The sequence below is a fragment of the Thermobia domestica genome, chromosome 4, assembly GCF_964235325.1.
Source record: "Thermobia domestica chromosome 4, izTheDome1.hap1.1, whole genome shotgun sequence".
NCBI classification, from domain to species: Eukaryota; Metazoa; Arthropoda; class Insecta; order Zygentoma; family Lepismatidae; genus Thermobia; species Thermobia domestica.
The window spans coordinates 169,531,693-170,108,408 of NC_137457.1; the positions used below are offsets into that span (position 1 = coordinate 169,531,693).

The 576,716-nt window shown below is 34.9% G+C and overlaps 1 long non-coding RNA gene across 1 annotated transcript; it reads right to left on the reverse strand.

Moving 5' to 3' along the window:
• Nucleotides 1-12,246: 12,246 nt before the first annotated feature.
• Nucleotides 12,247-425,882, reverse strand: LOC145683395 (uncharacterized). The gene is made up of 4 exons (XR_014131077.1): nucleotides 425,869-425,882; nucleotides 331,013-331,036; nucleotides 157,216-157,263; nucleotides 12,247-12,257 (listed from the first exon to the last, which is right to left on the reverse strand). It is a non-coding gene; the product is annotated as an uncharacterized LOC145683395 (long non-coding RNA).
• Between the last annotated feature and the right edge of the window lie 150,834 nt (nucleotides 425,883-576,716).

Below are 576,716 nucleotides of genomic sequence, written 5' to 3' on the forward strand. Positions count from 1 at the left end.
GCCTAGGTTGTTCCAGATCGATCCATTTTTTACTACTCACGAGCTTTATTTTTCTCAAGCTTCAATAAACACCTAACATTTCTTCTACAGTTGTAAATTCATATACTCCAATACGGTCTACATAATAAGGTTGTAATACAGAGGCTATAAGAGCAATCACCCTTTCATCCAATGTATATCATCTAACAATTTTGTTAACTTATCAATGGGCATGAGCAAAATAAGGCAAGGAAAGATCCTTTTAACTTTAATAACTAATACAACATCGTACGCTATGTAATATAAACTTAAATTCCTAAACCACCTTAAATACAACCTTAGCACTAAAATTCTAAAACGTTTAAATACACATTGAAATATGATTGCACACTCCCGCGCTTGGAGAAGCATTATGATACCGAAATCAATTTGAACAGTGAATGTCAACATACAAAATAGCTTGTAGCACTATCCAAAAGACCGCGCACTCAACCATGCTAAAACCATAAAAATAGGTTCGCAATCTACCTTAAACGTGACGGGATTTGTGAAGTAAAAGGCAGTTAGAATCTTCCGGAGGCATGTGGAACGGAGACCTTTAGTTTGGGTTGCGAACCCCAAACAATTCTCACACATGGAAACTACTGAATGACGTTAACATCCACCCAGTTCCTCCAAGAAGTAACTTAAACAAATGCAATTCTTAGGGGCGTAGATAGCCTGGCTCAGAATTAATTAGAAACATGGGAGTAGAAATTCAAAGATAAAATTCGATAACACAGAAATAATTTAGAATAAGAATTTAATAATCTGATCTTGAATAATTGAATATTCACAGAGCATGGTATGGACTGGTAAGACTTAAAGACTAGAGAAGACAATGCATAATCACTTACTTTTGGTAATGATGATGAGCAGAACCTCTGATGGACAGAATGACGGAGTGACAAAACAAATTATGAATAATCTGACTCGCAGGGTTTCGACGTCAAAATAGAACTTCCCATACCCCGAAGATAATCCGGAAATATTTATATGATTTTATCGTCATGTCAACATTCTTGCACATTCTTTTTGAGCCTTCCTAGTTCTAGAAGTCATAGCCGGTCATTTGCATTGTAGAGGTCAAGGCACTCTAAGTTTTCCATTGGATTATGAATCCTAAAGAATATTCAAACTGCCTCCACTCCATACATGCCTATTCTATACACATTTTAAAATTCAATTAAATATTTTGTTTCATTATACATTGTGGTACACAATTACTTAATTGATAATAAAACATTTTTTAAAAAACTGAAAATATCATATTTTACGAAAAAGGAATTAAAACCAATAATGGTTTTCTAATCTTATATATTATATACTTGCTTTACTTAAATTTAAAAATAACTCATATTCTTTGAAATAATGGATCCTTTAGTTTAATAACATAATTTCTGCTGATACTATACCACTACTACTATTAATAATAAGTAATTCAATTACTTAAATACGAGTTGTTCTAAAAAAAACTAAAACAAGTATATGAATTCTTTACCCGCATTAGTTATAATATATGTTGCCTTAAACGTAATAAAACTTTCTGTAGTATATAATTTTATAGCATTTATTTTTCAATAGAAATAATCCTATCATACATCAGAAACATTTGTTAGTACTGCTATCAAATAGATACTTTTCTTTTCTCTGTTTTAGGTGAAAGTACTTTAAGGATGTAAATTCAATACTCTAATTAGTAAAGCAAATGAAAATATGATACGATATTTTGGTTACAAGTAAAACACTAATGATCTACTTGAATGCTACTTAAAATCGTATTAAAATCATGACGTATTTAATTGTATTAGACAGACGCAAAACTCCTTTTAGTAAAATATTAGAATTTAATTTTACTTTTGATTAAATTCACTAATTTTGCTACACTATTTCCATTATAAAATAAAAATCAAATTTCTCTTTCTTTCTAATGTTTTCTTCCAACTGTAACACGCCCACTTATGTACCTGAATTATCTGAGTGAAGACGTGGTATGTATGAAGAATGCACCCATCACATACATATTTTATAATATTTATCATGTTCAAAATTCAAGAGTAAATTACGTACAGATTCAAATAAATATATGCAAATCTTCAGAATTATAGAACGCCCAGCTAAATAATTCGAAACAAAATCGTAACCACGTGTTAAAGTATCTAAAAATTGAGTTTGCGGGAAAATGCTAAGCGACATTTCAACTATTAATTTTATAACAAGGAAATTATAGAGTGAAACGTTTAACCAAAAATAAGAAATAATTACTCCCAACTGGAAAATTCTAACTTTCCACCGAAGTGTTCTGGTAAAATCACTCTATCTCCATCTTAAATGTTACATATGACTTCCTTCCATATACTGTTGTAATTAAAGTTCAACCTATAACACGATATGGCACACGAACCGGTAAATCACTCACCTTTCTAAAATATACTCCTAATATATTAATTTTGCTAATAAATTTATTACGACGTCATCGTTAATTTGAAACTTGTTTATTGACAATAGCGAGTAAAGAAATAAATTAACATATACACACATTCGCGCGCGATCTATGTCACTTGTGTACAGGAAAACCCTCTCAAATGATGTCATAACACTATCATTCACTTCTTTCATTAGGTAACATATTTATATCATTTTACGTCACCTTAAATGACCTTTCCGTTCTCTTGACGTCCTTCTCTCAACTACGAATACCAAACTTATTCCTAGGACTGCTGAATCAGCGTAATTTAATTCTACGTAAGGGCCTGGGAGCTGCTGAATAAGAGTATCAACTTTTAGTACATATACTCTACTGTCCAAAGATAATATTTTTCTTTTCTTTTTTGCTTACGTCCCTTCTTTGAATTATGATTCAATATGTAATGAAATTATACCGAATCAGCACGCATGGCTTACAAAACATAAACTGTCAAAAATAACATACAATTCTCACATTTGCGGTACCTAAGTGTGCCTAACGTACGCAATGTTTTGTCTGAGCTGCATACACTATATTGTTTCTCCTTAGTATATTATTTATCGTGATATGTCCCTGTAAATTTTCATGGCTCAATGTTTATACTACGCAAACAGAAGCAGGAGTACACTCTCCCTGACAGTACCAGAGTAACAATATCAGATAAAATTAATTTTATCATACAAAAGAACTTCAGAGTTTTACCAATTTCGTAAACGCATATGAAAACATAACTTAGAATTTCATATCTATTCTCAACGTAGCAAACTAAAGCCATTACCATATATCACACACACACGACACAAACATATTGCAGCATTAATATCGCATGTGAGACAACTGAGGCAATGACAGTCTAAAATAATTCAGATTTAGTAATATGCCTTATATCCAACGAAGACTGATAGAGCATAGAAGTATTAAAATATGAAGTTATTAAAAGCATCGTTTTTCTAAACAACATATATAATTAGCTTATACACTTGTGTAAGTGATTAATATTACATTATAATGTCACAGAACCATTTACGCTAAATTGATATGTAAAACTGTTCAGGAGATGCGGTGAAAACTGTTTTCAACATTAATTAATTATTTAATTATGATGAGTAGTTATAACTAGACGTAGAAAAAAGTAATTGTATAATACTAGGGAAACAAGGTATTTGATCCTTAATAGGGTGCATAAGAAAAAGTTAGGTAATAGGGCGCGCGGCGTACAAAGTACAACATACTCTAATTTGGCCTCTAAAGACATACTTGCTGTACTTTTGAGTCCTAAGTTGTTTTTTTAAACAATTTATATGTTAAAAAATTTCAAATTTGACAATGTTTTTACAACATTTATTTAAACTTATCATGTTAAGCAGTAACAGGTTAAAAAGACTAGAAGTTAGGAAAACTTGACTTTATTACTAGAAATGAATATAAAACGGACACTCCTGTAATATCATAAGCAACAAGAACAACGTTTCATAAGTTTTCCATCTCTTACTTGAAAATGTCTTAGTCATCTGCAGATGAGGAACCTTGACCTGCTCTCCCTCCTGCACATTCTTGACACGTGAACTTTGTGTGTTCTCTGCAAAGAAGAGATTGCACGGTGGATATCTGGTACGACTTCTGTTTTTGACACATCCGCACAAGTAACAACGTGCAGGTGAGTTTTGATAGGCATTATCCTCCACTGCACGTGCGGGTGTTAATTGGCCAGCTAGTTCCGTTATTCTTTCCCTCAACAGTATAGGGAGGGTTGGAATGGATGCTCGTCGTACCACGTGTTCCTTGCAGAGGTCTCTGCCCAAACTCTTTAGAAAAATTCGTCTATTTTCTGCTTCTTCAGGTACACTGCTTCTTACAATCATGAAGCTGTTTATTCCACTGATGTTCATTGGTGAAAAGAAGATTGTCAGGGACCATCTGTTACTTCTTCTTGAGACAATGTAAGCGGACTTCATCTGAACAATTCTTCTGTCGATTCCACCTTTATACTTGTTGTAGCATGCTAGTAGATAAGGTTTCATTTTCTCTGCACTGGAAGGGTCAATTGCACCTGTTTTGTGCAAAATTGGTAGCGATAGTACAACTTCATTACGTTTAGGCACATAGGATAACAATGTGCAGTTTGTTTGGCACAGAACAAATTAGAACATCGTTGCCTCCTTCTGGAGTTTAAAAATACTGGTTGTATTTCTCTTTTATTTTTCTTTAGCGTGCATGTTCCAGTAATACGATGATTTTCCAAAAGTTCTTTTTTCAGTGCAATTGAACCATACAAGTTGTCAACTGTCAGATGTCCTGTTCCTGATATTGGCATTGTCATTCTCAGTGTTATATCCCTCGCAGTGTTGCTAACCCTGCGTGGACCTTTTGGTTGTTCCCACTATACACGCCTAAATTAGTGGTATAAAATGCCCTTGGCTCATTCCATGTCAAATGAACCAATGTCATTTGCCCTTATGTCATGGATTTTCTTCATATTTTTTCTTTGGGTAGATACCCATGAGAAATGACCACAGGAATATTTGCAGACTTTTATCTCCTAAAGGAACCTCAGGAAAAATAAATGAAAATCTGGCATTTTCCGAGACTTCTGCGGCGGAAAAATCGACATGTAATGTTAAAAATTTTGTAACTCCCTTATTTTTAGGCCAATTGAAGGGTTTCTGGTGTCAAATTAAAGCTAATAGTTTGTACTGTTCAGAACTACTGTTGAATCTGAAAAAGTGGTTTATAGAAAATAGATACAAACGCTGAAACACAATTTGTGTGATTTATATGTGATTTTTGTAAAACAATCATATCTGCTAAATCGCTGAAAACACAACCACCATATTTTTACCTCAGATTCACCTAAATATGTATGTTCAATAGTGCAAAAACGAAAAGGGTGTCTTTTGTGGTTTGTCAGTACGAAATTATAATGCAGGTACATGACTTATGGCACGTTATTAACATGCGTTGAATATTGTACAACAATCACAGGCACACTGTTGGTTTTTTTATGTTCACAGAGATATACAAAGAATATCTGGGTAAAATGTAGGAGTTACAACAACACATTAGTTACACATATACAGGCAGATACAACTACAAAAAATACCTGAATAAATTAAAGTTTAAAATGTCCCCTTCTTTTGCATCAGCTGGTAAGTTGAATTATGAATGGTCTCAGCAACTGATGTTTGAACACTGTCTTCAATGAAGTAGTTTCTTCCTGAAATTGTTTTCAAGTTTTTACAGTGGAACCTCTTTGATAATACAGTATTTTCAAATGGCACTCAACAATAGTCTTCTGTTTCTAACTAACTAACTCTATGGCCTATGGAACCCGGAGGTTCAATGCCGCGTTCACAAAAGCTCTCCACTGACTTCTATCCTTAGCTAACTGCATCCAGTTTCTACTTTGTATTTCAATCTCTGCGAGATCCATCTTAATATTGTCCTCCCATCTGCGCCTAGGTCTTTCTAATGGTCGTTTTCCGATTGGTCTTCCAGTCAAGACTTTGAAAGCATTTCTACTTTCTTCCATTCTAGCTACATGACCCGCCCACCTAAGCCTCCTAGACTTGACGACCCTAACAATGTTGGGTAGACTATATAAATTATGTAGTCTTCTGTTTCTTACCAAAAAAATGTATTCGGAGGTCCAGACGGGTGCATACATTGAACTTTTGCATCCCTCTCAGAGTAGGAGATTTCAATGACTTTTCCTACTTACCACTTCCTGTCATACTGAACAGCGTAAAACTTATCTTGTGACACTTTGATGAAAGTATCCCTATCCTTACATCCAAGCACAGCTTGAAATGATGTCTTTGATGATGATGTTTTCTTCACAAGGAGGGTTGATCCATGCAGAGGCTGGAAGAAATTGTTTTCTCTTGTTCCTGGTACTGTGTTGGCAGTTTCAAAACGTTTTTCCAAAAACTGTGTGCTTTCTTCTATTTCTTTTTCATCAACGTAGAATGATGTTATTCCTTTTACATTTTCAGAGCTCCTTCGTGGCTAAGCGGTTAGCGTACTCGCCTTTGGCGTGGGAGACCCGGGTTCCATTCCCGGCGGGAGCTCATGTGGTTCGGATTCCACGTTAATCAGTAGGTCCACGTCTCATATAGCCTCGCTGCTGAACGGGACGTTAAACTCAAAATCAACTCAACAACTCAACTCCTTTTACATTTTCGTCAGCAAATTTGTACACACCTTCTGCACTTAAAATGTGACCATCTGTAGTTCTTTGGAGACTTGCTCTAGTAACAAGTCTCTTAATGGTACCACCTATTCCATCACATGCATTTTTCCCATGGCTTGTGGCAAAAAAAATCCACTCAGACGTTAAGCCATGGTCTTGATGATAGTGACAAAGGTTAATAAAGTTTTTATAGTTCTTGTACTGTGCCCCGGATCCGTCACTAAAGTAAATTGCATGTATGAGGGTCGGATTTTCAGTTAATATGTACTGTATGAATTTCTTCTGAAATATAAAAACGTGCAGATATCATGTTTTAGACAGTTACTAATGAAACACATTGACAATGAGGTAAGTTCCGTATCTTTCTTCGTATAAACAACAACAGGGTGTATTGTAACTTGGATATTGTGCCAATGGAAGCCTTGAGTAGCATCTTGCACAATGCAGTTGTAAATTTCACTAAAAATCTACCAATATAAGACATTCATTAATTGCTAATTTGGTTTTCACTTCTTTCAGGGAAGCACTCTGAGAACTGACAATGAAATGATGTTTTGTCAAAGTGTCCAGTTTATTAACTAGAGTATTGATGAATTCATCAACAGATTTAGCTAATGTTTCAAGCATAGAACGATATGTTTGGAGCTCGAAATTTGTTTTATAGATTTTGGTAGTGAACAAAAGTAAAATTTCAAAATGGCGCCCAGATTTTCAAAATGATGGCCATCCACGCTATAGGGCGCAGTTTTCGGGTTTTTGACTTGAAATTTTATGAAAAGAAGCACGAGACATACACAATTTACTGTGCGTAATATTAAAGTGGAGCAATGTCAACTTTCAAAATGACTGTCGATTTTTAAAATGGCGGCCATCTACACTCCAGGACGTAATTTTCAGTATTTTGACTTGAAATTTTGAGAATAGAAGCAAAAGACATAAAATTTAGTGTACTTAACAATCAAGTGATCCAATGTAGTTTCAAAATGGCGGCCATCCACTCTATACGGCGCAATTTTCAAAATTTACGTGAGACACCTGGTCATTAAACCCACTAGTAAAGTAATGTGGATATGTGTGATGGGGAGTGAGTGAGCGAGAATGTCATTGCAATTGACTTCATACAATATTTATGATATCCTTCCGTATTCATAAAATAATGTTTCAATATATTAATTTTTGCACATTAGGCGTTAGTCTCAACCAAGCCAAATGTAAGCAATGTAGTAAACATTCCAACAAAATGCAACATTTCCATAGTTAATAACATGTTAATGTTAAATGTTAATAACGTGCCATAAGTCGTGCCCCTGCATTGAAATTTCTTACTGACAAACCACAAAAAACACCGTTTTCATTTTTGCACTATTGAACATACATATTTAGGTGAATCTGAGGTTAAAATGTGGCGGTTGTGTTTTCAGTGATTTAGCAGATATGATTGTTTTACAAAAATCACATGTAAATCATACAAATTGTGTTTCAGCGTTTGTATCTATTTTCTATGAAAACCGTTTTCTGATTCAACTGTAGTTCTGAACAGTAGAGACTATTAGCTTTAATTTGACACCAGAAACACTTCAATTGGTCAAAAAATAAGGGAGTTACAGAATCTGTAACATTACATGTCGATTTTTCCGCGGCAGAAGTCTCGGAAAATGTCATATTTTCATTTATTTTTCCTGAGGTACGTTTAGGAGATAAAAATCTGCAAATATTCCTGTGGTCATTTCTCACAGGTATCTACCCACAGACAAAATATGAAGAAAATCCATGATGTAAGGGCAACCATAAAATCTGATATTGGTTCATTTGACATGGAATGAGCCCCTTGCATCACATAAGAAAAACATCTTTAATACCGTATCTTGCAGGTTTGTTCGGCATGTACTCTCTGAAACCACATCGCCCACGAAATGCCTCCAACATTTCGTCTACAATACCATATTCAATAACAGAGTAGTACTTTTGACAGCTACGAACAAATCTTTCAAATACTGATCTAATTACACCTAATTTGTCAGTTGCTTTGCGCTGTCGCCTTGTTCTCATGCCGTCACGCCGTGTAGCTCGTAACAAAAATTTGACACGTTTGATTGACATTGTTGAACAAAAATACTCAATTCCTAGTCCATCGTTTGCCCATACATCTTCCATACGTGTATCCGAGGACCGCAACACACCAGCAAGAAATAACAAACACATAACAGCATGGATTTCTAATCGGTCAGTCTCTTTAGCGTCCCTTTCACGAGCATAATTTGCTCTATTTTTCCGTATCAATATATTTTCAATGTGTACTCAATAATTTCGTCAATGAGCGAGTCAGGGAAAGAAATTGCAAGTTTCTCATATGGTTTTCGTTGCCAAAGCTTCATCTTTTGGTGTACGAAGATGCACTCCTATTCTTTCCGCTCGAATAACATTTTGCCTTCGAACTCTTCCAAGTAAATTAGCATCGTTCATGTGAGCATTCCATTCAGTTTTCTTGTCTTTTCTAATTAACACATCCCGGTTTACTGTTCCATCAATATCATTTTCTTCTATTGCAGTTTCTTTATTAGCAGACATTTCTGACTCCGTATCGTGATCACTGTATCCCAATTCATCTTTGGACTGAGCAGATCCTTCCCGTTCGATGACATCTTCTTGAGCAGGTTCACTATATGTACTACCATCTTCGTTATTTGCTAACAACTGTCTACGCAAAGTTTATATACCAGGTTCAACATTTCATTCTTCTTCTTGGATTTCTTTTCCAACTCTATCAAGTAAAGAAAGCAAAGGATTTCTTTCTTCATTTTCCATTGTAGCCAAAATATCTTTACCACAAAATTCTACAAAGTAACAGGTCTATTTACAGATTCAAATTATAATACATTACAAACACACAACACACGGCGACATCAAACGCAAAACAAGACTATTTCACTGATACAAGTACGTAAAATGTTTGTAAAAACAATGCCGGTGTAGGGCGCGCGGCGTACAAGTGTCCCTACAAAAACCCACACAATAGGGCGCGCGGTGTACAAAAGAAAACACTGCTACCAAAAACGCATAACCTAGCCAGCGCTGAGCGGCAAACTCGTTCTCTCTCTAAGGGTCAGGTAGAGGAATAGTGGGCGTAGATAGGGTGGTGAGTGAGCGGTGGAGTTGCCAAATTAAAAGTTTTGCACACCGTGCGCCCTATTACGGGTTAAAGAAATAATTCCCGTAGTTTCCATAAATACTTTGCTTTAAGCAATAGACCAATGTAATAATTTTCTTGTGCTTTATGAATGGTTTTGATTTCAATTTCAAATAAGCAGAATAATATTAATCATTTCTCTTTAAAACCTTGTAAAACATTTACCTAGGTAATATAATACTCGATTAAACTTTTTTCGAAATAAAGTCATTTAAAAAGAAACCAGTTTGAATTACATTTAACTTTATATGTACTTGTTTGAAATATGGTGGCTAAGACAATTAAAAATTCAGTTATTGTGGATATGGTTTTCCTGTATATCCCACTGATGTTTTAACTGATATAAAACAGTTAAAATGTTGGTTGTTTTTCACTGATTAGGAAAGTATTGTATCCTTTTTAAGGAGGACAGTACAGATGGTATGTTAATGTAAGTTTTCATCTTCCGTGTAGATAAAAATGCAATCCTCTATGTTGAAATTCAGAAAATTGTTTCTGTTTGTTTCGGACAACAATTTTAGCATTACGATGCATTAGTTTATTAGAAACAGATTACATAAGTTTTACTATGAGAGTACATCTCATTCCGATAAGCAAACAGTACAAAATTCCCGTATTGTTATACTTTAGTTATGGATACAAAGTTGTATAAAGCAAAGTTGTAACTTTTTAGTACAAAGTTTATAAATAATTTTGCTGAATATTCTTCCTGATTTGCAAAACAAGGTAAGGCGTTTCATTCTAAATTCCTATTTTTTTTATTTTTCATCAGGAGTAATATACAATCACTATTAGCACTAATTGCTTACGTTCAGAGGCAGTTATGTAACGTTGTCTACAATTTTGATTGAAATCTTCCCTGTTGGTTCTATGTAAAGAAAGCTGATGCTGCTGTTGTTTGTAACAATTATTTCTCAGAAGAAAAACTAGTTAAAATGTGCGTAAATGTTATTTAGGTGCATCTATGTCCATATAAGTACTACTCTCCTAATTGAAGATTCAAGGTTCAACGATTAGCAGCACGAAATCTATTTATGTTGTAGTGTACAAATTTAGACAGTTGAATAACGTTAGCACATGTTTGAATATGGTACTTCAAATTTAGTTGTGTAATGCTATTATAGAACAACAAAGTTTGAAATAAATGTTTCAGTAACGCTTTCTCCGAATGAAATCAACAACCATTATTAACTTACTTAAGTAAAAGGTACTGTTTTAAACAACCTCATTTGCAAGAATCATATATATATTTCCTTACATGGAATAACTGAAGGGTTGGATGCAAGAACCAGTTAGGTGCTTTTTAGCGAATTTAATATTTTCACATGTTCTAGTAGGAAAAAATTACGATACCCTTTGTGCAAAAATCTTGTGGATCGATGAATATATTCAGTGGTATATTGTTGAAACTTCGTTCAAAATCTTGATGTTGGTTCTTACACTGTTTGTTCCTACTCTTGCGGAGATCTATCGGATAAAACATAATTAAAAAAACGAAATAAAGAAATATACTTCATTAGTGCAAAGTTGCTCTTTGTTAGCATATGTTATTTTCTACTATCGCTGACAGATATATATATATATATATATATATATATATATATATATATATATATATATATATATATATGTGTGTGTGTGTGTGTGTGGGTATGTGTAGTCTTTGAAAAGAAAATCGACCATGTTTGGGAGGTTATTCTAGGTACTAAGATAAGAAAAGTTATAGACCAATCTGGGGGAAGAAATCTGTAATTTTGGAGTTATAATATGAAAAAATATACACATATGAAAATTAAAGGGCCACATCAGGAACACTTTGGCGCCCACCGTACTCGGATCAAGTTTCGAGTCAGAAACTAGTATGTGCCCTATCCACATATCCATGTTTCATAATCTTTTTTTATTTCGGAGAAACTTTTATAGAGTTAAGCAGTTTAAATTGTACGTCCGTATCCAAACTCTACAAAAATTGTCGCGTGAGTTCCGCAGGATACATGTATGTACTGGATAGTGCACATATCAGATACTACATTTAGTCCTGAACTTACGCCTGCAAGACTCATAATATTTTAGATATGAAACTTCAGTTCATTTCTAATGTCCACCGCACCATATAACTGCGGTTTCTGCATGCAGAATGGTCATTACTTTTTGTCTTATCTTGTTCAGGAATCACTCCCGAATTTTTGTCGGGGATATTATTAATCACCCTATATACATGGCTTGTATAGCACAATGCCATAAAACAAACTTAAAGTGTAAACTGAATAAATAATTTCGTTGCTGTTATTATTAACTATTAGAAACATCATTATTCAATTTAATGCGTAAAACTCAAATGTTACAAGCATACTGATAGGCATAAGACAACATTCTATACTTACAATCGCAATCGGCTGAAAAGTATAAAATGAAACGCATATAAATATTTTAAATTCATCGAATGATAATATATAATATGAGATGATGCTAACTAACTAACTAACTAACGCTATGTCCTATGGAACCAGGAGGTTCAATGCCGCGTTCACAAAAGCTCTCCACTGACTTCTATCCTTAGCTAACTGCATCTAGTTTCTACTTTGTATTCCAATCTCTGAAAGATCCATCTTAATATTGTCCTCCCATCTGCGCCTAGGTCTTCCTAATGGTCGTTTTCCGATTGGTCTTCCTGTCAAGACTTTGAAAGCGTTTCTACTTTCTTCCATTCTAGCTACATGACCCGCCCACCTAAGCCTCCTAGACTTAACGACCCTAACAATGTTGGGTAAACCATATAAATTATGTAGTTCCTCGTTATGAAGTTTCCGCCATTCCCCATTCCCGTTCCTCTTGGGCCCGAATATTCGTCTCAGGATCTTGTTCTCAAATACTTTCAGTCTATGTTCTTCCTTCAGAGTAAGTGACTATGTTTCGCAGCCATATAAAACAACATGCATGATTACCGTTTTTTATATTTTAAGCTTCAAATTTCTCGACAGAATTCACGACGACAAGAGATTTTGAACCGAATAGTAACACGAATTCCCTGCTTTTAGTCTACATTTAATTACTCCGTGAATATGATTTTCCTCTGCTAATATTGATCCTAGGTATTTGAAACTATCCACTTTATCAAAAGTATTATTTAATATTTTAACGCATCCATAATTTGCTGTATTCTGGTCCCGACGCACTTCCATGTATTTAGTTTTCTCTGCATTTACTTCTAAACCCATGTCCCTGCAAGCGTTTAATAAGACCACTGCATTTCTTTCTATGTTCTCGGATCATCACCTATTAAATTTACGTCATCAGCATATGCCATAACCTGGTGAATACCGTTCAACTCTAGGCCCTGGTTCCTAGCTTTGATTTTCCTTATAGCGTATTCCAGAACGAAGTTAAATAATAATTGCGACAACGCATCTCCTTGTTTCAGGCCATTCTCGACGTGAAAGTTCGTGGACAAAAATTTACCTACCCGGACTTTACTTTGGGATCCATTTAAATATATCTTAATTAATATAATTAGCTTTCTCGGTATTCCAAGTTCTGTAAGAACGTTGTATAATGTTTCTCTCCTAACCGAGTCGTACGTCTTTCTAAAATCAATAAATAGTTGATGTACCGGGGTATTGTATTCCCACTTGTTTTCGAGTATTTGGCGAATGGTAAATATTTGGTCGATAGTTGATCGATTCCGTCTAAATCCGCATTGATAATCTCTAATAAGTTCATCTGCGTATGGGGTCAGCCTTGCTAATAGAATATTTGAAAGAATTTTATAGGATGTTGACAGAAGAGAGATGCCTCGATAGTTATTACAGTCAGTTTTGTCGCCTTTCTTGTGAATTGGAACAATGATTGATTCTTTCCACTCTTGTGGCAATTCTTCCTTGTTCCAGATAAGGAGAATGAGTTTGTGCATCTTGTTCCACAATTTTTCGCCTCCAGCTAAAATTAACTCAGCCGGAATTTCATCTACACCCGGATATTTGTGTTTCTTTAATTTCTTTATAGCAGTTTCTACTTCTATTCGGTTGGGTTCTGGAATATACGGTTCTGATATGTGTATCTCCTTTTCTCCAGGCACACTAGTCTTCGGATGCGTGTTAAGCACACCGTCAAAGAAATCTTTCCATCTATTTAAGATGCTATCCGTGTCAGTGAGAACTGTACCGTCAGATTTCTTTAATATATAAGCACGAGGTTGATAGCCTTTCTTAAATTCGTTGATTCCCTTATACATGTCCCGGATGTTTTTAGTTTTACTATTATCTTTATCAGTCCTTGTCCGAGGCTTTTGTGTTTATTTCTGAACAAGTGCTTTTTCTTTACAGGATGAGGTTGTTAGTCCTACCCGAACCCCCAAGCTGGAGGACCACTCTTAGTCGGCTGTCTGCGACTGCTTATTCTGTATATTCGCAGCTAACTAACCTCTATATCTAGAGGCCTTCTCTTCGATCCGCAACCTGAGGTCGCGCCATGCCGTGGTGACATGAACCCACGTTACAGATGATGCTAAATGTAGAAAAGTAAGCAAATCCTTCTTAAATGTTTTCGTTTCATCATTTAAACAAATATTTAACTAAAAGACACAAAATATTCATACTGGTTCATAATATAAACTCGTATATTCTTTATATAAATATACATACTTGCATATAAATAAGAAGACGAAACAATATTAGACTATAAAAATCCCTTTTACGATATATTATATCCTTTATCGTTATATATATTATCTCCAATATCGAAGTCACGGAAGTTTACAGAGAAAATATTAAATAATTTAAAGCTAAGTACATTTGTTGCGAAAGGAAGTACATGCATAATATATGTATATGTATATATATATATATATATATATATATATATATATATATATATATATATATATATATATATATATAGGCATAATGTTATACTCATGTTGGTACCTTTTAAACACTTCATAATGTACAAAAATAAATCGTTTCGGTAGATATGGTAGCACCAAAACAAATTACAAAGAATATTAAAAATAAAGGTTTATGCACTTTTTTGAAGTTTATTTCCAATCCATTTAAATAAGAATTGTACAACACTTAGAGCTTTAGAAGATGAAGAAAATTCAAGCAAACATAGATTCATCTGAATACGTGTGGACAATGCCAGTAGATTTTTTTCTTCTGGAAAAATTAACAACACTTACTTCTGTAACTATATGCGATAAGATTTTAGAGATATTTAATAGATCGGGCTTACCAGTAGCTATTTCAACTGATAATACTTTTGTCTTTGTTTCGGAACATTTTAAGAAATTCCCTTTCGCTTTAAGTATTAAACATTTTAGATTGTGCCCATACCATCCAGGTTGGAATATCTCTGATTGTTTTATAAAAATCTTAAAATCATCGTTGAGAACATACTATTCAAATAAACAGCATCTTCAGTCCACTCTCATTGCAGACCTTCAAAATGCCTCAAATCTGAGCGGGAATTCTGGACTCAAGATATCACCTATCAAAGCCTTCTTAGCATGACCAAATTGTACCCCTATTGAAATCCGATTTGAGATTGTAAAGTCAGGTCTTGCTGGAGAAACATATAATGATATTTGGCAATGTGTATTATCAAATATGGAAAAAAGTAGAAATCATAGACGAAAGTTAATGTGGCAACGTTGAAAGTGATGTTAAGCTTACTGTTGATGATAAGGTTTTGTTAAGCTCATACATAAAATCTTCTTTAAATTATAATACTGCCGTGTCTCTGAGTGATAAATGCAATGGACCATGTTATTAGAAAATTCTTATAATCCAATACCATTTTGATCTAGATGAAAATGATAACTTGGGATCATACTGCAAAATACACGTATCGGAAATTAAAATTTATAGAGTTTCCCTAAGATTGATTTTTGAAAAAATCTGGCACTGGAAGGAGTAAATTAAATTTTTGTAAGTTTTAATGCTTGTATTATATTGTGGATATTCTAAAGAAATTCATTCTGTGTTCTTTTATTCCAATATTAATATTTCCTTATTGGTAGCAATTAATTTACATTTTTGTGTTGTTGGGAGTATATGTTTTGTAATATCCATTAAAATTTTGTCAGGGGATTATATTACTTAGAATTGATTACAAACAATTTTGTTGTAAAAGATTTACTATTGTTATGCTAATTCATCAATAAAAAGTTTTGGATTTTAAAGAGTTTTTTTCATCTTTAAATTGGTAACACGTTATTGATTGTGGGAGAGCTCGACGCTCACCTAAGTCCTTTATTTTGTTGCCAATTGTTTGAAATTCAACTCTGTGGAGTGTGCTGCCATCTACCTTCCTGCTAGAATATTGAACATATGTTGAATAAGTGTGCTCTGGTTATGAGAAAACACGTTTTGTACAGAAAGAAAATACAGTGAACTCACCGCGCACCCGCGACAAACAACGTTGTAAGTCTTTTCAGATTAATTAGGGGATTTCACAGTGGATAAACACGACCTGCAAATTATACAATTCTTGCTGGAGGTTTCAATGACACAGAGGAGTATTCTGTACTGCCAGGTACAACGCACCAAATTCTGAGGAGCTGATTACACAGTCGGGTGATGAAAAAGATGAGATGATATATTTGAGTTTTACGTCCCGCGGACATGCCAGCTAGCCGAAAGGAGACGGTGATGATGAAATAATGAATAGTGTGGGAGGAACCAGGAGAACCCCGAGGAAAACCAAGCACACGGTGTTTGTCCAAAACAAAATTCATTTGGCGCTAGCTAGGAATAAACCAGGGACACCAATCATCAGAGGTAAACGCTCTACCACTGAGCCATCATAGCCTCAGTCGGGTGATGAATTTAGCGATGCAGGAGAACCTGAGAACTGTGACCACGACAGTGCAGGTGAAACTTCAGCTGGAGAAGAATACTACAAAACAACAAATGGTGTAGTAATTTATGGTCGTGACAATGTCACGCTCGCCCAAAATCACGCCGCAGGAGTAAAAACAATATTTTTCTCCATCTTCTGGGCGAAAAAGCTGACGGTAAAAGCTAAAACTGTTGTGGAGTGTTTTCAATTATTCTTTCCAGATGATGTGATTGACACGTTGGTAGCATATAGTAACATAAAGTTGGCAGAAATGAAAAAGTATTATTGAGAAAAAGATGATTTGGACACTATTTCTATTGAGATGAATGCATTGCTCGGTATCATTATTTAGCAGATCAAATAAAATCTTCTTATAAGCAGATCTCAGATTTATGCCAAACAGAAAGCACACCACCGGGACATTTTCATATAGTGATTCGTTCTAACAGGTTTTATGTTCTTTTGAGAGCTCTACGCTTTAATGACATTACTATGCAATCTGAAAGAAAAGTGCTGACAAACTAGCTCCTATCAGAGTATTTTCAGGGTTTTGTAGAAAGGTGTAAGAAGTGGGACAGTACATGTGAGTATGTAACTGTAGTTGAGATGTTCGAAGGTTTTCGGGTACGTTGTCCGTTTCTACAATATATTTCTCAAAAACGTTGTAATGTATGCTAGCGAAATATTTGCTCTCGTCGATTCGCGTATGTTTTAAACGAGTAACATGTAAATATAAGTGGTAAAACAGCCCGATGGACCTTTAAGTGACGAGAATTTACAAGGTAGTGTGGTGAAACGAATGGCACAGCCAATTATGAATATTGGACATACTATTACAATGGATAATGTGTTCTCCTCTGTTAGTCTTGTAAATGAACTTATCAGAGAACACAACCTTACAGTTGTTCCCACTCCGAGAAAGAAACAAAAAGAAAATCCCACCGATAATGGTGAACACAAGAACCAGGCAGGAATATGAAAGCCTGTTTCCCTTTGGAGAAGAATCAATGGTTGTTTCTTACATGCCGCGGAATTACAGGAACGTGATACTCATCTCAAGTATGCACGATGGTGATGAAATTGATGAAACGTCAGGTTACGTACTTAACCCAGAGATCATTACGTTATAACGTTACGAAGGGTGGTGTAGATGTTGTGGACGAACTCAAAACGCACTATTCTGTGCCCAGAATCTTATTTAAATGACCTCTTTTGTTTTCTTCAGTACAATGGACATTGCTGGCAATAACTCTCAGATCATATACTAGATAAACACAGCAGATTCTATACTGCGTAGGCAGTACTTGAAGAAATTAGTCTTGGAACTGACGCAACTTCACATTGAAAATAGAGCTGCTTATGTCGGCATTCATCTTGATCTTCGGATAAAAATTCAAAACGCCAGTGGACAAAGTATAGTAATAAAGAATTCCCTGCAACTAGAACAAGAGTAAAGTGCAGTTTTTGCCCTAAAAAGAAAAACAGAAAAAAGATGGCAAGGTGTGTTAACTGCATACGGGTTATTTGTGGTGAGCCAACGGTTACACTGTGCAAGGACTGTCATGTACCATCTCGTGAAATAAGTCATGTAGATTGAAAGAATTACCCATCAAGAGTATGACAATTATTATTGATAATGCAGGAATTGTGTAAGCAGGACAATGTATGTGAGATAGTATTTTCTTTCAATTGTCGTGTGGTGGTGTTTGATATAATTGGATTATACAGAAATCTTTAGTTATAGATTATATAATACTCATGTGTATGTAGCAGAATGTGAAATTTTTATGCCTATATGAATTTCGATATTTTTTCCAGTATGTTTATGCATAACATGAGTGGATAATATACAAATGTATTTGGGTGAAATTTAAAAAGACATTTTTAGAAACAAGATCAGTAGGATATCCTATCAATTTGTATGTAGGATATCCTGTGTAATTCCTATGTCGAATAATGTATGTTTACAAATTTTGGAAAAAAATTCGGTATTCTTCCAACTGCTAAATTACCAAACAATACATCTCAGAAGTGGCCTACCGAGCTGTATCTATAGCAATAGATGACCAACCAGTTTGAAGAATACCGCTTTGGTTAGGTTAACGTAGGTCACCTACTGTTATAGATGCATGCAGGTAGGTCATCAGTCTCTTCTAAATGCTGACCTTACCTAATCAGTTGATAGGATACCAAATAGGTTAGATTATATCACCTATTATAAATACTTCCCGGTAGGTCACCAGTTAGAAAAATACTAGTATGTAAGTAAATATGAATGAGTGAAAACCATATGGATATATCATTTGTATAAATTAGAAACATTTTGCAAAAACATAAGAAATCAAAGGAAAAACATCAAACACACAACTAAAATGCATTCACAGTGTAGTAGCAAATTAAAGGTGATCACTGTGCTCACTCGCTACCAACGATGTGACTTTGGCGAGCGCGACCAAAATTATCAACAAAAGTTTTGTTTTACTAGATGATAATCTTTCAGTTATAAATTGTTTTAGTCTGGCATTTTTCTGCTACAATTAAATTTTGATAGCTATATATTAATTATAAAATTAAATTTTAAGATTTTTAGAATTTTATAATAGTAATTTTATTACATTAATGTTAAAGTAACTTTAACTTTTGAACAATAATTTACATATTTATACTTAATAGAATTTGAATATATATATATATATATATATATATATATATATATATATATATATATATATATATATATATATATATATATATATTCAAATTCTATATTTTTAGGTAATTATTTAAAAATTTCCTGGTTAGTGATTTTTTTTCTTCAGGAAGCAACAGAAATCACGACCTCCTACATTAATGTTCTAGATTTCCCTTTTGCATTATGGCTGTGCCAGTGGAGAATCTAGTTATGGATTTTGATTGTTATTTGTAAAGAAATTTTCAGTTTTCTGCATACTTTGTAGACGTTCGTAATTGAGGACTTTTAAAAACTTAATATTCACCATTGCTTTTGTAAAAAAAAAAAATAGATAATTAACTTTTTAAACTTGTTAATTGTTTGGTATTTTAGAATAATCAGAAAGACCGAGAGAAAAGTTAAGGTACTGAGAGGAACCTTGAATAGGAAAACGAGTCGTTTGGTGGGAGGAAGATCCCAGGCGATAATTTGACTTTACTCGGTTGCAGTGATAGCATGTCACAGCCTTCACCTCCTTTCCGCTTGCTTGTGTCTGCCTGTAGGCTGTGCTTTCGTTATGGTGTAATAAGTTGTACATGGATCGACAGTGTAGCTTGGTTTGAAAGTGAGTGGTGCGGATGAGTGAAATCTTTAGGTTGAAATAACTATGGTAATTGACCTATTTAGACAGTATATGCAGATGTGTAAATATGCCTCCTTAAAGGTTTCGGTTACATTTAAGTTAATTCAAATATTCTATTTCTGCTAATTTCTGGTGTTTCTTGTCTACAGTTTGCCAGTTTTACTTTCTTTTCTGTTTGGATACCCCCAAGATAACGTCGAAACGCGGTTCGTGATCCAATATTCTTGCTCATCTCTTTACCTTTTGATCTAAGTTATTTTTTCGTGTAAGTAACAAATTTTGCCGCAAAAAGCGTTTTAGAGCTCTCAATACTGTTATCGTTATTCGATTGTTCTGATTTTGATCTGAAAATCTAAACATAATCTTAAGCACTCTCAGGGAGATCATTGGCATCCAGGTACATATCAACAATCTTTGTTATCATGGTGAAAGGTATGAGTCTGGTTTGCCTCTTCAATATTGCAAGTTGTCAGAAAATCTCGGCATAATTAAACTCAGTATGAAACACTCATAATCCTGAATATCTAAGACAAGCATTTATACATCGAAATGGGGTTTGAGCACTTATGCTGCCGGCCACAAAACAGATGACGTGGCACAAAACACATCATAAAGTGAACGATAAAATGTTATTGAAGAAAAAATAATTTCATCACTTGAGAGGACGGAAAACAACTATATATGTAATGGTCAGAAACAACGATCTTTTACAATTAGATCACGATAAAGCTAAAACTTTTACCTTTCACTTACAAACTGTGTTCTTTGTCCCGTCGGACTACGTGAAGGTACCGTCTATTTCTTTTAAATTACCATCAGTGAGCTATTAGAACAATCAAGTACACATACCATTGATGATCCTCAAACATCAACGCTGTCTGTAATCTATGTCGAAAATCCGATAAGTAACAACGCAAAACCCAAGTTGCTGGTTTTGGTTTGACATTCCACCTTAGTTTTAAGAACATCTCATTATCTTTTCCCTTTCCCAAGTAACTATTGTTTCATTCTCCGTACGAGTTATTACTCAACTGCACATAGAATATTTAAAGTATGTATATTTCTAAAATCAAACGATCCGCCAAGTCCTATCTATTCCTATAATCCAATACAAGTGACTCCAACACTCTCAAAAGTATTAAAAATATATAAAATATAAGAGACATTGACCAAAGCTTAAAACTTTACTTTATTTTAAATTATAATTTAAAATAAAGTAAAGTTTTAAGCTTTGGTCAGTGTCTCTTTTGTTAAAACAATTAACCCAAAGCCATGAATAGTCTTACTATAAAATATAAGTATTCATATTCATATTTACAGGATGATTAATACCCTTTAATTTTTCAGAGAGGATTTGGACCCTGATACGGTATCAACGATTAGTTAATTTGCTCGTTAACCACACTGGTTAGTAAATATAATAAGTAGGTCACAGCATCTTGTTTAATTATAATGAATATCTAGAAACAATTTTATAGAATTTGCTATTATGTCACATTTTATAAATTTGTTAAATTTGGACTTCGTCTCACTTACATCAGAGTAATTTTCTCATTATATGTCAATGGAATCGCGAGATGTAAAATAAGTTCATCTCTCATCCTATCGTTGACTACAGTGCCGCTGTAATTAAACGACAAAGCCTGTAGCCTCTTCTAGACATTTTATATGTAGCAGACGTACGAGTACCTGCTTATCTTACTTGATTTTTCCACTATGCCTAAGACACCGCCTTCCTAATTTTCGGAAAAACAACACAATAAATTAAGAGACGATTACGATTCACATTTAAGCTAGTGAAAAATTGTAGTCAACGAAATATAAACTCAAACCCTAGTCATCATAAAACCTAAATGCTTCAGTATAGTTCACTACGTCCACAATATTCTTAATATCGCTATTGTAGCACACGGTGAAAACAATCTAACTCAGTTAAGATATTTAGGAATAAATTGCTGAAATAAATTACAATTTACTGCTCGTTTAAAGAAACTTATACCTGAAGAAATCTTCAAAGTGCAATTGCTTTGCAGACTCCTTGGAAAATATTGGGACAAACTGAATGATTGTTTATTAACACCTATCACGTTCGTTTGCATCTTTTCCCCATACCTTCATATTTCTTTATCTCCAGCTCAATATAGATTATACAATATGGAGCGGTATGAACTATTTTTAGCATTTCGCATACTGACCAATGAAAAATGCTCTCCATTGCCAAAGAACACTTTTTATGTTATGTGTCCTATATATTACAAATATCTAGAAAATCATAAATATATTTTGGGATTCAATTTTCATAATCTGTGAGCTGAATTCCAGTTTCAGATATTTCTACACATAATTAAGTCTATTAAGTACATTGATCACACCACTTTAATTTCAGATTTCTTTAACATTGAATCTTCAGAACAAATCATCTCTTTCAATGGCTGCTCTCTCCACAGTTCAATATCATAAAATGTTATATATGTTAATTAACATTGATCTATTTCGTACCTTTTTTCTACGTTTTCAATTTTATACGTATTACTTTGCATGTACTACACTGTGCAACTAATGTTAACTACGGTTTTATTTATTTGCACAATACTGTTGTCGAAACAGACTGTTGTTTAAATCATATTTACTATCAACACAATTAGCAATGCCTTATAAATAAATAAGTACGTTAACACAAATTATCATACTAGGAATTTCATTTTTGTTCAAACTTAAATCCTATGAACCCATATACAATTAGTGTTGCGTTATTCCAACACTTCACAGATTTGGATTTCAGGTCTACTTCTAGTTAATTTATAATATGATTCTGCATTTAGTTTTTTGAGTATCTTGCAACAAAGACGATCTTTGTTAGTTGATAAGACCATACCCTGTTGCACAATTCTTTGATCCTGTGAAACAGACAAAAAAATGTATTTTGTATATGAAAAAGATCAGCATGTTCAAGATAACTTACGCCATCCAACTTATCAAATATATTATTTTCTGTGTTACCTCGAGAAAAAATATATTCATATAATACAGAGGTATCCTACAGTAATGCTCTGCATGAAATTTGTTTCGTGTTAGAATTCTTGCGTGAGGAAAACTATTTTTCCGTTTTCGCATCACTAAGCAATTATCTGTGAATGCAGGAAAAACTTAAATATTGCATTTTTGCATCAACAAGCTTATTTGACTACAGTAAGTGGCGCCATTCTATGAAAGAAACAGTCTCAAAGAATTCATAAAGGGAAAAAGCCATAGTGCAGGATATAAGATATAGTGCCTGAACCTTCGACTGTGCTATGTAATTTATTTTATAATGTACCGGTGTTCAAATGGCCCCTTAAAGCAGTACAAGGCGGACTACGGTCTATCTGGAGAGGTACTTATGAAATTTGTAAACACATTGCTACCAGACGGCCTCAGTAATCACTTGGTAGCAGACATTTTTTCGTATCTACTAAGGTTGTCTTTACAGACCGTGGTATAGGATTGACCGGGATCGTCAAGAAAGAAGGAAAGCTTCTCAAGCCTGCAAATGTTATATGGAAAGACGAGAGAAGTTCTTTTGACTTCCGAACGCGGGAACACTCTTTTCTGATTTGTGGCTGGAACAACAATGGAGGTTTGTTTGTAGTATGAAATTGCGAAAACGTGGTGCAAGTGAAAGCAGTCTCGATGAACTCAGCAGCTAAGAGAAACAAGATCAAAATTCCTCAACCGCATATTATTTACGTAGCGTATTATAAAACAAAACGTAGCGTATTATAAAACAAATATAAGAAGTAAAAAGTGGTGTTTGTCTTTGTTCATTTTGGGGATTGATGTTACTCTTCAAATAGCTTTTTTCTCACTTTCTAAAAATGCAGCAAAAGTAGTAAAAAGCTCAGAGATTTCCTGAGATTTAAAAGGTATGAGGGACTTTCTTTGTTGCAGAAGTAAAGAAATCAAAGTCTAAGGCTGGAAAACTCAATACCATTACATCAAAGAGCATGCCTGTTGAAGTGCGATATGATAAGGAACATCATTTGATAGGCACAGAAATCAATAGACTGAAGTCCCAAACAGCGAAAAGGTGCAAAGTTACACTGTACGACAAATACTTCGACATAATCCACAAAGCAGACGCTTGGACACTAGGTGAAACGATTGATTCAAGTAGATCTATTATATTTACCTTTAAGTGTTTTGGAATAATCTACAGTGTATAATTACTGTTATTTAACTGTTTAGCAGCTTCCTTGTTACTATGGCCACATCCATAAATCATATATGTGTATTTCAGCAATGTGAAGATAAAGCACATATTTTTCGCTGGTATTTTTAATTACCCCACTTGCAACGTTAGAGGCAACTTGTGCCGGTATGTGCTTAGTGATACGTTTTTGTAATGTTAGAAAGAAGATCAAAAATGTGCATCTTTTTTGAAAATTCGTTTTTAAGTTTCTTCTGCACGGTATAGGCTCAATATGGTAAATTTCACGAGATTTCTCCAGAAAATATACATTGACTCCATAAGGGTTAACTGGAAACTGAACACATTTTCGATATATAATCTGAGCTTATACTGTACTAACGAAAATGATTTAAACATCATACACACTCTCTAGCCGATTGGCAGAATTCATGTTCACGCCTTTTAAACGGTTTATCCCAATTTTTATATTTCGAAGCAACAAACAAAGTTCTTGATCTTACGACGAAATAATACCTCGCACGTCCCTCCACATCTACCAGTAAGAAAGCATCAAGATCTCAATCAAATTGTTATAATACCACCAGCAGAACTTCTGCGAGGAACAAATCGTCGTTGAAACTGAAAAACATCTCATTAAAATTTTTGGAAGTCTGACGTTTCATATACTAGATATCAAGAACGATCACTATCACAGTAGAATAATCTGTAAACGTCCTTTTTTTTGACCTTGAAAGTACTTACACTTTTGGTACATATTGTCGTTGAAGTAATGAATATTGTAATTACTCTAAGTACTCTCATTGAAGTAATAAATGTTTTAATTGAACTTGAATTATTACCGGTACTTTAGGAACAATTACTAACATGTAATTATGCTGTACCGGACTGTAGTTTCATTATTTTGCCTACGTAATAACGACCTACATATTTTTTGTTCACTTTTTTTATATGCGTTCCCTTGTAGAGCATCTTAAAGTGACAGGATGAATTATTTTGTGATAAAGGTTTAAATAGGAAATTGAACGAAATGGTTGGCTGTGCTTGTACTTTATGTTGATTAATTATTTTTGTGTACTTTGTAACATTTTGAATGTCTAAACAGAGCTCGCCCATATATAAAGTGATAAGTAAATGCATTTGTAATGAGGTTTGTGACATTAGATGAATTGAATCGGCAGACTTTGTAGTGCTTTGAATTATAGCGACAAATTTAAAGAAAACAACATTAGTTACTGAAAATAAATTGTTTTGGGTTTAAATGAGAAAATAATGTTAATTTAGTTTTGGGTAGGGTGGACATTTTAATATAAAGGAAGTAATTAATAATGTAAAGAATTCATAACCGTTTGATTTTGATAGACTTTTTTTGAAACGGAAACGGAATCCTTTAAAGATTAATTGTTTGGGAAAAGAACAGGTAAACTGCAACGCGACAGGTTCAGGACGCGACAGGAAAATTAATTCAGAACGACAAGGGTTCTTTAAGAAAAGAGACCGCCATCTGTTTTAACATAAGTGCCCGCAGGGGAGGTTGGGCGACACAGAGGATGTAATATATGAGTTACGGAGAGTGAGACTAATAAAATCATTCTAGAATTTCGTAGAATCTTCTGGATTTATTTTTGTTGGTATACAAACTTTGATGCAAATCAAGTGGTTACATTTGAAGAAATAAAAGCACGATGCGTTTGAGTTGGTGAATTGTATTCTATAGAAGTTAACAGAGAAGAAGAATTTATCTGTAAGTATTGGCTTTGTTTTTTTCTTGTTTTATGTTTATGTTTTCTTTTTTTCATATGAGAAGGGACATTGGAAATGAAATACACGTAAACACTTGTAATTGTTGGGAGTATAAGGGGGACGGAAGTGTTTGTTTTTTATCGGGAATTGATTGCGGATTTTCCGGCATCGAAAACCATATGACTCGGTGTATTTTTATGGAATTATAAATTAACTAATGTAATATGGAGGCTACAGGGATTTAATATTGGTCATTGCACTTGGATTTGAACCAGGGCTCTCCCACGTGGAAAACCGTACGCTAAATTTTTTGTTCGGTGAATTTTTACTTATATGGCACTAAAATTGAACACAACCTGTGACGTTGCCGGGAATCGAATCAGGATCTCCCGCGCCGAAAGCCAAACACAATAAACAAATAGCGAAGAACTTAAGTTGTTTTGACCTCTCCGTCAGGACGAGGCGTAGTTATTATTTTACATATTAAAAGAATAGATGCATAGACACACAGACAGATAAATTTCATAATAAATATGCGATTATTTTCTTGCTCATAGAATTTTAGCATATTTTCAGAATATAAGAAGTTAGTGTTACATGAAAAGACCATTAAATGATGGGTGAAACTGATTACTTATGTAATATAGTATTAATTTTTATTATTTTTTGTGTGTGGTATTAACATTTACAGTAGCGGAAAGAAACTGGGTAGCCTACACCTGCTTTGAATTTTGCTTGTTTTATCTTTAGTAATATTGAACTGAACATAAGTTTGAATTTTGATGACGAATAATATTTTTTTATATTTGTTAGCATATGTCAGTGGTTCCCAACTTTTTTCATTTTGAGGCGCACCTGGAAAAAAGTTAACTTTGTGAAATGCAGGAGCTGAATAAAGCTTGGTATGTGATACTTTTGTAATCATTTTATGAGAAAATTTAGATTGTTTCTTATCGTTTCTTGAAGGTACAAATAATCGTATTTGATTTGGAGTTTAGTGTCCCTTTTTAGCACCATAGTTATGTGAGACATGGACCTACTGACTAACGTGGAATCAGAATCCTTGAGCTTCAGCAGGAAATTTATTCCCCACGCCAAAGGCGCGTACGCTAACCACTTAGCCACAAAGAAGATTTATTCGTGTTTAAAACTGTTACGTAAACTAAAATACGGTATATTCACCTCGTGATTTACAGCGGTCGTAAATTAATAGATAGGAGTTTTCTGTTGTAAATGGGAGGAGAGTATTTGAAAATGTTATTTTGCTCAAAGTCACGTTTCAGTTTCATTAACTGAATACCGGACAAGCGCCTTTTGTAGGTATAGAGCATATGTTATTTCACTTTAACGCCTTAGGCTTGCACTTTTTGGCTATGAAAGATGGGAAACTAGTTTAAAAAGTAAAACGATTACTATGGTTTATATGAAAGAAGCACCGAGAATTGAACTTGGGCCTACGTGTACGAAAAGCGCCCAAGCTAGCCATTAATTAATCGGAATATATTAGACAGTATGGAGAATAAGAATTAGCACCAAGAATGTAATTTTACGTGCGTATGTGACATACAGGCTGGGACGTTTTTATTTTAACATTATCAGTGAGATTATTTTGTTTTGCTAGTATTATATATCTAGGGTTTAGGGTAAAGTAGACGGATGAAAGCGAATACTTATAAGTAATTTATGAAGGGAAGAAATAATAGTGGTAGAGGGAAACAGACATAATGTTTCTTCGGATGAAAGGAAGACATTTCGTATGAGACATAACCATACTATTTTATTGAGGCATTAGGTCATAGATTTTTAGATCAAGAATTTTTAGATGGGGATAATGTAAAAGTAATTAGAACATGATACGGTATTAGTTAACGAAGAATTCTCTTTATTGAAATTTTGTGTATGAAATTAGTACACAGTACTAATACTGCGTACTGCAGTGTGCTAAAATGATCCGAGAATAATAAGTTGTCTAATATTAATCACGATGATTGCATGGTTTAAAGGCACTTTTTAAATATAGAAATCATATTTGTTTCTTGCCGAGCGACTTTGTATGAGAAGTGACTAGTAAGAGGAGATATATATGTAATAACAGGTAGTGTACGTCAGAGACAACTTGTAGTCATTTAATCAAGGTAGGTAGCGACACTTTTTTGTTACGGAATATAAGAGATAAACGTTTATTCGGCAGTGCAGGCAACGACATCTAATAGTGTGATTAATGTACTTATTATTGGAACTAGCCTTATATATTGATTATAGTATTTAAGTTTATGACAAGATTTACTAGCTTTGAAATTCTGTAGGTCGTCCGCAAATTTTCTGTACACTAGCGCCGTGTTTGCCGTCAGATACGAGGCAGCTCAGATAATAACAACTATTGGCTTAACCGACCTATTAGGAATTACCGTGACTGAGTTACTGAGACGCCTTGTTGTTACAATAAGGATAGTAGTTTTAATTCGGTAACAATATCTACTGTATAAAAACAAGCAAATGAGAAATGGCTTGTTTTAAGATAGCACTGGATAAAGCATACCCTTTAATTGACCTACACACCGTCTGCATGATGTAACTAGCTCTATTAAGAGTTAGGATGGGTTGCATTTTAGATATAACGAAAGCTTTACGCAGTATACTTGACATTTATGCTACGTAAAAATAACGTATTTTTAAGTAATGTTTCATAAGTTTCTTTTTGGAAGTTTGTGATTTCTGTGACAAAAAATTGCATTAGGAAGTGTGCTGCAATCTATTTTGTATTTATATAATTATTACTATAATTATATTTGCTATACTTCAAACAAAATCGAGACTTAGCCCTAATAAATGACTGCTTAATATTTTTAACAAAACATATTGCATTTAAGTTGTTTTGTTTGAAATATAATTGTGTTCTTATATTTGATATTGAGGAATTTCCGGCTGTACTATGATCGCAAGACTTCTAAGAAGGAAGTAAAGAATAGCAAGCGAAACGAAAATGGCCCCAACTGTGTGTAAATCAGCAATTCACAACTTTTAATGCAAGTTGGCTACTAGTATGTAACTGACAGATTGTTAGAATCTTGCAGATGCTCGCTTGCTGCTAACTTAGAGATCAGAAATCTTTTTAAAGTTCCGCAAGTCTAGTGCAAGTGAAGCGCAAACTTATGCTATGTAGGATTTGACATACTCTGCAATGAAGCAGAAACGGAACTGGTGGGTCACATACCTAGAACAGATAGAAGATGGACGAGAAATAACATACATTGGATTTTCTAGAGATAAGAAGCGATGTACATAGAAGACAATCGAATACAAAATGTATAGATATAACCTGTCGTTTAGCAGAAACTGTACAAATGGATGGAGATCAGCTGATGGAAACATGTAGAAGAAAATGATGGAGACCTTCGTTCAGGAGATGATTGATATTATTTGAATACATATGAAAGTTACACTTTTATATTTAAGCTGAACGTTACAATTTTTTTTCCTACAGCGATAGGAAAATGATCTATCAGTTGGCAACACTGAAAAAAACGTTTGAAGCACAGACGGTGGATGATTTAAATTATTTACTTTTACGTCCAAATAGTTTTTTAGTCTCACATACATTAATTGTATTTTCGTTTTTTTTTTTATTATAAACATGAACATGCAAAGCATTTTGTTTATACAGTTAGTTTTAATTATTTGATATTGTACTGATTGGTATATTATTTTAATTACTAGAAGATAGTTGAAAAGTTTTGTGTAGCTAGACGACTATGGAAACCTTAGAGTATTGTGATATGAGCATGTTTTAAGTTACAGAAGAAGGGTGAAACAGAATCATGATGAAAATTTGTAGAAGGAGAATATGTAAGGAAATAAGAGATTCGTGAATTTAGAGAGACAATTGAAATCATATTTAGTTATTAAACTAAAATATTTGATAAAGATTTTTAAAATTTTCTATAATTTTATTTGACATATCCAGTTAAAAATGTGCACGCTATTCACAAGTAATGTAGTTAGACACGTATTTGAAGACATTTAGTGGTATTTTGATACATTTTTTAAAGATATGCCTGAATATTATTTTTAACGATATATAATTGTTTTGACTATATAGCTGAAAAGTAATCATACTGATATGTATTTTGGCTATATGTTTTGTTTTCCAAGGTCCTAATACGTGATATAAGCTATTCAGCATTTTATGAACTTATTTTGTTCATCCACTACTAAATTACATCCATCAGTTGCACATTTAAATCAGTAAATTTTTAACTTATGAACCAACTAGTTATTACTGTGAAGACTACGTTACATCATAATAAATTATAATTGAGCAAATCAATTATTTCTAAGTCTTTAGCACTGGAGGTTTAGATGTTAACTATCTCAATTGTTCAAAATTGGATTCCAATTGTAAGTGCACTTGTTATGATTACTTTTTGATATTTTAGTTTCATATTTAAGTATAAAGTTTGTTTGTTTATTATCTATATAAGTAAATTTTTGTATTCATACTATTTAAAAGTTCCTATAATACATTTTCAATGAAAGGAAAATTTTCTGCATTTTAGTTTATCCGAAGAAACAATATGTAGTGTATTCCCCTGCAAGAGAAAAGTTTCTGAAATTCAGTTTAACAGAAAAAGTTGGTAAAAAAAATGTTAATAAAAATTTTAGTGCAAAAGTTAATGTATATTGTAACCAAAACGTTTCTACATTTTAGTTTCTCAGAAGTTAGAAAAAAATGTAATGTCAATTTTCTGCAAGAAAAGTTTCTGGAATTTAGTTTAACAACAAAAAATAAAGGTTTGTAACGAAATGTTAGTAAAACATTTTTAGTGCAAAATTTATTTGTATAGTGTTGTATCAAAAACTTACCGATAAGTTTATTTATTTTTAGTTTATCAGAAAAGTTAAAAAATATATAGTGTAATTTTCTCAAGAAAAGTTTCTGGAATTTAGTTTAACAGAAAAAGTTGGTAACAAGATATGTTAATAAAAAATTTTTAGTGCAAAAAGTTAATGTTAACGTTGTAACAATAAACATTCTAAATTCTAGTTTATCAGAATCGTTAGAAACAATATGTGGTGTAATTGTCTGCAAGAAAAGTTTCTGAAATACATTTTAACAAAAAGTTTGTAACAAAATGTTAGTAAAATTTTTAGTGCAAAATTTTATCTGTATAGTGTTGTAACAATAAACATTCTACATTTTAGTTTATCCGAAGAAACAACATGTAGCATAATTTTCTCAAGAAAAGTTTTTGAAATACAGTTTAACAAAAGAGTTAGTAACATAATGTTAATAAAAATTTTTTAGTGCAAAAGTTAATGTTTAATGTTGTAACAATAAAAATTCTGTATTCTAGTATATAAGACTCATGCCAGAATAAGTGTTTTTGCTTTGCTCTCATGCCAGAAAAAGAAGAAACTCGTATCCACGAAACTTGTGAAATTTGGCGAGTAGCAACTCGAAAAATTTCACTTCATGGATACGAGTTTCTTCTTTTTCTGGCATGAGAGCAAAGCAAAAACACTTATTCTGGCATGAGTCTTATATACTAGAATACAGAATTTTTATTGTTACAACATTAAACATTAACTTTTGCACTAAAAAATTTTTATTAACATTATGTTACTAACTCTTTTGTTAAACTGTATTTCAGAAACTTTTCTTGAGAAAATTATGCTACATGTTGTTTCTTCGGATAAACTAAAATGCAGAATGTTTATTGTTACAACACTATACAGATAAAATTTTGCACTAAAAATTTTACTAACATATTTTGTTACAAACTTTTTGTTAAAATGTATTTCAGAAACTTTTCTTGCAGACAATTACACCACATATTGTTTCTAATGATTCTGATAAACTAGAATGTAGAATGTTTATTGTTACAACGTTAACATTAACTTTTTGCACTAAAAATTTTTTATTAACATATCTTGTTACCAACTTTTTCTGTTAAACTAAATTCCAGAAACTTTTCTTGAGAAAATTACACTATATATTTTTTAACTTTTCTGATAAACTAAAAATAAATAAACTTATCGGTAAGTTTTTGATACAACACTATACAAATAAATTTTGCACTAAAAATGTTTTACTAACATTTTGTTACAAACCTTTATTTTTTGTTGTTAAACTAAATTCCAGAAACTTTTCTTGCAGAAAATTGACATTACATTTTTTTCTAACTTCTGAGAAACTAAAATGTAGAAACGTTTTGGTTACAATATACATTAACTTTTGCACTAAAATTTTTATTAACATTTTTTTACCAACTTTTTCTGTTAAACTGAATTTCAGAAACTTTTCTCTTGCAGGGGAATACACTACATATTGTTTCTTCGGATAAACTAAAATGCAGAAAATTTTCCTTTCATTGAAAATGTATTATAGGAACTTTTAAATAGTATGAATACAAAAATTTACTTATATAGATAATAAACAAACAAACTTTATACTTAAATATGAAACTAAAATATCAAAAAGTAATCATAACAAGTGCACTTACAATTGGAATCCAATTTTGAACAATTGAGATAGTTAACATCTAAACCTCCAGTGCTAAAGACTTAGAAATAATTGATTTGCTCAATTATAATTTATTATGATGTAACGTAGTCTTCACAGTAATAACTAGTTGGTTCATAAGTTAAAAATTTACTGATTTAAATGTGCAACTGATGGATGTAATTTAGTAGTGGGTGAACAAAATAAGTTCATAAAATGCTGAATAGCTTATATCACGTATTAGGACCTTGGAAAACAAAACATATAGCCAAAATACATATCAGTATGATTACTTTTCAGCTATATAGTCAAAACAATTATATATCGTTAAAAATAATATTCAGGCATATCTTTAAAAAATGTATCAAAATACCACTAAATGTCTTCAAATACGTGTCTAACTACATTACTTGTGAATAGCGTGCACATTTTTAACTGGATATGTCAAATAAAATTATAGAAAATTTTAAAAATCTTTATCAAATATTTTAGTTTAATAACTAAATATGATTTCAATTGTCTCTCTAAATTCACGAATCTCTTATTTCCTTACATATTCTCCTTCTACAAATTTTCATCATGATTCTGTTTCACCCTTCTTCTGTAACTTAAAACATGCTCATATCACAATACTCTAAGGTTTCCATAGTCGTCTAGCTACACAAAACTTTTCAACTATCTTCTAGTAATTAAAATAATATACCAATCAGTACAATATCAAATAATTAAAACTAACTATATAAACAAAATGCTTTGCATGTTCATGTTTATAATAAAAAAAAACGAAAATACAATTAATGTATGTGAGACTAAAAAACTATTAGGACGTAAAAGTAAATAATTTAAATCATCCACCGTCTGTGCTTCTAACGTTTTTTCAGTGTTGCCAACTGATAGATCATTTTCCTATCGCTGTAGGAAAAAAAAATTGTAACGTTCAGCTTAAATATAAAAGTGTAACTTTCATATGTATTCAAATAATATCAATCATCTCCTGAACGAAGGTCTCCATCATTTTCTTCTACATGTTTCCATCAGCTGATCTCCATCCATTTGTACAGTTTCTGCTAAACGACAGGTTATATCTATACATTTTGTATTCGATTGCCTTCTATGTACATCGCTTCTTATCTCTAGAAAATCCAATGTATGTTATTTCTCGTCCATCTTCTATCTGTTCTAGGTATGTGACCCACCAGTTCCGTTTCTGCTTCATTGCAGAGTATGTTACATCCTACATAGCATAAGTTTGCGCTTCACTTGCACTAGACTTGCGGAACTTTAAAAAGATTTCTGATCTCTAAGTTAGCAGCAAGCGAGCATCTGCAAGATTCTAACAATCTGTCAGTTACATACTAGTAGCCAACTTGCATTAAAAGTTGTGAATTGCTGATTTACACACAGTTGGGGCCATTTTCGTTTCGCTTGCTATTCTTTACTTCCTTCTTAGAAGTCTTGCGATCATAGTACAGCCGGAAATTCCTCAATATCAAATATAAGAACACAATTATATTTCAAACAAAACAACTTAAATGCAATATGTTTTGTTAAAAATATTAAGCAGTCATTTATTAGGGCTAAGTCTCGATTTTGTTTGAAGTATAGTAAATATAATTATAGTAATAATTATATAAATACAAAATAGATTGCAGCACACTTCCTAATGCAATTTTTTGTCACAGAAATCACAAACTTCCAAAAAGAAACTTATGAAACATTACTTAAAAATACGTTATTTTTACGTAGCATAAATGTCAAGTATACTGCGTAAAGCTTTCGTTATATCTAAAATGCAACCCATCCTAACTCTTAATAGAGCTAGTTACATCATGCAGACGGTGTGTAGGTCAATTAAAGGGTATGCTTTATCCAGTGCTATCTTAAAACAAGCCATTTCTCATTTGCTTGTTTTTATACAGTAGATATTGTTACCGAATTAAAACTACTATCCTTATTGTAACAACAAGGCGTCTCAGTAACTCAGTCACGGTAATTCCTAATAGGTCGGTTAAGCCAATAGTTGTTATTATCTGAGCTGCCTCGTATCTGACGGCAAACACGGCGCTAGTGTACAGAAAATTTGCGGACGACCTACAGAATTTCAAAGCTAGTAAATCTTGTCATAAACTTAAATACTATAATCAATATATAAGGCTAGTTCCAATAATAAGTACATTAATCACACTATTAGATGTCGTTGCCTGCACTGCCGAATAAACGTTTATCTCTTATATTCCGTAACAAAAAAGTGTCGCTACCTACCTTGATTAAATGACTACAAGTTGTCTCTGACGTACACTACCTGTTATTACATATATATCTCCTCTTACTAGTCACTTCTCATACAAAGTCGCTCGGCAAGAAACAAATATGATTTCTATATTTAAAAAGTGCCTTTAAACCATGCAATCATCGTGATTAATATTAGACAACTTATTATTCTCGGATCATTTTAGCACACTGCAGTACGCAGTATTAGTACTGTGTACTAATTTCATACACAAAATTTCAATAAAGAGAATTCTTCGTTAACTAATACCGTATCATGTTCTAATTACTTTTACATTATCCCCATCTAAAAATTCTTGATCTAAAAATCTATGACCTAATGCCTCAATAAAATAGTATGGTTATGTCTCATACGAAATGTCTTCCTTTCATCCGAAGAAACATTATGTCTGTTTCCCTCTACCACTATTATTTCTTCCCTTCATAAATTACTTATAAGTATTCGCTTTCATCCGTCTACTTTACCCTAAACCCTAGATATATAATACTAGCAAAACAAAATAATCTCACTGATAATGTTAAAATAAAAACGTCCCAGCCTGTATGTCACATACGCACGTAAAATTACATTCTTGGTGCTAATTCTTATTCTCCATACTGTCTAATATATTCCGATTAATTAATGGCTAGCTTGGGCGCTTTTCGTACACGTAGGCCCAAGTTCAATTCTCGGTGCTTCTTTCATATAAACCATAGTAATCGTTTTACTTTTTAAACTAGTTTCCCATCTTCCATAGCCAAAAAGTGCAAGCCTAAGGCGTTAAAGTGAAATAACATATGCTCTATACCTACAAAAGGCGCTTGTCCGGTATTCAGTTAATGAAACTGAAACGTGACTTTGAGCAAAATAACATTTTCAAATACTCTCCTCCCATTTACAACAGAAAACTCCTATCTATTAATTTACGACCGCTGTAAATCACGAGGTGAATATACCGTATTTTAGTATACGTAACAGTTTTAAACACGAATAAATCTTCTTTGTGGCTAAGTGGTTAGCGTACGCGCCTTTGGCGTGGGGAATAAATTTCCTGCTGAAGCTCAAGGATTCTGATTCCACGTTAGTCAGTAGGTCCATGTCTCACATAACTATGGTGCTAAAAAGGGACACTAAACTCCAAATCAAATACGATTATTTGTACCTTCAAGAAACGATAAGAAACAATCTAAATTTTCTCATAAAATGATTACAAAAGTATCACATACCAAGCTTTATTCACCTCCTGCATTTCACAAAGTTAACTTTTTTCCAGGTGCGCCTCAAAATGAAAAAAGTTGGGAACCACTGACATATGCTAACAAATATAAAAAAATATTATTCGTCATCAAAATTCAAACTTATGTTCAGTTCAATATTACTAAAGATAAAACAAGCAAAATTCAAAGCAGGTGTAGGCTACCCAGTTTCTTTCCGCTACTGTAAATGTTAATACCACACACAAAAAATAATAAAAATTAATACTATATTACATAAGTAATCAGTTTCACCCATCATTTAATGGTCTTTTCATGTAACACTAACTTCTTATATTCTGAAAATATGCTAAAATTCTATGAGCAAGAAAATAATCGCATATTTATTATGAAATTTATCTGTCTGTGTGTCTATGCATCTATTCTTTTAATATGTAAAATAATAACTACGCCTCGTCCTGACGGAGAGGTCCAAACAACTTAAGTTCTTCGCTATTTGTTTATTGTGTTTGGCTTTCGGCGCGGGAGATCCTGATTCGATTCCCGGCAACGTCACAGGTTGTGTTCAATTTTAGTGCCATATAAGTAAAAATTCACCGAACAAAAAATTTAGCGTACGGTTTTCCACGTGGGAGAGCCCTGGTTCAAATCCAAGTGCAATGACCAATATTAAATCCCTGTAGCCTCCATATTACATTAGTTAATTTATAATTCCATAAAAATACACCGAGTCATATGGTTTTCGATGCCGGAAAATCCGCAATCAATTCCCGATAAAAAACAAACACTTCCGTCCCCCTTATACTCCCAACAATTACAAGTGTTTACGTGTATTTCATTTCCAATGTCCCTTCTCATATGAAAAAAAGAAAACATAAACATAAAACAAGAAAAAAACAAAGCCAATACTTACAGATAAATTCTTCTTCTCTGTTAACTTCTATAGAATACAATTCACCAACTCAAACGCATCGTGCTTTTATTTCTTCAAATGTAACCACTTGATTTGCATCAAAGTTTGTATACCAACAAAAATAAATCCAGAAGATTCTACGAAATTCTAGAATGATTTTATTAGTCTCACTCTCCGTAACTCATATATTACATCCTCTGTGTCGCCCAACCTCCCCTGCGGGCACTTATGTTAAAACAGATGGCGGTCTCTTTTCTTAAAGAACCCTTGTCGTTCTGAATTAATTTTCCTGTCGCGTCCTGAACCTGTCGCGTTGCAGTTTACCTGTTCTTTTCCCAAACAATTAATCTTTAAAGGATTCCGTTTCCGTTTCAAAAAAAGTCTATCAAAATCAAACGGTTATGAATTCTTTACATTATTAATTACTTCCTTTATATTAAAATGTCCACCCTACCCAAAACTAAATTAACATTATTTTCTCATTTAAACCCAAAACAATTTATTTTCAGTAACTAATGTTGTTTTCTTTAAATTTGTCGCTATAATTCAAAGCACTACAAAGTCTGCCGATTCAATTCATCTAATGTCACACCCTCATTACAAATGCATTTACTTATCACTTTATATATGGGCGAGCTCTGTTTAGACATTCAAAATGTTACAAAGTACACAAAAATAATTAATCAACATAAAGTACAAGCACAGCCAACCATTTCGTTCAATTTCCTATTTAAACCTTTATCACAAAATAATTCATCCTGTCACTTTAACATGCTCTACAAAGGAACGCATATAAAAAAAGTGAACAAAAAATATGTAGGTCGTTATTACGTAGGCAAAATAATGAAACTACAGTCCGGTACAGCATAATTACATGTTAGTAATTGTTCCTAAAGTACCGGTAATAATTCAAGTTCAATTAAAACATTTATTACTTCAATGAGAGTACTTAGAGTAATTACAATATTCATTACTTCAACGACAATATGTACCAAAGTGTAAGTACTTTCAAGGTCAAAAAAAAGGACGTTTACAGATTATTCTACTTATCACACGCTACTCTTACCTATATCGAGGGTTTACGGAAACAGAGTAAGCCTTACCTGAATCATCGGCCTCTACTGTAACACTATCCTATGGAAATATTTTTTCGAACTTACGACTATCTTCGTCCTGTTCACAAAACTCTAATGTAATTCGGATACCGTCGAAACTTTCTAATTTAAAAAGCTAGGATATTGCATTCGCCTGCATTTAGATCAACTTGCGGAAACAAAACGTCATCATCCTTGAGATGACTAGTCGGAATTATTACAGAAACAAATTATAATAGTGCGTTGAATGATGTTTGGTGCCAATTCAAAGATCGAAACTTGAATAATAAAAACACCATCTCCAATTGCGCACACACCACTTGTTACGTAATGATCCTTGATATATATACATAATCCTTCTTGATCCTTCCATGACCCTTCTTGATATACATAACTGATGGTAACATGACTTTACAAAGAAGAAAAATATAAACTGGAAAGCAAAGGAAAAAAGAAAAAGAAAAACTAAAAAAATAGAAATCAAAGAATGTACAACCTACCCATGGGGACAATAATATACATATATATACACAGATATATACATACACACACGCACACACACACACACACACACACACATATATATATATATATATATATATATATATATATATATATATATATATATATATATATATATTGTAGCAGCACTCGTTTTTCGAGTAAATTATTTTGTATATTTTTGATTCTGTTTTAATGTTTACGTCATGAAAATCATTTATTAAGGTTAAGGTAATTAAATGTTGTGTATGAGATTATAATGCAAGCTGCACAATGTTGCTAATGTTTGTGTCAGCAGTTTGTTGTAAATAAATGTGAATAAGAATGTGTTCGGTAAGAGTCTGGCAATGTAGGAAGGAAATGTAGACAATGCGTCTATCTTCGCATTAGCCAGATTCTATACATTGTACAAAGTGAATCTGTAAGATTTCACGAATTTCACGAAATTACGGATATGCGGAAATTGCTTAGAATCGGGAAATCAGAGGGTGTCGAGGATTGCAGTTTTGAGTCTTGACACATGGAAGGAATTTGTCTCTCCATGTGGAAACGGTGTCGCACGTGCCGCAAGCAGACGACAAGCAGACGACGGAGGTTGGACGAAGCTCAACAAAACCAGAGGATGAGAGAGGTTCAGGAGGAAGTCCTAGTGATCAAGTCCTGGGAGGGAGTCTTAGAGATCAAGTCTTAGTGATCAGTCTTTGGTTCGAGTTCTTGGAGAACCAAGTTTATAGTCGCCAGTCAGCCAGATGACAGCAGAAGGAAATACTTCGTATACGACATCATTCTAACACCGTAGAACATCACGCAGAGAGAAGCAATTGAGAGGAGTCATACCTCAATGCTCGTCCTCGTAATTCAGCAGTAAGGAGATTCAGCATAGAGGAGCTAAGTTCGACGCCAGAGCATCGTGGGAACTACACCAGATTATCCAGGTATGTGTTGCACCGACTCAGGGCTCAAAGGCTCAATACTTGACCGTTTCTATACCCGTCTGGCAAATTGTTCTTAATATCCGTCATTACATGCTTTATGAAATCTTACAGTAAACTCATAATTCAAAGAAGTACAGTGATATCAAATTAATGAAGTGGACGTATCTTTATTTGATTTTATCCCCAATAAGAAACCTCTCGCAAATGATTATCAAATTTTATCCCACTCATTCTAGATGGTGAGTGGAAGGCATCCAGTTGCACTCAACTTTGCATCCCCAACTAGGCACTGAGTGGCTGGGTTGTCATGATGGAGATACTGTAAGACGTAACGTCATGGTAGCGATTCCAGTGCGATATTGAATTATGCGATTTCAGAAAATTAAAATTCCCTCCCTACCCACCCATTCATGGTAGAAGTACGTTACATTAGTAGTTATGTCATTTTATTAGTAAATGAAACCCACCCATCCCACCCTCTCTTCGATCAAGTGTGATAGTAAGAAGTACGTAACTTGTAACAGTCCCGAGTTCGATTCTCGGCTGTATAACAGTAATGATTTTTAGTAGTATTTTAAATAGAATAACTAATAACGTACAAAAGAACGCAGTAATTTTGTGGTGACATGTTTTACAATATTCAAGGATATAATATTAATATATTTAGTTATATTTCATTACAATTAAAGAGTAGTAATAATAAGAGAAAAGAAACAGTAGTGAAATAATTTTGTAGCTACGTTCTGAATGCATAGAGCGAGAAGCAGGATTCAGACAGGATCTGCAGAGCGAACGTGGATTGTCGCGCAAGCGATTAGTGACGAGTGTTGCCGATCAGGTACGACGGCGCACGAACGTTCAGTGTATGTCAGTGTTTGCTCTAGTTTCGTTGCTCCGACTCAAGGTTGGAGGGAGAGCAGAAAGAATAATAAAAACAAAGCAGTTAGTTTGCTATAACTTAAATATAACCTATATTAGATTTAAAATAGATCGAGTCAGTATTTACTTAGTAGGTAATAGCAATAAGAACTTAAAATGTTGTCATTGAAAAACAATCACAGGGTGCATTATCCCGTATTAAAAGATAATGGGAAAACGGCGACAATGTTTACAAAGTCAAGATACTATTATCTGGACTTGGGTGTTTTGAAACACTTTGTGGAATTCAATCCAACATACAATGAGGACAAGGAAATGATATTTAGAAATAATGTACTTGGTAGGAAGTATAAACATTACTATTTCATTGAGTTTTATGAGAAAAACTTTAGTGTGGATGAATTAGTAGACTTAGGTTTCAGACGGCATTTCATGTCTGTGTTAACGGGCATTGCCGAGACAAACACGATAGTACGTGAATCTATCTTTTTTGCTATTAAGAATGAACAGTTAAAATACAAGGTTTGTGCATTGTTTAGTTCAGGTGCTACTCAAGAACGAGTAAATGAATGGTTGCAACGTTTTAGACATAAGTTTGAATGCACTCAGGCAATCAAGGTATCTGATTTTGTTGCAACTCTTGCACAACTAGAAAAGCAAGCGAAGTTGGTTATTTCCAGTGATAAATCAGCATTAGATTTGGTAGCCTTTGCTACATTTTTTCAGCAAAGAACACCGTGGTTATCGCACTAGAATATGACGTGAATACGAGAGTTCATTGATATGGACAATAACAATAATCTAATGTACATAGTAATGTAGTATTTAATATCAATATTTAGTTATAAATAGGAATATATATAGGGTAATATTAGAAATATCGTTAGTTATTAATATTTTGTGTAATGTTAGTTTAGTTAAAGACTAGGAAGACGTAAAATAAATTGTATAGAATATATTATTATTAATCATATAGAGAGATATATTAGTAATTGTTAATGTTTTAAGTATTCAGTTAGGTTAATGATTTAGTTTATTTTTAGTAATAGAGGAATTAAGTATATATAAGAATTTCTAGTAGTATTATTAGTAGTAATAGAAAAGTAAAAATCTGACTATCAATTGGTTTTTAGTGAATTATGTCTTTATGGCATATAATTTTAATGTAGTGACGTAATAAGTAGAGTAAAAGTAGGAAAGACTATGGAGAAAAGAAAAGCAGAAGAAAGAAAAAGAAATATGAATGATTTTGTCATTAAGCTTTGTATTAGGAAATTAAATGTAAGAAAAGGCAAGAATGAAAAAAAAAACAACAAAAATGAATGATGCAATTGAAGTAGATTTAATCTAGACATAAGTTAAAATTAAGAAACCCTGAAAATTAGGCAAAACCTTTCATTGGGGAAACTCTAATCAGGAAGGAAATCCCATTCTCTTCGAGTTGAATTGGGCGATTACCAAACTTCGATGAGAATTTTTATTTATTGAGCCACATAAGTCCTCCGTGATAGTAAGAGATACAGGAGTTGACTCGTACATCACGTGTAAAGCAGTGAAACTTTTTTTTGTGGAGAGTTCCTTTGTTTTTAGCCAGTCCCTTAGCGTAAGTTAAAAATTAAGATAGTAATAAATTAGGAAGTAATTAGTTCGATATCCTAGAAAATAGGTAGGATAGTCAGAATGGTAATAGATGTAAGGAGTGCATCTAAAAATAGAAAAGCAGAATATAGCGATATTCTCGTAGTTATAACGTAGAAATTTGTCTAGTTTAATCTTTTCATTTGTGTTAGTCAGGAGGAAAGAGGAAAAGAGCTGGTTTTAGGAATGTGAGTAGTGAGAAGAAGGAAATTTTAGTAGGAGATTGATTTTTAAAAGTAGATAGTTAGAAATGTTAGACGTAAAAAGAAATAACGGTAGATTTATAACGTAGACTTAATTAATAATAAAGGTGGATATAGAGAAGAAGAGTGAAATAATAATAATAATAATAATAAATAAATGAATAAATAAGAATAAGAATAGTAGTAAATAGTGAATTTACTGAGAATTAAGCATGCATCGTTGAATATTTATAGAAGAAGAATATTTATGCATATGTTAAGCGCTAAGAGTACTCTAAGAATATAAGTAGATGAATATGATATATGAATAAAGCGCATGAGTATAGAGAGAAAAAGAGAAATATTATCGGGGATATGCAGACGTTTTTCCTGCACAAGAGAACCCCTGAAAAGATTTAGTACGTATTTGAGTTGGAACAATTTTGGTGAATCCAATAAACATTCGGCAAGGATAAGAAAATTCAGATACATAGTGCGATGTGATTGTATTATAAAATACAGTGTTTTAAAACAAATAACGAAATAATTGGTAGTGAATATTAATACCCAGTGTTATCCGTACAAGAGTGACGCGCAAACAGAAGGGCAGGAAAAGGAAGTCAAGTTAACCTTGGTCGAAAAATGATGATCTTGCAGTTACCAAGCTGGAACTTTTAGCAGCATATCCAACGCCCTGCGGCAAGATTTTATTTCCGTCCACTCTAAAATATCAGTGATTAAAATTTTGATGAAAATAAAACAATTATATTTTCAGTTTTGTTTACAGTGCTACGTAAAAATATTAACTTACTATGTTTTAACACTATGTTACAAGTTTTTGTTTTTAGATTTCCAATCTAATAGCAGTGGAAATAAATGATGTTGAACCAGTACTGATACGGCCAATAAATTCATTGGTTGGCACGTATGGACAGACAGAGTAGTGGAAATTTTTGTAACATGAAACTCTAAAAGCGTTGTTGCGAAGAGAAGATTATCCAAGAGTACTTGTAAACGAGCATATATAATTATGCACAACCACTCTTGGGCAAATGTGATGAGCAAGTATTTCATCGAAAACTCACTAGATGTCGTGAGCATATACTTTGCCAGATTACATTTTGAAGTTTTTGTATTTTATAATTATAGGAATTAAGTAAATGATTAAAGATTCAAATATATATGTATTTTAATAGTTTAGGTGAAGGAATATTAATTATTGTTTATATAACTATTTTGCACAATTATACATATTTTATTTAATTTCAAATTTATATTTATCTTTTAATACTGATTCAGTTTATATGTTGTACAGCGTGTTTATGGAAAATCGCCCTCTTACGAGGTCTACTTTGGTTTGCGAAGCAACCAAGATTTTAAGGGGGGCCATGTAGCAGCACTCGTTTTTCGAGTAAATTATTTTGTATATTTTTGATTCTGTTTTAATGTTTACGTCATAAAAATCATTTATTAAGGTTAAGATCATTAAATGTTGTGTATGAGATTATAATGCAAGCTGCACAATGTTGCTAATGTTTGTGTCAGCAGTTTGTTGTAAATAAATGTGAATAAGAATGTCTTCGGTAAGAGTCTGGCAATGTAGGAAGGAAATGTAGACAATGCGTCTATCTTCGCATTAGCCAGATTCTATACATTGTACAAAGTGAATCTGTAAGATTTCACGAATTTCACGAAATTACGGATATGCGGAAATTGCTTAGAATCGGGAAATCAGAGGGTGTCGAGGATTGCAGTTTTGAGTCTTGACACATGGAAGGAATTTGTCTCTCCATGTGGAAACGGTGTCGCACGTGCCGCAAGCAGACGACAAGCAGACGACGGAGGTTGGACGAAGCTCAACAAAACCAGAGGATGAGAGAGGTTCAGGAGGAAGTCCTAGTGATCAAGTCCTGGGAGGGAGTCTTAGAGATCAAGTCTTAGTGATCAGTCTTTGGTTCGAGTTCTTGGAGAACCAAGTTTATAGTCGCCAGTCAGCCAGATGACAGCAGAAGGAAATACTTCGTATACGACATCATTCTAACACCGTAGAACATCACGCAGAGAGAAGCAATTGAGAGGAGTCATACCTCAATGCTCGTCCTCGTAATTCAGCAGTAAGGAGATTCAGCATAGAGGAGCTAAGTTCGACGCCAGAGCATCGTGGGAACTACACCAGATTATCCAGGTATGTGTTGCACCGACTCAGGGCTCAAAGGCTCAATACTTGACCGTTTCTATACCCGTCTGGCAAATTGTTCTTAATATCCGTCATTACATGCTTTATGAAATCTTACAGTAAACTCATAATTCAAAGAAGTACAGTGATATCAAATTAATGAAGTGGACGTATCTTTATTTGATTTTATCCCCAATAAGAAACCTCTCGCAAATGATTATCAAATTTTATCCCACTCATTCTAGATGGTGAGTGGAAGGCATCCAGTTGCACTCAACTTTGCATCCCCAACTAGGCACTGAGTGGCTGGGTTGTCATGATGGAGATACTGTAAGACGTAACGTCATGGTAGCGATTCCAGTGCGATATTGAATTATGCGATTTCAGAAAATTAAAATTCCCTCCCTACCCACCCATTCATGGTAGAAGTACGTTACATTAGTAGTTATGTCATTTTATTAGTAAATGAAACCCACCCATCCCACCCTCTCTTCGATCAAGTGTGATAGTAAGAAGTACGTAACTTGTAACAGTCCCGAGTTCGATTCTCGGCTGTATAACAGTAATGATTTTTAGTAGTATTTTAAATAGAATAACTAATAACGTACAAAAGAACGCAGTAATTTTGTGGTGACATGTTTTACAATATTCAAGGATATAATATTAATATATTTAGTTATATTTCATTACAATTAAAGAGTAGTAATAATAAGAGAAAAGAAACAGTAGTGAAATAATTTTGTAGCTACGTTCTGAATGCATAGAGCGAGAAGCAGGATTCAGACAGGATCTGCAGAGCGAAAGTGGATTGTCGCGCAAGCGATTAGTGACGAGTGTTGCCGATCAGGTACGACGGCGCACGAACGTTCAGTGTATGTCAGTGTTTGCTCTAGTTTCGTTGCTCCGACTCAAGGTTGGAGGGAGAGCAGAAAGAATAATAAAAACAAAGCAGTTAGTTTGCTATAACTTAAATATAACCTATATTAGATTTAAAATAGATCGAGTCAGTATTTACTTAGTAGGTAATAGCAATAAGAACTTAAAATGTTGTCATTGAAAAACAATCACAGGGTGCATTATCCCGTATTAAAAGATAATGGGAAAACGGCGACAATGTTTACAAAGTCAAGATACTATTATCTGGACTTGGGTGTTTTGAAACACTTTGTGGAATTCAATCCAACATACAATGAGGACAAGGAAATGATATTTAGAAATAATGTACTTGGTAGGAAGTATAAACATTACTATTTCATTGAGTTTTATGAGAAAAACTTTAGTGTGGATGAATTAGTAGACTTAGGTTTCAGACGGCATTTCATGTCTGTGTTAACGGGCATTGCCGAGACAAACACGATAGTACGTGAATCTATCTTTTTTGCTATTAAGAATGAACAGTTAAAATACAAGGTTTGTGCATTGTTTAGTTCAGGTGCTACTCAAGAACGAGTAAATGAATGGTTGCAACGTTTTAGACATAAGTTTGAATGCACTCAGGCAATCAAGGTATCTGATTTTGTTGCAACTCTTGCACAACTAGAAAAGGAAGCGAAGTTGGTTATTTCCAGTGATAAATCAGCATTAGATTTGGTAGCCTTTGCTACATTTTTTCAGCAAAGAACACCGTGGTTATCGCACTAGAATATGACGTGAATACGAGAGTTCATTGATATGGACAATAACAATAATCTAATGTACATAGTAATGTAGTATTTAATATCAATATTTAGTTATAAATAGGAATATATATAGGGTAATATTAGAAATATCGTTAGTTATTAATATTTTGTGTAATGTTAGTTTAGTTAAAGACTAGGAAGACGTAAAATAAATTGTATAGAATATATTATTATTAATCATATAGAGAGATATATTAGTAATTGTTAATGTTTTAAGTATTCAGTTAGGTTAATGATTTAGTTTATTTTTAGTAATAGAGGAATTAAGTATATATAAGAATTTCTAGTAGTATTATTAGTAGTAATAGAAAAGTAAAAATCTGACTATCAATTGGTTTTTAGTGAATTATGTCTTTATGGCATATAATTTTAATGTAGTGACGTAATAAGTAGAGTAAAAGTAGGAAAGACTATGGAGAAAAGAAAAGCAGAAGAAAGAAAAAGAAATATGAATGATTTTGTCATTAAGCTTTGTATTAGGAAATTAAATGTAAGAAAAGGCAAGAATGAAAAAAAAAACAACAAAAATGAATGATGCAATTGAAGTAGATTTAATCTAGACATAAGTTAAAATTAAGAAACCCTGAAAATTAGGCAAAACCTTTCATTAGGGGAAACTCTAATCAGGAAGGAAATCCCATTCTCTTCGAGTTGAATTGGGCGATTACCAAACTTCGATGAGAATTTTTATTTATTGAGCCACATAAGCCCTCCGTGATAGTAAGAGATACAGGAGTTGACTCGTACATCACGTGTAAAGCAGTGAAATTTTTTTTGGAGAGTTCCTTTGTTTTTAGCCAGTCCCTTAGCGTAAGTTAAAAATGAAGATAGTAATAAATTAGGAAGTAATTAGTTCGATATCCTAGAAAATAGGTAGGATAGTCAGAATGGTAATAGATGTAAGGAGTGCATCTAAAAATAGAAAAGCAGAATATAGCAATATTCTCGTAGTTATAACGTAGAAATTTGTCTAGTTTAATCTTTTCATTTGTGTTAGTCAGGAGGAAAGAGGAAAAGAGCTGGTTTTAGGAATGTGAGTAGTGAGAAGAAGGAAATTTTAGTAGGAGATTGATTTTTAAAAGTAGATAGTTAGAAATGTTAGACGTAAAAAGAAATAACGGTAGATTTATAACGTAGACTTAATTAATAATAAAGGTGGATATAGAGAAGAAGAGTGAAATAATAATAATAATAATAATAAATAAATGAATAAATAAGAATAAGAATAGTAGTAAATAGTGAATTTACTGAGAATTAAGCATGCATCGTTGAATATTTATAGAAGAAGAATATTTATGCATATGTTAAGCGCTAAGAGTACTCTAAGAATATAAGTAGATGAATATGATATATGAATAAAGCGCATGAGTATAGAGAGAAAAAGAGAAATATTATCGGGGATATGCAGACGTTTTTCCTGCACAAGAGAACCCCTGAAAAGATTTAGTACGTATTTGAGTTGGAACAATTTTGGTGAATCCAATAAACATTCGGCAAGGATAAGAAAATTCAGATACATAGTGCGATGTGATTGTATTATAAAATACAGTGTTTTAAAACAAATAACGAAATAATTGGTAGTGAATATTAATACCCAGTGTTATCCGTACAAGAGTGACGCGCAAACAGAAGGGCAGGAAAAGGAAGTCAAGTTAACCTTGGTCGAAAAATGATGATCTTGCAGTTACCAAGCTGGAACTTTCAGCAGCATATCCAACGCCCTGCGGCAAGATTTTATTTCCGTCCACTCTAAAATATCAGTGATTAAAATTTTGATGAAAATAAAACAATTATATTTTCAGTTTTGTTTACAGTGCTACATAAAAATATTAACTTACTATGTTTTAACACTATGTTACAAGTTTTTGTTTTTAGATTTCCAATCTAATAGCAGTGGAAATAAATGATGTTGAACCAGTACTGATACGGCCAATAAATTCATTGGTTGGCACGTATGGACAGACAGAGTAGTGGAAATTTTTGTAACATGAAACTCTAAAAGCGTTGTTGCGAAGAGAAGATTATCCAAGAGTACTTGTAAACGAGCATATATAATTATGCACAACCACTCTTGGGCAAATGTGATGAGCAAGTATTTCATCGAAAACTCACTAGATGTCGTGAGCATATACTTTGCCAGATTACATTTTGAAGTTTTTGTATTTTATAATTATAGGAATTAAGTAAATGATTAAAGATTCAAATATATATGTATTTTAATAGTTTAGGTGAAGGAATATTAATTATTGTTTATATAACTATTTTGCACAATTATACATATTTTATTTAATTTCAAATTTATATTTATCTTTTAATACTGATTCAGTTTATATGTTGTACAGCGTGTTTATGGAAAATCGCCCTCTTACGAGGTCTACTTTGGTTTGCGAAGCAACCAAGATTTTAAGGGGGGCCATGTAGCAGCACTCGTTTTTCGAGTAAATTATTTTGTATATTTTTGATTCTGTTTTAATGTTTACGTCATAAAAATCATTTATTAAGGTTAAGGTAATTAAATGTTGTGTATGAGATTATAATGCAAGCTGCACAATGTTGCTAATGTTTGTGTCAGCAGTTTGTTGTAAATAAATGTGAATAAGAATGTCTTCGGTAAGAGTCTGGCAATGTAGGAAGGAAATGTAGACAATGCGTCTATCTTCGCATTAGCCAGATTCTATACATTGTACAAAGTGAATCTGTAAGATTTCACGAATTTCACGAAATTACGGATATGCGGAAATTGCTTAGAATCGGGAAATCAGAGGGTGTCGAGGATTGCAGTTTTGAGTCTTGACACATGGAAGGAATTTGTCTCTCCATGTGGAAACGGTGTCGCACGTGCCGCAAGCAGACGACAAGCAGACGACGGAGGTTGGACGAAGCTCAACAAAACCAGAGGATGAGAGAGGTTCAGGAGGAAGTCCTAGTGATCAAGTCCTGGGAGGGAGTCTTAGAGATCAAGTCTTAGTGATCAGTCTTTGGTTCGAGTTCTTGGAGAACCAAGTTTATAGTCGCCAGTCAGCCAGATGACAGCAGAAGGAAATACTTCGTATACGACATCATTCTAACACCGTAGAACATCACGCAGAGAGAAGCAATTGAGAGGAGTCATACCTCAATGCTCGTCCTCGTAATTCAGCAGTAAGGAGATTCAGCATAGAGGAGCTAAGTTCGACGCCAGAGCATCGTGGGAACTACACCAGATTATCCAGGTATGTGTTGCACCGACTCAGGGCTCAAAGGCTCAATACTTGACCGTTTCTATACCCGTCTGGCAAATTGTTCTTAATATCCGTCATTACATGCTTTATGAAATCTTACAGTAAACTCATAATTCAAAGAAGTACAGTGATATCAAATTAATGAAGTGGACGTATCTTTATTTGATTTTATCCCCAATAAGAAACCTCTCGCAAATGATTATCAAATTTTATCCCACTCATTCTAGATGGTGAGTGGAAGGCATCCAGTTGCACTCAACTTTGCATCCCCAACTAGGCACTGAGTGGCTGGGTTGTCAATATATATATATATATATATATATATATATATATATATATATATCAGTATGTTAACAAATAATGATAGATCATACATGGTCATTATTAAGTATTTCGAAGAGAAGTTTACGAAATTTAACTTTTCCATCTTTAAATGGGTCTATCCTATCATTTAATTTCTTATAGGTTCTCAGCATTCATGTAATAGGTGAGTGTGCATGAGTTGAGCTTTTCGACGTAGGTATATAAAGGGTATTTTGATTTCTGGTGTAATATCTTGGTACATAGAAAGGGATATGTAGCAACAGTGTTGAACTGTTAATTCTATTTGTCAATATATTTCTTAAAATAATAAGAGAATGTACAATCCTTCAATAGTTTAAGCTACTTAGGATGAATAGCTAGCATAAAACTGACACTGACAAACAAGATGTTCAATCTGGTTAAAATGTTTTATAATATAGATACCTCACTAATTTCTTTTGAATCATCTCAATTGCTTGGATGTCTCTTCTAAAGTGGGGACTCCAGATTACCGACACTCGAGTCACATATTCGAATTTGCTAATAACTAGGGTTGCATATAACTAAATAATTACTGATGGTTGTAAAAACATTTTTGTTTTTGTGATAACAGAACCTAAGGCTCTATTTGCTGAGTCTATAGCACTCACTAAATGATTACGAAATGTTAATTTACAATCAACAATTACACCAAGATCTCTAATCTAGATAAAAACTCCTGGATCGCAAAACTCCTGTAATTTAAGAGGAAAGGAACTGAAGCTCCTATTACTGCAATTCGTATCATAAGTCCCCAAGGTCCACAGCTTCATCATGCATGGATTGTTTACTCACAGAAGATAAAAATCTCATTAATGATTTGCTTCACACGAAGTTTTGTTTTATCATTGTCATCCTTGTGCTTAATCTTCTACATCACCATACCTAGGTCTCTTTAGGCTGCGGAAATTTCTTGTAATATAATTCCCATCCAAAAAACAAAAGAGGTCCACCACTCTATCACTTTATTTCCACAGTAAATTGCATCATAAAGTTAAAGACTGAACACAACTTTATAAACCTTCAGTATGCGGATATTGTAATGGTAATCATTCTACTTATTCCTACAATGCAGAGCTTGAATTATCCATAACTCACAATCCCGAAATGGTTCTTCTTGTCCGTCTTCGCACGCTCTCTATATCTACCAATGTATCCTCTTAAACTTAACCTTACCTCTAACACCTCCAACTACGGAAATATCTTACAATTTGTAACTGAACTTTCCAAAGTTCATTGGCTTTTACCAGCAGCATTATAGAGTCGACCATGGAAATAAATGGCTAAGGATTCTTATATTGATATATTGAAATGAAGCTTTGTAGTTATTATGTATAAGAGACTAATTTGTAAACAGACAGTTAAAATCGTCTGAAATTTTATACTTCATTATTTTCATCGCTATCACCAGTCGAAATCAAGAAATCACCCTGTACAAACTTTTAAAGTATTGTTGCTAACCAAAAGTATAGTACCTTTTTTATCCCTCACTTTTGCAAAGGAGCATTAATTCCAATTTGAAAAATTTCTGCCAATCTAGTATAAAAAAATCACCTTACCCCTCGCCCTTGAGGATATACCAACATCTTAGAAAAAGTGAGAGATCCGGTTTTAATTATTTTGGTACGATGTTAAGTAGCTAGTTGGCGCTAGCCATTCATTCTTCTTCATGGCTACGATCCGGTGAGCGTTATTGGTACACGACTGTAATGAGGACGCTTACAAACTAAAAGGTAACGTCTACTTGGAATAATTAATTAAAGAGTGACAAGCTAAAGTGGTGAAAAGGGAAAAATAACTGTTACTATTTCAAAATTTGAAACAGGAGCTATACAAAAATGTTCTCCTGAAAATTCTCAATTTCAGACGGACCGCCATATTAGTTGAGAAAGGGAAGCCAAGTGGCCAGTGATATAAATTGACAGTATTTAGTGCTACAACATTAAACTGATAACGGAGATTTCTTCGATATTAGTGATTTTGGTTTTAATTTTGGAAGTTTCGTCAGAAAGCTAAATTTTTCGAATCTAACGTAGCCTGTATTGGGGGTAAAAGTTCATGTAGTTAATTATAGAGTTTGTGTTTGTGTTAGGACTATGGCGGCAGAGTATGTTTTCTTATTGAGAAGTTTCATTCTCATTATGCAGCATTAATTTCACAACGATCGCTCCTGTACGTCGAGATGGGTTGATAGAAATTCGGGTTAGCCTCTGAATGGTTCCTTTCACTCAGGAAGGACCTGGGAAGAGTAGTTTTCACCTAGGTAATAGTGATGTAAATCAAATACCTTAGCCCTCCCTCCCCCACGAAAGCTGACATTACGAAATGAAACTATACAGGTTTGTAGCTAGAAATTTTATTAATTAACCTAAACTAGTTAAGTTCCCACAATTCATGTATACGTGTATCTATATTTTAAGTGATATGTATATGTATAATAAAGTGCATGTAACTGTGTGCTGTATGTTCAGTGTGTATGTGAAGAGAATGCGTTTTGTTGACTTGTGAATACAGAAATAGAAGTGAATTAGTATCTGCTAGAGAAAAATCGTTCATCTCGGAATGTGGGAGATTTATTTTGTTTCTTTATTCTTTAAATTGCTCATTTATAAGCAATAGTGATATTAATAGATACAAATTACTAAATCAATACGCCTGGCTATGGTCCGTTGAAAGTCAACCTGCACGTAACAAGCAGAAACAAGAATAGTTTCGAGCGCCATCTATCTAGAATTATCAGTAGTACAGCGCGAGTCGTATTCGTTATTTGTTTACAAAAGCCATGCAGCGAAATTAAGATAAAAGGCAATCTTAGAAACACTTATTTTTTCCATTTTTCATGGATATTTGGTAGTTAACAGGAATACAAGAAATATATATATATATATATATATATATATATAGCAGAACAATAGATTGATTTATCTGGTAAATCTTACTAGTTTAAATGTTTTAGTTTGCTTAAAAATCGAAAACTAAACTTTCGGTTTTGCGTTAACTAGGTGATGCTAGTTCCGTGGTGTAAACAGAAAGCTATATCGAGCTGATATCGTAACATTATATTGTTGCAGTTTTAAAATGTATTTACTGTTTTGAGTCGAAGTGTTAGTGATAATATTTAGATTATATGGAAGAAATACATTTTTCTAACTTATAATTTTTCGCTCATACCTATAAAAGATGGAAGTTAGGTACTTAAAATATAAATAGGAGAGTTTCAAGTGTTTAGTTTATCCAATAAGTGCAGGTTTAGTACAGCAACTAGACGTTTCGGCTTATTACTTGAATTAGGTTTCTCTAATTTACCTCGTCCGTTCGGAAATGGTTTTCACAAAACCTAAGGGATAATTACATATTATATGAATACCATAAATAGTAACCTTTTCGACGTAGCTTAGTTGATACTATAGCACAAGGGTGCTAACAAACCCACATATGGTTTGTTTACTTTTCAGTGTCTCGAGGTGTTTACCTATAAGGTATACTAGGTACAACGGTGGACTGAAGTATCGTCCTCAATTTTTTTTGAATAAAGGCGCCGTAGTAGAATTGACTTGTAGAGTCTTTTGTGATAATTTTGTTTTATTTAAAGGTTACTTGTATACATGCGAGGGAATATGTGGAATGTTGGTGAAAGAGTATGAACGTCGCCCCATGTTGCTAAAATTATGCAGTGAAATGAGTAGTAAGATTAATAGCTAGTATACGTTTCGAGTACCATTTCTGATCATAAATTCCGTATATAATTTTTTTAATCGAGTCAGCGCTAACGTTTAGTACCACATTTCTGAAAAAAATTGAAAGAATTTAGTTATTAATATTGCAAATCGAGATAGCTTTCTGGTGCGATTACGGCGGTAATCACATTAGCAAATAAAGATTGATTGAGTTAGGCATAGCATATGCGATTGCATGGATACATATCCGTGTTCTGATGTACAAAATGGTTTAAGTGAACAGACGATGCGCGAGAGTTGGAGTACAAGGATACAACTTACGTATAGATTTGCACTAGTGAATTTTACAATTAAATTTCCCGCGTTATATTGTTATTTTATACACCGCTGGTCAGCTAGTTCGTACGAAACATTGCGTGACGTCTAATAGTTCTTCCATTTTTTTCTTCGTTGGAATTTCGTCCCAAACGCCTTTGTTCCCCCCTTATTTTCAAATTTCTTTATTTCACAATAGTGAATGTGAAAATTGGAAGGCGTTCAGAGAGTCACCACTCTGCGAATTGGGATGTGGCTAGTAATGTTTGGTTCATAGTCATTACTAGCACAAAATTCTCTCTTTTTTGTAGTTTCGGCTGCCCAACTGCGTAGACATTTCTCTCTTCTTTAAGGATTCCTTCTTCGGGTCTTTACTGATTCTTTTTTTTATTGTTGGGGCGTTGGATAATTTATTTTAGTGTTAGAAATTTCTAAAGGCAGATTCCTATTACACTGGCCGAGAGATTCGGAGAAACCCTGATGGGTTGGGCCGGATAACAGTGAGTATTGATATATTTATAGGGACTATGTTCTCCCTATAAACGTATTAATCGGGACCCAGACTTGCTTACTTTCTTATCAGGGGACTTATTAGCGTGGCGCTATTTTAAGCCCGCCCTGTTTCGGTGAAGAGTTATGTTTCGGCCTTGAAACCGACGCTTCTCGTAAATTTTTTTGATCCAACTTATCTGGCAGTGGTCTATCTTCCTTCTTTATATTTTTTTATTTACCTTCCCCCCCTCCACTTTACAAATCTTACAATTAACGTTTATAAGAAAAATTATATTTTACATTTTTTTAAAACCTTACTTTAAATCTTAGTAGTTTTCAAGGAAATATTTTGTTGTTTCACTGACCGTGCAGAGTGTTAGCCGTAGGGTCAGATGCTTCTGGTGTATGTTCGAGGGACAGTTACAAATAACTTTAAATTTCGATTTTATCTTTGGATTTCCTTGCACTAGTTGTCGTGCATCCGGAGCGATGATCTTTTAACCCGCCTGTTTTGGTAGAAGCTAAATATTCTTTTTTTTAAATTTTTCCTTCTTAAAACGTGTCTCCCTCTGGAGCGAGTTACCTATTTTTTTTTGCATAAAATTTTAGGTCCCACTTAAAATCCAATAGTTCATAGTTCAAAATAGCATAATTCAGAGATGAACTCTGTAGTTTAGAATTGTGGCCCCACAAATACATAAGTTTATAATTTTGCAGTGATGTGAATTTTAGGTAACACAAGATATATCGATTTTTTTTTCTTTCCTGAGATACTATGTTAACTGTGCTACCATGAAATATCTTGATCATTTTATTCATTAAGTTCCAAAATATCTAAATTCCATTTGGGATTACTTTATCAACCTGCTATTAGATGTCTTTTTTCTTTTCTTTTGAAAGTATTGTACTTTAGGATAGTCCTCTTATTGAATGATAATATTTATTTTTGTGTTTTGTCGGGATATGTATATATGTTTAAAGATACAAAGTAGGCAAAATGATTTACTATAACTTGTAATACAAAGTTGTATTCTTATGCACGCGGAAGGAATATGAATAGATGAATATATCTCGAAAATATATATATGAGAATACTTTGTTGATTTAATTTGTGAGAATTATAAATATATAATTGAGTAGAGTTTCTTAACAAGTAGCGTGCCTATCTTCGATAATGTCAGAAACTGTCCCGAACTTCTATTTTTTTCTTTCTTTAATAAGATGCCATATTCAGTAATACTAATAAAATTGTATGATCTATGTTATGTGTTTGTATTAATCTTATGTGTTTAACACCCCCAATATGACTAACATGCATGTAATTGTTTGAATAAGATATCAGGCTACGATGAAACTTTTCCCTTGACGAACTTAATAGTAACAAAGTAACTCAGTGATCCAACATTAACTTCATTCTCACGTCTTTTTCTATGGATATAAATCTCCCAGAAGGTCGACGATATAGTTTTAGTGTAAAAAAAGAGACTACAAAAAATTTCTTTTGAAATTATAACTAATTTAACCCAAAAGTGATAGTGTAACTCCTTAGATTTCCCAGTGTAAATCGCTCCGAAAAAAATTTAAAATTCGTCACAAGGTCCGTACCTTTTGGAAACAATATAAAAATATTGGTATTTGTACCAAGAAATTTGTTTTTTTTTCTTTTTTTCCCCGAAGAAATGATGAAATATTGAAGTGATCCAAGGTCAAAGTGACCTTTGCCAACGTAATAGGATAAATGATTTTTTCCAATGAGACAGGACTCAATAATGTTAAATATGAATCTATAAGTATGGGCGAACTAAATTGAAAAACAGTTTGATATAAAGATTCACATACGAATTTACGAACATTTTCTTCAGAAGTGATGTACATAAGAACTGCAAAATTTCTTAGAACCTTTTTTTTAACTTTACACATTTTTTTTCTTGCTTTTAATCCTTATAAAATGTGTAAAAGAATGTTAAACTATCTACTACTATTTTATTGGTTTATGTATACGTAGTCACAGAAAGCTAATACGTCACACTTGGAATATTTTTTTTTGTATTTTATAATAATTAGATTGCTACCAAATTTCAAGATGTTCATTATTTCAAGTTGTAAGGAATAATGCTAATAATAATAACCCTATGGGGTTTCGTGAAATAATAGGTTTCACCAAATTAATGTGAGCAATAGTTGATATTTAGTTTCTGACTGATATGTTCTTTATTGTAATAAAACCTTTGTTACCCTGTAGATAGATTTCTTTTTATTGCTTAATGTACCCTATAAGCTTTGGTCTATATCATGAGTGAGAGTGGTGTGTATGCGAATGTCATTTTAGGTTAAGAAGTATATTTAGTTATATGTGGGAACCTAACTTAGGTAATATTTGTTTTGTCAGCTGAAATCTTCGATCTCTCTGATAGCAAGTAATAAGCTGTTGGAAGTGACTGATAAAGTTATCTGCGTAGTAACAATGGAACACAAGATTTTTCTAGTAAATCTCCTTGAAAAAAATCATAATTAGTAGATGATATAGTTTCTCATTTCCGACGAATTAGTCTATTTGCAACAAATCAAAGATGATTTTTAAAATTTTTTTTATTTGATCACTAAAGATTAGTTAATATGTGTCGGATTGCAGTGGGGTTTCATCCTAAGTTTGACCTATTTTTGTCTCAGAATTGATTTTTTTTCGGATTTATTTCTCATTTTGTGTCACGGGTGTTTAAACTTTCTTTTCTAATTCTCGTCTTTCTCTGGTTTTCTTTTCATATCTTTAAACTTTCTTCTCGTCCTTCATCTTTTTCTTATCTATTCTCTTCCTATTTTCGAACTCCTCGTAATCAATAATGACGCAAATATTGATTTTGAGATACACGGTCAAAATTGAACTAATCCAAATAATCTTGAATAGAAAGATAATCATCATTAAGCTGATGATAAATGCGCTTGTTAAAAAACAATATTTGACAATTGGTCATTGCATGACTTACGAAGAGTTCTGGCGACCGTTTTTTAAGTAGTATTCACTACACATTGATATGGAGAGAAATACTATAATTGTTACTGAAACTATTTTCTAAGAGTAGAAGTTTATAAAGAAACTTATTATTTATTAGAAACTTATTAACTATTAGTTCTTTAATTTCTTGAAAAAAAATAGAGTTAAGTGGATTAGATGCATAAGAGTGAGGCAGGGACATTGGTCGTAGGTTTCGTGTTTATGTTTTTTGTATGGGTCATTAACTCGTATCTTAGTTGTGGTATTGTGTGCACTTCCTCACTACTGCAGGTAGTTGTTGTTCGCTCGTCCGCTTGTAGTGCGGGGTATTCAATAAAGCGTAATATTAACTTGAATTGCATAAGTTGAGTTGAAAGCTAGTATTTGTAAAAATATTTTAATGGAAAACTGTGCTTCTTTATTACTGACCCTGCTACCATTACAATTTCCTTTGTGAAAGGAAGTGAAGGAATATGAATTTAAATGCTCTTTGGAAAAAAGTCGGAAACGCGTGTTACGGTATGCAGCCAAGAGAATATCCATATCCTACTCGTTAGGTTGCTATTCTGTTGAAGTGCTTATCATAGCTTATTATATTCGTCATTTGGTGAATGTTTGTTCTCTAAGAGTGAAATTTTGAGAACACAAAATATTAGTGGTGTGTAAAAACGAATCCTTTTTTTGAGCTATTTTAGTGGACAAGTTTGTGGCTTATTACGATTGTTCGTTTAAGATTTATTTCGGTTACTTTCCTATAAACACATATTTCGATTTAATGCTTTTAGGCACTTCGCATTATCTCTGCTTTGAGTTAAGAGCGGAATTTGGTTTTAATTTCGTCATTAGATATATGGCTCGCTTTCAGGAAAACTTTGGGAAATGCAACTATATTATTTGAATAATTCAGATCAAATTCTACGTGAGATCGTTGAGCTCACACGTGGCCCAGCATGGGTAAACATAAATTGAAAGTTAGATCCAAGATTATGAATTTGTAACTTTTATTTTTTTGACTCGTTAAATAGACTGCTATGAATAATATACACTTTCTAATATCTGGTCGTTATTATATTAGGTCCAATTTGTCGCTTATTGCAGTTTTTTTCGTATTTCACAGAAGTAATTGTAATTTAGAGGTTTCCCTCCAAGAAGTTTTCTCAAAGAGATTTTGCGTATGAATTATATAAATAATAATGGAACAGCAATGCATTTTTCACGTTCCTTCCCTATTCAGGTATTTATTGCATTATACAGAAGTAATTTGTTAAAGTGATCAATTTTAACTCAACTTCATTTTGGACCTTGAGAAACATTGGTAATAAGAAAATAATAATCTAGAGTTTGATATTTATTGTAATAGGAATAACTTTATTTAGTGACAATAATTAAAGAAAATATAATTTAACAATTAAACGTGTAGGAGTTTTGTGAAATTTCGATTTTTTGAATAAGACTCCAAATTACCAATTCTATTTATACTTTTCTCTACTATTTGAGGACTTATTAGGTATCTACTCGATGGTGAGATTCATAAAATAAAATGTTAGTTTACTACACAACTTTTTACCATTGTGAAGTTTCTCGATTTTGTGAAAGTAATATTTTTCTTTAAACTTCAGATTATACAAGCTTTAATTTTTTTTTGAATCTATTAATTTTGAAAATAGCTCAGGTGTATAGAACTAGGACTTTTAAAGCTAAATGATTAATATTAACATTCAAGAGAGTTATTCATGTGTTTTTCTTGTTGTTATCAGATATTGTCTCTTGGATGTGTATTAATCTAATGTTTTATTGTATATTCGCGACCTTCAATTTGGCTATTATTAATAAAATTTTTACCTAAATTGAAGTTGGCGTTTACTTTATATTTTGATATATATTTTATGTTGCATAAAGGGAAATCGAAGCAGATAAATCAAACATCGAAGGTGAACGCCGGTAAGAAACTCCACGCAAGGTTGAAAGATAAATGATGTATTAAAGGGGTTGTATACTAAAAAAGAGTATTTCCACCTACTATTTAGATTAATTTTCCATTCCCTCTCTTACCACGTAAGATATTCAAGCGACCAACTACTATAATATTTTTGGTCAACCCTTCAAGACTTTAATTTTTTGGCTAAATTTTAGACTATGATTCAAGCAGTTATAGCTTACTATGTACTGTAGTATCATGGCTCATTTCTCGCTTTCTTTACGATAGAGTATACTTTCCTTCGGTGTGACTCACTTGTCCATATTATACACCAGAAATGCGAAAATTGGATAGAACCGGGTGATATGTCTAAAAGAATCAAAATTTTGGCGCTCCTCTGGCCAAAGCCTAGGCTCAATCCTAGATTTGATTTTTTTAAAGGTATACTTTGTTACATACATGCTGTTCCATAAAGAATGATAGCACTCTATATTGCTGTTTTGAGCCCAAAATTTCTAAGTCGAACTTCGGGTATTTTCGGAAAAAAAGTGAACCAGGTTCCAACCTCCAAGCAATCCTTTACAATAGGGGAAAGTTGTGCAGATATGTTTTCTTCTTTCAAATATAATAAGACTTGTTACTAAGTGTAGAATAAAGTAACGTTGAACCAAATACTTAATGGGAAAATATTTTGAAAACATGTATTAATGTCAGTATATGCTTGCTTGTAATTTAGCTTTCCACGAGTAAATGAACAATTAGTAATGTAAACGAATCTTTCCAATCAATGCAAACACAGAGAATATAGTTTTCGCATTGATAGCAAAGTTAAAAAGGGAAAGAAGAAAGAAAGCCACAGAATTTGCAACGGCTAAGAATGACATTGTTTGAAATTTCAATTAGCTATATATCGTTAAAAGGGATTTGGATATAGTAGTCATGCTAGTTCACTGGTAAACACTGAGACCTCAAGTCGTAACGTCGTGAGTTCGATTCCCGTTTACGAATATTTTTTATGAAATTCTATTTTCCTCAATGTATGAAAATTGTATAAAATAATTTCAATTAAATAAATCAATTGTGTATATATATATGATTTCAGGACATAAACAATTATTCTCTTTAAAATTAACATCTAAATTGTGGAAGGTGTTTGCACAATGTGTCTTATTAGAGAAAGTGATTGATTTACGTCCTTGCAAGTAAAGAGAATATGAGGGTATAAACAAAATTGTATAAATTCGAATTTTGGTTCCAGGCACAAAACTCACGAAGAGCAAAACCATGTAGACTTGAAATCTACGAACACGAAGTAATGTCTAAGAGACTTATTTATACTTTAGAAAGAAGGCAGAATAGGATTTCTTTCCAAAGAATTTCAGTTCATTACTCTGCTATGCTATTGTACATGGATGTGATCTTTATCTCTCCGCCTCTCTCACACACACACACACACACACACACACACACACACATATATATATATATATATATATATATATATATATATATATATATATATATATATATATATATGTATTTTATAACACGCCTGGAGTAATTTTAAACAAACTTTCTACCAGTGTTGGGCAAATTTCAATTGAATTAAATATTAACAATTAATCTATAAATTTAATTGTTAATTGCAATTAACAATTGAAATAAGTAATGTTTAATTATTAATTGCAGTTGGCCATTGAAAAAGGAGAATCAATTGCAATTGATAAATTGACTGAAAGTAATTGCAATTGAATTCTGTAATTCAATTTCAATTGAAATTAATTGGCAATTGATTCAATTGCAATTGATTTAAACAGCAATTACTTTCAATTGATTGATCAATTGCAATTTGAATTTCTACGATCAATCGCCCTGGCACCTCACTAATACAATAACGGCGGATCTGACCTTTCTAATATAAATAAAATAGAGTTTGTTCGTGTGTCTGTGTGTCTACCTTTGTGCGGCCTGTGGACGAGACGAGTGGACCGAAACTTTTCAAAATTTGGTCACGGGTAGCTTGGTCTAGGCCCCAGACCAAGACGAAGACTTTTTTTAATTCCTTACTAGGGAGTCTCCAGGGTATGTTTACCGGGACCGGCCTGGGAACCAGAAAAGTCGACCTAGAGTTACCAAATTTTAGTCAAAGATACCTTGGTCTAGGTCCCACACCAAGGCAAAGCGTTTTCAACAAAATGCGAACCAGGGGGTCTCAGGGGGGCGTTTAACGGGACATGTAATACTAGAACGATATCAGTGTCGATTTCATAGTTTTCGCAGCGATTACTTCCAAATTCACCGTATTCGGCTGCGGGCCGTCCGTCAACGGAAGGGGGGATACCGAAACGCAAAAGTAAACGAAAATGTCCGATATTAGTGTCAAATCCATAGTTTTCGCGGTTGCTGATATCAATGGCGACACTATCCTTAGCGATGACTTTCAAATTCATCCACCGTTGTATGCGGGCCTTGAGTCACCAGAGGGGGAAATTCCCAGACATGTAAAAATAATCAAAAATGACCGATATTAATGTCAAATCATAGTTTTTGGGATAGCTGAGCTCAATGGTGAAACTCAAGACCGCGTTTACTTTCATATTTAGCTCCCATCATCTAAGAAAGAGGGCATTATAAAGGGGATCACGAGACATGTAAAAATAATCCACAATGACCGATGTCAAATCCGTAGTTTTGGCGGTGCCTGAGATCAATGGTGATATTTTCATTAGCGATGATTTTCAAATTTAGCCTCCTTGAATGCGGGCCGGGAGTCACCGGGGGTGGGGAATTGTGAGACATGTAAAACACGACCTCGACATTCGATCGTGACGTAACAGCATTAAGTTATTCCGCTATACTTGTAGGCCATTTTGACCAATTTTCGTTATCGCAATAAAGTGGAAATAGGAGCACAAAACTGTACAAAGCAGGCATTATACGATGTGAAAGAAACGACCTCCAAATTCGACAGTGGCGGAAGAATGGCTCTATTTCCTCACACATTGATGGACCATTTTGACGCATTTCTGGTGATGCTCAAAACGTGGAAGTAGGCGAACAGAACGGTATAAAATAGACACTAAACGATGCGAAAGAACCAACCCCGAAATTTGATAGTGACGGAGCAGTGAGCCATTTAACTCCCACTTTAAAGCCCCGTTTAACTCACCTCGGGTGATGCACAAGACGAGAAATAGGCGCAGAAAACTTTTAAAAAGAGGGCACTAAACGATGCGAAAGTAACGATCTAGAAATTTGATAGTGTCGGAACAGTGGGTCATTTTCGTCACACCTTGCAGGCTCATCTTGACACACTTCTGGTGACTAACAAAACGTGGAAACAGGCGCACAAAACATAACAAAAGAGGCACTAGTCAATGCGAAAGGAAGGACCTAGAAATTCGGTAGTGGCGCAGTAGTGAGTCATTTTCGTCACACTTTGGAGGCCCATTTTGACACACTTCTGGTGACGCGCAAAACGTGGATATAAGGGCAAGAAACTGCACGAAACATTGACTAGTCGATGCAAAAGGAAGGACCACGAAATTCGGTAGTGACGGAGAAGTGGGTCATTTTCGTCACACTTTGGAAGCCCATTTTGACACACTTCTAGTGACCCAGAAAACGTACAGAACAGACACTAAACGATACGAAAGAACGGACCCCGAAATTCCATAGTGGCGGAGCAGTGAGCCATTTAACTCCTACTTTAAAGGCCTGTTTAACTCACTGACGCACAAGACGAGGAAGTAGGTACATAAAACTTTTTTTAAAAAATAGGCACTAAACGATGCAAAAGAAACGACCTAGAAATTCGATAGAGTCGGAACAATGGGTCATTTTGGTCACACTTTAGAGGCCCATTTTGACACACTTCTGGTGACGCGCAAAACGTGGAAATAAGGGCACGAAAAAGCACGAAAATTCAGTAGTCGATGCAAAATGAAGGACCTCGAAATTCTTTAGTGGCCGAGAAGTGGGTCATTCTCGTCCCACCTTCGAGGCCCATTTTGACCATCTTCCAGTGACGCACAAAACGTCGAAATAGGCGCACAAAAGGGTACGCGGTGTGAAATTAAACGACCTCGAAATTCGATAGTAGCGGAACTCTTGGTCATTTTCGTCCCATCTTGGAAGCCCATTTTGACCCACTTCCCATGACGCACAAAACGGAAGTAGACGCACAAAACGGCACAAAACAATGTGAAGGAAACGACCTCGAAATTCATTGGTGGCGGAAGAGCAATAATTTGTTCCGCCATATTTGTAGGCCCATTTTGACCCACTTCCGGTGATGCACAAAATGTGGGAATAGGCGCACAAACCGACACAAAACACGCACAAAAGATGCAAAACAAAGTACCTCGAAATTCGTTGGTGGTGGAACAAGTTAATGACGCCGTGAGCACCAATATAAGTATATACTGTAGTTCTTACCAGGGGGCGCGGTGGGTCAGTGGTAGAGCGTTCACCTCCGGTGCTTGAGGTCCCTGGTTCGATCCCAGCTTGCGCAGTTTGGACTTTGTGGTGGACAAACACCTTGCTCGTGGATTTTCTCGGGGTTCTCCCGTTTTCTCCCGCTTTCTTCGTGTCATTCATTTCCCATCATCACCGTCTCCTTTAGAATAACCGGCATAGCGTGGGACGTACAACTAAAGATATCATATCATTTTTTGTAGTTCTTACCATCAAGGCTGAGAACTGCAGGGTAAAATTTTTTAGCCAAAGTAGAAGCCCAACCGGAATAGTGATATCAACCGGCTCGGCTCGGTTCAACTGAGCGTACAGCTTGAGCTGGCTTGGTTGGGATGACCCATCGACTGGGCTCAATTGAGCCAATGGCTTGAACCGGCTCGGTAAAGACGAGTTATCGACTCGGCTCGATTGGAGCCAATGGCTTGAACCAGCTCCGTTGAAACGAGTCCATAGGATGGGTTCGAGTTAGCTTAACTGAGCCAATGGCTTGAACAGGCTCGGTTGGGGTAAGCAATCAGCTGGGTTCGGTTCGGCTCGAGCTGGCTCGGTTCGATAAGCTGTTGGATCGGCTCACTTCTCGGTTCGGCTCGATAAGTGAATGAGCTGTGAGCGAGCCGCTTGAGTCGTTGACAACCCTAAACTCGAGTCGAGCAATTTTAAACATGTTTGGCTGGACTCCCATAACTTCTAACAATTTTTGGCTCGAGCCCGAATACTTGCTCCTCCTGAACTCAAACCTTTAAAGAAAACTCGCTCGAACTCGCTCGTGCTTATTCCTATTGTATGCATGACGGGCATATAGAATTCTTTCGAGGGGGATAGAACCATAAACATAACATATTTAAAAAATACTTAGTTTCACGGCTTTCTTCCGAGGGGGAAAGGGATGGTAGGTATCCAGCATTTCTTATAAGTACCTTATTTGAAATATGTAAAACAGTAACAAGTGTACAATACAACATACACATATCTCCTTATCTTCAGTTTTAATTGCTGATTTCAATTGCAATTAACAATTACAAGTCTCAATTGTCAATTGCAATTAACAATTGAATGTTTCAATTGCATCCTTTGCAATTGACAATTAACAATTGAAAGTTTCAATTGCCTGGTGACCAATTAACAATTAACAATTGAATAAAATTTAATTGCAAATTTTATGATTGAATTCAATTGCAATTGAAATAAATTGTCAATTACAAATTGAAATCAATTGCAATTTATCTTCAGAGCAATTACTTTCAATTGATTGTTCAATTGCAATTGATTTCAATTGATTTTGCCCAACACTGCTTTCTACATATAGTACTTACAGTCTAAAAGGAGTAGTGTCGGGGTAAGCTACTGGGATTTGGAGGGGGATATATATAAAAGCGATCGATTTTAGTTTTGAATACATAGTTGTCGTTGTCACAGATATTAATAATTACAACCTCAATAGCGTTAAGGTCCAAGTTCAACTCCCATCAACTCCTACGCTTTCGCCGTAGGATACCCAGGCTCGGCCTCAAGCAGGAACTCATGTGGTTCGGATTCTACTTTAATTAGTATGTCCACGTCTTGTATGCTCACTGCTAAATGAGACGTTAATCTCGAAATCAACTCAATCGATTCAAACCTCATCGTCGTGGCTGGCGATGAATATTGACACATAAAATGTCTCTAGTGACTGAGGTTAGTGCCTGATTCACATTTTGGGCTCTAATCCATTAGAATCCCAATGGCATTTAATGCCACATATGTGCATGACCTAGTTTGTCACTTGGGTGTTGAATTTAGAGGAGCAGTATTGAAGGCGTTGTTCACACAGCTCGAAATATTGTAATGTATGTATAAGCGTATATTCCAGAGAAACTCCATAATGTCCAGAAAAACGTTTGCCTCACGTGGGATACATATTACTTTAATACTAGGAAAAAAGATTTTAGTAGTCAGATAACCCAAGGGATGGAAGTTGGGAAGAGTGACATGTAAAAATAGTGTAAAACGACTGATCGTAGAGTTTTATCCAAAGTTTCCTGGGTCGTTGAGATGATCAATGACGTTCACATCCAAGTTCATGCCCTTCATCACAGGACGAAGAGCTGAGAGATATGACCAATAGAGTGTAAACAATTACCTAAATATTTTTTGAGTTCATAGTTTTCAGGGTCGGGAAAGCGTTCCTAATAACTTTGGGTGTAGTTTGTACCCACTTCAGGATGGGCTTTTTAATCGTATCAATTTCTCAGCTTAAGATGAAATGATTATCTCATCCAATATATGTATCAAGCCGATTTTCTCAACCGAGAAAAAATTTGTGTAAATGTCTTTTTCGACTTTTAAGTGATATAAGACATGATCAAATCAGAGATGGAGTGAGTCGGTCTGTCAAATCGGTCAAGAAATATCCGTGGGTCAGTGTGTTGTGGGGCAACACGACGTTAACCACTGGAAAGCATTGATTATCACGACTCACACTCACCCTCTGACCAACCCACGTATTCTGCTGAGAGCTTTTTAGACATCATATTTTGAACACTTGTGAGATTTTCTACATTTTAGTGTCAGGACCTCCTTTTTCTTCTTCTTTGTTTGGTTGTAATGTAAAAAAGGTTCAGGTACTTTTGGATTATTATATTTGCAATTCTAAGAATAAGAATAGGACTTACAACTTGGCTTTTGAGATGAAGCCTGTGTGTTTTAGAGGAGGTAACTACTTGAGAAAAAGTTTTATTACAAGTATAACAACTTTAGTCAGTAGAGAGGATGACGTATATCATGGATCAGACTGGTTTTAGTGGAATGGAATATTCACAATGTTTCAGAGTAGTCTAGGGGTCACGTTGGATCTAGAGTTAGTGTGGGCCACGGTGGGTCGTGGGTCATAATTTGTGGTGGGTCAGTGTGTTGTGGATCAATTTTTCATTGATCCATGCCATCTCTGGTTAACACTGGACTAAAGAGGAGAGGTTCCAGAGGTGTATGTCGGCAGTTTTTCTTAAATTTTGCCCATAGATAATACTCCACACGAAAGGAAATCATCTGGAACGGTTTATGGTACCATCTCATAGAACTCGTTTAGAGGGATTTGCATGATTGACTAAATTAAGACTGCAAGAATTTATTCTTCTACAAGTGAGGTTCCCATCATCGTTTCCGTGGCGAAGTCGGAAGATTACGCGGCTAGTAAATTTGCGCCGACCTCTTGACATTTGTTTTTTTCTAAGAGCCACACCTCATATATAGTTGAGTCAAAAAACAGTAAGAAAATGGCCCGGGGTTGGCGCGGACCATCAACTTTACGTTTACTAATGGCGTGTTTTTGTGACGTTTTCAGGGAAACGATTATAAAGTACTAGCTTGTTCAAGGATAAATCACTGAGTTCTTAATTAAGCCAATCAAATACCTATGTCTCGAGTTCCAGAAGATGGTACCACGAACCTTTTCAGATATGTTGCTTTCTGGAGGTGTAGTATCTATATTCAATATTTGAGCATTATGGCGGACGTGCACCTTGGAGGCATGTTCTCTTAATACAATTTTAACCAGCTATGTTGTAGGTCAATGAAAACTTGATACACGACCCACTATGACCCACTATTACCCACTATTACCTACCACCCAAGTGACACATTTACCACCTACGACTCACCATACACAGTGACACGCTGTAAACCACCCGTCACTGTGAACCACACTGAACCATTGTTACCAAATCAGACCCACCAAAACGATCGTCATCAACTCTAACCCAGGATCCAGGTCCTGTCTCCACTGACTATACAATTGTAAGAAAACAAAACTGAATTTATCACTTATCGGAATTTGAATTTCTACCGTCAATCACTGAAGCACTGATCTGTTAGAATACCGGTTGATCTGACATTTACGATAATCAATGTTAATGTGTTTCTTATCTTTCAAATTACGTTAAATTTAAATTTATTATATACAATTATTTCTTTGTTGGCTTCAGATACAGTAGAAAATGGGATGAAATTTGAAAGTCTCAAATCAAGGTAAAGTAGACCATCGTAAAAAATAAAAATAAAAAAATATTCTTCCATATAATTCAGCATGTTGTACAGTCCGCGGCATAAAATTAGTTACAAAAATTCTAAGTCCAAATGAATAACAAACTCTTGCCCAGTTTTCTTATGCTTTCCCGCAATACACGTATCAATCGATTAGTTGCTTCTAGTATTTATTCCAACTCCTCCCCGTCCTCCACCTCTCCTTGTCTAAAGCAGTGTGTGTGACGTAGTACACTCTTTCCATTCAGCTGAAAAAGAAACAGGAATCAAGTTTACGACGTTATAGCTTTAAAACAGTCTTTTCCATTCGTTTGTTCTGAAATATTTTTAAGAGCCTAAATTAAAAGAAAATTACACAATCTTCCCAGAGCTTCATAAATATCTTTAGTTTCATTCTTTTCTTTCTTTAAAGAGTGCATCCTAGTAAGATGCTCCCTAAGAAATCTATGGAAATTGCGAAGTGCTCTAAAATATCTACGGACAGAAACGAGTTTTATTCAATGATTCATTTAATTTCTTTTCAGTACGTGCAAGCAAATGTGTCAGGGGAGTCATTTAGGCAGGACAGGAGGGTGTAATTCCCCCTCTCTTGAGCTTCATAAATACGTATTTTTTGATCAAATGTATAGTAATACACTAATAAAAAGTGAAAATCTTATGTCGCCGGAGAATCTCTTCCTCCCCTCCCCCCCGAATAAAGTCTATAAGACACTGGTTTTAACAACAAACCTACAGAGCTACGATAGCACATTGCTAAAGAGCTTACATTTGGATTCAAGAGTCGAAGGTTTGATCTCGAGCCATATGACTTCCTGGGTGACATTGAGAGAAACAGAGAGATAGAGAAAGGGATTCAAGTATGGAGACAGAGAGGGATGATTTGTATACACAGATTTAGAATTGGGGAAAAAATGATCGGACAGCATTCGTATTATGACGAAAATTCTGATTTTGTGAAAGATAAGAAGGGAAGTTTTCGAACTGCGAGGATCACATTAGGCAGTTGTCGAATTAATATGGAGAACTCTTTTTTAGAGCATCGGATGATTACGAAAGGAGAGAAAGATCTTCAGAACTGAGGAATTAAGATTTTCGAACGGGTTTCGAATCACGAACCTCGTGGCTATCGAACCATGACTTTATCCATTCTGCTACGGAGAATTCTATTACTGGTTCACATACGTTTCCCTTAACTGCGTTGAAAGCTACCTTAAGGGGATATTCCAAAAGTTGACTCGGTGGATACAGCGCTCAGATAGGACGTAAACCTCTTGTAACTGAGTTACAATGTGCAAAATAAACTTCCTCTTCTTCAGGACACTTTTTAAAGCTTTAAAATTTGTTACTATTGTTTTAATTAAGTTATATTTGATAGAACCATCTGATAAAGTAGTGCCAAGCCCTGTGCGTCATTGTCTGTTATTTGAACGGTTAATGTAAGTTACTCCTAAGTAGATCGTCCGAGCTTCCAATCAAGACCATTCTTATTGATTATTTTATGTGAGCTACGCTCATACTGTATATTCCACAAGTTCAATTTTGAAGTAATGTAGTCACAGCTAGTTTAATTCGAAATAATATTCCAATATTATATTTGTTACTAAATTTACATGGCACTCCTCACTGTTTGTAGCCCTGCATAAATTGCAAAATTGTTTTAAAAGTATATTTTACTTTCAAGTTTTATTGTATTTTTTAATTGTCCTTCAACTTTATTTTATAATTATTTTCTATTTCTTAATTATAACATATTTTCTATTTATAATGTATTTTATGTTACACGTTTATTATTTATATTTTATGTCTTACCTTTGAAGAGGAGCTTTTGACAATTCAGAGCAGCAGGGACATACACAGGATGCATGCCTTTGCAATCAAGAGCTTTTGCCCCAACGAAATCACTACTTTTTTTTGTAAATTATATCTAATTTTAGAGATGATCATAGCAGGGGCGGATTCAGGGGAGTGCGTTCGGGCGATCACATCCCCCAGAATAGGGAACTTTTTATACTTTTTATTTTAAAAATAAAACATATCCTAAGTATTTTTCGTCTTTGTATTATAAACTTAAATTAACACCTAAAGTAGATAGGCCTTACTGTCTTAACAAAGTTAATTCTGCAGAAGAGCTACTTTTCCTTTTCTAAATTTGTTTTTTTCTTTTATTTTCTTTTCCTTCTTTTTTTTTTGCAATCCGCTCTTACCTTGATTTGACTTCGCACGGCCGCCCCTCCCAAACAATCACCCTGGATTCGCCCCTGGATGATAGACATTTTAGTAAAATATGCTCTCAATCGCTTAAATAAATTCCTGTCAAGCTTTCGATCGCTGAAATAAATTTCTGTCTACGGCCCTGCAAAACAGTGACGATTTTAGGGGGTGATCAGTTAGTAATGCCTCCCTGGAGCAAGGACACTTCCCCAGAAGTCATATCTCCGATAATTCAGAATGTGATTTTTGCATTATCACTTTTCACTCTGTGGATTGAAACGCAACAAAAAGGAACTGTTCTGAAGTATTTACTGGTTCTCCCTAGGACCCCATTTCAATATGGCCAACCTTGGACATATACACATCTGAAATATCACCTTTTATGTCAGTGATCCCGAGAACTATCCATTCGACACAAATATAGGATATTTTCGATTCTTTATTCCTGTAACCCTCCCATTGTCAACTCGAAGCCAACCAAGGCTTATTTTGGACTTACGCAGCATCCACAGTGTCACTTTTCATCTTTGCACATGAATTCGACACTAATTTCGTTCGTATTTGACTACTTTTACATGTCACCTTCACCTCTTGGTAGGGATTTTTTCAGTATCTCGCCCCCACAACTATGGAGAAATTTCAACCAACTAAGTATAATTATAAATTATCATCTGAAACACAACAGTACGGGTGATCTTTTTCGCAGAGGAATTCGTTACCTACTGTTTCAATAGCAATGTATTGGCGTTTTTTGCTGTCCATGATGAAGATTGCCAAAGGACTAAACTTCATATGCACTATTGTGCTATGAATATAGTGGTTTAATTCACTGAATACTCGCTTAAATGACGCTCTCGTCACAGGAAAAGTGAGATACAGTTATAAAAGAAAAACGAAACGAAATATTTAAGTTTTACGTCCCACGTTATGCCGACTACGCTAATGGAGTCAGTGATGGTAAGAAACGAATGAAATCGTTTAATGAAGAAAGTGGGAGGAAACTGGAGAAACCCAAGAAAGTTCATGCACACGGTGTTTGTCCATAATAATGTTCATTCAGCGCGAGCTGGGATCTAACCAAAAACTCCATGCACCATAGGTAAAGTTATAAAAGAATAGGTGTCTAAACAAATACGGAACACTACTATCAATGAGAGTTGTATAAGATTAGATTTTTATTTATTTCATTCTAAGTTGAAATTTCAATCAATCTTGATCTTCATTACTGTTCGAAATCCGGACCAACCAGTATTCCCTACTAGGGTAAGGATTAATTGATCGCCAACAGAAATGCAAAATTTTCTGTATAACCCCACGTTCCATTATTCCATATACACAATTAAGAGTCCAGCGTAACCTACCGGTTAATAAGTTTTCTTCCTATTATAATTATTATTTTTAACACCTCAAAAATATAGGCTCATAATTGAACCACTGATTGGAAAAAGGGAATAAGTACATAAAATATTTTTTCCACTTTTATGCTTTTCTCACCAATTGCAGTGCTACAATACAAGATTCTTCTTCTTGTCTTAGAGTTTGTCAGTTCTTTTGCTACAATTAGTCAGTTATACACTTGTTGAAACAAATACAAATACGCCACGGGAAGGTTTTTTAGCGTTTCTGAAACTTAGGTCTGATGTACTTATTCGCTTTTGCTGGAAATAGTTGCTGCAAATACTTGCTGCAAGGACTTGATAAATCTTTTCGGTAGACTTCACAGTCTATAACTCCTTCACAACTTCCTTTTCATCTAAGGCTAAGTAGTTACATTTTAGACATTGCGGAAAAAGTGTGAAATTAATTAAAACCCTTCAAAGTGGAGTTACGAATTTTCAATGGACCCCATTTTGCTGTTGGCCTCGCTCAACGGACTCCCGTCACTGATCAGGGTGCACGATGGAGTTTCTCCCTTTTAGAAATAGTTTCTAAGACAGTACTAGTTTTTTTTACAGCTGTTTCAATTGAGTTTCATTTGCTAGAACTGTCGGTTAAAGGAAACAAAAGATCCTATACTCAAACACAAATCATCTCTCTAGAAGCTATAATGGAAAACGAAACGAATCGTCGTAAACATGTTACGTTCTTGAAGAGGAAAACAGCAAAACATTGATTGCACAAACGTATAATGGTATCATTTGCTTGCAAATTTAAAACTTATAGAAGTTGATGGCTTGTTAGGTGAGGTGTTAGTGAACAGGATTTTTGTACTGGTGGTCCAGGGTTCGAATCTAGTCCGTTCTACTTACGTTTTGTTTCTTTAAGCTACACTGAGTTAGTTCATTCCAATTCTTTAAGCTTGAATTAAATCTAATACCAGTTAGTGAATTAAAAGTAGGTAACATTATTTTCAAATACGAGACGTTATTACATGCTTGTCACTAGCTCAGAATACTCAACTTTGATATAAACTCTTGCAGCCTTCATATAACTCATTTCTTGACGTGTTTTGTTACAAAACTCATGAATCGTGGCGAACAAAATTGCTTTACCAAATAATGGTGACTGCTTTGAAACCAAATGACAAGTATGAGAATTAAACTTATCATATCTGTAATTTGGTGTGCAGAAGAAACCAAATAGCGAACGAAATGTTTAAGAACAACCACGTTATTAATATAAACTATGCCAAAGATTATTGACTTATTAAAAAGAATCGAAAGAAATTTTGAAAGAACGAAAAATACTAACTTAGAATTTTGTAACTGGAGGCAAGGAAATCTAATTTAAACATACTAAAACATACCATTTAGCGCATATAGAGCTTGGATCTGTGCTCAAGGCGGTAGCAAATAATCTGGAGGTTCTCAAGTCGGAACCATGTATGAATAATTTGTTTAAATTTAGAAGTTTTGGTGATCATTAGTCGGCGATGACACACGTTTAATTGTCTTAAGGTACTTGAATATTTTGATCTTTCAATATTTGTATGATCAAATCTTCAATAATAATAATAATAATAATAATAATAATAATAATAATAATAATTGTTATTATTATTATTATTATTATTATTATTATTATTATTATTATTATTATTAGCAAAGTAATTCAATAACACGTTAATATCTCTAAATATCTCGATAACTACTCGAACTTAAGACGTCCTCGAATCTAAGTCGCACCCCGATTTCGCCGGGCTAAATTAAAGAAAAATAGTAATATGTTATGGTTTTACTATTTCTAAAGCACTCTTTGATATTGGTCATTTTCCATGATTTTATGTATCCCTCTCCCCTCTCCATGTTGCGGGCACGGTATTGCAAAAATTATCCCAGGCCCGAATGTCATGTACGTTGAAAATTTGATCAAAATCTGTTGGATGATTCAAGAGTTGTTCTATTTATTTTTATATATTAATCTCCCCTTCTCTTATCCTCTCCTATGTTCTAAAGTCAAAGTGAAAATAAATTCACTTTAATCAAAGTGAAAATAAATTAAGTCAAAGTACACAAGTTTCTAGGCCCGAACGTCGTCTATGTTGAAATTTAGATCGAGATCGATCAGGTGGTTCAAGAGTTGTTAAGTTTTATTCATTTTTATAGATATCTCCCCTCCCCTCCTCCTGCCCTACGTTCTACGATCAAAGGGATATGATAAAGACCTCCCCAGGTCCGAAACTCATCTATGTTGATAATTTGATTAAGATCAGATCGGTGGTTTAAGCGTGATGAAGTCACCAAGACAGCATTTTAATTTTTATTTTTTTACATAGTCCCCCTCCCCCTCCCCTACATTGTGCCGTCAAGGCAAAAAATGAAAACATCCCAGGTCTGAACCTTATCTATATTGAATGTTTGATTGATTGGGATCAGTCGGATTGTTCAAGAGTTATTAAGTTTTATTCATTTTAATATATTTAACCACCCTCCTCTTCCGCAAGTTCTAATATCAAAATGAAATAACAAAAAGCTTTCCAGGTTCGAATTTCATCTATGTTCAAAATGTGATTGAGAACGATCGGGTAGTTCAAGAGTGATTCACCACCGAACATTCTCACTTTTATTTTTATATTTATAGCTTTTATATATCCTCCCCCTCCTCTCCAACCTCTACGTTATTCCGTCAAAGTGAAATGGTAAAATCCATCCCTCGCGTTAATCGAGACGGGGACATATAGCCTCATTGCTGACGTCCCCATTAATCCCCCTACTCATACCCTTTAGTGTGTTTAAGTTAGTTTTTTTTGTCTTCAGTTGCAAATTTCTAAGTTATTTTTCTTTGTTTCATAATTCTCGCATTTCTTGTATGATAATACAAGTTAATAATCTTTGACTTGTTTTATATTAGTAATCTGAGTTGTTCTTAAACCTTTGGTTTCCAATTGTGTTTTGTCTCTACACCAAACTACATATATGGCAAATTTAATTCTCATACTTTACATTTGATTTCAAAGCGGTCGCCATGAACTGCTTAAAAGCAATTTTTCCGTCACGAAACACCCAACAGAGGGCATACGATATCGTCTACAGCAATGAGAGGAAACTCCGCCTTGTTACGTGACGTCAAATGAAGCACGTTCCGTTCAAACACCTAAGCAAAGCTATCAGTTTGCTTCTGGTGAGAAAATGGCCCACTACGAAGCTTCTGTTAACAGCAGCGTGATTGCTTTAATTTAGGATGCGGGCATGAACTATAGCGAGGCAGGCGCGAGATATGGCGTAAACCGTGCTACAGAACAGAGGTGGTGGAGGAGATATGAGGAAACAGGAGATGTAAGACGTAAAAGTGGAAGTGGGCGACAAAGAGTTTCCTCTGCCGAAGAAGACCAGAGTTTAATTGCCCAATGCCGTGAGCACCCTTTCATGTCTGCTTGACAGTTACGAGAGGAAACCAATTTCCCAGGCGATGTTACGACTGTCCGTCGTAGACTCAAATCCTTTGGTTTGAGATCATACAGGGCAGCTGTTAAGGAGCGACTAACAGAGGACCACATGGTTGACCGTCTGGCGTTTTCACAGTTAAATATTGTACGTGTGTGGGACGAGGTCGTTTTCACAGACAAACAAATATTTTCCAGTGCACACTTCGGGCCGAAAGGTGTTTACCGCCCTCCTGGAAAAAGGTATGCCTCTGAATACGTTTCCCGTTCTGGTCGAATGGGACATGTAACTGTCTACTGTTGGGCATGGATATGCAAGGCTGCAAATTTCGGAGGAATCTACATGATTCCTAGTCGCCTAAACGCCCACAAGTATGTGGAACATCTGGATGAAACGCTTCCGGAAATAAAAGCTCATGTAGGTGACGGCATATTATATTTGCAACAGGACAATAGCCCGATACATAAATGTGGTTCAGACATGGTTGCAGAGGCAACCTGATGTCGAAATAGTTGACTAGGTTCCTCATGGAGCAGATCTGAACCCTATTGAAAATATGTGGGCCTCTGTTGCAAGAACATGGCGGGAAATCTGGTCGAACAATCCTCCACGAAAATCTAATGATCTTTGGAAGCGTGTTGAAGATGCGTGGTCGATCTGCTGCACCCAACGCTATATCTCTCGCCTGGTGGATTCAATGCAACGGCGTATGGCAGCTGTAATCGAGTCCCAAGGGGACTATACACACTATTAATAAATGCTCGCCCACAACACCATCAGCCCTCTCGAGGGCTACCTAATTCGACCCACTTGTTAACAATACATTACGCGACACCAGTGAATGTCAGTGTCTCAGTATGTTCTGCATTAATAAAGAGGCTAACGTGCGAGACTTGGTGGCCGAGTGGTATTATGCTTGCTATGTAAATCAAAACCGCCTGTAACAGTGGTTCGAATCTAGTGAAGAAGACCCCTACTTTTTATCACCAGGGATATTTGCAATACGCCTTCTGCTATGTCCGCCTTCGTACGGTCTATTATATGACACATAATGTGGACCGTCATAAGTTTTTACTTAGTAAACAATTTATAAATATATGAACAAATACCTAGGTATATTAGAGTAACAATGGAATATAGTACTTTCGTCCTACTAACGTCGCTCTGCAAATGTTCATTGTATTACACCGGAAGATGAATTAAATAAAGACTGGAAAATTTGATATAAAAATTGATACGAATAAGTTAAAGACAAAATATGTAATTATAATCTCATATTTGAAACTAATTTCGACTACAATTAATTCTCTACCTGCTTTCATAAATAATCCAAACCAAACGTCGAGGATTGGAATGCACAAACTAAGTGTAGCTAAGAGAAAAAAGTAACAAGAAGAGCAGAGATTCGAACCCACGACCACCAGCGTAAGAATTCCTTTTACTAACCCTTCATCTATCAAACCATGACGTAAACATGACTTTTGTAAGTTATAAATTTCTATCCAAGAAACACCATTAAGCGTATGTGCAACTACTGCTTTGCTTTTTTCTCTTCAAAAGCGTAACATGTTTAGGACGATTCGTTTCGTTTTCCATTAGAGTTTCGAAAGAGATTATTTGTGTTTGAGTGTAGGATCTTTAGTTTCCTTTAACCGACACTTTTAGCAAATACAGCTTAATTCACACAGCAGTTTTTTTATAAAAAACTCGTACTGCCTTAGAAAGTATTCCTAAAAGCAGAAGCTGCATCATGCATCCTGAACAGTGACGTAACTAACGGGAGTGCGTTGAGCGAGCCCAGAGCAAAACTGGGCCCATTGAAAATTCGTAATTCCACTATTTTCCTCGATGTCCAAAAAGGAGACTACTTCAGCCTTACATGAAAAAGAAGCTGTGGAGGGGACTGCGAAGTCTACTGAAAAGATTTATAACGTCCTTGCAGCAACAACTTTAAGTTTTCGAACAGTAATGAAGAACAAGATTGATTGAAATTTTAGCTTAGAATGAAATAACTAAAAATCTAATCTTATATAACTCTCATTGACAGTAGTGTTCCGTATTTGTTTAGACGCCTATTCTTTTATAACTTTACCTATGGTGCATGGGGTACTTGGTTCGATCCCAGCTCACGCCGAATGGACTTTATTATGGACAAACACCGTGTGAGTAGTATTCATAAAACCGGTTTGGGGCCACTTCCTCAAACCAGGCTTTTTTATATATGAAATCTTCCAGCATAGAATGTAATTATACACATCGAAAATTACATCATCCCCACATTGACCCCATACAGGATACATCTTCAATCTACTTTTATGACATATAACCATAAAAGAATTTTACACCTAAACTTACATCTAAAACTTATCTAAACATTTCTTAAACTATCTATTCTTCGCTTTTCTTTTTCTTGTCTCCCTTTGATATAGCTATCCATTAGTTCTTTTAGCTTTGTTAGTAAATCTTCTTTCCTTAAATCTATCGAATAATGACCCCAAGCTAGAGTATGTATCCCATCTTCTAATATGTATCTTTTATCATCGTAAGAGCTTAATGCTAGCTTGTTTTCTTCTACTGAATATACATTATGTCTTTTACTCCTAATAGTATTTTGCATTTTATATAATTCATAATCTTTTAAGACACAATCTTCGTAATCTTTGAAAGTTATTTCTGATTTAACAATATTCGATTTTATTCCTTTTGCCTTTTTACAACATTTGTCTTTATCAAATTTACTTTTAAAGTCTTTGTCTTCGAGGTCTATTTGAGGTGCTTGTATTGAATACATCTTTGATTTGAGACCTACGACTTTTCCTATGATTTCACCTTTCAGTTCATCTTTGAATTTTCCTAATACTTTCTTGTTAACTTGTTTTATCCCATATTTGTTATTATCTTTGTAATCAGATGTATCTAGATGCTCATACATAGCTTTCATATCCTCATATACATCTTCTGTTTTTATATGTGCTATAACCGAGTCTGTATCACTCATTAATAGTTTGACTTTATCTCCATATTTATTCTTCAACACATTGTAATAGAAATCATATAGACAAATTTTAGATATATCCAGAACAGACATCCCAACATAGATAGGCTTGTTAAAAGTAATTTTTTTCTTATACATATGAATAGCAGCTAGATCTTCGGAAAATGTAGTTCTATCTTTAAAAGTAGGTTTAGCTATTAGTTTCTCTGCTAATTCTACATTATGTGCTAGTCTTATATCTACTCTCTTTCTTATGTTTTCCATAGTCTTTGCATTATTCGCTAGTTTATAGAAGTCTTTTTCAAAATCATTCCTTGCATGCGATTTAAGTTCTGTATTTAATTCCATATATTTCTTTAACCAGCCTGATTGTTTAAATTCTAATATTTTATGTATCTTTTTAATATTGAGACCTTGTGACACATAAAATTTTAAATTTTGATAATGCAATATATAGTTTTCTTTATCGTAAAGTGTTGTTAATAATTTTGGAAGTTTCTTGTTGTTTATATAATTTTCAGGAGCTAATGGCAAATCTGAATGCTTATTATGAAGTTCTTTTGGATACTCTAAATCGACTTCTAGTATATATCCAGTATTAGACTCATCGTCTGTCTCTAATATTTTATTTATCCAGTATTTATCATTTACACCATTAATAACCTTTTTCCATTCGAATTCTCCATAAGGCATATGATGATTCATACCCCATCCATATTCGTTAGTTGCATCCATGTACATTATGTAAGAACTTTTCTCTTTAGGATTATAATTTTCTAGATACTTATTATTAGCTACTGCATATCTATTTGAACATTGGGAAATTCCACCTCTTATACCTTTTTCTATAAAGAGCAGTTTATCATAATCAGTTAACAATTCTAATTTTTGTTGTGTCATCTTTAACATTGCATCCCAGAGGAAGCCTGGACTTGTGAAATACCATGCAGGATCTAATTTATATGTATTAAGAGCTGTATCTCTGAAGTTTTCAATAATGTCTGTTAATTGAAGTACATCTGTTTTGTTGTAGAATTGAGTATATTCTCTTAAGGTTTTTAAATTGAATATCTTACAGATTAATAGATGATGGTTATAATCCTCGTCACTTATTTCTTCTCCTGTTAATCTATTCTTAAACTTGTCTCTAGATAGTGGAACAGGTTCATCTAGGTTTTCAGGTGAATCAGCATAATCATATGGATAGATACCTTTTCTTTTACTAAATCAATTACATTTTTAGGAAAGAATTTTAATGTTTCTCTAAATTGTTCTGGTTTTAAATTTTTTGCTAATTCAGCTAGACTTCTTGATAAAAATCTAAACGAATCTACAAATCTTAATTCGATTGATCGTTCTTTATTTTCTTTATTCTTGTATCTTATCGTTTTTGAGAATGTAATATACTTTTCTTCTGTGTTAGGTATTATAGTTATCTTTTCTTCTAATTCTCCGCCTCCTAAACTTTTTAAAAATAGATGTGTATCGTATCCAGATAAGTTATGAATGAACACAGGAATAAATCTTGGGTTTGTATATTTTATGTTACAATAAGAATGAGCAGCTCCTCTAAATTTTCCAGTTAAATGATCATGATCAGCAACTTTGGTTATAAATGATTTTATATTGTTTATAGTCTTTTTCAATTCTTTAGTACATTCATCAAGTATAACTTCTATATCCTCCTTTTGCTATTTTATATCAATTAATGTCATCTATATCATCAATATCATCATCATCTTTTTTCATATACAATTCCTCTTCTAGATGTTTATAACCTTCTTCGATTTTCTTTTTTAAATAACAAGTTAAAATATTTAACCTTTCTATTTTCTTTTCTAATAAGCGTGGAAGTTCTTCAAAAGTTCTTTCACAAATATGACATTTTTCAGATGATTCAAATATATTTCTTTCTTCTTCTGTAAGGCGATTCATAGGTTTATAAGTATCATAAATCTTTGCAATTTTAATAGCTTCTTCTTTTAATTTTTCTACAAATACATCTGATACATTATCTCCTATATATTCTACTGGTTTGCTTTTATAAGAATCTAAAGTGCTTTTGACATAGTATGTAAAATTATTTGGTTTATGTTCTTGATATGCGTTTGAATAAGATCTTTCTGGATCAAGTTGGCATGTAATAATTTCCTTTAATATTGATTCAAAGTCAGCAATAATTGTAAATGGAATTCTCAAAGATCGTTTATGATTAATAAATTCAAGCACCTTATTCCATTCTTTTGGTAAAACGATTTTTGCAGCTGAATATAATCCACAGTATTTTTCATGCTCTTTTAATAACTCTTCTGATTTAAAATGCTTAGCTAAACATCTTTCACATAGGAATCTTTTATGACCATCCTTAGTTATTTGACTGCCTACAAGCTTCCACAAGTCTTTAATCCAACAATAATGAGTTTTCTTTTCACTTTTAAGATATAACAGATGAATATTTTTTTCTTTCTTTTCTTGTGCGATTCAAAGTGGAAAAACTGAATAGTTATCACCAAAACTAAATACACTAATAGAAATATCAGTTCTCCTTTCAAACTTGGCTATATCAGTAATTTGTAAAGGAAATGGGATATCTTTAAAAACATCTTTATACTTATCTTCATGTTTTTTTTATATGTAGAGACCCTGTCTCCATGTTCCACATGTTTAACTGGATATAATGCAGATATGACTGAGTATAGGAAACACTTTTGATCATTATTCTTTATATTAACACATGCTCTTCTCTTCTTAATCATGTATGGAAGTTCTATGTAAGAGGAACCTCTCATTGATACATACTTATTAATTCTTAATTCTAAAAAGTCTATAGAATGTAACATCCATCCAGATCCTTTACTTTGAAACTCTTCCATTTCTCTTATGAGTTTGTATGAAGCTTTTTTACAAAAGTCATTTAAATCAGTAAATTCGAGTATTATTTCATTTGAAGTTTTAAAATTATGTTCTTGTATCGTATTTTCTTTTTTAAATTTACAAATAAATGACATATTAACTTTAAGCGCATTGAAAAGTTTAAAACTGTCCTTGATTTTATTTTTAACAGTCCTACTACTTGCATTTAAGAATTTCAAAGGATCTTTATATCCATCAATGTTTTCTATTCTAAATGTCTGTAATCTATATTTCAATGATGTTTCTTTCAATTCAACTTTTAGCTTAGGTCTTTTCGGTTTCGGTTCTTCAATTACTTCTTCTTTAAAGGGTAATATATCTCTAATAGTGTCTTCTGCTTTGTTTATCATCATATTGTTTAAAAAGGTTTATTAGTTCTGCTTTTCTTAATCGGGAATATCTTTTGATTCCCTTTTCTTTACATTGTCGCCTTAACTCTACTACAGTAAATCTCTTATAATTACTTATCTTATTTAATATATAGAAAATCTTACTACTCAATTTTTGTCTTCGCCGGATTATTTCAGTTCATTTTCATACTATTTTTACTCCCATATATCCTAATACAACGCTTAACATTGTACACTCCTGCCATTTTCTACATATTACGCGTTGTATTAGAACAGGACTTTCATGGGAAGACCCACAAAAGTCACATATACACATATTAAAAATTAAATCATTTTTGTAAACTTACTCATCATCATCATCATCATAATCATCACTACCATATTTATATTCATCATCACTACTCAAATCAGATGTTTTTTGCTGTGTTATTAATAATTCTTTTTACTTTAACAGTATTTGCTTCTCTAGTAGTGCTGCTAAGAGTTTAAGATCATGATGAATTAGTTTATGTCTATCATGTAATAAATAAAAATTTTTCTCCACATTTATTATGTACAAAACCAACAAAAATGAGATAAATTTAAAAAATCTAAGAATAAAAACGAACATAACTAGTGCTAAGAAAATATTATCTTACAAACCTATATTTGATTGTGTATGTAAATATTTAGATATTGGTGGTTATAATGATGAAGACAAAATAAACTTTAGCATCTCAATAGGTATGTTAGATCATTTGTTCAAGAAGGCCACTAAAGAAAACAACTCATTTCTTATACAAAACATTCTCTATGCAAACGTTATGAACTTGTCTGATGAAATATTAGATTCACTGGCAATGGTCGACCTAGAACAATGGTTATCTATAGGTTATGATGATTATGAGGGGGAATATAACTATGATCACATTACAGAAGATTTCATACGCAATTATCTGCATAAAGTTAATTTGAGTGAAATATGTTTATGGAAAAAGTTATCGGAAGAGTTTAAAAGATTTAGCTGATAAAGTTGATTGGGAGATTATTTCAGGAAGCCAAGACTTATCAGAAGACTTTATAAGAGAATTTGCAGATAGAGTTGATTGGAAAGAAGTATCGTATAATCAAAAACTATCCGAAGAATTTATTAGTGAGTTTATAGATAAAGTTGATTTTGATGCTATATCTTATGGAAACAAACTCTCTGAAGCCTTTATACGAGAACATGCAGATAAAGTTTCTTGGGGACGCTTACCTGGAACTCAACAATTATCAGAAAACCTTATAAGAGATTACGCTGACAAAGTAGATTGGGAAATAATTTCAATATTTCAAAATTTAACAGAAGGATTTATTGCAGAGTTCAAAGACAAAGTTCATTTTCATAACATCTCAATTTATCAACACCTCTATGTAGAGTTTATATATTTATTTAGACATTACGTAGATTGGAGAATTATAATAAGAAAATACCGTAATAATCCTGATTTAGGTGGTATATTGAATTTAGCATTCGATGTTACAATAGATGGTTTGTTTAATGTTTAACTAATTACCTTTTATGACTATTATATCATAAAAGTCGTAACCTTAATTATATAATATTAACCTTAATTATCTTCTTGTGATTATCATATCATAAAAGTTGTAACTTTAATTATTAGATATTAACCTTTATTATCTTTTATGATTATTATATCATAAAAAGTTGTAACTTTAATTATTAAATATTAATCTTAATTATCTTTTATGATTATTATATCATAAAAGCTGTAACTTTAATTATTAGATATTAATCTTAATTATCAGATAATAACCGATCATATAAACAATCAATTTCTTTAATCAATTCTTCTTCTGATAGTAGCGTCCAAAACTCATTACCCTTACCTTTACGAATATCTAGTTCTTGCTGCATTAGGTTGAATAGCTTAATACTGTTAGGAACTTTTCGTATATTATTACATGATTCGGATATTTTTCTTCTGCTTCATTAAAAGGTTTATATAAACTTCTCTTTTGACATCTGATTGCAAAATAAGGGAAAGAATCATTAGGTTTGTTCTTCTTGTATATGATTAGACAATTATCTTTTGAATTATCGTTTGTATATGGTGCTGTGATTTCTTTTAAGACCTTGTTTTGAATCTTTAATCTCTCCGTTTATTGTTCAATCTCTTCTACTCTTGATTGCAACTCTTCTTGGTTTTCCTGAATCTGCTTAAAATTAGAAACGAAATAGTCTTCGATAATATCATAGCATTTGTCATAGAAGTCTTGTGATACCCATAAAGAAATAGCGAGAAATATCATTTTATACATATATGTTCCTGATATTATATTGTTTATTTCGTTACCAGCTAGTTTTACTGTGTAAGATGAGTTTTCAAAGTGGCCCGAATTCAGTCCACTTAGTTTGTTATTGTAGTTTTCTAACATTTCCTGTGATTCTTTATTTTCCAACCATTTTTTAAATCTTCTACCGCCCGTAGCACACAACTTAGTAGCATTGAAATATCCTGTACTCTTATCTATAATCAACTTGAAATCACGAAAGATACCATACCAAGAGTTATCTTTGATCTGTTCATAGCAAATATCATTTAAACTAAGAGAATTATTCATAGTACTCATATTTATTATATGGAAAATATTTATTTTTAACTTCATTTTCGTTACCAGCTAGTTTTACTGTGTAAGATGAGTTTCTGAAGTGGTCTGAATCTTTGCTGGTCTATATTCAGACTAGCTAATTTTTTGGTCATTTAAACTATCCCTTTATGGTTATTATTCCATAAAAGACAACATTTATATTTACACTACAACATTACTCTTATCTATCCAGCTATTATGTGAATCATCAAAACCTAACCATTTAACATATACTTTATTACCTTTCTTTCTCAACACCTTTTCTACCAAGTATTCATCCTTATGTTTCGTCTTTAATAGTTCTGGTTCGTAAAATCTACCTTGCACATCATCTTCTTCTAAATCTTTAATTCTATATGTAGGCGGATTAGATGGAATAACTTCACTAATAACAAATACTTCTGTTGACCAATTAGGTGTATATCCTTTCTCAAATAACCCTTTCGACTTACTTATACGAACATGATCACCTAACTTGTATTTGGGCTTAACACGCTTATATTTTTTGATACACTTTCTCCAATATTGTTTGCTCATTCTTCTTATTAACTTCTATAGGCTTTAAACCAATTGTTCTATGAATTTATGATTATACTCTTTAACTAGTGTTTGTAATATCTCTATCCATTTATAATTCCCTTGTGTTGTGAACCTTTTCCATGTGTTTTGTTTAGGTGTTCTATTAAATCTCTCAACAACAGAAGCTTTCTTACCACTATAGGTTGAGTAATGAATAATCTTATTTTCCTCCATCAACTTTTTAAACTCTTTATTGTAAAACTCCTTACCTTGATCAGTTTGTAAGTTACTAGGTTTTCTCATTCTTAATATGGATTCGAATGCTTCTGTAACATTCTTACCACTCTTATCTTTAACAGGAACAGCAAACGCATATTTCGAGAACACATCTATAATCGTTAGCAGATACTTATAACCTTTATTTAATTTGGAAACACCTTTTAATACTCCACTATCCATTTCAACAAGATCAGCCTGCCAAAGATCATCGATACCTTTTATAACTACGTTTAATCTGTCAAAGTTTTTTCTAGATGGTTTGTGAATTTCTTCTATAATGTCTTCCCTAACACCTTTATCTTCTTCTAGTCAATCGGGCTTTTTAACGAATTGAGTATTAGTAACACCACATACAGAACAAATACCTTTCTTTAGATATCTTCCATTCTTTGTTTGTTCTATTCTAATGGTATCTTTCTCCGTATCTGTCAATTTCTTCCACTTAACACAATACATCATCATTATTTATTGTATAGAAAATCAACGAAAAAAAAATAAAATCTATCATTACCTAAAATTATACCTCTTTATGAAAGTTCTCTTTCTATGTACATTACAACAAACAATAATTGCCCTTCTTCCGTAGCTGAATTTTTAGTAGGCTTAATCGTAATTATATCATTCTTCTTAAAGCCAAAAGGTATATTTTCAATCAAAGTATCGCCTAAATATATGTCTGAAAAGTATTTATCCAAACTTAAATCCATGTGCATTATTTTCCCATTATAGAGAAATGTGTAACCATTAGAAAGATTGAATATTTTAAAGATTAATTATTTAACATTCTTTGTTCTCAATCGACATAAAAATGGTATAGTTTCTTTCTGCATAATCAATTTAGTAGTATCCATCCTAACCTTTTGAAAATCTTCTTTCTTGACGTATGTGTCTTGTAACGTTTCTAATGCATCTTCAAATCGTTTTCTATTGTTCTCTAATTGAGCTTCTATTGACCTAAGTTGACTTACGCTAACAACATCATTGAAATTCTCTAACAATTTTAATTTTTCTTTACTAATATCAACATTATCTTTTCTATCTTTAACATTACCAAATATATCCATACTCATTTATTATACAGAAAATGTCCATCCTAGTTTTTCAAAACATTTCTTTAACATCTCTATTTGTTTAGATGAGTGTTTAAAATCAATATCAACATGAACATCGTGCTTTTTTAACAAATAGTAAAAAACACATTTTAAGTTAATAAACAATACTCTTTTTGGATACAGTTCTTTAAAGGTTTCGTATAAGTTTTCGAAGTCGTCTATAAGTGTTTCTTCCATATGTCGTAAGTTTAATGGTTTTTGATCGGTAAGGTGATGGCGTATTAAATAGACATCATCATAATATTTTGTGTATTTGTTTTTCTTTAGTACTTCTAGAACATCTTTTGTTGATATTAAATCTTTTGATATGTCTCTAAATTCATCATTTAACACCTTGAACACATCTTCAGGAACAATTCTATCATGGAAAGCTTGCAAACGAGATAACTGTAACTTAAATCTTTTTATAGTATCATACCATGGTTTTCTTACGCAAGCAGCTCTCATTCCTTCACAAGTACTGTAAACAAAACCATTCGCTACAGAACAATAATCACAAATGTATGTACTCCTACCTTTTGTTAATGACTTACTACCACAATTACTGCATTTTAATGGTCCGGTGTTATGATTTGATAACATATCCTTTAAGGTAATTATTGGATATAACTTTACCAACTCTTCTTCCGTGTACAAAAATTTAGGTATTAACATTTTCCATAACTGAACAACTGTATATGCGTTGTTTTTATCTTTTAAGTCTATCTTACTAACATCCTAAAAATAGCAATTAAAATTAAATCTAACTAGTGCCTCTAGTTCATCCTCATGTTTCTCAAAATAATCTAAAAATCTATTGTGTATAGCTTCCATATTTAACTTAAAACAAAACTTTTATGGATACAAACCATAAAAGCACTTAAACTTAATAATATTTAATCATTTTTAATCATATACATAACATCACTAAAAGAATACCCTTGATTTAGAAGATTTAAAACCTTAACACAAAGATGATCACATATAACGGAATTAAAGTCTTGTATTCGTTCGTCATTGTAAAATAAGTTTTCAGTACCAAGATATTGTGCCAGATGTTTAGGAGGAACACCACCATAAGAATCGAACACGTACTTTATGTTGTTATCTTTCCAATAGCATATCCAATGAGTACGAATGTTTTCTGATTTATCAAGGTTAACTATACCACACTCATTTACATAAGGTTTTTGTGGAAGTTCATCACTCATAAATACACCTCTAAATCGTTTTATCTTTAATTCTTTAGGCAACCTCTCTATATCGAAGTTGGTCAAAGGTTTTAGTTTTTACTTCTTTGGTTTACCTGCTCCCTGCTTTTCTTCCATAGCCATATTGTGTCTTTTTTGTTCTTCAAGTTCTAGTTTATTCTTCTTAGCATCCAGTACAGTTTTAGTAATCGCTGCTGCACTACCTGCTAATGAGCCAACTGCTCCTAAAGCTGCTAGAATGGCTGGAATTGTAAAGATAAAACCGCCCATATGCTCTTTCTTAATCTTTTTCATTTGTGTAGTAGTTAAAGTTAAATTCATTCCTTTACCTTCTTTAATTTTCTTAGATTTATCACTAAGTTGTTTCTTTGTTAATACATGATCAATATTTAGATCCTTTAGTTCGTTATAAGGAACACTAAACATACAACCTTTAATAGAACACATCTTCCTATTTATTTAAGAGAAAATCTTAGTTTGTAAAAATACAGTTGTTGTTGCTCCACCAAAATCAATTAAGGAATCATTCTCATCTGTTATCCTTATCTCAAAATTGTCAACCTTGTCTTTGGATATAGGGAAAAATAATGGATAAGTAGGCTCGTAAATGATACTATGTTTAAACTCAGCATCTGCTTTAAATGATGCTATGATCCCTGTTTCTCTATGTGTGTATTCTGTATCCTTAAAAACATACTATCTGCTATATTACATTGAAAATGTATAGTATCAAACGGATGAAACTTTGGCAACTTACTTCCAATATGTGTTTTATTCTTTTCTAAAACTTCAAAAACATTAAACCCGAGGACAGTACCTTTACCCCCAATTGTAACATCAATACTATCAGTTTCTATTTTAACTCTATTTCTTAAATGATCTTCTGATAATGTTATGTTGATGGATTGAGATTTTAAATATTCATTAAGACTGTTTAAGCCGTATTGCCCTTCTCGTATAAAAACTTGTCTATCACCATATGAGAAACTGTTTTTTTTTCTGTGTTATGTTTGGGGTTAGATATGTACTGTAAAACCCAACTAGTCCTATACTTAAATAGTTGCTCCTGTTGTCTAATTCATAATGGAGTTTCTTCTTTAAAACAGAAGTATCACTCGTTAGCTTAAATACCTTAGCCATTTATTATATAATAAATGTATGAGTTTGATTTACCTAGAGATATTCCAAGAGAGAAAGTAGTCAAGTTAATTGTAGATGTCATTCAAAAGTTAGAATACAGTTTAAAGAAGAAAAAGAGAAAACTACGAATTGTTAAATATGCATACTACGCTTTGATCACCTTGTCAGTTATACTTTCTGCAACAACTGGGTTTATTAATATTTTTATACCTGTAACAATTTACTCAATATTAACATCTCTTGCAACTGGAAGTGCTATAATAACAGGTTTGTCTTCTAAGTTAAACATAAGCAAAAGAGGAATATAAAACCATTGTCACTTGTATTAATTCATTTAAAGAACAGTTAGAAATGATAATAACATTGAATTGTGAAATGGATAGCGGATATATAAAAGATACGTTGCTTAAGATCAGAGAACAACTTAAAGATATAAGATCATAAAAGAGTCGATTTTCTCTATAATAAATGAGTAAGAAAACTATTGATTGGGATGTAAAAGAGATGATAGAAGAAACAACAGCTAAGAAAAGAAATGGGGAGCTTATACCTGATGATATTCGTTGTCTTAACGTAGGTTCATCTGGGAGTGGTAAAATGTTTTTGCTATTTAATTTTTTATTACAGCCAGGTTGGTTAAACAATAATTACTTCTACATATATTCTAAAAGCATGAATCAGCCAAAGTATGAGCAGTTAAAAGATTGATTTGAAAAAGCAGAACAAAAATTCAATAAACAAATAGCGACGTTCTTAAGCGGTAATGGTTCTATTGCACCTATTGATGAATGTGAAGAATACTCTGTCGTTGTGTTTGTCGATTACATTTTAGAGAATCAAGATAGTGTTAGAAATTACTTTACAAGAGGTAGGCATAGACATTTAGACTGAGTCTATCTTGCACAAACATATTCAAAAGTGCCTAAACAGCTTATAAGAGATAACGTTAACTTCCTATGCATATTCAGACAATATGATACTAATCTTAAACATGTGTATAATGAGTTTGTTTGAGGAGATAAGTCTTATGATAAATTTAAAGAGATATGTTCAAAATGTTGGCAAGAAGATTATGGTTTTATAGTAATTGATATGACAAGGAAGGTAAACAATGGTAAGTATATGAACAAGATAAAACACTTCTTAAACGTTTGATGTTTATTGACGTTTTACGTTATAACGTGTGACGTTCTTTGACGTTTATTCACGCTTATTGACATTTATTATTGTTTGTTCGTTTGCTATATAATAAATGGATGAGAAATATATTAATAACAATATCAAGTTAAAGGAGTTCTTGATAAAGGGCTTCAAATCTTGGAAGAAAGATCAGGTATATATGATAAATTTAAAACAAAAGAACAACCTGTAATTGATGCTATTCAAAACTTGGGAAGTGAGATCAAAGAAGTAGCAGAACAAAATAAAAAATCTAATAACTGAACTTGTTCCAGTTGTACATAAGACGGCTTCAATAGATCCTAGTCTACTAGAAACACCTAAAAAGATAAATTATGATAGTTCTCCAAGTAGTAGTGATACACCTATAACGGGAGAAATAAAACAAATGAGAAAACAAATTAAAGACAAAGTGGAAGGAGTAGAACCTTTAACAACAGCAAAATCATTTGGTAAGATTGCAACGAAATATTATAGTAAAAGAAATGGAAGTGTATTTGGAATAAGAACTGTAAAAGAAGATGGAAAAATAATAAATAAGGTAGGAAATTATGAAGTTAAAGTGAATGGCGATGATTTGATAAATAATGGTAAAACTTATAAAGGAACAGAAGGTCTATGCGAATTGTTAACGGCGAATACTAATAAAACCATTGAAGATTATGATGATGATGATTTTGAACAGTACAAGGAAATAATAATAGAATCAGATGCTGCCTTCCAAAAATATAATCGAGATAAAAAGGTAGCATCTAGTAGAGGTTCTAAGTACATTAATATTATCAAGCCTATTTGGGATAATTATATTAACCCATCTTTACCTCCAAATCCTAAAATGACTGGTGAAGGAATTAAACAATATACAGAGATACCTAAAGAATATATATGGATGGATGATGTGAGCAATTTAATTGATCGGTTAGTAGTTATAGATGGAGATGAAAAGGCTGGAAATGATAACTTTTACAATGAGAAAGTAGGTATAGTGAGTATGATTAATAATAAGCTTTCACAATTTATTCCTAATGATCCAAAAGATATAGGTTATTTGATTAAGATCTTAAATACATTACCACCACGATTTTGGAATGAAGAGAAGCTTGGAAAAGGACTAATGAATAAGATTTTAGACATGAAGGGGATACCAGAGTTACATATACCAGGCTTCAGATTTTGTGGGCCTTTTACGAAGCTTCAAGAAAGGTTAGAAAGAGGTGATGAAGGTATTAACCCATTAGATGAGGCTTGTAAAGAACACGATATATACTACAGAGACAATAAAGATACAGAGTCAAGACATATTGCAGATAAGGAACTAGAAACTAAAGCATAGAAAAGAGAATTTAGTTGTGATGCGTCAATTGGTGACCGATTAGCTGCTTTTGGATTTGGTACTGCTATGAATGCTAAGGTTAAGTTAGGATGGGGATTATAAGTTTTAATTGTTATTATGTATGATTCTTTTATGGGTATATCCCATAAATCGTTGTTTCAAGATTTTCTTTATAATAAATGGATAGTGTTGAGAGTTGCGAGTTACAGAGCTTTAAAGCTAAGACAAGAACATTTAATAATTTGAATGAAGCTAACAAAGATATTGAGTTTGATTTCGATGTGGGCGATGGGTTCGTACATCCACACAAAGCAGATTGTCATATGACTTTTGAAGTTGTTGGTGCATCAGTTGGAGGAACATTTGGCGCAAATGATACTATAAAACTTGTAGATAACTTCTTACCATTCTTCTTTTCTCAAATTGAGGTTAGAAAGCATGGAGTTGTTATAGATAAGATTGAACTACCAGGAATAACATCTTCAGCTATTGGAACATTAAAGATTTCCAAACCAGAAGTTGAATATCTAAAACAAGCAGGATTTGAAACGGATGATAAACTTGGTCTAAGAGAGGACTTTAGTGTTTTGTACCCATTAAGATTAATTCCAGGCTTCTTAAGTGATTATAAAGAGGTTATGTGGAAAGGTGGATTGAGAATAACATTTACAAAAGCTAATAACAATAACGATGTCTTGTACAAATGGTTTGGAACAGGAGCAGGTGCAGCAGCTCCTCATGATGGAAAAATAACAATAAAAAGTATGGAGATAAGAATGCCTATTGTTGAATACGAATCTAATTATGAAAACAAGTTAAAATTGAATATTCTTAAAGAACCTAAAATCATGTTTTCATTCCATACTTATCAATGTGTTCAAAAGACTGTTGTAGTTTCTTTCTTAGAGTTTGATGTTACTACTCAATTTAATTCTAGACAATTTGATATGCCTGATTTCGTAATTGTAATGTTTCAAACTGATAGAAGTGGCAAACAAACAGCAGATGCAAGTAAGTTTGATCATTGTAAGGTAAAGAATATGTATCTTAAGAATGGGAGGAATGAGGTATGTCCAAAAGAATCAAGAAACTTAGATATCGCTAACAAGGATTATTTTAAGATGTATGAAGACTATACTGCATTTAAGAGAATAACATGTGGTAACACTGAAATGTACTATGACCCTAAAGAGTTTATAGATAACAGACCAATGTATGTCGTTAATTGTAGTAAGAGGAAGAATGTATCGGTAAATGAGAGAACAAACATAAAGATTGTAGTAGACTTTGCAGAAGCTGTGGCTGCTGATACTATATGCTATGCTATTTTATACCATATGCTATTTTAATTGGACAAAAGAACTTTACCTATGATCCCAAGAATGAGAAAGTAGTAGAAGAGTTTTAGATAGTTAAATGTATGTTTGTATTGTATTATTAAAGTTTTTCCATAAACGAAATTGATAAAAATATTTAATATTTTTTGTGAAGATAAAAATTGAAGGGTGTTCATTGATTTTCTATATAATAAATACGATCTCGAGTCATATTGAGCTATTAAATAAACTTGGAAATCTTGAACAAAAACAAGTTATTGGATTAAGAGAATTAGAATTAAATACAAAATATAAGATTGTGAAAATGGAAAAGATTAAAACTAAGTTTGGGAAGAGAATTTTAGTTGAGTGTGAGGAGTTTAAGGTCTTTCTTCCACCTAGATTTACAAAACACTTAACAGATAAAATGATTGATGAGATCGTTAAAGATGGAATAAAAATCAAATACACTGGTATAAAAGATAATTATCCAACTGTTGAGTTCTGTATGTAAATTTTATTTAAATTTTCTGTATGTAAATGAAGATTGGTTTTATGAATTTCTCATAAAACGAACATTTTTCTTATAGTAAATAAATTATGGCTAATTATTTGAATAAAAAAATGATGTTAAAGCATTGAGATTCCTTCGCATAGATGAGTTAGAAAAAGGTAAAGCGTACGAGATAACATTATGGAAATTGATTCAAACACAGCGTTATGGTCAAAGAGTGGGCACTAATTTCTCTCTAGGTCGTCGAATAAATGAATTTCGTTGTGCACTTAGGTGCAAATTACCTTACAGGAAGAAGCTTGATTTTTCCAAAGATCAAGGCTAAAGTAAGTAATATTTGGCTTCTAGTTTCAGGTGGCATGATAGGGAAGTTTCGCTCGAGCCTTGGAGCAGTGCAGATCGTAGCAGAGCCGGAAGTGACTATTTGCTGTATCCATACCTGTTGTGAATTGTTCATCGACGTTAGTTGAGGCCTATTTCGGCTGATTGGTGTTATTCTACTACAGTGAAGTTCGTTTAAGTTGTCTTATTATTCCAGTGCAATGCCATATAAGAAGGAATTGCAATACAAGCTTATTTTTAAAAGCGATACCGGAGTTCTCGACCCCATTCGAGCCTTGTCTACCAATGGTTGACTGATAACTTTCCAGGTATTTTTGAGAAAATTTGTGCATTACAGCTCCACGAAGAGTCTTATAGTATTTATATCAAATTTAAATCTATTACAGCTTATGTCAGTTTTCCTCGACAGTTCCGGACACAGTGCCATTTAAGCATGCTGTCGGTAACACAAGCCTTGTGTGCATTGTACCAGCTGAAGACCCAGTGAAAATGGTTCATGTTTATGATTTTCCACTTGAAGTGCCCCTAACAGTGTTAGAGGACCATTTTCGGGCATATGGTACCGTGCGCCGAGTAGAAACGCAATATTGGACCGTCCCATTTCCTACTGGGATCGACAGTGGTGTTAGAATCATACACATGGAACCGACGAAACACATCCCATCCCGTGTCATCCTACAGGGCTATGAAGTGACGTCTCGTATGAAGGACAACTTATCACCTGTTTTTTGCCAGGGTTTCTCCCACGCCGTATCTAGCTGCCCAGTCAAGAAAGAACAGGGTTGCACAGGGTGTGAAACCCAACGCTGTATCAGTTCAGATGCCAGAAGTAGGGAAAGTGCTGCGTCCTGCACCTCGCTCAGCATTTGGGGATCGCTTGGCGGGGGCCACGTTGGACCTCCCGTACGACCCCGCGCAGGATAAACCTATTATTGATGATGATTTTCCTGAGCTACCTCGCCGATCACATGATCCTACGTCATACAAACCATTGCAGCCCGAGAAGGAAGAGCCCACACTCCTTGCGCCCCCGAAGGAACCTACCGAAACGCCACTAGAAGTTTCGAAGATGTCAGAGCAATTTTCAAATCAGAATAATCAGAATATTACAACAATCTCGGCAGAGTTTATGACAAGTGGAAATGAAGCTTTTATTCTTCCTACTTTCTCACAGAGTGCTAATTCCGAGGAGTCTGATTCTCTCTCACAACAAAAACGTCGCAGAATTTCAAGGTCAGCAAATGAAAAGAATCAACAACCAGCTTTCCAGTGTGTTCCACCACGATCAATACAGTCCAGTACACGTGACACGCCTCCGCAATCCCGTTCCACATCTGACTCTGAATTATAGTGAGCGTTGTTTGTTTGCCTTCTTTTCATGATACGATATTAACTGTGTTTCTGTGTCGATTCATATGCGCATATTATACGTGTTTTTTCGTTTTCTTTATTTTCCCGCGTTAGTTGTTATCAAGTGCGCCAGAATGATAGTTTTGCTGATGTCTTATCTACCAACATTTCTACGGATTTTTCAAGCAAGTACTGTAATGTGTGTTTTTTCATAATGCCTCAGAGCAAGCCCATGTTAAATGTCTTCAATCTCCTAACTCTTAATATAAATAGAGTTAGCTCTGCACGGAATTTAACGTCGTTAAAGCAGTTTATAGAGCGTCGCCGTCGTGATGTGTGTTGTTTCACTGAATTGACTTTTCATTCTTTCGATTTTCTCCCCGATTTTAACGCTATTATTAATTGTCAAAACACCACAGGACTCGGGATACTTGTAAGAAAAGGTGTAATGCTCTCACCTGATCGTAGAGCAATTAGATGTTATATCTCAGGCATATGTATTATCCTGTTGTATGCTTATTCTGGATTTCTAAAAATTAGAAAGAGGGATGAGTTTTTTGCAACGACTATACCATCTATGATTCCCCCTGGTGTCGATCAATGTATAATGCTGGGCGACTTTAATACGGTGATAGATCCTAGAGACTACCTCACCCCGTTACCTCCCTGCCCATCGCTAGTTGAGCTTGTGCGTGCCATGAAGCTACATGATGCTTTTTTTGTTTGTAACACACCGCATGTGATGACATTTCTGTGTTTGTCAACTCACAGCCGCGTAGGTAGGGTTTGTGTCACAGATCCTTTATGCAAGGCAGTGCTTCATGTTTTAACCCTCTTGCCCCCTTTCTCAAATCATGATGCGGTTGAAGTAGATTTTAAGCTTTCTTTTTCTCTTCCCGCTGGAAGCGATCCATCGTATTGGAAGATTAACAGTACCCTTTTGTCTCGTGAGGACGTCATTGACGAATTTACGACGCGCTTTGAGTATTCGTGTAAGATGCAACGACATTTCCCCAATGTTGATACATGGTGACAAGTATACGGTAAACCTACAATTCTCAGGTTTTTCCAATGGCGCGGTAAATTGGTACAACAACATGATCGTACGCTCTCAGAATTTTTCCATCGCGCTCTCAGCGAGTTATGGACGTCCCCCCAACCTTGGCCAACAGGATCCAAATTCAGGAACTTAAGAGTAGGTTCAATACAAGCATGTTTTCGGAGGTGTTTTATCATTGTTTCCTGAACGAAACTGCCTCCATATACCAAATTGAACTTCTGTTTGGGAAGCGGAAAGCTACGTACATTGACTCCCTCAGAACGGCGGGCGGGATGGTAGTTTCTGACTCGATACAAATACTCCAAGAATTCACAAGGTGTTACACAGCTTTTACGAGTGTGCAGCCTATGGATTTCTCTAACGCCCTGGAATTCTTGTCTGCTCTGCCTTACACGTTGACAGACACTGACTCTCAAGCTTTAATACTTCCTATCACTGAGGATGACAATTTTTCTGTTCTACGACGAACCAAAGCCGTAGCTCCCCTGGAATTGACGGTCTAAGCTTTGCTTTTTATAAGCGCTACTGGTCCTTTCGTAGCCGTACACTAGTTTCCCTCTTTAACGCATGGATATCTGGGAACCACTTTTCTCAAAACACAGCTATTGTGGTTCTCCTACCAAAGTCATCCACTGCGCGAGTCGTGACCGATTATAGGCCGCTGTCCTTATTACCAGTAGATCTTAAATTATTTAGAAAAGTTCTTGCTGCGAGAGCTCAGTTCCACTTGCAAATAAATGGACATCCATCCCCAAACATCTCTTTACGACGCGGACTACGCCACGGGTGCTGTCTTATCACCGTTCTTTTTGCTTTGGTTTTAGACCCGCTTCTGCATCGTTTGGCCATGTTGTCTTCGAAAAGGACCCTCGCTGTTCCGCAGTCAAAACATTTTTTGGGTATGCTGACGATTTGACCATAACAGGAGTTGACCCTGTCTCACTACAGGGCGTGTTTCCTGTCCTGATCCGTTTTTCCCGATGCTCGGGTTTGCAGTATAACGACAACAAAACACAGGTATTGTCTTTTAATGGTTTCCAGCTCCCAGAGGATCCTTCGTTTTCTCCTGCCTTACCGCATGTCACCTCACTCACAATTTTAGGCATCCCCTTCACGTCTAACCCAACTCCCAACTATGATGAAATATGGGCTCCCCTTTTAACGCAAATTCGTAATTTGTTCTATTCACAGCGCTTCCGTAGGCTCCATTTACTTCACCGTATTCATTTTATCAATATTTTTGTTTCTTCACTTACTTCACCGTATTCATTTCATCAAATTTTTGTTTTGTCTAAACTGTGGTACAGAGCGCGTGTGTTTCCTTTCCCAAAAATTTATGCCAAACGATTTGAATCCTTATTCCTTTGGCATATTTGGCGAGGTTTTTATTTTCGCATTCTCCGTCAAGCCCTTTATTTGCCTCGTTCCGGTGGTGGGTTGGGCTTAGTCAATATTCGTATCAAATGTCAAACGTTGGTTATGGCTGATACTTATGCAGCCCTCTCATCAATCAGTTCTATCACTAATCATCAGGCAAGTTGTTTCTGGAAGGATTACAGTCAACCGCAATAACCTCCTTATATTCAATTCGTTGATAAGTGCCCGGCTTATATCAAAACGTTTATCCGATATTGGAATTATTCCGGGATGGTTCTCCACCCTCAACAACACAATGCGTGCTCGTTATATAGGACACTCACCGCGCACTCTTTCTCTAACACTAATTTACGAGTACCTCAGATATATCCACACGTAGACTGGCCGCAGGTGTGGTCTAATATGTTAAACCTGTCATACCTGAGTACATGCAGGTTTTGTGGTTTCAGGTAGTATATCAACTTCTCCCGACACGGGCGCGTCTCTATGAGATTCAACGAGCCCCAGATACCTTGTGCGAGCACTGCCAAGAGGACACATTAGCCCATCGATATAGGTACACACTGTGTCGGCTCGCAATTAATTTGGCACACCATACAGGAGGTGTTGGAACGCATTACCCGTTGCCCGCCTCCACACTTTACGGTGCAATTCATGTTATTTCCTGATTTTCAAATTATCCTCCCACTGAACATCGAGCGGAGCTGTTTCTTGTTGCCAGCACTCTCGTATATTTTCAGCACTTCACTACCTTGTTAGATGCATGCACGTGTTTTAAATTTTTGAAACGTACTTGTACACGGCGAAAGTTATATACCCTTGACAGGGACCGACTTCTTTTCAGCCGGTTTTTGGAAGTGGTTTTGCAATAACGCACATCCCTCTCTTTCAGAACAGCAAATGTTTTTTAATGTAATATAATATGCTTTTGTGATGTATAGTATATGTGTTATTATGCAATATAGTAACCAGGCTTCAGCCTCCTTTTGTATTTAATTATGTTTGGTTTCCGTGGTTGTCTTCTAAGCTTGTAATTTATGTAAGGAAATAATAAAACTGATAGTGTAGCTGTTAACGTTATGGAGTTATGATTAATAAAGCTGTCAGCATACGTTCAAATCCTGTTTACGCCAGAGTTGCATTTTTGACAAAGTGATAGTGAAGAATCGATTTATCATGTTAAACGTGCAATCCTTAAGAAAGCGGGTGGAAAAACCTTTATCATGATAGAGACCATTTAAGAATGTTCAGACCTTCGAAACACTTCATTGGTCTGCAGTAAACACTTTTCGTGTTATCGTTCTCAGAAAGAAATATTATAGCATTTGTTGAACAAAGTTTGGATAATGCAATCGGTGGTGTAGTGGTAAATTACCAGACTTCCAGTTGAAAATCTGTATTCGATTCCCCGGTAGTATATCCTTTTCGAATAAAGTTGTTGCTGCAAACAGATTTACTTTCTGTTGGAAAACTTACAAAGCATCACTGGAGAAAATTCGAATAAGCAGTGTGTACGTTCTTCATAATACATTTAAATGATAATGTTTCTTATTTATATTTGTCTCTCTCTCTCACACACACACACACTCTTTCTCCTTTTCTTGACGTTTCTCTATCCTGTCGTTGCATCTTCACTTCTCTCCCCTCTTCTCAAGTACATACGCACTTCATGTGGGCATGCGTGTTCCAAAGTTAAACCAGAGAATGATAGCGATAGACCTGGTGTGGAACGTATTTAACCGACAACTTCAGCGTCGAGTTTTTCGTGCTCTGGTTATAACATCTCCCGTCTCCTGGTCATCTCTGAAAGAAATAGTGTTTAAACGCAACGGAATAAACAAAATATCTTTTTTTTATCATTTTGATTACCTAGTCTCAGTCGAATTACCGGGTTGGGCCATAAGCTAACGAACATCATGCGCCTCACACTGAACCGTTTGAACTCTAGTGTGTTCATTCTATCTGTGCAAATTACATTATATCTGCAAGACATGACGTGATGCTGGACGTTCAGAACAAATAAAATCTTCAGAAAAGAGTAGAAAATCGCCACTTCTTTTGTTATTTGAAATCAAAATTTTATTTATACTATTTCGATACAAATGTGTTTCCATCCTATAAATCAGTATGATTTATTCACCTTAAAATTTGAGACATGCAATGTCTGCTACATCCATAAGGAATTTCAAATTTTCCATTTGAATATTGCAACTTTTCATTATAATACGGTTTGTACTTTTAATATAGAATATTTCTGACAAAAATTTACCAGTAAAATAACAGTTATTCATTTTTATCTTTCTTTCTTGCTTTTTCTTTTTTTTGTTCCCTTTGCATTAGTGGTTGGAGTGGGAGATATGACCTACTCTACCTACTGGGTATATAAGAATGTAGTTTGCATAAATACGTCCAATGAACACTATCAAAATTACAACCGAACCACGTGGAAACAAAGCATGTGTGTTAAACTTTTTACATTATCTTACACGTGTCTGTAAAATCTAAAGTTCTACTGCAAATTGAGTATGCTATCACTTATGAAACAGATTTAATGAATGTTTCAATCATCCTCTGTATATTCGAACAGTACTGAAACAATATATAAAACAAACGTTATTTCTATATTACTGTTGGATTTCTGGTAATGGAACTTTAGCGTAATATTAGGTTCTTTTCCTACTAAGTTTAAAATTCCACGTTTTTATCTGTTCTCCCTTTTCTTTTTCTTCTTCTTCCGCGTTCTATCTCCCTCTCTCTTTCTCTTCCTCATTTCTGAAACTCTGTGTAATAGACACCCATTGGTTTCAAATTCTCCCTAAATTAACTTATGAATTTGTTTTGTCTCGGTTTTGTTATTTCATTTTGTCGATAGCAATACATGTGTAGTTTGAAATTAGAATTACGTTCATCTTGTTACAAAATTTTTGTATGGGAGAGAAGAAAGGAAGAGAGAGAGGGGGTCTCTTTACAAGACAGGATTATGGGATAAGAATTTGCATATTGGGTGGCCTAGTTGCACGGCGTCAGCTGTCGCAATTTTTGATGCGGAGTGTACTAGACTTGGAGACTCAGTTGGAGACACTGATGAGATTTTGCTGCGAACAGTAATACTGCGGACTCATTGTCGGTGTAATATTAACTAAAATGCTTTTACTTGTCTAATTTGTGGAAGTACTACTTCAACGTTAAGATATACCGCATGGCAGTTATGTAAAAGCTGAGAGTAGTAACTGGAATCGCTGCGAGCGATCTCTGCTGTATTCTTTACAGATTTGTTTCAAAGATGATTTGCTAAGTAGTAACCACCATTGGATTATACTGGCCCTTCTCAAATGGTGAGGATTTATTTCTCTCCAGCGCTGGCGTAGCAACAGCTTGAATTCTGGCTCATAAGCCATTATGTTTCAGAAGCTTTTGAAGCGGTAACTGAATATGTCATACCTAGTCCCACTGGATCCGAAAAACAAACTGGGATTCTTTCAATAGATTGCACATTTTGAAGTAAATACTGAGATATAATAAGAATCAAGGCGTGAAGATCCAGTGATGTAGAAATAAGTGTGTTCAGGATTATAGGGATGAAAACGACGCCAGACATCACATAAGTTAAATTGGTTACTCACCTGTAATAAAGGTGGGCAGAAGTTCGAAGTAGAAGTGGAACCATCAGCGGAAACTATACGGTTATGATCTCCGCCCCATATAATCTAATGGGAACTGTCATGTAAGGCAGAAGCTACATCGGAATTAAAGAAATTAATTCGGTCACGCCGTCTGTGTGTACCCTCTTGCGCATATGGAGAGCAAAATCGAACATTATCCACATTTTCAGTAATAATCTTGCCGTTGGTGTGCTTGTGTAATTGTTCAAAGTTTAAATCGATGCGAAATATAAGAGTAGTATCTACTCCATTAACGGTTAGGTCAGGAAAAATTTGTGCTGGTAAAGGCCTTGAAGTTGGAATACGGTCACTGCCGGGGCAAACAGTATATCAAGAGAGCAGTATTTAATAAAACCCAAAACTACACTGTGCTTTGTAGAAAACGTGAGACCATTAAAATATACCGTTCCAATTTTAAAGGAATACATTTGAGGATGGAATGAAAACAGCAGTGCGGATTGGAGGACACACCAACAAAAGAAAAGGCGCAAGGAAAGGAGCAAAAAGACGCAATATAAACAAAAACAAAAGTCCCAAAAAGCCCATTAGCATATTATCACTGTAGAGCAGCGGTGTCTAATGTCTCATAAAAAAACCTCCGTATCAACAGGGCAAGCAGTAGCTTCTATTTGAGACATTTGTCTTAATCTAGTACCGGCTATTCTGCTAGTCGAATCATAGGAAGTTTTCACGGTCAGATTCTGAACTTTTCCCGTATTGACTTCGTGGCTGGAGCGTTCCTTTTAAGGTTTTCACTTTTAGGGGTTCATTAATACCATCAACACTTCAGGTAGGCGTAATCTCGAGACCGGTACAAGTCGAGTAGAGCACAAAAGAGAGAGGAGGCAGAGTGATCACTAACAACAAGTTCAGACTGAGTATTGTCTGAAATGGCAGATGTCAGTGGCTGGAGGCCACGACATTCTGGTGTATCAGATAAGTAACCTACCTTATTTATGTCTGGGTTAACCTCAGACAAAAAATGGCAAGCCATACCATCGTTAGAAGAACTAACCTGTGAGGATGCACCACAGGACGGGACACAGGAACTGTCTCGCAGTAGACTATCATGCAGGGTCATCCAGAATTGTCTAGGAGCGGAACTAGTCTTAGTCGCCAAGAACGGGAAAACACATTAGATATAAATAGCCGGCATATCCTTAAGTTGTAATATACGTCGATCAATTAGGTTAGTTTTCAGAAGGATCACTGGACCGATGATCTAACCGTCCACTAAATGTCCGGCTATCTCACTGAGATACCAAATTCTTCTCACTATCACACGTCACACAAGTTTATGTCTGTCCGGGGTACGTCACCCAACAGCGAAGAGAACTAAGAGTAATATAGAAATGAATATTCTTTTTAAGAATCATTTTCACAACTTTGCGGCCAGTACGTATTTTATAGCAATGACCGTCATTATAAATTTCGTCACTAATGCTAAGAATGCTACTGAAATTTGAAGCACCTGTTTCACTTGGGTATCAGAAATTTCCATAGGTATTGCATGGATACATATCAATTAATTGCATGAGAAACCGAGTGAAGCGGAAGGTTGTAATTGCTTTCGCCATATACATACATGAGTTTGTTCTGAAATTTGATAATAATATGCACACTCAGTTGTTGTGTAATTAAATTGATATATAACATTTTAGGTGGAAAATCGTGTGAGCTTCTTCTTGGGAAAGTTCAAGAGTGATTCGTATCCACCCGTTCAGCGAAATCGAATTGGAGACTTCTGAAACACTTTGAAAGCTAATTCGAAGTGTATTAAACCTAATATTGACTATCTTTTCAGTCATAATATTGTACTGCACTCAACAAAAATAGGGTGTAATCACCCAAACCAAATCGTAAGTTCACTTCTGGAAACTATAAAGCACTGCACAAGCTCACAAAAAAGAAACAATTCCCCCTTCAAAGAATCAGCAACAAAGCGCGAGCAACACAAGGCGAGTTAACTCTACGAAAACTCAGGTGCAACCCAGCTAACACAACGACTCTAGGCTGATATCATTTAACAAAATATACCACGATTTCAAGTCAATTACCCTTATATCCTTTGCCAACGCAATTTTTGTTCTACTTTGTCTCTTATTTTACAGCGCAGGCGAGAATTATATTCGTCGATTTCTTTCCTCCATTCTTCTTCTACATATGGAAGGTTCCCTTTACAAATCTAAATATTTTCTACGTATGGAAAGCTAAAAACAAACAAGCATCTGCTGATATTAATACAAGGATTCGGAATATTATTGAATCAATGTTACATATTTTCTACATGTGGTAACAAGTCTTGTTATATTTAAAAGAAAAACTCACCTGCAATTTTTTCCCGATTGCAAAGTTTGGCTTTTAGGTTCGGACATAGTTTACTTTCTTACGAAGATACCCGAAAATTGCCTTAAAAGAGCAGTAAGGAGTGTGATTATTCTTTATGGAACTGTCATACATAATATGCGTCTAAAATTTCAATCTTGTACCTTGAGAGCAGGTCAAAACAAATAAGACAATTAAATTTTCAGGGTTTGTAATTGATTTACAATCGATACTTGATGTAGGTTATTATATGTCTGTATAAACATGGTATGTACCTATGTATAATTCCATAATACTCGTACAAAATCCTCTAACTCATTATGATTTTAATTAAACAAATATACGTTGTTGAATTAACTGTACTTTGTAGTTTTAATTAAACTTTTCAAGCCAGATTCTTGCATCTTCATCATAATTCTGCCGGGTACTTTCAATAGCTTTCGAGAACTCTTTGTCGAGAAAAATGTACACGTTGTTTAAGTCAGGAAACATTAAAACAATGTATTCAGAAAAGACGCCAACTTTTCAACGTTATATAGTGAGTGCAACAATATTCAAGATAGCAAAGAACATTCAATCATAATCAGTACAAACCTTTAAGATGTATGAGAATACGAAACAAGTTCCTTTCCTGATGTAGATTAATATTTTGTCTGTGAGCGATTCGATCCACGCATAGGCGCCGACTTTGGTTGGGCAAGACACCTCTGTCCCCCCAATATTTAAACGTGGGGTCCCCGTCCCACCCCATAGAATCCAGTAGAGGAAGAATTAACAAAGAGGAGCAATAATTTATGTCGTAAACATCGTCGTGCCTTTATTTCAATATTAGGAACAGATTTCTTATTCGATAGAAAATGCCGTTTTCAAATTGAGCATTGAATCTTCAACCAACACTCTGGTAGCACTGATATTAAAAGTAAAGGTCAATTTGGTGCGCAAAGGTGCAGTGAATTACCCAAATTTTGAACTTGAATTTGTTTTTATACATTTAAGCGAATTTTGACTTAGGTCGTGAATTTCGCAGATGAGCGGACGGAATGGAGCAGTGGACCGACTGTATATAATGATTGGGTCCTCGAATATATTGTTTGGGTCCCCATTGTTTGGGTCCCCGAATATATTCTTCAAGACGGCGCCTATGATTCCATTCATTACCAAACTAGTAATTTAACTCTTCCCTTTGCAGTTTAGTTTTAAAGCAATTGAAACCACGTTATTACATTTCTCCTCATCTTTTGGTATGTAAGCAGTAGCTAAAATATAAAAACTATTTTTTTAGTATGTCGTAACTCATTGTGAAGCATCCAGTTATAATATTTTCTCTCAAATTAATGACAGTTTATATTTTAAGAGGTTGTGTTCACTGATAAACATGTTTGTATGAAATATTTCAGTCTTCATATATATCCATAGCTTTATGCAGCTGAAAAAAATAAGTTTAACCGATTAACATGAACAGAGTATAATTTTTAGTCATGGTGCCACATATGAAATAATGTGAAATGGAGCAATGCGTTTATGTAGTGAAAATCACGAAATCTTTAATTATTGTGTCTTTAATGTCTATAAAAGTGAATTGCAGGTTGATCTATCTTGAATCCATACTTCCAAAAGCGAATACACGTTTTCTTAAATCATACTGGAAAATAAGGTGTACTGCTTACTTCCGTGATTAGACAAACTTTTTCACAACGAAGTCAAATACTAGTTTACACAATGTCTTTTTTATGTGGAACTATATTACCTTGAAAGTGAGCTTTGATAGCACCCACTGAGAAAACAAATATTGCGAATCACATCATGAAAGAGTTGCTTTCATGGGTTACGGCTCGAGTAAGTCATTACGGATCTATAAGTTTATATGGGTTTCATCAAATATATGAATACGGTCAGTGGTTTCAAATTATCTAAACGAAACTTCATATGACAATATTGCACCTTTTCTGTTGCCACTATTGCGCGTCCTTTGTTCGCGTCATATCTCATGTCAAAGCAAATATCTTGCGAAGAAATGTGATTACCGTTTCTAGTAATGTTAAGTTCTCTCGTGTTGTTTCTTAGCCAAAATCGACTATTTGTTTGAAATTGTAACGTAAAAATGGCAGCTGTTAACGATGTGTTGTACAGTACAGATGAGCCACATTTTACAGTAGTCTTGATTTTAAGGACATGATAAATCTTACGTACTTGTATATTACCATTATTTTATTCCAAAGCATATGGATATCTTTATTTATTACTTGTTAAAATTCTTTTCTCTTTAATGATGTTTATATATTACGGAACGTTTTCTTCTTCTATTTGTGCAATATCAGCTGGCTTCCGACAATTCGCGATCGTGTTGGGTAAACCACTTCAGTATTTTTATTCACCTTTACCATTGGACTTTTTAAAAATTAATATCCTATTCTTTCAAGCACCTAATAGTATTTTCATTAAACGTTTACGAAATTAGGCTAATTATTCCATGGCTTTTCGAAAATATAGAAAGTTATTGCTTCTACATACTTCGAATACAAACTCTTGTTGTGCCAACAGGCAATTAAAAAATCTTCATCTTTATAGTAACTAGAAGGCAGGCATCAGGACAATAATTTATCAACAGGAAATGCTTTACTGGGCTTTTTTTTCTGTATTTACTTTCAAAAATTTAAGTAATTGTTCTTCATTATCATTTGAGTGATACTTTGTCTTTCGTGCACATGTTTCTAGTCAAGTAAAATCTTATAGTTTTTAGTTTGAAAGGGAATAGTCCTGCTCTAGAGACGAGACGAGAATTGAGCTTGACACATCTCGTCCTGTAAATATATGTTGCTTTTTGTCTTAGTGATCTAAACAGTCGACAGATTGGTATGACGCCATCATAAAATCAACAAAATCATTTTTTATCAAATTAATCGTAATATAGTTTTGCTGTCGAGTCATCCCAATATTTGCGGTTTGAATAAATACCAGTGACCCATGTTTCGTTAATATTTTCTTAGGTTCAATATTTTTCATTTTTGTCAAGTTGAGCATAAAAACCTTTTTACATAATCCATCATAACTAACAGTTTATTACAATACTTTACACACAATACTTTAAGTACAACATGTAATAGTTTATATCGCAATACTTTAAGTACAAAATGAATAACTGCATCGCCACAGATCATTGCTGAGCTACATTGAGGAAATCATTACATTGTGGATTAAAAAAATTAATTCCACAAAAGTCCGTGTAATAAAACACTTACTGAATATATTAGTGGCTCATCGTACAACTAGAATTTAAAAATTAAGAGGAAAGCACGGTAGCTCAATGATGTAGTGCTTTCCTCTGGTGCGTGGGGTCCCTGGTTCGACCTCTGTCCAACTAAGATTGTAATGGACAACATCGTGCTATTTGGCTTTCTCGGATACTCCCGTTTCCTCCCTCTTTCTCATTCTAACAATTCTTGGAATATCATTCACTTGTTTTATTCATCGTCTGCCTTAGCTTAACAGGCGAAGTAGTGGGACAAACTCAAAATATTAAATGCAGCTCTCATACGTGGTAATTAGGTATAAGCATTACATGAAACCAGAGATGAAGTTAGAAACAAGTTAATGTGTTATATAATCCATCTTTGATGCTCTCAACTCGTAATAAATTATAAATAATTCAAACATGAATATGGAAATTAAACGTGTTAGTCAGAGATGAGCATGGTCAATGGAGGTGAAAGAAAGGAACTTGTTATTGTGTAATCAAGCACATTAGAATATCTCAAATGAAATTTATTTATTCTTTAATGATTAAAATGAGAGGTTAAAGGTACGAGCCTTTTCCGGGCAAGCGGGTAGTCCTAAGCTCAGTAGCTTCAATTCTTTCGAATTTGTCAATGGCCATAAATCTTTCGATGACGTAAAATTCCGAATCCTTCTATCGTTAGTCGAAGTTAAAGTCATGAACATATCGAGTTGGTAAGACTAATAGATTCTATAAGGCCCAGTTGGCGGTCTATGTTACAAAAATATCTTATCAGGTTACAATGATTAATTGTGAATCATAACTGATCTGCTGCTCTGCTGCTCTGTTCCCACTTACTATACATATATATTGTTCGGGTCAATATGACCCATAATTAAATTGTATTGGAAAAGGGCCAGGTTTCCAAAGAATGACTAGTTTATTTAAGAGTGTAGTGCTAGGAAAATATTTTAATGGTCTAAATATTTACAATGTGTTACATGTACATTTCTCCCCGGTGGATGCGCCGTTACTTTCGTGCCTTATAATCAAGGGGTCTCGGTTTTCATTCGTGTCAGGACACAACTGGTTCCAATACCACTTTGAACTGTGTGTTTCGTCCTTAGGATCTCATCACCATCCCATGGAAGGCAATAGCAACCCGTCATGGGTACACCTCGTACAGGGACCTTTGGGACAAGACCTGCCTTCGGGCAGAAAACTTCTTGTTCATCATCATAATACGTACATTTTCCTGATGAAACCAAAATGTAGGAAATTTTGAATTAGACACAAATATTGAACATTTGCTAATGGTTTACTATATTTTAAGTTGGAACATGAGCTATTTTCACCTAAAACAAGATGTCCCTTGGTAGTAAGAATTATATTACTATTCAGTTTTTCATATTCCTATAACCCACATGTCACTGCATCGCTTTACTGTTTTAGTCTTCATAAGATTGGTAACTAGTAAAGAGAACATAACACATTGGACATTCATAATGTTTGTTGGTAAATTTGGTAAGCGTTGCTACTGACAAGCTTGCATAAAACAATTTGGTAAGCGTTAGACGCGAGCATACCACTCTTTATTTACGGCGCGGATTGTGATAAGCAGCATGAGATTTTACAGATATGTTTCTTGCAAATAAAGCACCACAAATTTGTTTTGTTGTTGTTAGATGACGGATAGTATTTGCACCTTGTACGCTTCATAAAAGCTTGTTTCGGGTGTTATCATTGTAGCTTCTGATTCCCCACTTCCGTGTGCTCTGGTTACAATCCTTCTAGATTCTTCACTTCTGGTCATATATTGTCTAGATTGTAACTCAGGTAGAACGAGAGATTTTCCAAATTTTTCCAAATACAAAGTTCTTTTGAAATGTTTTCTCAGTTGTCAGATTGGATTGATTGACGTCTACCAAATTAACCCATTTTAATGTGATACATTGATCATATTATAGAACTACCATGGGCCATCCGTTAGTTTTGCGTTTACATGCGTATGTGTTCACGAGTTGAACTAAAATGTCTACAGCTCCTTTGGTTGAACTACAATCCAATATTACTTCGGTTTTTTTGTCATGTCGGTTGCTGATGTCTTCACCTGTGTGAAGAATTCTCATGAGCACAACGTTTTATTTTTTAGGAAAATAATTTACAACGGTTGTATTCTTTGCAAAATAAAACGACGATGAATGCACTTTGTTTGACAAAATGTCTGGAAGTTCAGGTTTGCTTTACCTTGTACTTCTAAACATAATTATTTTCTCTCCAAGAAGATGCTGTCCTAAAGTGAGGGAGGTGAGAAAATTATCGCAATGATGGTCCCTTAGTTCGAATAGATCACTTATAATTTGGTTCATTATCTATACATGTATATACATATTGCTTGAGTACGTTTTGAAACTACACACAGCCCTGACTTTTTATATCGCGTTTACTTGTTTTATATTGCTTGAAAGGGCAATGCCCTCTAAATCCTAATAATTATTCATCAACACTTACGTTTTCATCAGCATAATATAAATGAAATGAAATTAAATCTTTGAGTTTTACGTCCCACGATTTTGCCGGTTAGGCTAAAGGAGACGGTGATAATGAGAGATGAGTGAAATGGTGGAATGAAGAAAGTGGGAGGAAACGGGAGAACCCCGAGAAAACCCACGAGCACGGTATTTGTCCACCACAAAGTTCACTTGGCGGGGGCTGGGATCGAACCCGGGACCCCAATCACCAGAGGTGAACGCTCTACCACTGAGCCACCGCGCCCCCTATCAGCATAATATAGCTTAGGAAGAACTTCAATCCACTTTATCCACACATCACGAAAGCAGACACACATATTTTGACAGTAAGTCAGTAAGACAGTAAAAAGTAAGACAGTAGTTGAAAATTCACTTACACAGCACAGAAAAACTTCTTCGGGTCATATTGACCCGAATAGTACATTAGTAATATATAGAAAAATTTCGAAAAGCATTAATATTAAAAGTTTGAGATTTTCAGAAAATATAATTTGGATTGCATAAAACAAAATCACAAACCTGATCTACGCTATGAAAATTACCATAAATTTTATGAGAAATTAAAATTCATTTCGGGTCAAATAGACTCGAACAGTACAGGAGGGTTAATGCTACGTCTAAACATCAAATATTGCAGTATAGCACAACGGAATTTATCGCAAAGATAGCTGATGTTTCGTTGCGTGATAAGTATCATGTTTCGTTTCCTCTCTAAGAACAACAGCAGAGGAAAGAAAAGCTTGCAGCTTTAGGACATCATTATATCTTATACGCTGGGAAAGAATGCGACAATCAAAAGTCTGTAAATTTCATCCCGCTACATCAACAGAAATGAAATTCTTGCTCTTCTTTTTGTACTTCTGAATCTAAGAGTAACATGAATAATAATATGAATAACGGAATGAGTTCTCCTACGAATACTTCTGTTATTGCTGAAAACGAACAGAACATGCGTAACGGGAATTATAGTACGTCTCACAAATAATAGAATGCAGTGTCCAGGAAAACAATTAGTCTGCAATATAGTTCAAATTTATGACAGAGATTATTGTAATGGTTTAAATAGAGAACATAATTGTAGGAATATAGGGAGACATGCTCACAAGACCTAAATGATAACCAGGACTATTATTAGCAATAGATTGTGGTTTGTATCAAATTTACAAAATGAAATAAAATGAAATTTGTGAATTTTAAGTGATACAGATATGCCGGTTAGGCTAAAGGAGACAGTCATGATGAGAGATGAATGAAATAGCAGAATGAAGAAAGTTGGGGGAAACGGGAGAATCCCGAGCGAACCCACGCACACCGTGTTTGTCCTCCAGAAATTTCACTTGGCGGGAACTGTGTTTGAACTCAGGACCCCAAGCACGAAAGTTGAACGCTTTACCACTAAGCCACCGCGGCCCCTCGTGTCAAATTTACAATTGTAAATACAGATTATCCCTTTCCGGATCATGGCTTTTTGGCTATTTTTAGACTTTCAATCAAGCAGCTACTGCATCGTCACTATTAATCCTAAGATCATGGTTTATATCTCATTCTCTTGAAAATAGAGCTGGCTTTCAAATTGTATCACTTGCATGCCCATACCATACACCAGGAGAGGAAAAATTGATGTCGAAGGGAAAATTTTGAGGAGGAAATTTTTTTGTCCAAATTTGGGCCCCCTGCCCCCACTGTGAGAACGTAGAGACCTCCAAAAATCTGATAAATAGTACTTGCTAAACTAAATGCGTGTATCAAATTTCAAGTTTCTATCTTGAATAGTAAGGGTTGGAGAAATTTTATCAGGAATTCCCACAATGCCCTAAATTACCGCAAAACACCATGATCTCAGGGGAAAAAATTCCTGAGAAATCCCTAATTAGCCTAGAGTCATGTTTCGCCCATCACTCTCTTCAGAATAGAACTGTCTTTCAGACGGTATGACTCACGTGTCTCTATCATGTATGTAAGGCGGGAAAATCCCGAAGAAAGGGATTTTTTGTCTAAAAATCCCTTTTTAAAAATTTTGCCTCTCTGGACCCCCCGTTTTTACGCAGAAATCGGAAAAAAATCTGGTAAATACCACTCGGTGGACTCAATGTTTGTGCAAAATTTCAAACTTCTACTTGAAAAAATAGACCCGAAAAAAAATGTGCAGATCATGCCCCATTTTTACCCTATACACAAGTATGTTTTGATAAAAATTCACTGAGACGGCCCTAATTACCCTAGAATGATAATTTGACCGTCACTGCCTCTCAGACGGTATGACTCACGAGTCTCCATCATGTATGTTTGGCGGGAAAATTACGAAAAACGGAATTTTTCGGTCTAAAAATCCCTTTTTTCAACATTTTTCCCCTCTGGACTCCCCATGTTTTAATGCAGAGATATGAAAAAAACTGAGAAATACCACTAGGGGGGCGAATGTTTATGCAAAATTTCAATCTTCTAGGTGCAAAAGTAAGCCCGCCAGAAATATAAACCGACCTTGTCCCATTTTTACCTATATAGAAGTATATTTTTTAAAAATTCCGTGAGACATCCGTAAATACCCTAGGATATTAATTCGACCGTCCTTCTCGTTAGAATGAAAATGCCTTTCAGACGGTATGACACATCTGTCCCCATCATGTATGGGAGGCGGGAAAATTACGAAAAACCGGATTTTTGGGGTCAAAATATCCCTTTTTAATCCTTTGCCGCTCTGGTTCCCCCCTGTTTCAAAACTGACATCGGAACAAAAAATTTGGTAAATACTACTCGTTGGACTGAATGTTTGTGCCAAATTACAATCCTCTACGTGAAAAAATAAGCCCGCCAAAAAATAATGAACATAGGCTTTTTAAGGGAAAGTTTATATTTCAAAATTTTGACTTCATCCCCTCCTATGTCTTTACGCAGGACGCAGTATTAACCAAGATATTCACTCAGTTCACATAGCTAGGTTTGGAAAACCCACTGATTACGCGCTACTGAGAGTCATGCTATAGGCAGTTTCCGAACAAACAGTGAACTTAATGCAAGCGTGTTTCGTAACGGCGAAATCTGTTACTTTACCACCACAATTTAGAGTTTAGTGCCTGTTCGTAATATCAATGATTTATTGGGAGTTAAGAATACGTTCCAACCCAATAACAAAATCTGTTCTAAACCTGAAATTGCTATCAATGAGTGTATAGTAGCTTCTGCTATCCCTGTCATTAGAGCAGTGAACTCAACCAACAAAAAGTCATGTTTAGGAAAAATTTCACTTATGTGCTGCTATTGACATTAAGTCGGGTGAACATTACCGAAATGATACTTATAGTGCTATAAATCATGGTTTAGCTAGTAAACAGTAACTTTTCTGTTGGTTTCGACGTCAAGCTTTTGAACATTAATCCTAAACTTTCTGATGATCAGAAACAAATATTGTATTCAGTTATAGAGGAACTTAATAATTGTATATATTGGTGAGAGAATGATTTTGGAGTGGCTAAGGGTTACGTACATGAACTTAAAATGCTGGCTGACGTCCGAATTAATACGAATCAGTCTCCAATTCTTTCAACTTAAGACAAGTTAGAAATAGGTGGGTACTTTGCTCAAACAATGAGTAACTAGAAGCTGTGTATCTAGTTACAATTCACAAACTTTCGTAGAAAAGAAGCCTGGATGATTCAGATTTATTTTGGACACCAGGGCTATTAACCTCCATATAGCAACTGACAGCTACCGAGTACCGTCGATCGAGAACATTAATTCGTTGTTTAAATATCATAGTGTTAAAATGAAAGTCTAGACACCCTTATGAACTTGAACTTTGAACGTTTTATATGCCTTTTAATCCTTTCGCTATTTTTATTAGGGCGTAACTTTTACTCGAAAACTGATTGTGAGTGCTTATTGCTTCAAAAGCAGACAAAGATTTTGCCAGATGCCTGAGTTTTATTCAACAATATAACTTTCTGTGACGCATATATTCGGATTGCTTAATGTAGAGACCGACGCTCTTTCACGTTTTCTCGTGCATCCAGGGACATTTCTGATGAGCAACACAAAGAGGAAAATCGTCGAATATTTTCGTCCACTATTGCTGAGTGTAAAAATAGGTTAAATAACGAACCTTCTCTTAGAGACGAACAAATGAAGAATCCCTTCTATAAGGATATTTTTATTGGTTAGAAAATAAGGAAACGAAAAAATCCGAAAATTCTAAGACAACCATTTTATTTTACGGTTAAAGAAGAAATTTTGTACAGAAAACGAAAAAATTAGTGATATGAAAACTTTACTTGAAATATCCGTTTCATTATGCTATAAATTTTTAATGCGGTCCATACTCTGCCATTGATTCAAATCAGACAAGTATCTCAAAGACGTATGGCATTTTAGTGAAATATGTGTATTTCCCTAATATGAAACTAGACATCTATCAGAAATCCAATTAATGCTTAATTTGTCAAACAACCAAAAACGAATCTGGCTTTGTTTATGGTCAATTGCAAACATATCCCCAAGTGCCACCCTTCTATTAGGTATTCATTGATATCGGAGAGGGTTTCTTCCTGAGTAATATATTGAAACATATATATTTGATTGTGTTTATCAATCTTGCTACTCGTTACACTTTTTGTGGTTTACTAGGAGATATAAGAGAGTCTTCTGGAATTAGTTTCCTTAATGGAAACGTAATTTTGAAATAGTCAGAGACAAAGGTCCATATTTTACTAGTGACATATTAAAACACTTGTGTACAATGATTGGAGCAAGTATTCGACTAGTAGTTTTTTAAGCTGAATACGCTAATGGGAGTGCTGATATCACTTCCTGAAAACTATGAAGCACAGCAAAAATTCCCAAAAATCACAACTTCAAGAATCAGCACGGAAGCGCGATCAACAAAAGACGTGTTGCATCCTGAACGTTTGCAACTATATATATATATATATATATATATATATATATATATATATATATATATATATATATATATATATATATGTAGGGTGGGTCACATTGAAACGGAAAAGTAAAATGTATATCTTATAGTACACTTTGTCACGCTCCGACTATCATTGGTGTATAACTTATTTATGCCACATTTCAAAAAGCCTGGATAACATTTAATCCGTTTTAAAAACTAATGAAAACATACTAGTTTGAATTCTTATTTAATTATATAGAGATTAATTACTCGAGTATTTATTACGTGGTCGAAACTTTTCACTCTTGATATTAATAAAGTACTTGCTTGTCTAGTGAAGAGCTACTATCGATCCCAAGTAATCGTGAATGTTTCATCAAGAGGTTTTAGTCTCGATCGTGCTTTTTTTATTTTGGTGCTGAAGACGGAACCTTGGCAGTCGGTACTGATGATGGTAGAGATGCGACTTTCTCTTCCAGTATAATTGTTTTCTCGATTTCAGAGTTAGCTTAAATGTGTTTCCTCTCATACAATCTATATGTTTCTCCCTTGGTACACTTACTGTTAGTACTTATTCTCGAAGTTTAAAACCTTGTATACTCCACTCAATGACGAACTCGTACGATCTTTTCTAATGTAACAAACTTTTCCTCCTTTTTTGCGATATGCTAGTGGTATCCCTCACGTTTGGCCCGGAAATATCTAATGACTCAAGGAGAGAAAAATGACATATCTGTCATTTCATATAAGCTTTACCTCTGTTTCGATATTTCTCATTACCCTGAGTCTGGCATTCCTTAAATAGATCCGGCATAGCAGTAGGAATACTTTACTCTTATTTAACGAAGATATTTGCTTTCCTCGACATCATATGTTTATCTCAATATAGCTGTGTATGTAATCTATTATTTCATTATATACTGTTTATTCAAATAAATAAAACACCAATCACACATGAATCAGAAACGACTTGAAATTTTACGAAAATATCAAATCTAGAAAAGCTGCGGAAATCACTGTCACCATTGACAGCCCTTCTCAAGTTCTCCTTGTATCAACATCAGTTTGTTCCTTGCGAAGGGAAGATAGTGCCTCCCACACTGAGTATGCATTGAAATTGCCATTGAAACAGAAACACTTAAAAATTTTCAGCATGTCTGGGATTCGAACCGGGGTATACCAATGCACTAACCACTCACCTACCGCGGCACGTATCCTTTCACAAAAACTAATACTTACCTAAAATATTTTCATGGAAAAAATAAACAAGATGCTAATGCATATGTGAACGTCAGCAGATTTCCTTGTGTAACTCAAAAACCAATATATATAGACTTTCACGAGTGAGGAAAATATCACGAAACGTTCTTCAACTTGAAGCTACGTTATGCATTTTGTGAATTGTCCTGATTTACATTACATTTCAACTTTATTATTACTTCTAACTTCCAAACAAGAAAAACCGAGAGAAATTATTTTCACATTCCTTGAATTGTATCAACTCCTTTAGGAATAGACATTTTTATTCTTATGTTCCGTAGGTACTAATTTATTTTCTTACACTATTACGAGGAATTTCTGGCATATTGAGAAGGTGGCACAATCCAAGTGATCTCGCGAGTTCGGTTTCTGATCATGAGGCAGAATCCACTAGGGTTTGGAATTGCTTTGAAGAGCAAAGTTGAAATTTTGACTGTCCTCAGCATTTCTGTCTTCGTGTCAATTTAGTTTTTGAAATACGTCGAAACGACGTGAGGTGCCAGTGGCGAACAATACTGCGGTTTGGGTGAGGTCTATAAAATGATAAAACAGGAAACTCCCATTGCCGCTATCTCGGTACAAATCCCGTCGTTGAATAATTAATTTCCATTAATATGAAGGCAGTGCTTATGTGATTGGTATTGTAATTATGCTGTTCCTTTGTTATTATTATTATTATTATTATTATTATTATTATTATTATTATTATTATTATTAATATTATTCTTATTATTACTATTATTATTATTATTACCATTAAAAGAAAGAAAACTAACATAGTTGGAGTTATGCATATGAACAGAAAAGATATACAGTATGTTTGATGTCTCTTATGTTTACAGATGAACGCAATAATATTACGCTTATGGATTTACAGATACAATTATCATTTTATGACAACAAGAGATGGAATATAAATATTTGATAGCTGATAATGCGTTTTGTTTCGTCCTTCTTCTAGGGTGACATTTTAAATAGGGTCATTCTCTTGACTAGCGTAGTAAGTTCGATCTTTATATGCAATTTGTGCACAGCTAGTAAAAAATTAAATTTGACTCATTTTTGGACATACTACAGCAGTAAGGACGTGTTTAGCTCATGTATTCATTAATTCTTGTCCAAACGCGTTACTTCCCAGCCAGTTGCAAACGTAGGCCTAATTATTTTTTCTTCATATTTCACCTTGAAGGAATTTGTCTCAATTCTTATACCCTAGAGAATTGAATATTCTTCTTGATAGTATACATCAGAAGTATCGATATTGCAAGCTATAAAATTTTCTGAATTACCACAGCCGAAATCGAATCGGAGTTCCAACATTCTGAAACTAAAGCTTAGCCCTATACTGTAGAACATCACTGTATGCGAGAAAGGAAAAGCTGGATATGCACTGAATTCAACACTTACACACTTTTATGATCCCAGTGTAATAATGCAGAAACTTTCTGATTTTAGTCATGATGAACTAGAGAAGTATTATGCAGAAATAATTTTTCGGAGAATTGAACTTTAAATTGACAGCTCATAGTACGGTGACGCTCCAGCATGCTCTCTAGTCGGAATGGGTATTTTTAAAGTTAAATAATTAAATGGACCATTCTCAGTACTATTTTTCCACTTTGTACTCGATTTACTCAATTTTACTATTTTCTACTAATTGTTTAAGAAGAGGGTCAAAAAAAACGTTCTCTTGCCTGAAATAAAAAAATAAAATATGGAGAACATACAATTTTGGTCTTCCATCTTCTAAGTGTTGTGAATTCAAAAGTATGACATGGTCAGTGGTTCAAATGGATCGAGTTTTCTAAAGGGGGTCAGTGGGTCGTCATTCGACAGCATTTGGCCCAATGTGACTAAACACCCACCGTGAACCACCGCACAGTATGATCCACTCTGATCCACTAACCCACTCTGGTCATTTTCAACCTCCACCTTAGGCATAGAAAATAGAAACCTGTTTTGATCGGTTCCAGCTTACGATTGCCCAAACCTTCTGTTGTATGTATGGTGTATTATAGTAGTATTAACAGGATATTGTCAGTTTGTTGGAACTGAAGAAGAAAATTGAAGAAGCAGTTGACGTTAAATTTATAATGCAGTAAAGATGGGCGAAAACGAGCCATGTTTGGTTCTAACAAGTCCCTGCTCTTAATCCTCCTCCTTCTCCTACTACTACTACTACTCCAACTCTTACTCTTACTAGTACTACTACTTATACTATGGATTATTATAGCAAAATTACACACTTAACATAATCATATTTTAGTATTATTTTCATCTTATTTTAATGAAAGAAATGTTTTTAAAGTTTTAGAAAATATAAAAATAAAAAAAACTTTCTTTGTTTCGGGTGTGAACTCGCAGCGAAAGCAATTAAAATTACTAGCCCATTACGATAGTTCCGATCGAAAACGAAGACCGCCTATAACAGACACTTAATTTTTGCTATATTTATGGTATTTACAGACGAACGGACAACTCCGACTTACCAGAGCCGCGTATTTAGCAACTATGAGTACGGTCGAGCTTGATTTAAATGTATGCTTCTAAACACTGGTCAATTTGTCTACGTTTTAGCTTTAAGATTTCAATATTCTTATTTCATTTCTTTCCGCTTACTTACCTGAAATGAGTCTCTCTAAGTGAAAAAAGAACTTGAGGCATTTTGGATATTGATATTTGTAATTGTAACAATAGTAATAGAACGTATACTACTACTTGGCTTTTGAGACGTACACTCTCTGAGTTTTTGAGGAGTTAACTACTTGAACTAATACATTTTGCAATCAGTGTAAAATATCAATTGTTATATATAAACTTGAATGTACAATAGAATGTGTACGTACAATAGAATGTGTTGATTGTTCGACAAAAACAAGTAAAATATGTAGCCAAGTCTCGACTTTGAAATAATAATAATAATAATAATAATAATAATAATAATAATGATAATAATAATAATAATAATAATAATAATAATAATAATAAAGGAATAACAGAATTACAAAATCAATTACGTAAACAATACCTTCCAATTAAGAAAAAAACTATTGTTACAACGGAATTCAAATCTCTGCTTCTGCCATACAAATTTCCTAATTTGGAAATCTACCACAAATCCCAAAAAGATTAAATAAATTAACAGTTACGAAAGATTAAAATATAACTTTCTTTTTCTACACATGTTGATGCAATTCAAACAAGAGGCGCGGTGGCTCAGCGGTAGGGCTTTCACCTCCGGTCTTGGGGTCCCCAGTTCGATCCCAGCTCAGCCGTGAATTTTTGCTGGATATACAACTGTGTTCGTAGGTTTCTCGGGGATATCCCGTTTTCTCTCACCTTCTTTATTATACCATTTCATTCATTTCTCATTTTCACCGACTCCTTCAGCCTAAGCGGCATAAAATTGGGGCGTAAAATTCATAAATTTCATTTCATTTTAATATTTACCAAAGTGCGAAAAACCGAAAAAGCTTAGGTTTCAAACCAAAACAGTTTTTACCTGTTTAAGCCCAAACGGATAATGCTAGCAATCACAACCTCACGAAATTTCACAAACGGAGTTCTTTTTTCTTCTTCTATCATGTTCACCATAGTATTAGAAACAATTTCACTATGTTATTCTTCTTCTTCCTCTGTTTTCTGTTTCTGTTCCTGTACTTCGGCAGACATTCTTAGTAGCATCCTCCACAACGTTTTGTATATCCAAGTCAACGTCATTTTCTTATACTTCCACGTTTTCCTTCTTTTTGTCATAGAACTTTATCAACCTTTGATTTGCAATCGAATCAACCTTCAATCTTCCTCGCTAAATAAGAGTTTGGGTGGTCAATATCCTGAATGATTCCTGGACCAAATTAACTTCCACTTATGGTTCTGGTGGATCATTTCTTCATGATACTGTCCAAAATTTACAGCCTGTCTCCGACTATGAAATTGGTTTTCTAATGGCGTTTCTCATAAAATCTCGTTGCCGATTTATGTCTCTTGAAATATTTGACATGAGCTCAGACTCGTATCTCTCCAAGTTGCCGCAAACGTACAGCATTGTCCTGAAATTTACAGGGGTGTGCAAAACTGCTTCGTGTAGTTCTCTACATCGGAATCCATACCAAACTTCAAAAGGCATGATAAACTGACATTTAATTATGGCCAAAACAACACAGGATAGCAGTTCTATCCATTTTCCTTGATTACACAATGCAGATTTCAGTCCCTGTTCAATGTTTCGAATACCTAAATCAGCAGTCCCAATAGCGTATTGAGCTTGAACATTTACAAATCGAATATTTGCTGCAATCATTTCACACAAGTTATTGAATAAGTTACTAGTAAAATATGGACCTTTGTCTCTGACTATTTCAAAATTACGTTTCCATTAAGGAACCTAATTCCAGAAGACGCCCTTGTATCTGCTAGTGAACCACAAATAGTGTAAGGAGTAGCAACATTAACAAACACGATCAAATATATATGTCTCAATATATTACTCGTGTAGAATCCCTCTCCGATATCAAGGAACAGGCAATAGATGGGTGGCACTTGGCGATACGTTTGCAATTGACCATAAACAAAACCAGTTTTGTTTTTGGTTGTCTGACAAATTAAGAATTAAGCGCATTTCTGATAGATGTCCTGTTTCATATTAGGGAAATACACAGATTTCACTAGAATGCCACACACTTTGAGATACTTTTCTTATTTGAACGCATGGCAGAGTATGAGCCGCGTTAAAAATTTATAGCGTAATGAAACGGGTACAGTAACTAAAATTTTCATATCAGTAGTTTTTTTGGTTTTGGTACAGAATTTCTTCTTGAACCGTAAAATAAAATGGTTGTCTTATAATTTTCGAATTTTTCGTTTCCTTTTTTTCAAGCTAATAAAAATATCCTTATAGAAGGGATCCTTCATTTGTTCGTCTCTAAGACAAGGTTCGTCATTTAACATATTATTACACTCAGTAACAATGGTTGAAAATATTGAACGATTTTGATCATTCTGTTGCTCATCAAAAATGTCCCTGGACGCACGAGAAAACGTGAAAGACCTTCGGCATCTACATTTGGCAATCCGAATATATGTGTCACAGAGAGTTATATTATTGAATAAAACTCAGCCGCTTAGCAAAATTTTTGTCTGTTTTTGAAACAATATGTATTCAGAATTAATTTCCGAGTAAAAGGTACTTCCTAATACAAATAATGAAAGCATCGAAAGGCAAATATAATGTTCAAAGTTCAAGTTAATAACTTTGTCTAGATTTTTACGATTATTTACACTATGGTATTGTAAGCTATGGGTGCTAACTCTGAGTCATCTGGATAACTTATCAGTTGTTTGAGCACGTCAGCTAGAGCGCGTGTTGATGCATCACAGAACAAATATGCAGGGTGTTTTGGATTAAAATGCATTAAATATGACAACTTTCTGACAAGACCTTTAATTATCTCAAAAGCGTCTTGTTGTTATTGTGTCCACTTAAAAGATACATTTTTCTTGAGATGCGAATTTAAAGGCTCCACGATTTCTGAAAAAAAGATAAAATTGTCTTACAGAGCTATCTAATCCTAGAAAATTATTCACGTTCTCGTCCTCGGACATTCATAATTACTAATGGAGTCACTTATTCTTTAGGAAATTCGCAAGCCGTCGTACGAAATATCGGGTCAAAAGATCGTTAATGGAAAATAGTCAACTTAGTTTTTCTGGTTCTAGTTTGAGACCACTTTCCCTAATTCGTTGAAACAACTTCTTGGTGGTTATACTCGTAATAATGGCCTTGAAACTTTTTGCACTCAAGAATAATTATCAAGGTATCCAAAAACTTGCTGTGTTCCCTTGCTACCAATGTCATTTTGACCAATCTGTTTAAACCATCGGAACTAGTAACATGGACCTGTGGGTGGGCTGTTATAAAATAGTACCAGTTTCTGGGATTGAAATGGCAGTAACATGTTGATATTCCTTGGCGATGCTCACCTGGAATAATCCGCTGAATAAATTGTTGCAACATAGCTAACGACTCTTCCTAAGACGTGAAATAATGTTCTCTATCGACGGTACTGGATAGCTGTCAGGTGCTATATGGACGTTAGTAGCCCTGTTGTCCAAAATAAATCTGAAGGATCCAGACTTCTTTTTACGAGAATTTGTGAATTGTAACTAGATACACAGCTCCTAATTACCCCTTGCTTTAGCAAAGTACTAACCTGTTTTTTAACTTGTCTTATATTGAAGAGAATTGGAAACTGATTCATATTAACTCGGACGTCATCCAGCATTTTAAGTTCATGTACGTAACCCTTAGCCACTCCAAAATCATTCTCTGACCAATATAAACAATCATTATGTTCTTCCTTAACTGAATAAAATATGTGTTCCTGATCATCAGAAAGTTTAGGATTAATGTTCAAAAGCTTGACGTAGAAACCAACAGGAAAGTTTCTGTTTACTAGCTAAACCATGATTTACAGCACTATCTGTATCATTTGAGTAATGTTCACCCGGCCTAATGTCAATAGAAGCACCTAAGTGAAGTTTTTCTAAAACACGACGTTTTGTTGGTTGGGTTGACTACTCTAATGACAGGGATAACAGAAACTACTATAGACTCAATCATAGTAGTTTCAAGTTTTGGAACTGATTTCTTCATTGGGTTGGAAAATATTCTTAACTCCCACTAAATCATTGATCTTACGAACAGGCACTAAACTCTAAATTGTGGTGGTAAAGTGACAGATTTCGCCGTTACGAAACACGTTTGCAATAAGTTCACTGTTTGTTCGGAAACTTACTATAGCATGACTAATCAGTGGGTTTCCCAAACCTAACTATGTGAACTATGTGAATGTCTTGGTTAATACTAACATGTTGAGGAAGCAGCCAATCATACCCCAGCAAAACACGAGGTGAAAATTTGTCTACAACTCCAAAAGTATGCGTAAAAGAGTAGCCGTCAATTTTGAACTTTAACACAGCTAATGAGTTAATTTCAAGTACTTTACCCGAGATGCCACGGATGATAGTATTGACTGACAGGCTGCCGGAATCCAACAACGCCTTATAATCTGTATTTGCAATTGTGATTTTGATAGGAGGGGCCGTGGCAGCTCAGTGGTAAAGCGTTCAATTTTCGTGTTGGCTTTCTGAGTTCAAACACAGCTCTCACCAATTGAAATTTCTGGTGGACAAACACGGTGCGCGTGGGTTCTCTCGGGATTCTTCCGTTTCCTCCCACGTTCTTCATTCCGCTATTTCATTAATCTCTCAGTATCACCGTCTCCTTTAGCATAACCGGCATATCTGTGGCAATTAAAATTCACAAATTTCACGCCATTTCATTTTTTAAATTTGATACAAAGCACAATCTATCCCTAATAATAGGCTTGGTTATCGTAGATTTAATCCTGCTGTTCTGTTCGTGTGTATTTGACACGAAATGGATTTTGATTTCTCATAAAATTTATGGTAATGTTCATAGCGTGGATCAATTTTGTGACTCATATTATCGGTTCTCGAAATATATATTGCCTGAAAGGGCAACGCCCTCTAAATCCTAATAATTGTTCAGCAACACTGACGTTTTCATCAGGAAAATATCGCTTACGAAAAACTTCCATCCAATTTTCCACACATCACGGAAGTAGACACATATGTTTTGCAAAAAAGTAGGACAGCAGTTGAAAATTCACTTACACAACACAGAAAAACTTTTTCGGGTCATATTGACCGAAACAGTACATTAGTAATATAAAGGTAATTTTCGAGAACCGATAATCTGAGTCACAAACTTGATCCACGCTATGAACATTACCATAAATTTTATGAGAAATCAAAATCCACTTCGACTCAAATATACCCGAACAGAACAGCAGGGCTAAATCTACGCCTAAAGATCAAATACTCCACTATAGCAAAACGGAATTTATCGCAACGGTAGCTGATGTTTCGTTTCGCGATAAGTCTCATGTTTCGTTTCCTCTCTAAGAACAACAGCAGACGAAAGAAAAGTTTGCAGCTTTAGAACATCATGATATATTATACGCTGGGGAAGAATGCTTCAATCAAAAGTCATCAACAGATATGTAATTATTTTTCTTCTTTTTGTACTTCTGAATGTAAGAGTGACATGAATAACAAAACGCATAACAGAATGAGTTCTCCTACGAAAGCTTTGTTATTGCTGAGAATGAACAGAACATGCGCAACGGAAATTATAGTACGTTTCAGAAATAATAGAATGCAGTGTTCAGGAAATCCATTAGTCTGCAATATAGCTCATATCTGTGACAGAGATGATTGTAATGTTTTAAATAGAGGACATAATTTAAGGAATAGAGGGAGACCTGATCTTAAAACCCAAACGGTAACCAAGCTTTGTTATTGCAGTTGTTCTAGATTTGATATTTTCGTATAATTTCAAGACGTTTCTGATTCATGTGTGATTGGTGTTTTATTTATTTATTTGAATATACAGTATATAATGAAATAATAGATTACATACACAGCTATATTGAGATAAACATATGATGTCGAGGAAAGCAAATATCTTTGTTAAATAAGAGTAAAGTATTCCTACTGCTATACCGAATCTATTTAAGGAATACCAGACTCAGGGTAATGAGAAATAGCGAAACAGAGATAAAGCTTATATAAAATGACAGATATGGAAATTTTCTCTCCTTGAGTTATTAGACATTTCCGGGCCAAACGTGAGGGCCAAACGTACGACGTTAGAAAAGATCGTACTTGTTCGTCATTGAGTGGAGTAGACAAGGTTTTAAACTTCGAGAATAAGTACTAACAGTAAGTGTACCAAGGGAGAAACATATAGATTGTATAAGAGGAAACACATTTAAGCTAACTCTGAAATCGAGAAAACAATTATACTGGAAGAGAAAGTCGCATCTCTACCATCATCAGTACCGACTGCCAAGGTTCCGTCTTCAGTACCAAAATATAAAAAAAAGCACGATCGAGACTAAAACCTCTTGATGAAACATTCACGATTACTTGGGATCGATAGTAGCTCTTCACTAGACAAGCAAGTACTTTATTTATATCAAGAATGAAAAGTTTCGACCACGTAATAAACACTCGAGTAATTAATCTCTATATAATTAAATGACAATGCAAACTAGTATGTTTTCATTAGTTTTTAAAACGGATTAAATGTTATCCAGGCTTTTTGAAATGTGGCATAAATAAGTTATACACCAATGATAGTCGGAGCGTGACAAAGTGTACTATAAGATATACATTTTACTATTCCGTTTCAATGTGACCCACCCTATATATATCAACGTCTTTTCTTGATCGCGCTTCCGTGCTGATTCTTGAAGTTGTGATTTTTGGGAATTTTTTCTGTACTCTATAGTTTTCAGCAAGTGTTCTTACAATTAGATACGGGTAATTTCTTCCCATTTTTTGTGTGTAGTGCTACATTATGACTGATTAAAATGGGCCATGTTATGTTTAACACACTTCGAACTCCATTTTTCACATAAGCTTTTATATATCAAATTAATTAGGCAACAGCTTTGTGAACATATTATTGATAAACTTGAAAATAAATTGACGTATCTAGTTCGCGATGGCACTTAGAACATTCCGCTTGACTCGCTTTATCACGCAATTAAATTCGTTCGTATCCACGCGGTACCTATGGAAATTAGTGATTCCCAAGAGAAACAGGTGCTACAAGTTTATGGTGACATTCCTAACAAGCGTGGCGAACATTATACTAACGGCCATTACTATAAAGTACGCACTGGTTGCAAAGTTATGAATATGATTCTTAAAAAGAACATTCCTTCCTATATTACTCTTAGTTTTTATCGCTGCTGGGTGACGTACTCCGGACAGACAGAAACTTGAGAGAAATTTGACACCGACAAGCAAGCTGTGTAGCAGTGGGATCGCCGGGCATTTAGCGGACGTTTAGATCATCGGTCCGTGATGCTTCTGGAAATACTACTTCGGGAAACCAAACTGATTACCCTGTGTTAAAACTTAAGGATGTGACTGCTATTCATATCTATACTGTTTTCCTGTTTTTGTCGACTAAGACTTGTCCCGCTCCTAGTAACACGCTGGATGACTATGCAGTGAGAGTCCCCACTTAGGCAGTTTCTGTGTCCCGACTGTGTGATGCATCCTCACAGGTCCTTTTTATGACGATGTTATGGCTTGCCAGGTTCTGAGGTTAAGACAGGCATGAATAAGGTAGGTGATTTATCTGACTCACCCGAGTGTCGTGCATCCCAGCGACTAATATCCGACATTTCAGGCAATATTCAGGCTTAACTTGTAGTTAGTGATCACCCAGACTCAGTTCCTTCTCTCTCCGATGCACTCAACTCGATTTGTAGCAGTCCCCAGGTTATGTCTACTTCAAGCGTTGATGATATTAATGAACCGACTATTAGAGAACAACTTAAAAAGAAGAAACACTCAGGCAACGAGAGTAATACTAAGTTCTGAAACTGAACGTGAAGACCTGGTATGATTCGACTAGCAGAGAAACCCGTACGAGATTAAGACAAATTTCTCGATTAGAAGCCCTACTGCTATCTAATTGTTGCTTGACTTATTGATGGGGATATTTTCTACGAGACTTTGGACACCACCACTACACAGTGAGAATATGCTAATGGTCTGTTTGGGACTTTCGTTTTTTTGTTTATATTACGTCGTTTTGTTCCTTTCCTTGCGCCTTTTGTGTCTTTTTGGTGCGTCATCCAACCCACTCCGCACTTTGAGATCTGAACGGGAAATTTTAAAAGCCTCATATCTACTATCAAGCAAAGTGCAATTATGGATTTTATTAAATGCTATTCTCTTGATATGCTGCTTGCCCAGAAACTGACCCTAACGCAACTTCAATGACTTTACCAACACACCTTTTTTACTCACGAGACCTTTAATAGCACAAGTACTGCTCTTGTATTTCGCATGAATGTAAACTTTGAACAACTATACAAGCTTCCAAGCCGCAGGGTTATTAGTGGAAATGTGTATAATGTTCGATTTTCATCTCATTCGCAGTCGCTGATACGTACACACTGCGTAACCGTCATGATTTCTACAATTTTGAGGTAGCCTCCAACTTACATGACAGTTCTCTTTTGATTATATGGGGCGGAGATCATAACAGTATAGTTCCCGCTCGAGTTTCCACTTCTACTTCGAACTTCTGTTCTTATTTATTACAGATAAATAACCAATTTTTATTTATGTGATATCTGACGTCATTTTTGTCCCAATAGTCCTGGATATACGTATTTCTACTCCACTGGTTCTTCACGCCTTGATTCTTTTTATATCTCACAGTCTTTACTTCCAATTTGCAATATATTGAAAGGATCAAAGTTTGTTTTTCTGATCACATGGGTCTAGTTATGACTATCCATGGGCCACTTCGAAAGCTTCTGAAACATAACCGCTTATGGCATTTAAATACCGAAATTCTTTCTAGGACAGAATTCCAGTAGCTGCTTCAACAACGCTGGAGAGAAATAAATCAGCAACATTTGAGAAGAGCCAATCCAATTATCCAATGGTGGGAACAACGGGGCAAACCAGGTTTGAAACAAATCTGTAAAGAATACAGCAGAGATCGATCACAGTGATATCATGAGCAATATAATTACTACTCTCAGCTTTTACACGAATATCATGCGGCATTTGTTAACGTTGAAACTATACTTCCACAAATTAAACAGGTAGAGGTTTTTTGTTAGCATTACACCGTCAAAGTCTCCACGGTATTACTGTTCGCAGCAAAATCTCATCAGTGTCTCCAACTGAGCCACTGAGTCTTGTACATATCTGTGCTGAACGTCGCACAGGCTAGCAACATATCATTCATATCGTACTGGATTATAAAGGTGTTTTATGTGAAGGAACAAAATTATTGCATACTTTGTGCAATATTTGAGGGATGTTTCGTATAATGATGACGGTGTCTTGGATAGCTTGTACCCTCTCTCGGCTGAAATCCAAGCAGAGTTTGATGCTATCATTTCTAAAGCAGAATCTCAGCATGCTTTCCAACATGAAAAAATAATATATCCTGTGACATTGACTCACTACATCGTTTTCATTACAATTTTACAAATCTTTTCATTCCTTTTTTACTGAACGTTTTAATGCCTTTCGATCTACTTATGAAGAAGGGAAAACATTAATGCACAGTATTCTAGTGACCATTCCTAAGCAGGTCAACAGCACGCGAATCAATCATTTCGACATATTAGTCTTGCCCGTTGTGATTATAATCTCGCCAAAGTTCTAGCAGCCCGCTTATGTAATATTTAAGGTCATTTCTGATACTGGAACAATTTGGCCACGATAAGCAGTATCCTATCTACCATGCTTTAGCGAATATTAATGACATGAAAGCATATTTTGAATGTCGTCCGAATTTAAATGCCGTGCATCTGAGTACTGACTTTTCTCAGGCGTTCCATAAACTAAGCAATCAGTACTTATTTATAGTTCTCGAGAGGCTCATTTTGACGCAATATAATTAAATATGCTTAAGGCTTTATACGCCCAGCGTGCTGACCAAATTAAACTGAACGGAACCATAAGGAGGGCTTCCGGGGCCTTCTTCAGGGGTACCCTTTACTCATTGTCTAGAACATTGTCTAAAGCATTGATGTTATGCCGATTGTGAATAAGATCCGCTTCGAAATGACGGAGTTTTGTTACCTCCAGCTAATATTAAAGTTCAGACTTACATAGTTGGTATATGCTTTTTTTCGATCACAGCGGGATTTAGATACCATAACTAATAATCTTCAGATGTTTAATCAAATGTCCGGTGCGGAATTAAATCCCATGAAAAATGAACCAATACGTCTTCCTGCACTTTTGTCCCCTTTTCTGCTAGTTTACACTCATAAAATTCTTGGCATCATTTTGCATAAGAATATAGAAGCATCTATTAGAGAAACATATGGAGCTGTTATTCCTAACTGTCGTTCACTTCCTTTATAAACAGAAAACGCGAAATCTTACATTAAATGAGAGAGCGACCTTCTCAAACATGTTTGCTTGCACTTTATTGTTCTATAGTATTCAATAGCTTGAAATTTCTGTATCACACTCCAATACACTTAACTGACATCTGATTGCCTTTTCTGTGGTATAAAACGCCATTACGCGTTCATTGTAGAACTGTGTGTACTAGTTAGAAAGTAGAAGGGTTAGGTATTTAAAATGTGGCCCTTCAAGGTTGTTGTCCGTTATTAAACCGCACGTGCAAACACTTAACTTCCTTTTGTGATTCTTTCTCTGCTTACCATATCATGCCATGTCTAAGACACGTGACTCTCAGTTCACCTGTTTCTATCCAGAGCTGGTCTCAACCTTATCATTATCTCCACACCGTCATTTTAGACATCGCGTATACTCTTACCAGTCACACGGCTATTGAAGACATGAGTGTGGAGCAAATGTATACTTATAATGCAAATGCGCTCAACACCCAGAAATGTAGCATGACCCGCAAAATGTTTTCGGGTGCAAATATGGCATAAAATTAATTCTTTTTTACCACTTGGAATGAGAGACTTATGTTATAGTTTAGTGTATAATATATTTCTTAATAACATTAAAGCATGGTAAGTTGGTCTTGGACCTGATGCTAATTGTATAGGATGTGGAGGATTTACCCATCACATGAAAACCTGTCCTTAAAACCAGCCTATGTGGCGTAATTATACAAACATTGTCGCACACGTACTCCGTGTTGATCCACAGTTTATTAGAAGTGTGCCGGTTTTCTTTTTGCACCATTTTAAATATTTTCCACGTCCTAAACAGAATACTAGAGCGTGGTAACCATTCACACAGCGTGTATATTACCTACAAAAATGTGCTGATGACATAAGCAATACATTTATAAATTACAGTGTTCCTTTCAAACAATGCCTCCAAATCTACGTTTACGTTATTTTGCTCAGTACCCGACTGCTGTTTACTAATTTTTTCTGTCTGTGTGTGAACGTTGTGTGAATATCTTTAACGTGATTTCTATTCAAATGTGCTGAAGTGGTATAATTTTTGTTTTGTGATTCTCTCTCTATTGTCAATTTTATAGTTACATATGTTATGTATTTTTTGCAATAAAATGACTGTTAAATAAGTGGTTAGCACATTGAACTTTCATATGATAGACCCGGGTTTGAATCCCGTAAATGCTGAAACTAATTCAAATTTTTCTGTTTCAATTTCAATTTCAATGCATACTCAGTGTGATAAGCAAGATATTCTCTTCCCTAGAAAGAAAAGGATGTTGGAATGAGGAGAATTGGAGAAGGTCTCCAAATGGAGGCAAGCATTCACAAAGTTACTTCCAGTAGTTGTTCTACGTTTGATATCTTCAGCTAAGTTCAAACATTTTCTGATTCGTATTTGGTCAGTGTTTTATTTCGTTGAATATACAGTATATAATGAAAAATACATACATACACAGTGCATATTACACAGTGTACAGATGTTCATTGGACAACACGCACTGAACTACAGAGATTAATCTCAATATGGAGAAATGTTTCGTTCGTCATCTACTCAAAATTTTACTTGCACAAAGATGTTTCAGTGCTGCCAACTGCTGGCAGTGCAGTGAAAAGTTACTTGTAAGTTGTGTTGCATCTGTCTACGCGTTCTCACAACTACAAACTGACCTTGACTAAAAGTAGTGGAATTATAACAGTCAAGGGTCCGTGTACTTATGTAAGTGACTGTACACATGTAAAAGGATGATTTAGCGAGATCGCAAGCAGCATTGACAGTTGTATATGCACTTCCACGCGGATCGTGTTAGCTCAGAATTAGAACGTTTACCCATTGCGTTTGTTCCAAGGTTCAATCGAGGTTTGCGACATTTGCGTTTATGGTGAACATACGCTGTGTGCCTCTGTTTTCTGAATTTTCTTCTGTTACTTTCCACCTCCCATTGCACAAACTGTATTATCATATTCTCACCACACATTCCATTTGCCTAAATGTGGGAAATAAAAGTAAAGATTTCATTTTCCTTTCTCAGAGATAGGGAATTGTAATATTTCTTTCTATTTTGCAGAAAGTAGTTTGAGCGAGATTAATTTTTTCAGTCTACATGGAAGCACACTTCGTACTAGCGCGAATCGAGCAAAAGGCCCCACATACCAGAGAACAAACATCTACCCTGTCTCCGAAAGTAATTTGAAATAGTTAATACAAAGCTGTAATGCTGTTTACAATCTCGACAAATCTTTCCTTTCTATACCGATTTTGCATTTTTCATTATAGGCAAGATATTCGATTCTGCTTTGCATGATACATGCTACTGTTACTACGTAATGCACGTAAAGAAAGTTCTTAAATTTCGTTCATGTCTTTCGTACATGTTTTTACACACTGCATTGGATACTGGATATGATGTCCAGAATGTACTGTACTATGGACCAGGAGGAGGAAAAAAACATTCATGGAACATATACAGGGTTTTCATAAAGTCTGGACGTATTTAATTCGCTTATAATTTACATAAAGATGCTCATATTGAAATCAAATGAAGTGCAAACGATAGCGGAAGGATTAAATTTCTACCTGTAATCTGCACCAGCGCAGTTCAGTCCTGGGTTGTCTGTGGAATGCCAAGTTCCATGGACCGTCTAGGAATCGACTTCTGTAGGCTGTTGATGATGCTTTCCCTTACCCTGCTCACTGTTGCAGGCGATGTTGGCGGCCTCCCACTTCGAGGACGGTCCAGGACGCTTCCTGTCTCCAAGAACTTAGCATACCACTTTCAGATTGCACTCTCAGTCGGTGCCGGCTTTTTTAAACTCTTTGGTGAAATTTCGACACACCCGAATTGGTGATTTTAAATCTGCGTACCACAGAACACATTGCGCTTTCTCTTTAACCGACGCCATCTTTGATACGGTAAAAAAATAGTCTTCTCAGAGGAGTCTTTCATTTATTTATTTCTTTAAAAGACACACACCAATACAGCTTACAACTTACTTTTAACAGTCAACAATGAAACAACAATGAAAACAACAATGGATGGAATTTGGTATGAAACTGACCCTTGCCTTCCCTCTCCCTCACTCAACGTGTTCAGAGTTGCCGCTTATTTAACAGTGCTGCCAAGTAAACATTTAATCCTTCCGCTACCGTTTGCACTTTAGTTGATTTCATTACGAGCATTTTTATGAAAATTATAAGCAAATTAAATCCGTCCGAAAACCCTGTATACTATGTATTTTTTAATCTCTCCTCGCGAAACGTCCTGAAATGGAAGATTTCTGGTCCTGCTAGCCAAAAGGAATCACAAGACATTTTTCTTTTGTCAATAGCATTCTTACATACAAGACAAATGCCGTAAGAAGAAGCAGGATAAAATTCTATGAAATTATATTACAATAATGGTGTATTGTTTATGCTTTCAATTTAATTCATCTATCAAACTGATGTAGATCACTCCCGTACACTATGTACGTAACGTCTTGATGTACAGTCAGCGACAGTAGAAAATGGAGGTTGGATACATAAGAAATGATAGCTTTTTCCAGTAGCTGAATAGTTTCACTCGGTGTCTGATAGTTGGACAACCAACATGACAGCAAATACATGCCCAAAAACATAACATGCCAGGATATTCCTCCATTTGGAGGAAAAAGTATTACTATCTGATCGCATCACTTAGAGAAACAACCACGAGATAAATCTGCAGAAATTCCGTTCACATTAAATTCAAAGAGATAGGAATTAATGCAAAGAAAACGAAAAGAATAATACGTTCCATGCAGAAACCGAAAAAAAGTGCGGAAAGCTAAACAAAATGAGACAAGAAGGAAAGGAAAGAGCAAAAGACATGGGAATAAATTAAATATTAACACTTACAGATAAACAGTGTCCTTCTTTACCCCTACCCCGTCTTGGTTTTTCTCCCTTCATAGGAAAAATCTCTTTCAGTATCAAACGCGAACATCATTTATAGTGTTGAATTCCTTGAAAACAATTTAACTCAGTCTAGGCCGAGACTCGAACCCCAGACCCTTAGAATGACAATCTCACGCGGTATCCACTTACCTACACAAGCTCTATTTATAAATAAGCTATTACCTGCGCTGTTCTCAAACGTGTTAAATCAGGCATTGTCGGTGAGCCACCCCAGTTCCATTAGAAATTTAAATTTTATTTACCTCACTTAGCCATCTATTAGTAGCAGTCCCCTTGCTTTCATAAAAAGCATTTGTTCTGTAGATAAAAATCAAGAATGAATTAATCTGTACTCTTGGGAACTTAATGGTGCACCAACATATCTCTCTCTCCCTCTCTCTCTCTCTCTCTCTCTCTCTCTCTCTCTCTCTCTATATATATATATATATATATATATATATATATATATATATATATGTGAGTGTGTGTGTGTGTGTGTGTGTGTGTGTGTGTCGAATTGATTGAGGATTAAAAGAGCGACTTCGTAAATTTACGGAACGCGTGTTGACACAACAGTAAGGACATCTCGTAACGTTGTTACGTAACACATGCAGTGTAAATAAAGTTTCAAAACCAGAAGTCGGAAGATATGCCGTGCGTAAATCGGTAAGACGTCTGCTTGCTGAGTGGAGAAATCCGGGCTCAAATCTGGGCTGTTACGTTTTTTTCTGTTCCGTTGAAAATACATTTCTATACTTTTGCGTTTGAAATTGCTATCTTTCATTTTTTAGATTATCTTAAATTAGTGAAGGCCAAGTAAGGTCAGATTACATATATGTCTGCTTTATCTGTGTGTACAGTCCATATATAGAGTGGGTCAATTGGGTCAAGATTTGTGAGTAGGTCAGACATTTCTATACTTTTGCGTTTGAAATTGCTATCTTTCATTTTTTAGATTATCTTAAATTAGTGAAGGCCAAGTGAGGTCAGATTACATATATGTCTGCTTTATCTGTGTGTACAGTCCATATATAGAGTGGGTCAATTGGGTCAAGATTTGTGAGTAGGTCAGTGGATCGTAGGTCAACAGGACGTGACTCTCTGTCACACACCACACACCGTGACCTCTCTGACTCACACTGACCCTACGTTTTAAATTTTAAGGTCTCCCTCTTTATTCAGCCTCCCTCCTTCAAGGTGTCCCTCCTTATTATTAAATTCAATGTATAGATAATTATTGAGTTGAGTTGATTTTGAGTTTAGCGCCCTTTTCAGCAGCGAGGCTATATGAGACGGGACCTACTGATTAACATGTAATCCAAAACACATGAGCTCCCGTTGGAATCAAACCAGTCTCCCACACCACAGGTCTTATATAGCAGTTAATATTCTTGCTATAAAGCATAAAGTTAAAGAAAACTTTTAGCTTCACAAAAGGCATTTGTTGGTCCTTCAAGGTCAACACAAGAACAAAAAAACTAATACTAGGTGTGCCTTTACAAGTGACTACTATGATAACAACAGAATGCTGCCTACGTTTAACATATTATGCCTCCGGGGGTTAGTAAAACGCTTAACTGTGTGGAAATCGCTGCACACAACAGGTCTTAGGAACACTCACAAATACGTAAAATTGAAAGAACAGAAAATAGTGCACTTTTGAAATGGGCATACAATTCACATTTCACGCAAATTTCCAATATGGGAAATCAGTCAATATCTTCAGTTGGAATTACTGAAAAAGACAGAAACTGGCTATTTAAAACTCCAAGTGTAAACCTGCGCTTGGAGCGATTCTATTAGCTATATCACAACGCATTTGAGTGAGTTGCCTCTGTGGTCAAGCGTGCTTAATAGCGCTGTTAGAGTTCTAGAACCGGAGGGCGGCGGTTCGAGCCTGAGTACAGTATAATTCTTTTTTCAAAATAGGGAAGGCTTTTTAAAAGTATATATAAAGTTGTATTTTGAAGTGATTGTAAAACAAATTCAGATGAACATTCACATTTCCAAGCTCACTCGTATTTATTCGCCATGTCCCAAATTTCCCAGAAATAAATCCCTACCTTAAGCGGGTTTACATATCCAGACTCCTAAAAAGGAGGGTTCACGCAGTGTCTCCGCTGAGATCCGAACGAGACAAATGTGTTTTCATTTGATATGTTATAACTAGATGGATCCCAAAGTTATACGTGCCACCTAGCGGAATATCGTGAGTTACAACATATTTAGTAATGTAAGAACTACAAAGCTGGCAGAATATTTTGACCGAATCATTTGTTCGGAAACGGTTGGGTAAACGGAGAACTCGGATAATATGTTTCCCGTCATTTTCAAGAACACACTTTTTTGGATAAAAAAAGTTTGCCGAGGATCCTCGCATGGTCCCAGATGGGGTCCAACTCAAAATTTTTAAATGATAAGAGGGATTAAGTAGCACATCGTTTGAAAGCTGTTGCAAAATGAAAGAAGAGGCAGCAACTCTCGACTCTCTACGACAACCCTGTGCAAAATGGCGGAGGGTCAAAATGTAAACAAAAACTTAATTGAAAAGTCAATGGTCACCCCTATAAATCGGAAACAGTGAGAAATGTGAAAATAGGAAAGGAAGTGTGGCATTATTTTCAAAGTACAACAATTTGAGGTAAAACGTCTTGTCCCAGGGTCCCCACATGGTCCCAGGTAGGGTCCAACTAAAAAGTTTCAAATGGCAAGAGGGGTTAAGTAGCTCATCGTTTGCAAGATCTTGTTAAATGAAAGTAGATGGATCAAGTCTCTACTCTCTACGACAACTCTGTCCAAAATTGCGACCGGGCAAAAAGTAATCAAAAGCTTATTTGATAAACTATGGCCACCTCGAATCCAAGATGGCCGGTTACAACTTATGCCGTTAATAACAGTACAAATTTAAATCTCTATTTTTCTCTATTATATATTTAGAAACAATAGGAAGATTAAAGAACAATTGAATTTCGATTCACCTCAGTTATAATTTCATTCGGTAACAACACATACATGTATTGTTTGGTTCCCTCGCCATCATTTACTTTAATATAACGAATATGCGATGAACACACAACTCTGACTTCCTCTAATTTTGTCAATCGTAGTTCATGCAAAAAGGAGTTGCTGCAGCAGTAGGTGGGTGGCTCTATTGTAATTCGTAACTGCGTATTCGTGGCGGTTACATTTGTATGTCATTCGTGGGTTTGATCGCAATACTCCAAGCAATACCAAATATACAAAAAAAATCATTTGCAAGATTGGCGAGTAGTACCAAACCATGTATAAGTCATCTCAGTACTTCGAGTTGCGCCAAACTTTGTTGGTTTAATTACAGTATTCCAAGAAATAACATATTTATATACAAACTCATTTTTCACGCTGGCAGCCATATTGGTTTACCTCCAACAGCAGTGGTTTGAGCTGGACATGCGTTCGATACATACTACGGCATTTTGAACTCAAGACGTTTCGTTTTCGAACATTTCGCATCTTTTCGTCATTCACTGATCAACATTCCTGCCAAATTTGGTTTTCCTAGCTTCAGCAGTTCGGTATGCCTATCCTTTCGATATAGGTTTTAAGCTGTCTCTTAAATTCAAGGTGGCCATAGATTTTCAATTAAGCTTTTGCTTATATTTTGACCAGCCGCAATTTTGGACAGGGTTGTCGGAGAAAGTCGAGACGTGCTACACATTCTTTCACTTAACAAGAGCTTTCAAACGATGTCATACCTCTCTTGCCATTTGAAACTTTTTAGTTGGACTCCACCTGGGACCATGTGGGGACTCTGGAACAGGACATTTTCACGTTGTACTTTGAAAATAATGCCACGCTTTCTTTCCTGTTTCCACATTTGTCTTACCGTTTCCGATTTATAGGGGTAGTCATGGACTTTCCAATTAAGTTTTTGTTTACATTTTGACCCGTCGCCCTTTTGCACACGGTTGTTGTAGAGAGTCGAGACTTGCTGCATTTTCTTTCATTTTACAACAGATTTCAAATCATGTGCCACTTAACCCCCCTTGCCATTTGAAAATTTTGAGATGGACCCCATTTGGGACCCCGCGGGGGACCCTGGGGCATTTTTTCTTACCACAAAAAGTTTTTCGTTGTAATAGTGGGATACGTTTTGGCAGAGTTTTTCACTTACTCAATCATTTCCGAACAAATGACGGTTCAAACTATTCTGCATGGTAATTTTTTGTAGTTCTTACATTACAAAATATGTTGTAACTCACGATATTCCGCCCGGTGACACGTATAACTTTGGGATCCATCTAGTTATAACATGTAAAATGCAAACACAATGGTCTCGTTCCGATCTCAGCAGAGACACTGCGCGACCCTTCCTAGTAAGTATGAAAACATTTACACTCACTCCAACCTCAATCATTTCATGAATTCAACCTGATTTACGTATGTTATTAGGTCGTAAAATTGAGTGTGATTTATTCTACAAACACTTTTATACATTGCAAGAGCTGTGACGTCTAAATATTCACTGAGAACGCATAGTCGTATCGCAATAAACAAAAGCGAGTATGGAACAGTAAACTGCTTTCACAAAAGTTAAAAGAAAGCCTGCAAAAGCATGCAAAATGTTGGAGTGGTTTAGGTCGATACTCTATCAATCATATGTTTGTGTGTTAAAATCTGATAATAAGTTTTTTTAAAGGTCTTCCTATTTTCATTTGGATGCGGAAAACATTTCTTTGAGTAACTCATTGGAATCTTCTTTTGTTCCAAATTCGGCTAAGACGGAACAATATATCAATTGCAAATCTAAAATCCATAGCTGAAAACAAAATATAAAGTATGTTTTCCCATTATTGTCCTCCGATTTGTAACGAGACAAAGGTTCGATTCCCGGAGGGAGTTCATGTGGTTCGGATTCACGTTAATCAGTAGGTCCACGTCTCACATAGCCTCGCTGCTGAACGGGACGTAAAACTCAAAATCAATCAATCAATCTCCAACAGAGAGAAATAAAAAAACTTTGTTATGGTCAATTCTAGTTCAATGTTCGAAGCACTTGCTTTTGCACGTGATTTTTTATTTCTTTTTTCAGGGAACAGAAAAGTTCTTGCGAATAAAAAATTATACCATATAAGATTGCAAATTTGCAAGTGGATGTATTTACATTGCAATTTGTGGTCATAAAGATATTATGATTAGAAAACAATATTGTAATAAGTAAGTTTAATTTCTTCATCCATCGCAAGTCTTAGGGACACCTTATACCTCGCCGCCCCGAATATCGAAATCGAAAATTTCGAATGATATATTCATGTCCATATATTCGCGATATCGAATGTTGATATATGATAATATATATATTGACGATAGCGATCTATCGACATATCACCGGCCCAGGTCCGAGAAGTGATGCTTGAAATATACTGGAATCAACAATCAAATTCTGAATTCCCCATTTCGGTATTCAATGTTGACGGGGAAGGGTGTGAACCCGAATAGAAATTTTAAGAAAAAAAATGTTAAGATAAAAGTAGGTTTTCCGTCTCCCCTTGAATATAAAAGTTAACAGAAAACCATTACTGCAATTTACCTTTCACTTTTGTTTCTGATTGTTATCACAAATCAACGACAGTACTCATACTTTACATAGTACACCAATACACTCTATAACTTTTCACAACCAAGCAAGCCAGAAGATGGATTTCCTTTGATATTAAAGTGAAATGATCTACAAAATAGTAATAATTCATTGTTCATATTTCTATGAGTACTTTGGTACGGACTAAGAGCTACAAGACTAACAGAACCAGAAATTAGAGATTTCATTCCTTTTTTCTTTCAGACTAAAACACTTCTGCATTTTCCTAAGATTTTATTTTTTTTAAATATATGTCCCCTATCCTGGGCTAATTCTGGCTACCGCGGCTTCGAGGTAATCGGTAAACGAAAGAGCAAAGTTTGTCGACACTCAACTCTCGACAGTTTGTGAGAAGATATTTCACAGTTCATGTTATTTCTTCGTTACAAAAAAAACTTCTAGTTGACTCTATTCATGGTGAATTACTGAACTTATAAACATTGACAATTATTGAAAAATGAATAATTATTTTTAAACATAAAAAGCGTTATAGTTCAGTAGAATGCAGTAGTAGAATTCAGAAGTGAAAGAAAATATTGTTTATTTGTTGAGATGCGTAAACTGAATGTGAATAATAAGTGTTTCCCATTCTCTTGTCCAGAGGTGGATCTACGATGGACTTCTGGGGGCTCGGTGGTTGGTAATACTCCTATTTAGAGCTACTTTTAAGAGCTCCAAACTCTGGAAAGGGTTTTATTTATATATAAAATAACAAATGTTCCCTTTCTGGGAGGCAATTGCCATGATCGCCCACTGGATCCTCCCCCGCTCTTGTGTAGCAGGCTTTGAAGATATTTAGCTCGTGTATGCTCCTGCGATGGTGATTAAGGTATGTAACATCTGGATGATTTTCATACTGTTATCGGATAGAAACTTATCCGGATTTGCAATATCCTGTTGACGGACAACAAAACGGATGACGAATAACGGATAATATCAGGATAACGGATGACGGATAATATCCGGATAGCGAATGACGGATAATATAGAGATAATGGATACTATTCGCATGATGGATAACGGATGACGGATAAGATCCGGATAACGGATGTTATCCGGATAATTTATAAAATTAAGATAACGGATAATATCTGGATAATAGAAAATTCGGATAACTGATTACGTCCGGATGACGAATAAAGGATAATATTCGGATAAAGTATGTGGTTTGAAAAAGACAATATAGGAGAGGGACTTATCAATGCTTTCTTCTCATGAAGTGATTAAAAGACGATTACCGGGCAGTGGTCTTTACCAGTGAAAGATATTGCTTCTTAAAATGTTTCCTAGTAACTTCCAATTTTCTTGTTCTTGTTGGGGGGGATGGCTAATGGTAGACCGCTTACTTTGGCGCGTGGGGTCCTTATAGTTTCGATCCCCGGCCAAATAAGTTTGCGGTTGACAAGATCGTATCCGTAGCTTCTCTCAGGGTACTCCCGCTTCTTGCCACTTTTCACTCCATCAATTCTTCTTTTATCATTGACTTCCTTTAGTCATTCAGCACGGCAGCCCAGTGGTAGAGCGCTTCATCTTTTGCGTGGTGTCCTTATTATTTCGATCACCACCCAAGGAAATTTGTAGTGGACAATATAATATCCGTGGTTTTTCTCAGGGTACTCCTACTTCTTCCCACTTTTCATTCCGCAAATTCCTCTATTATTATTGACTGGCTTTAATCATTGCGCGCGGTGGCTCAGTGGTATAGCGCTTCCTCTGGTGGACCAATTAACTTTGTAGTGGACAAGATCATATCCATGGGTTTTTCAGGGTACTCCCGCTTCCTCCCACATTTCATTTTACCAATTCCTCTATTATCATTTACTTTCTTTAATCATTGGGAGCGGTGGCTCAGTGGTAGAGCGCTTCGTGTGGTATACCAAGTAAGTTTGTGGTGTACAAGATCGTATCCGTGGGTTTACTCAGGGTACTCCAGTTCCTTCCCACTTTTCATTCCACCAATTTCTCTACCATCATTGCTTTGATTTAATCATTGGGCGCAGTGGCTCAGTGGTTGAGCGCTTCGTGTGGTGTGCCAAGTAAGTTTGTAATGGACAAGATCGTATCCGTGGGCTTTGTGAGGTTACTCCCGATAATTCCCACATTTCATTAAACCAATTCTTCTATTATCATTGACTTGCTGGAATCATTGGGCACGGTGGCTCAGTGGTAGAGCGCTACCTCTTGTGCGTGGGGTCCTTATTGTTTCGATCCCCGTCTAAGAAGTTTGTGGTGGACAAGATCGTATCCGTGGGTTTTGTCAGAGTACTCCTACTTCTTCCCACTTTTCTTTCCACAAATTCCTCTATTATTATTGACTGGCTTTAATCATTGCGCGCGGTGGCTCAGTGGTATAGCGCTTCCTCTGGTGGACCATTTAAGTTTGAGGTGGATGAGATCGTATCTGTGGGTTTTGTCAGAGTAGTCCCGCTTCCTCCCACATTTCATTCCACTAATTCTTCTATTATCATTGACTTGGTTCAATCATTGGGCGCAGTGGCTCAGTGGTAGAGCGCTTCCTCTGGTGGGCCAAGTAAGATTCTAGTAGGCAAGATTGTATCCGTGGGTTTTCTCAGGGTACTCCCGATTCTTCCTACTCTTCATTTTACCAATTCCTCTATTATCATTTACTTTCTTTAATCATTGGGAGCGGTGGCTCAGTGGTAGAGCGCTGCCTCTGGTGTGTCAAGTAAATTTGTGGTAGACAAGATCGAATCCGTGTGTGTTCTCAGTGTTCTCCTGCTCCTTCCCACTTTTCATTAAACAAATTCCTGTTTTATCATTTACTTGCTTTAATCATTGGGAGCGGTGGCTAAGTGGTAGAGCGCTTCCTCTGGTGCGTGGGGTCCTTATTGTTTCGATCCCCAGTCAAGTAAGTTTGTTGTGAAGAAGATCGTTTTCGTGGTTTTTCTCAGGGTACTCTCGCTTCTTCACACTTTCCATTCCACCAATTTCTCTATTATCATTAACACTTTAATCGTTGGGCGCGATAGCTCAGTGGTAGAGCCCTATCTCTGGTGCATGGGGTCCTTATTGTTCGATTCCCGGCCTAGTAAGTTTGTGGTGGACAAGGTCGTATTCGTGGGTTTTCCCAGGTACTCTCGCTTCCTCCTACATTTCATTCAACAAATTCTTCTATCATCATTGACTTGCTTTAATCATTGGAGATGCCTTGGTCCGTTGGGGATTGCGGTGATGTCAGAAATCAGATTCGGTCCCTAGTATTTGGGTTGTGATGTAAACCTTTGCTGTGGTTTAGTCTCAATATTTTATTACGCGAGATAAAGCCATCCATACAGCTATAAATGTCGTTCTATCTTCCGCAACCAGGTATTGATTTTGAGCCAATTCGGAACCACATTTTTGGGGCTTTGAGGTCAGAAACCGATTTCGGACATTACGCTGTCCTCAAACTACTAGGATCTTTCCAATGTTACCATCCGCGTCCAACAACCCCATGTTTAAAAGGGAAATAGAAAGGACTCGTGTCTAAAACTTCAGGACACAGTTTCTTGACGTTCAAGTTTAGGGATCGATTTTTGATATCACCATTGTGCTCAACGGATCAAAACCTTTGAAATGTCGCCAACGAAGTCCAATAACTTCATCTTTAATAGTTGAATAGAAGCGACCTGAGCCCATAACGTCAGGACCCCATTCGTTGAGCTTCGTGGCCTGAGCCTCATTTCTGACATTACTAATGCACTCAGGTTCAGTGGTTAGGGATGGGCACGAGCGAGTTCGAGCGAGTTTTTTAAAACTTGATTCGACTCGAAAGAGACATCTTTAACTCGACTCGGGAACTCGACTCGAAAAATTTCTTGCGACTCGACTCGAAACTCGACTCGAATTTGGATCGAGTTTCCAGTCGAGTCGAGCCAAATCGAGCCAAATCTTGTGTGTAGTTTCAAGTTCCTTTTTCACTTATTCTGCATAAACAAATATAATTATTTTCAATGTTGCTACTTACACTACAACTTACTCTTATTATTATTATTAAATTCTGTAATTAAGCTTGAAGGATAGGCGGTTTGCATCTAAATACTAAAAACTAGTTGACTGCCGACTTCGGTAGTCGTGAAATGTAGGACACAAGGACATCGTTCGCGAGGTTCTGTGTTTGAGTTCCGGAGGATCAAGTATTCGTGCTTGGGCCAAAATTTCTTAAAAGTTATAGCGTGCAAGGCAAACATGTTTAAAACTGTTCTGCCTGGGTCTACGGTTGTCAACGACTTGTGCGGTTTGGCTAACTGCCTATTCAATATCGAACCGAACCGAGAATTATTGATGCGCACGAGTCGAGACAAATTTTGTAAAATTCGAGTCGAATCGAGACTGCTCGTAAAAATCTCGACTCGAATGTCTCAAAACTCTTCACATATTTTTAAAAATAGTTTTGAAGAAACTAATCACTCAGAAACAGTTATATATATATATATATATATATATATATATATATATATATATATATATATATATATATATATATTATAGAGGTGCGGATCCAGGGGAAGCTACAGCCCTCTTGACACTCAGGTATACACTGCTTAAAATAGGCTTCAATCCTGCTTTACACTGGATAAAGCTGAAAACTGTGATTTAGTCGCTCCCTTGATCATATCCTGGATCCGGGGCTTTAAGGGTTCATAGCCGTAAAACTATGGGACCTATCGTTAGGGATGTGCACGAGACGAGTCAAGACAGAATTTTCCTGACAAATTTCGAGTCGAGACATCACTTTTACAGCACATTTGCGAGACGAGAAAGCCTCAGATCTTGTCTCGTGCGCATCCCTACCTTTCATAGTCGGCTTAAGAGTTCGCTTAGAAACTAATATGTGCGCTATCCAAAAATACAATGTTTCAGAATCTAGAGTACACATGTGACAATTTTTAGAGAGGAACTTTGGCTATGTGCATATAATTTGAAGTACTCACCAAATACCTGTGTAAAAATTGTTGCAGAAGTATGGCAGAATTCTGAAAGATGGATATTTGGATAGCGCACGTACTAGTTGCTAAATAACGTCTTGACCCTACTACGGTAGGTCGCCTAGTTTTGGAGCTAAGGACCTTTAAAGTTCATTTGTTCATGTTTTTGGCAGCCTATAACTCCGAAAATAAGCATTTGTGCGCCCACGTTTGTTATTACCTTTTGTCTTATCTTGGTGTCAGGAACAGTATTTCTTCCAGACATGTTTTTGGGGCACTGCCTCTTTTCGGATCTCTGAGAGTGCCCCCCGGAGGAGACAAAAATATTACGCCTATAATACAATAATAAATAGAATAGTACCAGCAGTGCTCCCCTCACCCTGAACATTTTTTTCTGAAAGAACAACAGGTCAGGAATCTCCTTGCATTTTAAATGGAGTATCGCATCGCAGTTTGCAGTGCAAATGGGAATGCAATGCAGTGCAAACATGGAAATGCAACATTGCATGTGCATGTTTGTACTGCAATTTGAAAACTGTATTGCAAATTGCGATACATCTTTGTGTCTTAAAGTACTAGGTAAGCTAAAATAAGGAGCAAGTTAAAAATATATTACTATTATTTCAAGAAACTTCCCCCGACTTGAAGGGTCGGTTATTGCAAGAAAAAATGCCTTGACTTTGGATTACAATAGTTTTCCACTTTTGTCTTTCCTTCTCTTTGTCAGTTTATTGTTACTGGGTCATTCTCCAGATCTTCTCAGGTTTCGGGTGATTATCCTTGTTTCTGAGCGTGTAATAATAAAAACATGTTTCTTGAAGAAAAGGCGCAGTGGCAGCATATTGGACCTAGCCGATATATGGTATATATAGCATGATTGTGGCTTGGTTAGTAAAACGCAGAAGTGCGTACAGTAGATCAATAAAACAGTAACGGTATTCTTCAATGCCAAAAATACAGTATAAGAAATACACTCATCTTTGCCTCTCTTTTCGTTTTGCTTTTCATTTGAAGTACTGATATACCTGATACCCATTTACGTTCCTTGTTAAAAACAAAATATGTTTTAGCAAGATTTCTTCTTGGGAGACGCCGCGAACCTAAAAAAAACATCCCGAACAAATGGAATCTCTCTTTCTGTGTGTGCTTGAACCAATGAGTGGTTTTTCCTAAACCTAATTGTTGAATTTGCCGCTGTGGTAAAACTATTTCGCTCAATTTGACAAATAATATAATAAAAAATAATACTTATCCAGCAATGAACGTGGATTGCAAGGCAAAGCAGTGAACCCTAAAGTAGCCCTGTAGCAGGGGCGGATCCAGAACGGACTCCTGGGGAGTCGTGGATTGTAATACGGCTAATTAGCTAGTTTTAAGAGCTCCAAATTTTGGGATGGGTTTTATTTATATATAAAATAAGAAAGCTTCCTCTTCCGTGGGATTGGGCAATTGCCCCGATCGCTCCCTAGATCCGTGTCTGCCCTATAACCTCTCCCCGAAATTAAATGCATTGATCTATTATTTCCAATTCGAAGTCATTTTCGCTTCCATGCTAATGGTGATGGAGTTCTTGTTCTTTGTATCTCTGTACTCAAGATAATAATAATAATAATAATAATAATAATAATAATAATAATAATAAAGCATCTGAATAATAAAGATATTTTTAACCCTTCTTTAAACTTTCTATGTATTTCTCTGAATCTGGATATGTTGCTTTATAGTGTATAATGCAAAAAGGCTTCAAACAGCAATCTGGCAAAAATGTTTGTGTAAAAGACACAAACACCTTATCAGTTGCTCTCCAAAGAACTACTAAACAACTGACGTTGTTTCTGTTTGCCTTTAAACACAATGTTACGATTTACAAGGCACCCACAAAAGTAGAGAGCAACGTGAAATTTCGCCTAAGGGCACCTTCGTTGCTAAACTGAAGACTAGCACTTTGTCAACATATTGCATAGCTATCAATAAGTCACACTCAAAGGTTCTTTCCAAACGTTTTGTTATAACAGGTTAATCAAACTACGCTGTAGTAGGTAAGGGATGATACTCTGAATGACCGATAAGTGTTGGAGCTCAGAGCCGTAGCTAGAAATTTCGTTGCCTGGCGTCCCCCGACACTCACCTTACGAAACTTTGACTTCTTCTTTCTGTGCTTTTATTTTTAACATATAAGAGAAACACCTTTTTGTTGTTATGCTACGCTGTATTTTTTTTTACCAAGCCGCTTACACAGACCATTGCAACAGCCAAAAGCGATCGTTATGTATTCTTTAACAAATAAGAGCCACTCTCAAGAGGCTTATTTTAGACCTGCTGCTAAACTTGCCAAATGTATACAAATCCATTTGGAGAATAATTATGAAAAAAGCATAGGGTCGATTCTCCTACGTCAGGACGACCATGGAGTTGCTGGACGCTAGTGGTAGCGTTGGAAAGGTCCGGGCCCCCTGAGTGAAGTAGTAATGTCAGAAGTCTGGCCCAGGCCACGCAACTCAAGGAGTGGGGTCCTGACGTTATGGATTCGGGTCCCTTCTATTCACCTATTAAAGATGAAGTTGTTGGACGGCGTTGGCGGCATTTGAAAGGTTGAGCACAATTGTGATGTCAGAAATCGATCCCTAAACTTGAACGTCAAGAAACTGGGTCCGGAAGTTTTAGATACGGGTTCTTTCTATTTCCCTTTTAAACATGGGGTTGTTGGACGCGGATGGTAACATTGAAAAGATCCTAGTCGTTTGAAAGCAGCGTAATGCCCAACGTCAGATCCTGGCCTCAAAGCGCCAAAAATGAGGTTTCGCATTGGCTCAATATCAATACCTGGTTGCGTAAGATAGAACAACATTTATAGCTGTATGGATGGTTTTACCTCGCGTAATAAAATACTGAGATTGAACCTCAGCAAAGGTTTACAACCCAACCCAAATGCTTGGGACTGAATCTGATTTCTTACATCACCGCAATGCTCAAGGGACTAATACCTCTCCAATGTTTAAAGTAAGTCAATGATGATAAAAGAATTGGTTGAATAAAATGTGAGAGGAAGCGGGAGTACCCTGAGAAAAATCACGAATTCGATCTTGTCCACAACAATCTTGCTTGACCGGGGATCGAAACAGTAAGGACCCATGCACGAGAGGAAGCGCTCTACCACTGAGTAACCGCGTACAATGATTAAAGCAAGTGAATGATAATATAGGAATTGGTGGAATGAGAACCGGGAAGAAGCGGAAGTACCCTCAGAAAATCCACTAATACGATCTTCTCCACCACAAACTTACTTGACCAGGAATCGAAACAATAAGGACTCCACGCATAAGAGGAAGCGCTTTACCACTGTGCCACCGTGCTCATTGGTTAAAGTAAGTCAGTGATTAATAGAGGGACTGGTGGAATGAAACGTGGGAAGAAGCGGGAGTACCGTGCGGAAACCCACGGATACGATCCTGTCCACTACACAACTTAGTTGGCTGGGGTTCGAAAAAAATAAGACCACACGCACGAGAATAAGCTCTCTGCCACTGAACCACCGCGCCCAATGATTACAACAAATCAAAGATAATAGAAGAAATGGTGGAATGAAAAGTGGCAAAAAGCGGGAGTACCCTGAGAAAACCTACAGATACGATCTTGTCCAACGCAAACTTACTTGGCCGGGGATCGAAACAATAAAGACCACACGAACCAGAGAAAGCGGTTTACCATTGAGCCCCACAACAAGAACGAAAAAATTGGAAGTTACTTGCAAATATTTTAAGAAGCAATATCTTTCAATGGTAAAGACTACTTCCCGATGATCGTGTTTTAATAACTCCATGAGCAGAAAGGACTGATATGTCCCTCTCCTATATGGTATTTTTCAAACCATATACTTTATCGGGAATATTATCCTTTATTCGTCAATTCATGAAATTTGGTCCATGAAGTTATACATAAACGGTAAAATAAGGAACGTTAACATCTTACAATGAGAACAGATTTCAATTGCCGGTGGGAGTTACCGTACGCGCGACTTTATCGTGGGAGTCCCGGGTTCGATTCCCGGTGGGAGCTTATGTGTTTCGTATTCCATGTTAATCAGTAGATCCACGTCTCCTATAGCCACGGTGCTGACCGGGCAGTTAAACTCAAAATCCCAATCACCACCACACGGCGGAAGTTTACATACATGGATCGGGTTTTACGTTAATCAATATGTCCACGTCTTGCTGTTGCTATATGGTCTTGCTGTTGAAAGAGACGTTAAACTCCAAATCAACTCAACTCATTAAGATCAGAGTTCTGAGTTTAATACCAACTTGAAACCATACGTTCAAAATAAAAATTGAAATAAAATGAAATCTTTAAGTTTAACGTCCCATGGTTATGCCGGTTAGGCTAAAGGAGACGGTGATAATGATAAAGGAGTGAAATGGTGGAATGAAGAAAGTGGGAAAAAACGGGAGAACCCCGAGAAATCCCACCAGCACGGCGTTTGTCCGCCTCAAAGTCCAAACGGCGCGAGCTGGGATTAGGGACCCGAAGCACTGGAGGTGGACGCTCTACCACTGACCCACCGCGCCCCCCAAAATGAAAATTATTCATGCTTCTGATACCTATATATATGGAGAGAGAGAGAGAGAGAGAGAGAGAGAATAAATATGGTTGTATTTTTCATAGGGCCGAAGTGGCTTAGTGGTAGTGCGTTTACCTGTGGTGCATGGGGTCCTTGGTTCGATCCCAGCTTGCAGAACGTCAGATTTGTGGTGTAAGAAACACCGTGTGCGTTCGTTTCTTCAGGATTCTCCTGTTTCCTCCTACCAACATCGTTGCACAATTTTCGCTCACTTCCCATCACCACCGTCTCCTTTACCTAGCCGACATATGCATGGGACGTCCAACAAAATTTAATTTCATTTCATTGAAAAAATTACTATAATTCATAATCTGCATCTTTATAAAGCAACTTTAACAATCATATGGATGTATAATGCTTAAAATTGAATTAAATCGCAAGTGCAGTAATCTGCAATATTTTAGGTTTCTCATTTATTTACATCAAATGTTTAGTTATTTGATACTTTATAGCAAGAATATTAACTGCTATATAAGACACAATTATATACCTTAGGCGTGGAAGACCCTGGTTTGCTTCCCAACGGGAGCTCATGTTTTTCGGTTTCTATGTTAATCAGTAGGTCCCGTCTCATATAGCCTCGCTGCTGAAAATAGCGCTAAACTCAAAATCAACTCAACTCAATAATTATCTATACATTGAATTTAATGATAAGGAGGGTGGCCGAATAAAGAGGGAGACCTTAAAATTTAAAACGTAAGGTCAGTGTGAATCAGAGAGGTCACGGTAGGTGGTGTGTCGCAGTGACTTACGTCCTGTTGACCCACGGCCAACTGACCTACTTACAAATCTTGACCCAATTGACTCACTCCACCTCTAAACTGTACGCACAGATAAAACAGACATATATTTATTCTGACCTTACTTGGCATTTACTAATTTAAGATAATCTACAAAAAATGAAAGAAAGCAATTTCAAACGCAAAAATATAGGAATGTATTTTCAACGGAACAGAAAAAAACGTAACAGCCCATATTTGAACCCGGATTTCTCCACTCAGTAAGCAGACGTCTTACCGACTTACCCACGGCATATCTTCCGACTTCTGGTTTTTAAACTTTATTTACAGTGCGTGTGTTATGTATCAACCTTACGAGATGTTCTTACTGTTGTGTTAACACGCGTTCCGTAAATTTACGAAGTCGCTCTTTTAATCCTCAATCAATCCGACACACACACACATACACACACACATATATATATATATATATATATATATATATATATATATATATATATATATATATATATATAGAGAGAGAGAGAGAGAGAGAGAGAGAGAGAGAAAGAGAGAGAGAGAGATATGTTGGTGTACCATTAAGCTCCCAAGAGTACAGATTAATTCATTCTTGATTTTAATCTACAGAAGAAATGCTCTTTACAGAAGAAATGCTACTTACCCATAGATGGCTAAGTAAGGTAAATAAAATTTAAACTTCAATGGAACTGAGGTGGCTCACCGACAATGGCTGATTTAACACGTTTGATAACAGAGCGGATAATAGCTGATTTAGAGATAGAGCCTGTGTAGGTAACTGGATACCACGTGAGACTGTCATTCTAAGGGTCTGGTGTTCGAGTCTCGGCCTAGACTGAGTTAAATTGTTTTCAAGGAATTCAACACTATAAATGATGTTCGCGTTTGATACTGAAAGAGATTTATCCTATGAAGGGAGAAAAACCAAGACGGGACAGGGAGAAAGACGGACGCTGTTTATCCTTAAGTGTTAATATTTAATTTATTCCCATGTCTTTTGCTCTTTCCTTTCCTTCTTTTCTCATTTTGTTTAGCTTTCCGTACTTTTTCGGTTTCTGCATGAAGCGTATTATTCTTTTCTTTTTCTTTGCATTAATTCCTATCTCTTTGAACTTATTGTGAATATCATTTCTGCAGATTTATCTCGTGGTTTTTTCTCTAAATGGTGATATCAGATAGTAATACTTTTTCCTCCAAATGGAGGAATATCCTGGCTTGTTATGTTTTCGGGCACGTATTTGCTGTCATGTGGGTTGTCAAACTATCAGACATCGAGTGAAACTATTCTGCTACTGGAAAAAGCTATTATTTCTTTGTATCCAACCTCCATTTTCTACTGTCGCTGACTGTACAAGGTATTCGTAGTGATAGGCAGAAATATAATAAAGATACAACATACGTATTTGTCTTAATTACCGTCCATACTTAAGTTACAGAAAGGAAATAGAAAAAGTACATCTGGTATGATTGTGAAAAATCACTTAATGACGTTACTCAATGACTTCAGGGCGTCATAATAGTCAGGAGGTAATACTCCTACCAGGCAGCAATTAAACACCATTTTACACAATACATTCTCGATAGTACTGTACCATTCAGAAGTACCATTTATCTTGTTTTCTACGTATTTAAAGACATGATGTATAGATCTAAGCATATCTCATTAAATCCTAGGAATTTTTCAGTCTATTTGTAAAATTATAGGGATTATTCTATGAAAGGCAGAAAATAAAGAATAATCGTATGCATTCATTATAGATTATATATTTGTAATACTAGTAATTATGCTGTATACATATTAGGGTGTTGAGAGTGTTTCAATTTTCATAGACGTAATTTTCAAACGACTTTGCTTACACCTCGTGTCTTACTAATGTAAGAGATGTAATTGACAAATTACAAGAAGATAACTTAATATTGTACATATTTATCACTTTCGCTTCATACTAGTGAAATTTCAAATATTGAACTGCTATGTACTAATAGGCTTATTTTGCATTTTTTATGTTATCCAAGTAGCTGAACTTTAAATTGGAATTAAACGAGGAATTTGACTGCTAGATACGTTATCTGGTGGTGAGTTTCTAGACGTTCGATTAACCTCAAAGGAAAAAGTATTGATTGTCCTTATTTTCATCATAACGAAATGAAAGATACGCTTTCGGGTATAACTAAATCTGCCAGTACTATACTACAGGATGTGTCGAGGAAAGCAGATATTTGTGTTAAATAAAAGTACTGTTATACAGAAATAAGACAAGCAATGCCAGACTCAGTGTAATGAGATATCGCAAAACACAGATAAAGCTAATATGAAATGGCTGATATGGAAATGTTATCTCCTTGAGTTATTAGACATTTCTGGACCAAAAGTGATGGAAACGGATAGCGTGTTACAATGAGGAGAAAAATTTCTTACATGAAAAAAATCGTACGACTTCGTCATTGAGTGGAATAACAAGGTTATAACTTCGAAAATGAGAACTAACAGTAAGGATAAACAGAAGTGTACGAAAGCATAAACATATTAATAATATGAGAGCAAACACAAAAAAAGCTATCTCTGGAATCGAGAAAACAGTTATACTGGAAGAAGTGACGCATCTCCACCATCATCAGTACCTTCTGACAAGGTTTCATCTTCTGCACCAAAATATAAAAAAAGGACGATCGAACTAAAATCTCTTATTCACGGGATCTAAACAATCACGACTACTTGGGATCGATAGTAGCTCTTTATTAGACAAGCAAGTACGTCATTTATATCAACAGTGAAAACTTTCGACCACGTAATAAACATACAAGTAATTAATCCGAATATAATTAAATAACAATGCAAAATAGTATGTTTTTATTAGTTGTACAAACGGATCAAATATTACCCAGCCTTCTTGAAATGTGCATAAATAAATTTTACATCAATGATACTCGGATCGTGACAAAGTGTACAATAAATAATACATTTCACTTTTTCGTTACAAAGCGACCCACCCCAATATATATATATATATATATATATATATATATATATATATATATATATATTCATCAGTTAATGATTAAGAACCCAAACACTATTCGAAGCTTTCTTGCACCCACTGGAAAACGTGAAGTATATTAATATTTATTTGCATTGTATTAATATAAATATTAATATTAATATTTATATTGTTGTTGTAGACGGTTCCCATAATGCCCACCCACTTCGATTTTACAAAATTTGAGAAATAAATTTCACTTGTAATTTTGTGGTCAATTTGAAGGCATTTTGTTATACTACCATTAAGAACCCCATATACATCATACTACGAACAATTTCATGTGTTACACGTAGCAGTGATACCAATCTTTGAAAGTTTCATTTACAACTTTTACATTTTTCTTTTTTAATTGATTCTGAGAGTAATGGTGCATGCAGTATAAAGGTACAATAGGAATCTCTCTCTCTCTCTCTCTCTCCCTCTCTCTCTCTTTCTCTGTCTGTGGGTGTGTTTCTAGTTTCCGGCGTAAGCGTGTGGATACTATCAGGTTTACTTTCGTGTGTACATAAATGCTGGTGTTTGTGTGTGGTGGGGGAAATGAAGTATTAATTGTTATTCCGTAGTGGAATTTATCGATATTAGTACGTACATACGTGCGTCCGTTACTTCACACAACTTTGGATGAATGCGATTTTTTTTAATTCTGCTTTTTCCAATACATAAATAGAATGATTCTTCTCGAGGGAGTTCGTTAATGGAGGTGATTCTCCAACTGAAAGTGGTAGAAATGAGTCATTTCCGATCTTAACGTTGATCACTATTGAGGGGAAATGGTAATAAATAGTAAGAAGCAGTTTTCGGCAATCGATAAAGGGCATCAAAGATAACTTTCAGGTTCATCCTTAACGTCCTGGTAAAACCGAAGAGATAGAAGTTAACTATGATTTCTGGATTCATATCAATCTACATAGCGAGATAGGAAGAAGCTGTTTTAAGAATGAATTTAGCATTGTGGGAATAAATATCGTCTTCTCTCTTAAGCTTTTAATCAAATCGGAAGTAGGAAAACTGAACTACTTCCGATTTTAGTGTTGATCACGAGAGATTAAAACGATACTAAAGACCGAGGAGAGAGATTTTCTGAAATCAATTAAGTGTCCCAAGAATATGCTCTATCTCGACTCTAATCTTTCTACTAAAACTAGAATGGCAGAAATCAATCGCTTCCAGTTATAACATTGAACGTTATAGAATGGATAGCGAGAAGGCTTTTTAGGTAATTCGTTAAGTGCTCCAAGAGTATATTCCATCTCGGCAGTAATCCCTCTACTCAAATCGGAAGTGAAATAAATATACTAGAACTTCTGTTTCCTAAACCACTTCAGAAAATATAACTTGATCCTCTTTAAGATTTCTTTATTATTAGGATCACATAATGGAACTTGTAATATCTTAATGTTAGTACGTATGTACACTCATGTCCAAAATTATTGTCGCATGTCTATAAATGTGTTATTTAAGAATATATTTTAATAACGAATTCGCCAGGTATTTCTTATAATGTTAGTATGTGTATAAATGGCAAGGACACATATGTGGCAAATGTCATGTCAATAGAGCAGTAAATAAGAACAATAAAACGAAAATAAAACTTTCTTGTCCATTTAGGAACATTTTGTTTTACTCATTCTAATTTTCGTATTTATAATTATTTTGCAACGAAAGTTACCACAAATATGTATTTCCCGATAGTATCAGTATTAAAAGTACCCTGCATAGTTATTATCAAATTATAATCTTACAAGAAGACAGTTATACATATGCAACAATCATTTTGGACATGAGCGTACACATACGTCCGTTACTTCGAACAATATCATTTGAAAGGATGCGATTTTTCGAATTGTTTTTTGCAATAGGTAGATAGTGTGATTTTCTCGAGAGTTCATCATTAGAAGTGATTCGACAAGCAAAATGGTAGAAATGAATAATTTCGCGTGTTTAACGTTGATCAATATAAAACAAAAACGGTAATGCATAGCGAAAAGCTGTTCTCGCCAAATGGTTATACGTTTCAAGGAAAGCTCTCATCTTAGTCTTAACATTCTAGTAGAAGTGGAAATGGTAGAAACGACCCATTTTCGGTTTTAACATTCATTACTATAAAGCACAAACGATAATAGATAACGACAAGATGTTTTCGGGAATCAATTAAACTTTTCAAGGATAACCTTTTTCACATTTAACAAGCTAGTTAAACTGAAAGTTAGAGAATGGAGCCATTTCCGGGTTCAACGTTGATCACTATACAGCAAAAATGGTAAAATATAGTAAGAAGCAGATTTCAGGGATCTATATAGCGTTTCAAGGACAACCTTCATCTTCACCCTAACACTCTAGTCAAACTGAAAGTGGTAAAAAATGAACCACTTCCAGTTTTAACGTTGATCACTATAGAGCGAAAACGAAAATAAATAGTAAGAAACAGTTTTCGTTAATCGAAAAAGCGTTCCAGGAGTAACTTTACACCCTAGTGAAAAGGAAGTGTAGAAATCACCTATAACTTCCGGTTTCAATTTAATTTACATAGAGCATAAACTATAAGATATAGGGAGAAGCAGTTTTATGGCATCAATTTAACGTTGTGGGAACAGGTAACTTATTATTTCTCTTAAACTCCAAACAGGAAGTAGCTAAATCCAACTACTTCCGGTTTTATTTTTGATCTCAATATATCACAAAAGATAATAGATAAGGAGAAGCGGTTTTCTATCATCATTTAGTGTCCCTAGAATATGTTCTATCTCGAGTCTAACATTTATACTAAAAGCAGAAGTGGCAGATATCAATCACTTCCGGTTATAAATTGAGTGTTATAGATTGGAGAGCTGGAAGGGATTTTATGTAATTCATTAAGTACCCCAGGAATGTATTCCATCTCGACAGTAATCTCACTATTAATTACAGAAGTGAAAGAAATATTATACAAATTCCTGTATCCGTATTAATTCAGAACATATTACGTCATCCTCTTTACGGCTTTCACTAGTGTTTATTTTTAAATTAAATACTTGCAGGATCTTATCTAAATTTTGTCAGCCACTAGTCATGAAATGTGAAATTCTCTTAAATTCGAAATGTGAGATTTGGTATGTAAACTTAGAACTAAAAAGAATGAAATACGAGTTTTCAAAATTCTCCTTTTAAGCAGAAGGAGGGATGAATTTATTTATTTCAAGGCATTCAAATCGGCGTTCGCTGTCTCATCATCATAGAATGTTCGAGGAGAATTACTGAACTTATTTAGAACTATTTTGGAGCATGGTTTCATCATGTCACTTTCACTGAAATGCGTATCCTAAGGGAGAGGGGGCCAAGGTCTAAAAATATTAGCTAACTATACAGTATGTTACAAATCTCTCATTTTATGAAGATGAAATTTAATATAAAAACCAAGTAGAAACGCAACCCAGCGTTCTAGAAAATTGCACTCTCATCTCATCTCATGAAAAAGACTGAGAATTTTAGAACGTGGACAGCACTTGGTTGAAGACAGGTTTTAATCATATCAGCTTCATTAAAATTCGTATCCTAAGAGGGTGGAGGAGTTAATATATACGGCGAAAATTAAGTATATTCCAATCTAAGGGGATGAAACTAAGTATATAAACGTTTTACTTAACGAAGTCATCATGTGGACATGCCTCAGCGTTTTCGAAAATTCTGCTTCAAAAAAAAGGGGCCATTTCTAAAACTTTTAACTTGCCGTTTTTTATTCACAAAATGACCGACATAGCAATGTTTCTGAAACGTCTGAAATGACTTTTTAACCATATTTAGCACGTGAGACATTTCTATTTTATCAACTCACTTTAAAAAAAGATCGTAAAAGAGAAGAAAATTTAGATTTCTTGCAAAGAATAAATATTGCATCGTATGAAACACATTTTTGAACATGGTCGAGCTAGGGGTTTTGTTTCCCTTTTATTCAAATAAGTTACGTAACGGGGAAAGGGTGATGAAATATAACTTTCAAATATTTCCCATGAAAATATTCTACCCGTACGAAGAACAGGCTTGCATATGATAATAGTAAATAATAATAGCCATATTCCCACAAATTTATATTTATTTCCAGTAAGACTTCTGTATAACGTTATTTGGCAGTGGTATATTATATTTTACCAGTTTTGTTCTTAATGGAACCATAGGTTCTTACACAATAGTTATTTCGTGTTTAAATGATATTTAATTTAATGTTTGTTGCAATATTCGTAATATTTGTAATTTATAATTTAGTTCTGTCAGAGACTCGCACCCCGAGATTAGGAACCACTGCTCTAGGGACTACCTAGAAACTTTCAATTTACACCTACATAGGATTTGTAACGTAGGGTACCACTAAGAATTTTTTTGATAAGTCACGAAAAGAGGAGAAATTGAGATGATTGTTATTTTAATATCTCCCAAACGTATAGGACTGGGAACTTGAAATTTGGTATTTGGATTTCCAATTTAGAATAATTTAACACGTGTTTCAGCATTCCTTTCATATCTTACTCATTAGTAGTAAAGGAGAAGGAAAAATGTGAGAACAGCAATTATTACTCATATAATAGCATGTCATTTTCTCAGAATCTCTTAAAGTTAGAAACATGACATTTGGCTTTAGGAATTCTCATTTAAAACAAAATCTCTTAAAGACAATAAACAGGTCCACCCAATATTTTCTCAAATAAAATTGAAACCGGAAGTTGTAGTAGATGTCTACCACTTAGTGTTATAGTCTAGTGATTAGAGTGGAGATATTCTAGGGACCCTTAATGGAATACATATTTCAGCGTTTTTGATTGTGATCTAGAAGGGAAGAAAAGGGTTTGGAAAAGAATAGAGGTTTATATTACAATTGTTATTATACTAAGATTTTTATATCACGGGATCCCGTGAAGTTGAAGACATGAAACGTGATATTTGAACTGAAATTAGTATGCTTCCAGATATATAAAGTGCAAGGCCATATGCCGAACAAACACGGTATCCTGGGAGCAAAGCACCATGGTATTTGAACTGATATTCAGTATACTTGCAGGTATGTGAGGTCCGAGGCCGTAAGCCGAGCAAACACTGATGATTGAAGGTTTGAAATGCAAAGCGTTGACCGAACAATTTTGCGGGTCAAGGGGCAAAGCCTGCAGCGAGACGAAGGTTTGTATTGAAGAAGCTCTGAAGACACAAAGGAGGCTCACACGTTTTCTTAATTAATAATGAAATAGGAAGTGATAGTAGATTTATAGCCCTTCCGGTGTTAGTATAGGGTTAAGGATGGAGATGAAATGTATTTTTCCGACGGTTAATCGATTACGGAAAACAGAGTTTTGTTATTTATTACAGTTTTTCTTCCATAGCAATCGACGTTAAAAACAGGAAAGAGTTAATCGCTGCCACTTCCTGTTTTAGTTCTAGGTTAAGAATAGAGATAATATGTATTCTTAGGACGCTTAACCGATTTTCAGAAACAGCTTCTAGCTTTCAACTAACGTCTTTTGCTCTACTGTGATAAATCGTACACCGGAAGGCGTTGATTTCTGTCACTTCCAGTTCAAGAGTCACCTCCATTAATTTTAAAACATTTTTTCCAACATAATTATGTAACACTTGGTTTAATTCCAACTTAACTTAATACATATATATCTTACAATCTGGAAAGAAATACTCTGGAGGGTAAGGTACACCTAGCATCCCAAGGAGTGGGATGGGAGAGCTGACATTTTAAAAATAATTGTAATGATAGATATTCGTGTTGAATCCATAGTTTTCGGGTCAATCACTGATATGGACAATCACTGTTTCTATGCCTTTCAAGTTCATCCCTGAAGAATCGGGTAGAATGACATTTTAAGTGTAATCGAAAATGACGGATACTAAAGGCGAATCCATAGTTTTCATTAGTACTAAGACGAATAGTGGCACTTTTGATACAATTTAAAAAGAAGTTATAATGCAACTTATGAGTTTAATTAATGTAAACTTATGCATTAAGAAGAACTAGACTATTTGCCATCCAAAGTTGTAGGTGCGACTGTAAAGTTTTTCTAAATTTTTTTTTATAAAATACTTTTTAAATAACACCACGACATGGGAGGGAGAGAGAGTGAGAGATTTCTGACCTTTTCAACAGAATTATAAGGATTTTGTTAAGATTTTCTTATAATTTTAATTTATTTTTTTCTTATATTGCAAGTACACACAACTTGTAAGATGTGAAAACAACTTAATTTTGAAGAGACTCGAAAATGGTGACGAGCTTTCCGTTGTTCTAGTAGCTAGCACGCACGCCTTTCGGGCACGGGGTCTCAAGTTCGATTCCCCGTGGGAGTCCCATACAAAATTTGAACAATTACTGTATTCAAATTTTCATATTAATCTTTGAGTCCGCGTCTCATATAATCTCGATGCAGAAAGGAAATCCTAAACATAAATAAATAACTAACTCGAAACTGATGAGAGCACAAAACTCAAGGTTTCGGAAGAAAACTAGCACAAAACTTTGCATAAAAAATATCAAGTATCTATTTGGAGGGGGAGGGAAAGGATGGGAACATGAGCATAAGACCATACAACATATTATTGAAATGGCAGTCAGTGATGGTTATAGAATGACTAGGGGGTTCCTGAGCTTCGAATTCCCTCTACGGCATTTCTCCGAAGGTGATCATCGGGTGATCATCGGACTACCGCATACGGCAGCAAGAAACACCCGGTTGCAATAATAAATGTAAAATACAAATATAGAGCCTTGACAATGGTTTTGAATATATATATTGACGACAAAACACTACCATCATGGCGACGAAATAGATGAAATGATTGTATGAAGAAGTAGTAGATGATGACACTAGTGACATCCATCAGGAGAAAGAAGTCAAGGTGAATACACAGTAATGTTAGACTTCAATGGAGTAGTCGGAATCTTCACTAAGATGTCGTGACCTTTTGAATCAGTTAGAAGAAACTAACAGAGCTAAATGTATATCGCTTTCAGTAAGCAATATCATATGCTGGTGAGGGACACGTTGTTTCAGAGAAAACAAACTGCACTCGTGCAAAAGCCCAGGAAATAAGAAATGCTACTACTCGAATAACACTCGTATAATTGTACACATAAAACAATCACAGCAGACTAAAACAGCTAAGTGAACGTTGGCAATTCCACAATGAGAAATAAACTGAAGTGCCCGGCGAACAACTTCATTGCGAGCACGGTGTTTGTCCACACAAATTCCACACCGCGCGAACTGGGATCAAAACAGGGACCCCAAGCATCGGAGCTGAACGCTGTACCACTGAACCACAGCGCCCCATATTAATTACATAATAATAGTAATAGTAATAATAATAATAATAATAATAATAATAATAATAAATAATCATAATAGTAATCACAGTTACAAAATTAACCTTTCTACTTACTTGATTCAAAGAATTTGCGTGATGGCCGCCCTCGTTTTCCCTTTAAACCTGAAAATGGAAAAGAGACTCATCACCAAGTTGTGCAACATGAACTTTGGATTATTTCGTCTGATACCCTTTTTTTAACTTTAATGTGAAGAATAAAATATAATGATCTTTCTAAAGCAGGAAACATGGATGTTTTTTGACAGGAGATTGATTTTGTTCAAAAGTCTATATTTCTAAGAAAACTGTTTAGGCCAATATTTCATTTAATTACGTAGTTGGCTTAAAATGATTTTTGCCACTATAATATATTTTCTCCAATATCATAGTACCATTTCTTCTGGATATATGATGTAACTCGTAATGTTTGAATCACTGTCTAAAATGTTCATTCAAATAAGTTGTTGTATCTAAATATTCTAGGATATATGGTTTGAAGTTTACAAAATAACTGCAAATCAAATATTATACTTTATGTGTCACCTCAAATACTCCATTTTAGCAATATATAAAAAGTAATGTTTACACCGTTTGAATAGTTGCTACAAATTGTTACCAGCATATCATAAATATATTTCTTTAACAACATGTGCGTAAATAAATGTGACATTTATCATGTTGTGCCAAGAGAAAAATGTCTAATTTATTACAAACGTATCACTAAATAAACTAATGTTCAGTTAGTCTAATTTTTCGCATGTCTGCATTCAAGTATTGGTAAGTTTCGCTTTTAAATGCACTTCTGCATAACTTTACGTGTCATTAATTCTCTCGCTCAACTTCCTAAATACTTCAGTTATAGAGATATTTTGTTGCATTTCTTTGTTACCTTTCATATAATAATCTAATAAGTATTGTGACTAATAATATTATTACCGTTTATGTCATTATCATCTGCAGTTTGTTATCATAGCGCATTACCTTTCTTTCACATGAGAGTTTATTTCATGACACTGAGTTATTACCTCGATTTTCCCACTGAGTATGATTCAAAATCAATGCATTGAAATTTGAATATTTCTATTGGTAATGAGGTATTTCAGAAGCTGTGATATCATGAAAATCCAAGCAACCAATTGGCATGAGAACCCTTTGCATTTAATTTTGAGATAAATCAAACATCAATAGAGACTGAGGTGGAACGGAAAATGATAGTGATAAAAATCACAACTTTGTTTATTTCGCTAGAGACAAGGCTAAAGTGTTTCATATCAATAAACTTTCTTAGGTTGAAAATATCATCAAAAAATGGAAGATCCTTATCCATTGTAGGAAAACGTGTACCAATTAATTACTACAGATTAACTCTCACATTCATACAAAGTCGTGTGAGTGCATGTTTTGAAAAACAAAGTATTGATGTCATGCGCTATCGTAAACTAAAGCTTCCATTATGATGACGCATGTTACAAAATTCAATGGACTTTAAAAGTACCTAGTAACTTGTTTATCTATTCAACTAATATAATATGGGGAATCAAGCAATAAAAGTAGTTTGTGGCATATGTTATTAAATCATTCTCTTGTCCAACACAGTGCAAGACAATTTACGGAATGTAGAAGTGAACAACAAGGTAATGTTAGTATGGAAAGAAGGTTTAGATTAAAATATTAAAGATTAATAACTTAATCATTTGCAATATGTCCTGAAATTATACGTCGCAATCCAAATTCCTTGCTATGTGGGGACCACTTTTGAGAAATAGCTCGATATCTGCATTGTAACCGCCTAGTTACACGGACTGTTACCAAATCAGAATTCCAGATATTTATGGTTAGTTGTTCATGTAATTTTTAGTGAGAGGGTTTAGCCATACATTAGCCACTGTGCAGTGTATTTAATTTGAGTGCTACAAGAATATTAATTTTTCATTCTTGTGTTCAGATAGTTACATTTTATATTGTTGGTTTACTTTTCTGATAGTATTGAATAGTGTATGAAGTCATGTTTTACTCAGTCTTTCCAATCCGTTCTGCCATTTGTCAGACTGACTTCAAGTACGATACGTATTGGTTTATGGTTTTATAACTGCAAAACCGTGGTAGGCAATTCGATGAAGAACGAGGAAAGATGAAGGATGCGGAGGTGTACAGTTATTTAGTTCGGTCATTTAATTCTCATTATATATAAGTTCTTTCCCTCGAGCGTTTCTCATTTAAATATATTCTATTTTGTGTTTGTGAAAACTTTCTGCGGTGGCATATTATATAACACAAATATAATACTTATAACAGGATATCTTAGAATCAGTGCGCACCAAGACAGAATTCTTGGAAATTAAAAAGTTGGTAGTTTCTCGCCGACTAGTCTTTCTGTGTGGGTGGTTGCTCGCCCTTCTTATTATTTTTTTCTTTTCGTAGAGTAAATTGAAAGAAGAATGTGGCTCATTTCAGCTCTCTTCCTCCTCCTATACATGTTGAAATGCGAGGCGAAAAGGTAGCAACGGACTATATGTTATAACATTTGTCACTCGCGCGATATTTCGTAACATAAATACAATACAGATAATTGTTTGTAATTGTAAGACTGTGTCTGTAAAATGTTTTCTGACTGTTTGATATAATGGTGTATTTACTTATTCCCCCAAATTTATCCAAGTAGAAATGAAGCCATTATTTCCGGTTTTAATGTTGCTTTACAATCACGTTCAATGTCGAAACTTGTTTGTAATTTATCTAAATACTTGTTAGTAATTTTACAATTTCATCAATCATGGCTGCATTGATAAATTTCAAAAAAGCATTATTTTTCTCAGAGATACCCTTAGCTTTGGCATCTTTTTTCAATGTTTTTTCACTTTGTCTTTCCCGATGCTGCCAGTTCCTTCTTATTCCATTTTGTTTTTGTGCCTTTCCCAATTAAGCTATTTTCACTGTAACTGTGGCTCGCATCCACGTCGATTGCATCTGAGTCTGCATCTATACTTATTCACTTCTTCAATACTTATATCTACATCCACTAATTCTCGATAATCAACATTAGATTTATCACTAATATTGTCAAGCCACTTTTGTATCTCACTTGCATTCAAAAAGCGAAACATTGCTTAGAAAAACGAAAAATTCACTCATAAATAGTAATTATTACATTAACTATCGCATGTTGGAAAATTTCAAACTCCATAAACATACATGGTTGCTACCTTTATCACGGAAGTGCTCGCGCGTTTGCAAAAAGCAAACACAGACGAAATTATTTCCTCAACCTGTACTGGAAGCTACTACAATTGCAACACGTCAATGAGCTTTGAGGTAGAAGACGGGGAGGAACCACTTGAGAAATAGTAGGGGAGATGATTCCGCTAATGAGACCGTTCGTAAACAGCATTAGTTTTTATTCACCTGTATGCTTGTTTCCAACAGCGCGAATGACAAAAGGATAATTTGCATATTTTGTGATAAATAGTGATTATTCATATTGACATGTGTTTAAATGTGATTATTGTTCTTTTAGTAATGTAGTAATTACTCAATCAATTCTTCTTTGTGAAGCAACTTTTTAAAACGTTCTTATAGTCTATTCAGACGCCTTCATTGTGACAGAGAACTCTGACGCTGTAAAAAAAGCACGAACAGTGGGTAATGGGAGCTGATCAGAGAACGAACACCGTGTCAAATGTCTTCGTTAAATCCCACTCAAACTAGCTTTTGAACAATGAAAATAACACAAAATTAATGTTTTTAATATTGTTCGATGTTGTGCTCTGTTTAATAAGGCATTTCCACTTCAAAATTAATATGAAAGAAAATAAAGTAAAGTGAGTTAGACAAATCAGCTGACCAATCGTCAAGCCTGTCTGTGGTATAATAACCATCTACAAGGAGACACTACCAAAAAGAAGAAAGGAATCTAATCTTCTCATCATGGAAGAAAAACTGAATTGTGTTTACATTTTCAATCAGCGTTTCTCAGTACCGTAATTATATACGTAAGGCGGACTGGCGACGAATAGTAATAATCGCGCGCAAATATAGATCCGAATAATGGGCCAGTAATTACGAATACCCACATAGTGCATATTCGTAGTGCAGGATGATAAATTTGTGCTATAAAGTTATAAGTCTTATAATAAATTGCATTGAATTGTCTAAATAGTGTTGTTGGTGTGCGTGATTGGTGATTTATTGTTTATTTAACACTGACATATGTCTCTGATGTTTATTAATCAACAGGTCTCCAATAAGGTCTCAATATAATTGTGCGAATTTACATTGGTTCAGGTGTTGTGCAGTTGATGTAGTACAGTAAAACATTGCCTTTGCTCCCTGGACAACCATTGAGTGATTAAGTTAACTACACTTTAATTCTGTAGTTTTCTAACCGAGGTTCTGAGAGACATAATAATTGTCCAAAACCAAGTCTATTTGAGACGATAGAGCAATGGAATATAATGTTCCGACCTTTCTGTGCTGTGTGGTATGGTCAGTGATGGTGGATATTTGGAGCAAAGCCCTTATCATCTTTATGTTTTGACGTTTTCCCACTGAAACATATTGGTTCGAATCCCAGTTTTTGGTATAACTTGGTACCCGAACAAGATTTACCGTCGTACCTCGGCCAAACCCTCTCTGGTACAGCAGAAATACGGATCCAGGAAGGTTAAAGAATAGCTGTTTCCTCAGAGGGACTTCAACCACACACTGTTTAGAGTGGCGCTCCTTCCCGTGGACCTTTGTTTCTCTACGAGAAGGCGAATCGTTTTACTGTGCTGTCGTACATTCAATGCTAAAAACTCCTTCGTATTATATTTCCATAGTGTGATATTTGTTTCATAATGGCAGCTACACACGAGTTAAAAACATTGCTTGAAACAATTAAACAACTGCACGTTGAATTGCGAGAAACGTACGAAAGTGTTCAACGTAATTATGTTAAAATTTGAAACCAACTAACTACTTTGAAAAATGAATTAACGGAAGTGTGCAATGAAAATGAAAAATGTCGGCATGAAACTAAAATTGCCATTGAAACAATGCAAACTGATTTCAATTCATTCAAGGTAGAAATTAGAATAGAAATTAAAAATTTGAAACGAGAATTTAGGAATTAATGTCTTTGTAGGGAAACATTTGCTTGTATTACTTCAATACGTAGCGTTATTAGAATTTTTATATTCATGTGTTAGTTTCAAAATTTTTGTGTAAATTTTAGAAATGCTTATACATGTTGGCATTGAACCTGATTAATATCAGGACACAGACAGAGTTACATTTTGCAAATGTTTTACAAAAGTGCAAACGCAGTATAAGTCCTTTTATTCTGTCTGAATTTGAAAACGCGTTGGGTATACCTGTACATGATGAACATAAGAAGTTCAAAAGAGTTGCTAAAATTATAATCTGTGAATCTTTTACTCAGTTTCTATTGTGAGTATAGACAAAATTTTGAAACGGCTATAGATTTACTTGATAAAGGTTTAAGAAAATTTACCCAATATCAAACGTTGAAAGAAAAGTGTGCTCGCTACAGAAACACATTTTAAATATGTATCTAAAAAATTGAAAAGAAATTCCAATGACAACAACGACAAAAATAGAATTATTGCATTAATAATAGAGATAATTCATGAGATATATTCCAATGACACCAGTTGTTCCAGTTATTATGGAAGTTGTCCTACTTATAACGTCAAGCGAGTACTGTTAATTAATATTGAAAATTCTCCAGGAATTCCATTTTATACTATTAAATCCATTCCTAAAAGTGTAGTAATAATGCTAGTGTACATCCTGCTATATCGAATGTAGGTCAGACCGAAAATCAAATTGTAAAGAAGTCAGATTTGCTGATGAATGTAATGGAGATCCGTTAGCATATGTTCGTTTCAGTTGTCCTCTCAAGCCTAGAAGTAAAAATCTTAAATGAAAAGGACATATATCGAGACCTCAATTCGATTTCGTTCCACGTGTGGACACAAACCACTTTTGCTTTCACAAAATGCAATTCTCAGTATCGAACTCGATTTTCCACGTAAATTTTATATATCAAATTAATTACACAACAGCTGTGCGAACAGATTATTAATAAATTTGACAATAAAGTTACATATGTATACGCCGGAGGCATTTATAACCTTCCGCTTGACTCGGCTTCTCATGCTATTAAATTGGCACGTTTCCAAGTTTATGGTGCCATTCTTAGCTTTTGTGACCATTTTTATACCGACGGTCATTACTCTAAAGTACGTAGTGGCCGCAAAGTTGTGAAAATGATTCTTAGAAAGAATTTTCCTTCCTACATTACTCTTAGTTCTCTTCGCTGATGGGTAACGTACTCCGGTCAGGCAAAATATTGTGAGAGGTGTGACAGCGACAAGCATTTGATGTCTCAGTTTGATCGCTGGACATTTAGTGGCCGTATAGATAATCGGTCCAGTGATGTTTCTGCAAATTTTACTTGGTTTAACCAACCTATACTACAAATTAAGGATGTGCCTGGTATTTATAACTATCGTGTTTCCCGGCATTACCGACTAAGAATTGTGCCGCTCCTAGTATCATGCCGACAACTCTGGATGATCCTACACCGACAGCCCCTGCGAGGCAGTTTCTGTCTCACGACCCAGTGACACATCCTCACAGGTTCCTCTATATGAAGATGGTATGCCTTGTGAGTTTCTCTTTGACGTTAGCCCAAACATAAATCAAGATAACTGACTTATCTGGTGACTTATCTGAGAGTAGCGAGTGTCGTGGACACAAGCCAGTAACATCCGATAGTTCAGACAATACTCAGCCTGAACTTGTGGTTACTGATCACCCAGACTTCAAGTGTTATTATTGTCCCCCTGTTAGTGAAAACTTAAAAAGGAGAAACAATCCAACAACGACGAGGTAATAGGGCAAAGTTCTGAAGCTGACCAGGAAGACCTTGTATGATTCCACTAGCAGTAATCCCTTGGTAGATTAAAACAAATGTGTCAAATAGTTGCTACTTCTTGCTCTATTGATGGAAATAGCATCAACCCGGGAGGTTTTCCACGAGACTTTTTACACCACCGCTACACAGGGAGAATACGCGAGTGATCTGTTTGGGTCCTTTAATGTTTGTTTAATTTGCGTCTTTTTGCTCCTTTCCTTGCGTCTTCTGTGTTGTTTATTGTGTCCTCCAACCCTCTCCGCACTTTTCATTGCATCCCTCAATGCACTTCTTTAAAATAGGAACGGAATTTTAAGGTTCTCTAATCTCCTACCAAACAAAGCGCAGTTTTTCCTTTTATTAAATTGTACTCTCTTGATATACAATTTGCTTAGGAAGTGACCCAAACCCAACTTCAAGGACTTTACCGTCACACCTTTTTTTCCTCACGAATCCGTTAAGGCCAAAAGTATTGCTCTTACATGTCGCAACGATTTAAACTTTTAACAGTTATACAAGCATCCCAAGGACAGGATTATTACTGAAAATGTGAATAATGTTCAATTTTGCACCTCATATGCAGGCACCCGTGGGTACGTACCATCATAATTTCTTTAATTCCAAAGTAGCTTCTTCCTTACAGTTCTCGTTCGATTATATGGGGTGGGGATCATAACAGTATAGTTTCCGCTCAAGATTCCACTTCTACCTCTAACATCTGCACTACTTTATTACAGGTGATTAACCAATTTAATTTATGTCATATCTGGCGTCATTTTCGTCCCCATAATCCTGGACATATATCCTTCTACATTACTATCATGTTTCTTAACCGCAAACCTCTACTTCAACAACAGTATAAACATTTTTGTTATCATTACCCCGCCAAAGACCAGACGGTATTATTGTTCGCAGCAAAATGTCATCAGTGTTTTACACTAGGCCTCCGAGTCTTGTACGTATAAGTGATGAACGGCGCAGAGGCTAGCAACAGACTATTCATAACGTACTGGACGATAATTGTGTTTTATGTGAAGGATCTAATATTATTCCATAATTTGTGCAATATTTTGCTGTTTTATAATGCAACCATAATGTTTCGCATAATAATGACGGTGTCTTCGATAGCTTTAACACTCTCTCGGCTGAAATCCATGCAAAGATTGATGCTCCCTTTTCTTAAGCAGAAATTCCGCATCCCCTCCACCACTGGCATTGTTTCCCTACGTTACGAATTTTACTAATCATTTCCAGATCTTTTCATTCCTTTTTACTAAAATTTTAATGCCTTTCGATCTACTTATCAAGTCAGCAAAACATTTGTGCACAGTATTCTAATGATCATTCCTAAGCAGTCAGAGAGCACGCGAATCAATCATTTTCGACTTATTAGTCTTACCTGTTCTGATTATAGTCTTTTCGCAAAAGATGTAACAGCCGATTATGTATTATTTTAAGTTATATTCTGTTACTGGAACAATTTGTTCACTATAAGCAGCAGACTATGTACCTTGCTTTGGCGAATATTAAATACAAGATAGCATAATTTGAAACAGATCCGAATTTAAATGAAGCTTGTGAGTACTGAGTTTTCTCAAGCCTTCGATAAACTAAGCCATCTGTACTTATTCACTGTTCACGAGAGGCTCACATTTTCCCATTATATTTCAATATAATTAAAGCGTTATACGCCGAGCGTATTGCATAAATTAAACTAAACGCAGTCTTACTAATAATTCGGTTGCTTATTCAGGGGTGCCCTTGACCCCATATTCTACAGCATTAATGTTATGCCGATTCTGCATAAGATCTGGTCTGCCATTCCAGCTTTAGTCTTACATAGATTATATATGCTTTTTCTTTCGTTCACAACGGGATTTAGATACTAGTTTTAATAATCTTCAGATATGTCTGGTGCGGAATTTCATCCCTCGAAAACTGAACTATCCTTTTTGACTAATACATTTCTTTTTCCTCTCCCTCTAGTTTACACTTATAAAATTTTTGGCATTATTTGGCATAACATTTTAAAAGTGTCTATTCAAGCAACATATGGAGCTGTTAATGCTAAGGTCATTAACTTGCTTTATAAACACAAGACGCGAAATCTTATATTACATGAGAGAGGGACCTTCTCAAAAATGTTTGCTTGCAATTTATTGTTGTATAGTATGCAGATATTTGAACGTTCTGTATCACATGCAAATACACTTAAGTGATATCTGTTTGCCTTTTTTGTGGTATCAAATACCATTCCGCGTTCATTGTAGAACTGTGTGTACTAGTAAGCAAGTAGAAGGGTTAAATATTAAAGACGTGGCCATTCAAGGTCGCTGTCCGTTATTAAACCGCACGTACGAACTCTTAACTTCCTTTTCCGATTCTTTCTCTGCTTACCACACCATGCCATGTCTAAGACCCGTGACTAGGTTCACCTACTTCTAACCGCAGCTGGTCTACATCTTATCATATTCTCCACACCGTCATTTTAGACATCGCGTATACTCTTACCAGTCACGAAGCTATTGAAGACATGAGTGTCGAGCAAATGTATACATATAATGCAAATGCGGTCAACACCCAGAAATGTAGCATGACCCGTAAATTGTTTTCGGGTGCAAATATGGCATAAAATTAATTCTTTTTTACCACTTGTAATGAGAAACTTATGGTATAGTTTAGTGTATAATATATTTCTTACCAATATTAGAGCATGGAAAGTTGGTTATGGACCTGATGCTAATTGTATAGGATGTGGAGGAGTTGATACATTTACCCATCGCATGAAAACCTGTCCTTACAACCAGCCTATGTGGCGTAATTATACAAACATTGTCGCACACATACTCCGTGTTGATCCACAGTTTATTAAAAGTGTGCCGGTTTTCTTTTTGCACGATTTTAAATATTTTCCATGTCCTAAACACAACACTATAGTGTGGGTAAGTGTTCACACAATGGGTATATTACTTATAGAAAATGAGCTGATGACATAAGCAATGTACATTTATAAATTACAATGTTCATTTGGAACAATGCCGCCATATCTACGTTTACGTTATTTTGCTCACTACCCGACTGCTGTCCACTATTTTTTCTTTCTGTGTGTGAATGTTGTGCTAATATATTTAATGTGATTTCTCATCAATTGTGTTGCAGTAGTATACTTCGTGTTTTCTAATTCTCTCTCTATTTTCAATTTTATATTTAGATATATTATGTATTTTTTCAATAAGAATGACTGTTAATTAAGTGGTTAGGGCATTACCGAGCTTTTATTTCATAGACGCGGGTTCGAATCTCGGACATGCTGAAACTTTTCAAGTGTTTCTGTTTCAATTTCAATGCATACTCAGTGTAACAAGCAGTATCTTCTCTTCGCTAGAAAGAAGATGTTGCAATAAGAAGAATTAAAAAATAAAAATGAAATCTTTCAATTTTACGTCCCACGGTTATGCCGGCTAGGCTAAAGGAGACGGTGATAATGAGAGATGAGTGAAATGGTGGAATGAAGAAAGTGGGAGAAAACGGGAGTACCCCGAGAAAACCCACGAGCACGGTGTTTGTCCACCACAAAGTTCACTTGGCGGGGGCTGGGATCGAACCCGGGCCCCAAGCACCAGAGGTGAACGCTCTACCACTGAGCCACCGCGCCCCCCGAAGAAGAAGAATTAAAGAATTCCTGTCAGTCGAGAAAGTGATTTCCAACAGTTGTAGATTTGATATTTTCGTCCACTTTGAAGCCTTTTCTGATTCATGTGTGATAAGTGTTTTTATTTCTTTGAATATACAGTATATAATGAAATAATACATTACACACGCAGTAATATTGAGATTAATATATGCTGTTCATTGGACAACACGCTCTGACTCACAATTTTATTTGCACAAAGACTTGACTTAGTGCTATCAACTGCTGTGAGTGCCGAGAAAAGTTATGTCAAATTCTGATGCATCTATATACGCGTTCTCACTACTACAAATGACGTTGACTAAAAGAAGGGGATTATAAAAATCAATGTTCCAGGTACTTATGTAAATGACTGTAAACACGTAAAAGAAAAATTTAGTGAGATCATAACCGGCATTTGAGGCTCGCATTGGCAATTCATGAGGATCGTGGTAGCTCAGAAATAGAGCGTTTACCTGTACTGCGTGTGGTCCAAGGTTCAATCGAGGTTTGCAACAATTGGTTTTTGTGGTGAACAAACGCTGTAGCCTCTGTTTTCTCACTTTTCTTCTGTTACGTTCCATCTACCACTGCACTAACTGTATTGTACTATTCTTACCTATCATTCCATTTGCGAATATCATAGTTTCGTTCGCCCTAAAAACCTAAATGTGGGACATTAATGTAAAAATTTCATTTTTTTTCTCTGATATACAAAATACAATATTTCCTTCTAAATTGTAGAAAGTAGTTTGATCCAAGTAATTTTTTTCAGTGTACTAGAAAGCACATTTCTTGCGAGCGGGAATCGAGCCAGAGGGCCACACATACCATAGAGACCTCTCCCTGTCCCCGAAAGTAATTTAGAATATTTAATGCTGTTTAAAATTTCGATAAATCTTCTCTTTTTTGTACCTATTTTGCTTGGTTCATTAAAGGCAAAATTTTGAACTATGCTTTACATGATACATGCTACCGTTACTACATAATGCACGATCAAAAAGTTCGTAGGAAATTTCGTTCGTATTTTACGTACATCTTGTTACATACTGCACTGGATACTTCATACGTTGTCCAGAATGCACTGTACCAGTAGGAGTAAACAACATTCATTGAGCATACATACTAAGTTTTATATATTCGTTCTTCTTGAAACGTTCTGAAAAACATTGTTACTGGTCCTGCTAGCCACGAGGTACCACAAGACACCTTTCTTTATTCAGTAGTACCCTTCCATACAAGACGTGTGCGACTTAAGACGAAGCACGAGAAATTTTCATGCAATTACATTTCGACAATGGTGTATCATGTATCCTTTCAATATAATACATCTATCTAACTGATGTATATCACTCAGGTACACTGTGTCCGTAACGTCTTCCGGTACAAAGTATTCGTACTGATAGGCAGAAGATATAATACAATAAAGATACGGCATACATAGTTGTCCTACTTACCGGCCACACTTAAGCTACAGAAAGGAAACACACGGAGTATGTTCTGGCATGATTGTGAAAAGTAACTTACTGACGTTACTGAATGACCTCAGAATGACATAATAATCAGGGGTAATACACCTACCAGGCAGCAATTAAACACCATTTTACACAATACATTCTCGATAATGCTGTCCCATTCAGAAATACCATTTCTCTTGTTTTCTACGTATTTAAGGACGTGATGTATAAATTTAAGGAGCGCTCGTCATTATATCCTAGGATTTTTTATTGTGTTTGTAAAATTATAGGGATTCTATGAAAAACAGAAAATTAAAAATAATCATATGCATCTATCATAGATGGTAAATATGTAATATTAGTAATTATTCTGTATACATATTAGGACGTTGAGAGTGTTTCATTTCTCAAAGACGTAATATTCATATTCCCTTGCCTACACCCCGTGTCTCAATAATGTAACACAAGAAGATAACTTAATATTGTACATATTTATCACTTATCTCAAACTAGTGAAATTTCTAATGCTGCTCTACTTTGTACTAAAGGCTTCTTTCGTATTTTTGATGTTTTCCAAGTAGCTGAACTTTAAAATTGGAATCAAACGACGAATTTGACTGCTGGATTCGGTATCTGCTGGTGAGTTTCTAGATGCTTGGTTCCCTTCAAAGGAACAAGTACCTTATTACCATTATAACGAAATGAAAGATACACTTTCGGATATAACTAAATAAGTCAGTACAATACTATAGCACGTGTCGAGGAAAGCACATATTTCTGTTATATAAGAGTAGAATATCCGAACTCCTATACAAAAATTATACAAGGAGTGCCAGAAACAGGGTAATGAGAAATCGTAAAACACAGATAAAGCTAATATGAAATGACTGATAGGGAAATGTTATCTGATTAGTTATTAGATATTTCCAGGCCAAACGTGATGGACATAATTAGCATATCGAAAAGAAGAGAAATAATTTCTTACTTAAAAAAAGATAGTAGGAGTTCGTCATTGAGTGGAATAGACAAAGTTATAACTTCGAAAATAGGAACTAACAGTAAGTGTACGAAATCAGAAACATATGAATCATATGAGCGGAAACGCAATTAAGCTAACTTTCAAATAAAGAGAACAGTTATACTGGAAGAGAAAATCGCATCTCTATCAGTACCTACTGACAAAGTTTCGTCTTCAGCACCAAAATAAAAAGCAGGATCGATGCTAACCCTCTTGTTGAAACATTCAAGTCTACTTGGGATAGAAAGTAGCTCTTTATTACACAAGCAAGCATTACATTCATCTTAACAGTAAAAACTTTCGACCACGTAATAAACATACAAGTAACTAATTTGAATATAATTAAATAACAATGCAAAATAATATGTTTTGATTAGTTGTACAAACTGATCAAATATTATCCATCTCTCTTGAAATGTGCATCAATAAATTTTATATCAATGGTACTTGGAGCGTGACTAAGTGTACAATATTATATATATATTTTACTTTTTCGTTACAAAGTGACCCACCCTTATATATATATATATATATATATATATATATATATATATATATGTGTGTGTGTGTGTGTGTGTGTATGTGTTTGTTTGTTTCTGTGTATGTATGTGTTTAGTAAAATATTCTGCAAAGATTTGAGGAATGTTCAACGAGTGTAGTGGGTTTGAGAGACGTCACATGGAGGAAAATTACAAATATTATCAAAAAGCTACACAATTTTTTAATGGGTGATGTTAAGACTGAAAATGAAAGTCAAGAATAAGAAAGAACAAAGTATCAAGAATAGTAACTATTGCTGTAGTGACCGCTTGATGTTTGTAAAACAGAGTAAAACTTATGAGCATTGTGATAATACAAATGTTGATGAAAAACGCTACCATCATGGTGATGAAATAGATGTAATGTTGGTATAAAGAAGTAGTAGATGATGACATTAGTAACTTTGCATGAGGATAGAAAAGGCAAGGTGAATGCCATAGTAATTTCAGACTTCAATGGAGTAGTCGTAACCTCAAGTAAGTTGTCTCACCATCTGGATTAGTTAGAAGAAATTAACTGAGCTAAATATTTATCGCTTTCAGTATGCAATATGATATAGTGGTGACGGACATGTGGTTTTAAATAAAAAAATATAACTGTAATCGTTTAAAAACCCAGGAAACAAGAAATGCTACTACTTATTTCTTAAGCAATACTTCAGGAATTGTACCAGACATGATTCAGATCACAATGTAATTGCGGAACATGTAAAATCATGATTAGAGCCACACAATAAACATGGGAAGAAAACAAATATGAAACTCAGAGAGACTGAGAAATGGACACGGATATGAAATGACAGATTGAAGAAAAATGTGTGCAATAGTGGTATGGTAAGTGATGCATAAAACGATTAGCGAAAAATAAAAAATCGAGTTGACACACTCTACAACAACATTGACAGGATGAAAATCGCACCGAGACACGATTTTGGAAGCGATTCTTAAGAAGGTAGAGGGACAGAAAAATTCGAGAGCAATGGTCATGGGAGGCGAAGAAGGCTTAATAATAAAGTCAGGAGAGAGATGGACATAGCCAAAGAAAATTACATGCAACATTTATGTCATGATATAATTGAATTTCGACGTGGCAGTAAATATGATCTGATACATTAGAAAACAGAAGAATTAGTAGGGATAGCTGCCAAATGTATACGCACGTTTGAATCGAAGATTTATTCGTCCACTAACTCTCGAATAATAGTTTTAATTTATGGTGAATACAGATCTCCACGATCATAAGAACCGAATTAAGTAATGCGAACGTAGCAAAAAATGAGGTGTTTTACCAAGAACAATGACTCAGAAATTTAAAGGATGAAGTGAAACAAGACATCTAGATGTGCAAGAAAGAAAGCCACGACATATCATTAGATTTGTTCAAGGGATTAGAAAACAATGTAATGAAATAACTGGCTTCACTAATTACGAAGATTTTTTTTGTATTACAATGATTGCATTACACTTGAAAATACAAGCGAAAAGTGAAGCGATCACAGAACCATTAACCTTATACCTCAAACTGGAAATGTTACTCTGCGCCTACTCAACAGACAGCGAGATGTAAGATAGAAGAGATCTTACAGAATGATTAATTTATATTCTGGAAAGCAAAAGATCAGTGATGCTGTGGCCTCGATGCGAATTTTCTCAGAAGATATTGACGTATATGAAGAGTTGTGTTTTGCTTTGTTGTCTCGTAAAAGGCTCTTGACGTGGTCAATTGGACTTTAATTTTGAAAAAACATAAATCAGTTTAGTTCAACCACAGACCAACAACATTTTTGCTATGTCTACGTAGGTCAGCGAGTAAAGATAAGCTTTAATAAAAGATAAAGCAATAATGCGAGATTGGAAGATGTGTCATAAAGAGTGTGGTATTTCTATCGAATTATTCAAAATTTGTATTAAATTTTTAATGAATAAATAATTAATGAGAATTGATTATTTCAAGAATGAAGGGCCGATCACTAACAATATTAAATGTACAGATGATACGGCTATTATGTTTCTTGTAGACGGCCAAAAAAAGCTTCAACAAGGTTTACGTTCAGGAGCATTGGAAAGTATTTGATGGAAAAGACGTCAGCACTAAAGGCAAAATTGTCTGGACTTCAATAGTTTCGTATAAGAGATTTCGTTTCGGTCAAGTTCTAAACAATCCAATTCCAGAACAATCAATAGCCAATCAGCTCCCGCTTCGAGTTCAGTAAAATACAAATGAACTATATTGGCGTCGTGAGACAGAGCAGAAGTGGTTGAAACAATGACTTTTTATTACTCTTTTCCACAATTACCTAACATTCAAAGTTTGCATTATAATATAAACAAAAGTAAATATCCCCGCTGGAAGATAATGTTAGTACTTTTGTTGATAATATGCAGGATGTACGTATTTACTGTACTTGGATGCTCATAACTATATTTAAATTATCAGTCAATGATAAATATAAATTTAATTTTGGAATAAGAATAAGAAAGAAGAGTCCGTCAAATTATATGTACACACACACACACACACACATATATATATATATATATATATATATATATAGAGAGAGAGAGAGAGAGAGAGAGAGAGAGAGAGAGATAGATAAATATATAATCTTTCATCCTTTAGTAAGAAGTTTGGACCTTTTATTTATCTGGAATTATGGCAAATAATTGCGTACACATTAATATCACCGCAAATTAACCCTTTCACAGAGGAAGTCGACTTTTGTCGACAGAAACAAAATTTCCTTAACATGCAAATGTCGACTATAGTCGACGTGTTAAAATTTGTTTGTCCGTATCTTGGCTTTGTCGAGAGTAGTCGCCAAAGTTGTACCGTTCATTTTTGTTTGTGTTCTATTGTTTTCGATAAACAATAGAAATCACACAGAAAACCTTTGGCGACTACAATCGACAAAACCAAAATACAGACAAATTTTAACACGTCGACTATAATCGACATTCGGAGGGTAGGGAATTTTTTTTCCGTCGCCTTCCACAGTGAAAGGGTTAAGGTACCCTGGAAACGATTATATGTTAAGCGATTACAACATATGCAATTGTTGTATCACGAAACTCACACATAGTATTTCAGAAGTTATTTCCTGATATAGAAGTTGCTCTCATGTGTGTAGATGAATTTTACGAGGGATTTATCGTCAGGTGCTTCTGAACATAAATGCTCGTTTCCTATTATACAAGCATGTTCCGACGGTGGAAATTATTATCCCAGACAATCCTTTTTTAATACACACTCACACATATTAACAATAAAATTACTAATTTTGTGACGGGCTATTCTTTACCAGTACCAAATATGGGATAGGTTTCTGAAAAAAAGGCTGATGCAGATATGGCGTTAATTCCAGTAGCTGAAAAATATCATTGCATCGTTTGGTTTCCTGTTTTTCAGCATTTCCCTTAAGCAATCTTCCATTAAAAAATATAGATAACATCAAAAACGAAAAATATAAATTTCAGAACTTTAAAAACCTAACCATAGGACAGGGAACGATTTTATATCTATGTAAGAATACACTCTTTTAACTTAACCTAACCTAATTCGCATTTAATGTAAAAGTTACACACTATTTAGTTGAAATTCAATGCAATTACTACAAAATCAATTGGTCTGTATTCTAAATCATATACATAATATAATCTATTAAATTCCAAATACCTATAGAAAATTAGGAAATAATTGTTAATGTTATAGCGTTTCATGTTCAGAACTAAACTAAATCGGTACGCAGTTTCGCTTCCAATTCTTTTTATAGTTTCGGTCACTTGTTTCGGATTGCCACCTATCAACATGTATATTAAAGATCTTTCAATAGGTCTGTGATCGTGCAAAAATTGTCTCAACTTCATTCGAGACTTTTGTTCATTGTTTCAAGTGTTCAAGTGTCTCGGAGAATCTTTCCTTGAACATGAAATTTTGAGTGATTGGATGTTCTTGTTCAACATTTCTTTGAGCGTCGACAAAGAGCATAAGAGGTAAAACCGAAAAAAACTACAGGAAAAGATTCACAAATACTCGACACTTGGAAAGCTATACAGAATGGAAATCGATATAAAAAAAATCGGAAACAATGGATAGGAGTACAACACAGAGGAACTGAAGATGTCGATAATTTAAAATATATATGAACTATTTTCGCGAGTGACGTTTACAGTTACCAGGAGATGAGGTCAAGAAATACCGTAGCAATGGAAACATTCAACAAGAAGAGATAACTCTTAACTAGTGGTATTAATATTGGACTAAGGATGAAGTACTTATGTGATATATATTGAGTATTGTCTTATACGATTCACAGAATTAATTATTACTGAATTTAGAGAAGATACATTAGGAAAACTTTTAAATGTGGTGTTTAAGGAAGAGAGAGTAACAAAAGTAAATATTTTAATACAAATATGTGAAAAGAAGACGATTTTTTCACAAATCGTTTATTGAAAGATAGAAAGGATTAAACGTACTTTGTAAGGAAATTATCTTCTTCACGCAGCCATAGACATAAATACAGCGAAGAGTAAAAAAAGAAAAATACAGCTTATTGATGATTTGAAAAATAGAAGAAACTATTGGGAGATACAAGATGAAGCAGAAGATCGAAAAACGCGGAAGAAACATTTGCACACCCAAATTCAATATATATAAATTAACATACTCATTAGCCGAAATATCTTCTTAAAGGAAGAGTAATTAATTACTTCATAATAATAATAATAACAATAGTAATAATAATAATAATAATAATAATAATAATAATAATAATAATAATAATAATTATTATTATTATTATTATTATTATTATTATTATTATTATTATTATTATTATTATTATTATTATTATAACCACCATTACAAAGTTAAACTTTTCTCTTACCTGGTTTAATCATATTCTGTAACTGCCGTCCTCGTTTTCTTGAAAATGTAAATAAACGCATCACCATATTTAGTTTAATATACTTTTTAAACTTAATGTGAAGAGTAAAAATATAATTACTTTTTTAGAGCAGCAAACGTGTTCTTTGACAGGAGATTGATTTTGCTCGAAACTGTATTTCGAAGAAAACTGTTTAGACAAATATTTCATTTCATTACATAGATGGATTAAAATAAATTTTGACACCATAATATATTTTCACCAATATGATGTACCAATTCTTTTGGATATATGACGTAACTCCTAGAGTTCCAATCGCTGTTTAATATTTTCATTTATAAGTTCTTGTAACTAAACATTCTAGAAAGTATGGTTGGAATTTTAGAGAGCCGCTGCAAATCAAAAATTATATTTTCTGCATCAACTCAAATACTCTATTTTAGCAATATATCAAAAATAATGTTAACACCGCTTGAATAGTTGCTATAAATTGTTAACAACATACCATAAGTTTATCTCTTTAACAACATGTGCGTAAATAAATGTCACTTATCATGTTGTGACAAGAGAAAAAATCCTAATTCACTACAAACTTATCTCTAAATAAAGTAATGTTCAGTTAGTAGCATTGTTCACATGTATGCATTCAAGTATTGTTAAGTTAGGTTTTTAAATGCACTTCTACATCATTTTACATCTCATTAATTCCCTTGTTCAACTTCAAAAATACTTTAGTTATACAGAGATTTTGTTGCACCTCTGTGTTTCCTTTCATATGATAGTCTAACAAGTATTGCGACAAGTATAGTATTATTACCATTTATGTTATTATCATCTGTAGTTTGTTATCATAGCGGATTAGCATCCTTTCCTTGAGAGTTCATTTATGTTAATAAATTATTTCTTCGACTTTCCCACTGAGTGCCTTTAAAAATTCATGAATTTTAATTTGAATATTTCTATTGGAAATGAACTCTCTATCACAAACTGTGACATTATCATAAAAATTCAAGCAACCAATTTTCACGTGAACGTTCTGCATTTCATTTTGAGATTAATGAAACACATAAAGGCGAAGGAAGTGTAACGGATTTTGATAGTGATAAGAATCACAAATTTGATGATGTCGTTAGACAAAAACCTATAGTCTTCCATATCCATTAACTTTCTGAGGTTGAAAATATCACCAAACAATAGAAGGTCCTTATCCGTTTTGGAAAATCGTGTACCTATTATTTACTCCAGAATATATTTTATGAGTCAGTTTTGTAATAGTGGAAAATTTTATACGACAGTATTTTTTTTACTAATATGAATTAGATTTTTCAGCTCGTGAAATCATAACACACAAAAATACTAACTCAAACATTCATAGAGAGTCGTGTGCATGTATGTTTTTAAAAACAAATTAGGGAAATATGGGCTATCGTAAATTAAAACTTAATTTATTATGACATTGTTATAAAATTCGAGGCAGTTTAAAAGTTGAAAGTAATTTGTCATCTAATCAACTAATACAATATCGTGTATCAAGCAATAAAAGTAATTTTTGGCATATGTTATTAAATCATTCTCTTGTGCAACACAGTGCAAGACAATTTACGGAATGTAGAAGTGAAAAAGAAGCTAATATTAGTATGGAAAGAGCAACAATACATTAATATATTTCCATGTAGTTAATAAATGAAGGACAATGAATGTTTACAAATATATATAATTATGTAATGGAAATGTTCTCTTAGCCTTAAGAAATTTCTCTGACCCTTTAAAATATAAGGTTCCATTTTTTACACATAATTCATATACAATGTAAAATATATGCGATACAGTATATCCAGTTGTATTATTTTAGTTTAATATACGTAAATTAAATCTTAACCAATCAATTTTTGGACAGTCTAATGATGATAAATTTTGTCCTACTTGTGATTTTACCATAAAATAGGAATTTACTGTATCATCGCTTGGTCTTAAACATCTTTCACGAATTATAAATTAGTTGTCCGGAATCTGTCTATCAAGGAGGTAAAACGCAAAATGTTAAGTTATATGTGGATGCAAAGATAATGAATATATCTGCTATCTAGGTATCACGTCCCTTTCCTGGACAATAACGTGTAAAGAGGCATGTCTGTGAATGAATCTAAAGCACACAACGGCCCCAACTTCGATGTGCGAAACATTCATGGCCTTGTAAAATGCACTGTTCTTTCATCTCGCAATTTATAATTTCCGATCCTTAGTTATATTATTGGAGTCCGATTGCTTTTTAGATGATGTTAATCCTGCATGGACGAACTAAATGATTACGAAATTACACACGTAGTTATTAAGCGTATCATTACCGGCACGTTCTGCACCGGTACAAAGAAATAGACAATGTGTCTGAGTGAATTGAAATTAACCAAATGTTGGAATTTGATTTATAATTTGATCAAAAATATATTACAAATATTCAGAAGTTCATCCTTATACAGTGTTACTACATTAGAACGTAGAACTAAATTTCCCCGAAAAAAATTAAAGAATTACTAGCGTCACAAGATGCATATACATTTAACACTTATATACGACACTTAGTTCTCCGGAAACAATATTTTAGCAATGTCCTAATGAAACATTACAATGCGATTTGGGGGATATGCAAAATACTACATCATATAATGATGGATACCGTTTTTTTTTTTTTTTGGTGCAATTGACATCTTCTTGCAGTATTTGTACTAATGTCCTGTGAAAACAAAGAAAGGACTTCTAATTTCTAATGCAATAACTTCAATTTTAAAGCACTTGCCACAACCTGTTGACGCTCACACTGATTTAGGGTCAGAATTTTATAATCGCCATGTAAAAGAAAGCATTTAAATATTTTTGAGTTAAATTAGTATAATGTACATTCGGGAAACTAACTCAATTCGTTAAATACTTCTTGAGAATATGCCGAAGAAGGTTAGTACAATCACCAGGTTAGATTACGAAATTAATAAGTTACTTTTAGTAATTTATATGACTTTAAATCCTTGAGAACTCACAAAATGTACTCCTGTACTTTCTGACTGAAAGATGAAAAATATATCGTCATACGAAAGTTTGTTCGTAAATCTCGTAAGGAATTGTTCAAGATCTTGTAGGAACTCCTTGAAAAATCGTATATGAAATGTCAGTATATTCAGAGACGAATAGTATTAGCTTGAGAATTCTGCTTTTTAGAAGTGTATATTCAAGAACTTTGTACATATACTATCCTCCTCTATTTTTGGTGTCTTACCATACTAACACTTAAAGCTAAAGAATTTTTTTTGGTTTCTAATTAGGAAGGACAAAAGAGAAATGTATCCATGTGGGAATAGTTTTCGTTTTATTGATTGGCACGTCCAAGTATAATTTTGACCGTAATTAATGTGTAGTAATCTCTCAGTATGGTGTGAAAATTGGGCCCGTTGAATATACTCACGGCGACTGCATGGTAATATAAGAATCTGACTAACTAGTATGCTCGCCACTCAATACTCATCACTGTCGCTGATTAGGTAACTTTTCTTTTTTCTTGTAACTTTGTAAATTAATATGGAACATAAGTTGATTCGGAATCTTCCGTTTTGTCCGAAAATATCTCGTAATGAGAATACATCCTAATAGGGGAAGCAGATATGTGATAGGGGTAGGTATAAACCGCATATATTGTGGTCAACGTCTTGGCTCTTCGGCAATATACTTCGCTTGAAGAATAGTAATATCAAAGTTGAATTTTTCACAGTTTGTAGAAGGCTGATATGTAGCGGTTTACACATGCTTTATGTAGAACAAATCTTTAAATTAAGCCCTGAACGTCGTACAGAAATTCCTGCCCTGGCCCGTCAAGATGGTTTTCGGATTGTCATATCGAGTAATTTATTCATCCAAAATGGTCCTAGCCACCGGGGGTGAATTCCTGTTATCAATACTGCGATGTGACTAAAATACTCGTCCAATATAAAATGGTATGCTCTTCTGAGGTGAATTGGTACAAAAATATCTAAACTCGACTGTTGAAATAATTCATCTTTCACAAGTAGAGGGAGAGGGAAACCTTATTTCTTTACTCGCTGAGTGTTTACTCTTTAACATTCGTCAAAAGAGTGGACACATTCCTTGAAAATTACTCCCATTTTCGGGACGTAATACAGTTCATTCAATTTCGAGCATGCTCGACAAAAACCAGAGTTGCTTGAAAATCGTTGACGCATTTACCTCTTGCGAAGCTTCCTTTACATGTTTTAGTACTATTAACATTTTGACGTCGTTCATGAGTCGATGTAATACTCCATCCACTAAAACTTACGTATGATCAGTAGTGTTATCTTTCTTTTTCTGAATAAGTTCCATAATCTTGGGGACCTCGCGTTGTAACATCTTCCAGTCTATTCCAGGACTTAATGCAAGCGGACAAATATCTAGACAATCTTTCTCTTCCTCGTACTTACTGGGTATTTTAAATTTCAATGGGCACGTTGCTTCTGCCGTTTACATGTTCAATCATAAATTGATATTGCTTTAAGCGTATAGCCTAATGCATCAATCTCCAGTTTAATATATTGTTGTTTTTGAGATTGGTAGGTATCACTTATCTTTACAAAGCGTTTGTCTCCGAGCAGAAAATCAACATGTAGGATAGGTTTGTTATTGAAAGTGTTTCTAATTGCGGTGTAGAATAATTAAGCTCACGATTTACAAAAACGTGGTGCAGGATGTTCCTAATTATCCAATTGAACTGGACTACGTACCCCCGATTCTCTGTCTGCTTGCAACTTTTAGACAGTTACGTATTGCTTGGGATCAAAGTGGGCTAAAATAGGCACAGTGAAGACACATTGCTTACAAGTATATCTAACAGCTTGCTTGATTCTCCAGCTTGACGTTCTTTTCTATTATTGGTACGAGTCATTAGACTAGCCTTCAAAAACATTGAACATATTAGATATAGAAAATTACAGTTCAATAAGGATTCTAACATTCTTTAAGGCTGTAGGGTAAGGAACATTAGAAATAGGTTCAATCTTAACAAAGTCTACACAAATGCCTCGTTTTGCAGCAACGTGGCCAAACACAGAGGAATCATCTTAGGTATAGAAATACTTCATAGAATTGAGGTTCAGATTGACTTCTCTGAGTAACGTCATGATAGCCATTTTCCCTTCCAAAAGAGTTTGATAGGACGGACTGGCACATAAGAGATCATAAAAATAGACCATTAAATATTTCCATTTTAGATCGGAAAGAAAAACTTTCGTCATATTTTGGAAAAGATTTGGCGCTGTCGCTGTTCCGTAGGGGATTCTAAGAAACTCGAAAATGCCACTGCTACAGACAAAGCCAGATTTCTTTGTATCTCTAGTTTCTAAAAGATTTCGGTGCTATGCAGACTGAGGGTAGTAATTTGCGTACCATGGAGGAATGTTAAGACCTCGTCTGTTCACGGAATTGGTTAAAGATTGTGCTTTAAAATTAAGTTAAATTTCTAATAATCGTCACATAGGCGTAATGCAGTGTCCTTCTTAGGAATCACAATGAAGGAATTGGAGTACCGGCTCCTATTCCGTCCAATAATGTTGATGTCTAGCATTTTCTGTAGTTCTATCGCGCTTATTAATCACTCTTTCGACGTCACTTGATATAGATCTGAGAAGCATGAATTTCTGTAGTTATTTTCAAAGGGTACATAAATTTGTCAGTTGAGAGGTGAGACAAGATTTGCACCATGCAACAACATCTCGAAAGTCCATGAGTAAGTAAAATTATTGATTTCTTTTAAGAACTCCTAAGTTAGGCCTATATTTAAGATATTACCCAATTCTTGTTTAGATTAAAGTACCTTCTGATGTGAATCAGGTATTAAATACAGAAGTAGCAGCATTGCGTCTCTCCACAAAGTATAATTTCCCATAATTTAAGTCAAATTTCAGCGCTGAAATTTTTGTCATAGAATGTTTTGACTCGAACACGCATGTTAACTGCTACACATATTTTAAATATACCTTATAGGCTCTGTTGGGATAACATTTGACCATATCATCATTTATTCCAAATATAGGCATCGTTAGAGTCCTTGAGGGAGCTCTGCGTAGAGACCTCCGACGACGAGACGGCTTGAAAATGAGTTTGCTCTATGTCGCCGAAAGGAGGGGTCTTCTCATTAGGATATGTTTTTAACAATCTATCACTGGTACATTTAGAGAATGATAGCAGCTCTACGTAGATTGAAACGAAGGGTTTGTAATAGGGATTCCAGTACGTAAATAGAGTTTCGTACATCTAAAATATAAAAAGTGCTTTACCAAATCACGACTGAACAATGACAGCTACACTGAAACGAAATATGGTTGCACTAAATATTTTCTTAATGTTCGTAATAAACACGTTTTCACTCACTCCATAGTCTGATGTAGGAACGGGCACGAGCGAGTTCGAGTGAGTTTTGTTTCAAACTAGACTGTACTCGAAACAGACTTCTTTCAGCTCCTCACGAGAACTCGGCAAAAAATTAACATATCTCAACTGGAATTCAGGTCGAGTTTCAAGTCGAGTTTAGAAAAAACGAGGAAAGTCGAGCAAAAGCGTAGTAGTTTCAAGTACTATTTTCAAATATCCTATATGGGCAATATAATTATTATCAACGATACTACTATTGCTACTAGTACTATTTATTGGTTCTGTTGTTATTATCTATATATTAATAGCGGTATGTATGAACAAAAAAATATATCGTAATTTAAGGTGACTATGTTTTTGACACTTAATCTCTTAACCACTCCACAGATCTCGATCAATTTTTGACGTAGATGGGGTACTAGCCAAGAGTATTGTTAGCTATTCACTTTAACGATAGATCTTAGGGTTGAGGGAGTAAAAGGAATTATAAAAAAATAAATAAAACTTAATAACTCTTGAACCAAACAAAGAGTTTCGATCACATTTTTATCATAGATGATGTTTGTATTATCTGACCAGCGAATGAGTTGGGTTGATTTTGAGTTTAACGTCCCGTTCAGCAGCGAGGCTATATGAGACGTGTACCTACTGATTAACGTGGAATCGGAACCACATGAGCTCCCGCCGGGAATCGAACCCGGGTCTCCCACGCTAAAGGCGCGTACGCTAACCGCTTATCCACGGAGGAGCTCACCAGCGAATGAGTGCGGGCGGACGGTTTTGGAACTAAAATACAATCAACAGTGTTTGTAACCGGATTACTTGTAATTAATCTATCACAGTTATTTTTGTCCTGTTCGTAATAAACCACTTCACGCATATGTTCAAGTTAAGAGAAACACAGTTTCAAACACGGGAGTCTCTGGCGGGGGAGGAGGGGGACGCGTTTCCCCCAATGTTTTGAAGCACAAAATATTCTATATTTTATTCTAATTTAATTTATATTAACGACAGAATAACATATAAATACTATTATATTTATTTGGTATATAATATTCAGGTTGTGAAAGATTATAACACAGTTCTTGGTACTCCAAAGGGAGTCTGTGAAGATAAGCAGAAAGGTAAGAAATAGAATCGAATATTATACACAGGTTCGGCTAGGTAGTGCCATTTTAATCCCTTTAGTTGATGCCCCCCCCCCAAATTTTACATGGTAGAGACGCCAGTGGTTTCAAAAGTTATAGTACCTATTTCCAGAACACTTGAAGGGAGTGCAAAAAAAGTACATACACCTTCTATATTAATTTGGCAATAACTTGCTAATAAACCTCAGTGTTGTACAAAGAAACACTACGAACTTCGTAGCTTTAGAGTGTAAGGAATTCTTACTTCTTCTATTAACAAAACCTCGAAGTTCATCTATATGAATCTAAGTTATAATTGGGTAACTGCGTTTTAGTTGTTTAAAGCCAGTACTATTGTGTTATTTTGAGATAAGACATCTTCGGAATTGCGATCAAGTTGGGCCATGTAATCTCCGATCGACTATCTAAGCAGTGTGTTGAATAACAAAATTCTTTTACATTGAGATCATTTTCGGATGTACTGCGAAAATCCGGTGAGAGAGAAACTGATAATCTTTCACCTCCATACTCTAACCACCTCCAAAGGAGACTTGAATCCTCCTCTGATGGTAGATAAAGATAACTCTCTCTGATGCCTAACCTGCCATTATTTATCATGGTTGGGAATTTTAAAAATCCAGTGTTTCTGCCATATTTTGAAAACTTTATTTAAAAGAAATATACCCAGTGTTACTTTGGAGGCGATAGGGGAGCGATTGAAGTTTAAAGTGGGATGCCTCACAATTGAAGGTTTCTTGTACTTCCAAGGAATTGAACTCCAGTGAAATTCAGAAAAAAATGAATTATGAATTAAAAAAGAAATACAAAATATATTTTCAGGGTAACTCTTACAGGCGTTATGTTATACAATTAATGCTACTTCTCAAACTGATTAGAGTGAACAGATGAATATTTGAATAACAAAATCATTTGCATAAGTTTCTCAAAGTATCAAGTTTAAAAACAAAGTTTGTCTTTCATTGTTATAACTTTGCACAAAGATACCGGTGATAAAACAATTGCCAGAAAATCACGCTTCTTTAATCAATTCATGAAAAAGATGAGTGCCCAAAAAGACTTCTTGCAACCATACTTAGCACATTTTAATACTTAGACTTGAAATAAAAATACAGCTGTTTAAAGATGATTGCCTTTGTCTTTGAATTTCTTATGTGGACAACAATATAGGGCTTTTCAGATAGAGGAGGGAAAGGGATAGGTTTCGTTAAACAAGACCGTTCATCTGATATGTTTGAACTATATGCAACTTGTGCTTACGGGCAAAACTCAGTCCTCTGAAGTTAATCGACAAATGATTATGTATTGCAGGCACAAAGATAACACTAGGCTCCAAAGTTTAAAATTATATTTTGTGTGAAAACAGACAGTAGAATTAATTCTTTGTCACGTGAGACCTAGAGTCTGAAAGAAATTTAGAGTGAGTTCAAGGGGAATTTCTGTACTCATAAATAAAAATTGTGAGTTTATCAGGTGTTGAAGCAATGATACGCTTACATTATCCATACGCTGATGTTTTATCAATACTTTTATTCCACATTTACCAAAAGGCTCGATTGCGATAATAATCCTAAAACAAAAATGCATTGTAATCAGATTTTACATGCCAATGCCGAAAGGCAAGTTATCCAATCAAATAGCCCTTTAAAAAATGAAGGAAAAATTTCTTCTTCACCTACTTTTTCTCCCAAAGGGTTCGCATTCATTGAAAAAATGAAATGAAATTTCTTTAATTTAACGTCCCATTATTATACTCTTTATGCTATAGAAGACGGATGATTAATGAAAGTGAAAGATTGTAAAATTAATTTTTGAGCTCACTCGGATTTCACCCTAGAACCACGTACAACAAAGGCACGTGCGATAGCCAATAGACCAACGGAGAAAACTTCCACAGTTCTCAAGCATAAAGGTATCGGAATTCTATCTTGGTTAAAACTCGAGAAAATAATTTACCAACCGATAAACACACATTTAAAACAAACACAAGCATCGCGAGCCTTAACTTTTTTAAAACTTACAGTTACAAGGTATTGCGAAAGTCTCTAAGCTATCAACCCTAATTAATCTTTTAGTCATTGGCATTGTTATTCCTGTTTTACAGGTTGCTCCTGTCTTATAATGAAATCAAATAAAACGCAATTTTTATACAATCTGCCTAATAAATGGTAGAAACTCAATTGCGTGCTATGCTGTTCTTAAATTGTTAATTTCCATGCATGTGTCATTATCCACACTACATATGCATTACTGCAGGAGTAACCATTCCTGCATTCAATAACAACTGTATAATTTATAGCGCTCTTATTAAGCGAAACAGATTAGGCTACTTATGACATGCAAACTGCAACTTTTAGAAATCGTTGGATACACTGCAGAGTGACGCTCTCCGCTCCCCTGTCCCACCGCGCTTACCAAGAAACTGATGTAAACACAACAGCAGCGACCTCCTCGAAAAACTGCACTAATATTCTGGTCAGGTTATACCTGGGATGAATTATACAATTTCACTTTGACGGAACAACGTAGGAAATGGGAAGGATTGAGATATATACAAAAATCAATAAATATGTAAATAAAAGTGATCATGTAGGTGAGTTAATAACGTGGGGTCATATATGTAAAAATGCAAATAAAAATGACTGTCATTGCGACTTCAACACATTTAAACCACAGAACCGATCTTAACCAAATTATCAAAATAGAAGACATTTGGAGATGCGGTAGTTTCGCCATATTCCTTTCACGGTAGAACTTAGGTTAGGAGGAGAAGAGGGAAGAGAGAGAAAAAAAAATAAAACGTAATAACTATTGAACTAGGTTACCGTCCTCGATCAAATTTTCAACATGGATTACGTTCGAGCCTGGAAAGTTTTCTTTAAATATTTTCCTATTGGCACTAGACCTAAGAGGGCGGGATGGGAGTGGAGATTAAAACTTAATAGAATTTAACTCTTAAACCACTCAACGGATCTCGATCAAAGTTTCAACATACATCACATCTGTCGTGGAATAATTTCTATCACACCGTGCCCGCAACTCGACGAGAGAGAGCGATATATAATATCAACGAAAATAACCAATTTTCAAAGAGTGCTTTAGTAATAGTAAAATTGGAACTTCTTACTATTTCTCCTTAATTTAATCCAGCGAAATCGGGAGCGTCATAGATTTGAAGACATCTTAAATTTAAGTAATTATCGAGAAAATCTTCATTAAAAATATTACTTACGTGTTATTAAATTTTCTTTGCTAGTGATAAATACTTTAAATTTTGTATGATAATCAAGTGCACAGGACTTGCTGCTTCGCTAACTTTTATTATCATTATTACTAGTAATAGTACTATCAGTATTAGTATTATTATTATAACAGTGTATAACCATCAAATTTAGACGGTTTCTATCTGGAAACTAAATAATATTCAACTGCAGATGTCAGTAATCATCAAGTCTTCAGGAGGCAAGGACGTCATTCACGATATTCTGCATTTGAGTTTCGGAATAGCAAGTATTTGTTGTTCAAAATTGCTCGGCATGGTTTGAGGATTAACTGCTCGAGTTTCTTGGCCACATCCCCTTTACTATCAAACCGAACTGAAAAGTGAGAAAGCCAACAGCTCACCCAACCAAACCGGATTGAACCGAGTCGATGGTTCATCCCAACCAAGCTGGCTCGAGCTTTTCACTCAGTTGTACCGAGCCTAGCCAGTAGATATCACTACCAGGGTTGATCTTCTGCTTCGGTTCAAAAACTCGGCTGTGCAGGCCTCAGCCTTGATGGTAAGAACTACAATACATATTGATGCTCAAGACATATGAGACTGTCTCGTTATAAAAGTCTTTTGTAATATCGTTATCGAGACGAGAAAGGATGTGAGTAGTGTGACTTTCGCTTTCCAGCCTACTCAAGCAGTGATTTTAAAACGTGCTAGAACGAGATGAACGAGCTGTACGAGCTGAAACGCATTATTGATATCGCCCCAACGACAGAGGTTGGGATACATTGCCAACCGTAGTAACGAATTTTCTCGCGTGATTGAGTAAAATAGAAAAAAATAGTTTAACAGGTTAAAATTTTTCTAGCTAAAATAATGGTATCTCATCGGATTCAGGGATCTTACGAGTATTCCATCAGACACGGTATTGGCGAATATTTGGTATAATTTTCATTCAATTCTTGAAATGTGTTTTACCTTCGTTAGTAATACTTAAATCACGAGTAAGTAATCAAGATGCCCGTATATATGAAAAAAGCTTATAAATAAATAATAAATAAATGGAATTTTTACCAACGTACAAGTCTCAGAGTCCTAATAATCCCAATATTCTATTAATTTGATAAAAACGGATATTTATATTTAAAATATCAACGATTAATATCAAATCATTCGTAATGTGTGTTAAGTTTGTAGAGGGTAATCCATAAATTTAACGCTGTAAGAGGACAAGTATTAATCATTTTCGAAAGTATCTGAAGTGTAACTCTTTGGTTACAATTTCCGAGAGTCATTCCAGCAAATTTTCATAGCCTATAATATTCTTGTAAATATCAATTTAATATATCAAACACACACTCAATCATATATATATATATATATATATATATATATATATATATATATATATATATATATATATATGTGTGTGTGTGTGTGTGTGTGTGTGTGTCTGTGTGTGTGTATGTGTGTGTGTTTAGTTATGCATGCAGATTTATTCATTCTTTCTTTCCATTATCAACGCTTTGATAACCATTTACTTAGAGTAATACTTTAAGAATTCTCTTTTCTCCGGAAAGCAATCGAAACTTTTAAATTGTGAAAATTATGTCCCTGCACTTTTTTTTTTGAGAATACAGAACACTACAATTCTTTTAAATATGTTGGTGAACAGATATGGAACCATGTATAGTTTCGTCCACATTCCGTATTCATCCTTTATGACGGAAGATATGTTATTTGTTTCAACATAAACAACTGGTTTTCCTTTTATTAAGTATGTTTAGAAGACTGGGTTTCCCTATTTTCTAAATTAGCAGTGACTTCAAAAAATTCATTTCACCCTTCCACGGGCTCCAAATTTGTTAGCGATGGTAACGTTCTTCGATAACTTCCAATCGCACAATAGCTTACGAAACATTCTGCTTGTGCTCAGTCGATAATAAGCGTATAAGAACTTGAATTTTCATTAGATTCCTGATCCAAGTAGTTTGGTCGTCATTTCACTACAATCTGATAAGTCTAATGAATTCTTTATGGCTTCGTTCTTTTTTCACTTTTGCATTTGAAGAATAACTACAAGATCATTGTTTTTTAGTTTCAGTTGATTACAATATTTTTGCCACAGTTTTGATAGGAACAGTAGGACCCTGTACGGGATAACCTCTTGGGAGTAGGAAATCAAGTGAAATTACCATCCTATGGGTTACATTAGGCTGACGTGACATTTTTTTTTTTAGCTAAAGTTCGATTAGCGCATTTCATTATGGCACATTCAATGCAGCTATGAATGAAATGTTAATAGTTTTTATCAGAAAATTCCAATAAAAGGTTGATTTACAAAATTTACAACATATCATACCTCCAAAGTTGCCGATTGAGTTGGTAATTTTAGTAATACTATTAATAAAATTCTCAGGTATTACTAACAGCCAACGATTTACTTTCAACTGTCTTGTATAAAGTAAATGTTGGAAAATAGTCATTCCGGCTGAGTATGAATTACTTCCATACTCTCTTTTCATTATTTTGAATAACATATCACTTTGCTGATTTGCACGAGTATCATTCAAATCTATGGCTAAATATTGAGATTTTGCTAAAAATTACGTAATGCGTTTCAAGCTTGACAGGTATTTTTGCTGGATACCCTCTCAAAGTGTGAGCCAAAAATCCGTTCTCTGAAAAATTGTTGAAGAAAACTAATTTAAACTTCTGTAATTTTATCAAATTCCTAGTTGTTCTGGGGCCAAGGCTCTTTGGTATGGACGCATGAGACACATCGGCATTGACTATGTGAATATATTCAGTGCGTACTAAGACATCCAAAAGATCTATTATAGTTGAACCATTAAGAGAGATTTCCCATTGGGTTCAAACAGTCGACTGTCGAATCTTCCTCTCCAAAATTGGAACCCCTCCAAAAATTCCAAAAAGCGTCACTTAGGATGTGGAAGAGTAGGGAACGTCTGGCTGATTTGACGTCAGTGTATTGTTTACAATTTCACGGATATTGTCAGTAGTGTAATAACCTACTCCTGGGCAAAAATTCCAGGCCAAACCAATTTGGAAATATCTTTGACCAGCAAAGATTGGGGAGGGTGAGATTGGGAAGGGTGCTTTGCACATATGCTTTTATGACATATACAACCATAAAAAAACTTATAACTATATCTACAACTACTTTATCTTATAATGTCCCCATGGAAGGATATGTATTCCATCTATTAAAACACATCTCTTACCATCTACAGAACTTAAAGCTAACTTATTTACTTCTACAATGTACAAATAGTGTTTATAGCTTCTGATTAAACTCATTGTTTTATAATATTCTTTTTGATTAAGTAAAGAGTCTTTATAATCGTTAAATGTGATTTCTTTACTTATAACATTTTTCCATGCTCCTCTGTTTTTTTACATTTATCTTTTTCGAGCTTGATTAAATACATTTTTGATTCTAAACCAATAAATTCTTCTATGATTGTTCCTTTAAGTTCATCTTTCATCTTGCCATGTATCCTCTTATTGATGTGGGGCATCTTATATCTGTTATGTTTGGAGTAATCACTCGTGTCGGAGTAATTCATATAATTTTCATGTCCTTGTACACATCTTCTGTTCGAATTTGATAAATGTAGCTATCTGTATCTGTCTAACAATTTATATTTTGTCTTGATACTTAGGTTTCATCACAATATATTGAAAATCACACATTAAATGTTTTGATAAATCTAAAATTGACAAACCCACGTAAATCAGCTTGTTAAATTCTACTTGAACTTTATTCATATGAACAGCTACTAAATTTGCCGTAAAAACTGTAATTCTTTTATAGTTTGTTTTTTTATTAGCTTCTCAAATTTCTTCCCATCACTTACTAGTTTAATGTTAATTCTTTTCCTAATATTTTCCATTGTCTTCCCGAATACTAAATTATTCATAAGCTTATAGACGTCGTTCTCAAAACCATTTGTTGCTCTAGTTCTCATCTGTGTCTTTAAATATATGTAATTCTTTAACCAATCTGATTGTTCAAATTCTATTACACGATGAATTTTCCTAAGTTTTAATCCAAGTAAAAAACATTGTTTTAAATTTGGATAGTGAATTACATATTTTTCCTTATCGTATAAAGTTGTTAACAGTTTTGATTTTTCAATCCAGGTGAGCAAATGTTTTGAGTTCTAATGGGTAGTCTTTGCGATAGTCATGTACTTCTTTCTGATATTCAAGATCTACTTCTAATATATAACCAGTATCAGAATCATCAAGTATATTTGTGAAAACTGTTACTCTTATTTCGTTTTCACTTAACCATCTAAATCCCTTAAATGGTAGATTTGTCTCATAGCCCATCCATACAAGTTGTTAGCATCCAAGTACATTAAGTAAGAACCTTGTTTATTTCCATCGTAACCTTCCATATACTTATTGTTTGCTTTTAAATATCTTTTACTATATTGTGAAATTCCATCTCATACTTTTTCTATCTTCAGCGCCATATCATAATCTGTTAATAATGCAAATTCTATATTTGTCATCTTTAACATTGCATCCCAATTTAAACGGAGTACTGTCATATACCAAGCTTGATCAAGACCATAAGCATTAAGACATGTTTCTCTAAAGTTGTCAAACACATCTGCTAATAATAACACATCAGTTGTTAGATATAGGTCATGGTACTGTCCGAGATTATTAATTTTAAATGTTTTCCACACTTTTTTGCATGCTTATAATTCTCATCACTTATATGTGTTAGTAAGCGTGTTGAAGAATGCTTCCTTTGGCGGTAATTGTCTCTGTCTAAACTTATTCCAGTCACTAATATAATCGTACGGGTAAACATCTTTTCTTGTTACAAGGTTAAATTGTCCTTCATTAGGGTAGAAGTGGTGTGTGTGAGTCATTTCTTCTCTTGTTAGGTTTGATGATAATTTGACTAGACTACATGCCATAAATCTAAACGAATCTATGAATTTTAATTTGATAGTTCCAATTTTTTACTGAATGAAATGTAGCGTTCTTCATTATTAGGTAATAAATCAATTGCTTCTTTATTACATACAAGCTCTTGAATGAATAAATGTGAGTCGTATCCTGTTAAGTTATTATAATGACTGGTACAAGCTTTGGAACTTTAACTTTTAAATTACAATTATTCCATAAAGCAGCTATAAACTCCACTGTTACATTATCATGATGTTTAACTTTATAGTTCTTTTAGTGTGTTTTTCTTTATAGTATTAAATAAATTCGAATTAATTTCACTCTCTTCTCTGTTTCTTTGTTAGAGGCAATTTATTATTTTGCTTATAAATGTTTGATAATTTTTTAGCTTCTTTCTGCAATTTATTTATGAACCTTCTAGATGCATTTTCCCTCTAAACAAAATAGGTTCGGTTTCAGTTCCATCACTTCTTAAAATGTGATAACCAAATCCAGAAGGTTTATGTTGTTGATATTTTTGTATATGGTTTATTTTCTGATTAACATTCTTCACATCCCATAAGCTTATGTATTAAGAATTCAAAATAGGCATAGATTATAAAGGTCGTTTTCATTTTATATTGATAGTTCTTAAATTTAACAGTTCTTATCTAATGCACTTTGTGAATAAAAGTATAGCAATCATCTATCACATAAGTATTTTCGAGGTCTCAATTTATTCATTTCAGTACTAATATACTTAGGTCTTCAATTGAACAATAATGTTTTTTTTTACTTTTTCTTCAACATGTTGTTTTATATATAATAAATTTACATTTTTTCATTTTTGTGTGTGTGATGTAATATATAGATAGGATATCATACGGATAGACATTTGTAGAAATATTAAGTAATTTTTCCAATTTATAATATCGCTTAGTTTTACAGCAAAATGAATATATTTTAGTTTAGATTCTAAGTTTGACAATAGTTCATTATTTTTTGGTACTCCTTTCAGGATGCGAATTTGTATGATATAAGCCTCTGTATAATGAATATAACAAGCATTTTTTAGCTTCGTTCTTTACAGTAATTACTGCCTTTTTGTTTTGAATCCTTTTAGGTAATTCTATGTATGATGATCCTCTGTATGGTACATATTTAACGATTGCTAGTTCTAAAGAGATAATTTTTATAAAAGCCCAGCCAGAACCTCTACCTTGAAACTCATCCATTCTTGTTCTTAAAGATTGTTTCATATTAGTCTGTGCTTCATTTAAATTGCTTGATTGATATATTTCTCGGTTTTCAGTAATAAAGTTAAAGTGTTTAATTTCTTTTCCTTTCTTATATTTAGAATTTAAATATAGATTAATTTTCAATGACCCATGTTTTTGGAAGCTGAGTTGTATTTTGTTTAATGTAGCTTTAGATGTTGTTTTAATATAATGTTCTAATGGATCATCTAGTTTATATTGTGTTGTGAATCTCCATGTTTCTAATTTTGATTTCAATGTAGTATTTTGACGTCTTACATTTATTGGTATTGATTCAATTTTGATTTTCGGTTCTTCAAGTACCTTTTTTAAAATGGAAACAGTTTTAAAGCTCTCTTGCTACCTAATCTCTTAGGTTTTGGTTTTTCAAAGATGTCTTCTTGAAACGGAAATGTTTGTTTTGTTTTGTTTATCTTCGTGTTCTTTAATACGGATAATAAGTTCTGCTTTTCTTAATCGGGAATAACCTTTTATTCCCTTTTCTCTACATAAGCTTTTCAGTTCAACTATTGTATTCTATAAAAATAAATTAATCATTTTCATTACCTAGTACAACAGCTAATATTCATGTGACGTAGGAAATCTCGATGTCTATCAGCATATTGTATTAGGACATGGCTTTCATGGGAATAACCAATCAAAGTTAGTAATGATCTAATGAAAACTAATTCATATTTATCAATGTGCCTCACCAAGAAGAGTTTTATTTCCACTGTAATAGAAATCTAACATATCGTCATCATCATATTCCCAAGGGTTAACGTTTACTATGGGTTGATATCTTCTATGTTCTTCTGCTAAATCGCACAAAAGGTCATTAGCGTAATAATAATATTCTTCTTCACCTGCTAATAAATCATCAAAAGCTCATCATCTTCCTCTTCTTACAACGAATCGGTAAAACAAAATTTATCTTTATAAACTCTTTTAAACTCATCTGATAAAGTTTGACACTTTGATATTAGATAGAAGTTTATTTAATCATCGTAATATCTCTTAAAATTTTCTGATAAATTTTGAAGCATAGAGATTTTTTTGAAAGTCAATTTTGTTATCATATTTTCTGATAAATGTTTCAGACAATTCACCTTCGCAAATTTGATTAAATTGTTCTTTAGTTAAATTCTTGAAGACTCCATCAGATAGCATCATAACATTAGATTTCAATATGGCATCAACTAAGTCTTTACAGTTCTCTATTCTTGATTTTTTTTAAATAAATGATCTAGCATACCCAATGATATCCAAAAATTAATTTTGTCTTCGATATTTAAATAATTACACGCGTGGTCAAATATAGGCTTAACAGCAAGTATCGACTCCTTTTCTTTACATAAGTTTTTCAATTCAACTACGGTATGTTTAATTAAATTCATAATTACTCTTTCGTTTTTTAATATGAAAAAATAATTTAAATCATTTTCGTTATCCAATACAACAGCTAATACTCATTGTGACATTGAAATTATGAGGTTTATTAGCATATTGTATTAGGACAGGGCTTTAAGGAGCCAGCGTCCTATTTTTAGGACACTTAATATTTTATTTTTTAAAACAAAGAAGAATAAGGTTGGATGGTTTTGCTAATAACAGAGGGCAATTTGAAACCTGTGTTAATGTACTGTAATTTTCTTGGTATTTTTTTCCTTTCGCTTTGTAAATGACAAGCGTTTAAACTTATGTATGTAAGTTAGTCCATTTGGGAATGGTGTTGGGAACGTTATTTTTTATTTTAGTTGAAACAATGCATTTGGTTTATACGTATTAAGTAACAATAGCTTTGCCGCAAACAAAATACAGAAAAGTTATTTTAGTTTTCTTTATAATTTTCAATGCTATAGATGTTGGAACATTGCTGTCCTATAAAAAGGACGCTGGGCCAAAGGATTATACTACCAAGTGATAGAAACCAATATATACAGAGACCTACTTCTTTGATTTTTCCGCCTTTTTACTCTTATCATTCATTGTTAAACATTTAAAAACATCTATTGGTGTTGTTCTCAAAATTCAGCGCAGTTTACAATATCTAAGCTTTTAGTATAGCTACAGCTTCCATATAGTGAGGACTTACATCAATTGCCTACAAAAATGACTAGCACAAAGGCTCTGTCGATACAAGAGATTACTGATATATTGAACGATCCCAATTTCCCTGATGATGATGTTAATGTAAATGTTGTTGTTCTTCCTCCTGATCCAGATGAACTTACTGATGAAGAGGAGAGGGATGATGATAAATTGGAGAAAACGAAGTAACTGACGTACCCGGAGAATTATTAATAGATTTCAATACAGAAACACAGACGACTGATTGCGTTGAAAATGTTAGTAAAGAAGACTCAAAGGAAGTAGACCCTAGCACAAGCTCGTCAGATATGCATGGAACACCTATGAATAAAGATATTAGTGGTAGGAAAAGAAAATTGCTTAATAATAGTGTCCCAGTTTGGAGAAAAATGGACGCATCATATACAAGGCTTCCCCAGATTGGTGTACAAGCTGAGAAGACCTTCAGTGAACCAAAGCAGAAACTTGTGAACAAATTACCTACAGAGACATTCGAGTGTATTTTTAACAGTGACATAGTGGAATATATAGTGAAGGAAACAGTTCGGTATGGTGTGGAGATAAAGAATGATCCTCATTTTCAGTTGTGTGACGATGAACTGAAGATAGTTATAGGGATTCTTTTATTCAGTGACTACCACAAACTTCCACGTGAAAAACAATATTGGAGTGAGGAGGAAGATTTAGGTGTTAACATACTGAGAAAAGCTATGCTACGAAATCAGTATTTGAAAATAAAACGTTTATTGCATTTCAATCATATTAACTTAGCAAACCAGCAAAAGGATGATAGAGGTTTCAAAGTTCGGCCTCTTATTACAAAAGTAAACAATTCGTTTTTACAGTGGGGTATTTGTGATAGTGATATGAGTGTTGACGAAATGATAGAGCAATATTTTGGCCATGATCGCTTGAAAAAATTTATCAAAGGAAAGCCGATACGATTTGGCTATAAACTGTGGGCATTATGTGGTTCTGACGGTTATTGTTATAAATTTGGTCTCTACTGTGGAAAGGATACGAAGGTAAATGAGAGTAATAATGACAACATGTATAATGGTAGAGAAAATATTCCTTTAGGTTCTAGACTGGTTCTCAATATACTAGATGTCGTAGATGATCCAAAAAGTCATGCTATATATTTTGACATTCTTTTTCACAAGTAGAGATCTGCTAATTCATCTTCCTGAATTGGGATCAGAGCAACCGGTACTCTGCAAAGTAATCCTGTGTCTCAGTGTCCATTGACTGATTCCAAAGAGTTGAGTGAACATGCACGGTGTTCATATGATTACAGATTCGACAAGGATGGGGAAGTTCTCATTGTCAAATGGAGTGACAACCATACAACATACCAATGTTGTAATTGGTACAAATTTTGACATCATACATCCTGTTTCGCGAGTAAAGAGGTGGACCTGACAACATCATGAACATATTAGAATTGATGAGCCACGCGTTATAACATCCTACAATAAACACATGGGAGGTGTCGATCACCACGATTGGCTAGTTCAAAAATTTAGAATTGGTATAAGGGTCAAGGAGTGGTATTGGGTGATATTTACACGGATTATTGACATGATGATCGTAAATTCATGTATTGTGTTTATGAAAGCAACCGAATACAATATAGACCTTTTGACATTTAGGCGTAACATTGCTGTCACATATCTCAAACTTGGTGGCCTAAGACGACTGGGACGACCTCCAAAGTCATACTCTTCAAAGATATTCAATGATATACTCTATGATGGAAGGGGTCACTTCATGATGAAAAGGAAGAAGCAAAGAAGATGTCAAGGTGATGGATGCATTTCGAAGCCATTATCGTACTGCGAAAAGTGTAATGTCACATTGAGTTCAAAGTGTTTCGTGAAATACCATGAAGGAAAGGAAAAATAAAACTTGACAAAGTCAGAACATGCGAAACAAACTAGAACAGGTAAATCAGAATTAAAAAAAATAGCAAAATCTATAGTGCAAACCTGACAGTTGAGTGTAAGGAATATTTGTATGTTCTGTTATGTGTGTTATGTTGTATTTTGTATAATTTTCATAAATATATATTAATTTACTAAAATCTACTTATCTATCCATCTAAATCGAGAAATATTCGTGCTTCGTTAGATAGGCTTTGGTCACTTACTGCAGTCTAGTCTTCTACTAAGGCCTAGAGGGGCCTAGCGGTAAAGTTGAATTGCTTCACTAATACAGCAGAAAATAAAAACTTTAAGTTTTACTCCCACGGTTATGCCGGCTTGGCTAAAGAAGATGCTGATGATGAGAAACGAATAAACTGGTGGAATGAAGAAAGTGGGAGGAAATGGGAGAACGCCAAGAAAACCCCCCACACGGTGTTCGTCAACCAGAAAATCAACTTCGCTCGAGCTGTGATTGAATCAGGGACTTTACGCACCAGAGGTGAACACTCAACCACTAAGCCACCGTAGCTCACTAAAACTAAAGAATGTGATTAGTTAGGAAAACGTTAGCTCATTAGTATATCAGAAAGGACCAGGGTCCTATTTATAGGACAGGGCGTAAGACACACCTGATGCAAAAGAAAAATCAAAATCTTATATTTTCGTGATATTTAATCAATAATAAACTAAGATAACCTGCACAAGTGAAATAAATCAGGAAAAAAAAATAATTTGGTCCCAAACGGATAATGCAAATAACCCATCAAAGTTAATAATGATATAATGAAAACTAATACATTTTTGTTGTGCTTTTCTCAAATATACCTAATCATGGTCGTCACTATACTAATTTGATAGTGGTGTATATCTTTCTAGTCCTGAATTTTCTTTTAATATCATCACCTTTCCTTTTAATCATATTTGTTTTTCTAATAGTGCTGCTAAGAGCTTAAAATCTTCCTGAATTAGTTTAAATCTATCATGTAATAAATCAAAATGTTTCTTCATTTTTTATTATATAGAAAATTTTGTTTTTTTCATCCCTACGAATTAAGTTTCTACATAGGATTAGATTTTAACCGATCATATAAACAATCAATTTCTTTAACCAAATCTTCTTCTGATATTGATGTCCAAAACCCATTACCCTTACCTTTACGAATATCTAATTCTTGTTGCACTAGGTTGAATAACTTAATACTACTAGGATCTCTAAACTTTTCGTATATTATCTAATGATCTCGATATTTTTCTTCTGCTTCATGAAGATGTTTATACAGACTTCTCTTTTGACATCTGATAGCATAATAAGGGAAAGGACCATTAAGTTTGTTCCTTTTGTGTATGATTAGGCAATTATCTTTTGAAACATCATCTGTATATGGTGCTGCTAATTCATTTAAGTTCTCGTTTTAAATTATTAATCTTTCCATTGTTTGTTCTATTTCTTCTACTCTTCTTTGCATCTCTCCTTGCTCTTCTCGAATGTGTTCAAAACTAGAAACAAAAAATAGTCTTCGATTATATCATAACATTTGTTATACAAGTCTTGTGATATCCATAAGTGTATAGCGAGAAATATCATTTGGTAAACATATGTTGAGGAGATAATGACGTTTGCTTCTGTGTCTCCTCCACCGTTTACTAAATACTTAGAGCGACTCCTTGAATTCCGGAAGTCGGATTTCTCATCATAGTATCTTATTAGTTCTTTTGATTGTCTATTTTCTAACCAGTGATCAAACCTTTTACCACCAATTGTACATAACTTAGTAGCATTGAAGTAACGTGTGTTCTTATCTATAATCAGTTTAAAATCACCAAAAATACCATACCAATAGTTATCTTTAATCTGTTCGTAGCAAATATCGTCCAAACTACCCATTAGTACTCGTATTCATTGTTTAGAAAATTTTCTTAACTTTATTTCGTTACCGGGTAGTTTTACTGAAGTGTCCAGAATCCCGGGAACTTTGAAGTTTGTTGTAGTAATCTAGTAACTCTTTTGAATGTTTATTTTGTAACAAGCGAGCAATCATTTTAGAGCGACTCCTATTATTAGAGAAAGCGCTCATTTCTGGATCGTAGTAACTTTCCATAGCAATAGTTATCTTTATCCTGCTCGTAACATATCTAATTCAAACTTTGATCTATACTAACCTTTTATGGTTATTATTATATAAAAGGCATTTATATATTTACATTACAACATCACTATTATATATCCAGCTATTATGTGAATCGTCAAATCCTAACCATTTAACGTATACTTTGTCAACTTTCTTTCTCAACACCTTTTCCACCAAGTATTCATCCTTATGTTTGGTCTTTAATAGTTGTTGTTCGTAAAATCTACCTTGCGCATTTTCTTCTAAATCTTTAATTCTATACGTAGGTGGATTAGATGGAATAACATCGCTAATAACAAGTACTTCTGTTGACCAATTAGGCGTATATCCTTTCTTAAATAACCCTTTCGATTTACTTATACGAACATAATCACCAATATTATACTTCGACTTAACACGCTTATCTTATTTCTGATACACTATATCCAATATTGTTTGCTCATTCTTTTTATCAACTTCTATAGGTTTTAAACCAATTGTTCTATACATACGACTATTATACTCGCTAAATAGTGTTGGTAATATTTCAATCCATTTATAATTTGCTTGTGTTGTAAATTTCTTCCACATGTTTTGTTTAAGAGTTCTATTTAATCTCTCAACCGCAGAAGATTTCTTACCCCTATAGGTTGAGTAATGATTAGTCTTATTTTCCTCCATCAACATCTTAAATTCTTTATTGTAAAATTCTTTACCTTGATCAGTTTGTATGATACTAGGTTTTCTCGTTCTTAATATGGATTCAAATGCTTCTGTAACATTCTTACCGCTCTTATCTTTAACACGAACAGCAAACACATATTTTGAGAATACATCTATAGTTGTTAACAAATACTTATAACCTTTGCTTAACTTGGAAACACCTTTTAATACTCCACTACCCATTTCCACAAGATCTGCTTGCCATAAATTATCTATACATTTAACAATACCACTTAACCTAGGATAATTCTTTCAGGAAGGTTTGTGAATTTCTACTATAATGTCATTTCTAATACCTTTACCTTCTTCTAGTCAATCTTTCTTTTTAAGGAATTGAGATTTATTAACACCGCATACAGAACAAATACCTTTTTAATATAGCTTACATTCTTTGTGCTATCCTAATGGTATTTTTCTTCGTATCTGATGATTTATTACTCTTAACACAATACCTCATGTTTATTATATAGAAATTTATAATTCACCATTTGCTAATAGTACAGTAACATTATCATTGTCACTTGATTCGGTTTCGTCTTCATCTTCTTTTTTATATAAATAATAAGCATAAATAATTTGCATTGTATCAAATCAGAATCTTTGGATTGTCTAATTGTTAACTGATCATTTATATAAAAGTGTAATGGAAAATTTTCAACTAAAATGACATTTAAAGATATGTCTATAGTATATGAATTGAGACTTGATTCTACATGCATTAACCTACCTCTATAAAGTAATTTGTAGGTAGCAGCTAAATTATATACAAAGAAGACATCAAAAAAGACAAAAAAGACAAGTTTTTTTCAATATCATATTTTGCCAATCGATATGGTGATTCTACACTTTCTTTTCGTGTAAAATCTTCTTTCACTGATTAAAGTTGTTCTTATGTCACAACATCTTGTTTATCTATAGCATTAGATACATTAACCAATCTTTTATTCTTAAAATCAACCCAGGATGTATAATTTCACTTAGAAATTTCTTTTCTAGTTTTAATGTTACCACAAATATCCATTATTATTCTATACCAAATTTTTTTTACGAAAAGTCTTTTTGTACACTACAAGAAACAATAATTGTCCTTCTTCCATAGCAGAAAATTTATTTGGTTTAATCGTAACTATATCGTTCTTGTTAAAGCTAAAAGGTAACTTCAATCAAAGTATCGCCGAAATCTATATATAAAAAGTATTTATTTAAGGCGTAATTCCACGTGCATTACTTTATCATTATAGAGAAATTTGTCGCCATTAGAGAGATTAAATATTCTAAAAATTGGCTTCTTAACGCTTTTATCTTTCAATCGATATAATAGGGTCAAGTTTCTTTCTGCATTATTAAATTTTTGGTGTCCCTCTTTAACATTTGAATGTCTTCTTCTGTAGCATACATCTTAGCATCAATCGCATTTTTCGTGACATATGTGTCTTATAACGTTTTTAATACATTTTCAAATCGTTTCCTATCGTTCACTAATTGACTATCAATATTGGATTCTAATGATTGAAGTTGTTTTACGTTAACAACATTATTTAAATTGTCTGATAGTTTTAATTTATCTACACTAATATTAACACCACTTAACGCACTTTCAACATTACCAAAGATATCCATTATTTAATATATAAAAAATTATATCTATTTAACAGCGAGAAGAACAGTTAAACGAGCGTCACAAAAATCAATCAAATTACCATTCTTATCTCGAATTGAAACTTTGAAATTATTAAATTTGTTGTGATGTATTGGGAAAAATATCTTTTCTCTAGGCTCATATATAATTGGTTATCTAAATTTTGCATTTGTTCTAAATATTACAATTAAAACTGTTTCGTTATGTGTTGTATCATTATGTTTTAAAATCATACCCTCTGCTAAATCACAGCGAATATTTATAGTATAAAATGGAAGAAACTTTGACATCTTATCTCCAACATGTTCTATGTTCTCGACCAAGTTCTTCTCACTAAAACCTAATACGCTATTACTGGTATCTAAAATAATGTTACAATATCCGTTAAATATTTTAACTATTTCTCTCACTCTCCTCAGTAAATTTAATATTTTTAAAAGTATCGGTGGTGTATGGAAGATTTGATTTAACATATTCTTCTAATTCTCTTTAATTGTATTGACCAGGCTGAACTATGAGTTATTTTGAAAATTGAGGATAGTCAGGAAAGTTATTACAAAATGTTAATTTATTGTATCTTTCTGTAATGTTTGGAGTTAAGTATGTTGTGTAAAATCCTACAAGAGCTATTTCTAAGTTGTTTTCAAATGGGTAATGCAAAGACATTTTTAATACAAATGAATAACCATTTAAATTAAATACTTTATTTATTATATAATAAATAATAAAATTTTTAATTGGAATATTAAAGTAACGTTAACAGAAAAAGACAGAAAGGAAAAGAGGAACGGTGTGTCGTTACCTGATGATATAAGATGTTTAATAGTTGGACCTACTGGGTGCAGGAAAACAACGTTAATGATTGATAATTTCTTGTTAGCACCTGCATGATTAAAATATGCAAATGTTTATATCTATTCTGAAAGCCTACATCAACCTAATTACCAACAGCTAATACAACCTTTCGAGATATAGAATGTAATATTAAAGTCGAAATAGAAGTAGTAAGAAAAAACAACGAAGAGATTATTCCATTAGATGAATGTGAGAATGATTCTGTGGTAGTGTTTGATGATTTGATTTTAGAATACGAAACCACGTTAGAGTATATTTTAATCGAGGTTGTCATAATAGTTTAAACTGTTCCTATCTAGGACAAACATATCCTAAAGTACCAAAACCATTAATAAGAGATAACTTAAACTTTCTTTGTGTCTTCAGTAGAGATGCAAGGGCTCGGAAAAAAACCGGCTTTTTTGAAAAAAAAACTCGGTTTTTTCTGCTTTGCTTTTTTGCTTGGGAAATTTTGGGCTTTTTTTCAAAATACTGCTTTAAATTGATAAAACAGACTTCGTATTGCTTCTCTATAACACAAAAAATCATTTAATTAGTGGTTGATGCTGATAATAATATAAAACATCGAAAATAAACTATGAATTTCGAAAAAATATTTCAAACAATTTTTCTTGAACATATTTACATTATGAATTCCACAGGATTAACCAATGTATATAATAAGAACTTTTTAACCTCCTATATACAAAAGTAAGCAGAGTTGGCAAGAACCGTGGTTGTTTTTGAAAATGCCAAAAACCCGTTTTTTGGGGGATGTTTAAACCAGGCTTTTTTGATTTAGATTTTTTGCTTTATGTATTTATATTACATATTCACAGAAATAAGTTTGTTTCGCCTTGATGTTATTATGCAACAGCGGGGTTATGCCGGAAGAACTCCCATAAGCTTAAAGAACTGCGGTCAATAAATTTCTTAAGTTGAGAATCTCCCGCCCTAGCCATTGGGAAAATCCCGTCATTACTTGAAATGTAAGACAATAACGGGAAAATCCTGTTATTGCTTTGCATGTAAAATTTAAAGGTCAACCATAATCAGTACGCTAAAACTGAGGTATTAAATTACAAATTTAGTACGTAGATACCATTGAAAATCCAATCCAAGCTAATGTTGGAAGCCACGTAGGCAATCGATAAATTTCGCCAATTTCTATCAATATATTTAAGCAATATTGGCTTCTTTATAAAACAACACGCATTTAGGAATGCAGAAATATACAATTTGGTTTGTTTCGTATATTTAGACTTAACATCCTTACGAAATACCAAGGTTATCAAGAAGAAGACTTTCGCTTAAACTGACATCCGAACCGCTACTTTTGGGTTACGCATGAAAGAAGGTTTGTGGTTCGACCGAGAATTGAACATGGGACACATTGATTAAAAGGTGAAAGGGAAATAAAACTATTGCAGGTGGTTTGATATCTGGAAACGTCAACATGAAGTTCACAGGATTCGCATTTTTCATTCTTTTTATTTTTGTTTTAAACCAGTTATTAAAAAAAAGTTGGTGTAAACCAGCCAACCCTAAAAGTAACACTTCTTTTTAAAGAATAAACAAATAACTAGCAAAATAGTATGTAGTATTTCTACTTCAAAATATTCCATACCCTCTTTTTGAAACAAAATAAAATTAAAATAAAACATAAGAGAAATACTTAGATTTATATGATACACTTAAAGGCTGGACATCTAGAGCTTTTGGTTCTGTACATTCTTGAAATTCTACAGTTAAGTTTTATAGAACCACCATCACAGTTTACCCAATAATCAAGTTTTCTGAATTTTTAACAAGAGGGATTCAACATATCATTACGGAACTCCCCCCCCCAAAAAAAGAAAGGATAACGGAATATATTTAAGTTAAGCTAAATACAACTGCACAACAAACATGACTCAGTGATTAGCTTTTCCGCTTCTATCGGGCAGTCCGGGATTCAACCAGCATTCGACCAAACTGACAAAGCTTTTCTTCATTCCATCTGTGAATGTAGAAATAGTGCGTGTACTGTGAGTTGGGCGACTTCCTTTTTTATTGTTTTTAAATCGTTATTATTACTAATTACCAGCAGTGACGGTTTTGCGAAGGTTAGAGGGGCGGTCTTTCGGACTGAAGCCCGTTCCCCAAAGTTACGAAATGTCTGCAACAAACGAAATATCTATTATTTATGCCTTTACTCATAAACTTTAAGCTCCCGTCAAATAAAAATTACGAATGTTTAAAAAAACTAAACATTAGTAAGAAACCCTTCCCAAAATACTTTTCTAAATCCGCAACTGATTCTCAGTATAAAATGATTTTTAAAGTTGTATCCAGAAGATTATTGCTAAACATATAAATCAAACGAAATATTAGTTATGTACTCATAAACTTCAAGCACTTCCCAAATAAAATTAGGACTTTTTAGGAAACGACACAATAAGAAAAAAACCTCCTAAAGTACTTTTCTAAATCCGCTACTGATTATTTGTATAAATTGGTATTCAAGGTTGTGTCCGGAAAATTATTGCTAAATCACTTCACAGCTACAGTATAACAGAAACGTTGAAGTACGGTTTGAGGATATATTGAAGAACGTACGCTTTGACGGATAAATAAAAAACGGGCAAGTTTAACGTTTGCACTAGAAGCTGGAGTACTAAAAGCTCTTAGAAATGAAACACGGATGACAAACTAGAGAAGAAAAAAGATTTCGATAACTCAAAAGTTAAAATAAAGTTAAATAGCCTCTAAAATTATCCTCAAATACTACATTCTTCATGTTAGCTTTAATTCGTAAAACATGTGCTCCATCCATCTTGATGGTGAATTTCAGAGCGAAATATCACATTCAGGTCATGGAATTCTTATCTAACTATGGAATATACTATAAGAAAGCTATTTAGATAGAAAAATCATGAAGTTGAAAAAAGCCAAAATTTCCAAAATTCTCGTTTTTTCCCAAAAAAGCCGGCTTTTTATGTGAAAAAAAACCATCGATTTAAAAAAGCCGGCTTTTTTGCATATCTAGCCTTCAGACAGGACATCGTAAATCTAAAGCATATTAGGAAGAATTTGTTGGATCTGATATATTGTTTGAAAAATTACAATCACTCTGCAATAAGTGTTGGGAAGAAGAGCATGGTTTCTTAAGAATAGATATGACTAGAAAAACGAATAATGGCAAATATAGAAATAAAATTAAAGACTTTTTTAAAGGATAAACCGGAGTAAAAAGCGCAAGCGAATGTACACTCATGTCCAAAATGATTGCCTTTTATCTATAACTGCCGTTTTGTAAGAATATAATTTGATATGATTTTGCAGGGTTCTTTTGATACTGATACTGTGTGTATAATCGGTAATTTCATAGGAAAAGCATTATAAATACAAAAATTGGAATGGGTGAAACAAAATGTTGCTAAAAGGACAAGAAAGTTTTATTTTCGTTTTATTGTTCTTATTTGCTGCTCTTTTTGACATGAGATTTTCCACATACATTTCTTTGCCAATTATACACATATTAACATTATAAGAAATACCGGGCGAATTCGTTATCAAATTTTATTCCTACAACAACATACTTACAAACATGCGACAATAATTTTGGACATGAACGCGGATGAAGTAATATGTTATGTTACGTTGTGTTATATTTTTTATTTTTTCTTTATATAATAAATGGATGTTAATAAAGCTAAGAATTGTATAAAGTTAAAAGAAGTACTTGCTAAAAGATTTAAGGAAACCAAATAAGCTACTCGAAGTAAATATGAGAAATATAAAGAGCAAGCTCAACCTGTTTTCGATGCAATTAAAGATTTAGAACAAGATATATCAAAAGTTGCAGAACAAAATAAAAATATAATTCAAGAGTTAGTTCCAGTTGTAAATAAAACCGCGAAAATAGATTCAAGCATATTAGTAACACATCCTATATGTTAGAGTTCAATAAGTGAAAGTGATACGCTTATAACAAGAAATAAAATATGAAAAATCACATTAAGTATAAAGTAGAAGGAATAGAATCTTTAGCAACTTCCCATTTTGGTAAGATTGTTTTGAGATATTTAGCAACTACAGTTGATAAAAGTTTTGGAATACAACCATATGATAAAGATGGAAAAAATATATATATATGATAGGGGATACAGACGTTAAAATTCATGGTGATGATTTAGTTCTTAATAATCGACATTACACAAGAACAGAAGGTTTATGGGAATTACTAATAAAGCATAATCCAAAAAACTACAATGAAGATGACCTAGAAAAATATTCACAAATAGTCATTGATTTTAATGTAGTATTTCATAACATTGATCCAAATACAAGACAACAACGATCTAGTAGAAGCGAAAAATATAAAGAAATTATCAAACCTACTTGGGATATATTTATAAAACCAACTTTCGATCCAACACCAACAAGAAAGAAACCACCAAAGTCTGGAGAAGGAATAAAAATATACAACGAATTACCTAAAGAATATATCGATGGATGATGTGAGAAAGTTAATTGATCGTTAATTAGTTATTGACGGAGAGGAAAAATCTGGAAATGATAACTTTTATAATGAGAAAGTAAGCATAATGGATATGGTTAATTCTAGACTCTCCCAATTTATTCCTATTGATCCGAAGGGTATAAGTTTTTTGATGAAAATATTACATACTTTGCCACCGAAATTTTGGAATAGTGAGAAGTATGGAAAAGGATTAATAACTAGGGTTTTAAAAATGAAGGGAATACCAGACTTGGATGTAGCAGGTTATGAATTTTGTGGACCTTTCACGAAGCTACAAGAAATCTTAGAAAGAGGAGATAAAGGTATTAACACTCTAGACGAAGCTTGTATAGAACATGATATTTACTACAGAGATTATAAAGATACGCCTTCTAGACATATAGGAGACAATAAATTAGAAAATAAGGCATGGGAAAGAGCTTTTGCTAAAAATGCAAACTTCTTAACAGAATACAGCTTTGGGATAATATAACGAATTACCAGCTTTGGGAACTGCTTTGACTATGAATACAAAAGTAAGGTTTGGTTTATGTTTATAGGTATTGTGTTTATTTTTTATGGATATTGCCACAAAAGTTCTAGAATAAATATAAGTATGAAGTCAAGCAGTTTTACATTTCCAATACCTAACGAAGAACTTATCAAATTAAATATTAATCACAGTTTAACAAAAAACAGTTAAATAATAAAGCTAAGAAGATTAAAGAAGGTTGAGAAATGCAGTTATTTCTTTCTATTTCCCAAGTGAAAAAAACAAAAAATGAGAACTAAAGAAACTCTTCACTTTGGCGGTTTAATATTTACTCTTCCAACAACTTTGGCTATAATAGGTCCTTTAGGTTCTGCTGCTACCTTAGCTGCTGCTATAGCTAAAGCGGTAAATGATGCAGAAAAGAATAAAAATAAATTAGTAGAACAAAATAGCAATGGAAGAATAGAAAGGTGGTAAGCTTCCAAAAAACGTAAAACCTCAAAGAGTGAAGACGAGGAAATTAAACCTTTACGTAACTTGGATCTAATTCATTTTGTTAAACAGCTTAAGATAAGAAACTTTAGAAGTGTATTTATGAGTGATGAAATACCTAAAGAGCCAGAAAAGAATGAGTGTGCCATTGTTAATTTTGATGCATCTAAAAATATAGGAACTCATTGTATTTGTTATTGGAAAGAAGGAAATAGAAAGTATGTATTTGATTCATTCGGAGGTAATACACCAAAACACTTGTAAAATATCTTGGTTATGATATAGGGTACAGTAGCAATCGTATACAACATTTTAAAGAGGTAATCTGTGGGCATTTATGTATTGTAGTATTAAAAATGTTTACAGATGGATGTAGTTTTTCAGAAATCATTACTCAGTTGAATAGGAATAAGGATATTTGTAGAGTTATGTTTAAGTTTGTTTTATGGTTTAATCCATAAAACGATAAAACATATTTTTTCTTTATAATAAATATGGATAAAATAGTCATATGAATTACAATCCTTTAAACTTAATCAAAAGACAATCCAAAATTTAAATAAACCAAACACATCTATTGAGTTTGATATAGATGTTGGGGATGGGTTTGGTCTTAGTTATTATGCTTATATTTATTTAACTTTTGAAATTATAGGTAGAGATGCCAATGGAGAATATACTGCTGGTCAAAATATTATACTTATTAATAACTTCTTCCCACATCTGTTTTCTCAAATACAAATTGGTAAGCATGGACAGATATTGGATATTACAGATTGTCCCGGTTTAACTTCGACAGCTGTAAAAGCATGTACGATTTCAAAACAAGAAACAAATCATTAAGATGAATGTGGATGGGAAGGAATTACATGGCGAAGAACAGATGTAGGACTAGTATTTTTACTAAGATTTTTACCAGGATTTTGTTCTGATTATAAAGATATTATGTGGAAGGTAGGATTGAAATATATATTTAAAAGAAGTGATTCTGATGATAAAGCATTTGCTAATTGGAAAACAGAAAAGGAGAATGGAACGTATGAGAATGATCAACCAGATGCAGGTAAAGTTAATATTACAAATATGGAGTTGAGAATGCCTATTGTTAATTATGAACCTAACTATGCTACCTTGCTAAGATCCAACTTGTTAAAAGAGAATAAGATTCCGATTTCCTTCAAAACATAACAATGTTTACAGAAATCAGATACAGCCAAATTAAAGAATTCGATCTAATCACACAATTTAACTTAAATGAATTTGATATACCTAATTTCGTGATTTAATTTTTCCAAACTGATAGGAATGATAAACAAGAAAGAGATTCAAGCTATTTTGATCATTGTAAAATACAGAACTTCCATTTTCGTAATAATAGAAATGAGTCTTTTGCTTTAGAATCTTTGAACTTAGATTTTGAAAAGCAGAAATATCTCAAAGCTTACGAAATGTATACGATATATAAGAAAATTACAAATGGAAACACTGAGATGTTTTATTATCCTAAACAGTTTTTAGAAAATAGACCAATGTTTGTAATTAACACAAGCAAGCATAAATCAGTAACTGTAAATGATAGAACTACTTTGAAATTGACTGTTAATTTTGAAAGCGATTTACCAGATAAAACTATTTGTTATGCTGTAATGATTGGTAAGAAAACTTAGAATATGATGTTCAACAAGAAAAATGATTGAGAAGATATAAATCAATTATATGTTTATTAGATTTGTTTATTTTGTAAGTGTTTTTATGGTAATATAAAAAAAACTTATTTATTAAAGATGAAAATTGCAGATAACACTCCACGAGAGAATCTAATTGCGTTAATTGAGGATACTATATTAGGACTTCAAAACTTACTAGCAAAAAATAAGAAGAAATTTAAGAGATTAAAATTTATTTATGTTACCCTTATTGCATTTTGGATACTGCTTTCTGCTTCAACGTGGTTTATAAATATATTTATTCCTGTTACAATCTATTCGATTATTACAACAGCATTTCCAACTACTTCTGCCGTTATCACTGGTGTATTAACATGATTTAATATAGCATCGAAGAAAGAGTATTATAAAAAATATGGTTACTCAAATTGCTATGCCTAAAGATGAACTTAATGTTATTAAAGTAATGAATGGAGAATTAACAGGCAAACATACAAAATACATTGTTGAAAGAATTAAATTGATATATAACGAGATAAAATGAATAGAATAGAAGGTCATTACAAAAATGAACAAATTTTTAAAGGTTCTTATACAATAAACACAACGAGAAAAACAATATTAACATTTTAAAACTTGTCAAATTGCAAGATCTGGAGGAAGGAAAATCATACGAGGTATCCTTATGGAAATTTATATCAACACAATACACTGGTGAAACAGTATTAGTACATTTAAATGAAAAATGCAAAACCATATTACCCCAGAGATATAATGAAGATACTGATCATGTTTTAAAGGAGATGAAAACTAAGAAACTGTTTATGAGGTAAGATGGAATGAAAGATCTTTCTAATCTTTATAAAATGCACCAACTGTTCTTAAAAAAAATGAATCTAAAAAGTAACAAAAATGATTAAAAACTTTTAAAGTAATAAATTGATTAGTTAGTATGTAGCCTCAAAGGAAATTTATTCTTACTAATAATTTCAATGTAATTTTGAAACATATACAAAACGAAACGCAAATAGTTTTTGAAATCAATGGCTGTTTATTCAGCTTGAGCTATGACCAATGGACTGAGTTTAAGAAATCATTGTTTCCCATAGAGAACGAACTTAGCAGAAGATTCCATTACCAGTATCGAGACTTGTAATTTGCAATATGTTTTAAGCGTTTTTATGGTTATAAACTCATAAAAATTGAGATATAGACATTAACAACGCATAAGGAAAAGCAGTACTTTTGAATACCTTTTGAATTTTAAAGATCTGTATATAAAGAAGAGAGATGTTTGATTATTTATTAATATCCTTAGAGTTATGCAACCTACAATACCTTTAAAAGATAGAAAATTTATTTCTCTATTTCTCTATTGATTTTCGTTTGAATGATTAAAATCGATGAATATTTAACGAAGTTATAACAAATTCAAAATTTCGGGGAATTATTTACGGGTTTATCTTTGAGTTTTCCGGATAATGTTATTCTTTTAAAACATCCTAGAATTTTATGTACATTATACTAGTATTTTTTATTTTTTTAAAACTGACAAACTTAGTAAAGTTATAAAATTAAAATTGTATCCTTAAAGGTAGGCACCCAGCTACACACCACAAAAAAAAACAATTTTCATTCTATCTCGATACCTGTTTGTATTTTCAAAATTTATCTATAAATGAGGAAGATATAAGCATTTTTCCTTTTGCCACTGGAATTTCAGAAGTTATGCAAACTGAAATGCGTAATCTTATAAGTATGCAACATGCAATACATAAATGGGCTATCCAAAAATGTAATCGGGTTGTTAAAATATTCAATAGGAGCCGAGATAAACTGGAGGAAACACCCTACTTTTGGACAAAACCAAAAATTTCAGTATGTCAAATGTTTTTCAGCGGTTTATACCTCATTTGAGGGTGCTGAATCTGAATCTGCCGGGTGTACAAATGTACACCTTGAGCATTTTGAGTAATTAAAGATGGCGAGCAATATGGCGGCTGTAAAAGCGTAGGAACATTTGTGTATATTTTATTAAGATGGGTATTAAATTATATGTTTTTTGGGTTCCAGATTCCAATAATAATGTCATAAATGTTATGAAATAGATAGAAATCTAAATATTCAATATGGCGCTCAATATGGCAGCTGCAAATGAAGTTTATGTTCTCATTTCTAAAACCAAAAAAAAAAAAAAAGAATATTTACAGGCATTTGTAATAATAAATCGTAAATATCTTAATTTTGTGCTGAGAAATGGCAGCATTTTCATAGAATTTCGAACAAATATCTCAGAAACAAAATAAGAGGTGTCTAAAAGAAAATTTTTAGCATTTAGTTTCACCAAAATAGTAGTTATACTCTATAAATCTGTCAATGGAGCGACTACCACGTGAAATACTATTACGATTTATGAAAGGCATACATGTTCTGCGTTACAAACCAGGTATCTAGAATGCTATATTTTCAGACATGTTCATTGAGAGTACATTTATGCGTTATGGCAATGGAACATGAGGAATAATCGGACTTACACTAAATCCATCAGTAGTGAAGCGATGGGCTTTCAGCCTTCACACCTGCAGTCGTTTAGTAAATGACATTTATGTCATGAGAGATGCTGGACGATATATGGAAATAACTAAGCATAAGGAAGAAATGACCTCTCGAGTAAAAGGAGATGCTGAAGACCTAATTAAGTTAAAGGAGAAGCTTTCTCATTGTATAGATCCTCTGCGGACCAATGATCCCCAAAAATTATTCTGAATATTGTGACAGGGAAAATTTGTTCTCAGAAAGTGAATGTTGATCATGCTGTTGAGGTAGGTTAGAAGGCGTTGTGTTCTTACGAAGAAAAACTACCAAGTGGTTTCCACGATCCAATCTCAACAACGGTTCGTAATGTTTCCTGCGATGACATCAAATGAACAGCTAGTATTGGTGTCATTGACACAGAACTCTTCTACACTCGTGGAATGTGTCTCACATGTACAAGAGATATTGATGCTAAAGGAGTGATTTCTTATGAGCTTGCCACTGTCCACACATCTTTGTTTGATGAATATGGGACTCCCAGGTTCTCCAAAAGTAAGTCAAAACTGAAACAAATATTACACTTAGAGAAGTCTATGAGATCGTACAAGCACGAAGATGCTATCATGCTTGATGGTTGTGCTGTTTTGTGGGTGGTCAACTGGCCATCTAATGGAACTGTTTTTGACTTTATAAAATTGTATCGGTCATATGTGTATCGGTCTTGAAAAATTGAACAAATGCAACGTGCACCTGGTATTTGACAAATACAAGGAGTACAGCACCAAAGGAGAAATAAGAAGATTAAGAACATGATCAACATTTAGCAGGTATCATAAATTTTCTTTCAACACGTCCTCGCCCTCCCAACAAGTTGTGCTGAATTTTACGAAGAATAAGGTACATCTTGGTCAGCTGATCTGCAAGTACCTAATGACAGAAGGGCTGCCATCAGATTCCACCAAAAGCCTATTCATCACTGGACCAGAAGATGTTACAATAGAAATGACTGCTGACTGTATCAAGGAAAATCCAGATATGTAAAAAAAACTCACGAAGAGGCTGATGTTATAATTATAAAACAGTTAGTGATGGTAGCCAATCAGCTGGATGGAAATTGTACAATAAATGTAATTAGTGATGACACGGATGTTCTTCTCCTGCTGATGCACCACTACCACACACAAAAACTTACTTGTAACATTTTATGGAGGCAACTCAAAATCAGAGATGAGTAATTGACATTGGACTGTCTGTGTCACAACACGTGATATTGTTTCAAACTTACAAGCACTTCATTCTCTTTCTGGCTGCGATACAGTCCTACTCTGTATTTCATTTGAAAGCAGAAGGCAATGAAAGTACTACAAATTGGGAAGGAGCTTCAAAAGCTTGGAAATAAGACATGACTACTTGAAGATGTGATTCAGTTGGCAACTGAGTTTATAGCTTCTTGCTTTGGTAGTAGTATAACTGGCCCTACATTGTCTGATGTCAGAAGAGCTGTCTGGCTGAAGAAATTGTCAAAGAAGACTGACGTACATATGCCAAAATTAAAGGGCATGCCGACAACTACTGAGGCATTCTCTGAAACTGTAAAAGGAGCTCATTTCCAGGCTTGTATTTGGAAACATGCAGATAAACCACACCCGCAAGACATGGATCCGACACATTTTGGGTGGTATCGTGATGAGTTGAACAAACATTGGAACCAGTTACTGTACCACCGAGAACTGTGATTTCACCGAAAGACATTTTGGTGAGTTGCGGCCGTTCTTCTGAAAACATGTGTAAAGACGTCGAGCTGCTCCGACTTCTGCAATTGTGAAGCCTCTAAACGATGCCTGAATATCTTCACCAGTCAACATACTAAGTATCTAGAACACGAAAACATGGATACTTCTTCTGACAAGACTGAGTATTGTAAATGTACATATTTCGCATTAGTGTGGTCAGCAACATAATTGTTGATTAAGAAAACGCCCAGGAAAAAAATACAAGAAAATCTTCAAACGTAAGCTTACGTTGTTTGTTTTCTTTTGCACACAGAAAGGAAGGATTTTGTAAATAAATAAAGAGAAGCCCAAAATGTAAAAAAAAATGTTCTGAAGCGCAAACAAGGTGAGTTGCGTTGACGCAGAAAGCATCAACACCCAATCCAAAATTTCAGTGTATCAGATATTGTTCTAAGTATGTACCTGGCTCGATGGTCGCGAATATAAATATTCCATATTGAATATATTGATTTCTATCAATTATATAAGACTTTTCTAGTAACTATTGAAACCCGCGACCCAAAAAACATATATTTGGATACCCATGTCAATAAAATACTTCAAAAATATTCTTGTCAATTTTACGGCCGCCATATTGTGTGACATATTCAATATCTCGATTTGTATCAATTTCATAACATTTTTGACATTATTATTCGAATTTTCAACACAAACATCATATTATGTGATACCCATCTTGATCAATTATACAAAAATATTCCTATCAATTTTACAGCCGCCATCTTGAATTACTCAAAACGCTCAAGATGTACATTTGTTCACCCCCAGATTCAGATTCAGCAACCTCAAATAAAGTAACAGCTTCCGAGAAACATTAGACATACTGAAATTTTCAGTTTCGTTGGATTTTCTCCAGACTAAGATCGATAATCTTATTACTACTATATTTTGAATTTGCCGGCTAGATGAACGCATTCAAGCAGTAATCCTACACACATTCTATCTACTATAAATGATTGACTTTGGCTGCCATATGGCGGAAGTTTCTGTAATCAGTTTTTCTCTCATGCAGCTGAACCTGGCATGTGCTTAGTTAAAGTTGTCCGTTCAGAAATTTTCTTGACTGACGACCCCGATTCAAATATAAGCAGACAAACACCCCCCGAAAAATGTGGCGGAGAAAAGTCTTTCTCAAGCTGAGCAGGAAGAGAAGCATGAGATACATTTGGCAGAAGTCCAGGAGCTGCTAAAAAAGAAAAAAACATATTACAGCTTCTCCGGTTGATTTGAGAGAATGCGAGTGTGGGCGAGTGTATGATGATACAAGCAAGTAACATATGCTTTTATTTTTGTTTTGAGAAAGAGTGAATGCAAGAGTATATATATGAAGACAAATTTAATTAGGAGTTATAGACACAATGTACAATATTTAGCTTTAAGCTCAAAGCACTTTAGCATTTTAATTATTAAATACTTAAAGCTATCGGTCTCTGATGGTCAAAGCACTGCGATAACGGGTGTGCTGAAAGCTGTAGACACTAAAGAAATAGTCCAGAAGTTACAAACAATCAGGAGAACAATATGAGATAGAGTAAAAATATAATTATGTATAGTGTAATGTAGTTTTGGATGTAAGTTTTATATAATTCTAAATGTCATAAAGCCTATGCGCCAAGTACCTTGCTCAATCTCACCTTAATCAATCTGTGCTGGTCAAAGATATTTCCAAAACAGGTTGGCCTGGAGTTTTGGCCCAGGAGTTTGGTTATTACACTACTGATGTTGAGTGATTCCAGCGCTTCAGCGTTGAATATGCATTTTTGATCATTTATAAGTAATTTGTATAATTTATAAGTACGTCTGGAAAAGTTCAAAATATACTTTCGCGTCCAACCTATCAAACCAAGAAATTTTACGGGGTTTTAGTAGTTAGATATGGTTACTACGAGCGCATTTCCCCTTCCACCCCCTAACTACCAAAAAATTATGAACCCACCACTAACCATCACACTTTAACACAGAAGGAACCAACTAATTATTCAAAGTTACAGAGCGCAAAGTATATTGAGTATTGTACCTTGTGCACTGGCTTTTATGACATTTAAAATCATAAAAACTTACATCTAAAAAACTAACAATCTAAAACTTACAACTAAAACTACAACTTTTCTAACTTATAATGACCCCATGGTAGGGTTTTGACCCCATCCTTTAAAACATATCTCTTACCATCCACACAACTTAAAGCTAATTTATTTACTTCTATACTGTACAAATCATGCTTATAACTTCTAATCAAATTCATCTTCTTATAATATTCTTTTTGGTTGAACAAGCAGTCTTTATAATCGTTAAATGACAGTTGTTTACTTACAACATTTTTCTTAACTCCTTTTGCTTTCTTACAACATTTATCTTTTTCGAACCTGATTGAATACATGTTTGATCTTAAACCAACAAATTCTTCTATGATTGTTCCTTTAAGTTCATCTTTCATCTTACCAAGTATTTTCTTATTGACCTGTGGTATCTTATATCTGTTATCTATAGAGTAATCACTCGTGTCGAAGTAATGAATGTAATTTTTCATGTCCTCGTACACATCTTTTGTTTGGATATGGTATATATAACTATCAGTATCTGTATAACATACTTCTATTTTGTCTTGATATTTTGGTTTCATCACATTATAATGGAAATCGTACATTAAATATTTTGACAAATCTAGAATTGACATACCAACATAAATCGGTTTGTTAAATTGCACTTTGACCTTGTTCATATGAACTGCTACTAAATTTTCCGTAAAAACTGTAGTACTCTTATAATTTGGTTTTGCTACAAGCTTCTCGTATTTTTTCTCATCACTTACAAGTTTAATATTAACTCTCTTTCTAATATTCTCCATAGTCTCCCCAAATATTCATGAGCCTATAGAAGTCTTTTTCAAAATCATTTGCTGCTTTCGTTCTCATTTGCGTGTTTAAATCAATATATTTCTTTAACCAATGTGATTGTTCGAACTCTATTACTCGATGTATCTTGTTAAGTTTTAATCCAAGTGAAAGACACTGTTTTAGGTTTCGATAGTGAATTACATATTTTTCTTTGTTATATAGGGTTGTTAATAGCTTCGATTGTTTTGAACCAGGCGGACATATATTTTGAGGAGCTAATTTATAGTCTTTGTGATAGTCATGTAATTCTTTAGGATATTCAAGATCAACTTCTAATATGTAACCAGTATCAGAATTATCAGTTATACTTGTAAAATCTATTTCTCTTATCTCATCTTCACTTAACCATCTAAATCCCTTATACGGTAGATATTGGCTTATCGCCCACCCATACAAGTTATTGGCATCTAGATACATTAAGTAAGAATCTTCTTTATTCTTATCGTAATCTTCCATATACTTATTTGCTTTCACATATCTTTTTGAACATTGACTAATCCCACCTCTTATACCTTTCTCTACCATTAATACCATATCATAATCCCACAACAATTCTAATTTTATATTTGTCATCTTTAACATTGCATAACAAGCTAAACCTGGTGCTGTCATATACCAAGCTGGATCAAGATCATAAGCTTTAAGACATGTTTCTCTAAAGTTCTCAAACACATCTGCTAACAATAATACATCTGTTTTCAAATATAAATCATGGTATTGTCCGAGATTCTTAATGCCAAATGTTTCCCATACTTTCTTTGCATGTTCATAATCTTCATCACTTATATGTGTATTCATAAGCTTGCTGAAGAATGCTTCCTTTATCGGTAATTTTCTTTCTCTAAACCTATCCCAATTGTTAACATAATCATATGGGTAAACACCTTTTCTTATTACAAGTTGAAACTGTTCTTGATTAGGATAAAAGTGTTGAGTATGTATCATTTGTTCGCGTTTCAAGTTCGATGACAATTTGTCTAAACTAGAAGCCATAAATCTAAATGAATCTACAAATTTCAATTTAATAGTTCCAACGTTTTTACTGAATGATATATATCTTTCCTCGTTATTGGGTATTAGATCTATTTCTTCTTTATTACATCCAAGTTCTTTTATAAACAAGTGAGAGTCATATCCTGTCAAGTTATGTATGATCACTGGTACAAACTTTGGTACTTTGACTTTTAAATTGCAGTTATTACATAGAGGTGCTACAAATTTTCCTGTTATATGATCGTGATGCTTAACTTTATGATTTTCTTTAGTATAATCCTGCTTACAGTAATAACAACATTTAGATTCATTGAACTCTTTTCTCTAACTTTTTGTTAATGGTAATTCGTTATTTTGTTTGTATATGTTCGATATATGTTTCGCTTCTTTTGTTAACAGTCTTATAAATTTATTAGCAGCGTTCTTACCTCTATACAAAATAGGATCGGTTTTACTTCCATCACTTTTTACTACATAATAACAAAATCCAGATGGCTTATGTTGTTGATATTTTTTCGTATATGGCTCGTTATCTGGATAACATTCTTCACAACCCATAACTTTATGTAACAAACATTCAAAATCAGCATAAATCACAAATGGCATTTTCATTGTGTATTGGTAGTTTTTAAATTCAACACATTTACCTTCTTCAGGCATTATTATTTTTACTGGTTCATTTAACGAACAATCTTGCTCATGTTTATTTAAAGCGTCTTGTGAGTAAAAGTATAACAAACATCTATCACATAAATATTTTCGAGCTCTCTTTTTAGTTAATTGCGTACATACTAGTCTGCTTAAGTCCTTAATCCAACAATAATGTGTTTTAACTTGGTCTTCATTTTGTTCTTTTATATATAATAAATTGACATGATTTTCTTGCTTGTTTTGTGTGTGATGTAGTATAGAGATTGAATAGTCTTTATCATATGCATAAACATTTATAGAAATATTAAGTAATTTTTCAGCTCTTGGAATATCGCATAGTTTTACAGGATAATTGATGCCTTTTAATTTTTTTTCTAAGTCTATAACAACATGCTTATACTTCCGTGGTCGTTGTGGATCTTTTTCAACAGGATATAATGCAGAAGCGATTGAATATAAGAAACATTTTTCATCTTCGTTCTTTACATTTATGACTGCTTGTTTATTTTTAATTTTATCAGGCAGATCTATATATGTTGATCCTCTATATGGTGTTTATTTGACGATTGCTAGTTGTAAAAAGTTAATGTTTATAAGAGCCCAACCAGAACCTCTAGCTTGGAACTCATCCATTCTTGTTCTTAATCTTTGTTTCATTTTAGTTATTTCTTCTTTTAAATTACTTGATTGATGTATTTCTTGGTTTTCAGTGTTAAAATAGAAGTTTTGAGTTTCTTTACCTTTCTTATATGTACAACTTATATGAAGATTAGCTTTTAATGAACTATGTTTACTTAAGCTAATTTGTAATCTGTTTAATATAGCTTTAGATGTTGCAGTAATATATTGTTCAAGTGGATCTTGTGGTTTGTAATCTGTTGTAAATTCCCATGTTTCTAATCTTGATTTCATTGTCGTTTCTTTGAGTCTTACATCAATTGGTACTGATTCAACTTTGATTCTTGGTTCTTCAAATACTTCTTGTTTAAATGGGAATATGTCTCTAATCTGTCTTCTGCTTTGTTAAGCATCATATTGTCTAAGAAGGTCTATCAGTTCTGCTTTTCTTAATCGGGAATATCTTTTGATTCCCTTTTCTTTACATTGTCGCCTTAACTCTACTACAGTAAATCTATTATAATTACTCATCTTATTTAATATATAGAAAATCTTTATACTCTTCAATTTTTACCTACACCTACACCAAAATTTTTTACTTCATTTTCGTCCATTTTTTTAACACATCGTTCAAACATCTGCATGTGCCTACATATGTTTAAACTGCGTGTTAGTCTAGAACTTTCATGGGAATAACCCATCAAAGTCACATATACACATATTAAAATTAAATCATTTTTGTAAACTTACTCATCATCATCGTCGTAATCATCACTACCATATTTATGTTCATCATCACTACTTAAATCAGATGTTTTTGTTGCATTATTAATAATTCTTTTTCCTTTAACAGTATTTGCTTCTCTAGTAGTGCTGCTAAGAGTTTAAGATCATGACGAATTAGTTTAAGTCTATTATGTAATAAATCAAATTCTTTCTCCATATTTGTTATATAGAAAACCAACAAAAATGAAATAAATTTAAAAATCGAAGAATAAAAGCGAACATGACTAGTGCTAAGGAAATATTATCTTACAAACCTATATTTGATTGTGTATGTAAACATCTAGATATTGGAGGTTATAATGATGAAGACAAAATAAATTTTAGCGTGTCCATAGGTATGTTAGATCATTTGTTCAAGAAAGCTACTAAAGAAAACAACTCATTTCTCATACAAAACATTCTCTATGCAAACGTTATGGACTTATCCGATGAGATATTAGATTCACTGACTGATGAACAATGGTTATCTATAGGTTATGATGATTATGAGGAGGAATATAACTATGATCACATTACAGAAGACTTCATACGCAAATATCTGCAGAAAGTTAATTTGAGTGAAATATGTTTATGGAAAAAGTTATCGGAAGAGTTTATAAGAGAATTAGCTGATAAAGTTGATTGGGGGATTATTTCAGGAAGCCAAGACTTATCAGAAGACTTTATAAGAGAATTTGCAGATAGAGTTGATTGGAAAGAAGTATCGTATAATCAAAAGCTATCTGAAGAATTTATTAGTGAGTTTATAGATAAAGTTGATTTTGATGCTATATCTTATGGAAACAAACTCTCTGAAGCCTTTATACGAGCACATGCAGATAAAGTTTCTTGGGGACGCTTATCTGGAACTCAGCAATTATCAGAAAACCTTATAAGAGATTACTCTGACAAAGTAGATTGGGAAATAATTTCAATATTTCAAAATTTAACAGAAGGATTTATTGCAGAGTTCAAAGACAGAGTTCATTGGCATAACATCTCAATTTATCAACACCTCTCTGTAGAGTTTATATATTTATTTAGACATTACGTAGATTGGAGAGTTATAATAAGAAAATACCGTAATAATCCTGATTTAGGTGGTATATTGAATTTAGCATTCGATGTTACAGCAGATGTTTTGTTTAATGTTTAACTAATTACCTTTTATGACTATTATATCATAAAAGTCGTAACCTTAATTATCTAATATTAACCTTAATTATCTTTTATGACTATTATATCATAAAAGTTATAACTTTAATTATCTAATATTAACCTTAATTATCAGATAATAACCGATCATATAACAATCAATTTCTTTAATCAATTCTTCTGATAGTGGCGTCCAAAACTCATTACCTTCACCTTTACGAATATCTAGTTCTTGTTGCATTAGATTGAATAGCTTAATACTGTTAGGATCTCTAAACTTTTCATATATTATTACATGATTAGGATATTTTTCTTCTGCTTCATTAAGAGGCTTATATAGGCTTCTGTTTTGGCATCTGATAGCATAATAAGGGAAAGGATCATTAGGTTTGTTCTTCTTATATATGATTAGACAATTATCTTTTAAATTATCGTTTGTATATGGTGTAGCGATTTCTTTCAAGCCCTTGTTTTGAATCTTTAATCTCTCCATTGTTTCTTCTATCTCTTCTACCCTTGATTGCAACTCTTCTTGACCTCCTTCAATCTGCTTAAAATTAGAAACTAAATAGTCTTCGACGATTACAGAACATTTTTCGTAAAAGTCATGTGATATCCAAAAAGCAATAGCTAGGAAAATTCTTTTGTACACATATGTTCCAGAAATTATATTATTTATCTCGTTACCTGCAAGTTTTATTTCGTATGTTGAACTTTTTAAGTGGAGCACATCTTCTGTATTTATTTTTTTGTTGTAATATTCAATAAGATTCTTTGAGTTAACCAATCGTAACCAATCTTTAAACGGCTTACCACCATCTAGACACAGTTTAGTAGCATTGAAGTAACCAGTCTTCTTATCAATAATTAGTTTAAAGTCGCCAAACAAACCGTACCAATAATCATCTTTAATTTGTTCATAGCAAATATCATTTAAACTAAGAGAATTATCCATAGTACTCATATTTAATATATAGAAAATGTTGATTCTTATCGAAGCATGTCTGCTCCATTTAATTTTTATCATAATATTCAAGTAGTTTCTTACTTCTTAAGAGCAGGTGCGTATTTCTTCTACAGTGCTTTTTTGTTATATTGCTAATTTTTTGATAATTTCCACAGCCGGCACCTATTCATCTTGTAACTCCAATCCTTTTAATTTTTCGATTACTTCATCATCTTGAATTTCTTCTATAACTTCTTTGATTGTGTTGAGTTCACACTTGAAAAATTCACCTTTATATTTAAATTCATCTAATTGTTTATGCACAAGTGACTCTAACTTTTTAGCATCATTTGTCTTATAGGTTTCTTCATAATAAAATAGCTCGAAGTCAAGTCTAAGCTCATTAAACTGACCTAGGCGTTGTTCAAGGTTTTTTGTATAGCCCACTTTATATATATTCTTCTCTTGGTGCTGTTTGGTAGTTGCTATATAAAAAAACCTGACTTATCATTATCTTTTTTCAATTGAGACCATCTTTTTATTTCTTGGAACAAGTCTGGATGAACATATGTTCCCCTTATTATTGTTATTCTTACTCCACTAACCGCGTAATATATTTTTTGAGATTGATGCTCTTCTTCTAATCTTTTTATTATTGTTGTAGAGTCTTTATTGTTTAGCCAATTATTAAACCTTTTATCATTGATGTGACACAGCTTAGTAGCGTTAAAGTATCCTGTACTCTTATCTATAATCAATTTAAAATCACCAAAAACACGATACCAATAATTACCCTTAATCTGTTCATAACAAATATAATTTAAACTATACGAATTATCCATAGTACTCATATCTATTATATAAAAATGTTGATTTAATCATTTTCGGAGTTTTTTACCCACACAAATAAATTCTCATTTACCATTTTATCATATCAAGTATTAACTCTTTCGAAATCACTACACCCTTATATAATCATCTAACACAGAGAGTAACGGTTCACTAGTCTTTTATGGAATAATAACCATAAAAGACAACATTTATATTTACACTACAACACTACTCTTATCTATCCAGCTATTATGCGAATCATCAAAATCTAGCCATTTAACATATACTTTATCACCTTTTTTTAACACCTTTTCCACCAAGTATTCATCTTTATGTTTCGTCTTTAATAGTTCTGGTTCGTAAAATCTACCTTGTACATCCTCTTCTTTTAAATCTTTAATTCTATATGTAGGCGGATTGGATGGAATAACTTCGCTAATAACAAAAAATGCTTCTGTTGACCAATTAGGTGTATATCCTTTCTCAAATAACCCTTTCGACTTACTTATACGAACATGATCACCTAACTGGTATTTGGGCTTAACACGCTTATATTCTTTTTGATACACTTTCTCCAATATTGTTTTCTCATTCTTCTTATTAACTTCTATAGGCTTTAAACCAATTGTTCTATGTACTCTATTATTATACTCACTAACCAATGTTGGTAATATCTCTATCCATTTATAATTTCCTTGTGTTTTGAACCTTTTCCAAACGTTCTGTTTAAGTGTTCTATTGAATCTTTCAACAACAGAAGCTTTCTTACCACTATAGGTTGAGTAGTGATTAACCTTATTTTCATCCATTAACTTCTTAAACTCTTTATTGTAAAACTCTTTACCTTGATCAGTTTGTAAGTTACTAGGTTTTCTCATTCTTAATATGGATTCGAATGCTTCTGTAACATTCTTACCACTCTTATCTTTAACAGGAACAGCAGACGCATATTTCGAGAACACACCTATAATCGTTAGCAGATACTTATAACCTTTATTTAATTTGGAAACACCTTTTAATACTCCACTATCCATTTCAACAAGATCAGCTTGCCAAAGATCATCGATACCTTTTATAACCACACTTAATCTGTCAAAGTTTTTTCTAGATGGTTTGTGAATTTCTTCTATAATGTCTTCTCTAACACCTTTACCTTCTTCTAGTCAATGAGGCTTTTTAACGAATTGAGTTTTAGAAACACCACATACAGAACAAATACCTTTCTTTAGATATCTTCCATTCTTTGTTTGTTCTATTATAATGGTATCTTTCTCCGTATCTGTCAATTTCTTACACTTAACACATCATCATTATTTATTGTATAGAAAATCAACGAAAAAAAAAATAAAATCTATCATTACCTAAAAATTATACGTCTTTAGGAAAGTTCTCTTTGTATGTACATTACAACAAACAATAATTGCCCTTCTTCCATAGCTGAATTTTTATTTGGTTTAATTGTAATTATATCGTTCTTGTGAAAGTTAAAAGGTAAAGTTTTAATCAAAGTATCACCCAAATATATCTCTAGAAAGTATTTATCCAAACTTAATTCCATGTGCATTATTTTCCCATTATAGAGAAATTTGTAACCATTAGAGAGATTAAATATTCTAAAGACTGGCTCCTTAACGTTTTTAGCTCTTAATCGATATAGTAGAGGTACAGTATCTTTCTGCATAATCAATTTAGTAGTATCCATCCTAACCTTTTGAAAATCTTCTTTCTTGACGTATGTGTCTTGTAACGTTTCTAATGCATCTTCAAATCGTTTTCTATCGTTCTCTAATTGAGCTTCTATTGACCTAAGTTGACTTACGCTAAGAACATCATTTAAATTCTCCAACAATTTTAATTTTTCTTCACTAATATCAACATTACCTTTTCTATCTTTAACATTACCAAATATATCTATACTCATTTATTAAAAAGAAAATGTCCATCCTAATTTTTCAAAACATTTATTTAACATCTCTGTTTGTTTAGATGAGTGTTTAAAATCAATATCAACATGAACATCGTGCTTTTTCAACAGATGGTACAATACACATTTCAAGTTAATAAACAATACTCTTTTTGGATACAGTTCTTTAAAGGTTTTGTATAAGTTTTCGAAGTCGTCTATAAGTGTTTCTTCCATATGTCGTAAGTTTAATGGTTTTTGATCGGTAAGGTGATAGTGTATTAAATAAACATCATCATAATATTTTGTGTATTTATTTTTCTTTAGTACTTCTAGAACATCTTTTGTTGATATTAAATGTTTTGATATATCCCTAAATTCATCATTTAACACCTTGAACACATCTTCAGGAATGATTCTATCCTGTAAAACTTGCAAACGAGATAACTGTAACTTAAATCTTTTTATAGTATCATACCATGGTTTTCTTACGCAAGCTCTCATTCCTTCATTAGTACTGTAAACAAAATTATTTGCTACAAAAATTATCGCAAATATGTGTACTCCTACCTTTTGTAATGACTTACAACCACAATTACTGCATTTTAATGGTCTAGAGCTATAATTTGACAACAACTCCTTTAAGGTAATTATTGGACGTAACTTTACCAACTCTTCTTCTGTGTACAAAAATTTAGGTATTAACATTCTCCAAAAATCAATAACTGTATATACGTTGTTTTTATCTTTTAAGTCTATCTTACTAACATACTTAAAATACTGATAAAAATTAAATCTATCTAGTGCATCTAGTTCATCCTCATGCTTCTCAAGATAATCTAAAAATCTATTGTGTATAGCTTCCATATTTATCTTAAAACAATACTTTTATGGATATAAACCATAAAAGTACTTAAACTTAATAGTATTTAATCATTTTTAATCATATACAAAACATCACTAAAACAATACCCTTGATTTAGAAGATTTAAAACCTTAACACAAAGATGATCACATATAACGGAATTAAAGTCTTGTATTCGTTCGTCATTGTAAAATAAGTTTTTGGTACCAAGATATTGTACTAGCTGCTTAGGAGGAACACCACCATAAGAATCAAACACGTACTTTATGTTGTTATCTTTCAATAGCATATCCAATGTTTTCTGATTTATCAATGTTTTCTGATTTATCAAGATTAACAACACCACACTCATTTAAATAAGGTTTTTGTGAAAGTTCATCACTCATAAATACACCTCTAAATCGTTTTATCTTTAATTCTTTAACCAACCTCTCTATATCGAAGTTGGTCAATGGTTTTAGTTTTTTGACTTCTTTGGTTTACCTGCTCCCTGCTTTTCTTCCATAGCCATATTGTGTCTTTTTTGTTCTTCAAGCTCTTGTTTATTCTTCTTAGCATCCAGTACAGTTTTAGTAATCGCTGCTGCACCACCTGCTAATGAGCCAACTGCTCCTAAAGGTGCTAAAATGGGTGGAATTGTAAAGATAAAACCACCCATATGCTCTTTCTTAATATTTTTCAGTTGTGCAGTAGTTAAAGTTAAATTCATTCCTTTACCTTCTTTAATTTTCTTAGATTTATCACTAAGTTGTTTCTTTGTTAATACATGATCAATATTTAGATCCTTTAGTTCGTTATAAGGAACACTAAACATACAACCTTTAATAGAACACATCTTCCTATTTATTTAAGAGAAAATCTTAGTTTGTGAAAATACAGTTGTTGTTGCTCCACCAAAATCAATTAAGGAATCATTCTCATGTGTTATCCTTATCTCAAAATTGTCAACCTTGTCTTTGGATATAATGAAAAATAATGGATAAGTAGGCTCGTAAATGATGCTATGTTTAAACTCGGCATCTGTTTTAAATGATGTTATGATCCCTGTTTCTCTATGTGTGTATTCTGTATCTTTAACAAACATACCATCTGCTATATTACAGTGAACATTTATAGTATCGAACGGATGAAACTTTGGCAACTTACTTCCAATATGTGTTTTATTCTTTTCTAAAACTTCAAAAACATTAAACCCGAGTACAGTACCTATACCCCCAATTGTAACATCATTACTATCAGTTTATATTTTAACTCTATTTCTTAAATGATCTTCTGATAATGTTATGTTGATGGATTGAGATTTTAAATATTCATTAAGACTGTTTAAGCTGTATTGCCCTTCTGGTATAAAAACTTGTCTATCACCATATGAGAAACTGTTTTTTCTGTTGTTATGTTTGGGGTTAGATATGTACTGTAAAACCCAACTAGTCCTATACTTAAATAGTTGCTCCTGTTGTCTAATTCATAATGGAGTTTCTTCTTTAAAACAGAAGTATCACTCGTTAGCTTAAACACCTTAGCCATTTATTATATAATAAATAAATGAGTTTGATTTACCTAGAGATATTTCAAGAGAGAAAGTAATCAAGTTAATTGAAGATGTCATTCAAAAGTTAGAATACAGTTTAAAGAAGAAAAAGAGAAAACTACGAATTGTTAAATATGCATACTACACTTTGATCACCTTGTCAGTTATACTTTCTGCAACAACTGGGTTTATTAATATTTTATACCTGTAACAATTTACTCGATATTAACAACGTCTCTTGCAACTGGAAGTGCTATAATAACAGGTTTGTCTTCTAAGTTAAACATAAGCAAAAGAAAAGATGAATATAAAACCATTGTCACTTGTATTAACTCATTTAAAGAACAGTTAGAGATGATAATAACACTAAATGGTGAAATGGATAGCGAATATATAAAAGATACGTTGCTTAAGATCAGAGAACAACTTAAAGATATAAGATCATAAAAGTGTCGATTTCTCTATAATAAATGAGTAAGAAAACTATTAATTGGGATGTACAAGAGATGATAAAAGAAACAACAGTTAAGAAACGAAATGGAGAGCTTATACCTGATGATGTTCGATGCCTTATCGTAGGTTCATCTGGGAGTGGTAAAACGTTTTTGCTATTTAATTTTTTTATTACAGCCAGGTTGGTTAAACAATAATTACTTCTACATATATTCTAAAAGCATGAATCAGCCAAAGTATGAGCAGTTAAAAGATCGATTTGAAAAAGCAGAACAAAAATTCAATAAACAAATAGCGACGTTCTTAAGCGGTAATGATTCTATTGTACCTATTGATGAATGTGAAGAATACTCTGTCGTTGTGTTTGATGATTACATTTTAGAGAATCAAGATACTGTTAGAAATTACTTTACAAGAGGTAGGCATAGACATTTAGACTGTTTCTATCTTGCACAAACATATTCAAAAGTGCCTAAACAGCTTATAAGAGATAACGTTAACTTCCTATGCATATTCAGACAAGATGATACTAATCTTAAACATGTGTATAAGGAGTTTGTTGGAGGAGATATGTCTTATGATAAATTTAAAGAGATATGTTCAAAATGTTGGCAAGAAGATTATGGTTTTATAGTAATTGATATGACAAGGAAGGTAAACAATGGCAAGTATAGGAACGAGATAAAGCACTTCTTAAACGTTTGATGTTTATTGACGTTTATTTATGTTCTTTGACGTTTATTGACGTTTGTTCGTTTTTTATATAATAAATGGATGAGAAAGATATTAATAAGAATATCAAGTTAAAGGAGTTCTTGATAAAGGGCTTCAAATATTGGAAGAAAGAAAGAGCAGGTATATATGATAAAGTTAAAACACAAGAACAACCTGTAATTGATGCTATTCAAAACTTGGGAAGTGAGATCAAAGAAGTAGCAGAAAAAATAAAAATCTAATAACTGAACTTGTTCCAGTTGTACATAAGACGGCTTCAATAGATCCTAGTCTACTATAAACACCTAAAAAGATAACTTATGATAGTTCTCCACGTAGTAGTGATACAATTATAACGGGAGAAATAAAACAAATGAGAAAACAAATTAAAGACAAAGTGGAAGGAGTAGAACCTTTAACAACAGCACAATGATTTCGTAAGATTGCAACGAAATATTATAGTAAAAGAAATGATAGTGTATTTGGAATAAGAACTGTAGAAGAAGATGGAAAAATAATAAATAAGGTGGGAAATTCTGAAGTTAAAGTGAATGGTAATGATTTGATAATTAATGGTAAAACTTATAAAGGAACAGAAGGTCTATGGGAGTTGTTAGCGATGAATACTAATAAAACCATTGAAGATTATGATGATGACGATTTTGAACAGTACAAGGAAATAATAATAGAATCAGATGCTGCCTTCCAAAAATATGATCGAGATAAAAAAAGTAGCATCTAATAGAGGTTCTAAGTACATTAATATTATCAAGCCTATTTGGGATAATTATATTAAACCATTTTTACCTCCAACTCCTAAAAGGACTGGTGAAGGAATTAAACAACATACAGAGATAGTTAAAGAATATATATGGATGGATGATGTGAGAAAGTTGCTATGTGTGGCTGTTTTGTCCATTTGTGTGGGAGTTATGACCGTTGGAGGTTATGACCGATTACTAGTGTGGGAGTTTTGGCTGTGGGGGTTATGACCGTTCGTGTATTTGGGAGATTTGTCCATTTGTGTGGGGGTTATGACCGATCGTGTGGGCGTTTTGACATTTCTTGAGTGTGGGGGTTTTGGCTGTGGGGGTTATGACCGTTCGTGTGTTTGGAAGATTTGTCCATTTGTGTGGGGGTTATGACCGTTTGTGTGGGCGTTTTGACATTTCTTGAGTGTGGGTGTTTTGGCTGTGGGGGTTTTGACCGGTTCCCGATGAATCTAGTCATGAGGGTTTGAATGCTTTGAATACCCAGAACCGTGAACGAACACGCTATTGCATAAATGTCCTTAATGTAGAGATCGTTTAGTCTTAGTGTATAAAATACAGTAATTATTCGTAATAACTTGTCAACAATAGGAATATTTTATATAACATTTTTACTGAATTTTTAACGATTCATTCACCATTCCGTAAGCTGAACAGTGTTACCTAATGCAAAATGCTGCTCTGAAATCAGACCTTTCGGAGATATTAGTGGAGAAACATAAACTACATGCACACATAGAGACATCCTAAAAAATGAATTATTTGAAATTCTATTTAAAATCAAAAAATGTATTATTTGGTTTTCAGTGCGTGAAACCGGGATATTGTTCTGCACATTTCCAAGTAAGTATAGGGTGTTTAGAACACACTTTTAGTGATTGTAGATACTGACTTTTATCCAGTTGTACACAAGAAGTTTAACGTGTTCACGCAACTTCAATAATCGTTCATTAAGCGTAAAATTCCCGGCTTTTCAACGATATTCACAACGTTTTAAAGACAAAGTTTAAACTTCTAAGACCCATTGATATTCTTAAAAAATCTTCAATGTACTACGGTGAATATCAAGCCATGTATGTTGACAGTAGTACCCCCAGATCATAGGGGTATCGACCCTAGCAGATAAGTTTACGATGATACGGTCATGCCGGGGCTATGGAATGCCCCATCAAAGGGGTCCTAGTATAATTGACACACGAACGTTAAATGTTAAACAATGAATAAATAATTTCTAATAGTTCTTAACATAAACTTACTGAATAAAAAAAGAAAATGTCAGTATAATGCCTATTTCTGCATTTAATAAAAAATATTTGTGGAAGCTAATGCAACTTGTAGAAATTATGTCAGAAAATCATAATTATTATCATGAATTTTGATTTTTCTAGCAATTTTCTAGACTTTGATTTAGGTGCGGATTATGCCCCGTAGGCCCGCTATTTACACCTAATTCACAGAAAACCGAACTACGAATGCGAAATAAAAAAATAGAAAATTAACGATGGAAAAGATATAGATTTCATACGAATGTTAGGTCTTATTTCAATAATAGCACGAATTATAAATTAAGTTGTAAAAACACAAAGCTCTCTACAACTGAACTTAACGTCTAAAACCTTTCTTCGATTTTAGTTTATCTTGTCAACGTATTACTTTTTGTTGCTCTAGGTAGATTAAAGATTTAGAACTAAAAATCAACGTTCACGAAACATACTTGTGATACTCAGGAGGCTTATTTAAGCTGGAATGCACCGCAAGTATTTTCCGGGAAATATTATGTATAGGAAGTTAGTTCCGCGACATTTGTCTCTTTTAGCAACATTTACACTAGTTAATGATATTATCTATTAAACTATCGATACAAAAAAACACTCTGAAGCGTGTGACATTACTTGATTGCGGTCATTGGAAGTTCTCACAGAAAACAAAAACGAAGAATCAGCAGAACTGAGCAATAAACTATAGCAATAGTTTTTACAAACCTGATTACAAGTTTTCGTCTGCGCGACAACTACTACCATCACTAGGCTTATGTTCACGCAAAGAATGCCATTGCATGCATTGTCTTCGAATATCTTGTTGTTTAAGATTTTAATTCAACTCGCACAAACGTTGTTGTGCTAAGGTTTTTAAATAAGTAAACAAAAATTTGTTTTCCCCACCTCTTGTTGAAAAGGACGCATATGTACAATAATTTTACCATTCTGCCTGAAACCATGAAAATGACACCGACTATTTAACACACACCAGACCCACTAGGGAATTTCTGTTCCTACTTTGTTGATAATTTTCGAAACTATGAAATTTATTATAAATGAAAACGAAATTATTGATTTTGGCCTACTATTTAGTGAAATGATGTTAGATAATTCATATGTTAAATCATACAGGAAAGAAAACGCAAACAATTATTGTAAAAACTATCTAAAAGTTGCTTCAAACCTTACCATTGTTTTAGTCTTGCATGGATTAAAATACAATGGTCATTTTCAGCATACTGGGGAAAATGTATTATATGCCAAGCGTAGAACCTCTTAGCTCCTACCCCCTTGGTTGCTCGCAACACACTACTTTTTCTAATAGGCACTCTAAAGCTGTGTAAAGTGGATGCTCGTGCTGCTCGGAAGTTTTCGCCGAAGAGCTTCTGCACCGAAATATGAAACCTTAAAACGTATTACACGAAGTTACACACTGTTGTTGCAACTAAAAAAGCACTAGTAACTATAACAATATTTCTGTTTACTTCATTAGTGAGGCTGAGAGGCTCTTACGTATATTTTTTAAGATAGCAAAATTACCGTAAGGAAAAATATTTATTCTTAGGAGGTAACTCAAACTGCAAAAAATACTGGAAATCATTGATATCAATACATCAAACTTGTTTCAAGGACTCAGAACCAACTACAAGCTGTCGCTTTTTACACTCTTTCCATGAAATATTGTAATAATCATGTTCATACCACATTTATTTGCTCCAAACTCGAAATTAATTTGGTTTTTGAGGCAATCTAGACTACAAGACAGTTTCTTTTTTTCATCGGAAACCTTTATACAGTAAATACAAACGACTGAGTGCTACATACGACATTTTTGTCTTCAGTAAGGCTAATTGCATCCGAGTTAGTGACATAGCTATCTCGGGAACAATTAAAGATAGAAACATGGCCATTAGACCATTTGATTCGTCTTAAAAGTCTGCGCCAAAAACTGCGAAAAAGTAAATTTCAAAAAATCTTACTTACTGCGTTAATGTCAGAAAGGGACGATATTGCTAACGACTCCCAAATACAACAGATGTTACACACGTTTCCAATAAAAATTATTCCTCCCAAGACTACTTGATTTGTATAGCCAGTTGACATTTACTTTTTGGGGCAGTACAGACTTGTCATTCGGTCAATTGAAAAATACTTTCGACACAAGGTTATACTTGAAAATAGTACAGAAAAGTTACATTTTAGATTCTTAATAATGAAATTTCATTTTGTGGTCTACCGTCAATACTTATCCCCAGCACTACAAGACATGTTAGTGTATGCGTGGAGGAACACTATGTAACAAAAGAACTCAACAGTGGTATCCGAAATACTCTTCAAACTCTATTTCAAGTTGATGATGATACATGTGCAACAGAAGATGATGAGAAAGCAGTATTTCTTACCTGCACGTACTGTTGCATGGCTCTTTGTTCAACTCACTTCGTTAGCTATCCACACTACCATCGACACGTTATGTATATTTTTAACTCCCATTCGATATATTTCAATTTAGTTTCTTTCATTTGTGTACTATTATGACACACATTAGTGCAAAGCATAAATCTTTAGCACTTGATTCTTACATACTTCTATTATGTTGCGTTCTGTTTTGCTTCACCCTGTATATCTCATAAAGTAGGTAATGTTTACAAAAAAGAAGAATAGGAATAACTACATAGATAACAAATTAAAGGAATAAGGCGTAGGTCCGTATAAATTAGTAATGCGAACAGCTTTTTTGATAAATACAGGGGCAATTACTAAAGATAACCGAAATCGAAATTAAATCAGTGAATACTTTGCACTAATTGCTCTTTAGAGAGAACAAAATTTACAATAGATGATACTAAAGTAGAAATCAGGTAATACAGTAACATAAATGGTCCTGATGATGTTCCCAGAAAGAAATGAAATATTCATTTAAAATAAATGGAAATACAATGCTTGGTAGTTCACATTCCAGAGTATAGCATTGTAGTAGAAGTAGCACATATCTAAAAATCAACGTTTTCTAGTATTTATCAAATGGCGAAAATACTATTATAGTGTTATCTACTTCCTAATTTGCATATAAACATACGAGTGCAGTATTTAAGACTATATAAAGAAATAATTACTTTTACAGATATCTTTACTCGTCGTCTGGTCACTTTCGATACAGGTAGTTAAAACAATGCATCCTCTTCCACAGACAGTTATTATGATTAAAGTGCTACATCCTCATATGTAATCTGCCTAACGTCTTCACAATTTACCTTAGAAAAAAAATCTAATGATGTCTATTCGTGTATTATGGCCCAAATATTGATGAGAAGTTAAAAGTAAAACTGATCATTAATATAGGAACACGTAAAGGTTGGTACTGTGTAAATACTGGCTTTTATTTTGATAGTGATTGTACATGTCATAATGTGTAAACTTTAACAAATGTATTGGAAATCTTTTGTACGAATGTACAACCCTCTTCAAAATGTTGCTTCTTATTTCAAGTTGTTTCTTATTTTCTGTAAAATAAAATATATGTTTTTTTTTAAAGAAAATATTTGTTAGCGTTAACTTTTCTTGTAATACTTTTTCCTTTCTAAGTAGAATTTCCTATATATATATTTTTCTATATGTGTGCAATTCCGGTTGGATATACATAAGTTTGTACCTAGGTACAAAAAGCTATAACTTGAGACATTATAAATCAGCAATAGTGATTTTTAGCAATAGTGTGTATACTATATTTTTAGCACAATGTGTATACTGAACATGTCTGACAAGGACGTTATATAATACCGAATTTGTAACTCAATTTTAGAGGACCAGCTTTATTGGAAATCCGAATAAGCAAAGAAAAAGTGTTGAATTTAACAAAGTATAAGTGGAGAACAGACTTCAAGGTAACTCTTTCTAGTGCTGACGTGACCGCAGGTGTGAGTTGGAACGTTTAAGGGTTTCACTCGTGTATTCTTATGACTACCGCACATCCTGTTATTCATGGTACTTGGCATTAAACATACCCCTTATTAGTAATCAATTTTAATTGACATTAAACAATTGCGGAAAACTACACAAAATGAAATACAGTTATCCTCTGAATCATAGACAATATCCAATAACGGACGGTGCTGAATGTGCGTGAGTATACTATTTATTATCTAGCTGTAATCAGTGTTCCATTTACTGCTGAAATCAGTGTTCTAGCTGAAATCTTTTCGTTATTCTGTGCTTTGAAAACTCAGTTTGATGTAACCGTTTTACATTATTGTATGTATATGTTTACGCTTGCATTCTATGCGTAAGTTTAAGAAACATCACTCTTTACTTGCAGTGAGCATAAAACGGAAGGATAAACAATTGATCAGCATAACAGTGCCATGAAGAAGTACCGGTGACAATAAGCAGAGGCCAGCCACAGAGCTATGTTTCACTGGGAGACGAAAGTTGGTGTGATGTGAGCAATTTCACAAACTATAGCCTATATTCCATACTAGTGTGGCGTCGCGTATGAAGAGACACTATATTTACTTTCTCAACGAATCTCGTTTCCGTATGCATCATTATATTGATCGCATTAACATCTCTCCCCCGTGACACTAAACATGCATTTTGTTTCGTCACGTTGGTCAGGCACAGTCTGTTAAAATGAGGATCTTAATCATATGCTCGTTCGGACATTGATGGCATTATGCCTCCTAAGCACTGACTGGAATTTAACCGTTCAAGGGTACATTAACGATATATTGGATTCTACTAAGATTCCTTCACATCAGGTCTTGCCGAATACTTTATACCACCAGGGTAATGTACTTATGTGGACACTACTTAGGTGGACACACATCACTGTCTAAACTCTCCTCTTCATGCCTCGTCGTGTTACAGAAGTTCTGACTGTCCATGATGGGAGCACAGACTACTCATGTCGCAAGTTCTGCTCCGCTATCACTACGTAGTCATGCATCAAACAGAGCGGTGAGTTTAATCATACTCTACATGTATTATATGAAGTATTTTCCTGTAAAGTTTGGCGCAGATACCTTATCATCTTCTTGGTGTTGCATTTTTAATGGCGGGCACTGTATAGGAACCATCTTCTGAGAGAAAACGTTTTCGGCTGACTCAACCTATTTAATTATAGTGACATTAAAAGATAACATCAGTTAATTAAAATGTACCGGGAAATTGTTTTTGAAAAATCCTATACCAACCTAAGCGTTCTGTGATACCAGTTCTGTATTTTGAAAGAGAATTCCGTTAACAATGGGAACAAGGTAAAATTACCTTTATGATAAAAGTAATATATGGTAACAGCTGCATAAATCATTGCCTATTATTATTATTATTATTATTATTATTATTATTATTATTATTATTATTATTATTATTATTATTATTATTCAAGTATAGGATTTAACAAGGCTGTGTATATTACATTACTATTGTAATTTGTAATATACAGCGAACGGGTGATACAGCCTTACTGTAATGTTGTCACATACTGATTATTCTGTATAAAAACAAAAATAGCTTAATATATGATTCATCTCTTTGTGCCAATAATTCTAAAATTAACGCTTGGGACACTTTTCAACACTTAGTTTTGGAGCAACTTTCCAAACATTAGCAGAAAGTCCATAGTTGTGAGCCACGCTATTCATAAAACCATTGTTTTTATTACATTGGGATTGTTCAAAGCTAAGTTTTGAAAAGTGTAGTGTTGTTAATTTTAGTATTATTGGCACCAAGGGGATGATGCATATGTTGAGATATTTTGGTTTTCATAGGGAGTGATAACAATACTCAGAGGTTGTATCATACGTTTCGAAATATATTGGAGTACTTCAATAATGGTGCAATATACGTACAATCTATATAGTGCATACGTCCAATTCGTATATTACAAAAAGCCAATATGTATACTTTATATAGACAACCTATAAGCTACATACATCCAATCCATACATTAATTATGACCAACCTGTACGCGACATGCTTATAATCTGAATACTGTATGAGGACTGTCTGTAAGCTACATATGTGCACTCTGTATGGTGCATACCGATATTCTGTATGCTGTATCTGGGCAAGACGTGTACGGTATAAGGAATATCTGTATAATACATACTTACAATATTTATACCTTATCTAGTCGTACGTACGTTGCATAATTACAATTGGGAAAGCTGTCACGATGTTTAACGCAAGGAACATACGTACAACATAATACTGAATACGCTCAATCTTTATATTACAAAAAGGCAATACGTATGCGGCATACGTTAAATCGGTATACTTCATACAGACAACCTATAAGCTACATACAACCGATCCATACATTACCTATGGCCTACCTGTATGCGACATGCGTATAATCTGTATACTTCATGAATACAGTCTGTAAGCTACATATGTCCACTCTAAATGGTGCATACAGATATTTTGTATGTTGTATTTAGATAAGATGTGTCGACGTAACGAAATTCAGTGTTATTCATTCGTACAATACGTATTCTGTATATAGTCATACGTACGGGGCATAAGTACAATATAGCTGCTGTCTGGGGTTGAACACAAGAAACATACATATCGAACGTATATTGCATACTTCTTGAAATTATGTTCCGTCCTGAGAGCCAGTGTACGTCATTATTATTAACCCACATGCTACGTACGGTCCTACGTCACAAAGCTACATATCGCCTTCGTATATATTTGTTACTGCAAATGACGTCACACGACTGACGTCATTGCACTTATGCGGACAGCACAAATAACACATACTTTTCCAGCTATACGTTTCCTGCAGGATGCTATATACGGTTGTACGGTTGTAAGTCTAAGAACTACAGGCATTACGAATGTACCCTACGTAGTACACCACCTACATTCTTTCTCAGTGTGGTTTCTCTGGATTATTGCGGATAATTTATCTTTCTGCGGCATACGAAAGCTGCAAGGTGAGACGTAACTTCTCTTACAGTTTGACAAAAGTGCGTCGCAATGGCACAAGATTCTTCGTTAGGCAATGCTTATACAATGATGTCTGCAAGTCCGGCTTGGGAAGATATTTCACGATTTAATAATGGAACTCAATTATTTTGCAAGAGTAATACAAATGATCTACACTTTAAACAATCGTACAGCGTATTCCGTATTGTTCTTTCATGGATACGATCGATATGCTCATTGCAGTTTTGTCCTTTAACTAAGGCCATGAAATATATATATCCCTTAAACGCATTACATAAATTGCGCCGTAGTTTCCATAACATGGGTCTTTTTTGACCCATACTCAATTTCAATTTTATAGGTGTATTTGGTATGCCTAAAACAATTTATTCATATTTTCTCATTAATTCAGTGTTTATTTTGATTGAATTCTTATTTATAATAATTTATTTATTTATTTATTTTTTATTAATATACACTACAACATGAAAATATATTGTTTTGACTATACACTAGTAAGTATTGCGTAAAGTTACCGAGAAAGAAACAAATATTGCTGGATAATGCAGTTATCAACACAAAATTCTTGTGTCCATCAACTTACAATACGAAAATATCTTTTCTGAAAAAAAGATTTCAAGTATTTACATTGAAGGTCCCTCTTTTCAATATTTGCTTCTTCACAAACAAATAATGGATCTGTATGTTCACTACACACACATTTTTAACACTTTATGGAAACTTTGGAAAACTTCTGTCTTTGTTTATGGGACGTTTCTGGTACCTCTGTCTTTTCTTACTGACCATTCCATTCTTCACAAGCAACAAATGAAACTGAATCTTCACTACACACATACACTTTTCACACTCCATCCTTCTGTCTTTCTGTGACATTTATAGGCACATTTTCCTCTTCTTACTTGCCGTTGCGGTCTTCACAAACAACAAATGTAACTGAATGCTCAGCACACACACACTTTTCGCATTTCATGCAAACTTTGGAAGACTTTCTGTATTTGTGGGACATTTCTGGCACCTCTTCCTCTTCTTACTTGCCGTTGTTGGTTGAGGTCCTTTCTTGCCATCACAGATGACTCCAACCCCTTCCATAGCAACCAAAACATGTTCTTGAAGTGTAGGTGTTTTCTTTCTGATCATGATGTATGGTTTGATAAGTTCGTCACACAAGTCTTTAAGAAATAATCTTCTTTGATACGCCACGTTCTTGTAGTAATTTGGATATAGTGCAGTAAATGGAATATAGGCGTTCAGAGCTCCAACATCTAACATATTGAACCAAATAACCATTGGCAATCGACGAGTTTGTCGTTTCACAGTGTAAGTATTGACCATTTTGTCCATATTATCGACCCCTGATTTGATCTCATTATAGTAGAGAATTACTTCGGGTTTACGCTTATCATTGGAAAAATCGATCTCAGAATCATGGTGCATTGTGCTTAGTACAATGGCGCACTTGTTCTTCTTACAAGGGAACCTTCCGAAAATGATAGTTGCAGTGAAAGATTTGGCCTATGTCAATTGAAAGAGCTGTAACAGAGACGAGCATTCCCAAAAAATTAGCTGCCCATACCAATAGCTTCAAGAAATATATGGGGTGGAAATTCGGGAAACAGCAAGGTTGGACAAGGGGAAAAATGCAAATTCCCTAAAAAGGGGGGGCACGGCACAATGCTTACAAGTGATGTATAGAAAGAGACTTGGCACAATAGGGAAAAATGAAGGCCACCAGTGGGGTTAACAGTGTTGCCAACTGCAATGAAAAGTACATGTTTTGCAAAGAGCACTATATGTAGTGAGTGCAATATTCAGTGTCACGTAGAACATAAGATATTTCGTGTATAATCAGTGGTACAATCTAACAAAAGAGAATAGAAAAAACAGAAGTACGAAAAATACGGAAAAGACGAAGTTGGCCATAATGCGCCACATTTGATCACGAACTGTGCATATTACAATGAACAAAACAAGAAGCACCAACTATGCAGGAAACCGACGTACCTAGAGTCGAAAAGAAACACGAGTTCCAAAGTTCGCAACACTGGCCATGAAAATCCAGACAATTCTAATATAGTTAGGCCACTCGCTTCACAAAAAGAAAATTCCGGCAAGAGGCATTAGCTTTCGCATCATTTGTACATGCTCGTCCACATTGTACGTGCAATTGTTCGATGAGACAATGGTCCAAACAGAAGATACATTTGCAGTGAGCACGGCGGAATACTGCCAATCCGTCATACATGGTACAATGATCGCCTGTGAATGTCTCGAAACAGTACTATAGACGTGTCGGAACCTTTGGTGGTCTTTCTATCACATATCCACATCACTAGAAAGCAAACATAATCAAAGGCTTGATCTGCTGTGAGTTGCTGTCTGCAGTACTATCACCGCCTATATGATGTATCCAGAGTGTCCCACCCAACTCTGCGACTGAAATAGTTTCAAAGCGAAAAAAAATGTGACACATCCAGTTGTGCAGGAATGTACTTATGTCAGCGGGCGAGAAACTTCTGTGAGACGCAAGTGCCAGCAAGTCCTGCATCATGGGGTCCCAGGGGCCAACTTCAAACTTTCAAATAGCACCATCGGTCGAGTTATATTTCTTTTGATAAATCATGGAATATGCAACAACGCATATCAGAAATATTTACTATATGGGATTTCAAAATGGCCGCCAAAAATATATGTTTGGTGACTAGAACAACGTGCATTTTTGGCGGCCATTTTGAAACCCGTGCTTCATATGGCAAATGTTTCTTATAGGCGGTGTTGTATCTATCCAGAGAAATATCATCCGCCCCCTGTTCCCATTTCAAATGATGTGGTTGACCCCTCGAGACTTATGATGGGGACCCTGGGGACTTGCTTCTTACAAAGTTTTCTTGGCCCTCGACATGAGTACATTCCTGTGCAATTGGATTTGCAACATCTCTTTTCGCTTCGCAGCAATTTGAGATCACAAAGTTCGATGCCATGTTAAGACACAACATATATTTGTGGCGGCCATTTTGAAAAACATGCTTCATATAGCAAATATTTCCTATATGTGTTTTTGCACATTCCATGATCTATCGAGAGAGGTACCACTCGGTCCCTGTTGCCATTTGAAAATTTGAAGTTGGCTCCTGGGGCCCTATGATGGGGATAGTGGGGGCACTTGCTTCTCACAGACTTATCATCCCCTGACATTGGTACATTCCTGCACAACTGGATCCGTTACATTTTTGTTCTTTTCTCAAATCTTTCAGGTCACAAAGTTTGGTGGGACACCCTGTATATTCCCACATACGACCCAACCATGACATAATGTTTACTTCTATTATAGGTTGTTGGCTCAACCCAACCATTTTATGTTCAACGACTTGGCATTGCCTCAATCACTCTAGAATTGATGCATTCCGAGTGATGCCTGTTGCCGGAATTTTCTTTTTGTGAAGCGAGTGGCCTAACTATATCAGACTTGACTGTATGTTCATGGCCAGTGCTGCTAACTTTGGAACACGTTTTTCTTTTCGACTCTAGGTACGTCGGTTTCCTGCATAGTTGGTGCTTCTTGTTTTGTTCATTGTAATATGCACAGTTCGTGATCAAATGTGGCGCATTATGGCCAACTTCGTCTTTTCCGTATTTTTCATACTTCTGTTTTTTCTATTTTCTTTTGTTAAATTGTACCACTGATTATACACGCCATATCTTATGTTCTACATGACACTGAATATTGCACCCAAATCATATAGTGCTCTTTGCAAAACATGTTTTTTATTGCAGTTGGCAACACTGTTAACCCCACTGGTGGCCTACATTTTTCCCTATTGTGGCAAGTCTCTTTCTATACATCACTTGCCAGCATTATATTTCGCCGTGCCCCATTTTTTTTTTTTTTGCGAAATTTGCGCTTTTCCTCCTTGTCCAACCTTGCTTTTTCCCCGAAGTTCCACTCCTTATATTTCTTGAACCTATTGCTATGGGCAGCTAATTTTTTGGGAATGCTCATCTCTGTTGCAGCTCTTCCAATTGGCATAGGCCATATCTTTCACTGCAACTATCATTTTCGGAAGGTTCCCTTGTTAGGTACGTAGCTGGTGAGTATAATGTTATTGTTGAATGCGAAAACAGATGACCGCACTTCTCGATCTTTGTTCGGTTTCAAAATTGGTGGTATATTTGTTGTGATTCATTGTTTCAACGACTGTTAGTCCTTTATGCAGCAATTCCTGCGCTAATCAATATCTGTAAAGAAGTTGTCCATTTTTATGTTTATTCCAGAATTTTCAAACTGATTACACAAACTCTTCACTACTGATGTTCCAACTTTCGTTTGTCTTTGTTCTCCAGGATTACGTCCTGTATAGATAATCCCATCTATAGCGTAAGACGTTGCGGAATCACAAACCGAAAATATCTTAATACCATATTTTCCTGGTTTGTCTGGCATGTATTGTAAGAACTTACAACGGCCACGAAAAGAGACTAATTGTTTGTCCACCGTAACGCACTCACTAGGATTGAAAAGTTGTCGCCAGTTTGCAATGAACTTCCCCACAAAAGACTGATAGCAGCTAGTCTGTCGTTCTCCTCAAGCGCAACTCGTGTTCGTTTATCATCAAATCTCAACATTCTTCGAATATCTTCAAATCTTTGGACACCCATTGTAGCACAATACATAGGATTTGACCTAAAATCCAGAATTAGACTGTTCAGAGAACATATTTCTACAAAAAAATCCGATTCAAAGTACAAGACTAGTAGTAGTAGTAATAATATTACTAATACAATTACATTTTAATAAAACAAATAGTAAAGGACTAATCTAATACTTATATAAAGATTAATATTAGTATTATCTACTAATATATAATACTAATCTAATTCCCAAATATACCATGGGTCAGAAATGACCCATGATATCCATACTACGTATATATATATAAAATAAAATGTTAAAAATAAAAGCAAACCAAGAAACTTAAGTACATTATTTTTATGTAGTAAACAAACCAATAGATGTCACAAAGAACAGCTACTATCTTACAGATATTACAGGCAAAAAAGTATACATAAATTGCTGCTGGGTCATTTTTGACCTATGTTCTGCGTTCTAGGGATATATATATATATATATATATATATATATATATATATATATATAGATAGATAGATAGATAGATAGATAGATAGATAGATAGATAGATAGATAGATATAGATATAGATATAGATATATATACGTTTAAAGTTATTAGTTAATGAAGCTCTATCACGCTCCAGATGCAGCTACAAGTTATTTCTCCACTATTTGTAAGCCTTCATGGTCCGTTTCTTGATACATTTCGATACATTCCTGAAGTTTCCTCAAAAAAAATGGTAATCCTCTGATAATGATAACATCGAAAGTTGGGAGCCGATCTATATCTCTCTTGGTGTTAGCTTGGCGCTCATAGCTGGTATAGATGAAATACAATTGGTAGGAAAAAAGCGAAATTGTGAATGGGTGGAGTTATGACCGGGTCCGTAACAGACGACGTGGTCATTGCTCACGACAGCCCATTGTATTCCGAGGGTAGATCAATAGTAGTGGCAGGAAGGTTAATCCCGATCCCAGAACCAAAAGTACCCGCGACTGAAGATCCGAACTGATTCGTCTTGAATCTCCCAATAACCAATTAGAATTTCTGTTTACTCTGAACAAACATGGAGCACTCATATCCGTCACAATAGTAGTGACTACACTAGTGTGCGAGACAGTATCTTAAAGTTTCGTAAAATTGGTAGAAATGAACTTTAGAATTAGATAACAGATTTTCCTATAAGCCGCTGTTGTTTACGCTCGACTTTCGATTCTAGCGTGTTTTCTACTAACTTGGCTAAAATGATTCGAATTAATATTGTTTTCCAGTATTTCGGATTTTTGTTCTTTTTTTCTCAACAGTAACATCGTCTATGATTTCACTAATTCTCTTGTAATAACTTCTTAATTTTTCTCTCAACTTGCCGGAGGACCTCATTTGCGTTTTCTGGTACTGAACCTGCTTACTCGTTATTTGTAAGATGTCCAGTCTTCAGTTAGTTGTTCGATTTCTACCTGATGCTGGAGATGCATACATCAATCTGATTGAATTTAGTATAATAGTCCTTTGGAATATCGGCGATGCGACTTTGTGCTTCGCGTTAGATTTTCTCAGTCCGTGTGGTTATCTCCCACTTAACTTGGTTTCAGGAGGAGTTGAAATTTTATCCATTTCCCGACGATCGAGTACCATTTTTCTTCTTTGCAGTTAAGTTCCTGATCCGTTTGGCTAAACTTTTGACTAAATTTTCCGATGGCATTAAATTAATGTCGTCATTGTGTAGAGTCATTTTGTTAAATGGCTTTGGTGGATAAGTATAGTGAAATGTTCTCAGATAAATCTTGGCACGAAGAGTGAGTGGTATATAGGTACCACTTGATACATTATTCCCTCACGTTTCAAACCTCTCATTGGTTGATGAGAAATGGCACAAAATCGAAAAGTGGGATTAATTTATTTCTCAATAATCACTCGATCGATTTTGTTCAAACTTGAATGTTGTATAGGTGAATAGAAGGGCTTTGCCTGAAAAATCTAACAAATCCCCGACCATTCCCCCTCAAAAAATTCGAATGAATATTTTGAGCCCATTTGACCTATGATCATCGGCGAGCAGAATTATGAAAAAAAAATAGCTTTAACCCTACAATCACATATATCTTCTCCAAAATTTTATCGCATGTGTGAGTCATGGACAAATTAGAAAAAACAGCCACACCAGACCTAGAACGAGAAAGTTGAAAACGAATAGCTATTGATATATCTTTAGTATATTTGCTACGTGAATGAATGAGGAATCACAGTTGAAAAGCATCAAATGCACAGAGTTGGAGCTTTTCAGGTGTGATTTCTCAGTCATTCACGTAGTATAGATGGTAAAGTAAATGGTGATGGAGACGCGACACCCGTTTGATGAATTGTGGCGTACCCATCCCAATTTTGATCCAAGCTGAAACTGTTGATATTAGTGTTTATTTCACATGAAACAATCAGCCTGAATATGAATATGAGGCTGTAACTAACATTAAACACCCTTAAATATCCCATTTGGGGATGCCTGAAGTTTCGGTGTGGGTTCTCATACAAAACATCAATGTTACCTATACTTACAGTGTGCAATTAAAGTGATATAGCGTCAGCTAGAAAGAGAATAATCATCAACAACACCATAATATAAAGCAACCTTTGTTGTCGTGTCACCCACAGGTTCTGTGACGGAGAATGGGGAGAAGAAGTAGACTAGTGCGAAACGGAAGGATTTAAATGTAAAAGATATTTTCATCCAAGAAATCGAAGCAAATATATTGTAAACGAAGTATCTAGTCGTTTTCTTTAACAAGCTGCATATTAATATTCACCCAAGATTTCAGCCAAATAACATATTGCCCGTTTATATTGGAAGGAACCACAAAACATCATTTCAATACAATATTTTTGCTCATCCGAGGAGAATCCTCAAGATTCTGTTAAGAATTAGATGTAAACACATTTCCTCACTCGCAATTTCTTCTGCTAAATAAAGTTTGCAATTATGTAGTCGTTTCCTGAAGTTTTAGCAGATTTCATGATTGCGGTTATTGCGGATTGATTTCTTCAGGTGTGACAGATATGGAGAATTTATGAGTGGGAAACTAGCAACTCTATAATAGCAATAAATTCATTCTCATTTTTCTATCCAACAACGATATTTTTTTTCTTTCAGCATACCATGTGTAGCTTCAAATACCCAAGAAATTATTGTAACAAACCTGTATCATTTGCTTCTGCAGTAGACAATTCTGACTATTTGCCTTTAAATGCAGGCATAGGAACTACATTACCTTTGCACTCAATAGAAGTTTTACAGAGTCTATATTGCAATCCATTGACTACTAATTTACTAATATAAAAGTCAAGTTCTTATGTAGACCGGGGCTTTTCTCCCCTCCCCCAAGAAAATCACAACAGGCGCTTCTAGTTTTCGGTATTCCTTTTCTCGCGACAAATTCACAGGACCACAAAGATTCATTCTTTCTTATTTATTTTAAAGTGGTATGGGTGTTCATTCCAAAATAAATTGTTAAATGTCAACAGGTATATAATATCCCAAACTAGGGATTTCGGCATCAGAGGGCCGAATTGAATCTGCAAACTCAGGTTTGAGTTCTCATTTATTTAGGTAGCAAATATGCTAAAGCTTTATCTATAGCTGTTCGTTTTGGAATTGCCCCCTTTAAGGTGTTGTACAGTTCGTTTTGGCTAACTTTTATTATGGTGTACCCGTTATACAATTTAGGAAAGAAATATATGTCATTGTAGGGTTAAAGCGACATCAAAGTTTCTTTTCCGTAATTGTGTTCGTAGGCTATCATAGTCAAGGAGAATCAAATATTTTAAAGGGGGAGGGGGAAATTTTGAAGAGGGAGATGGTCGGGGGAAGCTGATAATTTGTTCACATAAAAACCCTTGTATACATCTATACATACATTCAAGATTGAAGAAAAACTATCGAGTGATTCTTGAAAAATAAATTAATCTCATCTATTCGATTTTGTGCCATTTCTCATTTACCAATTCGAGTTGAGGTTTGAAGCGTTAGGGATCAATGTTTCTAGGGGATACCAATACATCATCCATTTGTTGTCCCAAAATTCATCTTTGGCCATTTCGCTAAACTTGTCCACTCATACCATTTCAATTCATATTCTGGTTCAGTTGCTGAAGCAAAATCAGGATGCAATTTTTACCTTATACCTGATTTGCATGTCCTAACACTACCGGTTCATCGTTGTACAACGGTACGTTGTATATTTGTATATTGTTGCTACTTGTAAATTTTTATTACTTGTAAATTTTGGGCGTAAACCATTTTATATGTACTAGACTGGTTAGATTGTTCGAAGAGGAAAGGGAAAAAAGAGGAAGTTAGATATAATATCGATATATAAAAGAAAAAGAGATATTCATATGTTTTAAAATAATATGAATGTCGATAGGAGATTGTCAAGACAACAAGGTTAACCCATTTAAACCCAAATTATTTTTTTGTCGAATTTAATCTTGGTTCCTATCAGATTGGTAAAAATAAATGTAAAAAACATATTTAAATACATTATGGTTCACGAAAATGTCATGGACCCCTAATTTGGTAATGTTCCATTTTTGGAACAACGGGCCTGAAAGGGTACAGGTTTCTGGAAAAAATATTTCAATTTAGCCAGGCTAAAGTATTATTTCGTTAAAGTTTTGGGATACAAATTTTACAATAATTTGCAATATTCATTAGATACAAAGTATACAAATATCGAAACATGTTAATATTACGCATATTCACATAATAACAGATTTTTTACATTATACTTATTTTCCAATACATCACATTCTTACTACTGATGGAGGTAAATGAAGCACTTCCATGTTGTGTTATATTCACTATCCAGATCTTGATTGTGTTTCTGATTTTACAATGAAATGTAATTCTTTGTCATATCCCACTTCATTTATTGCTCGTTTGTTGACCGATCGCAATTGGTTCGAAATAGGTCTCCCAAGAATTGCACGTTGTTGGGATTATATTTCTTATGTAACTTTGCAGAAGGCTGACTTTCATTAGATGTACTAGGATTCGGAGCTTCATCATCCAACAAACTCTTACCTATAAATAAATTTCTCAGCTGGCCGCTTTGCGTTACTGTAAAAGAAGCTCCTCCCTTAGCGAGCAACTGATTTCTAGATAGCCTCTCTATATGTGCTTCATCTTCTTCCGAGAACTCTTCATTTTCTGGTGGTGTAATGACAATATCTGCAGCAAGAATATCTTCTCCGTTAGCAAGTATATTGATAATTTCGTCAACAGTCAATCTGAAATAGGGAGGGAGGATTTAGATTTCTGGGCTTTCGGCATCTGTGGCCATGTTAGCCCGTCACGTTTGATGGATGACGTCCCTCGGCGAGAACACTCTCCAGGAAAAGGGAAGGAAGCAAGTGTTGGGGAAGGAAGGAAGCGACCTGGGACATATATGTTAGGTACCACCCCGGTATTTGCTTGGTGTGAACGAGGAAAACCCAGGAAATCCTCATTCAGGATGGCTGGCCTAAAAAGCTTCTTACACTTTTTCGACCGAGAGCACGCACCGGGAATCGAACCCGGGACCGCTTGCACTCAATCTGAAGTAAAACAGTATTTCTTGAAATAAAATCCAGATGAAGTTGTGAAATACACATTTAAAATACAAAACAACATAAAATATTTATTTATTTGCAAGCTACTAGATACAGCTCAAAGCCCATTTTACACTGGAGCAATCAACATAATGATAACACTGGGGAAGAAACTGAAAGTAATTCGGCCAGGGCCTGTAAAATTGTGTAGACTGCTAATGATTCCCCTACAGTACCTATAAAATATAACTATATACTATGCCTTTATCTGTGTCCAAAATTTACAGTTTTTTATCTCACTGCAGTAAAGTAAACTCAATAATAAATGTTACAAAATGTAATCAGGCATTCCTAACAACTCCTATATACAGGTAAATAAATGTACGATCCAGTGAATGAGCGATCAAGACACCTGCAACTCTATTTGGCTGCCGTCTCTCAACTGTAAAAGAGCTCCTTCGTGGCTAAGCGGTTAGCGTACACGCCTTTGGCATGGGAGACCGGCTTCGATCCCCGACGAGCGTTCATGTGTTTCGGATTCCACTTTAATGAGTAGGTCACGTCTCATATAGCCTCGCTGCTGAAATAACGTTAAATTCACAATCAACTCAACTCAAACGAAAAGCGTACCACGTGGGTGTAACAATTAAATCAATTTTTTGTGTATAAATTTCCCCTCCTCCATAAGACCAATACATTCCGAATGCAAGCGCAAAATGCCCTCAAAAGCGGCACAAATAGCATCAAATAAAAATACGCTCATAAAATGTACGAAACAATTACTAATACATCCAATAAAATTACCATATTATATAGTTTTATGGGTACATTTATGCCCGTTGTTCCAATAATGGAACAAACAAAATGCAAACTTCATGTACCCGTTCGAGCCCGTTGTTCCAATATTGGAACATTCAAAATTATAACCCTATTTTATTAATAACAATCATAATCAATTGTTGCATTTCACATGCACTGAAAACTTAATACTTCTCCTACCCAAAGAGTATTATATAGGTAGAAAATTCATAAACGAACATAAAATTTACTTACCTCCTTTGAGACACCATAATTTGTTCTTATTCAACGCAACTAATATCGACAGCACACATCGTTCGGGCCAATTCAAGACAAAGATACGTCATTTGCTAAACCATTGGTACCAAATGAAGAGGTCCATACAAAAATTGTTACCTTTATTCACGTTATATGAAAAATAAAAGTAAAGTAAAAAATGTACCAATTTTGGAACAACGGGTTCAAATGGGTTAAATAAATAGAATTAATACAAAAACGGAGTGTGTGTTATTTAATGGCTCAATTTACATAAAAAATAGTGATATCGTCCTAGTTGTTCGTATTATGTGTGGATCTAACGTTGTTTTTCTCTTGTCCAAGTTTAGATATCTCAAGTTGTTTAGCAGGCCTCGCTCGTTTGACGTGGAATGACCATTTTGATATTCTGGACAAAATTTCCCGAAGTTTGAATACTATCTTTACAGACCGACATTCTCATTTTATCTCGCTATGCCTCCTGTTGTTCGTTACACTCATTACACTACACAACGATCTTTTTTCTTGTAAGCAGTTTAACAGCAAAGTAAAGAGTTTGTTTCAAATGTCTCAAAACATAATCGAAACATTGTTTCCAAAGAAGGGCCTGCTTTAAAAAGAGTTGCAAGTTACATCCCCTGTTGAGTGTAATGTTGTACAGGTTATTTCAGATATAGAATCTGACAGGAATGAGGTGCTAGGGATTCATTGTCAAGTTAGTCTTAATTTAAACTGTAAATCATCTGCTAATCATTTAGATATTACAAATAAAAAATTGATTGCGGAAGACATTAATATTGAACTAATTAATGAAGATAGCCCTTTACCATCTTTTGTACAAGATATTACAAATAATTATTATCTCAAATATCGGTAGATTTAAGGATTTTGCGTAAGTCCCAGGTTAAGGAGTATAATGTGTTTGGAGAAAAACCATATATTTTATCTACTCAACAAAAGCATGTGAAATTGAAAGAAGTTCCGGATAACGGGATTTTCGTGGATACTACTAGTGAGTATCGGTCATTTACCAAATACTGGAGTTAGATGACGACTAGTTCCAAACTTTGAAAAAATAATCTAAGCTTGTGGAAGGCGATAATATTGCCACCCCTAACATAGAAGAGTCTATTGCTACCTAGCTAATGCTTGAATTATAATAATGTTGGACTGTGAAAAGAGATATTTTAGGTAGTTTTGGATGAATACTGTTGGAAATATACGGGCATCTCTTTTGACTTTAAAAGACAATATTTTCAGGTACACCGTATGGAAATCTCTACCGGAACGGTGGCTTTGGCGAGAGGTACTGTACTAGGTGATTTAAAGGAACAAGGTGTCAAAGTATATGCTGATGATATAGTTCTCTATTCTGATTCAATTAAACAGCATAAAACTTTACTTTGTAGCGTAATCGTTATACTCCTTTATGAACAACACTCGTATACGCAAGAGGATCTCTTAGAATCAGTACGAAACAAGACAGAACTTTTAGAAAATAAAAAGCTGCGTTGTTTCTTGCTCACTAGTCTTTGGATACGTATGTGTAGTTGCTTGCCAACTTTTCTCTACGCATAGCCTAATTTGGAAGAAGAATTTAGCTCAGCTTAGCTTTCAATACAAGCTAAAATGAGTGGTAAAAAGGTAGTAACGGACTATATGTTATAATTTACATATTTGTGATAAATAGTGACTATTCATACTGCCATGTGTTTAAATGTGGTTAATGTGCCTTTAAAAATGTAGTAATTACTTAATCAATTCTTTTCTGTGAAGCAACTCTTTAAAAACATAACGTTTTATGGGAACTATCTTTCGTTCTAGTAGTGTATTCATACGCCTTCATTATGACAGAGAGCTCTGACGATCTAGAAAAGAGCGAGCAGTGGGGAATGGGAGCTGATGAGAGAACGACGACCGTGCTACGTGTCTTCGATAAATCGCACTCAAACCAACTTTTGAACAATGAAAATAACACAAAATTAGTTTTTTAATATTGTTCTATGTTGTGCTCTGTTTAATAAGGAACTTCCAGTTCAAAATTATATAAAAGAAAATGTAAAAAATGAAATGAAATTTTTGAGTTTTACGTCCCACGATTATCCCTGTTAGGCTAAAGGAGACGTTGATGATGAGAGATGAATGAAATGGTGGAATGGAGAAAGTGGGAGGAAACGGGAGAACCATGAGAAAACCCACGCACACGGTTTTAAAAGTAAATGAAGTAAAGCGAGTTACACAAATGAGCTGACCAATCGTCAAGCCTGTCTGGTATAATAGCAATCTACAAGGAGACACTACCAAAAAGAAGAAAGAAATCTAATCTTCTCATCATGGAAGAAAAACTGAATTGTGTTTACATTTTCATTCATCGTTTCTTGTTACCATAATTATATACATAACGCGGACTGGCGATGGGTTGTAATAATCGCGCCAGAATATAGATCCGAATAATGGGCCAGTAATTACGAATACCCACATAGTGCATATTGAGAGTGCAGAATTATATATTTGTGCGTTCAAGTTATAAGTCTTATAATAAATTAATAATTCCTAGATTAGTTAATTTTCATTTGGTCTCATTGAAGTCAACGTTTACAATACAAATTAATTAGGTCAGATGCATTGAATTGTGCAAATTGTGTTGTGATGTCGTCAGCGATTGTGGGTATATGGGACAAAACCCTTACCATCTTTAAGTTTTGACGTTTTCTAAGCGTGATATATTTGTTTGAATCCCAATTTTTAATATAATTTGACACCCGAACCCGAATTACCGTCGTATCTCGACTAAGCCATTTCTAGGAAAGCAGGAATACTTGTCCAGGACGGTAATAGAGTGACTGTTCCCTCACAGAGACTCCAAAACCGCACTGTTATAACTTAAGTCACGTGGCGTTCCTATTTCGCCAGAAAAATGTTCTTTCTTTCAAATAGAGATGTACTTTTTGTGATCTCTAGTAGGCGGAGAAACTACGCAATGATTTGTAATAGAGTTGAAGCTTTAATGGATTTACCTACTCCTTGTAATAAGAAGGGTGTTAAATGTATTTTTGGGTTCTGTCTTTCTACAGTCGTTTTATTAGTAATTTTGCTCATATTATGTGTCCTATTATAGTCACATAGAAAGAAATTATAGTCGAATAAATTTCCGTTTGTATGTGGTAAACATCGATTTGAGGTATTAGCTCATATTAAGGACACATTTGAAGAGCAGGTTATCTTAAAGATTCCCGGAATAAGTAAAAGGTTTAAAATAGAAGGATATTCAAGTTTGCGAGGGTTCGGTAGTGTGATCCTATAAAAGGATTCTAGCGGTTTCTTTCAACCTATTGCGTTGTATATCAGAAATCTGAAACTTCGGGCCACTATCGTCCTATCTTTGCCTTGGATTTGGCTAGTTTATATAATGCTATTACTCGCTAGTACCATTAATTTGTTTCAATATTTAGAATATTAACTTATATCCATGTCATTGAATACCTTACATTTTGAATAACCCTAATAGATTTCACGCGATATAATATTATGGTTAATAGACTCTTCGAATTTTAATTTGATATTTTTTAATTTGATATTTAATGCACATACCAAGCAACAATATATTTAATTCCTTTTTTAAGTCGGACACATGCTTGAAGTTTGTGTAACCTCTTAGATGAACCCATTGATAAAGATTTATACCAACATTAATTTTTGCTTTTAATTGTGTTGAATATTCCTTTGGCTTTTTAAGAGGTAAAAGCAGAGCATATGAAGGATCGAGATATCAGACCTTTATAAGAAAAATGAAGCTATGAGAAATGTTTGGAAAGAATATCGTTTTTGACGTAGTTTATTACATAAAAGAACGAAAGCAATGATTAAGCCATATGAATTTCTGTTGCCAAAATCATTATGATTTTTAGTATTGAAATATTATCATTCTGGAAGTTTGATTGGGTATATACCGGAAATTTTAAAGCAGTAAAATTATTTTTTATGATCTACTTTGATTCGTGATATGTAACAGTGTATGCCCCCATGTCATGAATGTCAGCGTAAAAACTCCATTTCCAGCACCAACGCTTCTTCTTTTTGAAATATATAACTCAACCCAAGGGACTACTGTAACTTGGCTTTGCCATTAATCCAGAGCAATCAATATACGAATATAAGATTGCTGTGTATAGTGCATTCCGTTTTTCCTACTTAGCACCAATACGCAATCAGTAGGAATATTATTGAAGCAAGGAAACATATATTTTGTCCTTTTTGGTCACTACACAACTTTATCCATGGTTAGCTTATTTTGCATCTAAAGACGCAAGTGAAAATATTTTCAGTCATTATAGAATGCCTCGAAGTGCTATTGCTTCCAGAAACACTTAGAACGTAGCAATTTTATAAATCCGATATAATTATATCTTAACCTCCTCAGACCTAGGGTATCATATGTGATACCTTGGATTCTGGGTAGTGTTTTGAAACGTTCTCACAGATGAAAGTTGTGCCTGTGGTATCAGCAACTGTACGGCGTGCGCTGCGTGATCGTAAATTGTTCTGTTTGTTTCGTGCGGTTTTGAGCCCTGCAAGAGGCAATAGAATGGCAGAAAACTCTGAGCAAACACACGTGAGAAGTTTTCATGCCAAGTTTCACTTATTTCATTATTTGTAGTTGATATTACTGAATAATATTTACGATCTATAGTCTTACAAGAAATGCCATGTGTTTTTTTGAAATGTCATATAAGTTATTACATCATAATAGTGACAAATAGTAAAGGTTTAGAATATGGTACCTTAGGTCGCAACTGATACAAATGTAGTTACAGGAGGGTGTTTTGTAGTTACGAATGTAATTACAGAATCCAACTGAGTATTTCAGTAGATACTTCGGGGATTACTTTTTGAAGATGTAGCGAAGTATAGGGACATGCGAGGTGTCCAAGATTTTGGGAAATATTTCAATATAACGCCAGAAGAAGTCACAACTGTAATTGGTTATTCTATTGCAATATACCTATTTGGACTACCAAGAACGAGAATGTTATGGAACAGAAGAACTAAGATACCGCTTGTATCAGACAATATTAGCAGAGACAGTTTTCTCCAGCTCAGAAAAAATCTCGAAGTTGTGGAAAGATGATTCAATTACACCTCACCAAAGTAAAGAGGACACGTTCTAGTAAATACGCCTAGTGGTGTCCCAAATTACGAATGTGTGTAGAGAAAACCCAAGATCTAAACAGATTTCGATTGACTAACAAATCATTTCTTTTCATGGTAATGTAGCTATGAAACAATACATAAGAGGAAAGCCAAATCCAGTATGACGAAAGCTATTTGTCGTCTGTTCACAGAATGGTCTGCCTTCGATGTGTATTTGTATGAAGGAAAAGAAATAATATTGTTATAATATTTCACAAAATCCAGGGACACTTGATGTTGGTAGGCGTGTTGTTCTAAAATTATGTGACAGTTTACCAGATAACATAACTATTCACCGACATATATTTTACATCCATCCATTTATTTTACACGTTAATTGACAGAAATATTCTGGAAGCAGGAACAATAATGAAATCTCGCAATCCAAAATATGTGCATTTGAAAAGTATGAGTTTAAGTTTTCAATATTTGATGCAGATTCTGCCGCTGAAGCAAGTTCAACAGATGATGCCGATGGTGAAGAACATGTTAGAAGGAAAGAAAACCAGAGAAAATTCTTCCTGTGCCTCCTAAGAAAGCAAGAACTCGTCATGCAGAAAATATGCCAGAATATAATCTCGAAACACAGGCTAGTAGGTCAAACTGCAGGATGAAAATTTGCAGGGGATTAACATTTGTACGATGCTCATTTTGTCACATATCCCTCTGTTTTACTAGTGGAAGAAATTGCTTTGATTGTATTTCAAAAAATGGAAAACAATATACGAAAATAACTTGTAATTTTAACTAAGACAATAAATAAAAATATTCAGTGTAACTTTTTAGAAATAAGAAAAGACTTTACTTTTCTGGAATTAATATTGGAAATCTATTACAGTAAATGTACATTGTAATATTTAACAAGATTATTTTATTTATGTAGAGCATAATCGAAATTTAAATATTGTATAGACATGTAAACATAACATTGTTTCTTACCATTTTCACTTTATATTTGCATAACTGCTAATCTAAATTGGCGGCAAGGAATTCATGTATTTGCTTGATCAAGACCTAAGGTGTCTATTATGATACTTTTCTGTGTGACGCACACACAGTGTTGATGCACCAAACGTCCATATTTTTTACTTTTTGGTCACGAATGACCAATTTAATTACAGTCGTGTAAATTTCTTCCTCCTATCACAGCCTCAGATGTGAGGTGGTTAACGTTTCTGAAGATTGCGAATTAAGGGTAATCAGTTGAGCTTTACTTAAGAGGTAAAGCCCTAGACCGCTTATGAGTTAAATGGTGTGGGAAGGATTCCAATCTCAACTTATATAATTCAGTGGAGGTATGGTCTTAAAGAATGTCTTAAAGAATATGCATAGAGCTTGCGGAGATAGAAGGCATCGTTTCCTCCAGCGCAACAATCCTGTTTCTTACCACACAAGACAGTTACTTCTTTGTAAAACTTGAATTTCTATCGTCCATAACAGATAAAGTTAATAAACCTTTATTACCGCTGTGGTTTGTCTCTTATCGCATGGAGTTGTTTGCTCGTCGGAACACTGTAGTGAGAATGAAGTAAGAATGAAAATTATCTTCCTATCTTAGTTAATTAAAAATCTATGAAATACGTGTAACTCCTGAACGAAATTGTAAATTTTCAGCATTACAGAAGTGGAATGTTTATATTTATTTCTTTTTAGGTGTAAGGAAACTGTTTATATTGTAACAACATATATTAATTTCTAAAGGACGGCTGTCAACAATTCTACTTGAATTATATTACACGTCTTACGGATATGGATATCATCCTTTATGGATATTCAAAGTTTATTCAAGCATATGTTATGCTTACGTTCTATAAGACGATATAACTATACTGTGTTTTTTGTATTGAATTTATTAATATATTCATCCAACTTTAAATATGTTTAATGATTAATTTATACATTTTTAACATTTTTAATATTGTTTAAGGTATATATATATATATATATATATATATATATATATATATATATATATATATATATATATATATATATATATATATACTTGTATTTATTGTTTGGTGGTCCCTTTCATCATTTATTTGTGGTTTGTTTATCAATATTTTGCTACTTCGTAATACTTTATTATCCTTATTAATAACATCATTTTCATTTCTATAATGTATACTTATATTTCTGGTAATTACAAAAACTGTTTCTTAATTTTTTTGAATTCAGGGGAGACCCACGATATAGTGTATTCTACTTGAGTATCATTAAAATATTTTATTTTCTCATTTTTGTGTTGGTTTCTTCACATTTTGATTTACTGTTGTGGTACTTCTGAATAGAATATGACGTCATATCTTGCTCCGTGATTTCAATTCTTTCTTCTGTTTGTCAGATTGACTTCAAATTGGTTACGTATTTTCTTGAGTTTTCTTTAAGTGTAAAATGGTCCTCCCCAATTCAGTGAACAACGAGGAAATTAACCGACGACAAAAGTGTTCAGCTTTTAGTTTTGTAATTATATTGCGTTTTTAAAAATGGATTTTTTTCTTTCCTTAACATTGTCTTTTTTAAAATATATGCTATTTGGTACGTGTGAAAACGTTCTTCTTGCGTTCTCTCTAGAGATGATCATTTGAAGTTCTCCTTTTCTTCTACAAATAAGAGTAGTGTTAACTTAATGTATAATTAAATTAAATTATTTCAGTGATCTGATATAACGTAAAGTTACGTCATGGATATATATTTAAATTTTGTTCCATATGAGTGCACTCAACGAAAACACATTAAGGAGCACTAGAAAACTCAAATGTTTTTTCGGTTGTGTTCGGTTTCGGTTAAAAGTTAAAAAATGTAACGAAATGAAATCTTTACGTTTCATATCTCACGATTATTTATCTTAGGTTAAGGGAGACCATGAATAGAGCGTGCGAATTATGATGGACGAATTGATTGAATAGTAAGACTATGCTGAAGTATCCCAAGAATATTCATGAGCACGATGTTGTCCGTCTCAAGCTTACTTGCATTTGGAACGAATCAATTACCCCACTTATCATATAGATCCAGTTGTCGGGGTATCGTTTCTTATGGGAGAGCATTAAGTTGTAAATTTGTTCGATTTATCTGTGTTCCTGTCCCTGTCCTTCAAGCTTACTTGAAATAACTTTAAACTGAGTATAAACTAACAACAAATACAGACTAGTTACGGTGATACTTTCGCTGAATCAGAAGTAAAAGTACTGGCCTGAGTTACCAGGCTCCAGTAAAATGATTGCCAGTTCAGTAGATTCGTTACGTATATATGATTTGTTATGATTACATCCTGCTTTACAGAAAAACAGTGTCCTATATTGCACGCTGTTAAATGGTGACAGAAATGCTTAGGTATCGTCTAACGGTAATGAGTGTTATTTCTGCACTAACGATTTTTTCGCCCTTCTTCTATATAAAAAATGAGGTGACACATTCAATGGAATAGTCATATGGCTAGGATTTTGTTTGAGATCACCATTTGTATATTGTATCTTTCCTTTAATGCTTCATGAATTGAGGCTTATTCCGGAAGAAGGGCACATAGACCGTTTTCTTGAATGGAGAAAAAGAGCCTTAAGATTTTATTAGAATATATAACAATAACATGAGCTTGCAAATACCTCTTACAGGTTTTCATAATATAAATGATCTGTTTGCCTAATAAATAGCTTGTGTTAAATGAAAAATATTTTATTTTAAATATTTATTAACATAAGTATAAAATGTTATGTGCCCTTTTTTCGAAAATCTTTGTTGGTTGAAGAAATAGCACACTATTAATGCATCACAGTAGTATCTTTATTCTAAATAAAGCAAATATAAGCTATTACCCATGGCAATAGATCTATTATGATTTAGTCATGTATATACTCATTCAATATATATTCAATCCAGTTGTTGTCTTCAGCTGTCAAGAACTTCATTAAAGACCGAACATCTTTCTATTTCTGTTCGCTCATTCCAACAAAAGGGACAGGCTTAGAGTCAATGCCACTCAATTCTTCGATATTAGTTTTTGAAAGATAGGAAAAAGTTATATGTGTTGGCGTGTACGTACTAGAACACAGCAGAACGCCTGATACAGTGTACTTTATCATTACATATTACACAATGGTGTAGTTTGAAGTTTTTGATGATGGGTTGGAAAGAAAGAAAGGATCAAGAGCTGAGTCCGAATCCTTAATCAAATCTTTATCCATTGTCAGTTCAAAAGGAGATGGATTCTGTCGACAGGTATAAATGGCTTCTAACCATGGCTTAGGAGATTCGAATAGCTCCAATTTTTTTATTTTGTTTCGAACAAACCCGAGGTTGCGGTCGCACTGGCTAAATGAGTGTCCACGCACAGGATATAAAAGAAATCCACATTATGAAGTTATTTCCACTTTATGAACTTTAGCGAACCAAGAACAACATTTTGTTATTGTAGTGTTTCTGTTTTGTCCACCTGTGCCATCTGAGAACAATACTATTGTTCTTAGTTCTGAAACTGGCTGAGGTTCTTTTATAAACAGTCAAATAAGAAGGAGATACCGCTGCTATGGTATGAAGTCTGCTGTGCGCCAAAACAGTAGTGCAAAGGCTTACAAAAACAATATCGTCAGTCTGCCAAAAATAAAGATATCGAGATGAAATTTTCATACCACCTACAGTATAATATGGAGGTTCATTTTCAATAATTTCCTTAAAAGGTGTGTCAATTCTTACATACTATATATAAAGCATCGAACCAACAAATACGCGGTAATGTAATTATATCTCTCGTACCCAATCAGTCAGTTTTCCTTTCTGTTCTATGGTTTATTGTGGAGTATTGTGTAGCAAGGTGGTCTGGATATTTTGAGGTCCATGGATCGAATCCCACTTACAGAGTACAAGATTTGTTTCTTTAGCTCATGTAGAAAGAGTCAAGCAAAATCAAAAATTCTTGCAATCCAAAAAAATCTGGAACTCTATTGAATCAAAGTTAAGTTTCATTAGGGATGACTTCTTTAAAGAAAAAAATAAAATAGTGGAACGATGTGTTTTCTATTTTCCGGAATGCAAGTATATATGGAAGAAGTAACTAGAATAACAATGTTCTGTCGAAATAATTCTGTTCTGGAGAATTGAGCTCACTTTTAACAAAGAGAGGAATAAATAAATTACATTACATGACAGGAAAAGGAACCACTTTGGATCTTGCACAATCTTTATGGAATTTGGATTTCGGTGGAGTTGCTTAAACCTGTGATATGGGGTAGTTGTGATCCTGGGAAAAGTTTCAATGGGCACAACAACCAATCTCTAACCAGTTGGCCACTACAATGCCAATTTTATTTAAATAGCCAGATATAATGATATTCTAGATTCCGACGGTACCAGAAATTTACATTGAAAATGTTAAAATCGCACCTTTAATTATAATATAATTTTACTTTTAAGAACGCCAAATGTGAAGGATAATGAATGCATTCTCTTTGATTTGAAAGAATAAAATTTTGCCTAAAGGTGGAAGTATACAGAAACTGATGATGTTTAGGAAGAATACATGCTAACAAGCAGCGGCGTGGCCAGGAGGTCTGGAACCTCCGACATTTGCATAAGTTTTAAGATAAGGCCCAAGGGTAGAAATATACCGAAGAGACCTTACGATCGCATTCGAGGTTTAAGTCAAGGTCTCACCCTCGATATTGGCACAAAGCATGTATTCAAATGGATTTGCTCTTGCGGAATATGTACGCTCCATCGCGACCTAGAGGTCGACCGCGAGGATGAACCAGTGGTCGCAATGATAAACAAGCGAGTAGGTTTTTACATCTATGGTCAGCGGAAGCATCGCTGTGGCTCATGATCTCTTTTGTTCTCCCTGAAGCGCTGCAAGGAATAAAGTCTTAATTTATTTAAAATTTTGTCTGCAGAGGATTCTTTATGTCTTTACTCGAAAGGGTCTTGCTGAATTGTTAAATTTAATTATGAAAGTCAGATTAATAGAACTAGTGAGAAATATTCCAGCAATATGGGATAAGAAACAGAAAAAAACATAACAGACACGTTATAAATACTGAATGGAAAAAAATAGCAACTGAAATGTGAATGTCAGGTAAGTTATTCATATTTATTTGAGAATTATACTGTAGCTTATTATTAATAAAGCAGTGGCGGTTACAGGAAGGGGCTTTTGGGCTCAAGTCCATAAATTGGAGAATTTCTAAAGAAAAAAGAAACTACTTTTAATTATATCTATGTTTAAAAGCTCCACTCCTCTCCCCCAATTCCGAGATTAATAAAAAACGTTTCTTCTAAATTCATTACTGATATAAGATAAAGAAATAACTGTAAAGACAGGCTCATATCCATAGAGAGAAATGTCGGATAATGGAATTGCAGTGACGAAAATACAGTTAAAACCGCCTCCAAACCGAAACCTAAAAACATAACTGTGTTTTTCAAGCATCTGGAGGGATGGCCACTCCTAGCCTAGGAGGGAAGCTGCAATTTTTAAGTTGCCAAGAGCTAACCAAGAGAATAAGTTCTTTCGCCTCCACAAAATCAGTAAACAAAACATTGATTACTACTGTGTTAGTTACGTTTTATTTGGAAGAACCGTGTCTTAAAAGCTATTACCAAATAATCAGACATAAAGCACAGCTAATATTCAAAAATGTCCGAAACATGTGATAGTTGTGAAACATAAAAGAGAGAAAGAGAAAGAATTAGGCCTGCAACTAATAGTGTCCCAAGGTTATAATTTGAAACAAAGGAATACTTTTCATTAGGTTTCTTAGATGAGTAGCCAGCGTACTGGGCTTTTACATATTGGGTCATGGATTCGGGTCCACGCAAAGGACATTGTTTTTTAGCAACATTTATTCTGAGCATTCCACAAGTTCTGTTAAGACTTGTATGTAGTCTCAGAGAGTGTGAGCCGAATTTATTTTCAATTATGAGACTTCTTATTATGTTTTTCGTTTACTTGCAATATTGACAATTTCATTTCAAAATTTACAAGGTTAATTCCACTCCTTGTCCTACGTCAGATTATGATGAAATTTTGCACAACGACGGCAGTCGGGTGGTAGTATAATATTTGATTATTTCTTTGATATGTTTAAATATAGTGCGGAAACGTAACTAAGAAAAAAGTTTGTTAGCTCGTACGATACACCAAAGGCCCCTGGAGGAATTTCATACACATTTATCATAAGTATATGTTACAAATTTAAAATTTACTGAAGTGGTAAGACACTTAAAGCATTTCTGGGAGCAGGGGATAACCAGCGGAAGGGTTCGGGGTGTGTGGACATCAAACTTTGTAAAAATATTTATAAGAATTGAGGTAAGGTTTTGTCTCACTTTCTTTCTTGAGAATAGTTCCGAGACAAATGGATTAAAAATCCACAAATTCCGAGGGAGCACGTTTATAACAAATACCTCAAAGTGCCAAAATGGTATTGAATTAATATTATAATCAATACTAAGAATCTGTGAAGCAACAACACTTGAAATGCTTAGGCCTGCCTATGGAATTAGCATAAACAAAGGGGAAAAAGTGGGACCATGGCTTCCCACAGAGGGGGTCGAGGTTTCCCCAATTTTTTTTTTTTTTGCAAAACAATTTTGGTTCTTCCCAGATACGTGTCATAACACATTAGAATTACTTAAATACCATAGCATTTAACGTATTAACTGTAGTTATGCAATGTGCTTAAATAATAGCTTTTTCACATTAAGGGGACATTATACCTTTTGCCACTGGTTTCTCAGTGCCCATAAAATAACATGTAAACTTTACTTCATGAATATCTAACGAAATATGGTACGTAACAACTTAAAATTTTTCATATGCATACAGAAAAGCAATAGAAATGAAATGATTGTTTCAATTTCACGCTTAATGACGTAGGTCAAGAGTAATAAACTTTTTAAAGTAACATTGTAATGGACTATATATTGAAGGTTGTGTGTTCCAATGTGATCTTCGCGAACAGATGTCCTGCTGACAGGCAGGTATTTCCCTCCCCCTCTTAAGTCCTTTTCCAATGGGTGTGGTAGAACGCCGCGGGGTGCCACCCTCATCCCATTTCTTTCCTCCGTTTCTGCAGAACGGATAGAATTTCTGTAAATGTTACAAAGGAAGAATATTTGCTTCAAAGACAATTTTAAATATTTGCTTCTTGCGATTTCATGCTGTATGATGTATACTGCGAAAGCAAAGATCAGGTAGAGAACGCCAATTTCTTCATTACTAGTAACTCTAGTTAGATAATTATTGCTAACCACTGATTTCATATTAGTACGTTCCAACTCTTTGTAATAACACTGCCTCAACAGTAGAAAATAGGGGAGAGTATATACTTTGAAGAGGAGAATCAACAATTTGATACAGATCATGGTTGAAATTCAGCTTTCCTTTGCAGCACTAAGTTTGTATGAGACGTTTGCATGGATACAAACTACATAATTCCCTCTAGTAACTGTAATTTTAAATTCGTGACAGGTAGTTACTTCTACTTTCCTTCAACATTAGCTATTCAACACATATTTTTCTGGATGTAATGAAAAAATCAACTTTACTTCAAGCTAAATAAAACAGATTGAAACGATGGATTGAACCCGATGAACCAAGTTTCCCGTGAATAACCATACATAGGTAACATTCTAAAAAATACAATAACCCTTCCCGTTCGTCTGTCTAGTGGCTAGCTCCCGCACCTTTGGATCACAGATCTCGGGTTCGATACCCGGCGGAAGAGCCTTGAAATATCAACAGATCACTAAGGACTCGGATTCCACTGAAGGCTCACGTCTCTTATAACATCGGTACAGAAAGGAACACTAAACTCTAAACCCACCAAACCAACCAAGCTAATGAAGAACTTACATAGTAATGTCACTATAATTTAGACTACGTGAACGATTTTTTAAAGTTTTCATTATGGTAATAAATATAAGTGGAGCTAGGGCCTCGAATATTTCTAGATCTTGTTACTCGAAAATAAGCAAATATAATATATACACATGGTGTCAGGAAATAACGTCGAGATGTGAATCCTCGGACGAAAACATGAAAAAGCCTATAGACCAACCTTGGTGCACAGTTGCGTTATTTCAGATATATTGTCCACAGAAAATTGGTTGTAACGGTACAAGAAAGCAACAACTCGAGCAGTAGTTTGGAGTTTTCCGAAAACGTAGTAAAGTTTTGTTATATTTCACAGCAACATAATATGATTTAACCTAAGAAATTTAAGCGAGAATGTTTTTTGTACGGTGACCCATAACTTTCATTTTATGTTCTCGTGTAAGGATTAATTTTCTTAAGTTATTTGATGTCGTTTTCGAACACCCTGTGAACATACATAGCGAGACCTCGGGTCACGAACTTCATATCTATTCCACTGTAGGGATGGATACGAGTGAGTTTTCTTTGAAACTCGACTCGACTCGAAGCAGACATTTTTGAGCTCGGTTCGAGTTCTTGGCTCGAAAAAATCCTCCAACTCGACTCGAATTCAGGTCGAGTTTCGAGTCGAGTCGATTCGTGTATAGTTTCAATTACTATTTTTAAGTATCCAACATAGATAATAGGTCAATGATACTACTACTACCACTACCACTACTACTTATATTACTATTATTATTATTATTATTATTATTATTATTATTATTATTATTATTATTATTATTATTATTATTATTATTATTATTATTATTATTATAACATCATGTATAACCAAGAAGGCGGGGTGTACCTGTATACTAAAAACTAGTTGAATTCCGATCTCGGTCGCCGAGAAGTCTTCAGGAGGCAAGGCCATTGTTCGCGAGGATCTGGGTTTGAGTTCCGGAGAAGCAAGTATTCAGGCTCGAGCCAAAAATTGTTAGAAGTTATAGGGAGCCGGTCAAACATGTTCAAAACTGCTCGGCTCAGGTCTAGGGTTGTCAGTGGCTCGAGCGGCTTGGTTCATATCTCATTCACTATCGAGCCGAACCGAGAAGTGATCCAAGCCAACAGCTCACTCAAACGAGCCAACTCGAGCAATCGACTCAGTTGAGCCGAGTCGAACCGAGGCGATAAACTCGTTTCAACGGAGCTGGCTCCAGCCGATGGCTCATCTCAGCTGAGATGGTGACTCATCTGAGCCGAGTCGGTAGCTCATCCCAACCGAGCAAGCTCGGGCCAAAAGCTCAATTGTGCCCGTCGACGGCTCGTCTCAACCGAGATGACTCAAGCCATTGGCTCTCGGAACTCCACTCGAGAAAATTACCTTTGAATCGACTCTAAACTTGACTCGAGTTTCGAGTCGAGTCGAGTTTTAGCTCGACTGATTATCCAAAATTATTTTCCTATTGAAGTCCACAGAATTTGTATGTGTATATTAAACAAACAATTGATTTAAACCAATAAAATAATATAAATGGTTCAGAACCAGAGTGAACTCAATTGATTCATATTTTTATTCACTTCTTATATTTATATGCAAATTAAATTAGGTCGCTAAATTTTTGACTCTGTGAACTAACTTGGAGGAATAAAGTATATCTTCTGTACTTTGTACTGATTTCACTTGTGCAGTTTTTTTTTTCTCTTCTTGTAGAACGATTCTTAAAATATTCACAAGTACAGTACATGCAAGAGCAGTACAATATATCTTTATCAGGTGTTCTCCGTGGATGAGTATGTAGAACTGTCACTTTTGTAATCAGGCAGGGGTCCCAGGTTTGAGCCCAGCTAGAGGACAATTTCTCTCCGATTCAAATCGAGTAATGGTTTGTAACCCACTTTAAACTGTAGGTCCCGTCCTTCATGATCCCCCTGTTACATAAGAACGGGCTAGAAAAAACTTATTTCTATCCATATGTAATCTAAATAAATTAAAAGTTTTGTAGCCATGGCCCCTTCTTTTTTAAAAACAAAAAAAAATAAAATGAATAACTGCAACTTGAGGGGGCTAATTCAACTGATCTCGGTCTCAATCTTAAGAAGTGACCGCAAACCGGTCTAACTCGAGGTCAAAGGTCAACTAGCAGTTTTCGCTCAGAATAAAGAGTTTCATTACAAAAATGTGTTTTATACTTTCCGCTTTATCCCAACTTAGGCTCTAGCCCAATCTATGTTATTCTCTTATCAATTTCTTAACTGTAACTGTGTGAACCAAATAACCTCTCAGATGTTTAAGATTTCTTATCCCTTATTACAAAGCTAAAGTAGGTTTTATTCATGCAAATAATCTTATGTATTAGCTTCCCTAACTCACTCCTTTGTTCAGACACGCTACTCGATTTGGCCTATTCAAACTTGAACAGTAATGAATGGTCAGGCTAGTAAATAATTTGTGCTCTACTGGTAAATCATTTGTAAAACTAGTTTACATATGACTTCGAGTTTGACTTATTTTATTATTTAAAAAATAGAGTCCTCGATTATCCACAAGATAAAGAAAATGGTTCAAAAACAAGTAGCAGTGCCACGTGTACACCACGCAAAGAAGTTTGGTTTCTATGGTACGATATTTTAACAATTAATATTGAAACTGGAAATAGTAGTATATTTCTACCACTTCCGGTTTTAGTAGAGAGATTAGACTAGAGACGAAATATATTCTTCGAACGCCTAATTAATTGCAGAAACCGCTTCTTATCTATTACAGTTTTTATTCTATAGCCATCAAAGTTAAAATCGGAAATAGTTGATTTTCACATCTTTTAGAAGACAGAATATAGTAGTTATTTTTAGAAAGCTGAATAGAAAGCAAAAACTCGCTTCATTCCTGTTCTATGGAGATCACTATTGAAACCGAGCTTTCAATTGAAGATTAGAAGAGGAGATGAAAGTACACCTGAGACGCTTGAGAGCTGCTCGATTGGAAGAAACCGTTTTCATCTATTTTTGACCGTTTTAGCTATTTATAGATCAATATTTATTAAAAGCAGAAATTATGGTTGATTTGAACCATTGTAGGTTGTAGTAGAGTTAATAATAGAGATTAAATATATTTTTACGAAGCAGAAAAGCGGATCTCACTACATATTGCCGTTTTCGATCTATGGTGATCAAAGGTCAAACCAGAAATGGTTTATTAAAATCAATTCCGGTTTGGGTAGGTGCCTTTAATGACAAATAAAATTCCTTACTCTTGACTATATTTTGACCAAATTTGATGATCATCTATCAAGCAGTTCTTTAGTTTTTTCTTTTAATTTTTCTTTCTTTTTTTTCACACACGTGCACATACGGGTATGGTAAATATATAAAGAGTAGGTAAACCAAATTCTAGTTATTCAAAAACCAAACAAGGAAAACTTGGTTTTTGCCACCCCTGCATACAATTAATCCATTCTAACCACAGAAGAGTCGCACTATGATAAATATGATAAATACTATAAAATGAAATGAAATCTATCCTTCCAGAAAACAAAAGATAGGTAAATAAGAAACATTTAGACTTTTCTTCGTTGTATAATTTTGAGTGGCAGAGAGGTGAAAACTACTGCTTGGAAGAAGAATCCATCCGTTTCAAGAAAAGAAAAGAAAAGAAAAAAGATATATAAATTCAATCGGAAACATATGTTCAATACTGAGGTATTCACCAAGTATTTTGTTGACACTTGAGTCACTCCAGTTTCCATCTCAAAGACAAATTCAGGTAGTTGGCGTCTGGGGCGGAGAGTGGTAAGGCCAACTGGAGGGATAGACATGAGTTTCGCTGTTCAAATTGCTACAATGCATCCTTCCCCAACATGTGTTCTTCAAAGAATGTCACCTGTAGTAATTTGTGAAGTATGAAAGTGGTCTTTTGATCCTTTACCTGCAATAGTGATTACCTAATTACGGAAGTAATATTTACAATTAATCTAAGTCATTAAGTTTGAAATTGAGATAACCACCTCCTTTGTATTGCTCTTTGGTATCCGTATAGAAAATTGCTAGTTTCTAAGTGCAGTATTTTGTAAGATATTTACGAATTAAATTTTACATGTTACCTTATGGAGATTCTGAAGCCTCTGATGATGGGTAGACACCCCCTTAAGTATTACGGGCCGCTATGGCACAATGATAGACCAATCACCTCTTATAAGTGGGGTTTTTAGTTCGATCCTATCTCGCGCCAACTGGTTTCTGCTGTAGACAAACACGGTGTTTGGGGGGTTTTCTTGGGGTTCTCCGTTTCCTCTCCCTCCTTTGATTCCACGATTTCATTATTCTTATCATCACTGTCTCCCTTAGCCTACACGGCATAATCGTGAGACGTAAACCTCCAAGATTTCATTTTACATTAAGTATTATGCGATCCAAGGTATGTTTATTCGTGAAATTTCACCACTCAATTGCAAAAAACATAAAACAATAGAAAATCGAACATGGGACTGCTGCGTGGAAAGCAAGTTTTCCAATACGCCATTACGACACTCAGCGATATATTTAATTTATATTTGTTATAATTTGTTGAAAATAGCGTGCTACTTTCCCACAAACATAATCATATGACTTGTTGAATAAAAATTGAAAGTCACATGGAAACCTATAATATTTTTCCACAAACATGCCCAATGTCAGAAACGTTAAAAAAATAACGGAAAGACCCACGCCAAGAATCGAACCTAGCACCTTCGTAATTTAGAACAGCCACTCTAATCACACGACTAAGAAACAACTTCTGCATAGCGCATTTATTCATTATTTCTTGTAACTATTTCCAACCACAAAATTATCTATTACACGTAACAAACAGCGAGGGCTCATTTTACAATCACCTTGTTAGCTATTTTATCATACTATACACGCGTTCTGTTAGAACACTGAATTCTGTTGCGAGAGAAAAATACGAAACAGTAGGAAAGAAACAGAATTGTCATCAATCACACTATACAAAACACTGCGAGAAAGCTTGGTAAGTTCATAGTATAGCTACGAAGCTTCTCGCTACATAACACAACATGTATGTTGTGTAGTAGTTAAACCACGTGATTCTTGTTCGGCGCACTCGGCTTCCAATCCAGAGTAGTGTAGCTTGAATATTTTCCTCAACAAAAATACGACATTCTTGAAAATAGCTGCAACGTAATATAGAAATCAGTCAGTTCCATGCAGAAAAATAACAATGTTGCATTCAGAAGTGTTCTATTCAACAATGATAGTGTTGAAGCCGAGTTCAATTACCAGGCATTTCAAACATCTTACCAACGTATCTGAGAAGGAGAAAGCACACCTTGTTAAGTGAACTTCCGGGCCATTTTTTGCGAGGAAGTGATGCACATTTAAATAGTTATAATTACAAACTGGGAAAGCGCAATGGGCAAAAATAAGGGAGAAAAACCGTTTTCAAAAGTTTTCTACTCGCCATATATACTTTCAGACGCGCAAGTATGTCAACGGACGGCGTGGCAGAATGAGTAAAGTGTGAAACTAGTAAGCAAAGCGAACCGGGTTCGATTCCAGTACGAGTCAATCCTTCTTTGTTTTTACTTCAACTAATAAAGTAACCGTTTGTAACTAGAAATAAAATATTAAGTCAGCATATGCTTATAATCAAAAAAACAATAGAAATTTTAAAATCACTTGTAAAATTTTTTCGTTGTTCCATGTAAACTAGAAAGAAAATTTAATCTATTCCGTAAATATACCGATATCACGAGTTGTATTATGGTTACGACCGTCAAATTTGGGGCGGCCCATTTATAAAGAAGTACATACAACAATACATGTAACAATAAAAATACATATTCATAAAAATACATGGGGCCCACTTGAGCTTGGGGGACGCCCTCCATGTTCAACGCCCATGTAACACCGCATGGGATAAATCGTAAGTGGGAACCCTTCATCCCTGTTGGGGATTTTCATGAAGCTATAGGCTTATGTCTAATTATATTAGAATATATTATCCATTTCTTAAGTTCGAACATACTAGATTCGATCGAAATGAGAAAACTTTTTATCGTGCGTAAAAAAAGTTACCATTACTTTCAACTGTAATGGTACATTACAAGAATGTACAAGAGATTGAAAATTTCTATTGTTTTATTCATTATAAACATATGGTGAATTAATATTTTACTTATAGTTACAAATGCCTACTTTACTGGTTGAAACAAAAAAGGTTTGACCCGAACGAGAATCGAACCCGTAACCCTTTGCAACTGAGTTGCTGATTCTTCTCACTCTGGCACGCCGTCATTTGATAAGCTTGCGCGTCGTACGATATATGCGTCGAGTGGAAAACTTTAAGACGGTTTGTCTACGTCATTTTTGCTCATTGCGCTGTCCCAATTTGTAATATTAACCCTTTAAATGTGCAAAAAATAGTTCTAAAGTTCACTTCCCAAAATGTGCCTTCTCCTTGTGAGTGAGCTATTACTGGCCTCCTGTCCTTTGACCTCACCAATAAAGTGAAAATGACGTAAAATAAGCGGAGGCAAACAGTACTTTCAAGTCATTTATTTGTCCATGTTTTATTTGTAGAAAAAGTTATTGGATAGTTGTAAACAATATTACCAATATAGTTTGAAATAATTAGATCAGTCTGTCATTGTAGTAAAGGACCTAGCGGAATAGGCAAGTGAAATCTGCCCCCAGCTAATCTGCACCAAATTTACAGTATCGATTAACATTTATGAAATCTCAAAGTCCAAAATTTCCAGTCCCCCAACTTTCTTGGAGTGGTGTTAAGAGGGGGAAGGAAAATTGAAATTATTTTTTCTCTTGAACAGCTCAACCGATTTTCATGAAACAAAGTGTTATTTGCTCTCAACAAGAGAAAAGTCGGTTTTTTTTTTTTTGTGAAATTTTTGGGGTTTAAAATAGAAGTCAAAAAATGTTTGGAAATTTTCAAAGAAAAATAGTGGAAAACTAACTGGGACACCCACAACTTTTGCCAGTTTTGTCTTGAGAGAGTCCCTAACAACATAGTTTTTCTTTCATTTTCTTTGCAAGTGTACCTCATAGTGAAAAATGGCAAATGTATCGTGGCGGGCATAAATCTTTGACCATGTAATGGTGACTGCTTTGTAACAAATGAAGAGTATGAGAATTAAATCTGCCATATCTGTAGTTTCGTGTGGAAAAGAAACAAACTTGTGAACCAAAAGCTTAAGAACAACTCATGTTGTTAATATAAACTTTGCAGAAGATTATTAATTTATATCATCATAAAATAACTTTTTATGATGATATAAAAATCAATATCAGTGATTTTTTGAAAGGAAGAAAATTATACAAATTTGCAATCCGACTCAAAGAAACCTAAAGTAAACAGACTAAAGAAAAATCATTTACACTGTAATGATCGTGGGCAAATCACTTGACCAGTAATCTGGAGGTTCTTGGATTGAATCCACGTCGGGCATTTTTATATACGTAAACAATTTTGATGGTGATTGATCAGCGATGACACCCGTTTTATTATATTCAGATATTTGAATACTCGGATATCTCAGTACTTGAACCATCAAATTTTTAGGAACAATAATAGTAATAATAAGAGGAATTACCTCGTAGAAGATTATAAATATGAAACTTATTATCGCTCAGTTCATACCATTATAAGTACAAATGTGTCATTAGTCAAAAAATATTTCGGTTTTGTTTAATGTTACCCATGAGAAGAGGAATTTCTCATCTAGATTGTAAAACAAACCAAACAAAATCTGGATAAGACTTAACATTTTACTTTCGAGACAGGACAAGGTTAACTCAAATTATCTTCTCGCTTTGGAGATGAGAATCGAGACGAGGCGAAAACTATCGTAAATATTTCTCGTTTTATCTCGATTCTCGAAATAGTGTATGCCATTCTTTCAGTAACAATTGCTTTGTAGACTTAATCTTATATGTTATTTTGTTACTTTGTATTTCAGAGTTCACCGAATTACGGTCTGTGTTGTAGAAAAGCTTTTATAATTACATCTGCATATTCTACAAGTAAGTTTATTATTAGATTAAAACTTTTAATACTGTTATTAATGTCCATAATAATAATAATAATAATAATAATAATAATAATAATAATAATAATAATAATAATAATTATTATTATTATTATTATTATTATTATTATTATTATTATTATTGTTATTATCATTATTATTATTATTCTATTATTATTATTATTATTAGTCTCTCACTTCCTGGCCGAGATGTGCAATATTCACCATCTTCCTCATACCACTAAATCAATTTCTTCACTGTTTTCTTGTCACAGCCCTTACCCCTAGCTATCTGAATGGCAGTTGGTCCCATGGTTACTCGACCTATGATTTCCCCGCGCATAGTAACAGATAGTTATCTACAACCTCTAGAAATTTGCATTGCGATTCGTATTAGCAATGACAGTAAAGTGGATATTTCTGTTTCTACTGTGCATCATCAGCATCATTATATCAGCAGTTTTCCAGCATTACGAGCGGGTAACTCACCGCGGCTGAGAATTGCCATACTCCACGATCTTCTGTTAACCTTTTCATCTTCACATACGATTTTTCTGTTTTGATATCGCCAATAATCTAATTATGTGTATATATAGTCTAATACGACCCCTCCCTACCTTTTCTGCCACCATACCCTTAGCACATCCCTCATGATACAGTTCCTTCTTAACCAATATCCCAACAATTTCTTCTTCCTCTTTTTAATAATATTTTTCTCCTTCCTTTCTAACACCCTCTCATTCTTTTTCCTCTTAAGCCAGCTATTTCCCTCTATTCTTCTCCACGCACATATTTCGAGAGCCTTAAATTATTTCTCATCATTTTTGCGTAATGGCCATGTTTCTGCCCTATAAATACAGTACACGAAGCATTTTATGAGTTCCTTTTTCAATTCTATTCAAGGTCTTATAAAATAGTATCTTCTTCATCTTAAAGGCTTCTTTCGCCATTTCTTACCTTTATTTCACGTTCGCGTGTCATATCGTCACTAATAATATTACTCAGATTTCGCTAACTAGTCAGCTGTTGTTTTCTCCCGCTCCTACTTCTATATTTGACACCGGTCGCTTTGTTTCAATCACCATGGATTTTGTCTTTCTAACATTTATTTTCATCCCATATCCTTCACAGAGCCTTTTTTAAGTTTTCTATATATTATTCATTTTCTCTTTAGATTCTGCATCAACAACCATATCAACCCCAAACCGTATATACCACATCATTTTACCTAGTACCAAAATTCCATCTTCATTATGTAGACTCGTTTTTGCTATCTCTTCTACTAGCTATTAAATAATGTCGGTAAAATACATAATCTCTCTTGCACTCAACTTCCAATTACACTCTTTTTCTACCGTGCATGCACCAGTAAATTTCCATGAAAGATCATGAATAATCCTGACACTTTATATAATATTTATGGACGGATATTTAATAAAACCTATATGAATAGCATATATCATTCCTTAAAGTAACGAATAAGGTAAACAAAAAACATCAATAGACATAATTATTACATCAGGGTGAAATAAGCATAAGCTTCAGGGTGAAATAAGGCATATTAATATGTCGTTCATAATCAAATTTAACAGTGCAGCAAGAACTCTCGAGTATAAACATACAGAATCCTCTCCAGACGTTATTTTACACAAATGAAGATTTGATTCCGTACAGCGCTTCATGGAGGAGCAAAGAGCACATGACGCACAGCGATGCTTCTGCTCAACATCGATGTAAAAAAAATACTCGCTCGTTTATCATCATGACCACTAATTCACCGTCGCGGTCGACCTCTAGATCGTGATGTAGCATATATCTTCGGCATGAGCATACCCATTTAAATCTATGAGTTTGTGCCAGTATCGAGGGTGCGACCGCGACCTATATTTTGGCCTTGATCACGACGTCTCTTCGATATCTATGTTTCAACCCTTATGCCTTATTTTAACAGATTATGCAAATGTCGGAGGTTGCAGACCTCCTGGCCACGCCACTGCTTGGTAGCATGCATTCTTCTTAAACTTTATCAGTCTCTGTTCACTTACACTTTCAGCCATAATTTTATTCTTTCAAGTCAAAGAGAATACATTCGTTCTCCCTCGCATTTGGCGTTCTTAAAAGTTAAATTATGGTATAACTAAATGTGCAATTTTGCCGCTTTCAGTGTAAATTTCTGTCCCCTCCTCCGCAAAACAAATCTCATGCGCACAACCTGCATGTATGCTCCCCCGTATTCCAAATGAAAAAATTGAATTTGGATATTTTCTGCAAGACTATTGGCGAGATATAGAATTTCATATCCTTTATTTTTGTATATTTGGTACGGAAATTATAAGAATTGGAAATAATTGTTTTGTGTAAGTATAATTGTGCAGAGCAGCCATGGACAAATGTTTTGTGCTGCTATATACAAATGTATGAAAATTGTTACGAAGGTTTATGGAGGGGTGGAAAACATTCTTTCCAGGCTGGGACAACAGTAATTAAGTAAGTGCCAGGGAAAGAAAAACTAGAGATGGTCAATTTTCTTAGCTTTCTCCCTTAAAAATAAACATTTTAAAAGTAACAAACGTTATGTCTGACGTATGGCTGCCTATCGTCCTGAGTGTTTCCGTGGATGAGTGAATAGAGTCGTTGCTTGGTAGTCGTGAGTTTGATGGATCGAGTCCTATTCAGGCCAGTACAATTTTTTTCATAGTTTGTTTCCCATATCTGAAGGTTTTTCTCAACCTGTAATCATCTGATACTGTCAACTGAGTTCTCCACTTTAATTCAACAAGTGGTAATGGGATGCTCTCAGGTTCCGGTGAGCTTTCACATGTCTACTTACAAAATCAAAATTGCCGATAAAATATGATTGCTATCCGATCATTTGGTCTGAAATTCTAAATTCGTGCATGTTAGTGTATCTCTCTTTCATCATATTTGCATCTCTCGTTCCACATTGTCATCAGCTATGTCATAAGATGATTTTTGAGCAAAACTTGAAGTCATAAAAGCGCTATACCAATTGGCTCACTCTCACTAAGCATTTGATTAAATGTATGTGTTTTCGTACAGAAGATGGGGTATTCGCTCTTCCTATCCTTCTGAAGTGACAGAATATTTATTCAGACTCTGTAAGGTAGTTTCAGATAAAATGACAGAAAGAGTGTTAATTTCAACAGGAACAGGATTGGATTTCAATTTTTTGTTTTAATTTATGTTCACGAATAGGACAAATATCAAGTAATATGTTTGCCTTAAGAACTACTTCTGAGATTCATCTAATTTTGTGAAATGATGTAGATGGTAGTGGTAATTTCGCCCAAGTGTAAAAGAATTCTCAGTGCCTGGCGATTATGCCACCCGCCTTCTTTAAAGTTAATTCGGTTGCAATACTTCCCGGCAAATGCTTCGGACTCAACTGTTGGAGCACTTTAATCGTAAATCGTCCTAAATCTCGGGTGTACCATCGAGAATTGTCCCTTACTGTACACTTTGTGTCCAAGAGACCCACATGATTTGATTCCGGACCAGAATCAACAAAAGGAGACACCTGCCTTTCTTTACTCTCTCGTCCGAGGAAGGAGCTTTTCTGGACAGAACATTGTCCTGTGATAGAACGTGGATCCTGCACGAAGCTCCAAGGCACCGACATCTTTGGTTAGCGTCCATGAACCGGTTCCAAAACAGATGACATCAGCGCTACACATTAAATATTTTCTCCTGCGTGTTTCATGAACTGCTCGTGATATTATTCATCGGAAAGTTTTACCAGTTATTCATACCATCAATGCAACAGTCTAGTTTCAGTAGTTGAGCTGTGTTAAAGACAAGCTCAGGACTCTGGAGTCAGAACTTCTGAATCGCAATGGGGTAGTAGTAATGGAGAAACCTGATCCAACTTTCAGCCCTGGGCCTCTGCCTCAGGACTCAAGGTCCCTGGCCCAGGGTGAATGACCTAAGGATACATAGGATATATCCCTTCTAGATTTTGGGAGTAGTACCTTGGCTCAACCTCTAAATTTTGATAGGGATGCATGGGAAAATCCTCTTAAATTTTGAAAATTGCTAATTTCAAATTTTTTATGGTAGTCTACGACCAGGGTATGTGCCTCTATAAGCTTTGGGCGTTTATCTCGTTCCCTTTTATGCTTAAAAATGCCAAAATTCAAATTTCGGAGGTTTTAATTGTTTTTTTCCCTTTCATGATGTCTTATTGCCTTACATGGTTATATGAGAGTGTACACGGGTTCATTCCCTTTCATTAGACATGGGTACCTTGGTGAATCCCTTTAAAAATTTGGGAGGTGTATCTTGGCCCAGCCATTAAATTTTGGTAATTGCAAAATTTAAATATTTAGTATAATAGTACAGGACCTCAGTATGTACCACTAAATATATGGGCGGTAAATCTCTTTCCGTTTCATGGGAAAAAAATTGTGAAGTTTTATTACAACCACATTTTCGGTTTTTGACCTAACTAATGACCTTAGATGAGGTTCAATTACCTTATATGGTTATATGGGCATGTATAGGTGTCCATTCGCTTACGTAAGACGTGTGTACATTGGTGCCCCCTTTTTAAAATTCGGGAGCGGTAGCTTGGCTCATGCTTCAAATTTTGGAAAGTGTCCTCTCTAAGCATTTGGTATAATAGTGCAGGACCCTAATATCACTATAAATTTGGGTTTTCTATCTCGTTCCCTTTTATGGGTAAACAATTGCCCAAAATCCAAGTTTCGAAGGTTATTGACCCCTTATATTTCTTCGACGAGGCCTTATTACCTTTTATGTTTATATGGACATATACAGGGACAAAAAATTTAGTATTGTACATTGCCCACACCTGAGGACGCTGGAACATTGATACGTACTTCTTAAACTTTGTAGGATCACTTTGCTTAAATTTGAGATTTATCAAACTGAAATTAAGCAATTTACATTTCTCGCCTTGATTATTCCCGCTGATGACCCAAAATACAGACGTAATCAATACAACGTACCACGTGTCTGGTGTACTTGATATTGATGAGGTTTATGAATATATGGTAGTGTGCAGGAATTCATCTCCTTCAATTCTCTTTTTCAAGTTCGGTTTGGTACAAAGAGCTTCTTAAGTTTCTGAGTAACAAATTAATATTTTGCAGACTACAGCTGGTTCTGAATATTCTTTCTAAGGTGAGCAATGCTAGAAGATTGCTAATTTCGAGCTAACTGAGAGCTAACTACTTATATTTATATATGGTTAATTGTAAGCCTTAGGTATATTGGTCCACTTTGGGTGGGATACGTAGGATATTCTTTAAATTTGGGAATTCTGATAAACAAAATTTTAGTATGAGGCTCAAAATTTCAACGATTTGCCTAACATAAAAAATATCTTTATATGAAACATTACTTTGAACTTTACACACAACTCATAGTCTAAGATCATTAGTGGCGGTTGATTTTTACTTTGAACTTTATAAATCTGATAATTAACCTTATTGAAATCAGAGTTGTATTTATGACTCATAGTTTAAATCAGGGATGCAAGAAAACACTCGCCCACCCGCCCGGAGCGAGTATTTAATATCGTACCGAAGGTAAGTAAATTATTTCTATTGTGGGATGTAACCAGTAACTTTTTATCATGGGCTAGTAAAATTTTGCTCCTTATTTTCATTGTTGCTTAATGACTGGCAAAATTATTGTTGTTGCAATTTGATTGGATGGTCACTATCTTTAATCCAATCTGATTGGTTGATGATTTTCAAATCTTTGGGATTAGCACAATATAACCGCCACCAGGTTATAGAAGTAATTTTTGTGGACGCTCTGTATATTTCGTAAACCCAGTGACTATTTTTTCTTTATACTTCTTTCTGCGACGCATATAAGTTCCTTCTTCGATGGGAATAGCTTCTCTCCGAAACAGTTGGACAAAGAAGTCTTTAAATGTTTTGTCATATCTATATTTAAAACATTGCTTTTTGGTGAGAATATTTGTCAGCGACGGACCTTCTCAATGTTTCTCCGTGACTTATTATTATGCACAGTATATATTCTGCAGTTATTTGGAACTGAAGTAAGTGCTTTCTTTAATCACTTATGGAAATATACCGGTAGTTTAGAGAAATATTGGCTGACCAGATGTTCAAGTGACCGAATGGCACCAGCCTCACAATTTTTGCAGTTCCTTATCTGTACTTTCTCACGCCCGAGTTATTGCAGTGCCTCGTACATCGTAGCCAGCAGGCCAAAATTAACATAAATTATTTCCCGTATTCTGTTTGCATGTGCACACGGTGATTTAACTCAGTGGTTTTTGGAATGAACTGACAACACTCTTCAATCGAACATTGCAGCCCGTACCTTGAGTTTTGGTGCTCAGGGAGTTTGACTCCGGTATTGTATGCAGCCACCACGCACTTTGCGTCGGGAATCAAGCATGATTTTGTGTTAAGGGACGTAAGCTATTAGCCGGTGAACGACGTTTCCTTACGGCTAGCCCCTAACTACTGAAGTTTCAGGTCCGCAGATCTTGTGCGTACATGTCAGTTATATACGCGCCTCAGTTGAAATTACACTAAGACAAATCACATTTTAACTTTCATTGAATTGTGTTTCTTTCAGGTTTTAAGGTGAGACGAAATTTTCAATTAACGATATTTTTACCTTTCTAAAAGTACGTATGTACGTATATGTGTAGTCTCATGTTCAGTAGGTTAAGTAATGATATTTTATTTTCAGTTATTTATTTTTTTCTGAGGACCATCCATAAATCTATGTACGACATATTTCTCAACTTCAACCTGAATAACCAGGTCATGAAATTAATTTTTCCTTCAGAGTTAAACATTTCGGACAGAGATGTCCCCTAAAAATGGTAAATGATTTTAGCAAGAAATTGTTTCATGTGCCAGAAACAAGTCATCGGCGTGCAATGTTTGATATGAATGCCAAGGATTGCTCATAACTACCCTAAGGAAATAAAAAGCGTAAACTCTTAGATTTGTGGAATGATCTTGGGGACATTTGAACCCCAATCAGTACTTTCAAATGGGTCGGGGTAGAGCAACTCAGGTTACGTATCGGGTCGGGTCAGGCAATTTCGTGTGATGGGTTGTCTGGTCTAGCAACTTGGTTCAAGAGTTGAGTCAAGCTGAACTGATTTATATAACAAATATGTTATACGTTGAATTGAACCCATACGTTGAATTTAGCTGTCTATACCGATTATTTTAAACTGTACAGGTAATTGAATAACCCGTTTCTACTAGTACTCGGGAAAGTCTCGGGTTGACCAACCAGACCCAAGCAACTCGATTCAGCAGTCCGGTCGAGTAAGACCAAATTAGGTCACGGGCCGGGTCATGGCAGGTTGGACCTCTACTCGACCCGCTGGGAGCACTAACCTCAATACGCTTTGAAGAAAAAATAGAACACTATACACAATAAACTCGCGAAGGCAAAGTGAGAAACTAGCACCACAACGAGGGTTAAATTCTAAGAGATATCATAAAATATGTTTCGTTGGGTCCTAAAAGACCGCCACTGAACGGCTAGTGTTAAGATCGATAACCGGCTTGTCCTCTAGTGTGCAAGTACTATTGAGTGCGTGTAAACATCACAGTTGACTTGTCTTGAAACACGCGTAGAAGTGTTTTATCACTAAATCACTTACTCAACACAAGGAAAAAGGAGATGGCGTCATTTTGAGATCAGCAAAAAGCATGCATCAAACAGATGGAATTTGTTTTGTTGACTCACAAAAGTAGGAACGGCCCCTGTCTGATTAGTTTATTGGATTGCAGAAGCAATTATTCAATAAAGGACATGGCTGCAAAAATAATTGTACCAAAAACGCCAATAGTGCGCCAAGAAAGAAAAGAGGCAGATGTAGCTTGCGTTAGTCGTCTGCCAGCGCGTATAATTTAAGTACCAGTTCAATATTTACTTGGTAAGAACCAAAAAGTCAATCATTATTATTACTATTGATTTGAGAAATAACTATTGAATTCTACAAACATGAAAAGATTCATATACTGTAATGGCGTATGTTGTCAAAACAAAGATAGAGCGGGGCATGAAGTAGGCAAGGTCTAAAATCAGAGGCGTAAGAATAAGTGTTAAAGGATTCAGAGCCTCTGGTGTACGCAGACGACAACTTGCATGACTTACATATTAAACCCTGTAACACAAACGGTTAATTTTTATGACACGGATAGTCGGGCGGGCTACCACTGTATCCCTTCTGTTTTTATTTTATTACATTCGCCAGCTTTGTTAATATCTCAATCGTACTTGCAGAGAATAGTATTTTATGTTCGAGAAATATGTTTACTGTGAAAGATATGTGTATACAGAGAAGACCAACTCAATTCATTTTTCAAAAGTAATACATGAATAGACTGTAAACGTTATTTGTATTTAGCTATAAATCTACCAATCTGGCGCATTTTAAACTTACCTTTTAACATAAACGTGTATGTCAGAATTCTTTAAAAAATATGTATAATTTTACAAAAATTTTAGAAACAAGCTTACAAATAAAGGTATTATCCAAAAACATATACTGTTTCAGCGAAATATTTTTTTATAATTTCTGCTACAATCTTATTACAATTTTGCATAATTATACATATGCCATTTACATTCATATATTTTTTTGTTTTGCTTTGTTTTGCTATTCATGTCCCTTCAAGCATGTTCTGTACACAAGTGATGAGTGGTCAATACATATTTTCCTTCAAGCATTGGTCATTCATCAAAAGCATCAAAATACTTATGAAGCCACGTTTTTCAGCCTCGTCTTTAAGTTTCGGATCACAGTCACGTACAAATATCTTTCTAACACTTTCAATGTAAATATTGGTACAATCAACTATATACCGTAAGTCTGAAAATGCTTTCATGTAAAAGCAGTTCTAGACATTCAAGTTGCGACAATACAGACCTAGCCTCACATTTAGGTCCTGGAAAACAAAGGACAATATTATGAGCACGACTGCGAACATTCGGAGTAGGAGTGTCTTTTTCCATTTTAAATTGTCTTTTACTACATAATAATTTACTTCAGAACTGGCTTTACTACAACTATTATCAACAGGTTTCAGCGATCCCTGCCGCCCGTAATTCCCAGTCACAGCTGAATTCTCATTAACTATCTTTGTGTTCTTAAAATCCGCTTCTTCGGTCTCAAAACGTTTTTCACTATCACTATCGCCATCTAGAAAACTTTTCTTATCAGAACTGGCATTCTGTGAACTCATTGACTATCTGATCACCACTCAAAATATGATGAAAAAAATTTCGATGTTTCGTAACACTCGTTACAGCAATGGTCGCATAGGCTACAACTGTAGCCCATGAAACTTTTAAGTAGAATAAAAATGACCTATTTTCGATTTTATGTTCGACCACACGAACTACTCGAATTCCTTTGCGGGAAGGAAGAGAAAAGCGCTGTACTACGATAGTAGCCCGCGCGCATATTGCAGAATTAGTGTGGAATCAATCTACTCGGGAAAAGTAAAAGTAGTGCTCTGAACAGCTCATGTCAGATCAAGTCCAACCCTTCCTGACCCAGGAATCGAGTAGTATTCATGCGATCTGTCCGTGACCCAAGTTGCTCTGACCCGACACGACCCTTTGAAGGCATTAATAAACTTCAGTTCAGGTATTGCAATGGAATCCATATAAATCATGTGGATGTATAGAGGATTTATAAATACTCATTTTTATTATACCAGGGGTTCCCAATCTTTTAAATCTTGCGTGTAACTCCTTAAAACCTGAATATGCCTACTTCATGTCACAGACTTCTCTTTATTTTGATAACATACGTGCTTATCGTGTTACTACTATTGAGGTTGTAGTATTCAATACTTCTTCTCAAATGTATAGTAATAATAATAATAATAATAATCATAATAATAATAACAATAACAATAATAATAATAATAATAATAATAATAATAATAATAATAATAATAATAATAATAATAATAATAATAAGTCCGAGTACAAAGAAGTTCTAATTTCCTAATCTATGGCGTATTTAAGAATAGATTCCACCTCCTACATAGAAATTTTATCACAATTTTAGGTTTTGCACTTGTACTTGTTTTCAGGCAATACAGCCAAACATCTCCGTATGAGTAAAGGCACAAAGGAAGGTGAGAAGTTTTGACTCATGCGCGGAAGGACTTTTATTCTGAAAGACTTACTGATAACTGCAGTAAGTGCAAGGAGCATAATGATTAGATAGAAATGGACGGTGAGCGCCAGGCATAGCAATTCTTAAAAAAACATCTTCTACAAGAAGTCGTAAGCTATGGCGTAGAAAAATGTTATTTAATCTCTATAAACATCTGTACTTGATAAATGAATTTTAAAAATTTATACTGTAAGATTTTTGTTTCGCATGGATTGATGAAAGTAAATATGATCAACAGAGGTCACGTACTGGCGTCAGAAAACGCATACCAGCGAATGTGGAACTTCCTTGAACAAGATTTTGACTGGTTTCTGGGAAGTTTGCGATTCGGAGGATTCTCCTTCATAATACATGTTTTCATAATGTCGTCCAGTTCGCTTCTTTCAATTTTGGATAGAAGCGCTACCATTTCAGATTCTTTCAATTGCGGCGAGGATTTGATCAACTAACACAAATTTATACGATAGATTTTCAGACGATTTATTTTGGAAAATATAAAGTAGTTAGACAGCAGGTTTTGCTGTGTAGCTTGGGTCTTGATATTGCAGAAGGAACAAAAATATTTTCCTTTTTTTATTTCTTTCTGTGGATTCGCATAACTGAAATAATTGGCAAGAAATATTGCAAATGCAAATGTTGAAAACCCTGTCCATGAATGGTTTCATTACGGTAATTTAGTAAAATTGTCGGGACCGTATTTTTCACGTTTCATCATCATGTAAAATGAATCAAATACTTTACTCTACGTATGAAATGACACTGACGACTTCTTTCTATGAATTTGTAAATTCAAAACTATGTTTTATTCTGACAATATGTCAAGTTAATAATATTCGCACTTAGAAGTAATTATACTCCACGTTTTCTACTAGTTCCCACAATCCTCCAGAAAATAAAGGGTGAAACAATTGTAATCGTTTTTATATGTATTTATATATACCTACTAATATTCAGTGGTTTTAATATATACAAGCAAGAGGTACAAAGTGATTCTTGTAAGTCTCAATGGGAACAATCACCAATCACTCACAGTTTGCCCAATACCAGGAAACTTTTTTTGAAAACATGAGAATTGAAAGATATTCTGGATTCGATTGAATTGTATGAAACAATCAACTATGTCTGAAACAATCATACAATTACATCTTATCCTATACCATAATCCGTATAAGGGATGCGGAGAGTAGCGACCCAAACCATAAAAGCATATGTAAGTTCTGATATTCCTCTTGTGGGAAAAGAAACTCCACGGAAAATTCCAGATAGAATGACCGTTTTTGCCCATACATCCCAAATGCGAATAAATGCTCTCGTAGCTGAACTACAGTTGCTCGGAAGCCATTAGTTAACATTTTTTGTCAGGATCACATATTTCAAACAAAATGATTTCATTATGTTTTACCGAAATCGAAAGTATCGTCATATACGGCTGTTCTAAAAAAATGGACGTAAATGGCCAAACAGTTAATAACAGATAGTTGTTGAAATTAGGACATTTTCTCAAGGTGACAATATCTACAACACTTCACAGTTGATTCATTTTCATCGAAATCAGAACATCGCTATATTCTACTGTTTTCGAAAAATTGTAACTGCGGTTTCCTTACTTTACACCTCAGATTGTTTTCAATAAGGTTTCTCTATAGTGGCCAAACGGTCAGTGATGGCGTTAATTTGTCTATTGAGACTTTTTCTGAGGATCACAATACCTGCAATATATCACGGTTTAAAGAAATTCCAATTCTATAAGAATTGGGCCGATTTTTGTATGAATATTATAACGACTTATCAAAAAGATAGTCGTAAACCTGGTTCGTTTGTTGAGATAAAATTTCGAAGTGGTAGTAATTCTTTGACATAAAAATATTAGCTTCGATATTTAAATACCATTAATCTCACCTTTTTAATAAAACTGACAACGTCTATAAACGATGTTAAACTGGTTTATTATTTGATATAACTTATAATATCCTTTTCTTAAAACTGTTAAGTACACAAACTCACTGACTAGGTAACCATAAAACATGTCCATATCAACAACTATCCCATAATAATCTTACATATATATTAAAAACATTCTTCTTTTGTTAATATGAAATGAACATTCTACTAAGTATAGTGCATATGTATGAGTACTTTCTGCCCAAGGTACAGGTAAATATTACACAAACCAAAGTATTTTGTTGTATAAAATGTCGCTCGACAAAGGGACTGAATATAAAAGTCATGAGTAGGCTTGGCTTTTATCTTCAAGAACCACTGGTCCGTTAACATTAGTGTTTTTACATTGTATATGTCCATCATATTTTGACCGCACCTTGTATATCTATTCATTACATTTTACATATACATTAAACAAATCTTACACTTTCATCAATACCTATTTTTAACAATAAAGTTTTAACACAAATTAATATAATGAAAACAATTTTTGTGCTAGATTAATCATGAATTACATTATAATCCTTCAAGTTAATAAGAAAGGATTCAAGTTATTGAAAACTTATCGTTGATGAATGGAAATCAAAGAAAATATAATTGAACAAAAATCAAAAATTGAACACAATCTACGTTTGAATAAGCACATGTAAGTAAATAAATCTATTTTTACGGAAACAAAAGACATCCTTTTGTTATTATATAAATACATTTTTATTATTATTATTATTATTTTTCATTCCTATTTATTTGAGCAAGAATGTCAGGTGCTACTAATTCTTTCACTAAATGCATCCATTTTTCCTTTGTATACGGAGTAGGTTTCCAAACCTTTAACTCACCTATATTGCGAAGTCCAATTGACATCCCCGTTTTAGCGTTCAACAATTCGAAAACTTTAGGATTTATTTCCTTAAAACATAAATAAGGACCTGAAAAATGTCACAAAATTTGTAAATCTTCTTTAATAACATATTACTTTGCGGATGTTGTTTAACAAAAACTAAGTCATTGACCTTGATCCGATATTTTCCTTCCTGTAAAGACTCTACTTGCGAATTACGTTTCAAAAACTTGTTATGTCTTCGGATCTTTACCATATTCACTAAATTGGATGAATCTATAATTGTCGAATCTTCCAATTTGACATCAAAATGTTGTTCCACAGGGAAAATCAAATCAGAGCCATTATGAATATTAGCAGGAGACACACCTAAAGTGTCTGATATAGAATGGTTCAAAAGGTACGTAATTTGGTTGACATGCTTAATCCATTCAGCATGTTTATCCTTACAAAAGTGCCGAAACAACATACCAAAATTGCGATGTACATTTTCTACCACGGAGCTACTTGGATGGTACGGAGTCAAAATGAATTTTAATGTTGGCCTTGTTCATGGCTTTGAGAAACACATCACTTTTGAATTGTGAACCGTTATCGCATAATATATGCTCGATAGGACCACAATGTGGAATATATACATTCAGAATTTTATTCACGATAGCAGCGGAGGTTGCTTTACGCAAGGGATAGGCTACCACATATCGTGAAAAGATATCCATAGTTGTTAACAAATAAACTTCTCCAGTAGCTGCTCTGGGTAACGGTCCATATAAATCAATCGATAGAAATGAATGTGGTCTCTCAGGTGTTATTGAGAGCATTGGTTTTTGTATAGCCTGATAATTATGCTTAATTTGCATACACTCAATGCAGTCATTGATATAATTTTTGACTTGAGCTCTCATTCCCTTCCAGTAAAAAGATTTATTAACCAAGGCACATACCTTCACATACCCAAAATGTCCGAAATCATCATGGTAGGCCTTTAATATGCGTGCTGTTAATGTAGGTGGAATGCAAATTTTATTCCTAGATTTGAATTTGAAATCTTTAATAAGTAAAATCCCGTTGTTTAATTTAAATCTGGAATTCCAGTGTTTGGGACAACTACATCCCTCGCCACATGAAGATAAATGTTCCATGATTTGTTTATATTCATGATACTTCATTTGATGTTCTCTTAAATCTTCTATCGAAATGGTAGCTATTTCATCGTGTAAAATCTTAAATTCGTTAATGGACAAAATATGTTGCTCTTCTCCAGGAAACAGACGTGATAAGGTATCTACGGGCCCATTATCTACCCCTTTAATGTGTTGTACTTCGAAATCATAAGCTTGAAGATCTAACGACCAGCGAAGTAATCTGTTATTATATCCTTGTACGCTATTGAGGTATCGCAATGAATTATGGTCGGTAAGTACTATAAAATGACATCCGCTAAGATATGGAGCGAATTTTTGTATTGCAAAACGTATAGCCAAAAGTTCAATTTCTGTCGTGGTGTATCCCTTTTCAGCTTTCTTTAGAGTACGACTAGCGCAATGTATAACAGCTGGTTCCTGAATGGTTGGGTTAGGTTGCCAGAGAACTGCAGAGATTCCAAGTTGAGAACCGTCACACTGTACATAAAAAGGAACGTCGTATCTGGGGTGATTCAAATGGATGTTTCGTTTTACGCACTCCTTCAACTTATTAAAACTGTGTTCATGAATCGGACCCCATTGCCATGGTACTCCTTTCTTTATGATCATAAGTAAAGGCTGGGCTATCTCAGCGAATCGCGGGATGGCTTTGCGAAACCAATTGAAGAGTCCTAATATTTGTCGTGTCTGTTTCACATTTACTGGCGCAGGTAGATCCTCTATTGCTTGAACTTTAGATTGACTGAATTGTAAACCAGAGGCATCAATTTGGTACCCAAGAAATTCTATAGAATTCTGCAGAAATTTGGATTTCTGTAGATTGATAGTAAGGCCTGAACTTTCCAATCTGTCTAAAACTATATCTAAGTACTTCAGGTATTCATGTGGATTTTTCCCCATGATTAAGATGTCATCAGCATACGTTATCACGTTGCTACGTCAGTCTTGACCTAGAACTTTGTTCAAGCAGGATGCTAATGCTGCACTACCATTGATAAGCCCAAAGACTACACGATTGTATTCGTACAAGTGACCTTCAAAACTAAATGCTGTGTATGGTTTTGAATCTTCATGTAACTCGACCTGATTATACGCCATCACTAGATCTAGATTTCCGAATACAGTGTTCCCTTGTAAAGAAGCTAGTATTTCTTCTACTGGAGGATACCTCACTTGTTCCAGATCAATGTGACTGTTAGTGCGTCTTAAATCTAATACCACACGTAGAGAACCATTTTTCTTGGGAACAACATGTAATGGATTAAGGTGGACACTTCTTGAAGGTCTAATGATCCCATCTCTTAACATATTTGCTATTTGCTGACGTACATTCTCCCTGTATCTATATGGAATTATATAGGGCTTGGTTACTATGGGTTTATCTGTTTTAACTTTAAAAGAATAAACAAAATCCTTGCAGCATCCAGGACGTTCTGAAAAGACATTTCTATGTTTATATAAGATGTTCTTAAAGTCGGCTATTACTGTATTATCAGCAAAATCAAGGCTGCTTTCGAGAGATTTAACATGTTCAGAAAATAATACATCGTCCTTTATATTCATCAAATTTTGTTTGTCTTCCAATCGTGGATCATTTAATTTATCACTTTTTGCACTAATAGAAACATTATTCACTATAGGAGACATATCATTATATTGACAAGCAAGATTATCTAATTTTGGAAGCAGTTTCTGAACAAGTTCCTGAGGTATACCCGGTATCGTCAACGTTTGGTTTTTAAAATCAAGCATGACACGTAATTGGGATAATAAATCTAAGCCCATAATTAATTTCTCGTTAAGATCCTTTATCACCAGAATAGGGATTGATATTTCAAAATCTTGAATAGATATTGTCACACGAGTAATTCCTGCTACTCTCTTTTTATGTTTACCGGTAAAATCAACTATAATAAGATTCTCAGCCTTTTGTAACTTAGGATTCGAATAATTACTAGTAATTGCTTTCCACAGTGAATACGATAATAGAGAGGCATTTGCTCCTGTATCAAGTAGAGCTTCGGTACTTAACCCATTGACTTTAATAGGTATTTTAGCTGTACTATATGACTTTAAAAATACAAAATTTTCTTCAATATTAAAACCATCATTGACAGTATCATCTTCAAACCAACAACGATTTACAACCGGTATAAATTGGTACTGACACCTATTAATTGCTATTTCAGAATAATTATTTACAGTGACGTCAGGTAAAAGATCATTTTCATAATTAGCATGAACAGGTAAATTGGAAGATAAATGTTCGTAAGAACTATCGCTTAAATTTTTAGATAAATGTTCATGAGAATCCACAGCTGACATGGGTTTAACCCCTACCACATCAGCCGCGATTAGTTTAAATTCATACTCGTGTATGGTTCCAATAAGGTACACTGTACAGCACAATCGTGATTAGGTCCCGTATTATGGTTCTGTACAGAAATTACTTCAATGCCTGGATCTTGATGCGAAGTGCCATCTCTTGCCCTTCCATTACGTCTATCCGCGTAGTTCGCAGTACTTCTGGAATTTCGCCATACATTACGTCGATTTTTAACTCTATTTTGACTATATGGTCTAACATTTGAATTGCTACTATTAATTAGGTTATGCGGATTCCCTACATAACCTTGCCTATTGTGCTCATTTTGATTGCTAGAGTATACTCGGCTTAGGTTAGGTTCTGTATTATTCACACTCCGAATATTTAAATTCCGAACAGGCACCAAATGATCTGAATTATTCTTATTTTTACCCATTCCTGATTGTGGATTCATGGCATGGTATTGAGTTTCGTAGCATTGGACAAGCATCAATAAATGGCTGAAACTCATACACTGTGTGGAAAATAAGATCTGTTGCAATTTAAACGGAAGCAAATTTCGAATCGATGCTATTATTCTCGATTCCGATTGCAAAGGATTAACGACCTTTAATTCGTTGTAGACATTTACAACAAATTCTACAAGAGATTTGTGCAATCGAGGATTGAAGTGTTGATTTCTAAGGGTGGCATCTCTATTTGCCAGCAAAAAGTCATTTTCATAATTAGCGATCAATGCCGCTTTGAATTCCTCATATGAACTAATGTGATCACGTATTGCCTTAAACCATAAGGAACAAGGTGGGAGTAATACATGGGGTATTAATTTCATATATTGTGATCGATCGATTGACATTATATTGCATTCGTCTTGGAATTTCTCTAAGAAAGAAGTAGCATTCTCATTACACTTACCACTGAATTTGCTCATAGCTCGGATTTCACTCATCTTAACACTTAATTTTACCTTCTTTTTCTCATTCCTTGTTCTTGTTGAGTGATAGTTCCTATCCGTGACGTGCTGTGTCGTGACACCATCTATGTTTCGCTCATTAGTACTCTTCGGACAACTTTCTTCTAGTATAATATCTTCATCAGACCCCGGCGAAGGCGAGTTCATCTCTGGTGAGTGGGGAAACTCAAAGCGATCACTACCCAGGTTATTACGGTAAATGTTGTCTTTAGCCTGTAACGTTCTAATCTCTTCCTGAATAGTAGCTAACAACTGTGTATTTACACGTATGTTATTAGAGTTGTTGCTGACCTGGATCTTTTGCTGTTTAATGGAAGATTCTATTACTTCTAAATCTTTTTTTACAGCACAGATTTCTTGATTTTGGTGATTGTGCTTTTCTTGACAATCATCGGATATCCTTTTTAACTTTTCCTCGAACTGTGAGGATATGTCGTTCACCACCTCGACAATTGTCTGTTTCGTTTCATCTGATTTCTGTTCTATCCGTCTACTTAATTCTTCATATTGCTTATTAGATTCGTCGAACTTTTGGTCCATTCGTCTACTTAATTCTTCATTTTGCTTGTTAGCTTGGTCAAACTTCTGTTCCATTTCGTCAAACTTCTGTTCCATTTCGTCAAACTTCAGTTCTATCTTCTGTTCCATGGTCTTGTTAGCTTCGTCAAACTTCTGTTACATTCGTCTGCTTAATTCTTCATTTTGCTTGTTAGCTTCGTCAAACTTCAGTTCTATCTTCTGTTCCATGGTCTTGTTAGCTTCGTCAAACTTCTGTTCCATTCGTCTACTTAATTCTTCATTTTGCTTATTTATCTCGGTAGACATCTGCATGAATTGTCGCTGTAAAGCTAACAAGAGTCGATCCTCTGATGACAAACCTGGTGTTACACTAGTTGCACCTTGGTCACTAGTATTTGATTCCTGCTGCATTGTTTCGTTGTCCATTTTTCTTATGATTACTTTACCACTTCGCAATATGGTTAAGTTCGCATTCATAAAAGTAAATTCAACCTTACTCTTCTTCTTCGGGGAACTGAATTTACAAAGTCCCGGGTGAGGTAAACCAAATTTTTATAACGACTTATCAAAAAGATAGTCGTAAACCTGGTTCGTTTGTTGAGATAAAAATTCGAAGTGGTAGTAATTCTTTGACATAAAAATATTAGCTTCGATATTTAAATACCATTAATCTCACCTTTTTAATAAAACTGACAACGTCTATAAACGATGTTAAACTGGTTTATTATTTGATATAACTTATAATATCCTTTTCTTAAAACTGTTAAGTACACAAACTCACTGACTAGGTAACCATAAAACATGTCCATATCAACAACTATCCCATAATAATCTTACATATATATTAAAAACATTCTTCTTTTGTTAATATGAAATGAACATTCTACTAAGTATAGTGCATATGTATGAGTACTTTCTGCCCAAGGTACAGGTAAATATTACACAAACCAAAGTATTTTGTTGTAATATGAAAAGCAATTCTTTTCTCTCGTGTAGAAATATCAAGAGGAAATAATGAAATGAACATTTCCCTTTGTCATTGAGGTAATAGTTGTTTAACAATAACATGTCATAAAATACCTGAATGAAAAATATATAAAAAATGTTTCCTATATACAAAGAAATAATACATAACAAAAGATTTCACTTCACTCTTACACAATTTCTACTGGAATTTCAATAGTAAGCATAACAAATATTCGATTTGTTGAGAGCTATGAAAGATACAAAATATTTGAATAAAGAAGAAAATTTAACGAATGAAAGTTTTCTCTTCAGTTTACAGTTGATAAAACAATGAAATCAAACATCAAGCTATGTTCAATTGTGCCGGATAGGGAAAACGAAGATGAATGATGATCAAAATGAGTTATGATACAATTGGTCGAACATAGAATGTGGGATCAACGGGAGAACCTCACTAACCCTATTTACATGAAGCAACCGTTGGAACAAGAGGAGAGAGCTATACCACTGACAAGGTCACATACCGTATTGTCACTCACTGATTTGAAAGAAACTTTGTATACTTCTCCAACATAGAAAAATAGTCGACACGTATCTTTAATGCTGGCAATGGTGCGTGCTTAAGGGTAGATGCCTCACCTTGAATGTTTGGGGTGGTATCCAAGCACTGAGAGAAGAAAATTATTTAATGTAGAAAAAGCATACTGTCAGAAAGGTTTTAGGACAGCTGATTCAGAATCTGTCAAAATTACAAAAATAAAAATGGAAGATCCCATATGGTGATTACAATTAGAAAAAAAGAAATGTTGTGGTTTGAATTGCTTTGCCGCTAGCTAAGAACAATTATAGTTGGCAGGTGTTATTGCAAGAAAGTTGCATATCAACTTGAAACCCTTTTCTGTACTTATTGTAATGGGATGCTTCATTAAAGTCAGTCCCCTTACCTCTTACTATCCGATGTGCTTATTGAAATAAAGTCCCCTCGCCTTCCATTATTAGGGGTACATATTTAAAGTGAGTCCCCTCGCCTCTTATTATCAATGCGCTTATTGAAAATATATTCCGTCATCTCTCATTATTATCGGTGCTTATTGAATGTTAGTTCTTTCACCTCTCACTAACCGCGGTACCTAAGTATATTTGTGTTCCGTGAAAAACTTTGAAGAACTCAATAGGCGTAGGACTCAGCCTCTTGAATTGTTGTTCAGGGCGTCGACAAAAATGCTTGATACGTTTTTCTAACGCTGTTCTCCTCTGCAATTATAACATAAATTTAAATCTCCATAATAATATAATTAGGATTCAATTATTGATTCATAATCAGTTGTCTTCTCTTATATTTGCGAATCGTAGTAGGCATGAGTGTTTCAAAAGAGGTTATTAGGAAGAAAAACTACCTGCTTTAGGAAATCCCGTAACATTTTGTTTCAAAGATTGTCCATCATTTTGCGATTTGTGCACAGTTATTGCCGTAATTAGGTATGAGTGGTATGAACAATGTTTATGCATCGGACACTTTTTTATGGAATACCATTGCTGTGAAACTTTTCGCAATAAATGAATAACTATAAAGACTCAGTATATATAAAAGTCTGACAAAATGAGAAGCAAGGGTACTCACGCAGACTAGTGAGAAGCGAGAGCATTCACTTTAAATAAGTTTTACGAATAGCGAGAGATGCAGAGACAGCTTTAATCAACCATATCGTTAAACTAAGTACAGAAAAGGATTTAAATCAATCTGCAACTATCTTGCAATAACACCTGCCAACTATAATTGTTCTTGGTTAACTCCATAACATTTGAAAGCAAAAGGTTCCTGTAATTGTAATTACCAATTTTATCTGCCATTTTAAATTTTGTAATTTTGACAGATTCTGAATCAGCTTTTACAAAACCCCCATGGCAGTATGTTTTTTTTCTACATTAGATTATTGTTTTCTGTCTATTCTTGGAGACCACCCCCAAGGTTCAAATGATGCTTGCTACCTTAAACCCACACGATTGCTAAAAAAAAGTCTATTATGTTTCGATGTTCGACGAGTATGCAAAGTTTCATTTAAAGGGGTGAGTGACACTTCGGTAAGTGTCCTTTTATTCGACATTCTATGTTCCACCAGTTCTATCATAACTCATTTTGATCACTCTTCATCTTCGTGATATCCTACCCAGCACAATTGTAGAAAGCTTAAACTTTGATTTCATTGCTTAGGAATTGTAGTGTCAGGAGAAAATTTTCATTCCTTAAATTTTCTTCTTAATTCAAACATCTTGTTTCTTTCAGAGCACTGAGCAAATCAAATCTTCTGTTATGCTTATTATAGAAATTCCAGTAGAAATTATGCTAAGAGTGAAGCTTTTTGTTTCGTATGGTTTCTTCTGTATATATATATATATATATATATATATATATATATATATATATATATATAAATTTACTTTCCATTCGGGTACATTATGACTTTTATAGTTCAATAACTGCTATCTCAACGTCTCAATTTAATTGTTTCTGTTGATATTTCTGAACGCAAGAAAATAATTATCTCCCATGCTCATACAAATTTAAATTGGTCACTTTTCTCTAATGCGTTATCGTTCTTTATTTATCTCTTGACTAAGAGTGAACATAATCCCCTCGAACAAACTACTTCAGCAGAACGTAGGTGCTGGTTACTTGTTTTATATATATTCCTATTCCTAGAAAAATAACACCCTTCCAGTATTTTAATTTTCATTTAAACAAGTGCCGTACTGATACTTTGATTCAATGGGGCTTCATAATTCGTGTGACTCTTAAGGATTTTTTTATTTTGTCTAACCTTTCTAGGTTCTTCTCAAGAAACAAAAATGCTAGGCGGTTAGTAGGAGTAGATCCAAGGACCTAAAGATTTCCATACCACCCTGCTATACAATACTCAACGAGGAACGATACGAGAGACACACTCACATTACTGACCCCGTCTTAGAGTTTTACTTGTAATTTTGTCAATAAATTATTATTAGCTTATTGCTTCACACACAGTTCATAAAAGTACAACACAAAATTCATTACTGTTATCTGGTAACAAGTATTTATATTCCATATCTTTTCTTCATACAATGATACATCTAATTGTAAAGCTATGAATATAATAGCATTATAACGTTCATGTGAAAACCTAAGAATCAGTTTTGTCTCTCTTCTATTCCTATCAATTGCTTGGGGTGTGGGCCTTTCTTTTTCATTGTTTTGGGTTCCCAAAATAAAAAAATCACTGTCTTCTCTAAAATTGAACTTGTGAATTTAAGGTTTATAGTGCAAACGATAAGACACAGGCAAACGATAAAACCGTTGCAAACGATAAGATCTGAGGACCTTCTGACTTAGAATCAACTTTCTCACCTATCACACTACGGAGACGTTGTTGGAAATACAAACAAAATATTGAGAGCCTTGTGTAAGAGAGACGAAGTTCTTTACATCAATTTTTTCAGCGGCATTCAGCGGAAGTATCAGGTGAAAAAGTCCTTGCCGTTGTAGAGTAGTAATAAACAATGAGCAAGATACTAGTGCACCATACATAACATTAGGTCTCGAAGTAACGCTCATCAGCATTCAATAGCTTTTGTCAACATTCCTGTAGCTGCATATTGGCCTCGACGATAATACTCACCGGTCGTAAATACAAAGAAATCCGTGAATGCGTTCCGCAGTCTCCGTCATTTACGAAGTATGTAAATGTCGAGGGAGTGAAATAAGTGGCAATCTATTGGTTGCAGGTGCGGTGAATATCATCTATGGCACAACGTCTCTCAGCAAGTCGCTTTAAAGCCTTTAGCTGTAATTGATAAGGGTAGGCTGGATCATTCATTCATAAAGATTGAAGTATTCATGTGTATTTATTTATCACAGGTAATTTAGTTCTCAATATTATCATTGAAACATAGGTCTCAATTTTTCAAACATAATAAAAAAATACCTAAATATTAAAAGCTTGCCTCTACCGCTTATTTAATTCACTACCAGAGTCCTGTACTATTATGTTAGCATTTTGTTCATCTATTGGGTGAGCACTTACGTGTACATTCAGAGAGAAACTTACTTTGCAAATTGAGTAAAACGGTAGTTCTAGCCATTGAAAAATATTAGAATTTATTATCACCCTTGAAGTGAAAGATACACATACGCTATTGTATTTCTTACATGTAAATGAAAAACTTGTAGCCATGTAGGTCTCAAATACAGCACAACATATTAAAACTCTTTTTGAAGTTTCGGAATGAGGATATTGAATTTTTTGTAGGAAGATGGGAACCCAAAGTGTCGAATGTGAAATATTTAATTGTGTATATCTTGTAAATGGTACAACATATTATTCTATTTTAACATTTACCAATGGAACCTCGACTATTGTATATGCAATAGTTGTGATCTGCATGTCAAAGGTCAAATATGTATACGTGTATTACTCGTACACAATAAAACAGATTAAAATTGTTTTTAGCGTTTCGGTATTAGGGGAACAAATATTTTATGCGAGAAAGGATTTCCTCCGAAATCAAAGGTTACATATCAAAGGTTAAACCATGCATATCTGCTAAAAAGTAAAACATTAAAATTTCATTTATAATTTGGGTATCAATGCAAAAATATTATATGTAATACAACTAAATTATCAATATTAAAGATCAAATATTTAACCGTGTGTAACTCAGTTATTACAACATATTAAAATTGTGTTTCAAATTTATCAATCGAACGTAGGCCACTATACGGGGTAATAGTAGTAAATATCTAACGCAACCTAAATATCGAACATCTTGGTCATTTCATTAAGAAGCAAGAATACCGAAATCGTTCAGCATTATCCAAAATTTGTGAACATACCTTTACAAATCTCGCAATATGAAAATCAATAGGTTGAAACGTTTCGAATTTTTCGAATTTCTTCCTCATTTTGTTGCTCGTCAGATATGTCCCTGGGGGCACGAGGAAAACGTGAAAGAGCCTCAGCTTCTATATTAGACACCCCAGATACATGTGTCACAGTAAAGTTATATTGTTCAATAAAATTAAGCCACCTAGCAAATTTACCTACATTTTTTGTCTGTTTCAGAAACAGCAGACTCTTAGAATCGGTTTTCAAAAATGTGTCGTCCTAGTAAAAAATAACGAAAGGATCTCAAGGCATATATAATGCTCAAAAGTTCAGGTTCATAATGATGTTTAGATTTTTCACTTTTAGTTAAGCTACAGCTACAATAAGCAATGTTTGCTACCTCTGCGTCATCTGGAGAACGTATGGGTTGTTTGAACACGGCAGCAAGACCGCGTGTTGATGCATCACAGAACAGGTATGCAGGGTGTTTCGGATTATAATGCATTAAATATGGCGATTTTTTGATAAGGTCTTTAATTTTTTGAAAGGCATTTTGTTGTTTTTGTGTCTCCTTAAATGGTACATCCTTTCTGAGAGGCGAGTTCAAAGGCTCCACGATTTCAGAAAACTTAGCTAAAAATCGTCTTACAAAGCTAGCTTATCCCAGAAAACTTTTCACATGTTTTTTCGTCTTCGTACGTTCGTAATTACTAATGGAGTCAGTTATTTTCTTGGAAATTCGCAAGCCATCGTACGAAATATCGTGTCCCAAAACCGTTAATATAAAATAAGCCAATTTCGATTTCTCTGGTGCAAGTATAAAACCACGCTTTCTAATCCGTTGAAATAACTTCTTGGTGAGATTGATAACATCTTCAAAAGTGTTTCCACCCCAGAAAAATCATCAAGGTACACGAAAATTTGTTCAGATTCTATCCCTTCTTGTGCCATTTTCAGTAATCTGTTTAAACCAGCGGAACTAGTAATAAGACCCTGTGGGAGTGCTGTAAAACAAAAAGAACCAATTCCTGGGATTGAAAAGGCAGTGAGATGTTGATATTCCTCAGCGATCTTCACTTGAAAGAAACCGCTGAGCAAGTCAGAGCAGCACAGGTAGCGACACTTACTAAAACGCGAAATAAATGTTTCTGTCGACGGTACAGGAAAACTGTCTGTTGCAATGTGGAGGTTAATGACTCTACAATCCAAACAAAATCTGAAGGATCCAGACTTCTTTTTCACGAGCGGAATAGGCGAGTTATAACTCGAGATACACCTCCTAATGCTCTTTTGTTTGAGCAAAATCTCAACCTGTTTTTTAACTTCTTAAGTGGAAGGGTATTGCATACTGATTGGTGTAAACTGGGACGTCATCTAGCATTTTAATTTCATGTATATAACTCTTTGCTACTCCAAAATAATCCTCTGACCAAGAAAAACAATCCATATATTCCTCTATAACAGAATAAAACATTTGCTTCCGATCGTCAGAAAGTTGAATATTAATATCCACACGCTTGACGTCATATCGAGCAGGAAAGTTAGTGTTGTCTTGTTTACTGGTTTAACCATTATTTTGAACACTACCTGTATCATTTGAGTAATGTGCACCCGGCCTAACATCAATAGCTGCACCTAAATGAAGATTTTTCTCTAAACAGAACTTTTTGTTGGTTGGGTTGACTACTCTAATAACAGAATTAACAGGATACACTCTAGACTCATTGACCATAATTTCGGCTTTAGAACAGATCTCATTGGGTTGCAAAATATTTTTAACTCCCACTAAATCATTAATTTTACGAACAGGTACTGAAACGCTGGAATTTGGTTGCAAAGTAACATATTTCACCGTTATGAAATACGTTTGCATTAAGTTCGCTGTTTCGGAAACTGTGTCTATAGCATGACTCTGAGGTAGCACGTGATCACTGGGTTTCCCAAATCTAACTAATGTGAATGTTCTGGTGAATAGTAACATGTTGAGAACGTAACCAATCATTCCCCAAGAAAACAGAATATGCAAATTTGTCTACAACTCTAAAAGTGTGCGTAAATGAATAGCCGTCAATTTTGAATTTCAGCACAGCTAACGTGTTAGTTTCAAGTCTTTTACCCGAGATGCCACGGATAATAGTATGTCTTTTAGCAAGTCTGGTGTTAGGAGAAAGAAGCTCCCTAGTGCAAATGGAAATTTGACTATCAGAGTCCAACAACGCTTTATACTCTTTGTTTCCAATAGTAATTTTGATACAAAGCAGAATCCTATCTCTAACAATAGGCGTAGTTATCGTATGGGTCTTAAGAGCAGGTCTATCACCTTTCCCTGAACTATTTCCGCTATTTAAGTCATTACTATTATTACTTCCCTTGAATTGTGCCATATTGCACTCTAATATTTTTGCAGGACAGTCTATATTATTATTTGCGTGAGACGTACTATGATTCTGTTTGGGCCTGTTCTTTTTGTTCTTAGCAATAACAGAAGTATTCGTTGCAGAGCTCATTCTAATATGCATATTATTCTTATTCTTGGCACTGTTACATTCAGAGGAACAAAAAGAAAGAGTTACATTTCTGTTGATGAAGGGGAATAGAAACTAAAGACTGTTGATTACCACATTCTTTCCCAGCGGATAAGATATCATAATGAAAACAAGCAAGCAATTCTTTTCTCTCCTGTTCTTCTTCGAGAGGAAATGAAACATGAGAATTATCGCGCAATGAAACATCAGCTATCTTAGTGATCAATACCGGTGTACTATACTGCGAGATTTGTTCTTTCGAATTAGCTTTAATAAGCGTCTTATGATTCACAATTAACTCAGCTGACTGTTCTTGTAATAGAAATTCACACAACGCATCAACGCACAACGCATCCGAATTGTTAGTATTGTGCAGTCACCCCTTGTCGGTCTGAGAGCTCAGATAGTTCTTTTATACGTAACGTATTTGGGGATGTCAGAACCGACAAGTTGCGCCCAGGATGTTATATACATTGAACTTGACAGAGCGTAAGGCACGGAATCAGACCTGGGTTGCATTTAAATAAAATCAAACGTATTTAAAAGGAAACCGATTGTGATGTCAATGGGATTGAAAGGGGTGAGCAACTTTTAGGACAGGTTAACCTACTTGCACTTACTTGTAGATTTGGATGTTGCCTTCTTAACGATTCTTCCAGTGGGCTGACGTCCGTCCATCTCTCTATCTGGCTTGCTGGTCGTCCAAGTAATCGAAGATTAAGAGTTAGTGAAACCCGGACAGGAAAACCAACTTTACGAAAACCGCAAATTTAGTCAGAATTGAAACTTCATTTCACAAAACAATTCATCGTCGTTAACAGCTATGTAACGTTAGCTGAAACAAAGATGTTTTTTTAGGACAGAGCAAACTACAATTACTTCTGTGTATCCTAAAATTTAGTTTATTATTTAAATTACTGTTTTTAAAATATTCAGTTATTTTATTATACATATTTTCCTTAAACGTAAAGTAGAATACTTTCTATATGAATCTTTAGAGGAAACTTTCGTTTAAAATTTTGGTAGTTGAAAAGGTACGTTCTATTATTCTGGCTACTATTCCGAAACCCTGAATTACCTGTAAATTTGGAATACCTTTAGGACAGCTTTGCGAAATACTATACTACTACTACTACTACTACTAATAATAATAATAATAATAATAATAATTATAATAATAATAATAATAATAATTATTATTATTATTAATATTATTATTATTATTATAACTGATGTTATATGAATTTAATAGATCAGCCTGTTATAAAAAGGTTAAGTGCTTTCTTTATGATTGTTTTAGTCTTAGCCCTTTCAGCTGATGAGCTTGTGTTCCTTTATCTAGCCCAGCTCTCGCCCAGTGGGAATTGTACTTTACAAAAGCCGTGTGTCTAAGTTTCTCGGGTTTCTGTTTCCTTCCACAATTCTTTATTCCGGTATTTCTTTCATTCTCACTATCGACGTTACCTTTAGCGTATCCGGCATATCTATGAAACAGAAAACTAAAAAATAAATTTTGTTAGGGCTTTTGTGAGTTCAGCAGCTTTACTTTATACAATAAATTGGTCTGAAAAACGTTCGTTTAATATTTAACTAGTTGTAGGGGCGTAAGCAGGGGGCATGTCTTGGTTCTTAAACACTCCTTTTAAAACCCGACTATTTTGTTACTTTTGCCTAATGCTATTGATGATTTTACACATTTTAATACAATCTTTCCTCAAATAGAATGTCTCTACCATACTATTATTATTATTATTCGTATTACTCTTACTGAAGATTTGAGACTTCCATATTACACTCTATTTTAATGCCAGTAGGCACACAGAAGTTCATAGGAAAAAAAGGAAAGAAAATGTTTTACAACCTGCCAAAGGATCATATGAGTTGTAGGATATATTTCGAAAGGATTAGTATGCGAAAGAAAACGAGGGAAGAAAAAGAAAATGTCACATAGTGGATAATATGAAAATAGAAATTTCGGATGCCTTAACAGAAAATTGGATGTAGGATTTGTGTTCATCACGGTACATAGTAACACCCTCGCTTTGGATTAAAGACTTCGGATTATCTATGCGTTATACTGATATTTTAACAAAATACATATACAAACATAAATAATATTTCCTATTTACATTTTTTGGTTGAAAAGATATACGGAATGTGTTGGGGATGGCGGACGAAAGTATTATTTCTCCTAGTAGTAGGAGTAAAACTGGAAGGCGCTCGGAATAATTCCTAGAAAACGATATCGTTTCACACATACTTATGACTCATATTGAGCCGTAAGGATGACTTATATGTATTTATGAAATGTTTGCTAAACATGTTACGTTCTCACACAGAACAAATGGCGGCATATTTATATTTCCCATGTGAAGAAAAGGTCTCGGCTATAGCTTATAGGACCGATAGAAATTGAGTATTTTTCATTTTATTACTCATCAGAAGAATAAATTTTGTAGTTGATAGAAGCTTCCTTAATTAACTCCGGGGGAAATGAACCCATGACTCAGGAACGGAATAGGGAAACGAATGTCCACGCCACTACAATAAGACTGCTCTGTTATATGAGAGTCAAAAATAGTCGTATGTGTAGCAATTTACACACCTTTACGATAACGACGAAACGGATTTCGGTCAAGGCAAAATCCCAAAGTTAAGAGAATTCATATTTAAATGAGAAAACAAAATTAGATTTACAAGCACGCTAGAACATGAAGAAGGAACTGCTTTTGAGAGTAATTCGAACGTTTAACTTTAACCTGGTGCCTCATACCACTTTCTTTGCTGTTTCACCGAAAGTATCCCCGCAGCTTTTCTCTGTTATGGTAATACTCTTTTTACAATTATTTCCAGTAACATTGAACGACAGAAACACGAACACAGATACATCGAAGACATACGCAAGTTCAAATTATTTTGTACCGGGAATTAAAGTGTGGCACAATTGTGGGTCACTAATCGCAAAGATCTAGTTTTCAATCAGTTAATCGAATCCCAAAGGAACCGAAAAACAGTTGTAATTTCTATAGGCCATTAGCAAGATCTATCAAAAATATATAGAGAGAAAAACGTCAAATCTTAATTCCATACAAAAGTAATAAAGGAGATTCATTATAACTTAACTTGAAACGAAACCATTACATATCGTTCGGAATTTTAACAAAATATTTAAGGATATTACGAAAGTGGCAATTAGTTGTATGTTTTCAGAAAAGCCTGAACCGAACTGCGGTTCAGTTTTTGAAATGAACCGACACATTCTTTTTCAACCTTAAACCGAACCCAAACCATTTAACCAAATTGCTACAAAATCCAATTTACACTCATCCGTTATGTTAATATTGTGCAGTCACCCCTTGTCGGTCTGAGAGCTCAGATAGTGCGTTTATAAATAACGTAATTGGGGATGTCAGAACCGACAAGTTGCGCCCAGGATTTTATATACATTGAACTTGACAGAGCGTAAGGCACGGGATCAGACCTGGGTTGCATTTAAATAAAATCAAACGTATTTAATAGGAAACCGATTGTGATGTCAATGGGGTTGAAAGGGGTGAGCAACTTTTAGGACAGGTTAACCTACTTGCACTTACTTGTAGATTTGGATGTTGCCTTCTTAACGATTCTTCCAGTGGGCTGACGTCCATCCATCTCTCTATCTGGCTTGCTGGTCGTCCAAGTAATCGAAGGTTAAGAGTTAGTGAAACCCGGACAGGAAAACCAACTTTACGAAAACCGCAAGTTTAGTCAGAATCGAAACTTCTTTTCAGAAAACAATTCATCGTCGTTAACAGCTATGTAAAGTTAGCTGAAACAAAGTTGTTTTTTAGGACAGAGCAAGGCTAAATTAGTCGTAAGTTTCAAAATGTAGTCTACATCTTAAGTCGTTTCTAATTCCATGTCCACTGACCCTTCCAAAAGTATCTCAATCGTTTTTGTTTAGCGTCCCTTCCGGGTTAATAGCCTCGGTCATCAACTATGTTTTCCGTCTAGATGAAAAAGTTCATGCTTGTAGATTAACCAAGATAAGGTGATGGTAGGAATGCGGACGGGGAAGCAATCTGTTCTTTTTATTAATTGAGAAATTACAAGTGTAAGAAGGAAATAACAGACAGCAAAAGACTTGCTAGTAGAAAAGGCAAATGAACTTTGAAAAAAATCGAAAAGTGATTTAACATTAAATGAATGATTATCCTTTTTACTGTAATGATTTAAAATAAAATGTCCCATAGTTCAAAATAAAATATTTTGTCATGTGTCTGAATACACATATCTTCACAATTTAGTCTTATTTTCGGTAAGGCTTCTGTTCTGGGATCAAGAACCGTAAGACGTTAGTGTGTAGAGTGTTACCAAAATCCCAAAATGGAGTAAGGGAACGCCAGTAAGTCAGCGTAGTCACAAATGACACAGAATTAATCCTCTGATGCTCCTTGCATGTGCAAGTGACTGATACGGGGCTACAGTCCTCTTTTTAAAAACACCTTAAAAATCAGCATAATTTTCTTTAACATGGACTACCAAAAGAAGGATTTTTGGATTAATTAATGTGATATTCGGTGTTATTGTAATAGAAATGTATCTGTATTTTGATGTAAGATGTTATTTTTGTAACGCAACACCTTAGGCGAACCCATGGGGTAACAAGTATGACGATAAAGCTTTATAAAGTATTTCGAATTTTGTTCCCGAATTGCCAGTGAGCGTTGGGTTAATCATTAATTTCACAGATTTAATATTCTGTTGCTTCTTGCATATGCCAGTGACTGATATGGGGATACAGCCCCCTTCCAAAATTCTTATAAAAATGTGGTGTAAATATCCCTAGAAGGGACACACGAAAAGAAACACTTTAGGTTAATTCATGTGAAAATTATCGTTCTTGTAGTGCAAGAGGTATGTCTTTTTGAAATCTGGATTGCTCTTTTGATAACGCATCACCTCAGGGGCACAGGTCGACACACGTGTCGATTTACTTTCTTTTTACTATTGATGTGCCAAATTTATTGCAAATCTGGTGGGGACAATTGGCTAACACGAATTGCTTAATTTATGTATATAATATTTACCCAGAATTTCTATCGCTTCTACCCACTCCTTCCTATACTTCTATGATAATACATTTCTCGGAGGAGGTCTTGGCCTCAACACTATTTCTTCGCATAAACTGAAACATATTTTTTTGTTTTTGCATATAGTCCCTACACAAAATTTCGTTGCAAAATTACAGAAAAGTCGGGATTTCCGGAGGGTATCCGGATTAACAGGCCACTCATTCACCACTACCAACAATTTTATACAAAAGCGTCCTTCTAAAGTTTCATATAAAAAGTATTCTACTAACCATGTAAGGAAAACGACTATAATAAAAATAACTGAATATCACTGAACAGTAAGGCATATAATAAACTAAATATTAGGTAATTCTTAAGTGATTGTTAAAACTATGCTATAAAAATACGTACACAGACCATTACAAACTCACTGAGCTCGGAATTACATAGTAACAAACTAGCGTATAAGATTCAATCTACTTAGCAATTGCCGCTTAAAGAATTGGCATAGTATTTCGAGAATGGACATAAGACTGAAAATGTTTACAATATTTTTCGTCTCGTCTCGATTCTCATTTCGCAAATCGAGACGATAATTTGCATTAGCTTCGCCCCGTCTCAAATGTAAAATATTGATTCTCGTCTAGATTTTGTTATATTTGTTTTAGAAACGAGATGATGATTTTCTCTCCCCATAGGCAACAATGAAAAAAAACCGTAGTATTTTTGCCAAATGTATCGTTTATCCTTCTAATGCTATGACCTGAACGATAATAAGATCCTAACGATTATCTTCAACGAGATAATTAATATTCTTGTTACTTTATTATTAAAAGTTTATTGTTATTAGTATTCCTGAAGATTTCGGACTTCAAGTATTGAATCATCCAAGCATTCAAATATCTGAAGATAAAAAGGTATGTCATCGCCGATTGTTGGCAAAGAAAACTTCTAAAGTAAAAAAAAACACTCTATCTTCCTGGATAGGATGAGAGACCCTTCATATTACTGGATGATGGCTTTTACCACTGAAAGACGATTACTGCTCGGTAATTGATACGGCTGTATTGTATTCTAAATAAAGGACCATACTAATTTTTTTTTCTAAATAAAGGAGTGTTGTACTTTACTTTTAAAATTTTGTGACGTTGACAATTTAGTGAATAACTTCTTATAATGCCCTCGTAGTCCTCAAGTAGATATTCCTGTGTTTTGTATATCGATTTTACTATTAACGTGCTACTGTTTTGAGAGAACAGAAAAGGCTTTTTCTTTAGGCAATCCATAAAAAGATTTTTTTAAGATGATGGGTTAACGTTGTGGTTTCCAAACTCCGTGATCCGGGTTCAATTACCCCCTAGCAGTTAAAGTTTATTAACATCTTTCATTTACAAGGCTGAACTCCAATTAGATGGTGCTAATCTCCAGTGGAGGAATTCAGTAATGATTTAATCCTGAAATTAAGGAGAGAAATGAAAGTAGAAAAGGTGTTATAGATTTAGTTATTAACCATTCTCTATTTGATATTATCCGTTAATTTCGTTCATTTATATATTTTTTTTATTTTTGGCATTGTGTTGTCAGCTTTTCTGCTTATATCTCAATGTGTACATTTTCCGAATTATTATACAAAACATTAATCTCACTTATATTTACAACCTAAGGGGAAGTACAGATAAGTTCTCCAGCTCGTTTTAGTGTTATCCAATTTTACATTTTTAATATTTACTATTAAATTACGGCACACCAATATTTAGTATTTTCAAAAGTCATTTAACGAATATAAAATCTGACAACTTCTTTTTCCAAAGAACTATTACGTATTAATCTGTGGAGCCGGAACCGAGGAGCTCAGGCCCATTTAGAGCATGACAATTTTCATTGAGTTCTTGGTTCCATTTTTTAATTGATTTGGAGGTAGGACTACTGTTAAAGTTTCGAACCTCTGAGCAAGGTTTTGGTTTGCTTAAAAATATCCCACTACATTATCTCATAATATATCCATATATTATTTGATACATATATATGTATAGTCATTTGAAGTAAGTTAATTTGTTTATATAGTCCCTCATTATTCTTGATTATTTGAATATATGCCCTCCGTCTATTATCTTCTCATCAGTTCCTCTGGTGTCTGTATATTTTTTCACTAACTGTGGTGTTTACAGTCACTACAGGTATCCAAAGAGTTTCTTTTCTTTTTTCGTCAGCCTGTGTTTCCCCTCATTCCTGCAAAGAAAACCCACTTTACTCTTTGTTCTTTTAACAGGTAGGACCAACTTCGTGCTGCTGTTCTAGCTAGCCTTGCGGGCGTAATTATTCTTGAAGTTTGCGTTAGTTGGGTAGACTAACTGACGAATTTTGTACCTCAAATCTTTTTGTGGCCCACTGTATGGCACGAGGTAAGGTTTTGTCGGTTAGTCAGACGCCTTCATTCTACGTTTCTCTAAATAAAGGAGAGAAAAAATAGAATGGCAACTTAGGAAAGGGAAAATCATGGAAGGGTGTAAGACTTAAGGAAAAAGAAAGCAGAAGATAACATGAAATGGAAGAAGACAAAGACAGAAAAGACAGAAGGAAAGAAGATTAAAACACTAGAAGGACCAAGCCGTCATTTTGACGGCATCACTTAAAACAATTTTCTATATCTCATATATTTATTTGAGTTACCCAATCCAACTTTACGACTTTTATTATTTTAAACATTGTGTGTCTATTTGAAATACATATCTATTTTCCTTGTACACCTTTAGAAGGACCAGACCGTCCATTTGACGGCCTCAATTAAAAAAATATGTATATTGTTGTTGATGTGGACAGTTTTATGGGTTATACGCTATATGATAGTATCTCTGTTTGAAATAATACATTTTGAAATACTTAAAATTATTTTTCCAATGAGTTTGCTATTTTATATATGTTTTATTTCTGTTTTCCATTGCTGTAAAGTAACATATATGGTACTTCTTTGTATGATTTTCTTCATCAATAACGTTCGTATCTCTTTGGTAATACTGTTCTGGGTATAAATAAAGGATTTTTAAAGTGCATATGAATAATTACAAAAGCAATATGAGAAATGACAAAGTGTTACAATACTGGTCGTACTGCCTCACAAGACATCCTTCATGAGAAACCAGGTTTGTTATATTATGCGTTACATCATATTGAGAACGATGATGTTGTTATTGCTTGTTCATAGACGAAATAATGTTCAGAAACATTCTGAAATGCACCGTTATTGAAGCTCATAGACAGCGTCAAGATTCTCCTTTGCGGCTTTCAATTGCTGAATCTGTTTCATTTCTAGCAATATTGATATTTCGTGTAGCTTCAGATATACCCGTAAACAAACTATAAAACGAAAGCTATGGCCGAGTGTTTTACAGAAAGAGTATGGGAAGAAAATATATTTCTTGAATAATGAAGTATCTTCGATTTGAAAAATGAAAATTAACTGTAATTTTTGAGTTTTACATCCCACGGATATGCCGGTTAAGCTAAAGAAGACGGTGATGATGAGAGATGAGTGAAATGGTGGAATGAAGAAACTGGGAGGAAACGGACGAACCCCGAGAAAACACAAACACACGGTTTTTTATCCACCACAATGTTCATTTGGCGATTCAAATATTTGTGTGTAGGTACATAGAAAATTTGATAAAGGATTGGCAAGGTTTATATTTTATTAATGCAAGTACATTCCCCAAATATCTTAGTGCATTTTTGCATTATATACAAGTGTACACGATTTCGAACTTAATAAAATATAGCTGGTTAGTTTGACATCAAATGTTAGAATTTTGTGTGTTAGTAGTTTTTCTACCTCATTTCAGTGATAAAGACCATTTTATAACGTTTGTAGCGAAAACTCGTATTTTCTTCGATGTGATCGAATACATTTGGAGCTTTTGCACATTTGTAACAAAAAAATATCTGAAAATAGTAAAGTCTAAGATGAAGTTAAGTAAGTGAATAGTTCAGTTAACAGATATATTAAAAACATTTTATTCAGGTATGTTGATTATATATCGTTTTACGAGAAGCATTACAGCGAATATCCAAATTATTTAACAAGCTTTTTTGAATTTTCCAACAAAAAAACTTTGATTTTGAAACTTCTGCAAAGGATACCGAACAGAGTGAATAATCAAGAAGTTGTTGGAACGTGTGAGAATCATCGTTTCTGCCATTTATATACACAAATTAGAAGCCTTTAGAAGTAAAATGCGTTTTCCTTACATTTTGCACTCATGTCGCAGTTAGGTGAAAAAGCAGTGAAATTTGTAATAAATCGAAATTCTACTCACATACCAAGGAAGTTCTACAATTCTATAGCACCTCTGCATATATAATTTGGTTTTGCAAATAAGGTTGTGAAAACTAGCATTTTCTAGGACAAAAGTTTCGAGTTTCGTAAATTTAACATTTTAAGTACAGACTTAGAAATTGAGAGCTCTGTTGTGAGCAGAGAAAAAAGGCAAAAGATAAAAATTTCTCCATATCAGTAAATGTCACAAAAGCACTGTTTCATTCAGTTGTCGTGACGGAAATTTGCTACCTCATGACCAAGCTAACATACTTTCGCCTATTTAGCAGTTGGCAGGACTTTGATTGTCTTTTATTTCCACCTCTAACACACGATTAGAAGTGAGAAAAGAAGTACAATAAAACGAGAATATCAGTTCCGATGTAGCGAAAGCACCGTAATCTTAAATGTATTATTAAGATTTGAGTAAACGACTTTTAGGTATTTGGTAAACTTTATTTTAGTATTAGTCTTTCCTCATAAGAAATAGGGACTAAGGCATAAAGTCAAAAATCACGAAAAAAGTAGGAAAAATGAGAAAATTCTATGAGAGGAGAAGTTCGACCGAAATTTAATAATAGTTATTACTATACTTTATTCAGCACTTGCAGAAGTTCCGATTTAATTTAGACAAGTTCAAGATATTCTCTATTCTTCAGAAAGTTTAAAATATACTTGGATAATCGAGTTCCATTTCGAAACTAAATGTAAATATGTAGGTAATGTGCCGAAACTACGATGAATTTTTCGATATTTCCTATTTACTTAGTCCGTGCGAGAACTTAATGTCAACGCAGAGGAAGCCGAAAGCTGAAGGTAAACACGAACGGTGTTTGTGATGTCAATTTTATAAATAGTTAGGAACTATTTTATTAAAAATACGATTTTCTCATTTTTTTTTGCACAAATCAAAGAAATGAACATAAATACATTATTCACACAGACAACAAAAATTGCAAAGTAATCAGATTACGTTTTGTCCTCTCTCTAATGTAGTCCAAAGCATTGTAGCTTATCTTATGCAATCCAAAGTTTTCTACTGAAATGTCGATATACTTTATACTTATTCGGTATATGTATATTTATAAGACTCGGAGTGCACTAGTGTTGAGGATACTTGGATTGAAATTAGAGATAGCATTAAAAGTTCAGCATTAGAAAAATTGGGACACGCGGAAATACGTAGGAACAAACCATGGTTCGACAAAGAATGCATTAAACTTGCAGAGAAGAGAAAACAGGCAAAATTACGGTGGCTACAAAATCCGAATGAAACAACTACACAAAATTTCGCAGATATCAGGCGGGAAACTTCCACAACTTTTAGAACAAAGAAACGGGATTTTTTGAAAGCTAAAATTAAGGAACTTGAAGATAATGGTAAAAATAAAAATATTCGGTACATGTATAAGGGGATCAGCGAATTTAAGAAAGGCTATGAACCTCGTGTTTATATATTAAAGACATCTGATGGAACAGTTCTCATCGATACGGATAGCCTCTTAAATAGATGGAAAGATTTCTTTGACAATTTGCTGAACACGCATCCAAAAACTAATGTTCGTGGAGAAAAGGAGATACACACCGCAGAACCGTATATTCCAGAACCCAATCGAATAGAAGTGGAAGCCGCTATAAAGAAATTGAAGAAAGACAAATCTCCGGGTGTAGATGAAATTCCGACTGAGTTAGTTTTAGCTGGAGGCGAAAAATTGTGGAACAAGATACACAAACTCATTCTCCTTATCTGTAACAAGGAAGAATTGCCACAAGAGTGGAAAGAATCAATCATTGTTCCAATTCACAAGAAAGGCGTCAAAACTGACAGTAATAATTATCGAAGCATTTCTCTTCTGTCAACATCCTATAAAATCCTTTCAAATATTCTGTTAGCAAGATTGAACCCATACGCAGATGAAATTATTGGAGATTATCAGTGCGGATTTAGATGAAATCGATCAACTATCGACCAAATATTTACCATTCGCCAAATACTCGAAAAGAAGTGGGAATACAATACCCCGGTACATCAACTATTTATTGATTTTAGAAAGGCTTACGACTCGGTTAGGAGAGAAACATTATACAACGTTCTTACAGAACTTGGAATACCGAGAAAGCTAATTAGATTAATTAAGATATGTTTAAGTGAATCCCAAAGTAAAGTCCGGGTAGGACATTTTTTTCCACGAGCTTCCACGTCGAAAATGGCCTGAAACAAGGAGATGCGTTGTCGCCATTATTATTTAATTTTGTTCTGGAATACGCCATAAGGAAAATCAAAGATAGCAACCAGGGCCTATCGGCATTCACCAGGTTATGGCATATGCTGATGATCTAAATTTAATAGGGGATGATAGGAGAACAGTAGAAATAAATGCAGAGATCTTATTAAACGCTTGCAGGGACATGGGTTTAGAAGTAAATGCAGAGAAAAATAAATACATTTAAGTGCGTCGGGACCGTAATACGGCAAATTGTGGAGGCCTTAAAATATTAAATAATGCTTTTGATAAAGTGGATACTTTCAAATATTTAGGATCAATATTAACTGACGAAAATCATATTCACGAAGAAATTAAATGTCGACTAAAAGCAGGGAATTCGTGTTACTATTTGGTTCAAAATCTCTTGTAGTCGCGAATTCTGTCGAGGAATTTGAAGCTTAAAATATATAAAACGATAATCATGCCTGTTGTTCTGTATGGTTGTGAAACATGGTCGCTTACTCTGAGGGAAGAACATACACTGAAAGTATTTGAGAACAGGATCCTGAGGAGAATATTCGGACCCAAGAGGAACGAAAATGGGGAATGGCGGAAGCTTCATAACGAGGAACTACATAGTTTATACGGTTTACCCAACATTGTTAGGGGTTACGGGTTACCCAACAGTCTAGGAGGCTTAGGTGGGCAGGTCATGTAGCTAGAATGGAAGAAAGTAGAATCGCTTTCAAAGTTTTCACTGGTAGACCCATAGGAAAACGACCATTAGAAAGACCTAGGCGCAGATGAGAGGACAATATTAAGATGGATCTCGCAGAGATAGGAATACGAAGTAGAAACTGGATGCAATTAGCTAAGGATATAAGTCAGTGGAGAGCTTTTGTGAACGCGGCACTGAACCACAGGGTTACATAGGCCATAGAGTTAGTTAGTATATTTATACTGTAGCTTATATTAGAAAAACATACTCATAAGCAGGCCCGTATTTATATATTTTGCGCTTCTGTGTTCTAAATAGTATGCCGCCCCATGCAAAAAATTTTCGCCCCTTCGAAAATGACTATTATCAGAGTTGACATTCATAGTTTTAATGTCATTGAGAAGAATAGTACCAGTTTTAAACGAATTCAACCTCAAGGTCATACTCCACTCCCCATTCAGAAGACAAGATTTCAAAAGTAATCGAAATCGACAGATATTAGTGTTGAATGATTAGTTTTCGAGGTCGCTGGCATTTACTCTAATAGTTTGCATGATCTTCAAGTTCATCGTCAACCCTTGGAGTGAGGGTGGGTGAGGATGAAGTTTAAAAATAATCAGATAAGCTAGCTAGTTAGTAACAACTGTAATCAGAGCGAACTAAACACATTAATATATTTTCTAGCGCATGCACGGAAATCTGCGGGTTGCTAGTTTTAAATATTACTTTATTGTGAACCTTTAATCAAACCCTGAGTGCCACGGTGGATCAGTGGTAGAGCGTTCACCTGAGATGCATGGGGTTTTTGGTTCGATCCCAGTTAGCGCTAAGTGAGCCTTGTGGTACACAGAAACCGTGTTCGTGAGTTTTCTCGGGGTTGTCCGTTTCCTTCCACTATTCATTGCTCCATCTCATTCATTTCTCATCATTGCCGTCTCCTTTAGCCTTCCAGCATGTTGTAATCATTCGACATAAAACTTAGAGATTTAATTAGAATTCATTTATAAAATTAAAAAGTTTTGTCGCTCTTAAATTCTGCTCGAGCACAGAATAGCAGTTACTTAAATATTGACCTGCTCGTAGGGTAACAGAACACACTGATTAGTGACAAAATCAAGGCTCTGTGTAGTAACGATGTCGCTTAAAAGTGATAGTGGAGGAAGTCTGAACTTTCTTATTGAATATTGTTAGAATATTTCCCTCAATTTAACAAGTAGAGTGCAGATTCAGAATAAGCAATGTTTCAGAAGTATTATACGGGAGGTTCCGCTCTTTCAGGACAACCTTAGGGGATCAGACAAAGGAAGTTACCAATGATGGTGCCGAATAGCAGTTATGGATAGGCTATGGATACGATATGGATTGTTATGGATAGGATATGGATAGGATAGTAGTAGTGAATCTCCAATAGTTAATATTGGTTTTCTTAAATTTTTACTTGTTTACGTAGTACAGAAATATAATTCTATAGACCTTGGTTATTTATATTCAGTTAATGGCCAGTGTAGCCAGATGTAATTGCCAATGATAAATGTAAAAGAGACCAAGAACACAAGTAACTAAATAAATAAGTAAATAAATGAAATGATAATTCATTACGTATGGGAGAATATAATATTCTCATGTTCCATGGTAGAATAACCAGTGGGAAAAGAAGTGTATATTTGAAGGACGCTACAATAATATGATACTGCTGATGAAGTGACCGTATGTGCAAATATTCGAGATGTCTCTTGATATCATGACTACATGGTTCAGGGAAATCACATAAAGAATTCATGTTGATAATTAAGATACGTTGAGAATACGGAAAGTTTTTGAGGTAAAATGAAGGAAGAGATTACTAATGGTGATTAATTCATAGTGGAAACTTATTTGAAGCTTCTTGTTGAATGACTCCACTTCGACTTCTTCCCACCAACGGACTGGCGTAGGACGCAAATTGAATGTTATACGTTTATATTAATTATGATATATGTTAGATAAGAGGTTATTACGTTCAGATCCTTGCAGTGCTAATGAGATCATAAGTTTATAAACAAGAAGGAAGACCCATGACGGGAATTATCCATAGGAACATCGTGTATTAAAGGACTTCTCCACTCTTATAATGAAATAAACCGTAATACAATATCTAATCATATATATTTACTGTCAGAATTAATTAATAGCACTAGTCGATATGATAAGAAGTAATGGGCATAGGTCAATTAGTAGTGAAAAGTAAATGAGGATAAAAGAACAAACAAAAAAGTAAGAAAAGTGTGAGTAGCAGTGAGTGAACAGTGTTTTTACCTTGTATGCGCAGTACCTGTTAAGCAAAGGAATTAAGGAAAGTTACACTCTGATAATAGGAAAATATGAGAAACAGAATGACCTGAAGAGGATAGGCGTACAAGTAAGCCCCTGGAGAACTATATGCACCATTCTGTTATTATGTATATATATCCAATTCGAGTTATCATACTGAATATAATATTATTGAATAGTTCATTCATACGTCCCTGAACAGAGTACATAGTGCAAAGAGATTATAAGTGGGTTCCATAAAGAATAGAGAAAAGTCATGTGTTGGCGAAGATATTTAAGAAATTGATGGAAACATTCTAACCAACGGTTATTGGACACCCCTTTAAGCATATTTACGTGACCGATTATTGTTGCAATGTGTACTGCATTAATACACACGGATACCACAATTTATAAGATATAGATTTGAGGAAGGTCGTCCACACATGTAAAGAAGGATAAGGAAATGATACATCCAAGAGTTCCACTACATACAAAGTTCTCTGTAAACGAAAGGTTTACCTCATGACTATTTCTCTCAGTTATCTAAAAGACGAAAATGACTCAGAAAAAGGCGAAATGGTGGAGGGCGATGACAAACTACAATATTAGAAGGGTGGAGAGGGAGAAGAAAAAGAAGAATACAGCACTCCTGCATGGACTGAAATCAGCGACAATGCACGAACAACTCCGAAGTGTGGTGACATCTAGAACCCTACCGAGAAAGGCATAAATAACGAGAAGCTAAAAGCAGAGACAAGTCCAGACCAACGGACAGATCCGCAAATGTTAATCAAGATCCAAATTAAGGAAAGAAGAGGAAAAGTCGATGAAGTTCAGTCGAAACGGAACAAATGAGAAATGGAACACTTTCGTAACCAAAGTGAGTAAATTAAACCATATCACCACACAACAGGGAGGTATCTGCAATTAAGAAGCAAACAATAATGTAAGTGAGCGAAAACAGAAATATCACAAACACTTATAAACGTCCGTAATATGACCGAGAACGTGTCACTGACTACATTTGATCATAACATTCAGCAAAAATAAAAGGAATAACCTATAGAAAGATGTAGAGTCAATTAATACGGATTGAATTTAGCATCTAAACAGTGTTGTCATATTTATTAAACCAGCATTCAAAAATGGAGGTATGACGCTGAACGTTTACTGAGTTTGAGGAAGAATGGCGGTGATGAAGGACTTGAATACACTGATTCCGTCACACTACAAATATGATTAAGCATAAAGAGCAATTAGTTGGAAAACGATCATATAGCCAGAGATTGGGTTAAACAAAAAGAGGAATGGGATTACGTAATACTCGAACACACTATATACTTTTGAGCGGACGGAAGAAAGAAGACGATGAAAATGGAGGAAATACGATCATTTGTGGCAGAGAGGTATATCAAACTCTGTGAACCGGATCCAAGGAAAATCGAACAGCAGGTAATATATATAAGAAAAAAATGACGATATGGATTTCAAAATCCCTTTGCAAGTCCAATCACATAGGGATGTGAAGTCCGCCAGTCCCAGTGCCAGACAAAGAAGTAACATCATGTCTATAATATCAGCTGACAAATAGATTAGACAAGGTCAATCATTCCAAGGGAACGATAGGTGTAGAAGAGATCGATGGAAAAGCGCCACACATGTCACCTCAAAAGCAGGAGTAGGGGCGTCAAGACGAAGAACACAAGACTAGAACTAGGAAATGCCACTAGAGAATGTGAAAACAGAACTATCACAGAGGAAACACAGACCAATATCCCCAGCCCGCCTTCCTCTCCAGCTCATTTGTAAAGCGAAAAAAGAATGGACGATCATGAACCCGCCAGCGAATTTCAATGCTATGATTTTTAAAATCTAATTTCGAGTCTACAGAGCGATTTCTAGAAGCCTTTGAGTTTGCAGGGATGTTTTGTAGGTGGTCAGATTAAACAAAATTACAGATACTTACCTGCCTTCAATGGTGTAGCATCTTGGTACTCCGTGGAATGCTTGCAGAAACAAAAATACCCTTTGAGTAGATTAAACAGCGAGTGAACCTCGCTTTCCCATCACATCGTATAATACGCAATTATAATTCGATGTCCATTACTGCAAAACATTCAGGAAACCAGTCGGGAATATAATTTTGAATTGTTCAGATATTTGAAAATATTACATGCAGAAGTTACGGACACAGAGATAAGGCAAAAATTAAAATTCGATTAAAATTTACAAAAATGCATATAAACTAGCGAAGGATTTTAATAATAGGAAAATACCTGACCGAGTGGGTCGCTTTGGTGTCGATGTTTGAACCAATAAGGGAGAGAATAAGATCAAGGGAATTAAACTGGATAGCCGCTCACGTAGATTTGCATCACTTAGTTCAACTCAGTCGCGATGGTGCAACGACGATAGATACTCGGGTGAAAAATACTTGCAAAGTAAACATGTTAACGTATTTTTAACTTACTGTCTCGAAACCACACGGTCTGGGCTTAAACACCGATAAACGTTCATCCGTCAAGGTGTGGGTGAACAGTAAGTCAGCAACTCCCTTATTCATTCAATAGTTACAAGTTCCACGATTATTCCTGGAAAGTACCTTCCTCAATAACAACTTTGAAAGCCACAGTAGTCGTTTCCGGAGTGACGAGCATGCCCATGAAGCATATTCCTATAGTGTATTTTAATTGCAATTTCATTGACAGGTATACGATGAAAATAAACCGACGCGTACAAATGGTAATTTTACCTTTCGACTCTGATTTGTATGAGGTGATTTTAAGGACAAATTTCCTTCACAAATACTGCAATAGTATAAATATAAAATTTCTCGAAATGATAGATAGAAACGGAAATTTTCTGAGTAGAATTAATTTAATAAAATCAAAATTGCGTTCGTAGACTCATAAAACTGCAGTAGTCGGCACGAGATGGAATCTATCAGAGTTTAAAAGCACCCGTCAGGGATCGGCAACAGAACCAGACTAACTATCAAGATCAAATGAAAAAATAAATATCCGTGTTTGAAAGCTAACAGGAGAGCTCAACAATCGAAATGCTAAAAGAGATATAAGCCGAGAGCACAACGTCTTTTACGTTTTGATCTCACTCCGCACTACAAAGATGCCATGAGCTTGAGAGAGAGTTACGGCCACCAAACCGTTCAATGCCTTATGAGGGAGTTGAAAAATTAGAAACTTCTGACTTCTCCAGTTGGAAACTCAATCCAATGAGAGCACTATAAAGAAAAAAAAACAGTCACGTCTCTACCTCACCTTCAATCGAGGAAATGATCGGTCGAACGAACTGAAGGATAAAACACCTGAAGCACTCAAAGTGGACGACGATGATCCGATAAATGAAACCTATCAGGAACGCAAAACCGCGCTCGCAAGTGATCATGTAATCTGTCTAGATGAGCTCTAAAAGATAATTATATTATAATGAGGTAAAGGGTATTTATGGGTGCCTACCTAATAAATAATGCGTAATTATGAAAATACATAACCATTTAAAATCCTGGTTAGTACCCATAAAGAATATCAATAAATATTACCCCAGGATGAGGTAACTGCAGGTGTGGAAGAAATAAGATAGAGTGGGGGCTACTAGTACAGAAGCGTCAGTGAGTGAACCTTTTAATGCTAAAGTAGATGACTCACTGAAAAAGTGATCCGCGGATGAAGTGTCTCCTTTAACGAAAGAGAAGGAACTTATTCAGATTTTGATATTAGAGATGACTCCGACAACAAGGTCCACAAGGAAGGTGAAGTAGAAGGGGAACAAAATATACGCATATAATTGGAGGAGGACAAAATAGCTAACAATCTGAACAAAAAATTCCCTTTATGATTCCGACAAATGGACCTTCAAGAATAAATTACAAGAAAAAAATTCGAGGAATCAATGATAGAATCGGATGAATCACGAATAAAATCGGATGCTTAGTGATTTCTCCCCAGACGAGAGTAGCTCGGAAGAGTATGATGAAAACTTCCTCAACGAGAAAGATTTCGCAAAATGGCGAGTGGAAGATCACGATCTACTAGAGAGAATAAGACCAGCTATGATAAGAGATTTAGAATCAGTCAGAAAACGGCTTGATCCATTTCAGAATTTAGAAGGGAGATATGGAGCCTCCCAGTGGTGAAAGGGGGCTACACAAAAAGAATTGAGAAGCTATAGGATACAAGACTTTTCCCTAATAAATCGTGTTTTATGGTTTAAGAGGAAAACCCAGTTGATTCGCATCATATGAAATTGAAACAATTGAACACCCTAATGATAGCCGGAATTAGGTTTTGGGTCAATGATACAAAATGTCATGTCAAAGAGAACTATTCCAACTCTAAACCATGAACCGTTCCACACCAATACCTACTGTGGAAGTTCTAGTTCTCTTCCTTATTAAATCACGCCCGCCAGGCCGATAGAATATCCAGAATATTGATATGGATGACAAGCAGCATATGGAAAGTAGAAGCAGTAGAGAAGATATGGACAGTATGGAAAACGAACGTCAATAATACCAGCGATCATATCCCATATATCTTAGTGTTTGTGCCTGCAACCTTCAACATTTCTTGGGCCCAAAATGAACAGTGATTACATTGGAGCAACTGCGAGGAATAATTATCCCAGTGTTGTGCCACAAAAAAATGCACTGGTAGTATCCCTTCACATATGGCCCTGAATGAACACATGTAGTCCAGTCCAAAGCAATACCTATCTAATAATTTAATAGTTGACGATATTTCTCTTCATATTCCTGGAGAACATGTTTATTTGAATAAAAATATGATGTAGACATTCTGTGAGGCAAAGTTCGCAAGCATGCATTTTAGCGCCCCATTATAATTATCAGATAGTCATAAGTAATATATCGTTTGAAGGCAAATAAAACACAGATTCAAACGATATATAACTTGTGGTCATACTGTCTAAATTTTAGAAGAAAAAGAAGAAAAATAGGCTGTTCTCTTTAATTGTTGAGTAACTGCAACACTTACACATACCGACAAAAATAATCCAGTGTTTACCTTAGTTATTTGTGTCAAACACACCCAACAATAATGCAGATCGTTGTAATTCAAAGCAAGAGAAAAATCAGAAAACAAATCTTACCAATGAAGTACATTTATTATTAAGCTTATGGAATCCCCTCCTCTTCTCGTACTGTTCTATACTACCACTACGCGACTGAAACTAACTTGTCTATATATAATTCAACTTCGACTATAAATGATGTAGCGTCATATATGAGGAAACATTTAATATATAACGTATGATATACTTCACTTATACATTCACAGTAATCACAAGTTTGTGACACTTGATATTCATTTTTTTCAACTTATTAGCACATGTCGTGAACCGTCGCAAAAACTGAACAGGATACAACATTTTCACGTTTACAAGCACATTTCATATTCGAGCAACGAATTTTACACCGCAATATTGGAACATACTGCCAGGAATGACATTTTTGTTCTGTACATACATTAAAACCACATCATCCAAGTACCATCGATATTCCACAGAATTTAGCCTCTGATGACTGAGTCGCAAGGATGAACAACATTGTAACAACGATTTAGATGAATAGACAGATTATATGATGTAGGAAGCAGTTCATTTACTGATTGCAACAAACTTTTGTTGTACATATTTCACCTCAACTCATCTAGTGTTTTTCATTCACGCTTTGGTTTAATAACTTTAACAAGGAGTTCTTCAGCTTGAGAAAAACTCTTCTGACCCGGTGGAAATGACAGGTCAAAATCTTATAAATAGAGTTACGGATGTGAATTTTTGGCTGAAGTTTTAGTTCCAATCTTACTAGTGACATCTGAAACAATTAATATATGAAGAGGAAATAATGATGTACCAAAAATTAACCCAAGCATTCAGCTGTTGGTTAAATGAGAATTGTTTTGTTTGCTGACTTCATAAACCAAACTTCCTGTATTCCATAATAAATCACCATTTGATAAAAGTGCAGAAGCAATATGGCAACATCCGCAACAGATGGCATTACAACGTTTATCTATGCAGTGTGATATAATCCTAAGATTTCTTTCCTCAATATCAAATTTCAATTCAAAATATGATGTTATTACAATATTACAAATGGCTTTCACTTTGGTCCCTGTAGAATTTGTTGTTGTGTCACTCATGTATGTTGGAATTTCTAATTCTTATGCCTTAGCAATTATCATATCTTTAAAATACTTTTGCAGTAACTCTTTGTTCTAGAAGACACCCAAAATGCTTCCATCTTCAGAGGACAGCATGTGAAGCTCTCTTTATAGACATATCCAAGACGTTATATATGTTTCCTGGAAAGTTTTAATTTATTAGTTGCTTCTTCACATCGACAACAATAAAAAACGGTTTGCTGGTTCAGTAGCAAACATACAATCATCAGATACCAAATTCCTGAGTAGCTCAGATAATAATTTGTGCTTCGTAGTTGCCGAAGTAAAGAGATTGAATCCAAAAAATATTGGAAAATGTGATATCGTACTTGAAAATTACTTTGGTATATAGACTCTCTCCTTAATAATTTCAAGAATCCTATAGCATGTTGTGTTCTACTTCAAAGTTATTTCAAACCATAAGATTGTTTATCTTTAATTCGTTGGTCTCGTTTATATCTTGGTTCCTTCAGTTTTACAATAGGATCAGACAACAATTTAGATTTATTTACAAATCTATCAAAACAAATATCTTTATAACCCTTGACCCTTGTCTCTAGAAATCTCAAAATTAACTCTCAATATTCCGAACTTCTTTAGTCAGAAAGTTTTAACTTTACAGTTTCAGAATGTGGTTCGTGTGAATAGCTACAAGGAGTCTGTGTAAGTCGTAGAATAAACTGAACATGAGATCAAGCTGAACAGCAAGACTTATTGTCCGTTCATGTTGTAAGTCAAGCTCGAAAGTGATCAATGGGGTGTTAGTCAATTCCCTAATAGTTTTTCATATAGACAGAACTTCGTGGTACACTAATTCCCGTTCTGCAACATATACTTTTCGCCGAATTTCTCTAATTATCCAACCACTGATATTTTCACTCCGGTTTATAGTTTATATTTCTAAAGTCGTACCAGTTTTATAGCATTGTATTGAGAATTTGCACGTCCAACAACAAAATGAAATTCACTAAATTTGGTGTAGTTATTTGGATGATCACTGCTCAAGAAATTCGTACTTCCCAAATAAAATGAACACCATCTGACATAATTAATATAGTTAAATAATCTAAGTAATGGTAATAATCGTTGTTCTGTCTCAAATGTAGTAGCCACAGTCCTTCCCTATCAACTCGAATCAGAATTTTTTAGAATTGTTATCATGTGCGAAAATCCATTCCAATAACAAGCAATTTAATTTCTTTTTATGCAATGTGAGACAGAAGTTCTTAATTTGTGACGAAGGTCAGAAATTAAATCATTCAGCTTTTGATGTTCTTGAGAATAAGACTTGTTTTATTATGCATTTCATCTAAGAGGATTTTTGCGTCACGTATTAATTTTTAAAACTGCACCCCAAACTTCTGAAAAAAAAAGATTTCCATTGTATACGTTCAATAGATTTGCTAAAATTAAAAATGCTTTTAACGAGCAATTGTAGTTGTTACATTTTATAATTGCTGACATGATTTTGACACCGAATACTCTTCTCTGCAAAAACTATGTTCAGTTCCAGGTCCTGGCAAGTACTTTCAAATGTATTCTATACCAAGTTTGGATATCTGGAACGATCCTAACATCAAAAAATATCTTAAAATTCAAACTGGGTTAAGGAGTTCTATAGTAGCAGCAATATGATTAATTCATCACAAACAGTTGGTAGTGCTTCTTGTCGCAGTTGTTTCCTTATATCTTGGAAACTTTTCATAATTCTATATACAACTGCCTCATTTGTTACAGGATTTGGAATAATTGAAAGAAATCCTGAATTTTCTTTGGAACGTTGGCCGAAGATATAACAGTATTGGAGCTATTAGGCACAGTGAAATCATACTTGTCCTCGACATGAGGCAAGGCTTGACACAAACTGACAATTTTCTCTCTGTTTGCTACTAAGTTGCTCTCTTCAATGATGTTCGCAGGTATTCTGGATACTTCATTGTTTCTACGAGATATACTATCCTTTGAAGATGATGATAATTTCTAAGGATTCGGATAGTAAGTGCGTTGGCATACTCTTGTGTTTTATTATCTAAATTCATGGATGAAACATTTGGCTTTGTCGAAGAGTCGTTGACGCATCTAGAAACAACATCGTGACAATGTCGTGTGTTCTATGTGATCCAGATAAAGTATCTTCCTCATGATCAAAATTATGAAAATTTCATACTTGTCGACATTTCTCTACATATTCGTAGAGAACATGGTTGTTCAAATTAAGATATCTGAAGTAGATATTCTGCGTACCGGGTATATATCCAAAATCGGCGATAATGGGAAATTGTGATTACTGTGAATGTATCTGCGAACTGTGTTATATGTTATATGTTAAATTTCCCTCATATATGACGCTACAACATCTATAGTGGAATTTGCATTTATATAGACAAGATAGTTTCAGTTGTGTAGTGGTAGTGCAGAACAGTACGGAAAGATGAGATGGCTCCGAAAGTCTAATAATAAATGTGCTTCATTGGCAAGATTTTTTTCTATTTTTTTCTTTTGCTTTGTATGACAAGGATATGCATGATTGTTGCGTATGTTTTACACAATTATATAACTTAAATTTTGGATTATTTCTTTCGGGGTACGGTAAGTGTAAGTGTTTCTAGCTGTCCAAGAATTAAGAAAAAAGCCTATATTTTCATAAATTTTAAGTTTTCTTCGTTTCTTCTTCTACAATTTCGATACTATGAGCACACGTTATATATCGTTTGAATCTGTGTTTTATGCGCTTTCAAACTGTGTATTACTTATGACAATCGAATAATTATAAGAGCCGTTAAAATGCATGTCTGAGAAATTTGACGGGGGTCAATCGGTCATTTTTCCACAATGGGGGATTCTGAAGTTATGCCTGGTACACAGCATGTCCACCACATATATTTTATTCAAATAAACCTGTTCTGCATGGATATGAGGAGAAATGTCGTCAACTATGAAATTACTACACAGGTATTGGTAGGGACTCGATTAATGGAGGAATTACATGTTTCCGCAATAATATATTTTTCTACAAGTACGTTGACCTGTGACCTAGTGTGTGAATCAGTGAAGCGAAAAAAGCAAACATAGGTGACCATTCACAAAACAGCAACGAACGTGTACCACCTTGAGGAACTTTTCTACATACGATTTTTTACATATGTGGATTACAATAAGTGACTAACGACACTTAATGTTCCAAGATAGACAACACTTGCACTAAGAAAAGAGACCGGATTTTATTATTATGATAACGTAATGGACTATTAGTGAAATGTAAGGGAGCTTAACGTAGAAACTAGAGAGACATTTACGACCGTTCAAAGAAAGAATAAAGAAACATCGTAAAATTTATAGAAGTTTCAAATATATAGTGCAATATGTAATAATGAATATCGAAAGAGCATAATTTTGTCATTTCTGTGAATAACCAAAGCAATAGTATGTAAATTTAAGTTGGACTACATTCTTAGAATATTCAATAGGAATTCCTCTTGATATATTCACAATTATACCGGTATTAGTCTCAATGATACATGAAATTTGCAGTTATTATGTCTATCTATTCACAAGAAAGAATTAATAAAAATCGAATGTTATATATAGATTTGAAAATTATCAGAATGATGGGTGTAACATATAGGTACGGTTTCCTGTTAACGCAGCGCAGAAATGCTTTTTCTCACAAAAATTGAAGCTCTTTTTACGTACTTTTTACTTAAATAATGAATCATTAAGTAATTGAGACAGCCCGTAATAAGAAAAAATGATGACTACTTAAACAGTGATATAACATTTGATAGTTCGTTATTTTTAGTATAAGGAAAATACAGAAACATATGTAGTTTATTTATTACGAAAAAATAGAGCAACGTTTACCTACGAAAATTTCTGGAGAGGTTAATCTCTCCATTTTTATCCCTGATTATATCGTATACATGAAAGGACATTTACAACGCAATGTCTTTTACTATGGCTGGCTGATTTAACCCATTAAGGCCCAAATTTTGTTTTTAAACAAAACTCAACTGGTAGACGTGTTTCAGTGTTTTTAGTGAGAAAAAAGGAATAAGATTTTTTCAAATATTTTTATTGTTTAAAACTTCCAATTTATGTAAGATCCTCAAATGGGGATCATGGGACATGCCGTGAATATATTTTGTTAGCATAGATATGTTTGTTGAAAACAATACGGGTAATTTTTTCTGTTACTAAAGATATTTTTGTTGAAAACAATACACATATATTTTTCTCAGTTAGCTCTGCAATATTAAACAAACCTGTATGTAAAATACATTAATGCAAACGTACCTAAACAATAAAATAGGCAGCTACCGGAAAAATACAAGAAAGGTAAAATGATGACATATAGTTTTATTGTTGGACACATAGGTGTAATAGCAGCGAGATCTTCGTTGTCATTAAAATGAATGTACTTTTTAATATCCATAAACCGGTACCTGCTCATGCATTTTGTAACAATACCTACATTCATATCATCATCTTCACACCAATATAACCGTTGTTGGGGGAGAACGTGATATCCACTAAAAATAAGAATACCAAAACTTTTCGAACACAGTCAGATGACAGAAAAAACGTGGTCATTACTCTGAAATGCGTACTTTACACTTTCTTGAACAATATATACCAAGACTTCATCGCTAAAAAATAGTTTGAACACTTCCACGGGAGTTTTCTCTTGTACACAAGATATGAGCTTCTCACGATTTGTATTCCAAGTATTGGTATGTTTAGGCAAAGAAGAATATTCACCATCCTTCTTCAACCAGCGACTTTTATACGAACTTGTTTTTTGCTTTTTGCGAGGAACTTCAGGGCAGTTTGAAACACTTTGAGTTTCGTCACTACTAAACTGAGTGTCGCCCGAGGTATGAATCTCAACAAATCCAGGTACATCGCGCGAAGCTCTATCAACTAATTCTTCATCATCACCCTCCTCAATATCAGAAAGTGAGTCTACATTATCAGGAGGTAATTCGCAAATGTCAATTGGAGAATCGTCCTCTAAATCTTCATTTTCAAAGGAACCAGGATCAAGAAGCAAGTCTTCTATTTCTTTGGGTGTGAAATACTTTCGACTCATTTTCTAAAAACGTTCACAAGGAAATTGATCAAAACTAAAACACACTAGTCGATTCTGAAAACTGATTTGGCGTATATTAGACGAAAACGCAAACAAAAGCACGAAAATAACGTCCATACCTCAAACATTAGTTACAATTACTGTCTATCCCTCCAAATGAAACAAATCTGGGAAGTGATGCCACCTATAACATAACTTATTATCTGGTGCTGCCATCTGTGATGCAATTGTCTGTCAATCTGCCGTATTTTCAAACAGTGGTGGAAACTCACAGTAAAATTCAAGGGAATACTGCTCTTTCCTAAACTTTACATATAGGATAAAAAACAAACACGCTATGGCCCATGATCCCCAAATGGGGATCAATGCAATTGCATATATATTTTAGATCGTAAGTATTGTCGAGCAATTATATTCAGTTTAGTGCAATGTAGAAGCATTGTATGTACCGTAGTGTAAAACTAAAACCCAAATCTACATTCATTGTAAACTTATTAATAAAATAAATTTATTGTGTATTTTCAAAAACGAAAATTTGAACTTGTTTTAATTTATTAGAACGTAAGTTATTATTTTGTGTATAATAATGCCAAATATTGGTTGCATACGTTACCTGTAGTATTTAACTACAGACCGGAACAAACAAAACACGATATAAAGTTAAGAGGATTACGGAAAAAAATATTTAATCACCGATCCCCAAATGGAGATCATGGGCCTTAATGGGTTAATAGTTGTCGAACATGTTAATATCATTAGGTAAGGTTTACTTAAAGTCAACCCACTTCCTGTTACTTTCTTCTAACTAAACGCAACGCAACTGACGTTCTTCCAAGCAAAGGAAAGAGAAATCCGATGGAAAGTTTTGACAGGAGAAAGACAGAGCACATAAGACGGAATAAGAAAAAGACGATAAATTTAAAGAATGCGAAGGAAAAGAAGGCGGATGGAAAGAGGACATAAGATAAATGAGAAAGAACATTGAAACTGTAAAACACGCAAACTCTGTTACACATTTTTTTAATCTTAAACGATGAAGAAACATCATATGAATGATATTGGTGGCATATAATCCTGTTAATGCATCAATAGTTGGAAGGCCATTAACGTTGTGTTACGTATGCAAGCGAATTATAGAACCTCAATGAAAACTAACTCTAATGAAGCCATCACTTATTGCATCATTGAGATATACAACAAATCCAATAGAAATTTGTTTGGTGAATACATAGACTCCAATGTGCCAGCTTGAAAGTTACTCCTGCAATAATTACAGCCCACGCCTACAGTAGCAATGCCCATTTGCTAACCTCGCTGGTAGGAAAGATGCCATGACAGACAGAAGTACCACTAGTCTTTTAGACCGATTCTAGTAAAAGGTATTTTGAAACGGAGATAATGCTTATTTTTTTGTTAAAAGAGTACAAATAATATTGGAACATCCAAGATTAGAATTGGGCTGGATCAGTCTTTCAACTATACTCTTGGTGCTGTTATGAACTTCATTGGGGCCATCTTGCTGCTTACCACTGTAGAATTCCATGTTGTATGAACAAAACGTACGGGAGTCTGCTACCACAAATTTTTTCAAACCATATTTTGTCGACTTGTTTGGAATAGCCGCAAACTTGCATTTCAAACGAAATGTTTTCGAAGGTTCGTTAATGTGATACATTCACTTAGTGAGTATTTTGCTTGAATCTTTCTACAAATCTGTCAAATAACTCTCTGATTACCGTTAGGCTGTCAAAAGTCTTCCTTTCCTAACGGTTTCTCATATCGTCAAAGCGCAATGCTCGCAACAGAAATTGAACCCTGTTCAGGTACGTGGGGCAGTTCAAACCTTTATACTCCTGTCTCATCAATAGCCAATAGGTCAGTCAGACTGGATGGTTACATTTCAAAAAACTAGCCAAAAAAGAAGACAAAGCAGAGCAGTTTGGTCTATTAGATCCTTAAATTTTCGTTCTGGATGCCCATTAATAAAAACATTCGCAGGATTATCATCTGAAAAATAAGTTACAGGATTCTAATGGCGTCTCAACATTTCGACCTTGATGAATCGGCACTAGTAAATGTATTACAATGATTCACACAAGATGGAAAAGACAGTACAATGTAGTGAGTGAGAACTCGCAACTGGGTTGAAACAATCGAAAACAAACAATACAGCTCTCTAATTGTCGTAGAGGCAGTGAACATTGTTTACTTGATATTGGTATGTAAGGGTAGGTTGCAAAGAATAAAGTCACGGATGGCCATGAGCAGGTGGCGCGTTTCCAAATAGTAGTACGAACTTAAACACACTTTCTGTCTTTTCCCGGGATGCTAGTCCTCGTGGGTTAAGTAACCTTAATCACTGAGTGTTGAAAAAGTGTAGGTTTTTAAAGTTGCACTATATTAGCAGTATAAAGAAGAGAGTTATATTTTTATCTTCCAAATAACAAGGGAAGCGAATCGAGTGTGACAAAAATGTGTAAGGACAATCGGCCACAAAGGTACGGTAAGGCTATTGTCTGAACTCTTTCCCGAATGCGGATTTTCCTGAATGCCCTTATGTGCAGATGACACATAATCGTATTTCCTGGCAGTCGTTTGTGCTCCGACCTCTTACGTCAAATGGACCCTTCTGTCCGTCCTTATTAACGTTTATTGTTGGTTGTTTTCTCTTTCGATTTGTGTCATTTTGAGTAGACATTTATGGTATAATAAGGCGGCGGGGGATGAAACACAATTTTATGCATGAGGATGAAGAAATGCTTCACGTGTATCAAAAATAACGTAACCAGCATAACATTTCTTATTCTTACTCTGATGTATTACATGAATAATGTGTAAAACAAAATAAAACACGTACGCAAGTTGAAAAAGTGTGTAAGTAAATAAAGGATTCATCTAAATATAATAGTTAATAGTGTGGCAGGAAATCCTGCCACTTGGTATTTATACGAATATTTTTTTTAAAGTTTTCCCCAAATTTCGTGATTCTTTCTGACTTGTTTCGCTTTCTTGTATGGTTTTCCAAAAAGTTAATGAAAAAACAATTGTCTGTATTCCAGTGGCTATATACCATAACAAAACTGTGCCCAAAGCAGGGATCGCGACAATGTTGAAGGGGAACGAGGACGTTGATACGGATAGGCAGAAAGATGTACAAGATTTTAAAGAAGGAGTTGCGAAGAGAAACAAAAAGAGCAAGGAGGAGCTTTAGAAAAGAAAAGCGAGTACGTAGAAGAATTAATATAAAATTCGAGATATGAGGAAATGCACAAAGATATGAAATCTGTGGAATTACGGAGAAGACAATGGGGAATTACCATGGCAGCAGAAAATAATGGAAAGTGAGAGATCTAAGTCTTAATAACATTGAAACAACATGTTGCGGTATTGTATGAGAGTACGAATAAAGCGTGTGGCGTAGGTGTGGAAGTATAAAATGATGTAGACGAGGACGATAAAGGGTTTAGTATTCTTCAGATAACATAGAAACAGCTATATCCGAGATTACAAGTGCAAAGCAACTGGGACATACAATATACCAGCAGAATTCATTAAAATATGGAAGACAAGTGCAAGGTAGAATTTTTCAAACACTGCAATGGAATATAGGAGATCGGAGAGTCTTGGCTCGAAGACAATCGGAATACCACATAATATCTTTTTCAGCATTAATTTTGCTTCGAATTATGAACATAAGATTATATGGAATAAAAATTAAAATGTTGAGAAGGAACAATTTAGGTCTGGAAGAGGTAAAAACAAAAAAGATGCAATTGGATTAGTAGTAGTGATCAAGGAACGATTTATATGAAAAGGGAAAGATGTGTAGGTGGTATTTATTTATCTAGGAAAGGCTTTTGAATGCTTGAATTGGAAATTGCTGTTTGAAGTTCTAAAGAAAGATCATTTGGAATGGAGAGATCGAAGGCTTATAAGAAACTTATATATGATCCGAAACGTAAGTGTTAGAATAGGGTAGAAATGACAGAGGAGATTGCAATTTGGAAGAGGAACTCGACAATAATGCAGTCTCTTTCCTACATTATTTAATATCTACCTAGAAGAGATAGTTAAAAAGAGTCTATAAAATGAAAACAACATTCCAATAGGTGGTAGAATGATTAAGTGTATACGGTTTGCAAAACATTTTGGCGCTTGTTCCAGAATCTGAAAAAGAAAACAATAAGATGTTAGAAAACTTTTGGAATAGTTGTGAAGAATATGGGATGAAACTAAATGTTGTGAAGACAAAAGCCAAGGTGATTGCAACGAAAGAATCGTTGTCAAATATGGAAGCGGGCTAATAGAAAATAGAAGAGGTGACTAGTTTGCGACACCTGTGTAGCCTTATTAGTAATTATATGAAATGTAAACTTGAAATAAAAGCAAGGATAGGAATGTCGAAAGAAGCCTTTAGAAGGAAGAAAGTACTATTTTATTTGACCTTGAATAAAGAGTTGAGTAAATGATATCCAAAATGTTTCATACGGATTATTGTATTGTTTGGAATCAGAAACGTAGATATTAGGCAAAAATGATGAGAAATAACTGGACGCTTTCCGAATGTGGTGTGTTAAAAATGCCGCTAATAAGCTGGATGAAACGGAAAACGAATGACATGGTGTTAGAAATGAGAAGGGGAACAGAACAATGTATGAACACGCTAAAGTGCTTCGGACATTTGTTGAAAAGGAACAGTACCATGAAGGACTTTAGACGGTATAGCCCCACGAAAGAGAGGGAGGAGTAGAAGAAGACTATAATTATCAATAAAGAAAAATCCTACATGAAGAATAAGAGGTTTGGCGGAAGACTTTGGAGAATGAAAGCTTCTCAGTTGCAGAAAGTGATCATGATTTTTGGCACCATCATGTAATTTGTGATAATGTTGGATTTTCCACGCCTGATTTTAATGTAAACTTCGTTCTGTAAAGTGAATTATCGTTGGTATCCAAGCAAAGGAGAAAATGTCTAAATGTATTTAAAGAGAAAATCTTGTCGCATGATTGTGAGAGTAACTGCTCGCGTTGATTATTTGGTTCCCGGTTTTAACGTATGGGGCATCCATGTTCTGGCCTGGTCTAACTCGTCACTGATTGTTCTAACATCTGCTGGCTGAGTTGATCACATCGTGAAGCGGCCGATTGCAGGTCAATTTGATTTGTCAAGACCTGGGAAGAGTAGTTTTTCGTTCTCTTTAGAAATTTCTTAAAATGAGTTAAATTGATAGATAGTAGAGTGAATTGAACTTAGAAATAAGAATATTCACTAGTATAGGAGGCCAACGTTACTAACTTTTATATTGCTATTTTTCTCCTAGAATTCTGAAATTCTAAGTCGTGCTTCTTCCATGACTTGTTTTAACATAAATATTTGGGTACGTCTATTTAAAAATTCATTATAAGCACGTTTCTTTCGGTTTGGAAAGAGTAAACATTAATCATAAAAATAATACGTTTGTTGTATAACATTTGTCTTTGCATGTTTGGTATATATATTTTACGTAGTTGTTTCGACTTTAAACCGAATTAATAAAAACGTGCAATTACTGCAAAAATTATTATTCTTGTTGTTTTGTAGTATCTAAATTATTATGCTCCTGAATATTACGTTGTTCTGTTAATGTGTTCTAAATTCTTGTTACATATATTTTTTTGGGTTTTTATATCAGAAACTTAATTATAAAAGTTAACGTTGATTTTCGTAGAAAAAAAGGAAAGTTAGTCACGTTTATTCATGGAGTTCTCATTAATCGAACCGAGGTCCTATGTGTGTGCGTTAATTAAGCTGCAGTCCAATAGTGACCGGATTTTGTCATTATATATACACGGTGGCTTATTCTATTTTCAGAGAAATCTCTCGGAAACGGTCGAAGAGAAATGTACCAAACCAAATAGGACATACTATGAGAGATAGGGAATGATGTTTTGACGGTGGCCTACAGGGCAGCTCTTCATGGGAGACCAGGACCCAATTTTCAGACTTTAAATAGAAATATGGGTCTAGTGATACATCTTTAGTTGATATTCAAACACTAAACAGTGTTGTGTCAAAGCTTTTTTATATGGGTCACCATGTTCAAAATGGCCGAAAAAAACATTGCATGTACCAGATAAAACGTCCAGCACCACTAACAAGAAACCGGCTCGAGATAAATGAAAAGAATAAAACGCGTATAGGAAATTACAGAGGATGTTTCTCATTCCAATGCTCGACAATGATGCAACAGAAAAAAAGATGATTGAAGTACAACTGACATAATGCAAACGAGGAAATCTAACTCATAGACAATTATTTTTCTGACGCCCCTAAGTCACTGGGTGGAATGGAAATTAATGGTATCATTGCAAATGATTGCTCCACTTTTACGTCGAATTGGTATGGTTTGTTTTAAACGTTTGTGTGCAAAAGTGACTGGTTATGTGATGAATAGAAATAAGATGAAATTCAGTTTGAAGGTTAACACACATTTGTATTGCAGAGCGTGATTTGATAGGAAACATTTTTCATTCTGAATGTTTTATCTTATACAAGCACCATCTCTTAGTGGTCATTTTGAAAACGGTGACCTATATGAAAAACTCTTGACAGAACACAGTTTACTGTTTGAAGACCTAATCATGAATTTTCACTCGCCTCTTGTTTCTATTTAAAATTTCGAATTTGGTTCCTTGGACCCATGAAGGGCGACCCACGGTGGCCCCGCGACAGCACCATTCGATGTGCTCTCTGGTATTTCCTATTTGAGTTTTGTTTGGTTTATTTGTGTTCAACAGTTTCCGATATATATACGGAAATACTTGTGAACTACTTGTGAACATTCATTACATTTGCTCTTATGGACTTAATTACGTTGGACACAGTCTATCGCAGCACAACAAGAATCCTGCTTCTATATTGCACAACAAGTACAAAAACTGGTGTCAATATGCTATTTTTTCCTAAATACTGTACTTATTCCTAAATACTTCTTATGAACTCTACTTGTTTTCAAGAGTATTTCTCTAAACCATATATTTTAACATAGCGTCAACAGATTGCCGTTTCTGTCAGTGACAAACATATGTTTCTATTCTTCAATTATCTCGCTATGTATTCGATTTCCAAATTTCCACCGTTGAACCATACTTTATGTTTTCATTGTCTACTTTGATAGGGGAAGATTTTTCACAAACATATGTTGGTAGATAGTCAACAAAGTTATGTAGTCATTTGAAAGGAGCTCTTATTCTCACCAGGCAAGTGAAATGAAGTTTTGAAATCCTTATGATTTAAAATATCGTTTCTAAATGCACTGTTACCGTCTGTGTATCTAAAGTGCTAGAATTTGGAGAAACTGAAGCCGTGGTAGATTTTTCGAAAGTTGAATTCAGCGCATGTCAAGAACATGGAACGAAGGCATCAGCAACGCATACATGTAATTAATGTATAAAAGCTTCAATAAAATCTAGATTAAATTTCGCGAAAATTGTTAGGATACACGGACAAAAAATTCGTATGTGGCGTACGTATAAATGCATCTTATATGTGTTAATCCTGTAACGTTTATATTTAACTTACAACAGACATACAGCTAAAAACGCATGTTTTGTAATATTTTCCGTATAGTGTTCGTCTATATGTACTTTTCGTATGAAAAAATATAAGCAGTCAAATCCGTACATACAAATTGACGTATAAACATATATCCGAAGTACATAACATGCATACATGTATGTAATATATGGAAAACTGTTAAATGAGAGACATCCTGCAACAGCATGATGTAACATCTAGGGGCTTTGCGTATGTAGCATACGGATAACATATGTTCCGTACTGATTTCAGTAGGAAGGAAAGGTATTCCATACCTTTGCATTTTACAACATACCTCTGTCCGGTGAATGGAATTATCTAAGTGTGTAGAAATAAAATTCGCGCTTCTATTTATATATATTAAATATTGGCGATTACCCATTCATCAACATATTACGTCTCATGGATCAGAACTGTCTGCTGGTTGTGATCTACATTGATGTACATTGATAAGATTTCGCTAATATACTTCTGCCAATTACCATTAAATTATATTGTGATTTAGTTGTGGTGAAATAGAGTTGAATATATTTCAACTAAGTAACTACTAATTTTGTATACAATGTGTACAGGTTTAATATGAAGAAATACTACGTACAACGTGACGCCGTAAGTAAACATTCCAAGAAAAAAATCAGCAAAGAGACTTAACAACACTAAAACGTCAGGAGATCAAGAAATATTCGTAACAAATTCAAGTCTTTACTCAGAAAATGGAGTTTCGTGTAATTTCATGAAAGTAGCATACTAGGGTTTTGATGTATAGATCAGTAGAAGTCACTAAACAAATAGAACGGTTCCTATGTACGGAACAGGGATAACCTAAGTTATTTAAGAAAGCCATTAGTATTTAATTATATACTGAAATCTGAGTGCAAATTGTCACTATAAAATATACAACGAGCATTATTATTTTTGCATATATTTATATACTTCAACGATAAAACATTATTTCCATAATATTCGAATGACAAAGCAGGAGTAAATTTTAAGACATGATTTTGCATATCTAAAATAAATATTAAATAAAATTAACTATGAATTAAAAATTTTGATGAAGTCATAAAGCACTTCAAATTTTAAAGGTAATTTGCTTTTCCGTTTATTTTTTGTTAGGTAACTTTATTAATTGAATGTTGACAATTACTAGTCCAAAAGTTATTCATGAATTTGTCATCTCATATTCGTATGGTGTAGCTAAGCTAGGTTCATTAAAGAAAATTAAATTTACTTTAATGATTCTTACCTGATCTTCTGCGTGATAACTCATCTGAAATTATAGCATATAATTATAAAAATCACATATCTCTTACAGCTCAATTTAATCAAAAAGAATAATAAAAAACAAATATTTTAATAGATTGATGACACAGTAAATATGACAACAAGACTAGTTACGATTTTGTTATTAAGATGTTAATTATTATTGAAAATATTAGTTTTAGTCTTAACAGTTATAAAATCTATTTAAAATTAATAAAACTATTAAATGTAAAATCTAATAAACCTTTTTCATGCCAGGAATACAGTACATGGTAAGATCATTTGCTAGGCAACAAAAGATTACGCTTTGGAATCAAACATATTAACTTACTGCACTACGCGTAAATGTCAGTGTTGAAACTTCCAAGATATGATACTATTATATTTATTCATATTGATGAATTTTCTGGTTTGAGTCATATTTAAATAGGAAGTCGCAGGAGCAAAGTATGTCAGTGTATGGTTTATGGTGTAGAAATCCATAAATTACAGGAAAATATTTATTCATTATTTTATAATTCTTTGTGCTTTCACGTATTATAATTTTCATTAAGTAATAATTTTGTCATTCAAAAATGTAAAACAAGAATCATGTGTGATATATAAAGAAACTTTTCAAAAGTGATGATTGCAGGGGGTGACCTGTAGGAGAATTATAGACCCTGTCGACCTAAAAAACTTTCCCCTTCGGAGCCATATCTTTGGTCATGCTTAAAGTGAACTACACTGCTTTAGCACTATTTTCTCCTTCATATTTTCACAATCTACCGGGGAAACTCTTCTGAAATCACCAAAGCTTATAAAGAGTTTTCCATTATAAATAGAAGGCTAATAATGTAATATTGAACAAACTTAATATTTTGTTTACAGCTATTTAGAATTTGTATAATGTTCCGTTTAAATCGAATTTGAAAGAAAAAGAGTTGCCAAAAAGTTATTAAATTAATGCTTTTAGTCTCTGCATGAAAATAGAAACATACATCAGAAATAAATAATAACTTCTGTCTAGGTTTGAACACACCAACATAAAATTGGTGATTGAGAAAGTAAATTATAAATTTACTATAGTTAGTAATTACAGATCTCTAATAAAGCTTTCAACGCTGAGGTCTTTGCATTCATTCAAGAGGGAATGCTTTAAGGAACATGTTTCATGGGTCAAAGTCACAGTCAGTCACAGTCACAGAATAACGAGCTGACAATTTCGTATGAAATATGCATCTTCAGTCAGTACTGCAGACTGCTGCTTGTAGATTCTACGATTAGAAATACTTGATAACATAAGAGGTACAGCAGCATACTCCTTTCCCATCACTATTAAAAGTTGATACTCTCTCTTTCTTTGTGAGTGTGTGTGTCTGATAATATAAAGTGACATAATCTGGTGTTAGCAGTTTTGAAGGAATAAACTAATAAATTAATGGAAAATAAAATATTTAGGTGCCAAATATAAGCAGAAAAATGTATATACGACATTTGTATAATGCGTAGTTGGTAACACTGCTCCAGAATGATAGCTCAGAGTACTCCTGCATCCAGTATTACCAAACTTGTTCTAAGGCACTTTAAATTAAATAGCGAGAACACTGGAATATTACACTTAGCGTATTCGGTGAATACCAACTTAGTAATACCAAGTGGGGGTCCACTGACGCAATAACATTTTCCTTATTCATAAATAGAAAAGAACACTGAAAACTAAGCAAATACATTTTATGATGAATGAGGTCAAGCTTGACAATTTCATTTTTTAAAATATTTTTATGCAATAATAAATGTTACAAAAAGTTACAAAAATAATATGTGGGCCTCCGACACCCCCTTGTTGTCCCTAGGCTTAAGTATGCCCGTTCAGCGCCAGTGTATGTTCTGGAGTCTGTAACGATCTCGTTACGATTAGTATGGAGAGATGATAAAAGGAAGAGAAAGAAAATAAAATGACCTAGTGTAATGTAAAGGATACTCTCTTTATGGAAGAAGAATGATTGTAATTTGTATTAGTTTTCCTTACGTTGTCATTTTTAAAAATAGAAGAAAAAGAAAGAGTTATAAGAATGTGAGATGTTTCGATCAGCTGAGTTTTGTAGTTAAGGAGAGAGAGGGGGGAATACTGTTGTATTGCCTCAAGGCCGATTATGTGTTACGTGTGTCTCACCTGACGCGATGGTAGCGCCGATTGGTTTCGTGGGTTCGCTCGTCCTTCGTGACAGCGAACTGATCGTCGAGTGTAAGGTGTGGGAGGATGTCTTGGATTTGTTGTTCGGAGGAGGAGAAAGGCTATGTCCTGTTCGCGTTCAATATAGTCGAAAGAGGACTTTACTTAATGGGACGTTGGATTCAATTTTGTTTCATTCCAAAGATATTGTGAAGTTTCATTACTGTGTGGAAGAATAATAGAAATGAGAATAAGAAGCTGTTACTGTGCATTTGCTTTGTGTAATTTTTTTTCTAAAAAGAAGTGCTGTGAAAAGAAAATGAAATGAAATCTTTAAGTTTTACGTCCCACGGTTACGCCGGTTAGGCTAAAGGAGACGGTGATGACAGATGAGTGAAATGGTGGAATGAAGAATGTGGGAGGAAACGGGAGAACCCCGAGAAAACCACGAGCACGATGTTTGTCAACCACAAAATTCGATTGGCGGGGGCTGGGATCGAACCCGGGAACCCAAGCACCAGAGGTGAACGCTCTACCACTGAGCCACCGCGCCCCCGCTATGAAAAGAATAGTGTCACTTCATGGTGGAAGTAATAGTGCGTTGCAGATTGAGCCCAATTGTGTTTTCCAGTGAGTGGAGTTTGGATAAGCTTGCATATGTGCATTATTTTTATTCATATTAGTTTCATTTTTTGTATAGAGTTTAGTGGTTTTAGTGAATTCTTTGTGATTCCTTTAGTGATTTTTCTGGTGAGTTTTAGTGAGTTGTGTTTGAATTGGCTGGCAACAGTGCTTTCAGTGTGCTATTCAATTGGTGTCTGTGCATTCGACAATGTGCTGCAAAGTGCAACTAGGCAAGCATATTCATTAATAGTTTCAGAAAAAGCATATTTATTCATAGGTTTTAGAGAAACTCTCACGTTCATTAATATACAAGATTCACATGTTCTTAACGGTGTTTTAGAATGTTACTCAGTTTATGTGTGATCGAAGACAAACTATGATGGTTAGCAAGCAACATGTGGTTTAGCTAGCAGCAAGCAACGATTACTGCTGAAAGATGTTAAGATAAGTAATTCATTGTACTAATATTTAAGTATTATATCAGTATATTAACATATGAACAAAGCATGTTATATTTATCATATTAACACATGTATCTTTATATAAGAATTGAAGCAAGTAACATCTAAAATATTCGTCAAGTCTTATTTCTCGTTCCTTCATGATATCTGGGTGAATCAGTAATATGGGTTTAATCATACAGTTCATTAGCTGTGGTTGTGATATGCATGAGTTGTAAATAAAGTACATAAACATATCACCCCTTCATACATCAACAGAGTCTCTTTCCATTTGCCACTCTTTATATTTGGTTTCATTTTTATGAATCTCGTTATCCTGCCGTGTTTCTAACACAAGAAAGTCATATAAGATAGATTTGCCTAAGTCTGGCACGATCGTTGAGTTTCCCTATTCAAGAAAAACCCTTATTGGAATTGTTGAATTTCAGTTCTCTGTTTGGTGGAATGAGAACGAGGGAAACATGTGCTAGAACTGGCAGAAGTATCCCACTTCAGACAGTCTTAGCATTCCGAAGTGTTGGTGATTGAATGTCCAATCACGTAGTACTTGTTTTAATGTGCTACTTTGGAAATTTTGCTAAATGGTGGAATGGGAATGTAGAAAACGTAAGTGCGTATGGAGTTTAACCTTTGGTTTGTTCAAAAAAGGGTTGTTCCCACCACCTTGTAAAAATTCCTTTTCATTATTTTCATGAAGTTGTTATCTAGTCAAAAAGTGGAATGTGGGTGTGGGATATCACGAGGCAGGATATAGTTCAAACTGATAAAGAGAGAAATAGGTTTTATCTTCATTGAGCTTAATTACAGAATTTTTCAGAATTCTGTTGAATTGTTCAGAATTCAGTTGCAACAGTTGCAAGGGAGTTTTGCGAAGTGTAGTGGTTGCATGCTGACTGAAAAGAGGAGTTTTCCTATCTGTACGAATTTACTAAGGTTTGTCAGAACTTCGATACAGCTTAATTTGACAGCACAGCAATAACCAATTATTCTCGTCTCCCTTTTCAACTTGGTAAAGTCGACATGCAGTCGCAGGTCAAGCATATGAGGAGGTAACTATAGAACTGAATAAGACGTGAAGTGAGTGTTAAATTATTTAATTATTAGTTGGTTGTCCTTGGTGTGTGTTGTTTGTTCGTCGGTTGTGCATTCGTTTCCATTATAGCTCGTTGCGGTCTAATACGTTTCCGATTCTTCCGTAGTGATTTAACTGCGTGATAATTCAACATTTAATATTTTGGCTGAGAGCAATTATTATTATTTAATATTTATATATATGTGTATATTCGTATATTATTGGTGTAAACTTAACTTGTTTAGTATCTTGAAAATTGAATATAGAGATCATTTGGAATCTTGGAATAATATTGAAAGATTTAGAACGAATTTTGGATGCGTTAGATATACGGGGTGAGATACTGCTTCGGCGTATTTGATATTGAATTCTAATTAAAGTTTTCCTTCACTAAACTTTAAATATTTAATTATTCTGCTTGGTTGAATTGCATTTAGATTCCAATCACCCCAGAATTTTTGACTACTTTGTATTACTAGTTTGTGAATTGCTATTATCGCTTGAAATACAGAGGCATTACAAAGAATTGATCTCTCCTTATTAGGAAATTATATAAAACTAAATATTTGAAAACTTTGGATATTTTTGTAAAACTTCGAGTTAAAAGCATTAATGATTATTGCCGTTTCATTGAATATTGAAGAATTTAATTTGAGATTTGAAGCTACCACGTATTACATATTTATCGACGGAGAATACATTATTGCCATTAGATATCTGGTAATCAGATATCATTTTGTAATTATATTGTTAATAAAATTGTTAAGCTGAATTGTGTTCGTTCTCATTTCTTTGATATAAGTATATCTGGTTATTTGTTTGATATTTATTTGAATTATTTGATAAATGCTGAATTATCTTTCACTGTCTGAATTCTACTCTGATAATAGAATTAGTGGACTCTAGTGACGTCCGCTCGCGTAGATCCCTCTGTAGTTGGTTGAGGGTGTTGCTGAGGGATCAACATATCTTGCGACCTCTTATTCCATGTATGTTGGGCTCTTGGTTTCTTGTTGGCAACTACTCTGGCTTTGACGGCGGATGTGAACGCTATAAGTCCGTAGAGAACAGTAAGTTTCCCAACAATATACCTCTGATACTCCAAACATCAAATCATTTGATGGCATACAGAGAATATGTGGAAAGGTCAGCTTGAGTAGTTTTGTGATAAAGTGTTCTGGAATAGCATTACAAACAACAGGGATATTACCTTTATCTTGTTGGCTCGTGGGCCCCGAACAAACCCTACGAGTTTTCACACAAATTTGTTCCTACGAATGTCACATTCATGAATAAACTGATCCCGGTTGAATGCACTGGACCAGGAATGTATACCTTTTCCGTCCTTACAAGAACTTTGTCAAGTTTGTCATTGATACAATCGCACTCTCACGAAACGAACATTTTGGAATGTAAAAAGTTCCTTTAGTTTACGTAATATATACTACTTCTAGACACCATGTTTCCTTTCATTTCTGGTTAAAAGTACCCGTTTTCTTTCTATGTCCCCTTGAAACCATGACTAATTTAGTATAAACTATCTCTATATGCGTGTCACTAGCTACCTATCTATATTTTCTATGGATGTTTGTACTTTTCTTTCTTTCTATCTATCTATCTGTTTAACACTCTTATAATATAATAATTATTTTTTAAAAATCATTATTCAATATCAGATCACATTCTTTCTGTCTACAATTGACTTGTAACAAAACAGATGTTAGTAAGTGTAGTATTTACCCTATCATTGGTAAATTGTTTCTGATTGGCTGACATTATCCCATGATATACTTTCTATGGGTTAATTAGTATGGGGTACCTTACTCAACCCCTACGTTTTGAAATGAAGATGTATACATCACTCCTTGGAAAACATCAAAGTTCTAAAAATATTCAATACTTTAATTTATGACCGTCTTAGGAGGTACGTATTCGACTTTGTGTGGTTATCTTTGCTGGGGTGTGGTTTCTTTTGCTTCCATTGTAGAAATAAGTCGGAAATCCCATTTCAGTGATTTGGGCCTAATCAAAATTTCTGGTATTTTTTTTCTCAAATAATATTATATGAATGAATAAAAAAGTTCTACATTATTCATATTTATGGGTGCATCAAAAATCATTATGAAATTTCAAAAGGATTGTCATGAGTGACGCAAAACATTTCCAAAATTGTAAAAAAGATATTTCACATATTTTCTCTAAAACCATTGAATTTATCATAGTAAATTTGATTTGGCGATCTAGTTCTCTAGTATGACGTATAATTGCTTACAGTACATATTAAATACGCGTAACCAGTTATTTGGTTAAAAACTTTTTATACAACTTCCCTTTGGATTGTCTTTTTTACCTTACATGAATATGAGGTCAAATCAAGGGTAGCATGGTTATTAACTTAACATGAGTCAATAAGGCTTCTCTATGCTATTTTCGAAGGTTAGGTTGATTAAGTTCTTAAACTTCAGAATAAGGAAGAAAACTGATAAACATTCTCTATGATCATAATATATTTTCTGTTAATTTGTTTGATTTTATTTCGCTTTGTATCATACGATAATATGTCAATTGTGAAATGTTCATAATTTTTGGAACAAATATATTTTGTAGCTGACAACTCTTTATTATAATATATGCTTATAAAACGTTTAGGACTCAATTCTAAGTCGGGGCCGCGGTGGCTCAGTGGTAGAGCGTTCACCTGTGGTGCTTGGGGTTCCGGGTTCGATCCCAGCCCCCACCAAGTTAACTTTGTGGTGGACAAACACCGTGTGCGTGGGTTTTCTCGGGGTTCTCCCGTTTCCTCCCACTTTCTTCATTCCACCATTTCATTCATTACTCATCATCACCGTCTCCTTTAGCCTAACCGGCAAAACCGCGGGACGTAAAACAAAGATTTCATTTCATTTTTTTTTAATTCTAAGTCACAGAAGATTGGTAAATTGATAATTTTATCATTTCGGATTTGGAAGATTCCCAATTTCAGTAAGTGTTCCAATTGTCAAATCCACACACATAGACACACACAAGGTGAATATTGTATAGGTCTGAAATATAGACTATATTTCTGTGAAATTATTTGGCAATTCCTGAACCCACCTACTGGTAAAAATTATCAAAAAATATTATTAGAAATAACATTTTATATGCAGAAGAATATTTAAATTTTGTTCGAATCTTATTTTGAATATAATGATTAGTATTAGCCATCAACGGTTTGCGCCATATGATATACAGAAATGAAATGAAATCTTTGAGTTTTACGTCCGACGATAATGCCGGTTAGGCTAAAGGAGACGGTGATTATGAGAAATGAATGAAACGGTGGAATGAAGAAAATGGGAGAAAACGGGAGAACCCCGAGAAAACGCACGCATACGATTTTGTCCACCGCAAAGTTCACTAGGCGGTGGCTGGTATCGAACCCGGAGCCCCAAGCACCAGAGGTGAACGCTCTACCACTGAGCCAACGCGGCCCCCTGATGTTATACAGAATTATCATACCTTGGCGTTATTACTTTGGGATAATCTTCTCAAATTTCTGAATGGATTACACGGAATTACTCTTAAACCTAGGAAAAACTAATCAATAAATATTTATAATTGTTATGTGAAACAGAGCTTTGCGTTTTGTAAGTTTGAATACTATAATATATATTTCTTTGATGATGTTAGTAGATTACATTCAAGGTTTAAAATATAGATTTTATAGGTAATTATAAGATATTTATTATTTACGAACATCTATAGTCTAAGTACATTATTGAAAAACGATTTATTATCCCCTGATTCTCGATCATAATTAGAACTTTATTTAAAAAGTCACATAAAAGAAATTACTTTTCATTTATCTATGTCGCAATATAAATGTTTACAGCCTCTGATCAACTTAAAACGTTGGATTTGAAATAAAAACTTTCGGAGAAAACCAATAAGTGTTTTTCGAACCTTGTACTAAAATTTCATGTTGTTTGTATTCAGGGTTTACACTTAGTGTAAAATTATTCGTTTAAAATTATTCCGAAAACAAGATGTTTCTACAAGTAGTATTGTTGGTACTAATTACTTAAATTCTTTGGTTATTGTTTTTTAAATATAACTTTATACCTTATTTTAACGACGTTCAAGACAGCTTTCCACAACTACATTTATAACAGCAATTATATTTTCTCGATTTTAGTGCTCTACAATTAGTCCTAAGTCATTTGTTCACAGTTATTTTTAGTGCTAGCTTATTTCCTAATAAGTTCAAATTATTGTTATATTTCTCAGAGACCTTCTAGAAAAATATCAAAATTAGAATTAGTTTTTTGCTCAATGGTCGAGCTCTTCAACATGTTAATTTCCATATACTTCAACGATAGTATTGTTGTTACGACTTATAATATAAGGCTGCTGCTGAACAAAAAACATATCTTTTTAAACTGTACATAATGCAAAATAATTTGCTTATCGATATCAAAATATCTAAATAGTATATGTTCAGAAATTTGAAATGTAAACTTACGAGTAGCAAAATTTTGAAGCCTAATACAGAACTTAATGTATATTATCTCAGTTTATTTAAATGATATTGTAATCGCTATTTGCTTTTCAAAATAGTGCTTTAAAACTTTGAACCTAGTTTTGTACATAAAATTTATATTATTTAATTATTGGATAAATATTAATCACAGTGTAATATAATTGGCGACTTTCAAAGGTTTGTTCAATTAAAGTTTACAGGGAAGCACTAATAATGCATATATTTTAGTTTCACTAATGATGAAGTGAATTTTAAAATGGTTTTTAGCACTAAAGTCAATACCTTTTATAGTACTTAGTAAAATTCAACATTAAGAGGTAATTAAAGGCAACTGTATCATTGTAGTGCAAACACAGAATTTTGTTCCTATATATATATATATATATATATATATATATATATATATATATATATATATATATATATATATATATAGATAGATAGATAGATAGATAAGCGTCCATAAAGAACTGTCAGTACCTACATGAAATTCACCACTTATAGGATTATAATTCTATGAAATGAAATCTCATTCTTCCGCGTAGCTTAGCTTCTGAGTTAGTGCATACATTTCTGGTAACATTCATGTTCCGATTTTTTGGGACAAAATGTAATTATAACATATGAATATACTGTGTAATAATTTTGTGTAATTTGTGTTGCGGAAATTAAATTTCCGTAGTTTCAAACTAAATTCTTAGTTATTTAAAATTGTATTATTAACAATCTAGTGTTTTGATTGAATTTTTGTTTGTAGTTTAGGTAAACTGATTCTAATGTTTGATGATCAGGTGGGTTATTAGTTGCAAACTTGGAGATGTGTATTTGTATATTAGATGGATTTTTTCATAAATATATTGATTTGTCTTAGCGCACAATGGTAAATTCTTCTTGAAGAAACAATAGGGCACTGTACTATTCTTCGTGCCTATCTTCTCAGTGTGATATTTCGTATTCATCATGCTGACGAAAATAACATGAAAAACTTCCTAAAATATTAGATATTTTAAATGCACATTTGAAGTAGAACGCTAATCGGATTCAACATAATTACACCTAGATGCACAAAGCAATCGGGGCAGTGACAAAGAATTTAAATGAGGTAGGTATTATATTTGACTCTTTGTAATTAGAGAGACACAAAACTATCTTAGAAATTCATAATGAATTAAAAACGATAAAAAGCAATGTGAATCTTAGGTTTGGTGAACTAATGACGTTAATTAGGGTCTATTGTCTCATGTGGTTCTCTTGTAACTAAACGACGCGCTCCTGACCAAAGTCTGTTTACTAGTTTATTGAAAGGAGCTACAACTAGTTGCTTTTGAACTATAATTGGAGACCTTGTAAGATACATATATAGAAAAATTAATTAGCTTGGTGTAGGAAAAGTCCATAAGTGTAACAAATCTTTGGATTCACGCAAGTCCAAGATCAAAACAACAGCTTCTTGGAGGTAGGTTTGTACGAGACTGAATTCCAATTTTGACAATTTGAAAGACAGCGATAAGAAGAAATAATTTTCTTATGATGAAACGTAATGCGTGTTTTTCTTGCATTTATTCATTGTATAAATTAAGCAAAAATTAAGGAAAGTATATTATAGCATTGAGTTCAATCTTTTCTTCATTTTTAAAATATATCCAAAGAAATGGCACGACAATTAACCTTGTATTGAATATAAACGCCATTTATAATTGATAAAGAAAAAAAATTCAAGTTTCGATGTGGCTGCAAAAAGCAAAAACCATAAGTGGAAATATTGCGGTTCGAACCCAGACTCACGAACATCAAAAGTATTACAACCAACTGCCTGGAACCACTTTGTCGTGATGACTACGATTAATAGTACTCAATTTATTTAAGTTCTGTACTGCCCCTGTTAAAGCAGGTTTATATTGTGACGTAGTGCAGGTCTCTTTCTGTTTACTTAGCTCGTTTAATTCCCCATTCATTAAAGAATTGCTCACGCTATAACTTAGCGGATGTCACAAAAGTATTATAATTAAATTACACGATGATTTTCATGGGAAAAGGTGGGTTAATCTAGGGAAATAACAACATAATTTCTAAAAAGTAAGTTTATTACATTACTAAAATTGTAATATAGAACAACATTTAATTGAATGGTTCAACAAGAATAATTTGATATTTGATAATTCATTTGATAGTTTGATATCTTAATATAGATCGTTTGACAAGTAAGATTATTAGATATTTAAGTTATTGGAGATGGAAGATGGAATACAAGTTTGTGACAACAGTTCTTAATCTTGAAAGTTTTACTATGGGTAGACAGAACATTTTGAATAATGCATGACATCTCTAAACTTGAAATTTCTGATGCAACAAGTGCTTATACATACCTTATGGTAGCATTCTTATAACTCCTAAAACTTTGACGATGATTCTGTCAGGTCACAACCAACGTCTCGAATTTCTTGAACCTCTGCACCTCCGGACATCTGAACTTCTCAACAACCGTTTGAGACCTTGAGGTCCTTTTATATTATTTTCGAGGGACGCACCCAAGCCTCGTATCAGTCAGTTTATGAGTCTTATCATCTCCACAAATATGGAACCATATTGCTCTTTGCATTCTGATTGGCTCTTAGAGACTGCTGCACCCAGAATACGTGGCGTGACACATATTTACACACGTGTACTGTCACAGTCGGATGAATTCAATAGCATGATTTCTAGACTTATCTATAGATTCCTAACTATTTAAGCAATTTCCGCACATTAATGCTGCGTCACGTTGCCAATATCATGAGTATGTATTCTGTAGGAGGAGCAACATTAGTCACCTTCAGAAGGTTCTACGTATTTCCTTTCTCTGAGGCTAGCTTGTGGCAAATCAAGAGAGATAAATATCTTCTAAAATGCATATTAATTCAAAATGATCTTTTCAATTCGTTGTATAAAGAGCAATGTAACCATATATTTGGATTCAGTGTCACATTCCCACTGCTTCATAATTTTCGACCTCGAAAATAACCAAGAAGTGAGCATTAGTGCCGGAATATGAGAAACTTACTTTACTAATCACCCTCGTAGAAAAAATATATTGAAAAAATATTTTGCAAAGTGAAGAATATTATAGGTCGTGCACATACTTAGGAGCCTGTTGTCAGCATAGTTGCATTTCATTTTTTAACAATAATACGGATAAAGTTTATAACAATGATGGTGTCTCTGTTCCATTACATAACACAGCTAAATGGAAATGCAGGTGATCATGAATGAGTAACATTAACCAACAAGAATATTTTACGATTGCAAGAATGTAACAGGAGAACAACTTACATAATGTTCATTAACAACTAACAGTCCTCAGTTCTAAAGATTAATTACTAAAAGAGTCAAGAACTTAGCATAAAATTTTAACGACAAGCGTCCACATTTTATTGGAATTGTAATATATGCAAAAATAGGACATAGAGCAAAGGTAATGACAGAGAGTGAATTAGACTACTTGACAATAACAGAGAACCGTTCGGTTTATTATTCTAACGATGATTTTGTAATGTTCAGAACACTATCTCAGATTCGAATTCAGTTTCTTTAGTACAGTAGAGTCACTAATGTCAAATTATGAACTTTATTAAAAGTAAGTATTGATATACGGGTATGTATGTTAAATACTACCATCTAGTGAGACGTATAACATATCATACTCAACGAAATAGGGTCCCATTAGAAATTTAACACTACACAAGTAAGTAAGAAGTAGTATTGTTATAATTAGTAACAATGTAATATACTCAGGAGCACAATAGTTTGCGTTATTTCATTACATTACACATAATTCAATTTCAGTATTTTGCTTATGAAGCGGTTGAATAAAATAAGAGAACATCAACAATTGGTTAAGAGATTGGCGCATGTGACATCAAATTGAATGAAATTAGCAAATTGAAGAGCAGAATTCTAACATGAATGGAAAAGAAGATATGCCAATACATAAATTGTGGTTGATTACATAGCAAGTGAGCCTTGTTACGTTGTTTAGAAAGGTGAATGAATATTTACAATTTAGTCACCCCAAATTATCAGTAATGTGACTATTAATGGGGTTTAAATAGATATATCTACAATTGCATAGCAATGTAGAGATTTAGTTACATAAGGATTCGAATTACCAAAAAGGGTAGAATTAGTATTATTGTCTACCATTGATGTGTTAATTTATTATAATGAATTTTCAGTCTTTAAGTTCATGAAGATTCAAGGGGGACTACCATCAAACTGTTAACATTACGATCTTGAAATTTAATTTACCTCTTTACTATAGGTTATATTATTTTAAGCTTAACAACATAAAACAAACGAATAACAATTCAACATTGAGTTGACTTGTAGTCCTTGCCTAAAGTCTACATGTCATGAATATACAATTTATTGGAATCTTGTTTCGTCTTAAGTAATCCTCCAAAATAATGAATAATCCTCTCTCCCATCTTTATTATTTACTTTGTGTAGCCAATGGGGCGATAAAAGAGGATTTCAGATTGTCGGTCTGTAATGAAGGGGGATCGTACCGATGATTACTTGCATTCGTGAAGTAAACCGTATCCCTAATACAGAGTTTAAATCAACGTATCAACTATGGGCATGATGATTGAGCAGGCACATGCAATCTTTGTTGAAAAACATGTTATTTTAATTGTGATTTTCAGGCATAGTCGGTTTAGAGAAGACAGAAGACAATTATTCTGAGTCGCGTCTAGGATAGGCCATATTGAGCTGATATGGACTTCCTGTTTACGCATTAAAATGCTATTACAGGAAATTGTGTGAATGCTGCAAAGAAAGTTGCAGCAATATTTCCATCTGTAAGTATGAGTTTTAAACCAAGATAGGGTATTGCATAATTCTACAACTTATACTCCTTCAAGCTGTTTATGCGCGATATCGATATACTAGTGAAACAACGATGGGAAGGAACGTTTTAATTCTTACTAATGTTAGCAAGTGAACCCATAACCCCTAATATGGGTTGAAAATATGTTTTCTGTTATTCGATTGGCGGCTGCAATTTATTAGTGGAGATCCGGTGGGGCGTTGGGCGGAAACGTTTGATTCGTATCGAAGTATAATAACGTTCTTCAAATATTCGACCCTAGGTGATCAGGAGGTATGCCACGTATGTGGTGTGCAGCGTAAAGTTTGGGTAGCGTTACAAGGAACAAGGGCATTTATTTAGTGCAATTGTACTGCTGTTTTAAAGGGAATTGAACCCTTAAGCGCAAAAAAATTGTTGTAGAATTAGATACGAAAGGATTAAAACGACTAAAAGAAAAGGAAAGTTTATTTAACCAGGTAAGTAAATAGCCATTTTCTAGTTTCTTTTCCTTAGTTCCACTAAACATTATATATAATAATACATTAGTACTGGATCATATAATGGGTGAACTAATCCTCGTGAAAAGAGTGATCGAAATTTCCTTCTATTTGTGGGCCAATAGTGGTTGACAATTTTTTAGAAATATCTCCTCCCAGTGCCTGTCGTTAATTTTGAACGAGGTGCCTCTCGTGACGTATTCAAGTGTTACTCATGAAAAGACAATTAAAAATTATATTAATTCATAATCTTATAAACTAAATAAGTTCTAGACAACAATTTCGAATCAGTAATAAGTATTAATAATCATTAGTCACCATTAATGAATTTTACTAATGAACATTAACTTAATAATCTAATAATTAATAGTAACTTCTGTAACAGCACAACACAAGTAATAGATTGAATAGATAGTAATGAAGGATAAGTAATTCATTTAATTTTATATTCTTAATTTCTTCCCTTTTTTGGATGAGTATGAAAACGTTTGTATTGTAATCAAATAATGGCATGCGTAGCTGTATAGAAATGAATTTTGTCTATGTATTCATATGTGTGTGTGTCCTTGGTCTGCTGATAGCGAATCGTTGAAATTTCCTGTTGATAATGTCTTCCGGTCTTTCAACTCTACGCGACAATTTGTTACATAATATTATACAATAGTCTAAGTTAAAGAGAATAGAATGTCTCGGTCACTAGAATGTTTCATGTATTATTCTATCTAAGTATTAGCCGAGAGGCAATATGCTACAGGATATACTTATAGAAATAGTATTTACTTCGGCATGTTTTGTCTTAGTTGTGATAGACTTTAGGTGCTTCTTTTTTTAAAAATAAAAATCGTATTAAAAGATAATAGGGAAGTATCATATGCTGGAAGTGAAAGTAAGACATTAGATAATAACGATTTTACTTACAAATATGCCAAAACAATGCTTTTATTTGTAAGAAAAGAAATTAGGTTAGATCATAATAATTTCATTTCACACCCAATAAGGATTAATGTAATAACATCTGCTAATGGGTAAGATCTTAAACAAAACAGCGTTTTGAAGAGGAGGACGGCATTCATCACCATCCATTGACATTTTTAAGAGGACACACTCACTGGCCGATAAAGGTATTTCCAAAACAAATGGGAAATTTAACGCCAATTGTTCGGGAGCATCGGTAGCAGAAAGTGAAACTACACCATAGATGTTTGCATGAGGTAGCATACTGCTTGGTGTGTGGAGCCTGACAATTTGCAATGGGAGCTGATGGCATTATGTTGTTTACTAGTGACTTCCATTAGGAACAACCCTGACTCTAACGTGATTTTAATTCAACTCCGTTAGGCAGGGGTGCTCCTGGGGGAATGTTATTGATTCATCTCGCATGCTCTTATCAAGTGAATTTAGAGAGGATTGAAGAATTTCACCAACTAACACCACACATTGGAACAAGAATTTAATGCATGGAGTCTGGAGTATATGTATACACGACTCCAAAAGTGCATTACCACCTGCAATTCTCCTTTTCCTGCAATAGCAGGCAACTCAAAAAGCTCGGCGGTTGGGTTGGTTGCGAATTCGAAAGGCGTTGGACAAAACCTCAATTTTGTCACAAATATATCAGTGTGGCAAACTGCAAATAGGGGAATAAAACAAATTGTTAAGAATGACAATTTTATTATTGTGATGGAGTTGGATGACATCAAAAGTTACAAAATGACTTACTTAAGCAGTTCAAACAAGATGAATGGTAAGAAACAGATATCAGAAGAAAGCATTTCTCTCTTTCCCCCAGCCCCACCCAAAAAAGAAACTCATAAAAAGAAAAAGTTACATAATATAAAAGTTTCATATAAAAGGCTAACAGCACAAAACAAATATGTACACGAGACGAAAAAGAGACAAACACAGAATAGGGGATACCAGTGGCGTAGCAGACTTGCGGCCTTCCCATGCAAGATAAAGAGACAAGACCCTAGTTGTAAACCCCATTGTTATAATAATAATAATAATAATAATAATAATAATAATAATAATAATAATAATAATAATAATAATAATAATAATAATAATAATAATTATTATTATTATTATTATTATTATTATTATTATTATTATTATTAAAAAGTTGTTTCCTTTTCTAAATCTCTGACTCTGCCTCAGAGCATAAATGCATATAGCGATCATGTCTGCACCTTTTGTCAATTAGCGGTCCCAAAGGCCAAAAGGGATGGAAATCTCCAAGGAAGAGAAACAAAAAACTTTCTTACGGTAAATTCTAGTTCAAAGTTCGAAGTACTTGCTTTTCCACGTGATTTTTTGTTTCTTTCTTCAGGGAGCAAAAAAGTTGTAGCTCCTAAGAAATTACATCATATAATATTGCAAATTTGCAAGTGGATGTATTTACATTGCAATGTTTGGTAATAAAGATATTATGATTAGAAAACAATCTTGCAAAAAGTAAGTTTAATTTCTTCATCCATCGCAAGTCTTAGGGGACCTTTATACCTCGCATCCCCACTCCCCGAATATCGATTTCGAAAATTTAGAATGATTATATTCATGTCTTTATATTTGTGATATCGAATGTTGATATATGATAATATAGTAATCGATGATAGCGATATATCGACATATCACAGGTCCAGATTCCGAGAAGTGATGCTTGAAATATACTGGAATCAACAATCAAATTCTAAATAAGTTTTTCATTTCCGTATCCAATGGTGAGGGGGAAGGGTGGGAGTCTACTTAGCTACAGAGGCCAAATCAATTGTGTTCTCAAACCAGCCATTACACCAGCTATTATCAAAGTGTTAAGTCAGCCATTGTCTGCGAGTTACTCCAGTTCCATTTGAAGTTTGAATTGAAAACCTGAATTACAAAACATCCCAAGGCCACTCTTTTTCTTCGTATTTTTCGTTTTCTCTTTTTTATGTTAGCATCTATGTTTCAGGGATATTCACTTGCATAATACGTAAGTCCAAGTCAAAACTTTAAAAAAAAATTAAAATAATTTCAGCTAAACAGAATAGCATTCCAAGTGTAATCTTCTTGTCTTTCTTCTAAAAACAAAAAAGTACTCCGGTGGACTTCGGATGTTCTGCAATTCAGATCTTCAATTTTCTTTACAGTCTTTAACCATCTTTAACTCGCAGGCTCCTTGCTTTCATAAAAAAGCATTTGTTGTGTAGATTAAAATCAAAAATGAATTAATCTATATTCTTGGGAACTTATTGTTGCACCAACACACATATATACAGGGTGTAACAAAAAGGTACGGCAAAATTTCAGAGGTGGTTTCCTTACGGGTAGACAAGCAAAATCGTTCATATGACCATATGTCGGGAAATGTATCATTACAGAGTTACGGCCATTGAGCCGCCTAATGGTGGAAATAGTCATATTCTGGTCGCTCCTTAATGTGACTCAATTTAAACCTCAATAACTCAGACCCTAATTAACCTAGGAAGATATTTTTGATATCTATGTATTTCTAAAGGACGATGCTTTTCGCCTATATATATAGGGTGTGTCAAAAGTCTTGGACACCTGCATGAGTTTTAAAATAGACGGGAAAAGTAAAAAGTGGTGATGGGAAAAGAGGTTTGATGAGGGGCTGCAACTTTTGGAGTGTATGTCATTCATGGCCGCCATCTTGAAATCCGCCATTTTGGATTCAAGTCTTTTTTTAAATGGAAAAGTGTATGTCACATCAAGTAACACTAGCTTGTGCTAAGAAATTTAGTGGTGTAATTAGTTTTTTTCTATCTTGTACAGTTTAGAAGTTATTAATGTTCAAAAGTGGGAAATTACCTTGATACTGACCCAGTTCTCTCTGTTCTAGGTGATCTAAAATAGGTCTGAAACGTGAACAGAAGATCGAAATCATCCTTATATCAGTTGAATGCAGCTACATAACAATAGCAGCTGACTACAACTGACGGCACTCAGACAGAGAACCGGTATCGCACAGCACGGTGGCTCACGTGATCACCAAATTCCGAGAGACGGGCTCTGTTCAAGATACGGCACGTAGTGGGTGACCAAAGACTGCCACCAATGACGAAACTGCAACGGCGGTTGTTGCGTCGTTTGCTAAAAGTTATACACGAAGTACTCGTCATGTGTCCCTAGCATGTCCAATAAGCCAATCCTCCGTTATCCGGATATTGCACACCAATCAGTGGCATCCTTACAAGCTGCACATGCAACATAAACTGAAAAAGGATGACCCTGATCGCCGGTTGGAATTCTGCATATGGGATACTGAACAACACGAACTGGATCCTGCGTTTGTCAAGGGCATACTGTTCAGTGACGAGGTGTATCTCACTTTGAACGGAGAGGTTAATCGACATAATTGTCGACACTGGTGTGACGCAAACCCGATATGGGTTGACCCGAGTCGAGAACATAGTCCAATGAAATTGATGGTTTGGTGTGACATATGGGACACTCGCATCATTGGGCCATTTTTCAGTTACTACACCTTAACTGCACCACAGTATCTGATGCTGTTGCAGGGCTTTGTGTTCCCTGCCACACTGAACGCTGACGGCATTTTCCCATCTTATTTTCAGCACGATGGACTCCTCCACACTATATACTTTGTGTCCGTCAATGGTTGGATGAACAACTGCCACGGAAGTTAATTGGTCGCCTTGGTCACGTGAAGTGGTTGCCCTGATCCCCTGACTTAACGCCCGTTGATTTTTATCTATGGGGACATCTTAAGCAGATAGTGTATGCTGAGACAATCCGTGATTTGAGACACCTGGAGGAACGCATCCAACAATCCTGTGACCAAACTTCAGGAGACATCTCCTCCGTGTGAGTCATAAGTCAGGGTGGTTGCAGGGACTACAGTTGTGCATTGCAAGAAATGGACAACACGTAGAACATGTGTTGTAGCATTCAGTATTAAGGTAATTTCCCACCTTTGAACATTAATAACATCTAAACTGTACTAGATAGGAAAAACAAATTACATCACTAAATTTCTGAGCTCAAGCTAGTGTTATTTGATGGGTCATACATCCCCTTCCCATTTATAAAAGTGACGTGAATCCAAAATGGCGGATTTCAAGATGACATACACTTCAAAAGTTGCGGCCCTTTATCAAACCTCTGTTCCCATCATTACTTTTTACTTTTCCCGTCGATTTTCACTTATGCAGGTGTCCAAGGACTTTTGACTCACCCTGTATATTTTATGTATGTGTGGGAGTACCAGGGTGGACATGGGAAGGTGATTACTTGTTTTTTGTTTGATTTTTGCATCAGCATTTTGGATATGGCATTCCTTTGGGATACACTCATAAAATGCATATCAGCGGAAAGCTTAATTTTTGCAGAACACGTTGCTACTAAAATTACCTTCCTATCTTAATCAGAGTTTGATATATTGAGGAGGAGCGACCAGAATGTGACTATTTCACACCAGTAGTCTTCTCAAAGGCCGTAATTCTGGAACGATGCATTTCCCGACATATGGTCATCGGAACGTTTTTGCTTGTCTACCAATAAGGAATAAACCCATGAAGTTTTGTCGTACCTTTTAGTTACACCCTCTATATACAAGATCCGTTTTGTTGATATACGAAATCGCTCTTTTTTCCTCAAACAATTTACAAAAAGGGCCTTGAATGAGGTGGTCGCTCTAGTAATGACATCCCGTAGCGTCGTTACGTAACACACACAGTATAAATAAAGCTTCAAAACCACAAATTGCCAGTTCTGCCGCAGATAATTCGGTAAGGTGTCTGCTTGTTGAGTGGGCAACCCAGATTCATATCACGGCTGGTACGGTTTGCTTTTATTCCCTTTCAAAATACGTTTCTATATGTTTATATTTCTTCTTAATAATTACTTTCTTACAATCTTAAATTAGTCGGGGTTAAGTAGTCAGAAGATTAAAATACATGTATGACTACTTTATCCGTGTGTGTGTACTCATATATGTATCTTTACATATTTGTTTCTTTCTTTGGGCCACGGCGGCTCAGTGGTAGAGCGTTTAACTTTGGTGCTTGGGGTCCGGGTTCGATCCCACTTCCCGACAAGTGAACTTTGTGGTGGACAAACACCGTGTGCGTGGGTTTTCTCGGGGTTCTCCCGCTTTGTTGATTCCACCATTTCATTCATTACTCATCATCACCGTCTCCTTTAGCCTAACCGGCATAAGCGTGGGACGTAAAACCCAAAGATTTCATTAGTTTCTTTCTTTCAACTAGTGTTGCCACGAGACCAGACAGAAACCTTTGATACGAGACACGAGACGAGACAGACTTCTTGTCCCGTCTCGTTTCCGAGACGAGGCGAGACGTCTCTTGAAATGCCTCGTATCGTCTCATATCTCAAAAATGAAAAGACAGTTTTTGAAATTGTTTAAAAATTTATTAACTCGGAATAAATTATTGCCTTCGAAAGTATACCAGCGTTTATTATTTCAAATGAGGACTATCTTAAAAGAACAAAGAAGACCTAAAGTTATTTTTAAATGATTCTTACAAACAGCTTTCATTTCTATTTTCCAACCGATTCAAGTTTAAATATTTAGTGATACTGTTCCAGATTCAAGTAAAATGTTAAACCATTCTTTGAGATCAGTGTTTCAGAAGATTTCATTCCGAGGGCTGGTGGTTATATCTATGTATAAAAATCCTTTATACAAATAAAAGTTCTCTTAATGCCAGTTTCATCAGCAACTAACCATTGTTCATGAGTTTTCTCGTTCCGAACAAAGACAGAAACATGTAGGCCTTTTCCTGTACTGAGTTTGAAAGGATGCTTGTTTGACAATAAAATTTAGTTTCGTTTTATTGTTTTATGATGTTATTCGAACCAAAGTCATTTTTGAAATCAGAAAGTCACATGGGCCTTCTTATATTTTGAAGTGGCGCCAGAGGTTTTGAAAAAAGGATTTCAGAATAAGTGGGGAAGGCTTGCCTTTCGACTGTACCGACGATATTGACAAATATTTCTGTCGTAATAAGTCATTACTGGAAATCATTGGCGCCCGAAGAATTTTTAAGGGGGTCATCTCCTTGATTGCTATATTACGCCTGATATTTAATATACGTAGTTTGCTATATTACACATATATTTTCGTGAGCAAGGGCGGCCGGGCCCCTTCCTCCCTTTCGGGCGCCCGTGGTCGAAAGTAAGTAGTCGTTGTTTTAAGCAGTGTGTCTTCCAGACATATTTTTGGGGTGCTGCCTCCTGGAACTCTAAGAGTACCACCCACGGGGAGACCAAAATAATACATCTATAATAGAATAGTACCAGCAGTACCCCCGGAATCCTAAATATACCCTCCCAGGAACATTTTTTTCTGAAACAAACACTGATTGGAAGATTGTAGTCGTGTTGTGTGTTGTGCTGAAGACCAAACAAAAGTGGTTAAAAGCTGTAATTTTAACCACTATGTATAACAGCTCCTTTTGGTGAGCCTCATCCGCTCTAGTGTTGCCACGAGACGAGACATTTGTCGTGTCTCGTCTCACGAGACTAGACAGCTTGAAGTCTTCTCTCGTCTCATCTCGTGGAAACACTACTTTTGACCATGTGGGTTACTGCCTCGATCTTGGAAATGTCCTCGAAGGGATTGTGCTATGAATAACAGATTTTATTCGAACTAATTGACTGACTCCGATGCAACATTGTTCGCAACATGCAACATTTCGCCTATTCGCAATGTAATGGAATAGACAAACATACGTTTATATGGTTACATGAAGGCGGTCCCGTGTTCGATTCCTGGTGGGAGCACTTGGTCGAAAAATTTAAAAGTTTTTCAGGCCAGTCACCTTGAATGAGATTTTCCTTGGTTTTCCACATTCACACGAGGAAGATGCCAGGGTGATACCTTAGGTTTCAGATCACTTCCTTTCTTCCCCAATCCTTTCTCCTTCCCTTTCCCCGGAAAGTGTCTTCGCCTAGAGATGTCATTCCTCGAACGTGACGGGTTAAATGGTCTCAGATGCCGAAAGCCCAGAAATCTAAATCCTAAATCCTAAATTTACAAAGTTACTTCTGGGAAACATTGTTCTTTCAAAATATATTTCTATATATGGATATTCATTATTATTAATTGCTTTCTTGCATCTTTCCTACATTATTCTAGATTAGTTACCATCGGTTAGTTTAGTCACATTATGTATAGTTAAATACGGTTACGTATGTTTACCGTTTCTTTTCTTTTTTTCAAAATACATTCCTATCTGATCACATGTATTGTTAATAATTTATTAGTTGCATTTTTTAATAATTTATTTCATACACACAACAGATAAAACAACTCATACATTTCAATTACACAGCACATAGTTCTTTGACATGGAGGGAAATCTCCTTTGAATATAGGAAGATATAGTATTACCAATGGGGGTTTCCCTCATCCCCCTTGTAATTCGCACATCGTCAACAGATAAAGAACATTGTTGAACATTTCTTGAACTACTTCATCACACTCTTCGCCTTGTGACATGGTGCATTATTTTGTCGAAAAATGCCACTACCGTTGGGAAACATGGTCGTCATCAAGGGGTGTACGTAGTCTGCAAGCAGTGTGCGATAAGCGTCGGCCGTCATTGTGCTTTTCTCGAGCTATACTAGATACATGCTCACGTGTATGTCCCCCAGAGAATTATTATGATTATTATTATTATTATTATTATTATTATTATTATTATTATTATTATTATTATTATTATTATTATTATTATTATTATTATTATTATTATTATTATTATATTTTAAGTACAATCAAATATCACGACATTAATTATTAGTTTTAATAACGGAATTGAGCTGAAAATTAAATCTTGATTTCGAAAGATTAACAATTAAGTTTATGCGTTCGGTACATTTCTAAAGTAATAAATACTGGAATTGGTTTCAAGGCTGTTTCTGACTGAATACTTTCTTCAAAATAATATTAAAAATTATAGAAAGATTTTCGACACATTCGAGTCGAGTCGAGATTTTTAAAAAAGGTCTAGACTCGACTCGTGTCTCGACTCGAAAATTAGAGTCGAGAAATAAATTTGTCTTGACTCGTCTCGAATTTTACAAAGTGTGTCAACTCGGATTTCAGTCCAGATTCGAGACACGTCTCAACTCGTGCGCATCCCTAATAATTCATATTTTAAATGTGCAATACTACCTCGTTAAAAATGACCCCGAAGTTAATTTACCAAAGTCTACTTTCTTCTTGTTAGATTAGTGATCGTGGTTTAGGATAGATTATGTAAAGTCAGACATGGTTATGTATGTTTAAAATTTCGTTTTTTTTCAAAATGCATTCCTATGTGTTTCCATTTATTATTAATAACTTATTTCTTGCATTTATTAATAACTATCAGAAAAAAACATTATTCGCTGTGGTGGCTGTATTTGAAAATCAACGCCTCTATAGTATCACCGTTGATTTCAGCGAGTGCGAAAACTTTGAATTCGACACTAATATTGTTTATCTTCTACTATATTTGCATGTACCTGTAAACGTCTCCTGAGACTTCCTGGTTCGATTTTAAAAAAAACGCTTCGTCTTGATCCGGAACCTGGGCCAAGGTACCCAAGATCATAATTTGGTAACTCTCGGTCCTCTTGTCTGGTCTCCAGGCAGCATACAGATACATACATACAGACAGACAGACACACAAACAAACTTTTTATTTTATTTATATTAGATTACGTGTATTTCAAACAGTGCTTCTTACAGAAGTGCTTTTTGGGGTACTGCCCGCCCGGAGCTCTGAGAGTGCCCCCCGGAAGAGACCAAAATAATACATCTATAATATAATAAAAAATAGAAAGTTATCGATAGTGCCCCCGGAATACGAAGTGTGCCCCCCCGGAACATAGTTTCTGAAAGAAACACTGACTTCAAACACAACAGATAGAACCAACGGCGCCGACTTTCCAAAATGTATGTGGGTGCATATAAATGGCGGGACGAGTTATATGTTTTCAGGGGTCTCGATTTTTTTTTGATTGATTTCTTTTTAGTTAAAATCATTTATGAACACTGTCATAAAAGGGCTGTGCTGTGATAAAGTAAAATATACCGGTAATATAAGGATAAGTTGGGACTGTCCTAGCTCAGTCGGTAACACGGCTGACTTAAACGTAAAGAAACAGTTTGGAACCTAGGTTCAAGTTTAATTAATGTAATGCATATTCCCAACATTTATAATCGTGGTATTTAGTGTATATTTTCAACAACTTACATGATGCACAATGAGTGCAAGAGGCAGTGATATTATCAAACGTTACTACAAGAAAATACTACATTCATACAAATTAAAATGAAAATATCATCATAAAAGAAAATAATTTTAATGGTATTGCAATAAGAACTTGCAAGGATTTTGAAAATGAAATCTTTGAGTTTTGCTTCCCACGGTTATGCCGGTTAGGCTAAAGGAGACGGTGATGATGAGAGATGAATGAAATGGTGGAATGAAGAAAGTGGTAGGAAACGGGAGTGCCCCGAGAAAACCCACGAGCACGGTGTTTGTTCACCAGAAGGTTCACTTGGCGGGGACTGTGATCGAACCCGGGATCCCAAGCGCCAGAGGTGAATATTCTACCACTGTGCCACCGCGCCCCCTGCAAGGATTTTGTTGTGGACATAAAGTATAAAGTGACTAACTTAGTGTGTTCCTTGGTTGCCTTTGCAAAAACACATTTGAAACAATCAATTATGTTTTAGAGGTTAGAAATTTTAACTCCCATTTCTATGTTTTAATTGTTTACTTTTTAATAGTGTCAAGCGAGAAAGATTTATTTTATTATGTTCATTATGTTTCGAAACTAAAAATCTTGCCTGCAGCGCCCTGACAAGGTTATTTGTGTGAGTGCTTTAACCAGGGAACACCAAGGAGGCGGCGCACATAGACAGAACAAACACTAGCAATTTTTACACAGTACAACTTGTTTGGCATATAACGTTGCTCCTGTACTAGCGAGTTCCAGCTAGTTAAGCCTTTTATTAACAGCCGGAGCCAGCATTCTGTTATATCGTAGTGAGTGGCGTGTTATTCTGTTGTAGTGAGTGGCATGTTAAAATACTCCTAGTATCAGTTTTTTCATTGTTCGATTGACCTTGAAGGACCAACAAATGCCTTTCGAGGAATACAAGTTCCCTTTAATTCATGAAGTTAATATAGAAATGACCTTCAAACCTATGCTGTGCATAAATGCTGGAAGTCTTATAAAACGGTTTTATCCGTGTGTCTGTAGACCAGAGCCCTACAAAGCCAGGCCCGAAGTCGGCCCGGATGGATCTGTATTCTGTGTCCGTCTCGACCCGATCCGGCCCGAATCTCGAGCCGGGCAGAGAATGGGCCGGACTCTAAACGGGCCGGGCACAAAGGAGCCGGGCTCTAAACAGGCCGGGCGTAACCGGCCTGAGAACAACCAAGTTGATAAATCAAGTCAATCCTTCAATATGTAATGGAAAATGAGAAATATGTCGTCATAATATTGCACAGTCTATTTGTCCTTCTCAAATAGGAAAATCGTGTGAAAAGTTACCCAAGATTTGTTTTCTATATCCCTATACTGTCAGTCTATTTGTTATTTGTGCTTGCTCTGTCCAGCCATGTTTATTACACAATAATACAGCTCATGGACGTAAAAGTCTTATACTACACTCATTAATGGATTACAAGTAACAGAGAAGATATGTAAAACTTCTACACCGTATGTGATAGTAATACTACAACTACTACTGCTAATACTATTATTACTATTGCGATTACGAATGCTAGTGCTAATTCCACTATTGCCGCCACTGCTACTACTGTTACTATTACAACTACTGCTACCACTTATGACTATACTAATACGACAGCGAATACCACTACTGCTATTACTAGTAATACGAAAACAAAACAATGCAAATGAAATCTATGAGTTTTACGTCCCACAATATGCAGGCTAGGCTAAAGGAGACGGTGATGATGGTGGAATAATTGAAATGAAATGGTGGAATTGATAAAGTGGGAGGAAACGGGAGAACGTCGAGAACCTCCACACACGGTGTTTGTCCACCACAAATTTCATTTGGCGAGACCTGGGATCGAACCAGGGACCCCATTAACCAGTGGTGAACGCTCAATCACTGAGCCACCGTTCCAGGAACACCTAATCCGCCCTGGCGTCTTATCATAAAATTTTGTTATATTTGTAGTATCATACTATGATATAAAGAATACAGGAACATGTAACATCATTTGGTATTTGGCTTGCTAATTGAATATAACTACAAATTGCACTGATCTTATGTGCACGCCAGTTCACGGTTTAGGCCTCCGTGGTCTAAAGGTAGCGTACAAAATTCTACTTAGTAGGTCAAGTACTTGACTTTGTCATACGTTCTTTAGGTAACTACGGCTCAGGCTATATGGATGATGATGGGATGAATTGGTGGAATGAAAACAGTGGGAGGAAGCGGGACCACCCCGGAAACTCCCACGCACACGGTATTTGTCCACCACAAAGCTCACATAGCATCTGGGTGGTAGTTCTGTACGGATCAAATGAACTACGGAAAAACGTAGCAGAAACTCCCTACTCTGTAAATATATACTGCTAATATTCGTAAGTTTCAAGCTTGTAAAAGAACATAGCTGTTTTGTCTTTCTATTAAGGTTTACGATATTTCTATCGTATCTTGTCTGAGCTGCACAACGAGAGGTGATACGATTATCGATTTATGGTTAGGGGTTGGTCCTTTAAAACTTTTAATTAAATGGAGAGGTGATAGAAACATACTATCCCGCGAAAAACGTACATTTTCTTTTTTGACAGATGATAACACTACTTCAAGTTTCACTATTGAATTCATATTCTTTGGAAATCTTCGTTTCATACTGTGAAACGATACTCACTTCTTTTAGTTTGGTATTGGTACTGGTAACTCCTCTAATATATGCAATAAGTTGAAACTCTTCGTCATAGATTAAAAATGTAGCAATACACGTTGAAACCGAGCTTGGCTAACTTCAGCTACCTCTTTTTTGAATAGGAATTGGTGGAAAGTATTCTTGGGATGCTGAATTCTTGGAGAAACATTTCCTTACGACTCTGATATATTTTAAAAAGCCGTATCTTGATATCTCCTGTTGTTTTGATTCCTGGAAACAAGAATTGACATAGGAAATGATAGTTAATTGGAGCCACTTCCTGTTGATCGTAAAAAAAGCCGTATCCTGATATCTCCTATTGTTTTGATCTATGGAAAAAAGAATTGAGATAGGAAGTAATAGTTAATTTGAACCACTTCCTGTTCCGGTAGGGTGTTGACAATAATTATGGTATGTTGCCTAGAGACGGTAAATCGTTTGGACAAAAATGTTCTATCTGTTACTGTTTTTGCTCTATGGCGAGGAACATTCAAACAGAATATTGCTAATTTTAGCAAATTCTGCTTTGATCAAAGCTGCCACGGAAATGGAGGAGGCTATTCTTGAGACCATGAATCGATTGCAAAAAGCCACTTTTTAATATCTTTTACCGTTTTTGCTCTACGTAAATCAGTATTGGAGCAGCAGGTACTAATAAATTTGAACAATTTCCAGATTTAGTAGAGTTATATGGATAGTAACGATATGTTTGTTGAGAGTCTGAATCGTTTGCTTAAAACTGTTTCTAGCAATCTGCTGCCGTTTTCATTCTATAGCGATAAACGTTGAAACCGTTATTGAAACCAGAAGTAATAATAAATTCTAACTACAGCCGAATTTAGTATTGTAGATATTTGTCTTTAGACTCTAAATCGTTTGCAGAATCCACTTCTCACTATCCGTTATCATTTTCTTTATATATCGACAAACATTGAAATCGGAAATGGCAAATTTGAAGCAATTCCGGTTTGAGTAGAAGGTTAAGGGAGGAAATAAAATATATTCTTTGGATACTGAATTAATTGCAAACGACCACATCTTGAAGCATTTACTATTTCTATTAGGCGGAAATTGGAAATTCAAACCGGAAGTAATAGTAAATTTCAACCATTTATAATTTCGGTAGAATATTTTGTGTACCCATGATGTTGACTCTAGATGGTAACTCGCTTTCAAAAATCAGTTCTCGCTATGTTATCGTTTTATGCTATGACGATGAAAGTTGAAACTGCTGTTGAAACCAGAAGTAATAGTAAATTTAAACCATTTTCAATTTTACTAGAGATTGTGAATGACCATGATATGTTGCCTATTCACGCACAATCGTTTACCAAAAAAAAGTTTTCATGTATGTTACCGTTTTCTTCTATGGGTTAAATGTTAGAACCGGAAATTGCTAATTTGAACCACTTCTGGGTTCAACATAAAGTTAACGGATGAGATGGAACCTATTCTATTCTTTGGATGAAGAATCAATAGCAGAAAACCATTTCTCTATACAGGGGCGGATCCAGGACCGACTTCTGGCAAGGGTTGTCATAATGCTACTTTTAAGGGTTCCAAACTCTGGGATGGATTTATTTATATATAAAAAATAAGAAAGTTTCCTCTTCTGGGGGCATCGCCCCGATCGCCCCCCTTGGATCCGCCCCTGTCTCTATATCACTTTCTGTCTTTGCTTTGGTATCTGTCAGACACACGGATGAAACCACTCTATAAGATTTCCGACTTTATGCGCAGCACAGTTTGGTAGTTTAAAACCTGTCTTTGGTTACATAAATATTATTAACACTAACATATCAATGATACCCTTGTGTATGATTCAAAAAGTTAGCCGTGAAATTTAATCTAGATTGGAAGTAGTTGTGGAAAGGCCTCTTACTATAACAGATTTGTGGGTGTTCAGATAAAACCAACATAATATTTCTATTTCACAACGGGTGAGTAATGCATAGGTCATTTCTACTGTATATCAACTTCACGGACCAAAGCGACTTGTGACTTGATGTGAAACCATTTGTTAGTTCTTGAAGGTCAATAACAACAAAATAGCTAATACTAGCACTACACGCGACCCATTACTTCGATAGAAGAGGCAGATTCAATAGACGTGTTTACGTATAAAAGAAGCCCTCCGGCACTTAGGCTGGGTGGAAGCAACAACATTCTAGGCGAAAGAACGCTGTTTGTTCTATCTGTTCTAGTTTGCTTGTGTGTCTGTCTGTGTGCGGCCTGGGGATCAGACGAGTTGACAGAGTTACTAAATTTTAATAACGGATACTTTTGTCCAGGCCCCAGACCAGGACCAAGTGGTTTTTATTTTTAAAAAAAATCGAACCAGGGGTCTCAGGGGAGAGGGACGTTTATCGAGACATGTAATAATATTAGAAAATGGCCGATATTTGTGTCGATTTCATAGTTTTCACCGTCAATGAGATCAATGGTGACACTTCAATTAGCGATGACTTTCAAAATCAGCTACCATTGCGTGCATTCCGGGGTCACCGGGAGGGGGGAGATGTACTTTAATTACATCTTAAGCTCAGAAGAGCCGAAGCAAATAAACTCATACACTAGAATGCTATAGTTGATCAATACAGAGGTGTATGCCTACGATTGGACTACGTGAACAAATAGGAGTGCATTTTGAAAGAAAGAAACGAAAATGTAAACATACATAACCGCATTTGACTTTACATAATCTATCCTAAACCGCGGTCACTAATCTAAGATAAGGTAGGAAAAAATACAAGAAAGTAATTAATAATAATAATAAATATGAACATATAAAATTATATTTTGAAAGAAAAAAGTTCCCCTGGCAGAACTTGTTTACTCCAGACGCCTAAACGTTAACCAGAGTTGGAGTGGGTGAGTGAGTCAATGGCTCGGTGGGTGGAGTTTTCTGAGTGGGACGTGGGCCACCACCACCGTGACCCACTGCGACCCATCACCCACCATGACCCACTCTGCTCACTGCATTGTAAACAGCATTTTCTGAACAGCATATTTTTTCACACTCGACTCTAGCCATAGAAAGTAAAAACTAAAAAGAAGAAGAACATTGAAGAAGCAGTTGAAGTAAAATTTATATCATGGCACTCACGGTGGTTCATATCAAGGACTGCCTAATATCAGTATTAGGCAGTCAACTAATATCGATCGTTTTCGATAATTTTTAGAAATCAATCCTATATATAGAAAATGCCCCCCCGCCCAACAAAAGGGAGTTTTAAAAAATGATATTGAGATTAGGGCCTATGTATATGCCAAATGTAATTTCACTTGACTTTGATGTTGATGATCACACATACATAGTTATATTAATTTTTTATATAATAATTCATACATTATAGGTGATTCAAAATAAAACAAGCAGTTAGCTCCTCTAAAAACTCTTAGGCTGTGTCTGAAAAGTCAAGAAGTAAGTCCTACTGCTATTATTACAATTGCAAATATGATCAATTTCCTAAAGTTCTGCAAGACTGCCTGAAGTTCTTTCTTCAATATAAACAAATCAAAAAAAGAAAAGAGAAGGCCTTGAAAGTAAAACTTAGACAAATTCACCAGTGCTCAGAAGAAGCTGTCTACAATGCACTGAGCAGAATGGGTTGGTGAGTCACAGTAGTTCGGTGGGTCAGCGTGGGTCACAACGGATTGTTTGGTCAAAATGGGTCACGGTGGGTTGTGTGTCGCAGTGAGTCATATCCTGTTGACCCACAAACCCACTTAAAAATCTGAATCCAATTGACCCACTGACACTCCATAATTTCAGTCATTTTTACCGAAATCCAGAACATCAACATTTTCGATTACTTTCCAAAATTGGCCCTGTAGTGGCGAAACGGTCAGTGAGTAGTGGTTGTGCCTATTAAATCCTTTTCTCAGAATGACAATATCTACAACATATCGCAGTTTCTGTCATTTTTACCGAAATCCAGAATATCACCATCTTTGGTTACTTTCAAGTGGCCTGGTTGTGGCCAAACGGTCAGTAATGATTGGTTGTACCCATTAGGACATTTTCTCAGAATCACGATATCTACAACATATCACAGTTTCAGTCATTTTTACCTAAATGCAGAGCATCACCATTTTAGCTTACTTTAAAAAAAGTCATCTCGTAGTGTCCAAACGGCCAGTGATTATTGGCTGTGCACATTAAGACTTTCTCTCAGAATCACAATATCTACAACATATCACAGTTTCAGTCATTTTTACTGAAATCCAGGTCATCAACATTTTCGGTTACTTTAAAGAAAGTGGCCTGTAATGGCCAAACGGAAATTGATTAGTGTGTGTGCCCATTAAGACCTTTCATAGGAATCACAAGATTTACAACATATCACAGTTTCAGTCACTTCTGTCGAAATCAAGAATATCGCCATGTTCCGTTACTTTCAAGAAAGTGGCCCGGTAGTGGCCAAACGATCAGTAATTATTAGTTGTGCCCATTAGGACATTTTCTCAGAATCACAATATCTACAACATATCACAGTTTCAGTCATTTTTAGCGAAATCCAGAAAATCAACATATTCGATTACTTTCCAAAAAGTGCCCCTGTAGTGGCCAAACGTTGAGTGATTAGTGGTTGTGCTTTTTTCTCAGAATCACAAGATCTACAACATATCACAGTTTTATTTTTTCGAAATCCAGAACATCATCTTCGATTACTTTCAAGAAAGTTGCCTGGTTGTGGCCAAAGGTCAGTGATTAGTTTGTGTGCCCCTGGAGACCTTACAAGATCTAAAACATATCACTTTTCAGTCATTTATGCCTAAATCCAGAACATCACCATGTTCCCTTACTTTAAAAAAGTGGCCCTGCAATGGCCAAACTTTCAGTGATTAGTGGGTATGCCCATTCAGACCTTTTCTCAGAATCACAAGATCTACAACATATCACAGTTCCAGTCATTTTTACCGAAATCCAGAACATCAACATTTTCGATTACTATCCAAAAAGTGGCCCTGTAGTGGCCAAACGGTTACTGATTAGGTGTTGTACCATTTTCTCAGAATTACAAGATCTACAACATATCACAGTTTCAGTCATTTTTACCGAAATCCAGAACATCACCATCCTCGCTTACTTTCAAGAATGTAGCTTGGTTGTGGCCAAAGGGTGAGTGATTAGTGGGTGTGCCCATTGAGACCTTTTCTCGGAATCTCAAGATCTACAACATATCACAGTTTCAGTTATTTTTTTAAGAAATCGAGAACATCACAATGTTCCGTTACTTTCAAAAAAAAGTGGCCCTGTAGTATCGAAACGATCAGTGATTAGTGGTTGTGCCTATTAAATCCTTATTTCAGGATCACAATATCTACAACATATCACAGTTTCAGTCATTTTTACCGAAATCCAGAAAATCAACATTTTCGATTACTTTCCAAAATTGGCCCTGTAGTGGCGAAACGGTCAGTGAGTAGTGGTTGTGCCTATTAAATCCTTTTCTCAGAATCACAATATCTACAACATATTACAGTTTCAGTCATTTTTACCGAAATCTAGAATGTCTCCATCTTTGGTTACTTTCAATTGGCCTGGTTATGGCTAAACGGTCAGTAATTTTTTGGTTGTTCCCATTAGGACATTTTCTCATAATCAGAATATCTACAATATCTGACAGTTTTAGTCATTTTACCTAATTCCAGAACATCACCATTTTAGCTGACTTTCAAAAATGTGGTCTCGTAGTGTCCAAACGGCTAGTGATTATTGGTCGTACCCATTAAGACTTTTTCTCAGAATCGCAATATCCACAACGTATCACAGTTTCAGTCATTTTTACCGAAATCCAGGCCATCAATATTTTCGGTTACTTTCAAGATAGTGGCCTGTAATGGCCAAACGGAAATTGAGTAGTGTGTGTGACCATTGAGACCTTTTCTCGGAATCACAAGATCTACAACATATCACAATTTCAGTAATTTCTATCGAAATCCAGAACATCACTATGTTCCGTTATTTCAAGAAAGTGGCCCGGTAGTGGACAAATGGTCAGTAATTATTGGTTGTGCCCATTAGGACCTTTTCTCAGAATCACAATATCTACAACATATCACAGCTTCAGTCATTTTTACCGAAATCCAGAACATCACCATGATCCGTTACTTTCAAAAATGTGCCCTCGTAGTGTCCAAACGGTCAGCGATTATTGGCTGTGCCCATTAAGACTTTTTCTCACAATCACAATGGTTACAACATATCGCAATTTCAGTCAATTTTACCGAAATACAGGCCATCAATATTTTCGGTTACTTTCAAGAAAGTGACCTGGTTGTGGCCAAAGGTCAATGATTAATGGTTGTGCCTATTAAGACTTTCTTTTTAGAATCACCACATCTACAACATATCAGTTTCAGTTATTTTTACCGAAATCCAGAACATCACCATGTTCCGTTAATTTAAAAAAGTGGCCTAACGGTCAGTAATTATTGGTTGTGCCCATTAAGACCTTTTGTCAGAATCACAATATCTACAACATATCACAGTTTTAGTCATTTTTACCGAAATCAAGAACATCGCCATCTTCGGTTACTTTCAAAATATTGGCCTCGTGGTGGCCAAACGATCAGTGATTAGTGATTGTGCTCATTAAGACCTTTTCTGAGAATCACAATATCTACAAAATATCACAGTTTCAGTGATTTTACCGAAATCCAGAACATGGCCATCTTCGGTTACTTTCAAGAAAGTGGCCTCGTTGTGGCCAAACGGTCATTGATTAGTGTTTGTGCCCATTAAGACCTTTTCTCAGAATTACCACATCTACAACATATCACAGTTTTAGTCATTTTACCGAAATCCAGAAAGTGGCTATCTTCAGTTACTTTCAAAATAGTGGCCTCGTGGTGTCCAAACGATCAGTGATTAGTGGTTGTGCTCATTAAGACCTTTTCTCAGAATCACAATGTCTACAAAATATCACAGTTTCAGTGATTTTACCGAAATCCAGAACTTGGCCATCTTCGGTTACTTTCAAGAAAGTGGCCTCGTTGATTAGTGTTTGTGCCCATTACGACCTTTTCTCAGAATCTCAATATCTACAACATATCACATTTTTAGTCATTTTTACCGAATTCAAGAACATCGCCATCTTCGGTTACTTTCAAAACAGTTGCCTCGTAGTGGCCGAACGATCAGTGATTAGTGGTTTCATTATGACCTTTTCCCAGAATCCCAATATCTACAACATATCACCGTTTCAAGCAATTGCTATGAAATCCAAAATAACGTTAAGTTCTGCTGTTGGCAAAAATGTGGCTCTGTAGTTACCAAACGGTCAGTGATTGGTGGTTGTGCTTATTGAGAATTTTTCTTAAGATCACAACATCTACAACCCATCACAGTTTTACTGATTTTCATTGAAATCCAGAATATCACTATGTTTGGCTGTTTTGAAAAAAGTAGCCCTGTAGTGGCCAAATATCAGTGTTTGGTGGTTATGGCCATTAGGACCTTTTCGGAATCACAATATCTACAACATCACGGTTGTAGTATGTTTGTCCAAAATCTCGAATGTGGTTTTCTTCGGCTTTTTTAAAGAAAGTGGCCTCATGGTGGCCAAACGGCCAACGATTTTTTGTTGTGTCCATTGATACTTTTTGTCAGGAACATAATATCTATAACATAACACGGTTCCAAGCAATTCTACCGAAATCCAAGTTCCATAAAGATAGTTCGCAGTCCTTTCTCATTTCGAAGGAGCATTGCCTCTGCAAAACTTCTCTGTGATAAACTACAAAACCTGAATTTTGTACTTTGAAGTCATCTTTGCATCGGCAGAGTATCGTTCCTTTCATTTGGTCCTTTTAAATCAAGGGTACCCTTTTTTAAAAGTGACCCTTTGCCTCCTTTAACCTGTTCTCTGAAAGAAACAAAAAAAAATGTGTGCATTTATTTTCGGTCTAGTATATATGTGCCAAGTTTGAAGAAAATCAGATGAATAGAAATCCTTATGAAGCTATCTCCTTTATAGTTTCACTTTTTGGACTTGACAAGTCGTTTGTCCCGAAGTCCTCAATTTCTTTATTACCTCAAATTGCATTGTAAATAAATGCACTTGCAAATTTGCAATATTGTATACTGTAATTTTTTAGCCGATACAATTTTCTGTCCCCGAAAAAGAAGAAAGTACTCGTCAAAAGCAATTCCTCGAACTTTCCCCTAGAATTTATCATAAGAAAGTTTTTTGTTCCTCTCTCTCAGAGATTTGAATCCCTTTTACCTTTAAGGCCAATCATTGACAAAAGGTACTCACATGACCGCTATATACAGACATGCTCTTAGGTAGGTCAGAGATTGGGAAAGTAGACGATTTTTAATAATAATAATAATACTAATAATAATAATAACAATTATTATTATTATTATTATTATTATTATTATAACAATTAGGTTTACAACTAGGGTCCCATCTCTTTATCTTGTATAAGAGGGCCGCTAGTCAGCTAAGCCATTTTTGTTCCTTATTCTGTGTTTCTCTCTCTTTCTGTGTCGTGTGGATGTTTGTTTTGGGGTATTAGGCTTTTATATTAAACCTTTACATTATATAATCTTTTTCTTTTTTACGAGATTTTCTTTTCGAAAAGGAAAGAAACTGCTTTCCTCTTATGTGTGTTTCTTGCCATTCACCTTGTTTGAACTGGTTAGGTAAGATGATTTTGTAACTTTTATGTCATCCATTGCCATCACGATAATAAAATGGTAAGTCTTAACAATTTATTTTATTCTCTTATTTGCAGTTTGCCACACTGATATATTTGTAACAAAATTGAGGTTTGGTAAAACGCCTTCCAATGTGCAACCCACCCAAGCGCTGAGCATTTTGGGTTGCCTGCTATTGCAGGAAAGAGAGAATTGCAGGTGGTAATGCACTTTTGAAATCGTGTATACAATTAGTAATTAAAGGGAATGTAGCATGTAATACATGAGCAGTGTAATACGTAGTATTGACATAACTTGTCTGATTTCCTTTTGCTTTTCTTATTATCACCATATATTTTATTCTCAGTTACATATAACGCAAAAGTTTTATGCATGTTCCATGTATCCTCGTCGCCAGAAGTGCCTTTACAACACCGTGACGGGTATGTGACAGCGCAGTACTCCAAGGAAGGGATGGTTGTATAAGAATTTGTGATTAATTTTGAAGAGTTTTTATTTTGACTAAGGAATTAACATAGGTGAAGGAAGTAAAGACACAGATTTGAAGCATCAGTGCACTGTTATTGAAGCATCAATGCAAGAAAAGATTCGTATTCTCATTTTTTCTATTTATTGTTTTATATGTTAAGTTAAACACCACAATATGTATCACTGATATCGCAGGTCGTATTATTTTTAAAAATCGTGTTTGTAACCTATTGTCAAAACATTCATCTCCAGAAATGATGTAGAGAGAAGAGAAAGAGATACGTCATCTGTGATATATGTATATGTGATTCACTAAGTAACTGTAGAATTTAGTTAAAGGACACATAAGAGAGCGAAAAGGAGGTCTAGAAGTCTGAACTTTTTAGAAATGTCCTAGAGAGGTGAAAATATAGTTAAAAATTGCAAAAGGTATCATCTAATTTACTTTTCTTTTCTTATATTCTAGTATACTTTTTCTTTCACATCCAAACATCTCTATTCAGAATTACGAGATAAAGGTGAAGAAAGAAACATTTCCATTTCAAGAATTATATCAGGAAATAAATGTTCTGACTTAGACTAGTTTCGAACTCACAACCCTTGAATCCATGGCTCAGTGCTCTACCGATTGAGCTAACAACTTACGTTGGAAAAGCCTGATATCTGCTACTACCGGTTGCTGAATGGTGTGTATTAACCAAGTTTGCCGAGATAATGGCTTCATATAACTATTGCAATAATAATAATAATAATAATAATAATAATAATAATAATAATAATAATAATAATAATAATAATTATAATAATAATAATAATAATAATAATAATAAAGAAGAACAGAATTTAAAAAGTCGCATATGTTAAAAGTTTGACGTGCAGAGTAAGTCCTAATATGAGATTTTATTAATTATGTATAATAAATGTAAGCGTGGTTTATTCCTGCGTTCTACTCAAACTGCGCAACTCACTAACGTAGTCCAATAAGGGTTGTACGCGTATGGTATAGTAGCCCTGCGTCCTCCAACCGTGAAGAATGTTTCGCTTTGAACCTATGCGTGTCCTAAGAGGAAGGAGGAGATTCAAAGAAAGAAAAGTGGTTTAGAAGTTATGCAAACGTAGAATATCTCACGGGGTGAGGTGATATAGAGTTCAGCGTGTCTTTCAGCTACTACAAGACGTGCATCTACGACTTAACATGGAACCCGAACCACACGACTCCTGACGGGAATCGAAACCCGTATCACCTCTAGTTCTATTATGGGAGGCACAGGAACATGTAAAAATAATCGAAAATGAACGATATTACTGTTAAATCCATAGCTTTTGAGTACATGAATTATGTATGATACCCTCTATATCGTTCACGTCAAAGTTTAGCATTATCGGCATGGAGGTTTAATGGCAGGGGTGAAAATTAAAAATTCCTAATTGAAAGATATGAGTGTCTATTCAATAGCTTTCGGGGTCGCTGAAATAAATAATTACACTCCCGATACTATACAAGTCCAGAGCTTTACTCTTTCGTTAGCAGTTAGTTTATTCATTTACTTGTCTCAGGACACTTTAAAGTTAAGGATATGAAACTCGATGCATATATTTCTAATTCAAAATTATTAGATACGTATTGTAGCTTAGACTTCTAAGGAGGAAAAGGGACGAATTATGCAATGATTTCCTTCACATTCAAATAAAATACTGCCCCATTATATTGCGAAAACTCATTTCGAGTAGTGTCATTGCTAATAGTTTTCCGTATTTGTATATATCCGTATTTTCAAAACAAAAAATACTGTATGATATGGGATGATCATGGAAAAAGTAAAAATAGCCATCGAGGACACACTAACCAACCACTGTACGCAGATAAGTCATGGTACGTTAACTTGAAAATGAAATCTTTGAGTTTTACGTCCCGCGATTATGCCGGCTAGGCTAAAGAAGACGGTGATGATGAGTAATGAATGAAATGGTGGAATGAAGAAAGTGGGAGAAAACGGGAGAACCCCGAGAACACCCACGCACACAGCGTTTGTACACCACAAAGTTCACTTGGTGAAGGCTGGAATCGAACCCGCGACCCCAAGCACCAGAGGTGAACGGTCTACCACTGATTCGTTAACCTGTTAGACGCATATGAAGAAATCACTAATAGAAAATAGCTGATAGCTTTACGCCTAACCATCTCAGCGACCTCGAAACTATGAACTCTACATTAACATCGGTTGTGGTTTTCGATCATTTTATATGTTACTCCCTTCCAAGGTGCAAGGTGTCTTGCCCCTTAGGGAGGGAGCAACACAGAACGCACACAACTTCCTATATAGCTTTAGGGCAAATACCTAAAGGCACAAGCAATAGGAAACTTGACCAGTAGCAATGTTGCCAAACATAAGACAAGGTAAGCCCACGCTCATCCTGTTCGACACAAAATCACTGACCCATCGAACAAGATAACATTGTCGCGCTCTCAGAGTCAGGTTTTAATTGCATTTGTGTTGAAGTACGTTTTCTTTGGTTTTTAAACATTTGATGAATTTCTTACACACTGTTGTGTATGATATTTTCTGTGGAATATTATTGTATATTTTGTACTGTAAACATTGTGTAAATAGAACTCATCTGTATTTCTTACATTGACTTTGCAAACTTTAGCAATGCCCTAATGCGCTGTGTACGGCTTTAAAATGAACACACGAAATAGAAAAGTTGATGAAGAGAATGTCAAGTTCCGTTCATTACAAAAGCTGGGAGATTTACAGCAATTGTAAAGCAATAGGAGTGTAATTTTGTCATCTGTGGTTGGACCCAAAAAGCCGTAGGTCCACGCTGCTTATGTCCTTAACTTAGCTGAGCTTATTTTGAGTTTAACGTCCCGTTCAGAAGCGAAGCTATATGAAAAGTGAATCTACTGATTAACGTGGAATTCGAAATACATGAGCTCTCGCCGGGAATGAAAATTGGTGTTTAGGTTTTGCATGTAAAGCAATTAAAGACATGTTTCTGCGTTTTTTTCATTTTTCTTTAGAAAAAAAGGTTTAAATTGTAATTGGTAAAATAGAATGGCCATATTCCGAAATCTCTTGAAAAAAAGATGTATTTCAGCGTTTTTTATATTACGGTTAGAAGAAAAACAGCAGGAAAACAAAGTTGGGGGTTGCAATTGTTACAATAAGGTAGCCGTATCTCGAAACCACTTAAGATCAGAGATCTTAGGGATATTAGAAGTGAGAGGCCGGAGAAGAGCAAATGCAAGCGTCTGGAGGCGGAGTCCCCGCCTAGCCGAAAGCCAGTTATGCAATTAAAAAATTTGCATCAGTTAGACTTTACACAGCGGATTCTGGGTGTTGGTTTCTGAAGCTCCAAGTTAATCACATAACTTCAATTTACATGCGTTTAGTTTCTAAAATTCAGTAGTTGTTTATAAGTGGGTATTTTGGACTCAAATTTTGCATTTAAATTCATATGTATTTTCGTTATTTATATCTGGTATCAACTTTATTTCCTTTATCAGAAAGACAGAAGATAATTTATTAGTTCCTTATAATCGTCTCTAGGCTTCTTAGCTTAAGGAGCACTTGGTAAATATTTTAACATCTGATATGTTTGTGCATCAATGGATTTCGTGCATAACATCTGTGCATCACTGGACTCTCAAATAGATAGTCAGTTGTCTTTGTAAATCATTATGATTTATTGATGACCACTGTTTATGAAATCGTTTGAACGACGAAGTTGATAGACCTTCTGCCGGACTAAAACAAACATTTGAATATACTAGATAGGGGCCATGGTGCGTCAGTGGTACGCGTTCGCCTCTGGTGCATGGGGTCCCGGGTTCAAATTCTGCTCCCGCCAAGTGAAATTTGTGGTGGACAAACACCGTGTTCGTTGATTTCCTCGGGGTTCTCCCGTTTCCTTCTACTTTCTTCATTCCACCATTTCATTCATTTCTCAACATCACCCTCTCCTTTAGCCTAGCCGGCATAACCGTGGGACGTAAAACTCAAAAATTTCATTTCATTTTTTAGACACTAGAGAGGACTACCCTCATAACATGATGACACCATCTAATGATCACAATGAAAGCTACGAACTTATCAGGCCATCCGGCTATTAGCACAGCAACTGTGTTAAATTACACTGTAGTCTTGACGCCTATAATATAGTATGCATGAATATAATGGAGCGTATACCCATTATCAACCTAATATTTTTATAGTGCAGCATATATTTACCTTAAATTTACGAATGAACGAGTATATACGGAGAAAGTCGTACGCTATATTTTTGAAAACGGTCCAGCGTATACCTCAGAAAACCTCTAGCGGTAGTTCATTGGTAATGCTACATAAACAAAAAGATTTAAAATGGAGCGACCTGTAAATATTAAGCAATAAAGCTGAAATTAAGCAGGTAAGTAGCTTATGACTAGAGGAAAAAAATAAGCTTTGTGGACTATTATTTTGAACAAGTTGAATTTTTTCATTTGATTTTGGACCACCCTAATGTTACGTTTTTCATTTTTTTAAAAAATAATCCTATTCTTTCTAAACTTATTTATGTAGATCAAGCAAGGAAAAGAAAGATGTAAAATTCGTCCTTTTCCGTTTGTATTTCAGCTGTTATTTGTTTCGATTATTGTGATAGTTTCCATTAAGCAGCCCGCGTGATCTCCTCTTATATATTCATAACCTACTAAAATCAGCCAAACAGAATGAATCACATATATTAGGCTGTTGCATCTGCATACCCAACCTCTTTATTAATGTATTCATTCTAATTACGATTAACGGGGCTGAAACGGATGATTTCGGCGCACGTTACGCGGTGTGTATCGCAAATGTCCTACTGTTTAAGGGAAAGTTTTGAACACTACCGCAAATATTTCATAAAAACTGGTGTTCTGGTTTTACCGCAAATGTGCTCAAACCTAGAAAACTAATGAGTTCAAGCAATGGCCATCCGGATTCTCTAGGATTTAAGTACAGACTAAGAGGGTATAATGGAAAATCATTCTTTAATATTGAAGCCATTGAAGAACCTGTTACACAGCTGGAAATAGTAACATCTGCATTAATTGAATATATATATATACTTGAAAAACTCGGCACTGCAGGATGAATTATTTACAACAGTACTAGTGTTGTCAACGGCTTGAGCGGATCGGATCACGGCTCAGTAACCTACCGAGCCGAGCCGAAAAGTGAGCCAAGCCAACAACTCACCCAACGGAGCCGGCTCGAGCTATCGGCTCAGTTGGGCCGAACTGATGGCTCACCCAAACCGAGCCGGCTCGAGCCGATTTCTCACCTGAGTCGAGCCGAACCAAGCCGGTTGAGCGCAACGTCGTCCTGATTAACAACAAAGTAAAAGTACAAGTTCGCTTAGAAATATTTTTCAGTTATTGATAAATAAATGGAAGTAAAAAAAAAAACAAGTCTCTAGATAAACTCAAAAGATGCCTTTAAAAACTACATAGATGCTGTTACACGACCTTAACAATAATAGTTTTAGGCGTTCTCGAACTTTTACATATTTGTACTAATATTTCATTAGTTTAATGAATGATATTTACAGCAGAGATCAAACTAATGCCCACTGATTTAAGAGATTGATCAACAAATCAGTTACTACAAACTCAAATATCAAACATTTTGTTTGTCTTCACGTAATCCAACTTCGAAAATTAGGCTTTTGTTTTAACATTTCGTAACAAGTAGTTAGCAACTTTAATCACATATTTATTTCATTGTAAAACTTCATTTCATTTTAACTAATTATCTTAATAAACTGGATGATGTATTAACTTTATAATTACAAAGGTTGTGACAAAATAACCAGATGAATTTGAAGAAATACGTATATTCTAAATCAATTTTTTACTTGTTACGTGAGCCCACTATGGTTGAACGTATAACACACCTATGTTTGACGCAGAAGTCCTCAGGTTTGATTCCCAGATGGGGCGAAAGGAACACACAGTCTTGGTGCTGGTTTCCATAATAATAATAATAATAATAATAATAATAATAATAATAATAATAATAATAATAATAATAATAATAATAATAATAATAATAATAGGTTATTTCTTATGTTTACTACAAGCAAGAAAAAGCGCTCCGAAACAATCGTCTTTAAAAACTACACGTTACTGCTGATTTGCAACGCAGGTGTATCACTCTTTTAGAGTTTTGATAAAGTGCGTTGATCTCCGCATGTAAGTTTGTTTCCAATGGACCAACAACCAGTTTCTACTATGTTTCATTCTTAGTAATTTTTGGGCCGATAAACTCTATCACATTATACATACGGAATGCAATACGAAACCCATCATTTTTTCCTCAGTTGGGTATTTCAAAAGATTACGATTATAACTTTTTCTTGTTAAGGAAGAACTTACATTCTCCTACCCGCCTGTCTATCCTCATAGCTTAAACAGACAACATAGTTTAAAAAATGATGAATTTAAGACATAAAACCTCTGTATTCTTAGTTTATTTATAAAAGTACTAAATTTGGAAGACTGAAAGACTCTCGCAAGTGGGTCTCATTCTTGTCCGAATCTTGCGGACTTGGACTTGTTTTTGCACACTTGATTTTGGTCTCGGTCTTGCATATAAATACTCGGTCTTGGTCTTCGAATCAGACAGTTTTCACCCAAGTTAGCACTCTATCAGTTCCATTCGTAATTTGAGTTCGGAGGTTCAGGTAGGCGGAGAATGATTTATTATTGGAGTTTGGAGGTTGAGTGGTACTTGCAGTTCGGAGATTGAAATCGAACCGAATGAAGGTCAAGGAGCAATCGGAGTATGAATGTTGAGATCGTAGTTTCCTGTAACTAGTGTTGTAAACCGCTCGAGTGGCTCGGCTAAAGGCTGTCACCAGCAAGCCGAGCCAACAGCTCACCCAACCCAGCCGGCTCGACCCCTCGACTCAGTTGGGCCCAACAGAGGCAAGCCGATGGCTCACCTAAGTCAAGCCGAACCGAGCCAATGGCTCATCGTAACCGAGCCGGCTGACATCACTAAACAGTACAGCTGTAGACGCATATTTTACCAGAAGATAAAAATGAAATTGAAGGTCAAATGTATTCATTTAATACGCACGATCTTGAAGAACAAAGTCTTGAATTTATAGCTGAAAAGCTAGCTTTCTAATTTAAAATCAAATATCTACAGCTCTATGCCAGAGAACCTCTTCAGGGACTACCGTGCCACTGGACATAATTTATCTTAAAAGGAGGACTAACATTTTCATCAAAGGAACTTCTAGACATAATTAAAATAGCTAACGAATATTTTCTTGAAGAATGAAACGGAGAATTTATTCGCAAAGGAAAGGACATAATTAGAAAATTAACAGGCATCATTAAAAAAATGAATTTGTTAGCAAGTGTGAACCGGAGGTTTTAATATTTTATCCCATTTAGAACATACATAAGAATAAATTAACTAAACAAGCAACTTAAAAGTTCTTCCTCCAAAATAACTTATTACATGGAAACGAAGAAAGTGGTGAAGTTAGAAAATTAAAAGTTCAGGAAAGAAATTCTGATTGTCAAACGCAACTGGATTAGGCCAACTGGGGATAGAATTTAAGGAGAAAAAGAAAAATGAAAATGAAATCAGAATAATTAAATACCTTTGAGTTTTACGTCCAACGGTTATGCCGGTTAGGCTAAAGGAGACGGTAGTGATGAGTAATGAATGAAATGAAGAAAGTGGAAAAACCCCGAGGAAACCCACGCACACGGTGTTTTTCCACCACAAAGTTCACTTGAAGGGGGCTGGGATCGAACCCGGGACCCCAAGCACCAGAGGTGAACGCTCTACCACTGAGCCACGGCGGCCGTTAAGGAAAAGAAAATAATAGAGCACCACAGACAATACCTCTAGAGTTGTGGGGAAACTTGTCCAAATAGACTTTTTTATTTACATTTAAAAAGAAATATAATATATTTCCATGACGGAATAAAATTCCACTAATATAATAGACATCTAAATTAGAAATATCAAAGACAACTGAAAGTAAGGAGAAAACAGTAATTTCACATCAGGTTTTAAAGATAATACACAGTAGCAAGCGAGTAAGCAGACAACAGCATTACTCCTCCTGTAGTCCTGTCCCGAGCGTGTGTCAAAGGTGACGTCATTGCACGAGTTGGACGTAAACGCATTCAGTGATGAACTTACCAAGGCAGTAACTACTGTATTTACGACGCGGAATCCAACACTCTATAAAGTGCCTTTTATTATACAGGATTATGCGCGATCAATATTATAACTGTTACATTTTTCATTTTCTGTTGCAAGAAAATAATTGACATAAAGATAGGACCTGTACTTAAACGCAAAATTACATAAACTTTCTGGTAGTTTTAGATAGAACTATCCGTCAACTTGAGGTGGGGTAAGTTCTCAAACATTTAGATATACGACGTCTTATGTAGGTGCACTACGCAACCAGTTACTAGAGAATAACCCCGATGTAGGACTGGTATTAAAACGAGACAATACCAGACTACTTACAGTATTAGTCTCATTTCAATCAACAAATAGTGGTCCCAGTCTCGTCTCGATAGTTCCGAAATAAATTCTGTGAAATTATTCCACACTAAATTCGACAGTAGATAAATAAAATATACCTAAAATAGTTCTCCCTATTACTTCAGAATATATCCTGGATGCACCATTTTCTACTAGATACAGTATGAATTAGCAATTCATATACAACATTCAAAAATGCATGTGTCTATTTCCATTAAATATACTCATTGTTTCTTAAATTATTTATTTACTAATTGAAATACCCGTGTTGCACAGAAAGAATAGGTTTATATTTCAAAGATATATTTGAGATTAGTTTTCACAGTAGAATACGTATTTGAATCGGAATGAAATAGTACGAATCCATTTCCAGCAGGAGCAACTGAATAAATTTGCCTCTAACGAAGAATAAAGCCTTGGTCTTTTATGGTATCGGGGGTGTCATTATTCACTTCAGCGACCGCGAAAACTATTGAATAGACACTCATATCTTTCAATTAGGAATTTTTAGGACCTCGAAAGCTAAACATTTAACATTAATATCGTTCATTTTCGATTATTTTTACATGTTCCTGTGTCTCCCATAGTAAAACTAGAGGTGATACGGGTTTCGATTCCCGTCAGCAGTCGTGTGGTTCGGGTTCCACGTTAAATCGTAAATGCACGTCTTGTATAGAGTAGTAGCTGAAAGACACGTTGAACTCTATATCATATCACCTTGAGCAACGACAGTTCCCCAGAAATCATACCTCTCATAGGTCCGGATGTGACACCAGTATTTGTGTATTACCACTCTTCACTCTCAGTGTACCGAAACTTAAGTCAAAGGAACTGTTCTGAAATCTTCACCGGTTCTGTCCTCTGAAACCGCGTACGAATGGGGCCTACCTTGGTCATATACCACATCTGGAATATTACTATTTATGTCAGAGATACAGAAAAATATATATTCGACACCAATATAGCATGTTTTCGATTTTATTTATTTATTTATTTATTGCCTGTCACCCTCCCACTCTGACCTCCATGCCAACCAAGGCTTAACTTGTACTTAAGCAACATCCACAGCGTCACTATTAATCTGCGACCACGAAAACTATGATTTCGATACTAATGTTGTTCATATTTGACTACTTTCCATGTCCCTTCCCCCCTTATTACGAATGGCTTCAGTGTCTCGCCCCACTGCAGCAATTTCAACAAACTTAAGTATACCTATAAACCACCATCTGTAAAATAAATGTGCGGGTGACAGGCCCGTAGCCAACCCAAAAATTTAGAGGGGGCAGTAGAAGTTAGGGGGGCTCCAACCAATCATATTATACTTCATAACCAAATTATAGTTCATTTACAAGCCTACCTTGAAATTTTATGGGGGCCAGCCAAAGTTTGGGGGGCCGGTCCCGCTTGCCCCCGTGGATACGGGCCTGGCGGGTGATCTTTTTCGGAGAGGAATTCATTAGCTACTTTTCCAATGTGGTGGCTTTATTCACTTCCCATGCTAAAGATTGCCAAAGATCTCAACTTTATTTGCACCACTGTGCTATGAGTATACAGTAGATTTTAATGGCATTTACATTACTGAATGCTCGCTTAGGTGTTGCTCTCGTCACAGAAAAAGTGACATACTGTTATAAATGAGTAGGGATATAAACAAATACGGAAAACTATTAGCAATGACACTACTCGAAATGAGTTTTCGCAATATAATGGGGCAGTATCTTATTCCAATGTGAAGGAAATCATTGCATAAAAGAAATTAGGCTTTTCCAACGTAAGTCGTTAGCTCACTCGGTAGAGTGCTGAACCATGGATTCAAGGTTTGCGAGTTCGAATCTTTTCAAAGTCAAAAGAATTTTTTCCTAATATAATTCTTGAAATGGAAATGTTTCTCTCTTCACCTTTATCTCGTAATTCTGAATAGAGATGTTTGGATGTGAAAGAAAAAGTATACTAGAATATAAGAAAAGATAGGTAAATTAGATGATACCTTTTGCAATTTTTAACTATATTTTCACCTATCTAGGACGTTTCTAAAAAGTTCAGACTTCTAGACCTCCTTTTCTCTCTCTTATGTGTCCTTTAACTAATTTCTACAGTTACTTGGTGAATCGCATATTCATATATTACAGATGTCGTACCTCTTTCTCTTCTCTCTACATCATTTCTGGAGATGAATGTTTTGACAATAGGTTACAAACACGATTTTAAAAAATAATACGATCTACGATATCAGTGATACATATTGTGGTGTTTAACTCAACATATAAAACAATAAATAGAAAAACTGAAAATACGAATCCTTTCGTGCACTGATGCTTCAATAACAGTGCACTGATGCTTCAAAACTGTGTCTTTACTTCCTTCTCCTATGTTAATTCCTTAGTCAAAATAAAAACTCTTCAAAATTAATCACAAATTCTTATACAACCATCCCTTCCTTGGAGTACTGCGCTGTCACATACCCGTCAAGGTGATGTAAAGGGACTTCTGGCGGCGAGGATACATGGTATGTGATGTTGAGTGTTTGTTTTATTTGTCATAACTTCATATTCAGTAGTGTACTCAAGGAAGTTATATCTATAGGTGTGATAACATATATATACAATATACAATTGAAATATATGAGTAATATACTAATTAATAAGCTAACCTAAACGTTACTGAACATAGTGTTCTTATGTAAAATATGTGCATGAAGTTAACACTACATATATATATATATATATATATCCTCACGGCATTGTCAAGGCTCTACATTTGTATTTTACATTTATTATTGCAAACGAGTCTTTCTGACTTCTGTATACGGTAGCCCAATCATCACCCTTGTTTTTCGCGCGCACAGTCATTCGAAGAACTGAAAAGGTACTCTGTACACAAACAGTTTATGGTTGTGAACACGGAAAGCCTGGTACTTCTGCTTGTCAAGGTCAAAAAGTGGGAGAAAAATGGATGTGTAGAATGTAAAGAGGGTGCAACAGCGACTGATGCTTGTAAGGGAACATATTCATTTGTAGTTCGTGCACATTCCGCCTGTAGCGCTACTGTGGCACAACGTATATTGTAACTGTATAACTCTTGTACACCGCTTGTAGGACTATTGGCGTATGTGAAGACCGAAACTATGTTGTCAGCTCTGACTGCGATAAGGCACTGCCGTGCTGCTTTTGCTTTTCTTTTTTTCCTTTTTTCATTTGTGAGACGCCAAACATGTTGTTTTTGCTTGTTGCACGCGCTCAACGGGTTCCTGCGAGCGAAGTATTTAAGAAGTTGAGTACATATTCTTGTTTGCGATAGTTTTAAATTGGTTAACTGTTGAAAAATATACGAAAATATAGCTGTTCTTGTTAAGGTATATTAGTCGAGGACGTAGCTACTGACAGTGTTGATTACAGATTTTCTCGAGGAAGAAATTCATTACAGTAAAGGTGAAAAGGAGACGTCCATTTAGACAGCCCGCCCCCCCTTATCAGACTCAATCGGAAATGGTCTCAATCGTTTGTACACAAACCTACAGGCGAAATTTTCGTTTGTACACAATTAGAGGCGCCATCAGAACGAAAACAAATTGGGGGCTGTCCAAATGGTAGCTACCTCTCCGTGTCCAATTCAATCACAAATTGTCGCAATCGTTTTGTTCATCGTTTGTACAGAAATGCCCAGGCGGGATTTTCGTTTTACACAATTAGAGGCGTCGCCAGAACGAAAACAAATATAGCCCCCCACCATGAACAATTGAAACAGAAATTGTCGCAATCGTTTGTACATCATTTGTACAGAAATCTGCAAGCAACATTTTCGGTTTTAAACAATTAGGGGCGTCTCCAGAACAAAAAAGTGGGGTCTGTCTAAATGGTATCCCCTCCACCATGACCAATTTAATCACAAATTGTCGCAATCGTTTCTACACCGTTTGTACAGAAATGTGCAGGCGTGATTTTTGTTTGTACACAATTAATGGCGCCACCAGAACGAAAACAAAGTGGTGTCTGTCTAAATGGTAGCCACCCACAATGTCCAATTCTATCGCAAATTGTTGCAATGGATTCTACATCGTTTGTACAGAAATGTGCAGGCAAAATTTTTGTTTTTTACACAATTAGGGCGCCGCCAGAACGAAAAGAAAGTGGGGTCTGTCTAAATGGTATCCCCTCCACCATGACCAATTTAATCACAAATTGTCGCAATCGTTTCTACACCGTTTGTACAGAAATGTGCAGGCGTGATTTTCGTTTGTAGACAATTAATGGCACCCCCAGAACGAAAAATGTGAAGGCTGTTTAAGTGGTAGTCCACAACTATGAACAATTGAATCAGAACTTGTCGCAATCGTTTGCACATCGTTTGTACAGAAATCTGCAAGCAAAATTTTCGGTTTTGACAATTAGGGGCGTCGCCAGAACGAAAAAAGGTGTGTTAGCCCCCCAAACCATGTCCAATTCAATCAAAAATTATGGCAATCGTTCTTACACGTTGTGTACAGAAATGTGCAGACAAAATTTTTGATTGTACACAATTAGGGGCGCCGCCAGAACGAAAAGAAAGTGGGGTCTGTCTATATGGTATCCCCTCCTCCATGACCAATTTAATCACAAATTGTTGCAATCGTTTCTGCACCGTTTGTACAGAAATGTGCAGGCGTGATTTTAGTTTGTACACAATTAATGGCGCCCCCAGAACGAAAACAAGGTGGGGGTTGTCTAAGTGGTAGTCCCCAATATTGTACAATTCAATCAAGAATTGTCGTAGTCGTTTGTACATCGTTTGTACAGAAATCTGCAAGCAAAAGTTTCGGTTTTGGCAATTAAGGGCGTCGCCAGAACGAAAGAAAGTGGGGGACTGTCTAAATATTAGCCCCCCAAACCATGCCCAATTCAATCACAAATTATCGCAATCGTTCTTTCACGTTTTGTACCGAAATGTGCAGTCGTGATTTTCGTTTGTACACAATTAATGGCGCCGCCAGAACGAAAACAAAGTGGGGAGCTCTCTAAATGGTAGCCTCTCCAACATGTCCAATTCAGTCACAAATTGTCGCAATCGTTCCTACATCGTTTGTACAGGACTGTGCAGGTGAGATTTTAGTTTGTACAAAATTAATGGCGCCGCCAGAACGAAAACAATGTGGGGGCTGTCTAAGTGGTGGCCCCCCACCATGTCCAATTTAATCACAAATTGTCGCATTCGTTTCTACATCTTTTGTACAGAAATGTGAAGGTCAAATTTTCATTTGTACACAATTAATGGCGCCGCCAGAACGAAAACAAGGTGGGGGCTGTATAAGTGATAGCCCCCGACCATGTCCAATTCAAGCATAAATCGTCGCAATAGTTTGTACATCATTTGTACAGAAATGTGCAGCCGAAATTTTCGTTTGTACACAATTAGGGGCGCCGCCAGAACGAAAACGAAGTGCGGCTGTATAAGTGATAGCCCCCCACCACGTCCAATTCAAGCACAAATCGTAGTAATCGTTTGTACATCATTTGTACAGAAATGTGCAGGCGAAATTTTTGTTTGTACGCAATTAGGGGCGCCTCCATAACGAAAACATTTTGAGGGCTGTTTAAATGGTAGCCCCCCATTTCAAATTCAATCACAAATTGTCACTATCCTTTTAATATCGTTTGTACAGAAATGTGCAGGCTAAATTTTTGTTTGTACATAATTAAGGCCGCCGCCAGAACGAAAACAAAGTGGGTGCTGTTTAAGTTATCTCCCACCTCCCACCATTTCCAATTCAAGCACAAATCGTAGTAATCGTTTCTACATCTTCTGTACAGAAGTGTGCAGGCAAATTTTTGTTTTTCACACAATTAGGGGCGCCACCAGAACGAAAAGAAAGTGGGGTCTGTCTAAATGGTATCCCCTCCACCATGACCAATTTAATCACAAATTGTTGCAATCGTTTCTCCACCGTTTGTGCAGAAATGTGCAGGCGTGATTTTCGTTTGTACACAATTAATGGCGCCCCCAGAACAAAAGAAATTGGGGAACTGTCTAAATATTAGCTCCCCAAACCATGTCGAATTCAATCACAAATTATCGCAATCGTTCTAACACGTTTTTACAGAAATGTGCAGGCAAAAGTTTTGGTTGTACACAATTAGGGGTGCCGCCAGAACGAAATGAAAGTGGGGTCTGTAAAATGGTATCCCTTCCACCATGACCAATTTAATCACAAATTGTCGCAATCGTTTCTACATCGTTTGTACAGAAATTTGCAGGCTGGATTTTCGTTTACACACAATTAGGGGCGCCGCCAGAATGAAATGAAAGTGGGGTCGGTCTAAATGGTATCCCCTCCCCCATTCCAATTTAATAACAAATTGTCGCAATCGTTTCTACATCGTTCGTACAGAAATGTGCAGTCGTGATTTTCGTTTGTACACAATTAGTGGCGCTGCCAGAACGAAAACAAGGTGGGGGGCTCTCTAAATGGTAGCCTCTCCAACATGTCCAATTCAGTCACAAATTGTCGCAATCGTTCCTACATCGTTTGTACAGGACTGTGCAGGTGAGATCATCGTTTGTACAAAATTAATGGCGCCGCCAGAACGAAAACAATGTGTGAGCTGTCTAAGTGATACCCCCGCCATGTCCAATTCAATCACAAATTTTCGCAATCGCTCCTACCATGTTTCTACAGAAATGTGAATCCTAAATTTTTGTTTGTACACAATTAGGGGCGCCGCCAGAACGAAAACAAGTTGGGGGCTGTATAAGTGATGGCCCAATATCATGTCCAATTCAAGGATAAATCGTCGCAATCGTTTGTACATCATTTGTACAGAAATGTGCAGGCGAAGTTTTCGTTTGTACACAATTAGGGGCGTCGCCAGAACGAAAACGAAGTACGGCTGTATAAGTGATAGCCTCCCACCACGTCCAATTCAAGCACAAATCGTAGTAATCGTTTCTTCATCTTTTGTACAGAAATGTGCATGCAAAATTTTCGTTTGTACACAATTAGGGGCGCCGCCAGGGCGAAAACAAAGTGGGGGCTTTCTAAGTGATAGCCCAATCACCATCTTCAATTCAATCACAAATTGTCGCAATCGTTTGTACAGAAATATGAAAGCGAAATTTTCGTTTGTACACAGTTTTGGCCGTCGCCAGAACGAAAACAAAGTGGGGACTTTTTAAATGTTAGCCGCCCCAACCATGTCCAATTCAATCACAAATTATCGCAATCGTTTCTACACCTTTTGTACAGAAATGTGCAGGCAAAATTTTTGTTTGTACACAATTAGGGGGCCACCATAACGAAAACATTTTGAGGGCTGTTTAAATGGTAGCCCCCCATTTCCAATTCAATCACAAATTGTCACTATCGTTTCAATATCGTTTGTACAGAAATGTGCAGGCTAAATGTTTGTTTGTACATAATCAAGGGCGCCGCCAGAACGAAAACAAAGTGGGTGCTGTTTAAGTGATCGCCCCCCTCCCACCATGTCCAATTAAATCACAATTTGTCGCAATCGTTTCTTCATCTTTTGTACAGAAATGTGCATGCAAAATTTTCGTTTGTACACAATTAGGGGCGCCGCCATGGCGAAAACAAAGTGTTGGCTTTCTAAGTGATAGCCCAATCACCATCTTCAATTCTATCACAAATTGTCGCAATCGTTCGTACAGTAATATGCAAGCGAAATTTTCGTTTGTACACAGTTTTGGCCGTCGCCAGAACGAAAACAAAGTGGGGGACTGTTTAAATTTTAGCCCCCCCAACCATGTCCAATTTAATCACAAATTGTCGCAATCGTTTCTACATCGTTTGTACAGAAAAGTGCAGGCGAAATTTTTGTTTGTACATAATTTGGGGCTACCATTGGGAACAACATTATTTTCTAGTAAGGAATATATAGAACTTGTTTTAATATTTTTTGCTGTGTAACAAACAAAGATTTCATCACGTTAAAATTCCGATTTTTCTATTTAAGAACAGCGTTGCTGTCTGATAAAATCATAAGGAACTAAATGCACTGAAATATCATTCTGTAGGGAATTGCCGTTTATATTTTCCTGATTAATTTATCCAGAAGATATTTGCAACGTTATATAAAATTAGCAAGTATTTTATTGCGGAAAAATTGAAATCACGACCGCAGCAATAATAATAATAATAATAATAATAATAATAATCTGAAGGTGACAAAGAAAGTGCTGTCTCTTTGTGGAGGTCTTTGTTCAATTGGCCCTCACACCGTGAGTTGAATGCGAATGGATATAAGGTGAAGGTCAGTTGTTGGACGAGACGAGACGAGAAAGAATTTTCATGAAGGGGTACGAGATGAGCCAAAGCTCTTTCAATAGAAAAATATGCACTTTTCGACACGAGACAACCTTCACGACACATTTTCGAGACGAGAATGCCCCAAACCTGGTCTCGTGAGTAACACTAGTAAGTATATCCAACATACTACATGGTTGTGGCTGTTGAGATACACCGTGAACGTGCGTAAGGACTGAGTGAACATGGGGCCTTCACAGAGCGTCATAAGGGCTTGTTTGCTGTACGAGTTCAAATTGCTGCTCCACGGGGCGGAAGATATGACAGGCCTTTGGTGAGGGTGTCGTGACTATGCGGAGAGTGCAGTGGTATGACGGTTTAAGGACGGTGAAGAAACACTCGAAGACGCACCACGTGCCGGAAGACAAACAGATGTTCAAAATAAAGATCTTCAGGCAGCAATTGAGGCGAAGACAGACATGTGAGGACCGACATGACAGACACGACATACTACATTTCAGTGTGAGTGGAGAAAGCATTCGGCACCACCACCATCAACTTGGGAAGCACTGCAAGTTGGGTTGATGGGTCCTACATGATTTGACTTGGAGCCAGAAAGCAACGCGAGCAGACACCTGTGTTTCTTTGCTGTCGTCTGAGGAAGGACCAATTTCTGGAAAAGGTGTTGACATGTGATGGAAAGTGGGTCCTGTACGAAGCTTCAGGGCGCCGTCATTGTTGGTTAGCATCCCATGAACCGGTTCAAAAACAGCAAAAGCCAGCACTACACCAGAATAAGGTTCTCCTGTGCATTTTGTGGACTGCTCGCGGCATCTTCCATCGGGAACTGTTACCAGCTGGTCAGATCATCAATGCAAATGTGTACTGTCACTGTGTACTGTCTAGCTCCAACAGTTCTGAATCGCAAGGGGGTCCTCCTATTACAAGGCAACGCTAAGCCCCACGTGGCTAAAATGACCCAGTACATCATTCCACGCCGTAGATGGAAAACACTATTGGATTAGCCACACTCCACGGACATTGTACCGTCCGACTATCACCTGTTCCATTCCTTGGACAATCACCTTAGAGAACGCCAATTCAAATCGCTAGTAGAGGTTCAATATGCAATTGATACCTTCTTCACTTCACGTCCCACCAAGTTCGACTGCGATGGAATCCATAGCCTTCCAGAACGTCGGCAGAAGGCCGTCGAGGCTGATGGAGACGATTTTTGATATTCCAGGTACGTCTTAGGTTACATACCAATGTTTGAAGGTGTTGGTGAAATGGCGGCGGAACTTTCTTGGGCACTCTTAAAGTTATAATAATAATAATAGTAATAATAATAATAATAATAATAATAATAATATTAACAATAATAATAATAACAATAATAATAATAATAATAATGTGTCCTGAACAAAGGCAGATGTTTGACCGGAAGGTCCATGGGTATTGATTCCAGCTCGTACCAAGTAAGTTTCCTGGTGGACAAACACCATGTGCATGGGTTTTCTCGGTGTTTTCCCATTTCCTCCCACTTTCTTCTTTCAACCACTTCAATTATTTCTCATCATCACTGTCTCTCTAAGCGTTGGTGCATAACGTGGGACGTTAACTAGATATTTCCTTTCAATTTCACTTAATGTGACATTTAATTGACATAGAAACGCAGAAAGGAAAAAAAGTCAGTAGTAATATTAATTACAATTACAATGCCAATTAGTTAATATAGGGTTAAATTAAAATTTTATTACTATTTCACCTTCAATTAGTCACAATTATCATTCATTCACCAACTTCGAATATAATTCTACAACAAAGCTCCTTATAGTATTCCGTATAGAAAATAAGTGAAGAATGTGACGACCCGACCCGAGTGACCCGACACGAGCTAATCCGATTGACCCGACCTGACCGATCCGTAACGCAACCCATTTGAGAGCACAATCAGAAAGGTACAATTTACAGTACAATTTATTTTCTATGGTTTAGCATACTTTAAGGCTACAGAAAAAACGGGACATCTTACAAATTAGTAGTAAATATTGCATTTTCTATTAATTTTATCTTTCGAATTTTACTACAGAATCGCACTAGTTATACAACTTAAAATAATGTATTAATATAGTCCATACTTAATCAACAGTGCTAAAAATTATTATGGATGCTACAAGCTGTTATACAATATAAACACAATCAGTGAACATACAATATTTAGGCAAAAATTATATTTTCAATATTATTATACATACCACCTATACCTGCTCTACATGTCTATAAAGAAAAAATCCAGATTTATGAAATTGTTTCCAAATTTCAATAGACTGATTTATTTTTGTTAACCTAAAATGCGAACTAAAAGAAAGCAATTTGCATAATTGTTTTTTTCTGAAGCAGAAAAAAATGTATTTTCGGGGCTGGTCTGCAACGTCTCAAGAATTTGTTGCCACATCGGGGTATACATTCTTACTTTTAGTGATAAGAGTACTACTTAGGTGGATTTAAACATTGCATGTTATATCCGGGGAAGCAGCGATTGAAATAATAATAAAGACGGAGTACGGAGCCACTACGTAGCAGAGTTGAAACAAAACCTCGTAAATAGGTTGCCAACTCACGAAAACAAAATTACCGGCACACCCTCAAAATTCTCTGTACAAATGAGAAAATGAAGACTGTATTTACCAGCAATTGCCACTTGTTTAAAATTATCGAAACAGATGAATAATACTGGATATTAATCTTTGTGGAACAATATTTGATTCATAAAATGAAATTTACTCTGTAAACTTACACTTCAAACAAAGGAAATTGCTTTAGAAAGTCATTTTGTACTCTCAATAAAAGTATAAAATTCTTTTACAATCAAATATAAGTGTTATTAAATTCGTTATGTTAAATAAATAAAAAAAACTGCCATACATTAAAAAAATATCGATAATGTATAATACAACGGAAATTTGTGTTTGTAAAGGCACTGTTGAAAAATGTCGATGTTCAATGTTATATTCTGGATTGCAGATTACAAAATACCGGTCAGAAGGGGGCTAATAAGAAGTTTGTACCGGTGACCGGCCTTAATCAAAATCACAGCAAATACCGGCCAGTTAGCAACTCTACTCGTAAATCAGAATGATGAATGCTCCAAAATACTTCACCATGCATTCTATAGTTTCTGCAAAATGAGTTTAATGCAGATGATCAAATAAAACAAAATACTGTGTTACAGTTTTCCCTTGAACAGTATACTTTGTACGAGATGAGAATAACCGTTTCTGCGAAAGATAGAAAGTAAAAAATAAATTTTTCTTATAAGGAATCAGCTCACGTAAGAAATAACGAATAAGTTTAGTAATAAGAGCCAAGGAGTGATAAACTAACTCAGTAATAATGATTGCAAGTATAAATATAAACATAAAAAAACAAAAAAAAAATATAATTCCATCATCGTTAGAATAACATGAATATAGTGAATCACACGATAGTGTGAACATGCCAAATCACACAATAGTGTGAACAAAGTCCTGTTAGAAAAATACTCCATAAATGTGACACATTTTTTTATGTTTCTACCATTTATACAGTCCCCCACATTGTTTTCGTTCTGGCGGCGCCATTAACTGTGTACAAACGAAAATTACGCCTGCATATTTCTGTACAAACGATTACGACAATTTGTGATTGAATTGGGCATGATGGACGGGGTACCATTTAGAAAGACCCCACATAAATATCTTTCTGGCGTCGCCTTTAATTGTGTACAAAGGAAAATTTCGCGTGCACATTTCTGTACAAACTAAGTACAAACAATTGCGACAATTTGTGATTCAATTGGACATGGTGGGGGGGACTAACAATCAGAAAGCCTCCACTTTGTTTTCGTTCTGCCGGCGCACCTAATTTTGCTCAAACAAACATTTCTCCTGCACATTTCTGTACAAACGATGCACAAACGATTGCGACAATTTGTGATTGAATTGGACATGGCCGGGGGCTACCACATAGACAGCCCCACTTTGTTTACTTACTGGCGGCGCCTTTAAATGTGTACAAACAAACATTTCGCCTGCACATTTCTGAACAAAGTACAAACGATTGCGACAATGTGTGATTCAATTGGATATGTTGGAGGGGTATTACTTAAAAAGCACCCTACTTTGTTTTCGTTCTGGCGGCGTTCCTAATTGTGCATATACAAACATTTCGCCTGCACATTTCTGTACAAACGACGTACAGACGAATGCGACTATTTGTGATTGAAATGAACATAGTCGGGGGCTACCACTGAGATAGCCCCCACTTTGTTTTCGTTCTGGCAGCGCCTTTAATTGTGTGCAAACAAACATTTCGACTGCAAATTTCCGTACAAACGAAGTACAAACGATTACGACAATTTGTGATTCAATTGGACATGTTGGTGGGAAGCTACCACCTAGACAGCTCCCACTTTGTTCACGTTCTGGCGACCCCTAATTATGTACAAACGAAATTTTTGCCTGCATATTTCTGTACAAACGACGTACAAACGATTGCGACAATTTGTGATTGAATTGGACATGGTTGGGGCTACCACTTAGACAGCCCCCACTTTGTTTTCGTTCTGGCGGCGCCCCTAATTTTGTACAAATAAACATTTCGCCTGCCCGTTTCTGTAAAAAAGAAGTAAAAACGATAGCGACAATTTGTGATTGAATTGGACATGGTCGGGGGCTACCACTTAGACAGCTTCCTCTTTGTTTTCGTTCTGGCGGTCCCTAATTGTGTACGAACTAACATTTTGCCTGCACATTTCTGTACAAACGACGTACAAACGATTGCGACAATTTGTGATTGAATTGGACATGGTCGGGGGCTACCACTTAGAAAGCCCCCATTTTGTTTTCGTTCTGGCAGCGCCCCTAATTGTGTACAAATATACATTTCGCCTGTCCGTTTGTGCACAATAAAAGTACAAACGATTGCGACAATTTTTGATGGAATTGGACATGGTCGGGAGCTACCATCAAGAGAGCCACCACTGTTTTCGTTCCGGCGGCGCCCTTAATTGTGTACAAACGAAACTTTTACCTGCATACTTCTGTACAAACGAAGTACAAACGATTGCGACAGTTTTTGATTGAAATGGACATGTTGGTGGGAAGCTACCATTTACACAGCTCCCACTTTGTTCCCGTTCTTGCGACACCCCTAATTGTGTACAAACGAAAGTTTTGCTTGCAGATTTCTGTACAAACGACGTACAAACGATTGCGACAAATTGTGATTGAACTGGAGATGGTCGGGGGCTATCACTTAGACAGCCCCCACTTTATTTTCGTTCTGGCCGCGCCCCTAATTGTGTACAAATAAACATTTCTCCTGCCCGTTTCTGCACAAGCGAAGTACAAACGATTGCGACAGGTTGCGATTGAATTGGACAGGTTGATGGGAAGCTACCACTTAGACAGCCCCAATTTGTTTTCATTTTGGAGGCGCGATTCATTGTGTACAAATGAAAATTTCGCCTGCACATTTCTGTACAAACGACGTACAAAATATTGCGTCAATTTGTGATTGAATTAAACATGGGCGGGGGCTCCCACTTAGACAGCCTCGCACTTTGTTTTCGTTCTGGCGGCTTCCCTAATTGTGTACAAATAAACATTTCGCCTGCACATTTCTGTATCAACGAAGTACAAACGATTGCGAAAATTTGTGCTTGAATTGGACATGGTGGGGGGCTACCACGTAGACGTCCCCCATTTTTTGTGTTCTGGCGGCGCCCCTAATAGTGTACAAAAAACATTTCGCCTGCAAATTTCTGTACAAACGAAGTGAAAACGATTGCGACAAATTGTGATTGAACTAGAGATGGTCGGGGGCTATCACTTAGACAGCCCCCACTTTGTTTTCGTTCTGGCGGCGCCCCTATTTTGTACAAATAAACATTTTGCCTTCACATTTCTATACAAACGAAGTACAAACGATTGAAATAATTTGTGATGGAGTTGGACATGTTGGGGGGCTACCACTTAGACAGCTCCCATTTCTTTCTGTTCTGGCGGCGCCCCTAATTGTGTACAAACGAAAATTTCGCCTGCACATTTCTGTACAAACAAAGTAGAAACAATTACGACAATATGTGATTGAATAGGACATGTTGGTGGGGGGCTACCACTTAGATAGCCCCCAATTTTTCGTTCTGGGGCGCCACTATTTGCGTGCGAACATACATTTCGCCTGCACATTTCTGTACAAACGAAGTACAAACAATTGCTGCAATTTGTGATTCAATTGGACTTTGGGGGAGGCTACCACTTAGACAGTCCCTAACTTTTTCTGTTCTTGCTGCGCCCCTAATTGTGTACAAACGAAAATTTGGCCTGCACATTTCTGTAAAAACAATGTACAAACGATTGCGATAAATTGTGATTCAATTGGACCTGGAAGGGGGCTACCACTTAGACAGAACCCACTTTGTATTCGTTCTGGCGGCGCCCTTCAGGTTGTTCAAACAAACATTTCGCCTGCACATTTTCGTACAAACGATGCACAAACGAATGCGACAACTTGTGATTGAATTAGACATGATGCGGGGGCTACCACTTAGACAGTCTTCATTTTTTCTGTTCTGGCGGCGCCCCTAATTCTGTCCATACGAAAATTTCGACTGCACACTTTTGTACAAACGAAGTACAAACGATTGCGACAATTTGTGATTGAATAGGACATGTTGGTGGGGGGCTACCACTTAGACAGCTCCCAATTTATTTTCGTTCTCGCGGCGCCCCTAATAGTGTAAAAACAAAATTTGGTCTGCACATTTCTGTACAAACTGTGTACAAACGATCGCTGCAATTTGTGATTCAATTGGACATGGTAGGGGCTACCATTTAGGGGAACTCCCTCGAGAGGAATCACTCTACTTATTTATTGCAAACAGCAGAACTTAAAAATTCGCATTCGTCCAAAGTTATCGTGTGATGTAACAGCCGTTTGTATGTACGTACTAATATCGATAAGTTCCACTACGCGATCCCAATTATTACTTCATATACCCGCGCCTCACACACACACACTAGCATATGTACACACGAAAGCATACACGGTAGTATCCACATGCTTACGCAGGAAACTAGAAACAAACACACACACACACACACGGAGAGAGAGAGAGAGAGAGAAAGAGAGAGGGCGAGAGAGAGAATATCTTGTTGCACCTTTATACTGAATGCACCATTACTCACAAAATCAGTTAAAAAAGAAAAAGGAAAAAAGTTGGAAATGAAACTTTCAAAAGTTTGTACCACTGCTGCGTGTCACACATGAGATTGTTCCATAATGATTGATTCAAATATGATGTATATGGGTTTCTTAATGGTAGTATAACAAAATGCCTTCAAATTGACCATTAAATAAAAAGTGAAATTTATTTCTCAAATTTTGTAAAATCGAAGTCGGGGGCATTATGGTAACAGTCTACAATAACAATATATGCAAATAAATATTAATATACTTCACGTTTTCCAGTGGGTGCAAGAAACCTTCGAATAGTGTTTGTTGTCATAAGCATTAGCTGATGTAAATATATATATATATATATATATATATATATATATTGCATATAAGGAATGATAATGACTCGAACTAATAGCATCTTGTGCAAGAAGAATATGTATCGACAATGTGCAAAAATATATAATAATCTAACAATGTCACTAAATAACTACTACATAGATATTCAAATAAAACTAGCAATTATATAATGTTACTTCTAAACTTCTGATTAAATCAACAATACAAGGATAATCAACATTAACCTGTAACATAAATTGCGCAACTAGTCTCTCCTCTCTTTTGTAAATCAAGAATAATATACATATAATTATGAAATAATAATATCATAACTACATTATCATCTGTAATCAAAGCAATATTACGTTCGTAATAGTATATTAATAAGGAGTAGTACAGAGCATAACTCAATAACATTTTGATAGATTCAGATTCAGAGGCTACTAGGAGGGGCTCTTAGTCACAAACTTTCAGGCTGTGGAGCACATATTCCTTATTAGCCAGTAGAATAAAATTGTTTTAGTGGAACTTTTCTCAATGAATGTTAAGTAATAATTTTTATTTTTGTTTTCAGAGTATGGAAAGCTCATGACTTATTCATTTATTCTAATGCATAATACAATTTATTTACGTATTATTTTTATTATTATTATTATTATTATTATTATTATTATTATCCCTTAGATGATCAGTATAGACCCTTATTACTATAATCCCATCTACAAGGAACAAGGTTAGTAACCAATTGAATTTCATGCCCTCTTATTTTTCGTGACACTACTAATCATAACACTGTTTCATTTGTCTATATTTTATTTTGAACATTAACTTGAAAGCAATTTCATACTTTTTCTTTCATTTTACAATTTATGAACACTCATCGTCCTTTTGCTTTATATAACATCCACAACGTAAATGTGCATATTTTTGATAACTTTCAGTGGCTAATTACTGCTGAAAATTCAAGGCTGTTATGATATTAACATACCCTTCAAGGATATTTTCAAAACAGATCTAAGAATTCCTTTACCCAAAGTTCGACTAATGATCTCACGGAATATGGAAACGTACACAATTGTTCTACACGAGGATGAAGCATACAGTGATTCATGATTGGTTATCATATGATATAAAGGAATATGAATTATTATATCAGTCCCTTTTATACACTTTTATTTGCTTAGTTAACTCTTCTAATAACTATTTACCTGTGCATTATAGACATTATTAGTAAAAGGAAAGAAAATTAAAATAAAAGGAATACAATGAATAAGATAATAAAAAAACATCCCAATACTCGCTTATTTTTGAGTTTTATCTATAGGTCTGACATATTGAGAGTTATATCCTTATTGTTAATCTGTCTTCCACTATTATTCTCGGTTATTCACGGTATCTTCCATTGGTAATCTGTCTATCACGGCTAGCCTCTATTATTATAATGACCTCTTATGCCACGGCCTCTATTATTATAGAATCATTGTCCTCCATGAATTATCACCACACTCTTTCGACTGATTTTAACTTGGGTTGACTATATTTCATATTATGGAGCTCCAAGGGAACATCAAAGAGGGCACGTAAACCTGCTTAAACCTTAGCAGATCCATTCAACTTTAGTCAATCAACTTTATTTACACACGACCTGGCTCACAAGTAAGATATTTTCCAGCGCGCGGGATTCAAACCTTCTAATATTTATCGCTTCCACTCATATTAAAATCTAGTTTGTTACATACTCTTTGAAGTGCATAAATAATTCGGAAAACTTTCATTAGATGTTTTCTAACATCTTGCCAATAAGACAAGTGGTTCAGTAAGCTCAGCTGAGGCTGCGAAGGCAAAAGCCTATCTGGACCCAAGGTTACTAGAGAACAGATTGCCTCGAAACTCTTCGGATTTCGTTCGGAGGAAGTCGGTGAAGATCGTAATACGTCACCCGTACACCAAACGCTTTGAAGACACTTGAAAAGTCTATGATCATCCTACAGTTTTAGATGCACTAAGTAGAAGTAGAATGATAATTTTATGCAATAATCCTGGCGTACTCAAAATTAACAAAAACACAAATACTGCCGAAAATAAAGAATTTATTTTAAGCAAATTTCTTTTAAAATGTGGTGTTGTATGTACCGATGAAATGCTGAACACAATGGCCGAAGACAAAGATGTTATTAAGTCAAATGTGTTACAATGAGACACAATCAGCAATGGAAGAAGACGGACTCGGACTGGAATAATAATAATAATAATAATAATAATAATAATAATAATAATAATAATAATAATAATAATAATAATAATAATAATAATAATAATAATAATAAGGAAATGCAAAAAATACACCCTCATTTAAGTAATTAATGCAATAAAAAGGTTTGCGTTCATCACTCTTCACCATCATCGATTCAAAGCAGTGGTGTAGCCACGGGTGGCATCGGGGCCAGACCCCCCAAATGATTTCCTGGACCACCGAAATGACCAGCTTTTAAAACACCATCGTCAGATTACCTCGCTTCAGTTATTTAAAAATAACAAAGTATATATAATTAATAATCGGTAAATTATTTACCGATCGAACAGTATGGTATCTCTTCCGTGTAACGAATGACCAAATGCAGAGCTTGCTGCCACATTTACTACAATCGATTGATCTAGTATTCTTGTGCGGATCATGTCCAATATGAAACATGAAAATATTTTCTATAGGCCTATTTTAAAATAGTTGTCATTCTATGCTAATACGTAAATTTGTATGGTGGTTTTAGTCAAGAATAATAAATAGATATTTTTGTCAAGAAATCTTAAAGAAATTATGCGAAATTTCCAGGAAAATCACACTTATGTAAATAGGTTCTGTGTAAAGGGGCTTAAATTGTAATAGTTATTCACAAAGGCATAACATTTGGTCCGGAGCTGTCGTTCTTGGTAAAGCATAATAAAACAATTTGGTACATAATATTTATGTAGAAAAAGCAAAAATCAAAGCTTTAAAAAAAAGTGTTTTTTGCTTTCCGGACGGAAATGAAAAATTTCCTTTTTTAGGCCTCAAAATCATTAGCTGTAACACTTTTTTTGGCTTGGTAAATTTTAAATTATCTTCCCCCCGCAAAAATGAAGGGGCCCTCCTAGATAAGTCTGCTGCTTCAACCCCTGATTCAAAGCTTATCTCATGGCCATCTCACACAGTCTACTGAAGAGTGATTTCGTGCGTGAAAGATATGCAAGAATAGTTTTCATTTTACCATGGAAGAACAGTGTGTAGGTGAAAAGATACCATGAGATGTTTAAAGAGCCTTATTTGTAGGAGTAATGATAATGTGACTTATAAAATAGTGACTACATTTGTGCGAATGAGAACATATGCAAGAATTAAGTTTTTGAATAGTTTGGGAAAACGGAAAAAGTTTCTAGGCCTCAGGAGTTTGAAAAGTTTCTAGGCGGTAAGAAGAGGAGGAAGCTCTCAGGACAAACGGGAGAAAAAGCTCAGGAAACTTACCAGTGAGATAAAGTTTCTAATAATAGTATATTATCGTAAAACACAATTATTATTATTATTATTATTATTATTATTATTATTATTATTATTATTATAAATTCTGTTCTCGATCATTATTCTATTTAGTAAATTACAGACATTTAAGTTTCATTCTGCATGCAAGCAAAGAAAAAAAATACTATGTAACGTTAATTCAGTATAGAACTTCTCACGCGAAGACCCTCTTTGCGAGGTGGGGAAAAAAGCAGACGACAATTTTTTGCGCGCTTCTCGGGTCTATAAGTGACGTCATTCCGGGACAGCCTATGACCGTGCAGCATGGTTAAGAGGCAACCTGTTCTCTAGTAACCTTGATCTTGACCTACAAAATACAAAGGATTATCCTGGTTTAATTATTATTGTCTCCTTGTAATTATATTCTCATTAATGCGATTTTCAATCCTTCTAACGGAAGTTTTACCTTTAAGAAAATAAAAAATAACTTTTCTTTTTCGAACCACTTTTCTCTATTTCTTTTCTTTCTCTTGTTATTTTTCTTTTCGTCTGTCTGTCTGTCTGACCATTAGTCTGTCTCTCAACACCAGCAATGTAATACCTACTTAGGAACCAATTTGTTTCTTTAGTTGTATATATATTTTTCTTGTTCTCTTTTTCTTTCTATTCTTTGTAGCAGGGTTTCCGACCATGCATGGATTTCAAAATAATCATGTACTCTTCTAAACATCTCTTTTCTCTATTTATTCTTCCTATACACATAGATATATTTACGTAATTTGTTAGATACCTATTTACTTGTTTATTTATTTATTTATTTATTATCAATATAACATTTCTTTCAGAAAGCTTGCTACATCATTGAATTTTACGTTAGAAGTTCCTACTCCTATCGCTATAACTGATTAATTTAATATATTTTAATTAGCCTTTGGGGTGAGAGTTAATTTAACAAAATCGATGAGGTTTGGAACTAGAGAACTTGAGTAATACAACTTCATCCGTTCAATATTATTATCCTTTTTGCTACACTTTGCATACATTAAAGAAATAACCCCGGCTTAGTTCCCAAATTTCTAATGAGGACTAAATCATTTTCCTTCTACGTATGGGCTTTCTTATGTTTCTCAAGTTTGGCTTTTTGTTTTTACTGCTGACTAATTTGAGCTAATTTCCTTATACAACTAAGATTCTTTTTCATGAGTTTCCATACGGGGTTCGGTATGGTGTCACGAGTTCGATACCTAATTCAGCCTTTCTACCAAACACCAATTCAAAAGGAGAACAAGGATGGTGTTCATGTTTCGTAGTATTATAAGAATAACAAGCAGTTCTAACAAATAGAGACCAATCTTTTTGAGAAGTAGACACATATTTCTTCAAATAATTTGCCACAGCATGATCACATTAGTCCATTCGTGAATTTGTTCTAGGATGATAAGTAGCACTAAACGTTTGATGTATACCTAGTACAGTCATAATTGTGCTAGTTACTTGTGCGTGGAATGTAGAACCAAGGTCTGACAATATATGGCGGGGTGGACCAAAATAACAAATTAAATCCTCTAACAAAAACTTTGCCACATTCGTTGCTGTTATGTTTTTAAGGGTCGTGCCACTACATAGTTTGAAAACACATCGGCAGGGGTGATGACATATTTCTAACCATTAGAGGAGGGCAGTGGGCCCAACACTTCCAAATTTAACGTACGAAAAGGAGCTATTGGTTTAATTGGTTCATGCAACCCTAATGGTTTAGCGGTTGGGTATTTTCGTTTTTGACATTCACGACATGTCTTAATATACTTTTTGATATCAGATCCCATTCGAGGTCAATAAGATCGCTCATTGATATGAAAAAAAACACTTTGCTCTCTCCAAGATGCCCGCTTTCTACACATGATGTATGGCTAGCATATAAAATTTCAGGCACCATACAACGTGGAACACATTGTTTTAATTCGTTATTGGCTTTACGATATAATACCTCGTCTACTAATAGATAAGGACGACCCTCATTATTAGTAGGATCAGATCTTACTAATTCGCGTATTCTACCAAAATATACGTCTTCTTTCTGTGCCCTGATTTTTCTTCCCCATCTTATTCCACAAAATTTGTGGGTGGTACTAAACACGAGTAAGATCGATGTAAAACGTCATTCGGTTCCACATAATAATTTCCAAATATAGAATAACTTGGCTTAATTTTTACTAAACCAACTTTTCCAGCAGGTATTTGCATGCACTCTACTGTTTTGATTAGATTACGCGATGATTGAGTTTCAATACAATTGATTCTTAAAATAGGACATTCATTTTCCGGTTGTGAATTGAGAAAAACATCTTCAGATGAGGAAACTGAATCATTGAGCTCTAAACTTTTTTGAGTCACTTCAGCGTTCATAGGCGGTACTGATGTTGTGCTAATATGTCTATTTGTCCGAGGTTTACTATTTTTGTTGAAAAATTGAACATGTGATAGATTTAATACTGTTTGTTCCTTGCGGCTTGGCAAATAGTGAAATTGAAACTTCATGTTTGGCTCTCTTTGATTGCCGTAAATAATTAAAGACTGTAACCCTATACCGTACGTGTAACGCTGAATGAAGTCTATTCCTAGAACCATTTTCTCGTGTAGTTGATACTGTTTAACTAACGCTACGTTTAACCATAAACGACGCGATCTTCGACTATAGGTTCCAACTTGGAAACTTAACCGAACCACGGGGAGTGTTGAGTTAACTTATCCCCTAATGTGCGCAATCGTATTGTGGCACGCATTCGCTTAGCAACTGGAAAATTTTGAGGAATCATTTCGTCAGTCAAAACAGAGATCTGCGAAAAAGTGTCTAACAATGCATCTAGTTTTCTATTAAAAATTCGAATTGGAATCGTGGGAAATCTGTGATGACACAATTTCGTTTGAGCTCTTTCACTTCAATTGGCCTACCATCTCTCTCGATTTCACGCTTATATGTCCACATTCTCTTAACAAACGAATAGTTTCTAACACCCATATAAGGTTTTAAATGATGTGTTCTTTATAATTCTCTACATTTTTTCTTCATTTCCCGATGAGATTCTGTATAAATGTCAGCTAAATACAGTAATCGTAACACATGAATAGCTTGATCTATTGCTGATACTTCCTTTAATACTGAGGCCTGGACATAATTTGAAGGCAATTCCTTATACAAAAGGCGTAACAATTCTCTCTCTCCCATTTTAGGTCTTACGAACTTCCAGTCTCGTATTAAAGTATATACGAAGTTATCAGGGGGGAAACGAGTAGGGAGTAGGTTTCTCTTTAATTTTTGCTCAAGCTGCCCTTTATACAAATCGTCAGGGAATCGCTCGAGAAATCATTTGCTCTAATTCCCGAAACTGCAACTATTGAATGGCTTCTTTATGACATAAGAACCAATCAAGAGCCGAATTTTTGAGACAGGACGCTAAATAAATTCATTGCTCCTGGTCGAACCAAGTGAGAGCACGAGGTATGGTTTGATATTCGTCAAGGAATCTGGAAACAGATTCGTTAGGACTTCCTGTAAATTTCGGCAATTTCAATACCGGTACACTGGCTACTCGATCGTCCGTTTCTTCCCACGCACTAGATTCATCAAGATTTTGCCTATTTTCTACTTAGGGTTTCTTTCGAATGGGGTGCATTAACTTCTATTGACTTATTCACGTCCAAGGGTATTGAATCCTCTGAGGGAGTCTTCACTTAGTGATTATTTAAAATTTCTAGCCTAATATTATTATATAACAAAGGTGCAAGTGCGTTATCGGCAGTGGGACAATATTTCACTTGAGGAGGGTGAAAAGCAATTTGCGGATATTTAGGAAAACTTAGATTTTAGTAGTAGAAAATGGATCGATCTGGGCCAACATAGGACAACATAGAACAACCTAGAACAACTCACGAGCCCCTGGGAAATTGACCACCGAACACCGTGAGCCCACGGTCTTTTACGACCTCCATTTTAGGGTGAATTTATTCCCTTTTATGAGCACTTTTTAGGGGGTGTATTCGTTCTCTTTTACGAGCACTTTTTAAGGGGTGAACGCGTTCTCCTTTATGAGCATATTTTCCAACCCCTACGAACACATACCATAACAAGGGTATACTCGTTCTCCTTCATGAGCATTTTTTCAACATAGCAGACAATGAACATAGCAAAGGAGTACGAACACACAACATAGAAGGGGTGTATTCATTTCCCAACCCCTACGAACATCCGACTACGTAACATAACAGAACAGCATATAACACATAAGAGTAGGTATCACACAACAGAACAGACTCGTTCTCTTTTATGAGCACATTTTTCAACCCCTATTTTAACATAGCAGAGCTAATAAAAGAGCATGGCTTATTTTCCAACCCTTATTTTAACATAGCAGAAATTACACTGAGACTATGAACACACAGCAGAACATAAGACTACATATCATTCCCTTTTATGAGCATATTTTTCAACCCTTATTTTAACATAGCAGAAATTACACTGAGACTATGAACACACAGCAGAACAAATAATACATAGCACAGCTAATAAAAGAACATGGCTTATTTTCCAGCCCCTATTTTACCATAGCAGAAATTACACTGAGACTATGAACACATAGAAGAGACTACGTTATATAGCAAGGGTGGACTCGTTCCCTTTTATGAGCACATTTTTCAACCCCTATTTTAACATAACAGAAATGACATAAGAATACGTAACATAGCAGATAACTCATTCCAACCCCTATTTTAACATAACAGAAATGACATAAGAATACATAACTCATTCCAACCCTTATTTTAACATAACGAGCAAAGATTACAATCGAACACCCCACGGTCTACAGATAATCATTTTAGAGGGTGTATTCATTCATTCTCTTTGATTGCCATTTTTTCCACCCCTAATTGAAATTACATAAGAGAGCAGATAATACATAAGATTCGTTCCCTTTTATGAACACTTTTTAGGGGTGAACTCGTTCCCTTTTATGAGCATATTTTCAACCCGTATTTGTACATTTTAACATAGTAGAAATGACATAAGCATGTCCTCCAACTACTGACCATCGTGAACAAAGGTCAAACTCAAAAACAAAACAACGTATCGAGGTGCTGTTTCCACATTTAGTAAAATTCCAAAATAATGACAATCGAGGTCAAAGGTCAAAACTCGAAAACGGAGCCACATACTCAGGTGCTGTTTCCACATTTAGTAATTGGTCATCAACTACTAAAAGTTCCAAAATAGTGGCCATCGAGGTCAAAGGTCAACATGCTTAAAACCTAATCACTCGAAAATGGATCCACATATTGAGGTGCTGTTTCCACATTTAGCAATTGGTCATCAGGTACTACAAGTTCCAAAATAGTGGTCATCGAGGTCAAAGGTCAACATACTTAAAACCTAATAACTCGAAAATGGATCCACATATTGAGATAGAGTTTCCATATTTAGTAATTGGTCATCAACTGCTACAAGTCCCAAAATTAGTGGTCATCGAGGTCAAAGGTCAAAATACTTAAAACCCAATAACTCGAAAACGAAGCAACGTATTGAAGTGCTGTTTCCACATTTAGTAATTGATCATCAAATACTACAAGTTCCAAAATAGTTTCCATCGACGTCAAAGGTCAAAATACTTAAAAAAATAATAACGCAGAAACGGAGCCACATATTGAGATGGTGTTTCCACATTTAGTAATTGGTGATCAAGCAGTCCAAGTTCCAAAATAATGACCATCGAGGTCAAAGGTCAAAATACTTAAAACCTAATAACTCGAAAATGGATCCACATATTGAGGTGCTGTTTCCACATTTAGCAATTAGTCATCAGGTACTACAAGTTCCAAAATAGTGGCCATCGAGGTCAAAGGTCAACATACTTAAAACCAAATAACTCTTAAATGGATCCACATATTGAGGTGCTGTTTCCAAATCTAGTAACTGGTCATCAACTACTACAAGTTCCAAAATAATGATCATCGAGGTCAAAGGTCAACATACTTAAAACCTATTAACACGAAAACTGAGCCACATATTGAGATGCTGTTTCCACATTTAGTAATCGACCACTAACAAGTACAAGTTCCAAAAATAATGACCATCGAGGTCAAAGGTCAAAATACTTAAAACCCAATAACTCGAAAACGAAGCAACGTATTGAAGTGTTGTTTCCACATTTACCAAGAGGTCATCAACTAGTACAAGTTCCAAAATAATGACCATCGAGGTCAAAGGTCAAAACTCGAAAACGGATCCAAGTATTGAGGTGGTGTTTTCCAAATTTGGTAATTGGTCATCAACCACTACAAGTTCCAAAAATAATGACCATCGAGGTCAAAGGTCAATCTCGTAAATGAAACCACATATTGAGATAACGTTTCCTCATATAGTAAATTTGTTTGATCTATTCAATTTTGTACAAAGCAGAAAAAAAGTGAAGAAGGAATAAATTTGAGAACACAATTTTAACTAGCGCAGAATTTCTGTACCTTTTTGGGCTATTCAAAAGAAAGCAAAGATACGCCATATTAACTAGCTGAGAATTAATTAAGCAAAACGAAGAAGGCGAACATGGACCATTTTACTCAAATTTGGATGGAGTATTTATATTTGTATGAACCAGAAAAAAATGAAGAAGGTTCAATATTTCTGAACAATTTTGTACAATCAAAATAATCACAAGAAATTCAAAGAAGGGTCATTTTATACCTTTTTGTGCTATTCAAATAATAGAGGCAACAAATTTCAGTGGTCTATTTTATTTTTTTTACCAATCAGAAGAAAAGCAAAGATATGCCATTCTCAGACTTTTATACCATTTTGTACTACTCCAATAAAGGAAGGAATACCAACCAGCAAAAAAGAAGTGAAGATCAGGTGGATTATTTTCTTTTGTACCAACTGGAAAAGAGAAGAAGAGCTACTTTAACTAGCCCATTATGTACTGTTTAAACAAGTTCATAATTTCGATGTTTTACTTTCTAAACCAACGGGAAAAAAATGAACTGGCTGAATATACGAAACAATAAATTTAAGTGACCTATTCAATTTTGTACCAATGCTTAAATGTCATTTTTAACTGGTTCAGAATTTTATTACTCAAATAAACAATGGAATATTTAGTTTTGTACCACCGAGAAAAAACAAAGAATATTGTACCATTTTGGAGTTTTCAAATAAACAAAGGACTTATAATTTGTGTCAACTCTAAAAAGGATCATTTTAACTAGCTGAGTATTTTATATCATTTTGTATTTTTTCAACAAGCAAAAGGAAAAAGCAAAAAAGGATCATTTTAACTAGTCTAATAAACGAAGGCATATATATGAGTGAGACCAGAGAAAAACCGAAGAAGGCCCATTTTAACTAACGGAGAATTTCTGTGCCTTCTTGTCCTATTTAAACAAACGATGAGATAAATTTGAGTGACCTGTTTTTTGTACTAACCAGAAAAAGCGAAGAAGGTACCTTTGTACTAGCCCAATGAACGAAAGAACAAATTTGGGTGTTCTACTTTTTTTATACCAAACAAAGAAGAACCATTTTAACTTGTTGAGTATTTTATACCATTTTGTACTACTCAAATAAACGAAAGAATAAGCGAAAAATGACCTTTTTAACTAGCGCAGAATTTCTGTAACGCAAAAATTAATTTGGATAGAGTAACAAGAAAGAAAGCAAAGATATGTCATAGTAACTATTTAAATAAACGAGGGGATAAATTTAAGTGATCTATTCCATTTTGTACCAAGGAGAAATGCCATTTTTATCTAGCGTAGAATTTCTAGTGCATGTTGTATTATTTAAACAAAACGAAGGGCTAAATTTGAGAAAGCGGACATGAACCATTTTACTCAAATTCGGATGGAGTATTTAGCTTTGTATGAACCAGAAGAAAAAAGTAAAGAAGATCCGTTTTAACTAGTTCAATATTTCTGTATAATTTTGTACTACCCAAATAAACGAAATTTTATATTTGACCAATCAAGAAAATCAAAGAAGGGTCATTTTAACTAGCCAAGCAAAAAAAGGAAAGAATTAACACTTTGTACTAACCAGAAAACGAGAAGAAGAATCAGCATTCTATACTTTTTGTGCCATTTATTGGGGTGTCCTATTTCCTTTTATACCAACGAGAACCATTTTTAACTGGCTCAGAATTTTATGCCTTTTTGTAGAATTTGTATCAAACCAGAAAAAAGCAAGCAAATACCATTTTAAATAGCTCAGCATGTTATAGCTTTTTGTGTTTTTGGTCTACCCAATTTCTTGACCATGTTGTACTATTTAAAGAAACAAATGAATAAATTTGTGTGACGTATTCACTTTTATAGGAAGCAGAAAAAGGAAAGAATACATGTGAGTGGCTTAAGCAAAGAAGGTCAATTTATACCTTTTTGTGCTTGACCTATTGAAGAATGAATAAATTTTGTTTGTAATTAAAAAAGCGGAGAAGGTCTACTTTCTGTACAAACCAGAGAAAAACAAATTTGTCTAACCTATTCACTTTTATAGCAAAGCCCCTTTTAGTTTTATACCAACCATGAAGGTCCATTATACCATTTTGTATTACTCTATTTCATTTTTGTAACAATTAGAAGAAACCAGCTCAGAATTTTATACCTTTGTGGTGTTACATTTTGTATATTTTTGTGTCATTAACTACATATTTGAACGTAAGATTTAATCAACCACAATTGCGTTATAATTGTGTAGAAAAGACTACATAGCAATTAGCGTTCTAAAGAAAATTGATGAATGACGACACATCATAACAGCATACTTGTCCATTTTGAATCACAGCAGAAGAACAGATTATATCAAAGTAAGAGAAGTTTTCAAAGTTCCATGTTGCTGCAGATATTTAACAGTTGTATTGCTAGTATAGTGTGGGTCCTACGGTACTGCGTATTGCTCAACGATTCAATTCCTTCCTCGTCTAAGTTCAAAAAGACAAATATATATTTTTGCATTTATGTATTTTATTATAATGGAATATAAGTTTATGGAGTATATTTGGAAAATAATAGAACATACATCATGATGTTATATTACCTTGAAAACATATTATTAAACACGGGGAATGCATAGAATGTTTTTATTGTAGATACATAAAATTATTTATTTGATTGGTTTTTGCTGAAGAGCAGAAAAATTACTAGCATGGAAATTGTTTATGTTTTTCCTAGAGAAAAAGAAATTCAGCGTGAAAACGAAAAAAATATACTGTTAATTCACCCGTCTGACCCCGATTTGCCAGATGAATTACGTGATAAAGTGAGAATCATATGTCCAACACAGGAAATAGAAGATGTGTATTATTTTAGACGCTATAATAAATATAATGATGAAATACTCCCGGAAAGTGATGATGACAGTGTTTCCAATATTACCTGTTTTGAACTGGAAGCTAATGAGTGCGGGTGTACTAGTGAAAGTTTTAGTCATACATGTGTTATACAATTATTTAATGAGTATACACCAAATTCAGTATTATTATGTGAAGCATGTTCTAAACATAATGAGAATGAAAAAGATCACAAGTGTTTGCTGCAGTATGATTACGAATTATTGCACAAGATGTGGACGATCTTAATTAAGTGTGAAATGAGAGAGAAAATCTATAATCTTTATTTAAAGAAGCATTTTAAAGGTTGTAATATTAAGAACACTTATACTGTGACGAAAAAATTTAATCTGGTATATGAATACATTACAGAGTGTGATTATTATATCAACAAAATAGTAGAAATTTTTTTAGAGAAAGATAAACAATTATTTAATTCTGTAAATGAACACTGAGCCCACTGTAGCATATGCATTTGATTGTGTAAGAATAGAAGAACTTGAACTGTTAACTTGATCAATTTGTAGTACTGTAATATTAAGAATTTAATAGATAAGTAACATTGGACTCTGGCAACTGAATTGTCAGGGAGAGTCAATTTAAATTGTTCTCTGGATGTCACAAAAATATAGAAAATGTAACACCACAAAGGTATAAAATTCTGAGCTGTTTTCTTCTAATTGTAACAAAAATGAAATAGAGTAATACAAAATGGTATAATGGACCGTCATGGTTGGTATAAAACTAAAAGGGGCTTTGCTATAAAAGTGAATAGGTTAGACAAATTTGTTTTTCTCTGGTTTGTACAGAAAGTAGACCTTCTCCGCTTTTTTAATTGCAAACAAAATTTATTCATTCTTCAATAGGTCAAGCACAAAAAGGTATAAATTGACCTTCTTTGCTTAAGCCACTCAAATGTATTCTTTGCTTTTTCTGCTTCCTATAAAAGTGAATAGGTCACACAAATTTATTCCTTTGTTTGTTTAAATAGTACAATATGGTCAAGAAATTGGGTAGACCAAAAACACAAAAAGCTATAACATGCTGAGCTATTTAAAATGGTATATGCTTGCTTTTTTCTGGTTTGAGACAAATTTTGCAAAAAGGCATAAAATTCTGAGCCAGTTAGAAATGGTTCTCGTTGGTACAAAAGGAAATAGGACACCCCAATAAAGGGCACAAAAAGTATAGAATGCTGATCCCTCTTCTCATTTTCTGGTTAGTACAAAGTGTTAATTCTTTCCTTTTTTCTGCTTGGCTAGTTAAAATGACCCTTCTTTGATTTTCTTGTGATTGGTCAAAAATAAAATTTCGTTTATTTGGGTAGTACAAAATTATACAGAAATATTGAACTAGTTAAAACGGATCTTCTTTACTTTTTTCTTCTGGTTCATACAAAGCTAAATACTCCATCCAAATTTGAGTAAAATGGTTCATGTCCGCTTTCTCAAATTTAGAACTTCGTTTTTTTAAATAATACAACATGCACTAGAAATTCTACGCTAGAGAAAAATGGCATTTCTCCTTGGTACAAAATGGAATAGATCACTTAAATTTATCCCCTCGTTTATTTAAATAGTTACTATGACATATCTTTGCTTTCTTTCTTGTTACTCTATCCAAATTAATTTTTGCGTTACAGAAATTCTGCGCTAGTTAAAAAGGTCTTTTTTCGCTTATTCTTTCGTTTATTTGAGTAGTACAAAATGGTATAAAATACTCAGCAAGTTAAAATGGCTCTTTTTGTTTGGTATAAAAAAAGTAGAACACCCAAATTTCTTTCGTTCATTGGGCTAATACAAAGGTACCTTCTTCGCTTTTTCTGGTTAGTACAAAAAACAGGTCACTCAAATTTATCTCATCGTTTGTTTAAATAGTACAAAAAGGTACAGAAATTCTCAGTTAGTTAAAATGGGCCTTCTTCGGTTTTTCTCTGGTCTCACTCATATATATGCCTTCGTTTATTAGACTAGTTAAAATGATCCTTTTTTGCTTTTTACTTTTGCTTGTTGAAATAATACAAAATGATATAAGATACTCAGCTAGTTAAAATGATCCTTTTTAGAGTTGACACAAATTATAAGTCCTTTGTTTATTTGAAAACTCCAAAATGGTACAATATTCTTTGTTTTTTCTCGGTGGTACAAAACTAAATATTCCATTGTTTATTTGAGTAGTAAAATTCTGAACCAGTTAAAAATGACTTTTCAGCATTGGTACAAAATTGAATAGGTCACTTAATTTTATTCTTTCGTATATTCAGCTAGTTCATTTTTTTCTCGTTGGTATAAAAAGGAGAACATCGAAATTATGAATTTGTTAAAATGATCCTTCTTCGGGTTTTTGTGATTGTTGGTATTCCTTCGTTTACTGGAGTAGTACAAAATGGTATAAAAGTCTGAGAATGTCATATCTTTGCTTTTCTTCTGATTGGTACAAAAATAAAATAGACCACTGAAATTTGTTGCCTCTATTATTTGAATAGCACAAAAAGGTATAAAATAACCCTTTTTTGAATTTCTTGTGATTATTTGGGTAGTACAAAATTGTACAGAAATATTGAACCTTCTTCATTTTTTTCTGGTTCATACAAATATAAATTCTCCATCCAAATTTGAGTAAAATGGTCCATGTTCGCTTTCTTCGTTTTGCTTAAATAATTCTCAGCTAGTAAATATGGCATATATTTGCTTTCTTTTGAATAGCCCAAAAAGGTACAGAAATTCTGCGCTAGTTAAAATTGTGTTCTCAAATTTATTCCTTCTTCACTTTTTTCTGCTTTGTACAAAATTGAATAGATCACACAAATTTACTAAATGAGGAAACGTTATCTCAATATGTGGTTTCATTTACGAGATTGACCTTTGACCTCGATGGTCATTATTTTGGAACTTGTACTAGTTGATGACCTCTTGCTAAATGTGGAAACAACACTTCAATACGTTGCTTCGTTTTCGAGTTATTGGGTTTTAAGTATTTTGACCTTTGACCTCGATGGTCATTATTTTTGAACTTGTACTAGTTAGTGGTCGATTACTAAATGTGGAAACAGCATCTCAATATGTGGCTCAGTTTTCGTGTTATTAGGTTTTAAGTATGTTGACCTTTGACCTCGATGATCATTATTTTGGAACTTGTAGTAGGTGATGACCAGTTACTAGATTTGAAAACCGCACCTCAATATGAGGATCCATTTAAGAGTTATTTGGTTTTAAGTATGTTGACCTTTGACCTCGATGGCCACTATTTTGGAACTTGTAGTACCTGATGACCAATTTCTAAATGTGGAAACAGCACCTCAATATGTGGATCCATTTTCGAGTTATTAGGTTTTAAGTATTTTGACCTTTGACCTCGATGGTCATTATTCTGGAACTCGCACTGGTTGATGACCAATTACTAAATGTGGAAACACCATCTCAATATGTGTCTCCGTTTCTGAGTTATTAGATTTTAAGTATTTTGACCTTTGACGTCGATGGTCACTATTTTGGAACTTGTAGTATTTGATGATCAATTACTAAATGTGGAAACAGCACTTCAGTACGTTGCTTCGTTTTCGAGTTATTGGGTTTTAAGTATTCTGACCTTTGACCTCGATGACCACTATTTTGGAACTTGTAGTGCCTGATGACCAATTGCTAAATGTGGAAACAGCACCTCAATATGTGGATCCATTTTCGAGTGATTAGGTTTTAAATATGTTGACGTTTGACCTCGATGGCCACTATTTTGGAACTTGTAGTAGTTGATGACCAATTACTAAATGTGGAAACAGCACCTCAATATGTGGATTCATTTTCGAGTGATTAGGTTTTAAGTATGTTGACGTTTGACCTCGATGGCCACTATTTTGGAACTTGTAGTAGTTGATGACCAATTACTAAATGTGGAAACAGCACCTGAGTATGTGGCTCTGTTTTCGAGTTTTGACCTTTGACCTCGATTGTCATTATTTTGGAATTTTACTAAATGTGGAAACAGCACCTCGATATGTTGTTTTGTTTTTGAGTTTGACCTTTGTTCACGATGGTCAGTAGTTGGAGGACATGCTTACGTCATTTCTACTATGTTAAAATGTTCAAATACGGGTTGAAAATATGATCATAAAAGGGAACGAGTTCACACCTAAAAAGTGTTCATAAAAGGGAACGAATCTTATGTATTATCTGCTCTCCTATGTAATTTCAATTAGGGGTGGAAAAATGGCCATCAAAGAGAATGAATGAATACACCCTCTAAAATGATTATCTGTAGACCGTGGGGTGTTCGATTGTAATCTTTGCTCGTTATGTTAAAATAAGGGTTGGAATGAGTTATGTATTCTTATGTCATTTCTGTTATGTTAAAATAGGGGTTGGAATGAGTTATCTGCTATGTTACGTATTCTTATGTCATTTCTGTTATGTTAAAATAGGGGTTGAAAAATGTGCTCATAAAAGGGAACGAGTCCACCCTTGCTATATAACGTAGTCTCTTCTATGTGTTCATAGTCTCAGTGTAATTTCTGCTATGGTAAAATAGGGGTTGGAAAATAAGCCATGTTCTTTTATTAGCTGTGCTATGTATTATTTGTTCTGCTGTGTGTTCATAGTCTCAGTGTAATTTCTGCTATGTTAAAATAAGGGTTGGAAAATAAGCCATGCTCTTTTATTAGCTCTGCTATGTTAAAATAGGGGTTGAAAAATGTGCTCATAAAAGAAAACGAGTCTGTTCTGTTGTGTGATACGTACTCTTATGTGTTATCTGCTCTTCTGTTCTGTTACGTAGTCTGATGTTCGTAGGGGTTGGGAAATGAATACACCCCTTCTATGTTGTGTGTTCGTACCCCTTTGCTATGTTCATTGTCTCCTATGTTGAAAAAATGCTCATAAAAGAGAACGAGTATACCCTTGTTATGCTATGTTTTCGTAGGGGTTGGAAAATATGCTCATAAAAGAGAACGCGTTCACCCCTTAAAAAGTGCTCGTAAAAGAGAACGAATACACCCCCTAAAAGTGCTCATAAAAGGGAATAAATTCACCCCTAAAATGGAGGTCGTAAAAGACCGTGGGCTCACGGTTTACGGTGGTCAATTTCCCAGGGGCTCGTGAGTTGTTCTAGGTTGTTCTATGTTGTCCTATGTTGGCCCAGATCGATCCATTTTCTACTACTGATTTTCAATTCAAGGTTTTTCATTTATTAACTCTTTAAGTTCTTTGCCTGAGTCATATGAGAAAGGACTTGATGTTAGTACGTCACGTGCAGTGTTTTCCTGATAGACCAGTTTCTTTGCCATCATTTAAATTTCGTCTCTCGGAATCATATTTACTTGATTCAGGTGGTGAATTTTCTGAGAGTCTACCCTTTAGGGGTTTTTCCACGTGAGGTAGTATATCAAATGGAAAATAAACTTCATCCTCCATCACTTCTGAAGCAACTATTTGCTGCTGTTCTTTTTTTCTTTACAGGTGTTGAAGCTAATTTAGGGTCAAACTCAAAATCACTCGTCATGATGCCAGGAGACTCTTCGGATGAACTACCTGCACCTTCATTAGAAGGGTTAGTCAGTTTTTCTGGCTTAAGGAAAATTGTTTGTTTCGCGACCACTGGTTTATATTGTGTACTGTCCAAGGGAGTCACGGATGGCATTTTATTACAAGTTTCTTCAAACTTAGCTAAATTTTCCTTATAGCGCTGCGTTTGCGTTATCGGTTGCCTATCCAGAGGATCCGGTAAACTATACTGTTGAAGATGGTATTTTTGCTTTTTTTGCCAGGGGATATAATTCGGAGCTCAAAGCCAGCGTGAGTGCGGCTTTCTGAGCAAGAGTTTTTCTACAATATTTTGCAACTTGCTTCACCCAAATTTGCAATCTACCATGCATGAAACATTGGTGGAGTTTTCTTAGGTTTGAAAAAGGGGAACCAATGGAAAGACATTTCGAATTACTTAATAAAAATTTTGGTTTCACTAATCGAAAAATATGGGGGGATATTTAACTATGAGCAACATAATCAAATCACTAATTGCCATTAGAATCCATAATAACACATTTGCAATAATGCGACAACTTACATAAATCTCCTCAATTAATATGCACCATGGACGTAATACCAAAACATGAACGTAAGACAACACAAAGAAGGGAGGATGTCATAGCATCACCACAATATTTTTCGTCCTGAAAAATGAAAAGAGAAGATAGGCTTTGGACGAGCCCCCATTTGTGACGATGTGCAGGTCTGTTTTTGTTTACTTAGCTCGTTAAATTCCACATTCATTAGAGAACTGCTCACGCTATAATTTAGCGGATGTCACAAAAGTATTATAATTAAATTACACCATGACTTTCATGGGAAAAGGTGGGTTAATCTAGGGAAATGATAACATAATTTCTAAAAAGTAAGTTTATTACATTACTAAAATTGTAATATACAACAACATTTAATTGAATGATTCAACAAGAATAATTTCATATTTGATAATTCATTTGATAGTTTGGTATCTTAATATAGATCGTTTGACAAGCAAGATATTTAGATATTTAAGTTATTACAGATGGAAGATGGAATGCAAGTATGTGACAACAGTTCTTAATCTTGAAAGTTTTATCTAGACAGAACATTTTCAAGTACTGCATGACATCTCTAAACTTGAAATTTCTTATGCAACAAGTGCTTATACATACCTTATGGTAGCATTCTTGTAACTCCTAAAACTCTGACGATGATTCTGTCAGGTCACAACCAACGTCTCGAATTTCTTGAACTTCAGCACCTCTGGACCCCTGAACTTCTCAACAACCGTTTGAGACCTTGAGGTCCTTTTGTATTATTTTCGAGGGACACACCCAAGCCTCGTATCAGTCAATTTATCCGTTTTGTCATCTCCACAAATATGGAACCTTATTGCTTTTTGCATTCTGATTGGCTCTTAGAGACTGCCGCACCCAGAATACGTGGCGTGACACACATGTACACACGTATACTTTCACAGCCGGATGAATTCAATAGCATGATTTCTAGACTTATCTATAGATTCCTAACTATTTAACCAATTTCCGCACATTAATGCGGCGTCACGTTGTCAATATCATGATTATGTATCCTGTAGGAGGACTATGAGTAACCTACGACAAGTAAACTTCCTACAAAACTGCGCAGCAAAAGCAACATCAGTCACCTTCATAAGAATTTGCGTATTTTCTTTCTCTGGGGCTAGCTTGTGGCAAATCAAGAGAGAAAAATGTCTTTTAAAATGCATATTAATGCAATATGATCTTTTCAATTCCTTCAATAAAGAGCAATGCAACCATATTTTTGGATTCAGCGCCACAATATGGATGTTTATACTGGGACCGTGTGTCCCAGATCCTGTGTTTTTTAATTAAATTTATATTGTAATACTTGAGATATATATATTCAAAATCAAGTCACAATTGGATATAAATGTGTAAATATGGAGATCAAACATTTTCGAAATGTAGAATTTTCAACTACTTATTGCAGAGCAATGACATGTCTTTCAGTCGGCAAAATGTCATGTCTTAAGGAGAAATTTTGCCTTGAAATTTGTCCTTTTTATCTCCTCTAACAACACATCATAAAGCTTTTTCGTGGCTAAGCGGTTACCGTACGCGCCTTTGGCGTGGGTAGCCTTGGATAGAATCCGGGCGGGAGCTCATTCGTGTTCCACGTTAATCAGTAGGTCGCGTCTCATATAGCCTCGATGCTGAAAGGGTCGTTAAGCTCATTATTAACTCAACTCATCAAAGGTTGCTATCGACATACGAAAATAGTTAGAAAATTCATTCCATCACTTATTACCTCACTAAATAGTAGCACAAACACATCAATTACAGGTCTTTGAGTGTTCAAGAAGTAAATCCATTTCATTCCTCTATACCTTCGTCTTTTAGCATTTAGGTTGAACGAGTAAAAATATAATAACTTATCTCGATCATCTATACTGTCTCTACTGTAGAAAAGATAAATCAGTTGTCCAGCAAGTAGAAAAGGTAAATCAGTTGTAGAGCAAAAAACCGATATAATGTTCGCGAAAGGAGCCGCATGCTTTGCGGCACGACATTTGTATACACGGCGCGGCGCCGTAACGGCACGGCGTGTAGTGTGAAAGAGGCGTTAAAGGAAACGATGTAGAGCAGATGGTACATAAATGATTAATATCCCAACAAGTGGAGTAACAATAGTTATTTTGAAAGTAGGCTCAGCCATAATAAAGAACATATAGGCTTAGTTAATACGGACCTTTTAGCACAAGTAGCACTGTTACCGCCAAACCAATAAGGTTACTTAAAAGGTAACCACACCGAAAAAAAATACTTAAGATTCAAAAAAGGTTTGAAAATTCTGAGACGAAACTACAACGTTTAAATACGTTAGATTTGCAGATGGTCTTGAAGTTTGAAAGAACTATCTAGCACAAGTAACTTCTAACTCAATTGAACAAACGTTGACATCCAAAGTGTTGTGAATCTAGTGATGTTCAAAAATAATTTTTAAATAGAGCAAAAAAGTCGGGCTTGGAAATAAACTTTAAGTTTAAGTACCCGAAAATGTGAGTGTAAAGAATAAATCATACGAATGGGAAAAGTTTTTTGCACTTCTATATCACAATAATCATTCACAAAAGGTTGTTATGAAGCTAGAGCAGGGTGAAAATAAACAACAAATTTTGGCGTTTGCCTGGCAGTAACACTGACAGCATTGTTATAAACGTTATTTTAAAAGACTATGTGGTGTGAAGCAAAGAGGTCAAACGACAGATTTGCCTAATACTGATTTAAAGGATGACAAGCCTAAAGCCAATATTTGTAATAGATTGGGGGGGAGTAAATAACGTCAATAAAGAAATAACAATAGCACAGTTTGACGATAGTCATACTGAAAGCCGAGATAATGTAATTGTCATCTGAGTTATATTTGAGTGCACTATGGCGTACACATTCACAAAACAGGCATTATCATTTTTCAATAGTAATATCATAAGGCTGAAAAATTCTGTAAAGAGAATTCCTTTTGTAACTATGGAAACGTAAACGTAAATAATAGAAAATGTTTGTGTTGTAAGGTTTCATTTTTCAAAATCATTTACAAATTTTATTTCCATTTGTGTAAGAAAAAAATATGTAATAATACATCTAAGCGGGACGAAATTCAAACAAAGTGAACAAATTAGTCGTGTTGTTACTACAAGTCAAATTGGTCTTATGATGATTTTCGTAGTTGTTCATCGACTCATCTATATGTTACCGGGTGTACAAGGTAAGGAAAATTTTGATTTTTTAAATTGTATTACCAAGGGGTATTGAAGGTTATAACGCGAGTGGCAGCGAAACAAGAAAGCAATCTGACATATTTTATGAATGCTGATCAAGTATATTAGTATCAAACAGTAATTATGCAAAAAATATTCCTGTTCAAGCCAATGGCTGCTTTCAAATAAGACTAAAGGAAAGTAGTATTAAAATAATTTTAGTAGTAGTATTAATATTATTAATGCATAGACTGACTTCAGTACTTATGGAAGTGTAAAAGTACATCGTTGTAAGAAGTTTGTTATCAGTTTTTAGTGATTGAGTTAGCATGCAAAGTACGGATGTTTTAATTAAACAGTGGCTACAAACTAAAATCTTTGTTAACGTGTGAAATTAAACAGGGGGAACTAAAATGGTTTAACTGCAAATGCATTAGAGCCGATTAAACTATTTACAGTATACAAGACATAAGAAGCGTTTTTATGATTTATTGGGAATCTGTTCAAAGTATTTAGAAAAGCAACACTGTTGAATATGTATTTATATAATACTGTTAGCTATAAACACCTAAAGCCAAAATACAGTTTTAAAACTTGCATTGAATATATCAGAAAAAATAAAAAATAGAGAAGAGTAAGTATTACTTTGATGCGATTTACGTATCGGCAGTTGTTATTTAAGGTTAGTGGACAATTGGATCATTGAAGAAACCTTTCGAAGATTTATATTTTAAAATATTGATAAACACAAACGTATTAAGTAATTATTAAAATGGTAATAATTATATATACATTTTGAAAATGTGTGAAACATACATTTATGTAATAGCCCTATTTTATCTATCAATCTAGCCATCTCTAATTAATTGGCAACTAATTGTCCAATAATGCCAATATTTGTTGATTTTTCTGCTTGATAAACAGTTAATATTTAGTTCTGTAGCAATTAACGTACAATAACTCTTCTCCCTATTTCAACTTAGTTTAGAAGCTGGTAGTACTTGAATATTAACGACATTGATGTGATTCAAACGTTTTGTGTGAAATTTTATTTTCCTCAATGCATGACAATTATATAAAATAATTACAATAAAATAAATCAGTTATCATAACTTCAGGACATAACTAATTATTTTGTTTAAATTATAACATCTGGTATGTGGTACGTTCTGACAGAACATATGTATATTATACTTGAATACTAAATACATATTAAGAAAATCGTGTAATAGCAATAAATAAAACTGCAGATATTTGTCATATGTTGGTAACTTCTCTGTATTATCATTACAACGTGTGATTCATGTTCTTGAAATAGTATTAGATACGTGGAAAATATCCAAAATCAGATCGTAGTTTCAAAGAAAAAAGTTGTTGTCACAGTCACAAAATATTCACGACTCCAAAGGCCAGATGAAAAAACTGATATTGTGTTTTAGGAATCCAGAACAAAACCTTTTTTTAAATATATATATTTGGTTTCAAATCAATACTCTGATATGCTTTGGTATATGGAAGTAGTCACACAGTAATCATTAGGTCTCTCTCTTTCTTTTTTTTATACTGTAAAAATATCTCTATTTTTTAAGTGGAAATAGGTATGTATGTATCTGTATTCCAACATAATTCTGGTCTGGCAAAAATGAACTGTCTTTGTAGGTATGGGGAGTGGGAGGGAATACATATAAAAATGCAACGAAACGATCTATATTAGTGGCAAATCAACAATTGTCTTGGTCTCTTTGTTAAATAATCTCAATTCCGATTCCGCTTAACTCCGATTCCGCTGCAATTTTCACCCTGGGAGTGATATTGTGAGGTACAAATATTCGAATCAAGATACATTAGTGCCAAGAGTGTACACTGAGAAAAAAAATTGTAGGTGGCGTACTTAAAAAGATAGGTTACATGCGTAATTCCTGTAGTTTTTGGACTTAACGTACAGCAAACGTATAACTGAAAACGCATGTTTTATAATACTTTCTGTATAAGTGTTTCATCTATACGTACTTTCTGTACGAAACAATGTAGACAATCAGGATCTCACATACAAATGGACGTATATAACATATAGCTGACGAAAGTAACATATGTATATGCATGTGATATACGGAAAATTGTTAGATGTCAGACATGCTGCAACGGCATGACGTAACATCTAAGGGCAGTGTCTATGTAGCATACGGATAACGTATGCTCCGTACTGATTTCTATAGTAAGCAAGAGGATACCATATATTTGTACAATATACCGCTGTCCGGACAACGGATTTTTCTCTGTGTACAAAGTAAATTCGTAACAGATGTAATGACATCTAAATCGAAATTAAGACCTAGCACTGGAAATTTCTCCTTGTTACTCCTTGAAAATATGGAAAGCGCAGGCATAAAATGACAAAAAAAGACCGATATTAGTGTCTAATCTATAAATATTGGGGTGTTTAGATAAAGAGTAGCACTCCAGATGTGAATTAAGTTCAGCCTTCATTTGCACTCTGATGATGCTTGTGAAGCTTTAACATGTAAAAATAATTTAAATGCAAAATGTTTATGTTGAATCCTTAGATCTTGGGTCTTCAAGTGAGACTTAGACACTCTAGTACATCTTGGCAGCGTGAATATATAAAATTATTCAAAACTACTGACAATGATATAGACTCCATAGTTTCGGGATCAAAGGGATAACTAGCAATAGTTTGGGTGCCGGGTGTGTTTATGTATAAAATTAACCGTAAATTTCTGTACGTTAAAAATACAATAAATGTAAGTACATGGAAAATATGAAATGATTCATGCATAGTAAAATCAAAATGAAAAAAAAAAAAAACAGACAGCATTTGGAACGGATGTGAATGTCATTGTGTTTTAAATACTTTGAAATTTTGTTAGTAACATCTCACCTTAATATTTTGGGTGATAAACCGCGGAAATTCAATTCGGAAAACACTGAGCTTGATTCACGTTTGAGCAAAACATTATTGGTATGTAGATATATTTTCCTCATTGCAAGAAAACTTTATAAAATGATTACATTAAAATAATCTGTTGCATGTATATTCATATAACAATTTCACGACAAAAGTGTTTATTGTGTTTAGAATGTAACATCTAAGATGCGATAGATGTTGATAGTACGTCACTATATTATATTATATGTGAACATTAAACACAAATTAAGTAAAACATGTAATGGCAATATAGAAGTCTGGGTTATGTACTTGTTTGCAACTATTCGTTATACTTAAATTACTTTGCAATGTTCTATTTACGTCACAAGTTCTTAAATATAGATTTATAGTAACTTAATGAGATACTTTGGTCGTTACCTCACTTCTACAGTTAAATCAACACATATATATATATATATATATATATATATATATATATATATATATATATATATGTGTGTGTGTGTGTGTGTGTATGTGTGTGTATGTGTGTGTGTATGTATATTGTAATGTTAGAGACATTGTGTATGTAAGTAAAACTAAATAATACTCTTACTAGGAAAAGTGACGTGATGTTACTCTGACTTCGTGTTGATATTAAGCTCAATTCACCCGATTTTACATATGAAACAATGAAGCAAACGGAGAAATCCTCAATCGTAAGTGGTCTAATTACGAGTATTCGAAGTTAAAATTTTAACAGATTTTGCGAATACTTAGAAGTTATCACTTTCTAAGATAGACACTTCATTTTGTTTTAGAAGGGTTCTCTTGGGTACCCAATAAACTGGTGACGTAAAACCATACGCCGGTTGCAAGATAATGGCATTTATTGGGGTATAAATGGTAATGGCGTCTTACAAATAGCTGATTACCTCCTGTTTGGCACACAGTATCGATAAGCTAATAAAATTTATTTCCTACGGCTATTTGACTGTATTATCAACCAAACAACACTTTCATTTGTGTCATCCTTCAAACTGAACAATTATACTTGTCTCCGGAATGCTTTGCAAGGCCTGCAAAATGTTCCTTTCATTCTCTAAGTGGGAGTGAGAGCAATATTTTCTTAAATGGCTCCACCACCAATGTGTTGTTTTGCACAGATCCGTTGCCCCACAAGTATTTTGCACTCGGGTGCACAGCATAGTATCACTTATGGAAAATAAAAATAAGCTATTTTTTACAACGCAGTGAACCCAATAAATTATTCACAACCGGCTGCCACTGCCAGTGAATACGAATAACAGTTTACACCACTGGAATTTGATATGTAGTCCATCACGCGGAATTGACATTTCAAACAAAGAACGCGGTAGAGCTGTCGGCTGCGTAACTAAGCAACCCTGTCGGGGTATGCTTATACATCATCGCTTGCCATGTTTTTGAATTTCAGCAAATTGAAATGCCGATTATGGAATAATATTGTAAAATTTCAGGAAATTTTTGAAACTTTTCAGAGACAACATCCACCGAAAAATTAAAAATAAAATAGCGTTGATATGCGCTCAAAGCTACGAAAAAGTGCATTTTATTCTGAAGAAAACCAATGTTTGGATACATTGTCGCCAGTAGATTGTTTGTTATTTCTCCTGATTTTTCGCCCATTAAGTTAAAATATATCCTAAGATTGTCAGTATTTTCCTACAACCAACACTAAAAACAAAAAATGCCAGCGATGAGGTATTGAAACACCGTCTTTCACAGAGGCCGACTGTTTCCGGGTCTCGTTCACTTTAGTTCTGCGGCCAAGCGTTTCGAAGACAAATGTAATTTTTCAGTTTGAAGGTGTCCACACAAAAAAGTGTCTTTTGAATACGGGTGTCAAGTACATTTTATCAACCGCATGATCTGGTGTGGCAGCAAGTTGCAAGTTGTAAAACACGATTACCCATTACTTCTCACCTCCATCATAGGAAGTGCTTTTAATTTGCAAAATGCGAATACTGTATTTAGACATCTTTCTTGTGCTGGTCAGCAAAGAAAACCCGCCGATGACAAAAGTGAAATTTGTAATTAGAAAATAGTTACTTCAAATCTTATAGAAAATATGTTCAATTTTGAACGCTCGTAAGTCGAACATGCTTCTGATGGATTATTTCTCCGTCTGCGTGGTAGTTCCACATGTAAAAATTACTCAGTTGAGCATAGTATTAATATGATTTCAAAGTAACAACTTGCGACATTCCCTAGTTAGCTTTACTTACAGCTCATAGTCAAATGAAACTTGTTTCAAACTTAAAGTGATAAAATCTGATAAGATAAATATTTTCAAAAGATTTTTTAAAATTTCTTTAAAAATAGCCACTTATATTTTAACGTATTTGCTAATTATTTCCACGTTTGTGAATTTAGTATTCAGAAAAAGTTATTGATTAATTCTTGTGTTGAAAGCGTATGCCTTTATTGAATATTCTTGTAAAAAAAATATCACTACCTTATTTAAGTATCAAATATCTTGAAAAGTATTGTTTTTGAATCAGTTTTCAAACATGATTTCATTTTCTAAAATTTAAATGTTGATACTCTATTACTGTTTTAAATGATTAAGTATTTTAATTTTAAAGTTGTATGTTCTTACTCGAAACCGTTTGATAAATTTAAGTTTGGTTTACGTTGTACGCTGCTTTAGTTTGATTTTTCTCTGGATATGATACTGATGTCTGAAGTATTGGTGTAAAAATGAATATTTTGGAAAGAGGCGCAAGAATATAGAATAACACGATGTTACAACATTATGCAGAAGAATAAGTGTATATAACGATTTGAATCTAATCAGAAGCTATTTGGTACATTTTTCCATAAAAACAAATGCTAAGTTATAAATATAGATTACTGTTAACTAATATATGCAAATACTATTTGCTTGCTGATACTGCTAATTACACACATCCGTGTTAGGAATACAATATTGATACTCTTCATACAATGAATGCACCAATTCCTCTAGTATTTTCCCTCTACAAAGTCTTCTCAAATTTCTGTTTATATATTAAAAAGCAATGTCCATATTATCGGAACAAAGTGTTGAGTAATTTAAATTTCTTCATGATCGATGTCGACCTCACATAGTCTGAAAAATCCTTCTATGAAGATATACCACACATTTTCAAATAGGATCTTTAGTCATAAAGTTATTTTGATATACACTTCACTAAACTCGTAAAATTCTATCAGTAACGTTTTTACTTGTACTCGTGTGGAAGCTTGATTTAATATTAATTGTGATTGACGTAGACGTAGAGATAGTAAGACATCAGAAAACGTAGCAAGACGTTGGAAGATAAGCAATGTTCAAAAGCAGCTGATTTAAATATTTATTTTGCTTTTAATATGCGATGACATTTCACGGAAGTTTGAAATCTTCTAGAAACAGTTCCTTTGTTAGTATAAAAAATATCATAGTCGACATTGACTATAACATGCACATACACTTTCTTGAAACTCTCGGCAAAATTGGTTTTTAATTATGTATTCAGTTGTAAGGCAGAAATTAGGCTAAACTATTTTAACTCTTGTCCTACTTTTATAAATTGTAGTTTGACCCATGGTGATAGTGAAACGAAGATTTTTTAAGTAAGCCCTGCTCTACATCTCGCGAAGTCAGTGAAATCTTTTCACATTTTTAACCACGTTAACAGTGAAATGGTACCATAGACATGTCCACTCCTCTACCCTAAGCCTCGCCCCTTCCCTGCTCCCCCCATAACCCCCTCCTCTTACCTCAACCCCTATGTTGGTTGGTTGATAGAGGTCACGTGTCACACTACTCACTAATATCTTGTTTTCTGATTGGCTTTTAGCAACATAACTCTCAGTCTTGGCTCCACCAGTAATTGGTTGATAGAGTTCATGTGTCACATCACTCATTAATTTCTTCGTTTCTAACAACACTATCAATAGTCCCGCCCCTACATTTCTAATTTGGCTGATATTAAAAGCACTTTCATTAGCACGACCTACAAGATGACCACGTGTTTGCCCAGATGCATGTTATTGACACTATTTATTTATTCGCTTTGATAAAATTTCATTACCTTATGTGATCCCATGGGTCGTTGCATTTTATAAGACATAAGTACATTGGTGTACTTCTTTGAAAATTTGCGAGCAAAAAGGAGAAATGAACATCATCACATCGTTACATCATGCACATCAATAATTCACTGACATCATGACAGGACCTGGCTATAAAATTGTTTTTTACGTACCGTCTATTCACTCCCTAATATTAAGGATATTCAATTTAATATAACGTTGTAATGGAATTACTTCATGGATCATGTGAGTTATATTGCATTCCTTGTTTTGTGTTTCGGGCATTCATGTAGAGCAGACGTTATATTCTGTACCGGTGAGCGGGTATATGTATCATATAGCAGGTGACGGAAGAAAGATTTTGTCAAAGTAAGTAACGAATAATAATAATAATAATAAAATATTATTATTGTTATTAATAATAATAATAATCATAATAATAATTGTGCCTTGGTATCTTTCGTAGTCTTATTCGATATCCGGTAGTAGCTAAAGTAACAATTTCAATTCTACGTGCACGTTTGATATTTTCAAGGAGTTGAACTTAATAATAAATTAAAGTAAGAGTCTCTTCAAAGTTGGGCCGCGGTGGCTCAGTGGTAGAGCGTTCACCTCTGGTGCTTGGGGTCCCGGGTTCGATCCCAGCCCCCGCCAAGTGAACTTTGTGGTGGACAAACACCGTGTGCGTGGGTTTTCTCGGGGTTCTCCCGTTTCCTCCCACTTTCTTCATTCCACCATTTCATTCATTACTCATCATCACCGTCTTCTTTAGCCTAACCGGCATAACCGTGGGACGTAAAACTCAAAGATTTCATTTCATTTTCTCTTCAAAGTTGCAAAGAAATGTAATTCGAATTGGAAGACAATGAGAATTATTACAAAACAGCATGAGATGATTCGCGTTAGACATCGTTGCTCTTACACTGAAGATTATTTTGTCTTAGTTAGAAAAATAACGCAGAGGAAACGGATTGAAGCTTCATTCATATTGGCACTTACTTCAAAATATGTAGAGTAAAACACTATAAACAATGATCATACCATTTCTACATTGGGAGATGGAATATGCGTTCAGAGTTCTTTCTATTGGTTGCGTAGTCTGTTGCTGCAGTGTTCATAATTCTAACAATGCTTTGTAATCTCTACAATAGGACATAGTCTTAAAAAGTGATCTCAAATGCTAATGCTCTTTAATCGGAACCGGAAATGGCACTAGTACCGGAGTCGGAACATTTGTCGGAGTCGAAGTCGGAGTTGGAACCGGAAGCCGAACATGAATGGGAACTGGAATCGGAACAGTTTGAGCTGGCGCAGTTGTTCAGGAAACAGCACAAAGTGTCACCTACTTACTTACGAACTACAGAAAGACAACATCTCGTTAGAGATATCTTCACTGCTGTTAGTCTTCGACAACAACAATAAGAAACTTTACGAGTATTACCCATTCTTGCCATAATATCTTTTTATTTGAGACCTAATACAGATTGTTCATGTGATTAGTGTAGTAGTATATTTTTAATAAATGTACCACACACGGATATTCATCTATGAGATCTCTTCTGATTCTTAAACGGCGAAATGGTGCATTTTTCAAAACTGAATTCCCAAAATAGCTATACTGGGATAAAGTGTGCCTGGTAGTGTTGTACAAAATTTCGCAGAAATTATATTCAAGACATTAAAGCTAACACTGGATGTTGCAACACCAGTCTGTACTAGTTCAATGTTCATCTGTTAGTACCTATTCTACTGCTAGACTAGAAACCATAGGTAAGTCACGTTGCAAATTGAAGTTATCTCTCTCATATTGATGTTTAGGATGTATTCATTATCTCAGAATATCTGTTGATAAGGCACATGAACCAAGTCACGAGATTGTAGTTCACAACGTAGGTGACATATTACAATAGAATATGTTGCGTTCCTTACAAGAACAACATTAATAAGTTGTAACTCTTCACGATTACAATCCAACACTAATGAAGTGAAGTAAATATCATTAACAAAGTGTTCAACCGCCTCATTTATTCTCTTTTTTCTATATAATCTATCGGCAATCAAAGAATGTTTATCTGTTTTTGAAATAAATTTATCAAAAATCCTAGCTCTAAATAACTCCCAAGGAACGTTTAGTTGAATTGTCCGCTGAACTTCAATCAGAAATTCTCCCTCACATTTACTCAATAGGGAACAATACACTAAACTCATTGAATAATTCAAATTCTCATTAAATTCTTCAAGAGCCAACCAAATTTCAAAAGCTATTAAACTGTTCTTGCCGTCTATATTTTTATTCTTTTAAAATTTAGAATCTAACAGCTCAGTTGTTTTTGTAAAAAGGTATTGATCACACCAATGCTTCGGAAAAATTCCGGGAAAATACTCCTTGGAGCTGGATTTTATTCTCTGATAGCTTGTAACCTTTGATGGACTCGTACCCTGAGTACTACTATCATTTGACAAGTCAAAACCAACTTGTCTAGATGGTATATTATTTTCCAAACATTCTACTCTCGAAATGTTTTTTATAGGATAATTGCTTCTATATTCGATTCCCGCCTGAGGATTTAATCCCGCAGACTCTCTTGGCTCAAGTATATTCGTCCTTAATATCCTTCTCATTGAAGGCATCTCTGGTTCAAACCTGATTCCATTAAACACACTATTAATTGTGATAGGAAGTTGAGCCAACCTGCTAATATTGTTTACTGGAGGATTCTCTAAACTCGAACTACTAATATTTGAATAATAATTAATTCCTAATCCAGACTCATTTCTGGAATTTCTATCACTTTCTGAGCTAAAGCTGTTTTGATTAACAAAAGGCAAAGAATCGCGATTTGGAGGCGTTAAACTCATATTAATCACACTTCTATTACTGTCAACCAATCCGGTTTGATCTAAAGTAATTAAATTTTCGCTTAAATTTTCTTCATGTGTTTCAATATAAACATGATTAATACAATTAATATTATACAAAAATTAATAAGAAACTATTTAAATAAGAATTTCTAACTACACTAACTACAAAATTCCAAGCAAAAATCAAGTACAAGACACTATAATTCTCATAGAACACCACTGTTTGAACTTAATAGCAATTACAATAGACCGGCCTACAGCAATTAAGTACTACTCTCGGCTCGTAATCAACCGGCCTCAAGTGAATCCCAAAAAATTTTAATTCAGAAAGCACCATAATAATTTAAGTAAATGTAACAATTTTTAATTTAATTTAGCGCTTCTTACAGCCGTTAGTCAAAACAGTCGGCATTTAACTTCCAAAAATGAAGAAAGAAAACAAATCCCATCGTTGAAAAACCGGTTTTGCAGGGCGCAATTGGTAAAGACGCCTTGAATATCATACAATTAAACTCAGTAAATAGTCTTATTCCTATCTACTAGTTCTAAATTCCAGAAAACAATTCTCAATATTTTAAAATTAAAAAAAAACTGATAAATCCTATTAGAACAATTTTATTTAACAATTTTATAGCAATAATAATTTCTCAAATACAATAGCGAAACAACAACAATAATTAATTCAAACTCGAATAGTAAAATGACTAGCGAAGTTCTAATAATCAAGGTCAAACACATCCAACAATTAGCTTACTTCAAAATTTCATCAAAGTTATAATAAACCAATTGTCTTTATCGAAGTAAATCAAGATTTTACTCAATACTTAATTTAGTTTAATAACTTCAAATAGAGTACTGATCTTTCGGTTCTCAGCACACAACCAATATTCTTTCCGGTCAAAATCCCGTGAATCACACAATTAGCAATTCTCCCAAGCAAAGTTTAATTATTGTAAAAATTAATTTGTTGGTCGGATCCGTTTCCACAGATCTAATGTTCCTACGCGAGATGGCTTCGATTTTGAAGATTTAAGCTTAGAAAAATATATACTGTATTTGAATAGCAAAGCGAGAGTTACCAGTAAACTTCTAACGAAAGAATGATTAATAGAACCACCTAAAATTCTCGGCAACCTACGTCAAATCCAATAGACAAATTAACTAACAAATTGAATTTGAAATCAAATCCAAACGAAACCAACAAACCAAAAAAAAAAAAAAAAATAAACAGGTATTCGCCAAAGAAATTCACAGCTGGCCTCAATTAACGGCAACCGTTGCTCCTCTCATCCAACCTCGACTTAAACGGCATCAACCCAGATTTCAACCAGAAAGTAAATTTTCAGAGAAATCTTTCAAAGGCAGAGTAACTTCCATCCAATTCCTATAATCCTCGGAATACTCCAGACTCGGTGTAAAAACGAACGAATGAATATATTACTTGAAAATAATACGCTTAAACCGGCCGCTGACAACGAAAACACACTACTCCATTACCCATTTCTACAATTAGATCTTTACTGTATCAATCCAATGCTTCAACTCGAGGTAGCTACCAATAGGCGTCAGAAAAGAAAACAACAGGGACTACGTCATACGTCACGGGGCTCGTGGCTGCGAACTCAGAGCAGAAGACCTTGACTTTTTCGCTCGTTGCTTTTAGAACACAAAAGTAGAGAAGAAAAAACAACAAAACATTTTGTTAAACACATTTTTCCAATACAATGCAATAAGCCAAACATTTTTTATTCTTTTCTTTTCTTGTTGCTTTTCTTTGTTTTTAATAATGTTCTTTTTTTACAACACGCTTTTAATAACCTTTCTTTTTATTAGTTTCTTTTCCATTTTTTTTTTGTTCTTCACAATCCACTCGTCCTCTGGAAATTAAGAGTATACACTGCTGGTAGCGCATTTCAGTGGCGATTCTGAAATTAATGTCACTTTCGCCACAAAGAGCAGAAATATCGGAAACTATTTTCTAACATTTGTGGCATACCTCTCTCCCCCTTATTCACTAAACCCGTAGTATTTTCAAGATATCCAAATGATAACACATAAACATCTTTTAAGAGATGTATTTGCATATTTTAAAGAAAATCTTAGAGAAATTAACCTTGGTGTGTCAAGGAAAGAAAACGGAATCATGCAACATTTGTAATTTCAAAGGAACAGTGATTTTATGTCTACTCATTACTTTACTTCACTACTTAAGAGTTTACTTTAACGAATTTAACGTAAAATCGTATTAGCTGCCTTTGCCGATTACTAATTGAATATTTGAATAGTTCTTACCTGGTTCACTTCCTGAAATTAATATATGTAAGTAAATGAATTACGCATTTGTTACAGAGAAATCCAGATAAAAGTTATAAAAGGTTACCTTTCAATAGACCCACAATAAATTAAGTGCAATTGGTAGTTCCTTTTATCGGGCAAGAAAATGACAATATTAGGAATCAAGTATGTCTGGATTTTGTACCAATCGTTATTGTTTAAAATGGTGACCTTCAAAATATGATGCTATAACATTCATTCAAACTGTTTGTTTCCGCCTTCGAGTCAAATAAATCAACACGAAGAGACAGGAGCAAAGTGTGCTAGTTTTTTAAGATTTTATAATATGTTGCTAAAACAAGTGTTCAGGAAGTGTTGCACGTCCTGAAATTAAGAATATATATAAGTAAAAGAATTACGCATTTGTTACACAGAAATCTTAAATAAAAGTTATAAAAGGTTACCTTTCAATAGACCAACAATGAATTAAATACAGGTGGTAGTTCGTTTTATCGGGCAAGAAAATGATAATATTAAGAATAAAGTAGCCTATATCTGGATTTTGTACCAATCGTTATTGTTTAAAATAGTGACCTTCAAATTATGATGCTATAACATTCATTCAAACTGTTTGTTTCCGCCTTCGAGTCAAATAAATCAACACGAAGAGACAGGAGCAAAGTGTGCTAGTTTTTTAAGATTTTATAATATGTTGCTAAAACAAGTGTTCAGGAAGTGTTGCACGTCCTGAAATTAAGAATATATATAAGTAAAAGAATTACGCATTTCTTACACAGAAATCTTAAATAAAAGTTATAAAAGGTTACCTTTCAATAGACCTACAATGAATTAAATACAGGTGGTAGTTCGTTTTATCGGGCAAGAAAATGATAATATTAAGAATAAAGTAGCCTATATCTGGATTTTGTACCAATCCTTATTGTTTAAAATGTTGACCTTCAAGACATGATGGTATAATATTAATTCAAAGTGTTTGTTTCCGCCTTAGAGTCAATTATTTCAACACGAAGAAACGGGAGCAAAGTGTGCTAGTTTTTCAAGATTTTATAATTTGTTGCTAAAATAAGTGTTCACATCCTAATCCATGTGCAGCTAAAACTCCTTATATATATTCATAATAACAGTAAGATATACAAAAGAGAGGATTTTGTTTAACTTTGCAAAAGGTGGTAAGGTTGTCAATTAAATTAGGACGAAAGAATATGAAAAAGACACTATAATATCACAAGTTTTGAAATGAAAACGATATGAAATTTATTTTCCTTTTGATAGGTGAATGTAATAGTTTTTGACTCGCTGATTCCGAAAACGAAGTATGTTCTTCTCATCTCCCTGGTTTTTCCGCAAATTGATATGAAACACCAACACAATACTACAAAATTTGTATGCATATATTATATAAATACGAAGGAACTACGTAGATGGATGTCTGTACTGAAATGTAAATCTGAATTAATATAAATACATTCGCCTATAAAAATATTTTTGTTCTGAAATATAACTAATAAATAAATAAATAAATATTTCAATACGGTCATTTTGTGCCATATGTGGCATTCAATGACCTGTTTGTTTTTTTAAGTTACAACTGGTCATGTAATCCTACACAGATCATTCTCTCTGAAAAAAAAGGTTATCCTGACCCACGAAAAAACACCATCCCTAACAGAAAGGTCATATCCCTACAAATGAGGTCCTACTATCCCATTCAGGACTACCAACTACTTTGTTAAGAAAATGCTGAAAATTCACTTCTGATTACTGAAAATCCACTCTTCTAGTTTGGATAACTTAGGCCGCGAAAAGAGCTATGAAAATGCATACGTCATATAGCCCAAATGTTTAGAGAACATTTTTAGTAACATAAGGTAACATAACTATGTTGTCAGCGGCGCAGTCACAAATATGTTTATGGGGGGTTCGGTTATATCTCTGGGATTAAAAGAGCTATTAGGACTAAATTAAAATTAGTATCCTCTATGTATCCAGTTGTTTTCAATATCATATGACATATGCTAGTATCATTTCCAGAAATATATTTTCGGGAACGTTTCCGACTCTCTCTCTAGATTCATAATATATATTGTAAAATGAATTTCCTTCTTTCATCCAGTTTGCTGAATGTTCTAAATGTCACGAAATATGTCCCTGAGATTTCACCATGAATATGTTTTTTTTTTTTGCTTCGACATAAGTCAGCAATCAAGGAGTGAATTTTCTATCACTCTCCAGTCTATTAAAAAAACATTTAAAGATCATTTTTGCAAGTTTCACCAAATTTTATAATACAAAATATTGTTTGGTTTGAAATAACAGACTTCTTTTATTGAATGTAGTTGAAATTATTCAGAAGATGAAGGGTGAATTTTTATGAAAAAATTGACCACAACTTAATATATATACATAATCATAAAATAGTGCGTACAGTTTCTTCCAGGTTTTCAGGACTTATTGCTAATGTATGAGGTAACTCAATACCAAAGGTTCTTTCTTCTTTTCAAATTATATAATATGTTTCGGAGTAACTTCCGAATTTCTTTTGATAATGAACGACATGGTGATGGTGATGGTGATAATGAACAACATGGTAGACTTAAGAACGTGAGATGAATCTGGTTGCGGACAACCCTGAGAAGTCACAGGGTTGGGATTTTTTTCTACCTAAATGCTCACTTAACGAGAGATTACGAGAGATCAAAACAGGAACCCTGCACTTCCGAAATGAGCGGTCTACTAATGGGCCATTGCGACTACCGCAAACTTTCATGTTATAAATGAACGTGGTATCCGAGGATTATCAAAAACCCTAATGAAAATGAACAAACTTCATATTATGTTAAATCAAATGTACATTCTAATTCTCCCTATTCTTCTCTACACCCACATTTCAAAATAATCCAATATTTTTCGTCCTTTTTGCTTAAGTCCATGTTTCTACCCCATTGAGAGAAATGTATAAAACGATCTAAACATATTAAAAGTAATCCGGTTCTCAATTATAGTATTGGTGTCTAAACGTATGAACAGGTATTATGAATATGTGCTATCTAGAAGCAAGTATGATTAAGAGGTTTGGATAGTTTATCTATTCATGTTACAATGTTCAATATTAATGCTTAGAGTGTTGAACATTAATGAAAAACACAAGTACAACTACACAAAAATTGAGTCATTCACAACATATTATAGCAATGCTTAAGTATTGTTAGCCATGGGCAACAGACTAGATTTGAGACTGTCTCGTCTGGAAAAAAAATGTTTCGAAAGTTCGGTCTCATCTCGAAAACCGTATTTTTACTATTGAAATAGATCGTCTCGTCTCGTCTGGAATCTTGTAACGAAAATTCTGTCTCGCCTCGTGTGCATCATTAAGTATAGTGCGTGACGTAACAAAAAAATCAAAATCATGACCCTTCCTCCTTCAATAAATCTCAAGTTTTAATTCACCTGTAGTCTAATTTTTGGATAGATTTTACAAAGGTCAAAATAACTTATTGGTATATTTAGTTTGGACCGTCAAGAGCTTTTGACTCCTTCCGAAATAAATTCCTGCGCACGTGACTGAATATTAGGTATTCATGATTTTTGTACAACGAGATTCTTTTCAAGAAAATTCATTATTGCATAAAACATAATATTTTCATATGTCGTTTTGAGATCGCACCGAAGAAAAATAAATTATATTTTCATTATTTACAAATATTATCACAAAGACCGTACATAATTCATCCTCTCTCGTAAATATTGCCTACGTAAACACGAGCAGTTAAAACACGAGCATTTATTCCACAACTAGTGGAATACGGAGTATTGTAAATAAAATATGGTATGCACTCTTTCATCTCTTAGTTTTAATCACCCTAAATTCAGTATCCTCTTCACTCAGCCCCAGTGACGTCACTAGGATCTTTTGTTTGCGTTGCAGAAGACATTTGGGGGGCAGAATATCAAACAGCTCCAAAATTCCATTTAGTATTTTGCAGTTATCATCAATCAATAACTCAGTAAAATTCGCGTGCTTTGGTTTGCATAAGAATATAGTTATTGTTGTATTCTTGTACATTTTTATCACCATAGAAATGTTTATTTTATTTTCATTGTTCGTAAATGCACGTTTTCATATTTTACACACTGGTTATGTTACAAACACGTCATTTTGCCCTTAAAAGAATAAAGTAATTATTGTTTCTCAAATCAACTACTCAAGAAACGTTTTTAAACAACCTTTTATTTTGTACAAAATTATTCAGGTCTTAAAAATCAGTTTATGTAAAATTTGCCTTTTGAACTAGTTTATATTTTAAGGAAAATTTTTATATAGTAACAGAAGATTAATCAAAGATCACTGGCTGAAGATACTGAATTTTAAGGTATGTTCTCCACTCTTCAGTGAGATGCAAATTCATGAGTAATGCAAGCTCGGTACACTTTGTTTCGTCTTTTTGTAAATACAATGTCTTTTCGGTGTGAAATTTAGGAGGGCTTGAAAGACATTTAGGAGGAATGGTATTGTACTTTGACCTTCCAGTTTGATGCCATTGTACTCAAATGAGGACAGTCTACTTAAGTTAAGATTTCATAAAATGAACTGCGTTTTTAGGTCTTTTTATATATTTAATATACGGAGAGAAGAGTGAAAGAGACTAAATCATATATGATCTCCGAAAATAAAGTTATGTTCCATCTTCATGCGAAAATACATTTTGCCCGGTGAAAGTGCTCTATATTATATGTATTAATTATAAGTTTAATTTTGTTCTGGTGATGATTCCCAAGTAACCGAGTTGTAATCGAACACATGCTAGAAGGATTATAATTTTCATTCTGAAACTTATCTATTTTAATTATTTCAGTTTTTCCCGCCAACACTTAAAATAAATCGGTGTCCTCAAATGACATTTTTCCCTAAAATGCTAAAGTGCGTTCTTTATTGCTATTATATTGCATGTTCTTATTTAATTTCTTTATTGTATTCAACAGATATTACTATATCTATTGTTGATTATTACTAAGTCTTTACACAGGAGCTTTTAACTACTTCATTTTAATTATCAGTTAAATAAAGAAAAATAAATTACTGTTTACCTGTAAAGTGAATTTTAATAGCAAATCAATGAGAATCAATGAGCTTTTGTTGGATGTATACATAGGTCTCGTAACAATTATTTTGATCCCTGTCCTTATATGTATTTTAATGAAATGTATGTATGAAAGCAGGATACAAAGTCAACAGTTAAATGCGAAACATGTAAGCGATGGATACGTAGGAGGCACAGAAGGACTAACAATTGTGAAGTGTAAATACTGTGCATAAAATCTGAATGGAAAAGGTGATCAATTGCGAAGAAGGTATGTAGTGAGGCATACTATATAGATAAGAAAACAAAAAATGTGTTACTAGAACTTTGTTATGAAAGCAATGTTTGAAGTTGCATGCATATGTTAGCAATACGTTATCAAGTCAAAACAGCAATATAAACGCTGTAACAGAAGTTATGTAAAGAAAAAAGACACTAGGAAAAATTTAGTACTTTTTCTAAAGGGGTCACTTAGGTCCCCTTTTATGTAATGATTTTGAGCTTTGCTGTGCGAGAGTTAAGCATTTCTAAAATATATTCCATCTCCACTCTAATCTATGCTAGAAATGGTAAAAATGTACCACTTTCAGTTTAAGTTCATCCTAATACAGTAAAAATGATAACAGATAGCGAGAAGCTTTTTCCCGTAATCGATTAAGCGTCCAAAGAATATATTCCATTTCCCACCTAATGTGTTTGTTAAAACAAGAAGTTGCAGAAAGCTAGCACTTACTGTTTTAACAAAGATCATTAAAGAGTAACAACGGTAATAGATAGGGAGACATGCTTTCAGGCAGCATCCGAAGCATAGATTACGTCTCTATCCTTAATTCACTACTAAATTCGAATGATAGAAAACTACTAAAACTTCAGGATTTCGATATTGATTCACAAAGCAATAATGATTGCAGATAAAGAGAAGGAGTTTTATGCAATTGATGAAATGTACCAAGGACATGTTTCATTTTGATTCTTCAGTTTCTACTAATACCAGGAATTTAGAAATCTACAACGACCTCTGATTTCAATATTAGTCTACACAGAAGAAAGGTACTAAGATATAGCAAAGAGTATAGAGCAAAGGTTCAGAAGTCTTATACAACAGCTATGTTTGTCCAACCATCTGGTATTCCGTCCAACTGTCTGTGGACAAGTATTGAAGTTTATTTTTTCAATTGTTTCAGCGTCTCAAAATAATATACAATCGGCATCCACGGCATACTGCGGACACAGAAAATGGCTGAAATTCCGGTACTTCTGGCTTGAATACTTTTTCCATTAAGCGAAAAAGGTAAAATATCAAGAAAGTATTTTCCATCGATTCACAGTCCCAAGAATAGACTCCGTCTCCTGCATTACATTAAAACCGGAAGTAGTAGAGATCATTCCTTAATTTTTATTATCGTTTAACACTGTATCTTACTTCCATTAACAGGTTTGTTTAAGTACAAGCCCAAAATTTTGATAGCCAGTAACTTAGAAGCCAACGACTTTCATTAAACCAAATTTCAAATGTTGGTAGATCTTAATAAGCTTAATATGTATACGCAATATTGTGCTGTATGAGCCTTTAGTTTTTGACTTGTTGGCCATCAAGTTGGGGTTTTCCCCGAAATTTCATGACAAACAACTCGAGAATCAGCTTTGCACACCATAATAATTCGTATGCATATTAAGGTCATAACGGTGTACCCCATGTGAAACTTGGTGAAGATCGTATGATTTACATTGATCGTGTTTAATGAATATTTCTTGGTAAATTTGACTACGTCGAAATCTCAAATTTGAGAGCCAATAACTCGAGAAGTAACAGTCTCAACCTAATTAGATTTGAACAGTGAAAGATTTTACGGCGCTTAATGGGTATATCAATTACAATATTGTGTATGTTTTGGTTCAGGAGTAATGTTGCCAACGAGACGAGAAGTTTTTTTCTCACTTCGTTTCGATTCTCGACGTTTTCTTGGTTGAGTGGTCTCGATTTTTTTATCGTCTCTTTTGTAAAATATATGTACTAGCTTTACATATTGATATTCTTAATGTCTTCTAGAAGTTATCAGATTGCTTCCACATGACGAGAGATCCACGAAGAATGTGGAATAATAACAGTTCAATTATATTTATTACTGAAGTATATTGTGTAGACTTGCATATCATTAAACGTTGATAGATCTTCTTCATAGTTTTCATACAATGAATTTGTAGTTTTCATACTGTGAATCATTTAACATTAAAACAGTGACTGAGATCTAAGACATAGGTGAACTAGTGTTGCCACGAGACTCGATAAACTTCTCGTCTCGTCTCGATTATTTATTATTGTTTATACATATTTGTGGTCATTTACCGAGTCTATAGCCTTAAGCTCTTCCCGTAAGAGGGATGACATCCCTTGGTGAGTACAATATCTAGGGAAGGGGAAAAGGAAGGAAGGAACGGGAAGAAGTAAAGTGACGTGGGGTCTGTATGTTAGGCACAATCCTGGCCTGCTGTGAATGAGGAAATCCCAGGAAAAATTTAACTCAGGATGGCTTGAAAAACCTGTCACAGCTTTTACACTGAGTATCCTCTTCGAGAATCGAACCAGGGACCGCTCATAGCAAAGGCAAGAGGTTAGCGGCTTTATTACGTGAGACCACTGATCATTCCGTCTGGGAAACAAGAAACGAATTGTCAAGTTTCTCGTTCGCCTTAATTTGAAAATGCACTTCTTGACTCGTTTTCGAGTCTAATTGGCAATACTATTCCGAACTTTAAACTGGCCATTAATAAAACACCAAATTTGGTTATCTATAATTCGAGGAGCAACGATCTAAATATTTCATACGCACACTTAGCTCATAAAGGTCATCATAATGCTAAATTCGGTTAAAATAGGATGAATTCCACCAACCGCGTTTTACTGAAATTTCTAGATTTCACTACGCCCAATCCCAGTTTTGGTCAATAATTAGCGAACCAAAGATCTGCATATAATAATATGTCATATTAAGCTATCATGTTAGTAAGCTACTCAATTGTTACCAATATTCAAAGCTTGGCCAAGATCGGATGGGTACTATCAATCGCAGTGTATTAAAATTTCTTCATTTCATAAATTCCAAACCCATAATTCACCGCAAATAACTTAACAACATGGCATATTATTCAATCTGTTCACTGAGCTTGTTCAGGTTCATTACCACTCCAAATTTGGTCAATAGTGAATGAGTTTCATCTATAGTATGTTATATATATTCTTTCACTATGACCAACTCACTCTGATTGATTATAACTCAAGACCCAAAAGCACCATAATATTTAGATCTCAATCATCATTTTGATTAAAGTGCGGATGTGGTTCAGAAATAATTTTTAAAATAAATAATCTCAGACACCATAAAGTTAGGAAAATGAAACTTCTTATGCAAGGTCATTATTTAAAACCAACGGACAGATATCCCATTATTTTACAAAATTCCAGTTTTAGAAGCAATTTCTATATTTTTTGCTATATCGGATTCTATAACGTTGTCTCTTGTTTGTGTTAGCATCATGGAAAACGATTTACCCGTTTCAAATTCATTTTGAAACACTGTTCTATGTAGTTCTGTCACATCACATTAATTAACGTACGTATCTTGAGCAGTCGAGGAAGTTCAAAATTTATGCCAAAAATAGAGTGTTATCGGTTTGTATAACTATACTTAATTGAAATTCATAATTATCCTAAGCTGGAAGGAGATAAAAATATTTTAATAAAACTATTTTCCCTGTGCGAGCAACGGGCATTTCAACGAGTTATTAAAAAATGCACTATTCGATTTATGTTTAATAGTAATAATAATAATAATAATAATAATAATAATAATAATAATAATAGTGTAATAATGAACATTTTGTGCGGTTTCGACATGTGGAGAATAGGTTTGTGGAAAATAATTGAATCCTCTTGTCTCCCGCCTTTAGCATAAATATTTCAATGGAAGTTTACTGATAAAAGCTCACTAAATATTTTATATTTAGCATAAATTATGAAGCCATTTCATTTCATGTTCTTAGGATACGCTCTGTAATCAAAATGATATAAAAAGCCAGTTCGAAGTACGTGAAGACTATATTCCAGAATTCATTTCCAACGATTTAATCGGTTTCAGGTTTCAAGTGATTCGATCACCTACAAGATCGTTAATATTTGCATATTATATTTCGTAACCTTCATGTCCCTTTTTCACTTCACTACACAACTAACAGCCAATATTGCCCTTGAAACGAATTCTTCAAGTTTGCCCCTTTATTTTATAATGTTTGCTCTAAATAAGTAAAATAAACCATAACATTGAAATTTAGATTTGAAGTATCACCTAGCATTACACTGGGAAAATTGAAGACTGCTTACTGTAGTCCCTCTCATTCGAAAAATTTCATAAAGTTCACTACCGTTCGTTCCTACGCGATAGGTATTACACTGCCTAGGTAATAACCCTTTGACGGAATAACGTAAAGAAAACTCGTCGAAACTCTTGAGTGAAATCCAAGTGATACATTAAAGGTAAAATTACGCGTCTGAATTAATGAAAATAATTAACAATAAAGTTGTTAAGTTACAGAAAATTATTACATAACGCAAGTAATTTTATTCAAATATCATTCACTTTCTACAACAAGTATCATGCAGAAGCACTTGTATTCTGTGTTTATTAATTTAATTTATTACAATATAGTCTGAGAGTGCATATGATTCTCATTTCATGTCAATAAGGAAGAAATGCAATCCTGAATCTTCAGCAGGCTTTTGGTGAGCCCTGTAACTTATTTTTAGCACAAATGAGACAACAATTGATGGTGTCATAAAAAGATTGCCACCTTAAAAGTCACAAAAAGATATTGCCGCTTTAAATTAGAATGTTACCAGTGCTGTAGGGAAGGAAAACTTAGCCAATCGAGATCCGAAAAACTATAAATATCATTCAACTCTATTGAAGAAGCCTGCGTTACAAACAAAATAATATAGGTTTAATATTTACAGGAAAATTTTCATAACAACAGTGAATGCATTAATATATGTTGTGGTGGTGTGGAAGTAAAATGTAGACATCTATTTTCAAGACACAGCATCTCTAAATAAATAAAGAAACTTGTTATTCTAGAATAGCCAACCCATCAATTAGGAGCAGGATAAAGATTCCGTCTGCATAAATTTGTACATTAAAATGTCAGTATTTCGAAATCTTTGAGGGATAGAGATACGGCTTCTCATTTAAAATAGTTAGATACGTATGAAATACACAGAAGGAGAAACGCAAAATATTGTCGACCATAACACGTGGCGATGTTTGCTAGTATTACATAATATTATATATATATATATATATATATATATATATATATATATATATATATATATATATATATATATATATAATACTTGCACACATGAGGTATTCACATGAGGTATTAACCAAGTGAAATTTTGGCCCGTGGGTTTCTGGGCAACGAGGTTCTGCCCGCAATATTTCGGAGGCGAGGTTTTGTACTCAACCTGTTGGCACACGATACATGTAGGAAACCAGAGTCGATTTCACATGAGGGCACATGAGGTTTGATTTCAGGTTGATATAAAGGTTCACATTTTATATACCGTAATAACTTCGGTGCTGAAAAGGGATGTTAAGGCAAATGAGATAATTCACACGCATGTCTCTACTTCCTAACACCATCTCTGACTCATACACTTCCTAATGGATTACGTAAAACATATCTTCTTTTCAATACACAGTATAAATGGAACGTCGCCAACAGGGTTGAAGTAAATCATGATTTTTTTTATTAAAAACTACATTTTCTTTTTTTGTTTAAATCGGGTTTCTATTTAAATCACTTGTACCTGTTTTTGTTCTTTAACGGAGTACATTTCTTTTTTAATAGGCTTCAGATTTGTTGTTATATAAAGGTAAAATAAAGACGAAACTCGGAGTTTCCTGATATTTATGTCAGGCCTATCCTTGGCATAAAAGATAATATTCCTCGATTAATTAACAATATTGGACTTCCTAGGCGCTCATAAGAAATATTTGCAATTTTCTGAAATGTAACAATTACTCAGTAGAAATGAATTACAATTCTCAAACATTTAAGAGTGGGTGGTCACAGTGATATTTCACTCCTCAATATTTGGATGCAAAAAAGAAACTTATGATAATCATACTGCATATTTGTTTTTACGAATTTCAGTCAGTAACAAAACAAGGTACAATATGTACGTGTAGAATTGATACAATTTTGCCAACTACAAGAATTTTGCATTGCGTTGCACAGCTAATATGTAACTGATTATCTAATTACCTCTATGGCCTATGGGACCCGAAGGTTCAATGCAACGTTCACCAAAAAAAAAACTCTCCATTGACTTCTGTTCTTAGCAAACTGGATCCAGTTTCTAATCTATATTCCTATTTCTGTAACGTCCATACTAATAATGTACTTCCATCTGCGCCTAGATCTTCGAAATGGTCCTTTCTTGATTGTTTTTCCAGTTAAAATTTATGAAGCGTTCCTACTATCATTCATTCTGGCTACATGACCTGTTAACCTGAACTTCCTAGACTTGATTACCTTAACAATGTTTGATAAACGGTATAAATTATGCAGTTCCTCTTTATGAAGATTCCACCATCCCCCGTTACCCTTCCTCTTAGATCTGAATATTCGATTCCGGATTTTATTATCGAATACTTTTAGTCTACGTTCTTCACTCAGAGTAAGCGACTATATTTCATAACAATATAGCACAACAAGCATAATTTTATAAATTTTAAGCTGTAAATTCCTCAACAAAATTCGCGAAGATGAAAGATTGTGAAGTGAATAATAACATGAATTTCCAGCTTTCAGTCGACATTCCATCTCTTCATGGATTTGGTTTCTGTCTCTTAATGTTGATTCTAGAAATGTTAAAGTATCTATAGTAAGTATATATCCCGTTTAAAAGTTTTAAAATTGTATAATTATTCAAGATAAATTTTCATATCAGCATAAATTGTGTAGGAATAGAAATATTTGATTTCAAGTTATATGTATTCAGTATGACAATGTGTCATACCATAATAGGTAAAATCTCTCACTAGTAAGGTGTTTGTAGGCGAGGATAGCATTTCCTTTGCAAACATACTTTTCTTTCTATTTAGAGTATTAATAACTAGTTGAAATGCACGTTCTTAGCGCGGAAAGAATATTTCTGTGGGAAATATATGAAAGGTATATTTACATCCTCTTTTCCACCCCTTAGGATTCGTATTTGAATCTAAATAAAAACGTAGAAATCCAACTCGACCAAAGCGCTATCTATATTCAAAAAATCCTTCCAACTTTTGCGACCATTATCACGTCACTCTTCTGCAGGCACCTCCTTTAGCAAATAGTGTCCCTGTAGAGCCCCTTCAGATTTTGATATATTTCCCTCCCCCGGACAAACGTTTCTGAAAGAAAGCCTGTGCATACTTTTACTAACATTCTTATCATGGACAGTATACAATAATTTGACTTCCTTATTACAAATGCTGTAATTATTTATCGACGTGTGTCAGTGTAATGACGTTGAACAAGGAAAAAATGTTGCGCTGTGAAATTTATCCCACAAAGACTATCAATATGTAATTCAGTTTGGAAGAGCATGACAAGCAACTTATCTTCCATGCACACTTCCCCGGAAGTTTTTCTTCCCGTCCCCTTCACAGATACAATACATTAAATTGCGATTGCATGTCACTTTTGGACAGGGCTCAACAACGTCATTTTGTCAGTAATAAGTGGACCCACGTACGAACATATCAGAGTACTGGCGCCCCTACGACCAAATTTTACATGTATGCCTAATACACGTAAATCTTCTCCTGAGACTCCAGACAAATGACCGTCTGGCCCATGCATTAAGACGGCCCTGTAGTAATACCCAATAGTGTCCCATGAAATTCTGTAGATGAGAAATCCTTGCAAAAGGAAAAATGAGTAGTGTATTCAGAGCCATGGTTTCGTCCCCTTATTTTTAGTTAATATATGCTACCATCCCCTTAATGTAAATCGCTTTTGGACGGGAGACCTGGGATCTATTCCTGGCGGGAGTGTATGTAATTTCGATTCCGCGTTCAACTGTAGGTCCATGTTCATATAGCCACGCTGCTGACCGAAATGCTAAACTTATTATTTCCACACATCATATGTGAACCTTCTGGGTTCTTGCCACTATAAAAAGGTAGAACCCTCGCTTGGTTTAGTCTGTAGCACATTTGACTTCGGTTCCTGTGATTCCGATTTCAGTTCCCGGTAGGGGTACAGTTCAACGACCAAATTAGGTCCACGTCTTCGTTAGCCTAGCAGGCATAATCGTGGAACGTTCAACTAAATGAAACCAAACCAAACTATAGAAAGGTAGATTACGTATATCAGAGGAGTATTATTCAAGAGTAATTACTTTTGTAATGAAGCTTTTATTTCAAAGCTCTTGTAAAAGTAGTGTCCGAAATCGTAATTCACAAATCTCCTCTGTTCCAGCTTTTAATTTACAGTTTGCCATGACCCTTTTTTAGCTAGTCGCCTTACCACTACTTTGTTGGCTTAATAGCTGATAATGATAGTAAGGAAAAATAAGTTGGTTAAAAATTAAATTTCACCGATTCGAACTAACACAAGAAAATTTATGTAATTTAATAATTCTTTGGTATATTTGTGGTAAATTTCATAGTAAAAGAATTATAAATACGAAAATTACAGTGAATAAAACAAAATGTTGCTAAATGGACAAGAACGTTTTATTTTCGTTTTATTGTTCTTAGTCTTTTGACATGAAATTTCCCACATACATGTTTTTGCTGATTATACACATACTAACATTATAAGAAATACCAGGCAAATTCGTTATCAAATTATATTAATACAAGAAACATATTTATAGACATGCGACAATAATTTTGGACATGCGTGTACCTACCTGTGTTGTTTTTCCTTGGCTGGAAAGCTTATTCTAGTTTCTTACAACAGCAAAACACACTTCCTTCAACAATTTTTTTCTTTATACATATTTCTTCTTTAACTCTGGACGTTTCTATATTTCCTCAATTAATTGTTCATTGTCTTTATCACTAATTTAAGACATGCTAGTCACTAATCAAAGAATGTATTAGTTTCCATTGCAAACTCTTCTTTTCACGCGCTACACACGGAACGAACTGTTACGTGAAAAAAACTTGTAGAAAACATTTATTTTTTATCCTTCTATCTGGACTTTTCGGTCGCCGTCACCTCAGTGAGCGCATTCCCAGAAGACTCAATGCATTTTTAGATGTTGGGCAACTGTTCCGTCGCCGAGCTGTTGCCCTGCTGTCGCCCTGCTTGGCGACACCTCGGCAACTTTTCTGTCGCCGTCGCCCCAGTGAGCGGAGTCCCATAAGACTCAATGCATTTAGCTACGAAACAAGATAGTTGCCCGACAAAATGTTGCCAGCGACTGGTAGGCCTAAAGGAGACAATGATGATGATAAATGAGTGAAGGTAGAATGAAGAGAGAGTGTGAAAACAGGAGAACCCAGAGAAAACCCACGCACACGGTGTTTGTTCACACATTCAGTTGCCGCGAGCTGCGATCGAACTAAGAACCTCATGCACAAGAGGTGAAGGATCTACCACTTGGCCACCGCGGCCACAACAATTTTTGAGAAGTATGCTCCTTTCACCACTTATATATGTAAGCAGGTATTTTAAAATCTAGACTGAAGAACTATGTATTCTGCAAGTTTCTTTACAATCGTCCCAGTTCTTCTAGGCTAGCCCTAAGCCCCGACTTATAGGATTTTGTCGGCGAATATGCCACCTCCACTTCCGCCGAATAAACCAAGAAAAATATTTTGAAATTTTTTCGTTCTCAAGATATTAGTGACATTAAATTTTGCAAGTTTTAGGCCTATATCATTTAAATTGTTTTGAGGAGTATGCCCCCTGTCACCACTTATGCATGAAATTATTTTCTTTTTAAATTCTAGCTCCGAGAACTATGGAACCTGCGAGATTCGTTCCAATCGTCACAGTTCTTCTTGGTTAGCCCAACGTATAGGATTTTATCAGGGAATATTCCCCTCCGCTCCCGCTAATTAAACTAAGATAAACATTTTAAAATTATTTTACTTCAAGATATTAGTGAGATTGAATTTTGCAAGTTTTAAGCCTATATTATTTGGAATTTTTTTTAGGAGTATGCCCCCTATCACTCCTTATATATGTAAACAGTTTTTTTAAACTCTAGATCCAAGAACTATGGATCTAGTGAGTTTCATTCCAATTGTCCCAGTTCTTCTAGGCTAGCCCCAAGACCCAACCTATAGGATTTTATCGGAGAATATGCAACCTCCACTCCTGTCAAGTAAAGAATAAAGAATACTTGAAATTTTTATTCGTTCTCAAGAACTCAATGAGATTAAATTTCGCAAGTTTTATTTCATTCGAATAATTTAGGTGTATGCCGCTTTCACCTTTTATATATGCAAATAGAATTTTTCCGGTTCTTAATAAGGCCGAAAAGCTATAAATTCTGCAATTTCCGTTCAATCGTCTCAGTTATAGTCTAGGACAAGAGCCGAATATTTACTTAAGAGTATTCACAAGAAACACATTAGTAAATATTTTAAATAAAGATGGATAGAAAATTATACACTTATCTGTCGAGATTCCGCCACTCTTCCGTAGATTTAAGTGAGATATTCAGTTAACACTATTAAACTACTCTTTAAACTACACTAATAAACTACAACCTATAGCACGAAACATAGCACGAAACTTTGTTGAAGACACGGCAAGGATTCAGAGCCGTGCGTTGCGGTATCGGGAATTTCGCGAGACGTGGCCATCTGCGCTTAACGCGAAAGATGCCAACCCGTAGTGGAAGTTTTTCCTCAATGTTGTATCTCGACGTTTCTTTTTGTTTTTTTCTTTCTTTGTCTTCTTTTCTTATTTGTCGCTAAGTTTTGTTTTACAAAAGAGATACGTGGAAACTCTGAGAATTATAATGGGTCAGCAGAAGCTGAGTCTGGACTATTGTGTAATGTAAACGCATAAACCCAACAATGTACAGATGTTAAGAGACATTTGACATAAAAGAACAATTGAGAAAATTTCCTCAAAACGTATAGGTTCTCCACACATTTCCAGTTGATTAAGATAGTTCCCAAAACTTGGGAGGAAATCTCGAAAGTTGACAACACTGACTGAGGAAAGAGAAATATAATCCTCTCGTCTCCACCTCACCTCATTGTGTGTTTTTCGAAGTGTATGAAGTTTAACATATATTGTTGGTACTTAAAGCTTTTACACGCTACAGGCGTTGATGAGACCAGGACCTAACAAACACAGTAAAACACAATAAGCCAGTAAACACATAAACATAGTAAGCCACAGATGTCTCCACGACCGTGAAGAGGATGTAATAACAAACATATCCATGTAAGTTCTACTTCTCTAAGAGCATTATTTCTGGTCGAATAATTGGTCCCAACGAGGTCGGTTTGACTGCAAGTAGCTGACAAGTTATGCCTATCGTGTATGTGTGTGATTAATTGATTTTCGTTTCACGATAGAAAGGAGCGAATCAACTAAGGCCTTAAAATATTCAATATCCTCTCACCGAGAATCGAACCAGGACTCCTGGGAGAATTCAGATTCCCATAGTATTTCATAATGCTTTTAAGCCAAAGGATAAGACACATACATACCCCATTTTTGAGTAGTTACTAAGGGAGATATAGTGTTTTTATTAAAACTATTTGTTTTGTCTAATTTGACCTTGGTTCGCCAAGAAATAACGGGTCTAGGTCAAAACCCCACAGCCAAAACCCCCACACTCAAGAAATGTCAAAACGCCCACACGATCGGTCATAACCCCCACACAAATGGACAAATCCCCCAAACGCACGAACGGTCAAAACCCCCACAGCCAAAACTCCCACACTCAAGAAATGTCAAAACGCCCACACGATCGGTCATAACCCCCACACAAATGGACAAATCCCCCAAACGCACGAACGGTCAAAACCCCCACAGCCAAAACTCCCACACTCAAGAAATGTCAAAACGCCCACACGATCGGTCAAAACCCCCACAAAAATGGACAAAACTCCCACACATAGCAACGGTCACAATCTCCACATAAATGGACAAAACCCCCACACAAATGGACAAAACCCCCACACAATCGGACAAATCCCCCACACTCTGAAAATACCGTGATTGCACGTCTTTGTTGCGGCTCTTTACGACGCCCACCTTAGTGTTTCTGTCATTACAAAACAGTGCAAGAAGAATAGTTGCAACATCGGTTTAAGTGGAATAAAAAATGTTATTAAAAAGTACTAGGGCAAGACATACAACCAGGATCATTTCAGAGTGTGGGAGATTTGACCGATTGTGTGAGAGTTTTGTCCATTTGTGTGGGGGTTTTGTCCATTTATGTGGGGATTGTGACCGTTGCTATGTGTGGCTGTTTTGTCCATTTGTGTGGGGGTTTTGACCGATCGTGTGGGCGTTTTGACATTTCTTGTGTGTGGGGGTTTTGACCGTTCGTGCGTTTGGGGGATTTGTCCATTTGTGTGGGGGTTATGACCGATCGTGTGGGCGTTTTGACATTTCTTGAGTGTGGGGGTTTTGGCTGTGGGGGTTTTGACCGTTCGTGCGTTTGGGGGATTTGTCTATTTGTGTGGGGGTTATGACCGATCGTGTGGGCGTTTTGACATTTCTTGAGTGTGGGGGTTTTGGCTGTGGGGGTTTTGACCGTTCGTGCGTTTGGGGGATTTGTCCATTTGTGTGGGGGTTATGACCGATCGTGTGGGTGTTTTGACATTTCTTGGGTGTGGGGGTTTTGGCTGTGGGGGTTTTGACCGGTTCCCTTCCACTTTAATGTCTATGAGGGGCTTGAATATACAAATTCTCATCCTACGGTTTGAAACAATCATAAGATGCGATATTCCCGTTTGAAACTAAGACCAATTCGATCAAAGGACAAATTTCGTATAGTCTGCTGACAAATCCTGTTCACATGCACACTTATAAGTTATTTCGGGAACCGGTCAAACCCCCACAGCCAAAACCCCCACACTCAAGAAATGTCAAAACACCCACACGATCGGTCATAACCCCCACACAAATGGACAAATCCCTCAAACGCACGAACGATCAAAACCCCCACAGCCAAAACCCCCACACTCAAGAAATGTTAAACGCCCACACGATCGGTCGGGGGTTTTGGCTGTGGGGGTTTTGACCTAGACCCAAGTGGAAAGTGCATCTGTCGTTAGCTGTAATCGAACGAAGGACTCCATGCACGAAAACTGAACGCTGTACCATTGGGCGACTGTGGACCACTTCCGTGCTAAGACGAAATAGAGAGAGAAATGCGGCATTTGCTCCCCGATTATTTGTTTAACTTTTCTAGTGTGTCGCGAGTAGAAAAGGGTTGCGGAACTCTTCTCTATGACAGTAAATCGACTCGATCAAACTCGACCAAAATTTGAGTAGAGTTTCGAATGATTTGTTTGATCTCTCCTTCAAGTCTAAGAAACAGAGGGAGAGAGAAAGAAGTGTGTTCTCAAAATGCATTTTTATGGTTGTTTTTGTACATATGAATTCATTTAAGCAGAAATAAATTTCACATGAATACAACTAAGATGAAAAGTTATTTTTTATATCATCTACTCTTAAAATTAAGGTTCGACTTAATTTCTTCTCTCGAATATAAAACAGAATAAAAAACTCAAGAAGAGTTTTCCCGATTCTGATTTCTGAACATTTCATTTTAGTTAAATGTGTGTGTAGATTGAAATATTGTCTTGATGTTGTCCTTCTGTGTAAGTGAAAACTAGCTGGTATGTTTATGTTAGGTATCATTCCGATGTTTGCCTTAAACGAACGAGGAAAATAATTTCACCGTGAACTCAAAAAATGAAAACAGGTATCTCATTTTATTTCGCTTTTCACAGTAATCGAACTAACATGAAAAGTTTTTTTTTATTTCAGAAATCAAAGAGACACTTTCAAAACTGTTAGCCACGACCACAAACTTATTCTTTTACTGATGAGAAATCTACTAAAACAAGCAAAAGAGAGTAGATTATTTTGTAACAGCAAATGTGAACACTGTACAACTGAGCGAATAAAACGAGACGAGACTTATAAAACTATTAAACGAAACGAGAAATTTATTTTTCTTAGATTGGAATCCACACAATAAATCACCTTATCTTTGTTATGTGACTTTTTGGTTCGCTCCCTTGTTAAGAAAGTTCGTGTTCAGTGCTTTTATTGAGTTATTTTTTTTTGTCGTCAGTAATTGTGTTCAGGAATTTGAAGCTTAAAATATATACAATGCTAATCAGGTGTATTGTGCTGTATGGTTGTTATGAACCATTACAGGTAAGGGGATTTTTATTTGGAGGAGTCCAATAATTTTGGAACGCCGTGTACTGCGTGATTGTTTAAAATATAATTTAGGTCCATGTGGTATATCCAGAGCCAGAATAACGACAGTTTACAGAAATCTGAAAACTTCTATTTGTGGAAAATATTTACATTACTTTAAATTTTCTCATCGCAGATTCAGATGTAAATGAAATGAAATGCAATCTTTTAGTTTTACGTCCCACGATTATGCCGGTTAGGCTAAAGGAGACGGTGATGATGAGTAATGAATAAAATGGTGGAATGATGGAAGTGGGAAGAAACGGGAGAACCCCGAGGAAACCCACGCACACGGTGTTTGCCCACCACAAAGTTTACTTGGCGGGACAGATTAAAATGTGTGGTAGATGTCTATTATGGGAATTCAGATACTGGATAAACATTATGTAACATTTGTAAATAGCAGAAAAACGATTAATTTAAAATACTTTCTCATCATCCCGGCTGGGTCGGGACAACTCGCACTTGAGTAGAAGGACTCAGGTCAGAGTCGTGTGAGGGAACATGTTTCTTTTTCGGATCTCTTCAGCATTGATCCTCAAATAATAGCGTTTGGATATGAATTACCCTTCAATAACTATTAAGTTCCTTCACCATATTTCCAGTAATTCCTTTTCCTCTAACTTCCTCTATGTTTCTTCTTTTCCTCTCTTTTCTTCTTCTCTCCCACCTTCTTCTTCTTCCTCAATCTTTCTTTTCCTATTTCTAATAAAGCTGAAGAGGGGTCGTGACTGGGAGTGTTCGCTATAGACACGACCATTAAATTGCTTTGATGTTTCTCTTTGGAAGTCCAATATCAATTAGTAGATCGTAACACAAGCATCTGAAGCTAGATTTCTAAAAGTCATTCATTTTAATTTTATATTTGGACTAAATAATCAAACTTAAAAGATTTGTGTTCATGTGCTAGCAACACATCCTTTCCTTTCCCACTCACGATAATATCTTCTCTCTTCAGGATTGACGACCATAACTTAGGACGGTTACAATGGAAACGGTTGTTTTCCCTGGTAACGGATCTGGAGCTATTTTTTAATTATCAAAATTGGGATTGAGCACATGTTGAATTGGTCATAATAATGCAAATGGTAGAAAGAACTTATTATCGAGTAAGTGATTATTACCGTTGGCTGTCCAGATGCTTTTGCTTTTTCTGTAAGATGGGGAGTGGAATAAATGCTTTATTTTTAAGAAAATAAATAGTAAATGCTAGAAGTTGTTCAATTATGGATTAAGTTAGAGTTCCCTACTTATGGTTCATAAACTTTGTTTCCATAGTTCCTTACTACCTTATATTGTATGTATATTTATGTCCGGTTTCGAAATCGTGGTAACCAATAGTAAGATTGTTGTCAAACAAAGTGAACTTCAAGTCCCGTGTACTCAGTGTACATTAAGCGATAAGAAAAAAAGATCGCGCGTCTTACGAATTCTGGTAACATGCCACGGGTGTGAGACAAAATGGAGCTATTTTGTATCTACTAATTTAGATGACAAACTATAAAACGAAGAAAAATCAGTAGTCGAGAAATGGTGAAATATTGCAATGATTGCGTCCAAAACTTAAACCAGTCTTGAAACACGATCGATGTTTCGACCTCAAAGGAAAACGAGGATCCTTATTCTGATGGGGAACACGGGTATATCACGCCGAAGAATCGAGGCCAGATATCTCCGGTAGATATATCAGACCTCGAAGATAATGGAAGAAATGAGGATCACATCGGTCTTTCTCCACCTAAGCTGAATCATGACCAGACAGTAGCAAACCCTAAGCAAGGAACGCCATCTAGCGGGTTTGACATGTCTGTTTTATATCAAGAGAGGACGCGAATGATGCAAGATATGAATGGAAAAAAAATATCGCAATAATGAAAAACTTAGTGAAATGGATCGTAATAATGCAGAAATGAGGCGTGTCATAAACGAAAGAATGGATCAAAAATTCAATAGTATGTAGCAAAGGCTAGATACCTTGAAGCGAGAAACCGTTTCTCGATTCGAGGTATTAAACCATAAAATTGGCGACATGTGTTCGGACTTTGCTTCTTCAATAAACAAATTGAAGGAGCAAATGGCTGCACACCTTGGTCGGGTGAGGTACGAGGATCAGCAGTCTATAGAACAATTGAAACCAATGTTAAATTTGTTACGGTTAGTTCAAATATAGAAAAGGTATATTCTAAACTTCAACATGTAGATGGAAAATTTCAACAACAACAGGCCGAAATTGATAAGTTAAATTTATCTTTGGCTAATCTATCAGTGGAAACAACATTTGAAACGGTAAATAAGAAGGTCAGTGAAACCCAGGAGGAAATAACTAATTTCAAGGTCAAGTAGCGAAAAGAAGTCAGGATAAATTAGATGTGTCCTATCTTTTCCCTGGCAACAGTTCACCAAAAATAACACCCGTGGAATAATAGAAAGCCGACACTGAGAAAGATAATCGAGTGTGGGCTGATGAACGGGATACACAAATGCATTATCCTCTGCAGCAGTCAGGTTCGAAACCCTGGTTGGGTTGTTTAAATACACTGACTCAGTCAAGTGTTATGACTACAATAGGCACAAGTATAAATGCTCCCTCGTTATTATGGTGTATTCAATCACATAGTGTGTTGCCAGGAAAAGAGGGAGGATATCGTGCTGAATCGTCGGTAGCCAATGCGGTTCGTCCGAAGGCGGAACTTAATATGGGCAACACGACTTACATACAACATCTTATTTATCCCGGGATGTTTGGTAAATCAACAACGTCGTCCGTGGCAAATCCTGTGACGAGTTATCTTATTCAAAACAACACTCTAGCCCTTTTGAGCTCTTTTCATGCTCTTCTAAGCGTGAGCTCTAAGGTATGACTGTAAGACATAAAAAGTTTCCCAACTTTCGATGGGAGCATCACGAACGGATTACCCCGTGCCGTTTTACGAAGATTATAACAGTACGTAGATATGTACCAGTTTACTGACGGCAAACGTCTTCAAATTGTAGAATAGTGTTTGGTTGCTTCTTCAGGCACATGGTTCGCCTCAGTCAAATATAGAATACGGAATTACAGCGATTTTCTAGTGCTTTCTAAAGAAGAGTAATGTAACGAGCACTTTGAATGGCTCCAGGAGCGAAATCTTCAATCATTAAAATACGATCGATCGAAGTATGGGTCACTTTTGCACTATGCTTGGAAACAAATGAACTCTATTATCAAATATGAGAAAATACCTCGCAGGTAGAACTTGTAGATATCATTGTGAATGCTCTTCCAACCGATGAGTCATGGGCAATAGAATCCCATCTATGTTAGAAGTCACGTTGCAACAAGCTGCCCTGTGTGGGAAGAAAGTTACCTGTTCTCTAAAAAGATATTTTGCTCGGCAATCTAAAATTACGAAACCAGCAAAAAATAAAGTAACGGCAAGTTGCTAGACGTTTTTAAGCTATACTTAGGCTGGATCCCGGTATCGTAGTAGTTACAGCTCAGAAAATAACAACAACAACGGCCGGCGATTATCTCGAAACCGACCCATGTTTAATAATCGCCGGGATCAACGTCCCTATAATCGCACTATTGGGAAATCGAACACAAATAGGGACGATAACAACCGGAGGAGCTTTAATACGTCAGTGTGCGAGAGAAGAGAGAACGGTAATGGCCATGACCGTAATAATGTCAGTGTGGTAAATAGGCCCCAGGGTTCAGTCCCTTCACAAGCGAGGAATAATAGCAAAAGTCGCGTCCTACTGATTGGAAGAAATAGTTGTAAAGCTACGAATCCAAAAATAGCTTGAATGATTCCACCTTTTAAATTTTGTAACATGACGTAAGTTACAATATTATTTGGTTGAAATTTGTTTAATTCAAAACTTCGTCACTCTATGGATGTATCGGAACACACAATTATTAGAATCTAAAACTTTTGGATTTCATCGAGGAAAAGAAAACTGAACAATTAGCGCAGTATCCAAAATGAACGGATACATATCATTTATACTTAGCAAAATTTTGTTACCCTAAAAAATATTTAATGACCCCAGGTAACTATAATGTACCATTACAGGTAATGGGATTTTTGTTTGGAGGGATACAATAATTTTTGAACACACTGTAGTACGTTATATTTAAAATTATAACTTCGGACCGAGTAGTATATTTATTCATTCCTTGTCAACTAAAAATAATGTGGAAGCTTTGAATAATCTAGTAGGAATTATATTTTGGGGAATAATGTCTTTATTTATGCATTGTTTTATTATAAGTCCCGCATATAGGCATTTCACATGATTGAGTATTGAAATTATAATCTTGAAATTATAATGCTGTACGAAAACCTACCCATGCAATTGGACAGAAATTCTTCAAATTATCCACCAATTTGATTTTGGCAAAATAATTTAGACTCCCTTTGTCCCTCTGAGATGCCTATATCCTACCAAGATCCAGTTTTAACCAGTTATTTACTATTTTTGTTCATTTCATAATTTTCCACGACAAAAACTCTTTGTTCTAATTGACCTACTTTCAGACGCTCTCGTATTATGGCGCGATACTTCTCATTCTCAACCTGGACAAGCATTAAACCATAACACGCTTCATCGGCTCTTTCAAATTGTTGGATATTTGGACCGAAAAGCTTAATTATTAAGGTAAATTCAGTTTCATTTTAGAAATAAACTCTTTGGAAGCAGAAAAGTGTATTTGACAGTAAAAGTCTTCAGTGAAAACAGGCTGAAAACCGTAACATACAGAAGGCTGAAGAACAGACGCCATATTTACATTAAAGAAACGCTGTGGACAGGCTCACTGCAATGTAGTGAGTTTAATTTTCCGATAGTGTGGTTTCATCAACTACGTTCAAAATTAGTGCCTCCCTTTTGAAATTTTACTTTACCCTCCAAACGTTCTCTTTGCTCGTTCTCTTTACGTTCTATTTACTCGTTCTCTTTTACGACCACTTTTTCCAACCTCTATTGAATGTACCAGGAGGTGTACTCGTTCTCTTTTACAGCTGCTTTTCAACCGCTATGTAACATAGCAGAGACTACATAAGACTATGAACTCAGCGAAGCTAATAAAAGAGGTAACAAGCTTATCTTTAAACCCGCAGGAACACCTTTTATTAAATCCTTATCAAATGCTACATGTCCCAAAAGTGCTCACCTTCAAGGTCAGTGTCACATATATAAACACGAATAACTCCTAAACGGAGCCACGTATTAAGATGTTTTCACATTGCGCAAGAGATCATCAAGTATTACACGATCCGAAAGTAGTGACCATCCAGGCCAAAGGTCAAATATTTAAACCGAAATAACTTGTGAACTGAGCGCGGTATTGAGGTGTTTTTTTCAGATTCACAAATAGCGCATTAACTACTACGTGCCTGAGAAGCACTTACCTTCGAGGTCAAATGGCAAATATTTAAAATAAAAACTCATAAACGGAGCAATGTATTGAGGTGCTATTTCCACATTTAGTAATAGGTCATCAGGTGCTGCATGCCGCAGAGGTGCTGACCATCGAGACCAAAGGCCAAATACTTAACCCAGATTAAATTCTAAACATAGCAAAGTATTGAGGTATTGTTTCCGCATTTCGTAATAGGTCATTAAATGCTAAATGTCCCGAAAGTGTTGATTATACTCCCACACGGTAACATTTAAACTCTATTTAGCATATAAGGATGTACACGTTCTCTTTCATGGTACCTATTATCAACCTCCAATTAACATAGCAGAAATTATAAAAGACTGTGACAGCTTGTTAAATCCTTTTATAAAAGGCTACAAACACTGTTTTCCAACTCTGTAGCAGAGATTTTGTTTTTCTTTTCAACCCTTATCTTGACATGCTAATTACGAATATTATTTTAGTTTATGTGGGATTAACTTTTAAACAATTTTAACCGATTTGGATGAAACTAGATATATGGAGGTTTGCTAACATGCTGATTAATATAATCTTCATTTTTATCTAGTCCTTATGGTTCTTGTTGGATACGTCTTATTATAAGAATGTTAACCAATTTGTATGGAATTCTGCCTATAACTGGTTTCGAACATCCTGATTATGAATATACCTAGGTCTTTAACACGGATTTTAGATAACTCATTTTTTAATATGTTTTGTGCTATTTAAGCAGAAGAATCAATAAAGTAGAGTGTCGTTTTTCCTTTTGTACCAACGAGAAAAAACAAAGGAGAGCAATTGTAACTAAATCAGAAGGTATACCTTTTTCTGCTATTTAAATGAACAAAGGAAACGATTTGGATTTCCTATTTTTTTTATACCAACAAACAAATAAGCGAAGGGGAGCCATTTTACCTAACTGAGAATTTTATACTGCTTTGTACTATTCAAATGAACGAAGGAATAAATTAGGAGTTTCTATTTAATTTTGTAGTAACCATGATTGAGCGAAGAATTTTATACTTTTTGTGCTATTCAAATTAACGAAGATATATATAGTAAACTGCAACCTTTCGAAAATTTATCTTTTTTGTTTAAATTTTCAGGTTCTTCAAAAATGCTGAAGGTTAGTCATAATAATATATTATATAAATGGTACTTATGGTTCTATAATTTCATAAGAATGGATACAATTACTACAGTATCCGAATCCTATCACTATTATAAACAGTTTAAGGATAATCGCACTTTAATCACCATCTACATAAATCCTCCTCCAGAGGGTGAAATTCCTCTTTTATTGATTGAGAAATCGATAAGAATTAATGAGAAATGTGCTACCACAACCTCTAATCTTACATCTTCTTGTGGTTGTGGACTAGTTTGAATATGAGCACTAGCACTAGAATCTGACATTAAATCAAACACTAATAGAGTATAACAATTAGGCTATTGGGCAAGCAAAATACCAATACCTTGATAAGAATAATAAATACGAGAATCTTTAAATAGCATAAAATAAGCTTGTATATACAGGGTATTATCAAATAGGTTAGAAGAATAATTTACCAATTTCGGCGGCAAGCAGATTTAGTAACTTGTGGTTTTCTTTTATGACTCTGCAGTGAGTAGAGATAAGTACAAACTCAATTAGTTAATTGATCTTAAGGAACAATCTTATAATATTTAGTCCTTTATGGCACAATATACCAATATCTTCGGAATATAATAAACTGACGCATAAAACAAAACAGGAATCGCAACAGGATATCCCACTTTAAATATGTGCAGCCTTAATGATACATTTAGAACACATACACATTTAAAAATTGTATCGACAATAATGTAAAATAAAGTTAACTTTCTAATTAAGTAAACAAATGAAAGTCTATATTAAACAATCGTGAACACCTCTTTCTCTATAGTATATATAAGTCTGTATTTTCATTAATTTCGATAGTGTCTGAAGAAGGAAATGCTAGATATCCGAAACAGTTGCAAATTTTAATTTAAAATATAGTGGATTTTAAGCTTTGTTCAGTATCTCTTTTGTTAAAAAAAAGCTCTTTTATCTTATGCTTTTCTTGCAGTCTTAATAGAACTTTGGCGGTATTAGTTATACTTTAATAACAGTAACCGACTATAGTAGTACAGTTACTCTCTGGATTAATAGTTTGTTTTACAAGAAGAATGCCAGGAGATTTAAATAGGTTATATTGCGCAATATTTTCCAATTAATTGCAGTCTTCACAGTATTTCGATGGTATTACACTATACTTAGATAATAATAATTGTCTTTAATGCTGTATTTAATTTGTCGACTAATGTAATGTAAAATGCATAATAGACTTTACAAAAAACAATACCAGCAGTTTTAATTAGGTTACATTGCCAAAGATTTCTAAATTGTTAGGGTTTTTCACACGGGCAATAACACCATTTTTAAAATAAATTTAATTGCATAAGATTATCCAAGTATCTATTTCTATTATATGTGGTAAGGTTCTTTCTGTTTTATTTGTTTATTATACATTTTATAAGTTTTTCTCTGGTATGCTATCAATAATAGCAGCACAATTTGTTTCTTGCTTTTCTTCTTCTATATCGTAAATGGCCCCTGGAGTTACTACATTTTATTCTCTTAGAGAGTTATTAGATAAAAACAAACAACAACATAAAGATTTAACCAATGGCTATTACTAGAAACGTTACACGATAATAATTTACTTACAAGCATTTGAGATATTGCTTATGCTAGTGGTTAGCCTAGACTACAATTTTTACAACCAATTACACCACCATTTTGTGATAACTTACTTCTTTTCAAAGTACGCTCCTGGAAACTATGTTGCGAGGGACAAAGAGTTGACAATAAATTTCTAATTAAGAAGAATGTTTGTAGCTCTTTTAACACATGTATATGATTTAATGTATCTGAGTTTTCTTTTGCTTTACATAGTATTAAGACTAAATTACCTTACTTTCTAAATTATACAGAAAGATCAAAAGATATACAGCATATTAACCAAAAAAACATTTGGAGGATATAACTATAAAATACGATGATCCTATCATTACAAAACAGAAAAACAGATAGAACACATAAAACAGATAAAACAGAAGATCAGTAGAAGGTAATAATGTTTGCAGTTTTGCTTCTATTTTAATTGCATTGCCTATTAAATATTGCTAAAGAGGAGTGTAATGAGAATCGAATTTCTATCCATCAGACGTGTTATTTAAAATAGAGGAATACATATTTTACTCCTATTTTAAGACAATTTCTTTCTTCTCTACTATTTCCAAAAGTATTAATCTTCCCGCTCTTGGTCTAGTGGACACGGAAATGTTCTGCCAACTGCGTTTCGAGAAAGGTTTAATACAACCAACTCTTTGTATACATTTACTATTCGGGAAATACCTTCACTTAATAAGGTTTATTTGCAGTGTATTTAGAAAAAAAATGAAGACATTGGAAGCGCTAAAAATACAGCAGATGAACACAGGATACCGAGACGTAAACAAGAAGACCATAGAAGAAAGAAATATTAGATAAATAAAATTATTAACCGTTATTGAAGAAAGAGAAAAGCAAGAAGAACTAAAGAAATTTTTCGTAATTTTTGGAGCGAACTCGATAGTGAGTCGACTTATCTTATGATTGCTTTTACTGTTAGAGAGATTAAGTTTCTTAAATATGTAGGTACTTTGGTAGCTAACAAGAACCACCCCGAAAATAAGATTGTTTGTTTTTTAAAAGGTTGTCATAAGAGAGTGTTTGTAAAATTATGTTCCAATACAGATTATCTGGAGAAAGAGGGAGTTTGCTTTTTAAAGCATCATGAAATGTTTCTTTGTCAAAACTAATTAGTTTTATTACTTTTGTAACAGGCGATGTAAGTTATTTTAATGGTTATTCTTTTAGGTATTAGTAGTGTTACTGTAGACGGTAAAGTTTTTTATAATTAGCGAGGAATTTAATTCGAACGAGGTTATTTTGGAAGAAATCGATATTCTATTGATGGAAAAAAATAATTTTATGTTTTTATTTTAAGGTGGGATCTTGCAAGAGTTTAGACAATTTGCAGGAAGGACTTGAATTGATAATAGAGACTATCCAATTATTAGAATATAGAGATAAAACTGAGTACCTTCTAAATGTTGCAGGTATTTCCCAATTGTATGCTTCTAATTGCTCGGTAGAACACGAGGTAAAAGGTAACCAACTAGATTTAAATATTAAGTTGATGTAAACCTTTGTCATCTTTTGATTTATGTATCTTTTTGATATATTCCCAAGGTTTGGTGCATTATTTTATAAAGAATTAAATATTTAAATTATTTTTATGTTATCTTTAAATAGCTTACGAATGAGGCGACATTTCTCTGCACAATATTTTTCCAAGTCAATTTAAAAACATCAAAGATTTATAACACGTAGTACTGTAGTTTTGTAAAGGGTTTAAATCTTTTAGCACCATATAAAATAGCAATAGAACACAACAATTTATTAAATCTAGTCGCCGCCAAAATCGGTAACGCGTAAATTATTTTCTAACCTATTTGATGGAGGACGAAATATGACGATAATATAAAAAAGATGAAACAGCAATCTTAGCAATTTTATCCGGCACTCCGATTGGACCACCATGCTGATAGAGGAAAAGGTAGAAGATAATCAGTATAGAATACTTAGATACAGTTCCAAAGAAGTAAATCGAAGTAAAAATCTTCTCACCAACGAGGGGAAATTTAAAAAATCCATGTTGCCCACCACTTACGTATGAGATGAGCGAGAAGCATTTTGCTTTATAAATTCTGAAATATAAGCTGTCAACAGATTTATTAAGGTCTAAAACAATTATTTTTGTTATTTTGTGTATAATAAAAATTCAATTCCTGGAGATATTTAGGCTTCTCAATATTAATGCACTTTAAATAAAATAGAAAATGAACGTTACGAATACTTTACCTAACATTTGTCTTTTTAGTATAGTGAGGGTCTTAAGGTACAGTCTATCGAGTGTAAAGTCGTTTTTAATATAGCATAGTCTACCTTACTATTAAGGAAGGCAAACGGCTATTAATATTATCTTTCTTTGCTTTAGTTTAATTTCATTGGGCAAACACTGCTTATATAATGTATTTCTCTTACGGTAACATATTTAGTTAGTTACCGAGAAAATTCGGACTTTTGCGTACCAGTTAGTATTTTGTCAACCTATAACTACACGTAAGACTTAATTCGCTAAACGCATGTCTTTTCACCACATGACTATCAGCCTTATTTCCTAACAGAAGAGGCAATTAAAATTTATGTAGCAATACGACTTGTTTAGCGTTTTTGCTTATAACGAACTAGGCCTAGGACCCTCGAGTTCTACCACACACGAAGTATCACAACAATATGTTGATTATTTAAAGAAAATATTTTTCTGTTGGTACAAAAATTAGAATTTAATATATAGTATCATATCCTAATGGCCCTTCTTCGTTTATTTTCTATGGTATACAAATATTCATAAATATTCGCAAATATTCACACAAAGAGATACATGATGGAGACACGTGAGTCCTACCGTCTGAAAGGCAGTTTTATTGTAAAGAGAATGATGGGCGAAACCTAGAGTAATTAGGGATGTCTCAGGGAATTTTTATCAAAATATACTTCTGTATAAGGGAATATGGGACACTGTCGGTATATTTTTTGGCGGGCTTACTTATGCACGTAAAAGATCGAAATTGTGCACAAATATTCAATTTACTGAGTAGTATTTGCCAGGCGTTTTTCAGATTTCAGCGTTAAAACAGGAGGGTTCAGAGGCGCAAAGGTTGAAAAAAGGAATATTTTTACCAAAAAATCTATTTCTTCGGGATTTTCAAGCCTTAGATACATAATAGAGACATGTGAATGGTACCGTCTGAAAGGCAGTTCCATTCTGAAGACAATGGTTGCCAGATTATAGTCCAAGGGTTAATAGAGATATCTCAGATTTTTTTTTTTACTTGAGATCATCGTCTTTTGCGGTAATTAGAGGCAATGTGAGGATTCCTGATAAAATTTCTCCCGCCCTTACTGTTGAAGATAGGCACTTGAAATTTCACGCACATTTAGTCTATCAAGTACTATTTATCAGATTTCATTGAGATCTCTACATTTACACAGGGCCGTTCCAGAGGGGCCCAAAATGTGAAAAAATCCCCCTAGAATTTTCCTTTTGACATCACTTTGCCCTCTACTGGTATATCGTATGGTCATGCAAATCGCACGATTTGGAAGCTTGCTCCATTCGGAAGAGAATGAGGTATGAACAATGATCCTGGGATAAATAGTTACGATGCAGGAGCTGCTTGACTAAAAGTCTAAAAAAACACCGTAAAACGCAAGATCCCGAGAGGATGTAAAGTATTCTTCATTACCATGAATACTTTTGTAAAATTGATTTTGTTGTGTATGAAGATGCATGTAGTCTCAGCTACTTACGCAATCTTATTTCTCTTCTTGTACACTAATTAAGGGGTTTAGTGAGATAGCAACAATATCCTTTCGAAGTGGTGCATAAAAGAGGAAAAGAAAAACAATTATGTCCCAGATTGTTTATCAAAGTATCTTGTTACCGAGAGATCTTAAAAAGAGTGATATCTCAGATAAGTAGGACTCATGGTTAATTATCTTCTTGTAAATGTGGAAGAAATCATGGCGGCCAGGAAATCACAGGACTCATTCTTTTGTAAAATTCTAAAGGAAGTCAAAGACAACAAGACTGTTGCTGTCGTACGCCGTTATGTGTTTAAGGTGGGGATGTTGTATACGGGAGTAAAAGATATCTGAAAAATAGGGAGAATGTAAGTAGCGGCATGATGTCACACCGTCTCCGATATATCTTTGACCATTGTAATTTTTTTAGGAACATAAATGTTGAAGGTGAGAGGACGGCATCCCTCCGCGATCCCCCTTAATTTTTCCAACGGTTGTATAGAAAAACGGCTTCAAGCTGTGCGTTCCGGAGTCGGAATTTCTGAAAATTCTCTTGAAGCTCATGACTCAGAATTCCATTGTGGGCCTTCAAGTTTTACAATAATATATGGAAAGATAAATTCAAATTTATGTTTTCCCCATATGGGAAGAATATTGCGAGACTGTGTCCAGTCGTGCTTTAATTGCCAGCAGAGAAAAGCTAGTAATTGAAGAAAACTAGGTATCTACTGGGCATTTAACATCTACTGGGTTTCCATTGCCCAGTAGATGCTAAATATCCATTTTTAACTCCTTCCCCCCTCCAATTCCTATCAATAAATCATCACTAGCTCTTACAAGATGACCAGATATACTGTTGGCAAAGCCTTGCGTTCCGTAGCCTTAACAAATATGGTAAACTTAGTGGTCTAACATGTTGTCTGAGTATATGGTGCTCCGTTGATCACACAAAGAGATACCGCTAGTAACTTCCATTTGGAATTGATAAAGGATGCAGATAAATTGTTAGAAACACAGCAGTTATTTAGTAGTTTCAATCACCCAATATCCCAAGCTCTTGTAGAAAACGAGAATTTTACCATAACGAACCACCTACGGAAATACGTTGAAGCTAATCAAGCAGAATGGGCAAAGTACTTTCCTTTCGTTGCTTAGCTTTATAATATAAGTAGACATGCCTTGCTTGCATATAATTCCTTAGGGCAAGTGCCCAACGGAAAGCCGAAATTATGAATTAGAGAGGCAATGTTATAAACCAATGTGTCGGGAGTTCAATATAAGACTAAAATGGATTCAGGAATCTGCCAAGAAATCTTTGCGCAATGTCAGGCTAAAGATAAAGAACGCTTTTGATAAAGAAGAACGTGAAACATATCACACAATAGGTGACAAAGTATTATTAAAATTGTACACTAGGAGAAAAGGTCTTTCACATAAACTGGAGCGAAAGCACCATGTTGGTCTTTACGAAACAATAAAGATGTTCACTCGTAACACCTGTGTCTTCCGAACCCTTCGGAGTGATAACAAGGAATGTACAGTGAATGTTTAGGTTTGAAATTATTCCATGGTCGCAAATGGCCTGCAGGCAATCCTATCAACACCGATAATAGAACCAAATAAGGAAAAAAGCCATTTTCATTCTATGATGTCGCATTACAGTTGGTTTACCTAATTATAGATGGGTGACTTGCTGATCGAGGCCGGTTGAACCTCGAACACATCCATTGTATTTAATTGTTCGCCATATAATCAATAACTTTGTTGAACGCTCACTATAGTTTGAGAAAATTGTTCCTAAGGCTAAGGGAGCTTAGGTAAAAGATTCCAGATTTGAATCGATATTCATTTAAATTTTACTCTGATGGACTGTTTCCTATTTTTGCAGCCTGTGGCAAAAAGCACCATCTGTTAATAACAATACATGTATGGAAGCCCGGCAGCAGCCCGTACACGTAGTCACTGTAAGTCTAGCTTTGTGACTTCCTTTAAAATTGGAATTGCTAAGTAGACATTCTAACCAAACGTTCTCTGCTGTGATAGATACACCCCATGTTCACAATAACATTACAATTTTCCTAATAAATTTATTCTCTGGAGAACTTCAACAGGATAGATGATTTCTAAAGCGCGGCCCTGACGTTTCAGTGGAATAGTGCCGACATATTTACCCCCAAACTTTTTACTGCACGTTATTACTTCACAGTATCGAATTGAACACTGAAGGAATAACTTTTTGTAAAGTTAAGGATAAACTCTTTAAACTTTCAAATCGCCGGCAGATATTGGCGACGCGTCTGCAGCACTGTATCAGATAAAGAAACTGCCATCAAATCATAGAATGAATATATATTTAATGTCCTTCGCTTATGTAAAAGGCAAACGACACTACGGATGAGAAAATGCTCTCAAATATTTTAAACGGATTTGACAGTCCAGCCCTTCAATACATTATAACCAAGGATTGCCAAACTTTGGATGACCTACAGAAACATCTGCAACTTCACGAACCTGATGAACATCAAGATAACTTAAGGGAAATCGATGAGTATACGTCATAATAGGTATTACCGCTTAGCAGTGTCAACGTTCCGAAGAACCAATTCGTAAACTTCTTAGATAAGAATAGATATCTGTCTCGACAGTCATAAAATATCTCCGTAACATGAATCTTGAAAATCGCCACAGGGATTATAGCAAACAAGGTACGAACCAGAACCTCTGTTAACATAATCAGATATACAACAGAAATACCAGTAATCAGCAGTCCAGAAAATTCCATCAATATCACCGTCACACATGTAAATTCGAATAACCACGAAACAAACGCAATCAAACACTGCGTAATATCAAACCATCAAGGTTCCAACAAAGACCTAATAGACCTAATAATGGAACAAAGACCATCGAGTGTAAAGGTGACTCAGATTCACGAAGGAATACTCAGCGCATTACTTTGTAGAACTAAGAGTAGAATTCTGTTCTCTAAGTTAACTTGTGAGTTACTTATATACAGTATTTCCATCAATGTATATTACATAAAGCGTAAGTGTCAGTATCTGCCACCTTCAGTTGACCTACGGTGACTTAAGTGTTTTCATTTATTTATGTAGAAATTTTGATAAGAAAACATACACCATAACAGTAACCACCGGCGCGTTTTGGAACATGTTGCACTTCAGGATATTACCTATGAAGCTTCCATTCCTTTAGTCTATCATCAAGTCAATCCACTCCCAATTCTAAAACAGCATTCTCCTATTATTCAGAAACTTAAGGATGAAATTTGCCCTGTAAATAACAATCATAGGCTGTCCTATTGTTGATTAGTCCAGTATGTTGACGAATTGACAAATACAATAGAACCACATAATGTGAGTAGGTTAGGATTCGATACCCTTGAAAGTTGAACTAAGTGTAGCATAAAGTAGATTTCTTCGGTAATGTTTTATATTGGTGTTGTTTTGCACCAACCGATTGTATAGTAGATAAGGTAGCAATTAGGACAAAGGAATTAGAATCAATAGTTGGCGCTATGAAATATGAAATTTTCTCGGAATATGGAAATGTATTTCAGTTTGTGAATTATGGTAAAAATTTTAATATTTAGTTAAAAACATCCATCACTCAACTAGAGAGATTTGTTATGTTGAAATGGAACAATATTCGCCGCTGTATAAAAAGGTTGAGTTTGTCGGTAGAAAATAAACGTAGTAACACATGCTTTCCCTGCATCTAAGTCAGGATCAACATTTGGTGTAATTTCTGTCAGAGACGAAGATGTGTCTGCACTGTAATTCATTTTAAATGTAAAACATTCTGCATAACAGAATAAGTTCTTGGGAAAATAGAATTCCTTCAACAATTTGTGATATTTGTTCTAGGAGAGTTCTGCCACTAACAATAAGAAGCAAAGGATTAAAGCAACGAGGAAATGAAAACCCAAAGAATAGCGCTGGAAAATGAGAATTCGTAGAAATTACCTTTAAGGTATTTTGTTCCAAATTTAAAAGAGTCTGTAACAAAGTAATATATTTGTTGACATCCTGGAGATTTAGAATATAGTTTACATAAGACACGTTAGACAAAATTCTATACTCTGCTATTATACAGAGTCTCCCAAAAGTCCTGCAAAAAGTAAAAAGCTGTAACTTTGAAAGTACTACTTACAATTTTGTATATTGTTTGTAATGTTTACTCGAAGTGTTAAAATTTTTATTGGTAACAATGAGCGGATGTAAACTTCGACGCCATAACCGCAAATCACGTGACAGATGGCGTCTACTCATGAGAAAGTGCAGTATGTAGCGTAATTTTTTGAGTTAAAATCTAGTGTTTTGGTGAGTGAAAATTCCGACAAAAATATCAGAAAAACCACCTCCAGGATCAAGTATCAAGAGATGGTACGATAATTTTCTAGAAACCAGAAGTGTCTTGGACTTGCCTCGTAGCGGAAGGACAACAACCAGTGTTGATGTAATTCAGTCCGTGCAGGAAAACGTGTTGCGAAGTCCAAAGAAATCGTTGAAACGCAGATCCTTGGAGCTGCGAGTGCCAATGACAACGCTGCACAATATCGTTCGTAAGAAAATAAATTCAAAGCCTTACAACTTCAAACTTGAACAGAAATTGATGGAAGAAGACTATGATATAAGAAGTGAGTTTTGTGAAATGCCATTCTTGGATTCCCGAAGACTTCTGCAATGTTTGGACCTTAATGGTGCTATGGCGTAGGTTTGGGGCTGAAAAAATGCTTGGAAACAAAATTTGAGACTTTCTTACAAGTTCACTTAAAGTATTGTACAAATACAATAAATATTTACACAGTTACAGCTTTTTACTTTTTTGCAGGACATTTGGAAGACCCTATTAATTGAATATCTGGTTGGAAAGATTAGGTGAGATCAGACTTGTTGAATTCAAAACTACTCGTACTAAAACAAAACTTGTCTATGACGATTAGACGCAGTCTGCCCACAGTGTGGTTGAATTGTTGATGTATTTATCATTTTCTTTTATATAGTTGATTAGATGGTCACAAACACTCCATAGAGAAGGATTAATGTGACAACTAAAAGTTGTGTTTATATATATATGACTGGATATTGCAAATTTCAGGATTGTACTTTTCACATTGGTATTGGGTCAGTTTGCAAGAATCAGAGGCAGTCGCGATATCGAAAATTGAAATTTGAGCTCCAAGATATGGTGTCAAATTAAGACAATCGTTGTGATACATTTTATTTACAAGATGACAAATTGTATTGTATAGAACTGGTGTGTGCATAACTATGTCCAAAATTGCTTAGAACCGGTCCAAAGTTGCCGTATTTGACTGCCAACAGTGGTACAAACAGCGTAAGCATATTATCCAATTAGAAAACCTCTTATTTTCTAATTTTTCTGTAAAGTTGTGCAAGCCAAATAGGGATAATAATCACTGTACTCTGAAAAATGCTTTCAGTAATAAAACTAAAATGTTCTTGTAAGATTTGAAAATTTAAGAAACTTATAATGAAATGCTCATTAGTTTCTATTGTACTCAAAAGGTGAAGGTATTCTAGATAATTATTTTTCTACTGTTTTAGGGAAATTTTTCACTAAGTGTTTCAAAACTCTACTGGCTTATATATTACTTCATTCAGAATACGGTCATATTTTCAGTCCATAATCGGAGTTTTGAGTTGACGGGTAACTAAAATGTTCGCTTATACCTACACAGATAGTTGGTTGTGTTGTTATTCCCATCAAAATTTTTAATTTTGCATGATATCTAGCTGAAATCGCTCTTGATGGTATTGCTATATATGTAGACTTCATGGTAAGGGCAGGCCAATAAAACTAATGCCTTAATGATAAACCGTTTAAAATTCTTTATTTTTTTTTGTAATTCTTGGCGGAATAAGGATGCGCTGGCCAGAGACCCTAAAAATTATACATCAAAATTCTGTTTGCCGAAGATGCACCTTCTTTGTATAGGCTGGAAAATAATGATTACGGAGATGCTGGAATAAGAATTCTAGGGATTGGATTTTTTGTTTTAAATTAAATGACTCTTTCGGTTAGGTTACATGCAACACCTGTAAACATTGAAGCTAGATTTGTTTTTTTTAAGTATACCGTAAGCAATAGAGAGATATAGAAAACTCTTGACTTTTGCATACTACACCACATATAATAGTACGGTTTGTAATTATGGTCTACCCCAAATGTGGTGTATTCTCTATTCTTGAGCTGCAACAATTTGAAAATAAGTTTTTGAAATCTTGGCCTTAGTTTGACAAGGTTATAACAGCACAGGGATATATTTTGAAAAAAAAAAGAAACGCGATAATAGTTTCATTAGGCTGCCCTTGTTTTATTTATAATCTAATTATTATGATGATTTTGACACTGATTAACTGCCTACAAGGTTTACAATTAAGTACTTGAAGTTGGAAGTGCAGCTTTATATTTATGTTTTGGGCAATCAGTAAAATGCAGTTAGAAGCTTGTCAAACCAAAATTACATGCTTCACAGGACGATTCATATTTGCAATTGAAGCAATGCAATGACTTGGACTATTCATATTTAAATTAAATGAAACATGTGTCGAATACTACGTACAAGTTTAACAGTGCAGTACAATATACCCTGTCTTACAGGGACATGAATAGATGTGATTCATTAATATCTTTTTTCTTTAATTCTGAAAAAATATTATACAGTCCTTTTGTTGTTTTCGTTTCATGTCAAAAACACTCAAACTACTACCGAAACATGATACATTAGCCTGTCGTCTTGAAGTTTCTGGAAATTTCACGTTTGCTTTATTAACATGCTAGTAACTGCAATGGCTTGATTTGAACAATACGGTAGTGAATTCTTAATTAAAACTCAAGTTAGCTACTTAAGTGAATGGAATGGTTTTGTTATTTAGAAGTTTTGCTGTGGTTCCATAATCCTTAGTCACTGTGGCCTCACCTGAATATCTGAAATGGGTTGTGACTTGTGACTGTCTACATTCTTCACCAATCTTCAGAGACAAAAATGGGAGTAAAAGTCCGTCTTGTTTATTGATTTTTCTATTGCCCTGAGTACGCGATCTACATCCCGCGTATATACATTGAAAAGGAATTGATGTTTGAGGTTTCACTCAGAAAGTCCAAAACTTCATAGAACTTATGGGAATTACTGTTTTGTGTTGCAGAGTAATCGAACCAACTAATTAGTTCCCTGATCTAATTTTCTTCAAGCACTGCATCCAATATGCTCTTGAAAGCACTGACAATGCCATTTCCTGTCATCCTGCGATTGTTTCGTTCCAAATAGCACAATACGTCTTTTTGTTAGGTTAAAATACACAGTGAAGTACACATCTACCTTTCTCTTATAGAATAAGCTACCGATAGTATATCAGCGTGGGGACATGTTATAGCGCTTTGTAAGTCAAAGACAAGCACGGAATGATCTTTGTTTTCTTTTTAAATTTTTACTTGAGCCTTGCGCAAAGTATGCATCTCATAATTGTGCTATTGTTTACCTCTTAAGGTTTCTGTCTTTTTCGCCACTTTATACGCCTCACACACATCGCATCTGTCACTTTGTGACAAATGGCACCATAAGTTAAACCCCGTTTCAAATATTCGGTAGAAAATTGATTTCGTAATTGTTGTTTTGTTTTCATTCTGGCAATTTTCAGTGTGGCAATTATAACTTTTTGTGATATTCAGATGGATTCCGAGGACAATTTACTTGTATCACGTTGGCAGTAGAGGCAATTCCACTTTTGGGAAAGATTTAATGTGTTCGTTGGAAAATCTGATTCAAATTCCGGCTTCGGGCGATTATTACTATTTTTCATCTTTCATCTACAATAGTTGTGTTTTTATTCATAGGCTTTGTGTGCAATAAACACAGGTTTTTGGGTTATGTAGAGGGTCAACAAGTAAAATGTTTTGCAAACTTCATCACTTTCTGTTTTAACATTGAAGAAGTAATAAAAAGAATACTACGTACTAGATTTATTTTTATTTATTTACTTATTTTTGCATTTTAAGTCTCATCTACATTATTCCTTGATTTCTCTTAATTATTCTGAACAGACATTCCTTTAGGTCGCTACGTTATAGTTTAACTAGTTGTATCTTTTCTGTTGCGTCTTAAAAAGTACCATGATATGTGAATGTCAAATCTCCCATCGGCATTCATATTCTTTTTACATTCGCACCTTCCACTACAATGACATTTTTGTAGTCTTTACTTCGTTACAACGTACCACCTATCCCTCCTGCTCACACATTATTTGCCTGCATTGTAGACCCATTTGATTACATTGTTTTTTTCAGGTGGCAGAGTTCGTGATGTTTTCCAAACATTTTTCATAGGAGTATTTACACTAGGATCACTGCAAGGAGAAATTAAATTAGGTCTAGTAGCTGTATGACACACTAATATGACTAACAGACACTTCGTTAAGGTTGGTGTAAACGGACAAGCCATTGCCAATAGATGTCGTTCGTCTTCATATCTCTATCACGCATTTCTTACCCTTCATGAAAATTTGCGCTTTATCTTACAAATTTCAACCTAGAAGATTCAAGCTTTGAGAGAAGGAACTTCGTAGCCTTTCAAAGGTTGATATTCGTGCGATTTTTATTTTATATATTCTTCATTGCTCACATGCTTACTGTTGAAATTTATATCCAAACGTTTAACAAGGTCATTGTCTCAGCATTGAATAGTGGAAGAAAATATCATTATTTACTTCTCATGGTAAATTAATTAAATAAATCTCACATCGTAATTATCTTTTCCATGTGATATGAAAGTACATACATAAATTATAAAAAAGAGGAATACTTCTGTAAATTACAGCTTCTCAAGCTACAGTTATAACTTTGTCAAAGTGAATATTATATTAGATTTAGAAGGAGTTAGAATTTTATCAAATAAGTAGACCGTCTATTTTTCAAGTTACAACAATAAGATTCTTATATTTGAATAAATCTTAAATTCTAGTGTTACATACTCCATATAACTCAATTTTGACAAAAAATGTCACTTAGAATTTTGTCAAAATAAGACCACGAAATGCTGGAAGTAAGAAATAACTTTATTCGTTTTGAAATTAATAACAAGAATTCTACGGATTTTAATATAATGTTTCATACTACATATAAACTTATATTTTTGTACATTTAAGATGATTGGGAATTCAGTCGAATTTGTCCCTTGACGATTACAGAAGAGATAAAATTGTGCATTCTGGGTCATATTTTCAAGCTTGCAGAAATTGCTGTTTTTTCATTTACTTTTGCACTCACCCCTAAATAAATTATATGGAAATGCTCTAAAAGCTAGCGGCCCCATCAAGTCAATTATGGTGTATATATTCCATAAAATAGCGAATTGTTGGGTGAGAGTAAGAAAATAGGTTACCATTTTATAAAGTGAGAATACTACGGTCGTTTACTAAGATCTGTTCGTGACGGATGTTTTCTGCCTCTTGTCTTCCTCTTTTATACTTTGTTTTGGAATTTCAACCAATGCTGGTGTTGTAGGGGTTATGTTCATATCTCTTCGTTTCCTTATGTGAGAAGAGGGTATAATAACGTACTATCGTTTCTAGGTTACAATATTCTGGCCTTAGATAATTGTTGAATTTTTCCATGTACTTTTGATCTCACCGCTAGTGGTATTAAGTGGATATGCTGTAGAAGATGGCCATCTTGTCAATTCAAACCTGTATGTATCACGTAAATTGTCAATGCCTTATCGCTGATATGTTAATGCATTTATACAGTAAATTTTGAAAAGCGTTTTCTCCGATTTCTTGCATCCGGATGGCTTCTGATTTTTGAACTACATTTTTATGACATGTTCTAGAAGGAAAGCATATGCATAGTATTAGGGTTCGTGTTCGTCAATTTTGTATCGTTCTGTCATCCTCGTATTTCATAGGAGGCTCAAAACATCGGCTGGATGGTGATTCGTACGTTGATGCACATTGTATTGTTTTTAAGTAAGAAGATATATTGATTTACACACAAAATAATCTCAATATCATGACATTTCGATTTGTTTTATTTAAGCTAAAAACTCCTATCTGCATATTTAGCTTAGAAGGCTTTTCTTCATCTTTTTAAGAAATTCTTTTGTAATAAAACACAAAATTCATGTTTCTTAACGTACGTTTCTTGTAACGATTTTAACACAACTTGACTGCTTTTAAATACTATATATATATATATATATATATATATATATATATATATATATATATATATATATATATAACGGTCGAAGATATTTGATATTTGTTCAGAATACATAGTTTTCAGAGTGCCTGTGGTGAACAGTGATACTTGTACCGAACTCGTTGCTATTAATTGGGAGAGAAGATTATGACATATAAGTCAAATTACACTAGTCGAGAAAAAAATATTTTTCTAGCGCACACGGAAGAAAATACCTGATTCTAATAGAACGTTTCACGTAGAATTCTAATCTGCAATCTGTTGTTCTCCATCACCCACAGTTTTCCGTGACAGAGGGATTTTCAGGAAATTTCCCCTCAAATTTCCTTTTTTTAAAACTATTTTTATATCTGTAGCTCAGGTACCCTTAGGTATATAAACAGACAAATTATATTGTATGTTAGCTTCACTTATACTTAGTAAGCTCCCTAAGTTTCAAAAGAATCGCATTATACGTTCTAGAGCAATAACCATATTTATATAAAAATATGGTGTGTGTACTGTTCATTTTACCATATTCATTAGTGCAGATAAAATCACATATAACTTCCACGAAAATTACAATGTAAGCACGGTTCATACCTCATTGTATTTGAAATGAAACATCATTTCAATGCTGTATACACCGTGACAGCACTTTTTGTATGTGGGAATTTCTAGAGGGAATTTGTTGAAAATTCACTAAAAAAGTAGTTTATAAGATTTTTTGTTTCAACTTGCTATTTGTACAGGAACAAGGACCGCACTAAAACATATTTTTGTGTCTACTTAATAAATAATACAAAAGAAGTGAGTGGTATCTTCTTAATAAATGAACATGTACTTACGAGTATTTTAACTAAAATGTTTTAGTTGTCTACTTTCTTCTGTGTTTGGCTTCTGGAACATCTCATTTGAGTGTCCAACAGTAATCAGTTAGCATGTGTGAAATCCACTGTCCCTGGTATCTCTTCTCCAGGTAGGAAATGTCCTGATGAAAATGTTCGCCATGCTCATCACTAACAGAACTAAGGTTTTCAGAAAAGAAATCCAGGTGGAAGTCTAGAAAGTTAACTTTAAGGGACATGCTGCAATCCATTTCTTTCAGTGATTCCGGGAAATCACTCACAATTTCAGGGTAACTTGGGGATTTCTGGTTTTCGCAAAAATCTCTTTTAAACATTTAAATAAACACCAAGCTGCTTTCTCAGCCAGAGTTAAGATATCCTCAATTTTTTTCTCACGATTCAAACATCTTATCTAGGGGTCTACAAAAATCCTTTCCTTGATCTTAGCGTCACTAACCCTAGGAAATTTTTCCTTGAGCTAACAAAATCCTGAATTACTTTAGTCCATTGCCCTAACACAGTTTTCTGAAAGACCCAACTTTATGTGAAGAGGGGGCAGAATTATCTTATAAGGGCTCAGCAGTGAGGAATAAGCAACATTCTTCTGTCGAGGAATTAACACACGCTTTTGCCATTCCTTCTTGATATAATTTTCCGCTTTTTTCCTGCTGTCTCATTCGCAGAGGAAACAACAATATTTCGTATAATCAAGCTGCAAACCCATTAACAAAGAAATAACTTTTAAATCACAGCAAATTGTTCACTTGTATTTCTTATACTGAATTCTTTTTAACGCTATTTTGATGTTTTCATAGGTTTCCTTCATAAGTAAGATCATCTTCTTCATTTGGAACTTCAGTAGTTCCCTCAAGTTCGTAATCCTCATTTACCGTAAGATGAGGAGGAGGTACTGGTACATGTAATTCTGCACTGTGTGGAACTGGCTTAATTGCTGATGGCAAATAAGGGTACTGTACTATGTGCTTATATTTACTGGTTATTCCTTTTATCTGTGTCACACAAAAGTAGCAATCTGGAGGATGATCTTTTGGTTCCCTCCAGATCATCGGTACTGCGAAGTTCATGTTTTATACACTTTTTGCCCACCCAGTCAGACGTTTCAAGCAAATACAACAAATGTAGTGAGAAGCCCAATTCTTATCTTTGTCTCTTACAGCAGAAATTGTGCGGGTGATTTCCGGCTCGGCATCTTGTATTCTGTAAGGTATCTTAGTGCATCAGCATACAACACATTCAATTCGAATTCCACAATGCACAAACAATTCAACTTACAAGCGGCCACATCAAAACACGTCCAGCTTGGATCGTTACCTATCTCTACTAACAGTTATCAGGCTACGTGACTCATCACTTTTTTATGTATTGTTGCCAGATCAAAATATTAAAGAGTGACTTATTTTCCACAGAAAGCATGCTTGTATTTGTGCTTGCATTTGAGTATCAATCTATGTTCCAACAATAATACGTGTACGTTAGGTTTTTGTGTTTAATAAAAGTCCTGCATAGTATATTCTTTATTACCTATAAATAGACACAATAATTTATATCTCTAGGCAGAATAATGCGATTCACATGAAATTAGCATTATTTATTAAGTAGATATAAAACTATGTTTTAGTGCAGTCCCTGTTTATATGTCACTATATACAAATAGCAGGTTGGGACATAAAATCCTATAAACTACTTATTGGAGGGATTTTCCTCTAGAAATTTCCTCAAAATCCCTCTAGAAATTTCCTCATAAAAATCGACGACATGGTGTACACATGATTGAAAATATGTTGTATTGGAAGTCCAATGAGATACAAACCGTGCATATATTGCAAATTTCGTGGTAGTTATATGTGATTTTATCTGCACTAATGAATATTGTAAAATAAACAGTACACAACCATATTTTTATATAAATATGTTTATTGCTCTACAAAGAATAACGCGATTCTTATGAAATTTAGACGGCTTTCTAAGTATAAATCAAGCTAACATAAAATATAATTTGTGTGTTTATATACCTAAGGGTACCCAAGCTACAGGTACAAACATTGTGAAAGAAAGGGAAATTTGAGGGGAAATTTCCCGAAAATCCCTCTGTCACGAGAAAACTGACGGTGATGAAGACAAACTGATTGCCGATTCGAATTCTACATGAAAGGTTCTATTCGAATCAGGTATTTTCATTTCTGTGCCAAAATCTTGTTGACTAGTGTTAACATCTTTAGTAAATGATTAGGAAATTATAAAAGAGTAATTTTATGTAATATTTTCTTTTTAGAAATGCTGATAGGAGATCGATTTAAAGAACATTGAAGACGTTTTAGTTATACGAAATTAAACAGAGACAGAGAAAAGATTAATTTGAAGCTCGATTGGCTTCTCAAGGTCTTTCACGTTCCTCGAGTCTCTTGTATTATAGCGATCGCAGCGCTTGGGTCCTTAAGTCAAGTGTCGTATTTCACGTACGTTGTCTTGTACCTTGAATGGAGAATTCCTCGTGGCAGCTCTTCCCGGTTCTGTTGCACGGTCAGTGGATAACGGGTTTGTGTGGGTCTTCAATTCTTTTCCTTTTGTTATTGAAGTTTCTAAGAGAAAATGAGTTATTAGTGAGTGTGTGTGCGTTTTAAACAGTAAGGTTAAAATATTGAAGTGTGAAATCGAACAAATATACCAAACAGAGATTTTTAAATTCATGAAACTGAAATTCTGACAGTTTGTTGAATTGAGTAAGTTAGGCTTATGTTGAGAATGGGATTACTTGGTAGGAAGTATATAAATGTTCTCTCGAAGTTAGTAAATTCTTGTAATGCAATTTTTTCTTACAAACTGGAAGTGTTTATCTTATATCTGTCCTAATCAAATATCATAAATAGTAACACACCTTACTTCTTCGTCGTAGTGCTTGTTTAAAATTCCAATTTTGCCACCTCAATGGTCAGAGTTACACCCCAGAACGACAAAACAAGAACAAAATTTTCCGCGTAAGATGATTAATTATTCCACATGACAATAACTTAAGTCAGATACGTTTGATGTGACGCTAAGTTTCAACGAACATACTTCTACTTAAAATATCAGATAAACAATTCCAGTTCGTAAGGAAAAATTGCATTACAATAATTTACTCACTTCGTCTTTTGTCTGTGTCTTAGATTATCCCTTGTATATGTTTAGCGTATTCTGTAGGTCGTTTAGTTTGACTCCAATTTGATGGTTTTAATGATGGGTGGCCAGTAAATGATATTTCATGTCAGATAAATTGATAATTCAGAATTATTCGGTTAACAGGCTGAAACCCGATGTTTCATGAAGTGCAATTTTGTAAGTGTTCTTTAACATGTTTTCTTGCTAGTTTATTTGTTGAAAAATTGAGAGGAATTGGACATTGAATTCTTTCTATTGTGCATTAATCATTGAACTTTTGATGGTGGGTAATATCCACCTTATAATTAATATATATATATATATCGAACAACTCTTTGATCATTAATGTGATACTTGATTTTAATTTTATTAGGGATTCGTAGTTCTTTAAGATTCCTCTCCCCCAGAAGAATGAGTAATTTTATACAATCATGAATAACACGACTTTTATTTCCTTGACTGGACAATGGTGTTATGTCATTTGATAAGGAATTTGACTTGGCTATCTGTCTTAGCATTCCTGTTAAATGATTACACGATTTATTTTGTAGAGGTAAAATTTTGAATTGTTTACTACATTAATAAAAGAATTTTACTTATGGTATTTTAGGAAGTTATATTATCCTAACTGCCAAACTAGAACATTAGAAATATTTTTGTATGGATTACTTCAGATGTGAATTTCTATCTGCAGTCCTCCCTTTCCTGCAATAGCAGGCAACCCAGGAAACAGGGTCGTTGGCTTGCTTGCGAAATGCAAAGGGTTGGAGCAAATCTCGATTTTGTTAAAAGTATATCAGTATGGCAAACTGCAAATAAGACAAGGAAATACATTGATAAGAACAATGATTTTATTATGGTGAGAGCAATAAATGATAGAAAGTTACAAAATAATATTACTTAGGCAGTTCAAACAAGACGAATGGTAAGAATAGATATCGGGGGAAGGCAGTTTCTCTCTTTTTTGCCAAAATATATAGAAAAAGATAAAGCTACACAGTCTAAAGATTTAATTTAAAAGCCTAACAGCACAGACATAAATACCCACACGAAGCGGATATTGAAAAAACATAGACTATGGGACACCATTGGCGTAGCAGACTAGCCAGCCTCCCATCGAAAATAATGAGATGGGACCCTAGTTGTATACCCCAACGTTAAAATAATAATAATAATAATAATGTGTATTATTATTATTATGAGTAGTACTAGTAGTAAAAACTCGTTTGCTTTTCAAATCTGCGACTCTATATAAGACATATCTCCGAATAGGAGTGATGTGTGCACTTTTTGTCAATGAGTGATCGCAAAGTCCAAAAGAAATGGTAATTTCCGAGAAAGATTTTCCTATGATAAAAAGTTTCTTACGATAAATTCTTGTTGAAAGTTTGAAGCATTAGCTTGTGAGAAGTGCCTTTTTTTATTTCCGTTCGGGCACAGAAAAGTTTCGGCGGCTAAGAAATTATTGTATTTTATATTGCAAGTTTTCATGTGAATTTATTTATATTTCAATTTGCAGTAATAAAAAATTCTCATTTCAAGACATTATTGTTAACAATTTAATTTTTTCTTCATGCATTGCAAGTATTAGGAACCCCGTATAGATAAACCTCAGAAGATTGATATCCAAAATTTAGGATGTAGATATATTGATATTGATATATTTACAATATTGGACATTGGTATGAGTCAATATCGATATGGATGATCGATCGCACGATATAGATATCGCACATGCCTAGGTTCCAGAAATGACATTCGAAATATATTGATTCGATAATCTTAATCTAAATATGTTCCTCTATTGCTCTCTCCAAGGTTGAGCAGGTAAGCGGTGAGCACAAATAAACCTTTTAGGCTACCAAATTCTTAAAATAAAATTAGTTATACTTTCCACTTAATAGAAAACTATTAATCGAAAACTATTACGCAATTTAACTTTTACCTCTGCTTCTGATTGCCATCACAAGTTAGAGAGACTGCACATACTTTACATAGTAGAGCAATATAGTATATAGTTTTTCACAACTAAGAAAAGAGGAAGAGTGGAAGTGGAATGTTCGGCAAAATAATCATAATTCATATTCGTTATTTCTATTAGTACTTTTGCCACAGAGATAGAACTACAAGAGTAGTAGAACTAGAAGTGAGAGATTTCCTTCTTTCTTCTCTTAGAGTAAAAGAGATCAGTATCTTGCAGAGAGTTTTACTTTTTTACATATTAGTCCCCTATTCAATGCTAATTCTGGTTAAATCGGTTTCGCGGTAATCGGTACCTGAAAATGTAAAGTTTCTTGAATCTGAAACCTTGACAGTTTGTTAAAATCGGTTTCAAATTTCTTGTTATTTTATCGTTGCAAAAATGCTTCTAGTTGATTTTATTCATCCGGAAGAACTGCACTTATACACTCCGCATCAAGAAAATTGTAACAGCTAACATCGTGCAGCTAGACCATCTAATATAAGCCTTTTTGCCCTATAGTCGTGTACGGTAAATCCTATACCTCTTCCTTTCCTATCTCCCATATTAAAGTCACTAACAGCATGACCACATTTCTAAGTTCAAAATATAATTGTATCATTATCAGTAAAATAAAAGAATTATGTCCATTATACGTGGTGTTGTATACAAACAATGCTTTTCGCTCGTGTTTGAAAACAGCGCCACATCATTTTACGTCAACTTAATACGCACCAAGTGGATTTACTACAACATGCAGATGGATCTTTTGCTCCCAGTACGAAGCGCATGACGACATCGGAGCAGCAGCGCTACGGTCACCAGGGTGCCTATGTGATGGGACACCACCGACAGTTCTGTTTAATTCTCTGGTGTCCGTCGTATTGTTAGTCACGGTAAATTAAGAATAACCAAACCTCAAGGCTTTACTGTGTTACGGGACTCTTGGCTATTCCTTTCTACCTGGCGTAGCCTGGTACGGGGCTCTATTGTAAATCCTATCTTAGTTACCTAGCATGCCACGGTACTCTATCAATAGTAGCTCCTCACTGCTGGCCACGGAGCATTGGGTACTCCTTTACCAGTCCGCTTAGCGTACCACTGGGGTCTGTAGACGAGAATAATTTATACTGTTATTGTTATACTGTTATATACTGCTATATAGTAAGATTTATATTGAAATCCTGTAGTGGGAGTCCATTACGGACACTCATTTACCTTGCTCACTTTACAACCTATATCGGACAGAGTTTTAAATGGTACAGGCTTTAACCAACACAGTTTTACTGAATACTCTCTAAGTTTGGTATTGTTTTAACCATAAGCGAGAATTTAAAATTCACATCAATGCGATTGCTCTTATCAGTGAACTTAGTGACTTACACGTGACAATATTTTTAGTGTATGGTTCCCACGAGATCAGAGGAAAATACTTTTCGAGAAGGCATCGGAAATATGGCGGACAAATTTTCAATCCTTCTTTTAATATCCGTCATATTGCTCTGGACACGTTAGAAAAGCTCCTGGTAGGTTTTTCATGTACGAAAACCTTACGCTATTGCATTCGTGGAATGCGGGAAAAGATGGAACTCCTTCGCATGTATCTTAAATACCTAGTTCTCGTTTCGATATCACAAGTAAATGCACAAAACCAATTGGACATACTGAGTGATGATCAGCTGAAAACAAAATTAACGTATTTAAGAAGGGTGCAACTATCAACATATCGATCGGAATTAAAAAATTTTCATATTCTTGGGGGAAAATGAACTTATTGATGAATCTATAAACACAATTACATGGTTTTACGTCAGGATACTACGCACCACCTAGATTTACAACAACCACCAGGCGACGGATCTCCGGCTTCAGCAATTCAGCGTATGGTGATATCGGATTATACCAGGACGCCTAGATATTCAGTCGCGACGTTTCCAATGCGGCCTTATGTAAGAAGTTTTCCGATAAACACAAATAAGTTTAATTTTTTGTTCATCGGTGTCCTGAAGTATGACGTGACGAATGGCCTTTAATTTCTTTAAAAACATGAGCTAATTTACTTTTCAACTGATCATCAGTCAGTACGTAAAATTGGTTTACGAAGCAAAAGTATCGATTCTATATAATACCACGTGGGATATTACACCCTCTTGCTTGTTACAAAAATACAAATTGTTATTTGTTCTTCTTTTTGGAGTGCGACACTGACCACACACAAAAATCACTAAAGGCACTGAAATTGCTATAAACTCTTAAAAAATAATCACTGTCGGAGCACAGGTAGGACAGTTTAAGAAAGCAATAAACTCTTACTCCCTTAACACAGGCAGGGACGGTGCACGTTATATTAAGTGTGTCAATTTATTTCCCTCGAGGAACGACTGTTTTAATCTTTATCCTACGATTGTTAGTCGCAAACATTTCTCACTAATGCTAAGAGGTGTTGGGGTATATCAATCAGATTGTCCATTAAAAACAAAATTGTTATTCAACGTGCCAATTGGAGTTGAGTAATATATCTAGAAGGGTCTATTTCTATGTTTTAGCTTCCCATCGAAGATGGTCACATATGAGAAATAGTGTTTTGCGAATACTAAAAGAAATGTAATTAGCACTGCGTGTGTTAGAACGTGGGTTCCTGTCACCACGGCATGGCGCGTCCTCAGGTTGCGGATCGAGGAGAAGGCATCTAGATATAGAGGTTAGCTGCGAATATACTGAATAAGCAGTCGCGGACAGACGACTAGGAGTGGTCCTCCAGCTTGGGGGTTTGGGTAAGGCTAACACCCTCATCCTGTAAAAAAGGTACTTGTTCAGAAACATTCACAAAAGCCTCGGACAAGGACTGATAACTTGGCACGACATCAGCAAAAGAAAATGGACATGAGATTTGGAACATGGAATATTAGAAGTCTTTATATGGCAAACGCGTTAAAATCTGTAACGAGTGAGTTAGAGAAATACAGGATGGACTTAGTAGGAGTTCAGGAAGTTAGGTGGGAAGGAAATGGATCTGAGAATTCCGGAAATTTTACGTTCTTTTACGGGGAAGGAAATAAAAATCACGAGTTAGGAACAGGGTTTTTCGTTCACAAACGAATATTACCAGCAATTAAACGGGTTGAATTTGTTACTGACAGACTTTCTTTTATTACTCTTAAGGGACGGTGGTGTGATATTGTAGTTTTAAATGTACATGCTCCAACTGAAGATAAGGGTGACGATATAAAAGATAGTTTTACGAAGAAGTGGAACGGATATTTGACCAACTCCCGCGATACCATATGAAGATTCTATTAGGGGATTTCAATGCGAAGGTAGGACGAGAGGATATGTTCAAACCGATTATAGGGAACGAAAATTTGCATAAGGAAAGTAATGACAACGGTGTTAGACTCGTGAACTTTGCAACATCCAAAAACCTAATCGTGAAGAGTACAAAATTCCCACATCGCGACGTTCATAAATACACTTGGACATCACCAGACGGAAAAACACATAATCAAATTGATCACGTTTTAGTAGATAGAAGAAGACAATCTAGCATAATTGACGTCCGGTCGTTTAGAGGGGATAATTGTGACACTGATCACTACCTGGTAGCAGCGATAATATGGGAGAGATTATCGTTGAATAAATGTAATACTCAATGTCCGAAAACGGAGAGATTTAATTTAAAGAAATTAGAAGAGAGCCAGGTAAGAGAGGAATACCAGATTGAAGTTTCGAATAGATTCTCGGTTTTAGAAGACTCGGAGTGCATTAGTGTTGAGGATACTTGGATTGAAATTAGAGATAGCATTAAAAGTTCAGCAATAGAAAAATTGGGACACGCGGAAATACGTAGGAACAAACCATGGTTCGACCAAGAATTCATTAAACTAGTAGAGAAGAGAAAACAGGCAAAATTACGGTGGCTACAAAATCCGAATGAAATAACTACACAAAATTTCGCAGATATCAGGCGGGAAACTTCCAAAACCTTTAGAACAAAGAAACGGGATTTTTTGAAAGCTAAAATTAAGGAACTTGAAGATAATAGTAAAAATAAAAATGTTCGGGACATGTATAAGGGGATCAGCGAATTTAAGAAAGGCTATCAACCTCGTGCTTATATATTAAAGAAATCTGACGGAACAGTTCTCACTGATACGGATAGCCTCTTAAATAGATGGAAAGATTTCTTTGACGATTTGCTGAACACGCAGCCAAAAACTCATGTGCGTGGAGAAAAGGAGATACACACCGCAGAAACGTATATTCCAGAACCCAATCGAATAGAAGTGGAAGCCGCTATAAAGAAATTAAAGAAACACAAATCTCCGGGTGTAGATGAAATTCCGGCTGAGTTAATTTTAGCTGGAGGCGAAAAATTGTGGAACAAGATACACAAACTCATTCTCCTTATCTGGAACAAGGAAGAATTGCCGCAAGAGTGGAAAGAGTCAATCATTGTTCCAATTCACAAGAAAGGCGACAAAACTGACTGTAATAATTATCGAGGCATTTCTCTTCTGTCAACATCCTATAAAATCCTTTCAAATATTCTGTTAGCAAGATTGACCCCATACGCAGATGAAATTATTGGAGATTATCAGTGCGGATTTAGACGAAATCGATCAACTATCGACCAAATATTTACCATTCGCCAAATACTCGAAAAGAAGTGGGAATACAATACCCCGGTACATCAACTATTTATTGATTTTAGAAAGGCGTACGACTCGGTTAGGAGAGAAACATTATACAACGTTCTTACAGAGCTTGGAATACCGAGAAAGCTAATTAGATTAATTAAGATATGTTTAAGTGAATCCCAAAGTAAAGTCCGGGTAGGAAAATTTTTGTCCACGAGCTTCCACGTCGAAAATGGCCTGAAACAAGGAGATGCGTTGTCGCCATTATTATTTAACTTTGTTCTGGAATACGCCATAAGGAAAATCAAAGATAGCAACCAGGGCCTAGAGTTGAACGGCATTCACCAGGTTATGGCATATGCTGATGATGTAAATTTAATAGGGGATGATAGGAGAACAGTAGAAATAAATGCAGAGATATTATTAAACGCTTGCAGGGACATGGGTTTAGAAGTAAGTGCAGAGAAAAGTAAATACATGGAAGTGCGTCGGGACCGTAATACGGCAAATTGTGGAGGCGTTAAAATATTAAATAATACTTTTGATAAAGTGAATACTTTCAAATATTTAGGATCAATATTAACAGACGAAAATCATATTCACGAAGAAATTAAATGTCGACTAAAAGCAGGGAATTCGTGTTACTATTCGGTTCAAAATCTCTTGTCGTCGCGAATTCTGTCGAGGAATTTGAAGCTTAAAATATATAAAACGATAATCATGCCTGTTGTTCTGTAAGGTTGCGAAACATGGTCGCTTACTCTGAGGGAAGAACATAGACTGAAAGTATTTGAAAACAGGATCCTGAGAAGAATTTTCGGACCTAAGAGGAACGAGAATGGGGAATGGCGGAAGCTTCATAACGAGGAACTACATAGTTTATACGGTTTACCCAACATTGTTAGGGTCGTCAAGTCTAGGAGGCTTAGGTGGGCAGGTCATGTAGCTAGAATGGAAGAAAGTAGAAACGCTTTCAAAGTCTTGACTGGTAGACCCATAGGAAAACGACCATTAGGAAGACCTAGGCGCAGATGCGAGGATAATATTAAGATGGATCTCGCAGAGATAGGAATACAAAGTAGAAACTGGATCCAATTAGCTAAGAATAGAAGTCAGTGGAGAGCTTTTGTGAACGCGGCACTGAACCTCCGGGTTCCATAGGCCATAGAGTTAGTTAGTTAATTAATTAGCACTGCAATATCAAGATAATCCATACTGCTAAGTTTGTGATGAGAACGGCGTGACTTCTTTGACATCCTGTGTAAAGCGTAATGCTTCTACAATACTTGCACTAAACGTATATATTTAAATAATATAATACAATTTTTAAATTCCAACGATGGAATTGAACACGACTCTTGATTTTCACGTATAAAATAATCCTGATATTTGGAACATGTTGTATATGTTGCATAATATGGATGGCAATATGCAATCCATAATGACGAAGAAGACAATAAGAGAGGGAAACGAAAATTATTAATCGAGGGAGGGTTACTCATCTTTCTATATATAATTTGCGTTTTTAAAAGCAGAAGTGTTATATGAGAGCATTTTTTCGTTACTCAGCAGTGAAGAATAATGAATCAGCTTCTCGTAGGAGATGAAGAAGTGCTTGTATTACAGCGGCGAATGTTTTATTCATCTGAATGCTTGTCATCGTATTCATGTTATGTAAATATTGTGAAAAATGAAGCCGCTTGTAGGGAATGTTTAAAGCCTATTTATTTGTTCTGATTTGCATCTCTGTTCGAAGTGTTGTTTTAAATGTCTTTGCTCTTATTGTGGAGAGAAGCTAATTACCTTTATACTAAGTCACATCTAAGCTCTCATTATAGGTTCCAACCCTGACCACAGAAATCTTTTGTATTTTACTGGCGAGAGGAATCCGGGAAATAAACTCTATAGACATTACGATTGGTTCTTTCAAGTAGATGATCTGGACCGATGTATTTGGGGAAGAACGAATCTATTGCACCAAGCTGACCGTTAGAATAGAGTATGAGGAGTTTTTCTCAATTTTGTTTTAAATACAGTCCAGAAAGTATACGATAAAACTTAAAACTTTGGAGTTCTTCTTTGCTGGGGAAGTTTAACATTCTTACACTTTGCTAAAATTACTCAGATTACATTATCATTTACGACAAATTGATTTGCTTGCTTATATAGTGATACCGTTTCATGTATCATATATCCTTTCTTCGTATCACACCATATGGAGTAAGGTGTTATCTTGAACTGAGTATTTGCTTCAAGAGTGGCAAGCATAAATTGAATCTAAAGGCTACTTTTTCCGTTTGTCATCGTAAGTTATGATGTGTTGGACACTATGGACATTAAGGTTTTGTATTGTTCATTACTCTTTAAATATTAAAAATTTTCCCCTTTTGTATTTTTATCTCTATAACTAACTTTTATCACAGTATTATATCACTCCTTGCACCCACGGTGTACACCGGGTTACATTTGATAACAATATTCATTAAACAAATCACTATTATTAAAATATAATTGATGAAGGGAAATTAGGAACTTATATACATTTAGTTCACAAATATTTTGTAGGAATCATATTGTTTTGTTTTCACGAATGATAAAAATTATTAGACTAATGAATTATTCTAAAAATTTTACTGTTGCTTCATTTCAAAATATTATGTGCACCATTAATCAAATTAGTATACTTTAAATATATCATTAATGCATTAATTGGCAATTGAGCATAAGAACAATATTTACCTTCGCACAAAACTGTAAAAAGTTCGAAAGTGATTTAAAATATCCATATTATACTTACATAAGATAAAATATACTATATATATAATGTTTGTAATTGATTATTAAAATCGTCTTTTACTAATCATTACCAACATATCAAAATTTTATGTATTTTATAATGTACAGTAAAATATATAATATCATTCGGTAATAAATATTTTTAAATTACAGATAAATTTATGTATTATAATTACCAAAGCTATTTCCAACTAACGAAGGAGCACACATTTAAATAAGAAGGCTTATTCCCTATATATATTCTTGATTCATTTTCACATAAATTCTGATGTACAAATTCCTATAACTAGCAGTCAAACAACACAAACCTAAATATTCAGAATGTCCATGTGACCATAAGTTACACAACTTTACTATAACATATTCACATACAAAATCTGAGCCCTACATTGTCATATTTTAGACACTAACACGAATTACAAACAGATTTCTATAAGAATGATTTTCATATTTTTAACAAATAATTAAACAACTTCTAGTTTTGAAAAATAAATAATCACCTCTTCATGTATAGGAGATGATACAAAATTGTGTGCTCTGATGTAATATTTTTATTTCTTCCCCTTGCTTGGATTAGTCTAACAAATGGAAAGTCCCTGTGCTCTGCCACAGGACGAAATAGAATGTATTCAGAGGCAGGCTTATGTAGTTATTTAGAACATAGAAAATACCACTTAGTGGAAAGGTTTGTGTTTTCTGTATTTTCTCTATTGTGGAACAATATTGCTTAATTCAATTATGATGCTAATAGTATAGAGGACAAGCAAACAAAGTATAAAGGTACCTGCATACAGTATTTGGTGTTTTAAGAATGTAATAAATATCTTAAAATGGTAATCATTCATTTCCAAACTATTTAAAATATATTTAAAGGGTATTGTATTACGCAAAGATGCTCGATACAAGTAACTAGTTATATTCCAAGAAAACTGAATATTGGATTAGTACACTACTGTATTATTCAGTTTATGCCGAAACCTAGTAGCCTCTTTGTTGTATGGCTATAACATCAGCTGCGCATCCTTCCTACTAATTTGTTACGTTGTGATTCCACATAAATTTCTAAACATAAGCCATATAGAGTAACTCTACTGGGACAGATTTAAAAAATGTATTAATCGGTCTCCCTACTGAAATATTAATTGTACGAAATGACAAGTAAGGACGTGTCATGCACTATCCTAGTTGCATCATCTCAATTGTATTATGTTCGTGTCAACTTGAAATTTGGTACTATATGGTAACATATATTGAGTGTAACACATGTTTTTTAGTAGAAGAGAATATAAGTTATAAGTCCGCTATCTTATGCTCAATTCCTTGCTGATGACTAAAGGTACAAATTACATTTGTAATATATAATTAACATATCACTTTTCATATTGTTCTTAATGTTGCATTAATTAAAAATCATTTATAGCGTCATTTCTATAATATAGTGTTAACATAGATGTAAAATATCTCCGCATTACTTGTATAGGGAGGATATGTAAAGTTTCATTGAGTGATCCCCTCACACAATAAATGGAAAGCTTTGATAACTAAGAAGTAATAGCGTATATAGAGGTACACAGTAAGAAAATTTATAATTCCTATGAAATATGTTGAATTTATGTAGAAGCAAATTAATAACTTTTCGATAATAGTTTGAGGTCCTTAAGCGTTTACCAATAACCATCGTGAAGATATATATATGCTTCATACTTTTGTAGACTACCTCTCCCTACAGAAAAGCATTTATACCCTATCATTCATTACCTCTTCACGTATGATTCTCCTGACAGAATACGTTTTATGAATTGAATCGGTCATTGCAGAAAGTTCACATGTTATATACTAATAATACAGAACATGTTTCCTTTCAACTATAACCGATGCAATTAAAGCTTTCTCTTCTTAGTGTTATTCTATTCTATCCTATTGTTGTATTCTACTGTTATATGTTTGGAAAATAATTGAACAGTTATTTATACACAAATACATTTTTTATTTTTTTATTATTCGGTAATAGAAAAAAAGTTTCATTTCCAATCGGAGGTTGTCATATTACACACTTAGGAAGTATCGACTTTTTTTGAGTAATGAATGCATTCAAGGGTCTAAAGCTGTTGCAGTAAAAAACATCTACATTTCAAGTATGACTAAAAGTAATAGCTATTGCTTCGTTAAAGTAATTTTTTTGTATAAAGCAAGATTGCTTGGAATGGATAACTCTTAACAGGAAATATGTGTCTGTCAGACACCTACGGTTTTTCTTTGTATTGCCCTGGCAACACTGATTAACCAAATGTATCGCTTTTCTCTGTACCTTCCCCTTATTTAGTTAAGCGTGTAACGCAGTAGTTCATTCTTGGCGTTGATGTCTGAGTGAACATTTATCGATGATTTTAGAAAAACTACGGTGTATGAGAGGCAAATATTTCCGTTTTCTTCTATATTTTTGCGTGCTTATTGGACAGACATTTCCTGAAGAGACAGTTTTTCTTTCAAATAATTTCTGAGGGTGATTTTTTTACCACGGAATAGAAGCTACAGAAGCTTTATAAACATACTACATTTTGTGTGAGCTTTTGTATATTTGCAGCATGAATAGACCTAGTACTTCAAAAAAGAAATGTAAGAAACAAACTGTAAATACAACAGATCCCAATTTTACGGTAAAAATTGCAAAAATGGTGAAAGACGAGGAGAATATAGAAGAAGAGGATTTTATGTTAGTATCTTCAGACGATTCTGATTTAGACCTCTCGTTTTTTCCTAAAAGTGAAGAATGACCTACTGACAGCGAAGGTGATACTAGTTCTGATATAGTGTAAGGTGTGACGTCAAGTACTAACAGAAATGTCAATGTAAACAGCCCTACTGAAGTTTCATGTGATAACGAAGGCCTTAGATACAGAGGTAGAAACAGGTATGTTTGGAATTCAAATAAAAGATCAAGAAACCGAAGTGTTCTTCATCAAAACATAGTAAAAGTGATGCCTAGTTTAACCACTTACGTAAGAAATCTGGGAGAAGGTCCTAACAAAGTTGATACTTGGTTTACCTTGTGATGATGAAGTAATTCAAGAGATTACAACATGAAGTTGGAAGAAGGTAGAAACAAATTCGAAGTAGAACAAAACTCATTCTACAGACGTATCGATTTTTGACCTTGAAAGTACATATGCTCCAAGAGCTCTAAGTACATTCATTCTAGGTACCCTAAATACATAAACTTTAGACGCTCTCGTTGAAGTAACATGTAGTGTAAATGCCCTAAGTACACACATTCTATATACTCGAAGTGCACTCACTGAAATAATGAATGTTTTAATTGAGGTGCAAGGGCCATTTTCAATTTAACTTTATTTGTTACAGATTTTACATTTACTTTAGAAACAATTAATAACATGTACCTGCCTATGTTTATCATGAAGCTGAAGCGTACTGTATTCTCATTAATTTTCTGTCGAGTTTTAGCGTATGCAACATTGAAAGAACTTACTTTTTCTAGTTATAGTATAGCTTGTACTTAGTGTGAGTGTTTACACTTACTGTATTGCGCTTTTGGCATATGACACTCCACATTACGTGCACTCTTATTACTCGAAAGTAACCTAAATTTTAACATAAATAACTTCGTTTTTGAACTGTAATTGAAGTCGATAAGCAACCGTAATATACCCCTTACTTGAGTCAAAATTGTGGTGTTATGTTAATTACTAACATTTTGCCTTTCATATCAATATATAGCTGAAAATTTCTTACACTTTACACTAAAACTTTTAGGATAACAGAAAACATTATTGCTTCTCTGAAGACCATTATCATCCTAGGCCAAACCTAATCGGCTTAACGGTTTAGCTGATATACTTAACGATTTAGCTCTTATACTCATATACTTAATTAATTTTATTCAAGAAATATAAATTATTTATCGATTGTAATTTTCTGGTTAAACTTATCGGATTGGTTATGTTCTTTTACGTAATGCAGGAATTATTTTGTTGCGTGTAATGGTATTTAAATACGTATAGTTTTTTATGAATGATTAAAGCATAATTAATTTAATAACTACAATTCACTGTGTTACATTGGAGTGATACAACGCAGTAATTTTTTCACAACAAGATTGATCAATTTGAAGGCAATCTGCCCTAGTTTACTAACATCGTCGGTATACATGCAATACGAAATTTATAATGTACCATCATCGTTTTCAACATGCTTTATGATTATTACAGTTTTCTTAATTAGAAGCGAGCAGTTATTTGTTTATTTTTGTTTATGCGTGTGTTTGTTTGTGCGGGCGAGGCGACGTTCTAAACTGCAGCTGAGAAAAGGGGTCTTTAAATTTTACATTTTCGTTGTCTTTTACGAAACATCGAATACTATTTGTGAGAATGAACTATTGATATACATAGATTAAAATATATATTTTCGTCGAGTAGTTGCGAGTTAGTCACCACTTAAATGAAATCACACTTACTTCGTTGATGAAAAGCGACGTAAGTGATGCTATTTTTGAGTTCATTCTTCCAGCATTATGTTTCTTTGAGGATAAAGGACATTTCTGATTCTTTACAGAATTTATGGTATGCCACACAGCATGTGAGTTTTTGATTCGTTTGCACTAGACTACGGAACGTCAGTGCTTTGTAAGTTTTCAGATCTTTAGTTTGTAGCAAACGAGCATCTGCAAGACTGTCATAATTTGCGAGTTTTACACTCTTAGCTAGCTTGTATTGAAAGTTGTAAATTCCTGATCTACACAGAGTTGGCACCAATTTCGTTTCGATTGCTATTTTTTTTTTCACTCTGAGAACTCTTATTGTAATAGTACACAAAAAAAAAACTCTTCAGTACCAATTATATGATCATAATTGTATTCATTTCATATAACAGATACAAAACAATTTGAATGCAGTCTATTTCGTTAAATTAAGTAGGCCTAATTAACACTCAACTACCCCGCCCAATTCTAATTTTTTTCAAGTATAGCAAATATATTTATGGAGATAATTATATTGATACAAAATAGATTAGGAACGCTGGTACTGCGAATGTGGCCGCAAAAAATCCAAAGGTTAAAACAAATCTTCATGAAAACCTACAGACAATATAATGCTTGATTTTTAAGTAGCACAAATATCAAGAATATTTCAGGACGCTTTCTTTTTTTTTAAATAACCAATCCTAGCTCTCAATGCAGGTAATTAATATGTAATTATATCTTTGTTAGACAGTTAACCAGAGTATGGCACCGATGTGTAGATTACCCAATGCTATATTAAAAACAAACTACATTCCATCGGCAAGAAAAGAAGTCCACATCTTCCTATTTCTGAAAGCCTTCCGATGGACATATTATCCTTGGTACAAACTTCATTAATTGCTTATACTTCTCTTTAAGCGGTTCCCAAGTCACATGCAGTATTTTTCTTATATTTAAAGAAATAAAAAGTCAGCGAAAAAATACTGAAACATTTTCTGGAGGAAGTGAGCTCAATATTTCGATTCAATAACATACCAATGATTAAGAGACCATTGAAAGACTTCGTTTTAAACTATCAAAATTTAATTCAATCTCTCTAAGGTTTAGGAAGAGTAAACCTCCTGCGTGTTCCTGAGTCACCTGTGATCTGTTAAAACATGTCACTGGCACATCTGGATTCTTGGAATCCAAGCGAATAGTTTTTCTGTTTACATTTAATTGTAAAATGGGAACATTGACCTTAATGTCTATCTACCTTCTTCAAATTTAATATGCTTTCAGCCAATGTTAGAGATGGATGTGCTGCAACTTTTTCGCGCAATTAATATTAAAGAGTCTTCAGGACCCAGACGTGTTTTAAATTTAAATTATTTTTTCTTAGGATTGTTACTTTTACTAATTTTTGCCGCCACTTAAGCAATGAATGAGGAACAAATACATGCAATTTAATGGTAATACTTTTAAGCGACGTTGGCGATATAAGTCGTGATGTTCATGATTATGAACCTGGTGAGCACGATAGCAACATTGAGTGTAAAGTGGACGGTGATGTGCAATTGGTAATGGAGGTAACCCTAGTGCCCACGGTAGCGATTTGGTGGATGAAATAGTGAGGAGAACAGTACTGCAAGTAGTGAGACCAACGGTAAAAATAATAAGAGAAAAGATAGCAATTCATTCTCCGGTTAGAACTAATGTAAATGGTCACAAGTGCCTGCCGTTTCTCATGCAGACCAGGTCAAACAAATATCGTTCTTCCTATTCAGTTCCCAGGATGCCGTACTAGAATATTACAATATGAAACTCTAGTATCCTCTAAGAGGTTTCATTTTACTACTGGCATTCTTAATGAAGTTAGAACAAATGAGAAACCACTTTTTTATCCGCTGAATCGCGAAATAATTATTGAAGTAATGATACAGTCATCGCTGAGAACAAAGCACTGATAAGATTTTGCTATTTGTAAGGTGTATTAAATCTCACAGTAAATATATACCAGGACTATATCTCTCTGATGGAACTGAAGATCAATAATTAGAGCTGCCATGTCATTAAACAGATTGTTGTTCCTTTTACCTTGTCTGAGATTTGGTGACCATAACACGTGGCAAGTAAGAAAACGCACCGAAGGTAGACTTACAATATCGGATGGCAGCTTGAATCATTTATCAAAAAAGGGACAGAAAAATTATACTGTAGGATCATTTCTGACTTATGATGAAATTGTAGCTGGAATTCATGGTCGGTGTCCATTCAAAATATGCATGGCATTAAAAGCCGGTAAATATGGTATTAAATATTACTTTTAGTCGATGAAGTTATCTATCACTGCCTCAGTGCTGCAGTGTATTCTGGGACAGATGACGTAAATTCTTTCTTGCCCAATCCATATATTCTCCTTCAGCCGTCTCTAGATGTTCTGTGATTGATCCAGGGAGTCGAATGTAGTAACATAAATGTAAATGAGGAAATTTTTTTCTAGTGTAGAACTCTTCTTATGGCTTTCAAACCAATTACGCTTAAGGAAAATAAGCCCAAAATTCCAGAAAAGAAGTAGGTTTGTCCTTGCATGGATTCACTAACAATATCACTCTAGTGTCTCATACGCGAAAGAGCAAGGATATTTCATTTTGTCCAAGGAACATGCAAGAGTAGACATTGATGGAAAGGTAGAAGCTATCTTAGAGTATAATGACACGTAAAATGATGTGCATGCATTACATCAGAAATGCAGCCACGTTACGATGTACAGTCACGGGCATAACTAACTCCTCTGCGGGAACGTCACCATGTATAGTCTTCCTCTCTGAGTTATCTAATTCCATTACTTAGGGTCCAGATAAATTGTAGTTCGAAAATCGCCTGGGCAAGTGCAACCCAACTTATACGAAACATTTCCTCTTAAGAACAATAATTGTTACGTTTAGTAAGATCTTTTTTCAAGTAAAATTGTGATTAGATGTTCCACGACACAGCCCTCCATTCTGAGATGAATTTATATGATTGGGAGCGTGTTGTCCAAGGAACACAATATATTAATCTCAATGTAGTCTATATAATGAATTATTTCACTATTTACTGCATGTTATAAACTAAAAGCATTGCCTCCATTCATAGGCTTATTCAGTATAGTAATTAAAACATTTTTCTTTCTGAAGAATAAAAAAGGCCTTCCTTGTCACACTGAATATGCATTGAAATTGAAACATTTGAAACGTTTGAACATGGCAGGAATTTGAACCCGGGAATCCCGAATAGAAATTCAATACGTTAATCATTTACCTACTGCGTCACTTCATATTTTACACAAACTATGAGCTGGTTAAAATCAATTTATGTAAATACGTACACCAGCCCTGCCCACGGCGAGCAGATAGTGGAAACTCTCCTCGTGAACGCTCACGAGCATTCTACGGGCAAATACGATTGTTCGTGCTTCGTGGATCTTCGGGTTTCTTCCTTAGAGAAGCGGAAGTGTTGTCAACCTTGGCGGTAATCACTAGCTTACCAAAAAAAAAAGTATGTATGGTAACTGATTGCCATTTAGTGTAAAGTGTTTTTTTACAATGTGGTAACCGTTAACTATAGACAATACAAACTTGTAACAGCAATCAAACGATAAACTATGTACGTTCCTTTTCTTCTTTTTTCTTTCCTTTTGTTAAAGAAGGATGTGGGTTTGTTATATCCGAGTGTGGGTTTGTTACATTATGTTGTTTCGCTTTTTAGGAAAAGAGATAATCTGTTGATACGAAAAAAAAACTGTAGCACTTGTTTGTAATTATCTAAGTATTATCTCCAGAAAATTAGCTTATGCATGTATGTGTGTACGAATAGGCTTAGCAAGGGGTTGGTTGTGGAGATTAGAAGCCACTATTACACTATCAATAGGAAGAATAGTATTTCTTACTTCACTTTTAAAGTTACTTTGATCGCAAAGAATCAAACAAAATATTAAGAGAGCCAAAGAGGTTTTCCATTTTTAAGAGTGACCGTTAGTGACTGCAATTAGTTTTTTTTTAACAAGGAGTGTCTTTTTAATAAGGAAAAATGTATTGTCCCTGGCTGGTTGCTTGCCGGTGGCTTGTTAAAAGTGAAAGAGAATGTTAAATCATTTCAACGACTGAAGCTACACGCTTGTCTTTCTCCGATAGTTACTGACTGAGTTTGAAAGTCACAATGTTGTAGGCCTACTGTAATAGCGTAGGCCTACTGTAATAGCGTAGATCTACTGTAATAGCGTAAATTCGGAAGGAAACGTTCCAACTGAATGATACGAACAATTATTCCCAATGTCTTGAACATGAAACGTGGGTTGCACGGATAACGCTTAAAGTAGGCTGGACTGCACTGGAATTTCCTTCCGGCAAATTAGTGTTTGGTCGGAACTCAGTTCTTCTGTGTAATTGTCTCTTAACAACATTTGAACATTTCTTTTAGATAATAATAACTAACTAACTCTATGGCCTATGGAACCCGAAGTTTCAAAGCCACGTTTACAAAATATTTCCACTAACTTCTGTCCTTAGCCAACTGGATCCAGTTTCTACTCTGTACTCTTATTTCTGCAAGATCCATCTTAATATTGTCTTCCCATCTACGCCTAGGTCTTCCTAGAGGTCTTCTTCCAATTTGGTTTTCAGTTAAAATTATGAAAGTGTTTCTAATTTCTTTCATTCTGGCTACATGGCCTGCCCACCTGAGCCTTCTACACTTAATAACCCTAATAATGTTAGCTGAGCGGTATAAACTATGCAATTCCTACTTATGAATTTCCTCCAATCTCCATTTTCATCCCTCTTTGGTCCGAATAATAATAATAATACTAATACTAATACTAATACTAATAATAATAATAATAATAATAATAATACGCATTATTATTATTATTATTATTATTATTATTATTATTATTATTATTATTATTTTTAACCTCCCGTCGTTCTGCTGTCAATCTAGCAACGAAAGGCGTTTACAACTTAGCAAACGTGAAGCGAGTGACAATTTACAGACCGAGTGCTAATGTAATACAACGTCACGAATTGTGTAAGCAAGCTAAAAAGGTCTGAAACAATTCGTTTCCGATTTTTGCAGTCGTTTTTACGTCTGTAAGATGACATGTTTAATATTAGTTTCTTTCTTTCTTTCTTTCTTGTTCATTTGTTAGTTACGTCAACGCTAACTGTAACCTCTATCGTGCGTCTTCCTCGACCAAAAAACGTACCAATTTTATTTCCTGCAGTGTATTCGCGTCACTGCTTTCGAAATGAAGAGGGGGAGAGCACACCTGCACATTTCACGCTTGCGTCTGCTCAATGCTTATCATCGTGCGAATTTCTGGCCAGGCTTGGCCATAGGTTTTTTGCCATCATGTGTGGTTGGCAACACTTATCGGATGCAGTGGAAGAAGCGAAGCTAGCAGCACCTGTGCTCACCTGTTGTTATCTTCGCTCGTGCTCGCTCACGCTTTGGCTCCGGGAGCCAATTCATGGACAGGCCTGACGTACACAAAGTGATAATGTTTGTATACACGACTCCAAAAGTGCATTAACACCTGCAATTCTCCGTTTCCTGCAATAGCAGGCAACCCAAAAAGCCCGGCGGTTGGCTTGGTTGCGAATTCGAAAGGCGTTGGACAAAACCTCAATTTTGTCACAAATATATCAGTGTGGCAAACTGCAAATAAGGGAATAAAATAAATTGTTAAGAATGTCAATTTTATTATTGTGATGGAGTTGGGTGACATCAAAAGTTACAAAATGACTTACTCAAGCAGTTCAAACAAGATGAATGGTAAGAAACAGATATCAGAAGAAAGCATTTCTCTCTTTCTCCCCGCCCCACCCAAAAAAAGAAACTCATAAAAAGAAAAAGTTACATAATATAGAAGTTTCATATAAAAGCCTAACAGTACAAAAACAAATATCTACACGAAACGAAAAAGAGACAAACACAGAATAGGGGACAGCAGTGGCGTAGCAGACTTGCGGCCTTCCCATGCAAGATAAAGAGACAAGACCCTAGTTGTAAACCGCATTGTTATTATTATTATTATTATTATTATTATTATTATTATTATTATTATTATTATTATTATTATTAAAAAGTCGTTTCCTTTTCTAAATCTCTGACTCTGCCTCAGAGCATAAATGCATATAGCGATCATATCTGCACCTTTTGTCAATTAGCGGTCCCAAAGGCCAAAAGGGATGGAAATCTCCAAGGAAGAGAAACAAAAAGCTTCCTTACGGTAAACTCTAGTTCAAAGTTCGAAGTACTTGCTTTTCCACGTGATTTTTTGGTTCTTTCTTCAGGGAACAAAAAAGTTCTAGCTCCTAAGAAATTACATCATATAATATTGCAAATTTGCAAGTGGATGTATTTACATTGCAATGTTTGGTAATAAAGATATTATGATTAGAAAACAATCTTGCAAAAAGTAAGTTTAATTTCTTCATCCATCGCAAGTCTTAGGAGACCTTTATACCTCGCATCCCCACTCCCCGAATATTGATATCGAAAATTTAGAATGATTATATTCATGTGGATATATTTGCGATATCGAATGTTGATATATGATAATATAGATATCGATGATAGCGATATATCGACATATCACAGGCCCAGATTCCGAGAAGTGATGTTTGAAATGTACTGGAATCAACAATCAAATTCTAAATAAGTTTTTCATTTCCTTATCCAATGTTGAGGGGGAAGGGTGGGAGTCTACTTAGCTACAGAGGCCATATCAATTGTGTTCTCAAACCAGCCATTACACCAGCTATTATCAAAGTGTTAAGTCAGCCATTGTCTGCGAGTTACTCCAGTTCCATTTGAAGTTTGAATTGAAAACCTGAATTACAAAACATCCCAAGTCCACTCTTTTTCTTCGTATTTTTCGTTTTCTGTTTTTTATGTTAGCATCTATGTTTCAGGGATATTCACTTGCATAATACGTAAGTCCAAGTCAAAACTTTTTTTTAAAAAAAATCAAAATAATTTCAGCTAAAACAATAGCATTCCAAGTATAATCTTCTTGTCTTTCTTCTAAAAACAAAAAAAGTACTCCGGTGGACTTCGGATGTTCTGCAATTCAGATCTTCAATTTTATTTACAGTCTTTAACCATCTTTAACTCGCAGGCTCCTTGCTTTCATAAAAAGCATTTATTGTGTAGAATAAAATCAAGAACGAATTAATCTATATTCTTGGGAACTTATTGTTGCACCAACATACATATATACAGGGTGTAACAAAAAGGTACGGCAAAATTTCAGAGGTGGATTCCTTATGGGTAGACAAGCAAAATCGTTCATATGACCAAATGTCGGGAAATGTATCATTACAGAGTTACGGCCATTGAGCCGCCTAATGGTGGAAATAGTCATATTCTGGTCGCTCCTTAATGTGACTCAATTTAAACCTCAATAACTCAGACCCTAATTAACCTAGGAAAATATTTTTGATATCTATGTATTTCTAAAGGACGATGCTTTCCGCCTATATATATAGGGTGAGTCAAAAGTCTTGGACACCTGCATAAGTTTTAAAAGCGACGGGAAAAGTAAAAAGTGATGATGGGATAATTGGTCTGATGAGGGGCTTCAACTTTTGGAGTGTATGTCATTCATGGCCGCCATCTCGAAATACGCCATTTTGGATTCAAGTCTTTTTTAAAATGGGAAAGTTTATGTCACATCAAATAACACTAGCTTGAGCTAAGAAATTTAGTGGTGTAATTAGTTTTTTTCTATCTTGTACAGTTTAGAAGTTATTAATGTTCAAAAGTGGGAAATTACCTTGATACTGACCCAGTTCTCTCTGTTCCAGGTGATCTAAAATAGGTCTGACACGTGAACAGAAGACAGAAATCATCCTTATATCAGTGGAACGCAGCTACCGAAAAATAGCAGCTGACTACAACCGACGGCACTCAGACAGAGAACCGGTATCGCACAGCACGGTGGCTCACGTGATCACCAAATTTCGAGAGACGGGCTCTGTTCAAGATAGGGCACGTAATGGGCGACCAAAGACTGCCACCAATGACGAAACTGCAACGGCGGTTGTTGCGTCGTTTGTGAAAAGTCCCACACGAAGTACCCGTCGTGTGTCCCTAGCATGTCCAATAAGCCAATCCTCCGTTATCCGGATATTGCACACCAATCAGTGGCATCCTTACAAGCTGCACATGCAACATAAACTGAACGAGGATGACCCTGATCGCCGGTTGGAGTTCTGCATGTGGGCTACTGAGCAACACGAACTGGATCCTGCGTTTGTCAAGTGCATACTGTTCAGTGACGAGGCGTATCTCACTTTGAACGGGGAGGTTAATCGACATAATTGTCGACACTAGTGTGACGCAAATCCGATCTGGATTGACCCGAGTCGAGAACATAGTCCAGCGAAGGTGATGGTTTGGTGTGGCATATGGGACACCCACACCATTGGGCCCTTTTTCAGTTACAACACCTTAACTGCACCACAGTATCTGATGCTGTTGCAGGACTTTGTGTTTCCTGCCACACTGAACGCTGACGGCATTTTCCCATCTTATTTTCAGCACGATGGACTCCTCCACACTATAGACTTTGTGTCCGTCAATGGTTGGATGAACAACTGCCACGGAAGTGAATTGGTCGCCGTGGTCACGAGGAGTGGCTGCCCAGATCCCCTGACTTAACGCCCCTTGATTTTTATCTATGGGGACATCTTAAGCAGATAGTGTATGCTGAGACAATCCGTGATTTGAGACACCTGGAGGAACGTAACCAACAAGCCCGTGACCAAACTTCAGGAGACATCTCCTCCATGTAAGACTCCAGTCAGAGTGGTTGCAGGGACTACAGTTGTGCATTGCACGAAATGGACAACACGTAGAACATTTGTTGTAGCATTCAGTATCAAGGTAATTTCCCACCTTTGAACATTAATAACTTCTAAACTGTACTAGATAGGAAAAACAAATTACACCACTAAATTTCTGAGCTCAAGCTAGTGTTATTTGATGGGTCATACACCCCCTTCCCATTTAAAAAAAATGACGTGAATCCAAAATGGCGGATTTCAAGATGACATACACTTCAAAAGTTGCGGCCCCTCATCAAACCTCTGTTCCCATCATTACTTTTTACTTTTCCTGTCGATTTTCACTTATGCAGGTGTCCAAGGACTTTTGACTCACCCTGCATATTTTATGAATGTGTGGGAGTACCACGGTGGACATGGGAGGGTAATTACTTGTTTTTTGTTTGATTTTTGCATCAGCATTTTGGATATGGCATTCCTTGGGGATACACTCATAAAATGCATATCAGCGGAAAGCTTGATTTTTGCAGAACACGTTGCTACTAAAATTACCTTCCTATCTTAATCAGAGCTTGATATATTGAGGTTTAAATTGAGACACATTAAGGAGCGACCTGAAAGTGACGATTTCACACCAGTAGTCGGCTCAAAGGCCGTAATTCTGGAACGATGCATTTCCCGACATATGGTCATCGGAACGTTTTTGCTTGTCTACCAATAAGGAATCCACCCATGACGTTTTGTCGTACCTTTTAGTTACACCCTCTATATACAAGATCCGTTTTGTTCATTTACGAAATCACTCTTTTTTCTCAAACAATTTACAAAAAGGGTCTTGAATAAGTTGGTCGCACTAGTAATGATATCCCGTAGCGTCGTTACGTAACATACACAGTATAAATAAAGCTTCAAAACCACAAATTGCAAGTTCTGCCGCAGATAATTCGGTAAGGTGTCTGCTTGTTGAGTGGGCAACTCAGATTCATATCACGGCTGGTTCGGTTTGCTTTTTTCCCTTTCAAAATACGTGTCTATATGTTTATATTTCTTCTTAATAATTACTTTCTTGCAATCTTAAATTAGTCGGGGTTAAGTAGTCAGAAGATTAAAATATATATATGACTACTTTATCCGTGTGTGTGAACTCATATATGTATCTTTACATATTTGTTTCTTTCTTCTTTACATATTTGTCGGCTCAGTGGTAGAGCGTTCAACCTCGGTGCTTGGGGTCCGGGTTCGATCCCAGTCCCCGACAAGTGAAGTTTGTGGTGGACAAACACCGTGTGCGTGGGTTTTCTCGGGGTTCTCCCGCTTTGTTCACTCCACCATTTCATTCATTACTCATCATCACCGTCTCCTTTAGCCTAACCGGCATAATCGTGGGACGTATAACCCAAAGATGTCATTAGTTTCTTTCTTTCAACTAGTGTTGCCACGAGACCAGACAGAAACCTTTGATACGAGACACGAGACGAGACAGACTACTTGTCCCGTCTCTTTTCCGAGACGAGACGAGACGTCTCTTGAAATGCTTCGTATCGTCTCATATCTCAAAAATGAAAAGACAGTTTTTGAAATTGTTTAAAAATTTATTAACTCGGAATAAATTATTGCCTTCGAAAGTATACCAGCGTTTATTATTTCAAATGAGGACTATCCTAAAAGAACATGGAAGACCTAAAGTTATTTTTTCTTACAAACAGCTTTCATTTCTATTTTCCAACCGATTCAAGTTTAAATATTTAGTGATACTGTTCCAGATTCAAGTAAAATGTTAAACCATTCTTTGAGATCAGTGTTTCAGAATATTTCATTCCGAGGGCTGGTGGTTATATCTATGTATAAAAGTCCTTTATAGAAATACAAGTTCTCTTAATGCCAGTTTCATCAGCAACTAACCATTGTTCATGAGTTTTCTCGTTCCGAACAAAGACAGAAAGCCTTTTCCTGTACTGAGTTTGAAAGGATGGTGGTTTGACAATAAAATTTTAATTTCGTTTTATTGTTTTATGATGTTATTCGAACCAAAGTCATTTTTGAAATCAGAAAGTCACATGGACCTTCTTATAGTTTGAAGTGGCGCCAGAGGTTTTTAAAAAAAGATTTCAGAATAAGTGGGGAAGGCTTGCCTTTCGACTGTACCGACGATATTGACAAATATTCCTGTCGTAATAATTCATTACTCGAAACCATTGGCGCCCGAAGAATTTTTAAGGGGGTCATCTCCTTGATTGCTATATTACGCCTGATATTTAATATACGTAGTACACATATATTTTCGTGAGCAAGGGCGGCCGGGCCCCTTCCCCCTCCCTTCGGGCGCCCGTGGTCGAAACTAAGTAGTCGTTGTTTTAAGCAGTGTTTCTTCCAGACATCTTTTTGGGGTGCTGCCCCCTGGAACTCTAAGAGTACCCCCCAAATAATACAAACCAAAATAATACATCTATAATAGAATAATACCAGCAGTACCCCCAGATCCCTAAATATACCCTGCTAGGAACATTTTTTCTGAAAGAAACACTGATTGAAAGATTGTAGTCCTGTTGTGTGTTGAGTTGATGACCAAACAAAAGTCGTTAAAAGCTGTAATTTTAACCACTTTGTATAACAGCTCCTTTTTGTGGGCCTCATCCGCTCTAGTGTTGCAACGAGAGGAGACATTTGTCGTGTCTCGTCTCACGAGACTAGACAGCTTGAAGTCTTCTCTCGTCTCATCTTGTGGAAACACTACTTTCGACCATGTGGGTTACTGCCTCGATCTTGGAAATGTCCTCGAAGGGATTGTGAATAACATATTTTATTCGAACTAATTGACTGACTCCGATGCAACATTTAGTCCAATTTCGCCTATTCGCAATGTAATAGAATAGATAAACATACGTTTATATGGTTACATGAAGGCGGTCCCGTGTTCGATTCCTGGTGGGGCACTCGGTCGAAAAATTTAAAAGTTTTTCAGGCCATTCACCTTGAATGAGATTTTCCTTGGTTTTCCACACTCACACCAGGAAGATGCCAGGGTGATACCTTAGGTTTCAGATCTCTTCCTTTCTTCCCCAATCCTTTCTTCCTTCCCTTTCCCCGGAAAGTGTGTTCGCCTAGAGATGTCATCTTTCGAACGTGACGGGTTATACGGTCTCAGATGCCGAAAGCCCAGAAATCTAAATCCTAAATCCTAAATTTACAAAGTTACTTCTGGGAAACATTGTTCTTTCAAAATATATTTCTATATATTGATATTTATTATTATTAATTGCTTTCTTGCATCTTTCCTACATTATTCTAGATTAGTTACCATCGGTTAGTTTAGTCACATTATGTATAGTTAAATACGGTTACGTATGTTTACCGTTTCTTTTCTTTTTTCAAAATAAATTCTTATCTGATCACATGTATTGTTAATAATTTATTTGTTGCATTTTTTAATACTTTATTTCATACACACAACAGACAAAACAACTCATACATTTTAATTACACAGCAAATAGTTCTTTGACATGGAGGGAAATCTCCTTTGGCTATAGAAGCATATAGTATTACCAATGGGGATTTCCCTCATCCCCCTTGTAATTCGCACATAGTCAACAGATATAGAACATTGTTGAAGATTTCTTGAACCACTTCATCACACTCCTGGCCTTGTGACATGGTGCATTATTTTGTCGAAAATGCCACTACCGTTGGGAAACATGGTCGTCATCAAGGGGTGTACGTAGTCTGCAAGCAGAGTGCGATACGCGTCGGCCGTCATGTGCCTTGCTCGAGCTATACTAGATACATGCTCACGTGTATGTCCCCCAGAGCATTATTATTATTATTATTATTATTATTATTATTATTATATTTGAAGTACAATCAAATATCACGACATTAATTATTAGTTTTAATTAACGGAATTGAGCTGAAAATTAAATCTTGATTTCGAAAGATTAACCATTAAGTTTATGCGTTCGGTACCTTTCTAAAGTAATAAATACTGGAATTGGTTTCAAGGCTATTTCTGACTGAATACTTTCTTCAAAATAATATTAAACATTATAGAAAGATTTTTGACACATTCGAGTCAAGTTGAGATTTTTACGAAAAGTACGGCTCTAAAATTAGAGTCGAGAAATAAATTTGTCTTGACTCGTCTCGAATTTTACAAAGTGTGTCAACTCGAATTTCAGTCCAGATTCGAGACATGTCTCGACTCGTGCGCATCCCTAAATATTAATATTTTAAATGTGCAATACTACCTCGCGAGAAATGACCCCGAACTTAATTTACCAAAGTCTACTTTCTTCTTTTTAGATTAGTGATCGTGTTTTGGATAGATTATGTAAAGTCGGACAAGGTTATGTATGTTTACAATTTCGTTTCTTTCTTTCAAAATGCATTCCTATCTGTTCACATTCACTATTAATAATTTATTTCTTGCATTTATTAATAACTATCAGAAAAACTCATTATTCGCATGGTGGCTGTATTTGGAAGTCAACGCCTCTATAGTATCACCGTTGATTTCAGCGAGTGCGAAAACTTTGGATTTGACATTAATATTGGCCATTTTGGATTATTTTTACATGTCAGTTATCATCTCCGGTACCCTGACCCTCAACTAAGGTACCCTAGGGTTAATTTGGAAGTTAATGCAATTGGAGTTTCACCATTGATCTCAGCGACCTCCAAAACTTTGAATTCGACACTAATATCGGTTATCTTCTACTACTTTTACATGTCCCTGTAAACGTCTCCTGAGACTTCCTCGTTCGATTTAAAAAAAAAACGCTTCGTCTTGATCCGGAACCTGGGCCAAGGTATCCAAGATCAAAATTTGGTAACTCTCTGTCCTCTTGTCTGTCTCCAGGCAGCACACAGACATACATACAGACAGACACACACAAACAAACTTTTTTATTTTATTTATATCAGATTAGGTGTATTTCACAGTGCTTCTTCCAGAAGTGCTTTTAGGGGTACTGCCCGCCCGGAGCTCTGAGAGTGCCCCCCGGAAGAGACCAAAATAATACATCTATAATATAATAAAAAAATAGAAAGTTATCGATAGTGCCCCCGGAACACGAAGTGTGCCCGCCCCCCCGGAACATAGTTTCTGAAAGAAACACTGATTTCAAACACAACAGATAGAACCAACGGCGCCAACTTTCCAAAATGTATGTTGGTGCATATAAATGGCGGGACGAGTTATATGTTTTCAGAGGTCTCGATTTTTTTTTTGATTGATTTCTTTTTAGTTAAAATCTTTTCTGAACACTGTCATAAAGGGCTGTGCTGTGATAAAGTAAAATATACCGGTAATATAAGGATAATTTGGGGCTGTTCTAGCTCAGTCGGTAACACGGCTGACTTAAACGTAAAGAAACAGGTTGAAACCCGGGTTCAAGTTTAATTTCTGTAATGCATATTCCCAACATATATAATCGTGGTATTTAGTGTATATTTTCAACAACTTACATGATGCACAATGAGTGCAAGAGGCAGTGATATAATCAAACGTTACTAAAAGAAAATACTACATTCATACAATTTAAAATGAAAATATCATCATAAAAGAAAATAATTTTAATGGTATTGCAAAAAGAACTTGCAAGGCTTTTGAAAATGAAATCTTTGAGTCTTGCGTCCCACGATTATGCCGGTTAGGCTAAAGAAGACAGTGATGATGAGAGATGAATGAAATGGTGGAATAGAGAAAGTGGTAGGAAACGGGAGTGCCCTGAGAAAACCCACGAGCACGGTGTTTGTCCACCACAAGGTTCACTTGGCGGGGACTGTGATCGAACCCGGGACCCCAAGCACCAGAGGTGAATATTCTACCACTGAGCCACCGCGCCCCCTGCAACGATTTTGTTGTGGACATAAAGTATAAAGTGACTAACTTAGTGTGTTCCTTGGTTGAATTTGCAAAAACACATTTGAAACAATCAATTATGTTTTAGAGGTTAGAAACTTTAACTCCCATCTCTATGTTTTAATTGTTTATTTTTTAATAGTGTCAAGAGAAAAATATTTATTTTATTATGTTCATTATGTTACGAAACTAAAAATCTTGCCTGCAGCGCCCTGACAAGATTATTTGTGTGAGTGCTTTAACCAGGGAACACCAAGGAGGCGGCGCACATAGACAGAACAACCCCTAGCATTTCTTACACAGTACAACGTTGTTTGGCATATAACGTTGCTCCTGTACTAGCGAGTTCCAGCTACTTAAGCCTTTTATTAACAGCCGGAGACAGCATTTTGTTATATCGTTGTGGTGAGTGGCGTGTTAAAATACTCCTAGTATCAGTTTTTTCATTGTTCGATTGACCTTGAAGGACCAACAAATGCCTTTCGAGGAATACAAGTTCCCTTTAATTCATGAAGTTAATATAGAAATGACCTTCAAACCTATGCTGTGCATAAATGCTGGAAGTCTTATAAAATGGTTTTATCCGTGTGTCTGTAGACCAGAGCCCTGCAAAGCCAGGCCCGAAGACGGCCCGGATGGATCTGTATTCTGTCCGTCTCGACCCGATCCGGTCCGAATCTCGAGCCGGGCAGAGAATGGGCAGGACTCTAAACTGGCCGGGCACAAAGGAGCCGGGCTCTAAACGGGCCGGGCGTAACCGACCTGAGAACAACCAAGTTGAAAAATCAAGTAAATCCTTCAATATGTAATGGAAAATGAGAAATATGTCGTCATAATATTGCACTGTCTATTTGTCCTTCTCAAATAGGAAAATCGTGTGAAAAGTTACCCAAGGTTTGTTTTCTATATCCCTATACTGTCTGTCTATTTGTTATTTGTGCTTGCTCTGTCCAGCCATGTTTATTATACAATAATAAAGCTCATGGACGTAAAAGTCTTATACTACACTCATTAATGCATTACAAGTAACAGAGAAGATATGTAAAACTTCTACACCGTATGTGATACTAATACTACAACTACTACTGCTAATACTATTATTACTATTGCGATTACGAATGCTAGTGCTAATTCCACTATTGCCGCCACTGCTACTACTGTTACTATTACAACTACTGTTACTACTTATTACTATACTAATACGACAGCGAATACCACTACTGCTATTACTAGTAATAAGAAAACAAAACAATGCAAATGAAATCTTTGAGTTTTACGTCCCACAGTTATGCCGGCTAGGCTAAAGGAGACGGTGATGATGGTGGAATAAATGAAATGAAATGGTGGAATTGATAAAGTGGGAGGAAACGGGAGGACGTCGAGAACCCCCACATACGGTGTTTGTCCACCACAAATTTCATTTGGCGAGACCTGGGATCGAACCAGGGACCCCATCCACCAGTGGTGAACGCTCAATCACTGAGCCACCGTTCCAGGAACACCTAATCAACCCTGGCGTCTTGGTGATTTATTTTATCATAATATTTTGTTATATTTGTAGTATCATACTATGATATAAAGAATACAGGAACATGTAACATCATTTGGTATTTGGCTTGCTAATTGAACATAACTACAAATTGCACTGATCTTATGAGCACGCCAGTTCACGGTTTTGGCCTCCGTGGTCTATAGGTAGCGTACCAAATTCTACTTAGTAGATCAAGTACTTGACTTTCTCATACGTTCTTTAGGTAACTACGGCTCAGGCTGTATGGATGATGATGGGATGAATTGGTGGAATGAAAACAGTGGGAGGAAGCGGGACCAGCCCGGAAACTCCCACGCACACGTTATTTGTCCACCACAAAGCTCACATAGCATCTGGGTGGTAGTTCTGTACGGATCCAATGAACTACGGAATAACGTAGCAGAAACTCCCTACTCTGTAAATATATACTGCTAATATTCGTAAGTTTCAAGCTTGTAAAAGAACGTAGCTGTTTTGTCTTTCTATTAAGGTTTACGATATTTCTATCGTATCTTGTATGAGCTGCAAAACGAGAGGTAATACGTTTATCGATTTATGGTTAGGGATTGGTCCTTTAAAACATTTAATTAAATCGAGAGGTGATAGAAACATACTATCCCGCGAAAAACGTACATCTTCTTTTGTGACTGATTATAACACTACTTCAAGTTTCACTATTGAATTCATATTGTTTGGAAATCTTCGTTTCATACTGTGAAACGATACTCACTTCTTTTAGTTTGGTATTGGTACTGGTAACTCCTCTAATATATGCAACAAGTTGAAACTCTTCGCCATAGATTAAAAATGTAGCAATACACGTTGAAACCGAGCTTGGCTAACTTCAGCTACTTCTTTTTTGAACAGGAATTGGTGGAAAGTATTCTTGGGATGCTGAATTCTTGGAGGAAAATTTCCTTACGACTCTGATATATTTTAAAAAGCCGTATCTTGATATCTCCTATTGTTTTGATTCCTGGAAACAAGAATTGAAATAGGAAATGATAGTTAATTAGAACCACTTCCTGTTGATCGTAAAAAAAAGCCGTATCCTGATATGTCCTATTGTTTTGATCTATGGAAAAAAGAATTGAGATAGGAAGTAATAGTTAGTTTTGACCACTTCCTGTTCCTGTAGGGTGTTGACAATAATTATGGTATGTTGCCTAGAGACGGTAAATCGTTTGGACAAAAATGTTCTATCTGTTACTGTTTTTGCTCTATGGCGAGGAACGTTCAAACAGAATATTGCTAATTTTAGCAAATTCTGCTTTGATCAAAGCTGCCACGGAAATGGAGGAGGCTATTCTTGAGACGATGAATCGATTGCAAAAAGCCACTTTTTAATATCTTTTACCATTTTTGCTCTCCGGAAATCAGTATTGGAACAGGAAGTACTAGTAAATTTGAACAATTTCCAGATTTAGTAGAGTTATATGGATAGTAACGATATGTTTGTTGAGAGGCTGAATCGTTTGCTTAAAACTGTTTCTAGCTATCTGCTGCCGTTTTCGTTCTATAGCGAAAAACATTGAAACCGTTATTGGAACCAGAAGTTATAATAAATTCTAACTACAGCCGAATTTAATATTGTAGATATTTGTCTTTAGACTCTAAATAGTTTGCAGAAACCACTTCTCATTATCCGTTATCATTTTCTTTATATATCGAAAAACGTTGAAATCGGAAATGGCTAATTTGAAGCAATTCCGGTTTGAGTAGAAGGTTAACGGAGGAAATAAAATATATTCTTTGTTACTGAGTTAATTGCAAAAGACCACATCTTGAACCATTTACTATTTCTATTAGGCGGAAATTGGAAATTGAAACCGGAAGTAATACTAAATTTCAACCATTTATAATTTCGGTAGAATATTTTGTGTACCCATGATGATGTCTCTAGATGGTAACTCGTTTTCAAAAATCAGTTCTCGCTATGTTACCGTTTTATGCTATGACGATGAAAGTTGAAACCAGAAGTAATAATAACTTTAAACCATTTTCAATTTTAGTAGAGATTGTGAATGACCATGATATGTTGCCTATACACGCGCAATCGTTTATAAAAAAAAAGTTTTCATGTATGTTACCGTTTTCATCTATGGGTTAAATGTTCGAACCGGAAATTGCTAATTTGAACCACTTCTGGTTTCAATATAAAGTTAACGGATGAGATGGAAACTATTCAATTCATTGGATGAAGAATCAATAGCAGAAAACCATTTCTCTATACATGGGTGGATCCAGGACCGACTTCTGGGGAGGGCGGTGGGTTGTCATAATGCTACTTTTAAGTGTTCCAAACTCTGGGATGGATTTTACTTATATATAAAAAATAAGAAAGTTTCCTCTTCTTGGGGGGGCATCGCCCCGATCGCCCCCCCTTTGGATCCGCCCCTGTCTCTATATCACTTTCTGTCTGCTTTGGTATCTGTCAACAGACACACGGATGAAACCACTCTATAAGATTTCCGACTTTATGCACAGCACAGTTTGGTAGTTTAAAACCTGTCTTTGGTTACATAAATATTATTAACACTAACATATCAATGATACTCTTGTGTATGATTCAAAAAGTTAGCCTGAAATTTAATCTAGATTGGAAGTAGTTGTGGAAAGGCCTCTTGCTATAACAGATTTGTGGGTGTTCAGATAAAACCAACATAATATTTCTATTTCACAACAGGTTAGTAATGCATAGGCCATTTCTACTGTATATCAACTTCACGGACCAAAGCGACTTGTGACTTGATGTGAAAGCATTTGTTAGTTCTTCAAGGTCAATAAGAACAGAATAGATATTACTAGCACTACACGCGACCCATTACTTCGATAGAAGAGGCAGATTCAATAGACGTGTTTACGTATAAAAGAAGCCCTCCGGCACTTAGGCTGGGTGGAAGCAACAACATTCTATGCGAAAGAACGCTGTTTGTTCTATCTGTTCGAGTTTGCTTGTGTGTCTGTAAGTGTGCGGCCTGGGGACCAGACGAGTTGACAAAAAGTTACTAAATTTTAATAACGGATACTTTTGTCCAGGCCCCAGACCAGGACCAAGTGGTTTTTATTTTTAAAAAATCGAACCAGGGGTCTCAGGGGAGGGGGACGTTTACCAAGACATGTAATAATATTAGAAAATTGCCGATATTTGTGTCGAATTCATAGTTTTGACGGTCACTGAGATCAATGGTGACACTTCAATTAGCGATGACTTTCAAAATCAGCTACCATTGCGTGCGGGCCGGGGTCACCGGGAGGGGGAGATGTACAGAAACACGTAAAAATAATCCAAAATGACCTATATTAGTATCAAATCCTTAGTTTTCACGGTCGCTGAGATGAATGGTGATTCTTCCAGAGGCGTTGAATTCTAAATACAGCTTCCATCGCTTGGGAGCCAGAGGCGTTCTTTTTAAATTTTGAACCAGGGGGTCTCAAAGGGTCCCGCGATATGTAAAAGTAGTAGAAAATTACCGATATATTTTCGTTTCGTTGTTCAGTTTGTTTACATAGATATTTTATCTGACCCATGCGAAAAGTGGTTATTTTCAGCTAGTTATTATTAAATGCAAGAAATAAATTATTAATAATATACAGGGTAGCCCAAAGGTAGGTATACAGTACCGTACTGATCAGCTCATTGCATTTTATATAATTTCTTATTTTTATCCATCAGGTAGACTTAGTTTCTTTATTATTTGTTCTTAATATGTTTTTACTTACATCTTAAGCTCAGAAGAGGCGAAGCAAATAAACTCATACACTAGAATGTTATAGTTGATCAATACAGAGGTGTATGCCTACGTTTGGACTACGTGAACAGATAGGAGTGCGTTTTGAAAGAAAGAAACGAAAATGTAAACATACATAACCGTATTTGACTTTACGTAATCTATCCTAAACCGCGGTCACTAATCTAAAATAATGTAGGAAAAAATACAAGAAAGTAATTAATAATAATAATAAATATGAACATATAAAAATATATTTTGAAAGAAAAGAGTTCACCTGGCAGAACTTGTTTACTCCAGATGCCGAACGTTAACCAGAGTTGGAGTGGGTCAGTGGGTCGGTGAGTCGAGTTTTCTGAGTGGGACGTGGGTCAATAGCATGTGACCCACCACCCACCGTGACCCACTGCGACCCATCACCCACAATGACCCACTCTGCTCACTGCATTGTAAACAGCATTTTCTGAACAGCATTTTTTTTTCACCCTCGACTCTAGCCATAGAAAGTAAAAACTAAAGAGAAGAAGAACATTGAAGATGCAGTTGAAGTTAAATTTATATCATGGCAGTCACGGTAGTTCATATCAAGGACTGCCTAATATCAATATTAGGCAGTCAACTAATATCGATCGTTTTCGATTATTTTTAGAAATCAATCCTATATATAGAAAATGCCCCCCCCAACAAAACGGAGTTTTAAAAAATGATATTGAGATTAGGGCCTAACTATGTATATGCCAAATGTAATTTTAGTTGACATTGATGTTGATGATCACACATACATAGTTATATTATTTTTTTATATAATAATTCATACATTATAGGTGATTCAAAATAAAACAAGTAGTTAGCTCCTCTAAAAACTCTTAGGCTGTGTCTCAAAAGTCAAGAAGTAAGTCCTATTGCTATTATTACAATTGCAAATATGATCAATTTCCTAAAGTTCTGCAAGAGTGCCTGAAGTTCTTTCTTCAATAGAAACAAATGAAAAAGAAGAAAAAAGAAGGCCTTAAAAGTAAAACGTAGACAAATTCACCAGTGCTCAGAAGAAGCTGTCTACAATGCACTGAGCAGAATGGGTTGGTGAGTCACAGTAGTTCGGTGGGTCAGCGTGGGTCAGAACGGATTGTTTGGTCAAAGTGGGTCACGGTGGGTTGTGTGTAGCAGTGAGTCATATCTTGTTGACCCACAACCCACTTAAAAATCTTAATCCAATTGACCCATTGACACTCCATTATTTCATTCATTTTTACCGAAATCCAGAACATCAACATTTTCGATTACTTTCCAAAATTGGCCCTGTAGTGGCGAAACGGTCAGTGAGTAGTGGTTGTGCCTATTAAATCCTTTTCCCAGAATCACAATATCTACAACATATCACAGTTTCATTCATTTTTACCGAAATCCAGAATATCACCATCTTTGGTTACTTTCAAGTGGCCTGGTTGTGGCCAAACGGTCAGTAATTATTGGTTGTACCCATTAGGACATTTTCTCAGAATCACAATATCTACAACATATCTCAGTTTCAGTCATTTTTACTGAAATCCAGGACATCAACATTTTCGGTTACTTTCAAGAAAGTGGCCTGTAATGGCTAAACGGAATTTGATTAGTGTGTGTGCCCATTAAGACCTTTTCTCGGAATCACATGATTTACAACATATTACAGTTTCAGTCACTTCTGTCGAAATCCAGAACATCGCCATGTTTCGTTACTTTCAAGAAAGTAGAACGGTAGTGGCCAAACGGTCAGTAATTATTGGTTGTACCCATTAGGACATTTTCTCAGAATCACAATATCTACAACATATCTCAGTTTCAGTCATTTTTACCGAAATCCAGAACATCAACATTTTCGATTACTATCCAAAAAGTGGCCCTGTAGTGGCCAAACGGTTACTGATTAGGTGTTGTACCATTTTCTCAGAATTACAAGATCTACAACATATCACAGTTTCAGTCATTTTTACCGAAATCCAGAACATCACCATCCTCGCTTACTTTCAAGAAAGTGGCCTGGTTGTGGCCAAACGGTCAGTGATTAGTGGGTGTTCCCATTGAAACCACTTCTCGGAATCTCAAGATCTACAACATATCACAGTTTCAGTTATTTTTTTAAGAAATCCAGAACGTCAATATGTTCCGTTACTTTAAAAAAAGTGGCCCTGTAGTATCGAAACGACAAGTGATTAGTGGTTGTGCCTATTAAATCCTTTTCTCCGGATCACTATATCTACAACATATCACAGTTTCTGTCATTTTTACCGAAATCCAGAAAATCAACATTTTCAATTACTTTCCAAAATTGGCCCTGTAGTGGCGAAACGGTCAGTGAGTAGTGGTTGTGCCTATTAAATCCATTTCTCAGAATCACAATATCTGCAACATATCACAGTTTCAGTCATTTTTACCGAAATCTAGAATGTCACCATCTTTGGTTACTTTCAATTGGCGTGGTTGTGGCTAAACAGTCAGTAATTTTTTGGTTGTTCCCATTAGGACATTTTCTCAGAATCACAATATCTACAACATCTCACAGTTTTAGTCATTTTTCCTAATTCCAGAACATCACCAATTTAGGTTACTTTCAAAAATGTGGTCTTGTAGTGTCCAAACGGCCAGTGATTATTAACTGTACCCATTAAGACTTTTTCTCAGAATCACAATATCTACAACGTATGACAGTTTCAGTCATTTTTACCGAAATCCAGGCCATCAATATTTTTGGTTCTTTCAAGAAAGTGGCCTGCTTCTGGCCAATGGTCAGCGATTAGTGGCTGTGCCTATTAGGACCTTCCCTCAGAATCAGCAATCTACAACATATCACAGTTTCAGTCATTTTTACCGAAATCCACGACATCAACATTTTCGGTTACTTTCAAGATAGTAGCCTGTAATGGCCAAACGGAAACTGAGTAGTATGTGTGACCATTGAAACCTTTTCTCGGAATCACAAGATCTACAACATATCACAGTTTCAGTCATTTCTATCGAAATCCAGAACACCACTATGTTCCGTTATTTCAAGAAAGTGGCCCGGTAGTGGCCAAATGGTCAGTATTTATTGGTTGTGCCCATTAGGACATTTTCTCAGAATCACAATATCTATAACATATCACAGTTTCAGGCATTTTTAATGAAATGCAGAAAATCAATATTTTGGATTACTTTCGAAAAAGTGGCCCTGTAGTGGCCAAACGGTCAGTGATTAGTGGTTGTGTCCTTTTCTCAGAATCACAAGATCTACAACACATCACAGTTTCAGTCATTTTTGCCGAAATCCAGAACATCACCACCTTCGGTTACTTCCAAGATAGTGGCCTGGTTGTGGCCAAAGATCAGTGATTAGTTTGTGTGCCCATTGATACCTTTTCGTGGAATCAGAAGATCTACAACATATCACAGTTTCAGTCATTTTTACCGAAATCGAGAACATCACCGTGGCCCTGTAGTGGGCAAACGCTCAGTAATTATTGGTTGTGCCCATTGGGACATTTTCTCAGAATCACCACATATACAACATATCACAGTTTCAGTCATTTTTACCGAGATCCAGAACATCACCATGTTCCTTTACTTCAAGAAAGTGCCCTCGTAGTGTCCAAACGGCCAGTGATTATTGGCTGCGCCCATTAAGACTTTTTCTCACAGTCACAATGGTTACAACATATCGCAATTTCAGTCAATTTTACCGAAATACAGGCCATCAATACTTTCGGTTACTTTCAAGAAAGTGGCCTGGTTGTGGCCTAAGGTCAGTAACTTATGGTTGTGCCTATTAAGACCTTTTCTTAGAATCACCACATCTACAACATATCACAGTTTCAGTCATTTTTACCGAAATCCAGAACATCACCATGTTCCGTTACATTCAAAAAAGTCGCCCTGTAGTGGCCAAAGGTCAATGATTAATGGTTGTGCCTATTAAGACTTTTTCTTAGAATCATCACATCTACAACATATCACAGATTCAGTCATTTTTACCGAAATCCAGAACATCACCATGTTCCGTTTCTTTCAAAAAAGTGGCCTAACGGTCAGTAATTATTGGTTGTGCCCATTAGGACATTTTCTCAGAATCACGATATCTACAACATATCACAGGTTTAGTCATTTTTACCGAAATCAAGAACATCACCATCTTCGGTTACTTTCAAAATATTGGCCTCGTGGTGGCCAAACGATCAGTGATTAGTGGTTGTGCTCATTAAGACCTTTTCTCAGAATCACAATATCTACAAAATATCACGGTTTCAGTGATTTTACCGAAATCCAGAACATGGCCATCTTCGGTTACTTTCAAGAAAGTGGCCTCGTTGTGGCCAAACGGTCATTGATTAGTGTTTGTGCCCATTAAGACCTTTTCTCAGAATTACCACATCTACAACATCAAACAGTTTCAGTCATTTTACCGAAATCCAGAAAGTGGCAAAAATTGTTGCCTCGTGGTGGCCAAACGATCAGTGATTAATGGTTGTGCTCATTAAGACCTTTTCTCAGAATCACAATATCTACAAAATATCACTGTTTCAGTGATTTTACCGAAATCCAGAACATGACCATCTTCGGTTACTTTCAAGAAAGTGGCCTCGTTGGTTCCAAACGGTCATTGATTAGTGTTTGTGCCCATTAAGACCTTTTCTCAGAATTACCACATCTACAACATCAAACAGTTTCAGTCATTTTACCGAAATCCAGAAAGTGGCAAAAATTGTGGCCTCGTGGTGGCCAAACGATCAGTGATTAATGGTTGTGCTCATTAAGACCTTTTCTCAGAATCACAATATTTACAAAATATCACTGTTTCAGTGATTTTACCGAAATCCAGAACATGGCCATCTTCGGTTACTTTTAAGAATGTGGCCTCGTTGTGGCCAAACGGTCATTGATTAGTGTTTGTGCCCATTAAGACCTTTTCTCAGAATCTCAATATCTACAACATATCACAGTTTTAGTCATTTTTACCGAAATCAAGAACATCGCCATCTTCGGTTACTTTCAAAACAGTGTCCTCGTAGTGGCCAAACGATCAGTGATTAGTGGTTGTGCTCATTAAGACCTTTTCTCAGAATCACAATATCTACAAAATATCACAGTTTCAGTGATTTTACCGAAATCCAGAACATGGCCATCTTCGGTTACTTTCAAGAAAGTGGCCTCGTTGTGGCCAAACGGTCATTGATTAGTGTTTGTGCCCATTAAGACCTTTTCTCAGAATTACCACATCTACAACATCAAACAGTTTCAGTCATTTTACCGAAATCCAGAAAGTGGCAAAAATTGTGGCCTCGTGGTGGCCAAACGATCAGTGATTAATGGTTGTGCTCATTAAGACCTTTTCTCAGAATCACAATATCTACAAAATATCACTGTTTCAGTGATTTTACCGAAATCCAGAACATGGCCATCTTCGGTTACTTTCAAAACAGTGTCCTCGTAGTGGCCAAACGATCAGTGATTATTGGTTGTGCTCATTAAGACCTTTTCCCAGAATCACAATATCTACAACATATCACCGTTTCAAGCAATTGCTATGAAATCCAAAATAACGTTAAGTTCTGCTGTTGTCAAAAATGTGGCTCTGTAGTTACCAAACGGTCAGTGATTGGTGGTTGTGCTTATTGAGACTTTTTCTCAAGATCACAACATATACAATCCATCACAGTTTTACTGATTTTCATTGAAAACTAGAATATCACTATGTTTGGCTGTTTTGAAAAAAGTAGCCCTGTAGTGGCCAAATATCGGTGTTTGGTGGTTATGGCCATTAGGACCATTTCGGAATCACAATATCGACATCACGGTTTTAGTATTTTTGTCCAAAATCTCGAATGTTGTTTTCTTCGGTTTTTTTTAAGAAAGTGGCCTCATGGTGGCCAAACGGCCAACGATTTTTGGTTGTGTCCATTGAGACTTTTTCTCAGGAACATAATATCTAGAACATAAAACTGTTCCAATCAATTCCACCGAAATCGTTCCATAGAGATTGTTCGGGGTCCTTTCTAATTTCGAAGGAGGATTGCCTCTGCAAAACTTCTTTGTGAAAAACTTCAAAAGTTGTATTTTGTACTTTGAAGTCATCTTTGCATCGGCAGAGTATCGTTCCTTTAATTTGGTCCTTTTAAATCAAAGGTACCCTTTTTAAAAAGGGGCCCTTTGATTCCTTTAACCTGTTCTCCGAAAGAAACAAAAAAACATGTGTGCATTTATTTTCGGTCTAGTATATATGTGCCAAGTTTGAAGAAAATCAGATGAATAGAAATCCTTGTGAAGATATCTCCTTTATAGTTTCGCTTTTTGGACTTGACAAGTCGTTTGTCCCGAAGTCCTCAATTTCTTTATTACCTCAAATTGCATTGTAAATAAATGCACTTGCAAATTTGCAGTATTATATACTGTAATTTTTTAGCCGATACAATTTTCTGTCCCCGAAAAACAAGAAAGCACCCGTCAAAAGCAATTCCTCGAACTTTCCCCTAGAATTTATTATAAGAAAGTTTTTTGTTCCTCTCTCTCAGAGATTTGCATCCCTTTTACCTTTAGTGCCACTCATTGACAAAAGGTACTCACATGACCGCTATATACAGACATGCTCTTAGGTAGGTCAGAGATTGGGAAAGTAGACGATTTTTAATAATAATAATAATAATAATAATAATAATAATAATAATAATAATAATAATTATAATTATAATTATTATTATTATTATTATTATTATTATTATTATTATAACAATTAGGTTTACAACTAGGGTCCCAACTCTTTATCTTGTATGAGAAACCCGCTAGTCAGCTAAGTCATTGATGTTCCTTATTCTGTGTTTCTCTCTCTTTCCGTGTCGTGTGGATGATTGTTTTGGGGTATTAGCCTTTTATATTAAACCTTTACATTATATAATCTTTTTCTTTTTTACGAGATTTTCTTTTGGAAAAAGGAAGAAACTGCTTTCCTCTTATGTGTGTTTCTTACCATTCATCTTGTTTGAAGTGCTTAGGTAAGATGATTTTGTAATTTTTATGTCATCCATTGCCATCACGATAATAAAATGTCTTAACAATTTATTTTATTCTCTTATTTGCAGTTTGCCACACTGATATATTTGTAACAAAATTGAGGTTTGGTCCAACGCCTTTCGAATGTGCAACCAACCCAAGCGCTGAGCTTTTTGGGTTGCCTGCTATTGCAGGAAAGGGAGAATTGCAGGTGGTAATGCACTTTTGGAGTCGTGTATACAAGGATACACTCCGTGTGTTAGTGGCAGAAGGGCTTACACAAGATCCTCTTTATTAACTCAAAAGCAAGATATATAGACCTTCCTCAATGTGCAAAATATCATGAAACGTTCTACAAGTTGATGATACATCATCTCTTTTTTTGTGATGTTCTCGATATAAATTATGATTCGCCTTCATCTTAGCTTCTAATATCCGAAGGAAAATATTTTGGATAATATTTTGGCACTCATTGAATTGTCTGAGGATATATAGAAATTGAAATTTACAGATTCATCGTCTGCAAATATTAGTTTATTTTCTTACCTTTGTATAAAAAACTGAGAAATTCATTGTCTAGTTGTAAAGAAGGGAGCTAGAATCGCAGACACCCGGTTTCGAATCCTTTCGTAGCGATTATTTTTTTTACTTTAGTGGAAGATTGAAATTTTTACTTGTTATTGAAATTCTGTTATTCCTTTATTGTTGTTATTATTATTATTAGTAGTAGTAGTAATAGCAACGACAATTTTAACTGTGATTTGTTAAAAAGTAAGTAATCTAATTAAAAATATTTAGTTTAAAATATTTCCTCACTGTCTTTCCTCGCTTATTCTTAAAATTTTATCTGATAGAGAACGATGTTAAAACGCCATATATGAGTTCTAATACTTATATTCTAAGAACAGTACGAGTCTCTACTTCTCAGTGTAAGAAAATTTTGTGACTTGGCTATTACGAAATACTGAAGTTCTTAAATCCCATGTAAAGTATATCAGTTTGTACAGTACTTGTATTCATTTTCACTTGTTATATACATGTTAGCGATATTTAAAAACTCTTCACAACTACTTTTTGCTATCTGGACAGTTAACATCTTATAAATAGATATGTCTTTTTTGTTTAAAGAAAATATGCTTCTCTAAATTCCACAAACTTTAATAATCAATATTTTTTCCATCTACATAATTCCATAAAAGTTATTATCAATATATCAGCCACTTTATACTCAATTGATCGACATGACAACTTCCATCACAACCGATAATTATACATAAACATAATTACGCTCTTCAATTGTCTCTTTCAAAAACTAACAGTTTGTCCGATAAAATTATCTAACTGCTTTACAAACACTAACATCCTCACGGAGTTTGCCAAGAAAGAAAAAATAATATAAAACTACCATAAACTAAAAACTAACCTAATCCGAGACTTAGGTAAGGTTACTTGTTGTCTGTGTTTCCTTTTCTTCTTTTTCTTTTTCGCCTCTAAATTCTACAACTTTGGTTCTAGTTCCATAATTTTAGGTCTGAGAGTATGTATTTCTTTTTCAACTTCATCCTCCCTCACACTCACCCTCCATGAATGCCCTCATCATCACCCTCCATTGACGCCCTAACCCTCCTTTACGCTTACTCTTCATTAACGTCGTTACCCTCAATTGACGGCCTCACCCTCGACCTTGTTCACACCCACACTCAAATGACGCCCTCACACTTACCCTTAAGCAACTAAATTAATCAGTACACGACACACTTAAATGTGCCCAATATAGTACTGTAAAATAGTACGTAAGTGTAATTCCCCTCTAAGGTGTGGAATTTTCAAAAAAGTTAAAAAAGATATTTTTTTATGGTAAATTGGAGTTTCAAGTTTTATCTTCCTAACTTCAGAAATCTGCGAGATACAGTTCCTTGAGAGAAACTATTATTTACTCTTTTAGGATACACGTTTCCGAAAATCCTTCTTATCCGTTGTTTTTGTGACAACATGAGCATTTTATGTAAAATGCACATTCCTCCCTATAGGAACATGGTCTGGCTGATAATGTGTCACTCACTTCTAATGTTCTATATAATAGCATATTATTGTTATTATTACTGAAGATTTGAAAATAAAATGCTGCATCTGAAATCCCAGAAAATGCCAGGCAAAAAGTACGTATGACAAAGCGGGGATAAAGGAGGGCGGAAAGTATGTAGGAATTACGAAGCGGGAGCGCCGGGCAAAACGATGGGAACCACTGGGCCCTAGAATAAATCTGATAAGATTATTTATTTTAAAAGTGATTGGCAGTTAACAGGAGAGATCTCTCGTATCTATACGAATAGCGTACGCACCGTTTGCGCGGGAGACACGGGTCCGATTTCCGAAGGGACCTCATGTGGTTCGGATCCCATGCTACGCTGAACGGGATGCTAACTCAAATAAAAGGAATGAAAATAATAGGCGAGGAAAAAGTCTCATTGTATTCGATTGATTTATTTTAAAGTGAAGAACAGAGCTAACTGGCTTTGTGTTGTAACACCTGGTGCTAGTCATTTTATCTTAGTTAAATCTTTCTTTTTTAAAGTGTAGTTAACCTTTCATTTTTTAACATGTAGCAGGGCTGGCGAGAGGGGGTTCTTACCGTGCCACCGCCCAGGGTGGCAAGTTTAATGGGCTTTAACATTTGAAAAAAAAAGACTACTATCAAAATAGAACACTTCATAATAGGCCCACATGGAAAATTAAATTGTGTTTACCTGAGAATGTAATTGAACTTATTCCACTCACATTCACAAAAATACTCACTCAGGAAATTCAGAGCATCCCCCCTCAATTTTAATTATCAAACTACTACCCACAGGTACACTATGTGATCAAAAGTATTCGGACCCCCCAAAACATACGTTTTTCATATTACATGCATTATGCTGCCCCCTAATGGCAGGTACTCCATATCAGCGACCTCAGTAGGTATCGTGAGAGAGCATATTGGGGTGCTCCGCGGAACTCACGGACTTCGAACGTGGTCAAATGATTGGGTGTCACTTGTGTCAGAAATCTGTAGGCGAGATTTCTACATTCCTAAACATCCCTAGGTCCACTGTTTTTGATGTGATAGTGAAGTGGGAACGTGAAGGGACACGTACAGCACAAAAGCGTGAAGGTCGACCTCGTCTAATGACTGACAGAGACCACGGACTGTTGAAGAGGGTCGTAATGGGTAATAGGCAGACATTTATCCAGACCATAACACAGAAATTCCAAACTACATCAGAGTCTACTCCAAGTACTATGACAGTTAGGTGGGAGTTGAGAAACCTTGGTTTTCATGGTCGAGCGGGTGCCCATAAGTCACACATCACGCAGGTAAATGCCAAACGGCGCCTCGCTAGGTGTAAGGAGCGTAAACGTTGGACGATTGAACAGTGGAAAAACGTTGTGTGGAGTGACGAATCACGGTACACAATGTGGCGATCCTATGGCAGGATGTGGGTATGGTGAATGCCCGGTGAACGTCATCTGCCAGCGTGTGTAGTGCGAACAGTAACATTCGGAGGCGGAGGTGTTGTGGTGTGGTCCTGCTTTTCATGCAGGGGGCTTGCACCCCTTATTGTTTTGCGTGGCACTATCACAGCACAGGTATACATTGATGTTATAAGCATCATTTTCCTTCCCACTGTTGAAGAGCAATTCGGGGAGGGTAATTTTATTTTTCAACACGATCGAGCACTTGTTCATAATGCACGGACTGTGGAGGAGTGGTTACACGACAATAACATCCCTGTAATGGACTGGCCTGCACAGAGTCCTGACTTGAATTCTATAGAACACCATTAGGATGTTTTGGAACGCAGACTTTGTGCAGACCTCACCGACCTACATCAATACCTCTCGTCAGTTTAGCACTCAATAATGGGCTGCCAATCCCCAAGAAACCTTCCAGCACCTGAAGGAGATGGAACATATTATTGGTATACGAATACGAATCGTTTCCCGAAAACCGTTTCTCAATAGCACTTACCGTTTTTGAGTTATCACCAATATTTTTGAAACCAGAAGTGGTTTAGCGTAGCTTCTGTTTTAACTCGAAGATTGGTGAAAGAGATGGAACCTATTAGTGGGATGCTGAATCGATTCCCGACAACCGATAGCACTTACCGTTTTAGGTCTAGCAGAATCAATATTGAAACCAGAAGTAGTAGTGAATTTATACAATTCCGATTTTAGTGAAAATACAGGAATACAGGTGGTTTGTCCCCTTAAAATCTTAAATCTATTTATGAAAACTCTTTATCGCTAGCTATGTTTTATATTCGTTTATGAGTTATGAGTATGTTTGTTGAAACCAGATGTGGTCGACTTCTACCACTTCCCGTTTAAGTAAAACTGTTGAAAGAGATGGAACCTATTCTGGCAATGTAGAATTGATTCCCGAAAACCGTTTGTCGGTAGCTCTTACCCTTTTAAGTTTATGAAAATAAATGTTCAAACCTGAGGTAGTAGTGGATCCTACCACTTCCGGTTTTAGTAGAAATGCAGGAATTAAGGTGGTTTCTTTCATATCGACCTATTTCCGAAAACCGTTTGCCGTTCGCTATTACCGTTTTAACTCATGGTCTTTAATTTGAAACCGGAAATTTCCGATTTCTACCACTTCCGGTTTAACAGATTGCCAAGGTGATTTGAGGGTATTTGAAGGTACCTGTTAAGTAAGATGTTGTTGAAGGAGATGCAACCTATTTTTGGGATGCTGGATCGATTCCCGAAAACCGCTTGTCAATAGCTCTTACCGATTTTGATGTGATACCTGTTGACAGACAGACACACAGACGGACACGCCTGTTCTATAATACTTCCCTTTCATATGCATAGCGTAGTTTGGAAGTCTAGAAGTACGTATTAGCCAAAAGTAGGAAATATCTTTTTACTTGATAATTAAATATAAAGTTATTTATTGCGGCTTGCAGCTTTGTACTTTTTTATATATATTTTTCTCTTACTGAGAAGAAGAAATAAAGCTTAGTTACAATTTCAGAATGAATGAATATATGAATAATTATTAATTTCTCTTCTTAACGAATATATATAAAAAACATTATTTCCAGAGAACTTCTAATATTTTTAATGGCTTACTTTCGTTCAACTTTGAAATTTTCGGTAGCCAAAATCTTGCAGTAGATATTTTTATATATTTCGTAATTATCATTTCTATAAAGTTAAAATATATAAATATAGAAAAGTAATAAAGCTATGAGAAACATGTTGTCTTCGCGCATGAAAAGCGTATGAAACTGATGGAATATTGATATGACGATTTTCTGTGAACGACGATTAATTCTAAGAAAAAAATACATTACATTTTCTAACATATTTTCCAGAAATGAAGAATTGCATGATAATTAAGTTTATGAACACTTACCCTCACCCTCAATTGACACCCTCACCCTCACCTCCCTCACACTCAACATTAACTGACACCCTCCCCCTCCCCCACACTCAGCCTCCATTGACGCCCTCACAATCACCCTTCCTCACAGACACCCTCCATTGACACCCTCACACTCACCCTTAATTACTTTATCACACTCACCCTCCAACGCCCTCAGCCTCAACTACTAAAATGAGGGTGAGGTGAGGGTGAGGACGGCCCTCATGAGGACAAAATGAAGGAGGGCAAAATCTCTGCTGACAGCAGTTGGTAGCACTGACTCAAGTCTTTATTCAAGTAAAATTGTGAGTAGATGACGCACGAAACATTTCTCCATTCTGAGATCAATCTCATTGCTTCAGAGAGTGTTCTCTCATGAACATCATATGTTAATCTCAATGTGTGTAAAGTATTTTTCATTATATACTGTATATTCAAATAAATAAAAACACTGATCACATATGAATCAGGAAATGCTTGAAAGTAGCTGAAAATATCAAATCTAGAACCACTGCTGGAAATAACTTTGTAAATAATTGCCTTCATTGAGAGACCTTCCCCAATTCTCCTCATTCCAATATCTTTTACTTTCTAGAGAAGAGATGATCTTGCTTATCACACTGAGTATGCATTGAAACTGAAATTGAAACAGGAACACTTGAAAAAGTTTCAGCCTCGCCGAATTCGGGTATACCAAACAGAAGTTCAATGTGCTAACCACTCACCAATCGCGCCACTTCATCTTCCACCAAAACTAATAACTAGCTAAAATCGTTTCATGGAAAAATATAAACCAGATACTCAAATATAACAGAAAACAAATATAAACAAAATACAAATAAAAATATAAATAAGAAAATATATGCAACTTGCGTGAGTGTCTTAATGAGTTACTCGAGATTTCCTTATTTAACTGAAAAACAATTTTTGTGCACGTTGCTCAATAAAGAAAGTACCACGAAATGTTCTTCAACTTGAGCCTACGTCGTCAGCAGATCTATAACTTCTAGGGGGACAACTGCTCCCCAGAGAAGCTTCCCACCATTCGAGGGAGCCTATTTTGGGAGAAAATTTTCTTACTCCATATACGATACGAACATGAAATTAGAAAGAAGCATCAAATAGGGTCGCTACATTACATAAACAAAACAGCACACAGAAGGTAAATAAAACAAAAATGAGTCGTGGAACCATTTGAGTAATATTTATTCGTATGGCTTTGAGATTTATCAATATTTTCCCCTTAATAATCTTGCTATGTATGGAATGGGCCCAGGGAGTAACTAACGGAACCGAGTATCTTGTCGTGCTGGAGAGCCAGATGGACGGGTGGGCCCATAAAGATTAAGAGAAAAAGGAGAGAGGGGACCCAATAATTAGAAATCAACTTTTTCTAAGGGCATTAATAAGTTTATTAGTGCTTGCCCCCCCCAGAAAAGAGTTGAGATGGTTTTAAGTTTAACTTCCCGTTCAGAAGCGCGGCTATATGAGACGTGGGCCTACTAATTAACGTGGAATCCTAACAACATGAGCTCCCGCCGGGAATTGAACCCGGGTCTCCCAAGCCACAGGCCGCCCAGAAAAGAATCTAAGTGACGGTGCTGGTCAGTACTTGCAGGGATGGCCCCGATATATTTAGTCTTTAATATAACTTGTAATTTCCAAAGAAGAAAAGACGTCAGAAATTATTTTCACATTCTTTAGGTTGTATCAACACGTGCAGAAATAGACAGTTCTGTTTATTTTCAAAACTACTAGTTTATTTTTTTTATATTCATATCAGAAGTTTGTGGGAAATTGAGCCCACATGATCATGAGGCGCAATCCACTAGGGTTTCGAATTCCTCTGAAGAGCAAGGCCGGAATTTAATTCTCCTCAATATTTCTGTGTTCGTGTTTCTGTGTTCGAGTTCATGTTCCTGAGGTGCCAGTGGCGAACAATACTCCAGTTGTGGCGATTTCTTGAAAAAGAATTGTGAAAGCAGGAAACTGTCACTCAGCTACTTGGGTTCAAATCCAGTCGGGGTAATAAGTAATTTTTCTGAATGGGAATTTAATATTTATGTAATTGGTATTCTAATTATGTTATTCCCTTATTATTATTATTATTATTATTATTATTATTATTATTATTATTATTATTATTATTATTATTATTATTATTATTATTATTATTATTATTACCATAATGCAAAGAAAAAGTAACACAATCGAAGGTATTCATAGGAACAGAAAAGATATAGAGTATGGCAGATGTTTCTTAGGTTTACAATAAACGCAATAATATTAATACATTTACGGATTTACAGATAGAATTATCATTTTATGACAAGAAATGGGATATAAAGATTTGTTAACTGATAACAGTAATGCAGTTTGTTTCGCCGTTTGAAGTAGAAAGGTGAGGTGACATCTTAAATATGATAATCCTCGTGACTAGCGATCCCTATTGTAAGTTAGATCACTATTATCAATTTCCGCACAGCTACAAACAATTCCTTGGAATTCATTTTTGGCCCATACTACAGCAGTAAGGATGTGTTCAGCATTTATATGTTCATCAATTCTTGTCCAAAAACGTTATCTGGCTGACAGTTACGAAGGTTGATACAGATGACGTAATTTTGTGTTATTGACCCTTCACCTGTAAAGGAAATTGTCTGAACTCTTAGACCCAGAAAAATTGAATATTTTTCGTGTTACTGTACATCTGAAGTATCAGTTTTGTAGATGGTAAAAAATTACTGAATTGCCACACCCCGAATCGAACTCGCGTCCCCAACATTATGAAGCTAACTCTTAAGCCACTACTGTAAAACATCACTGTTCTGGGAGAAGAAAAAAATGGAGCTGTAGTGAATTCAATAATCACACACTTTTACAATTAGAGTGTAATAATGCTGAAACTTTCTGATTTCATTCATGATAAAATAGTAAAGTTTTATGCAGAAAGAATACTAGAGAGAGGTCAACTTTAAATTGACAACTCACATGTACGGAAGCGTTGGCATATGCTCTCTGCTCGGGCCCTGATTTTTCAAGGCACGGCGTTGGGCAGATACTTATATTGATCAGAATCTGGTGTTTCAGAGCACTGTTTTTTAACTAATTAAACGAGCCTTCCTCAGTACCTTGTTTCCTATTTTTAAGCATTTTACTTTCTTTTTCAGTTTTTCCACTAAGTCTTTAAGAAGAGAGACAAAAACACAGTGGGTCGTGGGTCAACAGCGTGTGACCCAGTGCGACGCTCCACCCACCGTGACCTACCACTCACTATGAGGCACTCTGACCCACCGACACTCTCTGCTGCCTGCATTGTAGACAGTATTTTCTGACGCGACAAAACGCCAACGAACCACAAACTCACTACCCGAAATATGATAAATCGCCCATATGTGATTTTATTACATTAAGGTGAGTCTAAAAACACTAAAAGGTACCAGAAAGTACTTGGAAGAGGTTAAAGCCAGCAATCTTATTATTACTGGCCGGTTTTTCTTCCGACTTCGCCACGGAGGCCATTAAGGAGACGTCGCTTGTAAAGAGATAAATCGTTTATATCATTATAATGTGGTCAATCATAGTGTACTTTTAACCGTATATATGAGACGATAACTGTTTGGGATCAGATAAAATGCATTCGGAATGTAATTTTAAAGCAAAAAGACTTGTGCATATTTACTTTATTTCATAGTTCTACCATACTCACTTTTCAATGATCGACGATAGTTGCCATCTATATTCATACAATTATCGAACTCAAGCTTTTTCACTTCATGATGTTGAGGCAGAGGTTATTTTTGACCCACGGAGCTCACTTTAGGAACAATTCGTCAGGAAAAAATAATATATAATAATAACGGTATGGACATGACTGGCGATAGTTCGTGTTGGTCCATTCGCGATTCTCCGCGACGAATCGAAGGAGTGCGGACCAAAAAGAAGTCGTCGCTGCGATGCGGTGGTAACTTCCACACCCCGACGCGAGATATATGTTTCGACTCGATAAAAAACCCTGAAGGCAGTGGGACACTAGCGGCAATCCTTCGACTCGTCTCTATATTGAGAATCGACGTTTACTCGCAAGTTGAGCACTAGGAATTGGCGACGTTTACGGCAAGGGGTACGTCAATTTCCATATATCCTAGCTGCTGAAAGTGACGTTAAACTAAATATCAACTCAACGCAACTCCACTCAACAAAAAATTCAGTGCTTCGCGTCATATATCCATATATGCTTACCGTGTGTTTGAGAATAATTGCTAAAAAGGTTGTTTGTTATATAAAGCGCTTATAGCACGGGGCAATCAACCCATAACGTTGTGAGAAAAATAAACATAAAACTTGTTATGTAAGCTTCTGTATGTCGGTCTACGTACCTTGATTTGGGAGTTTCAAATTTCATCCGCTTTTCCACTGAGAATTATCGATAATTCAACAAGAAAATAATTAGACCATGATAATTTAATTGAAATTCGTCGTAAGTTTGCCCATGACAAACACTTTACACTTTTATATCGTACAGGTCAGATCCATCATTATTCTCACTCAGCGGTGCTTGAGAGATTTACCGTAAAAATTCAAACTCCGATTAGTTAGAATTTGAGAACCTGGTTTTATTACAAGTATAAACTCTTCAGTCGGTAGAAAATAGGACGTGGATCATGTGTCAGAGTTGATGACGATGTGTTTTGGTGGGTCAATGGTTCACGTTGGTTGGGTCGGTGCGGGTCATGGTGGGTAGTGGGTCAGAGTGGGAAAAGGTGGCTGGTGGATCATGAATCAGAGTGGGTCTCAGTGGGTGGTGGGTCAAGTTTTAATTGACCAACGCCATTTCTAAACAAATCTTTAAAACCAAACAGAACAAGGAGCCAGACTACTATATAAAACGCTCAATATCAGCCTATCACAACAAACTATTGCAGGATCGGAATAACTCTACTATATGCACAAACGATCAATTGTCATATTTGTAATAACCGAAATATGTCATGAGTTTTCTGACAACCTCATTTTTGAAACAAAGTTCATTGATCTCATCACTGATTCACTTATTCTCTTATGATCATCACAACCTTTAGGGTACTTCCCTTAGATACAGAAAGGTGAAATGTAGTATCAATTCTTGGTGTAGCGTGCAAGTAAACCAACGAAACTCAACAGGATAATATTACCCTTCTTGAAACGCCGTAAAGAGGAGTGTGTTGATTATTCAACAAAAACACTTGAAATCCAATCAAAAAATTCATAAAATATAAAATATGTAGCCAAGTCTCGACTTTCCACTAATAATAATAATAATAATAATAATAATAATAATAATAATAATAATAATAATAATAATAATAATAATAATAATAATAATAATAATAGTAATAGTAATAATAAAGAAATAACATAATTAAAAATCAATTTCGTAAACAATACCTTCCAATTAAGAAAAAATGATTGGACGAGGAAGACGGGCCGTATGTTTTGGGGGCAGCGGGACCACTGCCCCCACTCCCAGGGAAGCTCCCCGCCATTCATAGGATTCCCATTTTAAGACAAAATTGTCTCACTCCATATACGATACGAAAATGAAATTATAAGTGAAGCGTCAAACAGGTTCATTACATTACATAAACAGAACAACACACTAAAGGTAAATAAAACAATAATGAGTCGTGGGCCCAATTCATAAAAGAAAGTCTACTACAAAAGGCACAAGAAATAATATGCATTCGTATATTATTGTCAGATTTGTGAATAAGGTCACGTTAATTAATTTGTTGTGTATTTAACGGACCCATTGGGGTAACTAACGACCCTGCAGACCTTGAGGTGCGGGAGATTCCAAGGATTTCAGATAGCCTCTGATCTTATTGGCCAATACACATAGGATATCAAGAGTCATAAAATACATATAGTTGAAATTAAGGTAAACTGCTGTCGGACCTCGTGGACGAATGTTCTAGAATAACGTTCTAGTAACGAAAATATTTTTTGGCGTGAATTCAAACTTTGCCCAAAATTTTTCAAATTTTGATAACACTTTTTTCATTAAAATAAGCTTGCAGTTTCAGTATACGTATCTATAGTAAGAGTGTCGCTCTTAATAACCCAGGAGAATTACAAAGCCATCCGAGCAATAAGTAAAAAAGAGAAGAAATAACAGTAATAATGGGGAAAAAGGAACAAGCCCGTAACAATCAACAAGCTGCTCCAACGGGAAACCACATTTTGGTCTTCGCGATATGACGGAAACTAGGCCATGACGCATCTGTTTGCTACATGCGCCAAAATCAGCCCCTTGACAAGGGGCCGATAGTAGGGTGGGCCGAAAAAATCGAAAGTTGATGAATCAACTTCCGATAGTGCGATAAACTTGCCTCATGACCTTAAAACAACGTCTGCGAGATTTCAACGAAATCGGATAATATCTTGAGGTTCCTCAGAGCTGCCAAAAATTTGAAAATTAATCAAAACACGTTTTTCTTTTATTTTTTTTATTTCATAAAAGTTTTACATTAAACAACTTCCGATAGCAATTAAAATTGACTTTTAATAGTCTTTAGTAACAGTAAAAAATTTCAGCTATATCAAAGAATATCTTTAGGTTCCTCAGAACTGCCAAAAAATGACAAAATTTTACCAAAAACCCAATTTTTTGACAAATTTTCAAAATACTGTTTTTGGTACTAATTTTATTTCTTAAAAGTTTTACATTAAACAACTTCGGACAGCAGAATGAATCCACTTTTAATAGTTTTTAGCAAGAGTAAAAAATTCAGCTACGTCAATGAATATCTTTAGGTTTCTCAGAACTGCCCCCCCCCCCAAAAAAATCACCAAATCTCAGTTATTTGACAATTCAGTTCTTAACGTTCATTGTTCATTAGTTTTTAGTTTGCACTGTAGTCAGATTTGTGATCAAACTTCGGAATTGCCGCCTGACAAGCCAGTTTTGCACGAATGAATCCGCCCCTTCACTGGGAACCACATACCATTTGGGACGCTTCTGTGATCACCTTCACACAAAGCTCAACGGTTTTGGTGTGGCACGGAAAGGCTGAGAATTCCCAGTCCACAACTGTTTCCTTATTTTGGATCAATGACTTGATAAAGTCTTTCTCCACATTCTGCATGACTGGAGGCGAGGTAAATTTGCAGTTTATCCAGTCAATAATATCCACATAATCTGTTCCATCAAAATTGATTTTAGAAACTTCAAACACTCTGATGACACTCTCCTCTTGCTCCCTTGCTTTCAGAATTCTTCTGAGACCCAACTCTCGAATGTGCGCCCTATTCTCGGTCACCATGGAGAGGATAATGTTTTCCGGATGAGCAAAGAACGCGTTTCGAAAGATAACCTTATCCACTACGTTCTTCAGGTTCATTGGTAAATATCTACTGGTCTGAATGATGTTCCAGAGATTACGGGCTCCGTCTTTGATTGAATGACTGCACTTGATTGTGAATCATCCGGGTACGTAGCACTTCATGACAACTCTGCCAGTGTCTTCAACTGAGGTGTTGGATTCTCTGTTCCTATGTATAAACGGAGAATGCGGTTGGCTGTCGTAAGCCATCGGCTGGACAAATCGTCAGTGCAAACTCCGGATTTCACTGCTTGAGAAAATTCTAGCATTTACTTTTGGTCAGAGCTAAGGTCGCTCGCATTGACGTTAGGTAGCTCGCAATCTATGGCTTCGAAGGTCGTTACTCACAGGCTCTGACATCCCTCCAGTTGCTGACCAATCTCACCCCCATAGGATCGTCGACCTCTGGCTTCACCATCCAAGTGCTCAAACAAATGCCTCAACGGAAGCTCGTTTAGGTGCAGAAGGCACATCAGCCACTGAAGGGGTCTATTAAGCTTCTGTTCCAGGCGGCGAATGATCCCACCTTTCAAACCTGCGTTGATAGCCGTACCATCACAACCTACAGCGATAAGGGGTTCCAGATCGTCCCCAATATCCGCCATGTAAGCAGTTATGCTTCTGAAAATGCTATCAGCTGAGCCAGATGAAGGTGTAACGTGGCCGACATACTTCGACCCTAGCTCCTCGATAAGAGAAATGTGCTCTTCAGTCTTGCTCCTCCGATATGACTTAGACTCTTCTTTCTTAATGTATATAGTTTTGTCTTTCCTTCCGTCAAAGTAAAGACCTTTCACCTTGGTGTCGTTTCCATCTTGAAGCGAACCTCTCACTTTTATCTTTTCTCTTCTAATCTTATTCTTATCGATTACAAGTACTGTTTCACCTGGTTTCACGAGCTTTAGATCTTGCGGAACACTTGTGGCAATAGCTGCCGTGGCACGGTGCGAAACGCCGAACCTGTCGTTAGCCAAAGCTGTTTTCGCCAGATGGAAGCGCGTTTGTGATGTCGATGACGATATGTTTTGTATTGTGGGACTGTTCGTGCGGGTGATTGTAGCGGTGCTGGCAGAAGAGCAGGGCTGGTCGTCAGTTTGCTCGCTTACTGTTAGTGCCTCAGACAGATCAATTGCCTGCATCTCCTCTGAATCTGAATTTGAATCGTCTTCCTGCATGTGCATAGTTTCGAATTCGAAGTGCGGCTGATCGGTAGACTCCATTCAGAGAGTCCTCTCTTTCCTTATGGAATCACGGTTCCTTCTGTCTTCTCTACGCTGAATCCTTTTAGTTTCATTCCTGACCACGGAGCTAATTTTCCCTTTCCTCGTAGTCTTCTGTCCAAAAGGAAGGGTTGCTCAAGTGGAGGAATCTTTTTCACTTTTCATAAGTGCAGGTTTTGAAATCCTTGCACTTGCAAGCAGCTACGTCAAAAAGTTTTCCCCAGCTTCCCTGATGAATTCATCCAGTTTAGCGGCATATTGCGGTTTCTCATTATTACGTTTGTAGTTCTTCTTTAGTGCCTGATACTTCACGTGGAAGCCTTTAATCATCTTGATAACTCTGTCGTGACGAACAAATGGGATGGAACACTTTTGGTACAATTCCTCAACTTTTACTGCAACTGTTTCGGCAATAGCAGAAAAACTTGTGTCCTTCTTATTGCCTGCAGCATTTATAATGTTGAACCTCTCTTCTAAGCAACATCGCAATACATCGAGGATAGTTAGAAGTTGGCAAGGATTCAACGGTCCGATTATCGGACACTCCATTTCGCTCCGCAATACTATGTTTGACTTTGGCCTAGAGGTCACGGACTCGTTCTTGTCTACTGCCATGCAGGAGGCCATTTCGACATTAACTTTAATTTCTTACTGTACTAAAATAACAAAACTTTTTACCTCAATTCCTTGGCTTGCGTTCAAAGGAAATGGAACTGATCAACACGTTTTATTTTAATGTTGATTTAATAATTAATATCTAATTGAACTAAAATAAACTTTTAACCTCACATTGAACGCCACGTATTGATTGTTTCTGATTTATACGTACAACACTCTTCTCAACCGCTCGCTAACAATTAAAGGTTCCAACTAGTTTACTCTTTACTACGTATAATGTTGCCAACTGAACAATTGGCAACTAATCTTTAAAAAAATCAGAATTTGTTTTACGGGCATAATTAAAATATTATAAAGATTTTCAAATAAGTAGGATTTTGGTGAAATTTTGTCATTTTTCTGGCAGTTCTGAGGAACCTAAAGATATTCTTTGATATAGCTGAATTTTTTTTACTGTTACTAAAGACTATTAAAAGTCAATTTTAATTGCTGTCGGAAGTTGTTTAATGTAAAAATTTATAAAATAAAAAAAAAGTTTTTCGAATAATTTTCAAATTTTTGGCAGCTCTGAGGAACCTCAAGATATTAACCGATTTCGTTGAAATCTCGCAGACGTTGTTTTGAGGTCATGAGGCAAGTTTACCGCACTATCGGAAGTCGATTCATCAACTTTCGATTTTTTCGGCCCACCCTAGCCGATAGTCATCATTAGACGCAACGAGGAGACCAAAGAAAAGCTGGCAAAAATTACAAAAATCCTGGAATAAATAAACAAACAGAACAATTGGCAGAAAGAAGGGCAAATATAGCATGAGAGAAATTAAAATACAGGTCGCATTTATCAATTAAAACTAAATCAGGCCCTCAGAATGCGATAATTAATACACGAGTTACGGTGTCCCTCTGGCAAGCCGAAGCCGTACCCCCTGGGACAAGTCTAACTCCGTTCCAGACAATACTAAAAGGGATCTCGGGAAATAATATTTGTTTCAACCAAATAGCGTTGATAAAATTTAAAATAGGTGAAAAACATTAACTCATTACTTTACAGTAATTGACAAGACAATTCTTATAATTATAGCAATTTACTTTCTCCAACGTTCGTATTCCAGCATCGACTTAAAGAAGAAGATAATCTCATTTTTTAAAAGTCCAGGGAAACACAGCTACGACTTGAGAGCCAAGAAAATATACTGTCAGCCTTTACGACTCAGATAATATCGCAGACAGTCTACAGCTGTTTATTCGTGACTAAGCAAGTAACATTACCTCCATGTTGTCATATTAATACATTTCTACAAGTAGCACGAAAGAAAAAAATAGCTGACAAAGAATTCTTGTATGTATCATTGGTTCCTGGAATACGCGACAAATATAAGTAAAATGCCTTCGAACAGAAGATACAAGCAAACAAAATGAAAATTTTAATTTCAAATCCAAATAATAAAAAAATACACCAGTGGCGGTTCTCGAGGATGGGAAAGAAATCTCTTTTAACCACTTAGAAGAACCATTTTTTAAGAAAAAGCGTATCAATTTTTAAAAAAAAGAGGAAACGGAAGAACGTCTCTACTACGCAAAGCACTTCTCAATAAAGAGCTATTTGACGTTAACCCCGACCTAGACAGAAAGCAGAAACAAGGAGTTTATGACGTACTCTTTAGATGTAGAGACATTTACGTATGACGCTGATGACATTGGATATTTTACTGGTATATTCGTAAAATTAGGATTTCTAAATCTGCCGTATTCCACGACCGTTCCCCACCGATTCCATTACATATTAAAAGTCAAGTAGATAACAGATTAAATACCTTATCGAAGCAAAAATAATCATGTCTACTGACAAAAGTGAATTCTGTTCTCCATTTCTTGTGCTCAAGAAGCCTAACACGAAGGCATTTCGAATAGTTCTCAATCTGCAGAAATTTAACACTAATACCAAGTATTTATCCGTGACATTTCAGTCAACAGAGGACGTACTAAACTGTATAAAGTGGAAAATGTTCATAATAACTGTCGAAATTTCGAATTCCTACTTCCAAATTTTTTTTTGCAAAATTAAGAGCAGTAAATATATGACTTTTGACCTCAATCATAGTAGAAAATATCTGAGGTATACGATGGGTCATAGTACCTAAAGTCAAAGTTTGTATCTTGCTACTAAGATCATTTTGGAAGGACTAACAGATAGAATTACAAATTTTGCCGAAAACCTTGTCACCAGTTCATATAACTTTGCACAGCACCTGCATTATTTAGATTTGTTATTTCAGAATCTTAGGAAACACGATTTTCAGACATCACCCAAGAAGACACATATTGGCTACCGGGATCTTAGTGTATTAGGAAACCTTGTCACTGGAGAATCCATTGAAATATCTCCAAAAATAGCTAAGAAGATACGAAACTTTAAGAGACCGACAACTAAGCGGATTCTCAAAAGCTTTATCGGCTAAAAAAGACTTTGTAGACACAAAGACATAGTTTTATAATAAAATTTGTGAACCGATAAAATTTCGGTCCATTTTTGACCCTACCAAAAATATTACAATATATGTCCGTAACTTAGTTCACTAAGGGCGGGTGTTTATTTTTGGCGTTTTTAAGATGTTGATGCATTCTTGCTAATTAAAAATGACCTATCAGTGTAAATATCTCTCGCGGCGGTTGTACTACTAAATGCATAATTATTGGGGAAGTACAAGAATGGGTGTCCACTTGGTGTTGGGGTTCTAAAGGCGTGGGTTGACTCCCAACGCGTTATTCAAATGCTATGAATATGCATTTTGACATTTGTTCTTCATGTTTGAGCAAAATTAAAGCGGAGTGCGACAGTTGTTTCGATTATTTTTTCACTTCCCGACATTAAAGTATAGCTCTTCCTGCTGAATGTCTTTCAAAGGAAGTGTTTCAACAATTAAGAAGTTCAACATTTTCTTGCTTTGCTATAAAGGATAAGTAATGAATAGTTCTCGCATAATTTTGGATCTTGTATTAAGCAAGGCCTAAAACTGTGAATATGACCATGTGCAACAGAATGCAGAACCTGAAAGTCTCACCACCCATTCAGACCAGATTACCGGAAAGTAAGGAACAAATTAGTAACAAGCTCAAAATTGGTACAGATGTAATAATGATCCCACCTGAGCTTCGATCGCTATATTGGAAAATGACCAAATGTCCGAAGTTTTTGAAAGATTATTTTTAAAGTAAAATACAAAGTCTGGACCGGGTTAAATATTTGAGAAACTTTAAATGCAGTCGATCTGAAGTTAACTGGGTCATTGTTTGTGACAGGGGGAAACATTACGAGTGGGTTAAGATCTTGGTTGCCGCCATCTTGTAATCAACTTGTTTATTCCAATAGCAAAGTAGTTGTATGACATATTAAACAAGAACTTCGTTTACAGGAAAACCCAACAGTAAGGTAATTTTCCCAAAATCTGCAAAGGTTTTCAAGCTGTGAATAGTTTTATAATATGGTATGTCTAGAATGCTGTGAAATGTGCCCTGCAAAGGGTTGAATTGAAGGATGAAGATAAAGTGAAAAACAATATTTGTAACATCTCGCATTACGTATTCTTTAATAACCAGGGAAAGATAGAGCTCACACACATAAGATAATTACAATCCCATGACATGTGCAACATATCCACCGTACTGCTATATATGCATCCTTAACCGCGAAACCCAGTGCTCCTGCACTGTGCGTGGCATTGTCTGTGATATTCTTTCACAGGTTGTAATGATTCTTCTTTTCAATTGACCAATGTCGTTAATTTTACAATGAGAGACATGCTGGCCACTCATGTGGTACATGCCAACCCATACAACAACCGAAAATCTATTGTTTTTGAGCCATTGATTATATTTCATTACCGACGAGAAGCGGCGATGCAACATCTTGTTGCCAATACTGAGGAAATCTCCTTCTTCAATCAACACGAGCGGCATAATAGTCTTTTTAAGCATATCTCCATATTCCGCAGCATACAAGGTCCTATTAATGAAAACAGCTCCAAAAACTTTTTTTGCTTCGTATTGAACACCACCCCATACATTATTACATCTTCCATCTTCGATGCATCTATTAAATTAAGATTTGTATTTCTCTAGTACCAAAAGATCTTAGAGTATATATATATATATATATATATATATATATATATATATATATATATATATATATATATATATATATATATATATGTGTGTGTGTGTGTGTGTGTGTGTGTGTGTGCGTATGTATATATATTTAAATCTGCAACACTTTTGAATTTGTGAATGTACTTATTGTAGGTTATGTTATCTTCTAACCTTAAATTTTGATTTGTGTGGAACATTGTATGAACGGAAGGTGACTGTCTCTCTATCTTTTTCTTGTAGCTACCACAGGATGCTAGCTCGAGAGGATAAAATCGAAATTATAATCTTGGCTTGGAACGCAGTTGAGCAACAAAAGCAGCCGTCTTCTATGAACGGCATCCCGTTCTCGAGCCGGTGACAGACTGTCGCACTAAACTAATGGTCTAATTCAGAACAACGGGAAATGATGATTTTCCTCGTTGAGCACAACCACGAACTGTAACTGATACAGACAAAACAGCAGCTGTTTTGGGTTCATTGGGAAAAAAGTCCTACGAAGAGTCTGCGACGTCTACCAACTGAAAATAACGCTAGTGTCGAAAGTGTTCGGAGGATGATTCTGAAAGACCAATGAATTTTTGTGAGTAGGCATTGGCTCAGGTAGCTTATAAACCAGTGTTTCCTCATAACATTGTTTTTAGTGATGAGGCAAATGTCTATGTAACAGGTGAGATTGACAACCAAAACATTCGGTACTGAGCTAATCCAAATCCAAATTGGATATATGCTTCAAAGATGCAAGTTGTAGATAAGATAATGGTGTGGTGTGGAATATATGGCTAGAAAGGTATTGATGAGACCTGTTATCATTGATAGGACCTTGAATGTTGCACGACATGAAGATATGCTTCAAAATACTGTTATGATCCATTTGTTGAAGGGAGATTTACTCAATATAGGCAATAAAATGAGAAACCGTATCATTCTGCTTAATTCTTCTGATTAAATTTGCGCCTTAAATCATGTATCACATGACCCTATTCCTATTTTAAAAACTTAACCTTAATTCAAAATAGCGGATTTCAAGATGGCCGCCGTCAGGTATATCCTTAATATATGACTCCCCCTCTAGTCCTAATATGTATCCATGTATTTGTTATTTGCCTTTTTTCGTTACAACAGGTCTTACAGAGATTTTACCTCTAACTGTATGAAGACTATTGTAAAACTTTGTGTAGTTTTTGTCTCATATATAAGGAATAGGTAGAGCTGTTAATATAAAGAGTGTCCGGAATCGACTCCCACTAGCAGTTTTATTATAAAAATCAACTATATGAGTATTTGTACAAAAATACTATACAATTTGGTCTCTATTTAAAAAGGTAAGTAAAAGGTAGTCTTTGACCGAGTGGTCGCAGACAGGATCTCCAACAGAGCCCCGTAGCAGGCTAAGAGGAGTGGAGTTAAGGAACCAATGCTCCGTAGCAAACAGAGGCAGGTTAAGTTGCCAACAGAACCCCGTAGCAGGCTAAGCCAGGAGATAGGATAGATGTAGTCCCGTAGCAGGCTAGAAGCCTGGGGTTTGGTTACTCCAAGAGTCCCGTAGCAGACTAGAGGAGGGTCACCAGAGAACTGGTCCTGAGCTGGATTCTTCTGTCCAATTTATAGCGTCCCTTGGGTGGCGCTTCTGCTTCGATTTCGTCTTCTGCTCCGTGTTGTCTGCAGGTGATTGCAGGTCCCCCTGGAGGTAGTTCCTCTTGATGAAGCACGTGGTGGTAAATATAAACACTTGATGCGTGGATTTGTTTAGAAAACAACTTCACATTTAATATTATACCCCCCTGGCTTGTTTTAAAATAAGCAGAAGGGTTATTTTTGTTTGTTTGATAGTTGGAAACACTGAGAAATCACACAAAAAATCACTGAGCACTAAACACTTGTGGCACTGAAATAAATGAAAATCACTTTTCGGAGCAGTAATGTGGTAGCGGAATAGAGCATTAACAGGTGGTCCCTATATACAGGCAGGATCCGTACATGGCACATGATACTTTATTTCTCTCGAGATAGGGCTGTTTTTGGCTTGACGTCAATAAATATAAACTAATTCACTTATAGTAAGTGGAGTTGGAGTCTGTCTTAGAGATTGCTCCTTAGTTGTATTATTGGTATTTAATGTTTCCAATGGAATAGGAGATGAACTTTCTATGCGGTTCGTTCTAGATTTGTTTGGTAACGAGCGAAGACGACGATATAATATGCATAAAATAATAAGACTTAGGAATACTAAAAAAATTTCAATTGACACTGAGATATAAAGATAATTTATACTGGAAAGTTCTAATTCGAACGGCGTGATTTCTTGGTCACCCTGTATAAGGTGTAAAAGTTTCTAAAATATTTCCACTAAAGATATGTATTTCGATAAAATAATCGAATTTTAAATGCCAATGACGCTAATAATGACGGTCCTGAATTCCTAGTCATCCTGTATAATGTAGAAGTGGTCATAACTTTTGAAACGTCCTGTACAATATTCAAATTGCATAATTTCAATTACAATATGTAGTTCATAGTGGAAAAAGAAACTAATATATCAAGGAATTGTTAGTTGTCCTTGTAAAGATCATTTGCCTTTTAAATGCGGAAATGCAAATCTCAGCATTCTTTCATTCAGTTGTAAAATAATGATTCAGTTTTTATAAAACAAAGAGGAAATGAATGTTTGCATCTTTATGAGGAGTGTATTTATCTGCTTAAGTCGTGTCTTTGTATTTCTTTCTAGTGGTGAGTACTGCTTCTTTTTGCTCGTGTAGAAAATAAAAAGAACTTATTTATCCTGTTCTATGTCTTGTAATTCTTCATAAAATGGCCTGATTCGGTCTATTGAGATTTCTTGTATTTTCTCCTGAAAAGTATTTGGAAATTCTATTTTATAAAGGTTAGGATTCAGTCTATCCAGGATTTGAACGGGTCCAACGTAGGAGGAAGAAAAGCTCTCTGGCACTCTTATTTGCCGATTAGGAAAGTAGACTAGTACTTTTTGTCCTTTTTCAAATTGAGTTTGTCGGTGTCTGCTGTCGAAATACTTTTTCTGCTTATTATAGCTAGCGATCAAGTTATTCTGTACACTATCACGTATTTTATTCAAATGTTCCTTGTTGACGCATAATGTTGGAGTTGACGCTAACGCTATATCAGAGATGGTCTTAGGTTCATATCCATACATGAGGAAAAAAGCAGAATATTTAATTCCGGCTTGCACAAATGTATTAATAGCGAATGTAATATATGCTATCAGCTTCGGCCAAAGATTTTGGTTTTCTTGCACGAAAAACTTAAGTGCGTTCTGTATTGTCTTGCGGAATGTTTTCACTATGCCTAGGTTTTTATGGTCCTATGCGGGGCAAAATTTAATTTCAAAGTTATAGCATTTTGCCAAATTTTGCAGCATCTTAGCGCTATGTACTGGATGTCTATCCAGGTATAAATATGAAAAAGGTCCAAATTTGAGTATGATATCATATATGAGAAATTGTTCAATTTCTTCCGCTGTTATGTTGTCCACCGCCTTGGTCACACAATATATTGTGGACATTTCTATGGCCAGTAATATGTGTTTAAATTGTCCATTTCCCTCTGTTATTTTTCCAATACGATCATATTGCCAAGCTGTTGCAATCGGATTAGGTGGGTGATGGAGTAATTGACCCCCTGATTTAACTGGTAATTTCTTGAGTTCTGACATGAAATGCATGTATTAATTCTGTTGGCAATGTATGCTTTCATATTATGAAAGTAGTATTTCCTAAGCGCCGAATGATATGTTTTGGTATATCCAAAGTGTAGTGCCATGGGGTTATTATGTAAGGCATAAAACCATTTACTTAATAAAGATTTCGGCACACAAAGTAGATATAGCAGTCCTAATTGGGGGTGCTTCTATGTTCTGTATAATATCCCGTCCTTTAGTGAAAAATATTTTACGGCCCGAAAAGTAGACAACTTCTTAAGTTCCTTTCCAAAACAGTAATAATCAGAGAATGAATGATGTTTCCTTTGTTCTTCTGCTAAATTTGGTAGGATTATAGGTTGTTCAATTTAAAGAGTAGTGTGTAAAGAATGGGATGCAAATACTTTAGCATCTTCCGTGTCCGAGAAATTGTCAATTTCTTGTTTTCTCCCTGTTTAATGTCCTGTTTATCTTCTAAACGACTAAAGATGTCCGCTGGGTGTAATTGTCCTTTAATGTGTTGTATTTCGAAATTGTAGTCTGCTAGGAATATTCGGTAGCGACTAAATTTTCCAACTTTGTCCGCTTGTGTTGTGAGAGATGTCAAGCCTTTGGCGTATATAAATAATTTAAATCTTCTATTTAGTAGGAAGTATCAAAATTTTCTCAAAACATAAACTAAGGCGTACAGCTCTTTTTGCCAAGTGGATGCTTTCCTTTCACTTGGTGTAAAACGTCTACTAGCATAGGCAAAAACACGTTCTTGTTTCGTTTTATGGTTATAACATGCTAATAAGCCTCCTGCGGAGATAGAGGAAGCGTCGGTAAACACGCGTATTTCCAATGAGGGATCAAAATGTAATAAAGATGGCGCGTGTATGATGTCCGTCTTAAGTTTCTCAAATAAATCGTCATGCTGAGAGGTCCATTTAAATTTCGAATTTTTGTCTAAAAGGCACTGAATTTGTTTTTTTTTTTCGAAAAATTTTTGATATGTGCTCTTAAATAAGAACATAATCCTAAAAAGCTTTTCAGAGTTCTTTGAGTAGTTGGTTTCTTAAAGTTTCGAATCTTGTTAGCGATTTTGGGTGAAATCTTGAAATCTTTCCCACTAACTGTGAAGCCTAAAACATCCAATTCTGTGTATAATAAGTGGGTCTTCTTTGGACTGGCACGAAAATCATGCTTTCTTAATCTTTTAAAAAGTAATTCTAAATCCGATAACTGTTGTTTCCAATTTTTACTTCCTAGGACCAAATCATCAGCAAAGGCAGTTATTCGGGGTGGTAGGCCTTCTAAAAGCATGCGTACAGCTATACTGAGTCCGGCGGCTGAACTGAAGTGACCCATGGTACAAATCTGGAATTTATATGCCTTTCTAGTATGGTTGACCTCAAAGGTAATGTATTTTTGGCTTTTGGGATGCAACAATAGTTGAAAATACGAGGATTTTATGTCAATGGTGAACATACAGGCTTTTCCTCTTAAAACGTGTAGAATATCCTCCGTATTTTGAAATGTAATACTTAGGTAATGTGAGAACTTATTGCAAGCTTGGAGGTTCAAGACTAGCCGGAATTCCGAAGTAACGGGCGTTTTCACAATGAGGAATGGCGATGGAAACGAAATATCGCTAGTTTCCTTGATAATATTAGCGTTTGAGAGTTGCTTAATTTGTAAGTCAACTTGAGGTGTTACTCCTAATGGATTTGGAGGAGATCTTTGATGAAAGGATGCTCCTTTGTCTATCCTTATTTTATGTATATAACCTCGGAAAATCCAATATCTGTTGGTGTGTAAAAAAAACGTCTCTGTATTTAAAGACTAAATCTTGTACGGCTTTCTTTTTTTTCTTCTGATAAATCCGGGTTTATGTCAAACAAATTAATGTCACGAAAATTATTTTGTTTCTTCTAATCGATCCTGAATTTCTTTCTCCGATCTGTAAAAAGTTTCGTCATCATGGCCACTATCTGGACAATTACCCTGTAAATCTATTTCTTGAAGGTTCTCTTCAACATATGCTACAGGTGTGTTCTTTGCTAGTGTTACCGGCCTGTTTGTAGGATCCGATATTAATAGAGTGAGGTTATTTTTAGGTACTTTGGTAGGCAATGTTTGCAGACCGTGCCTGTCTAATAAATTCTCTAATGGAGAAATGAAAAATTGTTTGCGTTTTTTCTGCTAATTTTTAATACTAATAGATAAAAGGAAATCTGTAATGGCAGGTAGTGACTTTTCTGGTTGTGAAAACATCAGCCGACTTGCATTGCCTAATCGTATTCATAGCACTAGCCGATAGTTTTTCCTGAGCATTAATCTCCGTTGGATACTGTGGAGGTCTAGGTTTTTTATACATTGGCAGTATATGATTTTGCAAATCGATCTTTGCTTGCAATCGGTTTAAAATATCCTCGCCAAATAGAAGTAGAAAGTCTCCATGTTCTAAGATTCTGAAGTAATGTGGGAATGTCGTTGAGCCCAATCTAAATTTAATTAAAGCTATGAATCGTAGATTTATAGTAGAATTGTCAAATCCTCTCAAATTAGTGTTAAAAGGGATTAATTTTGTATTAGGAGGAATGCCTAATCTAGGCCAGAGAGACAACGAACTTCCGGTATCAATAATTACAGGATATTTTTCTCTATTGACCGATACATTAACTAATAATTTATGGTCTTGATTTAACATGTTAACACTTTCTCGTCGTTCTGACAGAAGAGCCACTGCGTATAGCGATGTATTCCCTGTTGTTTGATGTTCAGTTTTATTTATGTTTTCGGCTCTCAGAACATTTTCTTGTAAGGGTCTGTCCTGGGGCCCGTCTATACCTTTCACTGTTGTGTATTTTTAAAACATACGCTGTAGGTATGTCCTCTATTATAGAACGTCCCACATACAATGAGAGTTTCCGGTCTAGGCCTATAATTATTGTTATTATTATTGTTTTTATGAACACACTTTCTCCCATTTTTCTGATGGTTCTGATTATTATTTGTGCTTTTCGGTTTATGATTATTACGGCCGCCTTTTCTAAATTGTGAAGCTTTCATAGCATTCTGGGTGATAGTTCAGCCATCTGGTTTGCTAATTTAGAAAAGTCTAACGAATTAGTTGTATTAGAATTACTAGAAGTGCTAGGCGCCTAGGGGTCGGGCGGGGGATTCTGACTCGCGGTTTGGTGGGAGAAATTTGTAGGTATTTGACTTTGTGGTGTAGCTTGTAATTGTTGTGCAGAAGGTGCAGGGAACATAGGAGGAGGTTGTTGATATTGACTCCAATTATGCGCTGCATTATATAACGGATGTGCGATTTGTTGTTGTTGCTGGTGAGCAGGAAAGGAAGCGCCAGTGATTGGTCTCGAATGTAAATTGCTGACTGGTGTATTTTTTCGCACAGCGAGTAAATGGCCTGCTGAAGCTCAACATAATCCATTTCTTCATCAAGTCATTCGCTTTTTCTAAATTATGTGAGTCTGTAGAGCCTGAACAGTTGTAAAGGATTCTAATGCTATTTTTTGTAAAAAAGAAAAAAATCTGCAAACCTAATGATAAATAATGATAAATGATTTTCTGTTCCTCGGTGGCCTGAGGTAAAACTTGCCTGATTACTCTTCATTTCCTAAGAAAGTAAGCATCTATAGGTTCATTTTCCCCTTGCTGGACCTGGAAAATTTCAAATTCCGCCTTATACGCTGAAAGTTTCGGCCTGCTCAAATTTATTAATTTGCCTTTTAATTGATCATAATTTAGTGTGTCCAATTGATTCTGAGCTTTTAATTGCAAAACTAAATTCAGAGCGACATCCTGCAAATACATAGGTAACAGTTCTTTTTTCTTGTGTTCGTTCCACGAATGTAATAATGCCAGATGGTCAAAGAGCATAAAGAACCTATCGGGATCCTCCGTCCAGTGACCCGAGTATTTAGTAAGATGCGGTACATTAAAGGAAAGACGCGGATTCTGCTCCATGTTAAAAATATTTTCTGGAAAAGTGTTTTTGCCAGTTCTAGTTTGAGGCATAAACAAATTCAGTTCACTAAAAGCACTAATACTTAAAAATTCACATACCTTCCAAAGAAAAAAGTCCACTTCCCATTAACAAATATACTGTCCGGTAGGGAATTATTCGAAGCTTATACTGAGTCGGTCAAGCCTCTACCATGTAAACCTTTGTGTAGTTTTGTCTCATATATAAGGAACAGGTGGAGCTGTTAATAAAACGAGTGTCCGGAATCGACTTCCACTACCAGTTTTATTATAAAAATCCACTATAAGAGTATTTGTACAAAAATACTATACAATTTGGTCTCTATTTAAAAAGGTAAGTAAAAGGTAGTCATTGACCGAGTGGTCGCAGACAGGATCTCCAACAGAGCCCCGTAGCTGGCTAAGAGGAGTGGAGTTAAGGAATCAATGCTCCGTAGCAAGCAGAGGCAGGTTAAGTTGCCAACAGAGCCCCGTAGCAGGCTAAGCGGCTGAGGTTGGGATTCCCAGACAGAGCCCCATAGCAGGCTAAGCCAGGAGAGAGGATAGGCGTAGTCCCGTAGCAGACTAGAGGCCTGGGGTTAGGTTACTCCAAGAGTCCCATAGCAGACTAGAGGAGGGTACACCAAAGAACTGGTCCTGAGCTGGATTCTTCTGTCCAATTTATAGCGTCCCTTCGGTGGTGGTGGCGCTCCTGCTTCGATTTCGTCTTCTGCTCCGTGGAAGGGACTAAATGTCGTCCCTTGCAGGTCCTCCTGGCGGAAGTTCCTCTTGATGTAGCACGTGGTGGTGTTTATAAACACTTGATGCGTGGATTTGTTTATAAACAACTTCATAAGGGATATTACACTATTCTGTACTTCCATGTGATGTTCTGGTAGCTGTATCTCCTAAACCCCTGGAGCTTCGCACCTACAACTTCACTGAACTACTGACCATATTTAGTACTAATTTCTCATATGTCTCTCAGTCAGCAACTTGATACACCCAAACGTAAGGTTTACTTGTAAGCTTAATATTCTGATCTAAAAGAAAAGCATGCACTGAGTCACGGGTTGCTTTACAAGCCGAAAATCTATGTTGCATGCTGACTAGAGATGGGCAAATTGCCAGGAAGATATTTTTGGGGAACATTGCTTGATAATGTTGATGAGATTATTCCCATAAATCCAAATATTCTGGGAATATACGTATAAACACAAAGAATATATCATTCTGTTACTACATTATGATTTCGAAGTCAATTGTTTTTTATAAATCAGAATGTATTTATTACTGTTGTATCCTCAGAATTATTGAAAATGTATATCCTGAACGGTATTATTTTATTTCATTAATATTATATTATTTTTAGGGAGTACGAATAAATGAACATTTACTTACAACATGTCTTATGCCAGTAAATATGTAGGAAAAATATTTGATATAGGTAGTCCATATACTTTTTCCCCACTGAACAGTTTAAATTTATGTGTAAGTCGATTTAATAAACTTGCTCCTGTTACTGATATCATAAACATACTATACTTTTAAATGTTATAAACAAATTTGTTTGGATACCTGCCCGAAAATGCATGTCTCACCATTTTATTAACATTTGCACATACATAGTTACATTCATAATATTTGCAAGACACTTACCCATCCTTAGAATTTTGCACTTGCCACACACGACCTTTCAGCCTATCAATTTCTCCAAATTTAGTGAGTTAATTCACACGTAAGAGAAGTCCGAGTACATATTCAGAAATTCGAGTCAGAGAGACCAGACAGGCCGACGTCTATTACTAACGGTGGTTCGAGGTGCATGAATAGCACTTCAGTGTTGCCACAGTCCTCACTCTGGAATGGGCTGATAAATAGTACCAAAGTGAAACAAAAGGGGTGATCTAAAAGAGGTAGAGTTCTAACAACACTCCCCTCTCCATCTTCAAGAAGTCAAATAAGGAAAGTATTCTTTTTAAAAAAATGCTTTTTAAAAGCATTCAAATAGGATTACCCCGAACAACCGTGGAACTACATGAATATTTTCCCTCACGTAGGAATTAATACAAAGGATGCAAATCAAAAGGAAAGACGGTTATAATTTTCGGTATGTATTATAAGGAAATGAAACGTGCCTCAATTCAAAAATGACCAATAAACCAGAACGGTATAATGGCCATATATAAAACGAGGAACAAATAACATCTCTGCCTTTGTGTTTAAACAGTACGTTATAATAAGATATTAAAATATGAATTACTACATTTGTTCTTGCTTATTCCGGTATACATCAAATTACGAAGTTTGCCCACAAAGTTGTAGTGTCATGCAGTATAACGTCGCAGAATGAATGTTCCACAGTACTTTTAATGAGTCCAACACATAGTATGAGCAACATGAGATGTAGGAAAAGTCTTACTGACAGTTTTGAAAATGTGTCAAGTATTTGTTAAATGGTACTGAATTGGGAGAATTTTACCAACTTTTCATAGACGGGGCTGAAAATGCCAGAGTTGTACGAACAACGACGAAAAAGTCTGAATTTGGTACAATCTTATCAAGTGTGGTAACAATGTTCATCTCAATTTCAACACAATTTCTAAATTATTTTACAAACTGGTTCCTTTTCATCAATTCTAAATTAATTCTTGCTACTTTCTATTGCAAATAGAAATGGAACTTAAACATTATGCTATTGATTAGTTGTATAAAGTACAGTCATCGAATTTTATTTTTTTACCTACAAATGATTTAAAATCTAGAAGTAAAAGACGATAAATTAAAAGTAAACAATTAGTCACGTAGCTTGTATAATTTGGAAAAAAAGAAGAGAAATAGAGTTAATTTCCTTTCCAAGTATTGAAATGACAGGCTAAAACTGGGAATATTCCCATTTTCTATTTTCCTTCCTACTGGGAATATTGCCACCACCCATCGCTAATCGTGACGAGTCCAGTACAAGTTTCGATTAACGCCTTTTCAGCCTCTTCGAAGTCTTAAATTTATCGTTGCGCGTTTAACGCTAGCTTAAAGAGAAACATTCAAATAAATAAGGCACGTCTTATACTAAGGTCTTTTCTGACAATTTATCGACTTGAGTTTTTAACGATAATTTGCGAAAATATTAGTATACTGACCCAGTAGCAGGATCGTCCTTAAAATTAGGCAAATATGTGATAATTTTAGTCGTAAGATGCTTTTCAATTTAGCTATTTCCGTTTCTCTGTATCCATCTCTCCTGTTATTCAATCGCAGATTTCTATTTTGTGCTAATAGGTTACTAATAGTCTCAGTATCTTCAGTACAAGCTCAGTCACTCTTAGATTTGTATATACTTCTATCGTGAATGCCAGTGTCATACTGGGTTCTGATACCTGTGCTTTTTTCGATACTTTCTACCTTCCGATATACTAATGCAAAGCTTTCTAAATCTCCTGTTTCCAACTGAGCCACTTTGATTTCAGCGTTATTTCGAAAGCCACATCTGGAACGAACCTTCATTCTTTTAGACTACCTACTTTGAACCTAGAATCTCGCTAACGCTGGCTAAGTTCTGCGTCCCAGACTACTGTATATGGGGTATAACTCCCTGGATTACTAAATATGCAACAGGGCGTGTTCATGATGAACAGTTGGCTTTTATGTTGTTTTTCTTTCCCTTTGTTCAGCGTATCATCTTGAAATACACGAACTTTGAAGGACAGCGCTTATATGGTGTCAAGTGGAAGAACCTGGATGAAATAGATTTGATGTTGTATGTCAGGTTGCTACTATTAGCTGCTGTGTATAAATCTAAGAACGGATGTACTGAATTCTTGTGGCATCCTGATAAAGGATGCAGTATTTTCAGAGCAACAATGTCCTTGAAACATTTCAAAATGATTTCGCGAGTTCTTCGATTTAATGAGCGTGGTACACGGGTACACCGACGTTTGAATGATAAATTCACACCTATTAGAGACTTGTAGGAAAAATGGGTTGAGATCTCACCAAAATGCTATAATCCAGAAATGTTTGTCCCATTTGATGGATAGCTTGTGGCATTCCGTGCCAGTTGTCCATTTCGCCAGTATATGCCAAAATGCCGGCGAAGTATGGTACCAAGTTTTGGGTATTATGTGATAACGATTCCAGTTATGTTTGGAACATTCAGCCGTATACAGGAAAGTGTGATGGTGATGCAAGAGGAAAAATCCAGGGATGAGGGTTGTACTGGACTTATCAGAAGGTCTAAAAGGATATAATATAACGATTGATATTTTTTCACTTCATACCAATTGGGTCAGGAGCTGCTGAAGAAAAATCTTACTCATGTTGGAACAATCAGAAAAAAATAAGCCTTCAATACCACCTGCTCTCCTGAATACCAAGAATAAGCAGAGATATGAGTCCACATTAGCGTTTACAAAGGATACAACTCTAGTGTCCTATGTCTCAAAGAAAAATAAATGCGTTATCTTACAAAGTACCATGCATGGTGATAAGAACGTGGGTGATAATCAGGAGGAAAAGCCGGAAATAATCACAACATACAATGCAACAAAAACATCAGTCGGTACTTTAAATAGAATGATTTCCGCTTATTTTTTCAAGAAGAAAACTAACAGATGGTCAATTGTGGTGTTTTGCAACATGCTAGATATTTTAGCTATTAACGCACACGTCCTATACAAGTCTGTGAATCCAGCATGGAGAGAAAAATGTTTCGATAGGCGAAGGATTTTCTTGGAAAACCGGGGAGCTAACTTGATCAATCAACAGATTGAATGAAGATCGGCACTACAGAACATCAACTTCAAAGAACATAGTGCAAAGAATTCCGAAGAAAACCGACAGTTTTCAACAGTCATACAGCTCGTCGTCTATTACTCCATCAAGAAAAAGAGGAAGATGTCATTTGCGTGTAAATACAGACAACAAAAGCACATTACGTTGCGCAAAGTGTCAGAAATTTACCTGTAAGAAGCATGTGAATTATACCTGCACAAGGTGTACGTACAAAATGTTAAAACGCTATATGATTTTATATATATAATGCTTACAGTGGACAGTTCCAAGAAATTTTGGACAACTATCTCCGAGAATGGAAAGATGGGTATAAATTCGTGCCATACATGAACGTGCTCAATTCTGTACAAGGGTTTATAAATTAAAATATATACTTTCTTATCCTAAAATTTGTTGAAGCTAAAAAGAATGTGCACTTACCCAATTAAACAGAAAAGAAGGTTCTAGGAGACATTATTTCCTGAAAGCTTTTTAAAATATATACTTCTAACAACTAAAACAGACTTTGTATAACTTTATTTATTTTTCTGTAATGTAAATATTTTCAACAAGTAATTACGTAAAGATATTGTTAAGTTATGTACAAAGGACTTTCAATGAAACAGAAGAAGAACTATATTACGTTAATTAATTTTTAATGACCTTGATTGAGTGTATAAAAATCTGCACACTTACATTTTGTACAATGCCGTAGGAGTGAAATGTGCATATACTTCACTCCTAGACCCCTCTACAATCTGCAAAGCCTTAGTACACAAGTCAAGATGGTATAGCGATGACATGTAAACAAATAAAGTAACTTTACTAATCCACCATTTAATATATATATACATAATGGGTCCAAATGGACCCGAGGACCTTATGTGTACACTCCAAGCGAGGACGTTACGAGGGTTAATACATCTTGAACCCCCGTTAGCAGTAGACGTCGATCTTTCTGCTCTCTCTGGCTCAAATTTCTGAATATGTACACGGACTTTTCCTACGTGAGAATTAATCCATGAAATTTCGAGAAATTAATGAGAAGAAAAGTCGTGTGCGGCAAGTGAAAAATTCTAAGGATAAGTAAGTGTCTTGCAAATATTGTGAATATAACTATATATGTGCAAATGTTAATAAAATGGTGATACGTGTGTTTTCTGGCAAGTATTCAAACAATTTTTTGTAACATTTAAAAGTGTAATATGTTTATAATATCAGTAATAGGAGCAAGTTTATTAAATCGACATACAAATAAATATAAGCTGTTTCATGGAGTAACAGTATGTGGACTTCCTGTATCAAATACAAATATCCTTTCCTACATATTTACTAGCGTAAGACATGTTGTCAGTAAGTATTCATTTGTTGATACTCCCTAAATATAACAGAATATTAATAAAATAAAACAATGCCATTCAGGATATACATTTTATATAATTCTCAAGATACAGCAGTAATAAATATTCTCTGAAAAAAAAAACAATTTAACTTCAAAATCATAATATAGAAATAGAATGCAGTTTCCATTGTGTTTATAAGTAAATTCCCGGAATATTCCCATTTTTGTGGAATATTACCATGAATATTATCAATAATATTTCCGAAAAAAATATCTCCGCGGTTATTTGCCCATCACTAGTCCTGAAGCAGCATAAATTTTCGGCTTGTAAATCAACCCGTTTCGACCATGACTCATGACTCACTGCATGCTTTTGCTTTAGATCAGTTTAATAAGCTTTGAAATTTGACAACATATTTATTATAGAATTTGATATTGACAGATATCATACATATGTTACCGCAAAGTGACAGTTTGCATCTTAAAACACGCGGTGAAACTTAGGAGTGTTGCTAATTTGAAATATCGAATAATAGACGTTTCGTGCACATTAGAAGCAGTCCTAGATTCATATTGGTTAACTAGAGAACAAAATAAGCATACCATTGGCTTTTTGGGAAAATTTTCTATTAAAATGATGTGTCACATGATATGGTTTTCATTTTTCAAATTTCTCTTTAATTGAAAATGGCGGGTTTCAGGATGACTACTGTCAAGGATATCCTTACTGCATTACATCCTTCTAGGCATAATATATATTACCGGAGCTTTTATCAACTTATTGTCATTAATACGCGGGTTAGAAGCGGAGGTAATGGACTTACACACATAGTAAGTATAAACAATTAATATGCCTGTAACTTTTCCTCAAATGGGCGTATCTTAAAACTAACTTCACCATCGTCTTGCCTGATTAAATTATAGCCCGAAATTATGTATCATATTGCCCTATTCCCATTTAAAAAACTTGACCTTAATTCAAAATGGTGGATTTTAAGGTGGCTGCCGTCAGGGTCATACCTACCATACGACTTCCTCCTAAGCCTTATATCTATCTACATGGTTGTACTTTCATTAACACTCTGTTTACAAAGTGTAGTAAGGGACTTCTGCAGTAATCTCTAATAACCACATCACAACTCTTAAAAATTATCTAAAAGATAGAAAACATCCACCATGGAAAAACTTTCTGTCATCACGAATAATGAATACATGTCCTCTATCAGCAAAAGAAATTTCATTGAAATCGGAGTCAAACAATTGGGTGATGTCCCTTGTTAGATTTGGCAAGCAGCCTAAATTATGAAGTTCTGTATTTTTAATTTAAGATTTTTCCTAGTTTTTTTTCCTTTTATGGGAAACAGAGGAAACATTTGTTCAATACCTACGGTTGTATATTTCGTTTTGTTATTTTACGAAATAATTAATATTTTTTGAATCTATACCAACATTTGGAACTCCTCATTAACATTTTCCTTTTAGCTTAATGTTATTACCAATCAATAGGGATAGCAATTTATGTAATATAAATAAGGGTGTTATAAAATTTATTTTTTAGCTGAATTCCTGGCATAGATGTCTTTGTGCACCATGAAATACTTGGACCACACCAATAATTTTACCATCATTTTGTAATTGTTGCAAATATTTTCCACGTCTTCATATAAGGGTTGAAATTTCATTGTAACTTTTATATTCATGTCTTTTCTTTCCGACATAAGTTTCTACGTACACTTACTATTAAGATATAAAAATGTCCCATTGCTTTGACATTTTATCGCTTATCGTTTCAAGATTCGTGTATTTCATAATACGTGTAAATGATATTTTCATACTTTTAGTGAACTTCTACCAAGATCTGAAATATGTCTATGTAACCCATACTATATTTTTTTTGGAATACGACCATGTATTTCAATATTATGTTTCTGTACATTGTGATACAATTCAATTAATGTCTTTTTGCATAGCTAATTACCACTATTCCACCTTATTTAGTGAACCAAGAATGCATTTAATTCTAAAACTAATTATTTCGTAACATGAAAACTATCTTTTATTCATTTTGTTGATACCACGAGCTCAAAATTAGAGTTGTATTCTAATTATTCCTGAAGATCTTAACGATATTTTTTTTGTGTGTGTGTTTGGTTTACAGCATCAAAGTTAATGAGCTCATTCGAAAGATGCTACTGGAGTCTTTACTATAATCTGGCAGCTCTAACTCATGTATTCTTATTTAAACTGATAATGAATATTTTAGGAATATTTACTACTCGTGTCTTCATTTTGTAATTTCGGTAAATTACATTTCGTTGTTCTTCTATGACTGAACAACGCAATGAATTGTTGATAGGACATTTCTTAGGAATACCTTGCTACCTAACCTGAAATTTAGAAAATGTGATTGCTATGATAAATTTACATATATTGTTAAATGAAGATGTTGATCAATATCGATGAATACTATTCCAAATGTTGCGTAAGGTATAGAGGTAACGATGTTCATTACGGTGGTTCTAAAAAATAATTTTTTTCTATTTCGGAACGCTATAGTGCACAAAAGTTTGGCGCCGGTATAGGTAAGAAAAAACAAAGGGAAAATTGTTATTTACATATCTTCCGGTCCTGCATTGCTGTCGAAATATAAAAAAAATCAACTAAAAATAATAAATTTTTAAAAATATATATATTTTTAAAACGATTAAAGAATATGGAACGAGGACCTAAATGGTTTGAAACTTTCTTCAAGTACGTAAAACCAATGTTAAATAAATAAACTATATTTATATGATATTTTCTGTTCGCGCATCGCTGTCAACAATTTGCCAAATTTGCTAATTTAGCAAAATTAGAGTTTAACATGCTTTTTTATTTTCTTAAACAAGTAACATAAGGACTCTACTCACCACGAGGGGATAGCTGCACTTGGAGTTCCATTACACAACCAGCCATCAAATGATTGGGTGTATTATTTACTATTGTGGTAACAAATCTATAATTTTACATAATTCGTCCCTTACAAATTCCTATTTTCCCCTTTACTTTTGTTTATTACTAATGCTTTTAAACTCTGATTTATACGGTGGCAGCGAGGACCAGCGATAAAGCGCTCACTTCTGGTGCACGGTTCCCTTGCTTCGATTCCAGATCGCTCAAAGTAAGGTTTGTGGTGGACAAACACCGTGTGCGTGGGTTTTCTCGGGATTCTCCCGATTTTCTTCCACTTTTTCATTCCACCGTTTCTTTCGTTTTTCATCGTCACCGTCTACTTTAGCTTAGCCGGCATAAACGTGGGTCGTAAAACTTAAATATTTCATTTTTAATTTATTTTTGATTTATGTGAAAATGTATACATGGATAATCTTGACAGCAGTGTATCTCTGATGAAACATTCTGTAGCGCTATGTCCACACACTTGAACAGTTATTGAATTTGAACCTATCAAATTTGTGATTCGTAAGGTAGACAGTGAATTCATAAGCAAACACCAACTGTATTTATTGTACACATCATAAGTCATCCAGTTAGAGCACTGCTCTGAAGACTTTCTAGTTCCTTTATCACATTCAAGATGGCTCCCTACTGCTAATAGAGCTCCGCGGCTATGCATTAGTATGGAAAGTCCTTTAGAAAATGAAGCAAATTTTCATTTTTACCTTCACGTTTTGTATGCCCATGTGGTTTTCCATTAAGTTGAGCAATAATTTGACCGAAAGTCCAATCATATTTACGAGACCATTCAGAAAAGGCGGTATTTTGCCACAAGAGCTGACATAAGTTGTAAAACCCGTTATAGAACGGAGTGCTTACTTTGCTCAACCCGAAAGTTTGAATTTGGCGATAGTAATTGATGACAGAAACCACATTCGAGAGCGTAGATACAGACGACATTTGAAACCAGGGAAAGCAGCTTTTGGAAGTGATCTTACTAGATATTTGTGTCACCAAACATGAACTTTGTAGCTAAATATTATACCGAAATAATACAATCAGATACTTGTGCCCTTATTTCTTCTCCTTTGTTAAAACAATTGACTAATGACGAGCTAAGGTTGTTTATAAGCAGACATTAAGCTAGTTATGAATTTCAAGTAGTTCCCATGTCATACTCATACTGTCGGAAGAAGCGTTAAGCTTGTGACGGAAGCTTCGGGTATAGTGTGTGGACACAGTGCTAGAGACGGCTTCATGAGACATACATTATTGTCAATATCATCCATGCCCACATTTTGAGAAAAGAGGAAAATTGAAATTTGTAGAGATCAAATTATGTAAAATTATAAATTTGTAAATAAAATTGTAAATAATACGCTTAATCAATGGATGGTTGATTGGGTAGTGAAAGTCCGAGACCAGCTATCCCCTCGTGGTGGGTGGCGTTCTTATCTTGCTTGTTTTTAGAAAATAAAAAATAAAAAAACGTTAAACTCTCAAATGTTGCTAAATTCGATAATTTTGCAAATTTTGGACAGCGATGCGAAAACAGAAGATAGTATATGAATATAGTTTATTTATTTTAAAGTTGTTTTTATATAGTAAAAGATTTTGCTAAGCTATATATGGTCATCTTCCTATATTCTTGTCCTTTTAGAAAAATATTGAAAATTTATGGTTTTTACCGGATACTTCAAATTTCAACATCTATGTGAAACCGAAAGATATATAAATAAAATATTTTCTTTCTGGGTTTTTCCTTATCTATACGAACGGCACCTTTAACACATATATAGCGTTTCGGAAATAGAAAAAATATTTCTTTCGAACCACACTAATGTTCATCTTATATGCCAGATCAAGCTTATCTAGAATAAATTTTCTCGTCATAAGAGATGATTGCCTTTATGAATATGCCTATACATTGTCGCCATGTATTACCGATCTTGCATTAACAGAAATTTATTCTACTCTCACAGGCATGAGAAGCCTGATTCTAAATACCTTCTTGAAATTTGAAAGATTAGTATTCCTTAGTGATATTCTTATATATCATGTTAAATATAATTAGTGTTCTTCACAGATGTTTCGTGCAACATCGTACTGCCATAGAGATCCTAAGAAATACTTTTACATGTCTTATTTACGAACAACTAACTATTTTTGTTAAATATTATCACAGGATACATTATTTAAACTTGGTGTTGTAAGTAGGTAATGAATGAGGCTACCTAAAATGATTCTGCAAACATAATACGAATTTTAATGTGGATCTATGAGATATTTTTTCATACATATGAATGAAATCATAACTTTCAGAATTTGTTTTGCGATACTTCTTCCTTTTAATATATATTTGTATTTTATCCAGATTTGGATATTTGAAACGTTGTGTTTGTCATTAAGCATAATTTTGCGTTCTTAAAGTTTACATACGAAGCCAATATATGTCCGGTCCTATAAATCCACTGGATTTCGAACATCCATTTCAGGTGAATTATCCAATTTTCATAAGTTAGTCATAACCAGATTAATACATGAAACTCTTTTAGCAATCTTATTTATAATTAGCATATTCCCTTAATAAAGTGACGGATTTCGCAAGACATTCAGCATTGTCGCATTTTAATATTTTAATATGTCAATGTTTTGTTAGTTTCTCTTTAAAATATTAGCGATCCAACCATGGAGACCGAAACGTAATACATAACAATTTCAGATATACAGTTGCAGAAACATATTTTTCCTTATGCAACCATTTCAGTTAAAAGTTTCTTTCATATCATCAACAAGTTTCTAATATACCAGAAGCTTATGTTAAAGCAAGTATTTAAATGAAATGAGAATATTCATTCTTACAACTTTTTGTAAAAGGAAAACAGAAAGACTTTCAGTGGAAGTACTACGATGATTTTTCTGCTCTATAATCCCAACTGATAAAAACGCCCGATTCCACACCAACTGGAATTCTCACAGCAGAAGAAAGAAGATATCTGGATATGACATTTCCAGGAATTATTCATGCGATTAGGAATCCATTGACAGACATCCATTCGGTTCAGCAAACAGTACATTAAACTGATAAAATAAATATAGCCCTAGTGATATTACTTGCGAAAGCCATACGTTGTGAATTACTCACTTCTGATAGTGCTCACCGAAAATAATATTGCTAATGTTTTGCTCGTAATTATGCACCTTTATTGAATCAAAATCACTGTTGCAAACTTCCAATTTTAAAAGATGGTTTAAAATACTCTATACTCAATATTTTAACGATCTTTACCCAGGATTCTCAAAGTGTTAACTTACTTACTAGCAATGTGCTAGACCTATGCAGAAGGCAATGTTATGACTGTCAGGTTGGCCACACAACACACTGATTGGACAAACTGTATATTTTGTCGACTTTTAATCACTAACTTAAATTAATATTTTATTCAAGTGAAAGACGTTATTTTCTTTCTTCGTTCTGGACACATTATAGCAACAGAGAAACTGCTTTTCTTCTTTTGCAAGATGATATGCTCCAGACATGTTTGCGCTGAGAAGAATATAAAGGAGCTTCTCTTTATTGAAATCAATGGTTATCTAATTAGGAGAGTACTTTGGAGAAGGCAACTTTTTATCTGATCTTGAGTAAAGTTACGAACCCAGAAGTTTGGCTACTAATTCAATATCGTGCATATTTTACAATGTAAATTAATGTCAACGCCAAGACGCCATTTTAAATAGGAAATTGTCAGACAGAAGAGCTCTTCACACTGACGCTTTGTTATCTAAACAGTGATATGAATGACGTTTGCTGTTCGTATGACTTGAAAGCGAAAATGTTATTCTGCAGAATTTTCAATCTTTATTATTTTCCAATTAAAATATCTTCTATTGGAATAACATATAATATATTCATTAGTAAAAAGTGAATTTCTAAAGTTGATTTATAACACCTACTCTGCCTCGATAAGAAATTTTAGTTTCCCACGGTAGAAAAACACGTGTGGCTGGACTAATTGATATACCATTATTATATTTGCATTGATGATGAATATTAATTTTATAGATTTTTCAGAGCAAATCCCAAAAGACACTGTTAACTAAAGGGTTCTTTTGGGATATTACCGTATAGCACTATAATGCAGTAAATCAAGCTCAAATTTTAAAGAAGAAAGGAACAATATAGTAACAAGGTAAAAATTTGTACAGATTTAACGAACGATATTACAAACACCGTACTAAATGTCCCCTGAAACCAGATCGAAGGCCAGGTTGAAAAACGGTCACTGGAAGTGACATATTTGAAATACATAGAGAAAATAGCAATATCTTCATCACTATTGAACTTAAAGAGATAAATATAAATTTAGTGACGTTTAATAGAATTTGGATAACACAACACTTTCTTAGAGTAACAATTTTTCATAAACTGCATACTTTTAGAATATTTAACTCTAAATTCTAAAATTCCGAAAACTACCATCAAATTGGTTTAAAATATTAGTAAGTTATTATATACAAGTTCAAAATTTGACATAGATTTTGGTTAATTTAATTAAATGTTGAACTAAGTTTTGGCAACGTCTTCGCCCGCCATATTGGATGATGCCCAAATATCCGAAGTAATTGAAAGATGATTTTTTAATTGAAAATCGAAATTTAACCTGAGTAGTACATTTTTCTTGGTTAGACAAAAACGGAAAAATGTGAACAAAATTCTGAGCTACTTAAATTCAAATTTGAGGATGTTGCACTACAGGTGATCGAGGTGCTCCGAATTTTAAAATAGCAATTCTTCGTTGATAAAAATTCAACAATTTTTTTTTCACTGGACAAAATTGTGAGCAAGTTAAATTTGTAATTTGAAGATGTAGTACTACATTTTATCGAAGTGGCCAAATGTTGTAATTACTCTCAGTCGTTTGTTACAAAGGTACAGTTGTTATTTGAATTATTTTGTTGGTTGGACAAAGAGTGGAAAACATTTTCTAGTTATATTTCGAGTTTGTAGATGTTACACCCAGTTGATCCAGGTGCCTTACTTCCTTGCCCAGTTCCCAGTGCTGACACAAGTGCGAAGTTGATTAAGCCTTTCTTTCTTTATGTCAATGCTACAATATTTTTATTGTTTGGGCATTAATTGAGAGAATATGGGCAACATTTTGAATATTGCTCAATTTCGAGCTTGAAGATGTCGCATTGCGAGCTATGAAAGTGGTCAAAGTTTGAAATGAACTCCCTTGGTTATGTGAATAGCGCAGGTTTGTTGCTTTCTGTGAGAATGTGGACACAAATTTGGCAAAGTTTCAAGCAAGTTAAAATTTGAATTTGAAAAAGTCGCACTGCAAGTTGTCCAAGTTGACCAAATTTTAAAATGACCTTCCTCTGTTAATTTCAATGGTACAAAATAATGTTGTTTGGAGGAAAATGGAAAAAAATTGCACAAACTTCTGTGGTAGTTAAGACTCAAATTTAAATATGTCGCACTACGATTAAATGAAACCTTTCCACCTGAACTTCTTAATGGGATATCACCATCATATTCATTACGTTCTTCGGAGAAAAGTAACTATAATTTCAATCAAGAAATGCAAGAAAAAGTTAAATTAATCACTTTCTTAGTTACGAAGAAAAACTGAAGTACCAAAAGAATAATCTTGGAAAATATTCACATTTAGGAGGTTATCTAAACTAATTTTGGACAATTTCAATTACGTCACCTAAATCGGAGAAACCTGAAGGGAAAAATATTAGTGTCTGTACCCAAAATGTATCACAAAAGAATTTAGTTAATAAAGCAGCTGATCAATAAATGTTATCATCAAGTGAGACAATAAAGAAACTGTTTATTTTAGCGGTGGTAAGCCAGAAGGATATATTATATAGAAATATCGTACATTCTACACTTTACTAGTGATATATGGCAACCGACAACATTCACTAAAGTAAGTAGATGCGATAAATTTTGCAAATAGATGTCCTTCTATTTCACGCAATATTTTTTGGAAATGAAAATGTCTATCTTCTATTTTACAATAGAACAAAGCTTCATCATCAACATCAGCATCGTTTTCACCCTTATCGTCAAGGCAAAAAGTACCGAAAACCATTATTTGCACAAGGATAAGATAAAGTTAACAGGAAGAAAAAGCAAAGCAAAGCGCATTAACTCCAATAAAAACGGAAACTAATGTCTAAATTTCTAGTATCTATTCTAAATTTGTAAACAAAAAAGTTAAAAAAAAACACCACAAGGTTTTTAATTGTAAAATGTATTACTTTTTCTTTAAAGCAATTTGTATTATTTTATTAGTTAACCTATTTTATTTATATGTTCGGAATACATACGTTTATTTCTATGTATGAAAACAACTTTTAATGTTTTCATACACCATTTGTATAGTTAAATTTTATTAACATAGCCCAAACATATTATAACTGATTATATTATAACTGATATAACTGATATAATGTTGACTACAGCTACAACGAAGAACATTCGCCTATGTCCCACAAGAAAGCGGATAGAAAAAATAAAAAAATGAAAGAAAACATATACAATACGTGAACCAGTAATTCGTAACATTAAAAGACATTTCTACGTAGTCAACATTATTGATGATCAATGGGAAAGTGATATTATGGTCTTCAAACTTTTAATAAATTTAATGGTGGATACCATTAAAATCTGACAGTGATAGCCCTGCTCAGTAGATATGTTTGGGCTATGTTAATAAAATTTAACTATACAAATGGTGTATTAAAACATTAAAAGTTGTTTTCATACATAGAAATAAACTTATGTATTCCGAACATATAAATAAAATAGGTTAACTAATAAAATAATACAAATTGCTTTAAAGAAAAAGTAATACATTTTATAATTAAAAACCTTGATATAAAAATTAGCAATAGAAATCGCTTAATCAGAACTCTAAAAAATGGAAGTATTCCTCAAAATAGGAGAGGAATAATTATAACTTCTCAGAAATCATAACGAAGGTTATCATATACACACGTTTCCGAAAAGAGAGTATTCAAATTGTGATATAATCAGTAAGCTAAGAAAATAAAGAATGGAAATCTGAACTTTGCAAAACATCTCAAGTTCGGTGATACAATACGGATTAGTAAATCTAAGCGTAAATTTCATAAAGGATACATGCAGAACCACGCTTTTGATTTTTTTTAATAGAACAAGCTATTAGGCAGAAATATACCTGTGTAAGGAGGCTAATATATAAAGAAGATTATAGAACCAATTTACAACCTGTGATGTTACCAAAAACGTTTTACGTAAACAAAACTATATGTGAAGTAGAGTTGATTTTGAGTTAAAAGTCCCTTACAGCGGCTGGACTGTAGGAGACAGGATTTACTGATTAACTTGCAATCCGAACAACACTAGCTCACGCCGGGAATCGAACCCGTGTCTTCCACGCCAAGGTCGCGTATACTAACCGCTTTGTCACGGAGAAGCTCCAAAATCATATGTGAAGACAAAGTAGCAGCGGAAAGAAATATCTTGTTTAGTGTAAAGTATACCCTCATTCCTCCGAATCCTGGAAGCGTTTATCATACTTAAAGAAAATCAAGAGAAAGAACGAAACCTGATAGAGATTTTTATGTTTCACTTCTCAATACTAGTTGTATGGAATATGTAAAAGCACTTTAACTTTATAATCCACTAATTCACAAAACTTAAATGTATGAGCAATGAGAAGTGGCTACTTTTGTGAAGTCAGTGTTATAGCATATCAAATATCTTGATATCCTGGTGCTGCCCATCCTTTCCGTTTCCAACATAAACGGATGTCTTGCGATGATTACCTTATGTTGCGGAGCATATCCCCGGTGTTTCTGGATGGGGGCAGCTCCAAATTGGCATTTTTTTCTTTTCTATTATGTGTTCTCTGGGCGAAGTTTGAGTCCGATCTGATCGTGGCTTGTTCTGTACATTGCTTGTAAGACAATCTATTCCTACAACTGGAGATTGGATCATCTCATGAAGTTGGTCATGGTATGCGAAGTTTCCTTGGAGAATTGTTTTGCTCACTCCTGAGTTTATAGTCCGCGACAGCCGAACTTGCATACTGTACCAACTATTGTGGCTGCTGCACGATTTTGGTAAATCTCTGATGAAGAATTCAGCTTCCAGCAGGCACATTTTGTGGTACACGTCTCAGTAACAACATCCATTATTTCATAATAGTACAATTAATTCTATATTTGGTTTGGTTCGAATACTCACATGATAAGCAAATGAATATACACATACTTGCTATTATTTTGCAAGGTACCCTGTTTTCAACTTCATTTAGATGCAACCGAGGATGAAACGTAGGAGTCCGCAAAGCGAAGGACAATAGCATTTTGATTATTTTCATCCGAGGCGAAGAAAGTATCTCAGTAAGCAAACAGTTACATGATATCCACTAATTCATAAACTTTTCATACGAAAAGTATGACGGTCCAGTGATGAAGCATGAACTCTAAAGATAATTAACTTAGATTTAAACAAAATCTTTAATAATTGTTTTTGAAAAGTGTTGTAGGATTGTTAGGATTTTCCCATTTCCTCCCATTATTTTAATTCCTCCCATTGCATTGAAAATTCACTCATAGTCTATAATTTTACTTATTATTTCATTGTTGTAAAACGGAAGGAATTTGCGCGGTTCATTGCGCGATTACTAATTTAGTTTATTGTTTAACGTTTTTCGAGCATTGACAAAAACTAAGGCGTACACTCATGTCCAAAATGATTGTTGTATATCTATAACTATGTTCTTGTACGAATATAAATTGATAATGATTTTGCAGGGTACTGTTAATACTGACACTATATGTATAATCGGGAAATGTATATTTCTGGTAAATTTCTTAGGAAAAGAATTATAAATACGAAAATCAAATGAGGAAAACAAATGTTGCTAAATGGACAATAAAGCTTTTTTTTCGTTTTATTGTTCATATTTACTGCTCTTTAGACATGAAATTTGCACACACATGTCTATGTCGATTATACCTATACTAACAGTATAAGAAATACCACATGAATTCCTTACCAATTTATATTCATACAACAATATATTTATAGATGTGAGACAATAATTTTGGACATGAGTGTACAATGAAGTAAATGGAGAAACTTATCCATCCACGAAGCACACTTCAAGAGGGTGTAATCGATATCAGGAGCCCGCACACCAGAGGCGAGCATTCTACCACTGAGCCAAAGTTGCCCAAAATAAGAATGTTGCCTTTGATATCCCGATTTTATTGGTTAAAGTATATATATTCTAAATATGAAAACACTATAGTAGATACGCTAGTTTTTTTTCTCTTCTTCGTCTTAAAATTAAAAAAAAAATGAATCTAAACTCCTGACACAAGAAGCTTGTAGAAAACAAAGGCTATATAAATGGCTGATGACAAATGATGATTTCAGATGGAAGCCCAAGGCTAAAATCCCTCCGTAACATGTCTCCGATCGTTCTGAGCCCGGCCTATCGATAATTTCGTAATACTAATTTTTCCTTCATCTTTATTTAAAGTGTGGCTGGTAATTACCGAAGTGTTACAGCGCGTTGCACAACAGACATTTATAAATTCAAGGGATTCATAAAATTAATCATTTGTAAGCTAATTTTAGTTGCTAAAATAAACTTTTATCATTAAATACCAATCTAAGTAAAATCACAGGTAAATAGAAACAGCTGTTAAATACGAAAGGAATAAGCCACTAAAGTGTATGTTCCACTAATATTCTCAGCAAAATATGCTCTACAAGTCTCAGTTCCTGTTTCAGATTAAAAATCTATACAAAAACATTTTGCTAAGACAATAGGAATGAAATTATTGCAATGTGGAACAAAGGTTAATGAAAATGAAATGAAACATTTAAGTTAATTGCCTCACGATTATTCCTGTTATCCTAAGGAAGGTAATTAAAGTAAGCGAATAATGGTGGAAGAATTGTTGGAATGTGAATGTGGGAGAAAACGGGGTTAACCTGAGAAAACCCACGGACAAAAATATTATCCACGACAAACATCCTTGGCCTGAGATCGAACGATGATGAATGCTCTACCACTGAGCCATCATGCAAACTAAAGCATTTTTAAAAACGGTATTAACTGGACGTTAGATCGTCGAATGCGTGAAGCTAATTCCATACAGAAGCTAAGAAAAACTTAAAACTAAGTTTGGGAGTGAATACCAACGAAAGAAAAGGAAAGCGCTTAACATTGCGACTTTAACCGTTCATCAGTACACATCTTTAAGAGAAAAGGGAAAAAAAGCAGAATGCCAAACAGAGAAAACGTACACAAAAAGAATAAAATAAGTCTTATATGAGTAAGAAACTCTGAGACGGCACCATTTATTAAAATAACATCACCATCACAGTTTACTTAGATCAACAGTCCTACGATTATGTAAGAAGTGAATTAGATATTTTTCACATATAATTAGCAAACGAGTATATTATATATTAATATTATTGCATATTGCAAATTTCTGTAAATAGACTGAACATAATATGCGCGTCTTAACTTTATTTATTATAAATAGGTATCTTATACGAAGTAGTAGTAGTGGTGTCCGTTGGTGCAATTGAGACAGCAAAATTTTTCGTGACGTCACAGGTCAAAGGTCAATGACCTTGGCCCGGGGTCAATGACCTAGGGGTACTTAGGAACACACGCTCTGGATTCCGGCAGGGGTACCTTGGCCCACTTCGTAAATTTTGGCAGGGGTACCTAGGACCACCCCCCTTAAATTTTGGAAATTGACAAATCTAGAAATTGGGTATGGTAGCCTAAGACCATAGTATGCAACTATCAGTATTGGGATCTATGTCGTTCCCTTTTATGGTTAAAAAATTGCCAAAAATTTTAATTTTGAGGGTTTTTGACCTTATTTATCTCCTTTGATGAGGTGTCATTACCCTATATCTTTATATGGGCGTATCATACAGGGGTCCATTACCTTTCATAAGACATGGGTATATTAATGCACCCTTTGAAAATTTTGGGACGTGTACCTTGGCCCACCCCTCCAATTCTGGAAATTGCCCAATTTAAACATTTTGTATAATAGTATAGAACCGTAGTATGTATCACTATAAATTTGGGTGGTCCACCTCGTTACCTTTCATGGGTACAAAATTGCCAAACTTTAGTACAACCACGTGTTTGTTTTTTCGCTCAATTTATCTCCTTGGATGAGTTCCTATTACCTTATATTGTTATATGGTCATGTATAGGGGTCCATTTCCTATCATAAGATATAGGAACAGTGATGCTCCCCTTTAAATTTTGGGGGGTACCGTAGCCTACCCTTTAAATTTTAGAAATTGCCAAATTTAAACATTTGGTATCATAGTACTGGACCATATATATATTACGATAAATTTTGGTGGTTCACCTCGTTCCCTTTTGGGGTACGAAATTGCCAAAATATAAACGTAAGCAATACGTAGTAAAACGTGTTTGGTCTTGACCTAAATTATCCCCTTTGATGAGGTCCTATTAGCCAATATGATTACATGGGCGTATAAAGAGGTCCATTTTCTATCATAAGACATGAATATATTGATGCACCCTTTTAAAAATTTGGTATGGTTACATTGACCCACCCCTTCAATTTTGGAAATTGTCCAATTTAAGCATAGTACAGGACCTCAATATGTATCGGGATAAATTTCGGTAGTCCTTTCATGTGTAAAAACTTGCCAAATTTTTAGTACAACCACATTTTCGGTTATTGACTCAATTTATCCTCTTTTGGTAAGGTTATAAGGTATGGACGGGTATCTCTTTTCAATTTGGTAGGACCCTAAGAGTGACAAATGCTAGTACGGTCACATGATCGATTATTTGGATTTGATGCGCGACGGGTCCCTGGTCAATGTTCTCTAGGAATTAGGTGGAAATTTCGAACAAGATTTATGACCAGGATTTTCGTCTTATATAGCAAATTTCTTTAGGAGAATAAGATGACGTTGTATGCATCATATTGGTGCAATGAACAATGAAAGTACATAGATAAGCATACATTGTATTTTATTCATTTTTCGGGTTTCTTCTCATTCTTTCTTGTTACACTAAGGTACTGCCATTGTTTGTATACTGAGCTGGGTTTCTTCATTAGACCTCCTCCTCTTCTTGATTCTGATTATTTGCTTCCGTGTTTTGCTGCATAGCATTGGTTTGCAAATTTTCGTATTGTGAATTCTGTAAGAAGAACTAGGAAAAAAGATGATTGGTATAGAAATAGATGATGATAAAAAAACTCTCAATGATAAATATGATAAAATTACCTGGAAGATATATTGTAGTAGTCTACGATCATTAACCCTGGGTACTGTTGTGAACAACTATTGAATTCCAAGCAGAGATTTTCCTTGGGTTTTACAGCACAAATAAAAATAAGCATAATAGCCACATACGGATGAACCAAGATATTGCATTTGACTATTATTATATTTATAGTACATACAATGATGTTTTAAGAATGCAACATGTTGTGGTACATAAGGAGGAAGGCCATAGCTGTCAAAATACTCCCCAACACCGCGATTATGAATATAAATTGCATTTCAGTTTCTTCCTAATTTTGTGGATGGATCTGTATTTACAATGATTCCCAGAGGACGAGAAATCCGTGAGTTAAACTCATCGCTTGCAAAAACCCCGGTAAAATGATTTCTGAGTAATCGACTACCGTTTAAAGTACGTGCTAGTTGTAATGTATTGAACATCGTGAATGGAAATGATACATAGCGTATACCTACCTTGTAATTTAAAAGTCCAAGATAATGTTGCGCTGGTGGTCGATCTCTAGAAGTGAGGAAAACTCCCAACACACAATACAGTTAACATGCTGCTAATTTCTCTTGGAAATGAACTTCCAACCGGATGGCTCCATTTCGTTGAAGATTCCAATAATGACAATCTCCAGCAGAAGAATCGGGAGTTACGTCAAATACTAACAGTGTATATCCATTCTTGTAGTCGGCTCTTGAAATTGTATTTCCAGTATTGGTAAAATGCATGCCAGAGCCTGAGAACAATGTATGGTACGATGAAATGTAGAGATTTTCTTCAAAGCTGGGCTGCAATGGTTTTGAAGGTATAGCTTTTCCATCCACGTAGAATGTAAAGAAATTAATGTTTAGATGTTGAAATTCAAATGGATTGATCGTAAAATTTCCACTAGATGCTTCATTTGATGTAAATCCTACAATAATACGATTTGGCAATGTTCCCATAAACAGGTTATCAATAGTTTTGGATTGTATATCTTTCGAGATAGTAAATTATTTCATTTGAACCGTTGTTAGAGGTTACTTTGCCGGTGTAGATTGTAAAATTTTATTGTGAGCCAATTTGACACTATGGATAATGCTGACTTTTTTCACCTGCAACGATGCATTTATAATATCGATTTTTGCATTGACACCACTTTCACTGGCCATGAGACAACATTTGGTTTTGCAGGAATAAGTTTCACACGTAATTCCACTCCATGAATTAAAAATTTATCATGATTAGAAATGTCACAATGAAAATGTCCAATCATATCAAATTTCATACTTTGTTTTGTCAGTTCAATCCGTTGTTAAAATTCTTTGTCTCCCTGGTGGTTGCGTTCATATCTTGAAACCACATTCCTGTTTGTAAATGTATATTTTTAGCTCCATCACTATAATTGAGCAGTTTTTCCAGGTACGAACCATGTGGATGATTATGTGACGGAAATGAAATCAGTTTTTTGTTCAAGTAGATTTGTACTTCAAATAATCAAAATGAGGAGAAGACTTAGTAATTATGATATATATATATTTTTTAATTTCTGAAATGAACTATTGTTTTAAATCCAATTAAATTTTCAATGTTGTGACACCAGCTTTTAAGTAACTTCATTCTTGTAATAGATCTTTTGATAGAAATTGCGTACGCTCTATCGACATAATTAGAAATTTCGTATGACCTGGCAAATAAGGGCAGCAAGTTTTGACATATATACTTTAATATCCAAAGACAGTTGTTCCATTTTCCTAATGGATCACATTCCTCCTTTGGATTGCTTCAACCACTAACGATATGACACCGCCTCATCATGCATGACATACGAGGCACAAATTTCCAAACATAAAAATGAAGTCTTACTTACACTGCGTCTATAAGCATATTCTTTTGTCATTCCACTTTACATAAAATTACAAAAATGTATAACTTTTGTAATACATGGGCAGGAGTCCTCACACTATATTGCTTTTCCTTAGCATTTATCGTCATACACAAACGTAAATTTTAAACTATTTGGCACAATTGCTAAATGGTTGAATTATACTAACATAAGCAGCTTGAAATTTTAAGTGACATTTCTATAACACACGTCAGACCAATATAAATTCCGATTACACATATTAAACCATAACTTACAACATATTTATTATCGAATTTTGCAAATTAAAAACTTTCAAATATCACAAAAAAGTAATATCGGATATGAGACAGTGAAGACCATGACAATATAGTGTCTAATATATTATAATAATATGAATGATTTCCAAAGAAAACCAATAGAGTTTCAAATTATGAAAATATGTCATTTTTCAGAAGCGAGAAATTTCACAAAGTGAGAGAAACAAATAATATTTAACTCATACAATTACATTGATGAACAATAAGACATTCAAATATGTAAAAAAAAATTACACTAATATTTAATCTGAAACGATTCTGGAGATGTGGTGAAAGCTGATAAAGTTTTGAGCATTATTTAAATTATTTAATTCCTTATTACGTAGGACTGCACGAGAAATATCTTGTTATACGTTTTCGTTTTCCTTATAGGTTATAAATGTAATGTGAGAAGATAGCTTCATATTTTGCTTTGGGAAACAGTAACCTTATGGTGCAACAAAGTAAATGTAAAATGTTTGCTTCGAATAATTGTATGGTACACAAATTAAATATTTTTACACAACAGTAATGAATATAAAGTTCTATAAAGTAAGGTAGTTTTATTTGAACATTGTTTATTTTTTTGCGGATTTCAAGGAATGGTCTTTTATTCTATCGATTTCGATTCCTTTTTCATATTTTTAATTTTTCAGCGGAAGTAATGTCCAATCAGAATTAGCATTATCTATTCGTATACGTATAGGGACAGATAAGAAAGTTTCTCCAATATGTTGATTGAAATATATCTTGTTGACTTTACATAAAGCTTAGAAATAAACGTTATTTTACGACAGATGTTGATTGTCATAATTGTATATTAAGGGACACTTCTGGGTGGTACACTTTTGCCGTAAATATCCATACGGTTACACAGCGAGTGACACATCTGAATGGTACAGCCATATGGAGATTTGTGGCTAAGGTGCTCCACCAACTGAGTCCGAAGTATTTGCCGGGAAGTATTGGAACCGAAGTAACTTTAAAAGGAGGCGGGTTGCATAATCACCAGGCACTGAAAATTCCCGTACACTTGGGTGAAATTCCCACTATCGTCTACAGCATCATTTCTCCAAATGAAATGAATCTTAGACGTGTAGTTCTTATGGCAAACATATTACTTGATATTTGTCCTATTTGAGATGATAAATTGAAACAACATATTAAAGTCCAATCCTGTTGCTGCTGGAATGAACACTCTTTCTGTCGTTTGATCTGATATGACTTTCCAGAGTCTGAATAAATATTCTGTCTCTTCAGGAGGGCAGGAAGAGCGGAAACCCCCTCCTCCAGTGTGAAAACACATACATTTAATTAAATGTTTAGTGAGAGTGAGCCCATTGGTACGGCACCTTTATGATTTCAAGTTTGCTCCCAAGCCGTCTCATGCCATAACTGATGACATTGGAGAACGAGAGATGCAACTATGATGAAAGAGAGATACAGTCACATGCGCAAATTTAGAATTTGAGACAAAATGATCGGATAGCATCCATATTTTGTCGAAAAATTTGATTTGGTAAGTAGACATGTAAAAGCTCACTCAAAACTGACAACGTCCTACTACCAATTGTTGAGTTCAAGTGAAGAACTCAATTGAGAGCACCAGATGATTACGAATAGGGAGAAACATCTTCAGATATGCAAACAAAAATAAAAGAATTGGACTGCTCAGAGCAGGACTCGAAGCATGGAACTTATGATTACTAAGCAACGACTCTACTCACTCATCCACGGAGCCACGCTGAACGCTAGGCAGTCATATGTCAGACACATAATGTTTTTTACTTACAAAACGTTTTTGTAAGGGGGAAAGCTAAGGAAATTCCCCGTCTCTAGTTTTTCTTTCCCTGGCACTTACTTAATTCTTGTTGTCCCAGCCTGGGAAGAATATTTTCCACCCTCTATAAACTTTCCTAATATTTTTCATACATTTATATATAGCAGCACAAAACATTTATCCATGGCCGTTCTGCACAATTATACATACACAGATCAATTACTTCCAATTTTATTAATTCCACTACCAAGCAAACAGAAATACTGGATATGAAATTCTATATTTTGGCAAAAATCTTGCAGAAAATATAGAAAAAAATTTTCTATTTGGAACAGGGGAACCATACACCCAACTTACGCCCATGAGATTTGTTTTGCCGAAGAAGGGACATAAATTTACATTGAAAGTGGTAAAAGCGCACCTTTAGATATAACATAATTTTATTTTTAAGAATGCCAAATGCGAACTAGAACGAATGTATTATTTTTGGCTTGAAAGAATAAAATTATGGATGAACGTATAAGTGAGCAGAGACTGATGATGTTTAGAAAAAATGCATGCTACCAATCAGTTGCAGAGCCAGGAGGTCTGGAACCTCCGGACATTTGCGCATTTTGTTAAAATAAGGCCCAAGGGTAGAAAGATACTGAAGAGACCTCGCGATCGAGCTCGAGGTGTCACTCTCGATACTGGGACAAACACATGGATTGAAATGAGTATGCACATGCGGGTACGCTAAATTGCTACCTAGAGGTGGACCGCGAGGGTGAATCAGTGGTCGCGATAATAAACAACCGAAATGGTTTTTACATCGATGTTCAGCGGAAGCACTGCTGTGGCTCATGTTCTTTTTGGTTCTCCTTGAAGCGCTGCGAGGAATAAAGTCTTCATTTTTTAAAATTTCGTCTGCAGAGGATTCTGTATGTCTATACTCGAGAGATTTTGCTGTACTGTTGAATTTAATTATCAAAGACATATTAATAGAACTAATGAGGAACGTTCCCGCAGTATGGGATAAGGAGCACAAAAACATCATAATATACACGTTTTAAATAAAAAATGGAAGAAAATAGCAACTGAAATGTGAATGTCGGGTAAGTTATTCATATTTATTTGAGAATTACAATATAGCTTATTAGGAAATAAAGAAGCTACTGTTAATTATATATATGGTTAAAAACTCCACTCCTTTCCCCCAATTCCGAGATTAATAAAAAGGGTTTCTTGTAAATTCGTTACTGATATAAGGTAAAGCAATACCTGTAAAGACAGGCACATATCCATAGGGAGAAAATGTCGTATAATGGAATTGCAGTGACGAAACTTCACTTGCTACAGTTAATACCGCCTCCAAACGGAAACCTGAAGACATAGCTGCTTTTTTCAAGCACCTGAAGGAATGGCCACCCCTGGCCCAGAAGGGGTGCCGCAATTTTTAAGTTGCCAAAAGCTGGCCAAGAGGCCAAGTTCTTTCCCCGCCCGAAAATCAGTAAACAAAACAATGGTTACTACTGTGCTAGTTAAGATTTATTTGGAAGAACCGTCTGTTAAAAACTACTACCAAATAATCAGACATAAACATAGTTATATTAAAAATGCCCGAAACATGTTACATTTGTGAAACATAAGAGAGAAAGAGAGAGATTTAGACCTGCACATAATGGTGCCTTTCGGTAATAATTTTAACTCTTTCAGTGTGGGTGTCGAGTTAACTCGTGTCTTCAAAACACACCTGCTGTGCGGATGGCGTATATATACGCCTTCGTTTTGCTTTGGCTATTTCTTTTTTGCGTATGGCGAATATACTTGCCCATTGTATGAGTAATGTTATCCCGACAATATTTAGCGCGTTTGCGCTCAGCTGGTTTCAATTGTTGCTTAATTAAAAGAAGAGGAGAAAGAAAGAAAGTAAAATAGAGTTTGTGATTCGTCAAATACAGTTTTCAATCTTTGTTTTGTTTGAGATCAGACAACACAGTAATGGCTTCAAAACGATATTTCAACGATGCTGATATTGAGGAAGGGTTATTACTTAGTGATTCTGATGTAAGTGATTTTGAAACAGATTTAGAATCAACATCCAAAGTTCTCAAAAAAAAACTACACTTTTTACAGCGGTTCGCATCTGAAAATTACGCACTGAGGGGGTTAAACAAAGGAACACTTTCCATCTCATGTTCCTGCTCTTAAAAAAACAGGAAGTGGCACTATGAACTTATCTGTTTCTCTGTGTTTTTGACTGTGGGTCACTGACATACATAGTTCATGCTCGATTGTTTCATTCTGAGAAATTCACTTAAAGGAAAGAAACATTTGTTTCCTTATATCTATCTATCTATCTATCTATCTATCTATCTATCTATCTATATATATATATATATATATATATATATATATTGTAGTTACTTCCCAAGACTGGTCACAAGCTTACTTGCTTTGGGAACGAACCAAGCAACCCACCCATCAGATAGTTCAGTAGGCGGGGTCTCAGTTTCGATTCTCGGTGGGAGACCCTTTGAAATATTAAATGTCCTCGATGTAACTGTGTTCGTGTCCCTGTCGTTCCAGGTTACTGGAAATAACTGTACACACCTGTTCACAAAAAGCTGGAAACTCGTTCAGAAACTAAGCCTACATCCGTCATAATTTCCGCAGATCTACACACAGGGAATTGCATGTTCCCGCCGTTCTTTATATAGACACTAGATACAAATCGTACTGTCATCCGAGCGATGTGAAAATTTAAAACAAAATTAAACATCTTTTAGATTAATATTGATTGCACACCTCATGCACAGTTCCAATCAAATCAACCATTATATTAAGCAGAAATTGCTGAAGACGACATAAAATGGATATTTAAACATCCAAGTAGAAACCTGTACTGGAGCGATTCTATTATCAATATTATAACAAAACCTCTTGTAAGTTGCGTCTGTGTTCAAGCGTGGTTAGTAATGCTACTGACATTTCTGAAACGAAGAGCGACGGTTCCAGCCTTCGTGGGGAATGTTAAACTTATTCTTCCCTTTTTAAATATATAAGAACATTTTTATAAATATAAATTTTTACAGTGAAGTGATTGGAAACTCATTATCTGACAAACTGTCACTTTTCAAATCCCTGTCTCATTTCCTAGCCCGCCATGCCCATAATTCATATACGAAAAAGCTAAAAATGAGAAATGTGAACACAGTTGAACAGCTAAAACCACACGTCTAAAATGAAGATTATTCATATACATATTTCGGGGGGCTCTGCAAACTTCATTCTTGGAAATGTGAACATTCTACAAGATGTTTCATTCACTTTACAATATTTTATTTGAAAAAACATAAAATTGGGTGGGATCAAGCCCGGGAGTCCCTTTAATATATATATATATATATATATATATATATATATATATATATATATATATATATATATATATATATGCTTGTATTTTTTTGCATTACAAAACCTTAGAGTACCTCATAATCTGGATTCTTATAAAGGAATTTGAACAATTATTTAGGAAATATGTACTGCTTAAAATCGGATTAAATCGCAATACCAGTATTTTTGTATTTTCTCTGTATTTTCGGCTTAACGTATTTAACCCACCAATCATGTAAAGTTGGATAGTAATGACGTTGTCGGAGCCAGTACTCCCATTTCAGACGAAAGATGCATTTCGTTTCAGCATGATTAAGTAATTCATTGTTTAATTCCTACTCAGTCTTTCCGTAAGTAACCGAAACAACTATGTTGTACTTGAATGTCCAGAGTATTGCTGTGTGATCACTGAATTGTATAATCCGTAAATGAATATCGGTGACAGAAGCAATTAAGTCAGGTGTTGTATGACATCGATCAATGCGCCTGAACACACTTTGAGTCTTATAGGTAAACTGAAGGTCCTGGCGGTGTTAAGCCCAAGCATCCTTGAGTTTGAGGCAGGAAATTAATTTTTTGGAGAGCCGAGGAAAGAATGAACTTCGAGGTAGTGTCTATCCCACGATTCACAACATTAAAGTCACCAGCCAATATTATTTTGTTTTGAATAGTGGGAAATAGGGGTAAAATGTCTTCATTGTAAAAGTGTTCTCTTGCATTCCTATTACTTGAACCACTCGGGGTATATATGTTAATCAGAGTAAGATCATCACAAGTTACGATGATACATCTGCCAGATGGAAGATACACAACATTCCTAACCTCATCACGTCTTTTGCACAAGATGGCAGTAACTCGGTGCTGAGGGCCCACGTTCACATAGACTCGATACATAAGGAGGAAGTCAAAATACTGAAACGCTACTTCTTGCCGTAATATGAAGTCAGCCGATGTTTGCATGATAAAACTACGTAACAGATTACGATTACTATCACTAGAAATCCCTCGAATATTTAACGAGATATAGGATCTTGAAGTGGAATTAGAAACTTGTATAAACAATGTATAAGCAATTAAAAAATAAATAAATAATACAAGGCAAACACTTCCCTGCAAATCCTTGGATTTCCCGACTCATTAGTAAACACTATGGTTATGCTCATAGAATGTAAACACCAGCGATAGCGATGTATTGTGGATCGAAGGACAAGAGGAGATTTTTACCTCTCAAGTATCATTCCTGCCCTTGAAGAGGAAGGAAGCCTTTACATGGAACACTTGCTTTGACTGTCGCGTAAGACATTGGTGTTAATCGAGAGGTATACACGGAGCAACGTGTTATTCATTTACTATTGCTATGTTGTCACGTGCCACTTGTACTGGCAGCGATAAAATCTGAGAATTCTACACTTATAACTCACTTGTTTTCGATGTCTTGCAACCTTTTTTTCCTTTTTTTTTGAATACTGGGTCACTCACTACAACCACTGAAGGGGAGAAGGAACTACAACAGTGGAAGGGGAAGGGAAAGGAAAGCTAACAGACTCAGACGAAGAAACAGTATGCACAGCATGTTGTGGCTCTCGTAGTTGTATAGGGTGCTCACAGGTGACACCACTATCTTGTTTCCGTTCCTCTTTTACTGTTATGGCAAGTGGTTCAGAATGACTTGAAAGAGGGGGGAAGTCCTTATCAGCATGGAGATTAACATCCTCGGCAACTGAAGTGGTTTCCAATTCCATATTTAGGACATTAGGCTCATTAGTCATGGTTTTTGCACTAAAAGATGGATAAAAGTTCGGAGTGGTGGGCACTTTTCCAGTAAAAAAATCGGTCATCTTAAATCCAGTAACGGGAACTGAAGGCATCTGAGCTTTCGTTTTGCGAGAGCAAGAACTTGCGACGTGGTTAAGAGCCAGACAAATGAAGCACGTGGGTGGTTGACATTGATACATCACAGCAGCACGACAACCCCGTACCATAATTTTTGAGGGAATATGTTTTCCTAAACATCTTTGCACAATACGATTGCCATTGTAAATGGGAAAAGGGAGGGTATTCGACCACATTTCTCTATTTATGAACATAATCTTTCCAAAGGGGAAAGCACACCAGTAACTTCATCGTTACTAATTTCCGTTGGGAGATCCAAGATGCGTACACGAATGTACTGTATGCTAGCATTTGAAAGTTTGACTTGAATTACTGTTCCAATTTCATGTCGAAAATCCAATGATTCCGTCGTAAAAATGTGTCAACATTCTCTTGCGATTTAAATTTTAAATATAAGCTATAATCATCATTGTGAAGTTGAATAGCTTCAAGATAGTGTATTGATAACTGTAACTCGTTAATTAACCAAGTCTGGATGATCGCAACCTAAGGCCGGATATTTCGGGTCGTCTTGTCAAATGCAGGCCGCACAATATTTTTCCGAATGTTATTCATGGCAAAAAATGGGGTACTATATTCAATGAACTGCTTGCCTTTGGTATGAACTGTTAGTTTTCACAGGTACACTGTATTTCCTACTACTGAGAACACACGACTGAGTACAGCAAACTAAACACTCAAAAAATTTCAAACGAACGTAAGAAGCTTGTTGAGATCGGTGGCACATACAACGATGTTCACTACACTGCTGCTCACGGCAAAACTGACCTGTTCGTACGTCTTCATTCAGTTTTTTTAGACTTTTGTGTAAAGTAGTTTCCTGCTCCACACTTTTTTGTTTATGCCGATACCACAATAAGTTTGTAGTGAATATTTGGGCGTTACAGGTCTTGCAATGCATAAATGTCTTTTTCGTAAAAAAAAAAACTATATTCAATTTTGTCCTAATAATTATATGCAAGAGGTTGAATCTGTGAAATGATTGGGGGAGTGATCGTAAATGTTTTCATAGTTAGAAGCCTGGATATGGAAACCCGCTTAACGTGGGGATTTACTATTGTGAAATTTCGTATATTCTTCAAGTATATTACATAGACAGTATAATTGTTGTCAATTACACTACTACTACTACAACTTTTATTATCATTATTATTATTATTATTATTATTATTATTATTATTATTATTATTATTATTATTATTATTATTATTATTATTATTATTATCATTATTATTATTATTATTATTATTGTTGTTGTTATTATTATTATTATTATTATTAATTGTAACAACTTTGTATGTAAACGTGAAAGATAGGCGGTTTGTATTTGAATTCTAAAAACTAGTTCAATGAGAACCTCGGAAGTCGAGAACTCTAGGAGTCAAGGACATTGTTCACTAGCTTCTGAATTTGGGTTGAGAGTCTAGGTTGAGTATTCGGGCTCGAGCCAAAAACTGTTAAATTTATAGGGCACTGGCCAAATATCTTCTAAAGTGCTCCGTCCGGGTTTAGAATTGTCAACGAATCGAGCAGCTTCGCCAACAGCTCATTCACTATCGACCCGAACCGAGAAGTGAGCCGAGCCAACAACTAACCCAACGACTCGGCTAAAGCCCTCTTCTCGGTTGAGCAGAACGGAGCAGACGGCTCAACTCTACCAAGGCAGCTCGAGCTGAATGGTTCACATGAAGTGAGCCGGCACGAGCCATCCTTTCAGTTGAGTCGAGCCGAGCTGAGGTTGTTATGAAAAATCTCTTGTGGTTTCGCTTTCGAGACGAGACTGGATGCGAGAAGAGTCCTCTCTCGTGAGCAACACTAAAAGTATTCCATATTACTGTTTAGCTTACATTTCTCATGGCTTTCGTTTTCCAGTGCAATCAGGCCATGATTTCAAGACGAGTAAAAACGAACGAACCATTTATCAAACTCTACTGAACTTGGCGCGAAAAACTGAATCGGGTCGGAACTCGACTCTAGGTTATTACCCTTGACTTGACTCGAAACTCAATTTGAATTCGAGTCGAGTAGAGTTCGAATTAGAGTGAATTCGAGTGAATTCGAGTCGAGTAGAGTAACTCGTGCTCATCCTGTGCGTTAGAAAAAATTGTTGCTTCTTATTATTCTGGTAAACCAATTATATAATAATAATGTTGTTATGTAAAATTAAAAATACAAAATATAGGGAAACATTACCCTACAACTAATAAAATGAGAACACAAGAACTGGGAGTGAATCAAAACTTGCCACTAACTCTAAAATCGATACATGCTTTTTAAATCTAGTTTCAAACTCTATAACCAACGGGACTCTCGGATAAGCAAACTGATCTGAAAGAACTCCAATATTACATACCATCAGCACACTATTTTCTAGTAATAAAGTAGGTCTGCTCCTCAGAACTGAGTTTATTCCTATTAACCCCTTACTATAAATCGTTAATTATGGCACTCTAGTTGTTGATAAATATTTTCCGCCGGGGCAGTTCAGACTGTTTACTTTTAAATTTTATCCACCATCATCCTCAGCTCTTAAGAAAAAATTTCTTTAAAATGTTCGAACGGTAAAATATTTTCGTTCTCCATCTTTATAAAAGCAACACCAATCAAAATAAAATAGAGTACCGGTATCGTTGCACTCCTAGTTCACTCACTGAATTATTGATTTGGAGCTGCCAAATCTACGACAAAATGTTTCAGGTGCTTGTAATCAGTACACGTGATATCCCTAAGGCTCTCTTCATCTTCCAAAAACAGCAAGTGGCAGTACGAACTTGGGAGCACATGGTATTTGCCTCTATCCAGCTATAACCAATGCCCTCAATTTCCTTCGTGCAGTTGAAACCGATTTTCCTCCAAGCTGTTAAACAACGACAAGTAGTCTAGTTGTCTCCGTGTGGAACTGCTTAGCCAAAGGACGAGGGATCGAATCTCGGAAAAGGACATCAAAATTTGTATTACTTGCAGAATTATACATTTCACCCATAATAAAATGAGCATTCAAACAGTTTGTGTTTCCGTAGAAAAGTAAGAATAAGCTCCTACACCACGTCTGCGTCACTTCGTTGAATGCTGTATCGAAACTTCTTATATAAATTTCACTCACGTGACGTCTAGTCAGTCGATCGTACTTGGTTTGTTAGCTAACTATATTGAAGGGGTATAGACGAACAATATGCAAAATCCATTTTTGAATTTTCTCACGAAACGAAGAAAATATGACGCTTTCATGTTTGAGATTTCTTGAACTTTTTCTTGGGAAGCGCAAGATTTCGCTCATCTGCGGTAAGTAGTGACTACTGCTGTTAACCATTGTTTTCTTTAATTTTTCGTTTACACATCCTATCCTCTTTCAAGTTCGGTTCCACATGCCATTCCATTTAGTTTTATATATTCTATTCGATTACATACACATTTTTCAATCTCTTATATTTCCAAATTAACAAATCGGTTCTGTTGCTTTCTTATTTAGATTTCAAGAGAGTTAGTTTTAAATAAACATGCAACCAATTTGTTAATTACTACGAGCCTTGAGTTCTTCCTCATTGCGTGTTAATATATATTCTTCAGGGTTTACATTCTAATAATAATAAATATTTATGCCAAAATTAGATATAATTGCAGTATACGAAGGTTAAGTTGGTAATAAAGCAGTTCAAGCCAATATCTTACTTCAATCTGTATCGTAGATTACAATTAACGTTAAAAGAAATTGAATATTCGTATCCAAAATTGATTTTATGTAGGTAGGATGGACAGGGATGCGCTCGGCAATATTTGAGGTCATCTCTTCTCGACAACATGCTGTAAAAGTGATGTCTCGACTCGAAAAATGTATATTTTTCTATTGGAAGAGCTGTGCCTCGACTAGAATTTTATGTTTCTACTCGGCTCTGCGCATCCCTAAGAATGGACAGTTTGAAGAGCCCAGTATTCCAAAGCTGGCGGGGTAACCAACTACACCATTACACAACATCTATTTCAGATACAACCTTTATTATACACTTCATTTTCACAAGCTTCTTCTTATAATAACTCTATCGATTTCCTACTTTAATTCAACTATAGATAATTGTTTCTTATGTAGCAGCTAATATTCATGCTATACAGTATAAAACAAGTACAAATTCAATGTAAATAAATAAAAATGTAAGATATTACAGATAATGGCATTGCGATTTAATCCGATTTTAAGCAGTACAAATTTTCTAAATAATTGTTCAAATATCTTTATAAGAATCCAGATTATGAGGTACCACAAGGTTTTGTAATGCAAAAAAAAATACAAGCATATATATATATATATATATATATATATATATATATATATATATATATATATATATATATATATATTAAGTGGACACCCGGCCTTGATCCCACCAAAGTTTATGTTTTTTTTCAAATAAAATATTGTGAAGTGAATGAAATGTCTTGTAGAATGATCACATTTCCGGGAATGAAGTTAGTAAAGCGCCCCGAAATATAAATGAAGAATTTTCATTTTCGACGGGTGGTTTTAGGTATTCAAATGTATTCACATTTCTCATTTTTAGCGTTTTCGTATATGAATTATGGACATGGCGGGCTAGTAAATGGGACAGGGATTTGAAAAGTGACAGTTTTTCATATAATTTGTTCCCAGTGACTCCAAAGTAAAAATTTATATTTATAAGAATGTTCTCATATAATTAGAAAAGGAAGAAAAAGTTTAAATTTCCGCACGGAGGCTCGAACTTTCGCTCTTTGTTTCAGAAATGTCAGAAGCATTACTAAACACGCTTGACCAGAGACGCAACTTCCAAAATAGAGAATAAAATCGCTCCAGCAAAAGTTTGTTTAAATATCCATTTCCTCTCGTCTTAAGCAATTTCTGCTTAAGATAGTGGTGTCAGTGTCCAACAGTTACAAACACACAAAGAAACAGATAAGTTCGTAGTGCAATTTTTGGAAGAGCAGGAAGATGAGATGGAAAGTGCTGTTTTTTTAAAAATTATAACCGGAGGGGTCTATTATGTGCCGGACTAATTCTCTCTCTTTCTCTCTCTCTCTCTTATGTTTCACAAATATTACATGTTTCGGGCATTTTTATATATTAGCTATGTTTTATGTCTGATTATTTGGTAATAGTTTTTAGCAGACGGTTCCTCCAAATAAATCTTAACTAGCACAGTAGTAAACAATGTTTTGTTTACTGATTTTCTTTAGGGGAAAGAAGCTAGTTTAAAATTGCGGCTCCCCTCCTGGGTCAGGGGTGGCCATTCCTCCAGGTGCTTGAAGAAAACAAGTATGTCTTCAGGTTTCGGTTTGGAGGTGGTATTAACTGTAGCAAATGAAGTTTCGTCACTCCAATTCCATTACACGACATTTTCTCCCTATGGATATGTGCCTGTCTTTACAGGTATTGCTTTACCTTATATCAATAACGAATTTACAAGAAACCCCTTTTTTATTAATCTCGGAATTGAGGGAAAGGAGTGGAGTTTTTAAGCATATATATAATTAACACAAGCTTTTTCTTTCTAGTAAACTACAATGTAATTTTCAAATAAATATGAATAACTTACCCAACATTCACATTTCAGTTGCTATTTTCTTCCATTTTTTATTTAAAACGTGTATATTATGATGGTTTTGTGTTTCATATCTCATATTGCTGAACGTTCCTCACTAGTTCTGTTAATATGTCTTTTATAATCACATTTAACAGTGCAGCAAAATCTCTCGAGTATAGACATACAGAATCCTCTGCAGACAAAATTTTAAACAAATGAAGACTTTATTCCTTGCAGCGCTTCAAGGAGAACCAAAGAGAACATGAGCCACAGCAGTGCCTCCGCTGAACATCGATGTAAAACCAACTCGGTTGTTTATCATCGAGACCACTGATTCACCATCGCGGTCGACCTCTAGGTCCCAATATAGCGTACCCGCATGTGCATACCAATTTGAATCCATGTGTTTGTGCCAATATCGAGAGTGACACCTCGAGCTCGATCCCGCGGTCTCTTCAGTATCTTTCTACCCTTGGGCCTTATTTGAACAACTTGTGCAAATGTCCAGAGGTTCCAGACCTCCACTGATATGTAGCATGCATTTTCTTCTAAACATCATCAGTTTCTGTTCACTTCTATTTTCAGCCATAATTTTATTTTTCAAGCCAAAGATAGTACATTCGTTCTCCTTCGCATTTGGCATACTTAAAAATAAAATTATGTTATAATTACACGTGCGATTTTGCCATTTTGAATGTAAATTTCTGTCCCCTCCTCCGCAAAACAAATCTCATGGGCGCAACTTGCGTGTATGATTCTCCTGTTCCAAATAGAAAAATTGATTTTTTTTTTGCAGAATAGCCATGGATAAATGTTTTGTGCTGCTATATATAAATGTATGAAATTTGTTAGGAAAGTTTCAAGAGGGGAGAAAATATTCTTCCCAGGCTGGAACAACAGTAGTTAAGTTAGTGTCACGGAAAGAAAAACTACAGACGGGGAATTTCCTTAGCTTTCCCCTTACAAAAACGTTTTGTAAGTAACAAAGGTTCTGTATCTGACATACGACTGCCTAGCGTTCAGTTTACCTCCGTGGATAAGTGAGTAGAGACGTTGTTTAGTAATCATAAGTTCCATGGTTCGAGTCCTGCTCTGAGCAGTCCAATTGTTTCATTATATGTTTGCCATATCTGAAGATGTTTCTCCCCCTCTGTAATCATCTGGTGCTCTCAACTGAGTTCTTCAATTGAATTCAACAATTGGTATTGGGATGCTCTCAGGTTTGGGTGAGCTTTTACATGTCTACTTACCAAATCAAAATTTTCGACAAAATCTGGATGCTATCCGATCATTTTGTCTCAAATTCCAAATTTGCGCATGTGACTGTCTTTCTCTTTCATCATATTTGCATCTCTCGTTCTCCAATGTCATCAGCTATGGCATGAGACGGCTTGGGAGCAAAATTTCAAATCATAAGAGTGCCGTACCAATGGGCTCACTCTCACTAAGCATTTAATTAAATGTATGTGTTTTTACATTGAAGGAGGGGGGTTTCCGCTCTTCCTACCCTCCTGAAGCGACAGAATATTTATTCAGACTCTGCAAAGTCATTTCGAATCAAACTACAGAAAGGGTGTTCATTCCAACACCAACCGGATTGGACTTTAATTTTTTGTTTCAATTTATGGTCTGAAATAGGACAAATATCAAGTAATATGTTTGCCATAAGAACTACACGTCTAAGATTCATTTCATTTGAAGTAATGATGCTGTAGAAGATAGTGGGAATTTCACCCAAGTGTACGGGAATTTTCAGTGTCTGGCGGTTATGCCACCCGCCTCCTTTTAAAGTTAATTCGGTTGCAATACTTCCCGGCAAATGCTTCGGACTCAACTGGTGGAGCACTTTAGACGTAAG